Below are 430,841 nucleotides of genomic sequence, written 5' to 3'. Positions count from 1 at the left end.
CAGCCGCCATGGCGGTGGCCATGGCCACCCAACCGCCCTGAGGGCTGCAAGTCGCGGCCTGTAACAATTACTGATAAGAGAAACGTTGCATTACACCACACACGGTCATGTCGTACCCAACTGTGCATCCCTGGGAGCCCCAAAGGCAGAAATATTAAGAAGTTCTTTTACCGAACGATGTTTAACTTTGTATTTAACAAGGCCTGAGCGATTAAAATGTACAGAGAAAATATCCCAACCTTGAGAATAGATCCATCCCGGCAGAAACGCTCAAACGAGGCGGGTAACAAAGGACAACAGAGCTGGGAAACATCCAAGGAGAAGGAAATGTCCTCAAAAGACCTGTGACCATAAAAGGGAAAAAGGAGTAGGGGGCTACTCCCCAAACGACCACCCGAGACCCCCGCGCACACGTAGTGTAGCTTTGCAACGCCAGCATCATGTACATAGTAGATAGGTGGAAAGGCGGAGACTTCTTGGAAAATGTATAAATATTCATGTCTTTAAGGTAGAGAAACGATGAACTTTTGTTTTAGCGTGTGCCCGTTAGGTGGAGCGACCCCCCCGCGCTCCAATAAAGAACGTCTGATTTCTAAAACTCCAGAATGACTCTTCGAGGTTCCTCTGCCCGCGGTTACGGTGACAACCCGGCCAGAGCGAGCGCCGCCGGCGCTGAGCCTGCCCTCATCCGCACAAGTCCCGGAGTTCCTCGTTCTTTCCCCAAACCCAGCGTTACCCCCGCTACAGGCGGTAAGAGCAGGAGTGCAAGTGGCTAGAGCGGATTTAGAGAAGCGGCCCGTTCACTCTTGCCCGTAATGACGCCACGGAGCCCTATGCAGGTGCACGCTCAGCTCCCCAAGCGCCCCCGAAGCAGCCCAGCCTGTGCCCCTGGAGCTCGCCGCCTTCCCGCCTCCCTCCTCTCCAGCTCCTCCCTTGCAGCGCTGAGCTTTGAGGAGTTTTGGGGTGGTTTGGCTTCTTCTCCAGGCCTTTCCAGCTCCCCCATCCAGGGAAGCCCTGACAGCTCCCCGGGTGCCCGAGGCGTGCGGGAGCAGAGCTGAAACCCAGGGGCTGTTTCAGGAGACTCGGTGTCTCCAAACATGTGAAGATGCTCCAGTCACCACTTCTGATCCAGCAAACGCTGAAGGCTGAGAAATTAAAATAATAGCTAGATATGCTTTCAGGAGAGCGATTCCTCTGTGTAATTATAATACGTATTATCCTCCCTATGAAAATACATTATATTGAATAAATTCCCTCTTTGAGCAGGGCTATTCATACTATTCATTTGTTTCAGTTCAAACATTTTTAGCTCGTATATCTGGCAGGTTCTTGTGCAGCTTTGTACGTTCTCTGCAGCTTATTTATCTGCTTTCTGTGTTGCAATATAGGCCAGCGATAAGAATAAAACCATTATAGATTTGTGAACAGCACTTAGATTTTTCAAAGATAATTTAATCAAAGCTATTAGTAAGTCAGGAAGAAAGATTGCTTTTTATTCGACACAAAAAAAAAAAAAGGAGCCCTCATTCTTCTCAGAAAATGTTTTAACCACCTGAAGTCACTCACAAGGACTTGAAAGGGTGACGGCGTTCTGCTGGGGAAGAGCTCCATCCTGAAACAGCCAACTTCAAACGGTGGGTGTTCCGCACTGCCTTCCAGAAGACACTGTTAAACAGTTCTGACCTCCCCATTTACATCTTTTTCTTTTCTTTTTTTTTTTTTTTTTTTTGAAGACTTTACAGAGGAGAAACACTTTTGTGATTCAGAGAACCCGTGAATACTTTGCCGGAACATAAATTTCCCCCGGTGATGTTGGGAACACAAGGAGAGCCTTAATCTGCTAATGAATGAGCTCTGCAAAGTGAGACCGGCTCCGCGGCCGCATCCAGAGGGATTGAATTGCAAAAAGGAAGCGGCCGGCCCTGGCTGCTGGAGGAGAGAGATTTTTAAAAGTCAATCTGCTTTAGCACAAATAAATAATGCATCAGCCGGATCCGGGGTGGCAGCGGGGAAGTCCTTCCCCTGCGGCACCGGGGAGCCCACCCAAAGTTTGCCGTGCGGGCTGCTCGCCGTTGCCCTCGCAAAGCGGAGATTCGCGGGATCGTAACCGCTGATCTTTAAGATGACGGTGTCCCTTTAATTTAATATCATTATTTTTGACCGGCGCTGGCAATCCAGAGCGCTGAGCGTTTTCATCTCTCATCCTGACAAATGCACGCTGTAATTCTTTGACCAAAATGTCAGTCTGCTCTGGAAATGACTGGCCCTTAGAATGAGAAAGATTTCCAGGGGATTAAAACCGGGCCATTACTCTCCGCTTTAAATGCATTCAAGGCTCTGAAAGCCGAGGCTGCTTTCGTTCCTTTTGTACGAAAAGTTATTGACTTATCAAGGTTAAAATACATTCAGTATGGCCCAATAAAACAGGGATATCTCCGCATTCGTGCTGTCATTTGCAGGTCCGTTTTCATGGCAACAGGGCTCTTTTCTGCACATTAAACGGTTCAGTTGTGCAAAGTTCAGACATTACATAAACAGAGAGGTAACAACAAAAAAAAATCAATGAGCTCATAGGCATGGAAAAAGGAGATAGCATTGATCGGGGCCGGCGTCGATATTTGGGATCGCTGCCTCCTGCCCCGCTCGCAGCCCTCCCGCGTTGGCAACGGGGACACAAAGGGATGCTGAAGGACACGGCGGGGGCACGGCACCTTCGCCTCCCCCCCGCCAGCTCCTGCCTGTCATTAATATCACAGGGGTACGGCGAGGGGTGGAGGGGCTGCCGGCCCACCGGGCTGAGGGTTTGTTGGTGTTAGGAAGGTGTCGGCAGGCAGGTGGGTGCTTGTTGTGGCTGGTTTTTGGCTAAAAACCCCGGTCCCCATTCCACGGCAAATCCTGGGAGGATTTTCCCAGCTCCCAGCTGTTTCTGAATGTTGTTCCCCGAGGAACACCGCTGGGATTGGGGTCTGGAGAGGCAAGGACAGGGCACAGGGGGACGTACAAACACGTCGAGCACCTTCCCGGTGGAGCCGGCACCGTGTCGCGGTGGCTCCGGTGCGGAGGAGCGCGGTGCCAGTGGCCGCGGCGGGGTGCGGGGTGTTTGGGCAAGTGACTTTGGTGCTGATGGGAGATGTCAAGCTTTTTGCTTCCCAGTCAAGGGGGCGAGAGAGATTCCGGCGTTAAAACGCTCGTTAGAGGAGAGACACCAACATCTGTTGGGAAAGCAAATGGAGAGCGGGGAGCGGAGTGAGGCAGCCACGGGCAGCCAGGCGTGAAGCGGGAGGAGGAGGAGGAAGAAGGCAGGAGTGGGGGTTTCTCTGAGTCGCTGCTGTGGCATGGAGGATCTGCTGCTCCTCACCCCATTCCAGTGCGTGGGCTCGCTCCTGGGTCCCAAATCTCACCGGTGTGAGAGTGGAGTTTGCCCACGGGGAAGCCCGAGGCGAGAAATTGGTCCCGTACGGCCCCTTGCTGGGGTCTCCGGGGCCAGAAGTGCCCCAAGTGCCAGGGCCAGGCCAGGAGAGCTGGAACCAGGGGGGACACGGAGGGCAGGCTGCTGGTCCGGGCACAGAAAGCTCCCGTTTGGGCAAGGAGCCATGTCCCAGGAGCATCCTCCGCGCTGTCGCCCTGGGTGACGCTGCCGTGGGTGGTGGCAGAGCTGGGCAGTATTGGGGGCAGCGGCCTTGGGTGCTGCAGGGGTCGGGAAGGCAGAGGCTCCTGTGCTCTGTGGTTGCTTCCCCCTCCCGCCCCCAGTTTATTTATAGATTCAGCAAGTTATTCAGCTGAAACAAATCCCCGTTTCAGTCAGGTCCTGGGGCCAGCGGCAGGCTGCGTTCTCTCACAGGCAGCCATACATTAGGCAGCACGATTTCTAGGGGGCCATCGGCCGCCCGGCACAGCCAACCTGGCGTTTGCAGGCTGTGGAGGAAGGGCTTTGCCTGGGCAGGGTGATGGTCCCCAGGGCGCAGGCGGTGGCACAAAGGCCACCCTAAGAACACACCGGGACTGACCGTCTGTGGTGGGAGGAGAACGCTGCAGGACTCGGGGTGGGCTGGCCAGGGCGTGAGGCGCTGGGGTGCAGCCTGCCCCCAACTCCCACCCCCCCAACAGCCCCCAGCCCCCTTGACAGCAATGCCGGGAGCGAGTACTCGTTGTCAGCCAGAGTCTATTTTTATTCCCTGCTTAAAAATATCCCCGTCTGGGTCACTGGCACATGATGGATCATCGCTCCTGTGACTTCCCTCAGGGTCTTCCCAGCTCTGAGACGAGGCACGGAGTCTCTTCCCGCAAGAGCCCCCCCACACCCTTCCCACCCCGTAAAAGCACCGAGGGGACATCACAGCACCCACGCTGTGGGCGTGCAAGAAACACCCGTGGGCTCGCGGGGCTGGGGCACGACAGAGCAGCAGCCCCAAGGGTGTCCTGGCACGGCCTCTTGCCAGCTCTGCATCCCAGCAGTGGCCAGCGAGCATCCTGGGGTCACCGCGTCCTCTCTCTCTGCTGTCCCCCCCTCTTGGTCCCCTGCCAGCGATGGAGCAGATCCCGTGCTTTTTAATTCCCTCCCCATTTTGTGGAAAATTCAACCTTGCTCAAAAACCTGGGCGAAAGCCCTTGCGAGCAGGGACGGAAGCAAGGAAGAGCAGATTCCAGCCTGCGGTGCATTTTCTAGCCCTATTAAGTCACGAGCCTCTGATGCCACGAGAGATACGGGGCTGACTGACAGGTGATTTGGTTTTATCTCACCTGGGAACATTTAATATCCGGCATGGGGCCGTTTTGCAGCCTCTTTGTGCGGGAGCGCTCAGCAGCATCGCCAGGCTGGGAGGGGGCACAGCTGAGGGGGACCTGGGGGTCCCCATGACAGGCCTCCCCGCTTTGGCAGGGGGTCAGAGCTCCAGCGCAGGGGATTCACCAGCTCCTTGGCCAAAACCTTTTGGGTTTGTGAGTGACCAGTTCCTGGAAACAAGACAATCAGGGCCGGGCGTGCTGCTGCTTCTGGGTTTGCTCCTGCCCCATCCCTTGTGCGCGGTGTTAAGTGCCTCCCTCCTGCACGGATTTTTTATTTCCCTTCCGTTGCTCTGCAACTACTTTCCTTCTCCCCCAGACGACTCGATGACGATGCTTAATTGCATTTACGGAGCGGTGCTGGTGTGTGCTGTCAGCCTGGATTACAGGGGGGTGTCTGCCGAGGGGGGCAGCCCCTGTCTGTGGGAGCAAAATCGGAGCGAGCTGGAGATTCCCAGGAGATCTTCACCTTTAACTTATTTGCTTCTTTCCCCTCCAAATCTGCTGACATTTGGAAAAGCGGAATCATTGCAATTTGCTTGTTTCAGCAAGTTCCCCCTCTCCTCTGTGCCACTCCCGGCTCGGCACGGCTCTGCCAGGCTCTCAGTGGCCCCGTCACGGCGGAGAGCACCGGTCATTGCGAAGAGGAAGGTGAACGATTCCCAAGGCCTCCGTGGCAGGACAGCCAGGTGCCCGTGGCCCTGAGCAGTGCCCAGCGGCCTGAGCAATGCCTGGTGGCTCTAAGCAATGGCCAGTGGCCCTGAGAGATGCCCACTGGCCCCGAGTGATGCCACGCAATGGGACCGGAGTCCCCATGAAGCCTGTCAGCAGCAGAACCGGGCTGCCAGGAGAGCCAGCACAACCCCTCAGCCTCTCAGTCAAGGAAGCACCTGATTCAATCCTCCTGACAGTCAAGAATTTAAAATGATTTATTAAAAATGTATAAAGCCCGGTTGTCGGTGTCGCTGCTCTGATAAGAGCATCGTCTCCTGCGCCGCTCCCGTGGCAGGCGCGCTCAGCTCGGGTTTATGTTCCCCTCACTCAAACGGCTCCCGCCGTGGCACCCGCGTGGGGGAGAAGGATCCCCCCCACTCTGCATATTAATTTTCGGCAGACTGCCGAAGGCAAACACATTCAGGCTTCAGGAGGCATTACAGCTGAGCCGTGACCTCCGGGAAGGCAGCACCGTGCCGCAGCCGGGCGAGCACCACGCTGGCAAAGCGACGGGCAGGAACCCCCTGTCCACACCCGTGCCTGACCCCCTGCTCCAGCCTGGCCGTGGCACCACGGCCACCGCGGCATCGAGATCTGCTCCTCCTGCCCCATCTCCCCCCGCGGCAGGGTTGTGGCTCCTTCTCCCCCCAGGAGTGGGGGGTTCCTTCCCAAGGAGCAGGGCCCGATGACCCGCAGCACCCGGGGAAGATTAATGGAGACGTACAGAGTGTCTGAGCGGCTCCGTCCCCGCGTGATGTATTCCAGCCCGCAGCCGTAAATCCGGTTATGGCGGTTGAGCCACAGAGCCGAGGACAGAGGGAGGCAGAGACACCGGCTGCCCCGGCGTGGCAGAGGTCAGCGGGAGCAGCGTGGGGCCAGGACTGATCTGTGGCCCCGCTGTCTCCCTGGATTTTCCCAATGATGTTTATTAGGGGGCACCGGCTCCCAGGAGGATTTATTAGGGCAAAGTCAGAAGCAAAGGGAAAGGAGTGGGAAACCTCCTGCATCAGCTGGGAGGGATGGAGGGAATGTGACCATGCTGGGGGGGTGTCCCCAGCCCCACAGCGCCCTCCCCAGCCCCCTGGCCTCCACCCGCAGGGGCTTGCTTGCCCAAAGATGCTCCAGTTTGGACCGTAGGAGTCTGGTCCCTGCTTTGGCGTGGGCTCGCCGGGTGCCAGGGATGATGTGACACAGGCGCCAAGAGCCACGACACCAGAACGCTTGTCCCGTCCCCGCAGAACGCTGCCTGGCCCCGCTCCGGGTCTCAGCAGGACAAGGCAGGCACGAGGCTGAGGGAGCCCCGAGGAGACCCGGCCATAATGATTGAAATCGATATTTTTGCAGGAGAGAAATAAAAAGCTTCACCGCGGCCATCAGCCAGGACGTTGCAGGGGGAAAGAGAAATCAGACGTCTCGGCCAGCGGTGCCGTGTCTCTGCCGCCCCCCCGGCCTCGGGCTCTGCTTCCTTTGCTGTCCCTGCTACCCCACACCGAAACCTGCCCGCGTCGCCAGCAGGGTGTTCCCAAGCCTATTGCCTCCAAGGCAGATAATTGATTTAAATCAGGATTTCTCTCCTGTTTTTTCAAAAGCCGTTGTCTCTGCAGCACCTCGCTTTTCTCTGACAGCCCCGCCGGCAGCATCGGGCATCCCTGGCCCCGCTCGGGCTGCGATTGCCCCTGTGGGACCATCCTCACCAGCATCCCACTTGCCACAGCCCGGCCATGCCACCACCACTTTATGAGGTCAATTATCGCTTGGAAACTAGCACGGTGCCCAGGTGTATGGTCCCAATTAGGCCCGGCTTAAAAACAATTTAAACACCATGATAAGTTTTCAGTTTTGGAGCAAGTTACCATCAGCCGGGGGAGGTCCGGGGAGCGGGTAGGGTGGCTCGGGGCTGGGTGCTGGCAGCGCTGCCAGAGCCCGTGGCTTGGGGAGTCATCTCCTAACTCCACACCATTCCTCTGGGGTGGCTTCCCAGCCCTGAGCTGGAGCCAGTGATGGCACTGGGGTGCTGGAGGGTGCTGGGGGTCTGGACAGGGTGCAGGAGGGCTCAGCTCCCATTGGTCCCATTGCACCCCATGGCAGTGGGAGGTGGCAATGCCGGATGGTGCTGGGCATCACCGGGAGTCGGGGGACCTGGGGGGGGGCTGGGGGCCGCACGGCATTGCGCATCGCTGAGCTTTCCGAGCACTGGCGGGGGCTCTCCCCACGATGACGGGGCTTTGATCCCCACGGCAAAAGAGCAAAGGAGCCGCCTTTGTGCGCCGGAAGGCTTTGAAGTCTCCCAAAATGGAGCAGGGCGTGCAGGGGTGGGCGGCTGGCCCTTCCCTGCTGGCCCGGCCCCCCCCACTAGCCACACTTTCTCTCCTTTTTAATTTCCTTGTTCCCAATTAGGAGCCACCTCCGGCTCATGCAATAAAACCTGTCAACTTTCCTGGAGAGCCCCAGCCGGGGTGCCGGGGGCTGTGCCGGGGGCCGTACCGGACAGGACCCCCCCGGGTGTCCCAGCACGCTCCCTCCCACCCTCCATGGCCACACTGACCCGCTCCCCTCAGCACAGGACCCCCAATTTGGGGTCCCCAGGGGCCTTGCACCCGCTCCAGGTGACAGCAGGCAGGTCCCTGCCCGGGTGGGGGACAGTAATTAGCTGTCCCTCATTCTCAGCCCGTTTTATCTTTTCTCTTCCAAAGGCAGGAGAAAAGAGAAGCTCTTTTCCACGCCCCTCCCCCCCCCCCCCCTTTCCTTTTCAGTGGCCTCGCTCAGCCCCGGGAGGGTGAGCAGAGCCCAGTGGGTACGTGTGAGCCTGTGTTTTTGTGAGAAAAATGCGCATTGATCATTTCTGGGAATCAGACTGTGTTTTTTACTCTGAAGCATCCATTATACACAGCTGCTTAATTGACGAGTGCTGCCTAGTCACCTCGGATGCCGGAGTAAAACAGCCTAAAAGCTCCAGCGCAGAGGAAGTCCACGCTTTATAAATTGATTCAGTGGGAGAGAGAGGGAGCGAGCGAAAAAAAGCATTAATTACAGATGCTTCTGTGGGCACTGTTTTATGGCAGCGAGACCAGGATGTGGGCAATTCTCCTAAATGTGCTGATTAGACAGCACTTCATGTCTCGGAGCACATTAAATGGGCTCTGTAAAGCTATTAAAGATGCAGCGCCATAAAGAATTGAGGAGAGCGAGCGGCAGCGGCGCAGCCCCGGGCTCCTGCCCAGCTCCCGCCTGCCGAGCTCGGCAGCAACAAGTCACCCGTGAGCTGTGTGGGTGCCGGGGTGAGCTGGGGTGGTGGGGACCGGTGCTCCTGCCCTGCTGACCCCACCTGAGACCCCTCACCAGACCCCACTGGGGTCACAGGACTGTGCCCCCCGTGCAGTCCCATGGCTCCTGTTGGGTCCCATCCCTGCTCTGAACCACCCGGCTCCCTGCTCCAGGCATCCCCCCTCCCTCAAAAACCATCTGGAGCCAGAGTGGTCCCTTTCCTGGTGTTGCCAGGAGGGCAGGACCCTGGCCCCGCGATGGAGGGGCTTGGGGGGAGCTGTGGGGGGACAGGAGCTGGTGCTACCATTGCCTGGGCGCTGGGGAGATAGAATGACCTCTCCCCGGGCTTCCCCTGGCTGCCGTGGAGCCGGGAGGGCCAGGGCAGGTTTGGAGGGGTGTGCTGCCAGCCCAGGGGGTGTCACTGGGGGACACTGACACCCTCTTTGCCCGTCCCCATCCCTGCAGGGACTGTCCCCACTCGTCCCACTCTCAGGCGCTGAGATTGAGCCTGGCTGCACCATCCCGGCTCCCTCTGGGTCTCTCCTGACGTGAGCCAGTGGCACCGGAGCATCATGGCCGTGCAGGCCACCAGCAGCCCTTGGAGCATCCCTGGAGCATCCCTGGAGTATCCCTGGAGTATCCCTGGAGTATTCCTGGAGCCAGGCTCCTTCCCCACTGCCTGTTGCTCCCGTGGTTGGAGACTCTGCTCTCCAGGGAACAGCAGCCCCCAAGCCCAAGCGGGGTGAAGTCGCAGGGCTTTGGGTGCTGCTTTGGCTTCACCCCCAGTCTCCAGCCACCCTGGTGCAGTCAGGAGCCAAAAAGGAAGGAGCCATCCGGCCCCGTGGCTCCGGGATCCGTGACCAGCGTGACCCCCCTGCGCGGCAGACGCGGGGCCGGCCGGGCGTGCGATGTTAACACAGCCCCGCCGCGCCATCGCGTCGGCAAATCAATTTGTCAGGACGCAGCTCACCAATTAGCGTTTGCTGGGATTATTACTCATTTGCGCACTGCAGGTTTCAAGGAATTAATCAGGGGCTCGCCAGGTAGCCAGGACAGCTGGGACAGGAAAGGCAACACCAGCACCCAGCATGGCCCGGCATCATCGACGGTGCCTGGAGCCATGCCAGAGGCACCTGGTGCTCTCCCTACGCCCGGGGGCAATTTGGCCCATGGGAGGGACCCTCAGACGACACCCCAACATAGCAGTAATTTTCCCCTGGAGCTGCACACCCGCACCCACACCAGAGGGGCCGCATCCTGGCTGCCCCGAGGTGCTGGCACTGCGGTGGGACGTGGAGCGGAAAGAAGTGACCCTGAGGCAAAGTGACACTTCCCATGTCGTCCCGGGGAGGTGACGCTGAATGGTGTCACCCACCTGGTTTGGGGAGTGAGCGTGGCCCCCCCAAACCTTGCACAGACCCGCCAGCACTGAGGGAGGCGGGTGCTGGTGGCTTTTGGCACAGATGGGCTCCCTGGAGCGGGACCGTGAGCCGAGCCACGCACGTGTGAGCAAACAGGACGGGAATTCACAATCGAGGTTATTAAATAAAAAAAGCACTGAGCCATGCTGCTCGCTGCTGCGGGGGGATGGGAGCGGCCTCACGGGACCCCCCAGCACCCCAATCTCCAGCACGGGGGGCACGGACAACCCGCCTGCTCTGGGACAGGCACCGCCGTGGACGTTGTTCACGGTGATCACGGTGCGAGCAGTGGGGCCCGACCCTCCCAGCCCTCTGACGGGTTATCGATTTCCCTGAGCGGGGGAGAGACACACTGTCCAAACGCATCAAGCTCTAAATGCCAACTTTCCTCACGCGATTTTACAACCTCTGCTAATTGAGTTGCAGTGAAACTTCCCCCTTCCCCGGCAGCGGTGGGGGAATGGACTCAGCCCTGCCCGGCCTCCCTGCAGACCCCCATCCCTTCCCAGAGACCACATCGTGTTCCCCACAGCACCCCTCGGGGATGAGCCGTGGCCTCGGGGTGCCCTAGGGTGCCAGAACCCCCCCTCTGCCAGCACACAGCCCCCAGGACTGATGCCCAGCCGCCCCGGCGCACAGCACCCTCCTCCGTCTCCCCGGGGTCCGTGCAGCCAGACGAGCACCCCCCTGCCTTCCCCATGGCCTGGATCAGCCCCCAGGAATTATAAATGAAGCCCCGAGCAGAGCGGTGCCACGTCAGGGCGGGATATTTTGGGGGACTCATGTCCCACCACAAGGCTCCACAACCTCTCCCAGGGACCAGCAGGATGGTGCAGAGCCCGTCACTGGATGATGGTGCTGAGACCCCGACACTTTTTTTGTGGGACCAAGACCCCCGGCAGCCCCCCAACCCTGTGCAAGCCCCAGACCCGGGCTGGGGGTGCAGGGGGGTCCGGCACGGCCATGGGCACACGCCGTCGGGAGCCCCAGCGCTGCTCAAGGTTAGCGCCAGTAATTAAGGGCTGGGATTTGCATGCAGCAAATGACTCCAGCTAATTACAGGTTTAAAAGGAAAATGATCGGAGAGAGGATTGTTTGCAAAATTGGGGCAGGGCGGAGGAGCGGGCGCTCTGCTCTGCTCTGCTCTGGAGGTTGCCAGCCTTAACCTGGCTGGCCGAGCCATCGCAGCCACACATCTGGGGGTGGCACATCTGGGTGGCCAAGGCAATGGCCATGGGGCTGCTGAAGGCCCAGTGGCCCCAGGGGGTTGGACTGTCAGGTCAGGGAGCCCTGAGGGGTGCAGGGTGACCCCCAGCCCTGGGGGGCGCTCCTTGGAGGGCACCGGGTGCCCCCCAGCCCCAGGACAGACCCCCCAGGCCTCCAGCATGTGGGCAGAGTAAATCTCCAACTTACCCACGACACCCCCCCACCCCAAAAAAATAGGCACAAATGCCAGGGTGCTGAATTGATTCATTTAATTTTCCCTTCTCATTTGATCAAGAGCAGGGTGACATTTGGCAAAAGTTGCTGATGAGGGATTGAATGATTAATTGTCATGACAACCATTCCTGGTTAATGACAGGGATGAGATTGTGCCGGCATAAAAGACGGAGAGTGGCCTTGAGTGCCGCGGTGCTAAATTACCAGGCATGTCACTGTTTGTGCTTTTGGTAAAACGTGGCCATGCGTTTCTAATGAGAGGTTAACTGTGTCCCCAAAGTAATTACAACTGATTGAAGAGGTAGTTAGTAATTAGAGGATTAACTGTAATGAGTCTCACCTGCAGCAGTTGCCATAGTTACAGTATTTTAGATTATCAGAGTTAAAATAGGACGAAGGACGCAAAGCCAGGAGAGGCAGCTCTGCCCCTCGGGGCACACTGGGGTGTCCTGGGGGTGCTTGGGTGGGCTGGGTGCTCCCTTGCACCCACCGCCCTGTGACATGGGGTGCCCCATGGCCAGACCCCCCTGCAGCCCCATGACCTGTGGCTGGGCTGTGTGTGGACCCTGGGGGGGGCACCTGCAAGGAAACCCCCCCCCCCCCAAAAAAAAGCCTCGGGATGCCCAGAGCAGAGCATCACCTGCCAGCCACTGGCACCCTGGGCCGTGCCGTACCCCGTGCTGGGGCCGAGCAGCAGGCAGGATCCCCAGGGCTGGCTCTGTCAGCGTGCCATTTCCCAGAGCAGGAAAATCATTGAAAAAGCTTAAATCTCCAAATTCCCAAGAGCCCAGGCTGGCTCTTTCTGGGAGCCAGGAAGGGGGACCATGGGTGGAAGTGGGGATGTCCCCTCAGCACCACCGGCAGTGGCATCCTCGGGGCTCTCACAGCCCTGGATGCACCCAGGGGCTGCCTCAACCACCCAAATTGAAGCTGTTTCAATTCTACTTATTCCCTTACTTCCACGGACGACAATTTACAGGACCATGTAAAACCTCCAAGTACAGATTCTTTAATTATTCCATCCATAAATGATAAGTACCATTCATTTCAGGGCTCTCATTACGAATTTATACCCCTGTTTAATGTGCTCACTAACATCAGACATCCCACAGCTCGCAGAGAAATATTGAACTATCCTTTCTGGAAGAGCCGAGCGGATACCGCCGGAGCTATTTTGGACTTGGGAAGAGAGATGGACAAAGCGGGGGGTATTGGTTTTTAAAATGAAGAGTGACCCCCCTCCCTGGGGGGGGCTGGGGGAGGCAGAGGGGCTCTGGGCTGGGATCTGCAGGTGGATGGCTCCTGGGGCTCAAAGCTTTTCATCCAGACGCTTCCCAGGTGAAATTCTGCCACTTTTTTTTCTGGACATGCTGATGGTTGAAAATAAGCTTCATTTTTATATAAGTATAAAAATAGAGCTTCATATTTATATATATATATATATATATGCACATCTATGGGAAGGCTTTTGCAAAGGCTTAACTTGGAAAAAGAAAAGGAAATCTCAAATATTCTCATTGCAGAGCAAACACGTTGAGTCGGTTCGACCTGGAACAATTTTCTTTCTGGATTATTTTCCAGGACAAATGTCAGCGTGCCCTCGGCGTCAAAGCGGTCCCCTCCCATGTGGTTTTCCTTTGGCCACTGAAATGCCACCCTTCACTTGCTTTCCCTGCGGGGCAGTGTGCCCTGGGCAAGCTCGGCGTGCTTGGCCATGGCCGTGGTGGTGGTGGTGGCCATGGCAGTGGCAGTGGCAGGGGCAGGGGCAGGCACGGGGCTCTCGATGCTGCCAGATGGCCTTTGCGTCTCCGGCTTAGCGGGGCGTGCATGGCTCCCTCCTGGAGGTGAAGCTGGGACTCAAATCCAATTTGGGAAATTTGATATTTTTCTGCTGCCGGCTGCTCGCCGGGGCTCCCCTGGCTGTGCCGTGCGGTGCCGGGGCTGTGCCGGGGTGTCCCCGGGTGCCACGTCCCTTCTCCGTGCACAGGCTCCCATGGCTGTGGATCCTGCAGCTGAAACCCCTCGTTCATCACCCTCCCTGCAGCCACTGGGGATGGGATGGGGCTCCAGGGCTGGAAAAGTCGTGGAGATTAGGGAGGTTAAAGAGAAAGTTAATCATGGATGGGCAGGAGGGGCGACAACAGCCTCCAAATTTCAGGGGAGCAGCGGGGATGGGGGTGAGGGTTGGGATTGGGACAGGGGGGCCAAGTGTTTTTGCGCAGCTCAGCGTTACTTCAAGCGATGTTTCTTTCCCACCCCACACCCGGGGTTTATCCGACCCCCAAGGCACAGTTGGGAGGACGTGCCCTGCCCCTCGCACACCCCGATGCCCCACCATGCCGCGAGCCATCAGGTGGCCGTGCCAGCGACCTTGTCCCCATCTCCATCCCCGCAGCGCTGCCGTGTGGGACTGGGGATGGCACTGAAGCCCTCGATGTGCCTTCCTGGGGACGTGGCTTGGCGGCTGGCTGTCCCCGTGCCAGGGCGCTGTGGCACTGTGTCCCCAGCACACGTATATCTCGAGCGTGCCGGGGCTCAGCCACCGCCTCCCCCGCGCTCCTGCCAGCCAAGCACCGGAGGCGTCACGGCAGATTTTCCTCTCGGCGCGTTCGGTCTGTTTTCGTGGGTAAAACAGCAACACGGCGGGAAAAATCCGGCAGGCAGGCAGGCCCTCGCCTTGGCAGACGGGATGGCTGCCCGCCAGCAGCGTTTTAATACCATTACACCACGGATACAAGCTCTTAAGCATTAAAGATGGCTTTTATGGTTCATAAAATCTATTATTACCGCTCGCCACAGTCACTGGAGCAGCAATCGGTGGGGCGCGGGTGCTGCGGGGACTGTCCCCTCCTGCCCTGTCCCACTGGCCAAGGCGATGCTGAGTCCCACAGGTGGGACTGTGGTGATGGGGACAAGGAGGGGGCATCATCCAGTCCCCCCTCAAACTCCCATCCATCAGCCAAGCTGGTGTGTTCCAGCCATCAGCGATAAGTCCCCATCACCCTCCCTGGGCACAGCCCCTACCCTGGGCCCTGGGGACCCGATCGCGTGTTGGGAGGGGGCAGCTCTCACCCCCCCATGGGGCAGGATGGGGCTCACCCCCAAGCTTTTGGCAAGGACACGTCTTTACGGAGACTTTTCAAAGCTGCCTGAAAGCTGCTGGTGAGCCTGAAGGGGAAACGTGCTGTGTCTGCTGCAACTTGAATAAAAAAACCCCAAATGTAAAATAATTAATGGGAATATTTGCACTAAGGTCTTAGGTTTTCTTTGCAAATCTTAAATTTAGGGGCAGATATTACCTGCCAGGGCTCCTTTAAAGAGAAATTAATAGTAGCTGTTGTAATTGCCGACGAGGAGTAGCCTTCTGTGAGAGATAAGCTTATAATAAGCTGTCATTGCCGGATGGCTTTAGAGCATTAACACGTAAGTTAATAAACACGTATAATTGGGTGTCCCCTCTCCAGGGAGGCCTCAGTGATGCTGGTCCCTGCGGTGAGCGGCCGTGTTGTGGCTGGGCGAGCAGCATGGCCCCCAGCACCCAGCACCCAGCACCCAGCCGAGCATGTTAATTAACGCGCGGCTCAGGCCGTGCAAGGTGCCCCTTCGTCTAAGAGGATGCTAAAAAGCAGGTGGGCCAAATTTCCCTGCTCTGCCACCTAATTGAGGACCGAGCTGGCTCCCTGGGCTGTGCTGCTGTGAAGGTTAGAAATGAGAGTGAATTATTGATGGTGTTTGAAGTGGCGCGCTGGGCGGTGGGCAGCGGCTGGGGTTTGGGTGGGTGCTGCCTCACCGCGGGTTCTCAGGAGGCTGAGGGGAGCGTCGGCTGTGCCACGGGGCCAAGCCGAGGCACAAATCCCCCGTGAGCAGCACAGGGCCGCGGTGATCGGCTCTGCCCCGGCTCCTGCCCCATCCTGCGCTCCCCCACAGGGTGCTGGGTCTGGGGCTGACTGGATGCGATGCTCGCTGGACGTGCTGCTGCTGGACGGGGGGGTGGGTGCGCTCCAGGCGGATGCTCCCCCGATGTGACGGTGCCTGAATGTGATGCTCACCAGATGGGATGTCCTTATGACAGCTCTAGGGACCTTATAGCTCTGGGGAGACCTTAGAGCGGCCTCCCAGGACTGAAAGGGGCTACAGGAAAGGTGAGGAGGGACTCTTGATCGGGGGGGAGGGATAGGATGAGGGGTAATGGTTTTAATCTTACAGAGGGGAGATTTAGATGAGATCTAAGGAAGAAATTCTTCCCTGTGAGGGTGGTGAGGCCCTGGCACAGGTTGCCCAGAGAAGCTGTGGCTGCCCCCTCCCTGGAAGGGTTCAAGGCCAGGTTGGACGGGGCTTTGGGCAACCTGGGCTAGTGGAAGGTGTCCCTGCCCATGATGGGAGGTTGGAACTGGATGATCTTTAAGGTCCCTTCCAACCCAAACCATCCTGTGATTCCAGGACTCTGTGGTGCTTGTGGGTGAGTTGCTCTCTGGACATGACACTTGCTGGATGAGCTGCTCTCCAGACCAGCTGCTCGCTGGATGCGGCGCTCCACGGGTGCAAGGCGGGATGCTCGCTGGGCGGGATGGATGCTCGCTGGTTGGGATGCTCCCTGGATGTGGAGCTCCCTGGAGGGGCAGTTTTCTGGACATGGTGCTCCCTGAACGAGTCGTTCTCCAGGCTTGATGCTCTCCAGGCATCCTCGGTGGACACGACACCGGATGCGATGCAGCGTGGCCAGCCCAGCTCTCCTCCATGGCTCAGCTCCCACCTCCACCCCAGGCTCCTCCACCTGAGCATCCAGCACAGCTGAGAGGGTCTCAATTATATTAGCAAGAGTTTTCACTGAAATTAAAAATATAATTCATGAAAGCCCTTCTGCTCGTGTTGGGCTTGGTAAATGCTCTGTGCTTCCTCCCCCTCCTTTTTAATAAAATCTAAACTGTGAAGCTAAACTACTTGACAGAGTCCTTTAAATATGTGCAAATATATATTTGCACTCATTTTTTTTTTTCCCGGAGGCTCTTCCATTAGGTAATATTTGTTGCCAACATTAATTTCATTAGATTTTCATGGCATTTTAATAGGAGCCCCAGTGTTTTTTTGCATATATTAGCATGCACAAAGAAGCTAAGATCGACAAATTATAGTAAAGTAAAAATCCGTTTTAGAGGCAGTAAAAGGAACTTCTCGGGACCCGCGTGTGAAGCTGGTGAGAAGTGGGGGAGTTGTGCTCCCCGGCCGTGCCCCGTCTGGCTGCAGCATCTCGGGACTCTCCTCCCGCCTGGGCACCGCGCGCTTTGCCACCGGCAACTGAACCCCGGCTCCGAGACCTGACAGCCACTTAATGAAGATATTTTCAACCTGATTGTCAGACGCACACACGGAGCCTGATTACAGCCAGAGACCCGAGTGGAAGAACTCACAAATTAAATATGTGTTGATTATGCAAACTTGATCTCGTGTTTATTTCTCATAAATAAAGCATGAGCCGAGGTTCAGCTCTCCGGTGCACGCTTCCGAGGGCGATATTTATTGTATGCAAATTGGGCATGGGGCTGGGAGGAGAAGTAATCAACTGTTTATCAGATGGCTTATACGATCAGCCTGGAAATAATAAGCGGGGTAAGAGTTTTATATAGATTGTGATGGAGATTATATGGTCATCACCTTAAATTTACGGTCCCGAGGGCGGGTGGACACGTGCGGTGGCCGGCGGGTGCCACCTTCCCCACGATGCCGGGTGGGCACAGGGTCCAAAATGCCCTCGGGCACCGTGTCCTGGCAGCGAGCCCGGGATCTGCAGCAGGTTTAGGGGGATTTTAGTGTGCAGGAGTATTTTTGTATAGGTGTATTTTAGTGTGCATAGGGGCATTTTACTCTGCAAAGGGACATTTTACTCTGCATAGGGGTATTTTACTTTACATTGGGGTATTTTACTCTGCGTAGGGGTATTTTATCACGCACGGGTGTATTTTACTGCTCACGGGGGCATGTCACTCAGTGCTGTGCGGTTCCTGGGGGCCGGGAGGAGAGCCGGGAGCTGGGCTCCGGTGGGTCCTGAACCACCTGGGTCCCCGCGGGCTCCCAGCAGAATGAAAAATGGCATTTAAAGTTTTTAGAAAAACCCGATCTGGCAGCCTGTGTGGTCCTGCCCGGCGGTGCCACTTCGGGGAAGGTTTGGGAAGGAACCTGTGATGATGATAAATGCATCCAGGGTGATTTTCTTTTTTTTTTTTTTTTTTCTCCCCCACATCATTTTATAGGAAATACATGTTGGAAATGAAATTGAAATGAAAATGAATAAATATTTCATAGAATACAATTACCGTGGCTCAGGACCAAGACAACTGCAGCAGATCCCGCTGCATGCAGCGCGTTAGCAATTCAGCAGCAACGAATTGCTCTCCCGGCTTTTAATCTGCTTTTTTGCTAACACAAATATTCTCCCCAGCCCCCAGTGGGAAGGTGCCCGTGGCAAGACCCATGGCGAGGGCTGGATCTGGGCAGCACCCATCACCCTGGGAGCACCCTGGGTGCTGCCAGGCCGGGATGGCAGCGCTGCAGGCAGGCTGGCTTCACCACCAGATAGAAAAAAATCAGGTTAAATCCAATTCTTTGCCATAAAATTGAGAAAGGGGGAAAAAAACAGCAGCAGAACAGTGAGGAAGAGCTCAAATTCGATAAAAGGTGACTTGCTGTCTGCCCTTCCCTGCCGCTGCCACCCCGGCTCTGCGGGACAGTGACAAACATCCCTGCTGGGGCCAGCAGCTCCGTGCCCGGGCTCTGGGACACAGCGGTTTCCAGCCACCGCCGGTCAATGGAGAAGAAAAAGAGCTTTTTCCGGAGCACAGCGGGGAGCGGAGGATTTATGGGAAGCAATTTGGTGGCAAGAGTTTATTTTGTTTGTTTGCTTTGGCGGCCGGGGTGGTGTGAGACCCTGGGCTGTGACGGCAGTGGGGTCTGGGGTGGTGCGACCGCCGCCATCCCGAGGGGCCCTTTTGGGATCCCCAAATCGTTCCCGGGGTGACACGAGCCGCTGTCACCTATAGGTGCCCAAACCAGGGTTGACCAACACCTTGCGGCTCCCAAAACAGCCTCCTCCTCCCTCTCCCCTGGGACCCAGGGGGGACCCTCCGTGCTGTCTCCCAGCACAGACGCCTCGCTCGCGCGCTCCCCCCATCCTCCCCATCCTTCAAACCAAAGCAGAACCACATAACCCCCCCCAACCCCAATCCCCTGGCAGGCTCCCCGAGCTGGGCCCTCCCCGTGCTCCCCGCCAGGGCTGTGCTGGGGCGGCCGCGGGGATCAGCCGCTGCCTTTGATGCTCGCGGCAGGCAGCGAGGCGGCAGCGCTTCGCCCGATGCAGGCGGGAGCGTGGGGCCGGCGGCGACGCTTTGAACAGGCATTACAGGGAAAACTCAACAAAATGGCACAGCCGCCGTGGCTCGGCAGCGTCGTGTTTTCCCAAAGCAGGAATAAAACAGACGCGCAGACAGTACTTTGCAAACAATTTAATTTGCCTGATGCTTTGATATAGATGAGGATGCGGCGAGGCAGGCGCGGAGAGAGATGAAAAGCTCCGCCGGATGCGGGGGGGTGTCTGCACGGTGTGAGATGAGTGTGACGTGCCGGTGTGCCATGTGCCAGGGCACGGTGTGGGATGTGCCAGGGCAGAGTGTGCAATGTGCCCCGACCCTGGGGCTGATGTCAGGGTGACCCCAAGCTCTTGCAGGACCAGGGCTGAGCCCGGCCGCACCGCGGGAGGTGCTGAGCATCACGTGCCAGCGTTGGGGACCCTGCTCTGGTGCCACTTAAGGACACCCCCTGTGTCACCCCGTCCTGCCCGACACCCACGTTGGGTTGGGGCTGTGGGAAACCTCCTCCCCCAGCAGCCGGGGAGCTAAAGAGACAGGGCTGGGCGAGCGTGAGGAGCGCGGCTGTCAGATATGGGGCACGCTGAAATATTAATGGAACTAACATTTCAATTACCTTTTATCTGTACAGGCTCAGGCTGCGGCGAGGGGGCTGGGGCGGCCCCCCCCGCGCGCTGTCACCCAGACATTCATGCTGTGCTGGTTCTTTTTATTGGTTTTCATCACTTTTGACATTGCCAACAATGAACCTTGAAGTAAATTTTCAGTAGTGACTGTGTCAGTGGAAAACCGTCTCCCCGTCATTTTTCTAAATTAGGCAATGATTTGAGTCCTTGGGGCTGGAGCAGGAGGAGAAGTGATGGGGCTGAGGAGGAGGAAGGGGGGGCCATGGGGAGCCTCTTCCTGACCTCCCCTGAGCCCAAGCCTGTCCCCGGCAGGATAACGGGGGTGCTACCCCCCTGCAGTCACCCCTCACCTCCCTTGTGATGCTGCAAAACCTGCCCCGAGCAGCTCCCAGATGTGCCCCGAGCAGCACCCAGATGTGACGCAGCAGCAGGGCCGACCACCCACCCTGGCGCTGGCCCCCGCACGGCACCTGTGACCCCCTCCCCACCGCACTGGCAGACGCCAGCAATCAGTCACCATAATTAAGCTGGCACTGCCTTCTCCCCGCTCCGCCCGTTGATGGGTGCGCGGCTGCTCCCCGAGCCGGGGCTGCCTCTCAGCGTTTGCTCGGTCCCCTCCGGCTGCTCTGCGGTGCTGGTCTCCGGGGACACCGCCACGGCAGGAGGGGGACACAGCCTGGCACTGGGTCCGGCCACCGGACACACTGGGGATGTTTGATCTCGGACTGGGGGCAGCCCCGTCCCCCTCTCAGCATCCAGCACCCCGATGCAGCTCATGGTGCTCTTGGCCCCTCTCTTGGGTGCTCGCTGGTCTGTGGAGGCCCCAGCACTTGGGGCCACGGTCCCCCCTCTCCAGCAACACCAAGCTCCATCCCGCACACCGCGGTGATGCTGGGATCAGCCTTCGAGCGTTCAGCACGTGGGCACACCTCCGCTGAACCGCGGCCCCTCCTCGCCCCAGGGGGAGCCTAAGCAGAACTTTAATTTTAATGTTCATTGAGCATGTAAAGGGGAAAAAAAAAAAAAAATCAATTTAATAACCTCTCTTCACAAACAGTGCCTGGAGGCTGCTCGGCAAACGCAGGTTTGAGAACTTCAGAAAGTCTTTTGTGCTGTTATTTATCGCAGGGGATTAAATGGAGCTGTAAGAGGGAGCAGCACTGGCATCACCGCGGCTGAGCCGGGTGGGCACGAGGCACTGGAGCCAAAACCCAGCTGGGGTGGGAGGACGGGGCGGGGGGGTGGGTGCGAGGGCAAATACATAGAGCTGGGAAAAAATCCTGGCTTGGCTTTTTCCAAGGGGATGCTGCTCCTCCGCCACCAGCTCCCCGAGAGCATCGTGGGGGGCCCTGGGGATGCGACAGGAGTGGAGGCTCTGGTAGGAGCTTTGCGGACACCCAGGGAAGAATTTATTGTTAAACTCAATATAATTGGTAAGAGAAATCATTCGGTAAACTCAGTTCGATGCAGGGCAGGAGCTCAGCTGCCTCTGCCACAATGCTGCGGCTGGAGAATCGGTCTGGTGGGTGCTGTGGGTGCCATGGTGGTGTGGTGGGTGCCGTGGAGGTGTGATGGGTGTTGTGGGGGTGTGATAGCAGCCATGGTGGGTTCCCCTCCTCCTTGGTGTCAGCAAGATGTGTGGCTGGGTTTAAGCAAAAAAAAAAAAGAACAAAAAAAGAACCCCCCGCCCCCAAACCGCCCCATTCTGCTCCACTGCGGAGGAGCAGCTCACCTGCAGAGGGGTTGGCGGGGGCACGGTGGAGCCCCGTGCCAGGGCTGGAGCAGGCGGCCAGGGCCTGGGGGACTCTCCCAGTGGCCCCGGGACCCAAGGGGCTGGGGACCCTCTGCCGGCGCAGCTCCGCCGAGGAGCCCGGAGTGCCGGAGCAAAGCGATCGATCCCTCTGGATACGATTTGGGGTGATAACGGTTTTGCATTTAAATAATTCCCACCCCTCTCAGTGCTCTGCTGAGTCGGGAGGGGATGTTGCGTTATTTCTGGCTCCGGCGCTGCCTCCCCTCTCCCGCTCATCAACGCGGCTCTCGGCACGCCCGGCACCGGCACCCTCCTCGCAGTGCTCCTGCCCCAAGTGCACAGTAACAACCGTTTGGCATCGGCGTTGGACTACACCCCTTTTTATCTTCACATTTCAGTATCGTTAAAAATCCTAGCGTTATTCAAATTACATCAATTATTCAATTTCTGCTGCTGGGAGGGTGACGGGAAGGCATCGTGATGGCTGAGCAGCACCCACCAGACCCCTCGGAGGGATTTGCAATTCCCGTGGGATCCATCTGAGCCCCGTTAAACTGCGCTTTTGGCTTCTGTGAAGTGCTCCAGAACCGCTTTCTGGAGACAATTTGCGGTGGGGATGATTTGAATAAACTTTCTATTGACTCTGATGGCAATTTTGTCAGCCCCGCGCCTTGTTGTGCAGCTCCGTCCCTCCCGGGCCCGGATCTGGCCCCCAGCGTGGGGTGATGCTCCCCATCACTTCCAGAGGGGAAACCCACCCCAACCCCGTCATCCCAAGGGTCTCGACCTGCCGGTGCCGCCAGCGAAGGGGCTGCTACGGATGCCCCCCCCGCGCCGCCCCCGTTCCTGCCCCCGCAGTTCAGCGCGGGTGACACGCAGATGGATGGTCCCTGTCATCGCCCCCGTCCTGCCCCGAGGAGGTGTCACCATGATTTATGGCACTATCTGCGGCGGGGCCGCGGTGTGCGCCAGGGGCCGGCAGCCACGTCGTGCCGTGGGGTGCCTGGGGGACACTGCCGGCCCCAGGACCTCACTGGGCACTGCTTGTCCCTGGGGTCAGGGCTGGGGACCCTGGTGCTGTCCCCGTGGGTGCTGCGGAGACCATGGGTGCTGCCAGCTCTTCCTGCGGGGTGGTGGGTGCTGGGGCTCAGATCCGGCTGGAGAGGTGTAAATAAATCACATTTCCAGGGGAGATAAATAAGGGGGTTCAGCCCTCCTCATCGCTGCGCCCACAGAGGAAAAGCAGTGGCTTCTCTGGTGGCTGCTACAGGGCTGAGCCCTGGGGAGAGGGACAGTCCCTGTCCTCCGTGCAGCCCCTCCATGTCACCACCCTTCTCCTCGGCTCTCAGGGCCGAGATTCCTGATGGGATTGAGAAGGAATAGGTGGGAATGCCCCAGGGGGCTGCCCGCTCTGTGCTCGCCCCCACGGAGGCTGAAATGTCCTCCCTACGCTCCAGCCCACAGCAGATCTCAGGGCCCTCACCCGCCGCTGCTCTGCACGCCTCCCATTTTATTTTATTTTCGTGGCTGAAGCCAGGGGCAGGTTTTGCTCAAGATCTCCGATATTGGTTCTTTCCCACTGGGAGAACATTTTGTATAAAATTCAAGAGAAACGGCTGCAGCCGGCGCTGCCAGCCGCAGACCCAGGGCTACTTAGAAATTGCCTTGGTTAAATGAAAGTGAAATAAAATCAGGGACGTGTTTGCCATGCAAAGGTGAGTGGCAGCACGCGGGTCCCCGCCGGCCCCTTCCCACCCCGCTCCATCCCCATCCCACCGCCCGGCCGTGGGGCAATGCCGGGGACCCTCACCCCGCTCCCTGTGCCTGCCAGTGGCCCCCCCTATGTCGCTGCCTCCCCCACAAACTGGGGGCCCAGATTTCTTTGCTTTCAAGGATTTTTGCCAGGCACAAGTATGATTAACACATCAAAAGGCTGTTTTGCTTTGCTTAACAATATTATATGCTTAACTGCTTCATTAATTGAATCATGGCAGTGTTTGTTTATTCAGGTTGGTTTCATTGTAACGAGTCTATTTTATTTTGACTACTTTTGTGTTTTATTAGTATTTTTTAATTCTGGCTCTGCCTTGCAGCAGGCTGGGCAGGGAGAGCAGCCGCTGATGGACGTGAAGCAGGCCCAGCTTTTCAGCGGTGAAATCCCAGCTCCCAGGTTTGCTGGGGCACCCGAGGATAGGACTGGCTCAGCGGGACAGGGATAATTGTCCTGCACTTGCCAGGTGAGTGCTCTGGCCTCAGGTGCCCTTGATGTCCCCGAGCATCCCACCATCCTCAATGTCCCTGAGCATCCCGCTGCCCCGGGTGTCCCCAGCCCCACTGCCCTGGGTCAGGTAGATCAAGGGACTCATCCCAGCCCCTGGTGCTGGGTGCCAACGTCCTTTTTGCCTTCACAGGTGGCAGATCCCCCTCCGGGGCCAGGAGCGTTGTCACCCACCAGGGATGTGCTTCTGGGGGTCCCTCAGTGGGACGTGGGTGGGCTGTGGGGACCGCAGGGACGGCTCAGGGAACACCGGGGCCCTGCAACCCCAGTTCACTTCTCAGTTTCCCAGCTCCTCCATCACAGGGTGGAAACCAAGAAACTCAACCAGATTGGGAAAACGGCCCCAGGGGTCCTTCTCAAAGCACCCACCGATGTTTTCCCACCACAGGCGCTGCAGCGGGGCCTCTGAGACCCCCCTTGAGCCCCCCCCGGCTCTCTCCCCCCGCCCCGCTCTCCCCAGACTCCCCTTTGCAGGGCGGTGTTCCTGCACTGAACGGCACAAAATCAGATTAAGGGCAGCAGACAAAGCCCCGTGTGGGAATAAACACAGTGGGAGTGGGTTGGGGCTGCTGGGGAGTGGGAAAAGCCCCGGGAGAAGTGTGGCCGGAGCGGGACCGGAGGTGGCTGAGCCCCACGTCCCCCCCAGGGTACCCATCCTGCCCTGGGCAGTGTGGGGACACAAGGATAAATGCACAGGAGATGAAGACAGCGTCTTTCTGAGTGGTTAAACCATTTCTGGAGGGTTTCTGGGCTCTCTGGGAGAAGATGAAGCGATCTTGCAAGAGTGATGGAGACACGGGGCACATCCCTCCATGCAGGCATGTCCCGGCCGAGCCCTGGGGACACAGCATGGGGACAGTGACCCCGGGGCAGGCCACAGCGAGTGGGATCACGTCCTCACGCGCCGCAGCAAAGCGCTGCCGACTGGCTGCTTCATCATTATGTCCCTGCTCTGGTTTTCCTCCTGTCACTGGTGTTTCAGTCGGGCTGTGGCTGGGGACAGGCTGGGACCAGGTGCCCGGCCAGGCTGGGAGATGCTGGGAAGGGCTGGGAGGTTCTGGGAAGGACTGGAAGATGCTGGGAAGTGGAGGGAGCCCCAGCCCCAGCCCTGGGAGGAGACGGGATCGCTGGAGAATCCAGACAGCAAATAATCTGGCTATGAAAAGAGCTGCTGATGCCTCATTAGCAACTTTGAAAAGCATCCGGTGTAAAAAAACGCTCTGCCCTTGTATTTGGTGTTTTCTGCTCATTCCTCCTCTTGTCCTTGATTAATAAGGACATTTGCATGTAAATTGGCTCCTGGCTCCTTTGGAGCCATGGCTCCAGTCTGTCCCCACCTGAAGTTCCCCCAGTCTGCACCCACTGCCCTGGAAGGCCGGGTGACTGTGGCACGGCTCAGCATGGCACGGCATGGCACAGGCCAGCATGGCACAGCACGGCCAGCATGGCACGCCGAGCTGGGACTCATCACACCCCTTTGCTCTGCAGTAACTGGCTTGAGCCACCAACGTCTGCAGGGCTGGGACACGGGACAGGAACTTGGGACCAGGACACAGGAGAGGGACACGGGGCAGGGACACGAGACAGGGACATGGGACAGGGACACGGGGCAGGACATAGGACAGGGATGTGGGGCAGGGACACCGGACAGGGACACGGGACAGGAACATGGGACAGGGACATGGGCCCAGGACACAGGGCTGGGACATGAGACAGGGACATGGGACAGTGACACAAGACAGGGACACAGGACCAGGACACAGAGCCGAGACATGGGGCAGGGCCATGCAGCTGGGGCACAGGGTTGGGGCAGGGCACTGCGACACAGGACAAGCACACGGAGCTGGGAAGTGGGGCAGGGACACAGACCAGGCCAGGGAGCTGGGACAAGGGGCAGGGACACAGGACAGGGACTCGGAGTAGGGACACGAAGCAGGGACATGGGGCAGGGAGCAGGGACACAGCGCTGGGACACAGGGCACGCCGGGGAAGCCGCTGCTGCGTGTCACCCGTGGGCTCGGAGCCACTGCCCTGTCAGAGCGAGCGGCTCCGTGGTGCCGCCACCGCTGTTTATCGTACAAAGGCATTTACAATTGTTTGAACAAGTTCCCCTCTCCGCGCCTGCGCTCCCCCGGGACTTCATTTTCAAAAACAAATGCATTTGCTGAATGCATATGGAAAAGTGCCTCTCAGTCGGGCAATCCGTCTGGCTGTTTGATGTCTCGTTCCCACATCATGTCATTTTAAAAGGTAACATTTTGTTAATGGAAAATACTTCGTGGCTGTTCCCTCTCCTCTCTCCCAGCCTCAGCGGACGCAGGATGGGACAGGGGACCAGCCGTCTGCCACCACGGTTGCCCACGTGCCACCGCTGCCGCCGTCCTCGCCCGTGCTGGGTGCTCTCACTGCGACACTGGGCTGTCCTGGCCCTGTGTACCCGCGCCCGCTGGATTTGCTGGGTGGCAAGGAGAGTATTTGGGGGGGCTGGTGTCCCCCCCTCGCCTCACCTCTGAACGGGAGCATAAATTTCTGACAAGGAGCAACAGCGCAGGGAGGAGGAGATGGGAGAAGAACCGCCCTGACCGTGGGTGCTGCAGGCAGCCATGTCTGTCCCCCCACTCACGGCAGAGAAAGGGGGGTGGGAGGGCTCCCAGGGGACAGGGATGTCACTTGGCACCCTCCCACTGTTGAAGTGTGAGCCCCCAGGGTACAGCCAGGGCACCTCCAGGACAGGAGGCTGCTCCTCCGGGGTCCCACAGAGCTGGGGGGGGGCTCACACAGGTTGGCCCCTGCCCTGAGGCACGGCCAGACCCCACCTGCACCCTGACCTTGCACCCTGACCCTGCCTCAGGGACCCCAATACCCCCGAGACAACACACGAGGCCACTGAGAAGGCAAAGGCAAGGCCACGGTGAGCTGGAGAGCCAGTGGTGACAATAAACGCTGGAGATATTTAAACATCTCCCACCTGGAGGGAAGAGGGGGGGTACTTTTAGCCGGGCACGGTGTGCCCCCGCCTGCCAGCTCCTTGGTGACACTGGGAGCTGGCACCAGGCACAGAGGCACCAGCCGCGGGTGCCGGTGCTGCCACGGCCCAGATGACATTAATTTTAAAAACAGCATGTAGCGGAGGGTGACGGTCTCCCGGCACAATAAATTCCTCCAGCTCCTGCTAATCAGGAGCAAGTCCTTAATTGGCACATTTCTACCTGGCTGGGGTCTCTGCTAAAGAGGGACCCTCACCGCTCCCGGCAGCCGTGGCCCGGAACCTCCCATGCCCTTGACCCGCGGAGCAGCCCGGGGTGAGTGACGGAGTGGGGACACGCAAAGTGACTGGAAGGGCTGGAGCCACCCACGCTGCCTGGCCTTGGTCACATCATTTAGCCTTGGAAGGGTCCCCATGCGGTGTCACCAGCCCTCACCCTCCCTGTCCCCTGGATCCACCCATCCTCAGAGAGCGATCGACGCCGCAGGCCGGCGGCAGGGCTTGGCGTGCCAGGGACGGTCGGGCTGCGGATGCCACGCACGGGGGTGATGCTGGCGCAAGCCCCCGTTTGTGTCGTTCCCAACCTGCCACCGCGAATCAAAGGAGCTGCCACGCACGCTGCAGCCCTTTCTTCTCATATCACTCACACCACTTCCATGCTACATTGTGACAATGGGGTATAATTAAGGTGTCAGCATATCATTTAGCCTTTTCAATATAAAACCAGGAGACAGGCTGGGAAATCTGTAGTCTTCTTTAATGAGGAATGCAGGGGGAAAATAGAGAGGAGGAGAAGAGGAGATAGTGGCTTGGCAAGGGCGAGACAAAAGGCCCCTCGGCAGCGTGAGGTTTTGGAGGATGCGGCGCTGCTGCCGCCAGTCGCACAGCCGGGGGGCAGGAGGGGAGAGGGGACCCCGCTGGGGGCCGGGCACATCCCCGGCGATGTGGTTCCCGGGGGTTCCCACCTGGAAGTCGTGCTCGAACGCTGCTCCCGGCCCCTGGGGGTCTGGCAGAGATGTGCGGGACGTGCGCGGGAGCAACTGGCTGCGCGACAAGAGCCGGAGCCGTGTGTGCCACGAGCTCGCGTCGGTGACGGCACGGCACCGCGTTTGGCGGGTGCTGGGCCCCCCGCGTCACCGATGGTGTGCACAACAGCCATCCCAGCCCCGTGAATATTTTTCCCAAACCTCAGCAGCCAATTTCGTTACACGGAGGCGAGCCCGGCTGCATCGCCGTGCTGAAAGCGGGGTGCCCCGGTCCCCCCGCACCGTCCCGCGGGCACCACACCAGGGGGGGACGGTTGCAATTCAGAGGGCAGCAAGGAGTTCAACGCCATCAATAATCCCTTGACGGCCATAGAAAGCGCTTTCCCGAGGAATAAATTCTTGCTGCATCAAAAGGAAGCTACAAATCAATGCGCGGGTCGCCCATTCCTAACGATGGGAACTCGTCTCGCTGCAGTGGGAAGCATTAGCCGGGCGCGGGGGGGATGCGGGGCCGGGGCTGGGCCCCCGCGCTCGCCCCATGGCCGTGAGCATCACCCGCCTCCGTAAGCCGGGGACCAGAATTAACAATGGGGTGAAATGAGAGCGGGACGAGCCACCCTGGCCAGCACAGTGGCCACGCTCACCCCCGCTGCTGTGTCAGCCTGTGGAGCCACGCGCCAGAGGACACGGCTGCAAACTGCTGGTACCTGGAGCTGGGGTGCTTAGGGGATTCTTATTTATATTTATATTATTTATATTATTTGTATTTGTATTTATATTTATATTTATATTTTTATTTATATTTATATTTGGATTTAGATTTAGGTTTAGGTTTAGATTTAGATTTAGATTTATGTTTATATCTAGATTTAGGTTTATTTATTTTGGATTTGATTTTGATTTTGACTCTTATTGCTATTCTTATTTTTATTTTTTATTTATTCTTCTTGTATCATGAACCCTGTCAACTTTTCTCTCCGGTGCACCCCTGCCCAGCCGCCGGCGCCCGGCCGCGGTTCAAAGCTGGCCCACGGTGCTGTGGCCGCGCCGGTGGCCCCGCGCAGCCTCCTGCCTCCATCCCGGCCTTTGTCTGCGCCGGCTCCGGCTTTGAGGACAGTTTCGGTGAGATGGATGTGCGGCCCCACCGAGGCCGACATGTTCCAGGCGAGATCCCGGGAAGAGGTTTCCTTAGCAACAATCATGAAGCTGGAGTGAGAGAAAAGCTCCCCGGGCTCCGCTCCCCCTCGGGTTTGGGAACCTCCGACAGCAGAAGCGCGTTACACGTGCCCGGGCCACGGGTGCCGGCGGCGGGATCGGTGCCGGTGGGGTCTGGGTTTCGCTCCCCGGCATGTGCCGGGCGGCCAAACCGCAAGGCCTCGGCACTGCCCTAGCACCCCTCTTGCCTCCCAACTTGCCGAGCTGCCCCGGCTCCGGACAGAGCTGAGCCGCGTGTGGGAAACCCCAAACCCCAAAACCCCAATTCAGGGCAGCACAGCACCCCCGGCAGCTCCCGGCGGGGTGCTCAGGGAAGGGGCACGCGCTGGAGCACCCCCCACGAGCCTCAGGGGGTCCCCACCAAGCATTCCCCACTGATGGCCACCGTCACGGGGCCGCCGGCAGCGCATGGCGCCGCCTGTAATTGCTAATCTGAGTTTTTAATTATCTCATTTGAATTGTATTTCTCCCCTTTCACCTCTCCCTTAATGAAATCACAGGTGAGACGCTCCCCCCCCACCAATGAATCTGCGGTGGTGGGGGGGTGTGGGGGGGGCTGAGGGGGTCACGGCTTCCTGCAAATCCCCCCCACTGGGCTGGGGAGGTTTAATGGGGCTCAGCCAGTGGCTGTTGCTCCCCAATATTTAGTTTTGCGGGGAAGTTGATCAGCACCTTGTTAGTGCCGCGCTCCCTCCGCCCCCCATCCCTCCTTGCAGCACCCTCCCAGATTTTGGGGGAAAAAAATCAACCCATTTGGACTCTTGTTCAGTTTGGCAGCACCGGGCCGGTGTCTGTCCTCTGAGAAACCTCTGCTGGAACGAGGGACAGGGGGGGCTCTGCAGGGACAGCCCCTGCCCCTCACCCAGGGTCTGGTGGGACCCTTGGAGCCCCCTGAACCCCCCCAGATCCCCCTGGGACCCTTTTCCCCCCTCTCCTTGTTGGCTGTGGCAGTTTTCCAGCCTCACCGCGGAGCGGTGGCGATGCCCCTTCCCCTCCCCAGCCCCGCCGGCTCGCCGGGCGATGGCACTGTGCCTCGAATCACAATTACAGTAAATAAATCCTATTAGAAGGACTTTTACTACCGCATGCGCCTCATTACAACACGCCCAAACCCCCGGCTCCTGGGATCGCCGTCGTAATGAGGCCGGGATGGATGGATGCTGGAAAATTAATGCTTATACAAGTTAATTTGTTTTTATTAGCACGCGTCGCCTGGCAGAGGGGTTGGCGGGGGGGTTGGGTGCCACCCCACCGGAGGGGGCGCAGTGATGGGGACCCCCCCGGGGCCGTCCCCATGAGAGCAGCACGCAGGCAGCTGCATGCCATCGTGTCCCCCCACCCCAGTCACTGCCCGGTTGAACTTGGCCTTGGGGACACCCCTGTCCCATGCCGGGGCGGGACAGGATCCTCCTGGCAGATGGTGGCAAGGAACCAGCACGCCGGACGAGGTCACATCTCATTAATAAAGGCTAATTAAGAGGAAATCATCAAAAAGAGGGGATGGAGTCACGCTAAATAATCCATGCCGGTGCTAGCTGGTAATTAAGCTGTTAGGGCTGCGACGGCTCCAGCGCCCGGTGCGGCACCGGGGGGGTCACCAGGAGCATCCCCGTCGCCGTCCCCTGCCCCGCGGCCACTGAGTGTCCCCTTGCCCAGCCTGGTGGCACAACTGTCACCAGTCGTACCTGCGGGGACAGCCGGGCCTTCCTCTGGCTTGGAAAATATAGATCGCACCGTTAATAATACATACATTTATTAAAATTAAACCACCAGCAGATATTACATCCAGCAGCACTAAATTATGGATAGACCTCATCCCCAACCTTTGTTTTTAATTAAAAAGCCCCTTTCAGTAATTCCATTAAAGCAGCAGCTTATGTTTTCTTTCTCTTTCCCTTTCAAGCGCGCGATCCGGCGGCATTTGGGTTGCGCTGATGAAACGTCTTTGAAGTTTCATGAATTGCTGATGTAATTGAATAAAAATAATATTAAGGAGAGAGAGAGAAGAGACTTTTCTCTAAACCTAAATCCTAACGAAATCACCTTACCGCGCCGAGCGGAGTGACAGCGAGACGCTGGATTTGTGCATATTCCCGTAATCCTAAACCCATTAGCCAGGAGGCTCCGTGTGAACCACACGTTGCGGATTACGGCCAGAAAAAAAGGCTCCAACAAAAACCTGAACCTCCCTTAATTCCTGCGGGGAGGCGCAAAGACGCGGGACCCCCGCAAACGGCGGGAGGTGCACCGAGCGCGCCGGGGCTCAGAGCCCTCAGCCTCCCCCCTCGCCGCACTAACGAGCCCCTCCAAAGCCCTTCGTTAGCGCTTTCCTCGGGAATCCTGCGGCCCGCAATTAAGGTGGAGGGCTTTCCAATTATTTTGCCACGCGCCGTTATTAATGGAAATATTAATTTTGCATAAGTGCATCTTTCCACCCTTTAAAAAGAAGATTATTTTAAAAGCAGCTGGAAGGCAGCAGCGGGGCTGCAGCCAGCGGCTCCATGGGGACCGTGAGGGTGGTCCCGGCTGCCCCAGCACCCTCCAGCCCCAGCACCCCTCGGCACCACCTTCCCCCCCGTCCCTGCAGAGGGAATCGCGCAGAGCCGGGGTGCCAGAGCCCATCCCACGTGTCCCCACGCCGGGAAGGGGACCACGCTCGCCGGGACTGGGAGGACAAACTTGTCTTTCCTTCCTTCTCTCCCTCCTAATTTCTTTCTTCCCAATTTAAACTCCTCTCCAGGATAATGCAATAAAGACATGAAGCACCTAATTTTCATTGGGGGACAACAGACGCAATGGTATATTTACCCAGTCATACCATTATGAAATCCTACAATTAAGGCTTCAATCAGATAAATGCAATTACATAATACGATCTTATACGATATAATTAAAAACATCTGCAATCAAACTGAAGCCGATGGTACAGTAATCCTTAATCAGAAATTACCCACCAGCAGCTCCAGTGGAGAGGTTCCATCCTGGAATCTGGCAGGACGCAGCGGCAGCGTCGCGGTCCCCCTCGGGCACAGCCACCGTGGGAGGGTGATGGGTGGCCATGGGTGCCCACGGGTGACCATGGAGAGCTGACGGGAGCCTCTGGGCCAGCCTGTCCCCCCCCAGCCTTGCCGTGCCCCCAAATCCACGCCCAGCTCCCATTTAACCCCACGACCTCAGACCCAGACCAAAATCTGACCGGTGCCGACATGGGACACCGAGACGCCGGCTCAGCAGGCACCGCTGCACAGAGATGTTGGGGTTCACCTACGGGTCTCCCTGGCCCTGACGGGGTCTCCGGCTGGCAGCCCCCCACCTGCAAAACGACTGGGGGTGCTCCCTGGGATGTGCACGTGGGAATGGGCCAGGCATCGACAGTTGGTTTTGGTTGTACCAGCCACGCCAGCACCAGCATCCTGGTGCGCTGAGCTGTGCCGAGAGCGGGGCTGGCAAGTGGCAGAGCTGTGTGCCCGGCCCTGGCTACGTCCCTGCATGCTGCTGGCTGGCACCAAATGAAGACAAATGGGCCGGGTGACACATGAGCATCCATTAACGGCAGCACCGTGCCGGGGAGCACCGGAGAGACGCGTCGGAGCTGGCAGGAGCAGTGGCAGCTCCCGGGCTGGTGTGCAGAGCACCGCAGCCCCGGGCCCAGCACCTCCTCCATGGGGTCCAGGGGTGCTCAGCAGGGCCAGCGCAGCTTTGGGGGTCACACATCGACACCTCGGCTCTGCCTGCAGCCGGAGCCCACCTGGGGCTGTCAGTAAAGGCAGCGGGAGCTGGATGGGGTCACCCCTTGGTATCAGCATCACTACCAAGTTTTGCTCTTGGAGGCTGAAGTGAACACCGGCTCCTCCTCACTATTTCGGGGCACAGGACACCTCTCCCCGCCCAGGGAGCTGTGGAAACCCCACGTTTAGATGGCAGATGTGCACACCACGAGGGGAGGAGGCGATGGAGCAAGCCGACCTCAGGAGGAGAGAGTGCAGCCGGGTTTTAAAATGCCCACAGAGGGAGCGTCGCTCTTTTGGCCTTTGCATCGAAACATCCCCCACGCAGGAGGATGTCCCTCATCCTCCGTGCCCAGCTGGATGTTAGTCCTGTTAATTCAAAAAAAACAAAACGGAGAGAGACCATCAGGGCTGCTCCTAATTGCAGCATCAGGGACAGGGCACTTCACATTTCCTCCAGCACTTGCCAAGCTGCCACCCGGCTCTGCCCTCGTGGCACCAGGCACAGGAGCTCCCCGCTCCTGCCCTCTGAGGGGTGTTTTTGGGGGTGCAGACGTGGCTCAGGCATCCCCCAGACAGCACATGGCGCTTCCCCACACACCGGCGTCGGCCACTGGCAGCTGATATTTGGCTGATGCTGCAGCTGCCGGGGGGGGGTCAGGAGGAGCCGTGGGGTGAGGCAGGAGCACTGACCCTGCCAAGCTTTTCCACCCCCTGACCTTTCCTGAGCCCCTCTCAGAAATGCCACGGAGCTCCTCGCCGGCCGGATTAAATGTCAGGGAAGGTGCGTTGAATATTTCCAGGCGCCGCGCCGGGTGCTTGTGGGTGGGTTTCCCCAGTGCTGTGGGCATCTCCAATGGGTGCCCGGGCTCCAGGCCAGCCTGTCCCCATCCCTGTCCCTGTTGTCATCCCCGTGCCACCCTGGCGCAGGGCTGGGCCGGCCGTGCCGCTGGGACAATCCGCGCTCGGCTGGCTGCGAGTGTTTAAGCAGAATTGAGTGTGTGTTCAGGCACTTTCAAACACAAGTAATCTTCATCTGGGAGACGGAAAGTGAAATATGTTATTGCCGGCCGCAGTAAATTACCCGTGCCAGCCCTCGCGTATAAAACATCGCAGTTGCCGGCCAGTGCACTCACTCACCCGCGCTGGGCTGCCTGCCGCCCCCCATAAATTACAAAATAAATGGCTGGTGGTCAGCCCTGACGCGGTGCTGGGGTGTGCAGGGCCACCCCGGCACTGGCACCACCCAGGCAGGCAGGGCCAGGTGGGACCCCTGCATGTTGGGGACCCTTCTTGGGGGATCCCCCCCTGCTAAAAGCACTCGGTCCTGTCAGTTGGACCATCGGCAGCACCGCCACCGGCTCCCCTCACCCGCGAAGCTGTGGTGCTGGCTGGGTCACCTCCTGCTCCCCGGGGACAGCCCCCCAGCAGGGTCCTGTGTTGGGGCGTCCTCGGCGTCACGGCGATGGTGTGTGTGCACCTGCTTCGTTAAGGCTAACGAGCTGCAGTGGCGGAAGCGCCTGAGGAAGGCGGGAGGTGAGCACGCAGCTCCCGCTCTTTTTTTTTTTTTTTTTTCCCGGTAAAGTCCTTTGGAAAGCCAAAGCCAAACCCATAAAATAAATAAAATAAAATAAATTCCTGCAACTTTAACAATCATTATGTTGGATTTGGGAGATGTTATTCCTCGTGACAGACAAGGGCAATTATCTGCTATCCGCCAGCAGTTTTAGCCTAATTTCATTACTGCTGTGCAATTCTTCCCGAGCCGCTAGTCTATCACTGTCTCACAGAAAGGATTAGCCGGCACTTTCTTCATCTTCAAATGAATTTTAGCTGTCATGCCCTTGATGAATAGAAGAGGGAGGACTGCTAACCCACGCGAGCGAGCCCAGCGGCCCGGCTCCACCACAAGCGCCCGCGTTGGCCCCGGTGCTCACCGAGGAGCATCGTTGCCCGAGCCGGGCACGCCGGGACCTGGCAGCCGCGGATGCTACGGGGACGCTGCACTGAGCTGGGCTTTCCCCCGCGCTCGCCTGCTGCCTGCAGGAGGAACCGGCCGCGGGGATTTCGTGGGGGAGCACATGCGGGAAGCGGGCAGGGCTCTAAACCAGCGCCCCGGCGCAGCCTTTCTGCCGGCATCCAGGAGGGATTAAAATGACAGCATCTGTAATCCGAGGAAATAATGAACACGCCATCTTTCTCCCTTTCCAGAAGATGCTTATCTGTCAGTCCGGGCCACTGAGGAATAGAGAAAAGCAATTTAAACTTCAGAGCTGAAACCGCAGAGGATGCTGCAGGGAGAGATGTCCAGGCGACAGCATCCCACGGGGATCCGCCACGGCCCCGGAGCCGACGGGCAAATTGATGCTTCGCTCTCCGGGCCAAGCTGGAAAAAAAAAGGCGTAGGGAGCCCGTCTGGAGGGCCCGGCGCTCGTGTGGCAGGGGGACGTGTTGGGGACTCTCATCCCCACCAAACAACGGGGGAGACGGCTGAGCTCATCAGCCTGGCGAGCCCTGAGGCACCCCGGGGTGCCGGGGGCAGGACGGCGGAGGCGGCTCCCAGGGACCATCCCGGGGTGCGGGACGTCACCTCGCGTAAATGAGAAGCTCCGGAGCCAACTGCCGGCGCCGGGGGCTGGCGGCAGCCCAGAGGCTCCGTTATTTTTGTAAATGTTAATTCCCCACTGGCACACCGTCCTGGCGGAATATTTTAGCACCTTTAATGCAATTTCCTACTCTCTCTGAAATATCATTTTAGTACAACCCAGCCGCACCATATACCTGCTCCCTAATAAACCTCTGCGACTTTAATGAACTAAATAGCAAATTACTTTTTTATTCAAGAATGAAATTTCATCATATTCATAATTCATATTTTATTTCAGACATCTGCTGCTGATTACATTACATTTAACTAAAATTAGATGATGCTCAGAATGTAATTAAGCCCCTGCCAAATTCTCTGGCCCACCAATACCAGCCTCGCTCAGCGGGGGCCGCTTGGAACCTAATATGTAATTAGGAGCTATTTTCTAGCTGTTTTTAAAGTCTGAAAATTAGCTGCCTTTATTAATCACACAGACAAATATAAAGCGGAGCCAACGCTTGCTGAAATTTCTAAAAAGGATTTTTTTTTAATTATACACCACATAGCGCTGAGACTCATTTTGAATGTTGATTTGTTGTGCACTGACATTTTGACAACTAGTTCTCAATTTGTCTGTCGTAGTTAGGCAACAACAAAGCAGACGGTAATACTTAACTTTCAAAACCTTCAGCGTGCCGGGAGGGGAGAGGGAAGGGAGAGACAGGGGGGACGGGCTCCCCGCGGGCGCTCGCCGGGCCGGGGTGCAGCTGGGCAGACCCCGGGAAGGAGGGAGCCTGGAAATCCCCAGTGCCGGGGCGGCAGAGGGCACGGGGAGCCCTTCTGCAGCAGCAGATGCAAAATCTCCAAATAGTCCTTAAAATGGCACTGGAAGGGGGGTCTTGGCTCACCCAGCACCTAGCTGAGGCACCCCCAGCCCCGAGGGGGGATCCCCAGCTGCCCCGAGCCCTCTGGGGGCCCTGTGCAGAGCCGAGCACACAGCACACACCGCAGCGCCCTGCCAGCAGTGCTGGGGGGTCCCCTGACCCCACTCTCCCCCCAAATGTGCCCAGGAGGGACCCCAGGAGCAGCGGGGAGGCCCAAGGGTCCCCAGCAGCCCCCCCTGCCCCCTCCATGACTGTGCGCTGACATTTCCTCTCTCTCACTGACCCTTTTTCTGTTCTCTCCGTTATCTCAAATAATGTCACTGCCTCTTCAGCATCTATTCACCGGAGCAGAAAGAAGCCTCTGCTGACACGGATTTAAAAAAAAAATAATACCATCTGTGCCTGGCAGCGGATAGGCAGCACCCACCGTGCCCGACAGGCAGCAAGCGGCATGGTCTCAGGTCTTGGGGAGACCCCCCGGGTCGGGGGGGACAGGAACCCTCGCGGGGTGGTGTGAGACACCCCGGTGCTGCGGCCCCCACGGCAGCGACGCGGCCCTGTGCACTGCCAGCAGCTGCGGGCAGTGAAGGAAAAGGAAGATTTTGGAAAGGTTTTTTTATACAAAGTGCTTTCCGTCCCCCAACAGAGGAAAGCCCCCCCCACCGTCTCCCCCAGCCAGGCCGCCCACACCAGCCTGGCCAGCGTGCTCCCTGCTGCCACAATGCATATTTTTTTTTTTTTTTGTGAAAGGCTGGAGCGCAGCTTCCCCTCCCTGTGCCCGCGCTGGCTATTAGAGGCAAACCCAGGATCGTTAGTCTTTCTGCAAAGCTCATAATGTGAAAAATGAAGCTCAAGAAAAATTAGCCAAATTACCAGGCTAATCCTTCAGCGGCAATCGCTGCTCCACTGCACATCCGTAAAATGAGAGCGGAGAGAGCAGACGGGGCAGCGCAACCGGAAAAGCACGCCGGCGCTCGTGGGGTGGCTGGGGGAGAGGAGGGGATGACCCCGTGGGGAGAACGGTGCTTTCTGAGCTTCATTTGTGCTTCAATTTTGCTCCCGAAACAGCAAACTGCAGGGAGAGAGGGGGCTGAGCCTCTTTCTGCACCCGCCGTGTCCCTGCGGGGCAGCGGAGTCCTGGGGGAGCAGCTGCAGGGATGGGGTCCCCCACGTCCCCCCCCCGGCAAAGCTCAAGGAGCGGCAGGATTAGAGGAAGTCGGTGCAACCAAAGAGGAGATTCCGTGCAAAAGCTGGGGTGAGGAGCGTGCCAAACGTCCCTCTGGTGATCACGGTGGCTGCAGCGAGGCCCCTGGGAAGGCTCCGAGGGAGCTGGGGTGGGAGGAGGACAGAGAGGAGGGAGCGGGGGCTCCCGCGCTCGCAGCTGGATGGGAAATCCACGCTCCCTTCTCAGGAAGCCAGGCTGGCTCCAGCTGGGCAGCTCTGGGCCCTGCGGCACGGGGAAGGCAGCACCCTGCCCCGCTACGGTCCCCGGGAACCGCCCCCGAGCCCAGCCCAGCAACACAAGGCCTAAAGAGTTAGTCTATTTAAATCCCTAATTCTAATTCCGATTTAAACCAGCCCATCGAGATTTTTATGCCAGTCTTTGCCGCCGTGCTCCTCCAGCAGCCGTACGGTGACTGCGAGGCTGTTCTCGAGGAAAGCAGCTAATGAGGATCAGCCCCAGACAGGTTGTTTTGAAGCGAAGTTTCTTCGCAGTGAATTTGGCATTTCTTTGTGCTAACCAGGAGAAACTACAGACACATTTAAGCGGTTATAGAGTCAACACGCTTCCAGATATTCACATTGATTACACTGTATTAGAAAATGGTGAATTATTTATCAGGCTTTCTGACTTGTGATTAGTGTAAAGCCGTTCTTGGATGCAAATTGGAATTGTAATTAGACATGTAGAAACCCAGCATCTGAAACCTGTTTTTACTGAAGTGGTGTAAGGTACTTTTTTCCTTTTGTATCCAGCATAATTATCAAAGAACATTTTGCACATAAAAAACCCATCAATTTATTAAAACCAGAGACAGTTTTACATCTGATCAGTGAACTAAAGCTGGTCATCACGATGTCAGGATTTTAGAGCTGGTACATCCTGACTTCTCACACTTGGTTTTTTATTCCTGCAGTGGAAGAGGAAGGCTAGCTCCCCCACCTCTGCCAATTTATTACTCAGCTTGGAATGAAGCAATTCTTGAACAGAGCTACACTTAAAAATCCCCAGACAAACACAACAATGATAAAATCTCTTTGGCAGGTAGAGAAGAGGCCACAGCCACTAAGAGTCAGCTTATTACTTCAAGATACTCTGGCTTCAGACACTTACCTGCCAATTCCCTTTAGTTCCATGGTACAACTCATTAAAATTTCACAAGTAAAAACTGCATTTACATTCGCGTAAGAAGTTTAGATGCTTTTAGGTTTTCTAGTTTGCCAATTGCAAGTTATGGTCAATTTTTGAGGAGGTGGTTTTGTTGTGTGGGTTTTTTTTTTTTCCTACTTAAAAACAATTACTTCACACTAAATCAAATTAGTGTTTGCCCCGTCACTGACCCCCCTCCGCCCCCCCTCTCCCCCCGCCCTGGCAGTGGCACATTTCACATACCCAACAACAGGCAAGGTCAAGGGCATGCTCATTTAAGACTGAAGCGAAAGAGATCCCAGAACAGTGATTGCAAGTAGAAATTTTAAGACTGCCCTTGCCCTTAGGTGCCCTCCTCGCAGGTGACAGCTCCTGGCTGAACCAGACCTCAAGCATGGAAACAAAAACCAGAGTCTGGCTACGGGACCCTTCTTATCAGCCCAGGCAGAGACTGTGGGCAAGAGTGAAAACCGTGATAATTTCATTAGAATTGTGCTATATGTTCCATTTTAACTAGCCAACTCTTAATTAGCACCAGGCAAGAGCTGCATTTAAAGGTTTCCTCTCCACCGTGAACTGCAGTCCAGGAGAAACAGAGACCCGAGTGTCAAGCCCTGAGCTGTCACGATGCTTTTCACCCAAAAATGTCAAAGCGCTCGGCACATCCACCTTGCCAGCCTCGGCTCACAGGACACCGGGGGAGAAGGGAAGAGACACCACATGCATCTGAAGCAGCAGAACCAAGCAAAGTGTCATTATCCGCGCTGGAATCCAGCCAAGACCCTCTCCTCCTGCCCCTTGGGATTAGCAACAGCAGTTGAGTAAGGAAATTCAAAACAGGATTTTGAGAGCCTGGGTCAAACGCGCACCTCGCTCGAGCGCAAGGGGTTGCTCCCAGGTCCTCATCACAGCCCCCGCTCCCAGAGACACCGGGCCCAAAATTGGCTCCACACCCACGTCTAGAGGCCCTCAGCCACACAGGAGAGCGGGAGAGACGTTTCCAGGCATCAGGGGCACACAAAACCATCGCTCTGATGACACGGTGCCAAGAGCTCAGTCTTGCCAGAGGCAGAAGCTTAACTCTTGGAGAGCGCGTGCAGCACTTCGGCATTTAAAGACGAGGAGGAGTGGAGGGTCACTCCGGGGGCCCCGATATTGGTCTCCCAGCATTCAAATCCACAGGCACATAAGTCTCGCTTGGCTGCTTCCACGGCCAGCGGGGAGGTGTCTGCCAAGAGGAAGGCAAGAGCAGCCAGTTAGTCAGCTCGGCCGCTGCAGGGAGACCGCAACGGGCCACTGCACGTTGGAACACATGCCCCAGGGAACAGGGCCAAGGCCCTGAAGGTCTGACACACATAACTGAACGCACAAAATCACCCCTGCATGAAACCACGCTGCCAGGCAGCTCTGCGAGACACCATCCCATGCTCGTGACATGGCTCCACACCCCACCACAGCCCTACGAGGGCCAGCATCATATCCTGCTGCTTCCAAACCCGAGCCCCCAGGACAGGGGAAGGACGCCCAGGGCAAGCAGAGGGTTACTGACCTGGTCTCAGCAGGGTGATGCCACAGCCGCCCCCGCCAGCCCCCGTCAGCTTGCTATGCAGGCCGTGGGATGCTGTCACCTGGCACAGCCTGTCCAGGGAGGGATGGCCGACTCCGATCACGTTTAAGTGGTGTTGGTTTATATCAAAGAGTTCCTAAAAGCAACCACACGTACACCAGATGAGCCCACATGGTGACAGAGGCTCTTCGCAGCTGTGGCTCCCTCCCCAGTGCAGCGCAGGGGAGCTGCCCTGCCTTCCCAGGCACCCTCCCACGCTGCTGTCTCATTCCTGCACGGAGTTCGGCCACCAGCATGTGTCAGGGCCCAGCAGCACTGAGCAGCAAGGTCAAGGCCAGAGTCTGAGCCCTGGGCTGCTCATCTGTCCCTATCCCCCTCATGACTTGTGCTGCTGCCCGCCACCGTGATAGCAGTACAACAGCTTCTGGACTCCCTGAGAAAATTCTGATCACAGGGTTGACCCAGCGCTGAGGGATCTGGTGGAGTTGAGAACGGTCATTGTCAGGCTTATGGTTGGACTGGAGGATCTTCAAGGTCTTTTCCAACCTAGCTGATTCTGTGATTCTGTGAAGCTGACAGCAGGCGTTTAGTTCAGGCACTAAATCAGAGCTTCCCGATGCCTCCCCACTGCTTCACCTCTCCCCTGTCACACGAGGGTTGAGCAGGAGGCTGTGCGAGCCCCCGCGCTGGCCGTGGGAAGGGCGCTAAGCCAGCGTCTCTCATTCCTGGCTGTCACCCTGCCTGCTCTGCAATCCATCCAGCGTAACTAAATCCAGGGGACTTCTGACACAGCCAAGTCCGAAACGGCATCGCTGGAGAGGCGATGTGGAGTTCCCTCCCCTTGTTTGCATTGTGCAGCACTTCTCTCTCCTCACGGGCAGGGCCTGGGCTGCGAGCCAAGGGGCCTCTCACCAGCACCACGCTGGGAATCTGGCACTGAGTTCCAGTCGGGTCGAGATGGTCCCTCCTTTGGGGGAGGGCAGCACAAGCCCCTCTCCCAGTGAGGCTGTCCTCTGAGCAGAGCTGCCCAGCTCTGATGAGCGGCAAACACATCTCTGCCACGCTGGCCCAGCCAGCCACAAATCCCACTGCTCCTGGAGAAAGCCACCATGGCAGCCAAGTCCAAATAGCCCAAGGGATGGACAACACCACACAGAGGTGGGAGTTACAGCTGCTCTCCTTCCAGCACTAGAGGTGAGGAATTAAGGAACAGAGGGAAGGGCTTGGCCAGCACTCAGAGCCTGGAGCAGGGCCAGGAACCAACACCAGGCCCCCAGGCATGGCAGCACCCTCCCAGCTCATCAGCACCATCCCTGGAGGAAGCTCCTTCTCAGCAACGCTGGTCTGGACTCGATCACCTCCCTGGCATCTGGCGGCTCTTCCCCTCGCTGTCCTGGAGGGTGTCACAAGCAAGGAGCCAGCCAAGATGGGACCAGTCCCAGAGAGGCTCCGTGACAGGAGCCCTGGGCTCCCTCCTCCAGCTGGTGTCACCAAACACTTCCCCGCCTGCATCTTGCGGTGAGCTGGGAGGGGTGCAGCCAGCCAGGAGGGGTGCAGCAACATGGAAGGTGTCAGTCACATCACCCTCCCTCAGCTCCGCACGGGTCTCCTGCCAACACCACACCGGAGGGGACGATGTAGAAATAATCCCTCTCTCCTCCCCCGCCCCACCCCACTCCAGAGCATTTCTGTACTGCGTTTAGACAAATGCGAGGAGATGAATTAGCCTGTCGCATGCAGAGCGCATATATCCCAAGTTCTGTGCTGGGTCGGACAGACGCCCATCTAGAGGCCTCTTTATATGCCTGAGCGAGGGCCTGGCACTGGCTATGATGATCCAAGACACCTGTCATCTCCTGATCCAAAATCTGTGAGGAATCGGATGACAGCTTATGACACAGTAGACTAGTTCGATGGTTCAAATACAATGCTGTCCAGAACTGCACATTTCAGAAACAGCCAAAAAAAAGAGATACATATCTCTATACGCTGCATCTATAATCAACCGTGCCTCTGCGGGCAATTCAAACCCAAGACAAAACAACAGATTCAAGACAGAAACCCACTCACTGCAGTGCTGCTTCTCGGGCATTGTGTACGAGGCTGCTGTGGTGTTTTTCAGGTGAGGATCTCAAAGCACACCTCAAATCAGTGCCCCTCTTTGCCGTCCCCCAGTCTGAGCAATAACACACTAAGGTGTAGAGGAGCTGTCTGAAGTTGTGCTGCAGAGGCTCCAGATCTCCTCCCGCTGACACCAGCTCAGCCCTCGTTAGTGTCAGCCCACCTTGAGGGGTGCAGAAACCCACCACCCTCTGGGTGAGAAGGGAGCAAAGGACTTTGCTCTGAATTCCACAGCCCCAGCAGCACCTCACCCCCGTGCAGTGGGGTGATACCACAGCCCGAAGCGAGGAGAAGGCGGCCGTACCAACCATCTGCTAACGGCTGCCACAGGGTGAGCTGGGACAGCAGCTCTGTCCCACCCCAGGGCCCTCTCCTGCACCTCCAGAGCTCGTGGCTGCGGCGGAGACAACCTGCCAGCCAGAGCAAGGACAAACAGAAGTCCTGGTGTGAGAGCTGAGGGGAGGGATCCAGATGCCAACAAAAAACCGCACCGCTAGTACCAAATGGCTCTTCATTGTCCAAGTCCCTTGGCACCCTGGGCCAGGGCAGGTTTGCCCCAGCTGGGATGCTGCCACACATCTCTACCCCACGGTCGTACGAATCAGTATTACAGTGCTCTCAGTGATAAACTTCTTCCACTTGGAAGCGTGTTTCCCCCCACCATGGCAGCCTCTCTGACTCTGGACAAAGCCAAGACAAACACAGATCTTTGTATGCACCTCATGCATCAATGTCAGGTCAGCTCTGGGCACAACTCTGTCTGTAATTCTCTGGAGCCAGGATGAGCGCAGAGCAATGGGAGCTGGCTTGGAACCAGCCCATCACAGACCAGTGGCTGCTGGGCTCTCCGCTCCTCGCTCCAGCCCTGGCAGTGACAAAGCAGTTGCTTCACAGGCAGCGACTGCCAGAGCGAGCGTGGCTGGCTGGCGGCGCAGGGAGGCCGTGTCTCGGCCTGAAATCACTCCACGTTTCTTAGCAAAGGGAAACAAAGCCTCCAGAGCTACAGGTCCACAAAGCACCAGGCCCACTCCCTCCCTCCCTCCCCACGCGCTGCTGTGCAGAGACACCAGCAGCATTTTCTGTCCCTTGGCTCCGGGAACAGCATTAAAAGCAGCGCACACATACCACGGCTTCACTCAGAACTGAACATTTCCTGCTATCAAATTTTTTTCTTAGACCTAACGCTCTTTAAATGACATTTTGATGTTCAACAGTAACAGTGTCTAAAAATACTGGCGAACAAGCTCCTTACCTCCAGCACAGGGTAATACTCTGGTGATGGATTTGCAGGCATCGCTTCCAGAACACTTTGGCACTCCTGAGAAATTGCATCGATGGAGTCCAGCACCGGGTTCATTATAGCAGGGAACTGAAAAAGGGGGAAGGCAAGATGTGAGAAGACAGCTCGCTAGTCTTCCAATATCACCGTGATGAAACTGGCCCCAGTTTCCTTGAGCTGGACAACTCCTCACCCCATGTGGGGCTACTCATTCACAGAAAAACCCACTGCAGGACAGGGCAATGGCATGCTGCTCCCACCTGCAGAAAACTGAGGAAGAGGGGGAAAACAGGCCAGAGGAAGGAACTACTCTTTTCATGGTTGCAAGCTGGTGATTTTTGTGGCAAGCCCTGCTAATGCTGGAGAAAGGGAGGTGGTAAGCTGAACCCCCATTCCCAGGGCATCTGGGCCTTCGCTAGCAGCAGACAGGACTGCAGTGACCGCAGGAGGGATCTGAGCTCCTGAGGGTTACCTCCCCACCCTGCACCAGCACACATCCCCATCCCCACGACCGCCACACCTTCAGGATCTTCTCCTTGACACCAGCCACCAGGACCTTAGTGCTTCGAGGGACTTTTGTGTTGGTCAGCAAGATCCTCAGCGTCGGCACCCTGGAAGCAAGACAAGACATCTCCTTGCCTCTTCCCTTCGCAGTCCCCCAGCAGCTCCCAAGGCCCAGACAGCTACAGTTTGTTCTGCCTCAAAAGGCCTATTTGAGCAAGACACCCAAGATAAGGAGTCTCTTAGTTTCTAAAAAGTTAAGCAGGTGCTTACGTGCTGGCTGGGTTCAGGCTTGTTCCTCTTAGATAAAAGGAACAACTGTAATAGCGCTATAAATAGGACTGTAACGTATTTACTGAAATCCTTGTTTTTCAAGCAAAATTTTTCCTTTGAAATACTATCTACGAGACTAGCCAGCAGTAGCCATTAACAGCTAATAGAGCAATTTCATGCACTGTGAAAGATTTTAATGGAGTCAGATTATACTTCATTGGCAGGAGGCAGAGGGAACATGCAGGACCTGGATTCGTCTCTGCAGCTCAGTTTTCACTCAGTCCTACCACCAGGTGAGGAAAAAGTTCCCCCTCCCCACAATGTCATTTGCTGCCAGGAGCAGATCTGTTCCTGCTGCCCATAATGCCATGAAATTAATATTGATCCTTTGCGCTGTGTTCATCTAATGTCAGATAATGACCAAACATTTCATTGTTCCCGTCCACCCCAAACCAAGACAACACTCAAGCTACTCACACCCACAGCAAAATCTGGCCACAAAGCCCTCCCGCCACGCTGTCAGCGATCTCCCATCAACCTCATACCCTACAAGACCCACCCAATGCCTCTTTGACATATTCCACCCACCGCATCTAAGTGTTATTTTTAAACTCAAATATTACCTCTTTAACGGTGTGATTTTTCCTGATTGGTATCTCAGGGCTCCACCTAAAGTAAAATACATGCATTGTCTCAGTACACAGCGAGCTGAGAGATAACAGTGTCGTCAGAGACAGAAGGTCTTTCATCTTTAGAACCTCACCCAGAGCATATGACAGTAATTGCAAGAAACACCAGCTAAATGAACCATGTTCTCAGAAAGCATGAATCTGCCTAACCCTGCTGACTTAATGAGAGGCTCTGGCCGGACGTAGTTAACCCAGCGCCTTTCCCTTTGGTCTCCTCCACTCTGGGACCACATTAAGTATTTTTTAAAAGGCAAAGAGTTTGGCCAGCATTAAATCTTTACTGAAAACAAGAATCAAGCAGCGATTCCCTGGGGCAGAGCCAAGCACACAGGTTTCAAACTGGACTGAACGTGTGCACTCATGTCAGCAGCCGTCCTTCAGCATGGAATTTCATTGTCCAGAAGGAATGTTTCACTTGACTCCTACTTTTACAGAGGCATTGCGATTAGGTCTCATTAGAAAGATTATTAAAAGCCTCCAAGGACACTTCCAAAACACTTGGAAATCTCTGCTAATTGAAACTAAATGACAGCTGTCCAACTGCATTTTCTACTGCATTATCCTTGGGACAGGATTAGGTTTCTTTGTTCACGCCAGAGTGTTTAAATATCAGTTATTTGCAGCAGGGTCGCTGCCCCACGGCACTTGCCTGGGGGATGCAGATCTCTGGTGTTACCGCAGCGAGTCCCCAGCAGCCCAGCTGGCCCCAGTCCCAGCTTGCAGATGGGACAAAGCACGACAGAAAAGGGTTCCCTCTACTTGGGTCAACGTGGGGACCTGAATTTGGGGAGTTTCTGGTCCCTTTGCTGCACCTCAGCGCAGTGAGGCATCCAGTGTCCCTGCAGCAACCCCAACCCAGCCTTATCAGCTGCAAAAATGCAACTTGTGGCATCTGCTCCCCACCTTCCCACAGCTGATGCATGCTCTACAGCGGGGAATGGAACCACATCTGATGCTCTGCCACCCCGCCAGCCTCCCCTCAGCACCCGTATTCAGCGCCAGGGAGCAGCAAACACACACATACCCCAGGTACCAACAGCATTATCCACACCCGAGGGATTGCCATGGATCACTCGCTCCCCTTGGAAGGCCCAGCTGTTAATCAAAGTCAGCTCTTCTTCTGTCCACCTGAAAGGCAAGAAAATGACTCCAATACACAACCGAAACCAGCACACGCGGAGGGAGAGAAGTCCCAGAAGCTGCAGGAGGTACAAAAGCAGCGGGCAGCGTACCAGTTGCTGTGGAAAGCCCCAGCTCTGTGAGTCCCCCTGTGCCCTCTCTCAGCACAGGGTGGGCATCGCTGTTTCCAGCACCTCACTGGCCCTGGGCGCCTCTCTGCACGGCAGCACGTAGGAACATCCCCAGCCCCGACGCTGCTGCATGGCCAGAGACAGCATGAGGGACACAACTGCTCCCCAGTGCTCCCGCTGCAGGCCAGCGGCGAGGGAGGGAGATGATCCTAGCCCTGGCCTAGCGAGATCAAATTTAACCGAACGCAAGCCCAGACCTATCCCCACCTCCCTGACACTCCGTGTTACCACACATCACGGCCCGAGATCCCGCTCACCAACAGGCAGAACGGCACATTTATAGACGCAGAAGGCACAATGTGAGAAGAGAACATAAAAGTTGCATTTCACACGTGCAACTTCAGCCTCTGATTGCCAGCTGCTCAGCTGCAGAAGCCTCACAAATTGGGTCAAAAGGTGTAGTTAGAACTGATTTACTATCTCCAGCAAAGACTTTGATTTTTAGGGATTAACTCCTAACACTTCAAGCTGCAGCGGGTGCTGGCACTTAGAGCACAGAAGGGAACCAAATGCAGATCCAGAAGGTGTTATGCTAAAAACACAAAACCAGGTCTGTTTGTCTTAAAAGCAGTCACATAAATTGGTAAGTGCTTTGAGAGTTTAAACGCTGGCACAAAGAGTTTGGTGCTGGGTCAGACTCAGCAAGGATCAAGGCCCCTGACTGAACATACTAATTAATGGGCTGCAGCAACACGAAAAGCAAACGCAGAGCTGCCAGTTACAAAGCAATTGCTGGCTGCAACTTCACCGCAATTCCCGCACAGTGATTTCTTCCCCAGCGCCTCTCGAATCCCCACTGCTCTGGGCCTGCGAGGCACGCACCCACGCAGCCCCCCTCTGAGCTCCCCAGCCCATTTCCAACCCACTCCTCGCTCCACGCTCAAACCCTGGCACCCCAAGGGAAGCTCAGCGCCCACAGGGAGCCCGCAAGCTCTCCTGCACCCTCCTGGGACACACTCGGACTCATGTGGGCACCCAGATACACATCTCTGACCCTCCCCGTGACGCAGCGCTGCCTGCTCTGCGGTCCAGACACAGAGTGCTGGTTCCAAGCCACTGTTCAAAGGGGCTAATGCACAGCAGTATTGGATCTCCCAGCATCAGCGATGCTCTGCAGAGCTCAGAGCTGGCGTCTGGTGCAGCCAGAACGTGCAGTCGACAAGTCTTTAGAATACGGGGCCCAGAAGAGGTATTACATGATGGAGCAGAAGCACAAACATGGACTTTGGAAAAGCATCACACAGCCTTACATAAAATAACAAGAACTGACTGCTGCTAAGGCGAGGCACAAATTCTGAGAGCCACCTGCTATGTAGAAGCTGCTTCCTGTAACTCCCCACTTCCCCGGGCCTCAGCTGAATGTCTTTATCCATCTCTACACACCTTTCATTTCCCTTGCCAATATTTAATCTGTGAAGCATTCAGGAAAACAGCTCACACCACCGCTACTCAAAATAGAAGCGCAGTTTGCTGTAAACCACTTGTTTTTAATCCTCTTTGAGAGGCTGTGATTCTTCTCTACACAGGAGTCATTATATCACGCTGTTCTTTTCTTGCGACGTTAAGCAAAAACCTTCTGAAGTCTGACACCCCCATCTCTCACTTACCCCTCTGCATGCCAGCTGGAAGGAAAAAAAAAATTATGCTGTATTCAAGCTGAAACTAAGAAGCGCGAGGAGGGAATGAAGACATCCTCGCTGCCTGGTTTGGAACTGGCCTTTCATTTCTCGTGCCGTGTGACTATTTGGGAGATTTGCCTGAGCACAGCGCACAAATTGCTCTGCTCTAGGAACGTGTTTCTGGGTCAGGCTGCAAACTCTGGTTTTGAAGCAGAGCACAGTCACCCCCTCTTGCTCTCAGTCCCACAGAAAATCCACAGAAGCCAACCATAAAAGGTTGCACCTGGCACCAAGCGCACAATAGAGGGTTCTGCCACTCCAGCTGTGATACGCATCTTTAAACAGAGCCTCCTCAGACACACAGCAGAGCAGACCAGTTTTTCAAGACTGAACTCCAAGGGAAAGCAACCCAAGGGCAGAAGGAAAGAAAGTTCCTTTCACCAGCCACTGATAAAGGGGAAACTCAGTCAGGAGATCGGGAGGAAGTGTACCACATGCAGAAAACAACTCATGTGACAATGCAGAGAAACCAGGAAGGATCCTTGACTCCTTGAGGACTCAAAGCAAAATCTGGAAGATGCTCAGGGACAGAAAGGAATTTGAGGTTTAAAAAAAAAAATCACGTTAAAGTGTGTGTGTATTTTGCTTGGCAAAATAAAGCTTTTTTTTTTAATGCATATCTCACACTAGACAAGGGAAATGGTGCAATTTTTACAAAGTCTCTGCATCCAGTTGCTTTTACCAGGAGAAGCAAATCGTAAAGATGGGATTCACAGGTCAGAGCCATGGGATGGGGCACGAGTGATGGGAGAGGAAGGGAAAGGAGCTGGGCTCAGGGCACCACTGCTGCGGCCACAGCCCAGGAGTCAGCCAGAGAGACCGAGAGAGGTGCCCGTGCCAGAATTTGTGCAGGTGAAAGGAAAAACAGGGGCTTGGAGAGCAGAGCTGCCCCGGGCCGTGCACCCAAAGCAGGGAGGCTTCCCCAGGCGATGCTGCATTACCTGGCTGTGGACTCCCCCTCCTTCAGAGGGCACGAGATGGCTCCGCATGCCGTCAGCAGGGCGGCCGCCAAGCACACAGTGAAGGCGGCACTTGAACCCAGCCCAGCTCCCGTGGGCAGCTCAGACCACACCAGTATGTCCACACTGGGAACATCTCTGAAACACAAACAGGCAGGATGTAACACAACGACCTTGAATTCCATCTCGAGACAACATTTCAAAGGCAAAAAAAGATGCCAATTAGGGCTCATCACAGGAAAAGCTGGTTGAAAACTGGCAACATCAGCACATGCATACGCATCGGAGACACACGGGCTTCACGAGTGCTCAGTTAGCACAGCTGAGTAGCCTTGCTAAGCCATTGTACTAGAACAAAGCCTTGCTGAATTGGATCTATGATTAGCGCAGCTTGTCAAGCTGCTAGCAGGGGCACTTAGTAACTAAATACTTGAGTAGCACCATAAAGAGACCCTTCAAAGATTGCTGTAAACATGATTTTAAACATATTTCTAAATAAAGCGCAAATAGCCCAAATCTGTAAATGCACAGACAAGCTGATGGGGAAGATGAAACACACACGGATCCATGCCCACAGCCCCTTTTCTCCACTGAACGCATCCGGGTTGTGTTACAGTCCCTAACATCAAACCCAGGAGCTTTTCACGGGCTGGTGAGTGACATGAACTATGACCCGATGGTTTCAGAGCAGGCTGATGACAGCCCCAGTGCTATGACCAAGCAACTCAGAGACTGCAAAGCAAAACACGATGCAACTACCCATCATAATCCTTTAACCTTTATTCCTTTGCTATGAATATTGAAGTCAGGTTCTGACTTGGTTTAAAACAGCGAGCAGTGCTGCATTGGACATTGCCCCGAGCACTCGGGCAGCTATTGGTACCATCAGCAGTGCCAGTCAGGTTTAGAAACTGAAACAGCCCTCAGCTGCGGTTGCCCCAAGTTCTCCTATTTTTAGGGAGATTCAGCCCACAAGGGGGATCAGACTTAGCTCAGACAATACATTCACAGTTCACTTCTGTCACAGATTTTCCTAACCTAAGCCAGGCTGAAACGAGCTGCCTGCTGGAGGGAGGGATGTCTGTCTCTGCTTCTGCTGACTGCACGGAAGGGTGGGATGAACAGCTCTGACTTAAGCGCCTCAAAAATGAGAGCAGATGATTCCCAGTCCCCCTGCTTGGGGCACCCCACCCACCCAAACAGCTCAGCTCTGAAGGATGTCTCCTGAGGTGCTCAGAAGTGAGATTCCTTGTAATTTCTTATTTGGCCTCAAAGATTTGGTGTCTTCCCATGACCTTGTAGAAGCAATTAATGGTGAACAACACTCATGACAGCATGTTTGTTTTGGGGCAGGAAGACAGCCTTACCCATACTTAGCCGAAATAGCCAGGCACATATAAAGAAAGGCAAGAGTAGCAAGGCTCTCGGGAGCTGAGGCTCCGGCAGCGATTCCAGCAAACTCTTTCAGTGTATCCAGCTGTTCTACGCTGGGGGACTTAGATTCATCAAAGTCAGCTATGGAAGCAAGCAGGGGAGAATTTAAATACTTAGAAACCAGGGAATTGTTAAACTTGAAAACAGTATTCACAAGAACAACTGTTAAAGTAGGAAGAAACAGATTGAGCCAATTCCAGATTTCACCTACAAACTTTCTAGCTGAGGATTCATGATAAAATAAAAGCAAAATCTCCACCAGCCACTCTGAAAACCCGGTATTTCCACACCCCACACCTACGTTGTATTACAGCAACTGTCTCCCTGCCTACACGTCCAGTGCACACCCCCCACCGCTATGTAGAACTTGGCAAGTCACACTCTTTATTTAAGAACGTGGATATTCTGATGCGCTTCACACAAGTCTGAACTCCAAAGGGCCAGGAGCTGGCATCAGCGTAAGAGAACTGGTCGGTGCTGAGAGAGGTTACTGATGCTCTGACACTGCAGACTTTGTTCAGCCTTCTGCTATGCAAACGGTGCTCATGAGGGTCACAGGAGTTAACGCCAGGTCCTCCGGAGGGAAATGGCACAACCACCAGTCTGGGGCTCCACCCAGTACAAGACGCTGCAGAAATTCCAGCGAGGGCTGGCATGGGGCAGAGAGGCAGGAAAACAGGCCCTGTATCCCTGCCTTCCCCAGGACTCCTCAACTCAGACCAGCTTCAGAGACTCTTTTTTTGGACCCCCATCAGTAATACACCTGGACGTGGTGCCTGGCTGGCTCCTGGACGTATTACAACACTGCCTGAGCTACGGCAGCTCTAGAACAAACCCATGGGAACCTGAAACAGGAGGAGACAGCCACGGCAAGGGCCACTCACAGGTATCGGCGCATCAGGCAGGTCACGAGAGGCACACAGAGGGGGTGTGGGTGCCTGAGTGTGAGTGTGCAGGGACACGTTAGTTCAACACACACTGAGCGTGGTCAGAGACAACAAGGCCCAGCAACACTCTGCAGCAGGAACAAATAACCCCACGGGGGGACACAGCATAGACACCCCCCGGGGGTCCCAGCGCAGTGACCGGGCAGAAAGCGCCGAGCAGGACCGAGAGCCCCACATGGCACAGGGGTAGCGGTTTCCTCCTCCCGGCTCTTGCCTGCAAACCCCCTCCGCAGGGCCTGGAGGCGGGGGGTGTCCCAGCTCCTCACGACGCCGACGCCGGGCAGGCGGACGCACACCCTGCCCTCACCGCTCGGCCTCAGCCGGAGGAAAGTCCTCAGGTCCAGCGCCACGGCCAAGGCCACCTGCGGGCGAGGAAAAGCGGCGTGAGAGGAAGGGAAGGCAGCCGGGCCGGAGCCCCGGGAGCCCCCGGCGGCGGCAGGCTCCTTACCTTGCCGTGCACCACGGCGTGCTCCCCGTGGAGGATCACCTTCCCCGGGGCGGACAGCACCAGGCTCCGCTCCCACATCTCGAGACGCGGCCGCCTCAGGGGTCCCGCGGCCGCCTCAGGGGTCCCGCGCCCGCCTCAGCCGCCCAACTCCAGCCTTGCTGATTGACAGCCCCGCTCACCAATAGGAGCCGCACTCTGCCCCGCCCGCCTTGCCCTGAAGCCAATAGCCGGGATTCCTTAGGGGGCGGGACTACGGGAAGGCCAATCAGAAGGCGGCGGCGCGGAGTGGTGCGGCGCTGGGGTGACAGCGCGCGTGGGCGGGAGGGAAGGAGGGAGGGACGGCGGCCGCGGAGGGTCAAGGGGCGGCGGCTACGGTGGCCGGGAGGAATGTGGCGGCGGGCGGCGGTGGTGGGCCGGGGCCTGCGGGGGCCGCTGGGACGGCGGCAGCGGAGCGGGACGGGCAGGTGAGTGCGGGGGGGGCCTGGGGCTGGAGGGGGCAGGGCAGGGCCCGGCCCGGCGGCCCCTCTCACGGCCTGTGCCTCCGCAGCCCCGACGGCGGCCCCCGCAGCGAGCGGGCCCCGAAGATCTACACGAAGACGGGAGACGCAGGTAGTGCTCGGGGGCGGGCGGGGGACGGACACGACACGGACTCACCGAGGGTCGGGCAGAGCCCGGCCTGACCTCTGCGGGTTCGCTGGGCCGGGCCTGGCTTCTGAGCGCCTCCCCCGGGCCTTCTCCAAAGGCTTCTCCAGCACCTTCACCGGGGAGCGGAGGCTGAAGGGTGACCGGATCTTCGAAGCCCTGGGAGCCACGGACGAACTGAGCTCGGCTATTGGGTAACCCCCCGCCCCGGGACCCCGTCCTGCTGCCGGGCCGTGGAGGCCCAGCCGTGTCCTGCCAGGGTGGCCGTGCTCTCTGGGGAACTGGCCACCAGCCCGGGGAACTCTGGCCCTCCCCAGGCCCTTCACATGCATAAAGGCCTCGTGACACCACCCCAGCCCCCATCTGTGGGGGTCTTCTGGGCCTCTTCTTCCCTTAAATGCTGCTCTCCCAGCCCCACCGCCCAGCCAGAGGGAAGGGGATACACCGTGGGCCACGTTTCTCTGGAGGGTTGCACTGACAAACAGCCAGCAGTGTCCAAATTCTGTGTTTTTCATATGGTAATTTTTTCGTTTCTGGCTAACTCTGTTGGTTTTTTTTTAACCTAGGCTTGCCGGCGAATTTAGCAGTGAAAAGGGCCACACGTTTGTGGAACAGCTTCACAAAGTGAGTATTAACGATAAACCCCACGCAGTGCAGTCACTTCATCTATGCTGTTCTTAAACTCTGTAGTTTTAGACACAGTGTTCCCACTGACACATGGGAATTTATAATAAATTTAGTATTAAAATAAATAGCTACTTAAGACTCTGACCCTTGATTACTCTCTAAGAAATAAATTTCATTAACCAAAGAGGAAACTGGTAGATCAAGTGATTAGTTGTGGGCAGACAAACATACCTCCAGATTATTCAGCCCTGTTACTGTACACGGTTCTGGACACAAGTCTTGTTGTCCTGTAGCCTCAGATTTGAAATGGGGGCAAAGTAACCACGTGGGCACGATGGTGGGAGACAGGTCCTGCTGTGGCAGTCTGTGAGTTTTGTTAATTAGCTTCACTGTTCACAAGAACGCTGAAGGAGCTAGTCGGAGATTTTAAAAAGCTTTACCCGACTGCCCTTCAAGTATCCTGGGCTGTGGATGGAGAGATGCCCCTCGTGGAAGCGGACGTGACATCAGGCCAGCGCTGTCTGCAGCTGTTTGTCACTGCCTTTCTTCCAGAGGTTACTGGTTTGGTGTCCTACCAGCAAAGGGATTATGTGAGTGCTCCCCAGTCTGCTTTCTGCAAAGTCAGCCAGGGTGGTTTAATGTGCCAGTGAAAACAAGTACATGCGTTAATCTGGCTTCTCATAAAGCAATTAGGGAGCACTTATCTGATCCCCCCTGCCAGCAGGCTGGGGGATGATGAACAACAAGGGTAGGATCTTCTTTAATCAGCACAACCAGCTGTCGCCTCCCAGAGCTTGCTGCAGTTGTACCGGAGCATCAAAGGCTGGTTAATGAAAGCACTTCTTATTTTTGTCCTGATTGCCACATCTAGGTCCAGTGTATGCTGCAGGATGTGGGCTCCAACATCGCGACGCCTCTCTCCTCAGCCAGGGAGGCTCACTTAAGTAAGCCCCATGGTCCCTTTCCTGGGTTCTTGAATCACAACTCTCCTAGACTGGTGCTGGGGAGGCTGTTTGGGTGTGTGGTAGTTAGAGCTGCCCCCGGGCTGCTCCATGGTGCCTGTCTGGGTGCTGAACGAACACATGGTCCCGCGAGTGACTCGGGCGCTGTACGGTCGCTGCCTCAGCACTGACACCCAGCTGCGGCTGCTGAACGGGGAGCCAGCCCTGCTCTGGCTGGGGGGATCTTTTTGGGATGCTTTCTTAGGACTCGCTGACCCAAGAAATATGAAAGTAAAGCTCTATCTGTAAACCGAATCACTTCTGCCTTTCTTTTAGCTGATTCTTCTTTTCCTTCTGTAGAACGAACATCGTTCAGTGAGAAGCCAGTTCTGGAGCTGGAGCAGTGGATTGACAGTTACTCAGAGCAGCTTCCTCCACTCCGAGCTTTCATCCTGCCCGTAGGTACTGCTCCTGCCCCTCGCTGACTGGAGGAGGCTCACTTTAGTAGGCTAAATCTGCTCCATGCTTGCCGCAGGGAAACAGGTTGCGAGGCCATTATTTGCATGGACAAATACCAAAAGAAAAGCAGAGAGAAGGACCCGATTAAGTTAAATTTCCACATCCTACTGCATTCAGATATCTCTTCTCAGTTTCCTGGCCATAATATAGGCTTCAGCTGCACGTGTGTGTGAGATGTGATAAGCTTTGCTGCAGTGGTACAATAAGGTGGATGGCTGTATCTGCTGTTCGCAGACACTGATGTGCTGTTTCATTGTTGTTTCAGTCAGGAGGTAAAAGCAGTGCTGCTCTCCATTTTTCCCGAGCTGTCTGCCGCAGAGCTGAAAGGTGGTGAGTGTTGGCTGTAGTGTAACAGCATAAAATTGATAAAAAGTGATCAGAATGCTGTAATGATAGCAAATCGTTGCGGTCGGAGCAGTCAGCCATCGCTGTATTGCGCTCGGCTAGAGCTCGAGTCAAGCTTTGTGTGTTTGTATTAGTCAAATTCCAGGGGTGCAGTCAGCAAATAGCAAGTCTCTCTTCCCTCCCTAACTGGGTCATCCGAGCCAAGACCTTCAGAAAGGACAGCCAGGTTTATGTTGAGATGCATTGACGTGTTCAGCTCGTACCTGGTTTGCTGAATGTATTTTGTAGGCACACGAGGCAGCTGGGGCACTGGCAGGTGTGAGAGCCAGGGAAGCTTTTAGCAGCTGAAGATGTTCCTGCCCACACCTACCTTGCCCCACTTCCCTATTGGAGATGAAAACTCCCGTGGTAAGGCCCAGAGAAGAAAACTCCTGTCTGCTTGTTATGTAAATTGCTTCCATGCAAAGTTAGCCTGAACCTGCTCCTCAGCAGTTCGAAGCTGCTGGGGGTGCTCTGCTGAAGCCCCTGATGTGCAGGAAGACATTTTTGTGGATGTGCTCCGCTGCGAGGACTGCTGCTCTGACAAGATACACCAGAGCAGTGTGATCTTCAAAAAAACTAACATCACAGTCAGTGGTTTCTTGTCAAAAGAAAGCTCGAATGAGGGCTGTACAGCAGTCAGGAGGCACGGAACAGCTCTGTTCCCTCAACAGAAGAAGGGTCCCTGTTTACCTGCAGAAAAGGGTAACGATCCTGCAAACTTCTCCCGTTGTTCAGTGATACTCAGCGATGAGCATCCTTTAGAGTGGAGCTGCTCCTCCAGAACGGTCACAGAAATTAGTTGTGTTAGGTTCCTCTTGGGGCAGTGAAGGGTGTTCACACCTTCTGTGGGGACTCAGAAAGGGGGGACTCGGGTGAGGTTGGGGTGTGGAGGTTGGTGCTCCGGCAAATCGCGGTTCTTTGTGCATTCAGAGCTAGAAAGTTAAATACACTAAAATCTTCCTTCTCTCTTTCTAGTGTGGTTCCTTTAGTACAAGCAGGGGAAGCAGATCCAAACGTGGCCAAATATTTGAACAGGTAAAAAAAAAATATAAAATCCCAAACCCTTACTGTGTACTACTGATGTGTGCCTGGTGGTGTTCCTTTAGTTTTGAGATAAAACTGCAGGGTTTTACCTCTTGAGAAGCTTCCCTTCTAGAGCAAGATCTTTGAAGTTTCAACAAGCAGCTCTTTAAAAGGGATTCTTGCAAGGCCCATGTGTTTGCAGACGCCGCTGCGGCGCTGAGGGCGCAGGCGACTTTCTTACTGAAAGCTGTTTTGGAAAGCTCTTCTCGGGTGGTCTCTCTCTGCTTTCCTTTACCCACGGTTCTTGTGCTTTGCCGAGGCGTTGTGCATTGCTGGGTACAAACACACCTGATGTGAGAAAGGGGTTTCACTGCTCTTCCCTTGGTTTCCAGACTGAGCGACTATCTCTTCGTTTTGGCACGTTACGCTGCAATGAAGGAAGGGAAGGAAGAGAAAATATATATAAAGCCTGAAGCGTAACTGGGAGCTGGAATGTTTGTTTCCTTGATCACGGGAAGCTAAATCCAGCAGACTGCTCTACCCCGTCAAGGAATGGAAAGAGAACAAGCCTGGGTTGGAAATGTGAGCTGCCAAGAACTTTCAGCTTAAACAACTAGAACCTGGTTCATAACTAGCGTGGGGAACGCAGCTGTCCTGCGCGCTGGGCCTTGTCCTGACAGCCCTTGTTTAACGCTGTGTCGGAGGTGCTGGGCCCTGGGTTGGGTGAGGCAGGAGACTTCAGAGAACCGCGGCTGGTTTCTGGGGGTGTCTTTGTGGCCCTGGGCAGGGGCAGGTGCTGTGGAAAGGCTTGAACAGGGCTCTGAGGAATGAAGAAGGGAAAACAATCAGCTTCCCTTTGTAAGTCACAACGCTCGTGCGGAACAGCAACTGCGTAGAGATTGAGGAACTCTGTCCACCGGCTTTGAAATAATAAACGTGATTTACTTGTACCAAAGGGCCCCTAACTGTCGTGCTTTAATAGTGAGCCCAGCGTGCTTTTCTTTTTTAAGTTGCTTTCAATCCATCAGCCCTGGCTGAAGCTGAGCTGTGTAGATTTACAGGAACACACTCAATTCTTTGGCTCGGGCTGCCTCTCTTTATGCGTGTGAAGAATGTCTCCGTGCTGACAACCCGGGGCGTCCCCTGCCAGGAACGGGGCTCGCGAGGACAGAGGGATGAGAGGAGGAAGGGCCAAATCCTACAGCTCGTGTGCAGGCAGGAGGATTCTCCGAGTCTTTTAAGTTTGCAGATAAAGGGGTTGTGATGAGTGGCAGGGGCCTGGCTGGGGGAGAGAGGTGACACCCAAAGGGGGTGCACGTTAACGTCCGCACCGACCCGAGGAACGTCGCTGTCGCGGAGGCAGCAGCGTGGGCTGGAGCCTGTCCCAGAGCTCGGGGGATCTGGCTGCAAACCACCGCAGCAGGTGACGGTAACTCCAGCAGAGAAGATCCTCTTCCAGCTTCCTGGTGGAGTGAAAACTGCCAAAAACCATCCCCAGGGTGTAAACTACAGCCAGCTGAACGAGTTCGCACCTTCCTACCCACGTTGCGTGGAGAATACGGACAATTACAGTCTTAGAGCGAAGTCGAAGCCACCTACAGCTTGGAAATAGAATTGGGAAGAACACGCAGCGGTTTAAGTCTTCCCCTCCTCATCTCACGGCAGCCTGTGGGCAGTGAGGTGATCACACATCGAGGGTGCTTGTCCTGCACCAAGGGTGCCCCTTGTAGCAGTGGGAGCTTCAAGTCAGTCGTGCAGCTTCCTCTCTGGTTATTTAAGTAGAAACAACCTTAAACTTCCTTCCCGAAAGTCTCTGGCTTTTGTGTTAACTTTTTAATCAGAGTGGGGTCAGAGTGAAGAATGCCCAGTGCTAATAGATACCGCTGTCTCATTACTCACCCTTTTTTTTTTTTTAAACAGATATTTCATGGCTATTGTTAATGCACATTTTTCACAGAGTAATTTTCCGAGCCTTAGCCTGTAACACATCCCAATGACAAATGCTCTTGATTTGGACTGTACCGTCAGCTGCAATGTCACATCAGACATTTTCTCAATGCCTGCTCCAGACAGGCCATCCAGTTTTATGATAGCTCTGTCTCAGTGATCACTATTGAACCTTAGGAATCTAGAGGCTTTTCAAGTTTAATTGAATAAAATTCTTTGCAATATAAATTCTTCATGAATGCTGTATAAATCAGCTCTGGGCTGGATTTATAGTATTTTCTTTTTCCGTCTGGGGGAAAGAAATCTCACTCCTGTTTTGGGACCAAAGCTGGTATTGTTTTGATTGTGAGGAGAAATAAATTGAGCTACTACACTTTAATGTGATGCAGGGATTAAATTTATGAGGGTGCGCTCAGCTTCCTGCTGCCCCCCTCTCCCTTTCCACCCAAAGCCCCCAGTGCCATTGTCTCGGGGGGGCTGAAGCAGAGGGATGCTGGTGGCTGGGGGGACCCGGCTGTTCCGGTTAAGCGGGCGCAGAGGCCCAGGGCTTGGCTTTAGGAGCGAGCAGAGACCAGGCTGAGCCTGGCCCCAGCCCCGGGGAGCTTCTGCAGCTCAGCAGAGCAGCGCTGGGCTCCGCAGGGGAGTTCACAGCGGGCATCCTCTGCTTCACCACCTCAGCGTGCAGCACCCGGCTGTCGGAAAGGGCCCTGAATCCTGTCCCCAGGGGAGCTGCAGCGAGGCTCATGTCCCCAGGGCCCGGTGCACCCTCCATGCTGGGCTGGGAGCAGGGTTCAGCGAAGAAGTTCTAGCATGGCCGAGCCGGCCTCCGCGAAGGGAGCGGCGTGCAGTAACGCGCGGGCGAGCCTGGCGCAACAGCGGGCAGGAGGGAAGCGTCGCGAAAATGAAATACGGGCTTTACACCAAATAAAGCTCCGTTGCTGTGGGTTAGCATTTGTTTTTCCAAGTCCTTTGTCCCCACCCAGCAACATCCAGCCGTACAAGCGTAGGGATTCCAGTGCCTGCACCTCATTAATATAATGGGAAGAAGGCAGATGCTTTGTCCGTCCTGGCCGTATGTGGAGCCCAGATACATTCCTGCCTAGCAGGGTTCCTTATTTATGATTACGTTGGAGCTGCCAGCACAGACATATGTTGCTAAGGGTCGTTTATTCTTGTTTGTAAAATGTATGGCTGCTCCTAGCTTACACACTGTCAAAACTGGAAGAACTGGCCCCAAAATCTCTTGCTGCATGATTGGATCAGACGCCTGTACATCTGTTAACGCTGTAGGAGCTGTAAAATGAAATAAGTTTCACTATAACTCAAGCACCTCTATTACCGCCACAATGTGTAAGCAGCAGAGCCGGCTGCTGCTCTTGCAGAAATGACACAAACGTACGTTTTGCCAAGTCATATGTAAATTTATACAAGGCAGCGTTGCTCCTGCGAATGCACGGAAGGAAGGACGAGTGTGTGTGCGCCCCCAACCTCGACAGGATGCACTGGCCCCCCCAGCCCATGGTGCTGCACCCAAAGGGCGAGTTTTGGGGTGCACAGCCCCAGCCCTGGGGAGCCAGCAGCAGTCCCGCGCTCCTCCTCTCATGCTGGAGGGCCAGAAGGGACCACATCTGCCACTAAGTCAGGGCCTCTGCAGGCGCAGGGCCCTGAAATACCCAGCTTGCCTGGATGTGGTCAAAGAAAAACCCTCCCCACCCAAGCAGCTCGTGCCACAGCAAGGTAAGACCTGGCTAGAAAAGGGCAGGCGTGCAGTTACAGCACCCCAGGGTAAGAGCCACCGTCCCTGCATCAGGTGGAAGCAGATTCAGCCCGTTTGCGTTGAGGAAAGGGCTGTCTCAGTCCCTCAGCTCTACGTCTGCTGCAACCAGGCAGAAAGCGCCCACCTCTGCGCCCCATCCCTGCTACCGCTGCACGGAGAGGCAGAGTGTCACAGCTTGAGCTCGAACCGCCCCAGGGGGAAGCTGCAGAGGGTCAGTATCGAAGAATTTGACCTTTAAACACATTTCGGAATGGAGAGGCAGTGGTGCCAAGCCAGTGCCAACGTAGGTCTGACCACTCCATCACTAACATGCTGCAGAGGCTGCTCCGTATCTCCGTAAACACGAGCAAAGTCAAAAACAAGATGCAGGAATACCTCACCCTGTTCTGCTGAGGGATGTGGAGACCAGAGCTCGGCATAGCTTCCTCTCTCTCTCTGCCTGAACCTGCAACCAGCCCCGGCCAAGTGGTTGTACAAAACAGCGGTAGCAAACGGAGGGATTACAAGTCTGTGTTTCGTGAGTTGCGGCTTGGGACAGGTTGCAGGAGCAGGAGAGGAGCAGCGAGAAGAGCTGTCAGCTCCCCCGCCACGCCTGCACGGCAGCAGCGTGTCCCCGGCCAGGGCCTGCCTGCACAGCAGCCGCCACGGTCAGGACCCCCCCACGCCGCTTCCCCCCAGCACCACCAGCCTCCGGTGCTCCCTCCCAGCGTGTGTGTGGGTCAAGCGCCTCGGCCCCGGTCAGACTCGACCTTCGGTCAGCGCCGAGGCGCAGCAGCGCACGCGGAGCCAGCCCTGGCACAACCGCGCCGCGCGGAAGCAGGCATTTTGCAGGCCTGGCTGTTCGCTGCCAGCTTTCTGCCTTGGCAGCATCTGCTGTGGGGTTTCTTTTTGCTGTTTCTGACGGCGCCATATGCCTCTGTGTCAAAACAATGGTGCTTGCACACTGACTGGGAGCCCTCTCCCTCGCTCCCACCGAGCTCCCTCTCCCCAGCGAAGCCCGAGCACCCGTCAGCACGGCGAGATCAGGCAGGGAGGGCTGCGCCGCGGCGCGGAAGCCGGGGGAAGCCGGTCAGCGACGCTGCCGCGTGCCAAACCTGAACTCGGGGGGAAGCTGCAGCAGCAGCGGGCACAGCTCCTCGCTCCTACAGGGATGCTCCCAGAGCCAGCGAGGGGAGAAACACAGTGCCTGTATTTTGTCCTCAAATACAGGCATTGTGCTTCTCCCCTCGCTGTTTAACATCTTTATTGATGATCTAGACGAGGCGATTGAGTGCCCCCTCAGTCAGTTTGCAGACGACACCCAGTTGGGAGTGTTGATCTGCTCAAGGGTAGGGAGGCTCCGCAGAGAGATCGGGCCAGGCTGGAGCGATGGGCTGAGCCCAACTGGAGGAGTTTTAATAAGGCCAAATGCCAGATTCTGCACTTCGGCCACAACCCCCAGCAGCGCTACAGGCTTGGGGAGGAGTGGCTGGAGAGCTGCCACTCAGAGAGGGACCTGGGGGGGTTGATTGCCAGTGGGCTGAACATGAGCCAGCAGTGTGCCCAGGTGGCCAAGAAGGCCAATGGTATCCTGGCTTGTATCAGCAATAGCAGGGGGTTTAGTCTGGAGAAGAGGAGGCTGAGGGGAGACCTCATTGCCCTCTACAACTCCCTGAAAGGAGGTTGCAGAGAGGGGGGATGAGTCTCTTGAGCCAAGGAACCAGCACCAGGACAAGAGGGAATGGCCTCAAGCTGCGCCAGGACAGGGTCAGACTGGCTCTTAGGAAGGATTTCTTTGCAGAAGGGGTTGTTGGGCGTTGGAATGGGCTGCCCAGGGCAGGGGGGGAGTCCCCATCCCTGGAGAGGTTGAAGAGTCGGGTTGACCCAGCGCTGAGGGATCTGGTGGAGTTGGGAACGGTCAGTGTGAGGTTCATGGTTGGGCTGGAGGAGCTTCAAGGGCTTTTCCAACCGAGATGATTCTGGGATTCTATATTATTATAATATTATTATTATTATTAACCACCAACCCCACATCAGCTGGTGGCTGGTCCTTAGGGCAGCTTCTAAAACACAAAGCGCAGCCTGGCCGCACAAACCCACATCTCCCTACACCTCTTCTCCCTCCCCACACCAAGACATGTAAGATTCCTTGGCACAAGGACACAGAGTTGGCCCCACTGGCCGTCCAAGCCCGGTTCCAGCGCCTGCAGCAGGCAGCTTTGCCACCAGCTCCTGCCCGCAGCAGAGTTGCTGGAGAAGAGCTCTGGCCCGATGGAGTATCCGCCCTGAGCACAGAGACACGCACTGCCCCGCTCTCCTGCACTGGGGGGGGTCTTGCTCAGCTTCCCATCTGGTTCCCTCTCCATCAGTGGCCCCAGCCACCATTTCCCGCTGATGAGAGATGTGCACAGAGCACCGTGAACCCCAGCACCTGCCCCAGGCCAGGCTCACCCCCGTTACATCCCAGGAGCACCGATAACGCTCAGGAAGGTACCAAAGGCTGAAGTCACAGCACCCTGCAGGACCCAGCAGCACTTCTCCACGCGTATTCCAAGACACAAGAACAAATCCTGCTTCAGACGCTGCCGCCAGGCCCTTGGGGGCCTCTCGCATCATCCCTTCAGAAGCGCCCCAAGGAGCCCAGCTCTCAGGGGCACCTGTGCATGCCTGCCAAGAACCAGCCTGAAAAAAAGGATTTCTGAGGGACCAGCAGCTCCGTCCGCTGCCTGGCAGGCTCCTGGCAGAGATACCAAGAGGTACCACTACGCCTGAGCTCTGCTCTCCCCTCTGCTCCAAACAGGAGCGTTACCCCCAGCCACTTCCCTGCCCCGAGGGGAAAGGAAGAGGAGACATCCAATCATCTTACTCATACCAGGTTTATTTTTCTCTTCCCTGCATTTCTGATACAAGGGATGTAACCAAGGTCTTCACAGCAGCAAGTCTTCTATAGAAAAAAATAGTCATTAATCTCCCGTGGCAAAACCATCCCTGCCCTACAAAGAACACCCGCGCAGGATACAGCAGTGCGGGCAGGGACCGACACACATTCGCAGCCTCCTGCTCAGGTAAAAACGTATTAAAGCCTCCCACTCACACAGAAATCAGCTACTCAAGAGAAATATCGTTGTTGCGCACGCAGCCACCAGGGCGTTTACTAGACGTTTTATACGCTAGCTACAAAATGGGATGTAGTGTCTCGTAGTGCAATAGTGCCAGGTTTGGAGGGACCTGGCTAAGTCTGCGTTAGGATCTTTTCTAGGGATCGTACTCCTGAGGAATGAAGGAAAAAAGGGGAGCAAAGATTTTATGTCGCTGTGTTCAACAACTCACTTTGTTGAACAATCATTGTGCTCTATTTAGACACACTTGCATTTCCCTAGAAGAAAAAAAAAAAAGAGATCTTGTGTGATATTTTAAACTGTGGTTTAAAGTCAGTGCCTGAACCTCTCAGCTACACAGTCAACAACTGGTTAATGCTGAAATGCTCTATTAAAAAAAAATTAAGAAGAAATTTACTATCATCTTTAATTTCTCTGAGCTCATAGTCCAGTATCTGTATCCAGTATTCCTGTCCTAACACTTCTGATCACTCCTGTTTACTATTACTGAGCTGATAGAGAAAAAGGATCCTGACGTTGCTTTCCAGATGCATTTCCAGGCATTAGTTTTTTTTAAAAAAAAAAAAAAAAAAAAAAAGGGTTACTTCTCTGAAAACCAGCTGAAGCAAAGCCAGAAGAGAAAGATGAAGCAAAGCCCATCTCTGTAGCCTCGGCTGGATGGTGCCGAGGGTTTTCTGGTCTGGTTGAAATGTGCAATATACGGTGGTTAAGAGGGACTTTCAGAGCCCAGGGACCCTTCTCTGTGCGGAGACCCGTGCTACGCTGAGCGGCCTGAGGACGCGCCTCCCCGCAGGTGGACCAAGGCGAGCCAGAGGATGAGGTAGGGTACGGCAGCCTCGCGCCGGGGCAGCTGCTGCGAGCCCACTTGTGCAGCAAAAGGCTCCCAGCCGGTCTGCCCGGCCAGTGCAGGGGGGCCAGAGCACAGGGTGGGGGGCACCAGCGCCATGGGGAGCTCAGGAAGGGAGGGGAAGTCCAGGGGAGGTACCAACAGCCTCTGGGGGAGCTCGTTTTATCAGTGAGCAGCGAGAGGGGAAGGGGAGAAGGTTTTTAATCCTGTCCCAAACAGGAGAACGTAGATGGCTTTTCTTTGTGCCAGAAGCCCAGCAAGGACAGAGCAGCCCAGGAGATGGCACCGGCCCGGGCTGAGGCAGAACTGGCAGCAGCAGGAGGGACCACGGCTGGGAAACTGCAGAGACAGTTCAGAAATCAGGCTCTGGACTTCAGAAGAAATGGCAGGGAAGGGCCCACGCCTTCCCAACACACACACGTGCACACCCCCCACTCACACCCTGCCTTTCAGAACAACCTGAAAAAGCTGCCTGCTACAGGCAAACATCAACTGTTAAAAATAAGGCCAGAAAGAGACAAAGCGACCAAAATAAATAATTTGGCAACAAAGCAAATGCGGCTGTTACGCAGAAGCCAAGTCCTGGTTCGAAACAGCACATCTCCCTAACAAAAGAGCCCGCAAACAAAGTGAAACTTCGATCCAAGCGAGAGGAATTTTGCCAGCAGTTTCCAGAGGGCCCTTGGCAGCCCGACACAGTCCCCTTGCAGAGATCACGGGGGGCACCTGCCCAGCGTGAGCACTGTGCTGGGGAGCGAAGGCTGCCTGCACCGTGTGCCAGCGCCTGTCCTTTGGAAACGAAACAAAACGAAACCTTTTCTGCTCCTGAGCAAATTCAGACAACCACCCCTTTGGCCCCAAGCACAGGCTCTGGCAAGAGCTTGGCAGAGGCACAGCTGGCTCGGCACGCTGACCCCCACGCCCGCTGCGTGAGCTCTTAACCTACAGCCCTCCGACACCTTCCTGAGAACGGCGGGGCCCATCTACTCGCGTTTAACCTGCTGCTTCTCAAGTCTGGGCAAGCGGTTCGTCCTCCGGCACAAACGCAAGGGCCTCGCACAGAGCAAGGGCACCAGGAAGCCCCCACGCAGTACCTGTCCTGAGTAAACGGTGCCTGTTTGTGGCACATCCAACGCTGCAGCCTCCTGCTCGTCTCCTTGCGGGCTCTGTCATGTTTCTGCCTTTGTGCAGCTTCCCACAGACTGACTTCCACCCAGTAAGAAAACTGGACCATCTCCTGGGAAAGGAAAAAGAAACGCTCCCACAGCAGCAGCTGCCCAGCCTGCACAGCCTGCTGGGGGGTATTACGGTCACTAATCTGACTGGCACTTTTAATGTTCCTTTTATGCTCCCCCGGGGTTTGCTTTTAAAGACGATTTACGTGGGTGTCAAGTGAAGTGTATTGGGTCAGGCCCATCACCTCCTTCATCCTGGAGCCATGCCCAAGAAAAGCCAGCCCTGTCTAGCTCTGAAGCTCTTCCTGGTAACCCTCTACTAGCAGCTGCATCTCTCCAGCCCTCAAGCGAGCAGCCAGCTCCCGCGGAGCCGACCCACCCTCCGTGTGCGAAGGCCTCCACCTCCAGCAGCAGTCAGCGGCTCCGAGAGCCCCCGTCGTGGAGTCCAGGCCCACGGCAACTAGGACAGCTCAAAACCAGTGTTCATGCTGATGGCGTAGCGCAGCTTCTCCCGCAGGATGCTCTTCTTGCTGTAGTTGGGAAGCTTGAGGAGGTTAAAACACGTAGAGGAGGTTGGGAGACGCCCGCCTGGCTCTTTTTTGCGGATTGTGAAGAAGCCCCGTAGCACACTGCCCAGAGTGTCACCGGTGTCCTGCAGTGGGGCAGAAACACATCCCCCCCTTGGACTTCTCTGCTGTGCTCCTGCCAGGTGAGGCACCTACACATGGGGCACCTACATGCGGGGCAGAGATGCCAACACAAAACCTGTCTGCTGGGAACAGGGATAGTCAACCCTCAAAGCCCCGTCCCCCACAACAGCTTGTAAGGAGCTTCTCTTGTAACTGCAACTGCCGTTACACATGCGGGGTCCCTGTGCAGGGGAGTGGGGTCAGAGGCACGGGGACAAAACACAAACCGAGGAGAAAACACAACCTTGGAGACAGCCCAAGTGCTGCTGCGTGTGGGAAGAGGTAGGTGCGGCCATATACATCCTATTAGGGTAAGGTTGGTTTTGCCGTGCCCTATAGAGCGTAAACCTTTATGTTTTAGAGTTTCCTGGTCAGACAGAGGATGCTGGGCAGGGAAGGAGGCTGCCAGAAGCCTGGCAAGGAATGCACGAGACATGAGCAAGCAGGGAACCTACCTGATCATCAGAGACTTCCACGCAGCGGATGGAAAAAGGAGGCTTGAGGTAGGCAAAGCCCAAAAGCGGAGGCCTGGAGCAGCTGGTAACAAACTGAAAAGGTGACGGACGATGAAAGACGGCAGCAGCAAGAGCAGCCTGGCTGTACCGGCCACGTGGGCAGCGCAGCCACAGCTGCTGGCACCTGAGCACCCTGCGGCACAATGCCACTGAGCTCTAGGGCCCTTTGGAAACTGCCACCTAGGCAAGGCTATTCATGGTGACACAAGAGCATTTATAGGAACTCTGCTTCCCGGGCTGCCCTGCTGCTGGGGAGCAGGGTGCAGATTTTAAGGTGTCAAGCATTCTGATACTCCTACCAACTAACTGGAGGAGAACAGCACTGGCCCCACCACCCCAAAAGCCCAGGTTGGGCAGAAATGGCAGCATTTACCTTGAGAAACATGGCTCTCTCCTCAGGGCTGAAGTCATTGGCCAGGATGTCCCACAGCCAGATAATGACCCGGTGACTCCCGTGGAAGCCCCCGTAGTACACCGTGTGTTTTCTGGGGAGAGAAAGCTCGTGACAGGCTTGTGTCCCACTGCAGCAGGAGGGTCACAGCTGGTAAGTGCTGGAAGGATCAATACCTGCCACGAGTTCACTGCTACAGCACACCCTGCCAGTACTGAGCCCTCCCCAGTGCTTACTGGGCACTTGATTAGAGAAAAGGGGAGGGCAGAGAGAAATTCTGCTCTCAGGAACCAGCAGAAGAAAGGATCCTTCCCATTCATTACTACTCTGTCCAAATTAGCTTTAAGGAACATGTTCTTCCGCTCCATTTGTTTCTGTCTGCTCCTCAAATTTCAGTTAGGAGGAGCAGAATGTTGTGAAAGAAAGAGTCAGTCTCCGCAAACCTCCAAACAGCTCTGTACTAAAATGGCTTGGCTCACTGAGCGAGGGGGCCAGCAGACCGAGTTGCTCACTTACTTTAAGTCCTCGAGGTCAATCTCAGCATTGTCACCGGAGATCAGCCGCTGCAACTCCGGCGCAGAAAACATACGAATCCATTCGGGCTTAATGATCGACCTGAATCCACTGATGAGTGCTGCTGTCTGACTCTTGATCTGTGTGTGCATCCGGAAGTGAGCCATGAGGTGGATGTAGCTGATCCTGTGGGTGACAGGGGAGGTGGCAGGGAGCAATACCCACCTCGCCAGTGCAGGAACAAGGTCGCTGACCTGTCTCTCCAACCCAAAAGGGACTAGCACTGCCTGGAGGTGCATCATACTTCCCCCTCCTGGGTGCTGCTCTTTATTTAAGCAGAAAGAGCTGTTGTTCTGCCCAGACTTTGCCCCATTCCCTGCCTCTGGGACTGTCTGATCATTTCTTAGAGCTCCTTCTCAACCCAGGGACTAGCGGGCTCTAATAATCACTTGATCATCGTTAGAGCGTGCATCCAACTGCTCTTTAAAGGATCAGATCTCCAGTCACAGGCACTCCTCTAGGTTTGAAAAACAATTCTCTGGGCTCTGATGCCCCCTGCACTGAAACCCATGGCTTGAGAAACAACACACCAAAAAACACTTGGGAGATTTCCACTTCATCCCAGGAGTATGGAAGAGGTGCGCTAGTTATTAGAGGGAGGCACCATCAGGCTTCCTCTTCTCACCAAGAGGCAAAACAACTGAGCTTGCTGAGTCTTCACCAGCTCCTAGGCAGACCCCACAGCCCCATCGACTGGGTTTTCAGCCGGGTAACCTCGCTCTGCCATTAACAGGCTCTTTCCAGATTGCTCCCACTTACCACGCTTCTGCTCCCTCCCAACCACCAATTTGTGTGCACATCTGCACAAAAGCTTCAAAGTTTCTGCTGTAAGTAGAGCAACACCCAGGATTTTCAACTTTCTCCCTGCGCTGACTTCTGACAAACCAGAGCAAGATCCTTTCAAATGCAAACTCCTCGGTTAGAGCTCAAGAAGGAAAAAGACTGGGAACATCAGATTGCAGGGCATGACTAACAAAGACAAATCCTCAGGTAGGATCCAGCTTTCACTTGCCATTAAAGAGAACAACCCCCAGACTACCAGTTCAAACACACATCTGCTTAATAGATATTTTATCCTGCTTTTATGATCACTGAAGGGTATAGAGAAGAAAAAAAAAAATGAAGGGAACAAAAAGGTGGGTTTGGTTTTCAGGCTCCGGAGTTGACATTTACGATAACTATCTAAAAGCCGGTTATCTGTGAAAATAGCTACAGGGCTCGGTGTCTCCTCTGATTTCCTGTGTCTAAAGTATGACTGTCGACTACATTTGAATTCACCACTGTCTCTTCTGAAGAACAGTGCTTTATACAACTGCCACATGTTATCATTCTGAGAAGATCTGTCTGCTCCAAGGTGTCTTTGAGCATCTGTGCCCTCTATGTTCACGACTGTGTGCCTGAATTGCTTTGAATCCATCTGTCCGTATCTATCACCGTCATTAAATCCTGCAGAATTTCACAGACTGTGTGCCTTTGACCTCAGAAGCGCTGTTTCAAGAAGTAAATTGTCAATTTTTATTTTGCAAATTGAATTTAATACAATTTCTGCCGATGAACTGTAACCAGTAAATTCTATTAAGATATTTATGTGCTCCTTCTACTCCAATCTATCTCAATTCATTCCAGATGCAAGCCCAAGGAACTAGAATAAAGTATTTTGCAGTGGTGACCTTAAAAATCTAATTGCTGTACTTACTTATTTTCATTGGTAACGGGAATGGTCTTCCCTCCAGGAACAAGTTCATGGCAAACAAGCTGAGGGAAGAAATGATTGTATTGCTAATTACTGCCTGGAACCACAATGGAAAGAAATGCCATGCCAAGCTGTTATCTCCCCATAAAACATTTATTTTTACAATAAAACGGTAGGATTTAAAATTTAAGTAATAATCCTGCTTCTGCCTTGAACCAGTTTCACTTAACTATTAACACAGTAATTGAACAGTAGGGAGCTCTGACTCTCCCACCAGTGGAGTCAGCCCTTCTTCAAGGAAGCCTCCTCTCCAGTCCGATCCATCATTGCTGAACTGCACACAAATCAATTCAAAGAGCCCCAGGGGACTGTCACAATCCCAGAATCCAGAGGCTGAACAAGCTCAGAGCCTTTGCACAGCTCAGCCAAAGAGCACAATCCAAAGCTAGCTGCTCCACAGGTCTCATCTGGGACCACCCGAGTGGCAGAGCTCCCAGGAGCTGGCTGTCCCGCAAGCTGGGTGCTCCAGAAGGCTCAAAGCGGAGAGCTCAGGGTGCCAGACAGCTGTGAAGCAGCATCTCCTCCCACCCTGCCCAGCCAGGGCCTGGCACTCAGCCGACAGCTCCGCTCGGAGACAGTGGCAGGGACCCGCCAGGTGCTCGCTACAGCAACAGTCGTGACTCATCTTTGCACCGAGAGGCAGAAAGTCATTATTCACACACCACAGTGGCCTCTGTGCTTCAGTTCCAGGTGAATTCCAAGGTCGGAAGGGAGCCCAGCACAGGGAAGGAGCTCAGCTCCTCTGTCCCTGTACCTAGCGGGGACACACAAGTTCACTCAGGAACCACGGGGTTACCTCACCTGGCTGCTTCAGCACGGCCAAAGCACAAGGAAAACAGGAGTGCCCTGGTTTATTTTGAAGTTTTGAGCGCTGCAGCCTTCAGCATCTTAGGCTTGGCTCTCATATGCTGTTTCCTACCTTCATTTTTCAGGTGGAAAAAAACCTCAAAGCTGAAACCTCAGCAATCCTGAGGCAGCAGCGAGGTGTTCAGCCCGCTATGGGCTGGATGCGACCTCTCACTCGGGCAGAGCAGGGCTGATCACCACTTTGCTGCCTTCCCATTCACCCTCACAGCTTTGCGAGTGCATTTACACTGCTACTGCTGCTGTCGGACGTACACAAGCTAGGTCTAAACTAGCCAGCTTAGGGGTAAGAAACTGCAGCGTGCGACGCTCTCAAGGACAAGCTGCCCCGGATAAATGCTCCACGGCTTCGTGGTCTCTGAGCTCCGTGCCACCAGATTTACACTGCTAACGGTGCTCAGGTTTCGACTAGCTGGGGCCTCCCCACAGAATTTGCAGCAGCAACAGCATACACAGACAGCAAAGGCATTTTTATCTTATCTATCCATATTTTCCAGCTATGCACACACAGCATCGCAGAACCCAAGGCACAAGTGCAACCAAGAGCCTTCAAGGCTTCATAAAGGACTGACAAACAGCCTTTTCTTCTCAAGGCCAAGAGACCTCCTGACCCACTTCAAGCTCCTCTGACAGAAACGGCTACGTCTGAAGAAAAGGAATTCCTCCCTACTCACAGAGAATCTTCTCATTAAAAGAGGGGAAACCAGTTACGCAGGGAAAGCACAAAACAATGCTTTTCAACTAGAAAGGAAAATACCCTGGCAGTAGAAAAATGAAGGGTCAGAGGGCAATCTTTTTCGCGGAAAAAACTGTTCTCTGCCCACAGCTAAATATTGAACGAAGCCACAGAATCCTATGGCGGAGTTCAGGGAAGCTCTGAAGGTGAGCCAGCCTTTCAACACAGGCATTTTTTTGGTCAAAGGAGAGCAGAGCTAAGCCCTAACCACAATCAAACACAAGGTCATTTACTACTCAGTCCCCTCAGGATTCTCATTCAGATGGGCCACAGAGAGCATCCACCTGACATACTGGGAAACACAAGTACCAGAGTAGAAAGCACTCTGTGCAGCACGAGCTTGGACAGACAGCCTGACTTTCAGAGGCTCAAGACCAGCTCCCAGAAAGCTCAGCAGAGAATAACAGCTGCCTTCTGCTGGCAAGTCAGACTGTGGGTATGTTCCTCTGCTCTAAGGACACTAATGAAAGCCAGGACACCCCTGCTCAGGAGTCAAACCTAGTTCTGCTGCCAACTGCTTATTGTCACAACCCGCCACTTCTGGCGCCACAGGCTTTCCCACGGCAGCGGGCAACGATCCTCAGGTCCCCTCTCGAGCTTCAAAGGCTCTTCCTGGTGGCATCAGCCAGACGAGCGAGGGAGATGCGCCTCTGCGGAGCAGCTAGGATCTAACCAGGAGAAAGAGGGACTGCCCGAGCCAGGGCTGTGGACTCTATCAGTGCTCAGAACTCTGCTCGTCACCACCTAGCATAAAGAGGGTGTTTGGGACAAAGCAGAGATAAGATCCACCACAGCCATTGAATAAAAACCTACCTGACCCATCACATCTTCATCATAGGACAGCGTTAAGCCCAAGTCACTGATATCACCATCGTAACGCTAGAGGAACAACAGAGAAAAGAAAAGAAAGTCAGTGTTTAGCAGCAGGAACAGCAGCTCTGTATTTCTGTGTTACTCTTCCATTAAGTATCCCCAGCAGGTAGGAGGCCCCAAAGCATTACAAACACAAGTTGTTCTACGTTATGGGGAGACTGAGCAAGAACTGAAGCTAAGACTCGGGATTTCCTGATTGCCAGTTCCAGATTTACACTCAGACTCCTGTCTCATCCCTGCTTGCCCCAGTGAAAACACAGGACAGGCACCTGCCAACCTGCCTCAGTCCCACCACTTACTTCCAGGGCGTTTTTAAAGATGATCAGTACCCCAAAGGCATTGGCAAATCTAGTATTTCTAGCAGCAGCCAGCAAGAAGGGAGTTGAACAACAGGAAAAGTAATGCTCAAACCTTAATTGAAGTGAGATTTTTGTAGAACTCTGAGTCCAAGGAGGGAAGTTCATCCACGGAGCTGTAGAAGACGCTGTGGTGGTGCCCCAGTAGCTGACTCAAGAAGAAGGAAGCAAATGGTACATCCACAACTATTCCCTACAGACAAGAACGTGCAGGTAAGGTCACGCCGCACACTTATGTGCGACAGCTTTGGTTATCTGAGGCCTGCGGACAGATCGTGTGTTGTGGAACAAGTGCAAAGATGCAAGACATTGAAATCAGCTAAGGAAACCACATCCTCTTAAAATCCATTAATTTGTGGAGCAGGTGCAAAAAGGCAACTGGGGAACTCTGTGCTTCCTTTAAAAGAACTGCCTTACATGAAGAGGGTCATTCTGTCATTCCATCCTTTTAGCCACACGTCCCTTTAAGTAAAGTATCAACAAATGGGATGCTTGTAAGGTGTAACACCAAAATAACAGACTATAACACTGAAATAACAGACTGTTCCAGCTAGGGTCCCCAGCATCAAGAAGAACAATCAAGGTATGTCCCAGGTTTTACCTCCAAGATTATTTTTAGTACATGAAGTGTCAGACTGCTCTGCCACCAATATTTTTATTCAAGGCATTTTTCCCAAACTCACCTCCCCAGTAACACCCCCCCAAGCATATGAGAGATGCTCTTGAAGCAAGAGGCACCGTCACAGAGCAGCATCTGAGCAGTGCTATACCAGCAGTGACCACACCCTAACCCAGCACTTTTGGCTCACCTCATATACAGCCTTCCCAAGCATCTTCCCCACAAACTCAAAGAGCTGTAGGTAGTTCTCATGAATGTAGGATGTTGGAGATGGATAGAGCCTCTCATCACCGCTGGTTGTCTGCACGCAGACAGAGAGAAGAGCAGTGAGCCAGTCTGTTTCTGTCTGCACGGGGTCATCACGGCCAGCATCTGCAGCCCTGCGTCATACCTTGAACAAGTTGAGTGCGGGGTCAAACACCTTCTTTATTATCTCTTCCAGGAACTCTTTGAAGACACCGTCTTGATCAATACCAGCCTCATCGACTCCCAGATCATTCACAAACTTCACTCTGATCACTCCCTTCATGGCATTCTGGGACAGCTGTCGTAGCTGTTCATATCCATCCTACACAGATCAAAGAGCCAGAGGACAATCATGCTGGGAGACACGTGAAACACCCATGCAGACGTGCAGCAGAGACTGGAGTCACACATACCACAGAAATCTGCATCTGGCATTGAATTTTGTATCCCAAAAGACCAACAGTCTAGTCAGAACTGCAGGTTTGCAGCAGTCTGAGCTGAACTAAGGGCCAGCATTTTCCTGCAACATCACTTCATACAAAAGCAGACAGAACTGGCACTGGGTCCCTCAGCATCCACAGAGAAGGTAAAAACATATTAACTCCCCATATTCTTGTCAGGCCGAGTTACTGCCTTGTTGGTTGGCTTCTGCAAGCCAGGTCACTCACCTCCAGCATACGTGAGCGGCGGATAGTGATGTGTGTGACGTGAGGTGATGCCGAGCTGGTTTCAACCAGCCCAAGCTTCTCCTTTTCCTTTGTAACCATGTTTCGGAAAAGCAGCACCCTCTTAAAAAGAAAACAAATACAAGTCTTCATCCACAAAGCTCCTTATCCTTCAGCACAGCAGGGCTTTCGGATGCTCCCAACACACACCCAGAACTAGCTCTTGGTTGTCCTGTTCCCAGCTAGGCCCAACGATGCCACTGTCACCTACTCGCTAGAAATAGTGGGATCTCCATCCTTGTTCCCCAGTGGGGCAGAGAAATCCTTGGAGCTCTGCTTTGGGAGGGACAGGCTGCTGACAATACTGAAAACAAAAGCACCCTTCCTATCACCAGATAAAAATCTGTCGTCTCTGCAGATTTGCTACCTGCAAAAAGACACTCTGCTTTTTTCTCCAAAGCCATGTCACGCGCTGCTGGATGACTCTGTGCAGCTGCCCACACAAATAAGCTCTCTCTCAATGAGAGAATCAAGACAGTTTAGAGGAAATATATTGGGGAGAGTAGGGGGGAAGGAGAAGACTTTTGTTCAACTGGCATTTCAATCACAAGCTCCAAGTCAGAAGCTCAGGACACACGTCCCTTCCAGCCCAGGCCAGCCAGGTCACTGGCTTTTCAGCCGCCATCCTCTGCCCCGTCCCACTCACGTTCTTGTGGGGAATGACGTGCGGGATGTACTGCAGGAGCAGCTGGGCTCGTTTCTTGTCCTTGTCCAGCTCCTGGAAGAGCACGCTGGGTTTGAGGTCCCTTTACAAAGAAAGGCACAGATTCAGAGATCCCTGAGAAATGCCCAGGTGTGGTAAATAGCTGGGGGTGGGAGAGAGAGGAAACCTGTAATGATTTCAAAGACAACTTAAGTGCTCAGGTGCACACATCTAAGAATGCCAGAGACACTCAAGCTGTTAGGTGCTGAGTCAGTTTTCAAAGCATCACCCTCCACGAGCAGCAGCTAATCCTTACACCACAGAGGAGAAGCACAGTAGGAGGGGTGTCCTTAAACGCCAACCCAGGGAGCAGTTCTGACCTTGATCTCCCAGGCAGAATGAGAGGCTCTCAGTTTAAAGTAAGGAAACCCAAACCAGCTCCCCACAGGGGAGCTGCTGCCCTGGGACAAGCACAGAGCTGCACATGATGCTCGCTGTGAGCTGGACACTTACTTGCGTAACCAGTGATCCTCGGGAGCAAAGCGCCTGCGGCAGTCCCTTTCGTACAGGACCATGAGCCAGCCATGGACAGAATGAAACAGCTCCAGGGTCTCCCCTCTGGCATTCTCTGAACAAAAGGAACAAAGCAGCAATGTCCAGGCACCCTAGGCAACAGGAGTGTCCAAGAGCAACATGTTGATCACCTGCCCCGCGCTAACGGGACAGGTTTCTCCTAACCCCCACTGCATTCAGAGGGAAGGAAGAGATTTTGTGCCTTCCAGAAGACAGACAGTCTCTTCTTTGATCAAAGTGAAAAAAACTCTTAGCCACATCAAAGCCATCTCCGAGCCATCACAACAGAAATGGATTATCTCATCTAATGACCAGAATTGAGCTGTACCCCAATTATACCAGCACAGAGATCAACACTAGAGATCTACGGAGACGCTAGCAAGCCCGCTCTGCTTTGTCAAAGCACTATTTCCAAAGCACATTCTCTCTAACACATGGCCCAGTCATGCTAAACTTAGTCTCTGGCAGAAACCAACAAGCCTGTCGTGTCTGTTACACCAATTCTTACTGGAAATAGAAAAGTCCACTGTATTTGGTGCCAAGCATGATAGTGGTATCTGGACGCCAAAAGACTGGGACATATTCTCATGCCACACAGCGTAGTATGTTTTTTTTTCTGCAAAGTAATAACTAGCAGAAGCTTCAAATTCCAAAATTAATGCCATTTGTAACATCAACTCAAGCTACTAAAAGCACTTACCTACGATTCCATCCCAGATCATCTTAAATACAAAGGAATTCAGAAAAGATGAGATGGTAACAAGCTCTTCCAGTTTGAATGAAATCTGCTCTTCATAGACTTCTATGTCATCAAGAATCCTATCAGAGAAAACAAATGCAAATGCACAAATGTAAATTTAATTCCCTTTTGAAATTTTCATAAAGGCACATTATCCTTTAGCAGCAGCTCTTATTTCTATGACAACTGACACCCACGAGGACCTAAAGTCATAAACAACTAAACCTTATTTATTGATTTTGATTGATATCTGACCCTAACAGAAGGCAGTATGAAAGGTCTGAGATATGAGCAAAGCCAGTATTTCATAGTTAAAAGGACCTATGCACTCATCCCCAAGAAAACAACTTCATCATTCAAGCTAAGAAAACTGTCTCTGCAGACCAGCAAGGGCAATTTTCCAACCCTTCTCCCATCCTTTGTGTAAGTCTATGAGCGAGACAGCAAAGGAGTTGTAAACAGAAGCACATAAGCTGGGGAGCTTTCTTGCAACACTATTAAAAATTTTTTTCCTCAAAGCTGATCTGGACCCATCGAAGTGTTTGCTTTGGACTGACACAACTGTTGTCCACAAGCAGTAGAAGAAATGTTTCCTTCCCCTTCCCTAGCCAGTGCTGTAATATTCTGTTACCAGTTCAGCCAGCTGTATATTGCTGCACCAGCACATGGCTGAGGGGAAAAGTCCTTCTGAAGTCCTTTATTTCTCAGGACTCTACCTGAAAAGCTTCCTGCTTTACTCTGCCTAGTTATCTTTATGCAAAGGCAGCAATACCTTAACTATTCCTCTTGAAATGTAAGGAACACAACAGCTTCATGTTACAAACCTAGAGAGCACCCTCTGCTTGCTACCTACGTGATAAGGTGGCGGGAGCAGTCGCAGAAGAGCATCAACATGGCCAGCAGCCTCTTGGATTCCTCCGTATCATTATTCAAGCACTCCAAGAAGAGTTTTAACCCACCCTGTGGTCCCAGCTCACAGATAAAAGCCCATAATTTGGGCAACAGATCATCCAGGTAAGTGAGGCCTAGCAACGGAAAAACAGAAAGCACACTCAGCGAAGCTTGATCTGCCTCCTTGTTCACGCAGGCTCAAAGAGACGAACGCAGCCTGGAGCTGAAAGATCCTTTTGCAAAGCAACACTTTACTTGAAGGGAACATAAGCATCACATTTAGCTCCCAAGCCTGTCTGTATTAACAGGAGATGTACAATCCCCAGGAACGCAGAAAAAAAGGCTTTTAACGAGGCATTAATTGTTTGCACATCTGAAGCCCTTTCCTGCTAATTATTTTGTGGCTTTAGAAAAGAATTAATTGCTGTGATCCGATCACCATTACAGCCATCTTCGAGATGAGAACACAAAGGACGGGGTTCTACCTGTGGTCACTACAGCCACAGACAAAGCATCCAAGGCTCTGGCCTCACTCCCCTGCTCTAGCCACTCGACCAAAGCAGTGCTTATCTCCTCCTCCATCCATTCCTAAGACAGGTAATTTGTTCTTAAGATGTATGAAAGCATTCAGTGCTTCCACCACATAAAGATTAATATTGCTAGGCTTCTCGAAAACACTGACTCAGTCTGGAGTTTGATATGAAGTAAGCAAGGTTTCATTACAGGAAAACTTGCTTCAATTTGTATTCTGGAGAGTTAATGCTTGATAAAGAAGTGATGAATGTTATTGATCAGATGTATGATTCGGGATGGAACAAGCCTTCCACCCAGCCAGTCAATAAACTGTTGTCAGTAATAAAACTACCAGCAAGTCAACAGAATTTAATAAGAAAAATCTATTTTTTTTCCTCCACATTTTAAGTGATTTGAAAAGCAGAGATGTGCCCTGACCTGTGAGTATCTGCAGGCGGATCTGCGTTAGCGTGGTGAGCGTGGTTTGGTAGAGGACACAGATACTGCACACCTTCTGCACTTCTGCCGAGTCCACCCGCTTGCCTCCCACAGGCTTGAGAATGTTGCGGACAGATGCAGACTTCTGGAAGGCTCTCTTGAAAAGATCTGGGTGACAGAGAAGCACATGAGACGTTGGCTCAGGAGACAGCAGTGCTATTCCAAACCGCTCATTCTCAGCCACTTGGCAGCCATGTGATAAAGGGGATTTTAAGCAGACTAAGTCATTACACAGACAGCAGGTTTTGGTGGAGTTTTCTGGCAGAACACTGTACGGCTGCTAGCAACACGGAAGCATATTTCAGTGGGGGAATTAGTCTAGAGCTTAATACCTTGCCAGAACAGCAGTAACTAACGACCACAGGATCTAGCACTACAGGCAGCAGCTAGGAAAGAGCTAGATTACAGCTACTGCATTCCAAACACTCCTCTCCAGAATCACCACACACCACAGATCCATGAGCCAGCTTCACCTTGCTTTTCACCCGGGAAGCTGCCCTCCCATCTTGCCTTGGGAACTATTAATTTATGCAGTAAGCAGTTCAGCTACTTGAGAAACAATGAAAAAAAACCTGCTAAAATAAGCAAATATTTTCACAGCACCAAAGTAAGAGACTTGCCCCAGGTCACAGAGGCATTCTGAGCAGGAATTACAAATAGGAGAGGCCATATCCCCACCTAAGCAGCAGCAGCTGTTGCAAGTAATTACTCAAAGCTTTTAGCATAAGTGGAAAAGTCAAAGCCCTGCGAGCCTGGGAGAAAGACACGTGTACACACACACACACACAAAAAAAAAAAAGCAACCCCCCAGAACTGACTCTTCATAGGAAGGCTGTTCTGAGGGGAAACTGGCTGTGTTGGCAGCTGAGCTATTTCCTGATTCTCCAGCAATTTCTTGCTGAGCACATCACTGAAGAGGATGCGGATCATATGGACTCCCCAGAGATGCTGCAGTTGCTTTGTCAGCAGAGGCATGGACTCGTTCAAGCTAAAAGACAAGTCAGAGAGACATGTTAGAAGGCAGGCTGGAATAAAACACCCGACAGTGATACTCTGATACATTTAGCTCAGAGTCAAAATGGAGTATGTGTCCACTCTACAGACAGTCCTCCCAGGAAGAGCTGATATACAGGCCCTGTATCGGGTGTACCAGCATGGCCACTGTTTACCAGTCTAATTGTTTACCAGTCTAACTATACTAAATTAATTTCCTCATGTAATAGTCTTTATGTGAGTGCAGCAGTTTATACTGTGCAGATATAACCTGAAATATCTGAGAAGTTATTCTGAACAAGGTCACACTGTTCATCTCAAAACATAAAGACACATTGCAGCATAAAAAAAAAAAAAAAAGAGGCTTAATCATCTATCACCATAAGGTTCTCCTCACTTACCCGTAATCCACGGTCTGTGAAAACCAGCCCAGAACAGGATGCCAGTGGGTGAGGTTGGATTTCTTTTGTGAAACGTACTTCTGGCAGTAGGACAGCATGTGAATGAGCACACCCACAAAATGAGCTGTCTCCTCCTCAAGAACTTTATCATTCAGGGAGCCCAGGTACACGAGATTACCTGGTGGAATGACCAGCACAGGAAAACTTGAGAGAGAAACAGATGCTGTGGGACAGTGGTTACAGACATAACAGACTAAATGACCTCACAGCCCTTTTCAAATCCGGGAGGGATTTCTGTGAAGAATGACTACTAGAGGTGACCCTGCAGCAAGCCATTTCCAGCACACATCGGCCACTAAGGTGGCACATCACTTTGGCCACCTTCTCATCTGTATCACGCCAACACCTTCGACTAAGTACCATAAGCTACAGAAGATCCATGGTTATTCCCAAGTTCCAACTGTTCCTCTTGCTACTTTTATAGTAATGTGAACTTAAATATTTCAATAGCACATCCATTTAGGGAAGTTGGATTCAAACCTGCTACACTGCAAGACTTTCTCAGCGTCCAAATGAAAAGCTAGCAGAGATAATACTTCACACTTTAGGCACGATGACATGTATACAAAAGCAAGTCTCCGACCCTTCCTCCATTTGCAAGGGCCTTAAATCATGTTTGCAGTATCCCCAGATAAATCTTAATTATTATTTAGAAGCCATCTAAATAAGGATAAAAACTGATGAGGTGGAGGCAGCTCTGACTCATGGAGAATGAAGATTTGACTCAAGACTCTCTTCCAAGCACATTAAAAAGAGCAGTGTTACAGGTGCTTACCTAACAAACAAAGAGTGTGACTTCCTTCTAAGCACACACAGACATCTCGGCATTGTGCTTCACGACTCAAAAAGAGGATGAACTTGCGGAAAAGATCATGAGATTCTATCACTGCCAGACGCTGAAAGAGAGAATTTAACTGCCGGTGAGGCTGAGAAGCACCACACAGAACAACCACACCTGATCTGCCGTCAGCAATTCAAGTTGTCTTTTTGTTCCAAATAAAGCAGCAAGTTGAGACTGTTGCACTGAAGAGTTTTGATGTGAAGCTGGTCTAGGAAATCAAAAAACCCTGCAGGTGAACAGGCCGTGTTCTAGTTGCAGACAGACCTTTCCAACCGTCTGTCTGCAAGAACACAGAACACCCATTTGGCATAAAACTTGCCTGTTGGCACCAAGCAACACAGAGGAGCAGTCAAATTAAATTAGATTAGTGGGCAGTCTACCAGTTACCATCACAGATTCTCTGCCACACAACAGACCGATTTCTGTTTTGGCTCTGTCTATGGTTACAGAAATGGAAGGACACACAGAAATTGAAGCTGTGCGTCACATACGCCTTTATTTTTATTTTATTTAATTATTTTAGGGCAGTTCAGCCCATCATCCCACTGGTGTTAATAATGTCTGTGGTATTAGAAACCCAGAGTGTCTGGAGGGGGCAGGGATCAAGCGCTTCCACAGCAGCGTTGGAAGCAGCGAAGAGAGAAATGCCAACGCTCTGTTCCAAGAGCTGATAAAATGGTATAGCAAGTGGTCTTGTGTCTTATTCGGTGGATTTTTGGTACTATTACATCACCCACTTACCTCAGGTGTTAGAGTAGCAAGATGAGTCATTATAGCAGGCACAGACATGATATGGATCAGAAAGGACCTCAACAGATTGTCTGAAAACTGCGCAGCAACCACAGGGCTACAGAGAGAAGAATACTTCAGTGCAAGAAACCTGACCTAGCAGAGCCAGAGCAGTCTTTAACCGAGCTATCCAGGGCTGGTTGCTGATTCTACCCTCATCAAGAAGCATGACTGGAAAAAGAACATTCACTTACACTTCTGTTATGGTAGCAAGTTCACAAAATTGCTCGTGACTCAAAGGAACCCAAGTCAAACCGTTCACAGCATAATGTATATTTTTACACAGCACATCCATACCACCCAGAGCACTGTGAGGGTTCTACGATTCATCTCCCAAGTTCCCTTTCTCCCTGCTGCCATAAAAGCAGTAATTAAATAGTTGTTTTCCTTAGGAAGAAGTTACTCTACCGCTACTCTACTGAACATCACAACCCCACCATCCCAGCAGTGACAGCTACAGAAGGGATGTGGCACACAATTAACCACTGAAGGCTTACAAGAATGCTCATGGCTGGCTGCAAATTTCCAAAGCGAAGAGACACTGGCTCTGTAGAGATGAGGTCAGGGTAATATACTTCTCTTATTTTTAAGAGAACGGACTGAACCATTAGAAAGACCTGCACCTAGATCTTGTTTCAGGGACAAACTTTCCCCCCCAAAAATTGAGTAACAGGTCTATCTGCATCAGCAGTTAATTGTGAAGAGGCACAACCTTATTTATCTAGAGAACTCCAACCCCTTCTGATGGTTTAACAGGAAGACATACAGATTCTGTACTCTGAACTGGAATTGCACTCCAAAGTCTAGTTAGTCATACTAACACTAATTACTGACTCAGGAGCATTCTGATCTGAAAAAGGATGACAGGGAAGTGAGCTATTTGCCTAAAGCAGCTTCTTTCATGAGGGTGATACGCAATGGCACAAAGAGACTGGCAGAATGAGAAGTCTTCAAACACACAAGAAACACAACTTGAGCTGCGCAGCACACCAAGCAGCTCTGGCTGCCTTACCGCAGGGCAAGAGAGAAGATGGCAGTTAAAGAGCCTTTGGACAAGGAAGGTCTGGATCTCGCCAAGCCATTAGTTAGCAAAATCTGGAATAAAGAAAAAAAAAAACAAAACACCAAACTACAATAAAACCCCAAAAAACCCCGGCAGATTATGACTATTCCTGAAAGACATCGTGTTTATTTTCAGAGCAGAGAAAAACAACACTACCCAAAAACCAGTTACTACAAGTCATTTGGCAGAACTAGAAGGGCTTCAGGTTAATAATGACATAACAGAGAAAGTGAAATCAAATCGGACACTCTGCAGTACTTATTTCTCTAGGATCTGTACGCAGGGTTCCCAGGCCTTTTCAAATTAACAGGCAAGACTCATAGCTGCCTGGTAATATCGTTCTCATTTAAAAGATTAGAAGAATTACGTCAATTCTTTTCCCCTTCAGAACAGCAAACAAACCAAATCCACACAAAAGGGCAGCAGCAAAGTTTGGAAAAACATTCAAGAGTCCTTCCTGTCCATCTCATTATGAGATGATTAAGTAGGATTTAGATTCAGCCATAGTGACATAAGGAGACTGTGTATTTGGTCTCAAGTGCTTTGAAGAAAAATATGCCCGCACGCAGATCGGCAGCGTTCCACAACCAGCTTCTCCCCAACACACCACCACAGAGATCATAAAAGCTTCCCCAGAACAAGGACCACAGCGCAGGACTGGGGCTTGCTTGGAATAAAGGGAAGACATAACTGTATCAGCCCGAGACTGACCTGCAGCACAGAATAAAATCCCTTCTGATTTAGATGTCCCATGATGTTTGCACAGATGTGGTTCATGGCAGGCCTCAGGGTTTCACCTTCCGGATCAAAACACTGATGTTACTAACTCAGCATCACAGCTCCGCTCTTTACTTCCTTACAAACTATAAAACAGTTTGTCAATTCATAAGCCCTTCCTGCACGAAGTCTTCACCTTATAGGCAAAACCACCATTTTAGCAGCATCTCACACCAAGTCTTGTTTAAGGTCATTATTTCCTCATTATTTCCTCACGGTATTTGTCTGCCTTTTCTATGTGTATTTCCTACAAAAACCCAGAGCTAAAACCACATTCCATTATCCTCTGAACGCTTCTTCTGTGTGAGATTTTGGAGCATTATAAAAATGTTGTAACTGTTATTGTTCTAAGGGAAATAGCCTGCTAATCTCAAGACAATCCTTGCTGCCCATTCGATGCTTTGTGCAAGCACAGAAGCATAATGAATCTTTGTGGTAAGCATGGGGAGAAGAAAATGTGCAGAAACAGCATTCAGTAGATTTTAACAGCAAATCCCAGATCAGTGGTTTAAAGTATTGAATTGGATGCACCAACCTTTTCCCCGAAGGATTTTCCACGTAGAAGTATCTGTGAAGGTGACAAGCATTGTGAGGTGCAAATTGACCAGCCTGGAGTCTTGTAAGATGTCTGGCTGCCGTAACAAACACCAGGGTTAATAAATCAAATTAGTTCCGTGCCACACTACAGAACTGTTAAATGCAGGGAGATAAAACACAAAGAAAATATTTACCTTAAGCTGCTTGAGAAATTCACAGCAAAACCACAAAATGTCTTTGATCTGTTTGATCCATAAGAGCGTAAGGTCCTTGGAGAGTGCCAGTGACACATACCACACCTGAGGAAGGCCGGGTACAAACGGAGTGGTGATTAGTATTCCTGCTACAGACTGGCAGAATACATTATTACCAGGAAGCTTTGTAATAAAATGACCTCCTCAGCGCCCACTGAACTGGCAGCAGAACTGTTATTTCTCCCCCCAGAATTCACTGGTCAAAACATGCTACCCACCACAGAAATTGCCCTTTAACTCCTATAGCTGTATTCAGAGTTAAAATATCTGGGGAATACTGAAGAACTTGTCCAAACTTTCACCATGGAATCTCAGCAGTGCTCAGGGGCTTTTGAAAGCTAAAAATTCAAATATCACCAACCTAAATCCCCACACATAGAAGTAAAGAAGAACATACAACCCACCCATCCCCAAACAAAAGAACACCCTGCTGACCTTGGGCTCATTCTCAACATCCATACTATTAAGAATACAACGGCACAGCTTTTCAAATCTCTGGGGAAAAAAAGAGAAAAAAGAAAGGTAGCATTAGTTCTAACTGCAGGAAGGGCTATTGTGGAAGAGCACCAGGAACAGCTCAGCAGAGGGAGCAAGATACCTCCATATCAAAACAACAAATGTTCCAAACACATTCCCTACAGACAGAGCTGACGGCTCCTGCCCCGAGAGCGCATCTACACATCACGCTGCAGCTCTGCAGAAGAGTTCCCTCCTCGAACACATCAATGGGAGGAACTGCTCAGCCTTCCCTGCTAAACTGCCTCCCTCAACAGCACAGGCTGAAGCCAGAAGCATTTTCCCGTTGGGGTTCAGCTAGAAGAGCTTAATGCTAACGAGAGCTGCAGTGTGCTCCAAACTCAGGCTGAACTTGGAGATCACATCCACGACTCCTGATTTATTATTTCAGTCCGGTTGTATTTGCCACATGCTTGCTAGTTACAAAGCCATTCTGTGGTGCTGTGGTTATCCCAACGGAGAGCAGTGACCAGAAATAGAGTGGGAACAAGTACAGTCTAGCCCTCGGCCCAGCACGGGACTGACTTGCTGCTGGAAGGGGAAGTATTTCAGCAATGCACCCAATTACTGTAAACTTCAAACGGATGCCAGGCACTTAAAAAATTTGTATGTAATATACACATTGGTTTCTTGATGCTGTACATACAGAAAACTGCATTTGCAGCACTTGCACCATCATCAACAGAAGAGGAGTTCAATAGAACAAAGATTTAAAAAAAAAAAAAAAAAAGTCACCCGCTGCTGCAATTTAAATATAGCCTTTCATTTTCCCATTGTTCTCCTTATAATTAGCCCTCACAGTTTCCTGGGGTGAGCATCATCATTTCATATACACTACAGCAAAGGGCTTCACTCATAAACCACAAATTCAGGGCACGGTCAGGAAAGCAGTTGTGAAACAAAGAACCTGTGCTCTGCCAGAGCAGCTCTTTGGGAGCTGGCCACAACATACCTGCCCGGGGAACCAATGCAGCTGACAAAATCATAAGGCACTGCTTGATTACTGGAGTTGGCATAGTCACCAGGAAAAACGTTTGTTAAACTCTGCCCTGAATATGGAACCGCTACTAAAAAATTCAAGGGTTCTTCTATTTCATTCCTACAGGCAGATCTCTCCAAGAAGGACTAGGGAGACAGAGATCACATTTCTGAAGCCAAAAGTATATCACAGGAACCTACACGACCACTAGATAAGTAATTAAAGGCATTTAACGTGTTAAAATACATAGTCGAAAGAAGAAAAGCATGTCAGAGTAGCAACCTTACCTCTTTGTCTTCTTTATGATTAAATACAAACAGGAGTTTCCTAGCAATTCTGAAGACAGAAAGAGCACTCCTTTTACTTGAGCTGGATTCATTTGCCCCAAAGAAATCCTCCACTTCTCTCCTAGTGAATTGCGAAAAAACGAGCATCAATAGTTAAAAAAAAAATCAAGCACACCTCTCCAGATAAGAGCAAAGCTGGAAGGTAGAGTTTCACACACCTTATCTCCTTCTGCAGGCGGGATCGACAGAGAAATCTCCTGATCAAAGCCTGGACCTGGACTGCAGCACGCTCCCTCTCCTTCAGCTCCCTCCGCTCCTCCCGCGCCTGGCGCGCTTTGTCGAGGAACTGGGCTTTGGAGGACTGGCTCGCGCTGAACATTTTTGTAACCTACCGAAACGTAAATTTAAGGAAACAAAGAATCATTGCAGCAAACGCCTGGAAAACTGGGAGCAGAGTGAACAAAACGCACAGGCAAGGGTAATTCTTTACATCGCTTCTGAACTGAGTACCTGCACCCAACATTTAAGTAGTGGAAGGGGAGTACCCAACAGTGTAGAGAGAAGAGTGCACAAAATACAGCCTAGGCAAAGCCAGGGTTACTTGTCAGTGGGACTGCAATAATCAGAATCATTCCAGCAAAGCCACAACCTAACGCAGACAAGTAGATTTTAAGAGGAAAAAAAAAAAAAAAATCATTGTCTTGTCATTGTGTTCCACTCCCTGTACTCCAACTTCCCTTTCCAGTCTCAGTTGTTCTCATTTTCTTGTTTACAGATAACATACAAGAACAATTCTACAGGCAAGGATAAGAGAGAAAGGGCACACTCAGTAGCTGACTTATTGCCACTGAACAAGACAAAATGCACAGAGTCAACAACAGCTTTATAAATACTTGAGAGTGAACTCACCTGAGAGCTTACTTCAGAAAAATTGTATGAAAATCATTTATACACCAACATGATCCTCATCCACTGGCTCCAGGCATCTCCTGCACAGATAAGCACATAATCTGCAGATGATTTGAGATTTAGTCTTTACTGTTGCAGTTCTAAGTTTTTTTGACCAGACTTACCTCTTGCTACACCCTCAAGAAACTGTGAAGTCTGAAAAGCTTCAGGAGAGGAGAAGCAGCCCCACTGCTCAGTTGTGACCACTGGCACACGCAGCTCCTGACACTTCAGCGTAGGGGAAAAAAACCAACCTGATGGGTGACAAAAGCCAAGCCCAGCCTCAACCCTGCCAGGGCCCCGCGTGCCGGTGAGACCTGAGCAGCAGCCACCTCACCACGCGCGTTTCCCATCTCACCAGAGCTGGGGCAGGACCCACCTTGGGACCCCCACGCCCTCCCACTTCACCACGAGACCCCTCAGATCCACAGGCCCGTCCCAGCGCTCTCGAAAGCCCACAGCCCCCGCCCCCCCCCCGCCCCGGGCCCAAGCACCGACCCCACATCCCCCCTCAGGCCCCACAGTCGCCCCCCACAGCCCGCCGGGCCCTCACCCTCGCCCGCCATCGCCTACACCGCCGGCGGAGGCAGGGCAGCGCGGGGCCGGGCCCAGCAGCCCCCGCCGAGGCCCGCAGCCCCGTTGCCCGGCAGCCCCCGCCTCGTACCCCGCGTCCGCGCTCCAGGTCCGGTCGGCAACGCGTACTGCTGCTGCCGTTCCGCCCGCCGGCTCGGCTCGGCTCAAAAAGGGCAGTCGGCTCTAGGGTTCACTCTACTGGGTAGGTCGAGCCTAGCTGAGCTGAGCCTAGCCGGGCCAGGCCCAGCCCGGGAGGCGGCAGCGCCCGGGGAGGCCGGGCGGAACGCCGGAAGGGTTTGGCGGGTGCACCTGGGCGGTGGCGGAAGTGACGTCAGAAGGGCGGAAGTTCCCCCCGCCCCGGCGCTCCTGCTCGCTCGGTCCGTGGGGCTGCGCTGCGCCGTTCATGGTGAGGCGGCGCGGGGGGGCCGGGGGGGCTCTGGGCCGCGGGGTGGGGGGTCTGCGGGGTGCTGGGGGGGGGTTGGTGTGTCGGGGAGGGCTGGCCGCTGCGGTCAGGGTGCGCGGGTGGGGGTCCAGCCCCCGGGAAGTGGAGGGGGGGGGTGTTGGGGGTGAGGCAGGATTTGGGAATCCGGCCCTCAGGGTGGGGTGCACGGGGAGTGGGGGCGGTGCGGGGTTTGGGTGGTTTTAGTCGCCAGGGGTGGGGTGCTGGGAAAAAGGAGGGAGGTTGTGGGGTGTGGGGGATAGCCCAGCCCCCGAGGAGCAGGTACAGGGGTCCTGGGTGGGATCCGGCTCCCCCAAAAGTGCCCGCGGTCTGGTTTTCATGCGTGAGGGGAGGGTGGCGTCCCCCCTAGGCTGGCCCTTGGCCAGAGGTCGGCGTGGTTTGGGGAGGGCAGGCCTGGGGGTCTGTGCCTCGTGGACGACAGGGTGCTGGGCTGCGGCCTGCAGCGCAGGATCCCGCTCAGGGACCCCGGCGGTGGCTCCCAGCCGAGCGCTGCGGACGTTCAGCCCCAGAGCATGGGACTGGTGGTGCCTTTGCACGCCAGAGCGCCCTGGGCAGGCTCCGTGGCAGAGGGAACGGTCCCCTGCGGCCGCCTCTGCCCATCCCGCTTCCTCACCTTGTGAAACTACAGCTCCGGTCAGATTTGCCATCCCATAGTTCTGCTTTTCATGACAGCGGAGCAAAAATCATTCAGTACAGTAGTCAGCCAGCGTGCTCTGGAAGTTGTAGGACCTGGGTCTGCCTGAGATGGCGGGGTGTTAATCATCCCATCCTGTCACGTTGTGAGGCAAAGCAGTTAACCACAGAGACGCAGCTTGATTAAGGATTTATCATTAGCGGCTCTCGGGGCATTTAGGGTGCTAAGCTAGTGTGTTCCTGTTACAGCGTGTGACCTCGTTAGTGGGCTGGCATCCACTTTGGCGACTGCGGGCAGAGGTAGTGGGGGACGTTGGACATTGCTGAGAAACGTGGGAGGGCAGGGAAGGGAGCGGGAAGCTTGTGTGTGCTCTGTAGAGCCACGTATGCTTTGAGGAGAAAAAGCCTCAAGAAAATCTGTGGCTAGTCTGAGTTTTAACACACAGGAATCTGCTGCTCAAGCTCTGTGTATTGGGAATTGCCCAATTACATACCAGAGTGTCAATGAAGTAAGAGCTTAAGCTTTAGAAGTTGTGAAAGAAATGAGTGCAGTTTTTGTGGGAAAGCACCGGCTTTCGCAGTGTGACGGGCTGCTCAGCTTTCACAGTGTTCTTCCCTGGCTGAGTTGATTTATGTTCTCTGGTTGATTTACGTCACTGTCAGAAGACAAAGTTAAAACTCCTAAAACATTTGAGAACTTTATAACGAGGCAGAGAGTAGCCGAGGCCGATAATGCCCAGCACATCTATGACTATTTCTGTATAAAATAACTGATGGTGACACGAAGTTGGGTGTCACGCAGCGGAACTGCAGGTCTAACTGGTAACTCCTCGCTCGCAGGAAGAGATGTCGGGAGAAAGTGTGGTGAGCTCAGCAGTGCCGGCGGCTGCGACTCGCACGACCTCCTTCAAAGGGACGAGTCCGAGCTCCAAGTACGTCAAGCTGAACATTGGCGGTGCCCTCTACTACACCACCATGCAGACCCTGACCAAGCAGGACACCATGCTCAAGGCCATGTTCAGTGGCCGAATGGAAGTCCTGACAGACAGCGAAGGTAAGGGGCTGCTCCCCGTGTCCCTCGCGCCTCCTCTTCAGTGAAAATAACTTGGAAGGGCATGGAGAAGACTTATTAGGGCACAGAGAGGAACATCTAATCGTAGGCCCAGATATTGCTACATTTTATTAGTGTTAAAACTCATAGCTTACACAAGTGAGAAAAGGTGTGGAACAAAAGGCACGTGTGGCTGGGATGGTTGTCTGAACAACAGAAAGACAGTAAGAGGTCCCGAGGCTCCTGTCAGACCCAGATAGCCCAGGCTGTCCTTTTCTTTTGAAATACTAACGCTCTTAAGCATATGGAAAATGGTGGGGATGGTGATTAAGAAACTATGAGTCAGGACTTGCATATTTACTTTGAAGCTCAGAAGGCAGTTCCCTCATCTTGTTTCCTTACCTCAAATAGAAGTATAAAATTCGCTCTGAACGTCGCAGGGGATTTATGAGCTAAAAGCTGATTTTTTTTGAAAGGAAACTGTTCTCTTGTGAGAGTATTGGTGTTGGATTCACTAAAACAGAACCGGTTGTACCATTTTTAGAAAATTTGCCGTAGTATTACTGACAGAAAAAGGAGAGAGCTAGCAAGTGGGTCTCTCCACATTAAATGTGTCCAAAAGGAAAGAATGTGCAGTATATCAAACTACAGTTTTCTGAGAGCGCAGTGCTCAAATACTGTACTTCCTTACTGGATATGTTGATTTTATGAGATCCTTTAAACCATTTATGTTTAATAATATAGCTAAAATGTGTTTGTGATAATTGCAACTGGTAGCACAGTTTTATATCAGCATTCTCATATTGTGGGAGTGTCACTGAGTTTAACTGGAAGCGCAGCTTTCTGTTTATGCGCTGACATTTTGCCCATAACTCTGTTTATGGACTTGGATACCTTGACTTTAACTATAGGTACTGCATCACTGAGCCTGAGGGTTCAAAACACCTTTCTTGTGACTAGTTAATTACTTGAAATTTTTGTTTGAGCTTGTTGAAAGCGTAGAAAATGTAGTATGAGGTTAGATGAATTGGACTGAGTTTTGAGTGCTTTAGAGCAGTCTGCATTTAGAGGTCATGTGGAACAAGTGAGGGATTTAGTAGGGCTTTTGGGATAAGCTTTCTTGAGACAGGAGTAAGTGGATTTGAAGGAAAAAATTGTAAAAAATACAACCTAATTATCTGACTGTTCCTGTTTTAGCTAGGAGTCCTTATATTCAAGCTGGGGGGAAAAAATCTGCATTGTTTGAGGTGTTACACCGTGCCTTTTGCAAGGGTCAGCCCTGCCAAGCAGTAGCATTGGTGCTGTGGGCTCCAGATTAAAGGGTTTCTGGGGTCTGTGCAGGTGGCATAAAAAAGCCAGCCTGTGGGTCAAATTGAAAAAGAAAACCTGTCAGATGGGAATCGGCGCCCTTACTGGGAAGACTGGAGGGGTGTTCCAGTGGAAAGGCTGTGAACCAGTTCATGGAAGACCTCTCCCCTTGCAGCTAAACTCCAGACAGCTCCAGTGGTATCCTCCCATCCCTCCCTCCCGTGTTTCACAGAATTGGGTGATTCGAGACTTCCCAAGTCCTTCAGTTTGGAAACAGGTGGGAAATTCCAAATTAATTTTGGAAGCCCACCCTGGCGTGGTCTGAGCGCTTCCTCCGGGGCTGGCACTTCGCCTTCCCCAGGCTCCGAGCCCGTGCAGGTACTTTTTGCTGGAGAGCAGCTGCCAACATTACTGCTAACAGGAGGGTAACTGGCGCTTAATCTGCTAAAATATCATGCTTGAGACATAGAATCGCCAGTTTATTTTGCTGTGAATCCCACAGTGTCTGTGTGGGATTGTTCCATTTAGCTGGTTTGTGTTTCAGTAGGAATTTGATACTTCCTGTAGGTTGTAACTGAGACACTCCCATTGCAGGAGTTCTTGCTTTATCTCCCCTTGCCCGGCGTGGTGCTGGAAACTGGGACAATAGCATTATAGCTGTTAAAGGAAACTCTTTTTATCTGAAATTCTTCAAAATACTGCTAATTGGTCACACCCAAAATCTGGCACAAAGCAAAATGTTTCTTAGGAAAAGAAGCCAGACTTGCAGAGAAACTGGAAAGAGTGAAGTTTTTAAACAGTCTGTGGAATGTCACGCGGGGTCCTCTTTGTTTAGATGCATTCTTCTGACCCCAGCACCACCTCCCCAGCTCTTTCTCACAGCTCAACAATTACAGCACGCTGCTAGCTGGGCCGTAGGAGAAAGGGCTGGAGTTCTCTGGCGGTGGGTGGCAGATGATTATTTTCCCCTTAGAAACTGTTCATGAACTGTAGCAAATCGGCATATTTGGATATTTATATTTTTATGGTAATGAGCAGATAGAAGGATGTGAGTTTTCCAGGTGCATCCATCTGTTTCCAATTTTCTTCTCTGCAGTATGATATTTTTTTCTTTTTTTTTTTCCCCCCCTCACTTCCCACTGCTGTTAACCAGTTGATTGAGATGTGTGCTTTTGCTCAGCTGCTGGTGAGACTGTTGAGCATCAGACAGTCTTGGTGTCAGGCTCCTCTTTCATCTGTCAAGGCTTGGTCAGAAAACACAGTCTGGATTAGTTAGAGCATTTGGATGCTGTCCCTGAGACTTCTTGTAAAACAAAAGATTAATTTCCTGAAAGTCTAATGTGTGTACCTACAGCTCATGGATTATGTATTCCCACCTCAGTAAATGGATCACAGGACATTTTTGTAACACTGCAATTAAAAAATAGCTTTAAAAGACTATAGCTGAAACCCACTTCTTAGGCTCTGCACAGCTGTGAGAGTGGCAGGAGGGTCGTTTTCCTGTGAGTCATCTCGCTTTGCCTCCACACTTGGCTGTTTGGTTAAAACAGAAGGTTTTTCGAAAGCTGTTTTAGCAGTCACTTGTATTTTGCAATGCTGCTCGAAATATTCACTCATCCCCCCCCTCCACATGAAAATGAATAATTCTGATTCGGTTTCGCCATCTGTAAACATCAAGTTGCAGCAGATTTTTACAGCCTACAGAGGGAATCATAGTGGAGGTGATAACAAAGAGGTTTGGGGATCACAGTTCTGCTCTCAGCCTGCCCTTTCCCTCCCTACGTGTTGGTGTACTCTAGTAAACTCCGTCAGCGGCTGTTTTTGTGGGATATGGATGTCCTTCTTACACTGTCTTGGGCTCCCTCGTCTCTCTAAAATGGGAGATTTTCCTTTATATACCTCCACAGTGACAAATGGGCCTTTTTCTGCCCTGGTTGGATGGGTTTACTGTATTCATTAGCCTGGATCAGGCTTTTGTTACTTGATTTCTCCTGCCTCCAGGTTTCTAGTTTGTTATTACAGTCTGTAAAATTACAGCTGCGAGCGCACGTTGTTTTATGTAGACAGCAGGGTAACGAGGGAGATGGAAAGCCTGTAGTAAACTGCTGGAGACTGTCTCAGTTTTCCACACAACAGCATGAAAGGGCTGTGTTCACTTTCCAAATTAAACCAAATGTTCAGACTTTACTAGTAATTCCATTCATGCAGAACATACAGGGTCTGCTTTAACCTACTTTCCTTATTTGTCCAAAATATGACTCCTTCCCCACAAGCGTTTCCTCGCTGCATTCCTGAGCTGCAGCCCGTAAGAGTGGCCATCTGTTCGTTTATGGAAACCCGAGCCTCGACGTTGCCGAACGTTTCTCAGGGTCCAGCCTGATTCGGGCAACAGACGGGCAGCGAGAGGTGAAGCGCAGATGCTTTGATCGCCAGCTAACTGGAAAGCATCGTGGCTGTAGCTCTGTTTTCTTTTCTTCACACCGGTGTCAGTCCGGAGCGGTGCTGGGGAGCTCCGGGGCAGGGGCCGTGCGTTACATTCTGCTGCCGTGTCACATCTTTCAGCAGTTTGAGGCATTGTGCTAATAACCGCTTTGTTCTACCAAATTAATGCAGTTTGGGAATATAGAGACTGAAACAATTTGCTGTGACACTGCCAAGTCCGTGCTGCCTTTCCCCTGCCAGCCTTTTTGTGCATCTGCTGGGTCACAGCGGGTCCCCGTGTTGCGTTTGGGTGCTACAACCTTTACATGGTCAAGTCTGGTTGGTTTTAGTAAGCTTCTGGAAGAAACAACCCCACATATATGTAACAGGGCCCTAAGACAGCAGGCAAGAAAATAATAATAATGTGTCAGGGCTTGGAGAGTAGAGGGAGAACAGGGCTGGTTGGTTTGAGAATGGGAAGTAGTCATTCTTCTGTTTCAGTTAGTCATTTGTAACTGGGGAACTATGAGGAGCAGGTGAGTTTTTTACCTTACTCCCACATACTCTGCGCTTGAAACACAGGAGGAGACAGTAAATTCTCTGTGCTTTCTGCTCCTCTGCTCACCAGCTCAGGCAAGGAGCTGGAGTTAGCCTCTCTTGGCAGGACCCTGCTCGGTTACAGCAGTCCCAGGCCAGTGGCAAGGCCTTTTGCCACATTTGCCTCTGCTCCTGCACTGTGGTCTTCTCTGTCCCTAGGCTGGATCCTGATTGACCGCTGTGGAAAACATTTTGGGACAATACTGAACTACCTGCGCGACGGGGCTGTGCCGCTCCCCGAGAGCCGCAGGGAGATAGAAGAGTTGTTGGCGGAAGCAAAGTACTACCTGGTCCAGGGGCTGGTGGACGAGTGCCAGGCAGCCTTGCAGGTAGGTCGCAGAGCTAAGGAGGAGTCGGGTTACTCTGGCTGCAGCAAAGGGTCAAGAAGAGGAGGCTGCTCTGGGTGGGAAGGAGCATCTGGGCAGAACAAGATTTTCTGCTGGTCTTCTCCACTTGGTGCGTTTTTTGAGGCTGGGATGAAATGGAAATGTTTCATGTCACTGATCTGCTGGAACCTGGTCACATCCAGAAAAACATACCGAGTTGTTCTCAACATAGTGTGTAAGCAGTTGCTCATTTTCCTCTGCTGACTCCTGGGAGTGTGCAAGGAGCAGGAGCCTGGCTCCTCTGCAGCATCCTCCACTGCTGTCAGGATCTCGCGTGGTGAAATGATCCATCATCAGCGCAAGCTCTGTGACAAAAGTTAATTGTTCCAGCATCAGCCAGAATGGGGTAGGTCCTTGGGCCAGACCAGAGCAGCGTCTTGTAGCCACAGGCTGCTGCGAGTCTTTGTTTTCCTCCGAGGTGCTCACCCTAGGTTTGAAGCCACCGTTACTGGTGCCCTCGTTGAGTGAAGCCATATTCCAGATCCTGCTGTTTAAATTGGCCCGTGCCATCGAGTCCCTGTGTTTGCAGAGTGGTAGAGAGCAGAAATGAGCATGGACCAGAAGCGTCCGCTCGGTGCGGTGCAGGGACCGACGGCACACTGAGCTCTTCAGCACGGAATGTGCAGGCCCTGCCCGGTCAGTACGAGGGTGCCCTAAGGCCTATTTACATTCCGCTGCTCTTTGATTCTTGTTTCAGCAGAACAAAGATGCGTATGAACCGTTCTGCAAGGTACCAGTCATCACGTCTTCCAAAGAGGAGCAAAAACTTATAGCCACTTCTAACAAGGTGAGAGAGGTCGGGCTGTGGCGTGGGAGGGTGCTGGCCCTGGGCTTGCCTGGGACCTTGGCCCAGGTATTCTGTAGAAAATGGTCTTTAGTTTTCAACAACAGGCTTACGCTAAATACACACGCTTCAACTGTTGAGCTGCAAAGCCCTGAAAACCTACAGCAGACTAAACCTTTCTTCTGAATTCAAAGTCAAATGTTGCTCAGGCTGGGCCTGGCCATGTATTTCTCCACTCACGGTATTAAAACAGCACGTAGGCAGCGGCAGGCTGATCGAGCAGATCCTCAGGGCTATTAGATCTTCTGATTATTTGTCTGCTCTGGTTATTAATGACAGGTGCTTTCTTTAGCCAAGGTGAATCAGTGACTCCTGTTTCTGGAAGCCTGCTCGCCGTGGCAGGGAGAGGGGAGGATGCTGGTGACAACAATTAACCTTGGCAAAAAGACAGAGGGCAGGTGAGGATAGAGGGTGGTCGAGTCACAGAAGGGGTCGGAAGGGATTGCAGCCCCACTGCCAACCTGTGCGTGACAGTTTTGTAGCAACAACAACAAAATTCCCCTGGGCTTGGGCCCGATGGCGTCGTGTCGGATCGCAGCTTCTCTGCTGAGGGGTCTTGCGCTGAGCTGGGGTTCCAGCTCTTACTGCTCTTCCTGTCACTGATCTGTGGTTTGTGTTTTACAGCCAGCAGTGAAGTTGCTATATAACAGAAGCAACAACAAATATTCCTACACCAGGTAAATGACTTCAGCTGGACTTCTTTGAAGGTTTTCGTAGACTAAAATCCATGATAAGCATTTGCTTTTTCTTCACTCAGAACCAATGACAGATTGGTGCTGGCGTGCACTCAGTTTTTTCCCAATTAATTTCAAACCTGAGTCCAAAGGGAGCCTGCTGTCATCGATGGCAGGCTAAGCGTGGGCTGTTTCTGTGCCAGAGGAGTTCCTCTAACGCTGAGGTGCAGCTGGCAGAGGCTCCTGCCCAGCTGCTGGCCTGCCTTCCCTGGGGGCTACAGCATGTTAGTTGAATACCGGAAGCCTTCCGTGGTGCGGTGTTCTGAATAAGTGGTAAAATCATCAAGTCTGGGACCTTGTCCCCCTTTCCTTATGTCTGTAGGTGTTTCATGACATAATGCTGTTCCCATCCAGCTGGTGCTGAGCTTGAGCTTAGGAATAGTTTTATTTGGGTGATAGAATTTTGTACACAAACAAAATGGCCTTGGACAGTGTTATTCCCCGTACTGTTGATGTCGTATTACTGCTTCCTCAGCAGCAGGTTTTCCTGCTTGTACTAGTCAAATGAGTTACCCACTGCAGTCCTGGATACCGGCTTGGTAAAGACGCAGTAAGTCAGGAAACGGGCGTGTGGGCTGGTCACTGCTCCTGCCCGACCCCCCCTTCTGTCCTGTGCGCCGTCTTAATTCCCCCAGCCTGACCGCTGCCTGCCTTCGCCCCCCGCAGCAACTCCGACGACAACATGCTGAAGAACATCGAGCTGTTCGATAAGCTGTCCTTGCGGTTTAACGGGAGAGTGCTCTTTATAAAAGATGTGATTGGAGATGAGATCTGCTGCTGGTCTTTTTACGGGCAGGGGCGGAAGATTGCCGAAGTCTGCTGCACTTCCATTGTTTATGCTACTGAGAAAAAACAGACAAAGGTACGAGTAAACCCGCAGTGCTTCCAGCAACGGGCCCGGCTGCTCTCGGGCTGGCACCCTGACATCTGCTCCACTTTGAACACTCCTCTCATTGTTTAGCTTCTCTTTAGCCGTAATCAATGGCCTTCAGAGGGGGAGCAGCGCAGTGGAGCTCATCCTGGGGGTCTGTCAGGGTGGGGACGGCTCGGCCGTGGTGCCTCCGGCAGAGCAGTTGGGATATTCCATATTGCAAGTCCAGTCCAGTTCTTTATCTTCAGACAAATGCACATTTAACCAAGTTTGGTTTGTGCCCCTGTGTACAGACAGATCCTGGTGAGCAGTGGCATCCCTTCCCCGGGCCTTCTTACCTTTCCCAGGAGAAATCTGTCTGAAGCTGCCCCGTGGGCTGGCCAGTTCTGAAAAAAAAGAACCAACCCACCCTGGTTGCTGAGTCTCAAAAGCTGAGAGCAAATAACAGAATTGAAATGATTGTGCTAGGAAGGATTTCTGTGGCTAGAGTGCAATTCAGAAATTTTAAAACCAGAAAGATATCAGGAATTAAAAATGAGGTAACCCAGTACCTACGGTGACTGGCAGTAGGTGAGAGTGACCTTCTCTTTCCTGGGGGGCAGGTGGAGTTCCCAGAGGCCCGCATTTATGAGGAGACACTGAACATTCTGCTCTACGAGTCCCAGGACGGGAGGGGCCCCGACAACGCGCTCTTGGAAGCCACAGGAGGGGCAGCTGGTCGCTCCCATCACTTGGAGGAAGATGAGGAGCGAGAGCGCATTGAGCGCGTGCGAAGGATTCACATCAAACGGCCGGATGACAGGGCCCACCTGCACCAGTGAGCCCAGTGACAGCCCCAGACTGCGCAGCTCTGCCTGGAGGGGGCTGCCCTGCCTCTGATCGATCCCCTGCGGCGGAGGACCAGGCGGTTTAACTTCTGTTCAGCAAAGTCTGTAAATTACGTTTTGTAACAAACTAGATTATTTGGGGTATTTAAATGCAGTAGTTCTAGGACAAGAATAAATAAGGTTGCTGGGCATGCGATAGATACTGTAAGGACCTCCTCCATCGGGAGAAATGCCCTGAATTTTTAGCACTCGTCTTTGCTATTTGTGGCTAGAGAGGAAGAGGGCTGGCTTCCTTTGGCTTTAGTAATTATTCTGCACTTTAAAAACAAAACAAAAACAAAAGGTCAGTCAGCCGTAGCCCTGCCCTCCGGGCACTCACGGGCCCTGTCTCCTCCTGGGCGTGGGGGCGAGGGGGCTGGTAGCTCGGGAGTGACTCCCCGAAGGACAAATGACATGTCTTGACTCGATTCCTGCAGGGCTGGGGGGCAGAGGGAGCCCTGGAGCTGCTTGGGCTTGTCTGGTTGTGGCTCCCTACGGCTCCTTGAGGGGTGTAGTGGAGCTTCTATAGCCCTGGACGGTGGAGACCCACCCTGTGCAGCTCGAGGCTGGAGGATGTTAAAATTCCTCCAAAAGCAGCGTTGGGAGCAAATTGTATGTGATCGCTGTTCCTTAGGGTGGTGTTGGTACCGTTTTGTGCTTCTGCCCGACTCTGGGTCTCAGCTGGGGAGTTTATTTCCATCGGGTCAGTAAGCTGCGCACTCTCTACTACAGGTAAAGCGCTACTCACTGCCGGTTCCAACACCCCCCGCGGCCCCGGGTCAGTTCCGTAACTGATACGGGAGCATCGTCTGGCTCTGAGCGAGGGCAGGGCGAGTACCATGGGGAGGAGGAGTAGACGGGGGCCCAGCGGCAGTTAGTCCTTGTTCAGCTTCATCCTGAGCGTATTCCAAGTCTTTTCAGAAATGGCAGCTGTGTGTGGAAGGGCAGAGCTAAAGCGTTGTGTAGAGGAGAGCTCCGTGGTCTAGTTTTCTACGCGTACTTTTCTATTATGAATATTTTATCTACCTCCTTGTCTCTTGTTGCCTATTGTGGAGTCAAGTAACAGTTACAGTGGGAGATTGTGTGTTCCTCGGTGGTAACACTGAGTGCTAAAGGCCAACGAGCAGAGCCCCGGCTGTAACGGTTCATGTAACAAACCCTGACAGGGAGAGAAACCCCATGGAGGAAATCTTAAACTTGCGCTCGGGCCGGCACCTTGGCAGGCCCCAGAGGGCTGTGGCCTATTCTAGAGCTTTTTTTGGCCCTTCATCTGGACTCTCTAGTGCCGGCCTTAGGGCCAGGCAGCAGCTCCACGTGCCTGTTCCTCAGCGAGGTGGGTGTTTGCTTTTGCCCAACTTCCTGCTGTGAGGATTCCTACTCCTGCCTCAGGGCTGTTCACGTTAACAGTTTAAAAACCAAAGGTGTTGCCAGCATCACCAGCTCCGTTACTCCAACGCTTCTATTTCACGCAGCAGTTACACCCCAGACTATGTTTAGCTTGTCTGTAGATGCTAAAATAAAAGTGCTCAGTGGTACAATTTTGGATCATCAAGTAAAGCTGTAAAGATTTCAGAGTTAGGCTGAGGTCATCTTTCTAGTAACCAAAGACTTTTTTGAGTTACAGGCAGCTGCTGTCTGTGGCAGATGGGGTGGTGGTACCCATCTCCTCTACTCCTTCAGCTACTAAGAGCTCAACAGTGAACCCTTATCCTGTAGTTCAGCAGCTTCAGCGACGTCCTGACAGTTACAGGCTTGTAGATTAAGCTGCCTTTACAGGCGCTCGCAACACGCTTCGGGTTTGTGAAGTCCAGAGTGCAGGTTGCTGTGGTGAAGGACCCAGCGCCTCTCCCTCACCGTCCTTAACCGGGGAGCAGCAGGAAGAGCCTCCGCCTGACTCCAGCCCTCTGGACTTTGACCTTTACAGGCACGTTTTGGGGCTGGTTATGGCGTTCTGAGCCCTCGGAGGGGTCTGGGCTCTGCACTGGGTCCAGCCCCTGCGTCAGCCAGGTGAGGGGAGGGGTGGTGACAGCGGCACGAAGCCCCTGACAGTGCAGTGCTGGGATTAACTTCTTTGTAAATAGACTCTTAACTGGCTTCTGACTTTCCTCTTTCAGGTTTTGCAAATTTAAGGTCTTAAAAAACAGTGAATGGTTGTTTTTAATCTTTGTACAGCGGTTTATAGAGCTATTGGTTTAGTAGGGCGCCGCGGGAGGGTTGGAGTAGGTTTCAGTTTTGTTCCTGCGTTTAGGGGCAGACTCTGCCCTTACACACCTGGCTTAACCCTGGCCGTGCTGGCGTTGCGTAGGAAAGACGTGCTGCTGTCCTGGTCCAACGTCCTTTCCTGGCGCCTTGGGCTGTGGAGAGGCTTTGGCAAGGCCCTTGCACAAACACGTGCAGCTCTGGGAACTGGTTTTACCTCTCCCATGTTCAGGCGAAGGTGGGGAGCGGGGCCGGGTCCCGGGCAGCTCCGGGGGTGCTCTGGACCTGCTGCCTGGTAACGGGGGGCACAGATGGGGCTGCTTTGACTCTCCAGCACCCCACGACTGACACTGATAGAGCTGACAAAGATCTCACTTGCAGAAGGATTTGGTCCATCAGCACCACACAGAGAAGCTGGACTAAAATCTGCAGCGTGTAGCACGGTTTGGGCTGCCCAGGAGCAGCCACAAGCTCGTGGTCGGGGCCTTCCCCCCCCTTTGTCCATGGAGCTGTAGCCCCAGAGCAGCTGCGCCTGTATTTACATGGGGGGGATGTGGATCCCCCCACCAGCCCTGGGGAAGGCTCCAAGCTCCAGCAAAGGCGGGGCAGAACCTTTCAGGCTTAAGGCAGTAGCAGCAAATTCCTCTGTTCTGTACAATCATTCCCTCCCACTTTGTACTTATGCACAAAAAAAAGCTTAAGCTGGATTTCTGTGTATGGTTGTTTGCAATGTGTACTTTTTTTTTTTAAATATAACACAATAAATTAGAAGATATTTCATATTTACATGTGAGTCACTTTATTACTCGTTTGAAACATGCGGTCCTCAGGGTCCATAGAGCTGGAAGGAACTTTCAGGAAGAAATACCAGACATCAGCCTTAATTTTACCTCCAGCTCTCTAGCTCTCTGGCTCTCAGGGCCCTGCAGAGCCCCAGATTTCAGGGCAGCAAGTCAAGACTCTAGTTTCAGCCTAACCCAAGCAAGCTGGAGCTACCCAGGTCTGCCTCACTGTGAGGGGCTGTGCAGCTGCAGCTCCCAGGGAGGAGGCAGCAGCCAGTTCCCATCTTCCACCCCCTCTCAGGGGCTGGAGGTGAAGGTTTTTCAGCAGCAGGAGAGCGGTTTCTTCCACCCAGGACTGCACCAAGCCAGCCCTTCCCTCATTTATGGTTTTGCTTCCACTGCACCGTGCGGAGCTGCTGCTTTCCCCATGTCAGAATCAACAAGCAAACAGCTTTCTGTGATTTCCACGGGAGCAGCGTCACAAAAACACCAGCCCCAGCCCTACTGCTACATTTAACCATCCCTCTCTTGGCCAAAGGACAAGCTTTGCCAGTCTGCCTGAGAGAAAAGGTGTTTTTAGACCTGGTCTGTGCTTGACACAGTTCTCCTGGGGAGAGAACTGCTCTATCTTAATCCTTCCTGACTGGTCAGAGCTCCTGGCTTTACTGAGCACACAGAGACAGACATTTTAGGTGTGGAACTGCAACTTTTGGTTTAAACATTTCCCTGTGACAGTGCAATGAGCATGTGTGCTCACTGGAATGTTACAGCAACATAATGGAATTTATTTAGCTATAGTTGAATAGTTTTAAACTATAAAAAAAGAGCCTAAAAGATGCAAGCAAACTCAAATCACAACAGCCCTATGGCATCAAAGATTCCAGGGGAGATGTGAGTGCTGGTCTCATCCTGCAGGCTCCTTTCTGTTCCAGGCCCAGACAGGGACCAGGAACAGCAACTGTTTCTCATCAAGACTTTGCCTAGGTTGACACCTGGGAAGAGAAAAGGAAGGAATTGTTAAATCGAGTACAACTGATAGTCCTTGAGGTGTCCTGTCTGTGGGAAGAGGTTGGGTTGTTTCTGTCGAACAGTTGGTTGGAAGCAGCAAAGCCCCCCATCATCTCCCCTCATTCCTCCCTCCTTTTGCTGGACTGACAGAACTGCTCTCCCTCCACTCCCCAACCAATTTCAGAAATAACTTGGTTGAGGGAGGCAACAGGAGGTGGCAAACTTCACCCCAGCCCTCATTTTGCAGCTGCAGGTTGGATTTGGGCTCAGGCTGAGTGACTCTGCCAGGAGAGGGCCTTGCTCCCTCTCCCCCTGTGAGCTTGAGAGCATGTAGCAGCAACAATCCACACGCAGGGCACGTAGCTGCAGCTCCCAACACAGCGATGATCATCTACTGGGTGTTATCTTATGTAGGTGGGTACTGATGGGGTAGTTACATCATGGACACCTCCTGCTCCATAAGAGGAATCGAGTCTTGAACTCACACAAAGGGCCCTTGCAACGGCTGTTGCTCTGTGCAGGGGTTGAGCAAAAGGAGAAAGCACAAGTCATATCCCCAGCATTTAGAGGCCTTACCACTGTTAATTGTCCATTTTTGGCTTTGAAGACCTGAGGCTCCTGCCCAACAGTGAACACCATCGTCCCTTCCTTCCCAGAGCCAATGCGAAACTGAAGGCTGCAAACACAGAATTACTCATTAGGTGCTCTCCTCGCAAGAGGCTTTGCTCTGAGCCCCCTTTATTTCTGTTCCCTCGGCAAATCTCGTTAGTTTAGAAGATCAGAGCCCTCCAGCTTAGGTAAATTTCCTCCACAATTGCATTATACCACACAACCCAGAAGGGTTTGATGAATAGAGCATGCCTGCCTGGTCCGGGCATCTGAATTTTCCTGGTGCAATTAAGCACTAGAAGATAAGCAGATCTGACCTGGAGAAAACCACTGAACACACAGAATCTAATTACAATTGAAATGCAAAGGCCAGAGAGAGAAGCTGGGGCAGAAGTACGGGTTTCATATGCCACTTTCAATTCACATAGAGATTTGAGAGACAGACTGCATCCACCTGCCATTAGCTTGGTGGCGTGACTGAGGCGGTTCTTGCACTCAGCAACCACATTTCAGGGCCTCTCAGGCTTCTAGGGAGAGGAGCCTTTATCCCAAAGTGACCCTCAGGCTTGGCCCAGCAGGTTTCCTCAGAGCTGGCGCTAACGAGATCTGTTGTGAAACCGCTAAACCCACCACCTCACACCCAGGTCACATCAGCAGAAGCCTGAAAAAAAGTGGTTTTACAGTACAAGTCCCCTATAAACAAGTTTTTAAGCAGATGGGTCATGGGCAGCTCTTGGAGCAGAGCAGCACGTTTGCAAGGCACAAGCCCAACCACTGTGGAAGCAAGCTTCGTTACCCGGGGAAGAGGGTGTCATGATTTTTAATGTATTTTCTTGTTCCAGCGCAGCCCCATCTTGTTTCCCTGTGCTTACAGAAGGAAGCCATGCTACTGCAGCAGACCTAATCAGCTCAGGGCACTGTCTGCTGGGCTGATGTTAATAGTTTGGACCTAAGTTGTGCAGGCCTAGAAGTTTTTGCAGCAGGTTCTTCCATAAAATACAGCCTGCACAATAGTACCCATCCAACTTCCTGCCTTACCTTCCCTGCACAACTTTAACAAGGTTTTGCTTATTGGCCAGCATGCAGAGTTTAGTGACCGTCTCAAAGATATGCTCACACTGAAGGATCGCATCTCCCTGAAAGAAACAAACAAACAAAAAAAGGGCATAAAATCTGGCACCGCCCCAGCACGTAAGCAGTCGTGCATTCAGAGAAACTCCTTTCTAATGCCTGAGTAGTGACGGCTGTGTAGAAGCAACACAGCAATTACTACAGTCATGTACAGGTCTGGTCCCCTTCCAGGGACTATTTATGATTTATAGCAACTGTGGCTCTAAAAAAAAAAAGGAAAGTGAAAGCAAGAATGTAAAGGTCTAGGTGATGACAGAGTTATTAACCATCAGTAATTGTGTAATCCCAGTATTTCATAGGAAGATACTAGAAGTGTCACCCACAAGACCTTGCTTCTAACCACAAGCTCCCAGTAGCTACATTACAATTTTCTACCTTCTGTTTGTTGTCCTCGGGAACATGAATGACTACAATCCCATCGCTCAGGTTACTGGTGGAAATACCTTCAAAAGAAATCCAAGAATTAGAGGAAAAACTACCAGAGACAGTCCCACAGCACCACCCTCACCCTCCCAGCACGAGGGTGCTGTTCCCGCGGGGGCAGCGACTCCAGCCCAGGTTACAGGAGGAAGTCTTGTACAAGAAGGGGGGCTCTGGACCGTACCCAGTGTGAGAAAGCACAGCCCCCCACTTAGGGCAAAATGCAACAAAGCGACTACTTTGAAGCATTAATCCTGCTGAAGATCACCGTATCTGTCATCCACATGTCCATAACACATTCCCAACGGGGGTTATTTAAACACAGTGCGCTGTTTGCTCCCTACCTTTCCATGCTACCTTTCTTTTAGTAAGGGAGGGAGGGAGAAAGTATATATTCTACCCCTGGAGTGTAGTTCAGACCATGGCAGGATTAAAAGATACCTACAAAATGGTAGGAAAGTTTTGTTTGGGTGGTTTTTTTTCCTCTCTCCCCCCTATTTCAGCAGAAAGCAATGTTCTCCTGCATTTAAGCATTTCAAAGAACTGCATCCTCTTACTTGGAATTTATACTTCAGGGAACTGCACGCTGACACACAACACCCTTTATCCATCCCCCAGGAAAAAGCGTTCTCAGGTAGATCATTGCTTCAAATATCTTTGAAAGACCAAGTTTCAGAAGTTCATCTTTCCACCCCCAGGGTCTCTGGCAGAAAGGGGAGTCCCACGCTGACTTCCACCATTACCTTTCAGAGTGGCGTAGTCTATTTTCTGCTTGATCTTGGCCATTTCCACCACATAGGCCGAGGACTGGGTCAGGACAAGTAGCCGGTCTCGCGCTTTGAACCCGTTCCTGTCATATTTTATCACGGGGGTCACATACTGAAAACAACGAGGTGGTATCAGCGTCTCTCCCTACCGCAGGGCCCTGTGCTGGAAGCGGTTCAGCAGGGAGCAGCACCCTGCAGATCCCAGCTCCAGCAGCTGCTGCCCACCTCTGCTTGTAACCGTCCAGTTTCTTTGTACAGGGAAATTCAGAGATGGCAGAATCATGCTTTGAGAAAGATGGTTTACCTGTGCCCTCTATGCCGTAAGCAGGGGAAGTGCAGTGCACACCCCTGCGCTTCTCCGGCCCCTTACAGCCCAAAACAGGGTTAGTGATGCTTTTTAAGCAATTATTAAAAGGAATTTTTGCCCAGGTGCATTTTGAGACCTGTCTCCAATTTAAAAGTGAGGCAATACTTGCTACGCTGCCATTCCTCAGTCTGCCCAGCCACAGAGGCACGGCTGCAAGGCAGCCTCGGGGCGTCACAGATCGCCCAGCCCGCGTGAGTGCCCAGCGCCAGGCTCAGCTGGTTCCAGGGCTGCTGAGCTGCCTCTGTGCTTCCCTTACCTTGATCGTCTCACCTTGGATGAGCTGCAGTACTTTGGGGTTTATATCGTTCTCTTCTGAGGAGCAAAGCAGAAAAATAAACTGAGTGTAGGCGACAGGCGGCCACAATTCCCACCAGCAAAACACCAGAGAGCTGCATTAACTGTCTTGTCCTCGTCCCCTGCATTAACTGTCTCGTCCTTGTCCCCTTGGCACTCTCCCTTCGAGACTGAGCATGTTTGCTTCCAGCTACTCCTAAACCCACTCCAGTGATTCTTGCCCTGCCAGGGCACTGCTAGGGCTTTCTTCTCACGCCTTTACGTGCTTAACACCGGCTACACAGATTCCCCAAATTCACAGATTCCCCAAATTCACACCTCTCCTTCCCAGCAGCTCCAGGCCTTTGGATGGGATCCCCACAGCTGATCCCCACCCAGCCTCCCCACTCCATCCAGCACAGCAAGGGCAGGTCCTGCCCCAGCCCACAGGGGATTTTGTTTGGGTTTTTTGCTCTGTCCCAGGAGGGGCTCCAGGTACCCCCCAGAGTTTGAGAACTGAGTCTGGCAGATGGATCACCACGTTTAGTGCCACTAGACATGACGAGGTGAGGGAATTCAAGTGGTAGGGCCCAAACGCAGCAGGTGATGCTGCCTGTGTCAGATAGGAATTTCTCTTAGAAACAATCTGTTTCGTCAAACAGAATTTTCCTGAGCAAGGAGCACGTGGCCGGGTCCTTCAGTTCAGGGGTTTGCTGTGTACTCACTTAGTCGGGTGTCCATGAAAGGCTGGTTTATGCTCTGCAGGTAGCCCTCCTTCTTCCCTCTGAAAACGGCACTTGCTACCACTTTTTGCTGTAACTGTTTCGAGAAGGAGCAGCTTTTACCCTCTTGGAGTTTCTCCGTCAGTTACATCAGCAGGTACAACATAGGTACCGTTACTGCACAGCATCATCCTTTCACTCATGCGGGATCTACCCGACTCATGCTGCATTTCTTGCAGCATCTTTAGGTTATTCCTGTATTACACCAAATAAAGGGGTAGTGGGGACTAAACAGTCCTACAGATTTTTCTTATTTATGGATCTTTTCTAATTATACAAAGTGCAGTTTTAATGCCATAAGATTAAGACCCATGTGTCTGTAGAATTGCACTGTCTGTTGCAAGGGCCACTGAAACAAACACCTGACTCCAGGCTCAGGAATCTGCTCAGCCAGAGGAGCAGTGGTCTGTCAGGAGGTGGAGCTGCATTTCAGACAGTTCAGAGAGCAGATATCACAACATGTTTTAATTCACACGTATTCTACCTATTAGTTACCTGCACTTTCCTCTCAGCAGTAACACCTCGGCAGTATTTCCTTACTAGGTTCCTAATGCAGATTTTCTGTAGCATCTCAGATGTCTACATTAAAAGAAAAAAAAGGTAGTGAAGTTGTGCAAACAGCTCCTGCTGCAGCCCTACCAAACACCTGCCTGGGGCAAGCTGTTTTTAACATCTAGTCACAACTCCATTTGAGCTCCCCCAGCCCACAGACCACCTTACCAAAGAGCTTTGCTACCAGAGGGTTAATGCCCAGCAGCAGCTGGAGGACGCAGAACACCAAGGCTGAGTCCTTACTAGAGTCACCACAAGCAGCAAACCCCCACGTGCCACCCCCGGAGGAGACTGCGGCGCTGCTCCTTCCCTCGCCTTCTGTCTGAGCTCTCTAACTTCCCGGGCCCACCGAGCACTGGGCACAGCCAGCACGGGAGTGAGATGGCTACAGGCAGGATCAGAAGGGCCATAACAAATGCCAGCAGCCGTTTCTGAACGAGTGCGCTGCTGGAAGCAATTAGAGTTGTCCCGTTCACGCACTGAGGCTACCTGTCCTGCCAAAGCCCAGACAAGGTGAAAGGCTACAGGTCTGTCTGTGCCACGAGCTTAAAATATGGTGGGATTCATTTTGTTTTTAACAGGGCTCACTTTTCTGTCAGTGTTCCTTTCTATTATCCTTTCTGCATCTTCCTTTCTATTATTTAAGACAAAAGCACCAAGCTCCCTCCTTTCCCTTGGAAACTTCAGCAACAGCACCATTCCTCCCACTCCCACCCTCCTATGCACACAGAGGATCTCAAGTTTTTCCAGAGGCTCTGCCATCGTGCCCAAACAGAGGACAAACCAGCCAGAGATCACTGCTCTTTCCTACGTGAGGTGTGCACACAGGTGACCACGGAACAGAAGCCTGCAGCCACCCTCACCTCTTCCAGGATGGACGGAGGTTGGAGCCAGCTCTTATCCAAGACGTTTTTTGGAACGTGGTCTCTGAGCTTCATGAAGTATTTGTATTGCACAAGCTTCACAAATTCAATGTTCTCTGGGCAAAGGGGTTTCTTCCGATTGATGAAGCCATTTATGAATCTACAGAACACATCCAAACCAGAACTTACACGTTACCTCCAGAAACCAATGGAAATGCAAAGGCAAGTCACAGAAGGCACACAGCAGGCTCACTGACATTAACTCAGGTGCACTGTCACCTGTGTTACAGCCATGGAAGTCTTAAGCTTTATAATATTCCAAACTTTTTTTCCCCCAAGTTTTATTGACCAAAATACAGTGCTTTGGAAGGAGGATCAGCACTACTTCTGACACAGTATTCAGGAGCTAGGTTTAAGGGAGTGGAGATGGAGGAGCGTATGTGAAGAGAACAGGCAGGCACGCGAAAGATTGGTTTGGAGATTCCTTCTACCAGTATAAACCAGCAAAGCAACAGGAATTGGTGCAAGTCAGAGAATTCCTGAAGAGGTGATAGGCGTTTCTGATCAACCCCATCTGGCAACTGTCCTCCTAACTACCATGACGGCTTAAAAACAGGTGTGAAGGAGATGGTTTTGACTCGCTGTACTGTCAGTACTCTGGACTCATTGTGCAGAGACCATCACTAGGCTGTGACTCACAGCCCTCCCCACGACCACCATGCAGTGTTAATTACTTCCTGATTATCTGAACTGCCCATGTCCTCTTCTTGGCCGCCTTCCGTGCCAGCGCTCCTCGCCAACAAGCCTCCAGCTTGATAGCTGCAAGAATTAATCAGGTTCTTGCATTAGTGTCAGAGGTCCTGTGCCATACTATCCTTTACAGCCACACAGCAGAAGTTATAACCGGCTCTTTTGCAGCTCTTCCATCAGCTGATCTGTACAGGAAGAAGCTGAGAACATTTTTCTTCTCTGTAGTGACCGGCTGATCCAGCCCTACCTGCACTGTAGAGCTCAACATCAACTCATCAACAATGTAGTGTACACAGCAAACAGCTCATCTCAGAAAGCTGGCCTCTGAGCCTGCAGCATTATTCATCAGCCTGTCCACCATGATGAGAGGGTTTGCTCCCTCACAGTTAACAAGCAACTCCTCAGTACCCCAGAACATCCCCACGTGCGCAGCAGAGGGTGCTGCCGCTGCACAGAGCGGCTCCCACAGCTGATGTTTGGGTGGCAGCAGTGGGGTGAGGTGCTAAACAGCCCCCTGGGAATGCTTTTCACACAGCCATCACCCACATCTGACACTGACACCCACAGCCCTGCAGGGAAGCTGCTATCTGCAGCAACACGGATTCAGGACAGAATCCCAGAATCATCTCGGCTGAAAAAGCCCTAGAAGCTCCTCCAGTCCAACCATGAGCCTCACCCTGACCGTTCTCAACTCCACCACATCCCTCAGCGCTGGGTCAACCCGACTCTTCAACCCCTCCAGGGATGGGGACTCCCCCCCTGCCCTGGGCAGCCCATTCCAACGCCCAACAGCCCCTTCTGCAAAGAAATCCTTCCTAAGAGCCAGTCTGACCCTGCCCTGGCGCAGCTTGAGGCCATTCCCTCTTGTCCTGGTGCTGGTTCCTTGGCTCAAGAGACTCATCCCCCCTCTCTGCACCCTCCTTTCAGGGAGTTGCAGAGGGCCATGAGGTCTCCCCTCAGCCTCCTCTTCTCCAGACTAAACCCCCCCAGTTCCCTCAGCCGCTCCCCATCAGACCTGTGCTCCAGACCCTGCACCAGCTCCGTTGCCCTTCTCTGGACACGCTCGAGTCATTCAATGGCCTTTATGGAGCGAGGGGCCCAAAACTGAACCCAGTCATCAAGGTGTGGCTTCATCAGTGCCGGGTACAGGGGTAAGATCCCTTCTCCATCCCTGCTGGCCACGTTATTGCTGATACAAGCCAAAGGGACCTCCCAAAGCGACAACTCCTACTGAAAAGCACAGCCCTAAGGAGAGAGTACTCAGTTCCAGAGCTCCTACCTGCTTCTCTCTTCTTCTGGTACTCTCTCTTTCCAAGGCATCCTTTATATTTGGCCTGTAGTCTTGAAACTGGCAAAAAAAGCAGAGACATTGCTTGTATCCAGGGGATCCCAGCATTCAGGAGCTGTGCTCCCAGCACTCACACCACGTGCCAAGATCAAGGAGGGTTTTGAGGTACAAAGGTGCCAAAACACTGCCAGGACCAGAAGCAGCCCATAGGTAAACGTAGCTCCACGCATTTCAAGCAGGTACAAACAGGTAACACCAGGAGGAGACAGATGGGATCCCAATCCCAGGGGAAAGGTACTCAGTGCATCTAGACATGGACCACCAGTTGCTGGAGCTCTAAAGGAGATAATATATCTAGAACTCAAGCAATAGAGCTGGTGATTTCTCCCCACCCTGGAAAAAGATTACTGAGTTTTTCCTTGGACTCTCTGGAGCTTTGCAGACCAGGGGTCTCTGCTCTCACCATGGTGCATCGGCTGCATGAACCTGGAGCCCAGAAACACAGTTTACCCAGGCTCTGCTTCTTAGTCTATACACAGATAAAGGGAACTGGAACCATACCTAACCGGTGCTTTCTGAATTCAAATGCATCTTCAGTAGCAAACAGAGTCTTTGGGAACCGAATGAATATTTTGGTTCTGAAAAAGAGACCATGAACAGCTTATTCCTAGTGAGCCATCATTTCAGCTGCCCTAACCAGGCTCAGAGTCCTCCAACTAGCTGTACTGCTAACGAGCCACATCTTCTGTAACCACTCTTCATTTGTTTCCCAGCAGCTGTGGAGCTCAGGATAAGCAGCTGAAACCCAGGGAAAACAGGTTTCCTTGTCTTAGCTACTATCCTAGACAATAATTCATGGATTCTGACAGCCACAGGTTGAAGGTGACAGTAGAGAGCCCTGCCTTGCCCTGTGCCTTAGCAGGGAGGACAAGGTTGTGGTTCAGGAGTGGTTGCAAAAGGCAGTTAAGAAAAGAACCCAGGCCTAAGCCAGGCAAGTTGCCTCTGGCTGCCCAAGCAAGCAGGGAGACCTGGAGCTGAAGCGAGGCAGCCCATCTACCCTAACCCAGAGATGGAAGAAACTCAGCTGGATCGAGCTTCCACAGAAACAAGAAAGGAAAAATAAAGAGAAAATTTATGCATCTGGGCTTTTTTTATCTGTCTCCTTGCTCCTGTGCACTGTATACCTTTGGGCTGTTTTAAAGAAGCCACTAACCAGAAGCCGCCAGGTTTGCAGACCCAGGCGGGTCTGCCCAGTTCACGTGGTCAAGGAAGAAGGATCTGTTCACCCCACTACATCTTGCAGCTCTCCGGGAAGGGCCACAGGGTGGTTTGCGGTCACAGACAGGACAGAGGATTGAATATGGAAAACACCCTGTACCTGAGCAGCAGAGATCACAGAGAAAATAAATTTACCTTCCTAATTTGTACTCCTCAGGCTTGTAACCAATATGCTTGATGAGCATCTCCACACCCTCAGCCGCTGGCCCATGCCAGTGGGGCCAGGTAGCTGGACAGAGGGATTTATACCTGAAACATCAGCAAGACATCAACACAAATAACTTTATGTTTGAGGAACCCCTTCCTGAGACTCTCCCTACCCCCCGCCAATTCCTACTGCTTTATTCAAGGCAGAAGATGCCAAAGCAGATCAGAATGGATAGAGACAAGAGACATGTACAAAGGTTATCTCTGACGCAGAAAAGTGTCTGCTGACACCTCCACATCTCCTGTCACGGGGACTTGACATTTAAACAAACCTTGCTCTGAAGCCCTCGTGGGAGGGCAGGTTTACCTGGCTAGAGGGCAAAACAGTTCCACTTACCTTTGCAAGAAAAGTTCATATTTCCGCCGATACGCGAAGCCAGCTCGTCTCACCCGCAAGTGCTCCATCAGTCCCAGGTATTTTACCTGATGTCGGATCAGATAATCATCAAACTTCCCTGTAGTAAGAACACACATCCACTGGTAAACAGCCTGTGGAAGCGCACTCACTTGTCCACATATTGGGACGAATAAAGGAGGAATCAAATCCACAGTTACCCAAGGTGATGACTTTGCTGCTAGCTTAACTAAGATTTTTACATACATATATACACACACAGCGCGTATATACAACATATATATGTGCTGTACGTAGCTACAAGCTAAAGTTTTCCTCACTGCATTCCTTTATCTCAACTGTGTCTTCAGCCCAAAGCCTTACCAGGCTCCTTGTTCTCATTCGGTTTAATGCATCGGACATAAGAAGGCTCCTTGGACATCAGGATTTCTATAAGACTCATCAGACTGTTTTTGAACTGGGTTGCAACCTAAGATGACATTGAAAGAACTTTCTTAGCTTTGGAACTCATCACTGCAGCAATGGAAATCAACTCATTCCCTGCACCCACCTTTAAACTGTAAGTAAAAGGCTGACAAAGGCATTAGTACCACAAGGCTTTTGAAGCACAGTGAGCCATAACTTACCTGGACAGAGTGCTGCACTGGAAGATTTAACTCCTGCCGTACAGCCGGACACGCAAGGTAGCCCTTCAGAAACTAACTACTGTTGGATGCTAGGCACAGGGCTCATATTAGAAGGATTCATTAATAACAACATTAAGGTACGTCCCTTTGCTAGCTGCTGTCTCAGCAACGTCACTGTTCAACTACCAGGAAGCTAGCAGGGGTGTAACACCAGCCAAAAGAAATAATCCACTGCATTCAGGACTAAAGACTGGACCAGCGGTTAAGTCAAGACTTGGGAAGTTGAGTTTATAGTTCAAAGTTAAGACTAAAGATGAAACTCACAGTCTCTGGTCTCCTCCTGTTGTCCAGTTCTGACAGCAAGAAGCATTCTCTAATGATGCCATTTTTAGAGTTGCACAGCACCTGAAACGGGGGGAGTGAGAAGCCACCTTATTTGGCAGGCCTGCTGCTCCTGCTGCGATGCTTCTACGCTTGAGCAGCTCAGCTGTGAGGACACACATGCAGGTGCCTAAAGAACACTGCTACGGAGAAATCCATGTTCTTGTTTGCTACGGAGATTAAGTAAATCTTCTGCAAAACAGCTCTGCTTTGAGCAAGGTAACTTAAGAGAACAGCCTCCCGTTTCTGTTCTTACCTCTTTCAGGTTTCTGTACAGGAGATCATTATTCTTCTCCAGAAATCCTGAAAAAAAAAAAGTGTGATTCTTTTTGGAGGCTACACACTTTAGCACAAAGTCTGAAAATTTCCATCCTCAAAATTCACATTGCATGCAAGTTTGAGATTTTCAGGTAGCACCTTCAGAGGGCAGATATTTTGTAATTCATCTTCACGTCAAGTTATTACCTACTGCCCTGGCTTAAAAGCTCAGGTAACTCCTAGACTAGCACTTTGCTCACACTCACCAACAGCACAGTAAGTGACTTCTCCTGCATAGTGAAGGAGGCGGAAATCCACCCAGTCAATCGATTTCCGTGTTTTCTGGTCTGCAAGCTTGCGACTGCAAGGGAAAAAAAAAAAACAAAACACGAAGAGAAAAAAAAGCAGCAAATGGACTTCCTCAGCTTGCAGAAAGTCACCTGCACAAAAAGCAGCTGTAGGAGAGCTGGGAGTCTGTCTAATGTCTGTTCTATCAACATGGCTCTGACTGCACAGCTATGGGCAATAATCAAATTATCATCTATCTGCCCATTCTGAACAGTTAACAGCAAAATTCAGTGCTGGAGAATGGAAGTCAGCTACCATAAACTCCTCAAAATATGTGTGACCTACCCGCTGCCATTTGGCAATGATCACCCTTTCCAGAAGTATTAATATTTCCTCCTATAACATTCATTTAAATACATTCTTATTACCTATATGACAGAAAGATCACCAGCTTCCTCAATTTCAAAGTGAAAGCAGGGGGAAGGATTGTTTGAGATATTTTTCCCTAGAACAAGAACCCAAATACAAAGGTGGAATCAAAAGAATTCAAGAATAGCAGGAGCATTTTAGAAAGCAAGAACTCCTGGGGGGAAAAAAAAAAAAAGGGAAAAGGAAAACAAAAAAGAGCAACTTCACAGTTTAAGTTTCAGCTTTATAAGCAGTCACTAACAGCAGAGTTGTGTGTCACAACAGCACATTACTACAAAGTTTCCTTCCAAAATTATCACCAAGTACAGATCCCATTTAAGTAACTCTAGCACTTCTATTTAAAGCTTTTAATCAGGCAGAACAGTATTAAGGCACATCGTGGTGACAAGGAAGTTGGCTATAAATTTTCCACTTGGCTGTGATGAACTTCAGAGATGTAGAAGGTGACAATTCAGCAGCGTGACTCTGAATTGACGACTTGTCAAAGCCTTTCAGTGGGCTTCTGCTGGGAACTGCCAGAACAGCCCAGCGCCAACGTGTTCATCTGTCACCAAAACGGAATCCGAAAATATGACAAACTGAGTATTAACCAAAATGCCACTCATCTGGGAGATCTGAGCAGGAGCATGTTTCTTCCCTCTTTGTACCCAAAGCTCACGCATATCAAGATGGACTTAAATGTTTAGGTGCCCCTCACAGCCTAGGGCATCAGGCTCCTCCTCACAGTATCTTCAGCCTTCCCTGGAGTCAGTGGGGGACAAAGCCATCTAACCTCCGTGGGCTAAAACCACGGGCCAAAGCCATCTAATCTTTAGTCCCTAAAATTAGTGTGGGGTGAAACTAGACTCGAAGAAAAGGAGACAGGAATCCCCCTCCCACCTCCCTAAGACCCCAGGTCATACTCTGCCAGCATAGCACACAACATTAGACAGGAGATGGGCTGCTTGATTTTCTTTGGTACAAAACAAAAATTGTTCCCTCCCCAGTAATCTGTCACAGGTAAGAGATGGGAAGAGTTTCCTCTGTGGTAGGATACAGAGTGTAAATGCATACGTCACGAAGTGGGCATGATCTCCTACTTTCTCTTCCAGCTTTTCCAAGAAGCTCAAATCAGTCGCTTCACCAGGCCGTAAGCACTCTTCATCCTGAAACAGCAGGCGCTGAATCAAATGCTGCTCTGAACAGACTACTCCCTCCTTGCTAATATCTAGTAAATTTGTTATGCAAAACCAAAGAGCGTGGTTATAATTTGAGATTAGTTCTGTTTTATACAAGCAATTTCCTAGTTAAATAAGCTTTCATTTATCTGTTTTCAGTAGAACTGTCAAGGTAAATCAAGTTAAGCCAAATCTGCCTTTTTCTTCCAAATTTGGCAATGCACTGCCTCATGCTTTATTATTTGTAGTTCATTTAAACAAAAACAGGGAGAAAGATTACATCATTAGACACTAAAATTCAGAAGGGCCTGAAGAACTCTTGGTCTGGATGAATCACAGAGTTGGAGGGGAAAGACAAGCTTATAGATTATCCTTTTTTATCCTTTTTTAACCCAAGAAACTCCTACAACTCCTTCTGCTCTTCCAGTTGTACTATGTGTAGAAAAGTCCTGCTGGAAAGGGCAATCCATTGCAAGGTGAAGCTAATGCTGAGCTTCAGCAGCACCTTCTCTGGATTACAGCGTCCTAATCCTCTGTCTCCCATACCAAGGTGATAAAAATTCTCAGCTTTGTAGACATGTCAGAGGTGGTGGCAAGGGACAACTCAACTTCAAGTTTGGCTACAAGTCTCTACTGGAAGATTACTACATTTCTTACTAATTCGGGTTTGCATTCAAGAAAGTATCATTGTGGTATCATCTGAGCTTGTGTGCTCAGACTCCTCTCCGTGGAGCTGCACACTTATCAAAGCAAAAAGCCTTGGACAGCACTGCAGAACAAGCTCCTTGTTAAAGGCTCTGGAGAGAGATGCCTTCAGCCTCGCCCGTTTCTCCTGCCATCCCTATGAAGGCACAAAGAGGATTTTCTTCAGATCAGTGTTTTAGGAGCCATAACAACTAAAGGGCAAGGAGACAAGAGGAGCATGTACAGCTCAGGAGGAGGTAGGCAGCTCTCAGGTTTCTCCCCTAGCTGAGCCCTTCTGAAGCACCAGACATCAAGGCCAGCAAGTCATGGAAGCAGACAGATGGGATGAATTCTCTTTCATCTTTACAGGAGCCTGGATGTCTGACTTCAGGTGGCTATGGAGAAGCACTCTCATGTTCTGCAGTCTCCCCAACAGTCCTTGAAGAAGCCGGGGTCCCATCCCTGTTGTTGATGGAGCCAGGCAGGTTGCTGCAGGTACCTTCCTTCTATGTCTCAGTGTCTCCAGGCAAAGAGTGGAGAGAATGGCCTAGGTCTGCCTTCTCAAGCACTCCGAGCTGCTGTAGAAGCAGCACACCTCCTTTAAAACCCACAGCTCTCTAGCAAGCAGATCCTCTACCTTAACCTTCTGGGTCTTTGGTTACAAGGTCTGTTTGTTTACATTCTGAACAATGCAGTGTCATCAGATAATTAGAGGAAAAATACCATTTATGGACCATTACAGCAGGGCACAGGCAGGCATTTTAATTTAAGCAGCACAAACTCTGTTCTTACCAGAATGGAGATTATCCCTTTATGCTTCTGCTCAACCAGGTCACAAATGATCTTGTTGTTAAAATATGGAATTGGTTCCCACTTGAAGGAAGAGAAAAAAAAAAAAAAAAAGAAAAGTTTTAGAGGAAGATCTTTTCCTTGCCATTTCTAAGTTCTTTGGAGCCAGATTCCAATCACAGTAAAGATCTGTATTGTGAATGAGGACCGACCAAGCTGCTGGGGAAAGGGACACCACAGTGATCTTCCACCCCACTCCATAGTCTTCCTGCTCTCAGCAGCCCAGACCATCCTCTTATTCTGCACGTTAACGCACTCCACTGTCCAGGTCTACGCTGTTGGAGCTCCTCATTTCTACAGGAACATGCTCACAGCTGGGCCCTTTGAGTTTTGGGAAATGTCCTACTCCTTTCTTAGATGATGTAAATTAAGTCTAGGCCAAATTACACTTCAAAAAGGGGTACACAATGAGACCCATGTCTATCTTATACTTCCAATGTGAATAATGCAAACTAAAAAAAAAAAAAAAAGAAGAAAGCAGGATGCCTTCTTCATTGATGATCTAAAGCATTCAGTTGTAACGGCAGTTCAAAGAAAAAAGGGGAGGGGAAAAAAATAATTACCTCTATTCCTTCCAGTTCATATTCTTCCTGCTCTGCTTTCAAGGTCATCTCAATCAACAGCTGCTGGAGCTTCTCATTGCAGTAATTAATGCAGAACTGTTCAAAGCTTCAGAGTGGTCAAATGAGCATTAGTTTTCATTGATTTCATGGACAGTTTTACTCCTCCCACCACTACCTACCATTTTCAAGCCAAAGAACCCCCTTCTATACAGATCAAACCCGTACACTCCTCCCACACCACTGTACCAGTGGCTCAAATCTAGGCCAGATGTCCAAGCTAAAGCTTTCACCAGGGGGTTCACCAACCCAGCACACTCCCATTTTGCAGTCACCAGTAGTTTGCCTTGCTGGGAGAACAGTACACTCCAGAAGCCACGTAGGACTTCAGCACACAGCCCCACCGGCATGAGGACAGATTACCCCAAGCCTCAGGAACTGCTGTTACCTGTTTGTGTCCAGCACTTCAAAACCATAGATATCCAGCAGGCCGATGACTGTTTTCCGAGTTGAATCCTGTTAAAGACACCATTGCTGTGGATTTGCTGCTTCAGCTGATGCTTCCTCCCTGCGTGTTTCATGTTGTTTCCTTCAACTAAATTTTAAGCTTTCTCTTTGAGAGCTTTGTATCACATGCCAAGGGAGCAGTCACTTTAAAGCAAGTAATGAACAGCTAGAACTTTTTACCATACCACCTTCCACACCTAACTAGTTTTCCAGCTCAGTGCTGTGGATGTCCCTACGTCAATTATCAAGCGTCCAAGATATTTGGTGCTGTAGGGCCTCACTGGAGAAAGTTCTCGGTGTGTTAGGAGGACACGGGACAAGAAACCAACCTTGTTGGCTAGAGAGCCATTAATTTTGTTGACTAGCCAAGTGAAAGTTCGTCCATAAATCGCCTTTGCTACGGCATCCCGAGCGTAGAACGCCAGATCCACGTTCAGCGGGCTTAGGACCTAAAAATAAAATAGATATGACAGAGATGATAAACACCACAGCTGATCAGAGCAAACTTCTGCAAAGCCAGTTCACGCTCGTGGCTTGGAGAACCAGCTGTAGTGTTGTGTACCGCAGCACAGTGCTCAGCCTGTCTGAACCACAGCTGCCTACAGCTTTATTCACCATCAGTGTTACTTCAGTCAGGTGTACAGCCACATGCCAGCAGCACTGTACTACTACCTTTTGGAGAGTACAATTAATATAAGTGGGGAAAGTATTCCGGCTTCCTTTTATTTTATTAAAGTTGGTACAAAATACTCAAAGAACAGTTTTTACCAGTGCTTTTCTCTGTTTATGCAGCCCAGTTTCCCAGGAAGCATTCTAGGGACTGAACAAAAGGAAATTGGCTTAAATACAGGGCTGCCTGCAGGTCTCTGTTCCTAGCTTTTTCATAGTTACTACCTTGTTCAGCAGTAAAACTTTAATACTGGAAATATGTTTTAGTTTAATGTCTCAGGCTAGAAGAGGAAGGGGATACAGAGGAGAGAGACAGCCAGAGTGACCTGTTTTGACTGTAACACTGCTAAGAACAGGGCTCCTCCTCTGTCACCACCACTAGCCAGGGTGGCTCCCAGGTGCCTGGGGTTACACAGAACTACTTGATACCTCTTCAGATCTGGCTTCAATCTTCCGATTGGTGAGAGATTCCTGCAGAATGGACAAGTGCACACCCAGTAGCTGCAAAAAAAGAAATACTTACACTCAGAGTACGGCCAGCAGGAGACTGTTTAAATAAGCAGTATTGTGTGATCAGTAGGGTGTAACGCCCCAGTTCATTCCCTGTTATGCTCATCTTTGACCAACAATAAGTAAGGAAGTTTCAGAGAGATGTCCTACAGAGAAAAGGGGCCCAATGATTCAAGACAGCTTATAACAAGAGCTGGGTATTTATAGAGCAATCCCTCTGCTTTTGGGAACAGATGTTTTTGTCCTTAAGAGGAAAACACAGCAAGGTTAAGGCTCTCTTCAAAGCACTTGTAATACTGACGCTATCTCAGAAGAGCTACCTTTGAAATCCATTTGATCTGCGTGCCATCGCGAATGATGGCATGTCCATTGCTATCTTCTTCAAACTGAATGTTCCCGAGGTGCAGCACACTAGCAACAATTCCAAAGAGATGCTAATAACGAGAGATACACCGTTAGAAAAGAGGTTCCCACAGCTCCATGGGACGGGGCTAACCTTTGCTATGCACATTAATAAACAGAATATTGGCTAGGTTGAAGGAGGCGAGCCAGCCAGCCAGCTTCAGAGATAGGTGCCATCAGGCTGTACCAAGGGACAGAGCTCTTCACCCACCCACTCCCTCAATCCCCCCAAAATAACATCCTATTCCACCCTTAACACCTCTCCTAAGCAAGACTGCTTCCATCACTTTTAAGTAAAGAGTGCACTGCTGTCTTTCCTCAAATTCCCTTTGGTAGGCTCAGTCCCATTTAACACGCATACCTCTATATCTTTTTCAGTAAAGTCAATGATAGAAAAAGCTTTGCGGACTATTTTCCAGTCATTCTTGTCATTAATAGAAAACACTTTGGCACATCGACCCTATACAATAAGAGAAAGATGAATTAGTACAATTAATTGGCAAGGCAATTTTATTGTCAGCAACAAACGTAGCAGGCTACTGGGCATACTACTTACATTTCCAGTTTCCAGCCTGTACAGATGCAGTCTGCAACTAGCTAGCAAGTTTATCTCACTCCTGCTGATCCTGAAAGTGGCTCATTTGATCAGATCTTTCAATTGATACTTAAAGCTTTAGATAATTTAAAGCATTGAGCTTGGATAGTGAGTACCATAAAATGGCTGCGTCTTGTGAAGAGCTTGAGCTTACAGACATCTTCCATTTTTATGGCAATATCATCTTCTGCCCAGGTCTTCTTCATTACCAAGGAAGAAAGGAAACTGAAAGCACTGCTACGAAATGAGCTGTACACTGCATAACCATACCTATATACCTCTATAATATGAGGTCCATAAATCCTGAGAATCCAGGTCCTGACGGAGGAGACTTAGAAAAGATGCCCTTATACAAAGCAGAACTTGCAGAGAGATAGTGCTCTGCTGTTTAGTAGCTCAGAGCGCTCAACCAGTCAGGAGGTGTCTTGACCATAGCAGAGGGACCTGGGTCATCAAATGGTTTGGTGACATTTGCTTAAGAGAGTTTCCATCCTCCCAGCAGCAGCAGCATGGATGGCAGCAGTGAGCCATTGCGCACACACAGAACATGGGGAATACACAATTAATAAAAGACCTGGTGAAAGTGACTTTTTTTTTTAAAAAATTCTGACGGACTTGCTGTCACTGGGTCACGTTGCCCAAAATCTTGCTTCTGCCCCCACAACAATATCAGCTGATCCAATAAGAGATATTACCCCTTATAAGCCATTTATCGCTTGCATCCTTAGGCCATCACAGCTGGAACAGTTCCTGCCACAAAAGCACCCAGGGTAGAACACTGTCTGACAACCTCAGCGTAAACGTGTTTGCAACCAACCTGCCCGGCAGGTTTGCTGTAACGTGACTTCTCTTAGCAGCTCAGCAGTGTGCTCAGTACTCGAGGAAAACTGCATTTGCAATCCCTACAGTTCGAGATATAAGACAGAGATGGGGACACGCTCTCACTGACCTGGATAAGATACGCGTACTTTTGGGGGTTGCGCTCCAGTCCAAGCCAGCAAAGAAGATCCTTGTCTCCACCCTCTAATAACTGGTAGAAAATATGGAAATTCCTTTCTCCGTGGTTCTGGTGGACAACTCTGGATTTCTCAATTAGGTAACTGAGGATGTGCCCTCCCACTGGAGCTCCCTGGCAGAACAAAGCAGTCAGATCAGCACCAAGAGACAAAATAACATCGCTGTGACGGCCATTCCTCCACATCTAGGAACAAGGAGCAGTGTCAGGAGAAGCATGTTTCTGCTGTTACTCATCTGCCATCTTGTGTTTAAGAGTTAGTATCCAACAACAGTACAAGCTGTATCTAAAGTGTTTGCTGTCTTTCTAGTGTAACTTGCGCTTTACAACAATTTATATTAGCTTTCTACCGAGCGCTGGCAGTACTGCCAGTAATGTAGGAAGCTTTCAGGATGTATAACGAGTCACTTTACTCGCAAAATGCAACGCCTGTAAAAATAGGGTCAGAAATCTGCAGTGTAAGTCTTAATAAATCCTGTGCTGCCTGGTAAGTGTCCAAGAGATTCACTGATACAGCTTGTTTTAAGAGCGGTCCATTAAGTTTGTTCTCACCTTAAAATCAAATTGGATATCCATGTATTTCCCAAATCTACTCGAGTTGTCATTACGCAGAGTTTTTGCATTTCCAAAAGCCTAAGGATAAACAGATAGATTAAGGCGCTTCACACCTACTGAGAACCTGACACCCACAGTAGGACAAAGCTCCAGAAATAAAGATTTGCTGCATCAGCTGAGTCCTACTACTGAATTTAGTGGGATTAAAGAAATACAGACTTGGCAGGTTTATGGTGGGACCGAATGATCTTACAGTATTTTCCAAGTTAAATGATTTTATGATTCTAAAAATGTATTTCCCTAGCTTTAAAGGTGGAATTCAGCTAAAATTATTGCTTTTTCTTGTATGACCTATAACCGAAGCCACGAGGAACTGTTGTATGCTGTAGTTTTCCTATACTCCCAGGTTTCGGCTATCCTTCATTATAAAGCCCAAGCTTAAGTTTCTAAACACATAGTGTTATTAAATCCCAAGCATTCCTTCAGAGGTTGTGCTGTCAAGAGGCCAAATCTATGTTATTATTTATGTTATACATGCAGGTGCATACCCATGTAAAACAGGAGGCCATTACTGGGTGCAGGTGTGCAGACTTGCATGAAAAGTCTTGCACAGCGAGGTCATCAATGACAACTCTCCTGCAGTTTGTACCTTTCTTTAGTTTTTACCTCGAGAACAGGATTGGAAAGTAGCAGACGGTCACGGACGATCTGCAGCTGCTCTGTGGTTGGACAGGTTACAGCGTAATACTGCAAGATCTTCTTGGATGCTTCTGTCTTCCCAGCTCCGCTCTCCCCAGAGATGAGGATGAAATGGTTGTTGTACTCACTGCACATCACCCGGTAGGCATTGTCAGCTATGGCATATCTGAACAAGGATCACAAGAAGTATTCAGAGGAGAAGCATCCATTAGAAACAGCAACAGGAGGCAGGGTATCAGAAGTACTTACTCCTCATCTAACATTACAAGTATTGGATATGATGGGAAAGCAGAGCTCAAAACGCAGGTCTTACTCAAGGTCTCATAGTAAAAACCTGGTCTGTATTTGAGGGACAGACAGGGCTTGTTCTTTTTCCCCCACTGTTACGGGAGGATTTACATAGGCTGCGTGTTTTCCTGGTGAATAGTTTATACAGAGCAGGGACTCCCTCTTCCAAACAGAGGAGCCAGTTTTGATTCCAGTAAAGGGAAGACTTCAACTTCTGCTGATAAGAGACAGATAAAAAGACAACCAATAGCAGAGCCTTCACCAATACGCCACTGAAGGAAGGAAAAGGAAAAAGAAGAAAGAAAAACCTACTTGGCAAACCACCCAACAACTTCCGACCATCAAAACCATTTCAGCTCAGAGTTCAGAAATTCAGGTTTCTTCCTCTCCTGGGAAGTCCAAGCAGAGGCTGTGCATGAGCACTGTGCTAGTGCTGTGGTTGCCTGCACTGACACAGGGCCTCAGAGGACGAGGCAAGGTGGTTGGTGTTTTGGACAACTGAAGGAAAAGGTGTTGACTTGCACACGGACACAGTCAGGCAGTGGTCAGACTAGACCACGTGTAGTAAGGAGGACACCCTGAGCACTAGTCTGAACAGTTATCCTCAAGATAACTCTTCCCCTGTGTTTTCCCCAACATCACTTCTGCAATCCTTTTGTTTCCCTTTTATTCTCACAGTCAGCTAGAAGACCGAGACAAACACATCCTTACCTACAGGAAGATAAGAATATCTGCATTCACCAGACCTAGTGACTGTGGGTACACATCCTTGTTGCTAGTAAGCAGCAGTACAGAAAAAACCCGATTTATCGATATAAGCTGAAATCCTCAGGGTTCTACTTACAGATGTGGTGGCAGTTCAAAAAAGTTTACCCCTCGATAAAGCTGCATCTGTGTCACTGTGTAGATATCCAGCTCTTTGTAAGGGTTGACAGATACGAGGAGAGTACCGATATACGTCTGCAGGGAGAAAGAACACATACAGGTGGGAAACCTGTTCCATCACTACAACAGCTCCTGAGAGAGGAGTCAGCTACATCGTGACATTATGCAAGAACAACTGAAAGAGATGGTGCAGAACTTGTTGAGAGAAGGAAGAAAAAAAAAAGGCAAACCAAAACCACCCCACAGGCATTACTACTTCAAAGCCAACACCAAACTTCTTGCCAAATCTAGTTAAGAGTGGAGTTGAACAACAAAAATCAAGCTTAGAGCCTTACATGCTATATACAAGGTTTTGATATCTCATGATGCTTATGGAATTTATTTTTTCCTACTTAAAGTTAACATAATAATGCATTTACTATCCCAACGCTGCTTCACAAAAGTCTTTGCAAATGACCAATAACTAATGCTGTGAAGGAAAGCCAAGTAGGATGTCTGTTCCATAGACAGCTGTGCAACAGAAAATTCCTTCTTGACTGTGAAAGGTGATCAAATAACACGTTTCAGGACACATTACATTTTCCCTTATTTGTATACATTTTCAGCACATCCAAATTCCCTGGTTCTACCTTCTTTTTAATTATTTCCATTAGTGTTATACAAATATCAATCCTCATTTGACAAAGGACATGTTTAGATACTACTTGCCACTCCTGTAAGCCCATGTATAACCCTGGGGCTTCTGAGAACACAGACATGGCTGTGAAGTCATCTTAGTTTGCACCGTGGAGTACCCAGCACTTCTCATACAAGTCAGATACCATGCTCAGCGCTGCCTTGCCTTCAAAGGTAGTAAGGGAACAGGAGAGTGAAATGCTATTTACTGAATATGGTTTGGATCTTTGCAAGGCAACTCAGCAGGCTGAGACTGTATTTTCATTAGCTAAAGTAGTCAGACTACTCCTGGGTGATCACTCCGCTGAGTACTACTAACATGTAGCAATGTGTCTCAGAGCACAACAAAACCAAAGCTGGGAAAGCATTCCCTGTATTGATAGTGCCTCCCGCCCTGCAGTTCTAGTTTGCATCCCATCTAGATGTACATTTTTTTTCTTTATATATATATATATATATACACACACACACACACCCCCCACACACACACTTGGAGACATTTCACCTGCCAGAGGCTACAAGAATGCACATGACCAGCACTTACATAGATGAGGTTCTCCTGGTATCGCTTACGAAGGTTGTTCAGGAAAGCAGTCTCACTGGTGTGGGAGTCCAGAAGCACAAAGTCCTGCACCCCGACTCTGTCCCGGGCTATCAGAGCCCCTTCCATGTTTTCATCAGTGTTATCTTCCACTTCTTCTTTCTACAACACAAAAGTTGTATGGTACAGAATTAGGAGAGAGCAGATCGGGACCCTAAGGGTCAGCTAAGTCCTTCCCCACACCCCAGGGCCAAATCGACCTTGCACAGTGATAACGCTAAAAGATTATCCTCCAAACTGTTATTAACACCTTTCCCAAAGATGACAATTTCACACCGTGAGAGTCTGCCTTCCAGCTTCTTTACAGTCAAGATGTCTGAGACTCATTCCCATGATCTGAGAGGAAGACCACGGTTTCCAGGCAGCCCTCACTAAGATAACAGTTGTTTGAGACAGACCCAGCTCCGAATGTGCCGTTACCATCTGGGACACTCCACTCAATCTAGACAAAGCAGTTACAAGCACAAAGTTGGAAGTTAACGCTGGAAGATGCCAGACAAATAGTTTTTAACACCACCTGCAACTACTTTATACAGATAAAGCTGTGGAAATGGAGAATCTCCAGAAAAGGCTGCATTTGACTTGACCTTTAGGGAAAAAAAAAGATTAATCCTAGAGCACTACTCTGCACAACACTGCTTCATTATTCCTGTTGCCTTCCACGAGCAGATCAAAGTCAACTTTCAGGGTTGGGCAGCAGATGTCTCCACACGCCAGCGAGAGACCTGGGCAGGGAGCGGCGAGGCCACCCAGCTGATAAAACTAATCAAAAAGCAATTTGGAGAACCGGTAAACCTTTACTAGCACACACCCCACCTCCTCTTTCTTAAGAGGCTGAAAGATACGAAAAGGTTGTCACTGACAAAACGTAACTCTTGCACACTCCACTGCCCATTCTTTATGGTGGAAGTTGACCTTATACTGAAAATAGTCACTGCTGAGGATCAAGTGCTTGTTTCCCAGGCTGTAAGAATAAATTGTATGCTTTTTAGTCAATTAAATCGAGCTGATAATTTCAAGCTAGCAAATAGACAAACAGGATATTCTTTTTTCTATAGTAATAAGTGCGTCATGGTGTTTTCAGGGTTTCTTTTTTTGTTTGCTTTTTAAAGACACCAGGATTACACAGTTCAGAGAAAAATTCCTACCCTAACGGATAAAATACTTCCCTTATGACTGAAATGAAGTTAATACATTTTGAGCAGCTTACCTTTTAGGGTTCCCAGGCTTTGCAAATTAAGGGAGAGAAATTTGGCTGAGCAGCCGTCAGCTGAACACACAGAGCAGCTCCTCGGGCTCAGGGACGTGCACACAAACCCAGCACCTTTGCTATTCTCATCCTGCCCTTCACGACATTGGCTTTTTACGTTTTGCTGCTCCACTGCTCAAGAAGATTGTGTGATTGTGTGTAAAATTGTGAACAAGCATTAAAAGGAGGGTGATGGCCTGTTTATGCAGTGCCACATCACTTCCCCCCCCCCCTCCTTTTTTCTTTTTTTAAAGCAGAAGCTTTACAAATTGTAAATGGGCACAATGTAAAGTGTTTCTGCTAAGCTTTGGCAAACCCTGACTCTGGGGTTAGGCTTTTGGGATGAGCCTGCACAGCACTGGTGGAAGACGAAAGCACTTTGGACACTAAGGCTTGCTGGATTTAGAAGCAGGGTTTCACTACGATGAAGAGCAAAGCACAATATTCTTCATGACTGAGTGAAGCTCAGAACAGTCAGCTCAAACAGGAATTTTAATGTTAGTCTCACTTTTAGCACAGCCTGTTCTTTACATTCATCTGTTTATCGCACTGAAAGAGATCTGAGCTTTGAGATTTATATCCAGCAGTAACATCACCACAATACTCTAGAAAGGAAGATATTCTGAAAGCATACTATTTAAATCCTATCATACTTTAAAAATAAATCATACCTGCACTAACTTCAGATACAAGTAATTACTTTTTTGCCTTTTACGTCCACTGCCTCCAGGTGACTGTGTTACCAGCTCCAGGTTGAAGAGGCAGCATTCCTCATTCTCCCTCAGCCATGGCGTGACTGCGATCACTTCCTCCTTCTGAGGACGTATCAGAAAGATACCTACATTTTTCCCTTTTAACATTAATAGCCCCTTTTTTTTTTTTCCCTCCTCCACACATGACATATTTTGTCCATTCGTTATGCTTGTCCTTAGCTCAGGTTCTGTTGGTTTGGAAGACAATATAAAGGAAGACTTAGCTTCTCAAACTGATACCTGTGCAGCCCCCACTACTTATGTAGGGAAGAACATGGGGGAGGGAGGAAAGAGTTTAAAAATAATCTCCTATTCATTGTCCTATTAAACATTTAATTTGATTCTACAAACTTCAAGAATCTAAGAGATATTCACACTACTAGTCACGGTCATTACAACTTTCATTCTGAACACTTGCCTCTAAACCAAGTGGCCTGTTCAATACTTGCTAGTGCTGGTGTTCCCACACCACTAGTCACCCCAGTAGTCGTGACATCTCTCAGAAAGATTATTACAGCTTTGCAAAATCATTGGAAGACTTGACAGAATGGCTTTTCAGAGTGCAGTATTAAGTGGGATAATAGTAATCATTTCAGTCTCTCTGTTCTGGACTAATACAGATGACAAAACATTCAGTCGTACCTGGTTTTGTATTGAGCATAGTTGCCATGGTAATATCCAAATTAAAAAAAAAAAAAAAATCTATTCTGCAAATGTTTTTAGCAATCTTGCAACTTCACTGTATGGCAAATGAGACAAATGGGCAGCTATAGTACAAATTACCAGAGTAATCATTTTTGTTAACTGTCTATCCCATCCAAGTAGTATTCAATATTATTTGGCAGTGCAATCTGCAGGGTTTTCATTACCAAAAGACAGGTGGTTTTTTCCTCTAAAAAACACTTTATCTATTCCACACACTTTGCTGTGAGGTTAATATTATTACCTAACAAACACAAGCATACATTTCATAAATAAAATGCCAAAGTTTAGAGACAGATATTTCTTTTGCCTCAATACCTTCTTCATCATTTAGCAGGGAAAATTCTGTCTTAATCATCCTTTCTTGATCTCACTACAAGGGCGGCCGAGCATGGAGCCCAGCCCCTACCAGCAGGGCTGACCTGCCCAGGCTGGGAGGGCACAGAACCTTCTTAAGACCTGACCAAGCTGTAGGAGTGTTTATCAGGCTTAGCAGAGCAGCTGTTCGTTAGCTCCGCGTCAGGAACAGAAGGAATTTACCAGCACGGCAGACCAGTAAAGATGTGCATCTCTCAAATGAAGCATGTTCAGGCTGTAATAATTCAGTATCCAGTGACAGAGAATTAAAAGCAATCAAACCTATGAAGCCAGGGCTGTTGAATGAGTTCTCAAACTTAAGCATGTCTTACCAGGTAAGACATGTCTTTGAATTTAATTGCAAATCCATTTTTAAAGCAGAGGCTTTGGCCTGCCTGCAGGAACTCCTGACAGACCCTCTGCTCTGCGCACAGTCAGTGCTTCTCTAGCAAGCCATCAAGATACCTACCCCTGGCACATGTGGCAACTGCTCAGTCAGCAGCCTCCAGTACCAGACCAGTATCAACACACCAGAGCTACTCCATCCTGAATTAGACCTATCCAGACATTTCTACCACATCACGTGCACACACCCACGGTGTCCGGCTGCCCCACGTTAACGTGCCAGTCTCGTCTGGAGTATCCCGTACCACCTCTTTTAGGGGTTATGGCATATGAAGCCTCCTGTCTTTCTCGACTGTTGTTTTCTTTCAGCTGTCAGTTATTTCAGGTTATTTCTGACAGTCTGAGTAAGGAATCATCTGATCTTTTCTCCTGAGGGTAAAGCAGGTTTTTTGGCAGAATTACTACAAGCAAAGAGAACACATGAACAGCTTCATTTTCAAAATACACATGCAGTATTAATCAAAATAATAATGCCCTGAACCCACCTTCTTCTACAGATACCCTGGACCAGGCCAAACAAAGAATTTAAACTGAAAACTTTAAATTAAGATTGACCTAAAGCAGTACAGAACTCAAACCATATCACAGTCTGAACCATTTCCCCTTATTTTTCCCCCCAGTTGATACTAATTTTTTCCACTCCAATTTGGTCATAGGACAGTGGCTGCCTGACAAGGTTAGGGTTTGTCATTTTACAAGAAAGATGGACTATAAACAACTTAAGGTGGGTTTGCCCTTCTGAGAAAGAACTCAGGACAAGCTGGACAAGCGACTTTTACATTCTCTCCAAGCCAGGAAGCGTGAAAGAATAAGCCTGAAACCACAGTGGCCATCCACCTGATCAGGTTTCCTTAACCTAATTCTCTCACTCGTATGTTAATTGGTAAGTGACACTGTTCCCTGTTAGACAAAAATCCCGAACTCTTTTCTGGGCTACTTTGTGTTCAGATTTTCACAGTATTTTGCTGTTGCTTTTATTATCACAGTACCATTTACTGGCCTGCCCCCCACCCCGTTTCTGGAAGTTTACTCAAAGTTTTGTGCTTACCTGGCATCACCAACAGTAAGAGATACCCCCTCCCCGGACTCATCAGTGCACATTACCCCAGCAAGACACTGCTCTTTTTAAAGGATTATTTTCCTTTCCTCAACACTTAAGAGTCAGGAGATTTCTTTCTTGCCTACTGAGATGCAAGCTCTATCAGAAAATCTCTCCCTCACTACAATTAGGGTTTTCTTCTTTTCCCACAGGGATTTGTCTCTCAACACTGAAACTACAAGGAACTTTGTCAGATCACAACACAAATTCATGAGATACGCAGCTCTTGAAAAAGGGCTAAAATAAGGTCAGAAGCAACAGACTAGTTCTTTGACAAAGTTTGTACCAGTTTATAACAAACAAACAAGACTTGGCAAGGAACAGATAGAAAAACATCTTTTTTTTTTTAAAAAAAAAAAAGAAGCTTTGCAAAATTATTACTTATCTTTGCCAGAGGCTCAGAACTTGATTTTTCAACAGGCTCCAAAGTTAACTGTCGCTGTTTCTTTGGTTTAACACCACAGAACATAAGAGATTAATGTACAGGGGAAGAGGAGGATCAGTTATGATGCCACTGCTGTTTTGGAAGCACTAGAAAACACAAACCAACCATGCTACATGCAAATACAAACACGAGGCAAGAGCCCCACGCAGCATATCTTTCAAGTAGCCTTTTACCCACGCAGTCAGGCGAGCACCCTTAGCTATAGCAAAGTGCCACGCAAGCCACCCGACTCCAGATGTGTTGAGTCCACCCATAAGGCCACCAAATCCCATGAGAAGAGCAGGGGAAAAAAAAAAAAAAAATCTTCTCAGGGATCTTCCATCCAACCCCCCTCTAAAACCATCCCAACCTGCCAGAGATGCTGGATTTCCTTACCACCACCCTACAAATCCAGAAATGTTTTTATTTCACACACGTCTCCTCCGTTACCTGCACGCCCCCAGCCGCAGCGTGCCATCTCCCGTCAATCCTTCTCCACCCCGCGCTTCTTCCATAAAGAGTTAACAGGGCTGAAGTTAAGGCCCACTGACACCAAGTATCATGTGTCGGGCTGTTTGCTCGCCTCCCTCCTTGGGCAGGGATGCTAACATCCTCCACCTTTAATGAATTATCTAACACGCTGTCAGCGCTCCGGCCGCGGCGAGGTTTATGCCGACAGCACCGCTTGATGAGATTTTAAGATCTCACTAAAAGACTGAAGACAAGTAATGGCCTCTAACCTTTCTGATGGGCAATTTGAGCAAATCCAGGCACAAAAATCTACCACCCTTGAACTGAATCCTCACCTCCCGGCTTGGCTCCCCACTAGAGGTCACTGCAAAACCCATTTTAATCTGCAGTTTGAAGTTTTCACGGTTTATCCCCTTTTTTTTTTCCCCCCATATGCAACAGCCAGTTTCTCCCCCCAAAAATGACTTCTCAGGTTGGACTCCGATTGCTGCCGACTCTCAAAGGATGCCAGCTCCTTCTCCCCCTCTGCCCAGCTGCCAAAGACAACAACCAATATTTTCTCATGATTGCTTCTCTGCATAAACAACTGTCAACAAAATAAAACCCCTCCGTTTGAGTAGCTGGTGGTCCGCGAGCAGCAGCAAGTGACCTCTCAGTTCTGGTCAACCATCCTCCAGATGATGCTTTCAATCCTGTAAAGATCTCCCTATTTTAAGAAGCTTCACTCCCAAGTCCAACCTCACTGAGTAACGAAGGTGTCCTCCTAAAGGGACTCGTAGCGAGATCAGGGTCTACGGAAGTGGAAGAGCCCTTCACCTGGTCTTACAGCAACATTTAGAAATTAGATCTCTTACCTCGCGGCTCAGAGTCACTGAAGAAGACAGGCAAAGAGTATGATCCAGGGAGCCGAGTCAGGCAAAGGCACTTCTGACTTATCCTCAGCTAATAAATGCTGATTCTGAACAAGAACATTCAAAACTTAATAAAAAAAAAAAACCCTCAGTAAAGTATACTTCCATAGGAAAGTGGAAAGAAACATCTGTTTATCAGACAGTTTATTTAGAACCATCTATTTCCTAACAGAATCAGGTTTTGATAATGGAAAGATACACAAGAGCACACATGTTACGATCTCTGCAACAAAACAGCCCATTCCCACCCCCTCTGAAACTCAGAGCCTTATCTAACGCCGGACGCAGCGATCCTAAGCACAGTTCAGTCTGTCTGGCTCTGTCTCCAGCTGGCATCCTAGGAAATCTGCTGCGATACCAAAGATTTGACCTTTTTGCCTGTTCTTCTGTTGTTACACCCCTGAGATGTAAACAAATAGAATTTGTGCCACAGAAATGTAGCACAGTAAGCAGGTATCTCTGGAGCCATCCGATTTAAAATAGGCATGAGATTTAAAATAAGCATGAGAGTCTCAGGTTTGTGCAGGACAGATGAACCTGGAGCAACGCTGCTAGTACAGATTCCTTTAGAAACATCAGAGCTCTGTTTTGGAAATACTCATTTACTGCAAGAGGCAGCGCTCCTTGACCCAGCCCTGCACCCCTTGTGCGCAACAGGAATTTGCTCATTAAAAGGCCTGAAAACTGGACAGCAGCACGGCAAGGATTACAAGGAAACCCCTTGGGCTCTGCTCCACCTAAGGCTCTCAAGAGAAGTCGGCCAAAAAAGCAGTGACAGTGCTTGACCATAAAAAGTGGTTAAGAAAGATGTTCTGCAAGAGCCTGCCTGGCAAGGTCAGCAGGAGAGCACGGACAGGCCCCGGCAATCACGTCTCTTCCTTCAGCTCTGGCAGTGGCCTCAAGGTCAAGATCACAGCATACCGTAGGGCTGCTGGAAGGGGGCTACAGGCAGCTGCCTGCGTGGTGTCTGCTCCAGGAGGAGCCAGGACCCCATCCCTTCATCCCCAAAGAGAACTCAGACCATCAAAGAGGTATATGCTTGGCAATAGGACTTGGAGCAATACATCACCGCCCAACAGTAAGAGCGAGCCCAGGGCGACAGGGAAATACTTTCCTCCTCCTGTGGAAACTTTGGCGTGGCTCATAAAAATTAATCTGTTCAGGGTAATTTGCAGATAAATGAAAACTGCGCATAAACCAGATTAAAGCAGACCAGATCTCCACCAAGTGACCAAGTTATGGCCATCGGACTGCAGCAAAGTCAACAAGAAGACAAGATGATTTTTAGATATTTCAGCGAGACTGGCCCCTGGAAACCTCCTCCCCATTTGTAATGAAACTGAAACGCTATGTATTGACTGTGCTTGGAAAAGCAGCGGCACCACCGTGGAAAAATGATGTCTTGGGTCTGTAACGAGGAACTTGGGCTGTCTTGCCCTACTGTACACACTTTTCAAGGCAACAGAATTCATAAATACAATTATACTGCAGAAAAATTTACACATTGTAACCTAATTTCTTTTCAAAAGAATACAGAATAAGAGGGTTTTAAGGTTAATCAACAGCCCAGGGAAATGCCAACAGTTCTTAAGGCCTCTTGTCTGTCTCCAGGGCATAGTCTGCTATAGACTTGTTAAAGGGTGACTGTCTGTCTTTCTCAATAGAGGAGAGGTCGAGGTGAACCACTTCACTTTCATAAATCAAAAGAAAGAAAAAAAGTGAGAAAATCTCCAGAGTTCAAACATTTCTTTAAAACCCAAACTTTAAATACTAAATGGGCTTCATGGCTGCCATTTTGAAAAACATTAGTTTGCCAAAGGACCCTTTTGATTTCTATTTGAAATGCGAGCGCTCACAGATAATCCATTGAGAATCAAACCCCCACAAAAGGCTTCCTGAAACAATCGCAGCGCTGGTGAAGGACAACATTTTTGTGCCCAAAATAAAACATTTTAATGCGCTACAATCCATTACACATATATTCCTACATTTCCTTTCAGTAATTATTCATTAGAAAACATTTAACGTCACTGCAGATTTCACACTGGGCAGTCTGCACACAAAGGAGAAGAGTTGGCCCATTTATAAGGGGCTGAGGCCGCCTTTTCTCATCCGAGAAACTCCAAGGCGGTGGGGGCTGCCGGACACAACAGGCAGGCTAAATTGTGCGGTTAACGGTCAAAGCCCCCCTGCCTACTTTGACACTCATTTAAAGATGACGGGGAACAATAGAGATTTGTTCTTAGCAACTCTTTCTTGTTACGCGGGGTCTACATCAGCCGCGCCGGGCGGTTCAAGGCATGAAACCGGTGCTGATGTTCAGTTCCACCTGCCATCGCTCGCCCTGCTCGCTCCTCTTCCCCCCCTTCCCCTCTCCCCACTTTAACACAATGAGACAGGTAAAGAATATCATTAAAAGAGTCCCATTCAGCACGTCAGCTTTAATAAAACAATTGCCTGTCAGGTTAACATGAGCAGCTCAAATTTTGTGTTAGTGCCAGTGAGCCTGCTCTTCTGGATCAGGTTAGTAAAAACAGCCCTCCTCGCCCTAAAATTCCCAGTTCACCTCCAGGATTCCAGTTTGCACCAGTGCTCCCAGGTTACAGCGCTATCAGCAGGCACCAAGGCATTCAGGCACCTGACCTAAAGCATAAAATGCTTCTTTATAACCTTTTAATTGACAAACCCATTAACAACTGCTCGGAAAGATAGTTTTGCTTTATCAGCCCCTGCACCCCAGGCCTGCTAGCTTGATGAACAAGGAAAGCAACAGCAATCGCACCTCACTCGGGAAATTTAAGACCATGTAAAATCCAGCTACACATCCCGTCAGGCCAGAACACAGACACTTAACTGCTTTCTCTCTCAGTCATTGCTTTTTAGATAAAAATGCCAGTTTTCTTCAGCACTGACATGCTTAGATTTACGGCTGCTGCTGGACCAGAGGCAGCTCCTTAATGAATCCTGAATCTTTATTAATTGCAGAATAGGACATCTTATTAGAAAGCACAAATTGCTAACAAGCTCCATAAAACATACTCCCTAGCTAACCGAGCACAGGATTTCCAGCTGGAAAGTTAACATTCAGAGTTAAAGCTTCTTAAAATAAGGGAGAGCAGATTTATTCAACTTCTAGGAAGGAGAAGGACAGTCCTTGAGTATCTGACAGTCCATATGTCACAGGGAGAGTAGCATTAAACAACAGTAAGCTCATGTATTCAAAAGTCCTGCAGATGAACAGAGACACTTTGCTACCATCTGTGTTGGACACAGCACATCTCAGACCTTGATTTTGCTCCGGTAACTACAGAGAACACAGAGCAGGACAGGGCCACCTCCAGAAAATTTTTAAAAACCCAACCAACCCACCCTAACCAAGCTACAGGGAAGATGTAACAGATATTTCCTCTGCCTGGATTAGGTTGCAGTCCCTCTGTATTTATAATTATTGCTTGTTTGGTCTCAACCAGGACTCAGGCTGCTCAGAGCAAGCATGTCATTATTTGGCATAAGAAAGGGAGGCAGAGCAACCTCTCCCAGCTGCATGGTGTTGCGGGCAGGAGGTCCAGCCCTCCAGCCAGGTTTCACATCCACACCAGCTGCACAGAAATCTAGAAAACCAATCTTTCACATTTTGAACGCTTGGGTTTTCACTATCACAAATCTGCATTCTTACACTACAGTTCCAGACGGGTTAAAAAAAAAAAAAAAAAAGCAAAAATTCATGACCTCTTAGCACAGCACTAAGTTTTATTGAAACACAAGTGAACTCACCAGGATGGTATTTAGAAGTCTTAAAGACAGTCAGAAGAGAGAACTAGAGGAAAACTGCGCCCAAACACCCACTCCTGAACACAGCCAGAAGGCCACAGATAAAGTAAGTATTAGTATCACATCTCCCATAGAAGCGTTCCAACATAAACCCTGATGATAAAATCCTTGAGGCATCAGAAAGCAAGGAGAAGCTGGCCTGTGTCATCACTCCTCTCAAGGGAGGTGACAAGCCACTGTCAAAACCAAAAGCAGACAAGACGAACGTCGCCTGGGACAACAAACTGCTGTCCAAAACAAGATTACAACTCAAGTTCCCATAGCAAAAGCCAGTCTTTATCTCTGCACAAGAGGCCCCCCAAAAAGTCAGGGGCTGCTTTGGTAACAGTAACTTGCAGAGGCTGCAACTCAAGGTCTGATTCACATGGATTACAGCAAAGGTCACCCAAATGTTCACGTTAATTTAGAACATGCACTTGCTCTGGGCCTGGTCTGTCAGGCTTGAAGTAGCATCAGATGCCAAGGCTGCAGTTTTGCACGCAGGTAGGAGGAACTCGGAGGGTGCATCTGGGGAGGCTGCAAGCACAGACTCATTACCCAGCTGCAAATTTACTGGCAAGTGTAGTATTTCAACAGAGCCTGGAGAGGCAGCCACAATGGAGCAGGGAACGTGCTTGGGAATAAACAGCGAGCCTTCAAATTGATCCGGAAAACATCTTTATCAGACCTTCCTTGTTGTTTTAGTTTTCCTGGACTCCCTTGCACGCTTTGCTAACAAGCATTTAAATTCAAAAGTCAAGCACAAAGACATTACCAATAGGCCACATAATTGCTTCATTTGGAAACTACCACCTGAAGTCCCAGGAGAGCCTCTCGCACGCCACCAGCCCACACTCTCACAGAGGGGTTAACAGATTTGCTTTGCAGCCACCTGCAGCATTAAGCAGCAAACAGGCTGGAGAGATTTAACACAGAAGTGTATGTGAAGGAAAGATAGGGTCTTATTTTCAGAAGACATCCCTTTACTACCCCTCACGATACTTTACAGCACACAAAAGCAATTTCTGAGGGTAGGGTCTGGTCACAGCACCTGTGAGGAACTTCCATCAGTGCCCGCAGCTCTGAAACCAAGTGAGAGAAAAGGTGAGCGCTCTGTGGCTGACTTGTTACAGCAATGGGAGCAGAGAAGGAGGAAAAGGAAGCAGCACAGTGATTCCTCTTAGAGCATTTTTACTCCATAGCAAGTACAAAAGTGGTGGTGGGGATCTCCAGCATTCTGTGTGCATCAGGGTCACCAAAGGGCAGTTATTCTGTTTTTGGTTTTTAGATAAAGATCAAGGTCCTCAAGCAGTCATATTCAAGTTACCAAGCATTCTGCTGTGCATGCTGCAAGCCCCCTTCTCCACTGATCAGAAAAAAAAAAATCCCTCTCTTCTCCAAGCAGGTGAAAGGCAACTCCTTCCCTCCTCCTTCGGTCACACCATTCTCTCCAAAACACCCCAGAAACAGTTCTACCACTCTTCCTTTGAGAAAGAAGAAAATCATTGCTACCTACATGATGCAAGTCAGGTACCAGTTTGCCAAGACACTTCTCTCTCCTCATTTAGCCAGAAATCCTCATTTTAAAGCACACATTAGCATAACACCTTTCAAAGAGCTCTGAACTTACCCTCACTTCCTCCATATTGCTACAAAGGGGTAGCCTAGAGCAAGCCAAGCAGGAAAGAGAAAGAATAAATCCCCCCACCCCCTGAAACACAAAACTACCCCCTCCGTGTATGATATGTCACCACAGCAGAGCAGGCTGGAGGCAGAGGTGACTCAGCTGTTTGCTCTTATGGTTAAAAGGCTACTGAGTGGCTGACACAGGGAAACTTAATCATCTGAAACAGGGAAAACCTGTTAAAATAGGTAAAACAGGTAAGTGAAGAGGCATGTTTTAAAGGAGCAACAAAACATTAATCACTTCTTAGACTTCATCTTTAACAACATGATTACAGCAGTGCCATTGCTGTAAAACCTCTTTTTCCTCTTATAGGAAGAAAGAAAGTTTGGGTTTAATATACTGGCAGTATTTAAGAATAAAGTATGATGTTTTCTATATGAAATTATTTTATTTGTGCTTAACAAGGATAAAAGAAGAAAGAATATACAGAAATGTATATTCTGCTACAAGTAAATTTTTGTATAGAATGCTTGAATTTTTTAAAAATAAACCCTCATCAAATAGGGTAGGTAATTGCTGTCAAAAGTTAGATGGTAACATTGCAGGCTAACAAATGTAAGACCAATATATCAGCAGATGCTTTTGTATTTTACTATATTGCATATTAGGAGATATGAAATTCTTGGATTGGGGGTCATTGTTTGAACCTGAAAGTGTTACTATTAAAGTATATATTCCTTGACTTGAAAATTAAATCTAAAATGAACAACTTCTTTTAAAGAGTTTCATACAAGCGCATAAGTAGCTTTATACATTATTTATCTTGGTTTTTATACTTGGAGCTGAATGTTATTTGATGAAGTAGGAATAACTACAGTGATTTAGAAGTAAATGCTGTACATATAAAAAATAAAACAGAGGGGGGTCTGGAGGAAAAGTATGTGTCATCTTTATGAACCTGTAAATCTTTCCTCTAAGAACACCTCTTTTCACAGAGGACTATTTACAGCGAATGAAAATTATCCTGGCAATCAAAGTGGGTATTTCCTTTCTGCTAGGTGGTGAGCAGAGAGGACGTGGAAGAAAAGCAGCATAAGTGGGGAGAAAGGAGAAGCCAGGAACCCCTCTGGCATTCCACCTGCAGCCATCGGTCTGTTCAGGGCTCTGGGCAGCGCTCAGCTGTCCCAGCCTCAGAGGAAACGACAATTATCACAGCAAGGAATGTGCTCGGCTTGTTTGCTGTAATTCTGTCTCGTGTCATTAATACAGTAAATAACTAGATAGGGAGTCCTGTCAAAGGGGAAAAATAAAGGCCGTGCCAAGCCCAAGCCATATGTAAGTTGCTGTTTGCTTCTCAACAGCTCACATTGTAGATAATGTTTTCTTTGTTTTGCCTTTCATTATGTTTGTAAAATCTCCATTTCCATGGCAGGTGGCCACATCCCCCTCTGCTCCCTGAAGAGCCCCGCGTTGCCCGAGCCCAGCCGGAGCGGCGAGCGCAGCGCTCGCTGACACCAGACAGGGAGGGAAGAAAGCTGGATTTTTAATAGCAAAAATTCCTCCACGCCTTGCAGCTCTTTTGCAAATCCAGAATTCAGTGCTCAGCAAATAGGAGGATGTTGCTCCTGTCCCTGACAGATTACAGCCAGTTAATAAACTGTTCCAGGAACGAGGAGCTGGTGGCATGCCGAGAGGGCTTGGGGACACCCGAGCACTGTCACAACGCGAGGGCTCCAGAGTTGGGGAAACATGGGGTGCGGATGCACAAAGGCTATTGCCTGAGGAATTACTCACGGATCCTGTAGGATTACTGTGCTGATTTTATGGTCTTTAAAGCTGACCTTCCAAAGGACAAATTGAGAAGGAGCAGGGTAACACCGTTTTGGGTTTTTTTGAAATGAGAAATGCAGGTTTTGGCTGGTTTTTTTCTGTGAGGATGAATAAAGAAGGAGCAGGTTTAACACCAGTAGGGCCAAAGAAGCTGCATGGGGTTATCTGGCAAGAGCAAATGAGTTTTTCTTTGAACATTTGAGATTTTTTTTTTTCCTAATAACTGTAATATAACAGTGGGAAGAAAAACTTTCACAGCAAGGTTGCAAAAGCCCTCAGCTACTAAAAGCTGTTAATCAGTCTGGATCTGTCAAACAAATATACATTAAAAGGGAAAGATAAGAATTACTTTTTTTTTAATCGGATACTTTTTTTTCCTAAGGAGGAATTATTTTTAAGCCTTCTACAACTATTATTAAAAAGAAATTCCCTCATTCCTATATGAGTTTAAAGCCTCAATGGCAAGGTACCTATGACATCCCATGGACTATTCTTGTATTTAGGCTTAAGTCTGGATCACTGAACGAGGGGGCTCTGCTGTCTCCCATTCAGCTAGACCACGCACTCGTGAGTAGCAACACTGAAAATCGCATGCAAAGTAAAAAACCCTTCAGTGTTGCAATAAGCAGAACACCAACAGATTTAACAGGATCATTGTGCAGCCAGACACCCACATCATCTCCGAGTTCAGCAGTCGCTACTTCGACCCACTAAAATAGATCCCTTTGCCTCCCTCTCTGGTACTATGACACATCGAAGCAAAACCGCTATTACTTCCTTTCACTCTGTGCTATCGCCAGACGTAAGATGTGGAAGGAATTAATTATGGTTAATTAAAAATTAACTCCTCTCTTGCCTTTGGTCACTGCATTTCCCTCTCTGACTCGCTATCTGCAGCTCAAATGCTCTATTACGTTCTGCCTTGGTCACCTTCTATTTGGGAATAATTTGCTTACTTCTCTTTGGCTTCGGCATCGAGCTCTGTCATTTGGGCTTTGCGGTGCCAGCTGCAGAGCTCCAACCTGGCTCCCACCTCTGCTCCCTCTGCTCCGCGCCGCTGCTCCCAGCTGACCACCTTGGCTTCAGCGCCTCTCCCCAGCGACTCAGTGTCACTCCTTCCCGGAACCCCCCCCAGCCTGCAAGGGCCTCCCTCTCCTCATGTACCGAGCTGACTCTCTCCAGCCCTGTCACTTGATGGAGCAGCTCCCTGCCAAGCTTTTCAACCACGGTTCCTCCGCAGACACCACCTCTGCTGCACAACTGACCTTCATGAAACGCATCTGAGTGGGAACTCTAGTGTCCCTCCCAAACACAGACAACAATTTCCTGTGGGGAAGAGAGAAAAGGAGGTGCAAAGAAAACTTCTTTCCTTTGAGCAGGTCTTCACACACTGATGCGCAATAAATCAATGGAGGATTAACCAAGTTTTTTGCAGCAAGGGAATGTTTGCCAAGCAGATCATGAGAATTTCACCATGTCATTCATCCGCTTATGAGTCAGCTCTGGACCAAGAATGTCAACGTTACCTGCATGTCTGTCCTATAGAAACTGTCACCAGGTTTTGTGACGAGATGTGATGGAGATCGCTGGAGGCAGTGCCATGCCAAGAATGTGACCAAAATGGCCAGCTTCAGAACTTCCTAAGCATTCAGAAAGCCTAAACTGGACTATTTAAGAAAACAGTCTGTGTTAGTGACGCAGTACTGCTACAGAGGTCTTACAGAATTTTCCCTGGAAGTTTTGTTACAGTCTATGGCAAGAGAAAGTCATCAGCAGACACTGACAACCCTGCACCTCAAATGCAAAAGCTGTTATAAACCTTTGAATTTTAATATCTTGTTGGAGAAAAGTAGCTGGTTTGATCCTGGAGTTCCATCTGTCATCTCCTCTGTCAAGGCTTCATTAGCATGCAAGTGAGATGTCACCCCTGTCACAGCTTCCAAGAAATTTCTTTGTCGAAGTCCACTAAACTACATTAGCCAGCAGAGACAGAAAGTGAACATTTATGAATACACAGGCATCAAGAATAAAAGTCGTTCTTACTGCTGAAGGCGTATTGTCCAAGCTAAACACAACACACACTTTGGCACCATGAAGTTTTTGAAATGAGTCTAGATACTTGTGACTGAATTCTCTCAGTTGTGTGCTTTATAAAAATATTATTTCAAAATCATTATACCATCATCTAGCCTATGGAAATGCACTACTCAAATATTTACTAATGCAGTTAATAGAAATGTCATATGGAACTACATCTCTAGCTAGCTGCAATACATCTATCACTATAGCCACTAATAATTAAAGTTACCTGGGTATCCATCTTGAATGCTGTTAAAGTCAGCTGTTAACAATTATTCCAGCTAAACCATTCAAAAGGTGCTTTGAACTTGTTTAAGGTCCTTCGTAACACTGTGCAGTTAGCTAGGAGACAACGTTCTCACCCTAATGACTACCATCAATAATTTACTGTGTGAGTCAGGGACTTTGTCCTATGGTACCTGCATACATTTAGTGGCCGCTTTTCCAAGATAAGAACTAGAAACAGTATCTTCCTTGAGATTACGTTGCAGGCACCAGTGATCTTTGATGAGTCGGTATAGGCATTATATGTTAATTACGAACTACTGAAATAAGTGAGTGCGTCCTTCTGCTGTATTAAAACTGCCCCTGGAGTCAGCCCAATCCAGGACCATGCCAGTGTTGCAAACCTGGTGGTGGGTGCTCATCTGCTTCTTGAGAAACTGGAATGTTAGAGGCTGTAGGAGCTGACTCGAGCTGGAAGCTTTAAGGTTAATAATGTATATTCTCTTGGTTATAGTATCTCTCTTCCCAGGTTGAGGCTAAGACATGCTTAAAAATTAAAAGTGCAGATATCCTACAAAGGAGGAACAGGTGCTAAGACTACACATTAATCTTTAATGCAGTTCCAACTCACACACTAAATTTTACTAACTTCCCTGCATTGCTGCAGCCTCTGCCATCTCTTCACCCCACTGTGCAATGTGCCATTCCCTGCCACAGGGCACAGGCATGGATACAGACCTACCCTAAAGAAAACAGACTCCAAACAGTGTTAGAATGAATAGTCAACTCTCACATTCACATATTGTATTCTCCCTTTTTCCTCCACAGGGTCCTGACGTGTTGTAACCAGATCTAAGGAGAGGCAGTCCTACCTCTGCTGGCATCCTCGCTGCACCATCCTCATGCTCAGTCCCACACACATTAGCTGATGAAAAAGTAGACCTCGAGCTTCAAGCAGTTTCTACAGCCGCTTAAATAAAGACAGAACATTTATTAAATTCTTTCAGGTTTATCTAGCAATTCATTCCCCATTATGTATCGTGTGGTGCATCTAAAGTGCATGTGCATCTTTCTGTGAACCACAGAGCACATGGCTGTGCAGAACGAAGAGCGAGGAGTCCTAACGTCAGAAAACTCAGCAGCACCAAAGGTTCAGGCTAACAGTCCCATAGAATAACTTCTGTAGCCCCACTGCACACTTGCATCATAGGAAATGCTGATAAACACTGCAAAGCCAATCAGTTTAGATCTTTAGACAGCTTTCAGGAAAGCGAGAGGAAAATTAAAAAATTAATATAATATGACACAGTACAATACATAGATGAAAAGCATATGAATGTGTATTATTGGCTTCAGGGCAGAAACACTGAGGAAAATTCATTAGTTTCTGCAGGGCTAGCCATCACGCGGAGCTGGGTGTATCACTGAGCGCTGGAAGAGATGGAAAACCAAAACCTGATGCCTAAACTCGGGGAAGTAAGCACTGTATCGATCTCTCACAATCACTTATTTTCCTGGCAGAAGCTTTTGTGCCCATCCTCATCCCAAAGTCACTGTCTTTTTACACAGACAATATTTTCAGTAAACTGGCCTGTACTGTTTGATGTGAAAAAACAAGTATGGAATTAAAAGACAGAAGGAAATAATATTCTGTGCTGACAAATGCAAAATGACAATTAATTTTGTACTTGGAGCCACGGTGCTATGATGGGCAGATATGAATGGGGCTCTTCAAGCAGTCTTTGCAACTCAGGCTTGAGAATTTAACCCAGAATCCTGCTTTACTCCAGCGCCCACATTGGCAAAACCAGAGATGAGAATACTGCCCTGCATTCCCATCTGCACAACAGAGCAGTAAGCTCGTTTCTACAGACAGTTTGCAGAGATGTCTCACCCAGGAAATCATTTTAACGTGTCCTGTTCTTCCCCAGACATACTGCAAGCACAGCACTCGGGTACCTGGCCTAATTACAGAAGGAATATTTTAGTGGTTGGAAGTGGCTTCATGCTGCAGTAACTTTGTAGAGAGATCACCTTCAGTGATTATTTATTTCAGGAGTTCAGATTCCTGCCTGTCTGTGACATGATGAATGACTTTTAAGTAACATAATATCTGGTTTCCTCCTCTTTCACACACCCATTTCATTGCCAGTTGTCTTCAGTGACCAGATCCGAAAGGATTGTTTGCAGTCAAAAGGGAAAGAGAAATTCTTTACCGCATGCCCAGCCTCCTCTTCTTCATATTTAATTGAATTCTTGCTTGTGTTAAAATGGTTATCAATTATTCACCCCTGAACTCATTAATTCCAAACATCCCAAGTAATAAACAGGACTGCTCTACTGCTCTGTTAAAAATCCCAAAATACTTTTGTTTTCCTTCTTAACCTGTTCTCTGCATAACTGCAAGCCAGCCAGTGAATTTTGTGGGGCTTCCCGGTATATATTATTTAAAGAAGAAAGGAGGCTAGCAGACAAGGTCTAATAGTGGCGCTGTGTCAGAGGTAGCACGGGGCAGATTCCTCAGCTTCGGACCCGAGTCTCTCCCATCACTGCTGGGGCCAGTGATGGCCAAACAGCACTGAGAAAAAGTCCTTTGAAACCAGCAGCTCAGACCCCTCTTTCAGCCTCAGTTTTACCATTTGAAAGGAGTATTTTTTGACTAGATAAATTAAATCCTTGACATCTTTTGTTTATAACTCACATTCTTTCTCAAGCCAGTTGAGAGGAAACAAACAAAGCAGACAAAAAAACCCAGAGGGAACAGGAGATAATTTGATCCGGGTAAAATACAGCAAACCTGCAACCTGCTCTCTGTGAGACTCCCCAAACCACGCTGCGCCTCACTAATAGTACAGTCACACAAGGCCAAATATTTCAAGATGCAAAGGCTCTTCTTCTGTCACTTTAAGATGAGAATACATTATTTTCATGTTGCACCTAAGGCCCAGCCAGCAATCTCAGCACTGCTGAGCAGGAGATGCGCCATCAATAGATACGACTACTTGACAGAGCCAGGGCAGTCCCCCAGATAGTCACCACGCCTTAAGATTTAAAACCCTGAAGAAAGGGGCTGTTACAAACAGAAGCCTTTTCTTCTTATAATTCTTTAATATCAATCCAGTATGGCCTTGACAATCCGTGAACCTTATGTAGCAACAAGGTGGTGTTGCACAAGCCACAGAGTCATGAAGGTATCCCATTAAAAAGTTCATCTTCACAGGGCAAATGAGAAATCATGCAAATGTGATACAGCCTACTGAACAAGTCACTGAATGTCTCAGTTTTGCTACCTGTAAAATGGGCCTCATTTTACATCTGAATTTTTACTGGCATCACTCAGACAAGTATTTGGAACAGGAAAATCCACCTTCCCATGGCCTGGGTCTCATGGTCTTCTCGTGGATTTAGCATTCTGGAAAAAAACATAAAAAATAATGTCTGACAAAGTGCTGTCTACCTTTTACACTGGGCCATGCAATACAATAAACCTTTGTTCTTCTCATTTCTTTTAAAATGAGCATATCCTTCTGTTTGCACTTGAAATTGGAAGGAATTTCTTAGAACAAGGATTTAAAGTTTCACCCTAAACTGGGAAGCATTCAGACAGAAATTTCCCCAGCAAGCAATGTTGTGACTTGACTGGAGTACTGGAACACACAGAAGTTAATTAGTACAACAAATATGGAAGTAATATTTTTGTTAACTTTGTTCGTCTGCTAACAATAGAGGGGGTGACACGTGAAGCATTTTAGCTCTGTAGCTGAAAGAGGTCATTATGCTCCCAGAGAAGGTGTCTTTCATCCTTGGGAAGCTTTCTGCCGGCTCTACGCATGTCAGCCCGGGAGCCAGCGGCTCCAGCGTGAACTGCTGTGCGCAAGCTCTCCCGCCTGGCATCCGCAGAAGGGCTCAGCAGGCCAGGCATCATGGTTTCATGATGACAGAAAAAAAAACAGGTGGCTTAAACAGACCAGCAAAATTCGATTTTCAAATATGTTCCGATAATAACTGGGAATGATAAATCCATTTATTATAATTTAATAAACGATCTAGGGAGCTTATGTCAGCACAGAAAGGGGACTGATAGGGTGGGTCAGGATTTGTGACACCTGGATGCAGCACACAAGCCTCTAGTGTGAATTTACACAGAAAATGCTTACTGCACACGATAATGCTGTACAAAGCAAGCATGTGTATAAAACCCCTAGAAACCAGCCTGCCTTCCAGGAGCCAAGCCACTCAGGTCTACCTCATCTCGATCTTTCCATAGCAGTGTACTCTATCACATAAATACACCCTCAAAGCTTCACTTCTCCATCTGTAAAATATGACTCACAATACTCCCTCTGCCTTGCTCGGCTGTTGTGAATATTCAGATATAAATTGCTGTGCAGTGCCCACATGCTAATGTATGAGGAAGCCATTAAAAATCCCCAACATAGGTACAAGGTTTTTCTAGGGGCATGTAAAGCTGTAATAAATCTATTTCAATCTCACTTCTCATGCAGGTCACTAAATCTATGCCTATAACATTAGGAGTGTGCTGGCTAACTGGCCACAAGCTATACAAAAGCCTTTTCTCTCCAAGTTCAATCAAAAGGACAACAGCATATGACAGACCCCTTGTATCTTTTGGTATTTTAGCCTGTCACAGCAGGGACCTCCTGCAGTGCTAGGAAAAGAGGGTTTTTCTGCTGGCCAAGCTAAAGCTAACAAAAATACCTAATGAGTAGAAGAGCTGAGAAGCTCATGCATTTAGCTATGTCTAAAGTAGCATGTGCGTACTGAATGTGGGCATGAAAAATTAATTCCAGAGATGCTATCAGATATACCTTCAAGTGACTGGTTGGACTAAAAAAAAATACTATTTTTGGTAACCGTTTTTACTTCAATTAAAAATATTTGGGGAGAAATGATACCATTCCCCTACACCCCCATTTTCTCTCTGGAACAGGGGAAAGGAAATTCTGTCCTACAGCCTGAACACCATCACTGACTTGTGTCCTGCAAGCTTCTGGTCTGACTCTTCCCTTCCTCTCTCTAGCACTATTTTTTCTCCCTGCTAATCTCCATCCCTCTCCCCCATACCACAGTTTCCACCCGTCTGAGCTACTCCCCTTCCAGCTTCCCGTCACTGACTCCAGTGAATTCGCAGGGGAGGAGGATGGGGTGGTTTGAGGAGCTCTGTGCAATGTGGCTACACCTCTGGAGAAGGATGCAGTGAGTTAGAGAAGCCCTGCCCTGTCCTGGGAGAGGAGGAACTGAACATGCTGGAAAGGCGTATGAGGGTGATGGACATTAGGACACCCCGTACGCCGAGGTTTGGGAATGCAGTGTGTGCCCCTGGAGTGGAGGAGCATTCCCAGGAGAGCTGCAGGTGGGAGAAGGGTGTGACAGTATGTCACACCAGTATTACCTGAGATTCCTAGTAGACTTTCAGCATGGAAAATATTCCCTACTGTTGCTCTAAAATATAAAGTGCCTCCCTGCAAATTAATAAATTGAAAAACAAATCAAATGGTATCTACCACCTGAAAGTGACAGTGCCCATAGGAAAAATGAAGGTAGAGCAGCCCTTTCATCTATGATGGCACCTTTGTTCAAAAAAAGCAATGCAGGGAGAAAAAGCTAGAGATTCAGTCCAGTAGAACAGACAACAAAGTACTCATCCAGATGTTACTCTATGCTGCAGATGTAACATGCTTCAGAAGAAACTTTAGAGACAGCTAGAAGTAAGGCATAAATGACTTTTGGTCTGGAAAGGATGCCTGTGCTTAGGCCAAGGAAAGCAGTTAGAAAGGTACAGTGGCTATATAAACATTGGGTAATCCTCATTCTTTTTATCCAGGACAATCCTAGCCTATAGGCTTGATGACACAGAATTTCCATGATTAAGTATCTGTTAATTAAACACACAATATATAATTACTAAATGCAAGCTGTTTGAGCCCTTAAGAAGGCTAGAGTTCCTGCCGTTCCAAACAGAAGCATACTTGTCTTGGATTCCTAAACACCCATTTTGTGAAAAACTGTCCAGTTTGATTATGTGTGTCACATCTCATTAGAGAAGTGGTGTAGTTTATTTACTTGACCTTCAAGCAAAGCTGAAGAGGGAGCTACAGCAAATGCAATTATATTAAAGGAAATGTCCTTTGAAAGAAGTATCTGTTAACCTTACCTGTGTAAAGGGAAGCTTGCATCTGAAAATCCAATATTTAGTCAAAGCCTTCTGTAATTAGGAAACTTGGTTCCACGGTCTTTAATCCAAAGAGGAGTATCGTTGATAGATTACCTGCTTCAATAACTCTGGCAAAGCTAAAGATTCAATAAAAATTGACTTTGTCTTGCAGCCCACTGCTGACTCACTGCAAAGAAAGAGCACAGAGAATGATCTTACAAACTCTTGTATGGCTGACGACTACTAGAGTAAGGATGGTGAGACTGGCTCCCTCATCAGCATGGATTGGCATGGTCCTTCCCAATGAGAATTCAGTACATGATCATCTATAATATTTAGAGCAACATGCACCTAACAGGGTGGTTCAATTCCTTCTTTATTCAGGGGTGTCTTTGCAGAAAAGCACCACCTAATAGTGACAAAAATGTTCACTTCATGATAGAAAAAGGCCAGATGCTCTGCTACAAAGCAGTAAAAATGCCCTTGTTGAGGTATACAGAGGTATCTTCATGTTTAGATCCTGAATAAAACTTCCACTCAGGAGTTTTGGGAAAACTTTTGGGAGTTTCTTATTTTTGCATGACTAGCGACTGTAAATCTGTTTAAAACTCTCTTAGCCATCTATCTCAGACAGTCTGAGCTTATTAGAGAGTAAAGAGTTGCTCATCGCCACCTTATGCCTACATTACGATTTTCAGTATAAAAGTGTGTGTAGTGAAAAGGTTCAACAGGTGCACGATCAGGTCAGATTCTAATTAATGTACATGTCATCATGCAATAGGCAAGTTTTAAATAATGCTGAGCTCAAAGCAGTAAAACTGTGTAAAAGCAAAGCCTGGAAACAAAAACTGTTGTTTCATTAAACTTAAAATACAATTTGACTCTGTCATACCAATGTATATGAGCTATCTGCATTAAATTGTGTTTAATTTAACTCTAGAACTATAGGGCCCAATTAAAAATAATGAGGCCTGTCTCCACCTGTCAGGCTCAATTAGAGATAATGGGAACTGATAGCTCCTGGAATAGATTCATTTTTGTCTGATAGACGAACTGGGGCAGGGGTCTTGGCAGGGGTCATTGGAATAGACCCGGCAACAAAACATGGGTCATTCAAGCTTAAGGAGTCTTAAGGAACCTAGTTATTAAATAAGGAAGTAGGAAGTAAATCAAATCCAAAAGCACATGAATAACTCCCAACAGATTCTTTTTTCTGTTGCATACCCATATATTGCAATTCATCTAACCATTAAACGGCCCGTTCTAGACCAACAAAATATATAACGCAAAAAGGTTAAACCTACTTGTCAAGACAAAAATAAAACTAGAAAAATAGGTGCCCAACTTCATATTCCAGTGCCAATTTTCAGGAGTTTAGCAGGATCAATATTTTTCTTAGGTAATGCTCCAAGGATTGTAGCAAAATTGCTGAGCTTTTATTTTACTTAAGTGTTATAAAAAGTAAATCCGGGAAAGATAATTTGAATGTATGAAGAAACTTAGCTGTCTTGATAGACGTTACAGATGATGAACAGATTACTTCCTATTCAGCCTCAGCAATAAAAATAGGAGAAATCTGTCAGCTTTTGCTAAGCACTTTCAAAGATGTAATTGAACAGTCAGACAAATTCAGAAACGCGCCCGAGAGAAATGAAACCATTTGTCCTTGAAGAAACATGAATGGGCGATACGGCGCCTGACAACTTTTAGGCACTAGACAGTAGCTGTCATTTTAGATGAGTAATTAATCTTGAACCGAGAGGGAGATGTGGAGCCCTGTTGACTGTTTATTCGGCTAGAATGACAGTCAGTGTCTGTTAGCACCGCGTGGACCCTGCCTGGGACTGGTAGCCTCTCCCAGGCGAAGCTTGCCTGCGCATCTATTGTCAACAGCGATGACTCTGAAGTTTGCGTTGGGCAATCCTGACGTGCCGTGCCTTGGCTCGCCTTTTGTTTCTCTGTGAAGACACTTTTTTAATCTAATGATATCTTTCTCAATGTCTAACGATGCTCGTGCAACGTGCCGCTAATGGCATTTTATCCCCTGCTCCCCTCCCCCCTGACATGTACAGGCCTGCAAAGTCATGCTTTGCATTTTAAATCTGTTCTCTGTGACTTCTGAGGAAAGAAAGAACAGTTGAGCATCTCAGCTTCTTCCCAGTGTGACTTATTCTAAAAGAATGTGCAAATGTATAATTTGACCCATTATTTTCCTTCATACTTCCCTTCTTGTACACAGAGAACCTCACGAGAGGACTCTCTATGGCCACAGTAGAACAACACAAACACGTCACTGCTAAAATACAACGAAGGATCAATGCTATTCCTTCCTCCAGTGTCTCCTTTGGGTTGAAAGCACCAAGAAACAGTCACGCCAGGCTCTGGGCGACAACCTGCTGCACTTGACTGCACCTCTGTCTGCTGCTCAGTGGACACACTCAGATGGGAATCAACCAACATAGGCAGGAAGATCTTCGGTGCTTGAGCCATGACTACCTCTGCATCTGTGTAGCACTCAGAAGAACAGGGAGTAGATTTCAATCACAATCCTCAGAAATGATAGTTACAAAAAACTAATAGAAAAATGTATATACTTCCTTTAGTCTGAAGTATATCCAGCTCATGTCATGCAGCACTTGGGAAAACAAAAGCACCGAGGGTTTGGAGATTTCTGTTATTTCTAGCAGGTGTTACCTGCACTCAGTAAAAAACTGCTCTTAGGATGCACAGCTGTGTGTCTCTGGTGGGAATTCAGGCGTATGAGTACAAGGACCTGTGTACATATCCATATTTACACAAATTGTTGACTGTGGAAGATAACTAATAACTTACAGAGGGATCTCTGTGGCCTTGTACTCATACACCTGCATACATATATACATACACACATCTGTATGTATATACATATATCTCTCTCTGTATTTTAACCCCCCCCAAGCATTATTGAATATATTAATTTTTGCACCCTTCACTGGAAGAATCAAATGTTTTGCTAACTTGATTCTCACTTGAGCCCTATGACTTTGGTCAATGCCAAGATGCATATTCTGTGAAATTTTCATATCCCTCTGTCCTGATCTCATCCTGTGAGTCTCACAGGTATGTGGCACCTTTGAAATCCAAATGTAAGCATGGTGAAAAACTCTTAACAATGACATTCAGTTCCTTATGTCAGAAATCTAAAGTGGGTTAGCATACTGAAGATTTAAAACGTGGCTGAATTAAATTCACAACTTTGAAGGGAGTTCAAGGCATTCATAACAAAAAGATGTCGCATTTCCTAGACAATTGATCTGGAAGAGGTTGCTTACAGATCCATTTCTGCAACTTTTTCAAAGTCAGAGACTATTTTTCTGAACAGTGATCATCAGGATTTGTGGAACTGGGCCAAGCTGAATTCATATAATGACATCTTTTTCTGTGAGGAAATTTAAATTTTTTTCCTTCATTGCAATAGCAAATAGTGATGATATTTTTGCATTTCTACAGCCTCTTCCATCAAAGTATCTGAAAGTTTTGTAAAAACTAATGAATGAAGCCCTAGCATAGTAACAGAAAGGGGTCTTACCTGTTTTACAGAAGAGTTAACCACGGCACTGACAACCACATTATGGCACTATCTGCTTAACAGAACTAATCACTCATTTTAGTGATAAATTCCAAATAGGAAATACGTGAGGAATCAAAGTTTACATTTTCAACACCATGCAGTAAATTTGATTGTTTCTAATTTGGATGTCTAGCTCAATTCAGGGCTTGGTATCCAGCAGTTCTTGCAACATGCTGACAAAATGAGTTACTAACTTACTCAGCAAAGACATCCAGTATTAGTAAATACTTCAGAATATGTGGAAATCTGTACTATGCAAGACCATACACATGGTCTATGCTAGGAAAAGAGATATTATTTCCCAACCACCAGTTTAGACCCATGACTGGTATTCCGTACACTTCGTGACGTTACTTGCAATCATTGAATTAAGAACTTAACTTTTGTTTCCAGCTCTACTTTTGCTCTTTATTCAAGAGCTCATTTCCTTTCCCACTAACCAGCTCCCCCCAGCTCTCCAGACTTGCCTGGCAGCAGCTTCCCGCAGGAGGGGTGCAGTGCAGTAGCCTGGAGCGAGCAATAGGGGATGTTGCGGGATCGGAGCAGGCGGCGCAGGCAGGGGCGGGGAAGCTGCTCCCCTGAGCTCCTGCACCCCGGAGACCAGAGCATGCCCGGAGTCCCAATTCTTCAAAATTGCTTTTCCTATACAGAAGACAAAAACCATGAGAAAGAATGAATTATCCGATTCCCTCAGCTGCTCAAAAGTGACCTTCTGCTATATGCATTTGGAGGGAGTAAGAAGAACCTTTGGCATCAGTTCTCAATATTCAAGGGGAACAATGAAAAAATGAAAAAGATGGTAAGAAAAGGCATTTGGACTAGATTTCTTTTTTAAAATCATAACTTGAAAGGAACATAATGAAACCCTAATATTACACACTAAAAGACGTTCTGTAAACATTGTGCAACTTCTTAGTTTTTAGGAAACACTAAAATGTAAATTTTTCGGTTTAAAGACGTCTTTTTTTTTTGCTACATTCCTACGTTAATGGATAAAATATGACAACACATATTCTAATCAGAGCCCTGTGTAATAAACTGAACTACTTCAGACAATAGTGCATACTACGATGAAGAAAATCTTAAACAAAGATATAGATGTGCATTCAAAGTGATGCTTAAGCAAACCCTCCTGATTACTTATTAAAATTTTAAGTTTGGACCATCACATAGGATCAGCTGAAGTGTTTTAAACTGTACTCTAGACAGTTACAATCATGAAGCAACAACCCCGACAACGCTTGTGAAAGTGCTAAGGGTGTGACAAAATAACAAAAGCCGGGAAAATCAGATTTAATGTAAGAACTCCATGTTTCACATGACACTGAACTATTTTCATTTCACCCGATGGCACAGTGCCATCATTTAGAATTGCCTGGTATTTTAAATTAGATACTTGGCTTCACAGAAGGATTCATGGCATTCAAAGCCATGCGTAGGAAAGCACTGAAATAATCCACACAACTGGCAACCAGTAAAGATGAGCACAAATACATCAAAATCCATTTGCCAAGTTGGCCAGGGATAACATTCTGATGCTGACTAAAAGAAAAAAAAAAATCACTTCTCCATGCAGCTTGCAAAATGGTGCTACAAGCCTGCGCTTATATAGCGCCGAAATAAAAGCAAAGCCAAATGCCAACTGCTAGATTTTAATTTCCATGTATCAAATCCTACGCAGAAGATAATTTTATTTATGGCTAATTCTGCACCCCCCCCCCCCCCATGAAACCAGATATTCTTTGACTTCAGTGGCCAGGACTAGACCCTTGGTTTCTTTTCAATTTCACAATAAAACCAGCTCACTGTAGTTTGACAGTGTAATCTTTCTTAAAGGGCTCAGAATGGGTACGCCTGACTTTCTTCAGCACGTGCATCCCCTGAATCGATTTCTATTGCTCCACAGAATGCCCTTAATTTGGAATAAAAAGTGAGATGTTGCTATCACTTAAATCTGAAGACTGTCACCACTAGAATAATCAGATGTTTATCTTACACTGCCATTTGAAGAGAATTCGAAATACAAAGAAACTCAGCAGGCAGTCGATGAATTCCCCCCCCCCCCCCCCCCCCGGCCTCATCTTAAAAAAAAAAAAAAAAAAAGAACCTTATGGAAGGAAGAAGGAAGAGACACATAATTCATCTTGAAGATACCAGAGATTTTCTTTTTTCCTGTGCTAGTTTTGACGGGCTGTACTGGAGCTCATCGTAGCACCGAGGCACTTCCCACCGTTCAGTGGGTCACCTACGTACTGTAGCAGAAACTGCTGAACAATTGGTTTATTCTCGTGATAGTAACCCAGGAAACAAATCTATGATGACACTGGTACATGCATTCGTGAACTTAGTGGCCTTGTAGGTCACTGGACAAATCTCTCTAAACTGAACTGTTGACAGTTCTTTGCAGGGTTCCCCACAGGAAACCGAAGGTTAATTGACCATTCTTTCAAACCATGAAATGCTTTTGAAAATGTTAGTTTTAAGTCTCATAGCCTAAAATCTGATGAAACAGCGTGTCTGTACTGTGGTGTCTTCTAATTACTGAAATTAAGAATTTTGGTCAGGGAAGGTGCAGAAATGGTTTAATTAGATTTCTGTAAACGTGAAACAACACTCATCTAAATTGTGGTGTTGTTTAGAACAGAGATGCTGAGGTAGCAGGATACCTGCTAGAGAAGCTGTGCGTAATAGAAGTGACTACTTCTTGATTATGTTAATTTGATGATGGCCTTATTAAGAGAAGGGATCTTAACTTTTCAGTCTTAGGTCCTGAGAAAAATATGTACGTGCTTATCTTCGCTCCTGTGGATAGTCTCACTGACTTCAAAGGAATTATCACAGTGTGGGATTCTGCAGGATACTTCCACCTGTAAAGTCATAGTTATGCAAATACTCCTCAGAACCAGGAATCCCAGAAAACACCCGACTGACAGGAAAATAGATTTGCTTTTATGAGGTACGATACATGTGTAAAACTAGTTACATGTTCACCTAAGATTTACAGAAGCTAGGAAGAAAATGGAAATCAATCGTTCTGTCATGGATTATGAAAGTTCTTTATCATACTGTATTTGGGCTTTACAGATTTAGAGTATTGCCCTGACATCCTATGGGTGTTATTTTTTATTTGAGATAAAATGTGTCAGTGTATATGCTGAAAATATTGCAGAAACCAAGAAAAAATGGTGTATTTGTTATTAATGTTTTTCTCCAGAAACCTTGAAGAATACTCTACTGAGTATTTCTAGTCATGGTTAATAAGCCTAATAAGATCAGGGAGATTTGAGTTCTGCAAAACTTTAAATCCCAAGCTAGACTTTGGCCTTTCTCTAGCTGTTGTCACTGCATTTCTACATAAGAAATATCGGTTTAAGCGTGGCCAGACTGTGATCTTCAGATGATGCCTGTCTCTCCGTGCGGCTCAGCGCCTAACGGACTGGGCAAACTTAATTCCGCTCTGTCAAGGTTAGACATTACAGCAGCCTTGCTGCGAGGCAAGGTGGACCAAAGTGGGCTCTCTGACACTAATCAGTCATGCTCCAGGTGTCTATCGTTCTGTGAAGCAACCAATTTAATCTTTCAAGGGCTGAAGATTCAGCTGTGTCTCCAACTGAGGCAACAAACAGCCCCTCAGAGATGCATTTCCCAAAGTACTCATGTAGTCAACATTCATTGCTTCTATGACAAAAAGTTGTATATTTACCCAAAGCTGAAAGCAGGAAGCTGCAAAGTTTTCCTCTTCTCTTCTTTCCTAACTTTTCATCTACAAAAAGGAAAAACTTTACGTCAGCATAGGTATAGATAAAAGCATTCACTGCCATCCACGCAATCCATGCAATCCATGCAGGTTTGCTGAAAACAATCAGGAATATTATTTTAGGACAAGCTCATTACTACGGTGAAGAAATAGGTGAGACCTACACGTGACTCTCTGCAGTGTTCTTCAGCTGTAAATAAACCGCAGCCTGCAGGAGAGCAATAAAGAGACCAAAACTAACATTTTTGTGCGCAGCATCATCTGTTGCTGAAACAGTCTTTTTCAATGATGATGTAAATTATATCCATCAGTCAGCAGCATATTGATTTCCTTCTAAATTTGAAAAAAATATGATTTTAAAAGTATACATTTTCTCTCCAAAACGCAAAATAAAAGCATTAATACTACGCTTATATAGTACAGGGATTTGTTCTAACTTCACTGTCTAAATTTAGGCCATCAAAATTTCAGGGTCACAGTAGGTTTTTATTCCAACCTTTTACACCTACATGTTTTAAGAGGGGAATATTACCTTCTGCACATGCTGATACTAATTGTCATACATGGCACGATATCTACAGACAACAGAATGGTTCAAGGAAGAAATTTCAGCTTCAGTCCTAATTTTTCTTATTTCTACAATCCCGTATTAGGCACTGTACTTCTGAAAGTAACTATTTTGCTGGAGGCTAAGTAAAAATATACTGAAACTACATTTCTCCGAGATCACTTTCTCCTTAATAAAATTTTGAGGGTTAAAATTGCTAACAGCCTGTGATAAGAGCAATTACGTTGGACATTTAAAGTGGTGGAAAACATGCCAGCCAACCAGAATTCTCTTGTCACAACACTTGCTTCATCATACTGTATATAATAACCATTGCACTGCGCAATTACACTATCTATAAACTACGTTTTGCCCCAAAATAGACACGTATCAAGGCAAAATATTCTTGCAGTCCACTCACAAAGATAAAATTGTGCTATGCTCAGGTTTAAGTGGCTAAATTATAAACAGATTGTCGGGCTTTGTGTGTCCTAGTGGGTCTGGTTTTGTGGTTCTGCCAGCTCTTAAGGCGAATATCATAGCGGCTCTGTACTTTTTGTGTTACAGGGGTATTTAGAAGCCCCAGGCTCATTTTTCCAGGCACTCTGCAAATGTACAGCAGGGAGATGGTTTCAGCCTCAAAAGACATTATAAATCATAGTTTTGTTCAGCATTTTAGAGAAATTCTAAAATACATATAACGAGAGGAGTTGAGGTAAACAGAGCAGCCATCCCCAACTATTTTTTTTTTCTAAAATTCAGAATTATTCAGTAACACTGCATTCTAAAAACTACATCTTAACCCACAGAAAAATTAAGTCAGGATACCAGCAAAGACGCTTCTCCTTCTGATGACACACCTTACCCTAATGAACCCAGACACACTATGATGGATTACACAGCATGATGGATTTTGTTCCTAAGTGTTAACAATTTCACATTAAAATCAGTGAGTAGGTCAGATGGCAGTTTTAACTTCATGGCTATACAGGGCAGCAATATCATCTTCGTGAGGATGAAGATTGATTTCTTAAGGGCCAGACTCCCAGTACTTCACACAGAGCATGACAGCTTTCCCCCTGCTGAACAGAGAACAGCAGGCATTAGTTTTAGTAACAAGGACAGTGGGAGAAGCTGCCAAACTCCTTCTAAAGGAATCGCCATTTGTTTGTTGCCTAAAGATGCAATAAAACAAAACAACAGCAACAAAAGAGTAAGAAAAGAGTAATTGCCTTAGAAAGTAAAAATGGGATCCTAAAGGGAGTAAAAAGCAGGTTTCCCTTTGTTTGTGATGCATGTTATGAACATTTTCAACAATAAAGGCATTTTAGAACGTAGCTTTTTCTGAACAAGCCAGGCACTAGGACCTCCAGCGTGCTTTCCTTACCTTAGCCGTGAGGAAGGCCTTTTTGTCCGTTACATCCATGCATGTAATCAGTGATTGTGCCTTTTGTACAACTCAGATTCACCATCTGTATGCTCCCAAGTGGCTAGACGAGTGCTAAAACCCCATCCCTATGGGATTAATCTGCAATTTCACACTAAATGATTTTTAAGTATAATTTGTTACGATACAGTATTCTAAAATAAAAAAAAAAAAACGGTCAGTGCTTTTGCATTGTAATAGAAGGAGGAAGCTTGTAAAGTTTCCTGTATTTAAAATGGGTTGTAGGGAATCCACTTGCACATTAGTTTCATTCAGATAGCAATGCACATGTCTTGGGAAAAGAACCTTTGGGTAATTGAAATAGCTGCTTTTTATTTCTGAGGGAAAGAATACAAACACCAACTTAGAATCTGTGCGCTGGTGGGGGCATGAGGTATAACGTACTTCTCATCTTGTTCAGGCACTGAGAATATGCATGATGAAGTTGCAGTTTAAAATGTAAATAGAATATTTCACTTTTGTACTGAGGGGAATGGAGGGATGAATCGTAAAGGCCCTGGGTAAATAAAGGAGGAGCTAAAGAATCCACTCTTTCACATAAAACAAAGCTGGCTTGAAGTGTGCAAGGAAATGATTCCTTTTTAAGAAGCACTAACCGCTTTTAGAAGCGCCCCATTTCACTAGAGGGCACTGATCTTAACTCACATCGTTATTTTCTCTGCACATTTTAGATACTCAGCTGAAGAAGGATAAAAACTATAATCAGAAAACATGCCAAGTGAGGAGTAAGAAGATTGAGGGTCAGGACACACTAATGTCCTTTGACAAAAAAGATGGCGAGTAAACATGAAGCTGCTTTTCAGCCACACTAGGTCCAACATAGAAACCACAAGTCCCTGTCCAAATTAGTCTGAGGTCCTCAACTCTCCTGCACTTTTTTTTTGTCTCCTAACGCACACTTGAGAGCTTGGAAAATAAAACAAACTTGTTTTACGATGACCTCAGCTGCTAGCAAAATGAATTCAGTTCATCATCCAAAGGAAGCTACTACAGTTTAAATGATGGTCTATAGAAATTCAAGATAATTTTAGGAGAAATTCATACACAAGAAAGTCAATGCCTTTACAAAGCAAATCCCTCTTTTGCCTCTCTTGTTTTATTGCATTAGTTATTTGCTACAACCTAGTTGCTCCAAAGAAAGGAAGAATTTAATTGCTGAACATTATGTTACTTTAAAGGCTACATGTGTCTTTACATGCCACCAAAATAAATTAGGTAGAAACTGGATGAATAGAAATATCTAACATACATTTCTCTGCTAATATTCATTGTAAAAATAACTTCAGTTCTGTCAGGTGAATTTGCCCTATTCCTTAACATAGACAAGACTATAAATGGTATCTTGTATTCTCTCATTTTAAATCACATAAAGGAACCCAACTAACGTCTCTAAGAAAACAAGACACACCGATATTCCTTTTCATACTATTCTCTTGGACAGCATAATGTCTCCAGTGTCACATTAACTGTCAAGAAAACACCTAAAACAAGGACAAATTGGCTACAGTCCACCTCTCTAAAGCCAATCATCCATTTGCAGTTTATCTGCATTCAAACTTTGAGCTGACATAACACTGAACAGTCAAAGAATTTCTGAAAAAAATATATGGAATGTAACAGCAAAACCATGCACGGTAACTTCAAGGCCTGCTGCTTACTGAGCAAACTCTGCTTTTAAATCTGTTTGATAATTTTAACATTGTTTTAGCTAGTTAACTGGCAGACTCCACCACCTGCTCTGCTAAGGAGTCACAAAACCTGCAGCCTGCAAATATTCATGTGCCTGTTTCCCAAGAAGTACTACATGCCACCGTTACGGAGTCACAGAGTAATTTAGGTTGGAAGGGACCTCCGAAGGCCTCTGCTCCAAACCTCTGCTCAAAGCAGGGCCAAAGATCGATTTGCTCAGAGCTCTGTCCAATCAAATTCTGAATATCCCCAGGGGCAGAGACTCACCATCCCTCTGTGCCCTGCCACAATGTTGAACTACCCTCCTTGTGAAAAATTTCTTCGTAATTTTTAACTAGAACTTTCCTTGTTGCAATTTGCTATGTACTCTTCTGTTTGGAGAACTAAGCTCTTTATCCCTTCATATTTCAGTTTAAGCCCCCCTAGTGAGCAAGGCGGGTATAAGCCACCCTTCCACTCCTTACCTGTTATAATCTGGCCCCTCCAAGCAGGAGGTATGCAAATCACCTGAATGAGAGAAACGAATCCCTGCACTGAATGTCCTGCTACAAGGAAACCAGTCAAGCGAAAAGTTCAACACAATGGCTTGAGCAGATTCCAAGAAAGTTTAAAAGAAATAGTGTATTTTATCTTTACCCCTCCTGCAAATATTAAGCGACAGGAATGCATTTTTTAAAAAGTGTTTTTTAAGTGACAAGGTAAGTATATAACGGCTGTAAGATGACCTTGTAATAAATTACAAAAACAACACAACGTAATCACTGTAATTAAGGGAACAGTTGCAACTGTGCAAACTCTATGCCTTAGGCTCTAGCAGTACTCTGACTTTTATTCTGCTTTTTGGTTCTCCAGATGTGCCTGGTATAGGCCTTGATGCTGAGAAGTATTGATTACTCTCCATTTCTATTGACAGTAATTAACAGAGAGAGATCTGATGCTCATCAAACAGATTCTTATTAACAGCAGAAGAAAATATCTCCCCTGTCTTCATGTTTCGTTCCCTCTGTACCATGAGGTAAACTGTCAAGCACAAGGAAACAAATTTCTCATGAGATCTTCTGGGTTTTCATTCCGCAAGTATATTTAAAGTATTTCCACCTTTACGCTTTGCTATGCAGAGTCCAAACGACCTGGTTTCACCACTGATTTCAAACTGCTTCTACATAAAGGCCACCTTTCATGACAAGTAAGGTTGGTACCTGCGTTGATGATGGGCTAACAGGGAGAAAAATCTGGTCTCAAGAAGACCCAGCAAGCTCCTGGGGCTGACCCTCCGCTGGTACAAGGTTTGACCATGGTTCAGAAGTTCCACCCCCCTCTCTGTGGTACCTGGAGGCAACGCTGTCCTGCACTCCCGCCTTTACTGTCAGACTTCACTGCCTGATGGGTGGACTGCACTTAAAATCCTCTGGTGAAAAAGTAAGTAATAGTATGGTTGTCAGAATGAAATCTTCTATTTCCTATTTATTTTTTTATGTATTAATTTAGGTAAATAAAGGTGCCCAGGCCTACCAGGCACCCTGCAGCCTGGTCTCCAGCCTGCCCAGGGCTCTCCCGGCCCCACCACCCTCAGTGCCCCGGGATGGCCGGGAGCTCCACGGGCTCCTTCCCTCCCCGCCAGGCAGAAGAACGCTTCCCCTCCGCCTCTGCCCACCCCACAGCGAGGAAAACCCTCTCGCCTCCCCGGCCGCAGGCCCCCGGGGGGAGCCGTCCCCTCTCCATGAGGGCAGGGACACGCTTCCTCCTCACCCCCGCTTCAGGTCCCTGCTCCCCGCCATTTTCTCGCCCCCCGCCCCGGCAGCCAGCGCCGGGCCGCTCTCCTCACACCCCAGCGCTGCGGCCCCTCACCGCTGAGGCGGCGGCGGCGGGACGGCGCCTGCCCCGGCTCCCTTCCCCGGGCGCTGCCCGCCGCCGGGCCCGCCTGAGGGAAACCCGCTGCCGCCGCTCCCGGGCACCTTCCCGCGGAGGGGCAGGGGGTGGAGGCCGGGCCCGGGCCCGGCGGGCCCAGCGGCGGGGAAAGCGAGCGCCGGCGGCGGGCGGGGGAGAGGCGGACCCAGGCGCTGCCTCCCCACCCCTTCCCGCCGCGGCTCCGCGGGCACCGGGCACCGGCGCAAAGCTGCCCCCGAGGCGCTGCCGCAGCTCCCGCTCCCCGCTCCCCTCACACATTCATCCCCCCGCTGCCCGCTCAAACCGCCGGTGCCCGTTTGAACGCGCTGGGTGGCTCCCCCCTCCCCCTTCCCCTCTCTGGAAAGTTGCAAGAAGTTGTTTGGGTGTGTTGTTTTTTTTTTTTTTTAATTTTATGTATTTTGGGGGGGTTCTTTTGCTTTTAAATCCCCCTGCCCGGCCCGCTCGCCCTCCCCACAGCCCGGTCCCCGGGCGCTGGCGGGGCGGGCCTGGGGGGCGTGTGTGGGGGGGCTCTCAGGGCTGCGGCGGCTGCCGGGAAACGCCGCGCTCCCCCGGCCCTGCCCCGGCCCTGACCCTGCGGGCGGCCCCCGGCCGCGCATGCTCCAGGCTGGACAGCTCCTGAGAGGGAAATTTAAAAACGGGCTGGAGCCCGGCCCCGCCGCCGACTCGCCGCGGCTCCGAGCCGCCGGCTCCATCATCCCCCTCACAGGGCCAGCTCCAACCCCCCCCCCTCTTTTTTTCCCGCCCCGCTCCCCCTCAGAGGGAGACCCCGCCGCGCCGGGCCGCAGCCGCGGAGCTCCGGGCGGGCCCCCCGGGCCCCGGCCCGTCAGGTTTGTGGAAGGAGCACGGAGCTTTCGGCCGGGAGGTGCGGGCAGGCCGCGGGCGGGGTGTCGGGGGGCGGCGGGCCGCGGGGATCCTCCGCGGCTACCAGCGGGCGGCTGCGGGGCCGCCGCCGCGAAGGGCTCGGGATCGCCCTCGGGCAGCTCCGCCGGCACCGGGGCTCGGCTCCCCCCGGGCTCCCCCCGAACCCCGGGCGCACTGAGGCCGGCGCTCGCCGCCGCAGCTCGCTTTTCCTAAACGCTCCGCGGGTGCTTCCAGGGGAGTTCAAGAGCAGCCCCGAGGAGGGAGCGCTCCCCGGCTGCCTCCGGTGCTGCCGGCACCGGCAGCCTCCTGACACGCGAACCGCCCCGCCGTGCCCGCAGTCGGTAGATGCTCCCGCCATCAGGGGCAAAGTTCCTATCCTGAGCATTTTTTTTTTTTTTAATTTAATTTTATTTTTCCCCCGTAAAACATTTTACTCCGTTGCCTGGCCCAAACAAAACCAGTGGGAGGGAAAGGTAATATAAGTTGGGCTTTACTTTCCTGTAGCCCTGGGTTTGAGTTGGGGTTTTGGTGTGTCCTGCCCGCTGCTGAAGTGCTGGATAGCTACTCCTGCCTGAACGGCTGCTTTCTGTTTTCTTGTCTTTTGCCAAGGAGATGATAGAGAGTGATATCCCGTCCATAATGTCAGGAATCATTAGGAACTCAGGGCAAAATCACCACCCTTCACAGGAGTACAGGTGAGGCATTTATCGATTTCAAAAATATGCACTGCACTGTCACAGCCTGCTAACTGATGTTGTTTTGTCATTATGTCCTAAAAAAACCCTTAACATATAGAAATCAACTTTTTATTTATTTTGTTTTAAAATTAACCGCATTATTTCTCCACTCTAAACTAGACTTCTAAGCTGGTGACCGGTTACAATGCGTTACTTATTTAGAAGCATTCCTGTTTAAAGTATTCTGATACTAAACTATGTTTGATAAATACCCCTTCAAAGCCTGGGGCTGACCTTCCAGTAAGCTCTCTCTGCTGTATGAGTGTTGCCAGAGAAGGATATTCTCGTTAAATAAGAATTATTTAAAAGTTCCCTTTCAGATCACATTTTGTATTGTTATGAAGCAGTCATGGAGAGACTAAATCAAGTGCAATAGACACTAGAAGAGCCTTTTCATTAAAACAAGTACTTATGTAGTACTCCAAAGCACTGACATGTCAAAGGTCTTCTAATATCGGTGGGAACAAACCTGGAGTTGTCAACAGCCTTTGATAATTTACCTATACCACTATGCCTCCATTTATTCTTTAAAAGTATTGTTACAAGTCACGGGATGGTTCTGCATGAATTACAGTGCACTGGGTTAAGTTAGGTTACATCTTGTCACATGATGCAAAGTTCCAAGAAATACAGAACAGCAGAACATGATCCAGTTCTCACAGTAAAAAAAAAAAAAAAAAATAAATGTCTTGTTTTAAAATGAGGAGTGAGACACTATCGCCTTCCTCCCAGCCTGAGGGTGTTTTTACCCATTTCTGCGGGTAAAAGTGGTCTGCTGCAGGTATTCTTCTGTCAGCCTCTCTCTATTCAAAATGCAAACACTGCACTGCAGCCTCTTGCAGCTCAACAAGTGATTTGTTATACCCTCTGACGCCACTGTGGAAAAAGGTTTGTGGAACTCTGTTTTGCTGTTTATTAAAGCGCTGTTTGCTCTAGGCATTTTTGTTGGCTATGTAAATATTTGTAAAGAAATTATTCAGTATTTAATGAAGGGTGTGTATGAGAGAGACTTCTGGGTACTTATATTTAAGTCTGTATCTCCAGTGCCCTGAGGAACGTACCACCTTAACAAAGACCCTTTTTATGGAGAGAACTATTCTTTAACTCATAGCTGCAGAAAAAACACTCTTTTTGGGGGGAGAAAGATAGGATTTATCTTACCAGCGGTAAAGGAATTGTAAGAGTTTCTTCTTTTATTCAGAAGTCATCTGCTTTTAAAAAGTACTTTCAATTCTCTGCTAAACATTTTGAACTCAAAGATCCCAGTTCTCTAAAGTTTTTAACCCACTTGTGATTTCTGTAATGCAGCTTTAAAATGAATCATTTGACCTCATTTAATAGTGGCAAATTCTGATAAAAATGCATAAAATCTGAACTGCACCATAAATGCAGAGCAGTATTTGTCCTACTTCATGAGAAAACACTTTGGATTATGTAAAAGAAAATCTTTTAGACTGAATGATTTTAAGAAAAGAATAGACCTGTCAAATTCTATCAGCTCTGTTTACTCTCCTGCTGTCACCACAGTCCGAGACTGGAACCCACAGTCCCGAGTTCTCCATGGGGGAGCATCAAGGCTCCACAAAATGGGGAATGGCCTCCAATTAGTGAGTGGGAGGCTGGGGCTGTGCGGAGAATACTCTTCTGTCTCACTTGGAATCTTTCAATGGGACAGTTGGACTTGGAGGAGACCAGGCTTTCCTGCGAGAGCGCAGGAGGAAACACTGAAAAGGGAGGGGAGCGTGTGGGCGTGGAAGCAGGGGATCAAACCAGCAAAGACCAATAAGTTTTCATGCAGCTTGTGCTTACAGTTTGAAACTATGGGATTTTTTTTTTTTTTAAATGGACAAGGAAAAAAAATCCCTGATTTTAACAGATCTTTGAATTCTGTGGATCCAAAGCATCTGTAGTGAATTTGATGTAGCACATAGAGCAGTGATGAGGATCAGACTGCTATGCAAAGTCCAGGGACTATTTGCACCGTAGTAAAATGATTTTAGACAAATATCCCTTCCACCAATGCAGCTGTGGGGTATAAACCATCACACTGTCCGGGAATGATTAAGGGCCATCACATCTTCCCCGATGCCTAAGTTTTTATGGCGCTGTCACTGCCTGGCTAGCAATGCAAAGTCATACTTCATATTAGCAGATGCCTCTCACTCTGCCAAAGAAAATACCCCTACCTTCAATATTTTCATAATTGTAGTAAAGGCAAATGTTTCTAATGAGTTCTTTTTACATTTCAGGAGATAAAAGCAGAGAATTGTGACACACTGGGATTTTTTAACCCTTAACACTGTCTTCTTGTTAATTATAATTAATAATCTAACACTATGTTTTAGCATAAATATTTTGATGTTTAAATCAAAGCAATAGGCAGACTACAAGTTTACTATGCAGTGGTGCACTTGTGGTTATTTCAGCACAAAGCTGTGTAAATGATGATAAATTATAGGAGCCAACTCAGAGGCTACTAAATCAGTGGAGAGCTCCCATGGCCTTCAGTGGGCTTGGAGCTGATCTCTGAGAAACGAGGTTCTTCAGCTCATAAACGCTGTGCTCTTAAAGCAGTGTTTTGAATTGAAGTCTGCAATCTATCCTTTTGCAGTCTGATTTGATTTGACATACATAACCAGTGCAAGAGAAGTAAAAGATCTACTGTGGCGTACAGAAGCGCAGAATCAGATTTAACGTGCAGGTCTTGAGCAGTAGAAACCCCAGGGAGGCAGATGCGAGGCCAAGGTGGGCCTGGGCTAAGACTGCAAAAACACTTACAGACCTTAAGTTCTCTCCTAAAGAAGGCTCAATATTATCCTAATTTAATGTTTTTGGGTTTCAAATGCAGCGGTGTGCTTATTTTTCTCAGGGACTATCCCCTTCCCAAACTAGGTACAGTTAAGTGTTGTTTATTACATATCATACAATAAATCGTGACATGAAAGACAGGCCATTAGAAGGGAGACAAAGAGTAACTTGCTGTGGATTATTTAACGTAGGTGAAAATCCAAATTTAAGGAGTCAAATCATCGCTCTAGGTAAAAATGTGGCATCTATATTTTGAAGGAAATAACTAAAATGTATAATTCTATTTGAAGAAATAACATTACTTAAGATGTACAGCTAACCCTAGATCAACAAGATAAATTAACTTCATGTTTTGCAGCTCAATATTTTGTGTAAGGACCACGTTTCTATTTTTTGATATTACTATGTATTTCCAGTTGATAGAAGCCTTATGTAGTATTTTGAAGGCCTTGCAATGCATTTTCTATACATGTTAAGCAGGAATTCAGTTTTAAATAGATATCTTCTTGATCAAAAGTTGTTACTCAATATTACATATTAGTAGGCTACATCCTCCTTCACCCCATTTTAATTGTCCCTCTGGTTCTTAAAAAATTGGTCTATATTCATCAGCCGATTAGATAGTCTGATTAATTTTTTTTGGTAATAATTACTTTATGCTAGCATAGTTTGGCAAAAAATCATATTAAGAAGCATAGGCACATAAACATGCAATGGCTGTATTCCATACATTCCAGACGTGACTGCATTACAGTGGTGAAAAATGTGGAAAGCCTTTATCTTGATGACACACAGCACATTTTAGCTGCCCTAAGCAGTAGTCTCATATCTGGTTTTGCACTTTGGTTTCTGGAGAGCGAGCTACAGCTCAGGGCTCCTGACTGTCACCTCTGGAGATGGACGGAGTCTGGGAGTTTGCATAAGGAAATTTCTGCAGACAAAGGGTTACAAACGCATAACTAACGAAACCGTAATTGTTCCTGAAGAAAAATGTCAGTGTCCATTCCCTTGACACCATGTGTGTCTGACAGGGAGTGAGATAATGACTCGATGTGTCGGAGGAATTTCATCACAGTAGTTGCTTCATTCTTTCAAAAAAATGTGAGAAACCTCCTAGGAATCAGTCAAACTCAGGCCACTGTGGATTGATTTAAGTGGATTAGCTCAACTCTTTCCTATGCAGTTCCTGAAATGTGCTAATAAAAATTTGTGGCCCTTGCTCCTCAAATTGTCTTGCAGTTACAAGCAGAGATGGGGAGGACTGGTCTGTACCCGGGCGATATCTTGCAGGCTTCTCAGGCTCATCTACCTCCAGTGAAACCAGAACTGAGTTCATGTCTTACCTCAAAAAAAGGCGCTTGACTTCCCATTCAAAACAAGGAAGCAGAAAAGAAATTTGGATTTTTTCAGCCTTCCTGTGAGATCTGAGATGCTCAGGCCACTCCGCTCTTATTTTACTCATTTAAGAAATCTCATATATGCAGGCAGCAGAATTGCTGTGCGATCGCCGCAGCAACTGATGCAAGCGAGACGTGTTCTTACAACAGTGCAAAACAAAGGATAGTATATTTTCTATTCCTTTTACACTGGAGTAAATAACTACACAAGATCCCAGGCAAGTAAATCAGTTCAGCAGCTGAAGCAATGTTAAGGGAAACAATAGCTTTCCAGGTAGACAACGCTACTGATTTTTAGAGAAAACATTCCAGTAGTGTCAGGTTCTTCAACACATTTTTGCATCGAGGAGAGGCTTATTTTGCCATTAGTCACAGGTTTTGTTTTGGTGTGGGTTTTTTTAACAAAACAGATTGCAGAGTCAGATACCAGCCACATTTGGCAAATCCAAACCTAGGGATGGTTATGTGGGTAAGGCACAGCAGGGAGCGAGTGGCTGGGAGTGCAGTGCTGACATTGCTGCTAACTTCCTCTCAGGCTTAAGCAAATCATGTAGGTCACTTGTAATTCAGTTTCCCTTCATCTCATACCAAAATGATGTAATGAGGCATTGTGAAACCCGGAGCTGAAATGTATAAAAGTCTCCAGGAGCACATCTGTAGCCTGTTCTGTTAGCACTAACTACCTTTGCAGAAGGTTTTTGGAGAACCCTCTTCCCTTCTGAACCATGGTGTAAGGAAAGGAGAACAGCAACACCTGACAGGGTAATCATGTTATTTGCTTTTTCCTCACTAGTTTTCGTTCCTGTAATCCAAAGTTTTTTGAGCTGCAGCTGAGGAGGGACTTTCTGGTTGTCCCTGGAAAGTTGCCTAGTTTCTGTTCTTATTTCCAGCAAGGCCAGAAATTATTCAAAGAACTTGAAGACAGGGAGAGGGAAGGCGAGCTGGTGGTTTGGGACTGGATGGGGGGTGTGCCTTCGAGAGGCAAAGAGGAACCACAGATGGAAAGCAGCAGTGAGAGCAGCTGGCTGAAGCAGGCGAGGAGAGAGGCTGGTAGTTGTGAGTGTGGAAAACAGAACCTAGTGAGGGGAAAAGCACCTGCAAGGGAGGAAGATGGCAAGAGAAGTGCATAGAGGGAAGGAGCAGAGTGGGTGGAGTGAGGAGCAAAAGGAGACAGTGAAGTTGGCTCCTTCAGTAAAACGGAGAATACTTCTCACCGTGGAGACAGCTGAAGAGTCACCAAACGTAAATATTTTCCTTGTATTGTTTTACATATGAGAAATCACCGTGCTTGTTCTGAGGGCGTTACGTAATCCCAGACAAAAGAAAACAGTTTCTCATCACCACTTCAAGAAGAGGTTTTCTTAGGACTCTTCCTGTTCAATTGTCACTCACACTGGATAAACCATTGCAAACAGCTAATTAAGAATCTATCACCCCTGATTGCTCCTACTTGTTGAACAGTTGTATTACTTAAGCTCAAGCAAAAAGATGTCAGTGCTGGCAATGGTAATAAAACTTGTCCACTGAGTGAGAGACATCTTAAATCTATGGTTGAAGGTGAATATGCCAAATACAACCACAATGTTTTGGTCTGACTTTGCTTAGAATGGAGGCGATGATGAGCTGTAGCGTTAGATTCGCCCTACAACATCAACCAGTTTGAGTGCTTTGTATCCTTGGGGACAGACTCCAGAGCAAACAAGCAGACAGGTTCCTTGAAGTGTGAATGGTTCAATATGCATAGAAATCTGTAGCTCTGCATGCCAAATCATGAACTGGAATCCCCAGTTATTGGCTAACCTATCTGGAGATGAAATATCTTCGGGTATGCTTGTCATTGCCGAGCTTTCCTTCAGTCTTAACAAACTTGTTTGGCAGACTGTTCTGTGACACTGTTGAAGAGATGGTTCCTACAGCCTCTGGTGAGAAGTTCGTCATACAATGGCGTTTGCAAGTGTAGAAGTGAATAGTTCACCTTGACAGCAGTTTCTGCGGTGATGAACCACCTTAGGTCCGGCTCATTAGAACAGCTCAGTGTGAGGAACGATGGTAAAGCTAGATCTATGAATATAGATTCAAATTCAACCCTGATGTTATTTGCAGATTCCCACAAGGTTATGCCAGGAATGAATTTCATTCCATCTAGCTAGCTGCTGTGCCAGCAGTATGTACTTGATGGGGAAAAAAAAGGAGAGATATCTTTAGGTATGTCTAACAGATAATTTTGCCCTGCTGACAGGCTCTAGTGAGCTCAGTCAGATGTGCAGGAGTCTGATTTCTTGGTGACTGCAGGCAGGAAAGTCTGGAGCTCAGTATCGGGAGATCTGGAAAGGGGTTTTTTCCTGATTCTGGAAGAGTAAACTTCGTGTGGGCTGGCTGGTGGCCAAGATCTATTGCCTGATTAAGTAACTATTTTGGGCACTGCATGATGGAGCAGAAAACAAAGTCTAAGACACCACGGAGCGTTTCTGTATCACCCATCACAGCTCTCAGGGCACTTTCACAGACAACCGGGGCATACATCCACAGTGTCACGTGGATTCGTACTAACACAGGTGCCTTTCTAGGACAGAAACACATAGAAACAGATTTGAAAGGAGAGGGGGAAAAATGGAGTTGCGTGGTTTCACCACACCTTTAAAAATAATATCATGTTTGCAACACATTTGGTGTGACTGTAACCTTTTCTTCATAGGGGTTTAGCAGTTCAGCGTCTATACCAGACGGCCCTGGGGAATGTGCAGCTGGGGACGTTTTCAGTAGTGTGCATTAATTATAGCGTATCACTATTTATCTCATTTACATGCATTGAAAGGAAATGGCTGCTTTTACTACAGTGCCCCATTGTGCCAGGGGCTGTGAACACCCATCTAAAGACAGGATCTCTGACTCCTGAAGTTTACCCTCAAACGTGAGATGAAAAGGGTGGTGGAGGGGAAGAGAATCAAAGTACACATGATATTACAGTATGTACTTACATATTTGTAGTTGGCTTGGCACAGGCAGTCTTTCAGGTCAGGAAGATTGAACCCTGTGAGATTAAAATGTTAGGTATAGCTCTCTTTCCAGAGGCAGTTAGATTAGCATTTTTTTCACTACAAGCAGGGCCCACATTGAGCCTGCGTACTGTCAGATAAGCTGGGTTTATGCTGCAGAATATATCTGGGGGTTTAAAACACCTCAGTCAGACAGCGACGGGCATACTTGAAGGGGTTTCACCTTCTTTAAGGTGAAATTTCAACACTGGTCTTGAAGACAACCTGAAGAATAATCCTTAAATGTGAAATATTTTATTCTGATTAAATATACCTTTTTCCCCATTATTAATGGAAACAGTTGTTCTGACAACTAACAAATCCATTAAAAAAAATGTGTAAGTGAACAGCCAGAGGTGATTTTAAGAGAACTGTAAGCTCAAATTCAAAGAGCCATGCCATGCGAGGATGGGGAAGGGAAGGACACAGCTTTGTCTTGGAAAAAGAGCTGGCTCACACCCTTCTCTAGTTATTATATATTACTGCATCTTCGTATCTCTTTAAAGCGGAGCCTGATAACTGCTACATCCACTGAAAATTTCAGTCACCTTCCTTTCCCCCCCTTGGATGCCCGGCGTTCGTGCGAGAGGAAGGGAGCAGCGAGGGTCTGCACCACGAGGCTGCAGAGAGGGGAAGGCTGCCCGATGCCCACTGGCGAGGAGCAGAGTTGTAGTTTGAGCTTCTGACAGCATCCAGCCATGCCCAGGGTACGGCCAGTCATTCCCACGCCTAGAGAGAGCACCAGGATGAGTGCATCTAGGGTGAGTGGGAAGCAGAGGCTCTTGTTTCCCCAAAAACTAAAGCCGGGAAGGCTGCTGAGCCCCACCGCGAGTCCCACGGTGCCCCGGTGCGGAGAGGCTCGTCCCGTGCGGAGGAGCGGCGAGGGCATGTGGCGGATTCATTGCCTGACAGGAGGCGTGTGCAGTGGGTGCTGACCCTCGCCGCCCATCTGACCCCGTTATTTGTTGAAGGAGCTGACTTGTCTGGGAGGACTGGCAGGGACTGGGGTGCCAGATGGCATGTGGATGTGTGTTGTGTGTCGGCTGTCATTCACCCAGATTAATGTGAAGTTTGTAAAAAGGAGGAGGGGGGGGAAAAACAATTAAGCAAGAATCTCAAAAACAATCGAGGCCACGTGCCACCGGGCAGCAGTCGTTGGCCGCACAATGGGTTATCGGCTTCCCATGAATGGGTCCAACTGTTGCAAACGACATGAGCCTGCCCAGTTTTCAAATCATTTAATGCTCTTGTTTACTTCCAATCCAGCCAATCTCGGGGCCGGGAGAGCCATCACCTGATAGTCTTTTTATGTATTTAAGTCCCAGGCCTCACAAAATAACTGAACAGCGGTAACCATGGCAATGCTAATTATTGCACTATAACTACAGTAGGAGAGAGAAAACAGGGTAGGCTGGGAGAGAGATTTGAAGTTGTTTTTTGGCCAGGATTTGAGCTTTTGGCTCCTGGTCAGGTGTTGGGGGTTTTTTTCCTTTTCTTCTTTCAAAATCTTTTTACAAACAAATAAATTACATTCTGCTTTAAAGATCTCCTAGATAATAGTTTAGGGAACTCTGATACATGTTTCTGGAAATCATGAATAGAGGAGCTGAAAGCTCCTGGGCAGCCAGGCACTAGAGTTCTGCCTTGTTCTTTTAAGCTGATTTAGAATCGTGTAAAACATAAAAGATGCTTTAGCAAGAGACCAGATTTATTTAAGGCTTCTGCATCGTCATTTGGCAATGAACCCGCATTAGTACCACACAGCTGGCTTTAGCACATCTATGAGGGAGCTCTTTAAAACCTTTGTTTTGAAAGCAAAATCAGCTACATCCAACTAAACTATGTTCTTCTGAAAAAGAAAGATGTTTTCCTGGTCCTGAATCCCTTTGGATTTACCCTGGGTATCTAATGATAACTTCCTGACGTGTTCTAATTACTGCTTTACTCCTCAAGATACCCGTGACTTCTGTAATACTGTTTAATATTAGTAAAAGTAATTTAGCCCTTTATTTGTAATAGCTCTTTTATTGACTTTAATTGGGAGTTTTGACCACACAGGAATTTTTGAGTACTGTAAATATATTTCAATATTTCAGTTTTGTACCACGCACTCGATCAGAAGCAAAATAAAGCAGGTGCGATGGAGCATGCAGAATGTACCAAAACCAGAGTTTTAAACCAGAACCAGCCTGTCATCGTCATGCCTCAGTTTTGTTGCTAAAGGCAGGCTGGACGTTACCGTGCGTTCAGCCACCAGCTTTTCATTCTGATCACTTAGTATGTCAAAAACTGCCTAAGAAATTGCTTCACGCGCTTCATGGTTCCTTGTTAAGTATCAATAACTTCAGGTAGCTGAATGGAAGAGATCATTCTGTAAAGTTTTGTTAATGCAGCAATTCTCTGCTGATCCGTCCGCACCGGCGGGATGTGGTGGCTGGGAAGAGCCCTCTCCAGGTGGTGCAGCCAGCAGCGTACACGGGTCCCTGAGGAGCGGGGCACAGAAACTCCCTCCAAGGCTGCTGGTCACGGGATTTCAGGGTTAATGCAAAATTATCAGAGTAAAAAGTCCTGGCAGGTTTCTTCTACATCAAGGCCAAACAAGTGCAAATTTCTGACAAATGTGAAAATAATGAATCAGCTCTGGTTTTGTTTCTAGGCAGTTTCTCTTCCAGGTTCTTACGCCTTCTTCCCCTACAAATACTGCACAGGAAATTTTCTTAACCAAAATGTTTCCAACCATACCAAGGACCACATGATGAGGTGAAGGGTGGCAGTAACCAGCCAGCTGTGAAACCAAAGGTCACATCTGAATTCTGCAAACTGAATTCCAGCCTGACGTGTTTTCCCCGCTGACCTACGTGAGCTTCGGCATCCCAGTCATCTCCCCTCTTACCAGGGACAGTGCAGCAGCATCCCTGCTCTCTCTAACCTTTCATGCTGTTTTGCAGACTCTTAGCTTCTGACCCCTCCCAGCTGAGTGAAGATGACCTCCCCAGTGACTTACAGTCCTTGTCGTGGCTGACATCTGTTGATGTTCCTCGGTTACAACAGATGGCCAGTGGAAGAATGGATTTTAACCTTGCTGCCCAGAACGTGATGCTACAACAGACAGGTAAACTGCGAGGATGTTAAATAACTGCTCTTTAAACCACACGGCCTTTCTTGCCACCCCCCCAGGCTAGCTTTCCTTTTAGTAGATTCCTTTTAAGTGCATTTTGCTTCCTGTCAGAAGACCTGGAGCCTGTTGTCTTCTGATAAGGCTGTTGCTGATACGTTTCCTTCATGTCAAGAGGCAGAGTGCCCTAGCAGTGACAACAGAGATCTTAGCATCCGATTGGCCTTTCTGCTCAGTGCAGTTGCTGGTGCCTTGTTGCATGAACTTGGGCCAAGGTATTTAAGACTTGCATTTCAGAGGTTTTCAACAGCTTTGAAATTAGGTAATTAGTTTTTCTTGTTTGTTTCAACACTGATAAAATGAAGAGTATCTTATTTACCCCATCCCTGTTTGCTTCATACAGACTTACAGCATATGTTCATTGAACGCCTTTCTTTCCTTTGTGAACATCCTTTAGGTAAACACACTCATTCCCTAAGGCATTCTGCTGAGAGACCTCAGCATATCATCTTGCTTGCTTTAGAGCAGAAATCCTTCTGGAGTACAGATAGTGCTGAATATGTTTCTTTTTCTTTTGTAAGATGCTGTGTCTGTAACACCACTGTGGACTGTTAAACAGCTGTCATCTTTCATTCCCTGCATAACAAGTTTTAGAAGCAGCTGATGTCATCTGTGCCATTTGTGAAATGCTCTGGGTTCTTTTGGGATGGAAAGCCACAGAGAGATGTGATTATCCACTCCAGAGCTTAGCTGCCTTCAACTGCATCTATTAAAAATAAATGTCAGCTCTCTTTTCTGCAGTGTACTTTCACGTGAACATTCTTTACCTTTGCTTTCTCCAAAACAGGTCCTGTGGCAGGCAACATGCACTCAGCGGGTGCACCTGGAGCAATGATTCATGTCCAGGCCAGCCTGCCACAGGGAATCCTGGGACTGAATTCTATTTCAACACACGGAGCAAATGTAAGAGCAGGCCTCGATGGCGTATTACTGCAACACTTCTTAGGAAAAGATGTTGGTAGTTTCAAGACTGACACGTCTACTGTCTTTATCTCAGCAGATGAACCAGTACGCTGTAGGTGGGCAGCCATCTTCCAGTTTACAAACACAGCAACAACTCTTTCCTCCTCCTCATTCACAGCAAGTGTTTGCCCTGGCGCAGAACACACAGCAGGTACTCTTATTTTCTCGTGGTCCGTGTCGTGAAGTACCTGCCAAGATCACGTCTAGAACCCTTTAAAAAGAAAAACTGTAAAATATCCCTAAACCTCCATACCCGTGGACATTTTGCATCTGACGTTTTCCTGTTTTTCCTTCTGCATACAGTGTAACCCAGCAGCAATCTACAACACACCCTATGGGACTCAGCCACACTATGCTCAGCCACGCCTGGCTCCTCACTCTGCCCAGGAACTGCAGCCAAAGCACTACCCCAAGCCCATCTATTCGTATAGGTGAGCGGAGAGCAGAATAACTTCTTACCAGCCCAGCCTGTGCTGGGCTGACTCTAACACTGTGGGTGTGGTAGCACGAGAGCATTTGGTTCCTTTCGAAGGGAACAAAAATCCTGTCATCCGCCCAGGAGTTCTGTGGAAGCTGCCTCGGAGGGGTAGCGGGAGTGACCAAGCAAACTGTTCCTGAACGTCAGCACAGAGGTAATCACACAGAGGAGTAAAATCTGCAGGATCACAGGCTGACTTCTGAGCATTTGAGGAGGGTAATCCCACAATCAGCCAGCTGTTTGTGTCTTAAGAGACGGGCCCCAGGTTGCTAGACCTAGAAGGCGGCATGATGGCTCAGCAGACACAGTCTGTTAATTCCTGTATTTCTCTGTCCTGTAGTTGTCTGATTGCAATGGCACTGAAGAACAGCAAAACAGGCAGCCTGCCAGTGAGCGAGATCTACAGCTTCATGAAGGAGCACTTTCCTTACTTCAAGGTACCCGTCCACCTGAAGGGTGGGAGTAGAACACCCCCAAAACTTTACTCATGGCTTATTTCACTAAAACATCCTCCTGCATCTTTCAGACAGCCCCCGATGGCTGGAAGAACTCTGTGCGCCACAACCTGTCTCTGAATAAGTGTTTTGAGAAGGTGGAGAACAAGATGAGTGGCACCTCTCGCAAAGGGTGCCTGTGGGCTCTCAACCCTGCCAAGATCGACAAGATGGAAGAGGAGATGCAGAAGTGGAAGCGGAAGGACTTAGCTGCTATTCACAGGAGCATGGCCAACCCAGGTAGGGCTTATGTTACGCTTTCACTGTGTGTGTGAGAGGCAAGGGGACAAACAGCTGTTTGACCAGGAACACGGGAATCTTAAGAAATAAGTTCTATGGAACAGAGCTGGCTAGTGCAGAGCTCTTGCACCTTGCAACGGCCCCCTCCTCGAGCTGAAATACCCCGTGCTCCACACCCAAGTCATTGCTGCTGCCCCGAGGTTGTATCACGGGGCGATGAAAGGAGGAGGTAACAGAACTGACGGCTATTTTCGGGGGCCCTCAGCACAAATCCATCCCCAGCTTCAAAACAGCTTGTCTTTTTCCCCCATGCTAACCTATCTAGCGAGTTTAAGGCCTTCTGAGGAGTTATGCTGCCTCCAGTGTTAGTGTTTATAGTGTCACATTTTAATGCAGTTCTTTGCCTGCTCCTCTGCGAAACTCTCCCTTTATAAATAAGAATGAGAAAGTCCTAGTAAAGACACGTGTTTCTGAAGCTTTCAGGAGTTCAACTGGCAAAATCAACTGGAGGCTTTTTGCTGCAAAATCTGTAACATACAATCGGTGATAAACTACATTCTCCTTTGCTTAAAAACAAAAGTGCCACTGAAACTGTCAGGAGTCTCTCGTATGAATCTTACTGGAGATACAAGCAGAATTCTGAGCAGCCCTATGAGCTGGAGACCTGCTGAGGAGGCTCAGTTCTGCAGCTGCGGGTCAGCTGCCGTCGGTGGTGCCCTGGTTGCCCTGGCTAAGTCTCGTGTGATCGTTCCTTTAGCTCAGGTAGGGGTAACCGTGGAAGGCGACGAGGGGAAGGGCTAAGGGTGGGGAAGTGGAGGCGTTTATTTGCTCTCTGCCTTCTGTGCTGCATCTCATCCAGTGACGGACACTGCCGCCTTAGTTTTAGGGCAAAAGCGTGTGGCTGTGCTCACTTGGGAAATGCTTTGGCCGGGCTCTGCTTGAACAAATGGGTTAAACTATCTCTTTTTTTTTTCCCTTGGGACCGGGTGTCGCTTGTGCAGAGGAGCTAGACAAGCTGATCACTGACAGACCCGAGCACTGCAGACGGCCCAGCAAACAGGCAGAGCCAGAGGTCTCTGCCCTGAACCACCTGGCAGCCACCCAGGGCCGGATCCCCATCTCCCAGCTGCAGCCTCAGCCCGTCATGACGCTCTCGCTGCAGTCCATCCCACTCCACCACCAGATCCAGGCCCAGGCTCGCATCGCCCCCGACTCACCAGCGCCCGCGCAAACACCTCCTCTCCACACCCTGCCTGACGTGAGCCGCAGCCCCCTCCCCCACCATCCCGTGGGACGCGCGCCTCCCGACTTCCTGAACGTGACAGCAGACATGAGCACGGAGGTGGATGCTCTTGACCCAAGCATTATGGATTTTGCGTTGCAAGGTAAGGGAGAAGGAAGCTGAGGAAGGGGAATCACTGAATATATAACCGAGATGCTCTGGGGTGGGATGTAACAGCTCAAAACTGGTGCTGGGTGCTGGTCCCTGCAGCGTGACCTACCTGGCCTTCCTCAGGGCATTTCTGCCCTCTGCTAAATGACAGCAAGCTGCCTGTGTGGTTCAAGTGCAGGCACTGCGCTGGCTGTAAGCTGGGGTGTCCCTGGATCTAGGGTACCACATCCCTCTGCCCCTGGGAAACCACAGCTCCACCTGTGCCTCGGTTTCCCCCTTCTGTAAAAGAACTTCCCTGGCTCGTGGCGATGCCGAGCGTGGCTCCTGGGTTTCTGGTTAGCAGATGGGAGGTAGGTGCTGCCTGGAAAGGTCTGGAGTCCTGCTGGAATCAGGGGATTTGGGGGAACAGACTGTCTTACTGCCTTTGTGCTACAACTGGTAACATCCGCAGGCAGCACTGGTCCTAAGCAGCAGGTAAAGCCCTTTAGTTATGGCCTGAGCCCTACACACAGTGCCCAGGTGGGTTGGATGTGCCACTGTGACCAGAATTTAATTTTTTAAAGGTAACATATGGGAGGAAATGAAAGACGACAGCTTCAGCCTCGATACGCTGGGTGCCTTCAGCAACTCGCCGCTCCACCTCTCAGACTGTGACCTGGGCCCCCCCGGCCTCACCCCGGTGTCCAGCGGCAGCGATCGCTCCTTCGCAGACGTGCAGGTCACTGGCCTTTACACCACCTACACCACGCTGGACAACGTGGCGGCCGCCCAGTACATGAACCCCCAGGGCAACAAACCCATCGCTCTGCTCTGAGTCTTGCACCGCTCCAGGGAGCTCTGACGCAGGGGCCGGTTTCTCCCAGCTGTTAAAATCCGACCTGAAAGCAATAAAAAAAACCTCCTCCTGTAGACATGTGGAACGTGGGGGCTATTTACCAGGATAGAGCGTATGATGCCAAAATAAATCAAACTGCTACTAGTCGAACCGCTTTCACCCAGGGCAAGACTGAGGAAGGGGCGTGGACACTTGTGCTGCAGGACTGGTGAGCTCTCAGGAAGGAGCCAGAAGGCATCAGGAACTTTCACTAGAATGTAACCAAGCTAAAAAATAGCCCGATTAAGGTAAATACATTTAATTGACACTGTGATCTGGACTATACGTGGAAGCTGTTTGGCCACCACCCTCAGAGAAGCCAACGGGCTGGTCAGCACCAAGTTGGAGTCCAAAACGGTTGATCCTGTGCCATGTAGATCTTTTTTCTTAAATTGCCAAATAACTGTCACCATTGAACAAAGACCCCGTGCAGTTTCTGGAGGCACCTGCACCACTAACACCTTTCTGACGTAACTATTGTTAATTTATTGTTATGAGGTAGGAAAAAAGGAGCAAAAATACTAAAAATGAGAAGTCAGACCCATAGGAGACAACCGTTATATCTAGGTTTAAAATCAAAGTCCTCACCCCAAGAAGGAAGTGGTACTACTGAATTATTAAACTGATCACTGGCTAGAAGATTTTAGGAATTATGCCTATTTTTAGGATTTTTTAAAAAAAGATTAGATTTGTTTATAGTCTTGTGTATTGTGCTTCTGTCTATTCTTGTGCTAGGCAGTATTACTATTTGTAAATTTATTTATATTTATTGTTATGAAGAGAAAAGAAATTATGTAAACTGAGCACTGTTCAATTTTTTAAAATGCTGCAGTAACCTGTTTTACACCCACTAAATTATTCATAATCAAAAATGCAACAATTTCACTCGCTGTTGTTACACTACATTTCTTTTAAATAAGCACTTTTGATACTGTGAAACTCATGTTTTTTAAAAAAAATTCAGAGACCAAATATTGTAACTGTACCATACCGATTCATAATAGTCTTTCTTTCCTAATTAACCAAGTAAAATTGATTCTAATGTAGTTTTTTAAATTTTCAAACCCTGCTTTATACTTGGTAACATAACATTGCAAAGAACGTGCTGAAACATCTGCAAATATAAAAAGGAAATTGTATGTTGGAATTTAGCCTTTAGTTCACTTACTCACACCTCTGTGACCACGAAGCGATATTTATCTCTCATGTTTTGTCTGTTCCCGTGTGTGACTAGAATCTCCCAGCCTGTGGGTTCCCACCGTTGTACCCACGAGCTCACCGGCTGCTCCCGCCCCGCGGAGCACGGCTGGGGCAGAACATCGCTCGCTCCACGGACTGAAAACCCCGCGGGTGCGGGACGCTGGAACCCCCCCGCTGAAATCACCGCTGGGAAAATCAGGGGCTGGAAAATGCCTGTGCCTGGATCTCCCGAAAGGGCACGCTGCTCCACGGCCTAATTTATTGCTCAAGGACAAATGTGATTATTGATCATTTGCTGGGACTGGCGTCATCTGTGATGTCTTCCTTTTTTTTTTTTTTAAATAAATATTTCTTAGCGCTAAGCCTGGGTCGTTCTCGCTGTGCTGCGTTGCCACCCCTCTGCCGTCAGGCGAGGCCCTGCCCCGCACCTCGGCCTTCAACAGCAATTCCCAGGCATCTGCTGCTGGAAATCCAACCCAGCGAGGAAAGAGCTTCACGCAGCTTCCCGAGGGGGACAAACGGACACAGCTCAGACGTGTTTGACTCCCGCCACGGCCTCCAGGCCCTTCGCTCGAATCGGACTTGGGTGTTGATGTGCCACCACGGCCAGAAAAGCATCTCACCAGCGCACAAAGCGTCTGCAGCACCCGTCCGCAGGTGGAAGCAAGGGCCTGACTCAAAGAGCAGCTTCCCCCAGGCTTTGCAGCCTGCGCAGGCACAACACCACGGCCACAGCGAGGGTTTGTCCCTGCCACAAATCCTTCAGGAGAACAAGAGTCTACAGGTACGAACCCTTTCTCCGTGCTGTCGGCCTGTCCCTGAGCATCTCCAGCTAACGGCGAAGAGCCCTGGCTCAGGGAGAGGCATTTGCAGGAGGTGCTCTCTGCGGGGCGGGGGCTGCACAGCAGCAGAGGCACCGGCCCCTGCTCAGATCCACCACCTTTAGACACAGCAAAAGGAGGAGAGGTCAGGAAAGCTTCCTGGAGAGCTGTGCGCGCTTTATGGGCAGTTTGGCTCCCGTACGGTGAGCACCAGCCCCCCCCCCCTTCCCTGACAAAGTGCAGTGACACCTTTCAAACCAGAAACCACCTCCTAAGGCCCTTTCCACCCCCTCCCCAGGACAGGGAGACCACCCGCAGACCCTGGTGGGACCCCCCCAGCCCAGGCAGGACCAGGGAGGTGCCCAACACCTCCACACCAGGCCTCGACCCAGGTGTCCCACCTTCCCCTGCCACCTGCTTTGCCAGCTAAAGCTGTGCCGGTGGAACAACGCGAGGCACTAGAGAGCACACGCTCAGATCTCCCTGCCGTGAGCCAAGCTAGAGCAGGGTGCAGGTCCGAGCAGATGGAGAGCAAACCCTGGCTCAGCAGAGGAACCAGGTCGCTGCAGCAGGAGCACCCGGAGCTGTGTTCTCCCTCCTCTCCGTCTTCCACAGGAGCCACAGGCTGAAAACACCCAAAGGAGCTGTGGTGGGAGCCGGGAAGGACACGAGATGGGCAAGAGGAACGGTCACGTGGATCCATTGATGTTCCCGCTGGAATAGCTCCCAGCATGGCTCGCTGATGCCTTTGAGGAGCTCCTCAGTCACATTTACTGATCGCTCCCCAGCAAGGGGAAGAATGAGATCAACTCACAGTTCCTGAGTTTATTATAAACCATCAGTCTGAGACTGCTTCTTAAGCAGGGTTACACTTCCTTGTGCCGGTGCCTGGCCAGCTTCAACACGGCCGTATGGACCCTCCTCCTTCATCCCTCTCCCCTGGGCTGCCTGGGCCAGGCGATTTGTACTTCCAGCTCTGACCAGTCTCATGGTGCTTGTTTTAAAGTTTAAGGCCAGGGCTTGCAACTAAAACACAGTCAAAGATTTTAGAATCTTTTTAAAACCAACTTCTGCACCAGACTTAGCTTGGGACAAGTTTATCTTCTGCCAAGCTGCCCCTCTGACGAACGCACCCAGCACCAGAGGGGACTTTGCACAGGTGGCAAGACTATCTTCATGGCTTGAAATACAAACACTGTGTTATTTACTTAGGCACATGAGCACGAGCCCAAGGCTTCAGCTCAGGGGATGAGGAACCAGGTGGGGAGGGGAGGTCTGGCCTCTGAGCAACAGCACATCCCGGTGCCCCCCCTGCCCCGCGGCGATGGCCCTGCCCGCCGCCAGCCCCCAGCTCAAGGTGGGCCGTCGTCATCCACCGCTGACAGGAGCCGGGCGAGCTGGGCCTTCTGCGTGCGGGTGATGTGCTGGGCCATCTGGATGACACAGTCCATGGCCACCTCGGGGTTAGCTTGGACCAAGCTGCAAGGCAAGAGGGGAGAGGGCAGCTGCCTCGGAGGTTGAAGCAAGAACTGCTTCGTCTCCCCCGGCTGCTGTCCCCAACCCAGGGGACGGCATCACCCTGCGGCCACTCACCTCCTGACGTGCTTGAGCACGTAGTCCCGCTTCAAGTACTTGATGTTCTCCCGGATGGCCGACTGGGTGCTGTCGTCCTCCCGCAGCTGCTTCTCCAGCCACTCCACCACCACCTGGTTGTTGTCCCAGAGGTAGCCCTGGGGGGAGCAGCACCGTGGGCAGAGGATCCTGCTGCCTGCACAGCCTGAGCCCCCCCTTTCTGCTGCAGCCTCCAGCTTTCTCCTCCCACAACAAAACCAGGAAATAGGATTTTTCTTCTCAGTCCTGCACACATGGCACAGCACAGCACACTCCCCCGCTCCCATGTAACAGCCACTGGGTAAAAGGTTTGATCTGGAAATTGAAACTCAGGAAACCTTCGTGGACTGTTTAAAATGCAAAAAGTTAAGGTAAAACGTGTTTCCTTTGCATGCCCTCACTTCCCAGCTCAGCAAGCACAGGACTGACAGTGTGATGTTGTGTCACAGCACTTGCATTTGACAGCAGCTCAAATACGAAGGCCACAAGTCTTGCTTCTGCCCTAGGAAGCTTTATCTGATGGCAGAAAATGTTTATTTGAGTGCCAGCAGCCAACTGAGGTCACCCAGTTTGAAGAGACAGCCCCAGCGCTGCTCGGCCGCCCACCCTGGCACGGGCTGCAGAATGTCGCATGTTCAAACCCTCGGGGAGGCACTAATGAAATGGCCGAGTGATGGGACAGCAAAGTGACAGTCCTCGGGGACCCCCTGGCTGCAGGGATGCCGCGGGGAGCCAGGGTTGGGGCTACCTTTGTGGTTCCTTCTGTCTCCATGAACCAGCGCCGCAGCATGGACTGGATGTGGACGTGGCTCAGCTCGCTGTTGGCCTTCAGCACCTCCCCCTTCGCCACCTCCTCCAGCAGCAGCCGGCGCAGCCGCCAGTAGAGGAAGGAGCGGGCGTTCCTCCACTCCAGGATGTCCTGCAGAAATGGGGACACAGCTCAGCTTTGCCTTCGCAGAAAGAAGAGGAGCTGATGGGCAGCAGGTTTGAAGGCAGCTCCGCTGGGCTGGGGCAGGGAGCAGCGCCCAGGGAGCACGTTGAGCTGCAGCCCAGCCCCTGGGGAGGGGATTTTGCCTCCTGTCTTCATGCTGCTGCAAAACCCACTGTGTCGAGCCCCTTCCCACCACCGCCCCGGCTCACCGTGATGACGCCCTTCTCCTGCATGCGGCCCGGGGTGTCGTGCAGGTCAGCGAAGCGCACAGCCACCTGGTAGTACATGGGCAGGAGGAGTTCCTCCCGGGCCTTGAGCTGCTTCTCCAGGTCGCTGCGCTGGGCCTCGGACAGCTCAGGGGTCCCTGTGGGACACGCCAGGCTGAGCAGCCCACCCGTCACCCCTCAGAGGGGGCCCACGGGCCACTGCGGGGGGTGGGCTCCGCTCTGCGCTCCTACATCAACCACCCCCACCAGGAAACGGGGCGCCTGGCATCACGTCCCTTCGCTTCGGTGCATTTACACCCCTGCCACGGAGGGCCAAGGCCACGGAGGGGCTGCACCATGTTCGGCCCTGCCACGAGAGAGGCAGGAGGTGGCGTTCGCAAGGACTTCGTGGGACCACGTGGGTCCCACCAGACCTGCAGGCAGGAGCCGATCACAGGGCGAGAGGAGCCCCGGCGCGTTAAAGGCTGCGCAGCTCTAATGACCGTGTGTCATCTCACCAGGCACTGATCAGCGTGGCTGTCGCCGTTCTTGATCTCAAGGCATGGGAGAAGAGTCCAGCACCGTTTATGGACCCCCCAGGAGATCCAGGTGTTTTGAAATACCACCACATCCTCTTGGCAGGCTCCGCCCTCAGAAAAGCCATACAGAATTTTCCCAGAGAAACACTAAAGGATTTCCTGGTTGCCACCGTGCTGTTTGAGCCTCATGTTTTAACTTACCCTGACCAGTGCCCATAAGTCAAAACACCCTTCCCTTACCCAGCTGCTCAACGAGCTTGGCACAGACTGCATCGATCCTTCTCATGGTCTTCACCAAGTCTTTCTTCCTGAACTTGATCTCCACTGTTCCTCCAGGCTCCAAAATGCCTCCCCTAGAAGGAAAGTTTGGTAAGGTAGGGACTGATCTGCACAGGAGAATAAATCCTGGGACAAGAGGTCCAGGCAACTCTCTCTTCTAAGAATTAGGGAGAGAGAAAACCTAAAAGGGTTTTGTTTTCAGTCCGGGATTCTTGTCTATCCTCCCATTCCTTACAGCTTGCTCCAACATGTGTTAATTCAGGTTGGAGAAAAGGCCTCCTGACCCCAGAACCATGTTCTGGGCCTGCAGCCTTTGCTGGACGCAGGAGGATATTCCCAAGGAGACACCTGCCATGCTGCTCTCTAAGAGCCCCAGAACTTTCAGCTGATGGCTTTGATTAACTCAAGGGTAAAAAATACCCATCTCAAGTGACTGGAGGTCTCTGCCAGTGGGACTATGACTCTGCAGAGCCCAGGCACTGGCTCTCACGTCTCTGCACACGTATTCCGGATGCCAACCTGCTCTCCTTGTCCGCGTAGAGCTCCACGTACAGGGGGTTGATGGTGGAGTCGATGACCACCCAGGAGCCTCCCCGCAGCTCCGCGTGCGGTGGGATGTAGACCAGGACAGGCTGCTTAAAATCCCGGAGGCTGTCCACAATGAAGGCACCGAACTTCAGCATTTGGTCATACATGTCTGAAAGCCAAAGGGACTTAGTGGCTGGGTGTGCCATGGGCCAGGATATTGCCCCTTGCCTCCTCCTAGCAGCCCAAAGCCACCTTCTCCATTGCAGAGACCAAACAACACCCCAAAGCCAGCTCAGCAGGAAGCCACCAAGCCCTGGGACCCGGCTCCTGGCAATGCCCCATCACCTCCCCAGCCCAAGCCCATGTCTCGGAGTGGCGCGGGCAGGATCCTGGTAGGCTGGCTCATCCCAGGACCCGTGGGGCGGCAGGAGTGCCGGCAGAACGTCACGGCATTGGGCTGCCCAGATCCCCAGCGCAGGTACCTTTCATGCCGCTGGAGAAGCCTCGCCAGTTGGCAAAGATTATCAGCGGGAGATGCTCCCGGTTGAAGTCCCGAATAGCCTGGGCTGTTTTAAAAGCAGAATCAGGAAACCAGACCTGCCCAGCCTGCTGGATTATCTGCAAAAGATGGCAAGCAGCAGTGCTGGGACCGGCGCCAGTGCTTCCTGGCACACTGCCCTGGCAGGTTGGTGGCACATGGTGTGCAAGAGCTGGAAGAAAACAAACTGACTGAGCACCCTTGATTTCACATCTCTAAGGAAAATCAAGACATGCCAAAGGATTACGCTCAGCTTGCTCCCCTGCTCTCCCCTCCAGCCTCCTCCTGGCTGCCACTCGGCTGAACTAAGGTCTCCCCACGCACCTTCGCCTCTGAGTCTGGGTTGGCAGGGTCCGCGGGTATCGTCACCTCCACGGTGCGGGTCTCAACAGCGATGACACCCACCGGGAGACCTCCCAGCCTGCAGCAAGGCAGGGTGGTCTCAGCAGAGGCCACTTCCCCTCCGTGCTGCACCCCAGCCCCACCAGAGAGGTGTTTCCCCTCCACCATCCCAAAAGCAGTGCCACAACCAGGGCTTGAGTGCTCCCCACATCGCTCTCCAACCTTGGGCTCCATCCCCTGCTCCTGGCCGTACCTTGCTCTGCCAACCACAACTGTCTGAGCCCATGGCCTCATGATCTCCAGGAAGCTGCCCTGGTCGAAGAAGCCACTCTGCCATGTCCCCTTGAGAACTACAGAGCACAGGAAAAAGCCGAGCGGCGCAACGGTGAGCACCGAAGGGCTCCCTGTGCACCAACCCACAGCAAAAAGCACCTTTTGCGCCAGAATGGGAGTTTGTGGCCACCTGATGCACCTGGGGGCATTGCTGCAGAGGTCTCAGGCTACCCTCACTTACATGGATGGGGTCTCCCTGCCAGCATCCACCTGGGGTCGTAGGGGACTTTAGAAGGGACAAAATCAATTTCTCTTTCGATGGGGTCACTTATGGCAGTGATGGGCACGGGGCTCTGGTTATCCTGCAAGGGAGAGCCCCGAAGGGCAGGTCACCAGCCAGGTACGGGGTAACGGCCCACACCGCCGTCCTGCAGCACCCTCCTACCTTGGGTATGTACGAGAGCCACTGCAGGATGGTGTAGACCCCCTCAAAGTCATCCGGGACGGTGACGTGGGCAACACCGTTATTGTGCATGATCTGCACGCCTCCCAGCTGGTTATTGGATGTGTAAACTTCACGTCCCAACACCTAGCCAGAATCATTAACAGAAACACAGATCGGTCTATGTTAAGTCAAACCTCTGTATGGGCCCGTTCTCTCTGGTTTGAGGCTGAATTTCCACCTCTGCCTACCCGGGTGATGTTAAAGCAAAAGGACTCTGCTTTAGACATCTAAACGGACCCACAAGTGCACTGGTTTAGCTAAGCAGGTTTCAAATCAGCTCAAACCACTGCAATTCTGTCCAGAAATGGGTCCTGCCCCTGGGACCGGAGCTGAACAGTCCCCATGGCAGCTTTGCCATCCCACCCCGAAGCGATGCACCATGAACTGGCCCCAGAGGTCTGCAGGGTGGCATTCTCTCAGTTCTCAGTGGGATGAGCACAGCCGCAGTCCCCCTGCAGCTCCTCCAGACAGGTTCCATGAGGTGACATGCAGGGAACTGCCACCTCCTCCCATGGGACAGGGAAGGAGCCCACGCATGTAGCGGCGTGAGGGACAGCACCATGGCTGGAGCGTGGTACCTTATTGAGAGCTGTGACACCGGTGAGGATGATGTGGGAGTTCTCCACCTGGATGACGCGCTGGCCCAGCCTCACCAGGTACGCGCCGATCCCGATGGCACGACAGGTCACCTGGGCACACACAGAGGGACACGGGGGGTTACTGGGGAGAAAGAGCTAGAGCAGAGCCCGCGAGCACTGGGAGAATGATGCTCTGCAGGGGTCTGCACAGGTAGGTTGCACCAGGTCGATTGTTTTATCCTGTTATTCCCCCCAGGGTGACCTTAAAAGTGAGTAGGAGAGAGGGGAGGAGCAGAGCAGGGGAAGGGCCCACGGCTGTACCATGCTGATGGTCACTATTTCATCGTAAGCGCGAGAGGACTCCCCGGCGATAGTACCAGCAGCTCGCAGGTTTTCCACCCCAAACCCATTGTCCTTCCCGATGATGTCCAGGAGGACATACCTGCGGGGAAAGCAGAGCCACGGTGGCGTGGGCAGGACAGAGGGAAGCACTCACTTGCATGACGTGTCTAGCAGGATGCTGAGCCGGGATGTGGGAGCTGCATCCTGACGAGGATTAGGACAGGGCTTGGTTCTGTGCACCCCCCAGGAGAGCAGAGCTCACCTGGACTCGCCCCCTTCCTCCACGTGCTCACAGTGCACCGAGTTCATGGCACTGATCTTTGTGTAGTCCTGGGGAGTCAGATACAGGTACTTGAACCCCTAAAATAAAGAGGAGAAGTAGGAGGAGTTGCAGAGCCCCCTCACGCACATGCTCCTGTGGGACACGGCTCTTCTCCAAACCCAACCCAAACCCACCCCGCGCATCAGCAGCGGCCCAGGGACAGGCAGAGCAGCCACGCCAGCACTGGCACCTTTATCTCTGTTCCACTGGGGAAAGTGGAGGGAACTGTCCCCATGGCGCTGGGTGCGGGCTCACCCCCCAGCACCGATCCCACAGTTTTATGTCCCACTTTAGCTGTGATCCATCCTTCCCCAAATAAGTCCTCTGTTGTTTTCCCGTGATGGCAGGAGGGGAGGTGCCCACACACCTTGTAGGGGTCCGCAGGGTCCACCCAGGCCACCTGGAACATGTGCTTTATCTCGTCGGCAAAGCCGATGCGGGCGCCGCTGTTGGCAGCGATGTAGATGCGGGGGATGCCTTCGGCCCGCGCCAGCTCAGAGGCCCGCAGGAAGACCAGGTCCTCCTCCGGCCCGAAGGAGCCGATCCTGTGTGTGATGTCGTTGCAGATGAGCACAATGTCCCGGCCTTTCGGATACTCGGGGGTCTTCAGCTTCATTTTGAAAGCAACCATCCCCACCTGCCCCAAAACAGCACAGGGTCACGGGGTGGGCTCCTCCAGGGAAATGGGGTCAGAGCTGGAGACTGAATTAGGTGACAGACAAAACACTGGCTTGAGAAGCATCCCCTGGGCTTTAAACACAGCCAGACCGGGGAAGCCACCAGGCATTCCCACCTCCCCCCGCCCCGTTCCCAAATCATCCCCCAGTACCTCGTTCCCTCCAGGGACCCTGTTCATCTGCACCAGCTGCTCCTGCAAGTCCAGCACCAGCTCGGTGTATGTCAGGAGGTCCTTGGGGTACAGGTCCGAGGAGCCCCACAGCTTGAAGAGAGCCTGCAGAGACACCGCGCACAGGACGAGCTGAAAGCACGGGGCTGCAGCAGTGCCGAGGCCGTCGCCGAGCGCAGACACGCGCTCCTGCAGCGGGCTGGGACTTGGGGTGAGCAAAACTTTCTGTTAGAGCCTGCACCCTGCTGCAGACCTCCTTTGCACAGGGCTTTCTGGTTCATATCCCCCGTGAGGGCAACTATGGCAATTTGCAAAAGCTAGGAATCAGTTTAGGAATGGTTCATGTAACCAAAAATGTTGGGGCTTGGGCTTTTCTCTTTTTCTCATTTGCCAGCTCAGGAGAGAGGAGTCTTTTCCCCAGATGGGAATACCTGGGGAGGGTGGGGGAAGAAAACCAATTGCAATAATTTGGAGCTTCTTTCTGCTCAGCCAGACTCACCTGCTTGATCATCTCCGGGAAGTCATACACATAGGTGGTGCCCAAGGACTGCGCCTGGAACCGCTTGGCCTGAAGCAGGTCCTTGGTGACGTAGGGAGTGTTGATGAGCATCCCGTGCTGCAGCCCTTGCTTGTCCCCGTACGACTGAAACATGATCTGGAGGCAAGCACAGAGCGTTGGCTGCCTTCCCTCGGCAGGCAGGCAAGTCCTCTCTGCAACACTAAGGTGCAAGAGCCCCGCCAGGCTGGGGCACCGCTGAGCTCTGCCTGGCCAAGATGCTCATGCCTGTGGCTCTATTCAACCAAACAACATGATTTTCCACCCTGCTCTCTGCTATTGAAGGGATGGAGTGCAACAACACTGTGTTGAAAGTACGGGTAATGCCCTAACGTTGACCTTCACCTCCCAGGCCAAAAACTGCCCAACTCCACCGCCAGCAACACCCCTGGGGCTCAGCACCATTTTGGAGCAAAACAGAATCCCAGAATCATCTGGGTTGGAAAAGCCCTTGAAGCTCCTCCAGTCCAACCATGAACCTCACATTGACCGTTCCCAACTCCACCAGATCCCTCAGCGCTGGGTCAACCCGACTCTTCAACCCCTCCAGGGATGGGGACTCCCCCCCTGCCCTGGGCAGCCCATTCCAACGCCCAACAACCCCTTCTGCAAAGAAATCCTTCCTAAGAGCCAGTCTGACCCTGCCCTGGCGCAGCTTGAGGCCATAAACATCACCCTGAGGTGCCCAACTGGACGCAGCACAGAGGGGAGTGAAACTGGGCCAGCCCTGGGAATGCTGCTGCAGTCCTGGGGGCTCTGGGACAGACCAGCCTTGCAGGTACATGAGGATTTTTGCGGAAACCACCCCAAAGCTTCACGCAAGCAGTCCTGGTTGGGTTCCCGCTCGCAGCCAGCGCCTGCGGTTACTCACGCTGCCGGTGCCGGGGTCCCTCACTTCCTTGTAGAGGCTGATGTCCAGGTAGTAGCCGGACTCGGTGCTCAGGAAGAGGCGGATGGGGATGGCGGCAGCAGTGGGCGTCAGGCGGATGTTGATCTTTACCTCGGCCTGCAGGACCCGCAGCTTCCAGAGGCGGCTGCCGTAGCGCATCACCATGGACCGCACCGACTCCTCGATCTGGGCATGGGGTGGCACACAGACAGGTCCATGGCCCCGGGGACAACACTGTCCTTGAGCCAAGGCTGGAGCAGCCCTGTTGTGTTTCTACCCCAAACAGCCATTTCGGATTTGCTTTGGGCAAGCCCCTGGTGCTACCATCCAGCCTCTCCACTGGGGAGAAGAAAAGACCGTGCTTCATATCCTCCTGAACGGATACAGCCCCACTCCTTCAGACCACACACGGCCCGGGGGGAAGAGCTTGCTGCTCACCCTCGTGCCCTCCAGCAAACTGCTTGCCCGACTCTGCAGTGATCGGGGCTTTTTGTACAAAGTGTGAAATCTCAGCACCTCCCCAGCAAACAGCCCACAGTGAAGGTCTGACACAGAAATTAAGCCGCAGGAGCCTCTGGGGCTGTCGAATCCATCCCCCGTCCAGCGTCTGGTGGGCACTGGACAGGACCACGGCTGACAGCCAGCGTGGGGGGCTGCTACCTGTCTGCGCAGCAGTACCGAGCACAGGGGATAACGCAGCCTCTGTCCCCAGATCAGCAACACGCTGACAGCAGGAAGCAGGACACTGAGAAACACACCTTGGAGGGGTCCATGATGACTGTCGGGACAAAGTTGAGGAAGATGTGGTTGCAGTCGGTGCGGACAGCAGTGTTGCTGAAGGCCACCTCCAGCTCATCCATCGCCTCCAGGAGCAGCCGCTCACCCTCGCTCTGCAAGTACTCGAAGGAAGCCTCCTGCGGTGAACCACAGGGTGCTCAGAGGCGGCCGGAGCAACCCCTGCACCCAAAACTCTCCCAACCTCCGCCCTCACGCCCCGGGGGGGGCCCCAGCGCCGCTTTGCCTTGGTGACGAGGTCCGAGTGGCGCACGATGGCGCGGATGAAGAAGCGGTAGTCGGTGGCCTCGGCGCCCGCCTGCACTTTGGCAGCCCCCAGGTAGAGATGCATCTTGTGGTTGGCGCAGGGAATGGCCGTCAGGTCGAAGTTGCGCATGCGGCTCAGCTCCAGCTGGAAGGCGAGCGCCGGCTCCAGGTGCCGGTAGATGTGGTCCTCTGCAAACTGGAGCAACACGGGGAGGGGGTGAGCGAGCGGGCGGGCAGTGCCCAACAGGCTCTGCTCTGACCTCGGCTCTTACCTCATCCCTGGCTCTGAAGGTGAAAAACTTTGGGAATTCTCTCTAGAACAAAACAGAGAGAGAGGACAATGTGAATAATCCTGAAGATTTTTCTGATTTTCAGTGAATTTATTAAAAAGAAAAAACCTTGCAGGCTTCCTCCTCCCCCAAAGGGAAAAGAGCTGGGAGTAACTGACAGCTTTTAAAGGCAGCTTAAAGCTATCGAGCACCCACACAGGAACCACATGTTACTGGAGACATTAGCAGCATAAAGGATAATATAGGAGATAAATCACTCGTTAAATCCCTCATTAATTAATTCCCAACTCCTGATGCACTGTAGGTACTTCCATCACTCAGTGCTACATCTGTAAGGTACCTATAGACGTTTCTAGGTGGTTTAGGGAGGCAGAAGCAGTATGTGCCCGAGGTCCCTCTGCCTGTGGGCAGCTCAGCCTGCACTCACCTGCTGGGCGATGAGAAACGTGATTCTCCGGAGACCACAGTCAATGAGGATGTTTTTCTATATGGAAACAGAAGATTCAGGCAGTTATAAGTGTTTAAACATCTCCAAGGGAACAAACAACCCGAGTGGCTGCCGTGGGGCGCAGCGTTTTGGTGAGCAGCGCGTGGAGATGAGGCAGCGCCTTGGGGTACGGTGGCCTGGCTTGCAGGGTCTGCAAAAAGGGGGTCTTGGCCCCAGCGACAGACCTTGGACTGGGCAAAGGCTCTGAAGATGGGCACCAGCTTCTCATCTTCCACATGGTCAGCCCAGCGGAGCGCGATGTTGAGGATGTGGATCGGCTCCTCGCGGACGTTCTGGCAACAAAACCCCCCAGTCAACCCTGAGGAACAGCACCGCTGCCATCCTGGTACCACCCGGGGGGGCAGCAACAGCACCGCGCCCACCTTGGCATCCTCCTCCTCGTAGATGGTGACTCGCGGCTCGCTGAAGAGCACGCTCTCCGAAGGCGGGTTGGTGAAGCACGAGATCACCTCATCGAAGTTCCTGCCCAAACGGTGGGGATGGGTGACAAGTCAGCACATTGTGCCCACCCCCTGCCCGAGCGGACAGTCCCAGGGACCCACTGCGGTGGGGACGTGGCTACCGGCACAGCGGCGCGGGGGCACGTGCCAGCTCAGCCGGGCTCTGCTGGCCCACGGCAAAGCCACAGCTCAAAAAACACAGCTCTGAGTGCTGCTGTGTTAATGTGCAGAGATGCTTAAACTGTGCCAGGACAGCTTCCCCCAGGCTCCCCAAAAGGCATCATATCCCCAGAAGGTAACTGTCACCCTGAAAATACCCAGCCCCAACCTCCGGCTGGAACACGAGCTGCCCCGAGTGCTGCCCAGCCGCTGTCACCTTTGGCTCTTTCACCCTCTTTTGCCCTCTAACAACTGCAGCAGCACCTAAAACAAGTGATAGGGCAAGAGGGAATGGCCTCAAGCTGCGCCAGGGCAGGGTCAGACTGGCTCTTAGGAAGGATTTCTTTGCAGAAGGGGTTGTTGGGCGTTGGAATGGGCTGCCCAGGGCAGGGGGGGAGTCCCCATCCCTGGAGGGGTTGAAGAGTCGGGTTGACCCAGCGCTGAGGGATCTGGTGGAGTTGGGAATGGTCAGTGTGAGGTTCATGGTTGGACTGGAGGAGCTTCAAGGGCTTTTCCAACCGAGAGGATGCTATGATTCTGATTCTGTGAAAAGGCACGTGCATGACCAGCCGGGCACGTCCCCCTGCACCCCCACCTTGTGAAGTCCTCAAATCTGTCGAAGGCCACCATAGCTCCCATCCGCTGGCTCAGGGGAGAAAAGCCACTGTCCATGAAGAGCTCAGTGCTGTGCCGGGCCAAGTCAGGGTTGGAGACGCTGATGGGGACGGACATCCTGCACAGGGGAGCAAGGCAGCCATCGGCCGGGGGCAGAGGCACCACTCCTGGGTCCGACAGGGACTACGCAGCTCCCCCATGAGGCCCCTGACCCGGAGGGGGCTCATCCTGCTCTGCTGGCAAAGGGAGAGCACGGCAGGCAGTTCCCTCTGAGCATCCCCGTGTTTCACACGGAGGAGATGATACAAACCCAACAGTTTTGCAAGAAGGACTGTGTCCAGGGGAGCGGGACAGGTGCGGGGCGGGGGCGGCACCATACCTGTTGGGGTGGGAGGAGGGCAGCATGAACTGGAACTCTACCAGGCAGGTGCCATCCGAGAGCTGCCGGTGCTGCAGGCTGTTCAGCTCGTAGGCAATGTACCCGCGCCGCACGTACACCTGGGAGGGGGGAGGCAGGAGGTTACTGCCGTGGCTCTGCTGCCCCTGCACACATCCACGCCACCACCTCAGGGCTCACGTGTCCCCCCCACGCCCCCCCCCCCGCCCAGCCCTCACCTCCAGCGCTGCCATGCGCACCACCTGGTTGGTGTGGTAGAAGAAGACGGGAAGCACATCGAAGATGGTGGTTTCTGAGAGGATCAGTTTCTGGGGGAAGAAAGCAAAATTTAGGGCAAGGATGAAGCGGGACTTTCCCTTGCCCCATCGCAGGATGGGGGGAAGCACGTTCCAGAGGGGTCCCTCAATGTGGGGCTGTGTGGAACTGGTCACCAGCCCACCACGGGGACGCCACCAGACCCAGACGTGGATCCATATGTCAGTGCCCCACCAAACAGGGTGAGGAGCCAGGGACAGGGACTGGCAGTGACGGGGGTGCACCCCCTCCTCTGCTCTGCACAGGCACTCACGCTGCAGCAAGGCTTTGATTGCTTTTTCTGGCTATTTTTAAGGCTAAGCCTCTTGCAGCCAGACCTCCTCCTCACCAAAGCCACATGAAAGCCAAATTCCCTCTGCGGAAAAATCACACGATTCCCAACCTTCAGGTTTTCGGGGCAGTACTCGTGTCCGTACATGTTGATAGCGGAGAGGAAGATGGACTCCACCTGGTTGTGTCGCAGCTCGTAGGAGGGCTGGCTAGAGGCAATGAGCACCTGCAAGGGGAGAGGAGGCTGGGAGAGCAGGGGACAGGGACGGGGACAAGGACAGGGATGGGGACAGACACATGCTGGCTGACCTGCCGGGCTCTCAGTGCCACTTTGGAGTGCTCAGTCTTGCTGAGCTGCGTCAGCTCGTGGAGGATGGCCGTCAGCTCGTCCGTCAGCGTGTGGTCGCAGCCACACAGCTGGTCCTGCAACACGCACCCCCCCACAGCTCGGGTCAGGCCCCTCACTGCAGGGTGGCTTCACCCCGAACCCCCAACCCCGCACGGGCAACGGGGACAAGAGCCGAGGTGATAAATGGGCAAAATGCTGCTCTTTGAACCAAGTGCTGCAATGTAACGCTACAGAGGGGAGATAAGTCCCCCTAACGAGGCAGGAACAGACACTTGAATGGAAAACCCAAACCCTGGGGATGCAGGAAAGCGATTTCTCAGGTGTCCTCCTGCTTCCAAGGGGAAAGCACAGGGCTGTGACAGCCACCCACAGCCGTGTCCCGTAGCGATGCAGAGCTTGCCTCAGCTTACAGGCTCTTGCCTGCCACCAGCCTTTAGTTCTGGTGTCTCAGGACACAGGCTGTACTCACAATTAACATGGTCACCAGCAGGTTCTTCTTTGCCACCTGGGCATGAGAGAAGATGCTTTCCAGCACAGGGGTCATGTCGGGTTTGCACTGCTCCCGCAGGCTGATGACACACTTGTCGTAGTGAGCTGTGGGGCAGAGCGTGGTGAGTGCTGCAGACCCCCCAGAGAGCCCCACAGACCCCTCCTGGAGACCCCCCCCGAGTCCTCACCGTGCTGGAACTGGGTCTCCACTTGCAGGTAGCGTCTGAGCAGCTCCAGCACCACTGTCTTCATGTAGCCCCGGATGCCGCTGCGGTACCTGTGGAGCAGAGAGCCCACGTGCTGCGAGGAGGCGGCGGTGGCGGCGAGGGGAGCGGGGGGTGTCACGGACAGTGCGGGGCTCACCTCTGCACCAGCTGCACCAAGCTCTGCGTGTTCATGAAGAAGACCTCGCGCTCAGCCTTCCTCTGCAGCGTGGCCGCGTGGGCATCCAGCACGTTGGCGATCTGCAGGGAGAGGGCACAGGGTCCAGCACAGCTTGGGACCAGTGCGGCCGCAGGGCTGCCAGCTGCCCGGGGACAGTGCTGCTGCCCGCGGAGCCTTCCGTTGGGGTTTTGGTTTTTTTCCCAAATGAAAAATGCAACGTGACAAATATAAAAGCACAAATAAAAGCACAACTATAAAAGTGCAAGCATAAAATATCAGCATAAAACACAAACATAAAACCACAAAAGTTTCTCTTGCTCATTTAAACTTTTGTAATATCTCTTAGCAGGACTAATTCAGGCAGAAACTCCTAATTAGCTAAAAAAGAAATGAAGGCCAAGCTGGGGGGGCAGCCCCCACGCTGCTCACCTGCTGGCTGGGGAAGCGGCAGAGCACAGAGGTGATGTTGCTGGCGTACTGTGCCATCACCTTCCGGATCGACTTCTCCACGGAGAGAGGGATTCTCCCCGAAATGCTCGTCATGATCTCCTGCAGCTCCAGGAGGGGCAGGGAGGGCTCCCGCATGGTGTTCATCAGCTGTGCCACCCACTCCCTCACCTGCAGGGAGCAGAAGCTGGTGCTGCCCGCACCCGCCGACGCTGCCTGTCTTGCCCTCACGGCAAACGCAAGGCAACGGGGCAGGACACCTGGATGGCCTTTGCCTCCAGCACCCACCTTGGCACTGAAGTAGGGCTCAGGCAGGCAGTACCCGTTCATGACATTGGTGAGATTGTCCAGAACGTTGCGGAGAACCTGGTGCTGCTTCTCGCCGGTGATGGGGAGGGTCTGCTGGGCTGGGAGCCCCCCCGTGAACGGCTGCGCCTGGAGAGAGCAGAGAGAGGTGGGCTGGCCCAGATCCTTGTTGACACGGGACAGAGGCCCCCGGGAGCTGCAGCTGCCCCAGAGAAACCAGCACAACCCCTCCAGTATCCGCTTTTGGTTAGGTACAGAGGAACATTCAGCTTCATGTCTCTGCCAGCGCCCCATCATGAAAACAATGCAGAAAAACTGGAGATGTAGACAGAGTGCTATAGACACCCCCAAAACTTGCATGTGAGCTTCTGCCCACTAAGGAAGTGTGCATGGGATGCTTACACAGAGCAACACCGCAGCACGTGGAGCAGCCTCATGAGCCCCAGCGCAGCTGGCTGGGCGATGCAGCACAGCCATACAAACATCACCAGCATGGGGACACTTCCCTGCTGCTGCCCCAGTCAGCACAGCTCCTCTGTTTCGTCCCCCAGTGCCCTGCGTGATGCCACATGGGAGGGGACGGCAGCGTGGCCAGCTACCAGCAGACTCACAGGCTTCACTTTGGTGGGATCATCCAGCTCGAGCCGGGCTATGACACAGCCCACCTCCAGCAGCGCGCCCGGCCGCTTGATGTAGTGCACCCGCCCGGCCTCCTCCACCGCCAGCGTCATGACGATCTTCATCGCCTGGGTGAGGATGGGTCAAACGGTCACCAAGTGAGCAGCACCCACACGCTGCGGAGCACCTCGAGCATTGCGGCAACATTGTTGGGTTTCCTTTTGGCTGTCCCCCAGCGTTGCAGGGACAGAGCTCAGAATCACAGAATCATCTTGGTTGGAAAAGCCCTTGAAGCTCCTCCAGTCCAACCATGAACCTCACCCTGACCGTTCTCAACTCCACCAGATCCCTCAGCAACCTGACTCTTCAACCCCTCCAGGGATGGGGACTCCCCCCCTGCCCTGGGCAGCCCATTCCAACGCCCAACAACCCCTTCTGCAAAGAAATCCTTCCTAAGAGCCAGTCTGACCCTGCCCTGGCGCAGCTTGAGGCCATTCCCTCTTGTCCTGGCGCTGGTTCCTTGGCTCAAGAGACTCATCCCCCTTCTGCACCCTCCTTTCAGGGAGTTGGAGAGGGCCATGAGGTCTCCCCTCAGCCTCCTCTTCTCCAGACTAAACCCCCCCAGTTCCCTCAGCTGCTCCCCATCAGACCTGTGCTCCAGACCCTGCACCAGCTCCGTTGCCCTTCTCTGGACACGCTCGAGTCATTCAATGGCCTTTTTGGAGTGAGGGGCCCAAAACTGAACCCACTCATCGAGGGGCGGCCTCATCAGTGCCGAGTCCAGGGGTAAGATCCCTTCCCGGTCCCTGCTCCCCCAGGCTCTTCTGCAAAACTCACCTCGATCTCCGCAAAAACGTTCCCCTCAGCCACGTGGCCACCATCGTCCACCGTGTACTGCAGCAGCTTCCCTGCGGAAGGCGAGCGCAGCACCGTCGGGTCCTTCTCCTTCTCGAAGTCGCACGTTTTGTTGCCGATGGTGATCCGGTACCTTAAGGAGAGGTAAAGTTCTCACCAACCAGCCGCTGGGCTGCGGGGAGGGCCGGTGGGGGCCCAGCGGGGAGGTACCTGTCAATCTCCTCCTTCATGTAGGTGGTGTAGCTGTTGCCATCGTAGGAGAGCAGCAGCCCGCCGTCGTTCAGCCGGTGCACGTCGATCTCAATGTGAGTGCGGTTCATGATGATGACGTACGTCGTCAGGGACTGGCGGGCAATCTGCGGGTAGCAAGCGGGGGCTCTGAAAGACGTGCAAGGGCCTTTCTGGGGGCTGGTGGGGATCGCAGGGGGTGAGGAGCAGCTCCCGCGCTTGGTGCGAGGGGCGGTGAAGGAGCAGCAGACTGTCACAGGACAGGCTGTGCTGGGGAGGGCAGGAGGCAGCAACCTCAGGCTGCACCAAAGAGCTGGTTCAACTTGCAGCTCATTTAACTCACAGCTCACCTGCTGCTTTCATTTTGAGTAGGGAGTTTTTGCATCAAGTTCAACTAATTGGGTTGAAAAGCAAGAAAAGGCGGTCCTTTATTAGACCCAGGGCAACAGGATGTATGAAAATGTCTGTCTAGTTAAAATGAGGTTATTAACCTTGTTTTATGTTGCACATTTTTAAAGGACAACCTCGTATCTATTGCATCCTTCTCCTTCAGGACAGGAGCACACGTCCCTGGAGCCAGTTCAGGAGCAGCACAGCCCAGCCCTCACCTGGAGAACGTATTTCACACCCTCATAGATGAGCTCCACATCGACGATGTTCAGCAAGGAGGCTGCCGGCAGCACCTGCCCCCTGAAACACAGCGGCCGGGTCAGGCCCCACGAGCGCCGCTGGCCCCGCACGCCGGCGGGGAGCCCAGTGTGCCAGACGTCAGCGGTGCTGCCGGTGTCTGGCCGAGCAGGCTCCGAGCTCACTGCAGGAGGGCGCGAAGGGGACTGGAGGGGACAAGCTTTAAGTGACCCACGTGAGTGCCTTGTGAAAACACGTCTGGAGACGGGCCAGACACTGGCAAAACACGCTCAGATGAGGGCGCGGGGGGAGAGCCCCGGGCGTCCTCCAAGGCCAGAGGAATAACCTTGGCATTCAAGTGCAAAAACAAAAGCAAGCTGTTGTTCAGCCAAGCCACTTCCCTCTCAAAGCTGTTTTCCCAACAGTGTGAAACTTTCCCCCCTCTCCAAATAAAGCGACAGCTGAGAAGCAGGAGCTGTGGGTCACAGCAGATACCCCCCATTTCCCAGGCTGCTGCAATGCCACAGGCAGTGCCTCTGGATTTGCAAAGCTCTTGCAGCAAAAAGGGGAAGGAAGATGGCCCAGGGAGAGAAAAACTCAGGTCTCCTGGCTTGCAGGAGCCACGGGGGCTGCCGGGAGCAGCCCTTTAGGACACGCAATCCCTGTGAGCCCTGTGGCCGGGCCACAGCTGAGCCCCCCGCGGCAGCCCCTGCTCCGCACCTCTCCAGTGAGTGCAGAAAGTCAGTCATGCACGTCCTGAAGGCAGCGTCTGCCACGTTCAGGGCACCGCAGACGACACCCAACATCGTGTCTGGCTTCTCTGCCTGTGAGGGGGGCAAAAAACAGGGTTTGGCTCTTACATCCAAAGGGCAGCAGTGACCCTGGGGCAGCCAGTCTCCCCCACCTGCACTTTCTCGGCGATCAGATGGTCCAGCCAGCCGGTGTCTATCTCGTTGCTCTGGAAGCTCTCTGTCTCCAGCAGCTTAATGAGATACTCCACTGTGGTCCGGAAATCCCCGCGGATAGACAGCTCCTTCAGGGCGACCACCATGTTCCTTTTAGGGAGCAAAACCCTCCATTAATGACTGATGAGGTGGCACTTGGCTTTCAGCAGAGGAAACCAGGGAAACACAGGGACTGGGGTGACAAGCCCCTGAGCCCTGGGTGCCCTCACGCCTGGATGAAACAGCCCCACTGTCATCACTGACTTAATAAAACACTTAAACACCCAAGATAGACTCGTTACATGTTGCTTAATTACTGAATGAACATTGCTGCTCGCTGGCACTAAGCACGTGCTTAGCAGGTCACTGTGATGTGTCATTAAGGATCAGGTTGATGAACTGGGGCCGCAGCACCAGCAAAGTGCAAAAACTTTAGTTTTGGCCACACAGTCTCTGCAGCACAAACAAGCTGCTCAGCACAGCGGCACCGTTCTGGTTCCTCTCAGATAAAAACCACTTCTCCCGGCTCACGCACTGATCGTGAGTCTTCCCACAGACACCCACTCCCCACCCCATCCCGCCCCACTCACGAGATGGCCTCCTCCCGGTTCTCTCCCCATGAGAAGCAGTGCCCAAACTGGGAATCGGCGAATTCGTGCAGCCCCCCGGCCGCTGCCACGCTGAAGTACCCCCAGACGTTCTTGCTGCTGCGGAAGTTCAGCTCCTGCACCGTCCCCGAGCTGGGCTTGAAACCCTGAGTGAAGACAGAGCAGAAGACATGAAGAAACCAGGCTTGAGACTCATGCAGCGTAAACAGGGAAGGGGAAGCCCCGTGTCATTTATCGCTCTGCACGTGGATCAAGGCCCAGGAAGGTTGTCCGGGTGCAGAGGACCGTGAACGGCAGGGCCCCCCTCGTCCCCCCGACTCACCTCCTCGGGGTTCTCGCTGGTGATGCGGGCGGCGATGACGTGGCCCCTGGGCACGGGGGTGTTGGCGGGGCTGTGGAAGCAGATGGGTGTATCGCCCCAGGGGCTCTCCCCGTACAGCACCCGGATGTCCTTTATCCTGTGCAAGGGGATGCCCATTGCAATCTGCACAAGAAACCAGGAGGATTTTAGCTGCCAGAACAAGACTTTAGCATCAAAATTACAACTGGGAGACATCGATAGATGGGCTGAATGATGAGCAAGGGGAAAAGGCACCACACTGCAGGCAGCTGCTCCCAGCAGGGAGCCAGTGGCAAAGAGGGCTGCTACATTGCTTCCACCTGCACCCTAATGCTGGTATTTGGGGCAGCTTCTCTCTGCCAGGCTCCAGCCCAGCACTTCACCCTAAACTGCTTCACCTTAAAATCACCCATGCGCACTCAGGTACCTGCAGCTGGGCAGCGGGGAGGTTCACATCCGCGATCATCTCCGTGCAAGGGTGCTCCACCTGCAGCCGTGGGTTCAGCTCGAGGAAGTGGAAGCTCCCGTCCTTGCTGTAGAGGTACTCGACGGTGCCCGTGCTCACGTAGCCCACCGTCTGGGCCAGCCGGACCGCGCACTGCGGGAGAGGGCGAGCCCGCCGCGCGCAGCAATGACTCAGCAGCAGTGTCCTTGCACGGACCCACCGAGACAAGCAGTGCTGGGGCTCCCCGCTGGGCTCCAGGGGTCCCTCCCTTCCTTCGGAGCCTCAGGTGCCAAAACCCACAATAAACCCAGCAAGGATCAGACCAGTTTCTCACCAAAACCTCGTGCTGCCTTAAGACCAGGGCCACCCACCTGCTCCATCACCTCGATGACAGAGGGTGCCGCAATGGTGATGGGTGCCTCCTCAATGATCTTCTGGTGCCGGCGCTGGATGGAGCAGTCACGGCCGAAGAGGGAGATGGCGTTGCCGTCCTCATCAGCCAGCACCTGCACCTCCAGGTGCCGCGCATTCTGCGCCAGCTTCATCAGGAAGATGGGGGACCCGGGCGCCTCCGCCTGCACCTGCAGTGGGGGAGAAGGTCGTGCTCTGGCATCATCCCCCAAAATTCATCCCAGGATAGAGGCGGGTCCTGTGGCAAGCGCAGGCGGGAAGCGCGAGATGCCTTGGGCAGGAGCAGGCCCCTGCTGCGTGCCCAGGATGGGACAGGGATGGGGACTCCGGGCACCTCTCACCTGCCGGAAGCAGGTGCCAAATTCCTCCGCTGCCTCCACTTTTCGGATGCCTTTGCCCCCACCGCCTTCTGCTGCCTTGATCATCAGTGGGTAGCCGATCCTCTTGGCCACCTGAGGGAGGGCGAGGACTGGGGTGACTGAAGTGCTCTGGACCCCAACAGTCCACCCTGCCCCAGCACCATGCACCCCCCGATTGCCCCGGGTGTGTCCATGCAGAGACACAAACTGCCACTGGAACAGCCTTGCCTCCCGGTCACGTGCGCTGGGAGGCCAAAAGGGCCAGGGCACGCAGGCTCCAAGGAGAAATAATGATGGGCAAAGACACAACCAGGTGCCCATGGGCTCAGCTTTACCTCCAGGCCTTCCTCCACATTCTTCACACAGCCCTGCGTGTACGTCTCCAGGGGGATGCTGATCATCTGCTGATATTTCTGGTCCTCCTCGGACCACTTGGCCACAAGACCTGTGGGCACAGCCAGGGCTACCGGGGTTGCACCGGGGTTGCGTGGCTGGGGTGGCATGCTGGCTGTGCCCAGGGAGCTGGGGACCCTGTGTTGGCACATGCCATTTCCCATTTCCATGCACCCCATCTCAAAACCCCCCTTCTGCCCAAACCAGGAGCTGCTCAGCTGCAGTGGGGTCCCCAATATCTGCAGCCACACTGCAGCCAGCTGAGCCGGGGACCCCAACCCTGGTGCTTGTTTTTGGGGAGAAGGAGAGGCAGGGAGGAGAGAAATGGGGGAGTGAGGAGGGCGTGTGGGGCTGGAGGGGAGGCACTTACCACTCCCACTCCACGGCAGCGTGGGGATCTGGACTGTCTGAGCCACGATGGTGGAGCAGATTTTGTCCCCCAGTGCCCACATGGCATCGCTGGGAGGACCTTTGAAGAGGGAGGAAAGGGGTGAGCTGGGCCAGCGGGCCCGTCCCCATTGCACAGACACTGCAGAAAGCTGCTCCCCACTGAGCTGGCCCCATCAGCCCTTCTGCAAAGAGTGGGGGTGTGGAAAACCCCCCAAAACCCACTGCCTGGTTCAGGACAGAGATCAACCCTTCTCCAAAGGGCAGCCCTGGCTGTCCCCTGGCTGGGAAGCCCACAAGGTCCGCTCCCACCCAGCGCTCCTCTGGGAATGCTGCATTAGCATGAGAACTACAGAGAAAACCCCAAAACCAGCAGGATTCCTGGGACAGCTCCAGAAAACGGGCCTGAGGACTGCCACGCTGCAGGGCAGACACGCCAGCTGCACGAAGGCACACGCTAGCCCAATGCTGGCTGCTCCCTCTGGCAAGGGAAGGCGGCAAGACCTTACCTAGGAAAGCTATCCCGTTTTTCTGCAGCAGCTCTGGCAGCTTGGGGTTTTCTGAGGCATGTCCCCAGCCAGCCCACACCGCCTGGCACAAGAGAAGGAGCAGCGTGAGCCGTTACCCCCCCATGCTGGCATCCTCCCGCCGGCCGCGGCATTGTGCCCAGCTCCTCCACACGGAGGGACGTCCCCCCATTTCTGAGTGCCCCGTCTGTCCTAGTAGCTTCCCTCAGCAAAGAGGCGGGAGGCCTGTGAGCGGCTGCTACCTGGACTGGGATCCGTTTGGAAATGTCCACGATCAGCTCCACGTTGGCATAGTTGTTGTTGTTGGCCCCCCCGGGGACAGGCACGTAGTGATCTGCCATTTTGATGTACTCTGCAAGACAGTGCATGGTGGCGGTGAGAGCCAGTCCCCCAAGCTGTGACCCACTCACATGCTGCCCTGTGCACCCCCCTCCCTAAATCCTCCATCCCAGGGAGGCTGGAAGGGGGAAAAATTATTTACTCCTGGATCTGCACGCACAGGAGGAAAGCATGTGACTCCAGGCTGTGCAGAGCCCCCCACATCCCAGGCAGCAGCACAGAGAGAAAGAAAGAGCTGTCCCAGCTCAGCCCCGGGGCAGGGAACTTCCCTTGCTGGGATGTTTTTAGGAATTACCTGCATTAGCCTTGAGGTCTTCGGGGGTCACCATGACCACGAACCGAATGGCACGCTCGTTTCGGAACATCTCGTAGGCCCAGCGGCGGATGGAGCGCATGCACTTCACGGCGGCGATGCCGTTGTTGGCGATGAGGACCTGGGGGGATGGGGGGTGTCAGGCTGAAACCTCTCCTTGCCGCTGGGGTGCAGGGCTGGATGCACGCCCCGAGGGATGGCAACACGGAGGCGAGGGCTGGGCACAAAGCAGGGCAGCCGTGCTAGCACGGGCGCTTTGTAACAGCCGGTTGTACGTGCCGCAGAGCAGGAGGCTCCTTAACAGCAGCTTTGATGCCCAGCACTGGGGCTAACGAAGGATGGGACTTTGGCCTGCGTTCGTGCCTGCCACGCAAAGCCACTGCAAGCAGCCTCCGCGCAAGGGTGGCGTTGGGAGGGTTTCCCTCTCCCAGCCCATGAGAGCAGGTGAAGCCGGGGGACAAAGAGCTCTGAGCTGCCCCAGACCGCCATCGTTCCGCGCCTGGCGGGCATGGGAGACTGGGGCAACGCTCAGGGATTCCGCCATGAAAAGCAACAACCCACCACCCGGGCGAAGGCAGGGGCGCGCGGGGAAAGACCTTTTCGATGACACGGTTGCCCCCGAAGCGGGTGACGAACTCTGCTGGCGAAGCGACGGTGAAATCCCGTTGCAGATCCATCTTCCTGTGCTCACGGCCCCTCTTCGCCAGGTGCAGCCCGGACATACTAGGCCTGCGTCGGGACACGATGGCCGTCAGCGAGCCCACGTCTGCGTGAGCAAACCCTCACCCGGCACGACGACGTGTGCTGCTGCTGGCTCCTGGAGCCACAGATTGCCCGGCAGCCTGCACCAGGGGGGCTGTGCCCCCTCTACAGTTTCTTCTCAGGTGAGCAATAAAACCCTTCACCCTGCTGACACACGCAGGGAACATCGGGATTCACCTCCCTTGCTACCAGCTCCCTGTCGCACGCCGGGATCTCTCCAGCGACATTTAACACCCACTGCAACACTGCAGAGGAAAACTTTTGGTTGAGTTATACGGGGCAAGCAATTTGGGGTGAACAGAGCGTGTTTTGCAATTAAAACACCATCACCCCCCCCAGCACCCACATTCATTCAAACACCGCAACAAGCAGATCTGCAGCCGCAGGGAGTGGCCCGAGGCCCCGCTGTACCAGCCAGAAGCCCCAGGGTTTGCATTTTAGGGAGCAAAGAGCTGCTGGGGGGTTTTGGCCAGCGCGTGGGAGCACACGTGTGCCCCGAGCAGTGCTACCGCCGCAGCACGGCCGTGCCTGTTACAGCTGGGAACGCACCACGCTCTGCTCCAAGGGGCAGGAACGGGGAGGCTCCCACAGGGCCAAAACGCAGCACCGAGCACAGACCCCCCGCGCCCCCCCCCCCACTGCCGGGATCGTTACACGCACAAACACCCCTTTGCAGCGGGCGAGCTGCTGCAAAGCCCCCATGCAGCTCCTGGTTCGCACCAAACCCCATTGCAGAGCTGCATCTACCCCCAACGTCCCCAAAGGACGCCTGGGTGGGTGGCAGGAAGGGCAACAGGTACACAGGATGGCACAGAGCACCCCTTCCCCAGCATCCACAACCCCAAAACACCTCCCCAAGCTCACCACGCTGCCGGCCAGACTCACCCTTCCCATGGTTTTCCACTGAAGGCATTTCCATGCCCTCCGGAGTCTATTCCTTGCTTCAGAGCCCATCGCACATTCCCAGAGGTCAGAGCGGGCTCCGCTGGCAGTGGGACGAGCCCCTCGGCAGGGCTGTGGCCCCAGCAGCACTATAAGGCAGCCCCCACGCCTCCCACCTCCTGGCACGGCAGCGGCCGGCACGGGAGGGTCTGGCAACACCAGCAGCCCATTGAAGGCAGGCAGGGACCTCCCCGGCAGCCAGGCATGTGCCTTCCCAGAGTTTTAAGCAACTATTTTAATTAGCAGGTTCACATTTCCCCCCACTCATAATTCAGCCAGACTTTGAACTGTTGACTGTTATTCCATGGATGAATGGAATAAATAAGCAAAGGATAAATAAGCATGGATAGATAAGCAAAGGAGGAAGGTGCAACCCCCCTCCAAATAAACAGATTTTGCACGAGTAGCACTTGACACATTTATTTTAAGGGGAAATGTATCAAACCCCCCTGGGAGGTTGGGAAATGTCCCAATCTCTCCATGCACTCAGAGTATTTTCCGAGCAGCTGGAGCACTGCATCAGGTTTATCACACTCCGGCGTATCCCCCACATCGCTCTGCTCTGCCGGGGCCAGCCCCGCTGCCCGCTTCCCTCCCGCTGCCCTGAACCCCAACACAAAGCCTGTGCCAGCACCCCCCGTCCCATCCCGCACACTGCACCGACGCAAGGAAATTCCTCCCCGTCTTAAAGCGCAGATGAGCGGCAGCGATACCCCGCCGGCAGCGCAGTGCGTGAAACCGCCCACAACCCCAGCTGGGCAAGAAGACACCGTCAGGCTGTCAAGTTTCATAACACGTCCCTGCAGCCAAAGGTCTTTTATTTTTAACCCGGAGCAGAGCAGCCAGGAGGAACTGGGCAGCGGCGCTTTGTTTTCAGTTATTTGTAATGGCCGTCCGCTGCGCTGGCGGGGGAAGCTGCCCTGCATAAGGAGCAGACAGCGGCGAGCTGCCCCGCGGCCCTGCCAGTGTTGGGCAGAAGTCGCTGCGAAGCCGCCCACGGAGCAAACTCATCTATTTTTCCTCAACTTATGGCAAAACCACCAAAGAGCTACTTTTCTGCCTTGGATAATTTATCTGCATTAGTTGCAAGGGCAGAGGGAAGGCAGGAGCAGCACCCCACGTACCCCACTCCTCCCCACACACAATACCAGGGGGGTGTTAGCATCCCTCCCGCTGTAGCAGAAGCAAATTGAACGTGGCAGCAGGACTAAGTCCTTGTGAGATCCAGCCCTGAGGGCACCAAGCAACATTTGCGTGGAAAAACAGTGCAAGTGCCCTGTGAAAAGGCTCAGCTCAGCTTATGGGTTTACATACACCCCATGAAATGCCCCCAGCAATGCTCAGGCACAAAACAGGCACCTGGAAGGATGGTGAGCACAGGGAAAACACCAGCAGCGCCCGCTGCTGCCCGTCCACACGCTCACCACCTCAACTGACCCCAATCTCATCTTGTCACGCAAGAAAATCCCCGCTTCCAGATGCACCCCCATCCTGTGCCAACCACAGCTCCGGCCAGCGCATCAGCACGGCCTTTCCCAGCACCGGGAGACAGTGCGGGGACAGAGAGAATCAGCAAAATGAGAGAGGAAGCTGTGAGAAAACAGGAGCAATTGGGCAATTTGGCTGCAGCACTGGGAATTGCGTTTGAAGGAACTAAAAGCGCTTTCTACCCCGTTCTTTGACTCCAAAATCCCTGTAACGGAGCAACCCCTGCCCCAGTCCTTGCTGTGCTCGTGCACGTGGCACCGCTGTCACACAGAGCGCTCGGGCACGTCTGCTCTTCCCGGGGTGCTGCTGTTAATCTTATTATCAGGGTTTTTCATGTGGCACCAAGTCAAAAGAGGCAGGATGGGGGCATCAATTTGGAGCGCCGAGAAGCACCCACACACGCACCCCAATTTTAGCAACAGGGTCCCTGAGAAATGCACCCAGGAAAAGCATCTGCCCGCCCCAAACAGGGCATCTTTGCACCACCGCTGCTCCCGACCCCACGTGTCGTACCTCATGCCAGGAGCAGGCTCCAGCACGGCGGTCGCGCTGGGGGGCTCGGCGCCAGTGCCCCCTGCCCCAGCCAGGCTGCTGCGCCGGCTGCCCACCCTGAAGGCCGTGGCCACCAGCTCATCGTCGGAGGAGTTGTCATCAAAAGAGCCCAGCACGAATTTGGCCAGGGTTGGCCGGCGGAGAGCGGCAGGGTTGTACACGGCGATCTGCTCCTGCTCCCCCACCGCAGACTTGCTGGCCCGCGGCGGCGGGTTGGGGGCCGGGGGCTTGGCGATGGTGGGAGCCACCGGCTGCTCCGCCGGGGTCTGCTCCGGCTTCTCCTCCTCCCCGGGCTGAGGGTTGGACATTTTGGCCCAGATGAGCAGCACCGATACCAGCAGGAACAAGGCGACCAGTAGCATTCACCTGGGCAGGGGGAGACACTCTGTCAGGGAGGACCAAGGGCTGCCCCCCTCAGACAAGGTCACAGGAGCAGCCCCCCCAAAACACCGAGGCCCTTCCCCATTGCTCCCCACCCCACAGCCCTGCCAACCCCAAGCCAGCCACCCCCACCCCCTTCAGCTGGGGCGACTGAAGACTCAGCCAGAACTATTTTTACTCCCCAAACCAGGAGCAGCTCTGGGCGGGGGAATAACGGGGGGCATGACACCGCTCCGCATTCCCATGGCACTGAAGGGGCTGAAATTACTCCCTGCCTCCCCAGCTGCTCGCAGCATCCTAAGGATGGCGGCAAGGCCGCCCCACCAACCCCAGCCCTGGCCCCACACAGAGGGGGAGCCTTTAAACCAAACCCCTAAATCTCTACAAGTGGTTAAAGCTGGGGGTAGTCGTGAGGGAAAACCGCCTCAGGTCCGCCATCTTCCCCTCAGCCCCAGCCCCTTCCCCGGGGAAAGGGATCACTCACCGTGGGGGCCGAGCCCCTCCGTGCCGGCACCACGGCTCCCGGTCACGCTGATCTCAGCTGGCCACTCCGTCCACAAGCCACCACAGGGCCAGTCCCCAGGGTGAGGGGCACAGCAGGGGGAGCCCCGGCCCCCCTCAGCGTCCCCTGACGCTGGCGGCCGCAGTACAGTTGCGCTCTCGCACGTGACGGTAACGTCAAGCAGAAATATTTCCCTGTTAACGCGCCTGGAAAACTTCTGCTGGAGGGGAGGGTGTAAAGCGGCAGCGGGGGGGGCCTGGGCATGGCTGGCCAGGACACCCGATCCTTGGGGGACAAAGGTGCCCTGGCCCCATGCCTGGTCATGGGGACAAGGACAAGGTCCCGCACCCACGGCTTTGCCTCCTCCAGAGGGAAACCCCCAAAACCAGCACCCCTGGCAGAATCAGGGCCTCACCTCAGGCACCCCTCCCTCTCTGCATTGTTCCTCCCAGTGTAAGATCACACCACAATATAAACAAAGCAATTTTTATTTAAAACACAAATTGGTGGAAGAAAAAACACCCAACCAAACAAAAGATACAGCACAGCCACAGAAAGTAAATTTCACTTGTACTAGTGTTACCTATTGGAACAAATACCAAGGAAAGGTTTACAGGGGTAAACCTTTACCTTTATAAACCTTTACATGTATAAAAACCAATGACGTTTCCAAACAAACAAGGCACTTCCATTAAATTACAAAGTCAAGATGGACTGAAAACCCAGAAGTGCAAAGTCCAAGCTTGCCTTCATCCTGGAAGTCCCAACAGTTATTTTCAACAGCGGCTAGAAACCTCGATTTGCTCCTATGAACGCAAAGCACAGAACCCCCTGGTTTAAGATCTTAAAAGATCTTTAATTTGCAACCGTTGGCCCATCAATTGGCAGATCTCGATGAACAAACCTTTGCTGCTGCCATCGGCAGGTACCACAAAGTTCAGTCATCACAGCTCACCTAAGTGATTAACACACCCAGTAAGAATCTAAAAATTTAAGGTTTTCCTCTCTAAATGCCAACAAAAAACCTCAAGAGCATGATCAGAGCCTTGGTCGCAGTCTCCCCTCAGCTGCTGGGGGGATTTACCCTGAAATCTTGAGAGTACAGGTACACCAAGTAACACTTCTGACAGCGTATGGTCTTTGCAGTCCCAAGGGGCCACATTTCTAACAAATCTTGTAATCTGTAGCAAAAAGCTAAAACCAAAAGCATCTGCCTTTCTACCACCGAGTCAGCTCTACACCCCCCGACAGGAAATCTGGATTTGCACAGCAGGAGGCAAAGTGGGAGGAGGCACAGCAGGGTATTTACAAAAGCTAAACAGCTTCACCTGTAAGAACTGACATCCCTTCACAAGAGCCTGAAAATATATTCCCATTATAACAACAAACACAAATTAGTAGAGAACTCTGGTGGTTTTTTCCTTTGCTTCAAACTAGGCTGAGACCTGTTCAAACAGCAGAGAAATTGTCCATCTAACACTCCAATATGCTCTTTAAAAAGCATTCTTAAAAAAATGTAACATCTCTGAAAGTTTGGTCATTTGTTCCTTGATCAACATCCAAAGACGAACTCTCAGGTCAGCAAAAGTTTTTCAGAAACGAGACAACCCCTGAAACAGGGGCTGTTTCCAACTATTAGACCCCACCAGCTCCTGCGCGCAGCTCAGAGCGCTCGCCAGTCGATGGGCTTCTTGCCGGATTTCTTGAGCAACTCATTTGTCTTCGAGAAATGCCGACAGCCAAAAAACCCTCTGTTGACAGAGAAAGGCGAGGGATGAACCGTCTGCAGGACGTGGTGGCGTTTCTGTGAAGCGTTAGAGGAAATGGCTGGTTAGATTTGCATGTTTTCAGCTCCCTGGGCAAGGCTGGCTGCTTCTGCCCCACCAAGCAGGTGTGATTTCCCCTCAGCACCTCCTCAGCCACCAGCCTGAGGACACGAAGAACTGGCCATGAGGACTGAGACTTTTATCCCACTAAGCAGAGGAGGATGGACTACAGAAAGCAGCAGTAATGACCTGGCCATTTTTCAAGTGCTGTAATCCTAACAGCAAGTTTTATATTTATTCATGAGCCTTTTCCTAGAAAAAACAGTTCTGTCCCCAACTGGACGCTTTTCTGACAACAGAAGGTTACACTTGCTCCACTTTTGTTGCTTAATTCAGGCAAAGGCTAAGCTGGAACAGAAAGGCAACTGAATTTGACAGCAGAGTTCAAGCAGGGAGAAAACCCCAATTCTGTAAGGGAAGTGCCCTCTAGTGTCCACCCAACTGAAGAAAAAAAAATTAGCGAGAGGGAAGAGATGAGGAGGAACCTGTACCCTGTCAATGGAGCTGCCTTTCTTCTGGGCGTAGGCTCCCCACAGCATGAAGACAACCCCGTGCAAGTTCTTGTTGAGCCAGGACACCACCACGTCCGTGAACTGCTCCCAGCCTCTCTCCTTGTGGGAAGTGGCCTGGTGAGCTCGCACCGTGAGGACAGCGTTGAGTAGGAGCACTCCTAGCAACCCAAGCAGACGCGCAGAGGATGAAACAAACAAAAAAAATATATAATCAAGCATTAGCTGCTTTCTCCTGCTTCTCTAACCCTAAATTTTCAGCCGAAGGTACCTGCTAAGCAACAGGCACTCAAAATTGAATTATTTTTTAAAATTTTTTTTACACATGGACTGTTTCCAACCATGGATCTTTTTTCTAGCTAGGTTTCTTCATGCCCTGTAGTGGACACGTTACCACAGTGTCTATGAACTCACCTTGTTTGGCCCAGCCAGTTAGATCACCATGACCAGGATGAGCAAAGTCCTCAATATCTGTAGACAGTTCTTTGTAAATATTTTCTAAACTGCAGACAAAAACATCAGAAGATTTTAAATGTGCATGTTTAAAGATAAGAGCAAACAGCACCACTTACTGCTCTTACACTAGGCAAGAAGAGTATTGGTTTCAACCATTTAAGATAACAAAGCCATTTGTAGAAGCAGGGTAACAAGGACCTGCCCCTTTGTGTGCCTGGATAGAAGCTTAATGAGGTCTCAGCACAACTGAAAATGCAAATTTATGTCCAGCATGCTCTTCAGAGTATCAAACTATATAGAATTATCCATAATTTTGCAGTGATGTTTTTTTCTAGGCAACGCACAACTCAAACTTCAGTAGCTGCAACACACTTCCTACCACTTCCCTAACTGGCAGCTGTAAGTAACACACAACTGCAAATAATTTGTAAACAAAAGGGATTTTGCAAACTGAGCACTGTCATACCTGGGGGGAGGCGGAACAGGCTTCTGGACACTGAAGCAGAGCCCGTGAGCTTGATTAGGTCCATGATATGGATCTTGTCCCAAAATGACAACCTTTACCTGAAAGCAAGCCTTTGTTAGCACGAGTTATGATCAGTATTATTCCCAAAAGAGGGAAGAAAAAAAGAAAAACAACTTATAAGTGAGCTTTATTCTAGAACAAACACACAAAGAAAACCACAAAAGACCAAACCCCAGTAACTGAAGCTAAATCACTGACATCTCATTATAAATGAGTTAAAGAACACAGTTCCCACCTGACACTAAGAATTAATGTCACCACAGCTCTGCTGCTAAGATTATGAAGATATTTTCAGTGCAGAAAACCAACACTTTCAAAGAGCCACAATAAAACACCTTGTGAAGATATTTTCCAAGCAAGTTTCCTCACTTTTTACTTTTATGCCACACCTGCTGTGATATTTTTGACACAACTTATTGACAATGGGATTAGCTTAAACACTGTCTTTTTTTTAAAATTATAGTTCATTACAGATCAGTTAAAAACCAAGAGATGTATGAAATCCAGAAATCAAGTGCTATGGAAATTTTGACCCGGAAATAAGGTCAAAAGTCCAACTGAAGTTTTAAAGGAAATTCTGTGGCCAGGAGGGTAATAAAACAATAAAACCGCATCTCGGTATCAGAGATGAAAGAGAAGCCAGGATTTCCAAGTTACTCAAGAGAAACAACAGTATCCACATCACGTGGGTGGGATTGATCCTTAAGAGACCAAAGGTCAAGTGAAGGTGTTTGTGCGTCCAACCCCGTGTTTTCATCGTTTTAAACGCACCAGCAGCTGGTAAGACCTCCCCAACCCCTACTCACATCCCTGATGTCACACATCTGTGTCCAGGTGAAGACTTTGTCGGGGGGTGGATAGACCGTGTAGCACTTCCTCTCTTCTGCTACAAATGCCATCAGCTGCGGGAAAAAAGGGGGGGAAGATGAGGGTGTTACCCAAAAAGCAGATTTGTGCCTGGTGTGTGATAACCCAATTTTAACACACTCAGGAGACTTATTGTATTGATTCAGGCCTGGGCACTCAGTGGACTTTCCCACATATCAAGCACCTCAACAGCAGGTTTTCATGCTCCTTTTATACACAAAAAATCAGAGGTTAGTACTTTTCCAAACACACCTATTAGATACTGATTGGTTAGTGATTAACATGTAATTAGAATATGGCTTACATAATGCTTTTACTACTATGCAGGCTCAGGGGAAGGGTCTTAACCTGGGCAGGGGGGGTCTTTTTGACCTGGGGGTGTGTTTTTTAGTATTATAACAAAGGTAATTCACTTGCAGAACATTTGAAAGTTAGTTTCATTGCCGAGTTAATGAACCAAATAGTCACTTTGCCAGGTTGTGTCATCCTCAGCACAATTCCAGACATTCTCTTTATGGTTCATAACTTTTTACTTATTTTCTAGGGTTTGGAGACCAAAGCCTATTCTTTATGAATTTCTCCTCGCTCTTCAACGTCTCACTTGACCAAGCTTCGAGAGCTCGAAACTGTCCCCGTACCGGTAGTAACTATAATTACTGGTACGACCACTAGCCACGGCTACCAGCAAACGGGAAGTACGCGGGAGGAAGGGGAGCGCCCGGGGCCGGCCGGCCCCGCTCACCTCCATGAAATAAGGCTTCGAAAACTCCTCGCCCAGCTGCCGCCGCCAGCTCTCCCCGAAGCCCGGGGGCGCGCTCCGCTCAGCCAGCCGCTGCAACGCCGCCTCCTTGTTCTTCCGGATCCGCTCCAGCTGCTCCGGGTTCAGCGGCGAGGCCTCGCCCGCCTCATTCCCCGCCGCCTTCGCCTTCTTCGCGGCGCTGACCTGGGCGAAGAAGCGGCTGCAGAGCGAGCGGGGGGCGGCGGCGCGGCCCAGCCGCAGCCCGAGCAGCGGGAGCCGAGCGGCCGCCATTTCCCAGCCCCGCACCGCCCTGCGCGGGGCAGCGCCGCCGCACGCGGGAATTTCGCGGCAAAACAGCAAAGGGCCCGCCCCCAGCGAGCGCTGCGCCAAGCGGGTCCCGCCCACAAGCGCAAGCTCCCGCTTCCCATTGGCCAGCGGGAAAGCGCCCCGCTCCTTCCTATTGGCTGGCCACAGCCGGCGAAGAGCAGCTCTGCCTAGCAACCGTGACGGACCGCCAGCGCTCAGCGCCGATTGGGCAGTTGGCTTCGATTGGCAGGGCAGTCAGGCAGCGCCGGTAGCGCGGGGGGTTTTGAAAGCGGCCGCACGGTGCGTGACCCCCCTACCCGGCCTCAGCGCTGCGAGACGCCGCCATCCCCCGGCCGCCCGCCCCCCGCCCCGTCCCTCCTCCAGGGCCGCCGGCACCCCCCGCTCCCCCCTCGTTACCTCAGCATCGCCGCCCGGCTGCGGGGAGCGGCCGCGCTTCTTGGCGGGCGCGGCGCTGAAGAAGGAGTGCAGCGTCTTCTGCCCGATCATGGCAGCGGAGCGGGCGGCAGCAGCACCGCGCGAGCCAGTGGGGCGGGTGGGCGGGGCGGGGATTTGGCGCCAAAGCGCGCGCGCGCCGGGGGGCGGGGCCTGCCGGTGAGGGGCAGAGCACGGTCCTCCCAGGCGCATGCGCGTCCGCCGCTTCCCCGCCTTCCCCCTCCGCGGCCGGGATTTCCCGCCGTCGCTGCGCTCCCTCAGGCGGTCGCTCCCGTTACCGCCCGCTCCTGTTTACCGGGCGGAGGTGTCCGCGCTGAGACGGGCGTCCCCGCAGCCCCGCCAGTGCCTCCGAGCGAGTGCTGATGGACAGATACGTGGTTAAACGCCCCTCTGGGGAGACGGGGGGCGGCGGGAAGAGGCAGCGGCCGGAGGCGCCCGCCTCAGGGCAGCCCCTCTGGCAGGAGATCCGCGCGGAGGGCCTGAGCTGCGACTACCGGCTCCTCTTCAGCAAGGCCGAGGCTGACGAGATCTTCCAGCAGCTGGAGGAGGAGGTGGAGTATTTCGAAGGTAACGGCCCTGGGGGATCCGGCTTCCAGCCCCCCGTGCCCCTACCTGGTGAAGTGTTCCCCTGCCCGGCCCGTCCAGGCTCTGCCCAGGCCTAGATTGATTCCCAGGGCCTGGGCAGAGCTGCCAGGTGGTGGAGAGGTTTCTGCAGGCGCCTGGTGTTTGTAAAATCTGGCCCTGAGAAGTGAAGTGCAAGCACAGGGCTGATCCCACTGGGTTAATTCTGCTTAGCTTGAAACGTGTGTCAAGTGGTTTCATTCATGTTTTAATGTTTCCAAAGAACAGGGGTAGGCCTGGAAGGGTGACAGGAGTTTGTTAGTAGATGTAGTATATGAGATGTCCCTGGTTGCATTGATTGAACAGAATATGATGGGGGTGCTTGTCCCATTCATCACATTCAAGGGGGATAGTAAAGCAATGTCAGGCTTGAGAGTTACGTGCTTAGTCAGGACAGAAACACTTGAACACAGCTGACAGCTTTTGGGTTGTCATCAGCATCCTCATTTCTGTTCACAGAAGCTCCAAGTCAAGGAGACTGTTGAAACTGTGAACTGCAGAGGTAATACAGAGTTGGTTTTGATCCTTCTCATCTCTTGTTTAAACAGGCGAAATGACAAAATTGCACGTGTTTGGCAAATGGCACGACATTCCAAGGAGGCAGGTAACCTATGGAGACCCTGAGTTAACATACACTTACTCAGGCGTTACCTTCTCTCCTAAGCCGTGGATCCCAGTTCTCAACCGTATCAGAGACCGCGTCACTTTGGACACAGGACATACTTTTAATTTTGTTCTTATTAACAGGTATGTCCGTTTTCCAATTGCATCAAGCAACTTGTTCAAATGAAAAATTGCTTGTGCAACACTATTGATGGGTCACTGACAAGTTGTTTTACACTCATTTAATTGGATTGGTAGAAGAACTAATTAAGCTGTTCTGTGTACAGATATAAAGATGGTGAGGACCACATAGGTGAGCATCGAGATGATGAGAGAGAACTGGTTCCACGCAGTCCTATCGCGTCCGTGTCCTTCGGAGCTTGCAGGGACTTTGTTTTCAGGCACTGTGATTCCAGAGGGAAAAACGCAACACGCCACATTGAGCCCATCAAGCTGCAGCTAGCCCACGGTAGCCTGCTGCTGATGAAGTACCCCACCAACGTGTACTGGTACCACAGCCTGCCCACCCGTAAGAGAGTACTTGCCCCAAGAATCAACCTCACGTTTCGGAAAGTGATGACTGCAGTCAAGAAGTGAAATATTCAGCAATCAAGCACCAGGACTTTTGATTCTGAAAATAGAAGCTTTCTTCCCTGACATTTCTCGTTCAAACATTGTCTTTGATGATCCAAGGTACAAGATGAACAAATTAAACCAGGAGAGGAGATGATAGCGATGATAGTGTACTTGGTAACTTGCTAATAAAGACTGCGACTACTGATCTTAAATGCCAAGAATCCTTTTTCTCCATGAAATGTTGCTGTAGTCCTGCTGATACATGTTTTTCATGAATAATACCCTAGTTTTACTCAGGAAGAAGTTTGTTCTCAACTGATCTTAATCCAGCCAGTTTTCCAAAAAGATCAAAATACTCTATATCCTTGAGATGGTGGTGAAATAGCTTATAAATACCATAAAGTACAAGATGTGATAATTTAGAGTGAGCCTGGAAGCTGATACTGTTCAACAGGTGACACTTTTCTTGAATGCTCTGTCAATGAGCTATGGTTTGCTTGTTTTTTAAAAAATAAAATACAAATGAGACTGACATGAAAAAGAGGAGCACTAAAATATGAATACAGTGAGTGCAACATGGCTGGCTGCATCTTTTACAGTCACTGTGCCTTTTCTCTGCTTACATTCCTCTGCCAACATGGGAGACTGGGTTCCTTCGCTTGGTAGCGTGGTGGGGCGGGAGGAAGGGGGAGGGCCTCTTCTTCCTCATGTCCTTTGTCTGAACAGAAGCCAGGGAGCATAAGGTGACCTGGGGAAGGACTGGGTGGTATCATTTATATGGACAATGCAGTGTGAAAGGCTGCAACTTCTGAGAGTGTCTGTTTTTCTAAATAATTATCCCTAGGGATTCCGTTGTGGCTACCTGACAGCCATCACCTTCCATGCTGACAGTGAATCCCACTGGAATGAGGAGAGATCATCCAAAGTCACCAACAGGTCTTGCAGAACCAAACAATGGTGAGTACTGAGCGAGAATGTGAACTGATCCCTGTGTGGAACCAGGCTACAGGCACCTGGAATAGTGACGGGCTCTATCCTTCAGCAGTAGGTCCAGTAGGAATTAATGTCTGTTTAGACAAATTTGAGCTGGTACTTCCCCACTACCAGAAAATGCTGTATTTAGCGTGAAGAGCTCCTCATGAATGCTGCTTATCCAGAGAATGTGAAGTTCGCATATACCGAACGCAGTTTGGCTTATAGCTGGGTCTTTGTTTCAAGACACTACCACACATGAACAGCTACTTTTTCTAATAAGTTTATTCTTTTATTGCTACTGTACAGTTACAAAAATACCCTGAAGTGAAAACACAAACAGCAGTGCAGTGGTTTGACTAGAATATCATACATTTTTTAAATAATGCACAAAATAAGACAAGGATAACCCAAACACAGAGATGTCATCTTGCAGGTCTTATCTGATGTTTTTTAACCTTTTAAACCTTCTCCACCATGGAAGCTTGTGAGTAACAAGTGACAGCGTTTGATGAGCGTTATGTGCCTGCAGAGAGCCCAGAGACTTCCAAAGGGGAGGGTTGGTGGCAAACATCTCCAGAGGTCTTCGGTGCTCACAGGGGTATCTGGCGCAGCTCTGGACCAGGACTGCAGTGCTGATACTTGCTCCCTTCCTCACACCGAGGGCTAAGCCAAGACCATCTACTCCTTCCTAACAGGGAAAGCTAGAACAAATGCTGACTACTCAACCCTCATCTTTATCGCCCTTGAGGAAGCTGTCAGAGTAAATGCGCAGCTGAGTGGAACTGAGCAGCTTATCAGTGTCGTACAACGACTGTGCTTTCATCCTCATCAAACTGGCCTGTTGGAAAGCAGCTCTATGTAAAAGAAAAATATATTGAACATGCAAGCTCGCAGTAATATGTGGCTTTATGTCCCTGCTGCAAGCTGATGAGTTTAAGACTTAGTTTGTCATGTGCGTATGTTCTGACCCACCTCCAGCATTACTGCTTTTGAAACAGTGACCTCTGCAGATGAACTTCACAAAAATTCAGCATTAAAAGCTTTAAACAGACCCTGTTGACAATACGTATTGCAGAATATACACTGCTAGCAGTGGAAATGTCTTGAAGTTCTGAGGCACAAATGGTAGAGCTGCTAGACCCAGATGCTTTACATGATGTTTTTTCTTAGCACTGCTTTATAGAGCTCTCCTGCATGCCCATGCTGCCCAGAACAGAGAGCTTCTACCTTCTGAGAGTCCCTTAGGGCTTAGTTCAGTGGCCAGGGCATTTCTGGCATTTTGCATCCTTCTAGGGATTTTTTTTTTTCTTCTTGTTCTTCCATAACTTAAAATAGAAAGGTTAAAACCATGCTACTGCTAGCCTAACACAGAGAGACTTCTCAGGGACTAGCACATTGGTGGATTTATAAAGACTCTTATGTCTTATGAGCATCGCTTGGAGCAGGAATTATGATGCGTACTCTGGAATGATGAGTTGTGTAAATAGTTTTGCATATACATCCATTACTGCTCCTATTTTGGCTGGTTTTGAGCCTCCCGTGAAGGAACTCTGAACGCCTGTGAGCTTTGGGCAGCAATATGAATATCTGAGGTACAAAGTTGCCCTAAAAAATGACAGTTGTTACCATTTGATAATTAGTTGCTGTTTTACACTGAAAAAGCTGGTCTGATGAATTAAGTCTTTTTTTCCTCCAAGCTTACGAGGACAGAAAAGAGCTAAAAATAGCCTACATACTTTATTCCTGGTGATTAAAAGCAGTCAAAAGGATAATTGTTGCTGCTTCTCCCTCCCACGCTTTGTTTGGGATTTATTTTTTTGACATGTCAAACAATCTAGAGCCACAAGGGACACTTCTACTCCGATGGGAAGCTGTATCTAATGCAGTGCCACTGGTCTTTTCAGGCTGCTGTACTACTTCACAGGACAGTCCTGATTCCATTGAGTATGCTCTAACTTAACATGGGGGCTGGGGTTGCTCTACACCTCTGCTCAGTCACAGCTGGTACAAGGTCTAAGGCTCAACCACAAGCCAGGCAAGTGTGTGTTGGAAGGGTTGATGAGAAATGGCAGTTTTCAGCATTAAAATAGGAAGGAACACCAATTACAGTAGCCTTGAAATCACAGCATTAAAAGTTGTAGTTAGTACTACAAGCAACTGTATTCAACAAGGAAATTACAATACTGATTGCTAGCACACGCTTCTGTCTCTTGATTTCAGCTATATTCTGAAGATACTGAGCAATAAATCAGGGTCTTGGCTCTTAAAAAATTTGTCTTTTCTCCTGGAAAAGGGAAACTGCGCTTTGAATCAGCAGAAGTACTTCTATGATGTATAAAGAACTAAAATACCAGGAAAATGACGTGAACAGGGAAGTTGTTTTTTGGATCACGCATGTTATGTAGAGATGCCTTACTTTATTAATTAGCTGGGATATCAAATCTGATTCTGTCAGTAGTTCATCCCGTCATCTTGAGACATTTATCAGAACGCAACCGACATGCAGTGGACAATAGTATTGTAGCTATTCAAATAAGCTCAAGGCACTTTGTTTCTTAAATCATTGCCTTTGATAACAGCAGCTTCCCGTCAACCGCTTCTGGGGCTCCCCTGTTCCGAAATGTCTGCAGTGAAATGTATGGGATTAAGCATCTCTCTTTGAAAATTTACATACACGTCAGAATATGGAAAAGAGCCTTGGGAAGTCTGTTTGAAATGTCTGTTTCAGAGCTGTGATGTTGACAAAATTACTACCTAACAGAATAAATGCTTCTCTAACACAGATATACTTTGGACTGCACAACGTTAGCAGACCAACTTTGGGTAGCGTAATTTTGGTACAAAACACAACTCCCAGCAGGAGCCAGCCGTTGCCATAGAGGGAGGGGAAAGTTAAAGGGCCTGTGGTGGGTTATTTGCATAACAGACAAGAGGTGCAACGTAGCTCTCCTTAGAGGAATTTTATCAGTTTTTGTCCTTCTGCTCTCTTCATCAGTCTTCAGCCTTCAACTCCAAGCTGTGGTGCTGTACCCTCGAGTGAACGCGCTCGTAAAAAAGCAAGTAAGCACTGGAAGAAAGGACTTCCTGCAGACTTGCTTTGCGAACGGTGTCATCCGAAATCCAGAGCCACTGAGTGCTGACAGAGAGGGGGCTCTTGGGAGAAGGGGGAGAGCGGCGGTAAGTCACAAAGTGTCCAGAATGCATGTCCCCGTGATGCACTACGACTGCCATCAGGCGGTAAAGGTAGACGGGGGAGCTGAAGGAGAAATGAGAAAAAGGGTCAGCGGCCCTCGTGGGCGAAACATACCAGAAGCAGCCCCGCTTGCTTTGTCTTCAGTTGCAGTTTCTTTTTAGAGCAAATAATGGCTCCGCAAGAGACACGCTGCCTTGCAATTTCAGTACACCAAGTCTTCGCTCCAGTGATGCCTTATTCTATTATAAAGAAAACCAAACTATTTATTTTAAAAGTTTATGCTGCAGAGGGGTACTATGTTTTGTACAGCATAACTGATTAAATCTTGCAACAGCATTCTCCATCCAACCTCCCAGTGTGCCAGTGTTTAGTTCTTAAAGCACTGTTATTGGACAGAAAAACTATTCCAGAAGAATGTGCTTTTAACTGAAAAGAGGTAAAATTGCAGCGGGTAACCCACAGATAACAACAGACACACTTTGAAGGACTTGCTCTACAACTGTCTTCATAACAAACATTTGGCACAAAATGCTTCCAGGCTTCTCATTTCACTCAGTGATTGTGGGAACTGTCTTCCCCACAGGGAAAATATGCCACAGCCGATAGAAGAAAGGGTATAGAACTAACTATACATTGGCCACCAGCATGAAAATAAGTGTTTTCAAAGGCCAAGAGAACAGATTATCAGGAGAAGCATCGAGGCTGATTTACTAAGTAGAATCACGGCAGCTGCAACTTAAATCAAGCTTGTTAAGCGTTTGAAAAAAATCTGCAAGAGATCTATGCAATAGTTTTAAAATCAGAGTAAGAGAAAAAAATGAAGGGGTAGAAGAAAACAGCAAGAATGTGGCTATTCAGAAGGATGATCTACTGCACCATGCACCAGAGAAAGGACACTTTGAGTTTTGCTTGTAATACGCTCCACTCCTGCCAAAGACAACCCCTAAAAATCAGCCAAGAGAAAAGCAAAAAATTTCTGCACAGGACCTAGGATAGATGTTAAATTTTGTGACTATGCAGCCTCAAAATAAAGACAGAATAAAGGAAGACATAATTTGAAGGGACAGAAATTAGAAGATGGGATACAAATCTCTAACTTACCTGCACTCAGGGAATGCAGCAAGTGGAAAAGTTCCCGAGGACATTAAAAACGAAGAGGAGCAGGCACCGTTCATGAAGAGCGGTTTAGGACCGGATGGCTGTTCTGCATCTGCAAGAGGAAGTAGACATTCAGTAATTTAACTGAACTGCTACTATTAGTAATGCTAATAACAGTGCTTCTGTTCCTGCCATACCTTTCATCACAGAATATGAAGGTGTTTTACTTATTTTAATTCATTACATTCTACAGTCCCTTAAGAGATGCAGAGGAATATATCCAAAGACTGCTAACTGTTTTTACATGACAAATATGAAAATGACCATATTTACAGAATCCCCAAACTAAACAGAATATTGAGCTGCCTAAACGGCAGACCTACTACAGGTAGATTTTTCTAATAGTTTAAGAAGTCACCATTCCCATTCTTGCTGTACTTGTCCTGAAGCCTTAGAAGAGATCACTAACAAGATAATCCCTAGGACTTCCCGAGTTCAACATTCCTTTACCCTTTGGACGTAAAACATATGAGTTCTATGCTATCTGGGACTTTTTTGTTTGTTTGTAAGTTTTTTTTAAATATTTAGTAGAATCAAATTAAATTATCAAAACAGAACTGTAAATGTGGGACGGGGTATCCTAATGCTTGCTGGGAAAGGAATTTCCACCTGTCCTCTCTGCACAGATTATATAACGATACTGCTTTACGTTCATTCTGCAGATTAGAATGTTTTATCACTGACATGTAGAAATACCTGATATATTTTATTTTCAATAGTACCTGAAGGTTTTACTGCTGTCCCATCCTTTGTTCCGGGTGTTGTCTCTTCAGAGTTTTTCTGATTCAGCTCATTCTGGCTTGATTTATGAACAGGAATGCGATATTTGTAGATGTCCATGATCAGGAACTCATTGAACTGTACGTGTTCGTGACGTTTCAGAGGAGCGCCTTGGTTTGACCAGCTCAGTCTTTGCAGATGGATGCACAAACACTGAGGAAGCTTCAGCAACATTCCGTAGAAAAGGAGAGTCAAAATACATATTAAGTGAAGAGAAGCAGCTGTTCAAGTTAAAAGCATACTGAGGGAACTGGTAAGTCTAGTAGCTAAGGAAATGCACCCCTGAACTGCGTGCTGCTATATCTGCGTGTAAGGTTATGGGCAGTAGTGTCCCTCGGACACGACACAACTCACAGCTCTCTTGAGATTTCTGATAACGCTGCTACTGCTGGCTCCCTAGGCAGCAGGATAGCTGATGTGAATCGTTTTCTTCAAATGGAAGAAAAATCAATAAAAACACAGGCATATTCCTAAAAAGCTCACCTGTCAATCTCATCTAGTTTATTGATTTGTGAGGTAGAAATGAGGACTGCAATCTGTTGGAGTGAGTTGTTGTAAGACATTTGCTAATACTCACTAAGTAATGGCTTCGCCCAGTGAGAGTACCAGGGGAAAAAAGGTCAAGTAGTTACAAATATCAGACATTCAAAGTCATGCCAGGGTTCATCTCTAGCAGTAAGTACATATTAATAGCACCTGAGGCTCTTAATTACAGACCAGTGCCCTGCTGTCCTCTGCATTATATGATTACAGAGCAAAAAATGGTAAGAGCTTCCCATATAATTACACCTGGTATTTAGCACCATATTCACCTGTTTAAACCTGCTTTTTATTAATATTATTTATTTATTTGTATTAAGAACATCTTCATTTCTTTGAAGTGTGCAATTGCTAAAGATGCTATTTAATATATATTATATACTGTAATTATATGTATTTATTGTAATTATTTATTATTGTAGTTATATATATTGTATATTTAATATATATATTGTAAATATGAATCACTTCACTTACTGAGGAAATCAAGAATTAATGCAAGACACATGAACTGCCACTGAGCCAAACTCACTTGCTGAATAACAGTAGAATACTCAACATTCTTTAAGCTATATGAGGTTTTGCTGAATTGAGGCCTCAGTGCCTACAAGTATTTGAAGTATGAGCTTACTTTTTTAAGTAAAACATTAAAGTAGTCTAATACCAAGAACTGGGCATCAAGCAAAGAGATCAAAGAACAAAATTACTGTATAACAGGATTTAAAAACAGATTTGGAGGGTTAGCTTGCCTCACCTTTCCTAACTTTAATTGCTTAACAAATGTTGTTCTCTGGTTTTCTATGCTCTGTCCATTCAGAGTCCCTTCTGCCTGAATCTGAAATCCAAAGGGAAAAAAATAAAGTCATTTGATTAGCTGCTGTATCAGACTACGCATAAAAGTGCAGGTCTGCACACTGCAGACAAAAGCAATTGTCTGTCTAGAACTATGCTCAGTGCATTAATTATATCTACAGTTTTCTAGGAATTTTCTCAAGAATTGTTGGCCTGTCCTAATGCATCAGAATTCTAAACCAAAATCAAGCAGAAATGGGCATTTACAGAACAAGCCCAGCCTCCAGGTTTATGCGTAGTCATAAGCCATTTCTGTTCGTCTTCAATCAAGCTGCTTTGGCTCTGTGCTATCATCAAATGACAAGCAACTGTAAAATACTGTTTAAAATACCAGAACAAAAAAATTATCCTAGATATTATCTAAATAATACCTGGTAGTTACAGAATAAATTATTTGTAATATTATAAATAAAGCTTCACTCCATTTTAAATATAAAAAAATCCCAGGCAGGCTAGAGGCTTTCCTGAAGTCACCACGAAAGGACTAGAAAACTGAAGCCATGATTCTGTCAGCAGGCTTAAAACCGAGCTAGAAGGATATATAAATTAAAATGACATACTTTAGTGCAGTTGTCACACACAACATCCTTTACAGATTCAGAGGAGATGAAATGATGGAGGCAGTGGTCCAGCGTCATAGGACGACCCTTAGTATGAAAAAACCAAAATTATTTGCAGTAATTTTAGGGTGTGTACCACTTAATTTTGTGAAAGGATTTTTCCTAATTTCTTGCATAAAAACTACAGGATCGCAGACTTATTTCTTGGGGAAACTGACTAAGTGACTTTGCAATATAGAACAGTGGTAATGTAACTAACTATGGGGATTCTTCCTCAGCCTTGATTAAATGTGGAAAACACTGCAGCCTGCAGATAAGAACAATAGCTCTGACTCCCTGTGTGACTCCTTTAGTGGGGTTTTAAACTACAGAGTCCTGGCCCTGTTACTATTTTTCTCTAAAGTTCCAGCACTTCATGGGTCACTTCATGCACTCTGACCCTCTACGTAGGAGAAATACAGCATTTAATGGAATTTAGGCACTCCTTCCTTGTAAACCATACTGCACACTACCGAGTACGAAGGGCATAATCCTCAATGATGGTATAAAATAAAATAATGTGTCCAAATCCCAATCCTGGCTGTCCAGGAGTGTATCCACAAGTTTTCTTGAGTGCAAGTAGTTGCTGCTTGTCTGGAGAGACAAATTGCTAGCAGACATTAAGTAACAAACTGTTCTAGTTCAGAAACGTCCTGCACGTTTTGCCCCCAAAATCCACAGTGTTTTGTCACTTGAAGTTTTTGAGAGCCAAAAAGAAACGGAAACAATTTCTGGTTGAAATCACTTGATCCAAAAGCCTGTATTACTATCACCACAGAGACAGTGCACCCAAAGGTCACCTTCCAAGACTGCCAGAAACAGCCCTCAGGATACGATCTGGTCTGTTCAGATTACACAGAAAGGACCAAATCCTCCTCCAGGAGAAAGAGAAAACTATGGGTGTCAACAAAGTCACGCTTGTTGTACTAATTGGTAGTTTGCACCAACATATTAGTGATAAGGTACTGTATTAGCACAACAGGATCATTTATAAAAAGGCAAGAAAATAAACTGTAGCTACTCATTTACACTTAGGCTGTAGCATCTTAAAAAGGCACCGGTGAAGATAAAGCTGTGACGACAAGGCAACGGGCAGGGCGGCTGGATCGTCCGTCAGCAAGGGATACGTACCCACACGGCAGCAGGAATGCTCAGCGAGAGGCTGTCGAAGGTATCGTACCTCACGGGACTCTGCAAAGAAGTATTTCACATACCCAGTGAGCTGGAATTTATGACAGTCCAAAAAAAAAAAAAAAAACAAACCCCCCAACCAGCCTCACCCAAACTGAACACATGCCCTCTGCTGTCCACAGTTATCTGGTGGAACAGGGTCAAAACCACCCGCTTTCCCAAGCACAGTGCCTGTTTCTGCTGAAGCTGCCCCTGCTCACTTAAATTTGTTCACAAGGTTTTGAAAACTAAAAGTACTAAACATGCTCTTACAGTTTGATCTACAAATGAGATTTATTTTCCGTGTTTTTTCTTTATCCAGGTTACCTTCACCTCCTTCCTCTGGATAACTGGACTGCAACTTAACTTGGCTTTGCATGTGCAATCTCAGTACTGTGTGCTGAATGAACAGCTCGTCCTAAAACACTACCCACGTGAGTGGATTTGCAGTGTATGTCAGCTGTGGTACTGAATTCTAAATATAAGACAGCTATTATCCCCACAAAGTGGATCACATTTAATTTTCTTCAGTATATTTAGTGATACATTCTTATTCATTACCAACACCATAATAGGTACCTGAAAAAGTAACAGTCTAAGCTGTCAGTCCTGCAAACCTTTGGACTATGTCAGAAACAAGGGATGACTGTTTCAGCACAGGCTCCGAGTGTCGGACATCCTTTTTCACATACACATATTACCAGACACACATTCTTGTACCTGGTGTTCACAGTGTTTGCAAACCATGTTGCTGGTCAGCCTTCCGTGAAAAGGATGCTGAGATTTCCAGTGATTTGACACAGGGGGAAGAGACCCTGAAACACAAAGTTGAAATTGTCCTTTTATTTTCAATACATCTGTGTTCATCATTACAATTCCATATTTTTGGCTCGCAGTAACAAAAGTAACTGCTCTAAAACATGTTCTGTCCTGCTGACAATTTTTTTTTTTTTTTACAGCTGAAGAGATATATTTCAGTCCAATACAAACAAAGATCAATTAATATTATCCCCTTAATAAACAAAGTGACTACATTATGAATATTCATATTTCAGAATGGAAAAAAAGCATACCTCTTGTTCTGCAGCTTATTTGCTTTTGGGTTATTTCTGGCTGCTACAGAGGAAGATAAAAGATTTCATTAACCCTACCTTAGAAACCATTAAGTATTAAATATGTTCATATTTCATCCCTAATAAGCTTTTCTGACATTAGAACAATTGTGGGAGTTTTAGTGTCTCTTTATATTTGAGGAAGGCCAAAAACCCTGGTTCGCAACAAATTTATAATCAGCACAAAGAACACTTCTAATAAAATGAATAATTAATCTGCAGAATTCTTTGCCTCAAAGTACAAAAATAAAAGCGTAACAGATTTTATAAACCTTTTGTATGTATTTTAGACAAAAATAGATACAAACTTTCTGTCTGCATGAAGTTTACCACCAAACTGGAGGATAAATTTCACCTCCAAATGGCCTATTCCATAAATGTCCATTTTGCAGTTTTCAAACCTCTTTCATGTGTTGACTCTTACAGATAAGAGTAACTTCTTAGACGGACTACTGTTCTGTGCTAGTATTTCAGTCCCTATATTCCAGGGATTTAGGAATGCAAAAGCCCTCATGAAAGTGGGATCACTACAAATTTAAATACATTTTTTATTCTTTAGATTGCCTGGCCTATTGATTCTTTTCTATCAGAGTCCTAAAGAACAGCTTTGAAAACATAATGAAAACATCTTCAGTTTCTAAACAGACACTTTATACTTGACACATTTAGGAATCTAGGCAGGCTATGGAAACTTCTCCCAATAATGAAGTAATATTGGTAAAGAAGTCACCTCCAGTGAATGCACATCGAACAAATGCGTCACACGTGGCTGACGATCCCGTTCATCTTCTAACGAAGAGGTAAGGACATGAAATAATTCATGAGCATCCTATTAAATAGAGGCATAAGACTTAGAGGAAGCAAAACCAAGACATCAGAACATGCCAGGAGTACTGATACACACATGACTACATTATTGTAGTAGGAAATTAAAGGAAAAATTACTGCTTAGGGCTCACCTTATGTATTAATAGTAATAATATGTGCATCTGCTGCAGTTTTGCCAAAAAGCTTTTTCTATAAAGCTGAACTTCGTAACAGCACACATCATTAAAAATATTCTGGGCCATATAAACTCAAAAGATACTAAAAGGCTTGGAGGAAAAAAGAAAAGGAATGCACAAATGCCTGCTTTCCTTGATTTCAATAAAAGCATAATTGACATCTCAGCTGTTTGCTTTGGCTCTGAAATATAAAAGATAGAACCATGTTTTATGAGTGAGGTATTTGGTCAAGTACCTCAGCCAGCTGCACACACTTAGGGGCTGAAAATACTGAAAACAAGAATTGGACATCTGGTATGTTACGTGTAACTAAATTTGGAAATGTCAGAGGAGTCCATCCCTCGACGCAGCGTGGCACCTTAGCCCAGACCCATTACTTACAGCCAAGCCAGGGCTGTAGCTGTTCTGTTTGAATATTACTGGCTCCATTCTACCAAACCTGAAGGTAATTAAGTATGAGGTTTTGAAGCAGCCAGAGTTTCCATGATGCGTATCTAAGCAAACTGAAAACACCATTCAATAATCACGCGGTTGTTTTCATTTTTTAAAGCAAACTTTTTGCTACAGCAAAGATTCCGATGTGACACTCAGGGCTGTTAGTACCATAGCTTCAATTTTCTGTCATTCCATCTCTAAGCACTGAGGTGTGTGGCAGGCAGTCTAACTTCAATTCTGTAATCACCTGCTCTTCAAATGATGAGATCTGCCACCTGTACATTCTTAAAACTTCTAACAGGCAGCTTGCATCCAGGACATCATCTTCTGTTACCTCTTGGCAGGATAAAGCTAGAGACATTGCATTTAAAAATGTTAGAAGGAGCCACAAAAAACAGTTAGAAACACAAATCTGTTTCTTTTAGACTGTATGTTACTTATGCATCGTATAATTGATTACAGCAAAGTTACTCTTGATTAGGACAGGTAGGCAATGACAATCACACTAGTATTTATTAATTACCACTCATCTGACTCAGGCTAACTGACTGCATACATTCTCCTAATACATATGCACAGTGAAAGGTTTCTCAGCTCATACAGAGAGAAGAAACAATATAAACACCGTCTGGAAAGACAAATTTTTACTGGTGGATTGGGTAAAAATTGGTACTTTACATGTCACAGAAACCCCAGTATTAATGCCCCATCATCGTTACATCAGTAAATGTACTCGCTTAAGTGGCACAGTTTTAGTTTGAACAACATCCTGAGATGGGAAAACTTCCGATGGATTTCCTTTAAAACAAAGCCCTGCGAGGGAAGGCAGGGAGAGCCAGCAGATCGCTTAAACATTTCAAGTGCTTAAAGAGGATTTAACTGATACCTGAATTTAACACGGGGGCAAGTCTGAGACAGAGTACCAAACTGGGCTTAGAGGCTTTAACATCTGTATCCCACATCATACAAAGTACAAGTGTGTATTACCAAAAATAGTCCATCTTTTTGGTAAAAGAGCAAGCTTAGAAAAAAATGCTTATTTTATAATGCATTAATTTTCTTTTATATAGAATTCTGAGTGCCCATCTAATTGTGATAATATTTTCCTATTTCTTCAATTTTACTGAGTCCATTTTTATGCTGTTTTAACCATTAATACTCTGTGAACAGCAAATGCATTACAGCCTGTGGCAGCAGATGCCGTAACCACATTTTCAGCACCCCTGTTGCCCTCTACCTCAATCTGTTCACCCTGTTGGCAAACAGCTTCTTCAGAGCAACACGCACGATGCTGGCTCGGCTGCTTCTCGATTGCCAGGCGAGTCAAACAAAACCTGAAACCCTTCAGTTCTTGGCCAAGAAACAAACAGCTTTGGGGACACGCGCAGCCGGGCCTTGCGCTGTTCAGGCTCAGTACAGTAACTTAATACCTCTGGGATCGCTGCCCCTCTGCGAAAGTTGGTTGAACTTGGCCAATGAGTTCAAAGTGAGTAGAGGAAAATTAAAAAGAGAAGAATACAAGACCACATGAGCTTCCTTTCTTGAGGGAAGCAGGCTAGAAGCAATAATGTTGATGCTAAGTATTTTCTTCTTACTTTATCGCAACATGAAAATGTTAAAATACCTCTTAGGAGATGCAGCAAAGTGACTGACAGGTATCGACGCTCCGTGGACTGGTTCTGGTCTGTCTTGTACTGTGCTGTAAATTCCTCCAGCCACTTGATGAAAGACGGGCAGGAAGATAAGCCTTGCAGCAAAGAGTTCATGAAACAAGTGTTTCCTAAGTTCAGAAGGCCAGGTACAAGCCCTGCAAATAGAAGTGTGAGAATTTATACTATAAAGTCTAGGAAAACCTTACTGTTTTTCAGTAGCAAGTGTTGTGTTAGGCATTAAATTATTTCAGTTTATTTGGTACTTGCACCCAAAACGAGAAGATCCTGGTACGTACAACACCGTGCTGTGAAATGTTTATACACGTGGTGGTCTCTGAGACTTGCACCACTAAAATCTTTTTAAATTTTCTTTTTTTTTTTTCCTGATAGGAGTAAATCTCTACCAACAACACTAAGGTTCAGGATTATCTGCAGGTTACCGTACAAACTGTAAAACTCTTGGTTACCATATATAGCGTGGGAGCCCCTTATTGGCAGGTTTGCAGCAGCCTGCGGGGTCACCGCTGACGCCTCAACTTGCTTTAGTGAAGCTCTTTTGCTCAGGTGAGTACATTGTTATGAAAACCCCCAGTTTTTAATCCCCTCGCCAAGGATTAATAAGTATTTCTGCACAACTCTGCTTAGCAAGAGACTTTCGCTCCTCTTGTACTAAGGGTCAGTAAGAACACGTTTATTTTGCATTCCAAACCATAAAGTAAAATAAAGCGTGTTATCTGCAGCAGTTCAGTAATGAACTTGCCACAGGGCACGAAAATATGTCTGAGTCACAATTTCAGAAGGATGTCAATCGATATAATTAATAATTATGTAAGTGACAAAAGTCCTTTGTTCAATACGTCCTTTTAAATTTGTTACATTTCTAAGCAGGACAGTGACCAAAATCTTAGCAAGAGAAAACAATTTATAGGCGCTAATAATCCAAACCAGCAATAGGTGCGTTTCTAACGCCCAGGAGAAACCGGGAAGCGCCGGCGTGAGGTCCCGGGGCTGTCCCCGTCCCTCCCGGCCCTTCTTACCTTTCCTCCGCCTCTTCCTCTCGGCGATGGGACCCCACAGCACGTACAGCCCCGCCGCCAAGGCGGCGGCCACCCCCCCGATAACCCCCCAGTTCTTCATCACTTTATACCTGAAACTGGAAAAAAAAAAAAAAAAAGAGAAAAAAAATAAAAAAAACAAGCGGGGAGTCGCTCCCGCTGCCTGCGGAGACGCGTATCAGACGCGCGGGGGCAGGCGGCGGACGCCCAGGAGGCTCCCGGTGCTCGGTGCCCGCCTCGGGGAAGGGAAGAGAGGGGCAGGGCCGGCCCCGCCACACCGCCCGCGCCTCCCCCCCGTCCGGCCCGGCTCCCCCCGCGCTGACCTGCCCGCCGTCCCGGTCCGCAGCAGCCGCCGCACCGCCCCCTCCGCCTGCGGGGCCCCGCGGGGCAGCATCCCCGTCCCGCCGCCGGAACCGGGCCCCGCGGGCAGGCGGAGGCGGACGGGGCGGAGAGGGGGAACACCGGAAGTGGAGCGGGGGGGGCCGGTTAGCGGGCGGACCGCCCCTAGCAACGGGCGGCGGCGGGCGGACTCCGCCCCTAGCAACGGGCGGCGGCCGGTCGTTAAGGCCGAGGCGGGGCGGGAAGGGGGGGACACGGGGATTACCGGCCCGCCCCGGGCCCGGGGAAGGGCGGGTGTAACGGACACCGAGCCCTGCGCTGCCCGGCCCCTGGCAGCCTCCTGAGGGGACGGCGGCTTTGGGGGGCGGGTGTTGGCTTAGAGCCGTGGGGAGAAGGTGGGACACAAATCCCACAAGCTCAAATGGCGCCAGGGGAGGGTTAAGTTGACTATTAGGAGAAATTTCTGCACCAAAAGGTTGTCAAGCACTGGGACAGGCTGCCCGGGGAAGGGGCTCAGTCACCATCCCTGCAGGTATTTAAAAGCCGTGTAGATGTGGCGCTGAGGGACGCGGTTTAGCGGTGGCCTTGGCAGTCTGGGGTTTATGGTTGGACTCGGCGATTTTTCCAACCTCATCGATTCTGTGAAACCATCCAAGCCCCGTGGAGAGAGAACAGCTCTTATGGCCGCGTAGCACGCGCCAGCGCCGAGGCTCCGCCATAGTACCTTGACACCCCTCTCCCTCTGCGCCGGGTATTTGAGGGCCCAGCTCTGTTTGCCTTCCACTTCATGCTGTTAGTTTTTGGTTTTTATTGATGCACTGTGGGGACTGTTTAGAGAAAGAAGGATTTCACGCCCCTGCCAGGAGAGGAGGCATCCGGACAGAATGACTGACACATGCAGGTTTTGAGAGCACCTCGAGATGGCAGCTGCTGATCGTGTCTGGGGGCCTGGCAGGTAACAGGCTCCTTCTTCACACACCTCCCCACACTAATTCTAACAACCTTTGTTAGCAAAGTGTCAGGTACACCCTGTGTGTCTGGCTGGCTGAGTCCTCCTTCGCCTGACATTGCTCCACGTGTGCAGGAGGCTGTTTGTAAGAGGAGAGCAGCCTGGAGAGTACGAGAGTACTGCAAGAGGCCGAGGGAAACAGGGGAGCCACAGGCAGAAGACAAGAAGAATGTGAAGAAAGAAAATCATCCTGACAGCTGCAGTGTGAGTGTGCAACGTGCCCTTCTCATGGCTGTGTCATGCACGGGAAATATGTGAGACAAAGGAACCAGCGTGCTTAGAGGACCCAATCTCACACCCTTACTGGAAAATTGGACCTTATTCAGTAAAAAAGTAATACGGCTGCTGTATTCTACAAAGAAAGTTGTTGCTCATGCAATGAATGTATAAGCTAAAACTCTGCTTGAAAAATGCCATTTTCTAGCAAGTTTTGAGGAGAAACAGCCCAGAGCCTCTGTGAACTCGTGTTTTGCAGATAAATCTCATTCTGGAACTCCGTCGGGCTGCTCTGCTGACACCGCTCTGATAAAGGCCCGCAAGGACTGCTCTGCTCTGGGACTTTCAGTCCAGTGACTCCTCCTGTCGTACTGACTTTTTCTACGGTATTTTACCCAATGAAACAGAACAGACTTGTTGGATCATATAAAGCACTGAACTATGGTTTCTTTAACCCACATTTTCTGAAGAGGAAAGATAAATCTTGCAGATCAGGAAGGTGTTCGTAGACCAGCTTTATCTACTGAAGCCTTTCATTTTTTAATTGCGATGGGCCAGGCTGCCTTTCATTCCAAATAAACCGCTGAGCTCCTTTATGGTAACAAATAGCTGAAACTCTGCCACTCTTCAGCCCGAACGTGTCACCACCCAATTCAAAGACCAGTAAAAGGGTGTGTGACTGAAGAGTCGTGTTGGTTATGGAAATCTGTGTGTCTGTGAAGGATAAGCAGAAAATGGCAAGAGAGGTGACAAAGAAGGGAAGAGCAGAAGGAGATAGCAAACACATCCTGAACATGTTCTCAAAATTTGTTCTCTGAAAAAGCCTTTTTTTGATGTTTTTGAGACTGTATTACAGAATATGCATGCATTTCATGCAGTTAACGTTGTTTCTAATCACACTTTTAGGGTCATATTCAGTTGCCTAAGCAGAGGCGTCTTGATCCGTGTGAGAGAGCCCTGAGGTGCCCGAGATATCCACATGGTCCTGTGTGATCCACCGGCCAGTCCTGTGCAGATCTACAGCTGGAGGCCACAGGAGCTGCACAGTTACCTACAGCGTAGGCATCAAATACCACTCCTAGCCACAAATACTTCCTTAAACTATTATTCTCGGTCTTTTTAAGGAAGCTGAAGCCCTAGCTAGGTCAGCTGCAAGTTCTTTCTTATAAATACTAAAACCTGCTAACATTTTCAACATTTAGCATCACAAACTAAATCTGTGTGATAATTGAACAACCCCCATTCACAGACTGAAGCATGTTTGGTTTGTCATAGCTAAACCCAAGCCTCTCGCATCATCTGTTGTTCCCTGACCTGAATTTGTACAACTTAATTCTTCTTCCTCACTGTAGCACTTTTCACCTGTCTTCATTTGATGTTGTCTTGTTGATTTGATGCCATTTTGCCAATTTATCAAATGTATTTTAAATTTTAATCACGTCAGATGTCTCCTAGTCATTTTCCTAGCATATATTTCCTCTTCATTCTCTCCTGCAGGCCTTTCTCTGCAAAGGATTCTTCTGTAAATGCAGGTGTATGCACAAATAAACTGGCTCTTCCAATTGAAGGAGAAGGCCTGCAGGGATGAGCGTGCCAGGGTGGCAGGATATCTTTTCAGGTAAGTAACTGAGATTTTTACAAATGAATCCCATTCAGCTTCCGAGGAGCGCACGCTCGGAAGCCCTACCAGGTCGCTACAGGAGCTGTCCTTGGGTTCCTGAAGCGTTCCCTGTAATAATGTAATTTTCTGTGAAGCCCCTCGCCAAAATTCAGCGGTTCTGCCACTCAGCTGGTGCCGTGTTCTCCCCTCGCTGGCCTCCTGGGAGCGGAGGCATCTCCACCAGCTCGGCTTGGCTTTCCTTGCGGATGTCTCCATCCCCTCCTCTTCTCTCCTAGGCAGTGATAGCCCCCGAGCCTGCTCCCTGCCGACGCACCGGCCGTCAGACGCTGATCCCCGCGGGGACGAGGACCGGCGGTGACACGGCAGCCCAGCCCCGGCCCTGGCCAGGCTGGCAGGTAGCACCCCAGGAACGGCGACGGGAAGGGGAGGGAGCCGCTGGCCGCGGGGCCACGACCCCCTTTGCCCGCCCCGTTGTGCCGAGCCGAGCTGAGCCGAGCCTAGCCAAGCTGAGCCTAGCCATTCCCGTGCCGCTCGGTGCGGGCTGCTGGCCGGCGCCGGAGTTGTCCAGCCGCCCGCGCCTGCCTGCCCGCAGCTCCACCATCCCCGGCGTGCGAGAGCGATGAGAGCAGCTTCTGCAGACGCAGCCCGGCAATGGAGGATGATTTATTCCAGCTGAGACAGCTGCCGTGAGTAGCAGCGTTACAGGGGAGCGGGGATGCGCAGGGCTCCTTCGCAACGAGCTGCAGGGATATTGGGAATCCCGGCGATTTTTAAGGGAATTATTTCTAGGAAGTGTCTTAGGCCCCGAGAAGCAGGCCATTTTCCTTGTAGAGCTGCCTGGGTTCAGCATCCTGGGGGCATGCAGGGATCCATTTGTTATATAAATTCACTCATTTTTTTATTTTGTGCATGAACTTGGTGGTGGTAGGAATAAGGAGGGGTGGAATAAACCCGTGGAAGTGCCAAAAGATTTTTTGAGAGGAAACATTACTATTGCATTTGCAAGGTGGGTTGCATCTGTAAATAACGTTGTGCTAGGGAAGGCATCTTCCTCGGCTTCCTCCTTCATTCTGCCAAACGATTGCAGATCACAACCTTTTTTGCAAAGGTGTGTTTGCAGTGAGCATCGCTGATATTTGCTAGCTGCATGTTTTGGAGAAGCAAACATTGCTGCACAAGGAAAATGCTGTTATTTGTGAGGAACTCTTTGCTGCTGGGATGTGGTTGCTGGATCTGTGCAAAAAGGTGATAAAAGCATTGCTGCTTTTTAACGCCAGTATTTCCTCTCCTTTTCATGAATGCAAAATGTTTCCTTTAAAAACAAGTGCATTTCTCCTAATGCTCCATTATCAGGTGCTTTGAAACATAATCCTATTTATAAATCATTGACTCTGCAAGGCAGGGAATAAATGCTTAAAGTTGATTTTAAATATTAATGAGCTTATGTCAATGACAGAGCAAACTGTCCCATAACATTTCTAATAAGTTGGGAAAATGGACATGAACTCCAGTTATTTTTAAATACTTAGTTCGGATGCAGTCAGCTTGTCATTATAAAGAATAATACATGATTTCATTGGGCCATTTTTCCTAATATTTAAAAAAAAACAAAACACAGAAAAATGTTCTAAAATACCTTTCAATGTAGGTGAAATTAGACGTATTTGGTGCTGTGAGATCTTGCAAATGCAGCTGAGATGTCTCAGCTGTGAAGAATTTTGCAAGTATGGAACAGTAAATATCACTGTGTGGTTTTTTTCTTCATTTGTGTCAATTTGTTTCACAGGTTCCTAAGTGATAAACATATTTTTTTATTTCCTGTGATGAGGAATGTGGCCAGATAGCTCTCTACTCAGATTGCTGTTCAAGTATTTACAATTTTCAGATCAGTTGCTGCCTTTGTATAGTGTCAGGAATCATCATCTCCAAAATGGTCAGTTCTGAAGGTCTACTTCAACAAATATTACAAAATAAGAAACAGTAATATAGAGGTTTTGTGATCAGGTACTTTAAAGACAGGAAGGATTTTACTGGCATGTTTATTTTGCTTAGCAGAAACACTGAACAGTTACCAGCATAGTTTGTATGAATGATTTTCAGTCATAATCCCATGGAGTAATGGCATTTTAGACCTCCTGAAATCCAAGGAAGGAGTGTCCTTATATTTCAATGAATTTTACACCAGGCTTTGAGAGTGCTGAAGTTATGGTAATAGTCGTCCTTTAAAAAAATACAAATATAAGTTTACTTCCTGTAGAGTTAAACCAGGTGCTTGTAGAGCTTTTGCAAATAAGCTGTGAATGGTACTTTGATATTAATTGCCCTTTGCAATAAAAAAGTCATCTCATGGGCATACAAATTTCAGTGTTTGTTTGCTGAACGTGTTTCTTAGGTCATATGAGCGTTTTATCTTCAGTGACAATTTTAACATGAGAGTAATAATCATTTGTGTTTGTCCTATAGGGTCAGCAAAAGAAAATTCAAAACAAGATGTATTGAGGTTAAAAAAAAAAAATCAGATTAAGAAAATTTAAAGTTCAGTTTCTTGATGAAACGAAATATGAACCTGAATTCAGACGAGTTTTATTGTTTTGTTTGTCTTTTCTTATAACTGAGTGAAGGATCTCCTGCATACCCCAAATCAATGTGAGATAAACCCCTAGTTTCGCTGTGGTCAGGGTAGTTTTCTTGTTCATTTCGAAGAGACCTGGGGTTTTGTTCTGTGTTCTTATCTTTAAGATCTTCAAATGTTAGAAAACAAAATTTGCAACTCTGTTACTTGTCTGCCAAGACATAAAGGCCAGAGAAAAGCTTTCAGCTTCCTGCTGCAGATGAGAGCATTCCTGAAGTAGTGCAAGGAATATTTGCCCCATAGAAATCTTGGAATTCCCTGTTTATCTGAAAAAATCATCCCAAAACATCTCAACAGCCTGTAAATCAGGCAGTCCTAGGGATGAGTGATAACCTCACAAAATGGTCACTGTACTCTCTCTCCAGTTACTGCCAGATGGGATGTGGTCAGGGAAATAATATATGTGCCAGAATTGTGAGAGGTGGGGAAAAAAAAAAAAAGTTTTGTATCCGTCTGCTTTATGTTTCTACCACAGTGAAATCCTAAGCTGGACTGAATGGCTGGTTGTGGCCAGGACTCCTCCTCTCTTTGTGAAAACCCCCATGGGTGACAGAGGTGGTTGTTCCTCCATCCTCTTGTCCACCACTGGTCCAAAATCCATTAACAGGAGTTTTGTAGCTTGCCCATCACTTTGCCCTTATGTTAAGTACTGATTGTGTCATCAGCACTTGTAAGAGAAAATAAGAGTTGGGGTCTTGCCAAATATGAAAAGTCTTTCAGGTCACCTTTAGAAATGTCATACATGTCAGTTTGCTGCAGCTGCAGTTGGCCAGGATGCTGATAGTTTAGTTTTGCTGACCCTTAAACCAAAGGATTAAACTGAAGTTCAAGAGGCTCTCTCCTAATCTTTATTGCAGAATTAAAATGCTCAGGTATTGAAAATCAGAAGAAGTAGTAGCAAGACTAATTTAATCTATTTCCAAAAAACTTTTTCCCTGAAGTCCAAGAAATTGCCAGTTGTCAAGGTGAAAAAGTTACACTGATGTTGCAGATGGAGTGAAGGAAGCTTGAGGAATCTGTTACATTAAATACGGTAGATCTGTTCCAAAATATTTGTTTGGTCACAGGAAACTGAACTGATGGAAAATGAACCTTCTCTATATACACAAAGCATTGCACAAAATCACTCTAAGCAAAACGTGAAAGTTGTGTCCATTTAGCAAAGTTCTGTTTTCACGTCTTATCCTCTCCGTGGCCTTGCTGCAGAGATTAGACGATTATCTCTCGGCTTGTGCCAGAAATGATGTAAAATAGACAGTTGCGAGCAAGACACTCATGTGACAACCATCACCTGATATGCCAGGGCTGTAACTGGCAGGCAGGTACACTCTTCAGTCTTGACTTGGATTTAATGAAAAAAGATGTATCCTTTGATTCACTTTCTATTCTGTCCCACCTCATTACCTAAGAGTCAAAAAATGCACAGATGAACCAAGTATTGGAAATCAAATAGTTTCTTAAAATACAGGTATTTAATTAATTACATAATATTAAAGACTTCAGTTTAAGATGAGATGAAAGCAGTCATACTTACAGTCACAAAATGATCATCATCATGATGGAGAAAAGTCATTCAATTCGCTGAATTATTTTATGAATCGTACTTCATTAAGTGATGTTTAAAAATCTGACAAATGTCAGGAGTTCTGTTTCTCTTAAGACACAAATCACTCTTATGAAAACAATGTGGGAAATTGAATTTGGGTTCTTCCTACAAGGACAAAGCACCTGAAATTCAATGACACAGCTGTGTCTAATTTACAATAAAAAGTCTAGGCACACAAAACATGTTTGTCATTAAATATGTATAATTTCATGATATTTTTATAACCTGTATGTTTTTATTACTCTATAGTTAGCACAATAACGTCCTCTTTGTACAAAAATGATGACTATCTCACATAGCAATGTACTCTGCAGTTTTTCCAAAGGCAGCAGCACCAACAGGATACCCTACCTAAAAGCAGATACAGAAAAAAGTCACAGCATTCCCTGTGAATGTGAAATGGAGACAGGAGGGTGAGGAAAAACCTGGCTGCTGTTTGACCAAATAGGGCTTCAGGACTCACTAGACACAGCTTCGACCTGGAAAAGACCCACCAAAGTATTAATCCTTGTTTCTGTGTTCCTAGGGTGGTCAAGTTTCGCCGCACTGGGGAAAGTTCAAGGTCAGATGAGGATGTCATTTCAGGAGAACACGAAGTTCAGATTGAAGGTGTTCGGACAGAGCTAGAGCCTGTTGAGCTAGAGGATGGAGCTGCAGTGCCAAAAGAATTTGCCAACCCAACTGATGGTGAGTAGGTTTCTTGTTTTCCTGTAAGGAGAAAGGTGTGGCCTCTTCATTTCAGTGATGTTGCAGCCAGGCTGAATACATTTGGGTTAGAGAAGTTAAAGATCCCCAGATAAAAGAGGGAAACAATAACACAGGCAAATTATGTTACACCTGAAAATCATGTTTTAGCTACCTTGTTCTCTGAGGGATGCTTTGTGTGTTTGGTTTTATATTACCAGTAACAGACCCTTTTAGGGAGTTGTGTATCCAGTTGTCACCACCTATTTCGTACAGGAGGTTTGACTTAGTTTCCTTTAGAACTGATCAGTGCTCCTAAACCATCGCCAGCTTTACTGGAGCAGCCAGACGTGGCTCACCTTCAAGGCTGAGCATGAAGCCTCTGCAGTGTTCTGTCTCCTCCTTGCCTAGAGGACAAGAGGGACAGAGCGAACGTACATCCCCGCCTCCGCTTGCTGCCCAGCAGAGAAGTGCTGGCTGCCCTGAAGGTAACACCAGTTTAGGAGATATGAGAAGTGTTTTTGCCTTAGCACAAGGCATGCTAAACTTCTGTAGGATGACTATTTACCCAGGGACTTATTTATTAATATATTGATGCTCTGGGAAGCCAGAATACCACGGAGTGAGCTCAGTGAGTTTCTCAGAAGACTCAGTGCATCAGTGCAAGTCTGCAGATACACGTGGAATTTCAGTTGGCACGTCGCCCCAAAAAGAGCAAGTGATGCCACAGCCCAATATGCCGAGTTTCAGTACCATCACATCAAATGCCTGAGCTGAAGTCACAAACTGAGGTCTTGTGACATCTCTGCTTCATTTTATCAGTTAGATTTTGTTTGATTTCCTCTTGGTTTGTGTTTTTGTCTTTTGCTTTGTGGGGATGTCCAACTCCTAGCTAGATAAAGCTTTTCTGCGGTGAACGTACTTTTTAAACTGCTGGAAGTGTTAAAACTTTGAGACTTAAATCGATTTAAACAACTCGAATATCAAAATGTTTTTTTGTTGTATATTTCATTTTGCACTTGAGCAAAGGAATTTGAGATATCTCAGCTTCTTCAGATAGAACAAGATAACGAGGTCATGACCATGTGTGGGAAACAAGAACCATCAGCATTTTTAACAAAAGTATGTTTTAAGATGTATGCATCTTGGACAAATTCTTGATTAAAATAATTACAGTTTGACTCTTCATGCAGTAAAATATTCTTCTGCCATTTCCATCACTTGCATAGTGTTTCTGTGTGCTGTTGAGCAGCTCATATACTTCTCACCAGAGGAAGCTGCAATCCAGTGGCCAGTGGAGTCACTCCCAGGAGTAACAACGCTGAACATGTGCTGGAGTCATTGGTGCTACGCTGGTTTACTTCTATGGGAATAAAATATTCTAGGAGTGTTTAGAATTATTTTGGCTTTAGCACAACTCCTGAAGAACATAGAGATTTTCCTGAGTAGGAACTGTATAAAATCTAAGTAGCTCTCAGTTATATATTTTAGATCTCAGTAGGTTACTAAGTAATAAGTAATCTCAGTAGGCTTCTCAGTTAACAAGTAATTGAATTCACAGAAAATGCTGTCTCAAGGGATGGCTCTTACTAGGAGAGGAATACACTTCTGCACTAGAATTGTTTTCTTTCTAGATACTTTCATGGTGGAAGATGCGGTGGAAGCCATTGGATTTGGAAAGTTCCAGTGGAAGCTGTCTGTTATTACTGGATTAGCATGGGCAAGTAGTTGTTATCAAGGTCAACTGCATGATCGTCAGTTAGAGAATCTCAGTGATTTCGAATAATGTAGCCATTCTCTGTTGACAAAAAGTCTCCAAACAAACAATTGTATAATAAAGAAGGAATTTTACTTGAAATTCTGAAATGACAGCTGGACTCAAACTGGTTATGTGGGGGTAATGAGTAACTGATTGATTTCTCTGTCCCCGAAGTTCTTATAAATCATTTTGATTCTCTACTTCAAATGCTTGTTTCAAACAGAAAGGGTACTAGGCTGTTCCTACAGAAGCAGATGTCAGTTTTCATGCAGTGATTTTACCACATTCATCCCAATCTCTGTTTTCTGTATTGGTCAGTATTACTGTAATCTCAGTTTCAGGTGAACAGCAACCCAGTACTTCTAGTTTTAACCCTGATATCAGGAACAGAAAGACAGGCTTTGTTTTCACTGTTCTGCTATTTCTGAAGCACTATATTTTACATCTACTTGGTATATTTGAGGGTAATGATATCTGGAGCCTGTATTTACCAGCTATCATCTAGGTATAAGGTTACAATCTGCCATGGTTTAGATCCTAAATCAGTAGTGGAATTTGGACTATGGATGATCTAACGGTTTATATGATACAAATTCAGAAGTAGTGTATAAGGGAGAAAGGAAGGAAGTTATAAGGTAATTAAGAGTTCTGACTGAATCTGTGTGTAAAGGAGTTGAAAGCTCAACCCTGTAACATCCAATGTGGAAGTGAATGAACCTGGCTGTCTGACCAGACAAGCCTCCTCGAAATCACCCACCAACAACTTTCAGTTTGGCTCTTTGAATCATCTCTGCTGTGTTACTAAACATTATGACCGTCAGAAATTAGTTTAAAAGTGCACCTGTTGCCTTTTTCTCTACACCGTGTACACCCACTGTCCCTTGTGAACATAGTTGTTTTGTTTCACCTGCAGAATGGGAATGGCACCAGCAGAAACAAGGTTAATTTCAAGAAGGTATATTATTGACTGCTATGTCAAACTAATTTTCAGGCAGTTACTTATTTTTGTTTCTTTTTTACCCTTCTAGATGGCAGATGCTATGGAAATGATGATTTTAAGTATCCTAGCTCCTCAGCTTCATTGTGAGTGGCGATTACCAAGCTGGCAGGTTGCATTGCTCACATCGGTAGGAAAAATAACTGACAGCTCCTGTATTCTGTAAGGTTTTTCTGCTCATTGTTATTCAGACATTTTGCTTTATATCCCAGAGTTAAATCTGTTCATGGCCCTTGCAGATTGCCGTTGGCTCGGAAGAATATAGGAGTCTTTTTTAAAAGCCAGAGCTTCAGGAAATGAAACTCAGTGAGAACTGAGGAAATTCTGCAAGTTTCAGGTTCAAAGTTTCAGGAAACTATATAAGAATTGACTCAGACTCATCCTAAAATTCAAATCTTTATGTCATTAATTGAAAAAGAAAGGATTGGTGAATTTTTGCTATATTTCTTGAAAATCTTTCACTCTCACCACATTTAATCTTGCTTGTACAGAGACAGACGGGGAGCTGTGAGAGAGAGCAAGCAATCGCTTTTTGAGGTGGATCATCCAGTGATCTTTGCAAGTGGAGCTCTTATGATACCACCTCTGAGTATGGTGCTGTGATGTTAGAAACATGCAATGCCTTTAGGGATAAGAAAACTAGTTTTGGGACCCTTCTCTCAGCATACACCACTGTTGTGTAGCATGCACTTTAACTCCTACTTTTCTTTTTCCTTCAGCTTTTGATGCCATTTGTGGTGTTGTGTAAATTGGTCAAAATGCTCAGTAGGTTTAATTAAGTTAAGATCATGTCCTTTCCCCTACCCGAATGCAGCCAGCCCATCTGAAGGAGGGTCTTGTTCCTTCTTTCAGCTCAGCACAATTTTATTCTTGGTGGGAAAAATCCGGAGGAGAAGGGATCGGTGGACATGAGACAAAAGCTTTGACAAACACAACTGCTTCTTACCCCACTTAGTGCTTGAGTATGCACTTCTTTCTCAGACAAAATTCCTGTGGTTTTAGTGCACTGATGGGGGAAAGGTGTTGGGTTTTGCCATTATCTTCATTGAGCAGGATTGAATTTCTCTCTCCATCTACAGAATAAATTATGCTTTTTGGTGTCACCTCTGAAAAGGGTACAATATATTTTCCTTGACACCTCGGTCTTTTTTCAGACTTTTCTAAAGTTGTAAGATCTAATTTTATCTCCATTCAAATCTGAGACAACCCACTGAGAATGGCAATGGGAGACTGGAGGAGAGCTGGCTGAGAAGTACTGCATCAGCCCTGGGCTCCTAGAACAGCTCTGCCTTGCAGCGCTCAAGCAACACCGGTCAGGTTTTATTCATGAATATGTTCATAGGCACTGGACAACTCAGCATCTTCCAGGGCTGGACTCACAATGTGTATAATACCAGAGTGCACATTCTGGTGTCAGACTGGTTTGTCACTGGATGGAGCTTTTAATTGCAAAGCTGACTTGAGGGGTGCCTAGTTGCTTCCCTGCTCCAAAGCAGACCCTTGCTCCTGTCTCCACTTGCCTGTCCCCTCAGTAATGTTAATGAAACTCTCCGTGGGGCCTTGCTGTGAAGCAGATGAAAGATTTTTTTTGTGGGTTATGAAAACCCTTCAGCAAAAAAACCCAACCCAGAAACCAGACTATGATTTCCATTTAGTGGCAAATTGTGCTCTCCAGTCACTTCTCATAATTCATTTTCTTCCGTTTATCAAAAGCTCAAAAATATTCAGCCCTGGTCTAATTCAGTAGTTCACAAATTATCTGGTAAGATAAGGGTGAGGTGATGACAAGTAGCCTGGCAGAGGTTCAGTTTGTGGATGTTGTGTTTAGATTCCTGACCTCAACAAAAACAAGGCGACTACTGAAAATGGACCCACCACTGGCAGAAGCAGAGAGACCTTGGCTTGAACAGTCTGCTGAGACCCATCCCCATTCCTGGGCAACAACAAATTCGCTTTCAGGCCAATGAAAGTGAAGTTAGGCTAATGCTGAGTGACTTTTGAAAGATCCCACTATATGAATAATTACCTTTAATAGTCTCTGCTGCAAAGGAACTGTACCCAGAACACTTGGACATTTTGCTCTATTGTTAGAGCTGAAATTTTCTAGTTTGTTGTCATATGGAAATTCTCACTTGTCTTGTTGTTAAGGGGAGGATTTTTTTCTGGTGTTTCACAGGTGGTGTTTGTGGGAATGATGTCCAGCTCCACCCTCTGGGGAAACATTTCAGACCAGTATGGGAGAAAAACAGTAAGTCTTCAGCTCCTACTAGAACATATTCTAATATTTCTACAGTGTGGATGTTTCAGTGCATGATGTTCACAAATGCCATGGTCCACATCTATGAAGCAGAATTAAGCAGAGCCAGAATTGATCTCCTATGAAATAAAAGAAGTTTGAAGCTCTACTTTACATTTTGTTAATATATGTTACAGCAGAGACTTTCTTTTCCTCGTGCTTGTTAAACACAGGGCCTCAAGATCAGCGTGTTGTGGACGCTCTATTATGGGATCCTCAGTGGTTTTGCACCGGTGTACAGCTGGATCTTGGTGCTGCGGGGCCTGGTGGGCTTTGGGATTGGAGGAGTGCCTCAGTCGTAAGTAAATATTCACAAGTCCAAACTTTCTCTTTTCTATTTATTTTTTTGAAAATGCTTATGTCAAATTGAAGACATGCCTCTGTTCAGTTGTCCCATTTTTTTCTAAGCATTTTGGAACTAACATATTAAACTCTGAGAAGGCTTTGCAGAAACCTAATACATCACTGAGGTGAATCAGATTTACAGTGGCTTCTATGTGAACAAGCTGGCTTCCTAAATGTAATATGTTATATACCTCAAGTGCTTTTAAGCTTCTCTCATTCCCTCAGGTAAACTAGGGTGAAAATGAGAGGCCCAAGGAGCCCACCTAGAAGTGGATAAAACACAACAGACAGCGGTTTGTAGCTGTGCCTAAGCACAGCATTGCTGGATTGTCTGGGCGGAGTCCATGAGGGACGACGTGGTCTTGTTGCAAGACAGGTCACAACCTAAACACCAGCATTTAATGGTAGAGCTGAGCCCTGGCTCCTGATTGTAACACTGCAGGTTATTGTTCGGTCAGAGCCTGAACTTCCCTGTCTGAACCTGAGCTGGAATTCCAAAACCACCCAGCCCAAACACTGAAGATACCTCGATGGCTCTGACACATTTCTAATAAGAAGGTGGCATCAGAGTATTTCTCTATTACTGTATCATTCCATTTACTGAAGAGGAGAATCTCTAAATTTTCCACCTGGAATAAATAACTCTGCTCTAGGCTTTTAATTATAAATGTAAAGGGAAGAGTATAGCCATTCTCTCTCTGTGCAGTCTTTTATCCTTATTAATAAATGATACTTTGCCCCATGGAGGTGCTATTTCGGAGTAGTCAGAGTCTAACTTTGATTGATGGCTCATAGGCTTCTTCACAAGGCAAGTCGATATCCTGTCTTTTCTATCACTGTTCCCAGATAAAAGATTCAGAGCTGAGATGGAACATCACAGTATTATTAATTTTCTTTTACTGCTCTCCTGCCCACCTTTAGAAGCTGCGCAGAAGCGTAACGTGTATGTAAAATAGGAGAGTCCTTGTATTTGACCAACAGTGAGGCAGTTTCTGCCATGCAGTTCCAACTGAGCCCAACTGGAATGAGGCGGGAGAGCAACAAAGACAAAGCATCAGAGTTGTTAATGCCTTGTACTGCAAACAGATACTAATGGTGTTCCACAGAGCCCGGCGGAACAGCTACAGCACAGCTAGTGCCCTTTTACAGAGGGGTGGGTAATCCACAAAGGCTACGTGATTTAACGAGAGGCAAAGAAGGGCTGGTTACAGAACTCGGAGTGGATTCCATTGCTGCTGAGTCTGTTTCTTGTTCTAACTATAACAGTGATTCCTTTGACAGAGGAGTAAATATGTATGAAGCAGGAAAAGCAGCTCCTTTCTAAGATCCTTAAGTAGGCTATAGAGCTTTGGAGATGAGTGGCTGATTTTCAGTGGAGTGGCATGGGTGTCTTTATAATTGTATATTCCATAATGGGTATGAGAGAGAGTTTTATGAAAGGTGCTATTAAAAAGAAAGCACCCAGCAGTAACAAATTAACTGACTATAGCAGATAGCCCTCTACACGTATGTAGGAGCTGCACCTGAGAAGCTGCAGCCTCCTCTGGGAATTTTCTGCGAGATATTATCTAGCACTGAGTATGACTATTCATTCACAGTGCCAACATCCAGACTTGCAGAGAAGTGGAGTATTCTCTTAAGAAAATAGTTCTGTACAGCATTAATCAGCTCCTGTTTTCTGCTGCGATATATAGGGGACTGCTCTACATTTCATGACGTGATTTTACTTCCTTCTCCTCTTAATCACTGATTTAATAGAATATTGCATGCAACTTTGTACTTCGATGAACTTGCAAGGGCATGTAGGGATAGGACAAAGGGCAATGGCTTTAATCTTACAGAGGGTGGATTTAGATGAGATCTAAGGAAGACTTTCTTCCCTGTGAGGGTGGTGAGGCCCTGGCACAGGTTGCCCAGAGAAGCTGTGGCTGCCCCCTCCCTGGAAGGGTTCAAGGCCAGGTTGGCCGGGGCTTTGGGCAACCTGGGCTAGTGAAAGGTGTCCCTGCCCGGGGCAGGGGGTGAGACTGGATGATCTTTAAGGTCCCTTCCCACCCAAACCATTCTGTCATTCTATGAACTGAGTTCTGGAAAACTACTTAGAGATCAATCCACCATTTGTCAAGTTAGTAGAAGTTTTGTCACAAGCATCAAAGAAAGCCTGAGGAGTTTAGAGGCAGAAACAGGGTGAGTCAGTGGAATGCAAATAGAATAGGAGCAAAGAACGACAACTCTCATAAGACAGTTTGAAGAAGAGGAGAGCACTTTGAGTGGCTGCTGGGCCTTGTGTTCATCCTCAGGAAATACTCACAGAGAAGCTGTACCATTACTCTTTGGCACAGTCATGAAGCAAAGACTCTGCAGAGTTAGATGACTTCTTTTTGAATTTCCACAGTAAAAGAATGCAAATTATTTTATACCAGTACAGGATCAAACCTTGAAAGTATTTACCTCTTGGAGAACTGCAGCCTGACAGAGCAGACTGATGTGAAATTCTCTGAGCCAGTTGTAAAGCCCTAAAGAAATATTTTACCCAGCAAGAGTTTGTGTTAAATACTGGTGGACCACACTGAAAATAACAGGCGTAATGCCTGTCCCAGACCAGAGCAGGGTTGTGAAAACATATACATCAAGAACTGCTACATTTAGCGAACAGCTATAGGGTTATAAATCACACAGAGCATATTCTGTCCCACACTGAAAAGATGAACTAAAGGGGGTTTGTTCTGAGGTAGAAAGGGGAGTCTGAACCAGTGTCCACAGTCTTGCGGACTCGGAGGGCTAGGAAGGGTGTTGTGTTACTGCTGTGGGTTTGGCAATTTCAATGAAAGGCAAACGAATTCTTTGAACCTCTCTCATTGTGCTAATGTGGCATTTTTCTCAATGTGCTAACATGACATTTTTCTCAATGTTCACTCTTTACAGGGTAACCTTATATGCTGAATTCCTTCCAATGAAAGCCAGAGCAAAATGCATTTTATTAATAGAGGTGAGCAGTGTAGCTGTGCATACTGGTCCCTGGAGGGACAAATTCTGCTGTTGGTTACATCCATTCAATCCTACTGACACATAGCTGCAGTCAAATCTTGATTGTCCAAGTTAGTGTGGAGCTGGGGTTACCCCCATACACTAGTACTAGCTCAGGTCTGAAAGCAGCATAAAGCATTCATGTAACACACCACTCTTCTTGTAGAATCTGCCTTTTTGCAAATTCACCCGCATCCAGTGCTGCAGAAGTTACTGCTGTTAGCACCAGGGGACCATTTGGGTGTCACCTAATCTCATGGTGAAATTAATCTACAACTCAGTAATGGATAGTGGATAACTGACAGTTCAGTAAATGCAGGGCTAAATTCAGCTCCCCATATTCAATCCAAATGTAGCTAAGCCACAGAGAGCAGAATTTTGCCCTATTTAAGGCAAAATTCACAGCCCTTTAATGGATGGTTGAAGGGTCAGCGAACACTACTCTTGCTTGTCTGCATCAGTCAGTTTGGAAGGAGCGTCCTTGTGGAAAACCTCACCAAACTGAAACAGCTCCTCAATGTAAAACCAGTCTTCTAAGATATCTGCTGGCTACTCCTACATTCAGCTGGTTAATCTTTCATAAATAGAGTTTGGTAGATGAATTACTCCTTTCTGTGTCACTTCTATTCTGCCACAGTTTGGCCGTCTCTGAGCAACCCCAGGTTAGAAATATATTCTGAGCATTAAAAAAATGAGCTGAGCGGATTCATAATGTAAAGGAGAATAATCCTGCATGGGTAGGGTATGCAAGAGGATGCCAGCTCCAGTGTTTGCTGAGAAGGTATCAATTCCTTCTTTCATCTACAGGCCCAACTCTGTGGCTTTGGTAGCTTGGTTTTGGTAAGGAAAACAAATACCACAAATCTCATGGTGGTAGCTGGGAATAATACTCATAGACAGATGGATTAATAATCATTCTGCTTAAGAAACACCATGTGATAAGTCTATTCCTTACGAGAATAACCTGCAGTTAGACATGAGTGTCTACAGAAAGTTGATGCCAGGTTTTCAGAAATTAACATTTTAGCTTCTGCAACATTTAAACAAATCCCCATAAAATGTCTGGACTCTATTTCCATACAGTGGTGCATATTTGAAATGTCTCTGGCATTTCTCTCTCCAGCTGTCCCTAGAGAGCACGTCTTGGAATGTTACAAAGAAGGAGGCCTTAAGAGCACTCTTATTCTCATTTGTGACTGTTTCTTTTCCCTTTGGCAGGTCTTTTGGGCCATTGGGACTGTGTTTGAAGTCCTTCTAGCAGTGTTGGTGATGCCCACTCTTGGCTGGCGGTGGCTTCTCATTCTTTCTGCCCTCCCACTTCTGCTCTTCGCTGTCCTATGTTTTGTAGGTATTCTCTCAAAGATGAATGTACGTTCCATCAATCCACCACCTCTCAACCCTATTCCATAACCTGATTGAAGGAAATGTGGCAGTTTTGAGCTCTCTGTTGGTGTCTTCTTTGAAACATCTGAAATAATGACAAAAATGCTGTTGTTTCAACAGGATGCTAGTAAAAACATTCCAGTGAGAGCTGTGTTTATATGACTGTAATTGCTGGAGGACAATGGTGGGCTGGAATTTTGTGAAACCAAATCAGGCCTGGAAACCTCTCCAGTTTCATGACTTTGTTTCAGCTAAGCTCAGTGGAATCAACATTTTATTAAAAGCTGTTGCTATTTCCCCGATTGCTCTTTAGATTTTTAAATTTTGTCAAAATCATAACTTTTATAATTACTGTCCATGCAAAAAATCCACCTAAACCAGGGGTAAAATTTGCATAGTGCAGGTCAGATTCTAAAATGAAGATGTATATGAGTTAGACATGAGCTTCAGTGCACTATTAGGTAATGTATTTGCCAATCACTCCCTCTTCTCAAAGATAGATGTCCTTGTCAGGTTGTTTAGCAGCTCTTATTATTCCTTAGTCACTGACATTGTTTTTCAGAAATACCTCCAGTTATGCAGGTGCTAACATGCTTGTTTTTAAAAGGAGCTTAAAATGCAAATTTTTGAATGCCTAGAGCATCTTGTTATCTGCCCTGGATGCTTTGCCTTCCCTACTGGGAAGGTGTAATGCAAAACACCTGCACAAATGCTTAACATTTCTCAAGAATAAACCCGAAGTAACAGAAGGGAAAGATTTTAGACAGGAGTTCTGACTTTATGGTGAAGGTGGGGTTTCACAGTTTCTTTAAGCCTAGGGAGGCGTTAGACATTTGTCAGAAAGATGGTTCTCTGAATGGCTCAAGATTAGTTCTGTAATCCTTTCTTGTGTGAGTAGTCTGCTGGAGTCACGGAGATTTCCCACTGTAAGCCCACAAAGAAATCCCCAGTTTGTTTACTGCTGTGTTTTTGACACCTTTGTGCATGTGATCTGCTTTGCTCTCTTAGTGGCTGCCAGAAAGTGCCAGGTATGATGTATTATCTGGAAATCAAGAAAAAGCAATTGCCACTTTAAAGCGGATAGCAACTGAAAATGGAGCTCCAATGCCTTTGGGAAAATTAATTATTTCCAGACAGGTATGTACAGGTAACAGGCACATTAATAACGTGGGATACAATGAAACTGTGCCACATTCATATGTATTTTTATAAGCAAATAATCAATGTTAAGTTTAATTTCAGTGTCTCAACCAGTAATAAAAGAAATGAGAGGTGATCATAGATGCCTCTTTCACAGTGAGGAAGAGTTAGTTTCTCATGTTTATTTACATGAAAATCCTGAAAATGAAAAGGGGGCATTAATGTTATTTAACCTCACTAAGACCCTATTATTAAAGAAAATCAAACCTTGAGGCTACCAAAGAACTCAGATCAGAATTCCCAGATCTGAAGTCATGAGACAAGATGGAATTTGAGACTCTTTAGCTGTCCCTCAGTTTTAATCTAATTCTGATTTTCTGGAGTGGCAAAGCTGCAAGCTCCTATTCAGTCTGATGGATGGAGTAATTCAGGCTGTTACTTCTGAGCTGCATGTTACTATATGAATTGCACTGGATTTTTCTTCATTTCAGCTTTATACGCCAACTTTTCAGCACCCCTGTTGACACCTAAAGCAGCTCTGCAGCCACAGAACAAAGAGCAGACTTTTAAAAGAAAGTTACAAAGTTAGCCAGCAAGAAAGGACAGCAGAGGGAGACCTGTAGATTTGAACGAGAGCAAAATTGTAAAGCTAGGCAGGAGCCTGTTGATAATTACAGCGTCTTACTAATCAGAGAGGGAGGTTTGATTTTCTAAGGTCTGGATCAGTGAGGTTTTGAGCTCCTGTGCGTTTCACAAATGCTCGGTTCAGTCCCGCTAATTTTGATGGGCTGTGCAGGAACGCCCTCCAAGTTTGGGATGGTTTTGTTTTCAGGGTGGGGTGGGAAAGTGCTTTTCCTTAACCACAAGTTTATGAGCTGAGCCCTCCACTCTCTCTCTCCAAGAACCACGCAGATTAAAAGGGGTCTGCTTGTAGGAGGGCTGCCTGTAGTTCCTCAGTACCTTACCCCAGACCAGAAGCCCCGAGGGGCTGCTCTGATTTACGGGAGCTGGCTGTGAGCCCCGTGAGCCCCGTGAGTCATATGCCACCCGTGGATTGGCAAAGTTCTGCTCTCCCTCCTTCCAACCCCACCTTTGTTCTGACAGATCCTCACCTTCCTTGTGGAGGAGTAGTGTGCGTGCCCTGTGCATGAACTGCTTTTGATATCATTATGCTCCTAGAGAATTCCCCTTGGCAGAGGAATTCTTTACTTGGATCCCAGCTCCTCAGAGAGAGCCCTCAGCTGAAACCAAACACCCTGAGACACAGTGCCCAGTCCTTGCCACTGCATCCCCCAGTCCAGGACCAGTGAGTGCCCTGCTCCTCTGACTTCTGCTTGTTTTCAACAGGAAGACCGAGGAAAAATGAGGGACCTTTTTACACCCCATTTTAGATGGACCACATTGTTACTCTGGTTTATATGGTAAGAGGAAATATAAATGGCTCAGTGCCAGCACAATTCTAAATGGTTTTTAATGGATGTATTTTACAGTATCACTAAAATACAGCAACTTCCTCCTCAAAAAAACCCCCAACCTGTATTGATTTGTAATTTATTAAACCACCCAATCACTAGCATTCTCAATCTAATTGCCCTTTCATTTTCTAAATGCTAGTAGGAAATAGCTGTGAGGTAGCACTTAGTGCAAGTCCTCACACAGTGGGTTCAATTTTGATTCATGTTGTTTACTGTAGGTTTGACCAGCTGAGACTTCCTCTCTCATTTTCTTCCTTGCAGGTTTTCCAATGCTTTTTCATATTATGGATTAGTTTTATTAACTACAGAGTTCTTCCAAGCAGGAGACGTCTGCAGCAGTGAGTACTAGTCCATCTTTTCTTTTCAAATATACCCTGTTAAGTGGTGGAATATCTTTTATTAGATCACCTTCTGCTGATAGTTTGGAAAGGACCGTGGCTGCCAGACTGAATTTTAAGGCATCCACTTAAAGGGTTACTTATTTTAAACATTTTTGTTAGACTGTTCCTCATCTCCTGCACAATGCAGAGAGGTCCTGCAGTGTTTCTGAGCCCAAAATATAAAACAGCAAGGCAACCTTCAAGGGAGACCTGTTAGAAAACATATCTGTTCTTCTTGAGAGAAAAGTGATGGAATAAATGTAAGTTTCCAGATTTGACAGGCCTAATTAGTTCTGAGATAGAGATAACTGCTCCTGCTGTGGAGCTCCCAGGTTCTCAAGATGTGAAGACCTGCTGAGAAAAAAGATAATGGTGGGAAACCATCGCCCTTTTTGTGGCAGATTTTTGTGTTTTTTTTTTTTTTTTTTTTTTTTTTTTTTTTTTTTAAAAAGTGCTTTGACTGCATTAAGAAGAGCCTTGAAAAGTTTGATTTCCCAGGGGAGGCATGATTGTATTCAGAACACTTGCAATTAGTGAAAATTGTCTGATAGTTGGAATATTATAGGAAGAGGATGGGTAGTATTGGGAGAAGACATCCCAAGCTTGTACAACAGTGTATTAGCTATTTGAGAGGTCTGACTCTGGTTAGCCTCCACAAAGGAGCATGCAGCCTTTAAAAATACTGTTTTTACCAAGACACGGTATTATTCAGTCTTCTCAAAGTATAGATGAAGTGTTAGTATCCCAATTTATGTAGGGAGAAACTGAATTCTTGATGTTAATTCTGTTCGCTGTCATGAGCCCTGGACTGAAAAATCACAGCTGATAAGGAAGTGTAAGCTTTCATTCCGACAGTCATGGTTGCCGAGGTAAGATATCCTGCCACAAATAACATTATAAACTGTTCAGTTTCAGCTGTACCTTCCAGGTAGAACAGACCTGCTGTGCAGCAGGGTCTTCTCAGTACATCCCTGCTATCATTTTCAGCAGTGAGAGTGATAAAGACATGGCAGGAGTAAAGGAAGGTGAGAAGAGATTACTTGAATGTACTAAATGTTCGGTTTTTTCTTTTTGCTCCCACAGTATCCAGTAGACGGAAAGAAGTTAAAGCAAAGTGCAGCCTGACCTGTGAGTATCTGACAGAAGAAGACTACACTGATCTGCTCTGGACAACCCTGTCAGAATTCCCTGGTAAGTGGCAACAAGAAGCACCAGATCTTCATGGCCGGTGGCTCAGTGCGATTGGAACAGGCTCTGGTAGAAGCGAGGGAGTGGGCTCTTCTCTCTGACCTCACGCCGATGTATTTCCCATGGCACTGGTGCTCCTTGCTTGGCCTACTTGATGTACACACAGGAGCTGTAGCTCTCCTCTCTGCCCATGTGATCACAACGGATAAAATCGCTAGTAATTGCTTTGTGAAGCTATAATGGCCCATCTGACTATGGATTCTATCCAAGCAATTTAATTAGACATTCAGAGGAAGAGTAACAATTAAAGGGGCAGAATCACTTGAACTTTTATCCATAAATGACTTCCCAGAACTATTTAAAAAGGATCATGGGTGTAGTGGATCAGTGGAGAACGTGCTCCCTGAAGCTCTGGGTCCAGCCTCAGTCATGATTTTCAGCCAATTTTCAGTGAATTTCAATGAACAGTCAAAGGACAAGCAAGATAGTGTGTAATAGCCAGTGTTTCTTCAGATGTAGAAGATGATCTCTCAGTAGTAATCTGAAATAATACTGCGAGGCAGTGGTCAGGTTATTTTCACTGTTCTAGATTACAGTTTCAGGGAAAAATGCTCAAAGAGAAGCTGTTTAATTGATGAAAAGTTATAAGTCTATGACTGATAAATATGCCTCATCGCTGCCTAATAGGAGGACTGTCCTGCATAACAGTCGTTCTGGGAAGGATGTCAGTGGACAGGGACAGAAAAGAGCATGTACTCTTGGACTGGTGAAAGGGCTGATTTGATCCTGACATATGCCAAGGTAGGAGTAAGAAATATTAACAGGGATACCTCCGAGTATGTCACTGGCAACTCTGATCCTTGAATAATCCTCACACTTACAGTATGTCAGCTTTTAAAAGGATCTGGAAAAGTGCAGGGAATAGTTAACGTTGTGAGATGTACAGAGCTTGATCTATTTCCTTTCTCAAAGAGCAGGTGAGAAATAATTTGATGGCAGCGTATAAATAACACAATGGAAAGAAAACACAAAGTTCTAAAGAGCCCTTAAATCTAGCAGTAGGACGATTAGCGGGGAACAATGGTCAGAATTTCACGGAATCCCAGAATCATCTGGGTTGGAAAAGCCCTTGAAGCTCCTCCAGTCCAACCATGAACCTCACCCTGACCGTTCCCAACTCCACCAGATCCCTCAGCGCTGGGTCAACCCGACTCTTCAACCCTCCAGGGATGGGGACTCCCCCCCTGCCCTGGGCAGCCCATTCCAACGCCCAACAACCCCTTCTGCAAAGAAATCCTTCCTAAGAGCCAGTCTGACCCTGCCCTGGCGCAGCTTGAGGCCATTCCCTCTTGTCTTGTCGCTGGTTCCTTGGCTCAAGAGACTCATCCCCCCTCTCTGCACCCTCCTTTCAGGGAGTTGTAGAGGGCCATGAGGTCTCCCCTCAGCCTCCTCCAGACTAAACTCCCCCAGTTCCCTCAGCCGCTCCCCATCAGACCTGTGCTCCAGACCCTGCACCAGCTTCGTTGAACACAGGTTGTTCGGATGAGCCATAAGGCAGGCATTGTTAGCATTCCCGTTGGTAACCGCTGCAGGAATCAGTGGTTAGCAGATGTCAGGATTGCTCACTGCTGCGTCAGCGCGTGGCCCCTGAGTTTGCGGCCTGTGGCTGTGTGGGCCAGGGGGGCTGCGAACAGGGGAGCCAGACTCGCCAGCCAGGACCCGGAGCTTCTGTTCTCATGTGGCACCATTGGCTGGGCAATCCATTCTACACCCCAGCCTGATGCCTCTGCCAGCAGAGTCTTTGAGAGAAAGAGAGAACAAAATGTCAAATCTAAACAACCCAGCCTACGTTAAAAGCTGCTGCAGCCTCCACCTTTGCACAATTCCCAACAGTCGACTTGTCTCCTTCTGCAGGTGTGTTAGTGACACTATGGATTATTGATCGGATAGGCCGCAAGAAAACCATGGCCCTGTCCTTTTTTGTCTTCTCGTTTTGCAGTCTTCTGCTGTTTCTCTGCGTTGGAAGGTAAGTAAAACACGGTGAACAACTGGTATATCTGATTCATCCATGTTCTCTCTTGATTGTGGCAGGAGAACTGGAAGTAATGGTTTGAAAAGCCATGAGATGGTCGTGCTCAACTGGAGAATTAAGGATGGTGTTAGGTTTTGTCATCAGAGTTTGGAAAGAAACTAAAAGAAGGAGGAGAGGAGAAATCCTTCACTATAATCTTGCAGACAGAACAATCCCAAGGGGAAAATAAGAGCTTGTGTCTGAGTAGGAGGTAACCGTTGGACAATTTTAAAGTCAGATCTGATGTCGTGATCCTCAGTAGCTGGTTCCTGTACTGCTCTCTGGCATTTGTTACCTCTGTTTCCCCAGGCTGACTGTACCAGGGCAGCTCTTCTCAACCAAGCCCAGCCTCTGCCTCCCAGGCAGCTGCTCTGAGTGCTCCACTTGTCGTGGGCTCTCGGTGGGCTGGGTGCTACGGCACAATTCCCTGAGAAACTATAGGCACAGACTGGCACCAGCTCGCAGTTGGATACAGCACAGCTGGGGGAGCTTGATGCTGGCATTGCAGATACACGGGGCCCGACTTTCAGAAGAACTTGGGTTCGCATTTTTGTATTGTTCAGTATCTGTCCTTCATGCAGATTTTCCAAAGAACGGCTCAGCTGGCAGCTCTGCCCTGAATCTTGATGGTACCAAATTTCCAGCTGAGCTCTGAGAGTCTGCCTCTGACTGCCTCTGGCCTTCATGCCACATGGGTGCGACGATGTCTGTACCTTGGGGCTGCCAGAGAAGGAAAAGACCTAATAGCCAGAGGAGAGCTCTCTGAATTTAAACCTCTTCAGGCGTTGTACAAAACCTTACAGTACAGAAACCTTGCGATAAGAAACCTTACAAAGTTGCAACTATCCAGGTGGTACGTAGGTTCATGTTTTTTAAAGAGGAAAGCTGCACTCTCTTTTCCTTCTCATGTGTGCCAGGTTTTTGTTAGCACCATTCATAATGTGGAATATATTTTTCTTATTTAGATAAGCTTAGGCATTTGCTGCTTATTTCAACAGGCCACAGCTGTCAGTTAGAATGAATACACTTAGAAAACTGATGTGATTGTGGGAATGCAGATTGTTTGGCATCATTGTTATACTAAAGGTCCAGAAAAAATACAAAGGGTTCATTAAAAAACAAAAGAAATCGTTCTAACAAATTTAGCATTTTTATTGCACTTGCCTCCAAGTTAAACAAACAGATTGTACAGAACAATCCCAAACACTGCTCTCCTTTTTATTCTCACAGAAATGTTCTTACTGTGCTGCTCTTCATTGCAAGAGCTTTTATTTCAGGAGGATTTCAGGCTGCTTATGTTTACACTCCTGAGGTAAGGAGGTTGTTTTTGTAATGAGAATATTTAAGGGGAGTGAGAACATGGTGGGAAAGTCATTTTTATGACCTCTTCACAATGGACCTTACCCCAGATATGAGTTGATGATCTCATTGTCATTGTCTAACAGAACTTGCTGTAGTACCACTTATTAATTTCCATTGATTTAGGAGACTGGAGGGAAGAGAACTTCCCACTGGGGTTAATGGGCTGATGCTTTGTTCACAGGTTTATCCGACAGCCACGCGTGCTTTGGGCCTGGGAACGTGCAGTGGAATGGCTAGAGTGGGAGCCCTCATAACCCCCTTCATTGCGCAGGTAAAGCCCCTTTTTTGGAGACTGAAGGCGCAGGAAGGTGATGCAGAACCTGCTTTTCCTCTGGAAGGGCCAAACCAAGGGTGATCTGGGGACGATGTGTTGAAGGAGGGTTGTTGTTGCCTGTTCCTTGAGGAGAATTCAGGCTCGTCGCTGAATTTACCTCTTGCTCCAGAGCTCCACACGCTGGGGGATAAATAACCAAGAAGCAGGCTGCTGGGTGGATGTGAGGACACCTTGGAAGCCACCACCCAGAGATGGGATTTGTGAGAGGCGGGGGGTTTCTGCACGTGGTCCGATGCCACCTTTCTCTTGAGATCCCAGGCTGGGGTGCTGGGGGCTACAAACCTTCAGGGTATGTGGAAAGAGCCAGGCTCTGCAGGGAGCCAGGCTGTGTGAGGACAGGACTTGGAAGACTCTTAGCAGCAGTGGCTCTGCAGAGGGCTGGGTAGAAAACTTGTGATTTGCTTAAGTCCTGTCTAATACGTAAGGGCAGCAGCACCTTGTGGCACCTGTAATCCAGACTGTTTTGTCAGTGTTTAACAGCTGTGCATAATCACCGAGGAAAGAAAGCACACAGCAGTGCCTGTTCAACATTTTTTCCAATACTGTAATTAAAATTTCTGCTACTGCATTAGTATTTTTAATGTGCTAAGGCCCAGGGGTACTATTTTGTATCTTCTGCCTTTTTTCTGCAGGTGATGTTGGAATCTTCAGTCTATTTAACTCTGGTGGTTTACAGTGGATGTTGCCTGCTGGCCGCCGTGGCTTCCTGCTTCCTGCCCATCGAGACAAAAGGTCGTGGCTTACAGGAGTCCAGCCACAGAGAATGGGGACAGGAGATGGTGGGGAGAGGATCGCATTCCCCAGGGGTCACCAGGTCAAACTCGGGATCACAGGAATGATGGGACATGAAAACCTGCTGAAAGAATGAATGATACGAGCAAGATCTTTCACAAACAATCCAACCCTGAGCATAGAAAGCTGACCATACTGTCACTGCCAATGTCATGTGTCAAACCGCAGGAACTTTTGGGTTGATCCTAAGCAAATTGTGTCTCTGCTGCTCTTTGCTCACACTCATAAAAACTTTACTTTGTATTGAGAGGCATTTGATGCGGATATCATTTGAAGTTTAGCAGGAAGGGTTTTTCTTAAGTCTGTTGTGCTTGCATGGTCAGCTCTTCAGCTTAAAATGTCCCGTGTCAAGCAAATAGCTAACTGAATGCAACTCAGTATAAGCTGTAATTAAAATAATGTACTCTTGATGCCTAAAAACAAAAGATTAATATTTATTGTGTACCTGGCATAGCACACGGTGGATTCCATACACTACAGAATAGGTTTTTTGAATTAGATGCCTGCCTTGCACTTTTTAGCCATCAACAACAACAAAATGTGATAATGGCAAACCAACCAATGCTTTCTTGTTCCCTTGCTTATGGGTTCTGTTCTTTGAGAATTAACAGGCACTGATTGCTTGGAAATGGTTTTCTGAATGTTTCTCCCATCCGAGGCAGGTAGTTTGAGTCAGCGAGGAGTGGTGTTTGTTGCAGAGATGGAACCTTATCTAAGAAAAGTAAATCCTGATAGTTTGGAGCAGAATTTGACTTCTCTAACTTTGCCAGAATCATTGGACGCTCTGTCTGTGGCTCGGTGAAGATTGCTGCAGCCGTACCGATGTCTCTTTGTGTGGGGAGATGCACGCTGGGGTTTTGTGCCTGGGTCCAGGTATGTTTCTGCTTGGTTTGCCTCAGTATGTTCTCACGGTGTTGTAACTGAAACCTTTGATAAAAATGCCTCAGTCTGAACAGCTGGGTGCAGCGGTGTGGATGGAGCTGCTTTCAGGGCTCTCCCAACAGAACTTGGCCTCCTGACAGCTGGGCAGAACTTTTTGGTAGCTTCTGACTGTACAGTGACTGCGACGTTGAGCTTGTGACAAAGGGATGTAGCTGGCATCGTGTCGTAAAGCAACGTAAATCATGGGAAGAGCCGAACCACAATCATCCTTCGATGAGGAACTTTGCTCCTTCAGACGTCGCTCCTCGAGGTGGATGATCCCACTCTTGTTGGAGAATGTAGCAGAGTTCAGGTGAGGAGAAGTTTGTCTTGTTTATCCAAAGCCTGTCACTACGCAGGAAGTCGGATTTCAGAGCCTGTGGATGTGCAGCGAGGAAACGCATCAGGAAGCTGAGACGTGTCTCATCCACGTCTCAGTTTATTTTCAGGATTCCAGACGATGGAACACACAACCAAATGTAGGTGAGATGGACTAAATGCTAATCACGAGGCTGTGGGAAGCAATACATTTTTATAGTATGTGTGGTCAGTTGTCTCACATAAACATAGGTAAGCGTGCAACCAATTTTTGCACAATAGAATATTTTAAGAATTCTGGGAGCCAGGCCCCTTTTCTGTGGGGCCAGAATAGGTCACCGAGTCCATGTTTGGGTGCAATACAAATGGACACAGCGTTCAGCTTTCATGGAGGGTTTTACAGCACTGTCGAGCAGTATAATGCTCCAAGGCATGTTCAGCTGTTTGTTTATAGCACTGAAGGAAAATTAGAAGTGGATAATTCCTTAAAGAAACAAAGGAAACTCAGAGTAATAAAGAAAAGGCCAAAGAGGTTATTGATATTCTGTGTGTGGGAATCTTCTGCTGAGAAAGGTTCAAGTTTGACAAGGCACCAAAATGTCTGTCCATTCGTTTACCACTCGGTGGTGGTGACTGCACTGAAACACTCCAAGGCGGTTTGGTCTAGACAGGGAAACTTTCCTTTTCACAGGAATAGGGAAATGCAGTTCAGCTGGCAGGGGATCCCACCGTGCCTGTGGCTGGTGACCCAGAGACTCCCAGTCCGTTCTGGTGGCCGTTGCCGTGTGCTGGTTTGGTTGTCTCTGTCTCTGCTGTCTCTGTATCCCCTGTGCTCAGTTCCAGTCGATCCCCAGTAGACAGACAGGGCTCTCTGGCGCTGACAACCGGTGTAAAGAATTTGTTTTCACCTCCTTCTGTCAGGCTGTAGCTGGATAATCCTCCCGAGTGCGCTGTGGGCTGCCTCAAAATAGAGGTGGATGAGCTTGTTTCCCTTGGGCCGTCCCTCCGATGGGCGAGAGGTGCCCAGGACATCAGCTCCTGGGTGGGTTTAGATCAGCTCTTGGACCACACGTGTGACCGGCGAGCTAGAAAACCTGCTTTGCCTTTGCATGGCGTGGCCTGTTCACCCTTTAGTGACAGTTCTGACTACCATCTTCTTCCTCCTGCTGGTGAAGGCACTTGAGAGGAAGCCAGCCCACACCTCTTGCCGTGGGGGCTTGCCGTCGGCCGTGTTTGTTTGTGCACCCCAAAACGGGATGGCCTTGAGGACAATCCCGCTGGCTGGGAGCCTGTGTTAGAGGTGAGAAGGAATATAAAGCATGTGACGTCTCTGGCCTGACGGAACGCCCCTTGCAGCTTAGCTGTGAGGTTTGTGTGTCTGTTATTGAGCGCCTTTAGCTAAAATTCTGCTTTTCCAGTGCTAATGTTCACATATCACTTCATTTTTTTGTTTTGAGTCAATATTCAACAGGTTTAAAGGACTGCGTTGCGATGGCCTTCAAAGGGTGTGTTCAGAGGGTTTTAGGTGAAGTATATATATCTCATAATAAATTTGCACATATGTATACTTCAGATAAAATACTTCCCAGGTAAAGATCTATAGGTAATGCAAAACCTTTTGATGCTGTTGAGTAGTTCAGTTTTAACCTGTGACATTTACAGTATTAAAAAAAAAAAAAAATTGAAGGCATTTTTGCTTTTCACTTTTTCTGAATTCTTCATTGAAAATGTATTTAATGATATAAATGGGTCCTGCTGAGGCATCTTCATACTCTGGGTCTTTGATTTAGAGGCAGCGATGCCTAAGGCACCATCCAAAGCTCACTGAAGTCCGGGAGAATCTCCCGTGGATATCTGTGGGCTTTGGATCAGCTGAATAGAGGAGGCCAGGCAGGAGCCCGCCACAGCTGATCCCACCGCGCTGAAAGCAGCAGGAGCCTCTTGGGCACCGAAGAAACTGAAGTTCAGGTTTTGCAGGTCCTTGCGTGTTATTGATAATGGAAGGACATTTTAGATTGTTCACTGGAAATCGGAAGAACGTTTGGGTTGATACACAATAGCCTATAAATAATCACAAGTCATATTTTGTTATATGGCAACACCATTGATGTATATAATAAGCTTCCAAAGATTGTTTTACACACTGGCAAGTATTTTTCACTGATGAAGGAATTAATATAGCTCGTTCATTTAAAACAATAAAGTGAGATAATTTTGAATTAAAATCGAGAGGAAACAGAATTGTGGGATCGAGAGATTTGCTCACTGTCCAATATATTAATGTGCAAAGCTGTTGTGGGAAAAATAATTCTCCAGGTGTGCTTTGATGGAATGATTTATTATTCCTAAATGCTTGCCGAAAGAACATTGAATGTGTTCCTGTGTTTGAATGTACAGTTTCTAAGCTTGTTACATTTTAATGTTTAAAAACTTTGTGTATATCAAGCTTGTTGTAAAATACTCCCTTTGTTCCTATGTTACTGATGCAACATTGGATAGTTTAATTCCACACTAGATATTTTATGTTAAACAAATAAATAGTTTTTTCAGTAAAAATGCTTTTGGCTGTTTCATGGAACTTTTCTGAAGGGTCAGTAACTTTTTTGTCTTGGTGTTTAGAGATTTGAGGTATATGCTGCTCTGTGGACTCAGCTGGATACGCAAGGGCTCAGCACTTTGCAGATCTGGCTCATTTTCTGTGTGTGCTTCGGGCATCTGGTCATAAGTCGTCACAGGCTTCACGTTCGCATTATAACTAACCTCACAGATAACTACAGCTGAAGATTTTTTAAATTCTCTTTTAAGATCTTTAGTTGCTTTTAGCATTTCATTCGGTCTGGACAACGAAAACCAGTTTTGCTTCTTGCCTGTGGGTAATTTCTATCAATATGTGAGGGTAGATCACAAAGGCGTGTTGGGAGGAGGTGGCTGGACTTCAGGGCAGGGAGGGTTCCTTCTATTTATTTACTTTTTAATGTAAACTTTTCTTTTACCTATCTTGTTTTTATAAAATAGAATTAAGTGCAGAACCCTGACGGTATTCCTCTACCCTTTAAATGATATTCTTATTTTGACATCCAGTAATTTACAAACATAAGGTTGTTCATGTCTGAGTCAAAGTGACTAACGATCTGCAAATACTCTGCGTGCCAATACAGTGTGTTCTCATCCCGGCGTGCATTCATCTTCCCTCTCACAGCTTCTGCAGCCGCTGACAGTCCGCTGGGATGAAGAGTCTTATTTCTGGGAACAGTTGGTAAGTACAGAAGGGTTTGCATCGTGGTACTTAGGGAGAATATTCATTCTTCTGTGTTTTCTGTGAACTTTTTGGCATCCTCAAGCATTTCTAAAGCTTGTTCTGTTTTCCAAAATGCCAGAGCTGCTGTTTGCTTACAGAGGATAACTTTACTGATACTTGATGTATTTCCAGCTTTGTTCTGTGTCACAGGCAATCGTTGTTGGGAACTGCGAGTTCGTAAAATGTGCTGATGCCGGCCGCTGGAGATGGCGGGTTGTGCTTGTCAAGAAAACACGTGCAGCAGCTGTCCAGGCATCCCACTGCCTCTCTCCTGCCTTCCCCTTGCTGCAAAAGTGACTCTTCTGTCCCGTGGTGTTTCATCCGTGGCTGCCAGCGGTGTAAAACACCTTTCCTGCTGCTCTAGTCTCTAACCAGAGTCATCAGCAAGACAAAAAAAACTTGAGAAAGTCCCAAATATTTCTGTCCGGGAGTGCGAGTTCACAGAATCCCAGAACCATCTGGGTTGGAAAAGCCCTTGAAGCTCCTCCAGCCCAACCATGAACCTCACACTGACCGTTCTCAACTCCACCAGATCCCTCAATGCTGGGTCAATCCAACTCTTCAACCCCTCCAGGGATGGGGGCTACTGACAACAGCACGCGGGCAACCGCGTAACTTCACACGATGGTATTTCAGGTTCGTTTGTCTGCTCAGAAGCTGAAGTGACGGCTCTTCCTCCTGCAGGAAAAACGTGTGCAGAGACGTGGAATGATCCATCTACTGGGATGTTTCTATGGAATTAGCACTCGAGGCCCTATCCGTGCCATCATTTAGAAGAGAAAGCATCACACACAAGATATTTGAATATTATATTTATTGCGCACGCATGTTAAATTGTGGTCTTTTAGAAAAAAAGCCAAATTAGCCTGCAAATAAAATCACACATCTCATAATTTCCGTTTGTTTCTCCAAGAGGCTGTGCCAGATCACAGGACAGCTGCTCCTGCAGGCTCTCAGACCAGAAGAATCAACGGCTTATCAGAAGCTGGGCAGTGATTTGCTGCACCCCTGCGAATCCAGCGGAGCTCCTCTGAAACCGCTTTGGCTTTTGGATCGACAGCTCTGCCAAGGGGAGGAGAACACGGTCCTTAATAGCTCAGATCTGGAGTAAGTGAAATGGAGCGGGTGCTGTTTCACTGAATGGCTTCTACGGAAGCGGAATCACAGACCGTTAGGTTTAGCATTAATTAATGGTAATTTTTCTCCAGCTATTGTTTTCTTTTTTCCATCCTCTTCATGATTATACCCCTTTGAATGTGGCTGCAGTATATCAGGTGAGCTGCCAGATAAAGTGGGAAACCCTTTTGACAGACAGACTAGACGTGACAGGGGCTTCTAACTGCCTAGTTTTAAATTTCAAATTTCTAATTTTAAATTTCTGTGTTTTTAAGCATGCTGCAGAGGTGCATCAGCTACCACACAACCGCAGGCTCCTGAACGGACCCCCCTGCTCTGCTGCCTGCTGAGGATGGGCAGGGCTCTGCCTGAACCTGGGCCACAACACTGCAGCAGCTCATGGAGTCTCCTGTCACCTCTGACAGCTGGCCAGGCCTGGCCTAAGTGACTGTGCCCTGCAGTCCAGCGACAACCAGAAAGCGCGAACGACCGCAGCTATCACAAGGCGCTTTGTGCTTTGGGAGGATGTGAGGAGCCACCGGTATTAGGCCCAAAATCACAGCCAGAGGCACTTCAGCACCTGCTCTCGTCGGTGCCTTCTACAGCAAGTTGTTGCCTTGGACTCAAGTGCTACAGGCGTGAGAATTCCCCCGCAGCGTCACTCTGCCAGCGCTGTGGGTGTCGTAGCAGAGGCAAACACGACCCTCCCGCACCTTTACAAAAGGAAGAGAGGAAGGGAAGGGGATGGGGCGGCAGCCGCTGAGAAATTCTGGCCCTTAGGGCGAGACTAACCATTGCTGCTTTTGTAAACAGGCAGACGAGGAGCAGATGCACTCAGCAAAACTCGGGAGGGTGTAAACTGGAGAAGTACACAACAGTCTCTCAGTGCTCAGTGGGAAATGAGGTCGCTGGAAGGTCTCGCAGGGGCTGCACTGGCACGGTAACCTCGGCGCTGCTGAAAGCCAGACCAGTCTCGTACGCGCCCATGAGGCAGCAGCTCTCCTGTGCACGGACTGTCTCCAGCAGCACCGAGTGCTCATCGCTTCCTACAAAACCTTCACGAGTTTCTCTTTTCCTCGGCAAAACTGAAGCAGAATGTCACGAGATGGGGCAGAGCGACTCTGGTGCCAGGCTGCGGCCGGGAAACGTGCCTTTTTCACGGGACTGTTTTAAATCCAGATGCCCAGGAGGTAAAACAAGCCCAGCTGCACCGCAGCATCTCTCATTCACATCACAAACCAGGCTGATGAGCTACTTCTGGCACACGGAGTTGGAGGGAGAGAGAAGCTGCATCACAGATGAGTAAGAAACAGTTGGCTTATGCGCGGAGGAGAGTGAGCCAGGCACCGTGTGCTGGGCTCGGGACAACCGCCAGCCTTCGGATTTGAGGCTGATGCTTCTTGACCATTCAGTATCTTGTCTGTGATGGTTTTTTAGAGCAGGAAGGACACATGGCATGGAAAAATCAGCCAAAAATCTTCAGAACAGAGCTTTGGGTCCTCAGCAGCGTCGCTGAACAGCCCTGAAAAGTCACCCCCTCCTGGGAGCTGCCCCCAGGGCCTTCAGGAGGCACAACCTCCCCCGAGCTGGCTCCTCTCAGAGCTGCCGCTCCAGCCGTGTCTCACGGCTGGAGGAAAGAAGAAACTGAAGGGCCCGTGGGAGTTTTAGGGACCAGAACAGCTATTTTGCGTATGCTCTTTGCTATATATAGAGCCTGGCAAGTACACAGGGCTGGAACATGTTGCTTTTGTTGCTAAAAACATCATTTGGAAAGCCCATTTTAGGCAACGGCTGCTGTCTATTGCTCGATACACTAACCAGGTGCTGCAGACCCGTGCTTTGTCCTGGCACGAGCGTAAGAAAAGCTATTGTAACTGAAGCACGTGCTTTTGGAGCTGTTGTTACTTCCCTGGGAGCTTCAGAGCTTCTTCCTACTAAGGAACTTTTGCCTCCTGGGGGAAGCTTGCAAATCTAATTTCATGCTGGGTGTCAGAGCAGCCCGTGAGGACCTCAGGTGGCACCGGCTCAGTTTTGGGCCCTGTCCCACCGTGCAGATGAACTGTGGGACTGCCAAGATTTCAGCTGAACCCTGCCTGCCCTTTGCAGGCTGATCCTCGGGACAGAAGTTGCACTTTGCCACAGATAATTAGTCTGTATTTTAAAGCACTTCCTTTAGGGGGGCTGCGCGAGGCTGGGCTGGAGGGAACAAAACCATCTGGCAAATGGCAGCGACCTGAAAATGGGACACTAGGAGCAGTGCTGGAGCTGGCGGGAGGCTCGGATGGCCCAGGTGTATTGCTGTGTTATTGACGTCTTTCCACTGTGATTTCTGAGCTACTGCTGTCACGATAATCCCAGGGTGAGGAGGCAACTCAGAGGCGGGGCTGTGGCGGCTTGGCCAGCGGCTGCTCCTGGAGGATGGTCCCAAGGAGCCTGGCTGCTGCCATGGCACAGCCCCAGTGGATGGTGATCCCAAACCCGCCGTGGCCGTAGTTGTGTATCACCTGGGGGAGCAGAGAAGGGATCAGTGCTGGGAAAGCTGCGCTGGAGACCTTTGGAGCTCAGGGACAGGGAATATCCTTGATGTCTTTACAGAATCACAGAATCATCTGGGTTGGAAAAGCCCTTGAAGCTCCTCCAGTCCAACCATGAACCTCACCCTGACCGTTCCCAACTCCACCAGATCCCTCAGCGCTGGGTCAACCCGACTCTTCAACCCCTCCAGGGATGGGGACTCCCCCCCTGCCCTGGGCAGCCCATTCCAACGCCCAACAACCCCTTCTGCAAAGAAATCCTTCCTAAGAGCCAGTCTGACCCTGCCCTGGCGCAGCTTGAGGCCATTCCCTCTTGTCCCGGCGCTGGTTCCTTGGCTCAAGAGACTCATCCCCCCTCTCTGCACCCTCCTTTCAGGGAGTTGGAGAGGGCCATGAGGTCTCCCCTCAGCCTCCTCTTCTCCAGACTAAACTCCCCCAGTTCCCTCAGCTGCTCCCCATCAGACCTGTGCTCCAGAAAAATAAAAAAAAACTTTAACAAAGCTGGTGAATGGTCTGGAGCACACGATTGGCCCTTCGTTCTGGGAGCTGCTGGTGCTCAGCTCAGCGACCCGCTGCTCTTTCCCTCCCTACAAAAGCCGCTGGGGGAGGCAGGAGAAACTCTGCACGGTTCAGTGGGGCCCCGGAGCATCCTCCACACCCGCTGCTCCAGCCACCCCCAAAGGCAGCCGCAGGGCTCGCAGCCGCGTTCCTTGAGCACAACCTGTTCCATCCTACCAAGTGTTTGTTCCTGCCAAGGAAAATTACTGCACTTCAGGTAAATTACTGCACTTCAGCTCATCACTGCCCTCGACAGCTCCACCTCTGCCTGCCAGGGCAGCGCAGGTACCGTGTGCTGGTAAAGGAACAGAGCGACCCACAAGCTAATTCACACACAGCGTCGCTTCAAACCACGCTCTGGGCTTTGCCTAAATACACCGTTTTCTCTCTGAGACTCTCCAGCTGAAAATGGAATATATTTTCCTAAATTTGTGCCATCCCCAGTCTCCTTTCTCTTAAAAGATATATTAGCAGAGCAAGGCAATTTAAAGAGCCATTGCCCTGGGGAAGTTCCACACCAGACACCCAGCTTTACCTACGCAGAGGCACCTGAAGTTTTCAGCGCCCCACGGCAGCTACAGCCCCACCAGCGTCCCCCTGAGCCTTCACCACGTTTCCTTTCGTGCTGCTGCTGAGCTTCAAACTGGAAGAAACCTCGAGAAGTCCAAACTTTTGCACTGACAACCTGGTGTCAGTGCTGGAGGCTCTGAGCATTTCATTAAAAACTGTGTATTGGGTTTTATTAAACAGAGACATGAAGCTCACGTGCACAAGGGCTGTAGACTTACGTGCTGCCAGCAGAAAACCACGCTACTTTAAATGCTGACACCAAAACACGCTTCACGTGTGCCTCGGGTGGTTCTGGGAGCAGCAGAGCCTCTGCCAAGGTTTTTCTCCCATACAGGTTTCTTGGTGTCTATTAAGGACTAAGCTCCAGCTGCAGGTTTTCCTTTGGCAGGAGCACTCCCTGCCTACTCTCCCCATAAAATCCATCAAAACTAAGTATCTTCAACACTTATCTCTGACACTGGGCTGAAACTGTCTCAAAGCTTCACCCGTTATTAGAGGAGAGACAGAGTGAGGACTGCTGAACGCGGGGCCGAACAGCACGAGCGTGAGCTGGGTGTTGGCGCTGCACTGCCAAGGTCCCAGTGACCGACACACAATTAGCAACCGATGCACAATTAGCGCGGCGGTTAATGACACTCGGCGGCCAGGGGCTGTGCACGGTACCTCTGCCTGGAACTGCCCGTGGCGGACGGTCTCCCGCTCCAAGCGAACCCGGGGACGTGCTGGTCTCAAGCCGCTCCACTCCTCTACGATCTTTGCTTTCTGAAAGCAAAAGCACGTCAGCACCTGCACAACATTTCTCCAAATTACGCAGCCAAACGTCGCGGCACTGAGTGATCTGTGAGATGGGGGCTTGGGATGAGCAGGGACTGAGGCTCCCCCCTCCCCGCTGCTACACCGGCTCCTGTGATGCTGCAAGGGGCGACTGGGCAGAAGAATTCCAGGTCGCAGCCCGCACACGGCCAGCCCGCGGCAGAGCCAGCGAGGCACCCGCTGTGCCAAAGCCCCGCGCCGCCCTTCCCGCTAACCCAGGGCGCAACGGCAGCATCAGGAGCGGACACAAACCCACCTCACCCCACCCCAGCCTGTCTCTTGATGCAGAGACACACCACGACCAAAGGGCTGAGACCTCCCAAAGCTTTTGTTCTCATTTTTTACCAGCTATATGAGTAATTACTTTTTCCTCCAGACCTTGTCTCAAAAGCCACAGACCCCGACTGTTGATCAGCCACGTGTAGAGCCCGAGATGTGCCATGACAAACACAGCCAGGCCCGCACAAGCACCGAGCCGTGCCACCCCCGTGATTTACCCTCGCTGAGTGCTACGTGCTGCCGTGGGGTGCACACAAAAATCTGGGGTTACTCTGTGTGCACAGTTCATCTGCCACTGGCGTTTCTCGGTGCGGCGGCTGATGTTGCATAAGCAGCAGCCACTTTGCAGAAACCCCTCGGCTCTCCTGGCCCGCTCAGACGCCAACTGTTCCTCATGTAAAGACATTTTGTGGTTTGTCCTCAGTGCCTGTCTGCACCCGGGCTCTCTGAGCCCCCTCCCCACCTCCTGGTGGTGGGCGCCGGATTGGGGTCACCCACCTGCAGAGTGGGGAGCAGCCTGCAGCAGTTCTCCCAGATGGTTTTGTGATCCTGGGCGTTGTTTTCTTCGTTCCAGTTGCCATGTTGATTGATCCCTCCCAAGATGGTGAACTCACTCCTGCACCGAAAGCCAGAGGAGATAAATGGTGGTGAGTGTCCCCAGCCCCCCTCCAGTGTGTGTGTCGTGTCTGGATCCTGCTATGCCCTGAGCCTGCAACATATTCCTGCCGGGGAAAGTCCTGCCTGCGTGTCTGCTCACAAGTCAGGCATTAAATACTATCAGCCCCCAAAAGGTCCTTGTTTGGGCAAACCAAAAAGCTGATTTCATCGTCTATCAAACAGGTCTGCTCCTGCCTGGCTGGGGAAGAGAGCGGGAGGGGAGGGGATGCTGCGGTGGGGAACACAAGGAAACAGATCGCGGCGGCCACCACTTCAAAACTCCTGCAGATCAACAGAGGATGAGAGACAGGTTAAGGCTGGGGGGAGCTGGGGGTGGCTGGACCTGCTGGGCCCTTCTAAAACCTTGCTTGAGCCCTGGGAATCACAAAGACAAAAGGGATGAAGGCTGGGGCACGCAGGAGGGGAGCCCCGGGGCTGGGCTCTCCAGCGTGGAAGAGGTGAAATCCATGTGCAAGTGCTGGAGCCGGCTGCTTCCTCTGGGAGGCTGGTGCCCAGCTATGACAGCTCAAGCTAAAATAAACACTGGGAGAGGAATTCATATGTAGCTGGGACCGTGATCAGAAATCGCTTGGAATACTTTGCTTGGGGGCTGTGAGCATTCAAAGTTCCCATTTACATAATGGCTTATTGCCTAATCCTGAAATACTAGCACAATAGGAAGTGCCAGAAATGCAGCATTCAAGTTACAGCTTAAAAAACCCCTTGCCATTGCCAAAGCGGGGTAGATGGCTGCTCTCAGGAGGAAACAGAGGCGGGATGAACAGCAAACATGTATTTATTTATCCTGCAATTGAGCTCCCTGGGTACACGCATACGCTGCCATCTCAAATAGATCCCAACTCCCCTAAGGAAGCTGCCGGTGGGAAGCAGGTGGAAAGTGCAAAATAAATGCTGGAAGCTGGGCTCTGCCTGGGCACAGCCACCGCCACTTGCTGAGCTTGGGAGACAGTGCTTTTGGGGCTGGGATCTTGTTTCAGCCCTTCTCACCCCTGTGGGGATACCGAAATAAGGTTTTCCCCTGGGATTTCTCCTCAGTTCCTTCAGGGAGGTGGCAGGGAGGTGCTAAACCGGTTGGGATGCCCTCAGGAGATGCCTCACCAACAGCCACAGGCACTGCTCAGGGTAATAGGGAGGGGAAGGCTGAGGTTTTTAGGGTAGGTTTTTATTAAAGTAAAAAGGGTTCCTGGCACTGGTTTCAATGGGAGGATGAACTGGAAGTGCCTTTCCCCACTGTGAGCTGCAGTTTTGCCAACGCTATTGATAAAAAACCACAGGGCTTCAAGGTCCCTGGTCCTGTCCTTTTCCGAGGGGCAAATCCCACCAAAGCAAAACGCCAATCCTGGCCAGGTCCTCAGAAGACCCAAACGCTGACAGCAGGGCAAATATTTTTGGGGAAATCTTTTGTTTTTACGTTTGTATCCATGCTTTTTTGAAGCCCTGTGGTGCTGCCTGATCCGAGAGCCCAGGACCAGCCCGACCCTGCTCACATCTGAGAGCCGAGCCGGGGCCCGTTGCAGGGAGCTGGCGCTTTCTGAGCCAGCTGGGGAGCTCCCTCACTTTGCCACGTCCTCCCGCTCCCCTCCCACGCAGAAAATCAACCAGGTGTGAACCCAGGCCTGGGCTGCGGCAGGCAGACGTCAGCGGGGAGCTGCCTCTGAGCTGGTGCTTTGGGAGCAGAACGTGGCTAACGGCAGCCAGAGCCTGCCTCGCCCGCCGGCACCTACCCCGGTATGACGTATGGCGAGTTGTAGATACCAGAGCCGATGTCGTGAGTGATGATGAAATGCTTCACCCACGGTGCCAGGACCTGGGAGATGAAGGGGAGAGGGTCAGGGAGAGCTGGAGAGTGGGGTCCCCAGCTCGGGGAGGCAGCGGGAGGGCAGGCAGTCAGGCGGAGGAGCTTCCTACCTGGCGTGAGTCTGTGTTTCCCCAAATAATCACCCTCTTCCCCCAAGGATTTTATGTTGTTTTATTATTAGCATTATGCCTCTGGCTCCCTGCACCTTCACCCAAAGAAACGGGCTGGGGACTTGGGGCTCCCCCATGGCTGAACCAGGGTCCAGGTTTTCTGCTCTGGGTCCCCCCCACATGAGGGTTTCACCTGACTATTGTTTGCTGGGAATCAGGACCCGACCCCAGCGTGGGTGCAGCCCACAAGCCCACGATTTGCCCCAGAGGGCACATCTCATAAGGTGGCTAACGGATGGCTCCTCGGAAAAAAAGAGGGGGGACACAAGCTCTGCACCCACCTCACCTTTATGACCTGTCCACGGCCGGGCTGTAGCTCCGGGTCAGGCTGCAGCTCCCCTGCACGTACCCCGGTGCAGTTTATTACAACATCCACGCCCTGGGCAAACATCTAACGAGAGACAGACGGTGTGAGCAGTGCACACGCAGCGACGCTTCTGAGGCCGCTACCCGCGGCGGACACAAGATTCCTGCATCAAAGCCAAGCCAAGGCCTTGGTCCAACGCTCTGGTCATGAATAAACCATAAGGCCGGATCCAGGGCCCAGCTCCCCTGGCACAGCTCCCGCAGGGACCCCGTGTGTGCAGGCAAGGAGAATGTTTGTAGTTTAAGGGAAAGCTGTGCTGCTGATGCTTGGCTGCATTGTCAGCCAAAGGCTCTACCCCGTCCCCTCTCAGCCATCTCTTGACGCCCAAGAGCCTTTATCTGTCCTGGTAGAATTTGTTTCCTAGATCTTGGCGTAGTCTTGTCGCTGTCCCGTGGCCTATCGCTCATAGAATCACAGAATCATCGAGGCTGGAAAAGACCTTGAAGATCATCTAGTCCAACCATTAACCTCACACTGACCGTTAACTCATGCTGAGGGACATCCCAGAGCAGCACGTGCCTGCTGGATGCTGTTGCCCCCTGCCCTGGCTTGACATCACCACTCACCTCCTGGAAGGATTCAACCTTCTTCTGGAAAAACTTCACTCCTCTCTGCGTTAACCTGGGAAGAACAAGTTCATTTGTTACTGGCAAATTAAAAGCAAATGTACCGTTCAAATTAGCGCCTGTAATTGATACCCAGAGTAGGAACGGCGTGTTGCTCCGTGTAATAAACAGCCATGCTCTTCTCGGCAGTTCCTAACGGTCTCCAGTCATTAGCTCATTTCCCTAACGGCCCTGAGCTAGCGAGGGTGAGCAGCTAAGCCCTGTGTCAGAGCCTTTCTGCTGTGGATAGGGCACCCGCTCCACGTTAGAAATGACAAGAACAAAACCAAGTCCCAAACACTCCCATAGCTCAAAGCTCTCAGATGCGGCTCCAAGTATCCCATCACTTTCATTTTTGTCACAGAAAAACACACTCCTGGGTTAACTGTGAAAGTGGGGAGTCACATGCCCCACTGGGGCAATGAGCTGGAATTCCAGACCCTTTTCCCCGCTTCCCAGGGATGCATCCCTGCTTCCCCTCTCCTTTGACTCATCCCTGTGCTGTGGGGCACAGGTTGCTGAGAGCAGGGGAGGACGCTCAGGTGCCCCGTGGGTGCTGTCACATGGAAGCCACCAGCACCTTCAAGCTGAGCAGGTCAGAAGTGCAGCAGGACACAGGACGGCCGCCTAAAATCAGCGCTGCCTAAACTCAGCCACCAGCTTGGCAGGAGAGAAAGATCTGGGGCAACACCTGAGTTGCAGGAGGAAAATCCACACCTGCCTCCCATGTCTTGCTGGTGAAATCAGGGGGAGCAGCAGCCCTCCCGCACCAGCACAGCCCTGGCCCCAGCACCGCGGCAGCTCCGCACTCACCTCTGGGTGAGCCACGGCAGGTAGCTCCTGCCCTCCAGCATCAGCGCCGTGTTGAACCACCCGTAGCTGAAACCAGGAGAGGAGAGGAAACTGTAAGGATGAGTTTACACGAGCAGCCACCTCCTGCCCTGGTGCTCCCAACAGCCGCTGCAGACCCCACTTCCCCTCTGCGCAACAAGTGCCTGTTTTTTTCCCCTCTGTTTACAGCATAAAACACCTCCTGCTGATTTTCTTCCCTCAGTTTGACAAGATCTGGTGAAGTAAGAGAGGGGCTGGAATGGTTTATAGGCTGGGCTGCTGCTTTTTTGGTTTGTTTGAGGTGTTTGCTGTTTATTTTAAGGGAAGCAGCTGTAATGAAGCAAGGCCACTTGTGCGCCCGCAGTTCCTCATCCTCGACAGGACCATCCAGCTGTACCTGTCCTCCCTGGGGGGAAAGCTCATCAGTGACCCTCCAAAAAACAGACTGAAAAATACCTGTAACCAGGGAAGAGTTCAAGCTCTTTCGGTGTCAAGTTCCTGAATCCCAGGACAATGTTCTTCCAAGATGGGTCCTGCAGTAGGGAAAAGGTCCAAGCTCATTAATGAACCTGAATTGCAGTGCCATCGTGGGACAGAAGCCGTGGGGGGGACACAGCCCACCCCAAAGGAGCGCAGGCAGGCAGGTGGCTGCGGCACACCACGGCTGGCTCCCACCCTCAGCCCTTACTTCATACCAATTTCGCATCGGGGGCACAGAAACACCGTGTCCCGGGCAAACTGTCACAAGACAAACTTGGAAGGATTCGGGAGCATTCAGAGCATCGTCTGGGAAGAAGTACAACCCTGCCCGCCCCCGGGCAGCCTCCGAGCTGGAGCCCTTCCCAGCCCTGGCTGTGACTTGCTCCTTACCGGCACCGGCTGCGTAAACAGGTTGTAGCCAGAAATGAGGAAAAGTCCCATTTCCTTCGCTGCCGGTGAGCCCAGGTGCCCAAGGAGGTAGTCAAAGGTCTCTTTATTCCAGAGCCTGCGATGAAAACAGGAGAGTGGTGGCTCTGCCAGCCCCACAGAGCTGTGCCCGGGCAGCTCAGCACCTCGTGCACGCCCGGGGGGACACGGCACCAGCCTCTTCCTCCTCCTCCTCCTCCTCCTCACTTACGTCTCCTGCAGGTTGCCGCAGTCGCTCAGGTAGGGCTGCCACAAGCCGGCCGCCCCGTCGCTGGTGGTGTGGGGTGTGGAACGGTCTGCGTAGACCTCCACTTCCAGGGAGGGCACCAGGCCGTGGTACCGCTCGTGGACGCACAGGGCGGTGGAGAGGCCGATCACCCCGGCCCCGATGACGGCCACGCGCATGGCTCCGGCTCTCTGCAGCGGGGGAAACGCTTGAAGGGCAGCGTTGGGGCTGGGGAGCTGCTTGGACAAATCGGGGCTTCCTGGGACCCAAGACCCAAGCTGGCCTCGGCTCTGCTGCGGGAGCAGAGCTGGGCTGCAGGGAAGGGGCTGAGCTGCTCTTGGTGCATTTGTGTTTCTTGTCAAGCCTCCCAGGCCCCCTTCAACACCTGTCTGCGCTGAGCAGGCACTGAATTCACAGGTGGGGAGGGGATGTAGTTTGCCACGGTGGCAGGGGAATGTATCTCCATTGCTCGCAGCCCTTGTGCTCTGGGTGACATCGCTGGCTGTACCCTTGGGCACGCTGTAGCCGCGGACGAGCAGAAAAGCTGTGGCTGAGCTGCCCACGGCCACACTCCTCTGCCTGGCAGAAAAGGCCACGGTTGCTTCGTGCCCTGCGGCAGCGTGGGACAGAGCGGCACAGCCATTGGCATCCTCCTCTCTCCTCCAGCTAGCCAGCATGCCAAGGGCAAGCAGGCGAGGAGAGGTGGAAGCCCTCCACACCCAGCGACCCAGCACCACTCCAGGGCCCTCCTGATTCTCCCCAACCCCTGGCACTGGCTGGAGACAAGAGGTGGGCACGGAGAAAAGAAATGGGAAACAGCGGGTGTTTTCCAGGGAGCAATGCAAGGATGGCTCCTCACGCTGCGGTTGCCCTCAGGGCTGCTGGCACATGAGGGTGGCTGTGCCAGCACCCCAAACCCTCCCCAGCTGGAAGAACTGCTGTTTGTAAATGCCAGCTGCAAAGAGGGTCTGCAGCCCCCCTTGGTCCCCTCACTCTTCCCTCTTGACAGAGCTTTCCTGCCTTATGGCCTGGAAAAGTCCTGCAGTCACCGAGTGGGCAGACAGCAACCAAGGACTGATTCAAGGAAGGGCTGGGGGTACAACAGGGCAGGTCACCTCGGCCTGGGTCCCATCCCTGGATGCTGTGTCAGGGGAGAGGGATGGAGACCCACAGCCAGACCTGGCTCTGGGCAGCACAAATAAATTCTAGCCCCCAGTTTCCTTTGGGCAAGGTGAAGCGTAGCATCTCTGCTGTGAAAGGCAGCTCGCAGCGGGACTGACATTTGCTGGGATGGAGGGATGAGTCATCCCAACGGCAGCAGGAGAGCCGCGCTGCTTCCCATCTGCTGTGGTTTTATAACCCAAGGCCGGCGAGAACCGGAGCCACCTCCTCTACCTGCAGCCCTGGGGACTCATCCTGGGCTGCCCCTGCAGCCCCAGCCAAGGAGGTACCCGCCTCACTGGTCAATAAATAACAGAAACACACGGTTTTCACCAGCTTACCTGCAGAGTGCTTGGTCCTCTGGGCAGCCGCTGCAGTTTTTGGAGACTTCGACAGAGCCCCCTTCCCAGGGCGGCTTGTTTACAGCCCAGCAAACCGCCTGCAGTGCAAGGTCTAAGTGCCAAGGGCAGCAGGATCGCAGCCCGGCCCCGGGCAACGGGGCCAAAGTCTTTGCTCCAGACCCGAGGAGGTGGAGTCCCCCGCGCCGGACCCCATGTGCTGCTGGCAGCTGGCCCCTGAGTCGCTCTTCTGGAAAGAAAACGGGGTCACCACAGTCCGTGGCAAAATGCCATCACTGACACTTGTCACCATGGTGACTGTGGGTCCTGGTGGAGGGGGGACACGGGGATGGGACTCCCCAGCCGCCGGATTCCTGTGGGATCTGGGAAAATCCAATGCCTCGGTCTTGATTTTCACATGGTAAGAGAGAAATGGCATTGCCTCCCTCCCGATAGACCCCAGGAGCTGTGCTGCCCAGCTTCCCCCTCTCAGGGGTCAGATGGCTTCATTTCTTGTTTCTGAGCTGCTTCTCCCTTCGCAAAACCCACAGCTTTGGGTTCTGGGCTGAAAAACCAGGTTTCCGTTGGTGCGGATACCATTAGCAGCAGCGGAGGCAGCCCCGGAAGCACACATGGTGTTTGGGCAGAGTTGCTATAATCAGGGATTTTACCATGCTTCACACTTTTATAAAAGAGGTCATGAGGATAAAGGAACTGGGAACTCATCTCCTGCAGAATCAGCTTGCAGACACGTCTCTGGAGTCCTGGGCCCCGGGTTTCAGCCATGCAGCACAACCCACTGCAGGCGACGGGAATTTGGTCCCACAGAAGGCAGAGGACAGGCACAGAAGGATGCTTTACCCTGAGAGGTCACAGGGATGGCATGGGAGGGTCAAGTCTGCAGGGTCAGAGGGCTTAAACACCTGGTCCCTGTAATGCTTTTGGTAGCAGAGCGCTGCTCACACACATTTCTGACCCCGAGCAACACCAGTGAGTGACTGACCCCATCCAGGCAGCCTGGCCGGCTCTTGACGAAGACAGAACTTGGGAGATCCTGCTCCTGGTGCCACGAAGGAGGAGGCTCATCCCCAACATGTGCTGCCCCACGGTCGCATCCTCCTGGGGATGCAGCCAGGAGAAACCCCCTGGGGCTGACGGCGGCCAAGCCTCGGGCATCCAGCCCCTCGCACCCCACAGTTCCCCTTTGCAGCGTGGCGGGGCGGAGGGGGGAAGGCAGTCCCCCAACGCCTGAATTATTAAGGGCTTTACATGCAATCAGCAAAGCCTCTTACACTAATTACCCCATTACTCTGCCTCTTGCTTTCGGCACCGCTGACCCCTTGCACTTTCTTCCGCCCGCTTTGAAGGATGCTCCCGGCTGCCGCGCCCCGAAGCCCTTCAGCTGCTTTCGGGGTGAAGCTCAGACCCTCCCGACACTTTTTGGGGGGCGGTGGCTGCGGAGAGGGCCCGGACAGCCCCCCCTCTCCCGGGGGCCGTGGGGTGCCCCAGCGCGGCGGGCCCCGAGCGCTGCCCAGCCCGGGAGCTGGGGGGGGGGAAGCACCGCCCCGGGACCGCCCCCGCCGCCGCGGCGGCCTCGCTCCTCCCCGCGGTAGCGGCGGCCGGGCGGGCTGCGCAGCCGCCGGGGCGGTGGAGGCGGCCGGCGCCCCGCAGCCGCCGCTGGTAGCCGGGCCCCGCGACCGCCGCCGCCGCCGCCATGGCGCTGGTCACGCTGCAGCGCTCGCCGACCCCCAGCGCCGCCTCCTCGGCCAGCACCAGCGAGGTGAGCCGGGCCGGGCCGGGCCGGGCCGTGCGGGCCCCGGCGGCGGGGGGACGGGGAAGCGGGGCGGGACGCGGCCCCTCAGCGCCTCGGCCCTCACGGCCCGTAGCGCCTGTCGGCCCCGCGCAGCGCCAGGCCCGCCACGGCCCCTCACGGCCCCCACACGGCCCCTCGCAGCCCCCGGCCTCCCCTCAGAACCCCCCGGCCCCTCTCAGACCTTCCTGGTTTCTCCTCAGCGCCTCGCAGCCCCGCCGCCATCGCAGCCCCTCCTGGGTCCCCTGACAATCCCCTCAGAGCCCCTCCTGGGTCCCCTCACAGCTCCCTCCGAGCCTCCTGGCCCCCCTCAGCCCATCCGAGCCCCTCCTGGTCCCCCTCAGAGCCCCCTCGGCCATCCCAGCCCCTCCTCGCTTCCCTCACAGCCCCCTCAGAGCCCCTCCTGGACCTGCTCAGCCCCTCAGAGCCCCTCTTGGCTCCTCTCACAGCCCCCTCCGATCCCGTCCTGGTCCTCTTCAGCCGCTCCTGGCTCCCCTCAGAGCCCCCCCGGCCATCCCAGCCCCTTCTGGCCCCTCCATCTCCCCTCAGAGGCCCTCCCCCGGCCATCCCAGCCCCTCCTGACCCCCCTCAGAGCCCCCCAGAGCCCCTCAAGTAGCCCAGCCCCATCCCCTCGCAGCCCCCCGACACTGCCCAGCCCTTCCTCAGCCCCCAGCCCTTCGGTGCTGCCAGGCCGAACCAGGCCTAGGGCCATCCCGCCGTCTCCCCGCTCTGCCCCATCACGCAGCGCTGGCTGTCCCCTCCTCGCAGCCCCGTTTCCCCCATAGCTGCCCCCTGCTCCAGCCCTCACCTGGCATTACCTCAGGCTAGCTAAACCCAGGGGCAGCTCGCCTCGCTCTTCTCTGCCAGGTAAATCCCTGGGCAGCGTGCTAGGCTTGTCTTCGTGGAGCAGCTGTGCTTGCTGGCCCTATGGCCCCTGTGCATTCTCCCTCCCTGACACCCCACAGCCACCACCTCCTGCCCCGGGGACGCTCTGCTTTACCCCCTGCGTTACCCCCCTGTCCCTCTGCACCACCTTTCCCCCTCCCTGCTGCAGCCTCTGCCCCACGGAGAGCTATCAGCCCTTCCCCGAGGCAGCTGTGGTGAGTTCGTGTCCCCATCCCTGTACCATGTCCCCACGCCATGCTGCTGCCCTCTCCTTCCCTCCCAGCCCTGCTCTGTTCCACACATCCCCGCGCTGCCAGGACAAGCACCCTGAGTGTCCCCGCTCTGCTGCGCACCCCCTTCGCTCTGGTACCTCAGAAACACCTTCTGCTGCCTCTGCTGGGCCTTGGGCTTCTGTCTTCCCTCACCGCAGCTCCCAGGTGCCATCCAAACACAGCAGCACCCTCCAATTTATTTTTCTTCTTTCCCATGCATCCTTTTTTTTTCCTCCTAACCCATCTCTTTTGAGACAGGCCCAGTGTTTCTCTGCATATCCTTCCAGTGCATCCCTCTCCCCCCATCTCTTTCCTTCGATGCTCACTGCCCTTGGCTTTGCTCTGTCCCCGTTCCCGTCAGGTAAACAATCCTATTTGTCACCTGTCAGGTCCCTGTGACTTCCCCGATTAGCTGGTCCCAGGGGGGAGGCAGGAGGGGGACAGTGCTGCGAGGCTCACAGGCTCCTTTCCTCGCCGAGGGGCCGTGGGGGTTCCCTTTGCAGGGCCCTCGCTGGAGACGTGACTCATCCCTTCCTTTCGCCGAGTGTTTTGCCACAGATCTGTGTCCGTGTGCTTTGAGCTCCTGAGCCTGCAGGGACCCAGTGTTTGGACCGCGCTGTGTTCATTGAGAAACTTGGGAGACAGGGCTTGTGCTTCTCCGGGGATTTTTTTCAGAAGGGATTTTATTGGGTTCTGGTTTAGACAGTCTTAAACGAGACCTAGCGGTATAGAGATAGATAGAAACAGGTAGAAATGAGCTGTACCCCTTGCTGCAGGCAGTGGAATTTAGTCTGGATTTAACTGGTGCAGGTGGGAGAGGAGTCGAAGCAGGATGCCTCTCACCTCGCTATGTACATCTGCGTTAGGCATTGCACTGCGTAGGAGCTCTGTGTCGGTTATTATTTTTTCAGAGGGGTGACCATACGATTCTCCCTTCTCAAAAATGCTGCCACAAACTTGCTGCCTGGCGTTGTCCCTTCTGCTGCCAGCATCCATGGCTCAGGTGTACTCCGGTGCCTCCCAGAGGAAGACATCAGCTCCCGTTCTGTTTGAATGTTCATGCCCTTCTGGTATGAAATACCATAAAACTTTAAATTGTCCTTTTCCAAATTTAGCATGTTATTTTTAAAAAGTAAATTTCAATGAAAAATCCCATGAAAAAGTGCCAGCCTGCTCCCTGATCTTTTATGATCTTTCCCTGATTGGAAAATCAGGGCTCTTTGAGGCTTTTAGCCTATGTGAATAATTATTAGATTTTTTTTTTGATGGAAAATTATGACCATACGTCCTTGCTAATTGTGAGTACGCTGCTGCAGCCTCTCTTAACTCATGAGCCTGAAGGAATTTATAAAATGGATGCTGCTGCCTGCAAGAGGCTTGCTGCTGTGTTCACGTAGCGTAGGAAGAGAGAGTAGTTCGTACACACCTGCAAACTTGCACACACTTGTTAGCTCCACTGCCATCTCCCTTCCACACCACCTCCCGCTCCGCGCCGCGCCTGGGGAGGGATGGGGCTGGCGGAGGTCTGGCCCCAGCGTTGGTGTCTGTGCCGTGGTGGGATCCCACGGTGCTGGTGAGCAGCTGCGGGTCTGCGGCATCACGCCGTGGTCACCGTAAAACCTGCCAGCTTGATGGGATGCTCTGACCAAAACAAGGCAGAAGACTCAGCGTGGCAGACAACAAGGTTGTCTGGGTGCTTCTGCCTTGTTTTGGTTTTACTGCACCTTTTTAATAAAAATACAGAGAGAATTGACTTTGAAAGCAAGTCAGCTTCTGCAAAAGATGAGCCTGCAGCAGATTCAGGGGCTGGCTCTGCTGCTGAGCCTCAGCTGACAACATTCATGACTTCACAGTCGTTTAAAAAGAAAAAAAGTTTTTCTCCCCCTCGTTGCTATGTGAGAGACCCAAACAAACAGCAGGGTGACCTTCCAAAGGCCAAAAGCCTGCCAGACCTTCCCAGGGCTGGGGGGGATCTGCTGGTGGGGGGCACTGGGGCTCGGGGTGTTCCCGGGGCTCTGCCTGCTGCCCCGGCCAGGCTGGCTCTGCGCTGCCACTGCACAGTGTAAACAGCCTAAAAATAGCGGTGGTATGTTTCTGGCCATCAGCTGCAGTCATTTTGGATGGGCTTTGTGTATCTCTTTCCCTCCAAATGGCTATATTTCTAATATCCGGCCTGTGCGGTTGCATTTGGGGTTTTTTTTCCTGGCGTTACTTGGTTCTCGCAGACTGTAAACAGAGCAGCTCCTGTGCACCCTGGCCCTCCTGAGTCTTAACTTGGGGGGGTACAGAGCAGCCCAGGTCCTGCACACACATAAAACTTCAAGCTTGAACATTTTACATGGAACTATTTGCTTATTTTTAACTTCTACAAAACCACCTGGAAACAAGCAACCCTTATGGTTGCCCTTATTTGATGTGGGTTTTAAGCAATGTTGTAAATAACAAAACGGTCCCTGAGTGTTAGCGCTGATGGAGCACAATTTCTTAAAGGTCTGTGTCCCTCCAGCTCCATTGGGCTCTGGTGTCTGGTGTGCTGCAAGTTTGAAGGTTTTCCTATGCAGGGCGATTGTAAGGTCCCTGCTTGGCTTCTTGGGTCTGAACCATCTCCCCAGTGGAACTTTGCCCTCTGAGGGGATGCTCCTGGCCCTTTCTCTTCTACTTCTGCAGGACAAAAGGAGGAAAATTATCTTTGAGGTTTGTTGTTTTTTTTTTCCAGTCAGCTCAGGATGCAATTAGCCCCAACTCTGCTTTTCTTTAATATGGAGTTTTGTCCAGAAGCTAATGGAGAAGTTGAAGGAGGTGGCTGGAAAGCATGGCTAAATGAAAATGTTTCTCTCTGAAAACAGGCTTAAGTCAGCTAGCACGCTTCTGTTGTAAGGAGAGTAAATAAAGTGTGAGGGCCAGTAGTGTCACCTGAGCAGCCAAATTTGCTTCCAGGGGGACTTTCCTCCAGTGTCTGGTGGAAAAGTGGCCGTTTTAATAAGCGCCTGCCATCAGAGCAGTGTGTTTATTGGGAAGGCAGCAGATGTAGGACTTGTTGATGGCTTGGGCAACCAGGCGGGCATCGTCCTAGCCTCAGGATGCGTCTTCTGCCAGCGTCCGGGCGGAGGTGGCCTCGCTGGCCTGGCAGCAGCTCCGAGATGGTGGAGGGGTCCCGCTGGTGTGTCACCGGAGGGGCAGGTCTGTGCCAGGTTGGGGTTCAGGTGCTGGAGGCTGGGGCAGTCCCAGTTGGATGGTTTTGGCCATATCCACTGGAGGGCACTTGCAGTGTCGCTGCACACCCTGAATGACAGCATGAATTTGTGCCCCGCTCTTCGTTAGCAGCCTGACGCTCGGGACAGGTTCTGCCCTCACGTGTGCGCTCAGTGGGAGCGATGTGTGTGCACTCTTGGTGACGTCGAGGTTGGTGATCTTCAAACTGATCTGCTCTCTAGGACCAGCTTGCAGGATTAGGACCTAATAGCTTTAACATCCCCGTGAGCCCCTTTGTCACCCGGCACCGGGTGCTGATGGCATACGTGGCCAGGGAGTCTCATTTATCCCTGGCATCAGAAAGAAAAACCCTCTGGAAAAGAACCACCCAAAGCCTGTTATTGCAGGGATGGTTTTAAGAAGCGGGGGGATTTTTTTTAAAGTTGTAATATGGAGATTTTTTAAAAAGTTGTAATATGGAAACAACTAGCATGTAACTTTCTCTGTATCCTTCTTTTCTCCCCTCAGCTGGAGGTTGGCAGTGATGAAGAGCGTAAATTAAACGTGAGGTAAGCAGAGCTATTTGGCTCTAAACATCCTTTCCATCGTTGTTAATTGTCCGCCGTGTATCTGAGTCCTGATCCCGCACAGGACTCTGGCCTGGGGTGTGTGTGCTTGCCCGGAGGGGGTTGCATGGTCTGCAGAGAGCTGAACACTGGGGATGCTCTCTCCCTTATCAGTTCAGTTCTGAGACGAGTGCTTAATGAACTTAAAACATAAAAGAGGGTTTGTGGTTTGGTTTTTTTTTCCTGGTGGGAAGAAACTGGAAAATTGCTCATTAGCTCTGGGCACAGAACTCAACTGTTATCGCAGCATCTCTGTCTCTGCTGCTGCTCTCCAAGGTTGGGGCTCTGGGTCAGGAGGGGGGAACACTCCTAGGGTGGGGAGGGGAGAGCTCTGTTCATTCCTGGGTATTAACCATCAGGAATTCGACTCCTTTGATATCGGGGTTGTGTAGAGCCCCTTTTGTGCGAGAGGGAGGAAAAGGCTGAGATATCCTGCTGGAGAAGAGAAAGGCTTCTCTTGCTGACGTTGTGCAGAGATCAGAAGCTGGTTTGGTGGGTCCATGGTCTCGTGGGGCTCTGAGTAATGATGTGGATCGTTCACTCTAAACCTGTTGCAGCCAGCTCTTTACCCTCTAACCTATTAACCGCAGTCCGAGAGATAAAGGGTAAAAACACAACAGTGCTTCAGCAGGCTTGGTCTCTTCTTGTTACTACTTCCTACTTTAATTATCCTGGTTTCAGGTAAAAGCAAAGCCACTCGTGGTGCTGCTTGAAGTTCAGTCTTGTTGTTTCCACCCCATTTTATGCTTTGAGACCTACTGTGGTAGAGATACAAAACTGAGACACCGGTGGCAGTGGGTTTTCTGTTGCAGTCTGATGGACTGAGACAGGGACAAAGTGGAGTTACTGATTTGAAGTCTCGTTAACCTTGTGGTTTTGGGAGCAGCAAGAGATGTTAGGGTATAGACGGCTTTTACCCTGCAAGTGAAAGAGCAGAAAAGCAAAATTGCTCCTTTACAGAGTAGGACAGTGCCAGGCCTTGCTGTTTCTGTGTCTTAGGGGATTTGCCGTGGCTGCAGCCAGTCTGGGAACCGCGGTGTTCAGTGGCTGTCCTCCTTGCAAGCCCATGGGCCAGAAGTGGTGTATGTTTGGTTGCTGTGTGGTCTCCTGTGTTTAATGGCAGTCTGTAATGTCATTCGTTAGCTTATTTTCTGGAGAATGCATTTTGTATCGGGTAAAGCAAAATTCAGGATTCCTGGTTCTGCTCCCAGCTTGGCTGTGGGCTTATGGTGCAGTTCAGGGCTCAAGCAGGACCCCGCTGAAGTCATGAATAGCAACACATCCTTAACTCTTGTGCTTTTTCCCATGTTGTATTAAATAGTAACACTTAAGCAGTATGATAGTCTCTTCTTTTGTGTATTTGGTTCTTGTGCTGAAAGAGGGAATACTTCATCCCTCTTCATTACAGATTAACTCAATGACAATGTACAGATAAATCGCTGGGAGATGGTCGGTTTTGTGGCTACCTTTGGTCTGTCTGGCCTTATTGCATCCGTCACTGAGCAGAGCAACCGTGGGGGTGGGTGTAGTGAGACTGGCCTTAAAGGATGATGCTTTTCTGCTGGCCGTTGAAAAATGCAGCAGCACTGACTTCAGATCATGAGATCCCAAGAGCTTCCTCTGTCCTTCCATCCCTTGGGGCTGCTCTTCTGTATACAATTTTCAGGATAAGAATCTGGTAATTAAATCGCTAGATAGACCTCGAGAATAGGATGGCTCTTGTGCAGAGCCTTTGCTGTACTCGGGGGGGGGGGGGGTGGGGAAAGGACTGAAGAAGACGTGTGGCCCTAGTGTGGACACAGCGTAGGTGATAAATGAAGCTCCTCTCGCGGGGAGGTGGGTAGATCCTGTCCCCTTCCTGCCGACAGCTGCTCCAGATCAATTCGCTGAGACTTTATCCAGTGCCCATGGGGTGGCAGAATTGTTCAACTTCATTGCACTGCTTCTCCCAACAGCTGAGTTCAGGTCTCCTCTGAAAAAAATGAAGGAACGGGCTATGATGATATTTATGAATCTTTAAATCCTGGTCTAGCCTTGGTGGAGACTGAGGTGACAGCTGTGCTTTGTCACACGTGCCCTGGGCACAGGGGTCGGCAGTCCAGCGCCTGACTTTGCAGACCTCAAAGATCCTAACGGTTAGAAGGAGGAAGGGTTGTTGGAAACGAGACCCCGTCTTGCTGCCAGCTCAAACTGCGTTTCATCGATACAGGAGGGATGTGTTATTACACATTTATGACATAACGTATTCATCCACTTGATGAGCAGATTATTTTCATTCCAAAAAATTCCAGGATTTTCATTTGAGACAGCATAGTTGGATCTGGTTATATGAGCTATCTGATTTTTTTCTTGAAGGAACAGTTCTGTATCGTGGTTTTATAACCAGCCACGAGTCTTGCTGCTCTCTGGTCGAAGAGCACCAGACCTTCCTTATGGTTTCTGTCATTCCAAAATGCTTTTCTTTCTGTTTTCTCCCCAAAACAGCCTCTACCCTAAAATAAACCGAGGAGATGTGTTCTAGGTTCAGCTTTTCTTTCAAAGGTATTGTTGCTATCTGCGTTTTCTTAGACATGAATGTGCTTTAAAGTCTTCTCTCACTTTCCAAACATTTTGCAGAAGCCTCGATAAGGTAACATCCACACTGTTTCCAGCAGGCAGCCAGGAGTCCGTTTTGCTCCCCAGTGAGTAAAGATTCATATCAGAAGAAAAAGTAAGAGCACAGACTCAGATCTAACAGCCCAGTCGGGCTCAGTGCAGCTGGTGCAGGCAAGAGCTTGCATGTCTGATCCTCTGTTATCCGTGTCTGCTGAAATCTTCCTTCCCAAATGCCGATCAGCCACGGGGTGTTGTGGCTTGATCCCTTTTTTCCCCTAATGATGCAGCGCACCCACAGAACCTTGAGACATCTCACCCAAATCTTAATAAAACTGCTGGCACGGTTACGCCAAGTCCATGGGAGCGTGTGTTAGCTTAGAGTTAAGCACAACCTTAAGTTTTACAAGATCAGGGTTTGCTGAGTTCAGCACGAGCCTTGTGTGCGCGGTGCCTGCCACCTTATCGCAGAGCCACCTCGTGCTCTTTTAGCTCAGAACAACCTCAGAGAGGATGATATCAAGTGCGGAGGAGACCGAGAGCAGAGCTGAGCTCTCTTCAGGCAGACTGCTCTGGGAGAACAGGGTATGTGCAATTTTTCCTCCTTTTGGTGTAACCCGATTGACTTTCATCACTCACCGGCTCTCTAGCCCTAAGTCAGAGGAGATGTTTGACAAAGCCAGACGTGTTGTGAGTCTTGGCTGCTTCTCAGATGCGGTTGGCAAATGCAGCAAGATAATCACTGGTTTTAATTACAAACACAAGTAAGTTTGTTTAGCCAGTCATTCTGTAATCTTTGCCTTTATTGGCTTTCCCATGGCAATCTGAATGCGGTCAGACACAGGGCCGGGTGAGTGTTTTTGGGCACCTTCTGCAGGGAGATGGAGGCTGAACTGCTGCAGAAGGACCTAGGAGTTAGTTGTCTCCAGCCTCTGATCAAGCCTGAAGATTGTTATGGAAAGAACTGTTCTTGTTTGGCACCACTAAACCCAGTTTTAAGAGCTGGCAAGAGCAGCTCTGGGAGGTAAAAGTTTTTGGGGTTGGGCCTGCGTACATTTGCAGAGTCTTTTAATGGCAGACGCTGCTCTGGTGCTTCTTTATGTGCTGCGTGGCCACGGGGGAGTGTGAAGCAGAGACCCTGCATTCAGAGCGCTGCCTGGAGCGTCCCATGTCCTGCTGAACAGGGAAGTGGGGGAGGAAGAAGAGGACACTGGGGGTCTTCCTCTCTTTGCTGCTGCCAACCTGTGTTACTTAATGTTCCCAAGCCCCTTTCTCCCACCTGCAGCCTGGCAGATGACTATTAGCTCATCTTCTGAAACACTCCGAGTGTTAGGCCTGTTTGGTTTTATTCGGCATTAAAACCTTTCAGCTGTAAGAGTCATACGGCTTTTGAGCTCTGAGGAGCTTACGGCTGTTTGTGATGGGTCGAAGGCACCACATCCCTCTTGCTTTCCACCTCGCTTACTCGCCTTTGTGTTTTCCTTGATTACCTGGTCAGGAACAAACATGCTCCGCCACGATGGTTTGATAATCAGCTCTACGATTCCTTTAGTTACTGCTTTTTTTTGTTGTAGTTTAATGAGGTAAAGTAATTTTCTCTTTTGAATGTAGCGGAGTGACACTGGGCATTGGTTTGACTTGGTTTTGTGTTCGCTGCAGGAATTAGTGGAGCCCTCAGGTTGATGAAATCTCCCTTTGCAGCTCAGTGATCAACAGGAGGAGTAATTGCTGCAGACAGACTCTTTACAGAGCATCATCAAGTTTAGATTGGATATTAGGACAGATTTCTGCACCAAAAGGTTGTCAAGCACTGGGACAGGCTGCCCGGGGAAGGGGCTCAGTCACCATCCCTGCAGGTATTTAAAAGCCGTGTAGATGTGGCGCTGAGGGACGTGGTTTAGCGGTGGCCTTGGCAGTCTGGGGTTTATGGTTGGACTCGACAATCTTAAAGATCTTTTCCAGCCTCATCGATTCTGTGATCATCCCAGCTGGCCCGCGCCAGAGGACTCGTTAGAAGGAGGCTGTTTGGTTAAAATCGCTGTCATAAGGCGGATTCCGCGCCGGCGCTGCGGCTGGCCTCTTCGGTCGGGAAACTCGAAGAGCAAACCCAGCTCCAGCCACTGTTCAGGCTCTTTGCTGAGCACTGAGTGCCCACCCCAGCTAGGGATGTTTATACATTATACTTTATTGTATATTATATTTTAATGCACCAAAAATTATTTATTAACACCGTGATCTTTAACTTTTTTAGGGATTTATGAGCATGTTTTGCTGGAGGCAGCACAGAGTGGATGGCTTGTATCCGCGGGTTTGAGTGGCCGTGTTTATGGTACCGGGAAGGTGCCCGGGGCTGGGGGTACACCGGGGCAGCTGTCTTCAGGATTTATTTGCGGGGACAGCAGCTCATTACATACTGGACAAGCCCTGCTCACTGCAGAATTTATTGTCTCCCAGTTATTTGGTGGGAGATCTTGGGGCAGAAGTTGCTGACTTTATTAACTGTTCAAAACAGGACGCTGAATCACATCCTGGCAAGGCTGCAGCATCCTGCCTTAGCGTGCTCCATACAATGGGGAGGCGAATTCACAGGCTCGTGACCCTCGGTAACTTTGTGGCCCGTAGGTGTGGCCGTGGAAGCCGATGGAGATATAATTAGGCCTTTACATTTTGTCGTGGGTTGTGTGGGGACGTTCAAAGACCATGGAGCCGAGGAAGCATGCACTTATTTGACACTTATTTAAGATCTGGCCTCTCCAGGAAACTGTTGCTGACTTGAAGTTGAGCAACGTGAGGAGTTTACTTGGATGCAAGTAGAGGAACAGCAGGAGGCCTGCCAGTTTGAAGATGTGGTGATCCCTTTTCAGGGACCTTTTCAGAACTGTATATAAATCTCCTTTATATTTTTTTTCTTTTTTTTCCATGAAACCTTAGCAGTTTGGCAAAAAACAAAACAACTGGCCCTGTTATCAAAGGTACTGGCTTTGCGCTGAACATTTTTTCTTTCTCTAAAAGGCCAGTGTGGTTATTGTTTATTTAGGTGTTAGAGCTGGGTCAGAAAAATATTTGGGTTCCAAATGCCTCTTGATTTTAAATACCTTAATCTTTGATAATCGGTTGCCAAGATCTGTGAGTCAAGGATTTCTCATACAAATCAGAGCCGTGGTCTGCCTGACAAGTGCTCTTGAGATGTTTTCGAAGAATGTAGAATGGACAGAACACCTTCGCAGGCATGGCTTTACTTTTAATGAAGAGAGTGTTGAGGTTTTTATTTCCCGAACATTTACGCATCCCTCTGCAGCGTTGGAATCCCTGATGCAGGAGCACTCTGCTGCTACACAAAATACCAGAAAGCAAAATAAGCCCAGCCTTGAATGGACGAGAATGCAAACTGCGTCTGTTAGTTGTTTAGGTTTATCCAGGATCAGAAGGACTCTTCTTTGCAGAGCCTTACCTGTGTTTCTTGAAGAAATCCTTACTGCAAGAATTTCTAGTGAAGGCAGCTGCTGGGGGATCTGTGGCGGTGTGCTGCTGGCGGCTGGGCAGAAAACCTCTGGGGCTTAGCATCGGGGGCCAAGGCATCCAGAAATGCAGGGAATGAGACAAACTGTCCCTTTCAGGTTTTCCAGAGAGCTGCCAGGTTGGTTGTTTGCCCTGTCTGCCATCCAAATGGTCACATCCAACACTCGCATCCCTGCAGAGAGGGCTGCCTGTGGGGCTGCTCACAGCCTGCTGGCCTGTGGGCATCTCCCTCCCAGCCCTGTAAAACTGCTTGGACTACACATCTGCTTTGCTCTGCAGCACCGATTCTGCTTGTAAAAGATGGGTTTGGAGTGGACGGGAAAAAGAAGGATGATCCCGAGGTTTTTACCAACACTTTTCTTCTGTCTCGAGGTAGCTTTGCCCCTGGCTGACAGTCTCCGAATTTCTGGGGTGCTGGCTGCATACCCTTGGTGGAGCTGGGAAGGCAGGCTGAGGTCTAGCTAAACACTAGAGGGGATGTCAGGGCTGAGCTAGAACTTTTCTCATTCTGCTCTTACCCTGCATGATCTGTCCAGATTTATTTTATTTTATTTTTACGCCTTACCAATGTGTCAAGTACTCTCTGGTCTCTGCTGCCTTTTTTGGAGTCATTCTAAAACCCAGCAGCTAAGCTCTTTTTTGGGTTGCTGTGCCACCTCTGCCTGTAGGGTTCTCTCTCAGTCGTGCTTCCTACACCGTTGTCCGTGTCCTGGCTGACCTTCGTGCATGCCACTTGGAAGCTGCTTTCTTAATCCTTCAAACTATTATTCACCTTCCTTTTCTTTTCCAGTGGCGCCGTTGGAGAGTTTCCACTTGTTTCTCTGGTCTGTCTCTGGGAGACACCGCTGAGTGGGTGAAGTGGGGTGACTTAATAAGATAGTTTAAAGGATTAAAACAATGAGTTGACAGGAGGAATGCAGGAGGATCGGCCCGATGTGCCGACAGCTCGGCTGGGGAGGAGGACGGAAGCAGGGCCGGCTCCTGCCCGGGAGCACGGGCGAGAGGCTCAGCCTTTGATGTGCCCTCCACAGCAGGAGCCTGGGGGCCAGCATCATCCTACCTCTCCTTTAGCTTGGACCACAGCTGCGGGACACCTCCCCGGCACTCCCGGGCTTGTGGTCTGTCCTCCTCCGTACCTGCCGTCATGGAACAGCTATGGCAATAACATGGCAACAACAACATCCAAAAAAAGTGACTTGTAGGAAAACACAGGGTGTCTTTTGAGTCTTTTAGTGTGGGGGAAGAAGGGAGCCAGTGTTCTGGGAATAGCTGGCTTCCGTCAGACTGCCAGGATGCTGCATGGCAGAGGGTGCACTAGGTTGGATACCCACGTTGTTGCTAATGCTGGGACCTCTGTATATGCCTCTCGCGCTTCCCTGTGCCGGCTGCTGCTTTCCCCAACCTTGGCTTTTGAGTCTCCGAGTCCAGGAAAGCGTGAGCTGCTCCGTGTAGCTGTAGGGAGAAGCACTGCTCAGCCCTCACCGCAGGGCACACGCTGGGGACGCAGATGCTGGGAGTCTGTAGGGTTAATACTCCTAAGAGTGAGAGAAATGTTTCTTTATAGCAGTTAAATGAGCAGTTAAATGGTACAGGCTGAGGTTCAGAGAGGATCTGGCCCCAGCCTCCTGAGACAGCAGCTATCACAAAAATGACATCACTTTTCAGTGGGAATCTCAGAAATGCTCATTGCGATTCAAAAGGTTAGTTCCAAGCACATCGCATAGCTGGATGACGCTGTGATCAGCCTCGTGCCTTTTTGAACTCTGCGATTAATGGGATCAGCAAAAAGGATTTCTTTTCCTTGTGAAACAATCTCTTATTTTATTTGGCTTTTCACTATCCAAGTACTAGGGATTCCTAGAATTTTCTCTTTCCTGGCCGTTTGGGAGCTGTTCTGCTAACTTACGTTGCGCAAGTCTGCTGGAACAGGGAATAATCCTGCTAATTTGTTTGCTTCCCTCTTCCTGCCCTTTCTCTTGGACCGTTTATCCGAGCTGCTCCTGCGTTGCTTGCAGGCACAGCCCGGGTCGTGCTCTGCCCTGGGAGCTGGGCACTGCCCCAGTGTGGGGTACGCACGGCTGACCCGCTTCGGCTCCGTGCGGAGCTGGGGCCGTCGCTGCTCGAGCCCGAGGCATCGCTCACCCAGTGCGCAGGAGCTGCTGGAGGCACATCATCAGCAGTCTATTTATGTTAGGAAATTAGCTTTTGTGGGCTTCATGATTGATTTAGGTTTTTTTTTTCTTATTACTCTTTGTGCTCGAGGAGCGTTTGTATCTGGCGCTGTGAATGGCCTGCAGTGTCTCAAACCCTTCTTAGCATTCTTGCGCTGGGGATGTGGCCCACGCCTTTCAGCTGAACAATACATGTTCAGACTCCCCTTTTGTTGCTGCGCTGCTAAAAACACGAGAGCGAAGCCTGACGGGTCTTCCTGCCTGCCTGACCGTCTCGCTTCTCCTTTGAAATAGCTGGGGAGATGTTTGCTGCTGTGGAGAGGCGTTACAAGACACCCCCCCTCGGTGGGGGCTGTTGCCTGACCTCCTTGCAAGGAACTTGCATTGAGTGATGGTGCCTCAGCTGCACCTGAGGAAGGGGAGATGTTCTCTGTGGGTCTGAAGAAATGTCAGAGCTTGCTGTAGTTGGAGAAGAGGAGGCTCTGGGGAGACCTGAGAGTGGCCTCCCAGGACTGAAAGGGGCTACAGGAAAGGGAGGAGGCTACAGGAAAGGGAGGAGGGACTCCTGATCAGGGGGGTGGGGATAGGAGGAGGGGTAACGGTTTTAAACTGAGAGAGGGGAGATTTAGATGAGATCTAAGGAAGACTCTTCCCTGTGAGGGTGGGGAGGCCCTGGCACAGGTTGCCCAGAGAAGCTGTGGCTGCCCCCTCCCTGGAAGAGTTCAAGGCCAGGTTGGCTGGGGCTTTGGGCAACCTGGGCTAGTGGAAGGTGTCCCTGCCTGGGGCAGGGGGGTTGGAACGAGATGGTCTTTAATGTCCCTTCCAACCCAAACCAGTCTGTGATTCTTTGTGGTTCACAACTCCTGTTTTGGGTTTCTTCTTGAGGTGACTTGTTTTCAGCTCAGGAAGTCTGAGAAGTCATGAGTTTCTATAGCCCATCAAAGCTGCACCCTATTTTTTTGTAATAAAATAATATTTCAGAAGACAAACGTTTCCAAAAGTTGCTCTACAGGGAGCTGCCTCCGCCCGAGATGCATCACAGAGATTTCGGCAGAGGTAGAGCACCGCAGTCCGAGCGATGCTGGCAGCTCTCTCCGGCTTTAGCGAGTGTATTGGGCACCTGCAGTTCTGATCACGGGTCAGTTTATCAGCACATCACAAAGTCAACGCGTGTTTGCAATAGTACTTTGTTTTAAAACAACATGTAATGTGTTGAAGCTGGGTCTTTTGTGGTCCTGCTGCATGGGGAGCGCCCTGCTGGCCCCTCTGTGTGGCGATAAACCCTGCGTAGCGTGAAGTGGGGATGGTTGTGGCGATACTCTCAGCCATATTTGTAAAGGTGATGCCTTTGTTTCGTTTAATCTTTCTGTGGCACCGGACTCTGTGTGACTGGTGTGTGACACAGAGCAAAGGCCACTTGGAAACACTAAGTACTTTTTTTAAAAGCATGAGAAACAACCTGCTGCTGCTTTTAAAAGCTCCCATTTCTGTTTCTCAGGTTGTACAGTAGCATGTGAGCGAGTAGCTTTGAAGTTCATTTTTCCCTGGCGCTGTTTTGTGTCGCCCAGACCCCTTCTGAAGGCCCCTGTCTCGGTCAGGAAGCGTTATCTGATGTGCCTCCTATCAAGCCAAAGCAAGCAGTCGGTGTGCTTTAATTGTCACTTGGCTTGGGAAGCAGGGGCCGTGCAGCTGCTGCCTTGTCTTCCTGCCATTTCTCTCCCCGCATCTTCCTTTCTATTTGATGTGCTCATTTCCAGTTTAGTTTATGTTGCTATTTCGGTCCAGCTGCGTGACGGCCCTTTGGCTCGCTGCAGCGGTGCCCTGGCTTCAAATCCACCCTCTGGCCCGGCGAGGGCCCGGCTGGGCTGCGGGAGCACCCGAGGGGACTGGCTGGGTCCCCGAGCTGCAGCACCGCGGCAGAGGGGTGCGCCAGGAGGCCCCTCTCCAGGGCTGCGTTTCGTGTTCTTAATTGCCTGGAGGTGGCTGGGCTTTTCCCAGACTGAGCAGAAAACGGGGCGGGGGGTGAAGAAAAGGGGGGGGGGGGTGGAAAATCAGTTCTCTTCCTCCTTATCAAGTGGGCTGTGGAAAAGGGAAGTGTGTTTAATTTTGTGGCGCTTGGGAGGCCTGTTTTTTCCTCACCTTATCAGTTTGGAAACATTTTGAGCAGAAGATTCCATAAAACCCAAGGAGCCGGGAGGCACTACCATGTTTGTGCCTTTTTAAAATTGCGACCAGTTTTGAAAGAAGCAAATACTGGTTTTTTGTTGGTGGGTTTTTTTTTTTTTTTGGCCTAAAACATAGACCTGGCTGCAGGAGGGCAGCTCCTCTGGGCACGGGGAGAGGTCTGCATGCGGTGGGTAGGAAGGGCAGGACAAGCGTGCCGGCTCCTAACCGTGGCGTTGATGGATGCCGGGTGAGGGGGTGTTCCTGCTCCGGCACGTCTGGGCTGTCAGATGAGCCCAGAGGCCATCGCTGTCCCCTGAGCGCTCCGGCTCAGCCCTGATGGATAGATGACCTTCTCTGCCCCCGCGCCACGCGTTCGTTTTGTTCCATTAGTGAGGGGGAAATTAAGAAATTTAATTTGACAGAGATTTAGTGCCTGGAGAGCGTGATGGTAGCCCTGTGCCTGGGCAAGGGTTCATTGCAGGGCTTTTCTGGCACATGGAGCTCAGCGCCCGAGCTGCACAAGCACCTGGCAGTCAACAGTGAGAGAGTTGCTCGAGGTGAAAGGTTAAATAGAAACAGAGAAAGCTTCAGGTGGGGGTAGATAATCTTGAAAGGACATTTGGAATATTGTATCTTTGGGAGAGGCGGGTATAACTTCAGTGTAGAGGCCAGCTCCAAACGTTCGCTGAAGCAAGCTTTGAGACCCATCAGGTGCACGTGCCTCGGTTCTCGGGCGGTGCTGGGGACAGCCTGTGCGAGGAGCAGCTCCCCTCTGCCCCCTGAGCTCCCTGCCCTCCGTCCTGCCTCTGGCTGGGGCGCGGGGCTCTCGCATCCCCGAGGACAGTGCGGAGCGAAGCGGGGCAGAGTGGCAGTCTGCTCTTGTTCCCTACTAAAATGTGCTCTAAGAGTAGAGCTGTAAGCAAGCAGATCTGAACGGCACTCGCACAAAATGGGCCTCTCGGTTGTGATCCGCGTCAAACGCAAAGATAACAAGTTCATTAACAGCTCCAGAAATACCCAGGGTGGTTGCGGGTGTGGTGATAAGCCAGGCGCCTTGGGCATCCCGTGCACCAAGTGGTCCCGCAGCAGTTCTGGGAGCAGCAGGGATACCCGGACAGACACAAACTCTGATGTTTCTGTGTTTTGCCTCTTTTAGCCGGGTACTATTTTTTAATTCTTAGACTAGCAAGAGACTGCTGAATCAACCTCAGGCTTGGCTGTGTCTTCCCAGGGAATGTGGTTTTCTCTCTACTAACTTCTGTGTATGGATATTTATTTTGAGATGAGTTATGTAGCTATAAGATATATTAATAGAGTGTTTTCTTGCATCCTGCAAGATGATTACGTCTTATGTGAGATTTCCCATTAAAACAGGGAATTCAAATAACCAGGGTTTCTTCCTGGGACACACCACAGCCTGAGCCACAATGGCAAAGCAAACTGCTTAGGGAAAACTGTTCTGTGACCGGCAGCTGGCTTCCAGCTCGCTCTGTCTGTCCAGTAACGCGAGCAGCTCTGTCTCTTGTCCCAAAACCCAGTATTTTCAACAGATTGCTTATTGGCATTTGTGGACCCCGGGGGGCAGCATTTTGTAATGATTAAAAGGCAATGCCTATTGTGTTCTTAAGCAACTCGAAATGTAATTGATGTGTGTTGCAGCCACGCTCTTCTGGAGCTTTCCCAAAGGGGAAGAAATATTTCCTTTTCAAGTTGAGCAGCACGGAGCCAACGGATGGAGCAAGGGACAGTGAAGCAAGAGACGCTCCTCGCCAGCCCCTGGGTGCCACCCCTCTGGGCCCCAGCTTTAGGGACAGCAAAGCACCGTAGCTGTCTGCACCCTCCTGCTGCCACTCTTGGCATTTCCCAGATGCTTGTAAGCAGAGGTTTTCACCTCCCTTAGGGGGTTAATGCCATCAGTTTGGTAAGCAGAGGTCACGGAGTGGAAGGAGGATGGGGGCTTCAGCTGTACTGGAGCACCAGGGTCCTGGGGCTGTGACAAAACTCGTGGGCTCTGCGTTTATTTGAGAGCCTGAAGTGAAGTGGCTGCGCTGAGCAGGATTCCTGGAAGGGCATCCAGGGAACGGGTGGTTTCTGTTGTGCGTGCCAGTCGGGCCGGGTGAAAATTGAACAGAAAGCTGCTTCTCCCCCTGCTTAGTACTGGTGAAACACGAGCAGGGCATTCTGGTTTAAGCCTAGAGAAAGGATTAGGGGTCTGCAAGGAACAAGTCTTCGGTGGATTTGATTATAGCCAGCCACTAACAAATAAATACCAAGCCACCTGAAGGACTCTCTTGTTCAGTGGCAGCTCAGTAACTCACGACTCTGAAAATCAAACTGTGGTAGCTGTACAGTAAGTGAAGAAGCATTTTAATTTGACAGCTAATGCCTATGTCATAACTATGTTACACTGGTGTCATGCGGAGTTTTAATTACAAAGAAACAAACAGGCATTAGTTGATACGATGCTTTTTATCTAGTCCTGTCCCAGGGAATATGGACTTTCTACAGCCACGGGCTGCTCCGCGCTGGGGTTGCTGATAGGCACTGCCTTGCCTTCAGAGCATGCGGGAGGAAGCAAACAAACAAACAAGTCTGGAGGAGGGAGATGATTAGACGAGCCTCAGCTGGTTTTTCCCCCTCCTGAATGGCCCTCTTTCATCAGGATATGTTAGGACAAGTGCTTTTTCAAGCCAGGATATCAGTGGAAGACAAAGTGTTCTGTAAAAGTCATCCAGTTCCTGGGTAGCATCAACAGACGCGATTTCTCTGCTCCGCACAGAATATACGGTCAACCTTTTCTTTTCCTTCTTTTCTTTTTGTTTTTAAATGGGTTTAGAAGCAAAAGGATGTGAGTTTTACAGCTAGTTATGAATCTTTTCGAATTTACTGACTTCTGTCTGACGCTTGGGCCAGCACAATGCTTCTGCTGTTCAAAGAAAACCAGTCCAAATTAGTATGTATAAGCCACTCGTTTTTATGCTGCTAACAAATGCTGCTTACTAGGGCATTTATCACTGCTGCTGAGGGTCAAAAGTTGGGGATGTTCTTTAATGATAGGATTTTTCTGTTCTTTAGGAGATTTTTTTATAAAGGCTGGAGTTTTAGTTGTTTACTGGAACTGCAAGATTTAAAAGGGTTTTTTAAAACTGGGTTGGGATATCGTGCCTTGCCTTTTTCTCACTTGTATTTTGGTGGCTGTCTTTTAGAGCAGTTTTATGAAGCAACTGAGAGCAAAGAGTGTTCCTAGAGCGGAGATAAGGGACGGTGTTGGGTAATGTTGCTGTTTCAGTATGGTGTAAAATAGGAGCTTTCTCAGAGGGGCTTGGATGCGTTACCTCTGTACGGCACCGTGCTGGCCGTATGGAAACGGGAGCTTATGTGGAAATGGGTGAGCACGGGTAGTGCTGGGGAGGCACAGCCAGTCTGAGTCACGGCAAGCTGCGCTTCGTAAGGTTAGGGCGCAGTTTAGGGAACAAACATTTAAATTAAAAACGAAATCTTGCTCTCAACAGGTTCTTTGGCTTTGCTTTCCGGTTCATTTCCATGCAGATGGATACACGGTGACAGAAATGTTGCGATGTGGGTTGTCCTTTTCCTGCAATCGCTTTCTGCTCCTGCAGCGCAGATTTCTTATTTGCCTGCAACTGGGAATATTCTGCTTTTTTGTAAAAGATTTCCTGACTGCAAGAGAGGAGAACATCAGGCGAGATGAGCTGTCAGAGCAGGAGTTGCAGATGCCTTTGGGAAGGAGCTCTGTCTCTTCCAAGGTTCTCCCTGCTGTAGAAATCCCAGTCAGTACTTTATTAGGGGTAGAAGAATATCCTTTGGGATATTTTTTCACTTTCCCAAAGAAATATTTCCCAAAATTCTTGGGCCAGGAGTACTGTGATTTATCTCCTCGTGCGTTACCTAACCGTTCCCTTCCTCTTGCTGAAAAAGCAGATGAGTGTGCGTAAAGCCGGTATGTAGCTGAATATCCTATACATGGTGTTGGCGTCACTGCTTTTGTGTAACTCCTGGCCTTTTTTAACACTTTCCTGTGAGATCTGGTGTGTGAAGGAAACAAGACTCTTCCTGACTTATGGAATGAACTGAATTCCCATTTGCAGCAGTTCTTGCATTAGCGTGTGTGCCAGGCGGAGCGGAGCCGGCGTTTTGGATCACAAGCGAACTCTGCGCAGCTCCTGCTCTGACACAACTTGCTAGAAGCGAGTGGTGGTGAGTGCTAGAATACTGTGGGGGTGTAAATGGAGAAAAGCTTGTTTTAATTAGAGTGCAGTTGTCCTGCTGGCATTTTATTGATCTATGACTTGTGGAGCCTGGAACTTCGGCGAAAACTTTAGTTCACTTAAAAGCAGCTGAGATCTCCAATTTAAACCTGATCCAGATTTTTCTGGGAACTTTGCACCTTGAAGATTCAGTTGAAAAATGAGAAAGCTTTGACTGGGAACTTTGGCTGTGTTCTCAGAGAAGGGAAAAGCTGAACTTGCAGCAAAAGCTGAAAAGACATGAAATTTATGTCTGTCTGCACAAAAACACAACGGTAGAACGGAGCATTAGTGCTCGCTTCTGCCCAAAGGCAAAGACCCCGGATAAAGTACAGAACAGATGAATGCTGGGAGTAGTAACTCCTGTGGGATCATTTTCTGTAGCATAAGTAACTCCCGTGTAGCACAATCTCGTAATGGAGCATTTATACTTAGTAGATAGCAGACAGTAATTAATGATGATCTATGTTTGGAAGCGTAGGGCGGCAGAAAATTGGGCTTTGTAACAAGGAATGTCTCTTGTGATGTTTTGCGCGGTGTAGGAAATGCAGTGTAAGCAGTTACTGTGGCCAACTAAAAGGTAGCTTAGTAGATGTTGATTTTCAGCCTTGTGGGAAATGCGAACTTTACCGCTTATGTCCAAGTCTATTTCTAAAACGCTCCTGAGCGCGTTATGGTACTGTGTAATTAGGCTTGTGCTGGTGCTTACTGTAACTACTGATTTTGTTCAGCCTTCTCTCTAGTTACGTTCTGGGGCCTCTGTGTCATTCGACTCTGTGGAAATATCGTTACGTATTTGCACATACTGCGACCTGCCTTCTTATCAGCAGTGTTTTCCAGGACGGCTGTATCTAGCCAGAGCAAAGCCAAATCTATGCTATTGTGTCAGTTGTTTTTTCCCCCGAGGTTTCAGTGCAGTTTCCTTTCTCTTGTGATGTGCAGGTTTCATCTGCCCTCCCTTCCTCTTTAAATCTACAGACAGTTTATGGTTGCATGTTCTTGTTTTTGCATTCCAAAGAAATCTCAAGAACTGAAATTAGTAGGAACTGATTGACTCAGGTCCCCATCTTCAGTCATTTTACAGGTCTAAGCCTGTAAAAAGTCTTACCCTCTACGGTTTTTAAATTGCAGAATTTGATAATCAAATGATAGTCATTTTCAGCCCATGACAGCTCAGGCAAGTATCTCCCGCAATGGTCAAGTAATAAAATGTTGGTGGGAAATGACACGTGAATAATCCGTGAATAATCCTGGAGCCGTGCCGTGCAAGTGGCAGGACCAGACTCTGGGAGCAGCTTCTCATGACAAAGTCCTGCTACGTTTTAGTGAGGGGAAGCCCTTCCTTTCCTAGGCGTACAGACCTGAGCACGCATTTTTGCTGATATTTCTTTCCAGTTGACTTCCTCTGTCATTTGTTTTCCAGCCTAAGCGAGAGCTTTTTCATGGTGAAAGGCGCAGCCCTTTTCTTACAACAAGGAAACAGCTCCCAGGGCCAGCGAAGTCTCCAGCATCCTCACAAACATGCAGGTAGTAGATGAAATCACCTACTGAAATTCTTTTTCCCTCTTGCTTTGCTGCTCATCCCGTCCGTGCGGGCAGGTTAATAGCACACGTGGGTGGGTGGATGACTCCTCTAATTGTCATAGTGGGCCTTGTACAACCTGCTGGGTAAAACCAGGTTTTCAGCCCACCTGCTTCGAATGGGAACGTATGATTATTGAGTCTTTGTTTAAATTTCTGTCGTTATCTCGGAACTGTAACTGGAGCAGAAATTTATTCTCTGCAGACATCACGGCATTCAGCATGGCGTTCTTTCGGCAGGGAAGCCTGCTGAGCCAGAAGGTCTGTGCTGAATATGGCTCCCTGTTTCCTGCAGCCGCAGATGAAGAAATGTCCCTTGTGCTTCAGTGATTTGATCTTTGCCCTTTGGCCTGTGGGGAGGAAAATTGGATGGGCTGAGTCACAGGGCTCTAGCACCTCTTCTGTAGCAATCGAGGTCCTGATTCAGCACGGCAGGGACGTTTCTCCGAGTGCTCTCCCAACCTCCAGTAATCTGAAGCTTGGGACTTTTGGTGCCAGCTGACAGCATTTGTTCTTTTGAAACTACCTGTTGCTGGGTTGGTTTGATGTTGCCGGTAAGAGTGAGGAACATTTTAACAGGATTTGGGTCTCTGGATAGACGTACATTTCTTAGCTCCTTATATCCCCTTTCCTGGTTTCAGGAAAATCCCCTTTTCAGTTAACTCATCACAATCTGGCCTGTAAGAGTTTATCACGGTTAAAGAACAGACTGTCCTTGTTCCCCCAGTCCCTTCCAGTGTGCCAGACTGGTGGGAAGAAGCGGCAGGGAGTTGTACGGCGAATGTACGTGAGGATTGATAAGCAGATAGGGGGTTCAGGAAAGTGGATTCTACTTACCCCGTGTTTTTATGCCTTCTGTCTTTGACAGTTTTGGAATAAGGGATTACTGGGAAAGAAGAAATAAGATCATCGGGGCATTTTGAGAGCAGGAGCATGTGGGAAAGGCACAGTGTGGTACTGTGTGTCTGCTGCTTAGTAAACACTCCAAGCACAAAGAGGGTGTTTGAATGCCAAGCTTGGCTTTGGGTTTCTCTAATTGTCAGCAATTTCATATACCCAGCAAACATCCTACGGAAGGAATTTTATCTTGTATGGAAAGTTATGAGTGCATTACCGAGTTATTAGAAGTGAACTTGTTTTGTTTTCTTGTAGATTGGTTGTTCCTTTCGCTTGCTTTCACCGAACAGAAATGTACCCACCGCTCTAGAGCTCAGGGGACTTGTTGCACGAGCAGCACTTTGTTTGAGATAGAAGGGATCCATCACCCGAACAAGTCAAAGTTTTTTTTTTTTCTCCTTTGTTCTTTTTTTTTTTTTCAATCAGAGTTGTTCCTCCTGCCTCTTCCTCCCCTGTCCTCAGTGCCCATATCTTTGTCTTCTCTGAGATGCTGTAACAGGAAGAGTGTCATCATTTGAGCCAGTCACAGGTGGTCTCAATTTATTTGGTAGCTTCCAAATACCGTAAGGTCACGTTCTCACACACCCAGATAATGGTCATCCAAGCAGCTTGCTTCTGTTACTGTTCTCTGGGACAGCAGAGTTAATTGGCCTCCCTGAAATGGTATTTTTTTGACTTAGAAACATCCAGTTTCATGAAAGGTCAAGGCTCTGCCCATTCTTAGTGCAGCAAGTGAGACCCTTTCTGATTATTTCTCTGCTTTCTCTGCAGGTGATTTGCCGCAGCACCTCCAGGTGATGATCAACCTCCTTCGCTGTGAGGATAGGATCAAACTAGTAAGAAGAGATGCATTTTTTTTTTTCTCTCCTTTCTGTTGGAGGTGTTTGAAACAGACCTGTAGAGGTTCATGAAAAGCATTGGCAAATCCTAGGTTTGGGAGTCAGATTAACTCTGTGCTGGTTGCCAGCCCTTCTGCGTTTTCCTGTCCATGCCTTTTGCCCTGGTCCTTACATCCAGGTAATGAGTTGGGTCAGGCAACTGATCTCTCTGAAGTGTGTTTTGTTAGGTTTAATTTTCCAGTCAGCTGACAATATACAGGAGAAGAAACAGGAGCTTGCTGATGCTAGTGGACGCTCTTAAGTCAGTCTTGAAGTTGCATTCAAATGGGGCTGGGCTTTCTTTTAAAGAAATCTGCAGATTAGATAGAATCTTCAGGTTACATTTCGTAGTATTTGTCCAAACTGGGGCAGGTAATCTCTGCTGACCTGCTCCCACCCCGATGCCAAGTCAAACTGGCAACTAGCCTTGCTGGAAGATGGGCCATCTCCCCCTGTGTCTTTCATACTGCAGCTAAATAAAGCTTTTGGGCACAATTACCTTAAAAAAAATATTAGGCAGCAATGGAAGTAACAACTGTCCAAAAGCTAGATTGCAGAGCTTGATGACCTTTTTCTAGGCTGTCCGTTTGGAAAGTGTGTGGACAGACCGAGTCCGGTACATGGTGGTTGTGTACAGCAGTGGACGACAGGACACAGAGGAGAATATTCTGCTGGGCGTGGATTTTTCCAGCAAGGAGAGGTATGTCTGAGGCAAGGCTGGGCTTGGAAATCGGGCAGGCTGGGTTCTCTGGAAAGCCTGTCAACACCAGACTGTCCCCAAGCAGTTGGTTTACATGTATCTGCAAATTCTAGCAAGAGAAAGGACATGTTTGAGTTTTCTGACCAGTTATGAGGGTGATTTTTGTTCCAGAAAGCTTTTGGTCTCCTTGGGATCTCTGTAATTCATCTGTAGGGCTGTGGCATCTACCTCACCTGTGGTAGTTTGCTGTCTGCTCACTACAAAATGCTCTTGCAGACACATTTGCAAAACTGGAACTTATTCTATCCACCAGACTTCAAATCTGTTGATGGTATGATGCAATGGAGCTGGGTTTTGGGGGGAGGGAGTAGCTTGGCTGCCAACTAACATCAAAAAACAATACTGCAAAAGTACCTCCAAAACCAACAAACAAATGTGTCAGTAATGAGCTGTTTCTTTTATCTAACTGATAAGAGCACGTAATATTTTGAAAGGCAAATAAAATATTTTGTTATCGCAGACCCTCTTGCATTATTCCAGTTCTAGGTGAGTAAACCAAGGCAGAAAAGCTCTTGGCTCGGAGAGACGGGGCTGGTTTGGCAGAGCTGGAGTTAGAAGTCAGAGCTTCCAGACTGTTGTTTCTGTTCTCCGATGATTTAGCAGGCTGCCATGTTGTGCTGGCGCAGCCAGCGTGACTTTTGTTTTCTTTTTGGAAAACCTCCGTGGTTGTCTCCAGCGCTCTAAGTGGAAGGGGGGAGCTTTTTGTGCTGCAGTGAGACATGCAGGAAAACTTGTAGCCGGCCTTCCTAGTAAGATGCTTGTCACTGGCATCGATGCTGCCTCTTGTATCTGCTATTAAACGAACTGCTGTTTGTGTAACAGAGGAAGTTCTGACGGAGAGTTTCCTCGTGGCACACTTAGTGTGCAACAGCAGTGAATGTTGGCTCTGTCATCTTCACATCTGAAACAACCTGGCAGTAATTTGCTCCTGGTGATTATTGATGTGAGACAAGAGGAAAGATGGAAGAGTTATGACAAATCCATTCTAACTGTAAGGTTAGCTGCCAGTTCAGTTACTGTCTCCTCTGAAAGTCAAAGTTTTTTGTTAATTAAGGGTACGTCTCCTGCATAAAGAAGTCAGTTGGCATTAGCAGCTCCATCAGTGACTCCATGGCTCTGTGTTGGGGCTGAAATGTCACTGCTGAGCTGTAAGTGTTCTGACTGCTGACAGTTTGACTAGTTGGGCGCTTTTGTGGGTTTTATTCCTTTTACATGTGTTTAATAAAAACCATTTTTTTCGCAAAGCTCTAAAGTGCACATTGTCCACATGTGTGTTCAAACTGGCCTGTCAAGTCCTTTGATCTGCTGTAGAAAGCGGCTGAAGGCTTAAAAAAGAAAGGAAAAGAACAAAACCAAACCCGAGTTCTTTGCTAACTGGCTGTTGCTGTATGCATCCCAATTTCCTTTAAAACTTTAATATCTCAGTAGTTTAATTATTTACTAGTTGAACGTTACTGGCCTCCATTATAGTACGATTTTCTTGCCAGATTGCCTCTCTCAAATGAAAGTGTTCTTTTGGGTTAGGTAAACTCATAAAATCCATTTTTTGTCTTTTCTACCAGCCAGAGTGATGAAGTGAAAATCGAACACGCAGAAAGGCCCCTCGGGTGCTCTTTGGAAGGGGCAGGCAGCTGCTCTGCCACCTACCAGGACTTGCTTTCAGCCCCGCTTTGGTGAGCTGCACCTCTGCAGCCAGATCACTGTGATCTGCTTGTGCGTCCTCTCGGGGAACCGCCTTGCGCTGAGCTCATGAGGGTTGAGAGAGCAGGAAAGATGTGGGGGCGAAGACTGCGGGGCTTTCTGGCAGGCTCTGGAGGGGGAGAGAAGAGCTGGTAATTTGGATTCTTGCTTCTGTGACGTTTCTCCAGCCCTGCAGAGCAGTCGGCATGCTAATGTCAGAGTAGACCTTTAGACTTCAGCTGCCAGTCTCCTTGTGTGTTATGCATTTGATAGCCCAAGACATTACTAGGAATTACTAGAGCAAGACTTGAGGATTTTAAAAATTAAAGAGTATTAATAATTTAGGATATTGGCGTGACCGCATTGTGGCCTATATTTAACATCCTGTATAACAATCTCTCTTCCAGTAAAAGCTGCACTATAGGAATGGTTCTTCGTCTGTGGAGTGATACTAAAATCCATCTCGACGGTGATGGGTAAGAAACCACATTAAAAGGATAAATGTGAATGTCCTTCCCTACTTGGGGGCTGCTCTAGGAGAGATTCTCCATCACCTTGCAAATGAAGTTCCAATTTTGGATTCACGGCTGCAGTCTTCTTATTCAGACAGTGAGTTTTTGTCTTGCTGCCCTCAAACTGCTCGGTGGAACCTGTGTTACCCAGGGAGTGTCCTCTGAAATCCCGCTTGGAGCTCCCGTTCCTGGCAGCCCACGCTGGGAAAGGTGCTTGCTTCCCACTCTGATTTGGGAGGATGTTGGAAAATGGGTGATACAAATGCTCATGCCTGATTCTTTTTGCCTAGGAGTGCCCCTAGAGCTGCCTCGCAGTAGCTCTTTGTAGAGTGCAGCTTGTGATGCAGAGGAGAGCAGTTTCTGAGTGGGTTTTCTTTTTTTTCCTCTCTGTTAGTGGCTTCAGCGTGAGCACTGCAGGGAGAATGCACATCTTCAAACCGGTGTCGGTGCAAGCCATGTGGTATGTGTGTTAATTAGCTGTATTGAGAAAGAGACTGTCATTTCTGTGAATAAATTAAAAACAAATAAACAAAGTGCATTTTAGCATTCTCCATAATTGGTATTCGGTGAGATGCTGCAGAGACGCTGCTTCCCTGTGTCAGCAGGTAGCAGGGCTGGCACAAAGGGGCTGTGAGAATATTGATCCGAAAACAGGATCTTCTGCTTCAGCTGGGAGCTGTGATGTGCTCTGCAGTATAAGGGAAGTGGCACTGGTGGGATGAGTAAATATGAGAAAGACCAACTTGAATTCATCAGGCTGCAAACCCAGTCTTCCCTCTCTGTGCATATTTTCCGAACTGGCTGAAGGAGGAGTGTCGGGACCCGTTGCCAATCTGATGGCATTCCCCGTGTTCTGCCTCGTTCCTGGGGCCAGCCTGGGGTTTCTGCCGCACGGAAACTTTCTGTGCCGCCCCGGGTGCCTGTTCACCTTTCAGCTCCTGTCACCCCTCCCATGTGCAGGGATTCCAAAACACTGAAGCAGAGGTGGCTGAATCAGCAGCGGCGGTGCCAGCAAATTCCTCCTTGAAGAGGCTGTTACCCAGCCCCGCGCAGAACAAACGCGTCTCTCTTGGCCTGGGCAGTTTGCTGGCTCCTGCTGGAGCCTCGAGAGATCCCTGTCCTTGCGGCGTCTGATGGGGAAAAGATACAGATGTAGAGAAGGATGTCGTGCTAGGGATGATTTGGTGCAGAAACAAATGAAACTCTTGTTCCTGTCATTTTTGAACTCGGCCCCTCCTGTTGGCAACCTTAGATGTGGTTAATGTGTTCAGTACAATGACATCTTCGGAGTAGAGCCTTAAAAGAAGGGGGGGAAAAAAAAAAGAAAAAAATGAGGAGGGAAGGAAAGAAAAAGTAATGCTAGAATTTGCAAAAACAAATGACCCAATCTGGGCCTTGTCCCTGGAGCATGTCAGGGGCCAAGAATGCTGGTAAATATGCATTTGACTCCTTGCTGAGGGTGGTTTGAAAATTGTCCATGTTCTTTATTTTCCTTTGGTCTGGCTTTACAAGTTAGCTAATGATTAGATCCCAGAGTGACTTGAGCCTTGTGCTTGCCTGTTAATCAGGAGAAGATTTCAGCCTCTGCCTTGGACCGGCTCTTGAGAAGGCCTCCAAGGTGCAGTTTGTACACTCTTTGAACTCTGATACAATAAATCATCTGCTCTCAAAAAGCAAACTGCGACAACGTTGAAAACCGTTTTTCTCTGTGAAAATCTGTCAGATCCTGCTCTCCCTGTTCCTGCCGCTCACATCTACACAAATTTCTTCTCTAAACTTGCAGGTCTGCTTTACAGATCCTCCATAAAGCCTGTGAAGTTGCAAGAAGGTACAACTACTTCCCGGGGGGGATGGCCTTGGTCTGGGCCACGTACTACGAAAGCTGCATCAGCTCCGACCAGAGCTGCATCAACGAGTGGAACGCGATGCAGGACCTGGAGTCCACCCGCCCCGACTCTCCAGCCCTGTTTGTTGACAAGTCAGTTCTGAATTTTATTAGAAGAAGTTGCCTTGACTCGTGAGAGAAATCTCCCCTTCTCCTTTTTCTTCCTCCAGTGGTTCATTTCCTTTCTTTTCATAAATGTCTTCAAATGTGTTTCTTCCATTATTCTCATAAAAATTGCTTTTAATACAAGTCTTTACCACCGCTCCTCTGTCCTGTATGAGTTGTGCTGTAGGTTTCCTGCCAGCTTGGAGACATCCCCTCCTTTTCCTTTTCAGGCCAACTGAAAGAGAACGAACAGAACGGCTCATTAAAGCCAAACTCCGGAGCATCATGATGAGCAAAGACCTGGAAAATGTGACTTCTAAGGAGGTAAATGTAACAATTCCTGCTATCTTACCCTTCTTGCTAGACTCCATTTCCAGAGAGTGCTGACTGCGTGTCACTGACTTCTGAGTGTGTATTTCCAGCCATTCCATCAAGGCCCTGCTCTTTGGCTTTGCTTGTACCTCCATTCCCCGGCGGGGAAATCGGGATAATACCAGCTTCAGAGTGCGTTTTTCAAGACCTTAGTAACAAGTATGTGACTTTCCAGTGCATAACGCCTGGTTCCTCGCCAGTAAAGTGGCGTCAGAGGTGATGCTGCACCGCGGCTGGTTGTAGCACACGTAGGCAGGGCCAAGCAGGGAATTTGCAGACACTTTTTCCTCGGTGCATCCCTGGGAATTACGTGAGCAAAGGCAGCCCTGGCAAGAGGGGCAGTTGGTGTTAGATGAGTGTCCCGACCTTCACTTGCCCACGGACAGTGCAGAGCAAAGTATGTGCTTTCCTTTCTCCTGTTGGCTTCATTTGAAGGTTTTATTTTCTTTGCTCCTGAAGAAATATCGGAGGGGCTTGCAGACAGCGTTTGGCTAGTGAGTTTATGGATGGAAAATCACAAGTCAAGATGAAAGCGAGTTTGGATCCATCCCAAAGGCCAGTGTAAATGCATCCAGCCGCAGTTCAGATGTATTCAGAGCAAATGGAAATAGTTCTTTCAGGGTTGGGTTTTTGTTTGTTTGTCCAGGGGGGTGTTAACATGCAGGACTTTCCTTCCTAAAGCTTAGCGCTGAGGCCTTCGGATCTCTTGTGTGTTACCAGTTGTAGGTGTAAGCTGAGAACTCGTCTGTCTGTGTACGTGTTCTTAATTCTTGGTGCAGTCAAGATGCTTCGATTTTGCTGCCACCATTTTCCACAGTGGGTTAACCAAAGTTGTGCTGCTTTGCTTTGCACCTTCCCAAAGCTGAGGTGCAGTGAGAACTGTAGGACTTTTAAAATGGGAGAGGACTGGATAGCTCTCTCTTCCCCAACGCTGCTGCCATTATTCACTCCTTGCTTCTAATGGGTTTTACATTTTTTTGTTAGCTGCTCTCCAAGGTCTTGTTTTTTATCTCTCGAATTATTTTTAAGAAGCCCAAATACTTTTTTTTTTTAATGTTATCTGAAGCTTTATTTACAGATCTTCAGTTTGGGGGCCTAGGATACTTGGAGAGATGCCAGTAGTGAGATTCCTTGTCTCCTAAAGGTCGAATCCCTTTTGCTGTTTTTAATGAAGTACAGAAAAAATGTTTTGCAAAGGAGCGCCAACAAATGTTTCTGCTGGACAGACGTGATTCTAGGTGGCATCTTTTGTTTTCTGCTCTGCAGATACGAAATGAGCTGGAGAAACACATGAATTGCAACTTGAAGGAATTCAAGGAATTTATAGACAACGAAATGCTGCTTATCCTGGGTCAGATGGACAAACCGTCTCTAATTTTTGATCATTTATATCTGGTAAGCTGCTGTGTTAGGAGCTCCAGAATAGCAGGAGGCTCAGTGGGAGTGATCTGACAAGTCACTGGGCTTAGAGGAAGCTGGGTTTGGTGTCAGGGCTGCCGTGAGCGAGAGGTACAGCCGCTATCCCGCCCTTTGCACAGACTTTACTCCAGGACCTATATCGCTTGTAAAAGCCCGCAGTAGAGAAGCCCTTTTTTCTAGCTACATCCTTGTTTCTGGGACTTGACTGATTCTTTCGTGGCAGGTTGATCCTGTTTCAGGACAAACCGTGGCATAGCTCGAGTTCTCTCTGTGCACGTTCATTTTCTATTTCTAGCAACGGAGATTGTCTTTTATGACAAGCAGAGGGTCTGGCTGTGGGTGCTGCCCCGGCATGACAGCCATTTGCTCTTTGATTAGGGGGACTGTATTGTTTTTCTCGATTGAGCCCGTGAAGCCCTGCAGGCACGGCCAGAGCTGTACAGAGTGAGGCTGAGGGCGATGTGCTGCTCCAGCTTGCGCAGAAGCAGAGCGACCTGTGCTTTGTCTGATCCTTTGCCACTAGATGGTACTCCAAGCAAAACCAGGCACTGCCATCTGGAACAAAGACTTGCTTGAGATCAACACATTTGTCTCTGTTATGCTTGGGCCTTTTTTTTGTTGTTGTTCTGGAGAGAGTGAGAGGAAGTGCTCATGTCTGAGGGCAAAACCTGCTTTTTAAACCCTTTCTAGCTTTCTGGTTTGCAGGTATGGGGGGGACCCAAGGTGTAACCACCCACACAGCTTTCAGGTCTTGCCTCATTTCTCATACACCTGTGATCCCAGCCACACCACATGTAATCTCTTCCCCTGCACTATTTATCTCTGTGATTAAAAATCCAGAGTGACCAGGGACAGTGATTTGGGATGCGCTCAGTCACACGATGGCCTAGAACTGACTCCTTGGGCGGGGATCTAGTGCCCTTGTCCCCTCCTTCAGGAGGTCCCTGCCTGTTCAGGATGGGACATCTCTGTGCTGAGCTGCAGCGCTGGCTGCCCCGCTGCCATGTTCCTGTTTCGGGGGTTATTACCAGTATTTCCGTTGGCAGCTAAGGAAGATTGCTGAGGCTGGGGGATTATTACAGAGCCTTAGGAAGAAGGGAGGCTCTCAGGCTGCTTTGAAATGTGTGTTTTGTGGCTGTTGCAGGGCTCGGAGTGGAACGCCTCCAACCTGGAGGAGCTGCAGGGCTCAGGGTGAGTACTGCACCTTTCAAGCACCAGCCTTAGACTCTGAAACCTCCAGTCGTTTGCCTTTAACTTACCTTCAGGTTTCTCGAGGTGACATGTGATGTTTGTAGACTGTAGGGATGAGTTTGGGCCCATTCCCAGCGATGTGGGTCACTTACCGTCAGGACCTTGGTCGAGAAATCTTTCCTACCTCATTTCTATCAATAGCACATAGAGCAAAAATAACAAAACGTCTCGTTTGTGTGAAGTACTTCAACATCTCCAAACCCCCCCCGTAACGTAGCAGCCGAGCGTGCAATGGCCGTCCGTATTGTTGTGTCAGGTGTGAATTCCTGCAGGCTGCAGAAGAGCAACTATTACAGCACTAAGCTTAGGAAAAAAAAACTCTATCTAAATGGAGCAGAACTTCCTGTGGGTGAGCAACCTCCGTCTCACCTGCCCAGACAGGCCGCTGCAGGGCTGTCTTTCACCACGCTCTCATCACCGCACCACTTCTTGGCTTGATTTACTTTCACGCTTTTTGGACGAGTGAGAATTTTGCATATAAATATTTGCTGCTTGCCCAAGGCGTACACCAACCCTGATGTGAGAAACTGAAAAATATTGCTCAACAGCATGACTGAAAATGTTTAATTTGGAGTCCTTGGGAACAGATGTCTGAACATCTTTGAACAAGTAAATCGACCAGCGCGTTAATACTTCTGATCTACGGGGAAGGCAGCTTGACGTGCAGTGTCTAAAAGTCAAAGATGGACAAATTCTGAAACAAATATCCTGTGTCCTTGATTTGTCTGAATGATACGAGGTAATAAATCAATATGGGCATTTGTTCTCCCTGGGTACATTGTAATCCCTGCTGTAATATTTGGCAGGAATCAAGAGATACCATGTGACTCTCATTTCATATTTTTGGTCAGAAAGAAGAGAAAAGGATGGTTTTGCAGCTAAAGCCTGCAGTTGAAACTTGTGATTCCTGGGGTCTGTTCCCAGCTCCTTCCCAAGCGAATCACTCGCAGCCAATGCACTTTTCTTCTTCCAGCATCCCAGAGGCTGCGCGTGGCACAGAGTGAGGAGTTTGAGTAGGTTACAAAGCCTCGGCAGATGGGATAAAATAAACTTTTCCCTCCTGCACCCAAGGCCTTTTGACGCTTCGAAGGGGATCCGGTGGTGGTGAGAGGCAGGTGAATGGATGGGCCCCGCATGTCACGTGCGTGACCGGTGTCACCGGGGTCCCAGGGGTTCAGGATTAGGGCTGCAGATAAAATCTTACAGCTCGCGTTGTGTCAGATTTTGTGGACTTCGCAGTGTGTGCCAGTTCCCTTTCACGACCACGGCAGCTCAACTTTATTTTTCTTTTCGTTCTCCACAGCATTGATTACATTTTGAATGTGACCAGGGAAATTGATAATTTTTTCCCCGGTTTGTTCGCATATCACAACATCCGCGTGTACGACGAGGAGACGACAGACCTCCTGGCTCACTGGAACGAGGCCTACCACTTCATCAATAAAGCCAAGTAAGTGGGCTGGGAGCTCCGACTTCGGGCGAGAGCACGTCCGGGGCAGGGGGGTGACACCGGGCCCACGGCTTCACCCCGCGCGGAGCTGGAGCCACCACCTTCGCATTATTGCTTCTGCCAGGGGCTTTCTGTGTCCCTGGAACTTCCCCCTACTTCTCTTCCTGGACTGGCATTAGCCTGTTTGTAGCCTGTGATTTTTTTAATTATTATTATTTTGTTTTGCTTCCAAAAGGAAATGAGGACATTTCCTGTTCTGGAAATACTCCAACACTGTCCGTGTTGGACTAACCCCAGCTGTGTCTGCAGACAAGAGATGGTGACAGAGCCCGTCAGGCTCTGCTGGGCTTTTACACTCAGGTCATTCCTGCTTATCCCTGTATCCAAAGACTCAGGCAAGCAGGAGGCTTCATGGTGGTCCCTGAAATAGCAGCACGATTGAGCTGTAACTTCCAGCTTTTCTGGAGAGGGATTCTTCTCATGGCCCACTTAATCCAAAATATTTCTGGCATACTGAGCCGTAGTCAGGAGGACAAAGTCCTGTCCCTCCGCCATGTAAAATAGTAACGACCAGCATCGTAACCAGAAAGATGAGATGGATTTTCCTGTTTGTCCTTCTGCAGGAAGAATCACTCCAAGTGCCTGGTGCACTGCAAAATGGGTGTGAGCCGGTCGGCATCTACCGTGATAGCTTACGCGATGAAGGAATTCGGCTGGTCGCTGGAAAAGGCTTATAATTATGTGAAGCAAAAACGCAGCATCGCAAGACCAAACGCAGGCTTCATGAGACAGCTTTTGGAGTATGAAGGCATTTTAGATGCTAGGTAAGGTGACGGGATGAATGGAAAAGGGACTTGCAGGATGTAAAAGAGCCGATTGTAGGCAACCTCTCGGGTTTTTGTATCGCAAAATGCGAATCGATCTCCCCAAAGCTCTGTTCAGGCAGTAGGTTTTTTGTCGATGTCTTGCACACGTGTGTCGTGCTCAGAGACACAGGCAGAGTGTGCGTGGTGCTCTGGTCTGAAGGGTCTTTAGAAGGGCAGATGCCTCTGCTAATTTTGTTTTTCTAAACCTTTTCTATGCCAGGCCTCCCTGGATGGAAATTAGCTGTCTTCTAGGGAGATCTGCTCCGGTTTAATTCAGTGAGCGTTTCTCTGCATTTGGGGAGGGTTTTCGTATTTCTCAGCAGCCAGTACTGTTCAGCAAAACATTGTTCTTGTTTTATGAGGCAGAACTGAGCTCAGACAGTGTTGGAGGCAAATCATTTGCAGCTCTGGGTGACCATGCCAATCACAAATCTTTGTCATTGCAAGTGCTGTAGTATCTCATAAGGGTTTCTGCGTGCTCTGTTGGCCTCTGCTCTACAGGGGGAAGAGGAGGAAAATTTTTCACTCTGGTTCAGCAGGAACTGTGTAGTGAGATGTGCAGAGACCTTGGTTCAGTATGTTTTGCTCTGACACAGGGCTTGGTGCCCCTCTGCCCTGGGGGACACCCCCTGAGGGCTGCTCCCCTCATGGGTACGGGGCAGGGCACTGGGCCAAAGAGACTGGAGCGGGCAGGTGGGAGGGACAAAATCCTGACACTAAAGCTGGTTTTGCCCAAGTGGGACTGCCAGGCTGGGCCCAGCGGTTAGCCCTTCAGTTCCGGGTTGTGGAAAGGGATGAATTTACTGTGTTCAGTTTTGGGCCCCTCACTCCAAAAAGGCCATTGAATGACTCGAGCGTGTCCAGAGAAGGGCAACGGAGCTGGTGCAGGGTCTGGAGCACAGGTCTGATGGGGAGCGGCTGAGGGAACTGGGGGGGTTTAGTCTGGAGAAGAGGAGGCTGAGGGGAGACCTCATGGCCCTCTGCAACTCCCTGAAAGGAGGGTGCAGAGAGGGGGCATGAGTCTCCTGACCCAAGGAACCAGCACCAGGACAAGAGGGAATGGCCTCAAGCTGCGCCAGGGCAGGGTCAGACTGGCTCTTAGGAAGGATTTCTTTGCAGAAGGGGTTGTTGGGCGTTGGAATGGGCTGCCCAGGGCAGGGGGGGAGTCCCCATCCCTGGAGGGGTTGAAGAGTCGGGTTGACCCAGCGCTGAGGGATCTGGTGGAGTTGAGAACGGTCAGGGTGAGGTTCATGGTTGGACTGGAGGAGCTTCAAGGGCTTTTCCAACCCAGATGATTCTGGGATTCTGTGAATGTTCTTGGAACTGAGCATCCTACAGTTCAGTGGGAGTCACTGGTGTCTTTGTCCTTTCCCCCAGCAAGCAGCGCCACAATAAGCTGTGGAAGCAGCAGGCAGAGAGCAACCTCCCCCAGAACACAGACGGCACCCCGGGGTCGGGCGACTTCTTGCTCGAGAGCTTGGACATCGACCTAGAAAACCGCCTGGCTGACCTGGACACGCCTTCGCAGTCGGCGTACCTGGACAACCGCGCCGGCACGGAAGTGTCCGTGGGGTTTAATTACTGCTTCCGTCGCCTCTCGGACACGCTGCTGGAGAACAAGATTCCCGGGGACAGGGGCGGGTTTTTCCACGTGGAGGAGCTGGAGCGGGAAGCGCTCGCGGAGCAGCGCGCTGCCTTGCTGGTGGGACAACCTCCATCTGCAGCTTCGGAGACGGGAAAAGCCCTGGAGACGGCAGAGCTGAGCAACTTCACTGAGAAGGAGGTGAAGAAGAAACTGGACTTCAGCCCCCGGAAGGGAAGGATAGTGCTGGGCCCTGGGGAGCCGGGGGAGGACGGCGTCAGGGAGGAAAATCCGATGGAGAAGTGGAAGCGGCGTCTGTCCACGCACAAGGAGGAGAGCAGGCTTAATAGAGAGAACTTGAATAACAACAACAGCAAAAGGAGTTGCCCAGAGGATTTTGAGGTGCGTATGGAGTTGAAATGTAGGTGATTAGCATGGCTGACTCTACTGCAAGTGAAACTGCTCTTCTCATCTTCATAACACAGTTTCATTTGACTTGGATAAAGCCTTTCATTCCATGACGAGCTTCTTCCTTTTCGAAGTGCTTCTGAACATGGCTTTGCTTGCCCGAGCTGTGGATTTAGATGCCCGAGAGCAAGCGCACACACGTGGGTGCCCTGTAAACTGCTTTGGGCAACTCGCTTGCATGACCATCGCTTGAAACGGTAGGTATTCTTCCATTGAAGATAACTGTCTGCTGAGAAAGTACGCGGCTTTTGTTCCTGCTGCAGGGCCTTAGAAGTGGAGACGGGCTTCGTTTCAAATCTGCTTGGCTGTAAATTTATCTTGCGGTCTGTGCCTCTCGCTCCGCTGATTGCTGATGCACGTTTATCTGTACCTCTTTTCTTTTTTTTGCAGCACGACGCCGTGTTTGGGATCCTCAGTAAGGTCAAGCCTTCCTATCAGTCTTGCGCTGACTGTATGTATTCCTCGGGCAGTTTGTCCCCCGACTCCTTTGGGGAGCAGTGCGAGAAGCTGAACGCCAGCACCGCGCGTCGCAGCACCACCATCTGCACGCAGCCAGCCCTCCTCTCCCACATCAACTCCAACTTGGCTGACCACCTGCCCAGCAAGACACACTCCGAGGAAGCCATCAGAACTAAAAATAACGAGGCTGCGCTTCCTCTGTCGGCAGGAACTGGTATACTGGAGCCTGGCACTTGCAAATCACTCAATCAACCCTGTGGCGTTTTGGAGAAAGGAAAAGATGCACCAAGAACCCCAGTCAGAACTCTGCTGCCCAGGAGAAACTCGCACTGTGAGAGGAGCCTCCTTAACGCAGAAGTGGTAAAAGAAGAGGCTCTAGCCAGAAAAGACAGCAAACCCACCAAGGAGCTGAAGTACTTGTTCAGCAAAGACTTGGAAAAGCCGAGTGCAAACAGTTACTTGATGCAGCACCAGGAGTCTCTTATTCAGCTGCAGAAGGCGGGCCTGGTGAGGAAGCACACCAAAGAGTTGGAGCGGCTGAAGAGCCTGCCCTCGGCCGCCGCGTCGCTGCTCAGAGACAGCCCCCTGAGCAGGGTCGACTCCAGCATTGCGGAGGAAAGCGAGGATTTGGTTCCGCCTCACGGCCTCGTGCCTCTGCTGGGAGCGGCACCGCTGATCCCCGAAGACTCAGAAAACGACGTGGAGAAGTTAGAGGTGAAACGCGTCTTGGAGGGGATCTCTCAGAAAACCTCCACGCCTGTCATGTGTCGGTTGGAGCACACGAGCAGTTTCACCAAGGACTTCCTGAAGACCATCTGCTACACCCCCTCCTCCTCCCGGAGCTCCAACCTGACGCGCAGCTCCAGCAGTGACAGCATCCACAGCGTGCGGGGCAAACCCGGCCTGGTGAAGCAGCGAACTCAGGAGATCGAGACCAGGCTGCGGCTGGCCGGCTTGACTGTGTCTTCTCCTCTGAAAAGGTCCAACTCTCTCGCCAAGCTCGGATGTCTGAACTTGTCCTCCGAGGACTTATCGAGTGACATGGATGTGTCAACCGTGACGGACTCAAAAGAGGCTGTCTCAAGCGAGTCTTCTGTGCTCTGTGAGCCACAGCCCACGCTGAGGAGCGCAGACGTCGCCGCCAAGCTGGCAGCGAAGCCAGCGGTCGGAAACTTGAAGAACACGCTTTGGATGGGCAAAAGTTGATGCCTTCTGCGGGGGGAGCAGGGAGGTGGATTTGGGTTTTTTTTTACGGCGTTTATTCATTGCACCGATGCAGTTTTACCATCTGACTTGCAGTAGTTCATCTGATGCCACCTCTTCTTCCCCTCCTTGTACTCGAAGTGGGGAGAAAAAAAACCATAATGGGTCATGATGAATGGCACAAGGGAAAATAAAATGTATTGCATGGCTTAGAAGAGGACTTTGTGTGTGAGTTGCCTGTTGTCCTGCAGGATGCTATTTCTAGTACTGTTCGCCAAGTATAAGAATGTGGTTTTGTGTGTGTGTATATATAGATAGATATTTGTATCTATTTATCTATCTATCTATATATATAAAATGCTGAAATATCCTGTTTCAAAGACTCAACAAAATAATTAGTCATGACTTTTTTTTTTTTTTACAGAACACAAGTCTTGAGTTAAAACAGGGCACTTGTGGAAAAATCCTTAAAATGGTGACATGAACACTACCTCTGTTCTTGCTGACTTTTAGTCTTGGTTTGTTGTTTGTGGTTTTTTTTTTCCTTTAAAAAAAGGCTTTTCCCACAGTACTTACCGTTGTTTGAAGGTTTTCCCTTAACTGTAAAGGCCGGGAGGAGCGTGGGGCCGGAGGCTTTACGGCGCCGCGTGACCTGGCTGTGATGTGAAGGAGTGTCGAGCTGTGTTGGTGTGGACTGTGACCTGCTGGCATTGGTCCCTCTTCGCTGCGTGACCGAGCGACTCGTCACAGCCTCCTCCTGGGGCCGGGGTGACCCCCAGACTGTGTCGTTGTCACGGGCTTACACTCAGGTGGAGAGGTGTCATGTTCTTTGGGTGTTTTTGCTGTCGTGTATTGTCATGTTGCGATCACTCGTGACAAGCCTGGCCAGTAAGTGCCCGTGGAGGCTAGTGAAGCTTTGTGTGATGCTGTGTCGGTGTCGTGGATCCTGCGTGGGGACCCTTCTTCGCTGGGGTGTTGGTAACCAGCGGGAGGGCCGGCACTCCCGGTGTCCCACGCGTTTGAAATCCCAGTAGGTGATAGGTGAATGTGTCTCTTTTCTGATCGTTGCTGTTGGTTTGGTAGAACAATTCCTGCCTCCTTGGTTTGCCGGTGGCCTGTTGACGCAGTCCGGGGCGGGGGACTATTGACGCTGGGCGGCCCCAGCGCGGGTGTCCGTGTCCCAGCTCTTGCGGGGCTGCATCAACCTCCTGCCCGGGGCGACGAAGCGTAAATCCTGCTCTTGGGGCAGGGGTGGGGAGCAGCCAAACAGAAATACAGGCGCTCTCCAAAGAGAAGGTGCAGGCGAGGTCTCCTGCGGGAGGAAGGCTGGCGGGCGCACGGGGAGCGCGTCCCTCCCCACACGGACACTGGCTTTTGGGGATCACTCTCAGACCAGCGTTACTGTGCGCTGCTCCTTGTGCTGTCCTGCCGTGGGGGACGCTGGAAACGCAGCAGTTGGCAGGTGCTCTATGAAATGAACGTTTTCTCAGTATTTTGGGCGGGCAGCCAGGTGAAGGACCGCTCTGTGCGAGGTGCACTGGCACGTCGGGAGGGAAGAGCTTGAGAAGCGCGTAGGGGACGTGCTCCGAGTCCCACCGCAATCCCTGCTGGCTGCTTGTGCCTTCGGGGTGATAGTTTGCAGCAGGCTTTGGGGTTAGAACAGATCTCAGAGGTCAGCGGAGGCAAACGGGTGGACTTGCTCATATAACGACCAGGCTGGGAGCGTGAGCTCGCTCATGTTTTAGAATTTCCATCAAAAGCCATTCTTGAAAATCCCCTCTTTGAGGCAGGGGAGAGAGGAGCCATTCTGAGTCTGTACTGATCAAATATCCACAGCCTTGAGAAAGGGAGCCATGTGTTTTAATCTCCTAAATGCCCAGAGTTCATCTTTTCTTCCTTAAGCTAAGACCCCACATTTTTATATTAAACCTGAGGAATTGTAGGGACTGGCAATCAGTAAATAAATGTCCCTCCTTAAAGAGTCTTAAATTCAATGTACGTTGTTGGCTTAAGGCACCACTTCCCGTTTCACCCCTGAAAGCTGATTTGAAGCAAAAGCTGCTGCGGTGAGGAAACCCTGAAAAACATGCGCAAGCTTTTGCTTCTTAGGGCTGAGAAGACGCTGGGTCGTGTTCCGAGCCGGACTGAAATACCCTCTGCCCGCTGTCAGCATCCCGTGGCTGCGCATCCCCATCTCCTGCGATAAATTCCCTCCATTCATATCGTTACGATTATCCTTGGTTACGCCCGGAATCTGATTTGTGTGATGGGGTGGGTGGCCCTGGGGCCGTTTGGTGGCCCTGGGGCTCGGAGCAGCTGCCTGGGAGGGCCCGTGTGGCCCTGGCCTGGCGAGGCTCTGCCGTCGATCCCAGCACGGCTCGCGAGGGCCACTTGCACCCTTATTTTTCTCCGTTTTACGTTACACCGGCACCTTTCTCAGTGCCACAGACGCTTCCCGGGCAAGGGAAGAAGTGAGGGTTGGATTTGAATAAATTCAGAAAAATTCCGTTAACTGATGCGAGCGAACATAATCTATTTCCTTCCTGTTTTCTTGAGTGCCTGCCAAGCTCTGCCGCCAACAAACCCCTGCTTTCCCGGGGCCTCGCTCGCCGTCCCCCTGCCCGGCGCTCGGATTCGGCTCTCGCTCATCGGGCTGGGGGCTGCGGCGTCGCGACGCTGTCGGGATAGCGGCACGGTTTGGGGGGGGTTCGGGCTCGAAGCCACCGTGCGCCGGAAGCACTCGTGTGCCATTTCGAAGGGTTTTGTAGCCAAAGCTGTGATGCTTGCAGACTTCTTTAGATTCGTTGCATGAGAAGGTAGATGTGTTTGTCCTCTCCCACGTATCGTAATTGTTCTTTTACAATTGAGTGCCTTAATAATAGTTTACAAATACTGTGTATTTATGCTGAGCTGTTAAACTCTGCTGTTTGCTGGTTGGTTTTTTTTTTTTTGGTGCTTTTGGTGTTTCCGGTGGCAGTGAGACCGTTCTTACTTCTGCGTTACCACTGGCGGCCCCGCTGAGCTCAGTGCCGCTCGCCACTTCCCTCCTGCTCCGCTCACGGCTGAACCAAAGGGCCGCAGCCCCCAGGGCCCCCCCTTTATCTATGCAGCGCCGCAGAAACGCATGCAGGGCGGGAGGGGGGGTTCTGGGGAGACGTCCCGCCGCCTTCTGGACACGAATCCCAACCCGAGCGCCGGGTGTGAATCCCAAACCCAGTCACGTTCTGTCAGAAAACCCGAAATGCACAAAACTGGCACCTTATTGCCAGGCCGGGCGCTGTCGGTCTGTGCGGTGGCAGGAGCCGCCCTCCCGCTCGTCCTCGCCTCGCTCGGGCGCGTCCCGCCGGCTCCCGGGAGGTGACCACAGAGCCGGAGAGGAGGGTGGGTGAGTAACGTGTCACCGTTCCAGTGATTGCTGTACCCCGTAACAACAACGTTCCTTTTATTTCATGGTATTTCTTAATTCTGGTTTTATATTTAAATACGCAGTATTTTTTGTACTGTACGTTCGCGGTAAGGGATGCATAATGCACTTTTTTTTTTACTTTTGTTTGTAAAAATGTACTGTATATTTTATGTGCTTCTTGTGAGGAAAAATAAACTTTTTTGTTTTCCTTTTACAAACGAGCTTTGCAGTGTTTTTTGGAAGTGGGGAAGGATCAGCCCGGCCGCAGGGAACAGGCCCGGAGGGGGCGGGAGGAAAAGGAGGTGCTGGGTACGTATTATCGGAGCAGCAGCCGCTGCCCGGCTCCCGCGTTATCTCCTCGTGTCTGCCCTGGCTGCGCTCCCCTTGTTTTGGGCTGTTTTCTGCCACCCCCAAAGGCCACATCGGGAGCTGCCTTTGTCCCTCCCGGTTGTGTCCTTGCAGCGCTGGATGCGTTGTCAGCTGCCCTGCTGGGATGGCAAGTGCTGCAGAACGCACCCGAGCCGCGGCCTGGGCTCACTTGCAGGTTTTTTAAGGGAAAAAGGGAAGGAAATAGAACAATGCTTCAGTCCTGGAGGCAGAACGGAACCTGTAATCCTCTGTCTAACCTCTGACCAGAGACCCCAGCTGGGTTTAAGCTGCTGGCGTTCCGGCGTGTGTTCCCCAGCACCGCGTGGGCATTGGCAGCGTAAAGCAATGCCTGCACCGCGCTGAGCCCTCGACTTATTTGGAGAGGGGCTTGGTGCTACCGCAGCAACATGGGCCTTTAAATTCCCCCAGCCCCGAGCTGCGGTCTCCTCCGAGGAGCAGAGCCCCGGTGTGTGGAAGCTGAGGAGGTAAATCCTGCGATGCGGCTCTTCCCCCCCCCCCCGAGCCGATCCTGCTGCCGCCCCATGATCCACCCGAGGTGGGATCAGCCCTTCCCGGGCATTCACCGAATTTTGCCTTTAAAGGCAAACAGCAGGCGTCTGCCTCGGGTGCCTGCGAGGAGCCTTGTTGCTGCCTGGGATTGTTCTCGCTCTCAGAGCGGCTTCAGGGAGGAACATGTCAGTGTTTACCTTGGCAGGGGAGCAACGCGCAGGCTGGGGATGCTCTCCAGCTTTGGCACACTGGCTAATTGCCTCCAAGAGTCATTAACCCCCACCAGATATAGTTGCTTTTTAGGGTGGGTTTTTGGGGGTTAATTTGGCTTGATTTGGCAGCTGTCTGCCACCTAGCCCGGCCGCCCCGAGGAGCAGGAACCTTCTCAACGGGTCCAACCAGCCGGGCCTGGGCAGGAACCAGCACTTGCTGCTAATTTACCAACTCCTCGTGTGTGCAGAGCTCCGGCGCAAACTTTTTGGGGTGAACTAAGTGATTTAAGTCCTGCCGCAGCCTTAGCAGAGGCCGGGTTTGATTCCGGTGCGATAAGGGCGCATGACAGTGAGGGGGTGGGGGACGTTTTCCTTTCACCTCGCAGCTGAGCATCGCCCTGGAGCCCCATGTGACACGTGCTGGCTGATGCCGCTTCGTGTCACCAGCGCGTTTCTGGGCTGTGCTCACAGCTTGGCAGGGACTCGCACACCGGCTGGGAAAATAATCTGTGAATGATGGAGGATGGAGCCCTCCCTGGGGTGGGTTTGGGCGGGGGGGGGGGGTGTGTGTTTGGTCTTTTTCTCGCACCTGAGGGCATGTCCTGGCGCCGTGTGGCTCTGGCCCGGCGGGAGCAGGGTGCTGAGCCGGGCTGTCGCTGTGCGGGCAGGTACCCGCTGCGGGAGCTGCAGCTTCAGGAGCTGGAACCAACATCTGACACTGCCCTGATGGAGGACAGAGACCCTGGGCTGAGTCGCCCGGCACAGAGTGCTTGGCTTTGTGTCAAGGCCTCCTGAGAGTTGCCCAGACACGCTTATGTGATGACACACGAAGGAAATCAGTGGGAGCGAGTGTGTGTGTGTGTGTGTACGGCTTTTACACCCCGGGGTTAACTCTCTCCAGCGCTGAGCCGCAGCAGAGCTGGAAGCTCTTGCACTGAGCCAGGAGCCCCAGCGCTGCGGTCTGGGCAGACAAGAGCTTCTGAGGTCCTTGGGACAAAGTCTGTCCCTCAGCTGCTGCCATTTTGGGGTCAGATGTTTGCTGTTGGCTCATTTAATTCACACTTCCCTTGGCGGATTCACAAGACGACGCTCCCTGCTCATCTCGGCTTCCCAAAGATGGAGATCTCCCTGCCGTAGCCGTCGGCGGGTTTGTGTGTCAGGGTTATATGTTAGAGAGGCACCACAAGAGGACTGTGAGATGACTGGAGGGTGCCCTGGGACTGCCGGTGAGTTTGTGTGTCTTTTGGGGTTTTTTTTGTTTTTTTTTTGTTAGGATTGAAAGTGGCTTCTTTACGGTGCGATTCTAGTTATGACGAATGTTACATCCTGTTGTGATGTTGCTATGGCAAAGCCAGGCAACATCTGGAGCAACACAAATTCTCTCCAGCGACCGTCGGAGGGTTTATTTATAGCCTTGCTGGCGAAAGGAGATGCCTGAGCATGAAGTCTCTGTGGGCAAATCATGGCGGGGGCAGCCTGGCGCTGGGTGCTCACCTGGTTGGGACTGGGCTGGTGGGAAGAGGCGAGGTCTGGCTGGTCCCGAGCAGTGATCAGAAAGGAGCAGACCCCCTCGAGGACCCTCCAACTCCGTTCTTTGCCCCTGATGGGGGGAGGATGGTTCCCTACCAGCGTTTCCCAGTTTCACGTTGAGGTTGGGTGACCAGAGGGGTGTGAGCAGATATTGTCATGATGCTATTGGGGGAAAAGATTGAGTTTGGCAGGTGAGCAAGGCTGGGTTTGGTGAACAAAGTGACATGCACAGAAAAGCAACAGGAAGGAAACAAAGGGCCACAGCTGCACCTCGGCACCAGCAGCCCACCGCAGCAAAGGGCAGAAGCTGCTGCAGCGGCAGCGGGTCTCCAGCTGCCTGCAGCCCCAGGGTTTTAGGGCAGGGTCAGACTGGCTCTTAGGAAGGATTTCTTTGCAGAAGGGGTTGTTGGGCGTTGGAATGGGCTGCCCAGGGCAAGGGGGGGAGTCCCCATCCCTGGAGGGGTTGAAGAGTCGGGTTGACCCAGCGCTGAGGGATCTGGTGGAGTTGGGAACGGTCAGCGTGAGGTTAATGCTTGGACTGGAGGAGCTTCAAGGTCCTTTCCAACCGGGATGATTCTGTGATGCCTCTGTGTCTATTTACACTGGGTGGTGGCTGGATGGCCATGCTGGCCTCTGAAGAGGTAGAAATGTAAATATTTTTCTAAGCAGAAGCTGAGAGTCAGTGCTGCCGATGGGAGACGAGCTGGTTGCCGCAGTGGGCGCGGGCTGAGCCACGCTGCCAGCGCGGTTCCCTCTCTGCTCAGCCATTGCAAGCGTGCTGCTGCCAGAGTTCCTGCGGTGGCAGGTCCCTCCGCATGCACATACACACGCACACACACACACATTTCTGATGGCTTCACCACAGCTCTGCTGCTCGGCCGGGGAGCGGCTGAAGAGCCGGTCGGGTTTGCTCCAGCCTCGGCCCTTGCCCTGGGCATTGCATATTCCCTAAAAGTCTCTTCCTCTCTGCTTTGAAGGATGGGGCAGCAGCCATGACGTTGCTGCAGCTGCCATTTCCTTTTATGCAGACGGTTCAGGAGCAGAAACCACGTTGCTCCCGTGTCAGACTGTCCTGAGTGTTTAACAAGCAGCTCGCAGGAAAGCGGTGCAAAAGGCTGTGGGGCAGGGCAAACCCAGGTCCAACAACCCATCCTGGGCTCTACCATCCCCACGCAGGCCAAGCCAAAAAAATCAGGGTGATATCTCCAAATCATGAGGGTTTGTGAGAAACTTAGAGTGTATTTGGCTTTGGCAAGGGTGTTGGCGCAAGGGGAAGAACCCCGAATTATTGATCAGCTCGTTGTGCCAACGTCAAGCGTGCCTGAGTCTGGTGAGTTTATCCCCCGGAGAGCTGACGTGGCTTTAAAAATTTGTCCCTCACATGATGTCAGCAAATCTTGCCGCAGCATTTCACTACCTGGGGGGATTGGTCCCCAACACCACTGGTGTTGGCGGGGAGTATCGCCTGCTCCCAGTTCGGCTCGGGAGCCCAGCCCTGGTCCTGCTGGGAAGTGGTTGTGTTTGTTTTGGGCAGCCTCAGCAGGGATTTAAAACTTCCAGTGGTAACAAATGGCGTTTTGTCTTGCTGCAGAGCAGCTCTGCAACGTGCATTGATAAAAAACTGTCCCTGCAAGCGTGGGCCTGGCTGGCTCCTGGGCTGATAAGGGCCGGGGTAACCGTCATCCCTTGATGGTGGCCGGCACAGGGGATGGGGGGTGGCATCGGGAGAGCCAGTGGTCCATGCGTCACCCACGCCACCCGTGTGAGCGCGTCGGCTGTGCTGGGGGCTGCCGGGATCCTGGGGGACTCTGGCTGAGGCCCTGGGAGGCTTTTCCAGCCCCACCCATGCTGTTAGCCTGGGGCCGGGGCGCAGGTCGCTGGGGGCTGTTTGCAAACTCTTCAGGGTGATCTTGGGGTAAACTCAGCTGCTGCTGGGAAGCAGCACTCAGCTCAGCCCCAGCACCCCGGAGGTGTGGGACCATCTAGGTGTTTTTCTGCATCCCACTTCAGGATGCTGCCCTGGGATTGGGATCGGGCAGCCGGCACCTCGTGCACCATAAAAGGCAAAGCGCTGGGGAAGAGCTGCTGGGGCGGCTCACTGCAATGCCAGGCATCCCGGCTGTGTATAAACGGATTAAAACCCTCCAGCTCTCCTGCTCCCCCTCCTTCCGGAGAGTCCACGGGAGCCCGTTTGGCAGAAGGATTATCCAAAGGGAGGAACTTTCTGCTCGGAGGGTTGTTTAGAGAAATGCCCGAAGCGTTAATAGGGAATTTTGCTAAGTTGTGTTTTGGAGTCTCCTCAGGGAAACTTGTTTCTGAGGCTGCTGTCGGGCTTCTCTGTTTATCTCGGGCGGTCTTTTCTATGTCACAGCAACTCCTTTAGCAATAACATATTCCCACAGATCATTCCAGCTGATCAGGCTCTGCCCTGCGTGCTCGGTGCAGGCGGTATCTCTTCCCCGAAACACTGGGACGCAGACCAAGGCTGCGCGCCGCTTCCAAGGAAGGAGCTCTGCGTCCGTCAGGCGCGGGGCAGGGAGGCAGGGAAGAGCGCCAGGGGCACGGCTGCGGGTTTGCAAACTCTCCGGGGAACCCACGGAGGAGCTGAGGGAGGTGATCCTGCCCAGATGAGCCGCAGCAAATCACTGGGGAAGCAGCGAGATCGGAGGGAAGCCAGGGAGGATTGCTGCACGGGAGCATAGGGAGTTATTGCCGCGGCAGGTTGGGGAAAAGAGGAGAGTCCCTGAAGAAAGATGCAGATGGGCAGCAAGTCCTGCCCGGAAAGTGCTGTGGACCAGTGAATTAGAAGCTGGGGGGTTCTTTTGCAGTTATTCAGGTGGGATATATTTGGGTAGGGACCAGCGTAGCATCAACTCTGACAGCTGTTGTGTTAGGAGAGAGCCTCCTGCCCTGCCGCAGAGGATGGGCTCCATCGTGCCAATGTGCATTTTCATCTCTGCTGGCCATGAGGCTAAAAACCGCCGGTTCACATGACCCAGGCACGGAGGCTTCCAAGCTGCCTCTGTCTCTCCCAGTAGTGGAGGAAGGAGAAGGCGGTGCTGAAAGTCTGCCGGGACCCAAGGTGGGGAGAAATCTTGGCTGGCCACTTTCAAAGCATTTGGACCAGGAATTAAGGAATTACGGTGACTGAGCTGCTGGCCATGGAAGCCTCCACCTGGCAGTACTACGGATATTTACGGGATGACACAAGTAAGGTGAGGGGGAGAGACTGCGCTACTTCCCGGGGAGCCTCTGCGGGGACGTGTGAGGATTATACTCAGCTGCAACTCGGCCAGGAGGGCCTGGGGCACAGGCTGGAGAGGGGAGACCTTCCCGACCCCAGCAGCGACACACCAGCCCCTGCCAAGAAGTCAGAGATGAGCAGCAGTGGGCAGAGAGGGCAGGGGGGGCTGGCAGGAGACCTGTGCTTGGAAGAGCACCCCGTGTCGACAGGGTGCGGGAGAGGGGAGGAGGGAGAAGCCCCTCCAAAAGTGTACAAACTGGAGATCGGGCACCGGCAAGTGGGCACGGGCCGGACGGTGAAGCCGGTGGTGTACAGGCTGGAGGAGAGCGAGTACAGGCGCCTGATCGAAGAGGCAGAAGCAGAACCAGAGGAGGAATGGGAAGCGGCAGAGCACAAGGTACCTGTGATTCAGGAGGGCTACCCAGGGGATGGGAAAGCGGCAAGTCCGAGCCTAAACAGGCTCAATTCTTTCCAAGGAGTCCTGAGGAGGCAGATAAGCCGTTCAGACTCTGAAAGCAGTGCAGAGAGCAGGCAAGTGAATAAACTGACCCTGAACTCTCCCTCAGAGAGAAACAAGCCGAGTGTCCCCATCAGGTCAGATAGCTTCGAGCGAAACGCCATGCTCATGGATTACATTTTGCAAAGCAAACAGGAGGCAACAACATCTGTTTCCTACGTCCCCAGAGAAAGCAGCAAGGCAGCTGAAAGCTTCAGGCAGGCGGTGAGCTTCGCCCCCCGGCCTGACAGTGCTCCGGACCTTTGCCAGAACGGCCAGAGCAGTGAGGAGGATTCGGCCAGGAAGCCCGAGCCAGACAAGCAGGTAGCGAAGAGCCTCGAGAAGATGGTCTCTGCGGTTGCAAATTATGCTTCAGTGGCTAGAGGCACTGAAAAGCTTTCGAGACACAGCAGCAGCCAGCTCCTTGAGAGCAGGCAACAGCTCGGAGGTGAAGCAAATGCAGGGATACTCGATTCATACAGCCAGCAAAAAACCCCACCGGCCCCTCCTGTCAGGTCCCACAGCAAAGAGAGCCTGGCTTTGAGTATGAGCAAGACTGTGGCAATGACGGAGGCACTGCTGGAGCCCCGCAGCGATGCAGTGAAGCCTGCCAAGGAGCAGTGGGCAGCTGCAGGCGTGGAGCAGCTAACTGGAGGCAGGACTGCAGGAGGAGGGGGCTCGGAGGAGCCCGAGCGGAAGGGGAGGAAGAGTCAGGAGGATGAGAAAGTGCTTAAAGTTGCCGACGCAAAGAAAACATTTGAAAAGCCCAAGGCAGCAGAGGGGAAGGCAGCGACGCCACCGCCCAGCGCTGCCAGAAAAGGTGAGGCGTGATGGCTCTGCCAGGGGCGGGCTGGCACCCCTGGCTCTGCCTCGCGGTGCCGTGGGGCCAGGGTGGCTCCGGAGCACGCTGCAGCCCCGGGCTGGCGGCGAGGGGAGGTGGGAACACGGCGGTTGGGAGGCTTTTCAGAAAATAGCTGCCTTGTCATAGCCAAGCAACAGATGGGATGCGCTCGGGGCACGTTTAGCGATCTACGGTCGTAACCAGGCAGGACAAAAATCAGGTGTTGCTTCACGTCTACTGTCCGCTTGATAAAAGTACTTCTTGCAGTGAAACTGTTTTGTAAGACATTTGCTTTTGAAGACTCTCCTGTATATAAATAAGTATAATATCCAGTACTCCTATACTGCTTCTGATGGATAGATGCAATGCAGAAGTGCCCATACGATAGTTTCTCCCACTGTCATGTGTGATTATTCGCCTTTGTCTCTCTAGGCACTGGGTGAGCCAATATCATTTTATTTTAGTTATGGCACAGAAAGGAAGCTTTATTTTCTTTAGGTTCTTTTTCTCCCGCACTGTGACTTAGCTGAATAAGCCTTTCAGAAGAATGACATCAACTTGGAAACCCTTTGACCGAAAAACTACGGATAAATGAACATTGTTGAAATTTTACGGGTAAAACGGCAGTTGTGCAGAAACAGGGAGAGGTTAGAAATGGGTGTTTGGAAGTTTGGATCCTGCAAGGACGTGTCGACCCGTGCTGGTTGACTTGCATCTTCTGTTTATTGACAATCTGTGATTGTGGATTTCCTTATAAGGGAGAATAAACGTGTTAAGGCACAGGAAATCTATGCTAGCTTTGAATTGAATAGCATGTTTACTTAAAAAATAGGTGTGATTATCCCACCATGCTTGGTACATTGTGCTGTCAATTACTCTCGTTCGCAGAAGTCACAAAACCGAGTCAGAATATGAACATTGCCACAGAGTTTGTGTGTGTGTGTGAGTGAGTGATAACAAAAAGCCTTACAGCGATGAAAAATAGATCCTATCCTGTCAGGAAGCATCTGAAGACACATGATCATTCTCACGATGCAAAGAAATAGGGTTGTGAAATATTTGTCATTGCAAACTATGTGCCATCTGACAGACTCAGGCTCCGTACGTGAGCAGGGCTAGTACTGGTGTTATCAGGGTGTCTGGAGCGACGCAGCCTCTCCGCTCCTCAAGTGGGAGATTCGCCTGATTCAGTGGTAGGGCTGACATGGTGTGTTTTCACCAGCCAGCTCAGCCGAGGGATGTTTCCATCAGCAGTGAGGCATGGCTCTTTTGCAGGGAATAGAAGGAGCAGGTGGATGCAGTAGGTGATCTTACAGAGGAAGGGGGTGAGAAGGGACTGCAGGAAATGGGGCTCCATCCCTAAGGCAATGCTGGCTACAGCTAAATCACTCCTGACAGGTGTTGACCTGCTTGTTCTTCAGGAGAAATAGGGAGGGAGGGTCAAGACAATCTATTCCAGTGCTGAACTGTGAAAATGTTGCAATAAAGAAGAGCAGGAATAGCTTCTCATTTTGCTATATCCTGTTGTTTTTTTAAAAAATCTGTTCCTAAACATACATCTTCCCAGCTGTCATACCGCCTAACTGAACACGAACATCTCGCATATACTTACCGTTATACGATTCCTTTCTTGTACCTCTGACTTTTCCAGCACCTTTGGTCCAACTTGATCCTAGACAGCAGGGAGAGAAACAGAACAAGATGGTACAAGGATTCAAAACTGGCTGAATAACGAGGCCAAGACTAGGATATGTGATGAGTGTAACACGGAGTGCTGCAGGAATCACAGTGCCAAGCCTCACGTCACCGCTCGCTGCTCAAAGCCCCTGCTCGTTATGTGGTGCCTGGCTAATTTTTTTCTGCTATTCAGAAAGATAGGAAGTGTGAATCCCAGGTTATTCATGTTGTAAATAAAATATAGCTTGCTTTTTACTTTTTTTTTTTTTTGTGTTCTGTTTTCTTGTCTCTCTCTTCCTAGCTAATCATCTGGTGTAGTGGAGATAGCAACAAAGAAAATCCCATCTGTTGCAACTAATTGCTTCATTTTTATTTGGTGTCCCAGCATTTTAATTAGGTATTGGGACCACCTCCCTTTTATCGCAAAAATGGGAAAAAAGAAAGAAAAATATACTTTACGGTCCTGTACAATGATGAAGAAAAATACATGAGGAAACAGACTAGCTGGAAATTAATTTAGAGATTTCCTTTCTCTGCAAAACCTGAGGGCAGCCCAGATTTCTGTGCCTTTCCTATAGAGGAGCTGGCAGGGATGTGTATGACATCTGCATTACTGCATATGACATGCGTGAGCGTGTGTATATGCAGCAATAAATGTGCTTTATGAAATGTATTGTAAATCATTAATAACAGTAGCATAAATTATTAATATCCATCCTGATCTAATGTTCAGTTATTCTTCCTTATCAATCTCCAGCGCCTTCCGTCCGTCCCAAGCAGCACACAAACGATGCCATTGCAAGCGCTCGCTCACCACAGCGGATTTCTGTTACCCTTTGGGGAGGGGGCTTGCGATCTGACCCCGATTTACTGGGTCTGGAAGTAGCGCAGGGACTCGTTCGATGTCTCGCAGGAAGGTGGAACAGACCCGGGATTAAACCTAAGGGGTGCTGACTCCTCACCCTCTGCTTTAATTCACGTGTTCCTCTTCCCTCCCTGTCCGCACGCTCTAATACACTCTCACACACTAATCCCTTCCTGGCTGTTATTTTAAAAATCTGATTGAACATATTGCTCTCCTTATCTTCATTCCATAATTCTACAGCTCCCCTTTCTGGCCAAGGATTGAATAAGGCCAAACCAAATGGATTTCGCTCTCTCACTCTCTCTCCAGGCAAATGCTTTGCTGGATCTGGGGAACAGATCAGCACAGGGCAACGCTTCCCTGGGCAGAGCACGTAATCCCGTCCAAGAGACAGAATTGATTAGCCATAATCGAGAGCTGTTCCGTGGTGGCTGTTAGTACAATTTTGTCTTGGCAGCTGCTCAACGTTTTGATGATCATTGAAATGTCCCTTAAAAGCCAGGCTTGTGGGCAGTTTAATAAAGCCACCCTTGCCATTCACGATGTGTCCAACGGATGTTGAGGCGAAAAGAGTAAATCTAATGCTATTCCATGCACAGAAGATGGCTTGGTTGTTTTTGTTTTTCATTGCCATCAATTCAGATTTCCCTGCATAAAAAAAGCCCGACATTCCAGTAATGTTAAGTGAAACATAAGATCACATCACCGATTTCAACGGGAGCAGCTGAATCTGGCCTTGCCTACCTAAATCATGAGAGCCGTAGGAGAAGAAATATAAAAATAGCCAACCTTCAAGTGGGAGAACCTCGTGCTTCCTGTAAAGTTGTTTAAGTATAATAATAAATCAAAAGGCTTCAAGAAATAAATAGATAAATAGTGGACACAAATTTCCTTTAAAAGTTGTATAACTTGGATATCTGTAAACCCGAGGGCCAAAACACAAACTGTTGTGTCTGGCATATTTTACGTGATTTAGAAGTTAAGCTGCAAAATAACAGGACTTTAAATTGCTGATCTCTCTAAACCCTCCCTAAGCTGTTTTCCTTAATTCAGAATATATTTAGCAATGAGGATTTAAGCAAATTGAAATGTTCACGACAAATTCATCCCTCGAGTGACTTTACTGGTTCTGAATGACTGGGTTTGCCGTCCATCTAAGATTGCTCAGAGCCAAGTTGCATAATATCAGCCGAAGGCCAAAGAAGCCATCAAAATTTCTCCTAGAAAGAGGTGCCTCAGGTGTTTGTGTCTTTCTTTACCTTTTTTAACTAATAACACCCCATGGGCAAGGAAGGCTGCAGGGCATACCGAACGCACTACTTATAAGGCATGTCAAGATCATCACAGGAACAAACCAGCGTGATTTATTGCAGCGATGGAATCGATGCATATTTGCAAGGAAGCTAAATTTAGCTGCTGACATAAGTTTCAGAGGTGGAGTCTGCAGACACGGGGCTGTTTCCGTATAAAGACTGTGAGATAGTCTGACTGCAGCAATCGTGCGTCGATGTAGCAGAGGGTAAAATATGTGGGATGGGTAAAACTAGTGAAATGTATTTTTGAATAAATTCTGAATCTTTTCTGCAACATTTAATAATCAGGCGTGCTGGTACTGATAAAATAGAAGGACAAACTTTGTTGTGTGGTTCCTGTAGCTGCAAGCATTTGGTAATAGGATATTTTCCTTTGCAAAAATTAGAATTTGTGACATATTTTGACAAGCTGTTAGGCTTACATCACTGCCTATAATTTAAGTCCTGTTTGTTAGAATGATGTTATTTAGCTGAAGTGATGAAGATTACTGTTTACAGTGGAACCAGAGGCGTGTGTAAAGCTTAGCCATTCCCTCTGTTGATGAAGACTTCAGCCTGAAATGTATGCCATTTCTTCATTGCCTTGTACGGTGAGCCGCTGCCATCTAAATGGCTCATTAATCCAGGTCGGGATCCGAGTGATCTTTGAAGCATTTCCATCGAAACCTTTAAGGAAGCACTAGCGAAAATTCAACAGGTATCGTTTCCTTCTGAGTCCGTCCTTTGTGACTCTTCCAACGCCGTGTCAAGCGAGCTGCGCCGCAGGAGTGTCCGTCCCTGCCGCGCCGGTGCGAGCCAGGAACCGACCATTTGGGTGGCAGTTATGGAGAGGATTAGCTGTCAGTCAGATTTCTCAGGACAAATTTCACTGCGCGTCTTCTGTGCATCGCTCTCTTTTTAGATGGATGCCAAAAATCTTCCTTGGTTGCTCTTCCAAGCTGTTGCGTAGTGCTGGGTACTGCTGCCTTCGCTCTTTTCCAATCCAGGGTAAAGCATCGCCTGGTACATGATTAAAATATCATTTCAAGCTTGCCCACTCTTCTGAGCTAGAAGGAGCTATACATATGTGTATTTTTAGGTATGATTTTATATGCTTTTATTAATAGTTTTTCATAAAGTTTTAAGCCACATGCACAGGTTTGAGACTCCTAATAAATTAGTGGCCGTGGGACTGGCAGTCAAGACACTCAATTCTATCACTGACTCATTGTGTGACCTTCAGCAAGTCACGTACCTACGTGGAAAATATGAATCACAGCCCAAACCCACTGAACTACAGATTACCTGCAGGTCTGCTTCGAGGCTGCCAAACTGCTTTTGTTTTCTTCTTTTTTAGCTTTAAAGAGATTGTTTGAGGGAGGAGGGTGGAGAGTAAGTGTGCTGGGCTGGCTTTCAGAAGGAAGGTATTAATTTCATGGTAATTGGTGCCGCGGGCAGTGCGTTGCAGGGATGCAGGCTTGCAACTCTAATCTTTGGGTGTCTAATTTTTTTATCAAGGTGTTGCTCACTAGGTAGGAGACTCCCGCTTATTGAATCAGTGGTTACACTGGTGTCAAAGTTTAACACGTTGGATAACATTTGTTTGTTTAATTTGTAGCTACTTTGGCATCTGATGTTTCCAGCAGCTGTAATCACCAGCAAAACCACCACACATGTATCAGCGAGGCTTTTTGCATGTTTTAACACCCAGCCATCACTTAACAGGGAGTAGTTCACAGTCCTGTCACAGTTTCACAGGGGAAAAGGAGGGTTCTCAGCTCATCACCACACACATATTTCTCCAAACTCTGAAGGGTTATCAGGGGAGTTACGGGTGTGTCGCTCCCCTGAAAAATTAGGCCCCTTAAGCACCTAACCACATGCAAATGAATTTGCAAATATTGGTCAAAACGTATAAGGAAGCTAGACTAGCTTTTGGTTTTGGCCATGTATGGTAAACACTGCACAACGTGGGCACCGATCTAGCATCACTCATCCGCCCCTCAAGTTCCCCGGAGGAACAGAAACACACAGCCCTTGAGAGTGGTATTATCCTGCGTGCCTTGAGGTATTTCTGTGCAGGTACTCACCTTCTTACTCTTTACTGTGTCATTTACTAATAACTCAGCTTCTTTCATTGAACAGCGGAGATAAAAACCCTCTTTGCAACCACATAAGCCAGCATCCCCAGAAGTAGCTTTACTTCTAGCGCAGCGGGGAGAACCTTTGGTTTCAAGCTGCTGTCCTGCTTTTCTCATCGAAGCGTGATTTTTAGCAGGGGTTTAAGCTCGCCTTTTGTCACCGCCTTGCTGGCAGTGCCATTTCCTGCAGGCCCCAGCAAGCCGGCATGACAAAACGAGGCGACGCGGTTGTTTTTCTTGCAGGGCTGTCGCTTCTCTCCAGCGTTGCTTTTACCCACAGCAAGGCTCTAGCTGTGCCCTGCTTGGCCGAGGGCTCACCAGGAGCCGCATCCGCGGGGTTGCGCCTTCACTCATCGCAATTCTCGGTTTCGTTGCAGTAGTGCCCCCAAAAACCTCTCTGGCCTTTGGCCAGGTCACCCCTCCCTTTGCTCGCACCTTGGGTAGCTAAAGCAGAGGACGAAGGTGCCATCCCAGCGCTGCTGGGCCTGTGGGGGAAGAGGCCTGAGGCCGGCTGGCGAAGAGCGGGGGTCACCGGCATGGGGCTAAGCGCCTGAGGGGAACCGGGCTGCCGCGCCGCCGCCGCCGGGGCTGTGAGGGGGAGCGGGGACAGGCGCGGGGGGGATCCCGGTCCCCTCAGGGAGGGTCTCGCGGCTGCCGGGGCGCGCGAGGCGCACGGAGGAAGAGCGCGAAAGCGAGCGAGCGCGGCGGCGGGGCCGCCATTGGCTAAACGGGCCGTCACTCACACCCGCCGCCCACCCCCCTCCCGCGAACGCGCGGTGCCAGTAAAGGAGGGGGCGTGGCCTGCGCGCGCGGCGGCGGGGGCGTGGCTAGAGGGGGCGGGGTTTGGCGTCCGCACCGCCCACCCCCCCACCCCGCCGCCGTCGGTCGGTCAGTCGGGCGGCGGCGGCGGTGGCGGCGGCAGCAGCGGCGGAGGCTCCGCCGGGCTGAGGAGCGGACGCGGGGAGGCGGTTCGGGATCGCGGTGCGCGCCACGGAGCTGGGCGGGGGGATGAGGGGAGAGAGAGGAACCGGGGAGCGGGGGTGGGAGGGCGGCCCGCCGCGGTGCCTGCGGGAGGGCGGCGGGCACCGGGAGGGTGAGGCGGGGGTGGGGGGGGTCCGGCCGGGCCGGGCCGGGCCGGGCCGGCTCCTCCTGCGCGGGGCCGGCCGTTGCCGCCAAGCCTTTTGGTGAGGCGGCGGCCGCTGTCAGCGCCGGGGCCTGCGGGGGGAAGCGCCCTCCCCGCGCCGGCGGTTGGGCGCCGCGCTCAGCCCGGGGCTTCACCCCCCCCGCCCCGGTTCCCTCCTTATTAGGTAGCGGAGCGGCTCGGGGTCGCCGCCGGCTCCCGGCATCCGGCCGGGGCTCGCAGGTTGCCGGCGGGACGAGCCCGAGGCGGGGCCGGGCTCTCCCGCCGCGGCGGGGGCAGCCCCTGCGCCCCGCACACCTGATGCCCGCAGCCAGCCCCGGCTGCTCCTGCAAGGAGGGAATTTTTTTTTTTATTCGCCAGGTTTTCCTCCCCCTTTTTTTTTTCTTTTATTCGTCAGGTTTTTCTTTTTTTTTTTTTTTTTGTCCCCCCCTTTTTTTCTTTCATGGCGCTGCAGCAGCAGCTCGATGGCACCGGTGGCTGCGTGTGTGTGTGTGTGTGTGTGTGTCCCCCTCCCCCGGAGCGCCGCGTCCCCGCTGCCACCGTGTAACGTTGCAGAGGACAAAAGATGACTCGAGGGTTGAGTTTTGTGGTTTATTTCTTGATGCTTCGTGTCACGCCGTTACTGAGCCTGTTCGGGAGATGCGTGAAGTCCTGGGTTGGATGACATGTTCCTGGGCTTTTTTTTTTCTGTGCAGAAAGCCACGTTGTTTTAATAGCGATATGTCAAAGGCCAGAATTTAAAGGTTAGTGCTTGTCTGTGCTTTGTGAAATTAGCTGCTTCTCCTCTCCCGATGCACGGAAAAGCAGCCGATGTGCAACCCCACCAACGTTCAGGAGTACCCCGCTCTAGACAATGTGATGCTGTGACTGCACAGGAGACAGGTCTGGAAAAAAAAAAAAAAAAAAAGACTGAAAGCTGACTGGAAACAAAAGTAAAACTGATTGATGCAGTTTTATTGTTAAGTGATATGCATTAGTGGTGTGGTTTTTTTAATAGCTGTAGCTTCAGTCCTGTACGTGTTTGTTTGAGCAGGTCCATTCAGCCTATTCATGCGTGTGGATTAGTATAAGCAAGACCAAGGATGACAGCAAAATGAAAGAGTGACATTTTGAATATACTAGGCTGTTTTTTTCAGTTTGCTGATACCGATTCTGGTTTAATTTTAGGCTGGGCTGTTTCCAAATCACCTGCCACTATCCCCTGTCTTCGCGTGCCTCTCTAAGCACGTGTGGGAAGCAGCTCTGTGCCTGCTGGAAGTGTGGGGAAAATGGTGTGAACTGGCACAGCCCGGCCTGTGAGAAGCGTGTCCGTATGTGCTGGATGTGCGATGGCTGGAGAAAACAGCGGGTATCTTGTGCGTGAGGCAGGAGAGGATATATGTGATTTTCATTTGAATAACAAGCATTGAATCATCTTTTCTGCTCAAGGGGAAAAAAACAGATGGCTGTGCACTCACCGAGACGCTTTATTGCAGCTAATATTCGTGTTTGCTAAAGACTGTGTGCACAAAAGTAGATCAAATACTGTTGTGATAAAGTCAACGCATGTTAATTTTGTGTATATACATTTTTAGTATTTTCAGTAGCCATGGTGACACCCGACGCACTTGGGTACGTGTGAGGGAGCATTTGCTTTGTGTTTGTTTTAATATAGCTCTTCATAATAGTAATTTTTCGATGGTCACTTGTAGCCTTTTATACGGATTGCTTTAATCAGCATTTGTGTGTCTCCATGTTCTCTGTTGGCATTACTCTGTCTTCTAGTGAGCTGCCTTTTCAAACATCATTGGATTTTTTCAAGTTAAATCTTCATGCTTATTGCATCTGTCACTTCTGGGATTCACTCCAAGCAAAAGGCAGAGATTCAGTTTAATGGCAATGAGAAGGAATGCACAGAAGGGTAAAATATCAGCTTTCCTGAGTGATGCAGCAAAGGACGCTGAGAGATCTGTCCTCAGTAACTGTTCCATGCATCATGTTCAAGTTTAATATTAGACTTTAGTGACGGCTTCATAAAATGGCTCATTAAGGCGCAACGCTGCGTTCTGATTGTAAGAGAATTTATGTTATTGGTTTTAATTTGATTATCGATTCCGACGAGTATAACTCGGGTGCCAGCTTCCTATTTTGAAGACATGAGCAAAACACTTCCTGGCCCGAGTTTGCAGCTTGGTGAGGTCATCAGTGCACCACTCCCTGGACTAGGAATGTCCTTTTAGGCAAACTCACAGGCACATTTTCAGTTGACTTTTAAAGTATGGATTTCTTTGTTTTGATTTTTGTTTTACCGAGGCTTTTGTGATAATCTCAGTCCTTCTCTAAGGATGTGTTGGAACAGAAACTCACTGAGGATTTGAAGTGCCCCAGTTTAAGCATTTACAGGGCATATGAGCAAGAATTAAATGTCTCTGTTCTCTTCTAGCTCTTTCCCTGTAGTCTCCCCCACCTAGTATTTTTGGTCTGCTTATGTTCTGGTTGTTAACTCTGAAATTAGTCTGATTGGAAGCTGCTTACAGCTTCGGTTCACAGTCACCCTGGTTATGCAGCCACACGTGAGAAGTCAGCTTGTCGGTGGCTTTAGGCTAACAGGATGCGAACTGGTCTTTTTTTCTGTCATGATACGCACAAATGCAGGTGGTGGTGGCACTGCTGGGGTGAACGCCAGGTCAAAACTAAGGCAAAAAGGTTTAGGTTAGCTGAAGTGACTCGGGAGAGCTAGCAGTGAAAGTGGATTATTACGGATGTGTTGCATATACCAGTATAGTTGGGAATCGGTTACTGGGCCATTTCTTTCTATTTGCTACTAGGATTGCTTTGTTCTATTTTTCCTCACGTGAGGAACTATACTAAGAATGGATTATTTGTTTCTTTTTGAGGTTATAACCATTCAGTACATGACTTTGTGTGGTTTTAGATGATGGTGTTAGGCATTAAAATACCAGGGTGACCCTAGAATTGCTCAGCTTCTTGGCGTAGCAGTGGCGGGGCCGAGGGGTCCCACCGGTAGGTCTGGCTTTGTGCGGGAGGACTCTGTGATGCCGAGTCTGGTGCTGATGGTCCTCAGAGGAGTAAACTGTCTGGAGAGATTCCCCATGGAATATACCAGCCAGTAGTTGTGTTACCAACCTTCAGTTGTGTATGTGCCTGTACGGGTTTGTGTGGTGAATACAAACCTGGTCAGAATTAAAGGCTGGATGTGAGTGGAGGTGATAATGTAGCTGTAAAGTAGAAGGTGACTGTTAGGCAAATAGATAATTCTACTTTACATCTCTCCCGTGCAGTTCTTCATGCCAATAAGGCAGATGTAATCTCTTTACAGCAGACATCTTCATAACGGGTTGCAAAGTGCTCCTGAAATGGAAAAGGCTTTTGTGATGGAATACTAGAGAAGCTTTAAAGTCCTGCTCTGTAGGTCAGGAACTAGCAAGGAACTTGACAGAGAAAGAATGAAAATGTTATCTGCTGCTGCCTCTTAAGGGGAAGAAAACCCATGTTGTTCTTTTGAAGGTTGCCAGCCTGCTGGTGCTCATCGACAGAAGAGGTCTCCTTGGTTTAGAGGTGACAGAATAAAACATGGGCTCTTTGACCATTTTTTCCTCTTTGCTTTGCTTCTTCGTTAATGAGTTAGATACCAAGGTAGAATCGCCTGCACTGGAGATAGGAGGATAGCATTTCTTCAACATTATCACTTTGCTTCTTCATCGTTATTTTCTTTGTCTGATCCCAATTTTGTTGATGATAACAATAAATGATATATAATATGCTTTTTGTATGAGTGTGTAATGACTTTTGAGGTCTGGCTTTCAGTGGGAGAAGCTAGATGTGGTTGAATTGGTTATAGTGACTCTGTTTGACATTGAGCTGGGCCTCTCAGTCCATCATAATTAGGTTTTTCTTGTTTTCCCTTTTAATAATTTAATTTGAAAAAGCAGTGGAAATAAAACAGTGGTGGGATCTGACTTAAAGGGATTAAGGTTAAACCTGATGCGGTCAGGTGCGCCGAGATGAGCTCGCAGCTTTCATGTGGAGCATTGCTGAGCTGCGCTTAAGGCCAGGTGTTCCCTTTAGGAAGGATCATGGTTTCCCTGTGGCTCTCCAAATCTTGGCTGGCTGTAGCATTTTTGTGTGTAATCTATGTGGAGTTTTTCTTAGGTGAATATTAAGGCAACCATTTCTGCAGTCTTATCAAATATCCCTGAGCAGATTTCATAAAACCAGAGGGGAGCAATGTGCCTAAAACTAGACTATTTGCATCCATGTATGAACCTAGGCAACACGTTTCACCTGCAATTCCTGGTATAAGTAGTCCCTGGAAAATGGACTTCAAACCGCTCTGCTTGGAGTATTTAGAAATGTGGGAACTTTCCCTCCCTCCCTCCCTCCCTCCCCCTCCGTCCCCCTAGTTCTGCCTATAGTTGCCATAGAGACTGTGTTCTGGAGTCCTTGAAAATCCATTGTTTATCTCGCATAAATATATAAACCTGCTGTATTGAAACATCACCTTAGAAACATCCCCTTCCCGTGCAAATCTGATAGGGATTTGACATCCTACAGTACTGCACATTTTGATATTGGACATGCGTCAGGCACAATCAGACAGACTGATAATGGGTATAATTAGCACCACGAGGGATTAGCAGGCAATAACAAATTCAAGCCGTAGTAAGCACTCTGTCCCTTGGGAGCAGGGCAAACTGGCAGTGCTGGGCAGATCATCACTTGATATGGAAGATAGTCATCAGCAAAGGCTCATGGCGAGGGACTCAGCTCAGGGCTAGTATTACCTCTTGAAATTGCCTTTTTTTTTTTTTTTTTCCTCCTTTCATTTTAAATACCTAAAACCGCACGGTTTGTTAGTTCATGCTGGAATCTTGAACGCCCAACTGACTCAGGGTATGCGCTTGCCATTTATTTGGCAGTTTTCAACAAACGGTGGCCAGTCAGCGATGCAGTTGTTTCTCGAAGTTACCCGTGTGAAACAGATTGACATCCTCGTTTCCAGATGGGAAATGGGAGGTTAAGCGTTTTGCTCAGGGTCTCGCAGGTACTAGGCTGGGAATACTTCTAGCATATAATACGAAGTGTACACTTGCTGTTTTGCAGATGGTTCCTGTATTTGCACCAGCACACACGGGGGGTGTGTGTGCAGGTAAATGACCATTCTTACACTTGGTTTTTCAACTGTTAATTTTGCACTGCAGTACTTACATTAATTATACTCTGTGTTGGAGTAAACAGGCACAAAGCTGTCTTGTTCACAACAGGAGGTGGATTAAATTTTTTTGAGTTTTCAGTGAATATATATATATTTTTTTTTTAAGGTTTATTTTCGTTTTTGGATCTGCTGAGATCAGTTTGCAAGGCAGGAAAAAATCCTGAGCCAGCTCAGACAAATACGAGTTGCCAGACGTACTTCAGCAATATATACTTCTGCTTTAGCACAGCATGAAGTGTAGGCACAAAACACTTCTAGCTGAGTGTCGTTGTGCCTTCCAGCATCTTTTTCCTGGCCACTGCTGCTTTCTGGAGCAATTTGTTAAAATTTCTGCATGGTGTTTTAAGGTGCTGTTGTTTAAAGATGGGCTACCCTGGTTTGGCCTCCTGTTCCACTGTGCTTTGGATGCACGTGTGTTATCTCTATACTCTTCGCTTTGCTCCCTCATGTTTCTTTGGGGATAAAGGTTATCTTTTTGTTCTTTATATGTAGTGTTTGCCACATTGATCTTCTGGTCTACTAGGGGAATTCTTAATCATGAAAGATCACCTAAAAGCCAGCTGGGGCTTATCTCAGTGTAATACTGCCTGTTGTTTTGGCTGGTCTCCTCCAGATCTGCTGTAAGTGCCCCAGGGACTCTCCAAGGGCTGGAAGTGTGGGTTGCACGTGCAGTAATGTGACTGTCAAACCAACAGGTAAGTAAAGCTTAAAGGTCATCAAACACAGGCTGTATTTCTTCATGCCCCTTATTGAAAACAAGCTCCCCAGCTGAGGGGGTCCCTTCCCCAAGAAGTCAGCCTTTGCCCCGTGTGGATCGGGGTGCGATTCTCCCCGTCAGGTAGGCAGAGAGCTGCCGTGGGAGTGCTGGGGACAACAGGTGCACCCCTCGTCCTTGGCACAGGCAGCCCGTGGGTGTAGGAAGGTGTTTTTCCTTCTTGCATCTGAAATCTTTCTCCATAGTGTAGCAGGAATGTTTATTAAAGCTGCTTACTAAACTAAATACGCTTTCCTATGTCTCTTTTTTTTTTTCCTTGCCTGCCTAGAGAGGTGAGAAATGGGCTCTGTGTCACACTTGGGGTTTGACACCAGCTCACCCAGGTTGCTGCCCTCTTCGCTACGGCGTGTGGCAGCCGGGGATGCTGCCGCAGCACAGGACAGCAGCCTGGGCCTGAAACGGATCAATGACAAAGAACATCTGTAGGATAGAGGAAATGTGTTTGAACTTGGAACCCTTTGCTAAAACAGATGTTGGAGGGGCTGTAATTGGTACCACAAGATAGGGATTTAAAATCAAGTTAGCAGAGTGAGCTATCTGGATTTGAGTTTCAGCCTCCTCTAGTCCCTTCCTCCCTCCCCCAGCCCTCATTTCAAATTGCATGTTACGGAAACGGGACAGAATGACAATGGTACTCTTTGAATTATAGGCTGCTTGGCCAGAAGAGCTGGCAGGACAGCAAATGGAAATCTGGAGAAATATGCGCCAGTTCCAACTATGAGAATTGAGATTCATTTTGCAGCTTATTTGTACAGCATTAAAATCTGAAACGTGTTTGCGTTGTCCAGTCTGAACCTTCTGTGTTCTTCAATGCTGAGGATATTGACTTGTCTTTGACAATTAACCATTGTTGGTTTTATTTGGAGAACATCAAAGATTCCGCGTGAGTGCCTGACCTGTTGGATGGGTGTTAGTGAATAGCTTGAGAAGTGAAAGTTGCTAAATTGGGCTCTGATTTAGCCAGCGTTTGGATGAAGGTGTTTCTTAGGGGACACTAACCAAGCCCGTTCTTACTTTTGGGAGTAGAGTGTCTCCATTCAAAACTGCAGGATGGACCATACTGGTCTGGGCTGTAACTCCAGTCTGACCATGACACTGTCCAGCTCAGTGGCCCATCACACTTGCCATTACGGCCACAGTGCTGGTCCAAGAGGTGCTGCCGTGACACTTGGCCATCCCACTCCTCTCCCATCGCATCCCCCAAGGCCGTGGTGTTTTCTCAACGGGCTGCCGGCAGGTCTGGGGGTTGTGCTCCATCCAGCAGACCAGCGGAGCCTCTGTGGTCGGGCAGGGCCATCTGGAGAATGCTGCATCCTCGCTTGGTCAGTCTGACTCACACTTGGCTGGTCTATTTGTGAGCCTCGGTTGTGCTGATCTGTTGTTTCTGCTTTATTTCTAGGTTGTGAGGAATCTGCGTCCCTGCTAACTTTGTGTTTGTAGCGGGAGGGCTTTCTGTAGGTCTTGGTTTCCTGGTGGTGGCTCTCAGGCTGCGGGTGCTACAGTGCTCTTGAAGAACTGGGACCTCTGACTTTTTACCTATGACACCGTTTATCTCCTTAAAATATCTTTAGCAATTATAGTTTCTTCCCATGGATACCACAGCATGTTGTAATGAGGAGGAATAGAAAACAGTTATCAAGACCTTCGGAGATTTTTGATACATTTTCTTGTCATATTTTTAAGAAATGATCCAATTAACTGTGAGCAAGGAGCAGCAATGTAATGTTTCCAATAATGTCTTAAAGCCACCGGAGTTTAACAGGAAATGTGCTTACCTTAGAAAATACTGTGTTAATCAACTTACCTTCATGTCTGCACCTTTTCTTGACTTTTGCCGAGTGGGAAATCTGCACGTGTTACCCTTTCTGTGCTTTAGGCTCCCAGCACCTGCTACTGCTGTCTGCCTGGCTTCTGCCTTAAGTGCATCCCTGAAGGGGACAGACTACGTCCTGTATCAGGAGTTGAGTTTCAGGTCTAGTGGCTACTGGAGCTCCTCTGTCACACACAGAGTGACAGAGGTGTGTTTGCCGTTTATTTCATTTGGGCATGTTTGATTGCTTCAAGTTGTAGGAGAAAATGCAGTTGTTTTCTGCTGTTAGCGCTCTGTCATGTTAGAAGAAAGTGCTTGTGCCTTAGCTGGGAAAGGTGGAACCTGGCAGTGATCTGGTGAGAAATTAATGAAGCTATGGTGGGCAAGAGCCACCATCCTTAGCTGGTACTAAGCTTTTGCCCAAAACTAGGTTTAAAAAAAACCCCAACTTGCGATGTGTCTCAGGAACATGATCTGGAAGAAGCTTGCATGTAACCTTCAAGAGAGCAGAAGAATTCAGTAAATTGGGGTAGCAGCTCTGAACAGATTGATACTTCCTTGTTAGCTCTGTTGCACTGATAAGAGAACTAGGTCAGCTCTGTGGAGAAAGCATTTTATCTGCATACTTCTCTTAACTGGAATCCTGGTGCTTGGCTGTTGTAACAGGCTTGCTGACTTGCAGCTCTGCACGGGGGGTTGTGCTCTCCCTCTCATGTCTTCCTCAGGGTCGAAGTGTGGTCTGAAGCCCTGTTGCTTTCCTCTCGGTGGCATGTGCTGCTTTTACTGGAGGGGGGAAGGGGGGTGATGCAGTCAGTCCCCAGGGGTGTAAGTAGCATCTTCCATGGTGCTGGTGTAATGTGTCTGGCTGAGGTTCATAGCGCTGTTGTTCAGCTCTGGAAGTACATCGCTCCATCTCTTGGCAGAGGATGAGGATACAGTGTGCGAAGAAGCATCCCTGGTGTTTATTCCAGTGGAGGAGAATGAAGGCTCTTAGAGGGGAGCATCTGAAAGGCTGTGGCCTTCTGTGGGCAGCTGCTGGAGCAGCGGTGTCTCAGGGGGGGAGTCTGTCTACTCCAGTGCAAGGTTTCCCTTTCCTTACCCAGTCTCTGGTAGCAGCAAAAGTGGAGGCTGAAATGCAGAGATGCACTGAGGCATCAGGGCTGCTTAATCCACAGGTACCCCAGTCCTCTTTTCCCCATGTGTTCTGTATGTTACTTGCCTCTCTGAGGTTTTGTCCTGGGTTTCAGTGCTTTTTTTTTTTTTCTCTAATGTGCTCACCTGTCTTCTGTTTTCATTTTTACCGACCTCTTTTGCCCAGCATGTGCTAAATTACCATCATGCAAATATCCCCCAATACATCACACTTCACCACCTCTGAGGTTGGCAGCTTTAGTGCCACCTGACAGAAGATACTATAAAAGAAATAAACCCAAAAGAGGAGGTTGGTTTGGAGGTGGTTGCTCTGGCACCCATCGCTGCTCCTCAGCTGCCTTGCCATTTCAGATCCAGGGTTTGTGTAACTGCTCCGGTGTTTCTCTTTGCTGGTTACCCATCCCATTATGGCGTCCTGATAAATCATTCTGTGTAATGATTTTTGTGTGCATTCATTGCTCTAGCTTTATGGTAGATGACACAGATTAAATGAAGCCAGACAATGCTCTCTGTTTGGGGTAATGACTTTCAACTGCGGTGTCCTTTTGTCACTGTAAATTATGATAAATGATGTAATGTTAGACCATAACGGTACAAGCTACAAAATGGTGCGAATAGTAAGATCCCCCAAGAAGATGAATTGCATACCTGGAAATCTTATAGCCATTGCACCCCTACGTGCATGTGAAAGGAGTGTCAGCCACAGCATGGGAGATGTGCGCCTGAGACACGTGTGCACAGGGTAAACACTTAGGAAATAACACGTGCTTCTTGATGATGCCTTGAAGATTTAAGCATTACAGGCACTTCTGACTTCGAGTTCTTCATATTATAACGGTCTTAGTACGATCGTTTCAGGGTACAGCTCTGAAAACCAGAATCATATCAAGTATTTCACAGGTTAGAACCAACACCTTGCACTTTGTCCAGAACAGCAATTTCAGCTTATTTTAAGTTTGGGTTGTGTTACATTTTTGAATGTGCTGGGCTCCCCAGTTGAGATATAATCGAATTCCCTGGTAGTCTGTGGTTTAGGTTCCCATCCCAAAATAGAATCTCACCAGCGGTATAACAGCTGGAAATTTCAGTATTAAGTTCATATTCCAGCTTTTTGTCTTTAAAATGAAGTGAAATCAGATGGCAGGGTCTTGCTCAAACTAGGCTAAAGTAACCAAGGACTGAAAATAATCTGTGCACAAATAAGATGTATTTTGGAATTGTGACCATCTGTAGTAGTGTTCACCCTTGGTTTAAATAACTCTGAACATCTGAAAACAAAAGTTCTGTCAGCAATGGACTTAATATGAATTGATTTGAAATGGTATACCATAGAGGGAATAGCACTCTGTTTAAAAGTAGCGGACTGCATCGAGGTATTCATCGCTGTTCCTTTTTTCTGCCAGAGGTTTCATGTGAAGTCCTAGGGCGAGCTGAAATTCTTGTGGCCGTGTGATTTGATTTTTTTTTTTCTGCTTCCTCCCTTGCCCAAATATTGCAAGACTTAATATCATGAGACTGAGTTCATTGATTCCCTTGATACTTGGAGAGGGAGACGAAGTCCTCCTTCAGCCTTGCTGGTGACACACTGGTTCTCCACTGTGAGAGTGGTGGCAATTTACTGCTCTTGTGGTCTAATGCCAGTCATGGCCCTGACCTTGGTCTCGCGTGGTGGGTAGTGTGTTCCTTTGGGGCTTGTCAGTCTGTGCTCAGTTGGTTTCAAAGAATGGATGGTCCTTGCTGTCTGCATGGCTCAGCTGGTGGAGCTGGCAGCAACCGTGTGCCTGCTTGCTTCCCCCACGGATGTGTCTCGCTTTCCTTCCTCCGCCAAAGGTGTGCTCAAAAATGCTGGCCTTAAAATGATCTGGCAGACTTTTCTTCTAGATGAGTGAGTCTGTAAGACTGTCCTGTGCAGTATGGGAAGGCTGTAAGGTATTTATGTGTGCAGCTAGACCAAGCAGAAGGCAGTGTATGTCCACAGGCACACGCGTGTGTGTGCGTACAACAGGCCCTGCACACGTGTGGGTTACAGAGAACCCACGGAGGTTGCACAACTGAGCGCTCTGAAGTGAAGAAATGCCAGAAGAGAGTGATTAGGAAATAACCTGGGTAATATTCGTTCCCTTTTTCACATGTGGTGGGGTATGGCTGTTAGCTCAGTCCCCGCTCCACGGCCCCTTGCTCTGCCGGGCATGTAGTGATGGCTGTGGCGGTGGGACAGAGTCCTCCTTGCCTCTGGAGCAGGATAGCGGTCTCTTTATGGCTTTAAAACCTCTGAATGCTTATATCCTCCATTCCATATGCAGCTCTGTACCTTATCTACCATATGATGTTCAAAGTGCTCTGAAGAGTGAATTACTAGATTCCTTGTGGGCTTTTCTCCGGTGCTTATCTCCATGATGGCCAACTGCTCCACAGATGTGGCTCAGCCCTGCGGTGAGGGAGGGTGTTTTCTTCGTGCTGGGGGCACTTAGGCCTCAGGTTGAAACATCTATGGCCTGACTATTGGTTTAGGATTATAAAATACTTCTCTTTTTTAAAAAAAAAAAAAAAAAAGGATTCAGCTCTAAGCACACATCACTTCAGCAGATGAGGCCCAAGCATCTCAGCCCAGGTGTTCAGAAAGACCTTGGGCCACTCGGTCAATGCGTCGGTACTCGAGAAACCTCTGGGCTTCCCTGTGTCAGGCTCCTGTGGCGTGGGCTGTCTTGTCTTGTGGTTTCACCAGCGGGACTGTCCCCTCTCCCTGCTGGCCCCAGCACCCTGCCTGACCCATATCAAATGAGGCAGGTGCCCTCTGATATTAATCATCATTTGTAATCGGTGCTGGTGGTGTTGCCTATAGTGTATCTTGATTTTTTTCTCCTTATCTGCTTCTCGTTTGTTAATAGTTATCTGAGACTGTACATTTATTCCAAGGCTGCCACTGATGTGTATGTGACCTCTTCAATAAGGCTCTGAGGTTTGGGGGCTCATCATCAACAGCTGCAACTTATCTTGACATTTTCCACTTAAGGAAGAGCCTTTCCAGTCCTAAGTACCAACCTTTTATAAATGCTGTTCTCCCTATCCAGTGGATTTGTATCTCCTCACCCCGCTTGAACAGTAGCCTCCGGCTGCCTGTGACTTAAACTAGCCTTTTATTTCAAATGCCTCCCTTTCCAGAAGGGATCACAATCACATGGGCTGAGCAGGATTTTGCCATTAGTGGGGGGTTTTCCTGTAAGTGTTCCCTAGCAGGATGCGTTTCCTCTTGCATAAGCAGGCTGAAAACCCTCCGAAGCCACAGAAATACATCTGTTGAATTCTTGAGACAGATAAATCCTTTATAAACAGGAAAATGGGCAAACTCATGGTAACTCTTGTGACACATCATGATGGGAGATCAGAAAGAAATGGAATGAAAAGTGTCACTGTGCAAGCATGGCTGACGGCATCCTGCATTTCTAAGGTCCATTTAAATGCTGATACAAAGGCCAGCGGCTGAGCTGTACAGCGGGCACAGACAGTGGGAGACGAAGTCAAATGTTTGGTAAAATTCAGCTGGAAGTCACTTGACATTTGGGGAGGGAAAAAAAAAGAGGTTTTGAAGGCTCTTTCCTCTGTTGCCGCCAGGACGTGTAAGATGCCGTGTGTCGCGGAGCGGGATCCAGGAGATCAGCGCAGTCATAGATCTGTCAGCACTTCTATTGTAGTGGTCTTTGCAGGGTGTCTAACGCTTCTGTTTTAATTTTGCTGAGGGCTGTAACTCTGGCAAAATTTAAACTCCTTTCAACTCCTAGCTGTGAGGTTTTAAATCCTCCAAATTAGTACTTTACAAAAAAAAAAATTTCCTGTCTAGCAAGTGTATGGAGATCGTTCCAGCTCTTTAGCTAAGATTTAACAGCACAGACAATGATCTAATTAACTTCCTTCTTTAAAATTCTTCTCCAAGTCCCCTTCCTCAGAGCAAATCCCTAGCACAGCCCCACTGACCGTGCATGTGCTTTCTTGCCCATTCTGGTATTTCCAAAGTCACTTCCCAAGGGTCCCGGGTCATACTTTTGCATATAAGGCTGAATCAGTCTCTCCTTATGGTGAATCATCTCAGATGTTGGTGTCTCACCTGCTCCAAGTAGCCAACCTGGGAGCCCCTGCCTGCACCCTGCCTGCAACATGGCCCTGCTGAGAGAACCTGTGGCAACCAAATTCAGCTGTGGTTTTCCTGCAGATGGTGGAGGAGGGGATCCTTTGCACTGCAGTATTGAGAAACAAATGAGGATACTAAATGCCCTTCATGTTTTCACAAGAGGCTGGGGTAGGGAGAAGATGACTCTTTTTGGTGCTCAGGATCAAGCTAACCCTGTTTTGTTTTTCACCTGCTCGCTTTCTGTGGTGTGCTGAAAGATCCACAGCCACTGCTCTTTATAACTACAGCCTGCATATTTCCAACCCCCCCTTCTCTTTGGAGAGCAGCCAGATCAAAATGGCTGTGATCCAACGCCAAGCATCACTCCCTTTGCTATGGAAATGAGGACTTGGAGGCTGCTCACCATGTGTTCATCAGAGAGTTCCTGCTAAGGATGATGAGCTGTAGGTGGGGAAGAGGGCAGCGAAGGTGTGCTCGAATAAATCCGTTTGGAACAAACAAGGGTATTTTTGGATACATCTGACTCTTTGCATTTTTTAAGTCATTTATACAAAACCAAAAAATTACCCTTTCCATCAAATGGTAAAAATGAGGGAAATGAAGGAGTAGAATTTCCCCATAGGATAAAGGGTGTTTCTCTGCCATTAGAGTGCAAGGGGTGGCAGACCTCCCAGTATCTGATATTTGAGATAAGTTGGGGGTTTTTTTTGTGGTGTTCTGGTATCGATCAAGTGAAGGAAAGATATAATTATCCAAGCTATACAAATAATTATTCTTCTTAGCTATCATATCATATTCCCAGCATTAAAGCAGACAAATTACAAAACCCCTGGGTACACGATACGTTGACACCGGGCAATTTGCTGCACGTTAACTCAGCAAGGCAGGTTTAAGCCCTCGCTTTACCTTCTTCGAAACCATCAGATTTTAATCTTGATGCACAGTGGGATGGGAACATTGCCAGTGGGTGAACAGTCATGAAAATTGACTGTGCACAAAGCAGAGGACTTTTCCCTTCTCCTAGTCGAGTTACACACCCCAGGCAGAGGAGTGAGTAGGGTTTTGCTGCAAGATTTTCAAGAGGGAAAGGGCTGAGGTAGTTGCAAGCTTCCTGTGGTGTTGCAGCAGGCTGGGGCTTTGCAAGACCATCCCTGCTTCTTTGGGGTGGCCTGGTGTCACCTCGCCTGCCAGTGAGGGACAGAAGTGGCTGGGAGGGAGGAAGGAAGGGGGAGATGCTGCTCTTGCAGGGTGCTCACCGCAGGACTTGGCAGGGTCGAAGCCGTGGATGCAGCACCCAAACTGCTGGCGGCTGGGAGGAGCCCTCTCGGGATGAAAATGTCTGACAGGTCTCTGAATGAGTCTACACAATAAATTAGTAACTGGGTGTGGAACTGCATTTTTTTATGATGTATCTTAATTGGGCCTCGGGCAGCTTGATAGTACAACATGTTTTTTGTCTTTCGGGGATCTCTGAGTTGAAATTCACTGTTTCTTTGTGCGTGATTCAGTGGGGCTGGGGCTCGGCTGGGTTCCTGCTCTGAATCCACGCAGGGAACGGGGCTGGTGTCCCTGGATGGAGCTGTGTCCTGTCTCACCCTCCCTCCCTCTCCGCCGGGGACGGCCACGCTGCATCCCTGGGGAGCCCACCAAGCCGCCTGCGCTGGCAGCACTCCACCTCGAGGCACAACGTACCATCTGCTTCGGCAGAGTTTCTCCCATCCATTTTGGAGAACTTCATCTCTTCCTCTGCCTGAAAACAACACAAAAACCCGCATCGCACTGTGAGCGGCACAGTTGTATTCTCCCCCCCCAATGGGTGCCCTTCGCTGCCAGGTGATTAATTATCTGTCCCGTGTGTGTAATGGTTTGCTCCTAATATTTCATAGTTCCATTGCATTGTACTGTCTGTCCTGCGGCTTCGGCTGCTCCAGCCAGCTGTAGGGCTGAACTCTCTGGGTGTTGCTGTGCGTTATGAGCGTGAAAAGAAATCGGTGTCTGGATTTTGCGCTCCTACCTGCTGCCTGGAGCTGGAGAGCAGCTCCTGCTTTATGACTTCCTATTGCACTTCAGTGTCACTGGGTGTGTCCAGCGTGGGACGGGCCTTTTATTTGTGTTGTAAGTTAAATAGTTGACAGAAAGTGTAGTATGCAGTTCTATTAAGTGATGTTAAGTACAGAGGAAGCCTAAGTTCATCTGTAATATGATGGTAATCGTTAATAATTTACATATAGCTTTTTTCCACATCGACATCTTAAACACGCCAATCATTCACAAAATTTTGCATTTAAAAACTACACGTGTTTATTCTTAAACTGCGTGAGCTCTTAATAAAATGGTGTTTGTGGCACTTCTGTAGCTTTGAAATGTCTGAGTTAATTGGGGAGAGTTAACAGGACATCAATACAGAAATGGTACTGTCAGAAACGCTGCGGGGAAAACCCACCTACTCGCAATGGCTGGAAATAAAGGCCGAGCCCTTGATGCCTGTGTCACCGGCTGGCAGAGGCCAGGTCAGCGGTGGCTGAGAGCCACTGCCATCTGCTTGGCCCCTCTGAAAGCGGTCGGTGGCCTCCAGCCCACACCTGGGGACAGATGTCCCCATCACAAAACCGACCCCATCATCGGTGCATTTATTTTGTGTGTCTGTAGAGAAGCTGGCTTTTCCCCGAACGGGTAACTCGCGACCTGGGCTTTGCTCCCACCGTCACGCTGGTGGCTCTGATGGCACTTGCACCTCGGCAGCGGGGCCGTGTCGGCAGCAACTGCCCTGACAGGAGACGGAGCTGCTGTGGATGTGGCCAAGGCCAATTCCCAAATGCTTTGGCTGGACATGGTCAGGGGGAGCTGGTGGAAAACAAATACTCTTTTTTTTTTTTTCTTATCTATGCAGAAACTGGAGTATTTCACTCGATAGCTGTCTGTTATGTTAATTGTAACATTTCTCCTCTTCAAACATACTAAGTGACTGCTTATTTCCCAGCTCTGATGAGCGCTTTCTGTTAGTTATTCAGCTTTTTGTTGCTGTTAATTATTTTTTTTTAACCTCCGAGACTACAAAACAGCCATCATTCTGAAGCCTCTTTTTCTCTGCGCTTTCAGGCAACGCTTTTGCAGTTAGAGACAGACATAGAACCTTTTATCACTTCTGCTGCAGACAGGCTGTGCAGAGGGAGTCGTGCTGGAGCCGCGTTCAGAGTCTCTCACTTGAGAGCATCAGGCTGGTGGGTCTGGAGCAAGAAGCTCCATGAAGCTTGAGCAGTTTTTCCCAGCCTCTGCATGTGCTTGGGGACCTACTGGGAGGCGAGATAGGAGGTGGACTCGACTTATTTTTTTTTTATTTTATTTTTTTTGCTTTCCCTCGAGACTGGGACAGAAATATTTTTCTCATATGTAAAAGCAAGATGCTATATGGAGGCTCCTCTTTCTCTTGCGAGCACCGACTGAGGGAAAAAATCTTGTACGATGGGAAAAGCCCTTCCCAGATGTGAGGGCTCCGTAAGGTTGTGTACGTGGAAGGCAGGACAGTTGCTCACTTCCAGGGTTGGTGTCCGCATGTGGTGTTGTGCCTGTGTCTTCTTCCAGGGCTTGGGTGCTGGAATTTTCCATGCCAGTCCCTTTCCCTCTATTCTAACTCAAGCCTTCTTGAAAATTATTTTTCTCAAGAGAAGGAGAAGTGCTACAGACACGCTAAGTTAATTTGAGTCATTAGCTTGTTTCCATTACTCCTTTCTGCCTAGGAGACTTAATTTTATTATTTTTCAGTGAGATTTTGGAGTTAGAAGAAAGAAATGGAAGCTAGCGAACATGTGGAACCACTTCACAGGAACACCGGATTTTCAGAGCTTGCATTTTTATTTACATCTTCTGGACCCTGTCTGACTTGAAAGTAAACAAGTTCAATCTGAGACCAGATTTATCCCCGAAAATATGTGGAGACTTGTCTAAAAACTGCTTTTAGGATTAGGAACTTCCTTTACTGCAATAAGAGAATACATTTACAATGGGAAAACTGATGCTTAACCAGCAAATTCTTTCTGTAAAACACCCTTGGAAGTGCAGTTCAGTTGTTTGGTGCAAGACAGCGCAAAACTTTATTTAAAAAAAAACAAAACAAAACAAAAAAACCACCAAGGCAAAACTGGCTGAGAACTTAGCAGGTCCAAAGCAAGATGCAGGAATAGTGAGTGAGGCTGTATTTCTGTTATTTCTGTGTTGCTGGAAGCTGGGTGATGGCACAGATGAGAGGGTTCATGGAGGTCCTTGGCAGGCACCTTCTGGGCGAGCAGGAGGTCCCTGCACCTGTAACTGATCTCCTTCTTTTGACGTTCCTCTTCTCTGCAGACACAATGAGGCGAGTGGTACGACAGAGCAAATTTCGGCACGTGTTTGGCCAAGCGGTGAAAAACGATCAGTGTTACGACGACATCCGCGTTTCCCGTGTTACTTGGGATAGCTCCTTTTGTGCAGTAAACCCCCGATTTGTTGCAATAATTGTAGATGCTAGCGGTGGCGGAGCGTTCCTGGTGCTGCCTTTGCACAAGGTAAGTGCTTTTTGAAAGTTTTTTGCTATTACACGCTCAGCTTTGTTGTCATTTCAGCACTTGTTTATGAATAACATTAAGGCTGTGAAGTCTCTGCCGTGTTGTGACAGATCCTGCTCGGTAGTGCCATGTAAGAATCCATTTAATGTCTCTGTAATCAGTGTAACGCTTCCTGTACATTAAACACAGTAAATAAGTGGTTTGCTTGACTAATCTGAGCCAGTTCTTTATGGCAGAAGTTTTTACGTAGAATCATACTCCTAATGAAGCCTCTTTGTTTATGATAGCAATGGTCAGGTTTTTCCACTGTCAGGGGTTCAGCTTCGAGCTCTGTGAGCATCACTTAATTCGGGAATGCACCTGAACCAAACTACTCCTTGTAGCCCCGTATCAGATGGATACGAAGGGGTGAGCTGGTTCCAGGAAGAGCTGGTCTAGGCAGCTGCCAGCCCCTTCAGTTACTCTTTATGTGGTATAAGAATAATCTTGGTTAAGAAAACAGCACCTCCGGGTACCATCGCAGCTGTCCTGCGGGTCTCCCAGATCACAGGGCTGTGTCTAGGCTTTATTATACTTCAGCCAGTTCTTGTTATCCCCAGTACCCGACATACCAAGGAGAGGGGCTTCCTCTGATCTGAGGCAGGGAAACACCCCTTATGTTCTCTGCTGTGCACAATGCCTCTAAGTCTCCAATAAATAACCTTTCAGTGAGCCCGTATATACACTTTACTTCTTTCCCTTACACTTTGAATTTATTTGTAGAATCCCAGGGGTGTGATTTGCAAAACACACAGAAAAGTTAGGTTCCTGTCTGCCAGCCGCGAGAATGGCCGGATCAAAGGTTTGGAAGGAGGCTGAAAAGATGGGTACAGAAGCCTTCCTGGCAGGCTCTTACAATGCTGTGGTATAAAAGCACACAAATGAGCAGGAGCGGTGTCTCAGACTGAAATAAATTCCTGTTTCCCCTTGATACGGCATGGAAAAAATCGCAGAGCATCTTTCTTCCACCCTTGTTGGAGAGCAGTGCTCTCATCTCCCTTTCTGATGCAAATTCTTGTGATGAAAGTCTTTTTCTGTGACATGATTTTCTTTGTGACCCTCAAGCTTCTCTCTTAACTATAGACTTAAGATATCCTCAGTCTGTCATCAGCCCTGTCCTTTTTTCCCTAGCTCCATTTGCAGATCTGCCCTGTTTATATATAGAAATAGTGACCAGAATTGAATATAGCATCCCACATGGCGAGTGCATTACAGGAACAGAGGCAGCGAGTTCTCACTTATGCCTCAGTTGTGCTAAGCGAGGCAAGCCAAACCCCTAGCCTCCTTAAATAGCTCTCCATTTTGCTCATCTTATTTAACAGCCCTTCTTTGCAGGGATTCTGGTTTGCGCTCCTCTTCGGGCCACGTGTCCTGCTCTTGCCCAAGCCACGCACGACGGCACAGATCTCGATTTGAAATTCCTTGCTCAACACCGCGCACAGTTGCACTCGTGTTGCATCAGGGCACAATCAAACGCCGATGGCAGAGGACACGCGCCCCTTTTTCTTCCTCTTACTTCGCACTGTTTTCTCAGTCCCTGGCAGAAATTCCTAATTCTGAGTGATCTTTTTAAGTGCCATCTTATGTTTGGGGTTTTTTAGGTGTATTCAATTATTCCTCCTGCCTTCCTATTTGTCATTGCCTTTGTGCCTTCAACCACATTCCTGTCTTACACAGCTATTTAATATTCATATATAAGGTTTCACACAAAGCTGGAGGAACTCTGTTCCTAAACCCCAGCCTGACACTTCCTTTTGCAACGCAACACGTTGCTGGCTTTGCTCTAGCCAGTTCCTGTGTTCCTCATTTATTTTAATAGCCTCAGCTGATGAAATTGTTCCTTCAGTTCCTTCAACACCCCAACACTTTGATTTCTGTTTGAGCCCCTTTAGCTGAGGTTTTCATAGAGTTCCTGCAGCAAGATCCTTGCTGTTATATTCGCGGGGATGGGGGAAGAAAGGGTCAATTTTAACCCACGGTTTGGGTATGCTTTTAAAATTGAGCTGTAAAAATACACTTGCTGCTTTTCAGAGCTTTCACGCAGGGAGAATGGCCCTTCGGTATCTGAATTGCATCGCGTCTGCTCAAATCCCGCGCTGTGCGCGTCACTCTGGATTAATTCTCATGTGGCCTGACCTCCCGCAAGGGCTGCGCCGAGCCTGCTCTTCCGAGGGCCCGTGTCATCACAAAAAAAGGCAGTTTTTACTCATTTGAAGTGTCTTTTTTCCAACTTTCAGTCAGAATTGTGTTGTTTCTGTTGCGGCGCCGGCTCTTCGCTGCCCGGCGGGTGGCTCCCGGCCCTGGGCAGGGGCTGGGGGTCGGGGGGATGATTTTTAGGGCGGGATGAGCTCCCTGGGACCCCCGCATCGCGCACCCATGTGCTGAGGACGAGGAGGAGGAGGCGGTGGCCGCGCTCCGCCCCTTCCCGCCCCGCCCCGCCGCGCGCGCGCGCACCCGCTCGCGCCGCAGCGGCACTGCGGCGGCCGCGGCTTTTTACCTTATATGGTCATGGCAGCGCTCGCGGCCGCCGGCCGCCGCCGCGCTGATTGGCGGGGGCGGGGGCGCGGCGCGGCAAGTGCGCGGCCCTTAACCCCTGCGCGGCCGCAGCGCCGCCGCGCCCTGCCCGGCTCCTTCCGCCACCAGACGCCCCCCTTCCCCGCGGTGGCGAGGGGGGCTGCGTCCTCCCTGCGTGTCCCCCCCACCCTTCCAGCCCTGCGTGTTGCTCCCTCGGTGTCCCCCCACATCCCTGCGTGTTCCCTTTCCATCCCTGCGTGTCCCCCCTCATCCCCACCTTTCCATCCCTGCATGTTCCTCCCTGCATGTCCACCCACATGCCTCCCCTCCATCCCTGCGTGTGTGTGTGTCCCCCAACTCCATCCCTGCCTGTGTGTGTGTGTCCCCCAACTCCATCCCATTGTGCCTGTGTGTCCCCCCTCAGCCCCATCCCTTTGTGCCCCCCCAACTTCACCCCTGTGTCCCCCCTCCCCTGGGGCTCCCCGTAGAGCCCGATGCAGAGCAGCCGCTGCCAGGGCCGGTGCAGCCGAGCGGGGTTTGGCTGTGGAGAGCTTTGTCTGAACTTCCTGTTTTCTTGTGTGCACATGTGCCGGGGCTTTGCCAGGAACTCGCCATTCCCATGCTCCAGCCAGAGCCACAGCCACCGTCTGGCTTGCTGGAAATGGCAATGCCCACAGGTTGGTGGGTCTGCAGAGAGATGGCCTCCATTGGGATGAGCCCTGTACTTCTAAAAAGCTGTAATTTATATCAGTAAATGGTGTGGGGATGAGAAGAGGCTAGCTAATCAGCATTAAATGCACACACCAGGGGAACCAAAGACTCGCCTGCTTATTCTGGACTACAGGCAACTGTGGGTTAGTGTAGAACATCACCATTAAAGTGGAAGCTTGCAGGCTTTCAGAGTTGATTTTCTTTCAGCCTTATCCCAGGCAAAACAGTGGGTGCACAGGGAGGGAACCCCAGGATAAAACTCTTCAATCAAGCAGTGTGTGCCTCAGCCTTCACCTGCCGGTGGGCCTGTGCCCAGCATCGGATTAGATGGAGATCACCTCATCATCCAGGTTAGATGGAGATCAATTAATCATCCATCACCTCAACATGGTGGGGAGTCATTCAGGGAATTAGGGAAGAGTCAAGCAAGTAAGGGAAGAAGCGATTCTCCTCGCATCCCCCAGAGATCTCTGGTCTGAGATTGGTTTTGCTTCCCTCTATACAAAAAAGATGTGGCCAGGCTGGGGAGGGCCCAGAGGAGGGCTACAAAGATGATCAAGGGACTGGGAAGCCATATGAGGAAATGCTGGAAGAATTGGGTTTGTTCAGCCTTGAGGAAAGAAGGCTTAGGGAGTCCTTATCACCCTGTTCCAGTATTTAAAGGGTGGCTACAAAGAAGGTGGAAACTCCCTTTTTACAAGGAGTCCCATGGAAAAGATGAGGGATAACGGGTACAAGTTACTCCTGGGGAGTTTCCGATTGGACACAAAAGGAAAATTTTTCACAGAACAATCGGCCACTGGAATAATCCCCCCAGGGAAGTGGTGGATTCCCCAACATCAGACACTTTTAAGATACAGCTGGACAGGGGGCTGGGTCAGCTTGTTTAGACCCTGCTTCTGCCCAGAAGGGTTGGCCCGGCTGATCCTCGCGGTCCCTTCCCACCTGGGATGCCGGGCTGGGTGTGTGCTCGGTGGCAGGTTGGGTGCTTTCACAACAGCGTTGTGCAAGGGCTGAGAGTCGGTTGTTCTGCCTTGCTTCTGCACGTCATTCCCAGCAGAACGAACTCAGGAGTGCAGGTGATCCTCCGGGATGCTCTTAGGACGGGCTGCGCAGCGTTCAGTGCGCTCATTTCCCTTCGGACGGCGATCGGAACGGCAGGACAGAGATCTCCCTGCCTCTGCTGTCAAAGGAGAGGGGTTGTGGGGGATCTACTCGCCCAATTCGATGGGTGATCCCTGTTTTACAGCCCAGATGAAAATGTTGTGGGTTTCTTGATGAGATGGGGAAAGTGACTTGCAAATACCTGGCTTTAGTGCATGGTTCTGGTGCTGGGTCTACATTACAGCAGAACAGGATACAATATATTTTTTTTCTCCCTCCTCAAATAATATTTGCAGTTTGTATCTTCAAAGAAAAAAAAAGCTGTTGCAAAGAGTTCCTTTTTGTTTCAGTTCGTCTAGCAAGATGCCTTCAGCTGAAAGTCGTGTTATGTAAGGCCTTTAGAAGAGCTTATTCAGTCCCCTTTGGATATACCTTTTATTAGATTTTTTCCATTTGTGTGCCTGACTTCTCATCGCACTCCCTGTGCATAGGCAGCGTTCCTGCAGAAGCCGTGATCAGATGGGTGCCCTGAGAGGCAATTAGCGTGTGGGTGGGTGAGTGCACACCTCAGGAATGATCTTCTCAAAGGAGTATGTTGTTCTGCAAGTGACATGCCTTAGTGTTCAACTATGGCATATGTAAGTTGTTAATCAGCTCTTCCAGATTCTCGTTCCTCCAGGAAGGACTAGGGAAAAAAAAAAAAAAAAAAAACAAAACAAACATCCTTTTCTGAATTGTGTGTAAAATAAAGTCAGGAGGTACTGCTGTGGTGGGCTCATTGAGCCTTTCCAGCAATTTTAGATAGAGTGTGGATGGAAGGATATGAATTAAAATGAGTTAATGTTGTCTTGACTTTGGCTGCCATGGAGCCCCTGTCACTACTAGTCCTGTAGGTCTGTCTCACAGCAATGTCCCTGTGAGAGAAGTTTGCAAGGTTGAAGACTATGAAGGGATATTTCCCCCTGAATTTTGGTCATTCTTCCATGCAGCTCCAAGTAGTTTTGAATGTTGGGTGGAGGACATTGAAATTCAAGGCAACTCTGCAGCAGCTTAATAAAGAAGCAAGACATCGGTGGTTTTGAAAGATCTAAGTTACCTTGTGAACCAGTGGAACTGCTAAAACCTGGTTTCTTGCGGACTTTTCCTACATCTGCTCTGCACAGAGCAAATGTTCCCCAGCTCCTTTACACGTCCTTTCTCTCTTGGCCCATCAGCCAGTGCCCACCTCCCGTGGGTGCCTCACTAGCCCAACTGGGGTGCCTGTGCCACTCAGGGGGGCACATGGGCTTGAGTTATAACTGAGCCTTCCCTAGTGGGGCACTAATTTGGATTTCTTTCTTTTATTTCACCTTGGATGTTTCTCTAGAGCTGATTTTAAAAAAAATAATTTATATTTATCACTGTCAGTTCAATTGTAACAGATTATCATGTTCAGGTGTACTAAGGAAGAGAGAGGAGGCAGTGTGGCTAATAAATCTCATTTCTCCAGGAAAGCAAGCAACAGATACTGCCCCCTGTCTTACAGACAACCAATGGTTTGTACAAATATTGCTGCTGTTTTAAGGCCTTGTCCAATAATGAAAATGGAAGTTGCACTTGATAGTTTTGTCTGCAAGCGGGTACGAAAGAGAGATTGTTGGGCTTGGAGAGCACCACGTGTGATCCACATCTGCCTTCTTGTCTGCATGCAGTGGTTAAAACGGAGTGTAAGGTGTGGAGTGAGTCCTCATAAGTTGTGTATTTGTCCAATGTTCAGATGAAAAATAACATTGCTCTACCAGCAGCATGAATTTCCGAGTAGTTCTCTCCATGGTGTAATGTCACTGGTTTACGCAGGATACAAATGTATGTACACAAACCATACGTATGAGCACAGCAGGGTTGCAGGTGGGCCTGAAGTGGAGGGTAAAATCCTGGTTTAGCTGTTTAAAACTTCCAACTAAACTGAAATCTTGGAAGTTCAGGGACAAAATGAGTTCAGCAGAAGTGATTGGAATAGAATGGCTTCTTTCCCAGGATCTGTCCAGACGTTCTTCTGTCTCCTCCTTCTCTGTCTGCATTTTTACTGGTCCCAGTTTATTTCACAGTGGCTGATGCTGGAGTCTTGGCTCGTCTGTGCCCAGCTCTCAGGGATGAGCGTGTTTGGGTGACGTGAGGCTCTTGCTCCCCACGGATCCTTCCTGGGCTCTCCCCTCCACGTGGCTGCTCGTCTCCCACTGCCCCTGAACTGCAGCGGGGTTTTACCACTTTATCCCTAAACTTTTAGGGACTCCAATTAATTTTCCCTCAGTTGTAAAGGCAGTACGCCTGTTTTACTAACAGGGGAATTAACTGCTTTTGAAATCATACTTTAGGAATGGAACAAAAGAGCCACTCTGTATCTTGTTAATTGTAATGTAATTTCTGGGCAACAGGTCTCTTCGTTTTGAATCTCTGCATCGTCTGCCCAAAGGACTTCCTCAGATAAAAGTTAGCTGAGCCTGAAATTTAATTTTGAAGTGTGTTTAGAGCTTTCCTCTAGAAACTGGGATGGATGCTAGCTGGATGCTGGAGCTGTGGTGCGCACCCAGCTCTGAGGGATTTGAGTTAGCAGTTTGGGTTGGGTTTTGGGGGGCTGTTTGTGTTGGTTTTTTTCCTTTTTTAAAACCAGCGTGTGAGTAGCTGATTGTTGCAGTTAATTTTGTGAGGGATTCTGCAGCTAAACATACATTTTTCCAGTGTAGAGCTTCCTGCAGTTGCAACCAGCTCTTACCTCTCCGTTCTCTGGTCACCTGCAAACCCTGAAGTCCCCCAGCTTCTGCAGCTCCTCTCCCAGCGATGTCAGACAAACCTCACCACGGCTGCCTGAAACCCTCCAAACTGTGCTTTGAGCTGCGATGCCAAATCTGCTGTGCCAGGGTTTTTAAAGCCCTGCTCGGGCAGGCTTGGCTTTGTGCTGGATTCCTGTCTGTCACCGCGGTTTTCTTCCCTCCTCTTTGTGCATCCATTTAGGTCTGGGCGCTCCGGAACAAGGACCTTTGTCTCTGTTCTGTAGCAGCCTGTAATGTCTACTGTAATGTCACAGCCCCGCAGCTGTCAAGGTGATAAAACAAGAACAGGAGCACTGCTGAGGAATTTTTGGAGGGCACAAGCGGTGTTTATAGTGGTCTGGTTTGAAAGCTGTATGTAGTTATGAATGCCTGCAAGTCTCTTATTGCATGACATTACAGTAGACCTTTTGGGAGTAACACTTTTCATAATGTTCCGAATTAGTTATGGATGCCTTGATTGGTTTGCTGGGTGACTAATGGCTATTTGTCATGGTCACGAGAGAGCAATGCACTTTCATTACATCCTACTGCAGTATTTTCTCCCAACTGCCTCCTGCACGCCCAGCTGCTGCAACCAGAGGTGGAGGTTCAGTGGCCAGAGCACGTTAAACTTCACTCGACTGGACTTTGTGAAACTTGAGTTTGTTGGAAGGAAAACACACAATTTAGCTGAGAAAACCAGAATATTTTCTCTAACAAGGAAAAGGTACTAGTTGGTTTGTATTTCAAACTTTGCAGTTGTGACCTGATTTCCTTCCTCAAACTTCTGCAAAGTAAGGGTGGGGGGAATTGCTTTTGCTTGTGCAACTTGATGCCACTTCCCTATTTTAAATGGCGATCTTAATGAGCACAACCATGGGCTGGGGGAAGCAGCTGTTCTCCGTGATATTTTTACTGTAATCCATGAGCTGTTTCCTGCAACCAATTGCCCTTTTCTGGCAGAGAAGCGATCATAAGGCAGTCAAATTAATTCATGAAACTGCCACTTTTAGGAACAGTTTTCCTGTGCTGCTTATCTGTCCCTTCTGGATTTAATAACAACTTTTTTTTTTCTTCTCATCTATCATTTTTTTTCTGAACTGGGATACATGAAAGCACTAAATGAATTCATTCATTTGGGAAGGTCAGCTTACCACCTGTTGAAGGACCTGAATATTGAGTGTGCTTCTAGTCAATGCCATCCAGCATATTAATAGTAATCCTCAAATTCACCTTTTTGGCTAACTTTCTGTAAAATACAACTCTGAGTTTCCAATGTTGTTACTGTGATGTGTTGCTCAGCCAGAGTCATAATGGATTATGAGAAGGATTTAATTTCTTGAAGTCGTACCGAGTTAATTTTAAGCTGTATCAGCACTTAAGATTTATTTTAAATCCTAAACTAATTAAAAGATTACATTTTAGAAATATATAAATAAATCCCCAAACCCGCGAGTATTACGGTAGCATGAAAATGCACCCCCATTTGGCAGCAAAGTTGCAAACCTCGTGGTGCTCTTATGGCAGAGGAGTCTCTTTGAAAAGGAATTGTATTAAGAAACGTTGAATTTGGGAATTTTACAGGCTGGCGGTTTTTTTAATACCCTACTGCAGCCTTCCTGGTCTTTCCCTTTTGGCAAAGCCCCACAAATAATTGTTTTTAAAGCTCTTCTGTGCACAGCAAGTCCCACACAATGCCAGGAATAGGGGTCCCCTGCTCCGGAGAGGGGAACGCTGCCGGGAGGAGGAAGCCTGCGGCGTAGCCTGCACAGACGGTATTTGCAAACCTGGCTTAGAAGTGTGGTAAATTAAGACATTTGAGTTAAAAACTGCTTGTTTCTCACCCTGCGGGGTGGTTGAGGGGAAGGTGTGCTGGGTCAGGACCTGGGGTGGTGACGTGGGTTATTGTCCTTTGACCAATCCCCTTTGAAGAGTCATGCTTTCTAATAAAAGTTGTTTTTTTAAAAAAAGTGAAACAGATGAAGGGCATTTAGAAGCGTTGCCGAGGAGAGCTTTTGCTCTGTGCTAAGTGTTCAGGAAAGCACCATGGTTTCCTCTGCCCTGTGAAGACAGTTTTGTGTCTCTGACCACAAGTCAGTAACTTCTCTGAAAGTGGTTGGACTTCTCCTAGCCAAACCGCAGCTTCGAGCAGCACGGCAGCCTTTTGACCAGTAAGCCCTTCTGTCCATTTACATCCTTATTTATTCTCATTTTGCTCTTTTGATGCTATTCTTTGTGGATCCTGGTGAGCCCCTGAGTTAGTCCTCTCGTGCCCTAGTGCCCTGCCCCAGTGTTGGGGTTGGTGCCGCGGGGCTGTGCATCTCCCCAGCATTGTCTTCTTCTGCCAGACCCTGGGGAGCTGTTGTCTTTGCAGGCAGTGGGACATCTCCTTCTCTTGTTTGTACTCTGCTTGCTTGGTTTTGTAAATTTTTGTGAATAAATATGCTTGAGGTTACTTGAAGTTAGTGCATCTCCCACACTGCTTCTAAATAACATCTCGCTTTCCCCACCCTTACTCTGTTCCCTTATTAGAAATGGTTTTTGTATGTCACTATCCACATCCAGGCAGGAAAAGGCTGCTCTTTATAGATGATGCAGATAAGCATCTATTCCCCTAGAACATGGTGCAAAGATATTTCTGCTCAGTTTGGTTTAACTTCCCCTTAGTGCATCTGCTAATTTCTTCTTGATCCAGATAGCTCTGGCCTGAGAAATGTGTGCTGTCCTTGACCAAAACAGCCGCGCCTGTGCATCCATCTCAAGTCCCTCAGCTTGATGACAAGACTGAGTTTTATTCTAGCTTGGTGACAAGACTGAGCTTTACTCTTGGTGGCTGCTTCGCCTGCCGAGGGAAGGGGACTTGCTCCCCTGGGGAGCTGGAAGCCCGTGGCTGCGCTGGTCCCTTCTGCTTTCAGGCATGGGGAGCTCACACAGAGCCTCCGTCGTCTCGTTTTCCTCGCTGCCCTCGGAGCCCCGCCGTTTAGTGAGCTAATGCAAGTACAAGATAGCTGGTTTAAAAAACGAGCTCCGTTTTAGGTGATCAAAAGCAGGCGGTGGGGTTGCCTGGTCCCTGCGGTCAGCTGGCTGTCACAGGCAGTTGGCGGCTGCTGCTCGTGCTGTTCAAGTTCATCGTGATCAAAACTGAAAGGTGAAGTTTGTGGTTTAATTTCTTCAAATTGAATTTTTTTTTTTTCCCCCTCCCTGCAGTAATAAATTACTGTAAAAACTCTAAACTAAACTGACAAGCGCTCGTTCAGCCTGCAAATAATTACCATAGGCTCCTCTTAGAGGATTACTCTGAGCCCTGTCTAGGAGCAAGAGCAGGTACTCACTGACGTCTTGCAATATTAGTCATATTTTTTCTTTTGATTTAGGTCTATATTTGTATTTAGCCTGTAATGTGACTTCTGAAATATGTCCATGTGCATATGCTCTGCATGGTTCTTTTTTAATTAGATAAATTAAAATGGATGTACTATACATGTCAGTTGGATGTATTAATTTTTTTAAATCCCATTTTACGTTATGGCATCCAAGAGGGATTACACAGACTTTAATTTCTGGATGTCTGGTTTATGGCTTTTCATCAACAACACTTTCACTTTTAATAATTTCAAAAGCATTTGAATCATTGAGACAGTTTTGTGGTTGGTTGTTGGGGTTTTTTTTAAACATAATTTTGGCCATTTAGGAAATAGTGATTGTTTTGTTTCTGTAACTTAGTCTGTTTGGATCTATATCTTGGTTCGTTCTAGTAGAGGTCTGCAGGTCAGTAGTCTTCAAAAGCCACTATCCAGCATTATTCTGATCCTTTGTACGTAAGCCAGCGTTGAACAGGAACAGCCTTCTGCACGGAGATGGGTAGGAGGCATATATTAAGAGATGTAACCTCCGAGGTTGGGGAATGTTATCAAATGTCAGAAATGAAATGCCAGCCATTTCTTCTGCGTGTTTAAACACAAAAGAAGAAGACCCCATCCCAGACCTCTCCCTCCTGTCTGTCTTCTCCCATCACTCGTGAAAAGGCCATTCCCTGGAAACAAAACCCCTTGGAGCGGGACCCGGGTTCTGGCCCTGGAAGTGCAGGAGTCTCCTGCTGCTACTGCCATGTGTCTTCAGTATTTTAAATATTGCTTCCTGTGTGTGCAAGACTTGACCAGGAGAGGTAACGAGGATTAGCTAGAGTGATTTTTATTTCCTTTCACACAGAGGAACCTGGGGTATTAGGTGCATCAGCAGTTTGGGGGGGCTCAGGTGCTTCAAGACTCCACCAGCGAAATGTAGACCCAGTTGGCAAAGTTGGTGCCTTTGCAACAACTACGTTGGCATCACTAGATCTGTCTCAGTTCAAATGGGAACATCTCATTAGCTTGTTCCCTTGGAAAGTTTATCTGTGTAGTGAGCTTGACTTTGGCAGCGTGCTGGTGGCCTTGGTCCTCCAGCCATAGAGGGGCAGGTACGGATCAGGGTGGGTGGCTGTGGCACTCTGGGTCAGCAGTATTTGTTCCTGAAAACAGTATTTTACTTTGCTCAACTGTGTCCTAAAAACTTTCCATCTAAGCAAAATACTTCTGTGATGAAAACAAGCAGACTTGGTAAATTCAATGACCAACAACACCCTTCAATTAAGATTTTAGCTTGGTTATCTTTAACTGGCACTGGCCACCGTAGTGAAGCACAGCCAAAACCAGAGCTCCACTGGTCAGGCAGAGCCCTCTTCCTGAAACACTGGGGACGGACGAAGGGACTGTGTCATAGCAAATGCTGAGACACGGGCAGCAAAGCATCAGCGGGGCAGCAAAGCCCCCCCGGTGCTGAACCAGTTGATGCTGGAGAAGAGAGTTGCTGGTTTGTTTCCTCTACGGATACATGAGATGATTCAAATTTCATGAAATTGTGAATACTGAAAGAGTTAATGGAGGATGAGAAAGCATCTTCCTCCACTCTGTCTGTGTATTACAGCTCTTTTTCTTGTTTCCCCCCTTCAGACAGGCAGAATTGACAAGTCCTACCCAACAGTGTGTGGCCACACAGGACCGGTGCTGGACATAGACTGGTGTCCTCATAATGACCAGGTCATCGCCAGTGGCTCGGAGGACTGCACCGTCATGGTAAGGGTATTTCGTTTATCTTGTGGGCTGGAGTTTGCTTCATGCTAAAAATGCTGCTGCAGACAGCACTTGTATTTCTGAAGACATCTTCTGTTCTGAGGCCGAGGGCAGAGTCCTTGCTGATGGGCATTCTGCATGTTTTGTCCTGGTTTAAGAAATGATGCTGTGTGGGCTGCAGGACCTAGCTAAAAATTGGAGCAAAACTAGCCAAGTGAGCTTTATTACCTGTGCAACAGCAGAATTTGATCTCACAATTGGTACTTTCTTCTCGTGTTACTGTCTGAGAAGGTACAACCTCAGGCTTCTGAGAAGAGTCTCTGCAGCACTGAGATGGGACTTTGTGTAATGGACTTGACCTGCGTCTTCCTGGCTTTGTCTTCAATTGTTCTTCCATTTTCCCTTCCCCTGGGGCTTCGTCTGATGTTTGGGAAGAGGAAAGAGAAGAAAGAGCGCCAGGCGGTAGTGGTGAGGTGTTTTGATTTGCAGTGCTTGGCAGAAGGTGGTGGTGGTTCCTTACCTCATTATCCTAATGGATGCAGTGGTGTGTGTTGGGAAGAGGTGGGGATTGGAGGCAAACAAGCCCATCGGCTTTCAGAATTACTTCAGCCCTCAATTTAAGGGTGATGCTTTAATTTTTTCTTACATCTGCAGGTTGTGAGTAGATGTCAGAAGGGCTTTTTTTAATAAATAAAAAATAATCCAAATTCTACACCTGCCAACCTTGGTCCTGAGACCTATTTTACCTCAGTCAGAGCCCACTGAACAATAGACGACCTTGCTCTGTGATGGATGTGGAATCCTGTGTATGCAAACACAGCAGAATAAGTGAAAGAAAATCCTTGTAAGATGAAATAATGCCAAATAACTTCAGTGATCTTTGGCCATATTTAGAAATGCTGTAGGCTGAATGTTATATTGAAATCTTATTATAGATCATGTCAGATAAATTCCTTTGCTTCTGTTCGTCGTTAAAATGTTTGGGAGGGGATTCATCCCAAGAGGCTTATCCTGGGACAGCTCTTGCCTGTGATCTCTCAGTCTTGGAAGCTGAAGCATGTTAACAAAATGTACTATATTTAATATTAAACAAAACAACAAGCTTCTGTGTTTGTAACGTTCACTACGGGGCTAGAATTAAGCTTTGAAGGATGCAGGAATGTTTCTCCAGAAACCAGGATCCAGAAGGCTGCGCGTCGGAAGGGAAGGTCTCTGAAACATGAGCATCAACAGAAGCAGGCGAAGCTGAGGTCCATCACTCCCTTCTTGGAGGCAAAATAAGTCTCTAATCCAAGTGCAATGAGAAGTATGTTGTGAGGCTCCGGAGGGATTGAATTACGTAGAAAAACCAACAGTGTTCAATTACAAGTTGTCCAAATGCTCCTAACGCAGACACAAACTGTCTGCGAGAATCTGAGCCTCCGACGGCGCGCACAAGCTCCGTAGGGTGGGGGTTCATGGCGGGTTGTCTGCTCCTCTGCACACACTGAAGCGGGGGGATGAGTATCCCCTCCCTCCCTGGAGGCAACAGGCGTGGGGACAGACACGGTGGTGTGGCTGTCTGCGAGCTTGCACCTCGTGTTCATGTACGGTACCTGTTGGCGTGACCGTGTCTTGAGTGGAAGGGAGCGAGCAGCTGTGAGGGTAAAATAAGTGAGTCCTTGCTGTGCTTGAAGGAACAAGCTGATGCAGCTCACAATTTGGAAAGTATTAGGTGCAAGTTAGCTGGAGGTTTAGAGAGCAGTGAAGCCGAGTAGCGATGAAGAAAGCAGAGAGTAGCTGAAGGCTGAAGTTGAATGTCCTGTTAAGTACCAGGTAACTTCTGATGGGAAATGATGTATCCCAAATCGTTTGGGACAGTTGTTAGCTGGGCTGGACAGAGCTAGAGTGTGTAGTGTAAAGAACAACCCTGGCCTGGACTGTTTGGAAACAAACTGGATGAGCTAATGAGCCTTCCCATTTTTAATTGCTTTTCTGTCCTGGCGCATCCTGTTTTCTTTGCTTTCCTTCAATAAAGGTTTTGGAGTCCTGCTTCCTGAACAGCCTGTCACTGAATAAATTCCTCTTACTTTAAAGGATATGTGGTTGTTCATCAGCTCTGAACTCTTCATTAGCCAATGTGAAATGAGAAAAAGTGATGTCGTAGAGGAAATTATGTGGCTTTCTGCAGAAGCGCCAGCTGCTTTTAAAAAAATACCGTATGTTTGTAAAAACCATCTGTGCCTTGGCACTCAAGGATTTAGGATCTTACCCTCTGCCACAAAAGATCTCATCAGCTAGATAAGGTGTTGAGGGGAGGGAGCATGACTTTGAGATGCTTTCTAACCAGTGTCTCTGGGATGAAGAGGGCTGATTCCCTGCAGCTGTAACTTTGAACTGTCTGCAGCCTTTGTGTTCCACAAGGAAGGTTACCTCGGCCCTTTCAAAAGCTGGAAGTGTTTTCATATAAATAAAAACTCAGCTTTGTGGAAGGTGGAAAGACCCTGTGAGCTGCATATAAACCTTGGACAGGTATTCGAGCTCCTTAGACTAGGGACTGAAATCAGGGACTGGGAAAGATATCTTTTTCTGATACTGTTGGGCTTTGTAGCTTGGACAGCTTTGGAGGTTTAACTCTTTGTAGCTGCATCGAGATTTTTCTGATGAAAGGCACTTGATAGGTGTGATCTGACAGTTTCAGGTTATACGCTCATTAATTCTGTTGTCACATCTGATGCATTCAGAAATCATTTGGAGGTAGAGAAGAAAAAGAGGGTGGAGGGCAATGCTTAGGACATCTCACCCTTGCAAGACCACCTTTGTGCAGGTCATGGTGCCCGTGGGTATAAGCACATCACTGGCTGATCCCAGCAGAGGAAGAAGTAGAATGGACCCCTCCAAAACACCGCCTGCTTTCTTCTCTGGGGGAGTGTAGGCTCGTGGGGGAGCGAACGCTCTTCCTTCGTCCCACGCCGGGTATTCCTCGGGGCACGTGCTGGCCTCCGTCCCCTCCTGCCCTTGCCAGTTGGGAGTGCGAAGCCAACAGATTCCTTTTGAGTTGGCAAATACAACTCCCTTGAAGTGGTTCGAGATACAAAGAAATACTTGTAGTCTGCAAGTGTTTAAATATTTCCTCTTTATGCCTTGTTCTCAGTTCTCCAGAACGTGGCCCACTTCATACAGCCAGTGTAACACAAGAGCCCTAATCAGAGGCCCGATGTGATGTAGGTAACGGCAGTAGCCTCTCTGCCCCATTTCCTGGTTTCTTGTTGAATTTCTCTCTTCTTTTGCAGAAGAGTAGAGTGGGGAGTCCCCATCTCCTTCTCTCTGAATTGCTCTCAGACTTTCTTTAAAACGCTGCGGCATGCAGATACCTTCTGTGGCCTCTTCTGGTGTTCTCTTTGAAGAATTGTTTTCTTGTGCCAACAAATAAGGAATTACTTAAATATTCATGCTTGATATTCTGTTGAACGACTGTAATGTACTGCAGATTTTTTAATTCAGCTGGAAAATGTTTGATTATAAAAAGGCTTGTAGATGGTATCAGAGGGCCTTTCTCAGATAGGGATAATTTGCTTCATCAGAAGGTGAATACTAATGAGTTTGCACGTAATGGCTGGAGTAGAGCTCATTTGATTGAGCAAATTGTTCTAAAAAGTAAACCAGAGCCCTTGCAATGACCTGGGACACCAGGCTGTTAGCAGACAGTTAGGACGTGGTACCAGGCCAGGATGAGCCAGGACCATGTGGAGAAGGTCTTACAGCTACAAAAAATGGATGCACAAAGTGCCTTTTCCTGCAGCGATACAAGAGCAGGGATGTAGATAAAACCCAGGCCTCAAACTCATTTGTTTCCTCACATAATGTGAATTTAGGAATTGATGTTGTTTCTAGAAATTGAGTTAATCTCTGCAGGTTGGTGCAGAGCCAGAAGAGACAGGTTGTGATTCTCTTTAAAGGGTATAAAAGAAGTGCTGAAAAGGTTTGCTTTATTTTCTTTCTCACATGCTGTTTGTGTAAAACCTTTCCCTCCTGCTCTTCCTCTGAGACCCAAACCTCTACACACCACGGTGGCGTGACTTCACTTCCTCGATCACAAGCAAACAAGCCATGCTAACTTAAAAAAACCCAACCACAATACCATAAAAAACCCCAAGCCCAACAACCCAAAACCCCCCACAAGTGGGAGAGCTGACAAACCATTACTGATGCCCAGTTCATATATTTTTATATTTAATATATTGCAATATTTTAAGGTTTCCTTTGTGTACTGATCCCAGGTCCTCACCTTCAGCAGGCTGGGTCCTGCATCCAAAGCAAAAGTGCCTTAATTTGCCCTGTGAATCTAATTTCATCCCACGCTGAAGACAGGCACCCCACCCTATGCAGGAATGAGTGGGCCAGGTCGCTTGGGAGCATACCCTGACCTTTCACACTACTAGCTTTTTTTTTTTTTTTTGCAATACCAAGCAGGATTATTAGGTCAATAGTTTCTGTAATCTGCAGAGGATTACACTTGTCTGCAGCTGCTGTAAACTATAGGGGCTTTCCCTTAAAGAAAAAAAATTTGTCTGTCCTCCAGAGGCTTCTAAAAAATCCTTTTTATTGGTATTTTGCCTCTAATACCTCCCTTCCCTGCACTTGCTGGCTCACGTTTAAACTTGGTGCTGGAGTTTTCTGGCACGCAAGTTCCTTTGCTCCGGCTGCGCTCGCACGGGAGGATCCCTGCAGCGTTCCTGGCTGGGACAGCACAAAAAAAACGGGGATCTCGGGGACCTGGACCCTTTGCTCTGGCTGCCGTATGGCAGGGACGAGGTTGGCTGCAGGTGTAGAAGCTGCTCCGTCCCTGCGTGCTTTCTCTGCAGGTCACGCTTGGCCCAGAAGCTTGTCCTTCTCCTGGGTCTTCTTGTGAATAAATGCAATTTTCAAAGCTTCCCCTGCAAAGAGAGTGAGGCTGAGAGAGTTGGGGCAGGCTGCTTTATCCCACCATTTCTCTCAGGGGAAGAAATGGCCGTGCTCATCAAGGCTTGCCATTTTTAAGGGCTCGTTGAGACTCTGGGATAACCAGCTGTCTGGCTCCCTGTTTAATCCTCGGTGTAACACCATCTTGCCTAGGTCAGTCTTGCCTGTCATGGCCTTTTCATCTAGTGGAGAAGTGGTTTGGGTGTTTTTTCTGTTTCTCATGCCCATGTCAGCTGTGCCCCAGCATCCGCCTGCCCAGCGTTGCTGTCAGACCCGAGCGGCTCGTGTCGAGCATCCTCTGCCCCTGCCCTGGTGTCACCCAACACTCCGCCAGGCACCTCCTGTACCCCGGTGGCAGAGCCCCTGGCTCTCCTGCATCGCCTCTTCTCCTGGAGTCTCCCAGCTCTTATGTTTTCTTTCCAACTTTCTTACTGGTTTAGGTAATACCTGTTTCTGCAGCATTGTGTTAGGATGTTGGGGGGGCTTTGGAGGTGTTTCATCTGAGACCTGAAAGTTCCCCTGTCAGCAGAGGTGTTTTAAACTCTTGCTACTGTCAGGTTGTTATTCCCTGACTGGCAAGAAGAAAGCTGCTTCTATAAAAACTGACGGCTTTGTAACCCACTTTTATCATGTAGCGGGCAGGTGAAATGATTTGTTGCTGTTCACAAGGCACGTTGTGGTTCGGCACAACCCTCTGTGAGCGTGCTGTGGCTGCAGGTGTGGAACTGGAAAGGAGCAGGACAACATCCTGCTTCTCTAGGCTGAACAGCTCCAGTTTCCAACCCAATTTTTAAAACGTGATTGCTGGTAAAAGCCTCAGTTTGTGTTATCGTCTTGTTGCTAGCGCTGTTCCATCAGGCAGGAAGAGAAAGAGGGATTTTTCAACCCTCGCAGAGCAATTGTCCGCTGAGGTTGCGTGCCCGTCGCCGGTCATTCCTCCTGGGATGCTGAGGGTGCTGGGAGGGATGGCGCTGAGAGCTGCGTTGGTGAAAAGTGAAATCATTTTAGGGTTATTTAGAGGTGAGCTGGTACGCGCTGAGAATGTCTGCATTTCAGAGGGGTTTATTTGAGCAGCAGCCATCCCTGTGGGAAGGGAGAAACTGGGATTAGTGCAGAAATCCTATATTGGCCCTACACATGTCTGTCTGCATCCCTTCCAAAATGTGCTCAGCTCGCATCTGCTGGCTCTGACAGCTTGCTTGGGCATGGTGGGCAGGGTCTGGCAAGCCCTGTTCTCTAACTCCAGAAAAAGCAAACAATAGAAAGCGAAGCAAATGTGCTCTGATGCTGCCACCTATCTATAGGGAGCTATAACTGCTCACTGATGGGCTTTCTAATGTTTTAATACACTGTATGTAGGTCAAATTCAGTTCAAAGATGGTTGTCCAGTGCTGAACTGCAGGAATAGTTTTGGTAGGGCTGATCCTGCCTTGGGGCATGGGGTGATGGGTTTGTCTCTCCCATCCCTGGTCCCTGCCAGTTGTGGAAGCTGCCTCCTTCAGTGCATAAACCTGCTCTGACTCCGCAGCTGGAATTCCAGTGCTCTGCGATCCCTCCTGCTGGCACTTTCCTGAAGAAGGGTTGTGTAACCAAGCAGGCGAGAAGTGAACAGCTTGCTGCATTCAGAGGTAGTTTCTGCAATGCTAACGTGGGCTGCTTTAACCTTTGCCAGGACCAAACTGCTCTCCCCCAGTTAAACGGCATCTGAAAGGAGGCTCTAAACATAACGTGAAAACTCATTGCCAGCATCTCTAAAGAAATAAAAAGTAGGCACCAGTGTAGCTGCAATATCGTCCCTCTGAGGGACCAGCATAATTTGAAAAGACAGCAGCTTGTTCAGATGGAATTTGAGCTGCAAGGCAGATTTTTATGAATCCTTCTCAGGCCGCATCTGAGGTGAACGGATCTCTGGACACGGCGATAACGGGGCGTTTGCAGTGTAAGGAGCCGGTGGTTACGTGCCGGCAGCCTGAGCTGGGAAGGATGTTACACACAGCCCGAGTGAAGGTTTATTGGTGGCTGGGAACGGTTCCCTCCTCGATTCTCTCTTCCTGTTTATATTGAGAAGTGACAACTCGGCCTTCTGCCGTGGCACGGCGCAGGAAGCGAATGAGTTACACGCTCTTCAGAGGGGGTGGCCCTTGGCTAACCATCTTTCCTTTCCCCTTTCCAGGTGTGGCAGATTCCCGAGAACGGCCTCACCCTGTCCCTGACAGAGCCGGTGGTGGTGTTAGAAGGTCATTCCAAGAGAGTTGGCATCGTGGCTTGGCATCCGACGGCACGCAACGTGCTGCTGAGTGCAGGTACGGTGCCTCGGGGCTCTGGGGTCAACAAACATCTCTCCCTTGCGTTTTGCTTCCACGCCAGGTGTTTTGGAGAAGAGCTCATTCACTCCTTTCTCCTTCTTTCCTCTCCCAGCTGCTTAGGGCTGGTGGATCACAAGACTAACGGCAGAGCCTGGGAACATGGGGACACGTGGCTGACAGCCCCCTCCTTATCTTGGCCTTTTATTACCTTCAGTTTACAGGGACAAGAGCCAGGAAATCATCTGGAGGCATGAATTACAGTATTAAAATTGTTCCAGACTTTATTTGATCTGCAAGCTTCATCTGCTGATAACTATTTACATCTGCACTCTCCTTATCCCTGTTTCATATACTTTTATAAAAAGCCCAACTATTCCTCCTTTTCACTGATCCCTGCAAGGTATCCCAGAGCCTGGCTGTTCCTTCCACACGCTTTCATTTTCAGTGTTCTCCAGATTGTCTTCTGGACTGGTGCGATCTATGCAATGAGATTCTTTTGACCACTGAAAAAGAGTCGCATCATTATGGAAATAAAATGGCTAAGTCATTATCCATTAGCACGGCCTGAGGCTTTCATAGCATGACCTTTAGGCTGGAGACCAATAAAAGAAGCCAGTCCTTTCTGCTGGGCTGTCAGATGAGCCGTGTGTTTTCTGTTGATATAAATGCCTTCTGAGGTACCTGTTTGGTTTTGATCTGGTTTCCCCAAAAATGCTTAGAGTTGCAGAACTTGTGGCAATTAATGTAACAAAACTCAGTGTGAGAACATATAAAAGGAGAAGGTGATATTTTTTTTTTCAGGTAGCTTCCTCGGACTCCTGTACTCACAAGTAGCAAGATGTGTGTCCAGGCTGTCCAGCCAGGATTACTCCTACGAAACACAAAGGAGGAAGGGTGCTGTCAGGTCGTTGCAGTCTCCAGGGTTCCTCCTGGTGACAACAAACTGATTTTGGATGTCTTTCGTACCCTTTGGGAGTTCAGAGTGATTGTTATCTTTTGCCTCATTGCCTGTTTTCACCCCTCCAGAACCTTAGGAGGAATTGCTGTCACACATTGTGCTTTCCTCCCCTTACCTGGTACCCCAGTCCTGTTCTTTATTTTGCTGTCATCTTTGTCTTAGGTTTTATCCTTTGTCATCTTGCTGTTCTGGGCCTTGAACAAAACCACCCGCCTGATGGGTTGTAGTCCTGGTGAAACTGCTGACCTCAACTTTTGCTGCCTGCCACTCTTTTTTCTCTTTGTTCTGCTCTTTCTCTTGCTGTCATCTGCCTATTTTCCATCCCTGCCACTTCTACTCTTTCTGCCACAAATCCCTCTGCCCTGAGAAGGTGAGGACTGGCTGCCAGCCAGTATTCTCACCTATGGAGTTGTAAGAACATTGCCTCTTGCCCTTGGTGTCTCTTGCTGTGGAGTCCTGCAGCTGAGCCAGAACCCAAGAGCTCCTGCACAAAGCTCCTGCAGTAGCAGTGGCCAGGACACGTTTCACAGACTTTCGGCTGCACCAGGACCTCCTGCTTTTCCCTTCAGCTTCCTCTCTGCTGGGGACCTTTCCTGACCCTCCTGCCCACCCCATGTATGCAGGCAGTGGTGATGGCCAGCTGTGGGACCGGTGCCCAAATACTCCGAAATAAACTGCCTTTCTTTGGGACAGCTACAGCACCTCCAAGAAGGTGCTCGACGATTTCAAAGCAGGAGTTTGGTGCCTTCTCTGGCTGCTTGGTCCCTGCTCTGAGCCTGTATTTGAGTGAGGATGTGCTGCCTGGGCTCTGCGTGCATGATGGTGCACAGAGCGTGTTTAAGAGTCGGCATCTGAGGCTTTGGAGCTGCAGCAGATTTTATTCCTGCTACTGATTTTTTTTTTTCTGTATACACCAGTGTTGTGACTTCAGTTGCTGTTTTCTTTTTTAGGTTGCGATAATGCAATCATCATCTGGAATGTGGGGACAGGTGAAGCCCTCATAAACTTGGATGACATGCACGTGGATATGATTTACAACGTGAGCTGGAATCGCAACGGCAGCCTAATCTGTACAGCTTCCAAAGACAAAAAAGTTCGAGTTATTGACCCCAGGAAACAAGAAATTGTTGCTGTAAGTTTGCGTGATGATTAAAGAAGCAACTTGGATTTCGCTGCAGCAGAGAGTTACCAAGAGCATATAGAGAAGGAACCTTTTTGCTTAGCGTGTACCATGTTTAGTCATGTTTTTCAAAGTGAGGAAGAAATTACAGGAGGGATAGCAGTGGTTGAAGGATTTGTCTGGGTTTATTTGGATTAGTGTTTGAACTAGGATTTTAGGGCTCAGTTTTAAAACCTGCAGGAGTGTAATTCCACATCTAATCCTTCTGTATAATTACAGTTCCAAAGTTGTGTGTGTGAAGTGGAGATTTAGCAGCCTGCATATGTGTTGTAGCTTGCAAAGAAGTCTTCCTTCAAGCTTGCAAGAGTCTGATAGGCAAAGCTGAAGCGAGCCAGGAATGACCACTTCTTTTGTAGTTTTGTAATTGGTTTCTTCCCTCAAGCATCAGGCAAAGACTTTTGGACGTTGCTCCGTGTAGTCGGCATCCTGCGTGGCGGAGCGGCACGTCCTGACAGGGATTCTGCGCAGCCAGAAGAGAAGCCATCTCCGGGTGGGCTTCCTGTTCCTTGTTAGAGGCTAATCTGTAAATCTCTTTCAGGAGAAAGAGAAAACCCATGAGGGAGCCCGGCCCATGCGAGCCATTTTCCTCGCTGATGGAAACATCTTCACAACTGGCTTCAGCCGCATGAGCGAACGGCAGCTTGCCCTTTGGAATCCAGTAGGTTCCTGTCCCGTTACTACTTTGCTGTTGAGTTACTAGCCCAGACCTGCAGCCACCCACTAAATTCATAGTTCATCTCCTTGAGCACATTCCCCCTTCCATCTCCTGCCTGCTCCTACGTGGACTTCCTGTGCCAGAAGGTGTTGCTGTTATTTGGGCTGGATGTTCGCTCCGTAAAGGCCGTCAGTTCTCTTGGACCAGTCCCTGCCTCGCCAGGAGCAGCGATGAAGCAGGGAGCTGCACTTTTGAAGTACCTGAGAAGGTGTTCACAGAGCGGAGTGGCTCTGGGAAATCGCCTCATTTTATAGTTACACGTGCAGAGCAAGGCAGCAGCAATCCCTTCACGCTGGCACAAGACCCTCGCTAACATGACTACGTCACATCTTTCCCTTGACTTTGTGAATTTTGTTGGGTCCTGCTTTTATTGTGTTTTGTGATTAAAATGTCCTTGGGGAGTGAATAAGCTTGTGAACATTTACAGCGTTCGTTATTGTAACACACAGATCCTTTGGGGTGGTGAAGACACCCCTACGTGTTCACTAGCTACAAAGAACTGTTCGTTTATATCCTGTGTTAACATGAGCTTTTCCATTCTTCATTAACATTACTGGATTTTTTCTTTATTTCCAGAAAAACATGGAGGAGCCAATAGCCCTTCATGAGATGGACACCAGCAATGGGGTCCTGCTGCCGTTCTACGATCCAGATACCAACATTATTTACTTGTGTGGCAAGGTAAAGAGAAGCTTTTGGAATGACTTGGGTGTGTTTAGAGGGAGACTTCTCTTGAACAACTGATGCCTGTGAAACGTTCCCCAAGTGTCTCGACTGAGAAAGGTAGAACCAGAAGTTAGCACTGCGGTGCTGGTCAGGGCTGCAGGCAAATCAGGCTGCTCTGCAGTCAGTTTGATCCTCACTCTGCAGAGAGCCTGTGAAGGTCTGGTATGTCATTGGGTGTTTCTCTGAGATGGATTGACTTAGGTAAAGCTGCTCTTAATGCAACAACTCAGATACCACCAACTCTTGTTGGTCTTGACCAAAAGGATTGTACATTTGAGTGAGAGGAAGGTACAATTCAGATCTTATCCTCCTTGTGCTTGAAGGTGATGGAGCATGTAGCAACACTCACTGTAATGTTGAGGGGTTAAATAATAGAAAACTGGAATCATGTGCTCCTTTCTAAAAGCAATTTGTAGGCATTAAGTGCCCCCTTCTGATGCCGCAGCTTTGGACTTGCTACAAATAGGAGCCAAAGACAAGATGAACAAGTAATTACAAAGGAAGATCCAAAGGAAGGGGATTCTCCCCCTCTGCTCTGCTCTCATGAGACCCCCCTGCAGTGCTGGGTCCAGCTCTGGGGGCACCAACATCAGAAGGACACGGACCTGCTCGAGCGGGGCCAGAGGAGGCCACGAAGATGCTCGGGGGGCTGGAGCACCCCCCTGTGAGGACAGGCTGAGAGAGTTGGGGGGGTTCAGCTGGAGAAGAGAAGGCTCCAGGGAGACCTTAGAGCGGCCTCCCAGGACTGAAAGGGGCTACAGGAAAGGGGGGAGGGACTCTTGATCAGGAGGGAGGGATAGGACGAGGGGAAATGGTTTTAAACTGACAGAGGGGAGATTTAGATGAGATCTAAGGAAGAAATTCTTCCCTGTGAGGGTGGTGAGGCCCTGGCACAGGTTGCCCAGAGAAGCTGTGGCTGCCCCCTCCCTGGAAGGGTTCAAGGCCAGGTTGGCCGGGGCTTTGGGCAACCTGGGCTAGTGAAAGGTGTCCCTGCCTGGGGCAGAGGGGTGGCACTGGATGAGCTTTAAGGAACTAGATGATCTTTCCAAGCCAAACCATTCTGTGATTCTATAACGTACCTGGGCTGCAGCAGGGATCTGCTTTATGGTAGCTGTGCTGATGCTGTCTGGAGAGCGAGAACACACCAGTGTGCTGTCCTGTGTTCGACTGACAAGCAATGGATGTTTTAGCCTGAAACAAAATAGCTTAAACTGTGCAGTGCTTTGTGGCAGCATTCTGGGAAGGAAAGGCTGTCAGGAGAGACTGATGGCTGCCCAGCCTAGCAGGGAGCAGGCGTGAGGGCGCAGGGAGTGCTGGCCCCTCGGCCGCTGGAGTGATCCTGCTTCCATTTCTTGCAGGGTGACAGCAGCATTCGCTATTTTGAGATCACGGACGAATCCCCCTACGTTCACTACCTCAACACCTTCAGCAGCAAGGAGCCGCAGAGGGGCATGGGGTTCATGCCAAAGAGGGGCCTGGATGTGAACAAGTGTGAGATCGCCAGGTAAAGAGAGGGGCTGGCAGGGTGGGTGTTGTCTTAGGAAGCCGCCCCGTCGCGAGCTCTGCCGTTCAGAAATGGGTGCAGGACCCTGCTCTGCCAGTGTTTGCTGGGACCTGGGACGTGAAGCGATACTTGTGCTGGGCATAACCTGATATAACCTTAAAATATGCTGGGACTTAGGCTGAGTCTATTCTCAATGGATGAGTGGTATCTAGCAGAACATTGTCTGCAGAAGATTTGGCGTCAGGCCGGTTACAGCCGGTGCTGTCGACATATCGATGATAAACCTTTGGTGCCTAAATCTGGTATCAGTCTCCAGCTTGTACGCAGCAAGTGGGTTGGAGGCTGGTTTCAGGAAGGGCAACGGAACTGGTGCAGGGTCTGGAGCACAGGTCTGATGGGGACTGGCTGAAGGAACTGGGGGGGTTTAGTCTGGAGAAGAGGAGGCTGAGGGGAGACCTCATGGCCCTCTACAACTCCCTGAAAGGAGGGTGCAGAGAGGGGGGATGAGTCTCTTGAGCCAAGGAACCAGCGCCAGGCCAAGAGGGAATGGCCTCAAGCTGCGCCAGGGCAGGGTCAGACTGGCTCTTAGGAAGGATTTCTTTGCAGAAGGGGCTGTTGGGCGTTGGAATGGGCTGCCCAGGGCAGGGGGGGAGTCCCCATCCCTGGAGGGGTTGAAGAGTCGGGTTGACCCAGCGCTGAGGGATCTGGTGGAGTTGGGAACGGTCAGGGTGAGGTTCATGGTGGGGCTGGAGGAGCTTCAAGGGCTTTTCCAACCTCAATGATTCTGGGATTCTGTGAATTTAGAGAGTAATTAAAACAGCAATGCAGTGGCCAGAGGAACTGGCGGGGAAAACACAGCAGAGGAAGAAGGCGGCACCTCAGGAAAGCAGGTTTGTGTCACCAAAGCACATGGACATTTTGGCAGCAGTGCCTGGTGGCCAGGCCGAGAACGGTGGAGCTTGTGGCCCAAAGCAGGACTGCAAGGGGTGACCAGAGTGTGGAGGCACACGTGAGCCGAAGGCTGGCTAGTGTGTACCTGTAAATCACTGCTGTGCGTGAGTGGAAGAACCGCGGCCTCCTTTGCATGGCGTCAATCTCACGTTGAAGTCACACCAATTTTTTTTTTTTCTTTGAAAGGTTCTTCAAGCTTCACGAGAGGAAATGTGAGCCCATCATCATGACGGTTCCTCGAAAGGTGAGCACAACCTCCTGGTTACGTGGTTTGAAGCCAGCTCGTGCCTTCCAGCCCCAAAGCACTTGACCAATTCATCTCTTGTGGTTTGCAGTCGGACCTCTTCCAGGATGACCTGTACCCCGATACAGCCGGCCCAGAAGCAGCTCTGGAAGCAGAGGAGTGGTTTGAGGGGAAGAATGCTGATCCCCTTCTCATCTCCTTGAAGCATGGGTACATTCCAGGCAAGAACAGGGATCTCAAGGTGGTCAAGAAGAACATACTGGACAACAAGCCTGCCGCAAACAAGAAAAGTGATCTCATAAATGCTCCAAAGAAAGCAGCTGATGCCTCAAACACTGTGAGTAAAATCCACAAGTTTTGGGGGATGGAAGCCTTGATTACCAGGATGCTCTGTCCTCAGAATTAGTTATAACAAAGCTCAAGCATATATGATTTGAGTTTCCCGGCACTTGAGTGCTGGTGGGTGACCTGGAGTTGAGGTGGCACATGAGTTGTGGTGTTCCAGGTGAGGTTTCTGTAGCTGTGGGAATTCTGACACAAAGAAAAGCTTGGCTTGTTGGTCCAGCCACCCTCCTGCTTGGGAGAGCTGCTGTGCACCTATTTTTTTTGTGTAAAACCCAGCGCAGACAGTGGGGTAAATTAACCTCAGGTCCGGAAGGTCGTACAAGTCCATAGCTGGGGGCTGTAGCTAACGCGTGGTGTGGTAATATGGAGATATGGAAGTGACAGTCAAGTAGGTCCTTACTAACCGCTGTTGAAGAGCAGATACTGGTCCTGTATGTCCTCAAAGCTTGTGCTGCTGCTGCTGGAATGGCTGGTCCATGCCCTGAGCATCCTGTCCCGAGGAGCCCCTTGCCTTGAAAACTCCCCTCTGCGGAGCGCGTCCCTCCAGCTCTCCTGACAAATACGGGTCTTGTCTTATCTTCCAGCAAAACGAAGCCAAATTGGATGAGATTTTGAAAGAGCTGAAATCTATAAAAGACACGATCACCAACCAAGACGAGCGCATTTCCAAGCTGGAGCAGCAGATGGCAAAGATCGCGGACTGAGCGGGGCGAGCGGCGCTGGCCCGGCCGCCAGCCCAGGCACATTCCAGTTCCCCAGTTCGGCAAGCAGCAGCCTGCAGCATTCCAGTACGAGCTTTCCTGTTCTCCTAAATTCACGTCAACGAGAGCTGATGATTAAAAGCCAAGCTTTTTAGTGAAAGATTTTTTTTTTTCCTGATGTTTTAATGAATTTATGTGACTGTGTCAAACAAGTCAAAAAGAATAAGTGCTACTTTTACAGTCTTTTTTTTTTTTTCCAGATGTTATGAATTCTTGAAAACAAATCCATTCTGACTTTCAATGTTGTGCCCAAATATCTTTTTCTAGATTTAGGGACCAATGCCACATTGTTCTTAACCATTTTTTAAAGTTGCCAAAAAAAAAAAAAAAAGAAAAAAAAGAAGTTGCTTTTTATTTTTCTTATTTGCCACTTTGCAGTATTTGTGTTTTAAATTTAAAGGGACAGCACTGCGTGTGGGTGTGTGTGTGTGTGCGTGGTGGGTGTTTATACTGTTCAGAGAACAAAACTGAAGCTATTTTGTATAAATCTTCGATTTCGAACAATCAGATCGGTTTCCTTTGCGGTGTGGCCGAGGCTGCTGCTGAGACCCCTCAGAGATCGTACAAGCTGCCTTTCCTGCCTCCCTAACGTGTTCCCATCACCATTGTGTGGCAGTTTAAAGGAAAAAAAACGTAGTTCTGAACGAGGTGATTCACGCCACAAAATGCCTCTTCTCCTTTTTACACCCTGAAGAACTTTTAATCTAATATGTTGCCCTTACAAAATAGTGCCATGTTTTGGATTCCTCTAGCCATGTCCAAACGGGCATGTTTTACTTGCTGTTGGTTTGGTTTTTTTTTGATCTTGAGGCAGAAGTTAATTTCATGCAGGAAATATTTTTACGTATTTATCCACGGAGTACAGAGTTGAAGATGTGCCCTGGGAGACGCGAGGGACTCTGGCAGTCACCAGGTTCTCCGTGGTGCCCGTTCCAGCTGTACGCGCTGCTGTAAATACTTCCTTCTGCACTAGAGCTGCACCACCGCGCTCTTCGGCTCATTGACTTCAAAAAGCTTTTAAACTCTGCGAGCTTGCAATTCCCTGACCCCTAGAAATTTAGACTCTGCTTCCAAAGCGGCATTAGCAGTAGCTAGGTGACTTTATCATGACGGGTCTGTGGAAACAAAATGCCTCTGTTATTATTATTTTTTTTTTTATAATTTTGTTTTTCTCTCCATCATTCCTGCCTCACCACCCCACCACGTTGTAAAACTTTGCAGGAAATTATTTGTTCCCGGATCCGGCTGAGTGACCTCCATCCCCAGACCCGCTGCGCTCCCAGGCCTTCAGAGTGGAAGGAACTGGGGAGGGTGGTTTTGATCCCAGTTTGGAGAACTGGTTTCTCACAGGGTCCTCACACGGTTTCTCCAGGGACAGACACGGGTCCCTGCTCACGGGCTGCGTGTCCCCAGCACGCGGACAGGCTCCGTGCCCCCGCCCCGGTGAGCTGGGCCGGGTTGGTGCAGCCCAGCCCAGCCCCACGGTGCCGGGAAGTGAAAAAAAGTGTGAGGAGCCCCAGGACTTGTTCTGGGAGAGGGGGGGGTGGATCCCCGAGGCAGCTCGCTGCCCCCCCACTGTGCGTGCACGTTCGTGTGCTTGGGACCCGCCGCACCAGAGCAGCGTCCCCCGCCCAGCCCCTCCCCGGCGGCTGCCGCTCGGCGGGGGGACACGTCCCTTCGTCCAGGCTGAAGTGATTTATTTTTTTTTTTATTTTTAATTTTTTTTTTTCCATTAGGTTAGCTAGAAATCCTCCAATTCTCCATTTTTTCCCAGTGTTTGCATGTTCAGAATTTACAGATTAAGGATTCTCTGTTCTGGAGGGATGTCTGTGTGTGTGAAGGCAAAAGCACCGTCGGGACGGCCGGACGATGTAGCTGGAGAGAGCACGGGACGAAGAGACAGAGGATGTGTTCTAATCGCATGAAAGCTTCGTAAAAGTGGGTTTTCTTTGTTTTAAGTGGCGAGCACAGGGAGGGACGAGCATCCCCTGCCCCGTGTCCCTGACCACTGATGCTGGATTCACAATCCAGACGCTCGGGTTATTTGAATGTTTGGTGACGTTTTTGTATTGCAGTAAACGGCTGAGATGATGTGTTTTGGGTTTGGTTTTTTGTTTTGGGTTTGTTTTTGTTTGTTTTTTTTAAAAAAAACCCAAACGTAAATGCTCCCCCAAATGGTGATCTCTGTGTTGATTTGTATGTGTGACTTCAGGGTTGTGTGCTTGGGGACCTTTTGTTTTTTTCTAATTGGAGGGAAATAAGTTTTCTGAGACGCTGGATTGAAATGCCCAGAGGAGATCGGTGTGTGGTAGACGGTCCGAGGAGGGCGGAGGAAAGGCCGCCCTGGTTTTTAGTTTATAGCCTGTATTTTATTTAAATGAACTGATGCCTAGCCAGGCTCAACCGGAGTCAGTGCCTGAAGCTTTTTGTAGCCGTGATATCCCAGAAGAGAACCAGCGAAGTCCTGAAAGATGCGCTCTTATAGAGCGGCCATAGTATCTGTCCAAATATTTGCTTCCATTTTCAAAAGATAAAAAGTCATTGATTATAAACTTCCTCTGGTTTGCTTTTTCTTTGACTCTCTGCGTCCTGCACCCACCGCTGCCCCTTAGCACTTGTGTTTCAGATTTTACCAGTAACCAGGTTATTAAAGATGGCACTACCAGCGATAGAAACCCGAGCGGGTGGGGTTGGAGCTGAGCAGGGTCTGTCCTCGGACCCCTCCGCTCTCCTCTGCGCTGTCCCACGAGAGCTGGGGGCTGTCCCCGGGGTCTTGCTGGTCATTTCCCAGTGAGGGAACCCAGGAGCTTGGCTGGATGCGGGACACGATGGCATGGACTTGCTGGAGCGGGCGGGGGGGTCTTGGAGTAGCTGAGACAGGGGTGATGTGGGCCCTGGACAGCTCTGGGGGCTGCCCTGGAGCTGGGGAAGCTTGTTCTGCTCTTCCCCAGCTGAAACCTGCTTCGGGGGTGTGGGAAGACAAAGAAATGGCATTGCTCAGTCCTGGTCTGGGTTTGAGATCCTCCCCCCAGCGCGGCCTCCCTGGCGCCGCAGCGTTTCACCCTGTATTTCACAACGGCCTCCGGTACACCCCGATCCCGGCACAACCCCGAATTCTGGCCAGGGCGGGGGTGCTCTCGGCTGGGTGATGCTCCCTGGCACCCACACACACCCTGGACCTGTCCCAGGGGACGCTCATCCCTCCTCCACAGCCGCTCCCACAAACCTGAACCCCCTTTTCTCTGCCTGTTTTCCCCACGAGTGGTCTGGGGGCAACAGAAACCGTGACTCTCTACCAGCCCCCATGGCCAGGAGATTTCCAGAAGGAATGGGGGTGAGTCTGGCCCCGGGGGGTTTCACAGTTCTGCCGGGGGGGGGGGGGGGGGGGGCAGGCGGAGGTGGAGGGGGGGTTGTTTACAGCCCTGGGCAGCAGCCGCAGGGCGTTTGCTGCGGATGTGCTCTTGCAGCACCCTTCCTGCGGCTGCACCTCTGCCTGCTGCCGCGCCGGTGCTCGGTTAAGGGCGGGTATTTCCCAGCCGGTGCTGCACCATGTGCCCGTGTCACACGGCCGGGACAACGCCTGGCAGCCCCTGGAGCCCCCCCGAGGGCTCCCCAGCTGCTGGCTGCCATCCTGGGGATGTCGCTGTGAGAGAAAGACCCTGGCACATGGAGCCAGGCCTTCGCCCTCCTCCTCCTCTTCCTCCTCTTGCGTGCGAAGGCCATTTCCCAGTGTTGGGGTACCTCCATGATCTGCCCTCCCCATCCTGTTTGTGCCCACACCGTGCCCGGGAGGGGCTGGCAGCCCCGGCACCAGGTTTGCCGTCACTTCTGCTTTCGGGGTGGCGCGAGCCCCGGCACGCAGCTCGGCAGAGCCACTGGCGGGGCTGAGCCGGCCAGGGGGACTCCCACCACACGAGGGAGGGGCAGGAGGCCATTTTTTGGGGTGAACCCCACATCCCAGCCACCCTTGCCGGTGGGCACACGCAGCCCCCGGCCCCTCCGTGTCCTGGCTCCTGCTGTGACGTCCTTCCCCCACCAGGCTCTCCGAAACCACAGCCACCCTTCCGCGCCCGCCTTCCCTTCCCTTCCCCGCCCGGTGCAGGCGGAGGGTGGCCCACGACACCCCTCGGGTTTCGGCAGTTGCCCAGCACTGGGGCTGCCCTCGTGGGCCCTCGCTGGTGATGGCCACCGGCGCTGCAGCTCGGGGTCCCATGGTGTCCCCTGGCAGAGGTGAGCCCCGGTGTGGGGATGGGTGGGGGGAGGGTTGGCAGATCACGGCTGAGCCCCCGGGGATGGTGGGGGTGCAAAGGCGATGCACAGGGTCCCCCTTGGGACATGCAGGGGTGCTGTGCTGGTCCCTGGGGGTTTTTAGGAGGTGCTTTGAGGGTGTGGGAGCCTCCTGGGGATGCTCAGTGCCGGGGGAGCGTTTGGATGCTGTTGGATGCCGCAGGGACCTCACTGAATTCTGCCCACCGGGGCTGCCGGGGGGGTATCAGTGATCAACAGATGTAATTTGGGGGGGGGTTGGGGTGGGTTTGCCTCTCCTCCCTCTCTGGCACACGGTGGCCTCAGCCCAGGAGCCCCGCACCAGCCCGGCTGGCGGAGGGGGAGAACAAGCAGCATGAGGGGGTCGATCGAAGCGTGTGCGACATCCCTGAGGTTTCATTTCTGTGCGGGGAATCATCCTGCAACGGCTCATCCTGCAACAGCCATCTCTATCACGGCTCATTTCCCATTTCCAGACACTCAACTTCCTTTTCAAAACTTTCCTCTCAAGCGGAGCTGGTGGGGCCGAGCTCCCACCGGTGGGAGTAGCTTGGGGCCACCGGCCACGGCTGCAGGAGGCCGCTGGTCCCATCCTCCAGCCCCCCCAAACGCAGGGTCCCCCTCTCTGGACGGGGAGGAGGACGCTTTGCTCAAGCACGATCCCTCTGTGGAGTCATCTCCAGCCTAAATGATGGAGCTCAGCATCCCCTCGCAGAGAGCAGGGCCCCGAGTTCATCTGCCCCCTCTGTTCCCCCCACAGGTCCCCTGACGCCGGTCTGGGCCGTGCTGGTGGTGCTGGTGCTGAGCAGCCTGTGGGCGTGCGGGGCTGTGCCGCCACCGGAGCCGGGGCAGCACCGCGGCCTGCGGTGGGTCTGGGGGGCGGCCAGGCAGGCGCAGGCTGAGCCCTCGCCGCTCTCCCGCAGGAAAAGGGCCGAGGGTGGGCAGCAGCCCAGCGCCGCTGCCGCCACGCCGGGGCACGGTGGCAACAAGACCGATTCCCCCCAGCACGACCCGCTGCTGGGCTCTGCGCTGGCAGTAGAGCCCGGCACCGCTGCCAGCCTGCGCCAGGCCCTCGCGGCACCGAGCACAGCCGATCCCCTGGACGAGACTGATTCCCCCGAGCCCGACCTGCTGCTGAGCTCAGCACCACCAGAACCCAGCACTAACACCAGCCCACCCCGGGCACTCATGGTGCCAACTACAGCCGATCCCCTGGATGAGACCGATTCCCCTGAGCCTGACTCATTGCCGAGCTCTGCGCCAGAACCCAGCACCAGCCCACCCCAGGCACACACGGCACCGACCACAGCCGATCCCCTGGATGAGACCGATTCCCCCGAGCCAGACCTGCTGCTGAGCTCAGCACCACCAGAACCCAGCACTAACACCAGCCCACCCCGGGCACTCGCGGCACCGACCACAGCCGATCCCCTGGACGAGACCGACTCCCCCGAACCCGACCTGCTGCTCAGCTCTGAGTCGCCGGCAGTGCCCGGCACACAGGCAGCACCACAAAAGAGCATCACCACCCTCCCCAGCTGGCTCACGTCGCTGGGCGAGGAGGAGACGGTGGCCTATGACACGGACAGCAGCTCCTCTGCGGAGCCACGCTCGGTGACCCCCCCAGCCCTCAGCCCCACCACCACCAGTTACAAGAAAGTCAAGAAAGCTGGGGCTACCCCAGCGCCGACTCATCCGACCCGTCAGGGTACAAATCCTGGGGGGACTGTGGCGCCGGTCCCCTGGGACCCCAGCAGGGTGATGAGCAAGTGCCTGTTGGCCATCCTGCTGCTGGCACTGGTGGCCGCCACCTTCATGGTGTGCACAGGGGTGCTGGGGGCCCGGCTCTGGCGACGGGCACGGACGGCCCATCGCCGCCTCAGCCCCACCGAGATGGTCTGTATCTCCTCCCTGCTGCCCGACGGCGAGGTGGCCGCCAACGGCCCCAAGCCTGGCCCAGCCCGGCGGCAGAAGCTGCTGCTCGATGGTGGCTCTGAGGCTGACGGCGACAACCTGACTCTCAGCAGTTTCCTGCCGGAGCACGCCTGAGCCGCGGGGACGGGGTCCTGCAGCCGGTGCTGCCGCGGGCAGGGCCCCCCCATCCCCTTGGGTTTGTGTTTTGACTTGAACCGGCGCGATGGGGAGCTGCTTCCCCCTGGGGCGGGCTCAGCCCTCGAGGCCCACCCCATTAAAGCGTTACCCGGACATGGTGGTCTCTTCCTGGTGGGGATGGCACCCACCAGCCCCTTTCCCCGCTCTGCCGCCTGCCCACATCCCCCCCGCCAAAATTTCACTTCTCCATCCTCCTCCGCCAGCAGCAGCTCCAGTCCCACCCGGGGAGGGAGCAGAAATGAAACCTGTGGCCACCCCTCGCCAGCCCCACACCCGGGGGGACTGGGGACCACAGCCCCTGGGACCCCCTCCCCGCATGGGGCTCAGCTTCGTGCCACAGCGTGGGAGTGGAAAGTGGCGGTGCCGGGGCGGAAACGCTGGGGGGGGGGACGGGGGACAGGGACGGGGACGGGGACGGGTGCGCTCATGGCGTAACGTGTTCCTGCCCTGCGGTCGCCTGCAGCGCGGTGACACCTCCGGGACCGTCACTGCCCGTCGGGGTGGTCCTGTGGCTGCTGGAGCCCCCAGGGCTTGTCCCCGGAGAGCAAATGGTGGTCACGGGCTCTTGGGCTTGTAGGGCAGCGTTGTCCCTGCTGGGTTGTGGCTGGGGCTGGGAGGGATGGGGAGAGCAAAGCCATGAGCAGCCAGCGAGGGTCCCACAATCTTGCTTGTACCCAGGGGCTCAGGTTTGCTCCCAGGTCCCACCTCTGCAAGGGTGCAGGTGGCAGTCACCCCTCAAGCCACCAGCCTGACCCCTTCCCTCTGCCCAGCCTCGGGGGAGCCACCCAAGGGAGCAGAAATGGCCCAGGATTGTCCCTGCCCTGCCAGGCTCCATGTCCCCACCTTCTCACCTCTGCCCCAGCTGGGCTCAGCATCCCCATCCCCACATCCCCATCCCTGCCCTGGCCAGGCTCTGTGTCCCCATCTCTCCATTCCCCACCTCTGAATCCCTGCCTGATTCAGCATCCCCACATCCCCATATCCGCATCCCTACATCCCCACATCCGCACATCCCCACATCCCCATCCCCACATCCCCACGTCCCCATCCCCACCCCACTGGGTCGCTCACACCGTCCTCAAAGGCTGCAGCTCACCCTTGGGCAGTGAAGCATTTCAGCCCAGGCTTGCGGCATCGTTGTGCCACCCCATCCCCGAGCTGAGCCCTGGGTGTGCAGCTGACTCAAAAACTGCTTTCGGGGGTGGCTGTCCTGCGGGGGGGCTGGCAGCACAGCAGCTCACCTGCACCCCGGCCCCGACGCCTGTTTACATTCATGTTGTGCTTCGGATATTTTCCATCTGGGGCCGAGCAGCCTCGTTGGCCCCGCTCCCTCCTGCAAATGTAAATGTTTACGGGTGAGTCAGCGCGGGTGAGGGGATCCGCAGCTGGCGGCGGTGGCCGGTCCCTGGATGGGACACCCCGGCTGTGCGCTCCCCGGCACTGCCACCCTGCTCTGACCCCACCGTGTCCCTGCCAGCGCCTTGTCGTGCTGAGAAGCAGCCGCAGGAGTTCACGGCGCAACCATAACCGGCATGGAGGTTTATGGGCCTCTGGGCTGTTGGGGCCAGGCTGGGGAGCGGGACCACGCAGGGACCAGTGTCACCCCAAGCCCCACTTTCTCTCGGAGGCAAAGGGCTTCACCCCGCAGCGGCTCGTCCAGCCTCTGCCCCCCAGTCCAGGTGAGGATGAGGCTGGCAGGGCCCGAGCAGGCGGATGGGAGCAGGGTGGAGGGATTGATCCTGCTCCCGCCCAGCCTTGTGCCTGCCCTGCGCCTGCCGCTCGGGAGCGGGAGCTCAGCGAGGATAAACTTTCCTCCACCGCTGGAGCACAAACCAGCTGCCAGGAGCCGGGAATCGCCCTATTTGGCATCATCAGCAGGTCCTGTCGAGCTGCCATCTCCCAGCTCACGGCAGAGGAATCTGCGGGGAGCCGGTGTGGTGGCACAGCAGCAGCCTCGGCAAAGCCCTGAGACGGCAGCGTGCGGTGCACGGGGCTGCGCGTGGAGCTGGGCACCGTGCTGGCACGATGCTGCGTGTGGGGCTGGGCACCGTGCTGGCACGATGCTGCGTGTGGGGCTCTGCATGCTGCGGTGCAGCTCTACAGGATCAGTGTGTGTCCCCCCCTCCCCACCAGAGATTTTGCTGGCACAGCAAAGCTCAGTCCCGCTGAAGTAAATTACAAGCAGAGCAGGGCCGAAATGTCTCAAATTGCAGGTTACCTCGGGCTGGCTGGGCTGCCGAGCCGAGCCCTGCGGGTCCCCACGTTCCAGCTGCCCCAAATTACAAAGCGGGGCGCAGGCGGCACGGCCCTGCCCAGCGCCGAGGGGCTGAGCCCTCCCCAGCCGCAGGCAAAAACGGCAGCGTAATGGCCAGTGTGCGCTGGCACCGGGGGCTGCCCGTGCCCACACCCCTGCCACCCCCGGGGAGAGTCCAGCGCAGGGATGGGGACCCCAGAGAGGGGCAATGGGGACCACGATTGGGGACCCTGGCCAGGGTGGGGACCCTGGATGAGGAGGGATGGGTGTCCTGAGCAAGGAGGGACAGGGACCCTGGCCAGGGTGGGGTGGGGACCCCGGATGAGGAGGCTCAGCCCAATGCTGGGCACACGGCAGGGGGGGAAATCGCAGCCCCCTCCCCATCGGGGCTGCAGGAACGAGTCCGGATGCCGCCGGAGCTCCTCCAGGCCGCCTCGCCTCAGCAGTGCGGCCGCCCTCGCACCCCCCCGGCCTCCCCTCGCCTTTCCCCCTTCCCCTCTAAGATTTCAGCACTGATCGTTTAAGGCCGGGAAAAGCCGCCCCAGCAGCTGTGTGGAGCCGCCGGCTGCAGACAGACGGACGGACCCGTTATTTCTGGGAGCCACGATTCCATTTTGGCAATGCCAGGAGAAACCCAAACGGCGCCGGTTGTCCTCTGGCTTCCCAGTGCCAGCGGCGATGGGGGACAGGCACCCTCAGCCCCAGCCCCACGGTGGGTACAGTCCCCGGGTGCTGGTGATGGGGTTTTTTGGGGGGCTCTTGGCCGGGTCTCCAGGGAGGCAAAGAGGAGAATAGCAAGAGGATGAGGTCACCCGCCGCCGGCTGCGGCCTCTTGAGCAACTTCAGTCCAGGCGGAGGGGACTGTGGGGGGGTGGGGGGAGACCCAGGCGATGCCACTGGACCCCCAGCCTGGAGACCATGTCCTGGGGAGCTGCCACATCAGCCTGGGGAACCACAGGGGTGGTTTCCTGCACCCCTGCCTGCACCCCGAGGCAGAAGTGCCTGTGCAGGAGCATTTCCAGGCTGGGATGTTTAGGAAATGGTGTCCTGAAATCAAAGGGGGGGCGGTCCCCAAGCACTGTTTGCTCCCGTGCCACACTGCCAGCCCCCAATACTGCCGGGGCACCCAGCCCGAAATGCTCACTGTCCCCCTCGGCCCCTGGGCGCTGCGTGGCCTCGGTGGCCGTGACCCAACAGGGCACCAGAGGAGGATCCGGCCCTGGGAGCATGAGGGGCCCAGGAGCACAGTGAGAGGCAGCTGGGGGGGAGGCTGGGCTTGCTTCCAGGAGGCATTTTAGGGGTGCCAGCACCCCTGTCCCACCATGGCCTCAGCCACATGGCTGGGGATGGGGTTTTACCTCCACTCTCATGGATAAAACCACCTTGTGACCCCCCTTCTCTGCTTGCACCCCAAAAAGCGGCCCCTTCCAGTGGCATGATGGGGGGCACTGGGGCTCCCCACTTTGCTGGCAGGGCGAGAGGCTGGGAAGCCCCCCCCCCAGCTCCCAGCTGGATTTGGGCTGGGAGGGGGCTGGGGGCCGCCTGCCCCTCACCGGCCTCCCGCACTCCCTCCCCAAACCAGCCCTAATGAGAACAAGCTGGTCCTGGGCTGCAGCGCAGGAGGAGGAGAAGGAGGAGGAGGAGGAGGAGGAGAAGGAGAAGGGGAAGGAGGAGGCTCCATCCCAGCAGGCAGCAGAAAGGGGCGCGAGGAGGCGAGGTGTGTGGGACAGACCCCATCCTCCCGGCTCCCTCCCACCGACGCGGCGGCTGCAGGTAAGGTGAGGATCCTGCCCCCCAATTTTGGGGTGGCTCCCAGCAGGGCGCAGGCTGCCCCACAGCCGGGGGTGCTGCGGTGAGGGCTGGGCACGGTCCGGGATGGAGCCAGGCACAGGTCGGGGGATGCTGTGCCTGGACAACGTCGAAATTGTGACTTTCCCGAGCGTTTGGGGAGCAGAGGGAAGCGGAGCGGGGTTCGCCTGAGTCCCGCCAAGCCGGAGCCGGGGACGTGCTGTGGGTCTGGGGGTGGGCAAGGATGAGGCTGGGATGGGGCTGGGATGAAGACAGTGATGGCTGCGGTGACGGGCCCTGTTCTTGGCAGAGTTGGGCTCCAGTCACCCCCTCCACGGCCGCTTGCCGGCTCTGCTTGCTAACGGCAAATTAATGCCTTCGCCTTCCCCGGGACCCCCCTCCCCGCTGCGGCCGAGGGGCCCTGATCTGCAGTGAAGGGTGAGGATGAAGAGGCTCATCCCAGCCCCCCAAAACCCCTGGTTCTGGCAGTGCTGCCGTTACCACAGTGAGCCCAGAGCCCATGGCAGAGGCGACGCCTGCGGCGAGCCGGGAGGGTCGGGGGTCCGGGGTCACCTCCCGCCTCCGCCGCCGTTTGTTTGCTCTGGTTTAATGCAAACCAGATTTTTGCAGCCTGAAAGCCAAGTCCTGCTGCTGGAGTCCCTCCCGGTTTGCAGCGCTGCTGGGTTGGGTTTGTTTGGGGAGAAAACGGGATTTTGGGGGGGGGGGGGGGGGGGGGGGTGTCCCCGCTGACCGATCTGGGGAGCTGCTTCATGAGACCTTCCCATGGGGGTGTGCGAAGGGGGAAGAGCTCTGGGAACGGCTCGATGGCGTTACGTGGCGTGGCGCAACCGAAACGCGCTGCCGTCCCGCGGGGACACGCCGCGACGGGCTGGGGACAGTCACACCCCGGTCCTGAACCCCGCAGGGGTGCAGAGTCCGGCCAGCGGGCTCCTCGCTTTAGGCCACAGGTAGGGACAGGAGATGTTTGTCCCACATCCAACGTCCGGCAGATCCGGGCCCAGGCAGCACCGGGGAGCGCAGCACAGCGAGGGGACGCCCGGGCAGCCCGGACCCCCCCGTTCACTGCACCCCCAGCTCCGGGGTTACCCCTTTGCAAAGGCTCTGGGGGGGATCCCGTGCCCCGTCCCGTCCCCACTCGGCCGCCGCAGCGGCACCGGGGTGAAATCCTGCCGCCAACCTATTTTTAGCCGCGCTCAAGCTGGGAATGGTTTGTAACGGTCCGGGACGAGCGGTTGGGAAATGCCGCTCCCGCCGGGGGCCGGCCCCTCTGCAGCGTCGTCTGTGTCAAAGTTTCCACTGGAAACCTCAATTTTTCAGGAATTTTCTAATCAGCCAACTGACCGCTGCCTGAAGCCGGTTGTTGGCAGCAGCCCCGGTCCCCTCGCCGCGCACGCAGCGTCCCCCAGGCTTGAGCAATTCGATTCAGCTGGTTTCCATCTATTTTTGCAGCGTCTCGTTGCAAAATAAACGCAGACCCTTTTGCTCGGCGTCGGGGCGAGGAAACCGGAGCTGAGTTTTTGTTTTTCTGAAGGAAATTGTAACGGTTTGATGCTTGGGCTTGTCCCTCCGTGCCTGGCATAGGGCTCGGGGTGGGGGTATCGCTCCGGGGGGGGGTGTTTTAATGTTTTGCCCTCCCCTCTGCATCCCGCAGGCCGCCGGGCACGAGCGCCGGGGGAAGGTGATGGCGACGCGGCTGGCGATGGGCGCGTGGCTGCTGCTGCTGCTGCTGGCGGCGGCCCCAGCGCGCTCGGCAGCACCCCGGCACGCTGCGGCGTTGCCCGACGGCGGGGGCAGCGGCGACAGTGAGGAGGTGTCGGCTGTGCCACCCGTCCGGCGCGTGACACCGGGGATCGGCCCAACGACGGTGGGGGAGGCAGCGGGAACCACGGTCACCAACAGCTCGGCGCCGGGCGGGGTGTTGGATGGGCTGGTGGACTTCTTCAAGGAGTACATGCTGCTGGTGGTGGTGGTGGGCTCGCTGGCCTTCGTCCTCCTCTTCATCATCTGCGCCGCCGTCATCGTCCGGCAGAAGCACAAAGCGTCCGCCTACTACCCCTCCTCCTTCCCCAAGAAGAAATACGTGGACCAGCGGGACAAGGCCGGGGGGGTCCGGGCTTTTAGTGAGGTGCCTGAAAAAGCCCCCGACCCCGACGCCGAGGAGCCCCTCGACTGCAGCCGGCAGCTGCAGGCCGACATCCTCGCCGCAGCCCAGAACCTCAAATCCACCCCAGCCAAGGCGCCGCTGGCCAACGGGGCCCGGGGGGAGCCAAACCCCCCCACTGAGGAGGAAGAGAAAGAAGAAGGAAGCAAAAAATTGGGGGATGAGCAACGCACCAAGCCCCCTCCCCAAAATCGAGGCGATGAGGAAGCAGCAGCTGCAACAGGAGCAGGGGGTGAGGGGGCCCCCGATGCGCCCCAGGATGGCCCCTCGGCCCCCCCCAGTATTTAGAGCAGGGACCCAGTCCCGGGCGAGCCCCAGGAGCCGCCGGCTCGGGGTGGAGGCGGGGGGACACCCCACAGGCACACGATGGACACGGTGGTTTGTTGCTCCACACGTACGTGGCGGCTCAAGGAAGCCCCGATGAAGCCCCCCTGCTCTCTGCCTGCCCCCCCCAGTGGGACACAGGGGCAAAGCCCTGGGGATTTTTGGCACACGGTGTTTTGGCACCCTCAGCCCCTCGCTCCTGCTGCCCAAGGGGCTTTTCCTACCCCCGGGACACAGGGTGGGTGCATCCCCCCCACCTCCCAGCTCCAGCTCTGCCCCCCCACCCAGTGCTGTGCCAGGCAGCCCTTGCCCCCCCCTCCCCAAACCACCAGCTTTCTCCCAAATGTTTTTTTACTAATTAGCAGCATCCTGGTCCGAGCTGGGAGCTGCATCCCTCCGGGCTGAGGCGTGGGACCATGGCCTGGGGCTGGGGGGGGGGGTGTCTGCGCAGCTGCTCCCCCCACTCTGGGGAGCAGGGCAGGGGCTCACTGTGGCCTCGGGCACCGCAGGCTGGCTTTGCTGGTCACTGTGACCACCGAGGCAAGGAGGACTTGGCCATCCTTGCCCAGCTATGGGGAGAAAGGGAAGAGGATTCAGTGACAAGGACCCATTTTCCTGCCCCGAAGCCCCGACCCGAGGGCAGCCCAGAGCCCAGCTGGACTTTTCCTTTATTTTCTTAACCCCTTCAGCTAATAATAAAAACATTTCCTGCGCAGATCTCCTCTCCCGTGTGTTTCTGCAGCTTGTGGGGTGGCTGGGGCCCCCCTTTGCTCGTTTAGGGCCCTCCCTGCCTCACGCTGGTGTTGGGGCGCAGCTGGTTTCAGCACCAGGCCCGTGGGGTCCACACAAGCCCCCAGACAACACAGCCGGCCCGGCCACGCTTCGGGGTGAAGGTTTTCTGCGTGGGTGAAACCCCAGGAGCTGGGGGAAACTCTTATCAGCCAGAAAATCTGTACATCAACACGCCGTTTCTTGGAAACTTTTATCTCACACCCCACAGCTGAGGGTGGGGGGGGGCCGGGGTTGCTGCCGCACACCTCGAGGCAGCTGTGCCTGGCGGGGGTGGCAGGCAAACCTGGGACACAAAAGAGGTTTTTCTGCCTGGAAAGCAACACATTCCCATATCCCTGTATCCCACATCCCTGCATGCCCAGGTTTTGTCCCAGCCACGGGGCAGGCAGGGATGTGTCCCCACATCCCAGCCTTGGGCCAACCTTTCCCCTCTGGAAGAGCTTTTATCTCCCTCTTCTGCATTTTGTCGGGAGCACAATGAACCGATTCTGCCCCAAAGCGGACGTGGGCGTCTGAAGTTTCCCTGATTTTTTATTTTTTTTAAACTGGGAAACCACAGGACTGTTCCCAGGGAGCAAAGCACATTCCTTGCTGCAGGAGACAGGGGCCGTGCCGAGGGCCGAGCTGAGGTACCGCAAGAGCGGTCTTGTGAGCGACAAACCACAGCAGCAACAACACGTGGCCCGCTCTGCATTAAAAAAAAGAAAAAAAAAAAGCTGTGGATAGATATATCAGAATTAGTCACTTATTTTTAAAGGCGGTTTTTAATGTTTATAAAACACCCTAGGTATGAAAAAAGGCAACTAAGGTTTCTTGAGTGGTTTAAAAATCTTAAAAGTTTTTAAATGTGTTTTTCATTTGTTTTGGAAATCTATGGAAATACCCCCCTGGAATAGAACAACCACCAGAAGGCACAGGAGAGAGCAGTGGCCTGGAGCACAGAGGGTAAGCCATGCCAGATCACCCCAAAACATTTAATTTTCAAATTAAAAAAAAATGAATTTTTAAATTCCACTCCACACCCCAGCTATGCTATTCCCCTCCCAGGTTCCAACCCGAGGGGGCATTTACTCTCTTTTAACAGAGGACTCAGCCAATCCAAAGGTTAAATTCTTGCAGAAGACACTCTAAAATTAAGATTGTTCCTCTAACAGGAGCTTCAAAAAAACCCCAGCAAGCGTTAAGTGGTGACAGGATGTGAAAAACAAGCCCTGCTAGCGCTGGGTCTGCGCTTCCTGGAGCGGTGGCAACCAGCACCCAGCTGCTACTTGCCAGTGGCCCAGCAGCGCAGTGCCAGTGCCCTCCAGCGCCCGCTGAAGCGTTCCAGCAGCCCGGGGAGGAGGAACTCGCACACGGATTGCGAAACAAAACTCTGACACAGCTGTAGTTTGCAGGCAGAGGCGCTGCCCCACGTTTGTATACAGCATCGATACACAGAGTGATCCGCAGCTCTTACATAAACGTTAAGACCAAGGCAACGTTTCCCGCTAAATTCTGTAAAAGATTAGGCAAAACTATACATCTTCCAAAAAAAGTGCAGCCCTTCCAGTACCAGAACAGCAGGATTTTCCCTCCTGAGAGAAGCCACCATGTTCTCTGCAGCTGAGCAGTCTTCTTCACTCTAATATTTCAAACGCAGTCGTGACAGGACGCAGGCTGCTGAGACACCCACGTCCCAGTCGTGTAAGCACTACAGGAGTGGCTGTACACAAACGAACAGTGACACGTTGTGCGTAAGTTGTGCGTATCTTACAGCTTCATTTAGTAGTGCACAGGATCCTACTAACAGCTAGAATAATTGCACTGCAAATTTAACTGGAATGAGAACAAGCTTTACAGTCAGTTCAGGCGTTGTTTGCTTTCTTCTCCGGCTCTTCTTTGTTTGGATCCTGCTTCAACTTGTAATCAGCCAAGGCAGCCTTGATTGCATCTTCAGCCAGCACTACAAACAAAACGAGTATTTCAAGGACAACGAAGAGGCACTTAGAACAAAAGATGCCGTAAAAGCAAGAGCAGCTGGCAGTGACCACTGCAGGCAGCGCCCGTCGGCATCTTAGACACAGACCGTCAGAATCTGAACACTTATTATCAGTCTGCTGAGCTACAGAGACCAAAAGATCTGAAAATTCTTAAAATAACCCCCAAATCTGAACATTAGCAAGTTTCCCTTGTGGGCCAACCTTAATGTTCCTTGTGCAGAAACTTTATTTGGAAAGCAACGTTCAGAAGCATCTGCGCTGTTCCCAGATGCCTCCCTCTCAAATACAAGTTTGTGTTTGTACTTTCAGTGTTTGGACCTTTACTTACTCGAGCAGTGCAGTTTGACTGGGGGAAGGCAGAGTTCTTTAGCGATATCTGTGTTCTTGATTTGCAACGCTTCGTCAACCTGAAACGCAGTTAGTGTGCGGTCACCGGTCACGCGAGGTACGACACGGGTTACAAAGGAGTTTGTTAAGAGAGCTTTAGTGCTCCAGAGCCAACAGAATCCACACGGAAGAACATCTCAAGTGCCAGGGCAGTGAAGGATGCCAGAATGAAGGAATGTCTCAGACCGAGCAGGGGCGGGAACAAACCAAAGCACACCAGTGTTAGAGACTGAGTGCTGCTGGAGGGATCATTCCGTGCTTACCTTTTATCATAACATAAAAATGCACTTCTTTTCTCATAGAAAAAGAGTATAATCTAGACACTCTGTAACTAAACTTTCTTTCAAAACCTGAGATTAGCACATTTTTCTTTCTGCATAAGACACAGCGTAGTTCCCTGCAGATTAACGGAGATTCCTGAAAAAGGCAACTATTGCCATCAGGCCACTAACAGCGTTGACAGTTGCTGCTTTCTAAGCTACTGTACCACACTGCACAAAGTCGGTACTGGGACTGCTAGGGAGCCGTTTCCTCCACAAAAAACACAGGCTGGTTGAAAACCTGGAGGCTCTCCATGGTGTCACCTCCAGCTCTGGCAGCGATCCTTACCGTTTTCCCTTTGACCCACTCCGTTGCCAGCGAACTTGACGCTATCGCTGATCCGCAGCCAAAGGTTTTGAAACGGGCATCGACGATCTTCCCGTTCTCGTCCACTTCCACCTGCCAGAGCATTGGTGGCACCTCAGCAGCCGGCTCAGCTCCGCCAGTTGCCCAGAGCCACATTTTAGGCAGGGCCCTGGCTCCCACCGCACCCCGGGGAGAGGGACAGGGCCTGCCCGGGCCCAGGGGACAGCTCAGGGCAAAGGGGTGTGAGGAGGGAAGGCCGCGCAGCACCCCTGAGGGGAAGGGGGCAGATTTAGGCCTAGCAGCAGCCCCAGGCCACCCCCTCCCTCGGTGCCAGCGGGTCCCCAAAGTCACCTGCAGCTTCATGACGTCACCGCAGGCCGGGGCACCCACCAGGCCGGTGCCCACGTTCTTGGCGTTCCGGTCGAGAGAGCCGACATTGCGTGGGTTCTCGTAGTGATCCACCACCTGCGAGGGCACCGCATCACCAACGGCCACCGCCTGGCTCCCCCTCTTCCCCCCACAGCGGCTCCCCGCAGCCCCTCGCCCCTCACCTTCTTGTGGTAGCCCAGCCTGGCCGCCGCCTCCCCGCAGCAGGGCCGCAGCAGCGCCGCCCCCGCCGCCCTCAGCGCCGCCATCTTGAGCCTGGCGGGGGCGCGCGGCCTCGCGCGGCCCTTGGAGCGCCCGACACGGGGCGGCCGCGCGCCCCGGCCACGCCCCCGCGCTGCCTCACGCCTGGCGCCCACGTTTCACCCCGCGCGCTGGGGGCCGCCCGCGGGAAGGGCTCCGCGCTGCCGCTAAAACGATCAATAAACGCTGTTTCCAATCGCGACACCGCGCCTATCGCGACACCCGGCGCGTGTGCGGGCCGCGGCGGCCACACTCAATATGGCGGGCGGGTGGTACTGCGCACGCCGCGGACCTCCTCGGAGGCCCCCAGACGGCCAGGCCCTGAGGTGGCCGCAGGGCAGCCGGCGCCTGAGCCGAGAAGACAAAGGGTCCGCGCCCGGCGGCACTCACCGAACCGCGGCCCCGGTGCGGAGACGAGCGCAGGGTGTAGCGGGCGGCGGCTCGCCCCTCTTCTCGCAGCGGTCGCCCGGCGACAGTGCGCGGCGGCGGGACAGGCGCGGCGAGGACAGCCCCGACGGCCGGCGGAGCGCGGCTGGCTGCGAAGGGAGCTGCATAAGATGGCGGCGGCGGGAGCCGAGGCGGCTGCGGTGGCGGCGGAGGAGGAGAAGCGGCTGCCGGAGGGTGACCCTGAGTCGGGGGGCGATTCAGAGGATGAGGGCGACTCGGACTCGTCTGGCGACGGTGAAGATGAGGAGAAGGAGAATGAGGCCGAGATCCAGCGGCTGGAGGAGCAGGTGGGGCCCGGCTGGGCCGGCGCGGCGTGGGGAGGGGGCGATGGGGCAGCGCCGCGGCCTCCACCCAGTCCAGGCCCTTAGGCCAGGGGAAGCGGGGTTGGAGGCCGGGCTGGGCCGGGCCCTGCGCTGGTGGCCCGCCCGCGTTGCTATGAGAGACGCGTCAGCCCCGGGCGCCCCGCGGGAGCGGTCCCGGGGTTCTGGGGAAGGCTCGTCCCGGAGAACTGAGGCCTCCCCTCCAGGAGACTTAGGAGTGGGGCGAGACCCGGCCTTCGTGGGGTTTTCCTTTTTGTGACTGCCTGCTGGAGCAACTGCGGTGGTAATGGGAAAAAAATCTATGGCTGCTCGTGTAGTTTGATGCTGGAAACTGTCACGACGTTAACGTTTGGAGTCTGAAGTGAAAACTAAGCGTTTTGGGGTTTTTTTGAGAGGGAAATTGGAGAGGAGAGCCCTAGTGCACAGTTTGTATTCGTCAAAAAAAAAGTTTGCTAGCTGACTGGGGTTTTTTTAATTTTCTTTGAAGAAATTAAACTGCATTTGGCTCCGTTGAAGAAGGTTCTATTTATTTTGCGCTCTGTGGTCAGTTTCTGCAGCTGATAGCTGCTGTACTTCTGGTGCTGGCATTTGCACTGCTGAGCAGTAACCTTTAGAGCTTACAGTCATAAGCTAAGCTCTAAGCTTAAATTTAAATCTCTGTTAAAAACTTGGAAGTGTTTTTTGTAAGTGTCTGCTTGTGACCTGAAAGTGTATTGCAGACAATAGTGAAGTTTGGTGCAACTCTGTGCAGGAAGGTAGGTGTTGTCTTGGGTATGTGAACACATGATGACTTTTGTATGCCCCAGAAGAGAGTAAGATGATCTGTTCTGCTAAATGTTTTCTGCTTTCTTCATGTCCATCACTCAACAGTGCTTTTAAAAAAAAAAAATTTTTTTTTTTTTTAAAGCTTTCCATCAATGCTTTTGACTATAACTGTCACTTGGATCTGATAAAGCTGCTCCGCCAGGAGGGAGAGCTGGTAAAGCTCAGAAGAGCTCGTCAGAAGATGAGTGAACTCTTTCCACTTACTGAAGGTACAGAGCATCTTCTCATCATGTTGCAGCTGATACAGCTTAAGCATCATCCATGTAACATACCATTGATTCAGTAGTAAAGTAATGCCAGGCTTCAACAACATTGTTCCAGTCCAGGGAAACCTGAAAGAACAGATTTGGGACTTTTTAAACTGAATGCTGCAGGTGTTAATGGCCAGCATTGAGCTTGGCCTCTGGCAAATGCGAGGTAACAACCCCATTGCAGGAATTTGAGTCCTTGCGACTGCCCTGGCCTCTGCCAGAGGCTGCTGCAGTAGCGGGGAACTGGTGGGAGGGGGTGTTTGTGTGTGCCCTCCTACTCCAGTCTCTGGTCTATCTGTTTGTCTGTCAGCTGGGTGAGTCGCTGCCAGGATGTGCCCCGCTGTAGCCCAGGGACAGGCGTATGTTTGCTTGTGCTGCCTTTGCTGTGGGGCTGGTAACGTACAGTTGTGGGATGGCAGCGCTGAAACGGCTGCAGTCACCTAGTGAATGTGACTCAGAGACAGACTCCTGCCAAAAGTTAAATTTCACAGTCAAGCAGCAAAAAAAAAAAAAAAAAAAAAAAAGAAAAAAAAAAAAAAAAAGAAAAAAATATGTTGGTGGAAGTTGTAGGTAGCCCTTGAAGTGGGTGTTTCTTTACTCGTAACATAGAGGCAGTGTAAATACTGCAGAGGCTGCTCTGCCAGTGTGCTTTTAGCCTTGGCAAGGGAAGGTTTCCTTCTATAAGTGTGGAAACTTGCAGTCTCTAAAGCCATTTACTATTTCTTGTAAAAGTGTGAGGCAAGGTGTACCTCTGGCTGCATCTTTGGTTACTGGTACAGACTGATCCTCTGCCCAAGGTACTGATACATTGCTGCTTGCAACTTCTGCTCTTTTTAAATAAAAGGGTGCTTGTTGAGTACCAATTTGCAAAGGTCTCTACCAAACTTTTCTTTAAAATTAATTGTGAGTAGTTGTGGAGGCTAAAATTGCTCTCTTCTCCCCCTTGGCCCTCTCCCCATTTTTAAGTCTGTTACTAAAAACTCACATAAAAAATTCAACAAATGGATTTAACTTTCTGAACGTTGGTGTGATGTATTCTAAACTTCTTCCTTTCAGAAATTTGGCTGGACTGGTTGAAGGATGAGATAAAAATGGCTTCTGAAAGCTCTGAGCGAGAGAAGGTTTATGAGCTGTTTGAGAGAGCTGTGAAAGATTACATCTGTAAGTTGTTAACACGTTCTGTAAAATGTATTGTGTTGAATTCAGATTATGGCTGGCTTTTTCTAGGAAAGTTTCTTCCTTCTGTTATAATGCAGAAGTTGGATCAAAAAAATTAGTGTGAAGTGATCCTCAGTTTTTCTGAAGCTTTGGAGTTAAGGCCATTCAGAGGCAATGCTTTAAGTGCCACTGCAGTCTTTACGATCTTCTAAGCGAATGTTGTAAAAAGTTTTAAGTGCATATTTGGCACTTCTCTAACCTCTAAAAGCATGGGTTCTTTAGCTCTTTCTTTGAGGAAAGTGGATGCTTTTAAAAGGCTCATTTCTAGTCCCATCTTCTGTGTTGGTTAGTACTGTCTTTGCTGCCACTTCCACTGTGTGACAGCTCTTTCAGAACAGCTTGTAACCGCCGTCTGGGAGACGGCGTTCTTGAAACCCTGTGAAGTAGGTAACCCTCGCCGTGCTGCAGCACCAGGCTCTGATCGTCCTCGTTAAAAGTGAGAGAAGTACGGGGTGTCTTGTCTCTCTGTTTGTCAGGAGCTGTCTGCAGCTGTAGCTTAAAACTTTTAGCTTAAATCCCTGAGTAACTGCGTGCTCCTTGGGTGTTGTGGTAAGGTGCTGAAAATGTGAAGCCTGCAGCAGCAGAGAGGGCTGGGTGACATGGAGGCAAATCCCTTGCAGAAGCTTTAGACAAAATGTCCCTACAGCACCGACACAGCTGGCCAAGGGTGTTGGTGATCCTTCAGGAAGAAGGAACGGAGAGATGAACTGAGAGGATGTATCCTAGATCTGCTGGATGGATTGCACTTGGGCTTTGGGAAGGACTTCTGGAGCCTGAGATGTGCAATCTACTATCCGTTGGTTGGACAGGCTCTACTGGGGGTCCCTGAGCCTAATTTGCTCAGAGACTGGTGTTGGTGGGAGAGGTGCCGGGCAGCTAACGCTGTTCTAGCACCTCCTCCTCACCTCGTGGTTATGCTGCTTCAGCAGTTGCTTAACAGGCAAGTATAGGAGTCTGGAAAGAGAAGAAGGACCTACTTTAATCTGAGTTATGTAGGAGTGCAACAGCTTTGTGGTCCCAGCTCTGCACAGGGGCTCAAGAAAAGTGAAGATGCTGTTGGGGGGGGTCTTGATGCATCTCTGATGTAGCTTGTGCGCCAGAGGTGGCTTGACAGGAGTCGGGCGGTGTCAGTAACAACCACAAGAATGACTACTTTCAGAAGAAAACTGTAGCTGCTGGTGCTGAAGCAAGAGCATAGAATAAAATATTTTAACTTTTCTTTACTACGTTGGATGGTAAAGAAAAATGTCACGTGTTGGTCTATTTATATGCAGCAAATGAGGTGTTTGGGAAGTAGAGAGATGCCTGCCTTTATTTTTGAGGGGATTGGGTCATCTGTTTCTCATAATCTTGTTTAGGTCCTGAAATTTGGTTGGAATATGCCCAGTATTCAATTGGTGGCATTGGTCAGGAAGGAGGAATTGAGAAAGTTCGCTCAATATTTGAGAGAGCGTTAACTGCGGTCGGACTGCACGTGACAAAAGGAACAGCTTTATGGGAAGCCTACCGTGAGTTTGAGAATGCCATCCTGGAAACAGCGCAGGTAAATTGTGGTTTAGTTTCCAAAGTCATCTTGTGCTGCCCCCTCATCAGCCTCCTCTGAGAAAAGAGGCTGTAATGTCACACAGTTGTTTCTTTTCAGCTGTAGAAACTGACCCCTTTGGTCTGGGAAAAATGTTCTGTGTTAGTTGATAAAGTAAACAGATTTGTGTTTAAATAAAATCATAAAATCTCGTATCCAGAAGCGAAGTTTCATTCTCCTGCCTTAGCTTGAACTGACAAAAATAGCTTTAAATGGAGTAGCTTCATTATTTAACGATGTTCTTGCCAGTGAGTATTTTTGCACATAGTCAATCATGTTTACATTTCTAGACTGTTTTCTACTTCAGCGTTTAACTCATTCATTATTTCACACTTTTTGTGACTTTTGGATGATAGTGTGTTATCCCTGGAACATACAGCCTGACATCTGCAAACAATACCTTTACAAGATGGCCCGAATGTGAATATTTCTTCTTATTTTTTGTAGCTTCCTACATAAGAGATGGAAGTTAAAAGATGTCCCTGCCCACAGTAGGTGGAGGTGAAACTAGATGATATTTAAAGGTCCGTTCCAACCCCATTCTATGAAATGCTCTAACGAAGGAGTAGTGGGAGAACACCCTTTCATTCACAAACAGAAAGAAAGGTGAAAGTTTTAAACCATCTGTGCGCACACCAGGGATTTACTGAAAAACTATTTGGCAGCCCTGTGGCTTTGTGAAATGGCATGGTCACATGCTGCTTACTTTTTGTTCAGGTTATCATTTCCCTATACATGTGTCAGCTTTCAGTGAAGAATGATTTTCACATTCATCCAGCTTCTGAGTCTACCAATTTCCAAGTTTTAGCTTTCACAGCGGTGACCTGAAATGCAAGTTGGCTGTGTCTGTTCTTCAAGGATCATGTAGTCATTTGGAGCCCAGATCCTCCAACTCATAAACAATACCCCATCGTGTTCATCAGCTCAGGCTTGAGGGAACTGATTAAATTTCAATCCTTTTGTTTGTAGCCAGCTCCTGGCAGCGTTCCATCTCCTGAGCAGCAGCAGATGCTCTGCAGCCAGCTTGAGAAGATCCACACGCTGTTCAGGCGCCAGCTGGGGATCCCGCTGTTAGGTAAGAGCCGGTGCACTTGGGGAGATGGCGTGGATAAGCTGTGTTCCAGTGATCCAGGCATTAGTCATGATTATTCTTTCGGTAGGGCCACACAAACTGCAGCTGTAGTACTTGCGTATTCCTTAATCAATGACGTTTGCCTGTCTTTAGGGCCTCTTGAATGATGCACAGATCCCTTTTGTTCAGAAATCTTCTTATTCGTTGAAACTTGGTTTATCTGTTTCTTCAGTACATAATTTGAGGCTATTTAAAGTACAAGTGATGAGCACAAACATGACCATTAGGAAGTAGGAATTCAGCTGTGAGGATCACTACCTAAGAACACGCTGACAGCTGGATTGTTCGAATCCTGGTATATCTGGTTCATGCTTTAAACTCCTTCAGTCCCTTTTCTTGCTGCTTTGCTTATAGGAGAAAGTTAAGCACAGTACTTAGACTTCTTCATTTGCATAGTGAAAAAATTTTGGCTTGGTCTCTCTTCTTTAAAGCCGTAGGGAAAATCTTGCCACTTTGGTTTTCTAAATCAAAATCAGTAGCTTTAATATAACTGGCCCCGAGTTTGTGTTGTAGAGCATTGTATAAAGTGAAGTGTCTGAACCCTTTAAGCATGTGGTAGTGTGGCAGTTAAGATACAAAAATACAAACAGAAATACAAATGTGTTAGAATCAAATTGAGGTTGAATTCTGTATGTTTAGTTGAATGAGTGTGTCACTGATGGGCTTTCATGTCTGTTTTAATAGATATGGAGGCTTCATATGCTGAATACGAGGAGTGGTCAGAAGATCCGATTCCAGAAACAATACTAAAGAATTACAAAAAAGCTCTACAGCAGTTGGAGAAGTGTAAACCATATGAAGAGGCACTGGTAATGCTGTTACTTAGACCTTCCTTAAAACTAAGAGTTAATTGCTTTGGGGTGGTAATTTTTTTTCCCCCCCAGATTGTATTATTTTTCTAGTCACAGAGGTAAAGCAGCTGAGTATTGCTAGGTGACTCTTCCAGCTGTGAGCAATGTGAGACAAGAAGCCTCACAACTGGTTATACTGGAAATTATTGAATCTACTGACTGCATCAGGCCACCCTGAGGTGCCCATGAGTACTGTGGCTGTTTCTTCTAGCATTGACAAGTACGTGGGCTAAGAGGAATAAAAAGTAGGGATCTGAATGGCTTCAGAACCAGGGTGGTATTCAGAGATATGTGAAAATCAAAACCTCTTGATATTTAAAGGATAAGCTCTTGTCTGAAACTGTGCATGAGACCTACTCTGAGTAACAACTGAACTGTTTAAGTCGTGCTTTGTTTAGAAGGTTTTAATTTTTTGTATCCCTGTTTGTTTTATAGCTGGGTGCTGAAACACCAAAGCTAGCAGAATATCAAGCTTACATTGATTTTGAAATGAAAGCAGGTGATCCAGCTCGGATTCAGTTGATCTATGAGAGGGCTTTGGCTGAGAACTGCCTTGTGCCAGATCTTTGGGCACGCTACAATCAGTATTTGGTAAGGAAAAAAAACCCAGATGTTTGCAGTTTGATTTCCTTGGGTTTTTTTAATGTTAGTGGCTGATAAACGACCAGTAAGTTCTACCTCAGTCCTGTCCCATAGCCTTTAAATTCTTCAGAAACCGATTTTCACCTCGCCTTTGCTTTCTTGCTGTGTTCAGGGGTGTTTTTATTGATCAAGGGAGCATTTACTCACTTTTTCCTCTAGCTGTGTGTTTTCGCTGCTGAATTAACGGGGGTGGGGGCATCGAGGCTTGTGCTATCTGGCAGAGAGTTGTGTAGGTGTAACCAGCTGTACTGTAAGCATTGTCTCTGGTAGCTGGTCATCCAGGGGCATTGCTTCCGGGGATGTCCCTCCTTTTTCCTTCTAGCTTTTGTAGGGACAGCAGTTCAGTGCTGTCTGAATCACTGGGGAGCCTGCCTGTCCTTCAGGAGGCACTGGTAGATTAATGAAAGTGCTTGTTTGAGGGCTGCCAGTGCTCTCTTGAATGTTCTACAGTGGAGAACAAAACACTAACTTACCAACGAGCTGAAGCAAACGCAGATGTTCAGCCTGTATTTACATGTGGGCGAGTTAGTGCAGTTTGAAAGTCATATTGAACTTGAGAGACAGGGCTTTTCACGTGGACGGAAGGTCGATCTATTAAGAGGTCTGTGTGGCTCGCTACAGGGGAGCTTATCTAGGCTGAGTTGCTCCGTTGTCTCTTTATCTTACCAGCCTGAGACAGCAGGTTGTGGGTGGAACAGCGCCTGCCTGAGTAGGCTATGCGTGCAATTCCTTGCATCTTTTCCTCCTCTCTTCTTAACATACTAAGAACAGTTGGGAATTTGCTTGGTGCCTTTATTATATTCATCTCATCAGCAGAAAATACCTAACTGACTTGGTCAGAGGCAGACAGTTGGGTTTTACAGACTGAATATGGCATGGAGTTTTTGTTTGTGTTGCTCCTGAGCACATCCTTTTTGTTTTGAAGATGTTCACTGGGTTTTTAGGAGTGTAGAATTTAAAATACCCATCTTGTCTTATTATATCTCTTTTCAAATATAAAGTAAAAGCATTGTTTTTAAGGTGTTGGCTTTCTATAAGCTGGTATTTGTCTCGGATGGTCTCTCTGCCTAACAGGAATTTACAACTTTGTTGTATGATATTTCAGGACCGACAGCTGAAAGTGAAAGAATTGGTCTTGTCTGCTCATGACCGTGCTGTTAGGAACTGTCCCTGGACGGTTGGGCTGTGGATTAGGTATCTTTTGGCGATGGAGAGGCATAGAGTTGATCACGGCATTATTTCTGGTAAAGAAAGACCTTTTTGGCAAAGCTTCTTTACAGTACAGAACTGCTTTCTGCTCTCTGGATAATGTGTGACAAACGGTGACTTGTAGGATGCTCTAGGATTTGTTTTTATCCTGCTGCAACAGTCTTAAAGCTGATGAAATGTCCAGTAGCGTGCTTCCAGGGCAAAGCTGCTTTTGTTGAGCAGCTTCAATTCCGAGCAAAGCAATGAACAACTTTGCATGAACATTACTGAATTAAACTGACTTTTAAATTCAATTCCTAAACCAATTTACTGTATGTAGGATTTCTTCTATTTTTCCTGTCTTCCTAGAAATGTAAGGCCTATATACTTTTTTGTGCTGTACACTGTAGCTTGCTAATTTTGTCATTATCTGAAAAGTAAATATGTTTGTGGGGGTGTCTTCCCCATTTTCTTTCAGAAATGTTTGAAAAAGCTCTGAATGCGGGTTTTATTCAGGCAACGGACTATGTAGAAATCTGGCAGGCATATCTTGATTACCTGAGAAGAAGGGTGGATTTTACACAAGGTAAGTATAATATATGTGTGGATAAATATTTAAACTGTTTTCTGTGTACCTCGCTGAAACAGTGGTATTACTTTTTTTAAAATTTTAACAGTAGGTTCATATTTTTCACAAAAATTACTTTCTGGCCAATTAGTGCCCATAAAATGTATGAACTTAGTTGGTTTAAAGTAGCTCCTTGCTGACAGAATAGATTGTGCTGTTGTGAAAATGCTCTGCCTTGTAGTTTAGGTACTTGATGTTTTTTTACTCTGCATGTAGTGAGTTTTACTGAAGTAATAAATTTTGGCTCTCCCTGCCCCCCCAGTAAAGCCATTGTGGGTGTTAGGGAAGAGGCTTTAGTGGATGAGAGATGAAAATTAAATTATTATTTTAAGGCAATTCTTTCTTTTTTTTTTCTAAAGACTCTAGTAAAGAACTAGAAGAGCTGCGGTCTGCATTTGCACGTGCTGTGGAGTATTTGAAACAAGAAGTAGAAGAGCGTAAGTTAAATCATCCAATATGTTGTTTTCTCTTGTTCAAAATAATTTTTAGAAGACCAGTTCTTCACACAGTGTTTAACTTGTATTCAAGTGTCTCAAACATTTTAGGAAAGCCAGAGATAAACATTTCATCTACAATGTAGAACTTGTTTAATAAACACTTTATTTCCAAGAGCCATTCATAAACTACTTATTTTTATTCCCAGGATTTAGTGAGAGTGGAGATCCGTCCTGCACCATCATGCAGAACTGGGCAAGAGTTGAGGTGATGTTTCTACCGGCTGCAATTAAATTGCTAGATTAGAGGAAATCAGTCGTTTTAATGTTCCAGCCACAGAATGCAATCCTCCTGTACTCTGGTGTTTTGTCTGGGTAACGTCAGTGAGGAAATCTTTCTTCTGCCACTCCTGTGTCTGGACAGGGCAGCACACTGTGCTTGAAGCACGCCATCCCAGGGAAGGAACAGCGTTCTCTGAGGAAGCTGTCAGGACTGGTGGCACGTTTATACTGCTGTGTCTGCAGTGTGGCACAGAGATGTGCGAGCAGCTTGGTTAGCAGGCTGCAGCGCCTTGGAACCGAACACTAAGTCTGTAAACTGCCTTGAGTCCTGTCTAATTTAGTGCTGCATACAATAATTAGCTTCAAACTAGTACAGGTATCAGTGTGCTGGTGCAGTCGCTGCCTGCAAGGGGATGTTTTCTTTTCCCTCCTTTGCCACAGGCTCATACGAATCAGGATAAGTCGTTACTTTTGTGCTGGAATTTCTCTGGGTATAATGCACGGAGTGGCTTGCCAAAGTCTCAGGCATTGTAATCCTGAACAGTGTGGGCCTGAATCTGAATTCATTACTTTCACTTTCTGTCCACTTAGTGGAGGGAGAAAGCAGGCACTTCTAGGTGTGATTCGGCTTATGCTAAAGCAGTTCTAATAAATCAGGTGTCTGGTGTTCCCCTGTGCTTCTGCGGTGAGGTCGGGTGAATCCCACTTGGGTGTCTTAATCCATTTCCCCTCTTTGCCTGCTCCCCCAGTTGAAGAGCTCAGGGCAGCGACAGAAATGAAGCACTTCTCTTAAACCACAAAACCAGTTCTCAGTTTAAGTGCTGCATTAGGTACATTCATGAATAATGACAAAAGGAAAAATTCAGAAACAACTATCTGATTTTTTTTTTTTTTTTATAATGACCAAAATGAAACGCGTGTGGGAGCCAGAAACCAAGATTGCTGTAAGAGGTGGGCAGGGAAGTATTATTCAGTCGTAGGATTGCATTAGGTGTTCACTTTGATCACTCTAAGGAGCAGATGTATCTTCCTGGGTTTATGTGCATGATCTGTGCTGTGTTCTTGTTGTGGGGGGGAAAATGGTGTTGAACAAATAATCCTAAATTACATGGAGTGCTTTGGATGCTCTGTTTCAGGCCCGCTTATGTAACAACATGCAGAAAGCCAGAGAACTCTGGGACAACATTATGACTAAAGGGAATGCCAAATATGCTAACATGTGGCTGGAGTATTATAACCTAGAGAGGTAAGCGCTTGGCTGGTTGGAAGAGTTAATTAATTTTGTAGTTTCCTCATCTGTGTGAGACAGGACTTAGATGGGTATACTTCATCTGGGTTTATAATATGCTTTGGAGGTTCTTACAGCAGCTCTGCAGTATATTTCAGCAGTATTACAGCAACAATGTGTAGTGCCAGTTCGCTGGGGAAGGAGGGAAAACCTTTGCATGGAATGTAGTTACCTGTGCTGGAGGGTTGGCTCCTTACAGCTGTGGTTTCCCTGCTGCAGAGCTCACGGTGACACTCAGCACTGCAGGAAGGCCTTGCACCGAGCTGTGCAGTGCACAAGTGACTACCCAGAGCACGTCTGCGAGGTGCTGCTCACCCTGGAGAGAATAGAAGGTAACTAACTGCACGTCGTCTCGTTTTACCCAGCCTAGTTTGTGTACAACGATACGGAGTGAATTTTGATCTAGTGTTTTGTGTTCTGGTGAAGGCTTATTTTCTTTTCACCACTGTAGTATACACAAGCAGCTCTTTTTTTATTCTTCTTTTCTGGCCTGACTTGGAGCCTGCTGAAACTACTGGGTTTTTCCATGCCTTTTTGGAGTGTTGTATGATAAATGAGAGGTTTCTGCTCTGCTTGGTTTTTGTTTTCTTTCTCTTTGAAGCCTACTCACATTTAGAATTTTCATGTGGAATGGTTAATATTAAGAGCAAGTTCCATGAACGCACCAACTCTTTATTTTTGCAGAATTGTATTTTCAAATTATGGGAAAGCTAAACACAAGGCTTTTTTTATCCTTTAGGAACATTGGAAGACTGGGATGCAGCTGTTCAAAAAACAGAAAACAGATTAGCTCGAGTTAATGAACAAAGAGCAAAGGTCAGAACTTTCTGTGAACTACCTAAGCAGTTTATAGGAAATACCCATATTAACATCATGCTTGTCTGAATGTCAGGTTTCTAATGTGGGTTCCTGTAGATAAGCCTGAACTGTCTTAAGGCCTCAGAACTGTTGATTTTAGTTTAAAACTATGGTTAACCCCTTCTGATGCTTTCTGTCTTTCACCTTTTGACCCTTGGATGGATACAAGGATACCGTGCGCTCCAGGAAAGCTGTAAGAGCAAACAATTGAGATGTGCTTTAAATGATGATGCCATTAGCGCTGTGTTTAATGTAGCTTAGGAGAAAACCCTCCAGCTGCAGTACTCTAAAAAATGCTCTGCAATCTGCAGTCATTAGGAAAAAAATCTTGTATATTTGTAGGCTGCTGAGAAAGAAGCTGCTCTGGCAAAGCAGGAGGAGGAGAAAGCTGAACAACGAAAGCAGGCTCGGGCAGAAAAGAAAGCTTCCAAAAAGGCTAAAAAACCCAGGATTGGAGACAAGCGCAAAGCAGATGATGATGATGAGGGTGAATGGGGACAAGAAGAAGAAGGTAAAAAAAAAAAAAAAAGAAAAGAAACTTCAGACCTCTGGTAACAGGGTTATCAGTTGTCTCCCTTCTGTTAGAGGCAGGTGAGGATGTGCCATCACTGGTGTCCCCAAAGGTGCTGTGTTTTCAGGGTCTCTCTCTTCTAGGAGGTCTTCACTGTGGTAATGAAATGAAAGCAAGACTAAATGGTTTTTGACAAACAGAAGTATATGTTTATAAGAACTTCTAGAGGTTTTTTAGGCTTTTCTTATTTCAGAGAAATACTGTGATTTAGGTTTTTTGTCATCTTTGCTTTTTTAAAAAAAAGTCATTTTCCTGACTCATCGAATGATGCTGAGGCGTGTGTCTAAATTGGGTAATCCAGTATTGTAGCAGTCTCTTGGAAGGTGGTAACAGAAGATTTTAATAGATTGCTGCCTCTGGGAGTTTTGGGAGCTTTTAGATTTTTTGGTTTTACTTTAAAAAAAAAAAAAATTAAAAAAAAATCTTATGAGACAGAGAGAACATGAATCAGTAGTTGTAACTGACAGAAAAAAGGAAAAAATATTCCTGTTGCTTTCATCTAAATTCTTCCTGCCTTGGTCAAGTAATCATTATTAAAAACCTGAGGGAGGTTTTTATTTTGGGTCTTTAAGACCTATCATTGTCACTGGGGTTTCACATGCCATTTCCAGATGCTCTAGTGATGGAAGACAGCTTAATTTCAATGGTGAATGAAATGGTTAGTAAGGCTTTCCATGTCATCAATCAGCAGAGCAGCCCAGCAAGAGACACAAAGGAGATGGTGATGGTGTACTTCTTGAAGAAGACATGGAGGTAGAAACGGGGCTCTTTGGAAGAAGTGGACCTGAAAAGCCAGATCGCCCAGCAAACCAGAAGGAAAAGGCATCTACCAGTCGAAAAGACATCCCCAAGGTTTTACATGATAGCAGTAAAGATAATGTCACCGTTTTTGTCAGCAACCTTTCCTACAACATGGCAGATCCTGAAGTGAAACTGAAAGAGCTCTTTGAGAGCTGTGGGGAGGTAGCAGAAATCCGTCCAGTGTTCAGCAACAAGGGGACTTTCCGGGGCTACTGCTACGTAGAATTCAAGGAAGAAAAATCTGCTCTCCAAGCTCTTGGCTTGGATCGTAAAGTTGTGGAGGGAAGACCAATGTTTGTTTCTCCATGTGTTGACAAGAACAAGAATCCAGACTTTAAGGTAAACTTTTATTCTTTCAAGTAATAGGTTGAACAGTGGGACTGCCTAGGAAGGCTAGCAGGATGTGTTGCATCCAGAGTGCTTGCATCTGATGACTTCACGTGTTAGTTTGGAGTGGTAACGTATGTCTTAGCATAATAAAGCTCTTTTCTGGGAGTTCTTGCATCTTACATTACTTTGCCATGAACCAGGATTGACAGGAGCAGATTTCTGCAAATCTTGAGTAAGCTAATCTGAGCAGCTTGTTAATGGTGTGAGGTACCCACATTCCTTCTTGAGCAGCTCAATCTGTAAAGTACTTTTTTGGTTGAGTCCCTTCAGCTGTGGGCATTTATGACACAACCCACTGGTTCTTGGTTTGTACTGGAGATCAGTTGTGTAATCAGTGGTTTTCTGCATTACAGAGTTACTGTGCTGAAAAACTTAATGGTCTGGATAGTGATAATGTTGTCTTGCTCAGCTGAAGGAGACGCAAACATTTGGAAGCATTACTTGCAAGTCCTTAGTGTATGCCTGTATGTTTATATGCAAATATCTTCCAAGATACTACTCATGACCTGAAGGTGTTTTTGCATCACACAAATTTATGAAGTACTCCGAGCTTTTGGAGGTGTAATAGATTGAAATCCTTGGAGTCTCTGACTGCTTTGGCATCTAACAGCCTTTTCGTTTCTTCAGGTGTTCAGGTATAGCACTACACTGGAGAAACATAAACTCTTTATATCTGGTTTGCCGTTTTCCTGCACTAAGGAGGAGCTGGAAGATGTGTGTAAAGCACATGGGAATGTGAAAGACATTCGGCTGGTCACCAACCGAGCTGGAAAACCCAAGGTAGGCATCCTTAATGCACTCTTAAGAAATCCCTCAAAAAGAAGCAAATCATGGGAGTTTGGATACAAAAAGTAAGTTTTGTATTTTAAGTTGCCAACCTGGCTTTGCGTTAAAACTCGTAGAAATGCTTGGATTTATACAGCCCAGTGTGCCTTTGGGCCAACAAATAAGAAGTAGGAGGAATTTTCCCAGAATACTTAAATTGCCCAAGAAGAACGTGCGATATAAATGGGATGGAGGGGAAGATGTTTACAGCACTTTCAGTCTAGTAAAAATAGGCATTAGTAAGGCTGCAGAGAATGTGGTTTTTTGAGTCACTGACTCGATAGGGCTTACCTGGTATAACTGATTCCCCTTCTCCCTTTCTTAAGTTTCTTGAGGTTATTGTTCATAACACCTGCTGCAATAATAGATTTGTCAGTCAGAAATGAGCCACCTATCTGTGACAGGGCTCATTATTTCCATCCTGGAATAAATGACTCCTTGTTAAATAAGAGACTCTAAACCAGCTGCTGCTCTGCCAAAGTTGTACCTGACACCTCAGCCATGTCTGCATGTCGGGCTCTTCTAACAGGTGCCATCCTGGTGATGTGCGTGTGTTTTTTAAAAATGTATTTTCTAGGTCTTGGCAATATCTCGGGTACAGTTCCTGTTGCATGCACCTTGTGAGGAGTGCTCTCATGTGTACCCCAAGTCTTGCAAGCCCTGTCCTGAGCTTAGTTTGATTCTGTCTAAACCACAAATAAATGTACTTCGAATGTTATATAAAATCTGATGTGTTTCCTGTGAAACTGAATAAAAATACAGCTGAAGGGTTTGAATGGCGCTTAGAAGAATAACCATAACAGAACTGGGAGGTGATGCCTCCCAACTAGTGTACCCGCTGGAGGAGTCCGCTGCAGCAGATGCTGGGGGTGCCCTTTTGTCCACTTGCTGGAAATAAGACCCCACTACTGAAGGTGCATCAGCAGCAGTTACCAGGGTGGTTAGCAGCTGGTTACCAGGGTGGTTAGCAGCTGCTACTGCATGAAGCCAACACAGATCCATTTCCTGCAAAGAACGCTTTTGTCACCAGTCACTGTTCTCGAGGCAGCAATACCAGTCTCTTTTTGCCTGTCAGTCCTGTCGGAGCTGCTTAAAATGGGCTTTACTGCTCTTGAAACCAAGGTGGCTGCAATAACGACCCTGTGTTAGCAGACTTGATTCCTTAGTTACCAGTTGTAGCTTAGTGAAGAGTCACAGGAGGGTTTGTGTGGATCTTTCTGTTCTAGCTCTGTAGATTGATTTTTCACTATGAATGCAAATCTGTCCAATTCCAGATTCAGCCTGGATATATGTATAATATACATTTAGAAATGAAGACTTGCCACTGATGCAGTACTTCATTACATTTACTTTACTGGGATCTTGGTTTCCTTTTTTTTTCTTTTTTTTTTTCTAATGCCTCTTCTACAGATTAGGGCATCGTGAATGAGAGTCAAGAATTGCAGGTTGTGTAGATAAGAATTTTGTTAGCTAAAGAATACTGGGACTTAGCCATGTTTAGGTCTGATTTCTGTATGATTTTCTTAGCAGTTGGCCAAATTATTCACAAAAGCTGTCGCGCAGAGAAGGAAGCCCTAAAACTAATGTAGGTTACCCCTTCTTACTTAGGGCTTGGCCTACGTGGAATATGAAAACGAAGCTCAGGCCTCGCAGGCTGTGCTGAAAATGGATGGCCTGACGGTTAAGGAACATGTCATCAAGGTGGCGATCAGTAACCCCCCTCTGCGAAAGCTGCCGGACAAGCCCGAGGCGGGCAGAGCCTCGCAGTTTGCGGTACCGCGGCAGATTTACGGAGCGTGAGTATTAGTGAGAGAGACTGGTGATGCTTAAAAAGGAAACGCTGGGTTTCTTTATGGGCTGAAATGTAGGAATCTCATGAGGAGCGATTGAAGGAGCTGGGACTGTTCAGTGTGAGGAGGAGGAGGCTGAGGGGAGACCTCATCACTCTCTACAGCTCCCTGAAAGGACGTTGTAGAGAGGTTGGTGCTGGTCTCTTCTCACAGGGAATTAGTGACAGAACAAGAGGGAACGGCTTTAAACTGCAACAGGGGAGGTTTGGACTGGACATTAGGAAAAAACTTTTCACAGCAAGAGTGGTCAGAGGGTGGAATAGGCTGCCCAGGGAGGGGGTGGAGTCCCCATCCCTGGATGTGTTTAAGGGCCGTTTGGATGAGCTGTGGGGGGATGTGGTGTAGGGGAGAACTTTGTAGAGTCGGGCTGAGGGTTGGACTCGATGATCCCGAGGGGCTTTTCCAGCCTGAATGATTCAGTGATTCTGTGATCTAGAATATGAGAGAACATTTAAAAAATGCTGAACTGTAAAAATTTGCGTTGCTGGATTGATGAGGAGAAGCAGATTTTTCTTCTTCATCAGTAGAAGCCGGTCCAGTGCCTGATACTCTCCATCGCTGCAGACATCCCGTTGGATCCGCTGTCAGCACCGGAGCGCTAATAACTTCCCTGTCCTCTCGTTCTGGAGAACCAGCCGTTGCTCACAGTGAGCATTAAGGCTGCTCTCTCATCTTTTAGAGTGCTCCTGCTGCTGAGCATTGCACTGGTGCCGTATTGTACGTGCCCCGTAGATAAACACCGAGCTTCAATTTCTGGGGACTGTTGGGCAGTTGTTTTCTGCCAGGACGTAGGTATAGTGTTTCAAAGGGCACCCATTGAAAGCTTTGCGCTACTTATTACTGAAACAAATGACAGGAATAATATTTAAATGAGTGTTCCTCTTAGTGAACAAAGTCTTTTTTGTTTCCCCAAGCGAAAACAGTATGTTCAAAGAGCACTGGGATATTTTTAAATGTCACTTTTTGTTCTGCAGGCGAGGCAAGGGAAGGACACAGCTTTCAATGATGCCTCGTGCGTTACAGCGCCAGAGTAATCCTGTGGCTAAGGCTGAGAATGGGATGGTCCAGAACTCACCAGCAACTTCATCCGAACCCCCTGAGGAGCCTAAAAAGATGTCCAATGCTGATTTTGCCAAGATGCTACTGAAAAAGTGAGCAAAAAATCTGCAATCAGCGGGTCTGGTAAAATGTGAAATGCCTTTATGGAAGCCATGTTGTGTCCTTATGCTAGCAAGGAGAGAACGCCCGTCACAATCACGTGTAAATACTGTTCTGGACTACTGCATTCATCGAGATCAGTGTAGGATGGTACAAATCCAGTTTTTTTTCCTCTGTTTCTAAGAGCAAAGAGTTATGCTATGTTCTGGTAAAATGGCGTTAATATGATTCCTCATATTGAGGGTAACGAGAGGGGAAATATTTCCTGTACAGGTTGGATGCCGCATCAAGTTTTATGAATACTTTCAAATATTTCTCTTTCATTAACGAATGAGATGCAATGTGAAAGCCTAGTGATAACTCCTAGTGTCTCGTGTCAAGCTCCACTGGTCAGTTTGGATTGTGATTGCAGTCATTCTCTCTGACAACGAACCCATTTTACACCCAGACACCCACACGCAGGGACATTCATCTCCTTCCATTAAGAGTTAAATGGCAGATGCTAGTAACTTCACCACAATGGCCTATTTTAGTATTGGGAGAGTTTCTATACATATGTGCGTATATGTATATACACAAATATACATATATATGTATTCAGTTAATGTTCTGTTCGAGTCGACCTGTTTTTTATATTGTGTATTTGTAAAAGACATTCAAATTATTATTTTTAAGTGTCATGAAGTAATACTTAGATCTGGTAATTTTTGTTTCCCATAAAAGCTGTACATGCTGTTGCTGAGGACCATTTTGGGGTTGGTTTTTTTTTTTTTTGGGTTGTTTTTGCTAGCTAGCTCATACGTCTTTTGCAGGTGGTTTCTGTATGGTTTTGTACAAATGTGAAGTGCAAGCTGACGTTTCTTGGTTTATTAAACTCAAGTTCTCAAAGGTTTTCTATAAATACTGTTGCTTTTGTTTAAATGTGGGTGTTGGAATTGCACTTATCCTCTGGCAGCTGGGTAACACTGTACCTCGCCTCTCAGGCGCACTGCGATACAGTGTCACTTACATACCTTGAAGTAGCTCATTCCATCTAGTACGAATATCCTGGAACCACTTCAATAATCTGGTACGTGATCTTGGACAGAAATTTTACTGCTCGTCTGACTAAAAGTGTTGCTAACTCTGGAAGTCAACACAGGCGGGGGCTGAATGTGAGGGGGGGACCCCGGTACCGAGTTCACTTGTACACCACAAGCACTGCTGCAAATAAACACTATTTTCAGTGCTTACATTGTGCTGATTTGACTTGGCTTTACTTTAAAATGACGACTCTGCTTCGTAGCTTTGACCCACGTAATGTCGGCAGCTGTGGGGATGCAGCGTGGGACGGGTGGTGGTTCTTGGCTCTTCTGGGCTGGATGCTTGGCCTAGCTATTGTGCCGGTGATACAGGGGGGTTGTAGCTCAAAATCAGCTTAGAAACATTCTATTTACGCTTTAATATGGAGCTTTTTGACTTGAGGGTGGGAATGCTGAGGTTGGCTGTGGTGATCTCAGCTTCCCTTTGGCTGCTGGGGGTGGACTGGCCGCTTCAGAGCTGGCCGCGGGGCGGGTGTACACAGGGACAGGTACCCTCTAACTCGCTGCTCCACAGCCTGAACCGCGACCGCTTCTTGATTTACTGCACAGAAAAGTGTTTTGAGAACAGCCTATTCCAAACAAAGACTTTAATATTAAAATAGTTTATTAATCTGTTACTAAAATAACATATTTTTTTTCCCAGAGTTCTAAAGTGCGGATTTTATTTATACTCATCTTGCACTACACCAATAAGCACGCTTTGTAAAGACAGAACAACCTTCCTCATTTATTGTTCACTTTCCCCAGCAACAGTAACCAGTACATAAGCATGGAGTGGTGCTGTAGGATACAGGTAACTCCCAGTCTTGTCCTACTGCCCGCTTGTATAAAATGTGTCCCAACTACCTCGCAGGGAAGAGAGTTAGGAGGGAAGAAACTTAACACTGGCCTGGAACAATCTAAGCTTAACAGCACTCTAAACTAGATTGACTCAAAGCTTTCTGAATTTAGAGGGGTTGGGATCAATTATGCTGTCACACACCTGGCAGAGAGGGGCACATGGAGTTGTTATTCTGTGTTAGGCTGCAGGTGCTTTTACCTTAAAAGGAAAAATAAAGTGCTTCTCAGAATTGCACAGCAGCTTCCAGCTACTGCACTGGCTGCCGCTGCAGCAGAGAGGCCTCGTGTGATTCTTGACGTGTTTATCACAGTAATAACACGACCTACTAATTAATTGTGAAAAGTTCTCTTGTGTGAATTGAAGAACCTTAAGTTTACAGCAAACTTGCTATATGTATTCTTACCAAATTGGCACAGCCAATAAAGGTTGTTTTGCAGTTATGTATCATAACCTTTCCTGCCCCCAGCTTTGCAGAATTTAACCCTTTTTCAAAGCCTGAACTGCGCTGCAGTTCCCCAGCGAGGCCTGAGGTCTGAGGCAAGGACTGGGAGCATGAGGCAGTCCTGTCGGAAGCACAGCAAAAGCACCTCCCAGGTCAGTGAAATCAGTCAGGATTTCTTCTCTTGTTCTAGTCACATCAGCTGTAATCTTAAACCAAATACTTCCCCCTGGTACAAAACCCAACCTAGGAAAGGCAGCTGAAAGTAAACACGCAAAGTGCAACTGAAAACAGAAATGGTAGGGGAGAGAAGCCTTTGCTGAGCTGGAGTCTGGCCTCCTTCCTGATCAGCACCGTCAAACTCGTATAACTGACAGGAAAGGGTCAGAGTAGCTGCAGAGTGCTGCTACTGCACGAGTCATGTCCTGGGGTTTGGTTTTGTTGGGGTGTTTTTCTTTTTAAACAGGGAAGAGGTAACACAAAGCAACAACTCAGTTAAGACTTTGTCTTACCTAGCAGCTCCTTGACAAGGTAAGACCCTGCAGCTGACCGACTAGGTGAAGGGTTGTGATTGAAGCAGCTTCTCAAAGCTTAATTTTAGGGAGAAATCTAATTCTACTTCAGCTTGTTGGACACCTCTGACATCTCTCCCCACCTTCTTCCAGTAGCACAAGTAAGTTCTAGCACACAGTCAACATCAACAGTTCACATTTCAGCTTGGCATAATGTATATAAATAAATTATATTAATTTAATCAAATGTAAGACACTTTAAATAAATGAAATGCTGAAGAGTGACACCTCCTGTTGAGTTATTTCCCAGCAGGAATACTGAGCGGCTTGGCATTCTGTTCTCCCGCACGTTCGCTGGCTTCTGAACGTCCACAACCCTCAAGTCTTGACGGGGATGGTTTGCCTGCACCCGGCGGTGCTGCCATCTGCTTCAGGTAAGCCCACGGAATATTCCGTGGTGGCGATGAGCAACATGTCCAGAGTCGTCTCGGTACACTTCGCAATAAAACGTATGAAAGGCCTCACGTCGCCCTCGTTGGCTACTTCCAAGACGTGGTAGTACTCGGCCCGTTGCTCCTTGCGGATTGTGATGGGTGGGTAGCCCGCCTGCATCAGGATGAGGTTCATTAACAGGCGCGAGGTCCTCCCATTGCCGTCTACAAACGGATGGATGTAAACCAATTTGTAGTGGGCTAACGCAGCAAATTCCACGGGGTGCAAGCTCATGGCGTCTTCCGAGTTAATCCACTGCACAAACTCCTGCATCTGTTTCTCAACATCCTGGGGATGGGGGGGTATGTGATGTCCTACAAACACCTGAGTAGTCCTGAACCGCCCTGCCTCCACGGGGTCGGCGTAGCCCAGCACTCGCCGGTGTATCTCCAAGATGTCCCCGATGGTTACGGAGCCTATCCGCGACACCAGCGTGGTGTTGACGTATTTCAAAGCCGCGTGCATGCCGATCACCTCGTTCTGCTCCACTAAGCTTTTTCCAGGAACGGCGTATCTGGTCTCGATGATGTGTCGTATTTCTGAGAGCGTCAGGGTGTTCCCTTCAATAGCAACCGTGTGGTAGATGTGGTGGTAATAGGACTCCTCCATCACTCGGCGCAGGGCGGAATTGCCTTTGGGGATCGCCATCACTTTTTTAACCTTGCTGTCAATAATACTGAAATACCTCTGATCTATCTCTTCAACTAAAGGAAGCGTCCGGTCCCGATTGATCAAAGCCTTCTCATTGCAGGGAGAAATGGTGAGTGCTTTGGAGTACAAATAGTCAGCTCGAAGAATGTCTTTTTCCTCTTCGGAAAAGATACCAAATTCATTCAGGGCATCCACATAATCGGGGTCCATTTTGAGGGCGTACACAAAGAGTTTGTGGGCTTTCTCCCGCTTGCCTTGGCGCTTCATTTCGAGGGCTTGATTCAGAGCTGCTTTGGCTTCTAACTTCACTTCTGAAATGCAACAATAACACTTAGATAACAGAGTAGGGAATTTGACCAAAAACCTCTGGAAACTGTCACTCTTTACCGATATAAAAATTAAATACACCCACTCTGTAAGAACTAAGAGAGAACTTGTTTTCCAGCCTTTCCAGGCTACAAGCGCAGAGGCTTACGCCACGTTTGCAGGCCGAGTGCGTGGCAGCGGAGCTGTTCCTGGCAGGCAGCACTGTGAGGCAGGAGCTGTGAGCAGCGTGGCTCGAGCTGGCCACAGGCCTGTGGCCATCCCAGCAAAACTCACTTTGGCCACCAGACTGCTTTGTGTGGGAGGACACAGAGTCTTAAATACATTCTCTTGACAAAAAGGGCCAGTTCTCTTGCTAGAAGCACTGCTAACAGCACTTCTGTGGTTTTTTTTTTTGTCACTGAACTATCAAACATCTTCCCAGCAATAACAGCTTTAATGGAAACAAAGATACAGGGCTGGAATTGTTTTGATTCCTTCACATGTTTTCCAAATTAACATCCTGGCCAATAAAGGCAACGACCACAGCCTGCTGTTGCCAGAAAGGCTGGGCTATGACAGCCAGGACTTCAGGATTAAGGCCGTGTATCCCAGGTTACTGTGTATTAAAACAGCACTCTGTATTCCAGTTACCTTAACAGAACTTACTAGTACTGAAAGCATGAGGAAAAACTTCCGAGAGACAGAGCAGCGCTGAGAGGCAAGCGCATCGCCCTTCTGCAGCGCAGGGCAAGGGAATGTGGTCAGGCGTGTCTGACCTCTGGGTCGTTTACAGCTGACGTTAATTTGCAGTTGGGCAGTAAGAGCTCATTATGGGGTACAGGAGATCAGGTGGGGGGGGCACAGATCTCCACATTACACAGCAACTCAGCTGCTTCCCTGCACCCGCCCAGGAACACTCTTACCTGGGGGGGCTTTGCCTTTCAGCACCAGCAGCTCCAGCCCGTTGGAGGTGACGCTCAGCCCGGTGGTTTGTCCCGTGTATCTGGTGACCCCCGAGGAGCCCGCGCCCAGTTTACTTTTCAGGAAGGAGAGTCCTTTGAGCACCGCGTGGCACTGGTCTTCCACAGCAGCCAGCGGGAGCAGCAGCATCACCAGCGAGCCCAGGAGGAGCACGAGCACGGCCGCCCACCTGACGCGGACCCACAGAGTTATCCATTTCACCTCGGGATCTGTCGCCATAGACACGAGATTCATCCTGCTTCCAGCGCAGACACGAGGAACATCTCCTTCCCCACCGCTCCCACCTGGGAAGAGAAACAGCTTTAGCCAGAGCTCCGTGGCACAGGGCTGTCGTCGGGCTGGAGACGGGGCACCTGAGGGGACTGGGTTTGTGTCGCAGCTGTCGGGGGTTACCCCAAGCACCCGCCTTTCCCTGCCACCTCTAAGCACGTCAGGGCAGGGTGCATGCGGTATTCAGTGTAACAAATCCTTACGGGATCCGCTATACGTTACTGCAGCGGCAGCACTGTGAGGAGATACTGATGCCCCTGCTCAGCACGGGCACCGGGCTCTGCCAGCCGGCTCCGCGGGGATGAAGGAGCTCGGCCCCGTAACCCTATGGCACTGCTACCCACCTCCTCCCTCCCCCAGCTCCCAGCCCTTCTCCAGGCCTGCGACCCCCGAAGCTCCAGGCTCCTGCGCATCCTCCCGGTGTGGAAATCCCTCCCCAGCCCGCCCTGTTCGCTCCCCAGTTCCCCTTCAGCCGCCGCCCCTCCTCCAGCACCGTGCCCGCCCCAGGCCTCCTTCCCCTCAGCCTGGTCCCCCTAGCCCCTCCCTGTCCGGGTCCCCCGGTGCTCCCCGCAGCCACCCTCCCTCTCTCCGCCAACCTCAGTCTCCCTCAGGCCGGCATCCGCCTCGGCCCAGGCCCCTCAGCGTTCCCCCATCACCTTTGCCGCCTCCCAGAGCCGCCGGCTGCCGGCTACAGTAGTCCCGCCCTCTGGGATCCCGCGCTCTGCTATTGGCTGAGCCGCCCCTCTTCTCATTTTCCATTGGCGCTCACAGCGGATCCTCCTCTTATGTCCCGCCCCCTTCCTACCTCGCCTTCCTGTAGCGTCTTCCGGGTAGCGCCACACCCCCGGCGCGGGAGAGGCTCGTGGAGGGTGAGAACTGGTGAGCGCTCACGCCAATCATAGGAGGAGCAGCCAATGAGAAGGGAACATGGAGGAGGGGGCGGGTCCACTCGCTATTTAAGGGCGGGGAATCCGCACCCGGTTGCTACGCGACGGCGGCGGCTGAGGGGACAGCGGGCGGCCATAGCTCCCCTCAGGCCCGGGGCAGGACCCTGCGGGCTGCGGCCGCCGTCGCTCCCCTCAGGCCCGGGGCAGGGCTCCGGGGAGGCCCAGCCGCTCGAGGGTGCAGGGCTGGGGGGTGGCAGCTGGGCTTTGCTGGGGCGAGGTGGTGTGGGCAGCGCTGCAAACCGCCCTCAGTGCTCACAGCTCGTTTATTTGCATGGTAGAATAAGCCTTTTCTGTTCGATAGAAGCGTTCTTGTCATTTGTCCCTTGCCTTTCTGGAAAAGTACTCTTTTTTAAAATTTTTTTTTTGCCTTAAGGCAGCGGAGTGCGTCAGTAAGCAGTGTACCTTGGTGCTCTGCGGCGGGGCTGTACCTCTCCTCTCCCTCTCACTTGCTGGAGACCCAGAGTGGGGAGAGATTTGACTAAAGTCAAAGGAAAAGAGAATGTTTTAGGGAATTGCAGTTTTCAGACTTCAGTATCTAGCAAGATAAGACAGTTTTCTAGCAGATACTTACACAGCAAATCATAACAGGCAGGGAAAAATAACCTGGTTTGGCTGAAAGAAATTGTGGCAATTAAAACTATTTTTCTTCTTTGTAGCTGTCGACAGTGAAAGAGCAGGTAGGGCAAACAGCTCTTGTGCTGCGAGGTTTGGAGCTCTCCCCCACGATGTGCCCAGGGGAAGGTTGAAGAAGATGGGCTGGGGTTGCTTCTCTGCAGACAGCGGACGCCGTGTTTCTGTGCAGCACAGGCTTTAGCAGTGTTCTTCAGCTGTGCGGTATTTCAGGGGGAGGCTTCACCAGCATCTGTCTTTTTTGCTTTTCTTACTGTTACAGCACTGGCTGGGGTGAAGGAGTAAAGAACGGGTCTAAAACTTGCATGTGGTACCGGATTGGGTTTGTTGGCAAGAGCTTAGGAAGAAAAAGGAGCTGATTTAAATTATTTTAGTAAAATGAACGAACATTCTTAAACGTGAAGTTCAAGAAAGGCAAGTATTGCATTTGGGAAGAGGAATTCTGGCCCAAAATACGCCCTAATGCCTGCCCATGTGTCTGCCTCTGCACAGGCTGTCCCTTGCGAAGCCTCGGAGAGGAGCCAGCCCTGAGATCCCTCCGGATGTTCTGAGCACCAGTGCAGTATTCTCTCCTTCTCAGATACTGTCCCTCGCAGCCTTGCGTGTCCCTCACGCCTGTTGGGAATGCACCAAGGGTCCCTTCCCTGAGCGGTGACTTGAAATCAAACCTTTCAGAGGAGCCGCTGGTTCGGTGGTCTCTGTGTGGTGGACTTCCAACAACTGGGATGAGCCGCCTTTGTGCCTGAATGATCAAGGAACACGTTGCCAGCGCTTAAGTAAGAGCATAGTATGGGAATGCTGTCCCACAGTATGGATGTGGTAGCTTTGTGGTGCTCCTACGCTGTCTGCTTCCTCTACAAACAGCTCGGAACTGGGCTGATATCATGTAACATGGAGGTTTCCAGAGACAGTCTTCCTTTTCTTGCTCGTTTTCAGTGGGAAAGGCAGTAACCACTCCCTCAGTGCTGGGATGCTCTCAGATGTTTATTGATTTTACCAGGATTGACAAAAGCAGCTTGATGAGCTCGGTTCAACCAGGATCCCTAAAAAGAGACTGACAGCACCTCAGCTTGGAGAGCTCGGGCAGCAAACGGAGCCCAAGGCGATTCCTGCAGCACAAAATTACCATGTCCTCCAGCCATTTGGAGCCTGCCAGAGCCCGTTAATGCTGAAAGATAAGTTTGGGGGATAATTAGCATTTGAAGGATGAACAAATCTGTCTGCCCTTCAAGAGGAAGCGTTGACAGAAATGTGTATTTTCCTCAGTGCAAGTGATATGGCACCCAAGCCTAATTATGGAATAATTATAGAGTGATGATGTATCTTCCTTTTAAAATGGTAAGCAGCATATTTAGAATCTGTTCACCAATTAAATCTGATCCAACAGAGGAGAACAACGCTGATAGCCAGGAATGCCTGGCATCTCATCCTGGCTTTGACGCCTCTCGGTAGCCTTGGAGCGGGTACTTCTTTGTGACTGCTGTGCTAGGAGCCGACGTTGCCACGCTGTCCCTCGGGGATGCCAGCAGCACTGCTCCTACTTGGCTTTTCTACAGCTCTTCCTCAGCGCGGATCCAGCCCAGCTCAAGGGTTGCCATTGCCAGTATCTTGTACATCATATCGATGATTTCTGTCAGGGATAGCGAAGGGAGATCCTGATGTAGATGGTAGGAAAGAGAAGGGCTGTGAAACACTGGAGCTGTAGCCCTGGGGTTGGCCCACTGGGGCTCCCTGGCAGCTCTCGGCGTGGTTGGATGTGTCCGGAGCCACGGTTGTGCTGAAGGGCTCCGATCTGGACCCTTAACCTCTAGGGGGAATTCGCATTTGAAATGGTGCTGCTGGTTGGTTACGGCGTTGCAGAGGGACACTGGAAGCATTACGGTTGTGTCATGGGAGAGGCTGGTTCTTATTACTTAATATTTGAGGCTGAATCTGGTGAATGTGGAAGCGGAAGGGTCCCTGCAGCCGGTAGATGGCACTGACTCATTTCACTGCTCTGTAGAAACCTCCCAGTGATCACGAAAAGCATATTTTAATGTTGAGTAAGGCTCTGGCTTCCTTTTGGAACTGTTTGTACTGGGCTAAATATGGCCTTTCTGTGCACTAAAGGAGGTTTTGGGGGATCTATTGCTGATGAGGTGTAACAGTGGCTGGCGGCACAGACCTTGTGTTTCTCGGAAGCTTGCACAGTGCTGTGTCTGATGGTGGCTGTTAGGCTGATCCTTGTAATAATCTTGCCTGATTTGGACGATGTCATAAGGCAGAAATGTTAGTGTTGTTTCTTTCTGGCCTTCCTTAGCCATGTGTTAAAAGGAAACCCCTTCCAGTCTGGGGTCTGGCCGTGCTGCAGAGCGGCTGGAGGTGGAGCGCTGCAGGCCCAGTGTCCCCACAAGCTGTGCCGTGCTGGTGGTCTTTTTTTGTCCCTCCTGCAGCCTGGGTTTCACCTCTTTTATTTCCCGTGCTCTTGGGCAGTGTGGCTGGGGCTTGCTGGTGACTGAGTTGTTGGGTTAAACCGAGGCAGTGAGGAGGTGATGGTGTGCTTGAGGAGCATCACTTGGGAAAGGCTCCTTGTCTGTGTGAGAGTCTTGTTGTCGGGAGAAGCTACTGGATGCAGAGACAGAACTGCATATTGAAGTGTGGGATTTTAATCAATGAACAGATGGGCAAGTAAGAGATCAACTGCCTGGTGGTAAAGCTGTCACCCAGGTCAGAGCAAGGTTGTTGTGAAAAATGGTTCTGGCATTCTCTGCTGCACTGTTTGCAAGGCAAATGGAAACCATGTCCTGGATCCAAGTGCAAGACCAAAGGGATTTGTAATTAAACAGAAAATAGAAGGGTAAACAAAAAGCAAGAGCTAGATTGCGCTGTGGTGATTACTTCTAACTGCAAACCAAAGACACTGAGTGAGGGGGTTCAAGGCTAAGTGAACGATTTCAAGCTCTTAGTGCAAACACTGAGAAGCACAAACAGAAGACTGAATAGATAGCTGAAAACAAAGCTCTGAGAGGGTGCAGGAACAGAGGGCTTTGTTGTCTCTCTTAACGAATAATGAGGAATGAGCTTCTCAGACAGATTGGTTTGCGGCGCTGGGAGTAAATGGACAAAAGGAGAACTTCCAAAGCAATACTGCAGCTGAGTGCGGCGTTATTTCAGCTAAGCTGGGACAGAGCTGTTCTAACATCAGACCCGTAAGCTTGTTTCAAGCAGCAGGTCCCAAGCAAAGCCACTCCGCAATGTCTGGGTATAATGAGGAATGCAGTTTAGAGGAAGAAGGGAATAAGGAGTCCCATCTGTGTGGAAAAAAAGCTCTGTTGTTATTGCACTTGTGGTCAGCACCGTTTTCCCATCAGCCATGTGTTGCTGGTGGTTTGAAGGTCTGGAAGGCAGTGGGGCACAGAAATAACCATCTAGAGGGAGCAGAGTGTGCTGCTGGGCTGGCACCGTCCCCAGGCAGGGACAGAGGTGGAAATGGCAGCGCTTGGAACACCTCCCTCTTCTAGTATTTGTGAAGCGTTTTCAGTCATGGTGCTGGGAGCTTTGGAGAATGGGGAGCAAAGCTGAAAAATTTTGGGAAAAACCAACATATTTTAGGAGAGAGAACATTGTTTCTTGTGGCAGTTCCTGTCCTTGTTGACTGTCCTGCCCTGGAGTAAGAAACATCAGCGTTATGGAAGTTGAGGGCTGTAGGAAGCCACAGTCATGTATGTTCCCAAGGTTGAAGAGGATGTTTCTTGGGGACCTCAGCCTGTTTTGAACACCAAGCCTCACTAGGGACTTCTCAGCCATTTACTCGCAGTCCCCAAACCCCAGGGGAGTCCTGCCTCAGCGGGGACCTGGCAGAGGGGTAAGGCAAGTGGCTGCACGTTCATCTCCAGCCTGTCCTTGAAGCCGAGGTGGAAATGCTGACTCTAATAAGAGTCATTTTGGACTAACTGCCACATATACTTGACTAATGTGACTCCACGCCAGGCAGTCTGGAAATATATTAAACCCATGAGCTGCTGCAGTGATGATTTGCATGTCAATAACAGAAGGGAAACTGCCTCCCACAGTCTCCTGTCCGGGTTTTGATCCTGCCAAGTGCCAGGTATCCCCAGCTCCAGTCCATTGAATTGATTCCTGGAGGCAGTGGAGGCCTCCTGGGATAATGAGGCCTTCTGGGGTAAGATGCTCAGTTAATCTCTTGCTTTTACCTCCCTGCTGCTCTGGCTGAGTGAAGGGGGGTTTCAGCTAAAAATGCAAAAAAAGTGATGCTTGTTAAGAGGGATTTAGTGTCGAAGTCTACGTAGGTGCATACTCCAGCTCTCCATCCTCCTGGCATGCTGCACAGAGCTTAATCAGTCTCTGACTGAATATCAGGGAGCACGGAAACACGCTTAGGACATGGCACAAGGAAGAACAGCTTCCTGATAGCCATGAAGGGGTGAAAACAACCTCCTGATCCTTCCCAGGTGCCAGAGGAGCAGTCGGACCAGGGCAGCACTTGCAGTGCAGCCTGGCAGAGAAGGGTGGAGACCCGTCTGCGCTCACCCGGGATGCGTTTGCAAGATTTTAATAGTTAAAAACTCTGCACGCTTGCCGTCTCCGGGGCTTGTAATCTAGGACAAGGAGGGCTAAAACAGGCAAGAGGGTAGGTGTTTTGTAGGAGCAGATTACAAAAGGAGCTATTTTACCTTGTAAGATTCTCAGTTCGCCCCCTGCTAAGGTACTGACAGCTGTTGGAGCTTAGCAGGTGTCCCCGCAGAGATTTGGGAGGGCAAGGCAACAGCTTGTCAGACTTGGAGGTGGCACTTCTCCTTGCTGATGCTGTGGTGGGACAGACTTGGCTGAAGATGGTCCTTCCCGCAGGTGGGGAGACCCACTGAGGTCTTGGGGGGGCCTGCGTGCATGCCCAGGGCGATGCCAACACCATCAGCTGTAGCGGAGCTGGAGGTCGTGGTAGCCACAGGCACCACGCTGGGGCTGTCTGTGCTCAGAGATCCTCTTCCAGTCTTAGATGCCCTCAAGCTCTTCCCGTCTTGATTTAAAAACCCCACCCTGTTTAGATCTGGGAATGGCTAGATTTTTACATTTTTTTTCTTGGTGACATTCCGCTGCGGGAGGCTTTTGGCAGCTGGCAAATGGAGCCCATGGTGTTTCAGCCACAACAACCCCCAGCAGCACTACAGGCTTGGGGAGGAGTGGCCGGAGAGCTGCCAGTCAGAGGGGGACCTGGGGGGGTTGATTGCCAGCTGGCTGAACAGGAGCCAGCAGTGTGCCCAGGTGGCCAAGAAGGCCAATGGTATCCTGGCTTGTATCAGCACTAGCGTGGCCAGCAGGGACAGGGAAGGGATCTTACCCCTGTGCTCAGCACTGGTGAGGCCGCCCCTCGATGAGTGGGTTCAGTTTTGGGCCCCTCACTCCAAAAAGGCCATTGAATGTCTCGAGCGTGTCCAGAGAAGGGCAACAGAGCTGGTGCAGGGTCTGGAGCACAGGTCTGATGGGGAGCGGCTGAGGGAACTGGGGGGGTTTAGTCTGGAGAAGAGGAGGCTGAGGGGAGACCTCATGGCCCTCTCCAACTCCCTGAAAGGAGGGTGCAGAGAGGGGGGATGAGTCTCTTGAGCCAAGGAACCAGCGCCAGGACAAGAGGGAATGGCCTCAAGCTGCGCCAGGGCAGGGTCAGACTGGCTCTTAGGAAGGATTTCTTTGCAGAAGGGGCTGTTGGGCGTTGGAATGGGCTGCCCAGGGCAGGGGGGGAGTCCCCATCCCTGGAGGGGTTGAAGAGTCGGGTTGACCCAGCGCTGAGGGATGTGGTGGAGTTGGGAACGATCAGTGTGAAGTTCGTGGTTGGACTGGAGGAGCTTCAAGGGCTTTTCCAACCGAGATGATTCTGGGATTCTGTCCTCACAGACAGCTGTCCCCATCCTGCCTGCTTTGGCCTGGGGCACCAGGGTGTCCTGCTGCTGCCTGCCAGAGCCCTGCCTGCAGGATGTGACCAGGGGAGAGGCAGAATCTGAGGGCGGGTGGTCTGGGGACAGCCGTGTGCTATGGAGGGCCACGGGTGGCTGCAGAACAGGGGGACATTTGTCCTTAAAGGTGCCAGGAGAGGGGACGATGCTTGGTCACCATGGCAACTGCAGCCAGCGCAGGGATGCTGGGGAGCAGCAGCGTGTCCTGGCAGAGGTGCTGGGGGATGCTCAGGGGGCTGTGAGTGAGCCCAGGCTGGGGGCTGGAGGCCAGTGTGTCCTGGGCCCAGGCTGATTTCCAACATTTCAATCTTTTGATGGGTGTGGATTGCCTGCGAGGGTCTCTGCACAGCCGGGACTGCCCTGAGCAGCACTCGGTAACCGGGATGCTCCCTGAGGGCAGTCTTTAAGAGCTCTTTAAGTTCCTAAATCCCAGGCAAAGAATCAGGGGCTTCAGAGCAGGGCCCTCAGAAACTGCCGGCCACTCTGGCTTTGTTTCTCCGTGGATCTAAGTTTCCAAAGGCTCCCAGAGGCTGGGATATTCAGATGGCTCTTTATATGTGCTGATTGTTAAAAACACAAACGAAAGCAGGTGGACGAGCCTTTATAAATCACAAAGCATCTCTGTGGTTAGTAACACTGATATGGAGATCTAATCTCAGGAACTCTGCACGACTGTTTTCTCAGTCCCTATGCTCAGAAACAAGACAAGAGTTGGAAGAAATGGATTGGCAAAGCGATCTGTGCTGTCCTCGGCACAGCTCAGCCGCTGACTCGAGAGCCCTCCTGGAAACATGGAGAAAGAGCGTGTGTAGTTCACAGCTTTCCGTGACTCTCTGTTGATGTTCCTGCATGCTGTGAAATAAAATGTGTCCTCTGAAATGCCTCCAAATTAAAACCCAGGCTCTCCTCTCCCCCCTGCCAGTAAGGGTGCAGAGAACAGCCCCTGTTTATTACCAGCAGTGTAACTCCATCTTTATCAGGTTCCTCCAGCGCTCTGCAAAGCTCAGAGTTGTTAAACATTTCACTTTATATGGCTGGATTTAATTACTTTGGAGATGGAATGTTCAATCTCTGCTGTTGGGCTTTATGGCTTTCAACAGGAAGAGGCTGAGCTGGCACAGGAGCTGCGTGTGAATCTCTCTCCGCGCTGGGATGGGGGGTGAGCACGGCGAGTGGCTTTCGCCAGTGCTCGGCATCGTGAGGAAGCTCCTTCCCGCGCTGGATGCATGTAGCTCTTCCCTGCGGACACCAGGCACCACTCGAGGCTCGCCCTGTCCCCTCCTGAGCCCACGCTGCTGGCTGTCTGTTCCCAAAAAGGGGTGATGATGCTGCAGCAGGCGCCTGTGTGGGCTGGGTGAAGGGACAGGAAAAGCTGAGCACAGTGTGCTCCGTCCGGGCCTCATCCTGCGGGCTGTGGGTGCAGCGTGTTGGCAGAGCAGGACCGAGCTGCGCCTCTCCCCAGGGATGCGATGCAGACGCTGTGGAAATAAATCCAGCGCAGCGAGGGCACACACACGCGGGCTCGTGCCTTGTCTGTCAGCTCAGGTGATTTGTCTAAACCCGCGCACTGCCTTAGCGGTGGGGAAGCCTTTCTGATGAAGCGCCATTGTTATCGGTTCTTGCCTCGTAGCCAACTTGTTACCTGCTTTCTGGTACTCAAGCCTCATGCCTGTGCCCCTCTGTGTGCCGCCCCCTCCCTGCAGCTCCCCGGGCTGCGGCTTCCCCATCCCTGGAGGGGTCGAAGAGTCAGGTTGACCCAGCGCTGAGGGATGTGGTGGAGTTGGGAATGGTCAGTGTGAGGTTCCTGGTTGGACTGAAGGAGCTTCAAGGGCTTTTCCAACCTCGGTGATTCTGTGATTCCTCACCTCTCGCTCATCTCCAGAAGTTACAGCTCACGTCTGTGCTGTTTGTAGCTAATGATCAGCTACTGCCAGGTGAAACTAAACCCCAGCCCATGGTGCTGGCAGCCAGATGCAGTTCAGGTCCTGAAAGTGGTGGCACATCTGTTGCTTTTGCTGGCTGGCCCAGCACCCGGCCTTCGCACAAAGCAGCGAGGTGCCTCTTTTCTCAGACATGGCAAATGGCTTCAGGCAAGAGCTAAGAGCTGGGTGGAATTATTTCAGTGGAGTTGATTCTTGCTGAATGTTTGGGTAAACAGCCAATGCTGGGTCATAATTCAGTGCAGCTCCTCCGGGGATGGAGCTGTGGTTTGGCCAGCAGTGCTGCACGGTGTAGTAAGCCAGGAAGATGCTCTCTCCTTTGGTGGGGATCAACGTTCAAGGGCTTTTTACTCTAGAGGGAAACAGGAATGTTCCTCCTGGTTCTGCATTCATGGACTCCTGGCTGGTGGTACATCTGTGTCATATATCCAGGGCTACCAAGGAAGAGAAAAGCCTGAGGATGGAGCTGGCCCTTTGCTGTCCCGCTGAGCTGTGGTCTGGGAAGATGCCTGGTGACTACCTGGCCTCCGCTCTGGAAGGGCTGAGGCCCTCGTTAGTCCAGCTACCAAATTAGTGACAGATCGTGCAGAAACCAGCAGCTTGCCTGGGAACCCCTGAATGTCAGGAGTAAGTAGTAGCCTCATCTTCTATAGTTACTTTATTTGTAGACGTTTAATTGAGGCTCCTGCTGACATTTGGGTTATGTGCCTCGCCAGCGTGGGCAGCAGGCTCCCCGGCCTCCCAGAGCATGAACCTGCTAATAACTGGGCTTCTGCAGCACCCAATCTTCTCTGCGTTTTTGTTCTTGTTTAGTCATTACATTTAGTCTCTAGTGACTACAGAGCGGACAGCTGGTAAAGATTTGCATATGGCATGAAATTAAGTGAGTACATTTTAATGTCTAATCTGTGCAAAGCTGAAATTTGGTTTCTAAAAGCCTTGCTTTGCCTTATCATTGCTGGCACATCTGCTTCATGCTTTAGCCTTTTGATTTCTAAAAGTTTATTTCCCCTGTATTTCACCAGGACGAACAATTAGAGCAGATCTTTGCAATTTTATGTAAATGCTTTAACACCAGAGCTCAGGATCCTCCAGGGCATGCAGCGAGCGTCCTACCGAGGAACATCCCTTACATTTCCAGCGTGCCTTTGTGCTGGGCTCTTCCCAGCAGCGATCTGCCAGGAGAAGCTCCCCTGGCCCTTGCTGTCACGGCATGTTCGGCAGCGTACGCTGGGATTACAGAATGCCAGCCATCAACGGGCTCCTTCCAGCCAGCGCCCCTTTGATGTGCCTCCCTTGAGCCTGCAAAAGTTACTTCTAAGCCTTCGCTTGTCCTCAAAGCGTGACGCCAGCATCAGAACTGGGCTGCGCTATTTATTTCAGTTTCTCTTCGGTCTCTTCTCGTTCACCTCTTGTGCGAAGTGTTGAGAGGGGAAACCAGCTGTGCCCAGTGTGGGGTATGGAGGGGAAATTGCTCTCAGAGCTCATCTACGCTTGGGGAATACAATTTCTCAAGTGCGGGGAGTCCTGCAGCTCGTAGCATTCCCACCTCTCTGTCCCTGAGATCAGGGTGTGCCCTGTCAGGGGTGTTTTGGGGCTCAGGGATGAGGCAGCAGGTAAAAGTGATGTACGAGAGGTTGAAATAACACGGCTGCTGCTAAAGCCGAGCCAGTGACTTGTCTCGGCTGTTTACGGGTATTCTAAGAGCAGAGAAAATGCTGGATGGATGTTGTAAATGCTTTGTAGGAGCTGTTTCCTTCAGTGTCAATGAGCTGGTGGACTGGCCTTCCAGTACACCGTGCTTGTGTGCCCAGCTTTGGGAGAAGATGACAAAAGCATCTGGCAGGAGCGTTTGACGTTTGTGAGATGTCGTTTCTGATTCAGGTCTCTGCCCCAGCAGTGTTTGGAGGATCTGGGAATGCAGATGGAGCACCTGAAAGGAGGTTCTTGAGTATTTCCAGTGGGGAGAGAAGTGAAAAATCTGAATCTCCAGAAGTGAGTGCTGAGAAGGCATCCATCCAGCTGTGGCCCCGCAGCGGAGCTTTTGCAAGCGGTTGCTCTTAACGCAGACCAAAATGGCTCGGGCTTGCTCATGTGCTGAAGGGGAGTTCAGATCCAGACAGCGGAGAAGAGGGATGCTGGAGCAGAGATGCTGGAAGCAGACGGGTGGGACTCGGCTGGGCTGGCCAAGACGTGTCCCAGCGGGCTCCCTCTGGCACCGCCGTGATTCCAGAATGCTGAAGTTCAAGAGAGCGCTCAACTTGCCGTTTTTTCTCCTGTTCCGCACCAAAGTTCTTGGCGTCATTCAGACATCAGCTAACCAGCTCCTCGGGATGTGTCTCCTTCTCCCTCACCTTTTCCGCTGGGGCAGGTGAAGCCTGGGGTGGTGAGAGGACAGACTGTGGTCACGCAGCTCTGAAGCTGGGGCAGGACTCAGCTAGTGTGGAGTGCCCTGCTGCAGCGCCGGCCTCCCCGCGTGCCCCGGGTATGTGGTCTCTGCTTGAAAAAGAGGCTGAAAGAAGAAGCAGGGAGTGGATTTGACAAGAGCGCAGTAGTTTCAGCTTCATGTAATGAGCTGGAATTGCAAACCTTGTGAATCTAGTGATGAGAAAAGAGTAGAGCTCACTGCAGTTGTCTCTATGGGAGGTCTGACCTTTCGGAGCTTGAAATTCAGTTCTGAGGAAGCAAAATCCCGGCTTTTTGGCAAATTATATGAGTTTTCCTCCAGACCATCTGGAATGGAGCTTGGGGTTGGTTTTTTGTTGGGTTGGTTTTTTATTTTTTGCTTTAAAGTGTCTTTTACATAGCAGACAAGACATCTAGAGACTGGGTAAGGAATCAGGCAGGGGCGGGAAAAGCAGCTCGTGCACAGAAGCCATTTGCAAAGGCTGTGATGCTGCAGAACAGCCTCTTGCTCTTTAGCCTCCCCAGCACGGCCAAGAGAGGAGCCGAAGGGCTCTTTCCTGCTCTTCGGTGTCAGCAGGGTCCAGAGGCAGCTCTGCCCCGTCCCTGCCGCAGGGCAGGATCAGACTGGCTCTTAGGAAGGATTTCTTTGCAGAAGGGGTTGTTGGGCGTTGGAATGGGCTGCCCAGGGCAGGGGGGGAGTCCCCATCCCTGGAGGGGTTGAAGAATCAGGTTGACCCAGCGCTGAGGGATCTGGTGGAGTTGGGAACGGTCAGGGTGAGGTTCATGGTTGGACTGGAGGAGCTTCTAGGGGTTTCCCAACTGAGATGATTCAATGAAATCTTGTTTGTGAAGGAAGAGCAGGTTCTAGCAGAGATGGGTTGTGGCTTGGGCTCACCCAGGCTGTGGTGGGGTCATGCATGTCTCCTCTTTGCTGGTGTTTATTAGGGCTGTCGCCGGAAAGATTCCGGCGTAAATAAGGCTCTTGGCTCAGGCGGCTGCTCATGCGAAGAAATCAATTCAATTAAATTGGCCTGGGTGGAGGTGCAGTATGGGTGTGGAAAGCTGTGGCAGAGGGCTGTAAATCCTGCTTTCTGCAGCGCTGGGGCTGCCCCTGCGCTTTCCGGCTTCTCCCTTTCTCTGAAATCAAACCCCTTTGCCAGCTCCTTCCCTCGTCCTTGCTTCTGCTCTTCTTCAGGAGGAGAGGAGGTTGGCAGGGCAAGAATTGCAGAGCACGAGAGCCGATAAATCGTTGCTGTATTTTGCAGGGAGCCCCATGGGGCTGTGTGCTCCCACCGCGGGCAGCACTGTGACCCACACTCAGCAGAAGTGGCCAAGGGGGCAGCTCTTCTGAGAGCTCCTTCCCCCATGCCAAAGAAACACTAATTTCCTAGGAGTCATTTATTTTGCAGTGGTTTTGCTGCTCGGGGGGCAATAAAAGCAGGCAGGTTGATCTCAGCAGTGTTTGAGTGCAGCTTCCCTGCCGGCTTCTGCGCGTAACGGCTGCTGCGGCTGGATTCCCTGCTCTGCCAGGACTGAACAAAAACACACAAACAGCTCCTGGGTTAATGAGATTAAACGTATCCAGTGGAACATCTCTGTTTGGCTGGAGTCTGCTTCTTGTCCAGGCGCTATTTAAATCCATGTTTGAAGTCATGAGGCTTTGCAAATCCGCCTCTCTGTGGGCAAAAACTCTTTAAGTTTTGGTCTGAAGAGGGGTTGAAATTTCCCCCTTGGGCTCATCAAAGCTTTCCCGGGTGCTGAGCCGTGCTGGCAGGCAGCCGAGGGGCTGATCCCCTGACCCAGGGGCACAGGTTTTAACGCTGCCGGTAGCTCCCTGCGCTTCTTTGGCAGCTGAATGAGACGAGAGGGGATTTTGAAATAAGCACAGCAGGGAAGAAAACCCCATGATCTAAAGCAAGCAAGCAAAATCTCATTTTCTCCTTGAATTTCAGAGGGCTGAGCAGCAAACAAACAATTATTTCCCCACGACTTTGCTGGGAAGATCTATAATTCTTGAGTGACAGGGGACCAGCGCTCCAAAAGCGAGCTGCTGGCTGATGGATAACCCGGGCGATGGTGGGGACGATGATCTGCCGGCACAGATGATCTGCTCCCACCTCCTGCCGCACGGTAAATCCGCGCAGCGGGGAGAGGTGACCTCGGGGGCTGCAGAAATGCCTCCACCCCTCGCTCCCGGGACCCGCCGCCGCTTGCTGAGCCTCGGAGGTGCGGGGCCGAGGTCTGGCAAGGCAGAAAATAGCAACGCTAGGAAGCGATGCGTGGAAGGAGCGAGCGATGCCGTGTTGCTTTTTTCCCCCCCTTGGTGCACAGAGTTTGATGTGCTGTAAAATTTGTTGTGTTATTGGAAATGGCGTTTTGGCTGGGGTTTGTGCAAGGGAGCGCTGCTAAATATAAATAAAAGGCAATTGTTATTTCTTTCAAGCATAGCTTTAATTTTTCTCTAATCCCACGGCACAGAAATTCAAATCCTGTTCTTTTGTGGGGAAAGAAAATGCTGTTTCCCCTGCCTCTCTCAGCAGTCATTTTTAAAATTGGAAATAATTGGAGGAATTCCAGGGAGGTTGCTGCCACTGGGCAGGGGGTTGGGTTGGGTTGGGAGCGGGACCGTGTCCTGAGGTCCCCGGGGACGGCTCCAGCTCCCTGCTGCAGCCAGCAGCAGCCTGGTGAGCAGTTTTAATTTCCAAGGAATATCAACAAAAAACCTCCCAGCCCAAATGGCTCTTTTCTGGTGTTCCAGTGATGTTCAAGTCAGTCCTCTGCTTAATTAGCTTGTAAATATTACTGCAAGGTTTTTTTTTTCTCTTTTTAGGCCAAGCGCACCGCGTTAGACAGTAAGTGGAAGGAGAAATGCATTATGCAAACCGCGAGGGAAAAGCATCTGTTTCCCTCTCTCCCGCTCCCAACACAACCTGCTGCTTAAATGGAACAAAGACACAGCTCTGGGAAGCACCTCCTCTTGTTGGGGAGGAGAGAGAAACTTTAAGGTGTCGGTATTGAAGTTTCTCTGAAGAACTGTGCGGCTGGGGCATAAAATGTGTGTGGAATCACAGCAGAGGGTGGGAAATGCACCCGTCATGTTAGCAGGGGGGATGCTCGCGGGGCGCACAGGGCAGGACCAGGGTGAAATCCCGCAGAAGATGCATCAGCCTTAGTAAAAGTGTTGGGCGGTCGCACTCCAGCAGGAATTAGGGAGGTGTCCCTGTGTTGGCTGAGTTGCCTGTGCCTGACGGTGCTGGAGAACAGAGCTGGGATCCCCTGGGTGCCCCCCGGCCTGTGCCGAGTGTCCCTCGCTCTGCCCCTGCGCGTGGCTTTCACCGGGGAGAGCTGTGTGAAATGTGCTGGGCAGGGCTGGGGCTGTGCCTGGAGACTGAGGCTGGAGAAATGCAATTTAGCACCGTAGCTTCTGATTAAAATGACTTCCCGGGGTTGGGAGAGGCGCTGGCAGAGGCAGAGCTGGCAGCGTCCGCGGGGCACGCGGGGACGAAGCCTGACCTCAAACTGCGCTGGCCTCCCACCCTCCTGTCCCTTTCCCATTTCAGTTTTGATTTTCCCGACAAAGCCCTGAGTTTGGGCAGCTCTTGGCTTCTGGAGTCATTGAAGAAGCTGTGGTATTTCTTGTTTTTAAGCTTAAAATAGCCTGGAATCAGCTCTTCGTTTTTCCTGGAGTCTGCTTCACTTTCCAAACCTAAGCGAGAGTCACCACGACGCAAGCAGGAATTCAAAGCTGTTGCAAGGCCTGGTTTGAAGTCCATGTGTATTTTACAAGCCCGCGACAGCTACCTCAGGAGCTGTTCCCCCGATAAGCATTATTTTGGATCCCAATAAAAGCCACATTAGATGAAGCCTTTTGGCAAGACTCATTTTATAGTCATTATTAAAGGCTGAAGGGAACTGCTTGGGGATGGGCCCCAGGGTGCATCAGTAAACAGAGAAAGCAGAGGATCAAATAAAATGAAACATGTTTTGGGCCTCTGAAAACCATCTTTAGAAAGAGCTTGGCATTATTATTATTTTCAATCTAATGTTGTTTTCTGCCTAAGTAATGTCGGGGAAGTGTCTTGAATAGCTTCCTAATTTGCGAGGGTCCCAAAGGCACAACGTTCGGAAGGAATTGGATTAACACACGAAAAATAAATTACAGGCTGAGTGCTCGTTAGATGATTTTGAATTAATTTATTGATCTGAGGCTGGAGTGTTAGAAAATAGAGGGGAACAATAACTGACAGCACTTTATCCCCAAACACACGCAGTTCTTTTACTCAATAAACAAAGGGATCAGGCAGCGGTTTTCTGGCAACCCCTTTGACTTGAGGAGCTTGTTGGGCAGAGCTGCTGGGCTCAGGGCTCCCACCGACCCATCGGGGCAGGGGGAAAAGCCCGAGGGGCTTTGCTGGCTTTGGCAGCTTGCAGTGGCCCAGGGGAAGAGCGGGCTGCTGCAGGGGGCCGTGCCCTGCTCCGTCACACACAGCGATAAATCTCCCTCCCGAAGCTGCTGGCGTCCCGCGGGAGTGGGGTGGTAGAGAAGACAGAGCCAGGATCTTCCTGGAGGTGCAGGGTGAAGGCAAAAGGCAGATGGCAGGAGGGGATGTGCCCACTGGGCCTGAGGAAAAAACCCTTTGTGATGGTGGGGATCATCCCTGGGATGGGGGCCAGAGCGGTGCAGGGCTCTCCATCCTCGGAGGTGCTCAGAGCTCACCTGGGCCCCTCACTCCAAAAAGGCCATTGAATGACTCGAGCGTGTCCAGAGAAGGGCAACGGAGCTGGTGCAGGGTCTGGAGCACAGGTCTGATGGGGAGCGGCTGAGGGAACTGGGGGGGTTTAGTCTGGAGAAGAGGAGGCTGAGGGGAGACCTCATGGCCCTCTGCAACTCCCTGAAAGGAGGGTGCAGAGAGGGGGGATGAGTCTCTTGACCCAAGGAACAAGCGACAGGCCAAGAGGGAATGGCCTCAAGCTGCGCCAGGGCAGGGTCAGACTGGCTCTTAGGAAGGATTTCTTTGCAGAAGGGGTTGTTGGGCGTTGGAATGGGCTGCCCAGGGCAGGGGGGGAGTCCCCATCCCTGGAGGGGTTGAAGAGTCGGGTTGACCCAGCGCTGAGGGATCTGGTGGATCTTGAGAATGGTCAGTGTGAGGTTCATGGTTGGACTGGATGATCTCCAAGGTCTTTTCCAAGTGAGATGATTCTGTGATTCTGTGAGAAGGTCCTGAGCTGCCTGCTGCACTGGGAGGTTGGCTCTGCTTTGAGCCGGGGCTCGGGCCAGATGATCTCAAGGTCCCTTCCAACCTCAATTAATCTATGAATAACACAAATAGCTCCAGATACAAGCGTGCTTCTACCCAGCTCGCCCATCCTTGGTGACCACGGCAGCTGGCCAGCTCGCAGGAGCAAGGGGTGGACTAGAGAGCTCAAACCATGAGCATCCTTGTGCAAAAGGCACCCAAACAGGGTTGGCTTGAACAGCAACAGGGCTTTTTTTGGCCAAGTATTTGTGGAAACTGTAACAGGCATTTGCCATTCAGTGTAATTTTCTTTTTTATTGCTGCTTTCTCTGTCTGGGCAAGCTGTGCCCTCTCTGAGGTGCTCTCTGCCTATTGCTGACCTGCTACAGCAAAATAAGTTTCAGTGAAAGCTGGAAACTTGGCAAACTTCTGCGGTATAAAGTGAAACTGCTATTTCTTTTTAAAGGCTGAAAGCAAATACATCCCAGGAACTGACAGTCCATTAAAAACAAAGATAAGAGAGTCTCTGGGTGCCTCTCTGCTGGCAGTCGTCTGGCTTCCCATATTTACTTGATAACGTGATGGCTAGTGCAGCAGGCACCGATATCTAAAAATAAACGAGGGAGCTTTGGGTTGATCTGGTTGGGGGGAAAATGGTGCATAGTGCAAGCTCGGGAAATCACACTACTCTTTTTTTACCATGAAGTAGGATTCGCGGTACCGTGCCGTGTAAATGAAGAGCAGCCGTAAATGAGATTTTATCACAAGGCACATGGTGTGTTTTTCCATACGAGTCAGTGTGGGTGTGCGTCCCATCACGCTGCTCTTACTGGTGTTACTGGTCCTGTTCTCAGTGAGGTTTTGGTTCCAACACGCTTGTTCAGGGCTCCCTGCCCCAGGGTCGGTGCGATCCCTCTTGCCGTGGCATTGCTTGGAGCAGGTCAGCGGTGCCCGCCCAGCCTCAGACCTACTGGTTTGTACTGGAAGCTGTGGGATGGGGTTGCTGGGGGTGGCTGTGCCTATCATTGACCCCAGGAGCTTGGATACCCCGGGAGGATTTATCTGCCCTGAAGGCTCCTGTGGCAGCGATCTGGGGGGCAATGGCTGGACTCTGCTCGAGCCGCCAGCTGTGGGGTTTGGCCAGCGGCAAGGTGGCCACTGCTTGGCATGGGCTGGCCCCACCCTGGCACGAGCCGAGTCCCCTGGGGCACGTGGGGCCCCTCGGTGGCTGGGTCTGCCGGGATGAGCACGGGGTCCTCTACCCGTGGCAGCAGCGTCGCTAATTTACACCCCGCTACCGCAGCACAGACCCCCTGGACCATAACCCACTTAGTAAAGTCGATTAACTCATTAACTCTGCGTGCAGGGAGCTTTGTCTTAAAAACTAAAGAAAGTGAAATTTTCACTCTGAACTGGGTCAGAAGCTTTTCCTTCCTTTTTTTTTTTTTTCTTTTTTTGCCTGTTTCCTTCCTGGAGACGGGTTTGGACTTTTTTTGGCAGCGGCAGCCGGCGGCTCGGCTGCGGGGATCTCACGCTCTTCCTCGACAGCAGGCAGAAATCCTCCTGAAGGAAAAGGAAGGGGAAATACGCTGGTGCCGAGCCGCTGCTGTAAATCCCGCTGCGGGGAAGCCAGGGCCGTGCCGGGAGCTCTCCCACGGCGAGCGGCACTGCTGGGGCTGTTTTGGGGTCCGAGCCCGGGTGTAAGGGAGACGGGGTGTCCTGGAGGAGAAGCAGAACTTCAGATTAAAGGATTTGTCAACATCTAATGAAATAAGAGCCTCCAGGCTTCCATTAATTAATAAATTAGCTCATCAAGAGTTTCCCTAATTTGTCAAATATAAAGCTGCCCTTTTAATTGAACAAGAGGACAGATTTTAATTTGCCTGGCAAAATTGCACATTTAATTGATAAATGACTCACTTAAACAGTTCTTAGTGAAAGTTTCCAGAAGAGGCGATGGGGGACGAGGGAGGCGTCAACCCGGGCTCCTCCAGGCACGTGGTGCCAGCACCCGGGGCTCGAGCCACCGCGTTGTGCTGTCCTCCCCCGCGTCGCCGGGGCTCGGGGACAACCGTCCGTCCCCTGCCGCTGCTGCCGATCCCATCGCCTCTCCTCCTCCTGCCAGCCAGTGCTTAATTGACCCATCCGCTAATTGGGTCTGATTACATCCAACCGCTTGTTCCTCTTTTCCTAAATCCCCTTAGCTCGGTGTTTTCCACGGCTGGGAAGTTATTTAACAGATGCTCCTCACCAACTGCTCACCGGTGGGGCTGAGGGTTTGCCGGGGTTGGGGAGATGCCGGGCTGGGGGCAGTGGGTGCCCCGGCACACGGGTGAAGTGCTTGAGGATGGAGTGCCCAGGGAAATGCTTTCCCTCGGGAATTACAGCCCCATCGTTCCTCCTTGAAGGCAACTTGGAAAGACCTGCGCCGGTTCGTGCTCCCTGCTAGCGATAAAAGCAGCTCACCACGCTCTCTCAGCCCCATGGCTGGAATTTCTTCCTCTGCTTAAATGATGGGGATAAATCAGAGGTCTCCTGACATTCAGATGATCCCCACATGGGATTAATTGCTCACAGAACATCTCCCCGGCCAGATGTGTCGGGGAAGCAGCATCGAGCTGGGATACCCCAGGTTCCCCTTTACCAACCTTTTTTTTTTTTTCCCGAAAAAGTAAAGAGAAGTCTTAACAGAAGAGCGGGTGAATTATGTGGAGTCCTGCCTGAGTTTTCAATTTAGCTCTATTGATTTATAAGGTCTTTTCAATTACTGGATCCTTCTCGGCGGCAGCGTATGGAGCAGCTGTACGTGAGCTTCATACTCCATCGGGCCATGCGCTGCGGCGGGGACCTTCTGTGTCTGCTCCAGCCCGACCGAGGCACAAATAATGAGGATTTCCTCTGCAACATTTAGTAAATAAAGATCAG

General features: G+C 50.0%; 20 protein-coding genes and 1 long non-coding RNA gene across 66 annotated transcripts; 12 read left to right on the top strand and 9 right to left on the bottom strand.

Annotated features, from left to right (window-relative positions):
- Positions 1 to 30,562: 30,562 nt before the first annotated feature.
- MVK (mevalonate kinase) lies at positions 30,563 to 51,750 on the bottom strand. 2 transcript variants are annotated; one of them, XM_074887734.1, is made up of 10 exons: positions 51,601 to 51,750; positions 51,367 to 51,514; positions 50,139 to 50,286; positions 48,754 to 48,909; positions 45,848 to 45,951; positions 44,758 to 44,803; positions 43,881 to 43,971; positions 43,334 to 43,450; positions 39,943 to 40,096; positions 39,119 to 39,621 (listed from the first exon to the last, which is right to left on the bottom strand). In XM_074887734.1, the coding sequence occupies exons 1-10, from the start codon at positions 51,676 to 51,678 to the stop codon at positions 39,470 to 39,472; spliced, it is 1,194 nt and encodes a 397-aa protein (XP_074743835.1). In that variant the 5' UTR covers positions 51,679 to 51,750; the 3' UTR covers positions 39,119 to 39,469. The 2 variants fall into 2 exon arrangements, with proteins under 2 accessions (XP_074743834.1, XP_074743835.1); XM_074887733.1 differs by lacking the exons at positions 39,119 to 39,621; positions 39,943 to 40,096 and adding an exon at positions 30,563 to 34,789.
- A 193-nt stretch (positions 51,751 to 51,943) lies between these two features.
- Positions 51,944 to 56,694, top strand: MMAB (metabolism of cobalamin associated B). Of its 3 annotated transcripts, none has more exons than XM_074887281.1 (9): positions 51,944 to 52,064; positions 52,148 to 52,209; positions 52,343 to 52,436; positions 52,809 to 52,866; positions 53,741 to 53,813; positions 54,171 to 54,268; positions 54,595 to 54,656; positions 55,692 to 55,751; positions 56,132 to 56,694. In XM_074887281.1, the coding sequence occupies exons 1-9, from the start codon at positions 51,988 to 51,990 to the stop codon at positions 56,217 to 56,219; spliced, it is 672 nt and encodes a 223-aa protein (XP_074743382.1). In that variant the 5' UTR covers positions 51,944 to 51,987; the 3' UTR covers positions 56,220 to 56,694. The 3 variants fall into 3 exon arrangements, with proteins under 3 accessions (XP_074743382.1, XP_074743380.1, XP_074743381.1); XM_074887279.1 differs by having other exon boundaries at positions 54,595 to 54,659; XM_074887280.1 differs by having other exon boundaries at positions 54,171 to 54,272; positions 54,599 to 54,659.
- Positions 56,695 to 62,299: 5,605 nt separating this feature from the next.
- Positions 62,300 to 84,656, bottom strand: UBE3B (ubiquitin protein ligase E3B). Of its 4 annotated transcripts, none has more exons than XR_012631273.1 (27): positions 84,496 to 84,656; positions 84,278 to 84,398; positions 82,931 to 82,990; positions 82,436 to 82,540; positions 82,240 to 82,336; positions 81,639 to 81,724; positions 80,877 to 80,959; positions 79,817 to 79,922; positions 79,010 to 79,130; positions 78,175 to 78,352; positions 77,599 to 77,768; positions 76,721 to 76,888; positions 75,732 to 75,903; positions 74,840 to 74,958; positions 74,080 to 74,194; positions 73,570 to 73,669; positions 72,867 to 72,986; positions 72,344 to 72,520; positions 72,143 to 72,253; positions 71,389 to 71,526; positions 70,918 to 70,983; positions 68,448 to 68,506; positions 66,695 to 66,877; positions 66,161 to 66,272; positions 65,728 to 65,820; positions 64,503 to 65,235; positions 62,300 to 62,386 (listed from the first exon to the last, which is right to left on the bottom strand). XR_012631273.1 is itself a non-coding variant. In XM_074886912.1 (26 exons), the coding sequence occupies exons 1-26, from the start codon at positions 84,654 to 84,656 to the stop codon at positions 65,044 to 65,046; spliced, it is 3,213 nt and encodes a 1,070-aa protein (XP_074743013.1). In that variant the 3' UTR covers positions 62,300 to 65,043. The 4 variants fall into 4 exon arrangements, 2 of the variants coding, with proteins under 2 accessions (XP_074743013.1, XP_074743014.1); XR_012631272.1 differs by having other exon boundaries at positions 62,300 to 64,645; positions 64,963 to 65,235; XM_074886912.1 differs by having other exon boundaries at positions 62,300 to 65,235.
- Positions 84,657 to 86,134: 1,478 nt separating this feature from the next.
- KCTD10 (potassium channel tetramerization domain containing 10) lies at positions 86,135 to 98,954 on the top strand. Of its 2 annotated transcripts, none has more exons than XM_074886759.1 (7): positions 86,135 to 86,204; positions 87,732 to 87,945; positions 92,428 to 92,597; positions 93,355 to 93,441; positions 94,123 to 94,175; positions 94,899 to 95,094; positions 95,706 to 98,954. In XM_074886759.1, the coding sequence occupies exons 1-7, from the start codon at positions 86,202 to 86,204 to the stop codon at positions 95,922 to 95,924; spliced, it is 942 nt and encodes a 313-aa protein (XP_074742860.1). In that variant the 5' UTR covers positions 86,135 to 86,201; the 3' UTR covers positions 95,925 to 98,954. The 2 variants fall into 2 exon arrangements, with proteins under 2 accessions (XP_074742860.1, XP_074742859.1); XM_074886758.1 differs by having other exon boundaries at positions 93,352 to 93,441.
- A 753-nt stretch (positions 98,955 to 99,707) lies between these two features.
- Positions 99,708 to 157,362, bottom strand: MYO1H (myosin IH). Of its 9 annotated transcripts, none has more exons than XM_074886749.1 (38): positions 157,248 to 157,362; positions 156,599 to 156,807; positions 151,663 to 151,722; positions 148,423 to 148,601; positions 144,350 to 144,532; positions 141,465 to 141,586; positions 139,047 to 139,144; positions 122,177 to 122,335; positions 120,917 to 121,032; positions 119,752 to 119,950; positions 119,083 to 119,163; positions 118,465 to 118,644; positions 117,282 to 117,380; positions 116,839 to 116,952; positions 116,438 to 116,509; positions 115,669 to 115,788; positions 115,281 to 115,348; positions 114,836 to 114,941; positions 114,216 to 114,296; positions 112,636 to 112,727; positions 111,132 to 111,226; positions 110,864 to 110,910; positions 110,551 to 110,631; positions 109,964 to 110,069; positions 109,583 to 109,700; positions 109,174 to 109,287; positions 108,322 to 108,398; positions 107,752 to 107,820; positions 106,457 to 106,541; positions 105,723 to 105,882; positions 104,803 to 104,886; positions 104,251 to 104,344; positions 103,509 to 103,564; positions 102,862 to 102,997; positions 102,074 to 102,141; positions 101,606 to 101,703; positions 100,535 to 100,634; positions 99,708 to 99,942 (listed from the first exon to the last, which is right to left on the bottom strand). In XM_074886749.1, the coding sequence occupies exons 7-38, from the start codon at positions 139,056 to 139,058 to the stop codon at positions 99,931 to 99,933; spliced, it is 3,099 nt and encodes a 1,032-aa protein (XP_074742850.1). In that variant the 5' UTR covers positions 139,059 to 139,144; positions 141,465 to 141,586; positions 144,350 to 144,532; positions 148,423 to 148,601; positions 151,663 to 151,722; positions 156,599 to 156,807; positions 157,248 to 157,362; the 3' UTR covers positions 99,708 to 99,930. The 9 variants fall into 9 exon arrangements, 8 of the variants coding, with proteins under 8 accessions (XP_074742850.1, XP_074742851.1, XP_074742852.1 ...); XM_074886750.1 differs by having other exon boundaries at positions 156,729 to 156,807; XM_074886751.1 differs by lacking the exons at positions 156,599 to 156,807; positions 157,248 to 157,362 and adding exons at positions 151,958 to 152,049; positions 153,124 to 153,257.
- A 1,418-nt stretch (positions 157,363 to 158,780) lies between these two features.
- On the top strand, positions 158,781 to 173,874 carry FOXN4 (forkhead box N4). 2 transcript variants are annotated; one of them, XM_074887138.1, is made up of 10 exons: positions 158,781 to 158,863; positions 162,412 to 162,421; positions 169,110 to 169,257; positions 170,108 to 170,223; positions 170,321 to 170,434; positions 170,587 to 170,714; positions 171,102 to 171,198; positions 171,288 to 171,495; positions 172,497 to 172,880; positions 173,452 to 173,874. In XM_074887138.1, exons 1-10 carry the CDS (start codon positions 158,781 to 158,783, stop codon positions 173,700 to 173,702), a joined length of 1,539 nt encoding a protein of 512 aa, XP_074743239.1. In that variant the 3' UTR covers positions 173,703 to 173,874. The 2 variants fall into 2 exon arrangements, with proteins under 2 accessions (XP_074743239.1, XP_074743238.1); XM_074887137.1 differs by lacking the exon at positions 162,412 to 162,421 and having other exon boundaries at positions 169,094 to 169,257.
- A 2,719-nt stretch (positions 173,875 to 176,593) lies between these two features.
- ACACB (acetyl-CoA carboxylase beta) lies at positions 176,594 to 203,275 on the bottom strand. Of its 7 annotated transcripts, none has more exons than XM_074886990.1 (53): positions 203,083 to 203,272; positions 202,179 to 202,583; positions 199,070 to 199,202; positions 198,456 to 198,594; positions 198,064 to 198,173; positions 197,804 to 197,885; positions 197,278 to 197,376; positions 196,850 to 196,959; positions 196,497 to 196,607; positions 196,116 to 196,325; positions 195,727 to 195,897; positions 195,282 to 195,443; positions 194,942 to 195,105; positions 194,312 to 194,462; positions 194,128 to 194,231; positions 193,389 to 193,470; positions 192,763 to 192,908; positions 192,535 to 192,685; positions 191,691 to 191,825; positions 191,062 to 191,208; positions 190,756 to 190,944; positions 190,306 to 190,406; positions 190,131 to 190,219; positions 189,923 to 190,047; positions 189,414 to 189,527; positions 189,163 to 189,330; positions 188,738 to 188,827; positions 188,502 to 188,620; positions 188,103 to 188,240; positions 187,271 to 187,370; positions 187,073 to 187,180; positions 186,828 to 186,884; positions 186,383 to 186,424; positions 186,091 to 186,306; positions 185,828 to 185,983; positions 185,052 to 185,255; positions 184,124 to 184,279; positions 183,607 to 183,729; positions 183,145 to 183,414; positions 182,718 to 182,815; positions 182,435 to 182,555; positions 182,114 to 182,224; positions 181,476 to 181,619; positions 181,272 to 181,392; positions 181,011 to 181,107; positions 180,740 to 180,836; positions 180,360 to 180,495; positions 179,869 to 180,046; positions 179,311 to 179,423; positions 178,535 to 178,689; positions 178,143 to 178,313; positions 177,377 to 177,513; positions 176,594 to 177,262 (listed from the first exon to the last, which is right to left on the bottom strand). In XM_074886990.1, the coding sequence occupies exons 2-53, from the start codon at positions 202,577 to 202,579 to the stop codon at positions 177,136 to 177,138; spliced, it is 7,179 nt and encodes a 2,392-aa protein (XP_074743091.1). In that variant the 5' UTR covers positions 202,580 to 202,583; positions 203,083 to 203,272; the 3' UTR covers positions 176,594 to 177,135. The 7 variants fall into 7 exon arrangements, 6 of the variants coding, with proteins under 6 accessions (XP_074743091.1, XP_074743092.1, XP_074743093.1 ...); XM_074886991.1 differs by having other exon boundaries at positions 189,217 to 189,330; XM_074886992.1 differs by lacking the exon at positions 189,414 to 189,527 and having other exon boundaries at positions 189,163 to 189,348.
- A 297-nt stretch (positions 203,276 to 203,572) lies between these two features.
- On the bottom strand, positions 203,573 to 208,883 carry UNG (uracil DNA glycosylase). The gene is made up of 7 exons (XM_074887382.1): positions 208,747 to 208,883; positions 208,027 to 208,227; positions 207,224 to 207,319; positions 206,358 to 206,455; positions 205,850 to 205,938; positions 205,418 to 205,596; positions 203,573 to 204,904 (listed from the first exon to the last, which is right to left on the bottom strand). Exons 1-7 carry the CDS (start codon positions 208,834 to 208,836, stop codon positions 204,764 to 204,766), a joined length of 894 nt encoding a protein of 297 aa, XP_074743483.1. The 5' UTR covers positions 208,837 to 208,883; the 3' UTR covers positions 203,573 to 204,763.
- A 107-nt stretch (positions 208,884 to 208,990) lies between these two features.
- On the top strand, positions 208,991 to 216,809 carry ALKBH2 (alkB homolog 2, alpha-ketoglutarate dependent dioxygenase). Of its 3 annotated transcripts, XR_012631357.1 has the most exons (6): positions 208,991 to 209,349; positions 209,952 to 210,150; positions 210,294 to 210,699; positions 211,427 to 211,539; positions 214,553 to 214,734; positions 216,724 to 216,809. XR_012631357.1 is itself a non-coding variant. In XM_074887798.1 (3 exons), exons 1-3 carry the CDS (start codon positions 209,145 to 209,147, stop codon positions 210,601 to 210,603), a joined length of 714 nt encoding a protein of 237 aa, XP_074743899.1. In that variant the 5' UTR covers positions 208,991 to 209,144; the 3' UTR covers positions 210,604 to 211,123. The 3 variants fall into 3 exon arrangements, 2 of the variants coding, with proteins under 2 accessions (XP_074743899.1, XP_074743900.1); XM_074887798.1 differs by lacking the exons at positions 211,427 to 211,539; positions 214,553 to 214,734; positions 216,724 to 216,809 and having other exon boundaries at positions 210,294 to 211,123; XM_074887799.1 differs by lacking the exons at positions 211,427 to 211,539; positions 214,553 to 214,734; positions 216,724 to 216,809 and having other exon boundaries at positions 209,952 to 210,007; positions 210,294 to 210,366.
- On the bottom strand, positions 211,822 to 225,514 carry USP30 (ubiquitin specific peptidase 30). Of its 2 annotated transcripts, none has more exons than XM_074887797.1 (13): positions 225,431 to 225,514; positions 225,090 to 225,205; positions 224,025 to 224,207; positions 222,648 to 222,751; positions 221,692 to 221,790; positions 220,923 to 220,962; positions 220,570 to 220,664; positions 219,811 to 219,870; positions 218,641 to 218,727; positions 217,983 to 218,063; positions 216,631 to 216,850; positions 215,852 to 215,960; positions 211,822 to 214,813 (listed from the first exon to the last, which is right to left on the bottom strand). In XM_074887797.1, the coding sequence occupies exons 1-13, from the start codon at positions 225,499 to 225,501 to the stop codon at positions 214,549 to 214,551; spliced, it is 1,530 nt and encodes a 509-aa protein (XP_074743898.1). In that variant the 5' UTR covers positions 225,502 to 225,514; the 3' UTR covers positions 211,822 to 214,548. The 2 variants fall into 2 exon arrangements, with proteins under 2 accessions (XP_074743898.1, XP_074743897.1); XM_074887796.1 differs by having other exon boundaries at positions 220,923 to 220,965; positions 225,431 to 225,513.
- LOC141951481 (uncharacterized) lies at positions 216,811 to 220,935 on the top strand. Of its 2 annotated transcripts, XR_012631359.1 has the most exons (4): positions 216,811 to 216,941; positions 219,715 to 219,850; positions 220,172 to 220,283; positions 220,809 to 220,935. It is a non-coding gene; the product is annotated as an uncharacterized LOC141951481 (long non-coding RNA). The 2 variants fall into 2 exon arrangements; XR_012631358.1 differs by lacking the exon at positions 220,809 to 220,935 and having other exon boundaries at positions 220,172 to 220,563.
- Positions 224,329 to 255,555, top strand: SVOP (SV2 related protein). 2 transcript variants are annotated; one of them, XM_074887794.1, is made up of 18 exons: positions 224,329 to 224,616; positions 228,169 to 228,289; positions 228,568 to 228,978; positions 233,057 to 233,217; positions 234,849 to 234,934; positions 236,002 to 236,100; positions 238,147 to 238,218; positions 238,440 to 238,564; positions 241,534 to 241,597; positions 242,854 to 242,979; positions 244,027 to 244,155; positions 245,506 to 245,579; positions 245,895 to 245,971; positions 247,097 to 247,204; positions 249,116 to 249,227; positions 250,503 to 250,584; positions 250,816 to 250,905; positions 251,601 to 255,555. In XM_074887794.1, exons 3-18 carry the CDS (start codon positions 228,944 to 228,946, stop codon positions 251,805 to 251,807), a joined length of 1,647 nt encoding a protein of 548 aa, XP_074743895.1. In that variant the 5' UTR covers positions 224,329 to 224,616; positions 228,169 to 228,289; positions 228,568 to 228,943; the 3' UTR covers positions 251,808 to 255,555. The 2 variants fall into 2 exon arrangements, with proteins under 2 accessions (XP_074743895.1, XP_074743896.1); XM_074887795.1 differs by lacking the exon at positions 224,329 to 224,616 and adding an exon at positions 225,834 to 225,978.
- Positions 255,556 to 257,094: 1,539 nt separating this feature from the next.
- DAO (D-amino acid oxidase) lies at positions 257,095 to 272,608 on the bottom strand. Its single transcript, XM_074887630.1, has 12 exons — positions 272,597 to 272,608; positions 269,251 to 269,497; positions 267,734 to 267,939; positions 267,487 to 267,601; positions 267,073 to 267,149; positions 266,599 to 266,664; positions 265,747 to 265,801; positions 265,100 to 265,204; positions 264,570 to 264,652; positions 262,666 to 262,783; positions 261,739 to 261,837; positions 257,095 to 259,917 (listed from the first exon to the last, which is right to left on the bottom strand). The coding sequence occupies exons 3-12, from the start codon at positions 267,925 to 267,927 to the stop codon at positions 259,786 to 259,788; spliced, it is 1,044 nt and encodes a 347-aa protein (XP_074743731.1). The 5' UTR covers positions 267,928 to 267,939; positions 269,251 to 269,497; positions 272,597 to 272,608; the 3' UTR covers positions 257,095 to 259,785.
- SSH1 (slingshot protein phosphatase 1) lies at positions 270,869 to 311,743 on the top strand. Of its 12 annotated transcripts, XM_074887617.1 has the most exons (17): positions 270,898 to 271,027; positions 273,126 to 273,284; positions 275,935 to 275,975; positions 292,172 to 292,275; positions 293,998 to 294,062; positions 294,683 to 294,804; positions 296,427 to 296,537; positions 296,952 to 297,020; positions 297,451 to 297,516; positions 298,840 to 299,034; positions 299,277 to 299,370; positions 300,685 to 300,813; positions 301,982 to 302,028; positions 303,392 to 303,538; positions 304,162 to 304,362; positions 305,782 to 306,388; positions 306,845 to 311,743. In XM_074887617.1, the coding sequence occupies exons 1-17, from the start codon at positions 270,962 to 270,964 to the stop codon at positions 308,117 to 308,119; spliced, it is 3,498 nt and encodes a 1,165-aa protein (XP_074743718.1). In that variant the 5' UTR covers positions 270,898 to 270,961; the 3' UTR covers positions 308,120 to 311,743. The 12 variants fall into 12 exon arrangements, with proteins under 12 accessions (XP_074743721.1, XP_074743718.1, XP_074743719.1 ...); XM_074887620.1 differs by lacking the exon at positions 273,126 to 273,284 and having other exon boundaries at positions 270,869 to 271,027; XM_074887618.1 differs by lacking the exon at positions 296,427 to 296,537.
- A 4,957-nt stretch (positions 311,744 to 316,700) lies between these two features.
- On the top strand, positions 316,701 to 323,253 carry LOC141951389 (uncharacterized). Of its 2 annotated transcripts, none has more exons than XM_074887546.1 (2): positions 316,701 to 318,703; positions 323,206 to 323,253. In XM_074887546.1, the coding sequence occupies exons 1-2, from the start codon at positions 317,305 to 317,307 to the stop codon at positions 323,226 to 323,228; spliced, it is 1,422 nt and encodes a 473-aa protein (XP_074743647.1). In that variant the 5' UTR covers positions 316,701 to 317,304; the 3' UTR covers positions 323,229 to 323,253. The 2 variants fall into 2 exon arrangements, with proteins under 2 accessions (XP_074743647.1, XP_074743646.1); XM_074887545.1 differs by lacking the exon at positions 323,206 to 323,253 and adding an exon at positions 320,376 to 320,656.
- Positions 323,254 to 324,551: 1,298 nt separating this feature from the next.
- CORO1C (coronin 1C) lies at positions 324,552 to 372,911 on the top strand. 3 transcript variants are annotated; one of them, XM_074887548.1, is made up of 11 exons: positions 324,552 to 324,640; positions 343,260 to 343,459; positions 355,605 to 355,727; positions 362,839 to 362,968; positions 364,880 to 365,061; positions 365,648 to 365,767; positions 366,401 to 366,505; positions 367,909 to 368,054; positions 369,192 to 369,249; positions 369,341 to 369,586; positions 370,179 to 372,911. In XM_074887548.1, exons 2-11 carry the CDS (start codon positions 343,265 to 343,267, stop codon positions 370,296 to 370,298), a joined length of 1,425 nt encoding a protein of 474 aa, XP_074743649.1. In that variant the 5' UTR covers positions 324,552 to 324,640; positions 343,260 to 343,264; the 3' UTR covers positions 370,299 to 372,911. The 3 variants fall into 3 exon arrangements, with proteins under 3 accessions (XP_074743649.1, XP_074743648.1, XP_074743650.1); XM_074887547.1 differs by lacking the exon at positions 324,552 to 324,640 and adding an exon at positions 325,588 to 325,680; XM_074887549.1 differs by lacking the exons at positions 324,552 to 324,640; positions 343,260 to 343,459; positions 355,605 to 355,727 and adding an exon at positions 362,520 to 362,672.
- Positions 372,912 to 373,274: 363 nt separating this feature from the next.
- Positions 373,275 to 383,996, top strand: TMEM119 (transmembrane protein 119). 2 transcript variants are annotated; one of them, XM_074887353.1, is made up of 2 exons: positions 373,275 to 373,689; positions 382,448 to 383,996. In XM_074887353.1, exons 1-2 carry the CDS (start codon positions 373,504 to 373,506, stop codon positions 383,243 to 383,245), a joined length of 984 nt encoding a protein of 327 aa, XP_074743454.1. In that variant the 5' UTR covers positions 373,275 to 373,503; the 3' UTR covers positions 383,246 to 383,996. The 2 variants fall into 2 exon arrangements, with proteins under 2 accessions (XP_074743454.1, XP_074743453.1); XM_074887352.1 differs by lacking the exon at positions 373,275 to 373,689 and adding an exon at positions 379,893 to 380,760.
- On the top strand, positions 373,905 to 376,826 carry SELPLG (selectin P ligand). Of its 2 annotated transcripts, none has more exons than XM_074887350.1 (2): positions 373,905 to 374,585; positions 375,545 to 376,826. In XM_074887350.1, the coding sequence occupies exons 1-2, from the start codon at positions 374,101 to 374,103 to the stop codon at positions 376,668 to 376,670; spliced, it is 1,611 nt and encodes a 536-aa protein (XP_074743451.1). In that variant the 5' UTR covers positions 373,905 to 374,100; the 3' UTR covers positions 376,671 to 376,826. The 2 variants fall into 2 exon arrangements, with proteins under 2 accessions (XP_074743451.1, XP_074743452.1); XM_074887351.1 differs by having other exon boundaries at positions 374,406 to 374,585; positions 375,382 to 376,826.
- Positions 383,997 to 385,457: 1,461 nt separating the features above from the next.
- Positions 385,458 to 387,853, bottom strand: ISCU (iron-sulfur cluster assembly enzyme). Its single transcript, XM_074887767.1, has 5 exons — positions 387,618 to 387,853; positions 387,418 to 387,531; positions 387,049 to 387,159; positions 386,381 to 386,459; positions 385,458 to 386,015 (listed from the first exon to the last, which is right to left on the bottom strand). Exons 1-5 carry the CDS (start codon positions 387,699 to 387,701, stop codon positions 385,918 to 385,920), a joined length of 486 nt encoding a protein of 161 aa, XP_074743868.1. The 5' UTR covers positions 387,702 to 387,853; the 3' UTR covers positions 385,458 to 385,917.
- An 86-nt stretch (positions 387,854 to 387,939) lies between these two features.
- On the top strand, positions 387,940 to 406,466 carry SART3 (spliceosome associated factor 3, U4/U6 recycling protein). Of its 2 annotated transcripts, none has more exons than XM_074887766.1 (19): positions 387,940 to 388,427; positions 389,368 to 389,494; positions 390,593 to 390,697; positions 392,113 to 392,297; positions 393,306 to 393,411; positions 394,153 to 394,277; positions 394,755 to 394,910; positions 396,067 to 396,205; positions 396,628 to 396,735; positions 397,137 to 397,214; positions 397,421 to 397,479; positions 398,630 to 398,739; positions 399,001 to 399,113; positions 399,521 to 399,597; positions 399,982 to 400,150; positions 400,902 to 401,350; positions 402,029 to 402,181; positions 403,835 to 404,022; positions 405,051 to 406,466. In XM_074887766.1, the coding sequence occupies exons 1-19, from the start codon at positions 388,251 to 388,253 to the stop codon at positions 405,229 to 405,231; spliced, it is 2,805 nt and encodes a 934-aa protein (XP_074743867.1). In that variant the 5' UTR covers positions 387,940 to 388,250; the 3' UTR covers positions 405,232 to 406,466. The 2 variants fall into 2 exon arrangements, with proteins under 2 accessions (XP_074743867.1, XP_074743866.1); XM_074887765.1 differs by having other exon boundaries at positions 400,899 to 401,350.
- Positions 406,467 to 406,888: 422 nt separating this feature from the next.
- On the bottom strand, positions 406,889 to 411,511 carry FICD (FIC domain protein adenylyltransferase). Of its 2 annotated transcripts, none has more exons than XM_074887410.1 (3): positions 411,465 to 411,511; positions 410,481 to 410,822; positions 406,889 to 409,562 (listed from the first exon to the last, which is right to left on the bottom strand). In XM_074887410.1, exons 2-3 carry the CDS (start codon positions 410,770 to 410,772, stop codon positions 408,487 to 408,489), a joined length of 1,368 nt encoding a protein of 455 aa, XP_074743511.1. In that variant the 5' UTR covers positions 410,773 to 410,822; positions 411,465 to 411,511; the 3' UTR covers positions 406,889 to 408,486. The 2 variants fall into 2 exon arrangements, with proteins under 2 accessions (XP_074743511.1, XP_074743512.1); XM_074887411.1 differs by having other exon boundaries at positions 411,405 to 411,489.
- Between the last annotated feature and the right edge of the window lie 19,330 nt (positions 411,512 to 430,841).

This window comes from Strix uralensis, chromosome 17 (genome assembly GCF_047716275.1).
Source record: "Strix uralensis isolate ZFMK-TIS-50842 chromosome 17, bStrUra1, whole genome shotgun sequence".
Taxonomy (NCBI): domain Eukaryota; kingdom Metazoa; phylum Chordata; class Aves; order Strigiformes; family Strigidae; genus Strix; species Strix uralensis.
Note: the sequence above shows the minus strand (reverse complement) of the source record. Positions and strands in the feature narration are given on the sequence as shown.

Coding starts and splice junctions, on each gene's coding strand:
- MVK (XM_074887733.1), bottom strand. CDS start 51,678: ATGTGGGAGCGGAGCCTGGTGCTGTCCGCCCCGGGGAAGGTGATCCTC. Junction 51,515..51,600: donor ACGCCGTGGTGCACGGCAAG/GTAAGGAGCCTG, acceptor CCTCGCCCGCAG/GTGGCCTTGGCCGTGGCGCT. Junction 43,451..43,880: donor TCAAGGAGAAGATCCTGAAG/GTGTGGCGGTCG, acceptor CCCCTTTTTCAG/TTCCCTGCTATAATGAACCC.
- MMAB (XM_074887279.1), top strand. CDS start 51,988: ATGTGGCGGCGGGCGGCGGTGGTGGGCCGGGGCCTGCGGGGGCCGCTG. Junction 54,269..54,594: donor TCCGAGCTTTCATCCTGCCC/GTAGGTACTGCT, acceptor TTGTTGTTTCAG/TCAGGAGGTAAAAGCAGTGC. Junction 55,752..56,131: donor GTGGCCAAATATTTGAACAG/GTAAAAAAAAAA, acceptor CTTGGTTTCCAG/ACTGAGCGACTATCTCTTCG.
- UBE3B (XM_074886912.1), bottom strand. CDS start 84,656: ATGTTCAGCGCGAGCCAGTCCTCCAAAGCCCAGTTCCTCGACAAAGCG. Junction 78,353..79,009: donor TCACACTCTTTGTTTGTTAG/GTAAGCACCTGT, acceptor TCATTCCACCAG/GTAATCTCGTGTACCTGGGC. Junction 75,904..76,720: donor CCGCCTGCAGATACTCACAG/GTCAGGGCACAT, acceptor TTCCGTTGCTAG/GCCTCACTTACCTGGATGAT.
- KCTD10 (XM_074886758.1), top strand. Junction 92,598..93,351: donor AGTGCCAGGCAGCCTTGCAG/GTAGGTCGCAGA, acceptor TTCTTGTTTCAG/CAGAACAAAGATGCGTATGA. Junction 95,095..95,705: donor CTGAGAAAAAACAGACAAAG/GTACGAGTAAAC, acceptor CCTGGGGGGCAG/GTGGAGTTCCCAGAGGCCCG.
- MYO1H (XM_074886749.1), bottom strand. Junction 110,911..111,131: donor AGTCACTTACTGTGCTGTTG/GTGAGTGTGAGC, acceptor TTTTTTTTTCAG/GATTTCTGGAGAAGAATAAT. Junction 106,542..107,751: donor CCAGAAGAAGAGAGAAGCAG/GTAGGAGCTCTG, acceptor TAATTCTTGCAG/CTATCAAGCTGGAGGCTTGT.
- FOXN4 (XM_074887137.1), top strand. CDS start 158,781: ATGATAGAGAGTGATATCCCGTCCATAATGTCAGGAATCATTAGGAAC. Junction 170,435..170,586: donor TGGCGCAGAACACACAGCAG/GTACTCTTATTT, acceptor TTCTGCATACAG/TGTAACCCAGCAGCAATCTA. Junction 171,199..171,287: donor AGCACTTTCCTTACTTCAAG/GTACCCGTCCAC, acceptor TGCATCTTTCAG/ACAGCCCCCGATGGCTGGAA.
- ACACB (XM_074886990.1), bottom strand. CDS start 202,579: ATGCTACTGGTCGCCTTGTTCCTGCTGGTATCGGTGCTGCTCATCTGG. Junction 190,945..191,061: donor AGCCCTACTTCAGTGCCAAG/GTGGGTGCTGGA, acceptor TGCTCCCTGCAG/GTGAGGGAGTGGGTGGCACA. Junction 190,407..190,755: donor GCCGCTTCCCCAGCCAGCAG/GTGAGCAGCGTG, acceptor CTCTCCCTGCAG/ATCGCCAACGTGCTGGATGC.
- UNG (XM_074887382.1), bottom strand. CDS start 208,836: ATGATCGGGCAGAAGACGCTGCACTCCTTCTTCAGCGCCGCGCCCGCC. Junction 205,939..206,357: donor CCTGTTCCGCCTCCCCCCAG/GTATGACAGTGC, acceptor TTTTGTCTGCAG/TTTAGAAAATATTTACAAAG. Junction 205,597..205,849: donor AACTGGCTGGGCCAAACAAG/GTGAGTTCATAG, acceptor TTGGGTTGCTAG/GAGTGCTCCTACTCAACGCT.
- ALKBH2 (XM_074887798.1), top strand. CDS start 209,145: ATGGACAGATACGTGGTTAAACGCCCCTCTGGGGAGACGGGGGGCGGC. Junction 209,350..209,951: donor GGAGGTGGAGTATTTCGAAG/GTAACGGCCCTG, acceptor TTGTTTAAACAG/GCGAAATGACAAAATTGCAC. Junction 210,151..210,293: donor AATTTTGTTCTTATTAACAG/GTATGTCCGTTT, acceptor TTCTGTGTACAG/ATATAAAGATGGTGAGGACC.
- USP30 (XM_074887796.1), bottom strand. CDS start 225,501: ATGCTGCCCCGCGGGGCCCCGCAGGCGGAGGGGGCGGTGCGGCGGCTG. Junction 222,752..224,024: donor TTTGCTGCATCTCCTAAGAG/GTATTTTAACAT, acceptor CAATGTCTCTAG/CTTTATCCTGCCAAGAGGTA. Junction 215,961..216,630: donor GACAGCAGTAAAACCTTCAG/GTACTATTGAAA, acceptor TTCCTCTTGCAG/ATGCAGAACAGCCATCCGGT.
- SVOP (XM_074887794.1), top strand. CDS start 228,944: ATGGAGGATGATTTATTCCAGCTGAGACAGCTGCC. Junction 234,935..236,001: donor TTATTACTGGATTAGCATGG/GCAAGTAGTTGT, acceptor TTACCCTTCTAG/ATGGCAGATGCTATGGAAAT. Junction 250,585..250,815: donor CTTATGTTTACACTCCTGAG/GTAAGGAGGTTG, acceptor CTTTGTTCACAG/GTTTATCCGACAGCCACGCG.
- DAO (XM_074887630.1), bottom strand. CDS start 267,927: ATGCGCGTGGCCGTCATCGGGGCCGGGGTGATCGGCCTCTCCACCGCC. Junction 266,665..267,072: donor GAACTCTTCCCTGGTTACAG/GTATTTTTCAGT, acceptor TCCTGGTTTCAG/CTACGGGTGGTTCAACACGG. Junction 265,205..265,746: donor AGGTTGAATCCTTCCAGGAG/GTGAGTGGTGAT, acceptor GTCTCTCGTTAG/ATGTTTGCCCAGGGCGTGGA.
- SSH1 (XM_074887617.1), top strand. CDS start 270,962: ATGGCGCTGGTCACGCTGCAGCGCTCGCCGACCCCCAGCGCCGCCTCC. Junction 297,517..298,839: donor GTGTCGGTGCAAGCCATGTG/GTATGTGTGTTA, acceptor CTAAACTTGCAG/GTCTGCTTTACAGATCCTCC. Junction 300,814..301,981: donor TTTTTGATCATTTATATCTG/GTAAGCTGCTGT, acceptor TGGCTGTTGCAG/GGCTCGGAGTGGAACGCCTC.
- LOC141951389 (XM_074887545.1), top strand. CDS start 317,305: ATGGAAGCCTCCACCTGGCAGTACTACGGATATTTACGGGATGACACA. Junction 318,704..320,375: donor GCCCAGCGCTGCCAGAAAAG/GTGAGGCGTGAT, acceptor TGACTTTTCCAG/CACCTTTGGTCCAACTTGAT.
- CORO1C (XM_074887548.1), top strand. CDS start 343,265: ATGAGGCGAGTGGTACGACAGAGCAAATTTCGGCACGTGTTTGGCCAA. Junction 365,768..366,400: donor AGCTTGCCCTTTGGAATCCA/GTAGGTTCCTGT, acceptor CTTTATTTCCAG/AAAAACATGGAGGAGCCAAT. Junction 369,250..369,340: donor TCATGACGGTTCCTCGAAAG/GTGAGCACAACC, acceptor TGTGGTTTGCAG/TCGGACCTCTTCCAGGATGA.
- TMEM119 (XM_074887353.1), top strand. CDS start 373,504: ATGCTCCCTGGCACCCACACACACCCTGGACCTGTCCCAGGGGACGCT. Junction 373,690..382,447: donor GATTTCCAGAAGGAATGGGG/GTGAGTCTGGCC, acceptor TGCATCCCGCAG/GCCGCCGGGCACGAGCGCCG.
- SELPLG (XM_074887350.1), top strand. CDS start 374,101: ATGATCTGCCCTCCCCATCCTGTTTGTGCCCACACCGTGCCCGGGAGG. Junction 374,586..375,544: donor CATGGTGTCCCCTGGCAGAG/GTGAGCCCCGGT, acceptor GCTCTCCCGCAG/GAAAAGGGCCGAGGGTGGGC.
- ISCU (XM_074887767.1), bottom strand. CDS start 387,701: ATGGCGGCGCTGAGGGCGGCGGGGGCGGCGCTGCTGCGGCCCTGCTGC. Junction 387,532..387,617: donor GGCTGGGCTACCACAAGAAG/GTGAGGGGCGAG, acceptor GTGCCCTCGCAG/GTGGTGGATCACTACGAGAA. Junction 386,460..387,048: donor AGTGGGTCAAAGGGAAAACG/GTAAGGATCGCT, acceptor ACTGCGTTTCAG/GTTGACGAAGCGTTGCAAAT.
- SART3 (XM_074887765.1), top strand. CDS start 388,251: ATGGCGGCGGCGGGAGCCGAGGCGGCTGCGGTGGCGGCGGAGGAGGAG. Junction 394,278..394,754: donor AACCATATGAAGAGGCACTG/GTAATGCTGTTA, acceptor TTTGTTTTATAG/CTGGGTGCTGAAACACCAAA. Junction 398,740..399,000: donor GAGTATTATAACCTAGAGAG/GTAAGCGCTTGG, acceptor TCCCTGCTGCAG/AGCTCACGGTGACACTCAGC.
- FICD (XM_074887410.1), bottom strand. CDS start 410,772: ATGAATCTCGTGTCTATGGCGACAGATCCCGAGGTGAAATGGATAACT. Junction 409,563..410,480: donor GAAAGGCAAAGCCCCCCCAG/GTAAGAGTGTTC, acceptor GTTGCATTTCAG/AAGTGAAGTTAGAAGCCAAA.